Raw genomic sequence first — 576,716 nt, 5'->3', positions numbered from 1 at the left:
ACCAGCTTGCACGAAAACCCACGACTACTGCTGTTTCCTGGCAGCCCCAGGAGAGGGACCCCTACCCCGATCATATTACAATTGCTGGAGAATGCGGGCATTGCACACTGGAAATTGCAGCAAGAGGAAAACTTCTACATTTAAAATTTAAAGTGACAGACACCAATTTGTTGTATTGGATATCAACTCGTGTTCTCTGAAGTCCATGAAGGTGGCGTCTACAGATGCTTAGAGAAGCCAGGTTTTTCTACAAACCTACACCTAAAGACAACATGTTGGACATTGTTAAGGCCTTGCTCCAATCTAACAAAACTCTGCAAGAGGCTATTAAAGCTCAGCAGGAAACTAACAGAGCTCAGCAGGAAAATACCAGAGCTCAGCAAGTCACCATAGAGGAAACTTGCCAGGCCTTACAACAGCTAGTAGTCCGGTCTGAAGATGCTTCCACTGGACTTCCAAACGACACTCGCTCCATATGGGCCAGTCGCTCTCTGCAAAAGATGACCGAGAGTGATGATGTGGAAGCGTATCTTACGGCCTTTGAGAGAACCACAGAAAGGGAGAGTTGGCCCAAGGAACAGTGGGCAAGTCTTGTGGCACCCTTCCTGTCTGGAGAACCACAAAAGGCCTACTATGATTTGTGCCTGGCTGATGCCAAGGACTATGCAAAGCTAAAACGGGAGATCCTAACTCGATTGGGAGTCACCTCATTTGTTCGGGCCCAACAAGTCCACCGCTGGAAGTTCCAAATGGAAAAGCCTCCATGCTCACAGATGCATGACCTCGTCCATCTAACCACAAAATGGCTACAGTCCGAGACGCTGACAGGACCACAGATCGTAGAAACAGTCATGATGGACCGGTATCTGCAATCGCTTCCTGCATCTCTGCACAAGTGGGTGAGCCATGCAGACCCTAAGTCCGCAGTCCAGTTAGTCACACTGGTGGAGAGGTATGTGGCGGCTGAGGAACTGTTGAGTGTATCCCACCAAGCCCCGATTCAGCAACGGCGATCTTCCGTGACTACTGGTAAGACTGTTCCAGGGGAGAAAGGTTCTGGGCAGTGGAATGAACTTAAGACTGTGGGTTTGGAACCTGGGGATAGGCCAGCCAGGCCAGGAAGGTTCTTACCCCATAAGAGACTAGATAATAGTATGATACAATGTTTTCGATGTAGTGAATTGGGCCATATTGCTGCTAAGTGTCTACTCACCTCTGAACCTATGCAATGTGATACTGCTTATGTCCGTCGCAGAATGTCTTTCTTTGCATAGCCTGCCTGTACTGCTGACCGACAGGCTGAGACAGATAAGCAAATGTGTAAGGTTACTGTAGAAGGCAATCAAGTAGTGGCTCTGTTAGATTCTGGCAGCCTGGTTACACTTGAGAGAGCTGAACTGGTGAACCCCTTAAAGCGCAAGGGAAAAGCTGTTGGTGTGACCTACATACATGGAGATACTTGGTATTATGTTACTGCGGAAGTGAACATAGAAACACAGGGCCTGATTCAGAGCCGGACGCTATTTGCGCTCGCTCGTTCAGAAAAAGGGTCCGGCTATTTAAATAGAGCGCTCGCTCTTTGCGGTCTGTTGACGCCTCTATTTCTGAACGAGCGAACGAAACATGCGCTCGCTATTTTTAAAAAAACGCCCCCTGGCCGCTCGCATCCTGCATCATCTCCGCTATTTATTAGATTAATCGAGTACATCGAAAGGCGTATGAACTGCTCGCAGTGCTTGTGGTAGGATTTTCTTACTGCAAACATTCGAGCAGTTCAGGCTAAAAGACAACCAAGTGACGTGGTCGATGACGCTGCTTTGTTAATTATGCACACCCTTAAAACGCCCGTTTTGACCGTTTGGCACGCCTGCGTTCGGATCACCACTCCCCGTTTTCAAGCACCTTCCCCTGTTACCACCCACAAACGCCTCATCCTGTCACTCAAAATAGCAGGCATTCGCTATTTTGCGAGCACACAATTTCCGACCGCAATGACTGGTTCACGCATGCGTATTACAACCCTTACGCATGCGCAGTTGTGCGAACATCGCTCGGAGCGAACGAGCGGCCGCTTACGAGCGGCTCTGAATCAGGCCCACAGTGTGGTTCCGTTATAGTCTCTGTAGGTTTGGTGCATGGCTTGACATGTGATATAATGTTGGGGAGAGACTTTGCTCACTTCTGGAAGTTGTGGGAAAGCCGATTTGTTACCAAAGTAAATAACCCCGACCCATTTCAGAAGGTTGCTGATGCAGTAGCAGGGGAAGTTTCTTCCAAGTTTGAGAAGTTCCCTTTTTCTAGCGTGATTGGTGAACCAGAGAATACTGAGATGGAAAGTGTTGTTAAGCCAGTTGATCATCTGTCTGATCTTGAGGTCATAAAAGAGATCTTTGCAGTGGAGCAGTTCAATGGCCCTACTCTGGTATAAGCCAGGGTAAATGTAAAAATGATTGTTAGTAAATCCATAGACCCTGATAGTTCGTTGTCATATCCTCACAGGGCAGTATGCCAGGATTTTTTGTACGGGAGATGTCCAAGGGGACTACCTGCCATTGCCAAGGAGACATGGGAAGGGAAGTCCAGTTCCTATAAAACTGTCATTGAGCCTAGGAAAAGAAAGCCAGAACAGTTATACCATTTAAATCTTATTAAACCTTGGAAGGATAGAGCAGCTCTATCAGCTGTCCTGGCCCCTCCAGTAAACCCAGGACCTTTGGTTCCTGAAGTGACAATAGATAAAACCCTGTTGACCGTTCAACAGCAAGAAGATAAGGAATTTCTTATCAGAAATAGGGTTTTGTTCTCAGATGCACGGGGCAAAACCACAGTCATTAAACATGACATAATCACTGACCCAGGGGTTAAGATTAACCTAAAGCCATGTAGGTTACCAGAAGCCCAAAGAGAATCAGTGTCTAAAGAAATTAAAAATTTTTTGGAACTGGGTGTAATTGAAAAATCGCATAGTGAGTGGTCAAGTCCCATTGTGCTTATTCCAAAGCCTGACGGGAGTGTACGTTTCGGCAATGATTTCTGAAAATTGAACAGTGTGTCAAAGTTCGATGCCTACCCAATGACAAGGGTGGATGAACTAATTGAAAGGCTAGGAACAGCCAGGTATTTAATCACTCTAGACTTAACCAAAGAGTATTGGCAAGTGCCGTTAACTGAGAGTGCCAAAGAAAAAACAGCTTTTTCGACACCAGAAGGGTTGTTCCAATACAAGATGTTGCCCTTTGGGTTACGTGGGGCACCAGCTACCTTCCAAAGGATGATGGACAGAATTCTAAGACCCCCATAAACGGTATGCTGCTGTTTGTCTAGGTGATGTAGTCATTCATAGTCCTGATTGGCAGTCTCATTTGCCCAGAGTACAAGCAGTGTTGGACTCCATCTATAGGGCAGGGTTGACAGCCAACCCAAAGAAATGTTGCCTAGGGATGGAAGAAGTGAATTATCTTGGTTACACCATTGGCAGAGGTTTAATAAAACCACAGCTTAGTAACAAGGTGGTTCTTGGCAGTGCAAAATTTCAAGTTCACAGTAGAACACAGGCCAGGAAGCCAGCTGCCCAATACAGATGCTTTGTCAGGCGTCCATTGTTTGGGGGCTGCAGTTGTTCCGCCCATAGGTTGAAACAGAAGGGGGGGATATGTGAGAGAGGCACTGGAGAAGTTGGGGATGGCATGTATGTGTGCCCCAGATTCCTGTAATATGTATTTTAAATCTCAAGGAAAAGTCTGTTTTACCAAGCAGATTTGAGTGTCGGCTTTTGGTAAAAGCCGGATAATGGGTCCTAGGGGTGTGGGTGTGAGAGAGAAGGGAAGGCTCCATCCACAGGGCCATTTCAGGTGTTAAGCCTTCCTGCCTATGAGCAGGCTAATTAAGGAATACACCTGGAAGTGGCTCAATATAGCTGTGTAAGAGTTTTGATGCAGTGTCTCACACACCCTGGGGAGAACAGACATTGAGGTTTTGTTCTGAGACACTGTGACAATGGTATGTACTATGTTTGTGGTAAGGCAGTAGGCCCTGCCACATGTAGAGAGGGAGTTACCTGTCTAGTTAGAGCCCAAACGGGCTTGGGCTTATTTTTATGTTTTGTTTATTTGATTATTGGTGTCACACAATAAAAACTGGTGCCAACCAGCTTACATGAAAACCCACAACTACTGCTGTTTCCTGGCTGCTGTGTGTAAGGAGGCATCCATCTACCCCAGGAGACGGACCCCTACCCCGATCATATTACAATATATATATATGATGAAGGTGGTTCACCACCAAAACGGCTGTCGGGCCAGGGGCCAGCTCTAATGGTTGCATTGCTCTACAAGACTTTTTTTGATAAGTATCATGCCTCTGGAAATATTTGTGACCATTGCCATTATATCTAATAAGAACGTGGCTCTGTATTGGATTATGTTTTTGTACTAAAGACTTGATTTTTCATAAAATGTGGTGTGCTGATCTCTTTGTGCTCTTTTGAGCAAAATATTGTGGTATATATATGTATATATACCTCCCAACTTTTAAGTTTTGCAAGGAGGGCAAGACGCGTGCCATAGGCGTGCGCAGATGGGGCTTCACGGAAAAGGGGTGGAGTCTCACGGCACCCCCGTTTACGTCACTGTGGGGGCCTGCCCAGCACTCTCCGAGATGCTGGGCAGCCCCCAGGCCCTCCCAGCACTAGTCAATAGATGGCGTGCACATGTACATGCCATCTGTTCTACCTCTGCTTGCACTTGCTCCTCACAACTTCCACCCCACGACTGGACACTGTGGCTTGCGGGTGGGACAAACCAGGAAAAAAATGGGACTGTCACACTGAATGGGACAGTTGGGAGGTATACATATATATATATATATAATATATATATATATATATATATGCACATATGTACTGTATATCAGACCTGGGCGATATATATATATATATCATACAGAAATAGGCATCACTCACGGCGTCTTGGTAGATAAAAAATCACATACTCGTAGTTGTTTATCAATGATTCAGGACCCTTTAATGGTCCTTTCGTCAGGATATAAAAAAAGACAATAAAGTGTCCTGAAACGTTGATAAACAACTACGAGTATGTGATTTTTTATCTACCAAGACGCCGTGAGTGACGCCTATTTCTGTATGCTGAATATACCTCCCTGTGCTAGGAATAGGTAAAGAGGAAGGTACTGGGTGCATTACTGTTCAATTTATGACAGGAATGCCGGCATCTTTGCTAATATATTTATATATATATGTATATATATATACACAGTATATGAATATATCTCTCTTTCAATATATTTGAACTTGAAATTCCAGTTTATTCACGTTTAAACCAATTGTAACAAACTGGAATTTCAAGTTCAGATATATATATCTAGCTACATATATGTATATATGTATATATATATATATATATATATATATATACATAATTACATACACATATATACATATATATATATATATACATAATTACATACACATATATACATATATATATACATATATATATATATATATATATATACACACACACATGTATGTTTAGAAATGTGTGGGACATTGGGGCTACCTGCCATGAAAACCGCAGAGGAGCAGAGTAAAAATGGTGCCTTCTCTCTCAGCTCTCTGCTCAGCCGACAGCCTCTCCCTTGCAGCTGCGGCTCTGGTCCTTCTGAGCAGTCAAAGGGGTCTATTTACTATGCTGTGTTAGGTGATAAAGTGAAAGGAGATAAGATACCAGCCAATCAGCTCCCAACTGTCATTTTTCAAACACAGCCTGTGACATGGCATAGGAGCTGATTGGCTGGTACCTTATCTCATTTCACTTTGTCTCCTAACACTGCTTAATAAATAGACCCCAAAGTCTCGTGAGATGACGACAAATCTCGCGGGACTGTACAACAGTCAAGCTCCTCGGCGGCTACTGTTAGGGAACAGCTTAGCAGCCACCGAGGAAGGAAGGAGTCGAGGACCGGAGCGCAGACAGCTAAACGCTGTGCTCCGTTTATTTTTTTTCCTGGTTGTGGAGGCCCTCTATGTTTGGGGGCCCCGGGACGGCCGCCCCTGTCGCCCCTCCTATAATCCGTCCCTGGCTAATGCGCATGTGCGAAAGCCACACTGCGCAAGTGCAGTGATTGTTTTGCAACTAATTTCGTACAGAAGAACCACTCGCAAAGTGAGTGACAGGCAGTCAGCGTTTGGGGGTGGTTACGAGGGGTGGTTAGAAGAACACAGGCGTGTATGATTGTTTAAATGTCATAATATGGGCGTGCATAAAATAGTCATTGACATCTACTGTGCAGAATGAGACCTCTCTGCGTGTCAGGAGAGCTGCAGTGTTTGTGGCTGGTCAGACCTGCCTCATATGCAGCATGGATGCCCAATGCGCGTCGATGCTACCGATGTTTACACTGCTGCATGTTGTCTTACAAGTATGAGAGGGCAGCAGTGGGCGTCCCTATGCTAGGGTAAGCTTTGGAAGGCATTAGCATATTTTAGCAACTGCAATCTGTGAGAAAATGCAGTTGCGATTGCATTACAGTCCGTCTCTGAATCAGGCCCTGTAGTTACAATGGGCCTGATTCAGTCCCACTCGCGAGCGGCTTTCCGCTCGCAAGTGGGTCGATGGTGTGCACTGCGCATGCGCACGACGGAGGGGTGCCTGCCAGACGGAGGCGTTCCCAAGGGAACGCCTACCGTCAGAAGCCGGCCCCACTGACATCACTAGTGATGTCAGTGGGAGTGATTTTGGCTCTGATAGAGCCAAAATCACTCCTGGCCTTGCGGTTGAGAAACTCAACCGCAGGGTTCTGCTCGCACTGGCGATGGTCGCGATGGTCAAGACCATCGCGACCATCATCCTGCACGCTCGTATAGGCTGTGGGTGGTGACCCACAGCTATACGAGCGTCCAGGAGGACGCTCCATATTTATGGAGGTGGGCCCTGATTCAGAGCGAGCGCTCTGGTCAGAGCGTCCGGCTCTGAATCAGGGCCAATGTTTTCATAGAATTACAAAGGTAATCACATTTCCCTTTAATGAGTAATTGCCAAGACTGGGCTGTGAGTGTGCTCTTTAAAGGTGCTAGGCAGAAACATAAGTGTACCTGTGGAAAAACAACAGTGTCGGTCTACATTTTGGCAAATAATTATATTACAATTATACTATTCATAGCAACATTTTTCTTATTTTCTGTGTTTTATTTTTATTTGAACTGTTGAGCAAGGACATGCAAATCCATCTTAATAAAGAAAGACACAGGCTATGAGCAGAAAGGCATCCTGTATTGCACATATACTTGCCTCCTCTCCAGGAATGTATAGACTCCAGAATTTCAAGAAGTTCTCCCACACTCCCGGGAGAGCAGGCTTCCATCCTGCTCCCCTCCTACTTCCCTAGTCAAGTAGTCAGGGCTTGATGATGTAGTTTGTGCAATCTCTTCATCATGGCTCCACCAAATGCTATTCAGTGATGCCTGTGCTTTCCCCCTGGACCTCTCATACACAATACACAGTGGGGTGGTATATTACGTCAGCAAGTAGGATTATGCTACATGATAAACAAGATTTCATGTTTGAAGTTGCGAAATGAGATATTCCATTGAGCTTTAGGGGTATATTTACTCAGGGTCGATTTTAATAAATTTTGATCAATCGATGAAAATTGATCAACATTGATGTTGTGTTTCTGGGGCTAAATCACACATTTACGAATAGACAATCAATTAAAATGGACCTTTAGTAAATGTACCCCCTAGAGTGCTACTTATTTTGCATGTATGTGTTCCCAGCTCAGTTAGTGGTCCCAGTACTTATTTCCCCTTAATTGTTACATCATAGGATGTTCCACTAATTACATGATGTCATGTACTATCAATGGGTATCTTTAGTACTATGGAGGTACATTTTATGCAGGAACGGTACATTGAGGTGGGAATTCAGTTATCCATGGGAAACAGCTAATTGATTGCGTTGCACGGGGAAAAGCTGTTCAATTAATTAGCCTTTTCCCCGCATGGTAAACCATGGGTTAATGCGTGCTAACCCATTGATTACACGTAAACCCTGCCAGTTGTAATGGCCAGCATGGGCAATTAGCCGTGGGGTTAACCCCGCGGCTACTTGGATATGTCTCATAGAATGCCAAATGACATGTAACATATACAGTAAATAGAAGGTAGATAGTATCTTGAAAGAAAAAAAAGAAAGTTCATGTTAAGGAATTAAGTGATATTATGTATACGTTCTTCTAACCCCTTTGCTTTATTATTATTTTTTTTTGTTTTTATATATATTGTGTAATTTTTAAAGTGCATGAAATGTTCCAGTCATGTTAAGCTCTAACATTGATAATTCCTTACGTAATATATTAATGGACGCTGCAGCATTGTGCCCCGTTTCTTTATTCAGTTTAATGCATGTTCAAATGATCTAATTTCAATAAAAAAATATATAAAAAAGACAACTTTATATTTCAAGGTGCAACAAAGAGCAGTGAGCTCAGTGCAAAACTTGAGTTTTATTTTTATTTTGTAAGTGATCTGCTTAGAATGAATGAATTAATCACCCTAAAATGGTTCAGTTTATTACTGCTACATGATGGGATTTACATATTCATGAATAGAGCCCTGTATACATATGTTCAGATTGCCCTAACTAAACACACAGCTAATCACTAGCCTAATGTTCTGCACACAGCATTTAGTTTGTAACTTAAAAATCTTCATTTGAGGGAAATGAGAGGAAAATAAACATTAAATTAATGAATAATAACTATATGTATAACATAACTGACCTATCAATCAGACAGTCTAATACAGATGTGTATTGTAGATTTGACACTAACAGAATGGGAAATGTGCTAGGTTTTATGAAGTATCTGAAAAAAGTGTCAAAGCACAAGATAGAGAGAGGTGGCAGCAGTGAGCTGCCTTCATTCCATATGAGGAAACTGTTGTACTACTATTAAAAAAGTGTATCCACAAAATAAGTAGATAAGTAAATGAAATAGTAATCCTGGTGCTGACATCTAATTAATCATTAACTGATAAAAAAAATAATAATAATACATCGCATCATTGTTATTATTATTAGTCATGTGCACACTGGCGGTCATGTAACTGCTTGTGCCCTCTCCTTAGGCAGATTTTCAAAAGCCTACTGATGGCAATCCCAAGCCTAGACTCACGTAAGTAGAGACTGCACATTATTTCAAAGTGTAAGTGAGGAAGACACAAGGCCTAATTCAGATATGTACGCAATGCCGATATTTACACAGATTGTGCGATTGTTTACCATTGTTCATGCGTATAAGCCGCACTGAGCATGTGCAGTGATTGCTTTGTGATTCCGCTCACGCAGAGTATTCATACACAAAGTGAATGACAGGTAGTCAAAGTTTGGGGGAGGTAACGGGGGATGGTTAGGCAAATGCAGGCGTGTCTGACCGTTTAAATGCCGGTTCAAGGGCGTGCATAAATTAGCTATTGCGATCTCCTTTGTTGCATGTCAGGAGTGCCATATTGTTTGAGGCAGGTCAGACTTGACTTACAAGTTGCATGGCTGCCCGATCTGCGTCGATGTTACTGATGTTTACGCTGTTGTATGTTGTTGGACGGATATGAGAAGGCAGCAGTGGGCGTCCCTATGCTTGGGTAAGCTTTGGAAACATTTTCGAAGCTGCGTTCCTTGCGCAATTACAGATGCGATTGCATTAGCATACATCTCTGAATCAGGTTCACAGTCAAAAATCTTTCAAACTTAGGGCCTGATTCAGACCCACTCGCGAGCGGCTGTCCGCTCGCAAGTGGGTCGATGTTATGGACTGAGCATGCGCCAGACGCAACGAGCGAAGGAAAGTCCTTCGCTCGTTGTGTCTGATCAAAGGGGGCGTGCTGTCGATGTTGATTGACAGCACGCCCCCTTTGGTAGACGTGCCGGGGGCGTGCCTCCCTGACGGGGGCGTTCCCACGGGAACGCCTCCCATCAGAAGCCGGCCCACTGACATCACTAGTGATGTCAGTGGGAGTGATTTTGGCTCTGATAGAGCCAAAATCACTCCGGAGCTTGCGGTTGAAAACCTCAACCGCAGGCTCCGGCTCGCAATTTCGATGGTCGCGATGGTCTCGACCATCGCGGCCATCAAATTGCACGCTCGTATAGCCTGTGGGTGGTGACCCACAGCTATACGAGCGTCCAGAAGGACGCTCCATTTTCATGGAGGCCGGCCCTCATTCAGAGCGTGCGCTCTGCTCAGAGCGTACGGCTCTGAATGAGGGCCTTAGTTTTTGCTGATTTAAAATAACACTTTGTGAAACAGCAGTAAAATGATGGGAAAGTGATAACTGAAAACAAAGCCTTCCAAACTGAGCAACAACAAATGGGCAGTAATGGGGGGACCATAGATGCCCCATAGATGCCTAACCCCCTGCCTAACCCACTAAAAATAGAACAGGACTGCAAGGTATTGAGAGTAACTTAACATCTTTAAGTGCTGACATCAGTGGCTTCTGCTCGCTTGGAACACCTAAGATGAGAAGAAAAAACAGAATTATAAAACAATGAGCAGCAAGCATTATAGATTGTAACGGCATAACTTTTGCTGCTACACAAGTGGTGACACCAATTTGGCAATGCACTTTAAATGGGGAGGTGTCAATGCCATTGCACACCAAGGTAAGAGCCATTGATAATGATGAAGATTATTATAATAAAAATAAAATGGACTCTATATCCCATGTACTTAAATAATGTTGCTGACTAGGCCTATACAGAAAAAAATCCTTGGATTAAACCAGGGGCGTTCTTTTTTTTAATGCCAAGAAAATTACTTTGATAGGAGGTCCACAATTTTTTTTCTCACAGTTTGTGGCCCAGCAATTAGGGTGGGGTTCTTTGCAGATAAAATGTTATATGCCAGCCCCAAGCCCTCTTCTTTCTTTATATGCAATCCCAAAGCCCACCATTCTTTTTATATGCCAGCCCCTCATGCACTTTAATGCCAACCTTGAGCTTCCCCTTATATCTGTATGCCAGGACCCCCTCATAATACAGAGGTGTCCAGAGATCCAGAGGAATCTTGGATGAAGGGCCAGATTTTAGCACACAGGCCTGAGTTTAGCCGTCTTTGGCTTAAACAAAGATAATGTCTATCTTCTGGCTTTATGCACCAAGAGGGCAAGGGCTGAACTGCATGAATGAATATGAGCAGAAGCTTAACCCACCTCATATTGGGCAGCTACTGTAGCTGTCTAAGGCAGATAAAATAGAAAAGAAGAAAAAGAGGAAATGTTGGCTCTAGTATGCCATGAACTCTTTAATCATGGCCTCTTTGAGGCATTGATCAGAGACATCGTAGAGGATGATAATGCCAAATTGGTTAGAAGTCCAGCAATATTACCAGTCACATGCACTGAGACAAGTTGTGCAGGAGATCTGGAGCTCTTTTTTAACAGAGCCTGGAAAGACTGCGAACATCAGGAACCAGATGACTTTGGATGGCCAAAGGGGGTAAACCATGATTGAGCAAGACTCCTGGTGCACAATGACTGTAATTCATCAAAAGAGCATGCTGGGTTATATGGGAAAATCAGGGCTGTCCATGAAAAATACATTACATACATACTGTAAGCTCTCTGTGTCCATACTCAGGACACAAAGATCAGAGCTTGTCTACTGGAAGGAGTTGCAAAGAGGTCTATGCCAGGAAGACTAAACGACTGAAAGATTGATTTCATTAGAGCCACTTTGTCTAAGTAAGATGCTGGAGTGACAGAGAATTTTTAAACTCATTCAACTCTCCTAGAACATATGCTAATGTAAAATGAATAGAGTTTCTTATAAAAAAAATTAGGGGTGTGCACCAGCCACTTTTCGTGTTTTGGTTTTGGATCTGGATCTTTCTTCGTGTTTTGGATCTGGATTGGTTTTGCCAAAACCACCCTTCCGTGTTTTGGGTTCTGGGTTTTGTGTTTTGGATCTGGATTTTTTCTTAAAAAATAAAGAAAAATGCTAAAATCACATAAAATGGGCCTTTTTTTGTTGCTATGCTATTAATAACCCCAATAACATTAATTTCCACTCATTTCCACTCTATTCTGAACACCTCACAATATTGTTTTTAGGCCAAAAGGTTGCACCGAGGTAGTTGGATGACTATGCTAAGCGACACAAGTGGGCGGCACAAACACGTGGCCCATCTAGGAGTGGCACTGCAGTGGCAGACAGGAAGCCAATCAGCGTTATGGTGCCCATTTGCATGTAGCACGAACCCGGGAGATCCATGCTACATGCATCTGTGTGATTGGCACAGAGCAATGACAGGTCCGTGAGACCCGTCTGTGCTGCTGTGGTAAAAAAAAAAAAGTATGGAACGGTACTTCCCGAATGAGAGCTTAGCGGCGGGGTATCACCATGGAAACCCCGCTGCTAAGCGTTCATTGGCTGAGAGAGGTCATCTCCCGTCTCTCAGCCAATGAACGGCTCCCTCCATTGTAGTCAATGGTGGGAACCGCAGGGTAAACTTTAATAACCTTGCGGCTCCCACCATTGACTACAATGGAGGGAGCCTTTCATTGGCTGAGAGAGACGGGAGATGACCTCTCTCAGCCAATGAACGCTTAGCAGCGGGGTTTCCATGGTGATACCCCGCCGCTAAGCTCTCATTCGGGAAGTACCGTTCTATAGAACGGTACTAAGTTTGTGGATCGCGTTTTCGATTTTTTTTTTTGCCAAGTCCGGGGATGCCTACTCTGGAACGAAGAGGACAGAACCTCGCATAGGAGATGGTGAGTATGTTTTTTTTCACAGGTCCCCTATGGATACTTTACCGGACAAGTGGACCGATGCTACAGGTTACATAGGTGAGTATGTGTACATGTGTGTGTGTATCTATGTTTAATAAACTTATACTGTCACGGTGTGTGTGTCCTGTGTTTTTTTTAAACATTTTTTTACAGGTGAACTACAGGTACTAGTGGGCCCTTAATGCCCTGCATGCTGGTACTTGTGGTTCTCCAAGTACCAGAATGCTGGGCAGGCTAGCTGGGACTTGCAGTTCTACTTGTAAAGACAATGTTTGATATTCTTTATTTACACCACACCACACAATCAACCCGCCACCCACCGCCACCAGGGGTGGCGGGGATAGCCCCGGGCTATCAGCCTGGGCCTGGGGTGCCCTGGAGAGGGTGACCCCTTTATTGGGGGGGTCCCCAGCTCTCCAGGGATCCCCGGCCTGGGCTGACTAGCAGTCAGGGCTGATGCTGCGGCTGGGGGGCCCGGTGAAAGGGCTCCCCTGGCTGTGGCATCAGCCCCCCGCTAGAAAAAGTCCAGTGCTGGTTCTGGAACATACAGGGGAACCCTACTAATTTTTTTCCCCTGTATTTCCAGAACCAGATCAGAGCCCAGAGCTGGTTGCGCAGAATACGGGGGACCCCTACGTCGTTTGTCCCCCGTATTTTGGCAACCAGCGCTGGTTCTGACTTGCCCGGTGCTGATTGTGCTTAAGTACAGGGGACCCCTACGTCGTTTGTCCCCTGTATTTAAGCACACCCAGCACTGGGTCACAAATGCCCGGGGCTGGTTGCTCTTTTTTGTGGGGGGGGGGGCACGCCATTTTTTCTTTTTTACACAGGTTTTTTTTTTTTTTTTACCACAGCAGCACAGACGGGTCTCACGGACCCGTCAGTGCTCTGTGTCAATCACACAGATGCATTTAGCACGGATCTCACGAGTCCGTGCTACATGCAAATGAGCACCATAATGCTGATTGGCTGAGAGCCATGACAGACGGCTCTGTCAGCCAATCAGCACTTTGCCCATTAAAAGCAAAGGCATTTTTTTTTAAATGGCCGCTCGAGGAAAAACCTCGAGATCCGACAGCAGATCTCGAGGTTTTGCCTCGGGAGAGGGATCCGGGGCAGACAGGGAGATCTGAGCTTGGGCTCGGATCGCCCCGGATCCCCGAAGTTCGGGTGGGTTCGGTTCTCAGGGAACCGAACGCGCTCATCCCTAAAAAAAATCCAAAAGTACAGGGCCTCTCTGCAAAGGAGAATTGAATGTATTCTTCCCACCTTGTTCAAGAAAGAGACAGCAGTTCTGTTGTCCATACACACAAAAGTTGTGACTGGGAACTAAAGGGATGATAGTCAATTTTGATGCTCTTGACTCTAAAAGATTTATGTGTGATTTTGTAGGACAATTTGCCTCTCACAGCCTGATCCTGAGTAAAGGCCCTCCAACCTGTCATGGATGCATCTCAGGACATTATTAAAGTTAGTAGGGAATCCAGAAGTGGCCTGGGGAGAAGAGGGGGTAATGTGGTCCATCTGACCATCTCCTGATAAACTGGTGAAGTCAAACAAATGTTATCTGCCCGTGTGTAAAATGTCCTGTAGCAAAAGGTTTTGGGACTGTCTGCAGGGAAAAGGGATGTGAAAGAAACCTGTGGATAAGGCCTTCATCTTCCCATAACCTTGGCTAATTCCTTTAAGGGTATACTGTGGTGAAGTCGCATGCAGGATATAAAGTTGTGGACCTCTGACTGCACTTCTTTGGAGGCACAAGCAGAGTCTGTGAGGAACTCCCAAAACTGTATAATTTGAGAAGTCCTTAGAACCGTCTCTAGGAAATCAGGTTTCAAAAGAGAGAAAAAGTCCGATCTCTGCAATTAAGTAACTTACATCAATTTGACTAGGCTAGTAAAATGTCATCCAAGTATATTTTGAAAACCTTTCTGATGTAGATTGGAAACCACTGCCTTTATCAGAGGCGTGAATGTGTCAGGGGCAACATGAAGTCCAAAACACTTAAACAGGTGATCATTCCAAAAGCAATGATGCAAGAGATGGCTGTGATTGATATGCACTAAGACTGAATGGAAAGCCTTAGCCTATTTTTATTTTTATATCAAGACTCAGTACCTTTCAACACTGACCTGTAAGAACCATCCCATTTTCTTACAGGAAAAAGGGGGCTTGTCCAACCTTTGAAGGACGGATCAGCTAGTCATATCTTCCCCTGTTCCCAAGCATGCAAGAGAATCTTGTTCAGTAAAGGAACAAGGACATTTTTGGTTGGAAAAATGAATCAGGGGAATACTGAGGACATTGCAAATAATATTTAGGAACCATCTGTCTGTGGTAATCTGTCCCAAATGGCAATTGTCTCTGTGAGCATTGGGCTCGATTCAGACCCGCTCGCTAGATGTGTTCGCACACAAGATGTGTATGCAAATTCGGCAAGGCAGGTGATCGCACGTCAAGGCATTAGCACGCCCACTATATCTTGGCGTGCGATCACTTTGTGTATGCAGACGCCCACCAGCCTGTCTTAGGACATCCACTTGCGCACGTCATCTCCAGGAAGGGTATGCAAACATCGGTAACATCGAATACCATCGGATGCATACGCAGCGCTTGTGGTTGACCATACCCTACCACAAGCACTGCAAGCGGTTCAGTGTAAAATACTGCCAAGTGACATAATATGACTTTGCCTCTTAATTATGCATGCCTCTAAAATGGTGTTAGGACACGCAGGCACGCCTGCGTTCGCTCCTCCATTCGCCCATTTCTAGCGCCCAGCCCCTGTCAATACCCACAAATGGCTTCTCCGGTCACTCATTCAGCCAGGCTGTCTATGAGCAGCGAGCGTACGCTTTCCGATCACTCGCACTGGTTCGCGCACGCGCATTGTAACGCATATGCAAACAATCGGCTGGCTGCATGTGAATGCATCCTAGCGAGCGGGTCTGAATCAGGCCCATAATGCGAATAAGAAAAGACAGAGGACCACTTAAAGCTATTTCGTAACTTATTGGAGGAGTTTCAGGAAGAGGACACAACACCACTGAACACTCACGATCTCCTGGAGAAGCCTCCTTTCTGTGTTCTGGTAGCAGCCATAAACTCTCGACCCACCTTCAGAAAGGGCTTCTTGTATTCTCACTGCTTTTAAGGTTGGAAACCATCTATGGGCTTTGACCTCTTCTACAAAGTAAGAGTCAAGCAGGCCAGATTGTCATGTCTAGAGACTTTGGGGCCAAACTGAAAAGGCTGGCTAGGTCTATCCACTGAACCTGGCCTCAATTTGTCTGGAAATTAAATGTTTGCCCGATAATGAGTGGGGTCCTACTAATGGCCTTGAGGATGACATATTTAGAGGCAACTAAGGGCTCCATTTAATAATGTAAGTAGTTGCTGACAGTATAATTATCTAAGTATCACTGCATCTCGCAATGATAGTTTTATATCACTATATTTGCCATCACTACCCTATCCAGCGAGGTCTAGCGGTGTCTCCCCCCCCATCCCTGTCAGTTGCTGTATTGCCAGCAGCCTAATATTAGGGGCTACTGACGAATGCGTACGCCATTTGTGCATAGTGCTTACACCCTGGAAGGGTGCCGGAAATGGGGATTGTAGCACTTATGACTTCTAAAGATGGCGTAAGGGATTCTTTATAAACAGTGGTAAGCTAAGCATACAGCTGTTTGTTGAATATTGACCTGATGTTATAACTCCTTCTAGCATCAAGAGTGAGTGCTAAAGGGATTATGACTTGGTCTTAAATGAAGCCCTAAGGATTCTATAGAAGAGATGGATTCACCTTTTTTGGCATGTCCAGTACAAATCATAAAGACCAGCAGCATTTGCAATATTAAACTGGACATTTCTCAAGGTTTTGTTGGAAATTAAGGCAGTATCCATCTCGGGGGCAAACATCAGGGAGCCTGATATAGCTCCTCAAAGCCCACTTGTGCTCTTTAACGAGGGTGGATCTAAGTGCCAGCTGGGCATTCCTGTGTGGAATTTTATCCAAATGTCTCCTTTTCTACATGTTTCCTCAGCTTTTTATAGGAAAATCTCCGGAAAACCATGAGGAATGATTCTCCTGAGAATTTACCTCAGAGGTAATGTTATTGTCACCTGAGCTGACAGGGTTTACTTGCTTATTCATCCTAATTATAACTTCATCTGAAGGAGAGTGTTCAGGTACTGCTCATGGATGGAAAACTATTGCAAAAACTGATACTATATCCTCCATTCTCAGTGCTGGAGGAAAATGTGCCTTAGGAGCAGACGTCAGAGGTCACATGACCTTGAGTGGTCACGTGACCTTGAGCATGCATGTAGCTCTTACATGCATGTGGTTCAATGGGCACAAGATATGTGAAATCTTTTCACTTTTCCTTGATCCGGGAGAATTGGGAGGCTTGATCACCACCCCAACAGCTATTGCTCGGTGGCAAGTCCGAAGAACAAACTGCTAGATTGGAGTGCTGGCACTTGCTGAACAAGATAATTGCAGGCTAGCTAAATAGTCATGTTTTTTGGGGCTTCACATTATGGACAGATTTTAGGTTAATGTCTGTGTGACCATCACCTATAAATGAACAGAGCTTGGGTATTATTATGTAGTACAGTATGTTGTCTTACAAAACAAAAATGTAAGGAAATGCTTCTTCCAGTCAAACTAAACGTCTATTACAAGCAAAAAATTGTGTATTTCTAAAGGTCAAATTGATGGGATATTTTTAAATGCTACCCTAATTTACCATCTTTCACACTTTTTGTTCTCTACACTTGTGTGTGAGAAAACATATGTGGCCACACTACAGCTCATAATGGATAACATAAACTTCACCAGAGTTTTACATTGAGGAATAAAGCATCTTCATGCCCCTTCAGTTTAGTTTGAAGTACCTCATTGTGTAGCAGAGGACACATTTAGGGTTAAGGGTGCTATATTTATCAGTACTTCTCCAGCAGCTGGATGTTGCTCAGATGAAGCTTACACAGACTCTATGGCACCAGTGCACCGATTGTTATGCTTCTAATAACCTTCCATTCTTCCAGTTGCTCCCTGAATCTACTATTCAGAAGAGCTTCCATTATGCTTGAGAGGAACATTCTTCACTTGTAATCCACACAAATTGATACTGGTATTGATATACACCTGAGCCCTGCACAGCAAAGTTTAGGGGATTGGAAAAAATAATATCTATGTTTGTCCAGCTTTTATTGTAAAAGACAGTCTGTGTTGCCACCGAAATGGAAAACATGAGCACTCTGCAATAATGAGATCTTCTATATAATTGATTTTCAAGGACTTTATTGTGGAAGTAACAATTAAAGGATTGATTCTTGTACATGAAGCACCTCCATAAGGATGAAGGGAAGACATAATGCACGCCATTTGAAAAAAACAAAACCTCCCCATGAGTCCGATAACGTTGTTCAACCGCTGACTACAGCATAGGCTTCAATGCATTAATGCTTATTTATTTGTATCAGTTCTCATTTTTGTTTTCTTTAAATTGCATATTTTTCTGTTTAGAACCGTGCAAAGCTCTATTTGTAAGGTAATGTGATTGAAATCTTTGTTGGTATCAATTTAAATTTATTGTGCATTTGTAATAAGCTTTATCAATTGTGGTAGAATGGTTCATGGCTTTGCAAGCGACTTCTGAATTAATTAGTACAGTAATAGTTTTTGCTAATAAAGAACTGGTAACCTCAAACAGTGATGTCCTCCTACAACTGAACATTTGACTAACATGGAGTATTACATAAAAGCAGATACAATCTCTGCAAGGTTATAATGTACTTCTGCAGCTGCAGGTTCTACTGTAACAGAGGAGAAAGAATGCACCCTCAGGACTGTGCCATAAAACAGCGACTTAAGATTGCATTTTATTGGATGACTAGGAATAAGGTGTCAAAGCAGCAATTTTGAAAGCTCCCAACCTCCTTACCTAAGGCTACCTCTCACATCAAAGTGTGGGCATCGTAATATAGAAGTAGGCTTAAAGTGTGTTGCCCCTTATACTGTCCTATATTGGACTCATGCTTAACTTGATGCAGTGATTGACAAAAGATTACAACAAGCTTAACAAGCCAGGTGCAGATCATTATCAAGCTCTCAGCATGCTCACGTTTAAAGCCTACAGGCTCCAACTGCAGTATTAATTACTATTTATTATTTATTTGTTTTGAGTTATTATTTGAGGAATACAGAAATGTATATGTGAGCAATATACAATATAATATACCCCAGTGCAAATTATAAGGATATTCGATGTTACCACAGAACTTTATGATTAAATAAAGGCAGATGGTAGCAGTATTATTGATTACAGGGGCCCATATATCCCTTCTGTTTCCTTTGTTATCCACTCCTCTAAGACTGTAAAGTTCCCCTATCTGGGCCCTAATTACCGTCTGATTTGGTTTGTTCATTTATGTGATCTGTCTGTAATATCATTGCCCTCATTACGGTATACAGAACTGAATAGAGCAGGGGTCTTTAACTCCAGTCCTCAAGTACCCCCAACAAGTCACAGTTTCTCGGTTTCTGTCTGTGGGAACAGGTGGAATAATTACTGACCCAGCAAAATAAATGAATTGTGCGTTATTAAAGAAATCCTGAAAACATGACCTGATGGGAGAACTTGAAGATTGGAGTTTAAAAACTGGGGCATAGTGTGTCAACAATTTAATAACAGATAATAAAACTATACACATAATGTTGCCAATAGTAAATTTTCAGAAATTTAAACTCTGTTCAAAATGCTGGCTCTGTTTTGTTTTTTAAAAAAGAATATATAAATGGACAAGACTATCTTTACAAATTTGGGGCCCTATGCATTGCTGTCCTACCAGTTCTCCCCCCCATGGTTTTTGTTCTCACTCCTCCCCTTGTTCCCCCAACCCCCCTCTCTCCACTGCAGTTTTGTTTTACAATAGATAGGAAGAAAGAATGTTTTCTCATTTTATAGACAGCAGCTGCTTTTAGCTCCTCTTCTCTGGAAAGCAGCATAATAATGGCATATCTGCAACACTTAAAGGAGAAGATAAATAAATACAACCTCACTATGGCACTACGCGACCCTTGTGGTGCCTTATAAATAATAATAATAATACCTGTCATGATGGGACCCTTGTGGTGCCTTATAAATAATAATAATACCTGTCATGATGGGACCCTTGTAGTGCCTTATAAATAATAATAATAATAATAATAATAATAATAATAATAATAATAATACCTATCATGATGGGACCCTTGTAGTGCCTTAGAAAATATAAATAATAGATAATAATAATAGTAATACCTGTCACTATGGCACTACGTGACCCTTGTATTGCCTTAGAAAATAAATAATAATAATAATAGTAATACTGGGATACGTTTGAGATGCCGGCGGTCGCAATCCTGACCGCCGGCATCTAGAATCCTTAATCCCAGGTAGGGTTAAATGACAGGCGTCTATAATCCAGACGCCTATCATTTTCCCAACGCCGGCACACCGGCGCCCGGCATCCCGATTGAAGGGATGCCAGGCGCCGCAAGCGGACAGCCGTGCGGAGGGGTTAGGTTTAAGCCACCCGGGGGGGACTTAGGGTTAGGCACCCCCCCTGGAGGGTTAGGGTCAGGCTAGGGCTAGGGAGGGTTAGGGTTAGGCACCCCCCCTGGGTCTTAGGGTTGGGCACCCCCCTGGGATTTAGGTTTAGGCAGATGGGAAGGGGGGGTTAGGGTTTGGCACTTAGAGGGGGGAGGTTAGGGTTAGGCACTTGGGGAGGAGGGTTAGGGGGTTAGAATAGAATAGTTTATAGTTACCTTTAGACGATCAGGATTTCCAGCGCTGTAGGTCTTCCGCTGCTGGGTTCTGCAGTTTTGTCGGGCTGCCGCAGCCGGGATTCGAACTGCCGGTCATGTGGCCAGGGCCGCCATCAGGGGGGGACTGCCGGGTCTGGAGTCCCAGGCCCGGGCAGCAAGGGGGGCCCGCACTGGGACAGACCTAGAGTCATGCAGCAGGTGCCCCTTGGGAGTAATGGCCCGCAGGTATTCCCCGGCACGTAGCAGATCTTTCTCACTGAGGATCCGCACCGCAGCACCGGGCATCTGTCACTGACAGTGATTAATGAGCAAGCATAGCCTCCTTTACTTCCTGGTGGCTGGCCCCTCCCCCACACCAGCCACCTGACAATGAGCACAGACAGAGCAGCTCAGAGACAGCATATGCCTGAGAGAGCAGTGTGACTCACCAGTCTGCCCACACGGACTCTCTGCAAGTCTGACTCCTGCCCCTTGCAACAGATGGAAGTGAGCCGGAGGGCCTCTCAGGACACTGACAGAGGTAAGTTAATTGGGGAGGGGAGGTGGGGGGCACCACTGAGAGACAGGGGGGGGCAATGATGCACAGGGAAATGTCTGGGGGGGGCACTTACAGACAGAGGGGAATGTCTGTGTGTCTGGGGGGGGGCACTGAGAGATAGAAGGGAATGTGTGTGTGGGGGGCATTGACAGACAGAGGGGAATCTGTGGTGGGGCACTGACAAACAGAGGGTGTGTACGTGTGTCTGTCTGGTGGGGCACTGACAGACAGAGGGGAGTGTGTGTGTGTGTGTGTGGGGGGGTTACTGAAAGACAGAGGGTAGTGTGTGTGTGTGTGGTGGGGCACTGACAGACAGAGGTGAATGTGTGTGGGGGGTCACTGACAGACAGAGGGGAGAGTGTATATGTGTGTGTTGGGTCACTGACAGACAGAGGGGAGTGTGTGTGGGGGGTCACTGACAGACAGAGGGGAGTGTGTGTGGGGGGTCACTGACAGACAGAGGGGAGTGTGTGTGGGGGTCACTGACAGACAGAGGGGAGTGTGTGTGTGTGTGTGGTGGGGCACTGACAGACAGAGGTGAATGTGTGTGGGGGGTCACTGACAGACAGAGGGGAGAGTGTATGTGTGTGTGGGGGGTCACTGACAGACAGAGTGGAGAGTGTATACGTGTGTGGGGGGTCACTGACAGACAGAGGGGAGTGTGTGTGGGGGGTCACTGACAGACAGAGGGGAGTGTGTGTGGGGGTCACTGACAGACAGAGGGGAGTGTGTGTGGTGGGTCACTGACAGACAAAGGGGAGTGTGTGTGGGGGGTCACTGACAGACGGGAGTGTGTGTGTGGTGGGTCACTGAGAGAGGGGAATGGGGGGGGATCGCTGGGAGAGAGAGGGGAATGTGGAGGTGATCATTGAGAGAGGGGAAGTAGGGGGTGTCATTGAGACGGGGAAATGTGGGGGGATCTCTGAAAGAGGGAAATGGGGGGATCGCTGAGAGAGAGTGAAATGTGGGGGGGATTGCAACTGGTACAATAAAGTTTTTATTCTTTTTATTGAGGCAAGGCACGCATGACGCCATTACATCATGCACGCCGCACCACTGACAGAGGATCCGGCTGCAGCGTGAGGAGGAACAGCCAGAAGATACAGGAGAAGGTAAATGTCTGAGGGCTGTAGGGGGCAGAATAGAGACAGAGGGGTGCTGGCTAGGGAGACACTGCGGGGCTGGAGTTACAGAAACACAGGGAGGTGGGGGGGCATTGCCTATTTTGTGAGTCCCGGGCCCCACGATTTCTGATGGCAGCCCTGCATGTGGCAGCCGGCAGTCCATACCGAATGCAGTAATACCTGTCACTATGGCACTACGTGATCCTTGTGGTGCCTTAGAGAATATAAATAACAGATAATAATAATAATAATAATAATAATAATAATAATAATAATAATACCTGTCCTATGTGGTGTTACCTTAATACCATTGGGATGGAGCTGTCATTAAGACTGGGTCCCAGGCAGAAACTTAGGGCCCTGTGTAGTGGCACAGCCTTGTAATTGAATATTTCTACATTGTAATGTATTTTATTTTTCATAACAAATTTCTGATTCAATAAAAATAAAATAAAAATCATGATAAATTTAATTCACCATTTTGCTGTCATTACAATGTGCAGTTCATTATTTATGCTAAGCTCCATATTCCTTTTAATCTGATTTTAAGAGCATGTTTTCACATTACTATATGTCACAGTTGGAGAAATGAGAAGAATAATATATTTAAAATTATTGTTTATGATCTTTTCCACCAGGTATAGGACTGCTGCAAATGTGTGCTGATAATAATCATGGCTACTTTTACAAGTGGATTTATAGGGGTGGTGCCACTGCGGCCAACTGTGAATACTGGTGAAGAGCTGCATTTATTTACATTCACGCAATGCGGCCGCCCTTGCAACTGACTTGCATGCAACTCTGAATCAGGCCCTCTGTGTTTAAATGGATGGTAAATCTCAGTTATTTATGTATAACAGAGTGAGAGAGGCCGGGCCGGCAACAGAAATCATGGGGCCCGGTACGCTGATTTTTTTAGGGACACCCCATCCCCAGGTTCCTGGCAGGCACAGGCCAGCAGCTTGAGATTCTGCCTATATGTAGTTTCTCTGTAATGGTCGAACCTTTGAATTAATTGCTCCTCGCTGGACAGATGGTGACTACCGTCGATATTCACATAGGAGATCACATGGTCATCTTTATACAGCAGAGGTTCGACCATATAATATAGATGGAGATTTATCAGAGCTTGGAGAGAGATAAAGTAACAGACAATCAGCTCCTAACTGTAGTTTTACAGGCTGTGTTTGAAAAATCAGCAAAAAGTATTCCCCGACCACTCAGAATGAAATCAGCAATAAGATTTGAAAAACTACATGGTGGTAGATAATGCAGAGATCTCAGTTGCACATATTTGCAAAACTATTGCTAAGCCCCCAGGCCACGTCACGGCTTCTCTGATTACTGGAGGTCCCTAGTACTCGGTCAAAGTCTGGGGTGCAGAACCCCAAAAAGCCGGGGAAGGCCAGCCTCCCAGGGAAGCACACCAGTGAAAGACTAAAGTGTTAGTAAGTGTTAATAAGAATAAAGCAAAATGTGTTAATAGGTGAAACATAGATTAAAGGTGTAATTAAAATGGTAAGAAAAGAAAAAAATGCTAAGAGAATAAAAATTATTTTTTTAAGGTGTTAAAATGCTACTGATTGCTTGCTATTTTGTCTCTCTCCATTCTTTGATAAATGTATCCCATAGTAACAGAAGTTTTGGTGCAGGGCAAAATGTGAACTTCCCTGATCAGTTTTATATTATAAAACTATATTGCTTATTTGGTACCATTTGTATCAGTAATGTTACTTTAGAATTAAAATTACTGTCTCTGAGCAATTTCCTTCTCCAGCCACTTCCCCCAATTTTTTCCAGCCTCATCCCTCTTGTGTCTCTCCAGCTCCCCTGCATCTCTTCAGTTTTATTCCCCCTGTCTCTCCAGCTCTCTTCTGTCTTTCCAGCCCTAGCTCACTTCTGTCTTTCTATCCCCAGTGCACTGTGTCTCTCCAGCCTCCACAGTGTCCTTCCAACCTCCACAGTGTCTCTCCAGCTCACAGTGTTTCTCCAGCCCTCACAGTGTCTCTACAGCACCTACAGTGTCTTTCCAGCCATAGCCCCCTTCTGTCTCTCTATCCCTATATTCTTCTGTCTCTCCAGCCACAGTGACTCTCCAGCCCCCACAGTGTCTCTCCAGCCCCCAAAGTGTCCATCCAACTACCACAGTATTCCTCCAGCTACTACAGTATATCTCCAGCCCCCAGTGTCTTCCAGCCCACACAGTGTATCTCCAGCCCAAAGTGTCTCTCCAGCCCTAAAGTGTCTCTCCAGACCTCACAGTGTCTCTACAACACCCACAGTGTCTCTCCAACTCAGCCTTGAGTGTCTCTACAGCCCCCACAATGTCCCTCCACTCCCCACATTGTCCCTCCAACCCCCACAGTGTCTCTCCAGCTCCCATAGTGTCTCTTTTGCCCCAGCCCCAAGTGTCTCTCCAGTCCCCACACTTACCTTCTTCTATATCTTCTGGTTGCCCACTGTGGCTCCTCTGCTCTATCTTTCAGTGGTGCAGCACTGCATGAAATCATGATGTCACGTGCCCTGCAATAAACAATAATAAACTTTATTGCACCTGCCATTGCCGGTGTAATAAAGCTGTGGCAGCTCACCGGACCAATCCTGTACATGGCTGCCTGCACTCTGCTGATCACTGCAGCAGCACAGGCAGCAGTAAAACCTGGGTTTATCTGTTGGCCCATTCTGGAACATCAAAGCCCGGTACAGCTGTGCCTCTACTCTGTCACTGAGCCTGGAGGGAGGTGGTGTGATAAAATGACACTACCTTAACCAGCTTTTATGACTCAAATAGAGAATTATAAAATGGAAAATCAACTTCCCTTAAACTGGATAAAGGTACAGTTCTAGTTTGGTCAAGAATACGGAAATAAATAAATGCAAATCATAGTGTAATACATTTGGATTAAAAAAAAGCATCAAGGTGAAGGTGCAAGTTAAAAGACGGTATATAGATGCGATAATTATTTCTGTAAATTGCTTCTGAATAAAACCAGATACTTTTAAAATATACTATGCACAATAAAATTACTTTAGAAGGCAGATATGGTAAAAGCAATATAATATAAATTGAAATAGCACATATAATGAGTACTAAACAAGATTAATTAAAAGTGGTGTAGCAACAAAAAATATGACTGGTAAAATAAATGAGAGTGGCAACGGTACCAGATATTGTAGTCGCAGTGTAAAAGCGGCTGTAATACAGGGGATTCCAGAATCTCCTATGTCTCTGTATTTGCTTCCTTCTGGAAAAGGGTTCCTGATGTCCCCCAGATAGTCAATGCATTTTTGACTTAAGTCTCTTTATCGAGGCATGGAGGTGCATTAAAATATGGTGTAGCAGAAAAAAATATCATTGTTAAAAATCAGGGTGTTAACTTTATCAGATAGCCGTAGTGTATAAGCGAATGTTATAAAGGGTACTCCAGAATTTCCTAAATCTCTCTGTCTGCTTCCACCTAGTCAAGGGATCCTGATGTCCGCCAGATAATGCATTTTGAGACTTTTAGCTGAATTCAATTAGCCACGATACATTTTTTGTTATCACATGTTAATTTAATGTGTATATCGCCCAGTAATTACACTTAAATTCGTGTATGCGCTCTCCGGTTTAATGCACAATTCAATAAGAAAATGCTTATTCTGATGTTCACGTGGTAAGCCTTTTTGGTAATACCCGCGTTCAGTATGGGTGAATGGGAAAATCAGACTGTCCCCCCAAAAATGGAAACCAATATTGGATAACAGTATAGAAGTCTCTAAGTGGCCAAAAGTATTTGGGGTTCTTAAAATGTGTCAAATGGCTGTTATATGCATTTTTCAAAAACAGTGAAAACATTATTGAAAACAAGTGTTTTACTGCAAAGTAAAAGCTCTAGATAAATTTGGGTTACATAAAAATGCCTGTAAGTAGATATTTGTGTCATTTTAAGCCACTTTTAAAAATTTATTAAGAAACACTTGTAACTCCCACCTGCAAGCTTAAGGACATCTGTCCCATTCATACAGCACCCCCATATACCATCCTACATCTTGTAACCCACTATTCTTATTTTGTAGAATTTCATTATTGGCCAAATGAAGCTAATTTAAAACTTCTCAGTGCCTAATTAATCATTATGGAGGGTGTCCAAGTGGTTCTGAACCAATCCCCCACATTTGAACCTTAAAATAGGGATTTTCCCCAACTTTTCACGTGCTCAGGAGGTCCCGAAAAAAAGATGCGTTAACTCCTATGAAGGATTAGCACACATTATAATTGAATAGCTTAAAATTTGCGTCTCCCATATAAAACACATTTGTACCCATTGATCCATTATCGCGGCTAATTGTATTCGGCCCTTAAGTCTCTTTATCAAGACATGGAGGTGGTGGAAGCAGTAAGAAAAACACTGGTAATCCTGTGCTTAAAGATGTTATTCCACCCAAGCCAAGGAAAGTGACTAATTTGTAGAACAAACTTGTAAGGAGTGCACTCACCCTTTTATCACACAGTCCTGTCTGCACCAAAGGATTTCACAGGTGCGGATCATGTAACGGGTGCAGACACGTTAAAACAGATACTTCAAAGTATACTGACTTCGCTGTTATTAACATCACCTTTAAAATTACTGATTTTGTCATTTGCCACACTACCAATGTGATTTATTTGGTGGAATGTAACTGTGGCTTGATTTACATCGGAAGAACATTAAGGTCCCTTAAGATGCGCCTGGCAGAACATCTAAGAAATAAGAAAAAAGTCTTACAGACACACAGTCTTTTAGAACATTTCCGTGTTCAGCACAATTGTTCCACAGATCAAATTAAACATTTCATAAGAATACAAAGTCCAACTGGAAAGGCAGAAATAATGAGAAGAACCTGGCATGTGCAGAAATGAAGTGGATTTTTAAATTAAAAACGTCCCCAAAGGATTAAACTAGGAAATTGAAATAAAAATGGTCCCTTTAAATATTTTCATTATCCACCTCACTCACTAGTTTTTCACATCCTTAATGCCCTTTCCAGCATTGATCATACTGTTTAAAATTACTAATGTTTTGATTACTTTCAGATTAACCATCATTTACCATTGTAAACAAAGTGGTGATTACTCCCAGCCCACTTCCGGCACCAAACCCCAGACACATGATCCTATGACATCACATCTTAGTAACAAGATGCTCCCAACATCTAGAAACATCTCGAGGCAATCATGGACAGTCCAATGCATCACATCCAGCAGTGGCTGGAAGCTCAAGCAGGAGTGATTCCTCGCAAGCAAGCTTTCAATCTCAAACTACACCCGGTTTGTAGCCCCAGTTCCCTGGTTGCTGCAACATTATTTCCTTACTGCTTCAAAGAAAGTACACATATTTATATTGTTTTAAGCTCACATTATGTTTTTACCAATGTTTAGCTCCAGAGTTAGTCACTTCCGGTTCCTGTAAACACGAAACTGGAAGTGTACACCTGATGCACTATAAGAGGGGCATATCATCCAACCACCTCCATGCTTTCATAAAGAGACCTAAGTCTTGAAATGCGTTGACTATCTTGAGGACATCAGGAGCCCTTGACCAGGTGGAAGCAGACAAAGAAACATAGGATATTCTGGAGTCCCTTTTATGACATCCATCTATACACTGTGACTATCTGGTAAAGTTGTCACCCTGATTTCTTGTTGCTACACCATGTTTTAATAAATCTTTTTTACTACTAGTTTTATGTGCTATTTCTAATTTATTGTTCCTCATTCTGCACAATATAACTTTGTGTTCCTATTGGGTAGAAGCCTGCTGTGTTAAAGGGCTGCTTTATCTAGGGAAACATCATATAATATTCCCCTACCATGTTAAGTAGGGGATCCTGGTGTTCGTGATGACGACGGTCAGAATACCGACAGCAGCATCCAGACACAAGTAGGTAATTGCCCTAAACTTAACCCCTAACCCTAACTTACCTTTCACGCAGCCTAACCCTAACCTTTCCCTCCTGCAGCCTAACCCTAATCCTCCCCCTGGTGCAATGATTTTCAACCTTTTCAACTCGAGACACACTATACAAGATTTTAAAATTGCCAAGGCACACTATCCGGTGTGCGTGACCAATGAAAAAACATAAACATTGGCTCCCATAAAAAAATTACACACATATTGGCCTCCACAGGAATAAAACCCACTACAGTGGCCTCCACAGGTATAAAACTCACTACAGTACAAGTGCGCTGAGCTGACCGCCGCAGCACACTTGACAACTGGCACAGCGGTTGAAAAACGCTGCCCTAGTGCCTAAGCCTATCCCCTAACTCTAAACGTAACCCTCCCCCTAACATTAATACTTACCATCGGATGCCGGCAGTTGGGATTCTGGAATCCGACTGCTGTTGGGATTCCGGCTCCGGTATTCTGATACCGACCGCTGGGATGCCTACTACATCCACCCTACCTACTCTCTTGCATTTATGCATAACTTACTGTATTAATATCCACTAAACAATGGCTCTCCTTTTCATTTATATATAATAATTAAATAAATAAATATGTAAGATATATATATTATATAAGGCGCAAAGTAAATATAATTTCTACTGACTTCCCATGCCTACAATTAAATGTTTTTATTTCAGAAAAAAATGTCCTTTTGCTACTCAGAAACTTTACTATATGCTTAACCATTCAAGAAATATTTTGTTGATTTAGATGCCAAGTTACTTTACCTATTATTTCCTTGTCTTGCGGATAATAAAATGGTAGTAATGTTTTTAAACAATGTACATTTATCCTATAAATATTTTTGTAGATGTGATGTGAGACCTCCCTTTAAGTGTTTACCCCTCAAACCTAATCCGAATAAAGAAATCCCTAAATGGTAGATTCTCTTTGTTCTGCATTATATTTGTGTTTTGCTTTGAAGACTAAAAGTAAATTGTTTTGTATTAATAGGTATTTTCTTTTGAAGAAAGCTTCATGTCCAGCGTACTAGTTTCTCACATGACTTCTAGCCAAACCTTCTACTACAAAAGAGCTGAGACTGAAGTTTTAACATATAAAGTCTCCACATGTTGACTTAATCATTGGATGTCTCCTTTTGATCATTTCATCATTAAGTAACATTGTAAAATAGCTACAAGGCTTTAATGAGGCCAAACTGTCCAGTATGTACAAAAAAAGCCACAATGAATGAAATATTTCAGCTTTTGATGAGTGCAAGAACTGCCTGAAATGGAACATGAAGCATCTGCCATTTAAACAAGGTGATAAATTCATAAAATTTCATCTGGGCAATATGGCAAATATATGAAAGTTCCTTTCGATAGTAGGTTCCAAATAATACAGTTATTTGGTGTGCAGTAAAAGTAAGCTTTAGCACAGGAAAGTGATATTAGAAATATCCTAAGAGCATGAAGGAACAAATGAATCCTGAAGTGGCATAGTTGCCCCAAGATTGCAGAGACAATGACGGTCATGTACAAACCAGAGTGTTACATAGTACCAAATCCTGCAAGTGCTATTGTGACATTTTAAAAGCATATTTTTCATCTAGCAAACTGCTCACAGATATAGAATAATGTGGGTCTTGGCACCAAATCATGGGCAGGCTGGATAGATTATGGTTACACTGCAATGGGACTGACAAGGTGAAATGATGCCTCAAACTAGTCTCCAGATCCATATAATTGTAAAAAATTATCGTAAACTTGGAGGAGATATAAAATAATTTGCACAATGGAGGCACAACTAAGGCACAAGCTGCCATTTGACTAATCAGGCTGCAGCCTAGGACACAGTGTCTAAGAAAAATGTCCAATAGTGTTGTATTATGTAAAGTATTCTTATTGGTCATGTACAGTGTAATAGAAACATTCAATTAAATACTGCTTTATTGAGGGTTTTCCTTTTACACCATTGTAATTATAACAGGCATCCCTAGGGCCTCTCAGAGGTGTCTCTGGTGGCCTCCCTTTTCTGCAATGATGTCAGATTTGTTTGTTAGAACTTGTAAGTTGTAACAATTGTTTAGAGTACATGCTGGTATGACAGTTCATGTTGGTGTCTTTTTCTTTGATTAAAAGTGTTAGGGCTAGAGATGTGCGCCGACCCCCGTGTTTTGGTTTTGGATCTGGATCTCCCCTGGTTTTGGATCTGGATCTGGTTTGGGATTTTTTCCTTGGTGTTTTGTTTTTCGGTTTTGGTTTTGGATCTGGATTGTTTCTTAAAATATCATGAAAACAGCTAAAATCACATAAAATGTGCCTGTTTTTGGACCTACAGTATTTTTAACCTCAGTAACATTTATTTCCAGTAATTTCCAATCAATTTTGACCACCTCACAATATTATTATTTTTTATCTAGTTAAGGCCAGAAGGTTGCATCCAGCTAGCTGGCTCACTAAGCCAAGCGACACAGTGGGCGGCACTAACATGTGGCAGTTCAGCTTCCAATTTCCAACACAGATACAGTGTGTTATACAGTGTGGGTTGGATACACCAATAGTGCACTTACTGTGACAGCAGTGTCGGCAGTGCGGGGTGCTGACGGTGTCCTCAGTGCGAGAGTGCCAGTGGTGTCCTCAATGAGGAAGTGCCGTCAGTGTTGGCAGTGTGGCAGTGTTGGCAGAGTGGGGGCCCTGGCAGTGTCCTGAGTGCATAGTGCCGACAGTGTCAGCAGAACGGAGATGCCAGCGGTGTCCTCAGTACAGGAGTGCTGACAGTGTCGGCTGTGCAGGGATGCCCTCGGGGTGGGAGTAGTGGCAGTGCAGGGTCGCTGACGGAGTCCTCAATATGTGGGGCAGTAGTGCGGGGGTGCTGGCAGTGTCCTTAGTGCAGGGTGCCGGTGGTGTTGGCAAAGCAGGGGTAGCGGCGGTGTCCTCAGTGCATGTGTGTTGACAGTGTCGGCAGTGCAGGGCTGCCGGTGGTGTCCTCAGTGTGCTAGTGTCAGCAGTGCGGGGGTTGCTGACGGTGTCCTCAGTACATGGGATGGCAGTGCTGCGGTGCAGGCAGTGTCCTCAGTGAAGGGTACCGGCAATGTCGGCAGTGCGGGGGTGCCAGCTGTGTCTTTAGTGCAGGTTTTCTGGCTGATTCAGCAGTGCAGGGGATGCTGACAGTGTCCTCAGGATGTGGAATAGCAGTGCTGCGGTGCTGGCAGTGTTCTCAATGCAGGGTGCCGGCAATGTCGGCAGAGCGGGGTGGCCAGTGGTGTCCTCAGTGCAGGTTTGCTGACTGTGTCGGCAGTGCAGGGGTGTTCTCAATGCAGGGTGCCAGTGGTGTCGGTAGAGTGGGGGTGCCAGTGGAGTCCTCAGTGCATGTATGCTGACAGTGTTGGCAGTGCAGGGGTGCTGGTGGTGTCTTCAGTGTGGGAGTGCCTGCAGTGTCGGCAGTGTGGGGGTTGCCGACAGTGTCCTCAGTACGTGGGGCAGCAGTGCAGGGGTGCCGGCAGTGTTGGCAGCGGTGGTGTCGGCAGCGGGGGATGTTGCCAGGAAGGTGCCGGCGGGGTCTACAGCAGGGGGTGCCGGCAGCGTAATGCGGCGGGGGTAGGCGGGTGCCATCTTCTTTTGCTTGCTGTGTGCATATTAAATGGGCTTACCACTGATTGGCTGAGAGCCATGACAGATGGCTCTCTCAGCCAATCAGCGTTAAGCCTGCTCAATACAAAACCTTGACAGCGGGATCGCGAGGTTAAGCCTCGGGTGAGGGATCCGGGGCAAGCAGGGAGATCCGAGCTTGAGAACCGAGGGCCCTGATTCAGAGCCGCTCGTAAGCGGCCGCTCGTTCGCTCCGAGTGATGTTCGCACAACTGCGCATGCGTATGGGTTGTAATACGCATGTGCGAACCAGTCATTGCGGTTGGAAATTGTGTGCTCGCAAAATAGCGAATGCCTGCTAATTTGAGTGACAGAATGAGGCGTTTGTGGGTGATAACAGGGGAAGGTGCTTGAAAACGGGGAGTGGAGATCCGAATGCAGGCGTGCCAAACGGTCAAAACGGGCATTTTAAGGGTGTGCATAATTAACAAAGCAGCGTCATCGACCACGTCACTTGGTTGTCTTTTAGCCTGAACTGCTTGCATGATTGCGGTAGGAAAATCCTACCACAAGCACTGCGAGCAGTTCATACGCCTTTCGATGTACTCGATTAATCTAATAAATAGCAGAGATGACGTATGATGCGAGCGGCCAGGGGGCGTTTTTTTAAAAAATAGTGAGCGCATGTTTCGTTCGCTCGTTCAGACATAGAGGCTTCAGCAAAGAGTGAGCGCTCTATTTAAATATCCGGCCCCTTTTTCTGAATGAGCGAGCGCAAATAGCGTCCGGCTCTGAATCAGGCCCCCGAATCCGCTCATCCCTAGTTAGGGCCTTTCAATGCTATATCATAGCAGACTTCGTTTTCTGACCAGTCCCTTAGTGCACATATCACAGTTATTCCAAAAGACGGAAAAGTGTTTACCTGCCAGCTACTGTACATTTCTCACTTTTGAACGTAGATGTTAAACTACATGCAAAGCTTATGGCTAATCGCCTCAAGCCACTGCTACCGGGCATTGTTCATTTTGATCAGGTAGGCTTCGTCCCAGGTAAAGAAGCCAGGGACAACACCTCTAAAGTTATTGATTTGATATCTCATGCAACCAATACTAAAACTCTAATGGTACTTTTCTCTATGGACGCAGTGAAATCTTGTAATTGTGTGGACTGGGGCTTTATGATGGTGGTGTTGAGTTGGTTGGGTTTGAGTGATATGTTTCTCCAGAAGATACTCTCTTTGTATCGGTCACCTTCAGGACAGGTGGGGTCAATGGGATTCTGTCCAAAACTATACATATTACAAACGGTACATGTCAGGGATGCCCCTCTCATCATTGGTCTTTGTGCATGTATGGAGACCTTGGTGAGGGCTAATCCGAACATATCTGGTGTGCAGGTAGGTGAGAGAGACTACCATCTTACTCTTTTTGCTGACCATTTACTGGTACTGATTACAAAACCAGTGACGTCCCTTCCAAATATTTTAAGAGAATTCCATTGCTTTGTCATTTGACCAATGTTAAAATTAAATATACAAAGTCCACGGCTCTTAGTGATACCGCTTCTGTGGAGACTGTCTCTGTACTTAGCATTTTTTTTTTCATTTAAATGGCACTCATCACATTTAAAATATTTAGGTGTACTGATACCAAATAGGCTTACTCAACTATTCGCCTTAAATTATGCTCCTATGCTTAACAAGCTGCATGCGGAATTAACTCAGTGGCTCCCACAGAAATTTCCGTGGCTAGGTTGAAAGAACATCATAAAAATGAATGTACTTCCTAGACTCTTGTACTTGTTTCCAACGATCCCTGTGGGGCTCCCCACTTGCTTTTTCTAAGCAGTACATAATGTTATTTGTGAGTTTTTGTGGGGCAGCAGGAAACCCATTTGTAAGCCAGTGACGTGTGGTGCGGTCAATGGCTGCGGAGACACACATGGTCTGAGTGCTGGGTGCCTGTCGTACCACCTACACACTGTAAATCTCCCCTCACTACACTAAGCTTCAGTATCCATTGATTCTCCTACCTGCATCACCTGCGTCTCTTGCTGCTGCTGACTGCTTTGATCTCTAAACACTACAGTGCTCTTCCTGGACACATGACACATCCAAGGTGTCCAACAGCTCAAGGCATGCCCCCACCATACTCAGAGGCATGCCTCTGTTAGCTCTCTTTTTGCGCAGCTTACTGACCGTGGCGTGGCCTCGCCCCCAGCTCTGGAAGCAGTGTCTGACTTTACAGAAGCGATGCTGAGCTGTTGCTGCCTCATCTCCTGTCTCCCTGCAGTCCCAGGGAGCTCCACAAAGCTGGTGAGTGTTAACTATAAAAATAATTACAATAAAAAAAAAGATGTTTATAAATGATAAATATATTCTTTGTATTATTGTAATCATTTTTATATCAAATCTCAGGAGTATGACAGGGGAGAATCTGCCTACTCTGACTGCACATCCCTGGTTTAAGCATCAATGATTTTGCGACAGAGATCCTATGGTGGTAGGCAGTTGCCTATGATTTCAGCTTACTATCAGGCAACTGTGTTAAGTAGGATTTTAAATTGGACCAGGGGCTCAGGGGAGAAACAATCGGTGGACTTGGAGTCTGTTTCCACAAACTTTCCTTCTAAATATCATTCCGTGGTGCTCTGGAGTGGCTAGCTCAGATCATCAGATGGTGGGTCCTACCTAGACACTGTGGAGGAAACTGCACACAAAGGATTCATCATGGATCTCTATTGCCATTGCTGCTCCGTAATCGCATGCAGGTCTGCTGCACATATAGGCTAATGATTGCAATCGCTATGCCGTTGCACTGCCAGCATAGAGACATCCGAGATGTCCACTGCCTCCCACTACCGCTATCTCACATCCATAATACTTTGCAAACCTTCATAAACATCGGTAATATCGAGTACCATTGGTCCATTGGTCCCTGATGCAGAATTACAGCAGCCCTGACCTTACTTAGAAATTGCTAACTTTGTTGCACGCAGTGAGTACACAAGCTGCTTATGCAAATGCAATGGCTAATTTATGCACGCCTATGCAGCCGCGTTCAAACAATCAGGCATGCCTGCGTTTCTCCGACCGCCCCCAAATGCTCACTGCCTGTCAATCACTCTGCAATGGCTCTGTGTGGCCTCCTATGCATACGCAGTATACAACAATCGGCCAATTGCGAGTGCTGTTGCAGTTGTGATTCTTAATGAATCAGGCCCAGAGCCCGGTATTTCCTCACTGGTGTCTCTGCTTACTTCCATTGTGCATAACCCCTTTTTCATTCCTGGGATTTTGGAGTGGACGACGTCCTCCTGGTTGGCTGCAACTTTTACTAGAATGGACGACCTAGTCTCTAATGGGTTATTTAAGTCTTTTGAGACATTGGAGTGGATTTAGCAGTGCACACAAGTGCACTGCTGATTGCAGATTCCCCATTATTGGGAACCTGCACTTGCGCAGGATCCTTTCTGCGAGTGGCACTGGGGGCGCCATCGGTCGCGGTCCAGGACACTGGTCAGTGACTACACAGTGACAAATACCGCCGCCGGCTAGTACACTCGTACAACTCATACAACCCGGCAGCAGTGTGTTTGTTTTGGCAGCCAATGAGAGTCACACAGAGCGGGCCGACCCGGGAGGATGGAGGAGTGGATGGCGGCGGGGACAGGAGCGGGGATTCAGGTAAGTGGTTTTTTTTTTACGTATGTGTCTTTGTCTGGCACTGCTGGGAGGACTACTACTGGGGGCACTGCTGGGGGGGACTACTACTGGAGGCACTGCTGGTGGGGGACTACTACTGGGGGCACTGCTGGGGGACCACTACTGGGGGCACTGCTGGGGGGGATTACTGCTGGGGACACTGCATAGGTGGTGGACCAACACTGGGATCACAGCTGGGGGGGACTACTGGAGGCACTGCTGGTGGGGGACTACTGCTGGGAGCACTGCAACGGGGGGACCACATTTGGGGGCACTGCACTAGGGGGGACTAGTACTGGGGCACTATATAAGGGGCACTGCACAGGGTGGGACTAGTACTGGGGGCACTATATAAGGGGCATTGCACAGGGGGGACTACTACTGGGGACATTATATAAGGGGCAATGCATATGGGGACCACTACCTGGGGCACTATATAAGGGGCACTGCGTAGGTGGGACTACTACTGGGGGTATTATATAAGAGGCACTGCATAGGGGGCCACTACTCGGGGCGCTGTATAAGGGGCACTACTGGGGGCACTGCGTAGAGGTGACTACTGCTGGGGGCACTGTATAAGGGCTTGTCTAGCTATCCAAGGGTGGGGGGGTGCGCAAGGCTGAAGAAATGCCTAGGGTGCCAAGAAAACTTGCACCGACCCTGACTGGGGCACTGCATAAGGGGGACCACTGCTGGAGGCACTGCATAGGGAGGACCACTACTGCGGGCACTGTATAGTGGACACTGCATAGAGGGGACTATTACTGGGGGCACTATATAAGGGGCACTACTGGGAGCACTGCTGGGAAGGGCCTCTACTAGGGGCACTGCATAGGGGGGACCACTACTGGGTGGCACTGCATATGGGTGACTACTACTGGGGCACTATATAAGGGGCAATACTGGGGGCACTGCATAGGGGGGACTACCACTGGGGACACAATATAAGGGGCACTACTGGGGGCACTGCATAAGGGGGACACTACTTGGGGCACTGCATAGGGGGGACTACTACTGGGGGCACTATATAAGAAGCACTACTGGGGGCACTGCATAGTGGGGGACCACTACTGGGGGAACTGTATAAGAGCCACTACTGGGCACTGCATAGAGGGACCACTACTGAGGACACTGCATATTGGAGACCACTACTGGAGGCACTGTATAAGGGGCACTACAAGGAGCACTGAATAAGGGGAACCACTACTGGGAGCACTGTATAAAGGGCACTGCATAGGGGGGACCACTACTGAGGGCACTGTATAAGGGGCACTGCATAGGGGGGATCACTACGGGGGCACTGTATAAGGGGCACTACTGGGAGCACTGCATATGGGGGACCACTACTAATGGCACTGTATAAAAGGCATTACTGGGGGCATTGTATAAGTGGTACTACTGGGGGCACTGTAGAAGGGGCACTGCAGGGGGCACTGCATAAGGGTCACTGTCCCCAATACTGGGAGCACTGTATTAGTAATGCACTACTGGGTGCACTGTATAAGGGGCACTTTATAGGGGCGCTACTACAGGGGGCACTGCATAAGGGGCACTGCTACTGGGGACATTGCATAAGGTGCACTACTACAATAGACATTGCAAGAGGGGCACTATTACTTGGTGCATATGGAATGGAATGGAATGTTCCCAGAGTGACGAGAAACGCTGGTGTGTCATGTTGCCACGCACCATTATTCAGTGTTCACGCCCTTGTGGCATGTGACCACGTACACTTTTTTGGCTCCTTGGAGGGGGGCTCAATTCTTTTTACTTGCCCATGGCCCCAAATACCCTAGTTACGCCACTGCTTATTGCGTGTGGGACAGCATTCCTCAGAGTGGGTGCAGCCCAAAAAAAGTCCTGTAACTGTGAATGGGAAGAAGTAATGCGTGTGAATGAGAGACGCATATCTTGTGCAGAGAGGACGGGTCGGGTTGGGAGATAGTTTGAGATAAATGAAGAGATGTATGTTGGTGTAGTTTGGTTAATAGCTTTATGTGTAAGTAAAAGTATTTTATGTTGAATACAGTAGAAAACCGGTAACCAATGGAGGGACTGACAGAGCGGAGCTGCAGACGATGAACGTTTGGCAAGGAAGATGAGCCTAGCAACGCTATTCATTTAATGACATTGTGGTTAACATAATGGAGGAGAGTGTGCAGGTGGTAAAGTTATGATCTGAGAGAGGGAAAGGTGCGTTAGTGATTTCAGAAACTGAGCATAGTCTGGTGAATACAAGATCAAGGCAGTTGCCCTCCTGATGATATGACTTCTTTCAAGAGTATGAGTTCACACCTCACTGCCCCTATGCATATTATTTCTGCCATATATCAAATACGTTTGTCTACTCACCTTCGCCAGTGCAAAAAGTCTTTGTTAAAAAACGGGGATAACTTTTGTCCATGTAATACATGGCGAAAAAAAGTGCAGAATTGAGGTTTAGGGGTGCAGGCTTAAAAAAAATAGCCTGCATCCCTGGAGGGTCCCCTAAAAGTAATGTGTGTCAAAAAAAAAATAATCAGGACACCCCAAAAAATGTACTTTCATTTTTGGGGTGAAAAAAAAAATAGGGGACAAATTTCTAAAATGGCAAAATTGATTCCAGAGGGGTTCCCAAGTATGTGGCAGTTGTTTTCTTTATTGCGGGTGGTAGCGTCAAGTGCATTTTTGAAGAATTTTGAAAAAACACTTTAGGGACTTGCTTGCACCCATTTTCATGTACCCCAAATTTGATGGCCATAGTTATTTTCCCCCAAAAAACCTGCTAACTGCTATTCTTCACCTGTTCTTCACAGGTGCATTTATGCACCTGCCGCAGCTATTTAAAACCCTGACTTCCCTTCAGCAGGCCAAATCGGGGGTACCCATAGTGATCTCCCATGTGAGGACATCTTTAGGGGGGTGCCAGAATGATTTCCCGAAAATTGGCAGGACTTTTTGCCTGCTCCAATTTCGCCGGGTCCCATTTTCGCATCCTTACAAATTGAATACCGGGATAAGCAGAGACGCACGCGATACTTTTCCGCCTGCGAAGGAGGTGAAAAGTCCAGCAGGCGAAAAGTCTGGACTTTTCGACTCAGATTGAATGCGGGCCTTAATATGAACATATATCTATTGATATGTATAATTTAAGTAACATATGCTCTGAAAAATAAATACATATTCCACAATTCATTCATATGTATGAACTAACTCTATAGAGTAAAACCAGATTATGAAATGCAAGGTGTTTAAATTTGTCTTTCTAATGAATAAGTGTATTCAAATTGCTATCACACATTTAACTACTCCAAGTTTATTATAATATAATTAATATTACATATATATTCTTTTCAGTAGGTTTCCTGCACAAACTTGGTTTAGGCAGGTCATACCTTATGTCTCCTTTTGATACCTCCTAATGTTCTTTGATTACTGTTCCATTCAAATCAGTAAGTTTTTAATTGATCATCAGCTGCATTGCTTGTAGCCAATTAAGGATACTATTTAAATACATGAACATGAGAGCAATACATCCACCTTGAAAAAGACGTCAGAAGGACGTTGAAACAAGTAGGTGCCAACTCTGTTTTTATTTTTTCCTGTGGAAACCACCTGCCTTTAACTCTGCACTTGGAACTCCGTGACTCTTTTCTGGCTAACATCCAGCTACACGAACTTTAGAGCGGCATTTCCACCTGCTCCCAAGCCAGCCATTCCTGGACACGGCTTTCCTCCATCACTGTGACAGCTGGAGCTGCACTAAGTTTGAGGTGGGATTACCATCACCGCATTGTACGTGGCCTCACGAAACACCCAAGTGGCATTACAGTGCCCTCAGTCTCTCCCCGATTGTCGGGTCGAGTACACCATCATCTGGGGAAAAGGTATATATTATCTGCCACAGCCGCACTCCTTTACAGCTTGAGACAAGAGTCTGCAGGTAAATTACACAATTGAAAAATACCTTGATCTCGTGCAACGGGTTAATCTGTCCTTTAATTGATCCAGCATATGCTTTAAATATTGACTTTAATAGAGACTGTAATATATTTTCTCTAGAAACATCCGAGTCATTAATCACTGCAGTGGTTTATATCCTGGGACTCCTTTATGAGTGCTATAATTTTAGCTACATTTTTATGCAAGTATTGCTATTATTATTATCATTTTTTTATATGTATTTTGACGCCAGCTGGTAGCGTTATCTGTTTAAATGTTTTATAATAAATATTTACTGTGTCAACTGATTTGAGTGTGATAATTGGTACTTGCTTACTTGGTAATTGCTTTTTTATATATATGGTGAATACAAGATCAAGGCAGTTGCCCTCCTGATGATATGACTTCTTTCAAGAGTATGAGTTCCCACCTCACTGCCCCTATGCATATTATTCCTGGCATATATCAAATACTTTTGTGTACTCACCTTCCTGTATTAGTACAGTATTTCAAGAAGCATGGGAAAGGGAATGAATTCACACAGATATCCTGATTCATTGGGAGAGAGTATATCAGACTACCAGTGCCTATACCTAGTAGCCTTGGCATCAGAGATTTTGGGTTTACCTGCCCCGACTGGACCTGAACAATATGAACAATGCAGCCAGAGCAGTGATTCCGGTTAATTGGTTCTCTCCTATACCTCCTTCAGTGTGGAATTGGTGCCAACGCTTAGATTTCTATATGGCCATGGATGATAGCTTTCACTTGGAACCTTTTGAAAGATAGAAGCCTCTCTTTTAAATGAACTTTCCCCAGAGCTTGTTGAACTCTTGATGGGGGATATTCTTCCCCATCCCTGAACTTCATAATTAATTCTGTATTGTAGGGTGTTATTCTCTGATGACAGGGGCGTTTCTAGAGAGGAGGGGGCCTGTGTGCAGTCTCCGACACGGGCCCCCTGCTCTCCACCCGGCAGCGTGCTGAGCTGTGCGCGGCCAGCGCCGGAGTTATAGATTCTGGGCACTGGAGTGTGCCCAGACTCTATAGTGTATGCACAGGTCACCGGGAAAATGGCCACAGCGACCACTTTCTCTGTACTGTACATGCACAAACGATGGGAAAATGGCCGCCGCAGCCATTTTCCAGTCGTTTTACAGCGCCGGACCCCCGCGCCGACGTGGGACTTCGGAGAGGTAAGTAATATTATGGGTGCAGGGTATGCAGTGCGGGGCCAGGGGCCCGTGTTCCCCACACACCCTGCACCCAATATAGATACGCCCCTGTCTGATGAGAATACTAATTATCCAACGTTAACTACTAAGGGGACACATTTTGAAAAAGGGAACTATCTTCTTGTAAACAAGAGTCCCTCCTAGTATCTAGCTGCAAGCACGAGGCAGACACAGCACTTGTATCACCATCCTTCCCAATTCCTGGCTCTTAAAAATGTTCAGCATGTAGTGGAAGGGAGAAGGCAGGGCTTGGTGATGTTATTGTGTATTGATGCAATGATTTCAGCAAGCACCTGCTTCATCACTTGTGTTTATGTAAAATTCATATTTGGAATGATTTTGTTGTTCTTACCCCCATTATTGTAAATCTAATTAATAATGTTTATTTTTATATTTAGAGAGTTGGATAGCATAGTCAAAGGGGCAGATTAATTTAGCCACATATTCCCACACATTACAGTAGGCATATTCTGTACACACCACCGTTGGGTGCGAGCTGAATCTACCTTCTGCACTTAAAGCATGGAGGCCGCCGGAAACCCATTCTGGCTAAATCTATGGCATCCTTAACCTGGCAAGTATACTAAAAACTGAGCCATGGGAATTTTAACTTTATAGCATGACACTGTTTCCTGTTATAAAATAAAACACTTTTAAAACATATTATGTACACACCAAACAACAAGATCTATTCTATACTAATATAAAAATAATGTTGTTTCTGTCTGTATGTTCCTAGATGGCGCTAAAACTACTGAAGTGAAAACTGTAACATTTTGTAGTGGAAACTCCTAGAAATAAACTGCACTTTGTTTCATCTCGATCTGTCAAGGTAAAGCTGAGCAATAAACAAAATTTATTGACATAATCAATGCAAGAGATAGGTGTGACACCATGCGCGCAGCCGTAAGGGGTGGAGGGAGAGGTGCTTTGGGACCGCGTTCACTTGAATAGAATAGGCTACATAGCAGGCTGTGCACAGAGCACACAGTGACATGGATGTGAGTTTTGGGTGAAGGCAATGCTGCCACCAGTCTGTATATCGCTGCTGGTCACGTGGGTCACTCCTGCTAAAGTGCCACTATGCAAAGCAATACAACTAAAACACCTAAAAAAATGTTGGCAGAAGTGATTTCATCATGGGCAAAGCCGCGGGCAACAGCTAGTTAGGCTATAAATATGTGCTAAAGAAAGAAGAAATACATTGATTACACAATATTATTTGATAAAAACATAAACAAACATTTGATTGCAGTCAGTGCAGTATAGCAACAATGGTTTCCATCTCTCTTCATCTAAACCCTTACTAAGTCCTTCTCAACCACCACTTGTACACAGTACCTAGGTGGAATTACTGGCCTTAGTGTAGCTGGTCTGTTGGTTTGGTTTATGCCTGTGGCAATAGATAGTCCAGGTAAACAAGAAACCAGTACATGTTGCAATTAGCCAGTGGATGAGGCTGTATTGAAGGACAATTCTCTAACCACACCTGTTAATTGACTAGGCTGCAATTTATTAGATCTAGAGAATTTGCTATTCTATTTTGTGTGTGTTGTGAGATGCCAGATATTCCAGGCCCTTCCACATGTACATGTGAATCTTGGGCAGCCATGGTTGGAGGAGTAACAGGCTTTTGGGGGCTGCAGACTTTCTTCTTGTGCAAATGGCACATACTCCTCAACAAAATAGAGAATGACTTCTACATCTTCCTGAATGTCAGCTGCTGTTTCCTGTTGTCCATTTTGATGCTGTGGAACCTATGGATGTATTGAGGGCTCTGTAATGGGAAACATTTCAGCTTGAAAATCCCTTGGGGAAAAAATGAAAACCATACACAGTTGGATGGCAATAACTTTGCATGCCATTCTAATCAATACAGAGTGGCTTTGCTCTGAGTGGTCAGAATGGGAAATTGTCTTTGTATTGGTTAGTACTGCTGAGACCCCACATGGTTTCTCAGTAGATTGATACAATGTAGTTCATTGATAGGCCTACATTTCATACATAAAGATTATGATGGCATATCATTATGCTATTATGCCTATGGCCCTGATTAGGATGTACACGTAATGTCGATGCCACTCACAAGCGGATAATGTTTTCAGTCTGGGCATGTGCCTCAATGGTTACCGCACAAAGACGCAGAAAAAAATTGCACGCAGATCCATTTGGTGAGTGTTTCTGAGAGGTAACAGGGGGGGCGGCTGGCCAGATGCAGGCGTGTCACAATCAGCGACTGCATCCAAAGACGTAGTTGCTCTGACCGTGGCAGCCATGTTCAGATGGAGAAATTGCACCTATGATAGGGTAAGTGTAATCAGGGCCGGATTATAGGCGGGGCAAAAGGGGCGGTTGTCCTGGGGCCCCCACACAAAGAGGGCCCCCACACATTGGCAAACTTCCCCCACTGCGACAGCTATAGAGGCTACGCAGGCAGGCAGGCGGGCGGCTCTATTCGGCGGCTCAGCTGTTTCTAATAGCGGCCGCTGAGGAACTTCTCCACAGTCGAAGTCTCGCGAGATGATGTCATCCCGCGAGACAATGACTGAGTCTAACTCTGATGCTGCTGCTGCGCTGCGACGTGAGTGAGACGCCCAGGGCGCCCTTTCACTCATTGTCGCTCCTCGAAGGCTGCCTAGTCAGCCACTGCCAGCCTGCTGTGCTGCAAGTCACAAGTGAGTGTGACACTCAGTGAGAATACCTCACTGTGTTTGGTCCCTGGCTGCCTGCCCTGTGAGAGACAGCTAGAGAGGCAAGTAGTAACTTTAGTAATCATGTCTCCCACTCAGTAAACATGCACCCCAAGTTAAATTACTTCATTTATATATAAATATATATATATATATATAGACCTATATATATAGATCTATATATATTATATCTATCTATCTATATCTCTCTCTCTCTCTCTCTCTCTCTCTCTATATATATATATATATATATATATATATATATATATATATATTATATATATGACTATATCTGGTGAAAAAAAATAATATATATATATATATATATATATATATATATCTATAGATGTTTGTACAGGGCTAAGATATATATATATATATATATATACACACACATATACACACACACGTATATTATATATATATATATATATGTATATGCAGGGCGTCTACTTAGGAGCTGTGCAAGCTCGCCTATTCCTTTTCTTTGGGGCTTGCACAGCTCCTACGGAGATACCCTGCATATATTCATCTCTCTCTCTCTCTCTCTCTCTCTCTCTCTCTCTCTAGGCCCCCACAAGTTTGTTGCCCAGGGGCCCCCACAGACCTTAATCCGGCCCAGAGTGTAATGTCCAATGGGGCATCTTAATACGCACAGTGGAGGATTAGCGCATCAGTTGGTGGGCATCTCAGTAGGAAGTCATTCAGCTGCGCATAGCATAAAAATGCAGTTGCGATGGCGTAAAATGGTGCCCACCTCTGAATCAGACCCTATATCCGCTGTCACATGGCTCCTAAGAGCTGTGCAGCTTAGTATATGGGTGCAAATGCTTAATGTTTGTTGCGCCTTTTTTGAGCATAAATTACACCCAGTTTGTGCAACGGACCATGGAAGCCCACATATTGGATGTACCAGAAGAACACAGTTGAGACCCTATAAGATACTGTAACTGTAATGTAATTGTTTTACTTGTACACAAATCAAAATTATTTAGATAAATGAATAAATTAATTCTAAGGAACAATTGTTCTCAAATGCAATTTGGAAGCAATATGTGTCCAGTTTCATTTCTCAAAAATAATTTGTTTAAATAAGGGCATATTTTAACCTCCATCTAAACTAAAATGTTTCATATTCCACATCCTCCAGTCAGCTGAACTGGGGAATAGGCAGCCTGGAGACAAGGATCAGGACCAGTTTGTAGATATTTATATCCTCTCCCCTGGTGCCTGTTGTGTTGTCAGTTCTCCTGCTGAAGGTGGCAGAAGTTGATCATTAGTCAAGCAGAAGACGTTTTCAAGCCTTTGACACCAAAGTCTGAGAAGACTGAGGAGGAATCTCTGCAGTCATCCATTCAGCATTTTCAGTGCAATAAGTGCTGCATTGTATTTCCAGGACTGCACGGATATGTGTGACAATGTGTGTCAGGCTGTTGCAATAAAGGCTTTGTCAGCAGGACACCAGCTTCTCATCAACTTGTGTAATACTAATATTTGCACTATTATTATTGTTATGCCAATGTTTATGTGTTTTATTCTTAAATGTTGCCAGGTAGGATCGCCCACACTGCCATTGTAACGTTACCTTGTTCTGTAGATGTGTCTGACTCTGTTCACATCCCCAGTCATCCCACTTTGTTGCATCAAATGTTTCAAAAGCCCATATGATATAAGTATTCTTTAGGATTTTTGGGGAAAATTACACATCCCCTGTTCTGAAAACCAATATCACTAGTATTCATAACATGATGTACTGATAGATTTCGATACACCAATAACAAAATCTGGTTACAGTTCAGATATGTTATAAGATATGGATGACAATCAGTTTAGTTAACCTAGCTGTAAATTGAAAATATATTGAAAACATAAAACATTTTTCAATGTGTTGTTAAGAACCAAAATATATTTTTGACCAGATGGGACAGGACAGATTTAGATGTTATTAAAGAAGTATTTCTGCTATTAGTTCCCTGTACAGCTGGTGTTAATGTAAAAGTGGAGAACATTTCTCCCAGTATATTGATTTTAAACATTACACCCAGGAGTTTTCCTTCTAGAGCTCATGCAAGTACTATATAATTTACTTTTGGGCTCTGTGAGAAATCATATAATCAGGGAAATAATAGGTTACAGTGTTTTAATGCAGTCTTTGTAATCTACAGAGTTCTAGAAAGTAAGTTATTTAAAATTCTACTAAGCCTAACCCCTCAAAGAAAGTTTTGTAGGTGTCACTGTAAGAATATACCGTAACGTGGCATAGATTCAAGAATGGTGCATGTTGACTTGTTAGCATTGCGCAGTTTTGTCTGCTGCACATTCCTGCTGCGAATCTCCCATTCCACCAAATTCCAATGCTGCTCTGTTAGAATGAGAGAGAGTGAGTTTGGAGGCCATTGTAGTACACTGAACTCATTGCTGGAAGTAGCAGAAATTTGCAAGACCAGTCAATATTTTACCAATATTCAAATCCCCAGTTTTAATGAAGCTGTGCCCACTGTAACCTTATTTTCCTGTTCTTAGCTGAGAGGACAGAAACATTGTGTAATCTTCTGTAGCTGCAACCCATCCACTGCAAGATTCGACATGCTGTGTGTTTAGAGATGCTCATCTGCATACTACTGACAACATTTTTCTGCACACGCTTCTTATAACACATTATGCCACACCGTAATGTCCTTATAAGAAATTATGCCACACCGTAATGCCCCTATAACACATTATGTCACACCATAATGCCCCTTACAACACATTATGCCACACAGAAATGCCCCTTACACATTATGCCACACAATAATGCCCCTCATAACACAATGCCACACTGTAATGCCCTTTATAACACATTATGCCCCACTAATACCCCTAATAGCACATTGTGCCACACAGTAATGTCCCTTACACATTATGCCACACAGTAATGCCCATTACATCCCACCCTGAATGATCTACCTCACCAACCCTCCTCTCCATTCCTGCCAGTCTGTCACCTCAGCTCAGGACAGGGTGCACAGTTTCTATGTCTGTGTAGAACCAGATTCTTGGGAACATATCTTATAACCTGTAAACTGCATGTATCAAGTTAGTGCCCCTTATGCAGTGCCCCCTGTAGTATTGCCCCTGTAGTTGGGCCCATAATGCAGTGTTTCCGGTAGTAGTGCCCCTTATGCATTGCCCCCTGTAGTAGTGCCCCTTATGCATTGCCCCCTGTAGTAGTACCCCTTATGCAATCCCCCCTGTAGTAGTGCCCATTATGCAATGCCCCCCGTATTTGTGCCCAAATGCATTGCCCCTGCAGTTGTTCCCATGTACAGTGCTCCTGTAGTTGTGACCATATGCATTGGCCCCTGTAGTAGTGCCCATATGCAGTGCTCCTGCAGTTGTTCCCATATGCAATGCCCCCTGTAGTTGTTCCCATATGCAATGCCCCCTGTAGTTGTGCCCATATGCTGTGCCCTTGTAGTTTTTCCCATATGCAGTGCCCCTGTAGTTGTGCCCATATGCATTGCCCCTGCAGTTGTTCCCATGTACAGTGCTCCTGTAGTTGTGCCCATATGCAGTGCCCCTGCAGTTGTTCCCATGTACAGTGCCCCTGTAGTTGACATCACCCGTGCACTACATCACCACGAATGCTGACCTCTGAAGCGATCAGAGGCTTCCTCTGGATCTGTTTTTTAAGTCCAAATTCCAAAAATGCGAGAAGACCCAAGTGGGGACTCAGCAAAACCAAACAGCTCATCTCTAATACTTTTTCTTATTTGACTAAAAAAAAAAAAACATACCAAAAATGCATACATAGGTCAGACTCATTGGCATAAACAAAGTAAGTTTCATGTCTCTAGAGTCTAGCGCATATGAGCATTTAACTCTTACAGAAAATAAAATAACATTTGTGTTAGTATATATTAAGAGTTGAATGTCAAGATATTTGATATCTTTCATTAAACTAGTGCTGCCCAAATACTGCAGCACTGCCATTCCATGTACTGAGGATACCATCAGCAACCCCGCTCTGCCGACACTGCTGTCACAGTAAGTACACTATTGGTGTATCCAACCCACACTGTATAACACACTGTATCCATGTTGGAAATTGGAAGCTGAACTGCCACATGTTAGTGCCGCCCACTGTGTCGCTTGGCTTAGTCAGCCAGCTAGCTGGATGCAACCTTTTGGCCTTAACTAGATGAAAAACATTATATTGTGAGGTGGTCAAAATTGATTGGAAATGACTGTATATAAATGTTATTGATGTTAATAATACTGTAGGAACAAAAACAGGCCCATTTTATATGATTTTAGCTGTTTTTATGATATTTTAAGAAAAAATCCAGATCCAAAACCAAAACCGAAAAACACACCAAGGAAAAAAATCCAAAACTAGATTCAGATCCAAAACCAGGGGAGATCCAGATCCACAACCAAAACTAAAACACGAGGGTCGGCGCATATTTCTAATTTCTATTTAAACAATGTGATCACATAACATGTTGCACCCCAAATCTAGGAATGGTGAGTGCCATGGATTAGTGCTTTTTGTTTATTTGATACATTTTTTACATTTTTCTTTTTGTGATCACATTTCCTCATGCACCCTTTTTAACCTGTTTAATCTAGCTTGTGTCAGCTATTTTCCTAGGTGCTTTGCAACAGATGTGTTAAGGCCCCCATACATCAGCAATTGATGACAGCAATTCTGCAATTTGCTATCGATTGTGTATAAAAATCTTTCCCTTTTTCAATCGATTGTGGCAATTCTGCATTCTATTGAAAAAGGGAAATAATTGCTGCAATCAAGTGCTGATGTATGGGGGCCTTTAGGTGACTGCCTCACCTTTAAAATCAAAGTTGCTGTGAGCTTTAAACCAGATAGCATACATTGGGTTTAACACTAATGTGATAGCTATTTCCATGTTATAACTCTGAGCATTAGAGTAGGGACTTGCAGTAATGTGGGGTCCTTGACAGGACCTTTGCTAATTGGCTATTTAAATAAATAGAAAGTGCTAGGTGTGCCTATTTAATAGCTCCAAAAAGTGCATTGTGCATAAATGAAACAACAGTGTAATTCAGTAATGCCAGATATTTGCTCAGAAAGTGCCTAATGTATTAACCATCTGCAGGCTGGGAAAAATGCACCATAAGTCAATACCAGTGTATCAATTAAAAATAGAATTTAATTAACTATAACAGTAAATAAAAACATTTCATAGACTCTACTTGTACTAAGAAAAAAAATGCAATAAATAAGTAAAAATAGATCAGGTTAAACTGATTTCATAATAAATAAGACAAATTCATATAACAATAAATAGGACATATGATTGCTGATGTATGGGGGCCTTTAGGTGACTGCCTCACCTTTAAAATCAAAGTTGCTGTGAGCTTTAAACCAGATAGCATACATTGGGGTAGATGTATTATAGCGGCACTTACCGTGCCGCTATAACGCTTCCCGCTTCGCCTCTTTAACGAGGCAAAGCAGGAAGCACTACCGATGAGATGTATAAACATCTCATCGGCCGGAGAGGGGAAGCATTAACTCCCCCCTCCGGCGCTACCTGCTAGAGACAGCAGCGCACCAGCCTAGAGCTGATGCGCTGTGTCTCTTCCCGGCCGGCTCCACTGAGCATGCAAGTATCGCGAGATCCCCGCGTGCAGCCTGGAGCCGACAGCAGGGACAGCGCTGTCCCTGCTGTGGAGATAGGGCAGCGCCAGGTTTTTAGCTGTCGATAACGACAGCTACAGCCGGCCGAACGGTCATACGTTATGACCGTTCATACATAGCCCTGCCGCCGGCGCTGTTATCTTGTAGATAGCAGCGCCGATAATGACAGGGGCGCATAGTGCCCCTGTCATTTACCGCCCAGACCCCCGATCATACATCGGGGAGAAGCGGTATCAGCGCACATAATGTGCGCTGATACCGCTTCTGGGTTTCGTACATCTCCCCCATTGGGTTTAACACTAATGTGATAGCTATTTCCATGTTATAACTCTGAGCATTAGAGTAGGGACTTGCATAATAAGCTTATCTTAAAAAGGATATTTTAAAACGTTCATGCAGGTACGTGGATGGAGCCCACAACGCATTTCATCTACTTCAGGAGTTCTTCAATAGGGATGTGTTTCCAGTGAGGTACTTCAGCTTTTTAAATCTCAATAACTTGGACAGACTGGAACCCATTAGATCTTATTATGATGTCACTTCCTGTGTATGGTCACCACATGTTCCTTACTGGTAACAATAAACAATGAAATTGTGAAATATAGCTAAGGGCTGATATATTAAGAGGTAACTGCTAGTGTCTGCTATTAAATCTCACAGAGGAAATAGTGTTTTGTTTTAATATTTTCAAAACGGGCATCACTTCTGCCCTTTAATGTGGGACTTGTAACAAGTCACTTCCGCCCTCACTTCTTATACTACGCCTGTGCACTCATCCAGTAATTACATCTATGACCATCTCTTGGTTAGTTCCACTTCCGGACCATCTTCTCCATCATCGCACAGTCTCTGCTGTGCACATTGCTCACTGAGCAGTCAGAAGCAACGGCGGTCACCTCTAAGTCCCCAAACATGGTGCGAGACTCTGTAGCATGGGTTGGAGGGGGGGGGACTTCAAACATCTGGCAATTTTAAGTAAATGCCCGTATTGGATTGGAATGCATCATATTGCACTTGGAATGCAGTCTGATGTATTATCCACCTTGGGAGAAAGTACATAAAAATAAATCATTTTTACATTAATGCTTCTTATTATGTTCAGGTATTATATTGAATGGATCCACCAATTATATGGTATGCTTAAGCCCTATAGTTCACTTATAATCTACAGACAGATAAGCTTAATGCTACATACTACTGGATCAATTGTAGGTTTATACCAACTTGTATTTTTTAAAAGATAAGGCTATTTCAAAAACAAACTAGAAATGGACTCTCATTGCTACCAGTTGGATTGGCCCAAGAAGTTAAGAAGGGTAACTAATGTATTCATTGTTATAACATACTTAAAAACTATTTTCAATGAAAAAATAATAAAATATAATATAGAATATAAAAAATGAAAAAAACAGTATTTTTATGCAATGAGATATGATTGAACCAGTATTTTAATTGAAAAAAAAAACATGTGGTCTTGAGGCTAAACCTTTTAGTAGACCCTTATAAGGTTATTAGCAGAAAGAATATTTATGACATAGGGGTCTGGAAATTGTGTATAGTGTGAATTCATTCCAAGCAGCCTACAGCACCTGGTCTTCCTAGGAGGTCTCCCATCCAAGTACTAGCCAAGCCCAACAGTGCCTAACTTCCAAGGTCAGACAAGATTGGGTGTTCAAAGGGTGGTATGACAGTAGACAAATATCCTACACACTATACTCCCAGACATCCCATCTGTCCATATTCAAAAAGTGTTAGTATCTTTTCACAAAAAAGGTGCTATTTCATAGCTGTTGATAAACCCCAATGGAGCCAGGGTTCTCAATTCAAAAATCCAGTACATCTCTCATTTGGAAAGTTTATTTGCCAGTTACCTCCTATTTCTCCTAAGGTGACTTGCTTGATTGCTTTAAAAGTTAAATCCTCTGGATTGAATTTATAGTGTAAGAAGAAATGTTTCGACAAGGCATGTCCCTCCACTTTATTCTTTATGTTTCATATATGCTCCTGTATGCAAAGCTTTGGAGGTCTTTTTGTCTTCCCAACATACTTGGTGTTGCAAGTGCACTCCAGGAGGTAAATAATCGATGTAGAACTGCAGTTCATATGTTGCTTAATCTTATAGTCTTCGGAGTTGTCCAAATTTGTGAAGGTTCTCCCTTGTGGATGTAGGTATTTACATATATTACATTTACCACATTTATAACTCCCTACATGTTTTGGTATGGGGTAATTTCTTTGGGTGGTGATATCCCATATCAAGCTTGGGGCTAGAGTGTCCTTTACACTACCAGAGGTCTTGGTGGGAATACTTCTTTAAGGATTGGGTGCATAAATAGAATATGCCAATGTTTTGTCAAATGTTTTGTCAAAGTATTCTTTATCCTTTTCTCCTGGTCATTGTATGATGAAGGGGATCAAGTTGTTTCTTTGGGTGTTCTTCTCCTTATACTTCAATAACTCAGACCTTTCTACTTGTTCTGTTTTGTTAGCGGCTTTTGATAGAAGTTCCTTTGGTCCTGTGAAACTGGGAGTATGGTATGTTGTCTTTCCATCTTTTTAGGTACCTGCTTTTATAATGTAGATTGCTGTTAGTGTCGACATGTTTTATGAAGTTTTTGTAAAAATCATATCTCTATGCATTAGAATTAGGTCAAGAAATTCAATGGACTAGTCATTAGTACTGGATGTGAACTTGAGGTTCATATTGTTTTCCATAATATGGGAAAAAAACAACTTAAAAGATTCCTTCGATCCATCCCATATTACTAAAATATCATATATGTATCTCTTGTACAAAATGACATTCTCCTTGAAAGGGTTATTGTTATGTACATAGTTTCTCTCCCAGCATCCCATGAACACATTTTCAAAACTGGGGGCAAAAGTTGTCACCATTGCTGTACCAGATATTTGATGATAAAATTTGTCTAAAAATGTTAAATAATTATAGTTTAGTATAAAAGCCATAAGATCACATATAAATTCTCTATGTGATATGGTGATCATTGGGCCTGCTTCGAGGAACTCTCTACATGCATTGATTCCTTTGTTGTGCTCAATACATGTGTACAGGGACTGTACATCTACAGTCACCCACATGTATGATCTTTTCCACTTAATATTTTCCACAATTGTAGTACATTTGTGGTGTCCTTCAAATATGACTCTAGTTCTTTTATGTATTTATATAGAAATATATCCACATATTCGGACATATGTGAGGTTAGGGAATCTATATCGGTGATAATCGGTCTCCCTGCACTCTCAACTATATAGAGTGCAACATTGGGGTGCTTCCAAGAATCAAAAATGATCCCAAAATAATCTTGAATTTCCACCAAAGGAAGGAGGCACTCGCCACTTGAATTCTTTAAACAGTTTTATTCATAATTTGGCTTTACACTTGCTTGTATGCATCTAAATCTGGTCAACATTTCAGTTCCAATTTGAACCTTTTTCAAAACCTCATCCAATGAATTATAAATGCACATAATACAGAGACATAATCTGTGAAAAAAAGAAAACACACTGACATGTCTAACAGACTCCCCCAAAAAATTATTAATGACTAATAATATATGAGTAACAATAAAAAACCTATTATATATATATGACATATATTATGATATGTGATACATAATATATAATATACAAGGTACTAACAAGACCCCTTCACCAGAGAAACATTGTAACCATGGAATCAAACTAAGGAATACAGAATGACACATTATGATGTACACACACCTAAGTGGGGACCACCTGAGACTTATAAATCACTACATCAAAATACCTCAATAGTCAATAACGCTGTAAGCAAAGCGCCTGGTTTAACACAACCCCTCAAGGTATTAAACCTGAAAAACATAACTAGGTTATAGCCAAACATGAGGGTACAGTTCACACCACAATGTGTGTGAAATCTAACTCACCTCATAGCTCAGGGCTATATGTAGTATGTAGTGCATCCATCCAGTGTGCTGCATGCAAGTCCATCATCAAGTGCATGCTGCATGCTCACTGGTATCCCGTTTACGGCTGAAAAAGCTGCGAAACCGGAAGTGCGCGGTAGTGCTAAAAAGCACTTCCGCGTACCAGCTTGAGATGCTAGCTGGATGAAGTTGCCTGGGTTACCAATTATGGGAACCTGAAGGTGCCATATTAAATAGCATATATGTAACACACCAGCGAAGCCGGAGGTGCTGCATAATGCCTCCGCATTTCAGCCAGCTACACTTGGTTACCTGGCTCTCATACTATGGGAGCCTGAGAGGGCTATATCAGCATGCTTGTACACCTCCATAATATGAAATAAATAATAATAAAAGCCATCTGTTGATATTACACTGCTGCAATGGAGAATAACATCAATTCAGTGTACTTTAGTTAAACCAAACACCATGTACATGGGTCTGCATATCCCCACAGTAGATAATGAGGACAAATCTATCGCAAAATTGCAAATACGTGTCATACATCAATATATTAGATAATACAAATATCTACATGCATAACTAATAGAACACTCAACACAATTTACAAAAAACATATGTACATAAAAAGACATGAATGCAAAATTTATATGAGAAATTAAAAATATATAAGAATTGTGTATATAGACCTATATCATCTTATGTATCTATTAATATACCCAGCTCAGATACTGCGTATATTGCAACATATCAGTCCAGAATCAAAAGACTGGTTGTAGAAAAGTATAGAATAACCCATCTATGTCTCACTACCTCTGAGGGTCAATGACTATAAGAATACATTCAGTGGGTTACATTCATTCAAACCCCTTGGCATAACCATGTTTAACTCATGTATCCAAAAGCTTTTACGCCTTTTTAATGCCACAAGCCTATCAATGCCCTGCTTTGGCGGTATCCAATCAATTTGCATCTTAACGATGCTGCCGGATGTGCTTGTTGCAGAAAGTGCCTGGCCACCGGCTTGTCACTTGCGCCAATCAACAGAGCTGCTCGTATAGACGCTCTATGGTTGGCCATTCGGTCTCCAAATCTTCTGCCCGTGAGGCCTACATAATATAGACCACAGGGGCATATTAGAATGTATATTAAATAGTCAAGTGCACAGTGTAATCTATATTTAATTTTAATCTTCTGACCAGAATGTGGGTGAGGAAATGTTGACCCCATGATCATAGAAGCACACATGACACAACTGCCACAAGAGTAACTGCCAGGACTTTTCAGCATGATGTCTGATACATCACTTTCTTTGTCAGGATATAATGTAGGTCTCATTAGTATCTGATGTAAATTTGGCCCCCTTCTATATGCCATCATAGGTGGTGCCATCTTATGGAAGCGTAGCATTTGATCACTTTTAATGAGAGGCCAAAACTGTTTGAGAGATTTTTGCATTGTCAAAGCATTGCCATCAAAGGTAGTAGTGTATATGAGGCAAGACTCTTTCTTGGTGATAGTGTTGGCATCATCAAATTCAGTCAAGGACATGAGTTTTGCTTTCTTCAAACATCTGGTTATAGAGGATTGTTGGTAACCCCGCTCTATGAACCTTCTCGTCATCTCCTCTAGTTGGACTTCTCTACTTGCTTCTGTAAAGTTTATTCGTATGACTTTTAAATACTGCGACAATTTTCTTTTAAAGCTGTCGGATGGTGACTAGTAGGCAACAATGCCAAATTTCTATCTGTCAATTTCCTAAAAAGGGTAGTGGATAATTTCCCATCGATGTAACTGATGAAAACATCCAAAAAGTAGATTTTTCTGGAATTGATATCGTAAGTAAATCAGATAGAAGAATTCAATGAGTTTAAATTAGTCACCATCGATTTAAAAGCTTCGATGGAACCACGCCTGATTAAAAAGATATCATCAATAAAGTGACTATAAAATATAATCATATCACCGTAAGCAGATAGGATATGCTCCCTCTCATATTTAGCCATAAATAAATTGGCATATGACGGAGCCAAATTTGAGCCCATCGCTGTACCGGATGTCTGTAGATAATAGCGATCTTTGTATTGGAAATGATTTTTATGTAGTACCAAAGTTGCCAATTCAATCAAAAATTCTGTAGGGATGTCTTTAGATGATCTAGTCATCAATGCTTCCCTTAATGCCTCCAGACCTCTATCATGTAGGATCACCGTATAAAGTGTCTTAACATCTAATGTGGCTAATAGGATATTATCCAGGGATCCCATGCCCCTAATAGACTCAAATAGATGTCCAGTATCCTGAAGATACAATGGATTACCACACACCAGTGGTTGTAATTCACTGTCCACAAAAATTGCCAGGGGCTGCAACACTGACCCTTGGGCCAAGATGATTGGTCTACCCGGTGGTTTTACTAGTGTCTTGTGAAATGTATACATGTCTATTGCAGTCTTAAAACCGCTGTGCCTATAAGTGGGTACAAAGCTTAGACCTTTGGCTGACAGTTTCAATTGTGTATCATCAAGTGGGACACTAGACAGATTAAAAACTGGACTTATAGCCGTCATTCCCTTCTCTGTCATCTTGTGACCACCCCGCCTCGGGTGCAGTCTTTGGCTCTTCTGAGAGCTCCTTCTGGTGGGATAATCAGTCTCCCTGGAGGTTCTGTCAGAGACTTGTGGATTTTGTGAAGAAAATAAAAGATGGGGGTGATGGGACTAGTCTGTAAGAGGTACTGGAACTCTTCTTTAGTCAGGAGTCTATTGCTTCCTTCATGTAAAATTACCTGTCCATGATGACTAGTTCCCCCCCCTTTATCAGCTTGTTTTATAAATAATTCATTATTTTGTTGGAGTCTTTTCAAAGCCTCTTTTTCTTTATTCTTCAAATTATGCTAGTATGAGATATATATATATATATATATATATACACAAACCCCTGTGTTTTATTTTATGTATATGATATATTTATTATTTATATGAAGTGTTTTTCACAGTGACACTTTACATATGATATATTTATTTTCTTTTCACATTTAAATTATTTGCACATTGAACACTTTAATTAGCCATTTTTGTAAATAAGGTATTTTTATATCTAGCATCTTCTTGATTCGTTATATTAAAATACACATTTTTTATTTATGTTTGATGCGCTAATCAAAGGTTTACACATATATTATTATAACACCAAAAGGCGCTAGCATCCAAGTATATCGTTACACACACACACATATATATATATATACCCAACAGTCATAACATTAAAACCATCTTCCTGATGTTGTGTATAACCCTCCCATGCAAAACAGCTTTGACCCATGGAGGCATGGCCTCCACAAGACTTCTGAAGATGTCCTGTGGACTCGGCACCAAGATGTTAGCAGCAGATCCTTTAAGTCCTGTAAGTTGAAAGGTGGGCTTCCATGGCTCTTGTTTTTCCAGCACATCCCACAGATACTCTAATGGATTGAGATCTGGGAAATTTGGAGACCAAGTCAACATCTTGAACTCTTTGTCATGTTCCTCAAACCATTCCTCAACAATTTTTGCAGTGTGGCAGGGCACATTATCCTGCTGAAAGAGGCCACTGCTATCAGGGATTACCATTGCCATGAAGGGGTGTACTTGGTCTGCAACAATGTTTAGGTAGGTGGAAAAAAGTAACATCAACATGAATGCTAGACTCAAGGTTTTCCAGCAGAACATAGCCCAGAGCATCACATTGCTTCCGTTGGATTACCTTCTTCCCATAGTGCATCCTGGTGCCATCTCTTCCCCAGGTGAATGACGCACACACACACGGCCATCCTCATGATGTAAAAGAAAATGTGATTCCAGAGACTAGGCCTCCTTCTTCCTTTGCTCCATGGCACCCTGACTGGTCTGCAGCTATGCAGCCACATATGCAGTAAACTGTGATGCACTGTGTGCTCTAACACCTTTCCATCATAACCATCATTACATTTTTCAACAATTTGTGTTACAGTAGCTCTTCTGTGGGATTGTACATGAAGGGGTAGCATTCACCTCCCCATGCACTATACATACACTAAATTTGCTTGCCTTGTTGCAAAGAATAAATACTAGAGGTGTAACTAGGGTCTTTGGAGCCCAGGACAATATAAAAAATGGCACCCCCCCAACTGTGTGTGCATGCCAAAAAGGGGCATGGCAACTGAAAAATGGAGGCGTGTCAACATGACACGTCACGTGTTTCTCGTCACTCCAGTTTGAGGTGCTAAGTTTGAATTCGAGGTATGACTATTTTAGATTAATAAGAATGTAAAGTAGCTTCATATAGTTAGAATTCTCACTCTTCCCTTGTAATAGGAAATGGCTCCATTGGTAAGCTGTCTGACTGCAAAGCATGAAGTGACTGTATTTTGAATTGTGAATATGACTGAAGGGGAGGATATGTGATCAGATGTAGAGAGAAGATGCCGGGACTCACAGAGCAGGAAGCTATACTGTCGAAGGATGCTTCTTATAAAGGAAACCCCCCCATCTGCTGTGCCTGCCACCGTGTCCTAGTTATGCCACTGATAGCTATATGTGTGTTAAAATAAAATGTACACATATAGGGCCTGATTCTGAGTAGCATGCAGTATGTGGACACAATTGAAATGCAAATATTTTTCAAACAAGAAACTAATGCAACTATACGCAGAGCTTCATGCATACCTATTGCACTGCCCCACTGTTTTCAAATGCAGACACAGCCATCATCACTAGTATCAAGACTTACACCTACCCTACCGTGGATGCAAGAGATCTGTCTGATATAGGCATCCGCTAGACATATACATGATTCAGAATAAGACGCAACTCTCACTTTATGACACTCCCATGACACTGCCATCAGAAGTTTCTTTTCAAACAAATGCTAGTTGACACCCAGAAACACCCATTTCATGTATGATGAGAATCGAGCCAAGATCCATTTGACAGAGAATTGCTGGGAAATACACAAAACTGCATATATTTAATATATAGTTTGCGCTATTTGCTAAAGTTCGGTAGATGCAGTCGAACATGAAGCAACGTGCAACTCAGAATCAGACCCATAACAAGTAAATTAGAGATGAAGGCCTAATAATTAAATGTGGGCGCATGGGGAACGAATGTGGATAAGTAATACATTCTTCAGGGGCAGTTTGGCCATATACCCTTCTGGGAAGTGGGAAGGTGGCCTAATGGGGCCATCTGGAGGCCACAAATGTCTCTAATTCTTGGTAGCTGACCCATCCCAAGGGACCAGCATCCTTCTTTACATGTGCACTGGCTTACACTCCCACACTCTGCTCCCTTCCCCTTGCTGTTGTTCACTCTATGCCACCAACAATGTATACATGGTAATGGAAAGGATCCATTCTACTACTAGACCAGCACCGTTAAAGTGTAGCCATCATGTACTGTCTGCACCTCTCTGGCGCTCACTAACTATATGTGCTGTGCTCTACCAATGCTGTGAGGTGTAAGGGATGAATGACATAAGTGGAGTTTATAGAGTTATCAAGGAGGGCAAAAGACCAGTCCATTAAAGATAAGGATGAAAGAAGGAAAATAAGGAGAAAGATAAAGAAGGATGAAGTGACAAGTGAAAAGGAGAGAAATTGGGAATGATTAAGGACTGAAAAGGGGGAGAAGGTTAACTCATCACATGGCTTTTGGTTCACATTGCACAACTAGACTTCAGTGAGCATTGTACATACAGTGGTGTATCTGTGGACTTATCAATTATTTGGGGAAGAAGATGGAGGAGATGATATGTGGTTGATGCAAAGACAAAAAGATCTGGATTCAGGTACCTCAGACAGTTAAGTAGCTGTTAAGTTATGAAACTAGAATGTTCTCTGTATTTTATGGCAGTCTGTTTGATGATCTCTGACTTGTATACTAGTCACTAGAGTGCTCTTTGTATCATGTGGTGGTAACTAGGAAGCACTCTGTATTGTATGGCTGTAACTTGGACGCTATGTGTATTGTATGGCAGTCACTAGCATACTCTCTGTATTTTATGGTGCTCATAAGAATGCTCTCTGTAATATATGACAGTCACAAGTAAGCTTTTTGAATTGTATGTGTGTCACTAGGATGTTTTCTTTATTATAATGTGAGCAAGAGGATGCTCTCTATAATGTTACTGGTAGAGAAAATTTAGTTTACCCCACCTACTTTTGTGTTGGCACAGCCTACAGTTGGTTTGGTCCAGCCTACATGAGTTGTGGATACCAACAGAACAAATAGAGCAATACTGAAAACTTGCTACCAAAAACTCTGGGGGCCAATTACAAATGAAACAGTCAGCCCCATCCAAAAAAAACAGCTATCCTAACTTTATCAACACTGTCATTTCCTGCTCAGTCACACTCCACTGGTGTTCTGCCTCTGAGCTTTAGTTGGAACCAGACCACCCCCTTCTGATCAGACTGGACAGATCAGCCTGTGTTATTGAGCCATGTCACTCCAGAGAGCTTTTAGTAGAGGATGCTGGTCCTGACATCATCTTGTGATCCCACACAGGTGAGGGGGGATGTTGGGGTGGTGTGTGTAAAAATATGGTTGAAAAATAATTCCGGTCACAGTGCGTATGTATAACCACCCATCTGTCACAACCCAGTCACCGCCGAGAAACTCCCAGTACATTTTCAAAACACTTCTGAGTGTGTGCATCTGAAATTGCTGCCGCAACTCTGTACAAAAAAATTGCTCAACTGCGTTCGATTTCGACATAGCATCTATCTCAGAATCAGGCCCATAGTATTCTCTACTAGGGATGGCCATAGATGAGTTAATCATCGATGGTTGATGGTTTTTATCTGTCGGGAGGAAATCATTGATGGTTGAATCATAAATGGCCCCCAATCTCTCATACATATGTGTAGACTAAGGGCCTGATTCAGACCCACTCGCGAGCGGCTGTCCGCTCGCAAGTGGGTCGATGTTCTGCACTGAGCATGCGCACGACAGAGGGAGCTCCGTCGTCCGCATGCGCCAGACGCTACGAGCGAAGGACTTTCCTTCGCTCGTTGTGTCTGATCAAAGGGGGCGTGCTGTCGATGTTGATTGACAGCACGCCCCCTTTGGTGGGCGTGCCGGGGGCGTGCCTCCCTGATGGGGGTGTTCCCACGGGAACGCCTCCCGTCAGAAGCCGGCCCACTGACATCACTAGTGATGTCAGTGGGAGTGATTTTGGCTCTGATAGAGCCAAAATCACTCCGAGCCTTGTGGTTGAAAAACTCAACCACAGGCTTTTGTACGCAGTTTCGATGGTCGCGATGGTCACGACCATCGCGGCCATCAAACTGCACGCTCGTATAGGCTGTGGGTGGTGACCCACAGCTATACGAGCGTCCAGGAGGACGCTCCATAGTTATGGAGGACGGCCCTCATTCAGAGCGTGCACTCTGCACAGAGCGTACGGCTCTGAATGAGGGCCTAAGACTGCTGTCAGACATTGGAGCTCTGCAGCCACTGTACACCATTGGTGAACATCCGTCGATGGTAAAACTATTTACCATCTTGTCAGACCACCAATGGTCATTTGCCTTCTGTTTTCTTCGACCATCCTGCCATAGACTAATGTTAGGAGTGGCTTGTTCATGTGGGTTGACCCTTTGATTGTGGTGCTACCAATCTGGGCTCTGAGTGCTGGTGCTGGCAACACTTTTGAGAGATGGACTGTTTTATTTTATTGTTTAATGTTTTTAAACCACTGCAAAGATCTGTGCTGATGTTCATCGTCTGCAGCACAGATATTTGTACCAGCTCTCAGGCACCTGCCAATGATATCCCTGCTAACAGGCATATCTTCAGCCTGGCATCAGCTACATTTGTCCTTACTATACAATGGCTGTGTGAGAATGCCTCTTCATATAATTGGGAGATGTGCCCCCACTCAGCATGGGCATGTGGCCTGCTTGTGAATGTGAATACACACAATTTACACCAGGCAATCTGGCCTTGTGCTCATTGTGGGACTGATACAGAGGTGCATGCAATGATGATGTGTACTTAGTTGAGCGATTATGTACTACTGCACATGCACAAAATATTCTGAAATTCCCATAGGCACAAATGTATACAGGGGCACTAGTATCAGAGATGGCAATGGAAAACCATGGGCGTTCCTGGGTGGTCACTGGGAGGTGGCCTGAAGTGAAGCAAAGAAATCAATCATGTGGACGTGTTATGTGAGTGTCACGGGTGTGTCAGTGAAAGCAACTGTGTTGTCAGACGCATAACCACAGCCACAGTGGCCATGTTCAAACTTAGATACTGCCCCTGCAAAGGGGCAGGTGCAATTGCCGATGGTGCACGCAATCGTGCGCTGATGGTGGAGTGTCTTGGCTCATCGGCGACGTTACACAGTGCATTAACACTGAAACTGGGCGTTTTAGTGCTTGCACATTCAGGTGCACAATAGCAAACAAGGGGAAGGCAGAAAGTAATATTTGCATATTATCACAGCTGCAGTGCCACAAAAACACTCAGCCATGGCGGCGACTGTGCCTCTGAATTAAGCCCTCTGCATCAGTCCTATGAAAACAATTATGTAGTTTAAGAAAAATATATATTTTTATTGATTTACTTGTTCTATAAGATGGTGTCATCCCTTTTCCTTACCACCAGTGAGGTTATGTAATTAGCTCCAGAGGAGTATTGCTTGTTGCTTTTTTACTTGTGTATTTTAAATTAGATTTCAATTTAAATACCAAATTGTTGTTTTTCAGTGAAGTAGAAACTTAGGGGTATATTTATTAACTGGCGATTTGTGAAAGCTGCCGATCATTAGACTGATATTTTTAAAGGTGCAACAGGAATCAATGCAAACAAGCCTCCTGTTGCCATTTGAAAACTGTTGGTCAAATCACGTTAGTAAATATACTGCTTAGTCCTTTCATTAAGACTGTGGACCTCATTCAGAGCCGCTCGCAAGCGCCGCTCGCTCGTACGCGGCCGATGTTAACACACCACGCATGTGTGCACTTTGTTGTGCGCATGTGCGTATGAGTCTTTGCGATCTCAAAAGCTGTCGCTTGTACGGCTTGCGAGAAGGAAGTGACTCACAATAGTTGTTTGACAGGAATGGCCGTTTGTGGGTGTGTACGGGGGTGGTGGTCTAAAAACGCAGGCGTGTCCAAACGTTCGAACGGCGATTTAGGAGTATACATACATTACCTGCTGCGAGCGACATAGAAGTCCGGAAGTAGTAATACATAACTCTGCGAGCAGGTTTGAGGTGTGGATGATCGCACAGCTTGTGGTAGGGTATGTGCTCCCATAAGCCCCATAGTAGAATCGATACTATCTAATGTAACTGATGTTAGAAGTGATGTTTCTATTTGTAACCACACAATGCAAGCACCTAATAATTGTTTAATTTGTTACTAATAACATGGCTAATTGTCTGTCAAATTATTTAGATGCATTAGCAATTGCGAATCCTTTTTTTTTTTACATTTATATGGATGCCTTAGCAAACGTGTTTATATTTTATTTGTCCCGTAACTTTTGCAGTTTCTTGCCAGCAGCAGTTATTTGGTTACAATGGCTTTTGCCTGGATTGATTAACCCTTTTTTGGATTAAATGATAAGAAAAGTTTTGGGTTTTTTTGCAAATTTTTTTTATTTATTTTTACATTTTGCATTTGTTATACAAAAATGTTTTTACATTTCCAAACCAGCCTTTTTTAAATTTAAAATCAAAATGCAAAGGACAACTTAAAATTAAAAAAAGTTTAAAAATCACGAGGAAGGAGTTGGAGGTATTGGTTACAACAAATATGGGGACTGCACAGGAATTGTTAAAGGTGGAGATAAGCAGGACTATTTGCGGCATTTTGGACGGCTTGGCTGAAGATTCTGCTCTGCAACAGTCGACTGGCGTGTAACACGCCGACTGGCCTGGCAAGAGCTTGATGGTCTTGGCTCTGGCCTAGGCATAGGGCTCACCATAGTTTGGGGTGTGGCTCTTGGACTGCCAGAGGTGGTGGTCCTTGGTGGTAATTTGGGAAGGGAGGTCCGCTACAGCATGGCAATTCAGTTTGCCTGCTCCTGGGCATCAGCCAACCGACTCAGGGCCGCAGCACATACCTCCATGGAATCAACCACCCTCAGCAAATTGCCATCTATCCTCATCAGAGTGGTCTCCATCCTCAGGAGAGGAGATGTATTCTCCTGAGTCTGGTCGACCAACTCTGTGAGGAGAGACACTGCCGGTTCGGGTGGTGCCCCAGGAGTGGGCTCCACAGGGTCCCCAGATGGAGAATTTGGGTCATCCCCTGCAGAGCCTCCATATGTGCTGGGCCCAGCCCTCACCTCAGGAGCAGGCACTTCCTCCTCTGGGTCTGTAAATAAACCAAAAATAAATGATCAGCTTTGGTATTGTTTTTAGGTCGAAATGTTTTTTTGGGGGGGGCACTTTTTTTCTTTGTACAATCTTACCTTCTCTACCACGTGGAGCACCAAAGTCGGCCATGTCAGTGTCCATATTGGACACGCTGACTACATCCTCTTCCTCAATACACCCCTGAGTCATTTCTTCCAAGAAGTTAATGTGATGGAATCAGGGGTGGAACCACCACTTGTCCCAAAGGCATGGTCCACCCTATTTGCTAGCTTCCTCTTCAGCCGATACTTGAAGTCTGTCCACCTGTGTTTGAATTTAAAAAATTTTAGTTTTCAAAATAATATAATTTTACACTTCATTTTGGAAACAACATTCCTACTAACAATTATGTACCGTCTTCGCATATCCAAAATGGTTCGGTGCCTCTTCCCAGCCTGATTCACAGCCCTGTCTATCTTGTCCCATAACCGTTCCTTCTGTGCAGCCCCCATATTTCTTGGTGCATGGACAATATTGTCCATGCACATTGTAACCAAGACCTCCAACTTGTTCCTCGTGAATGGTGGCTGCCGCTGCCTCTGCCTCGTCCTTTGTTGGCTGCTGCCAGCCTCCTCAGTATGTTCACCCTGTTGAGGGTCTACACCTACACAATGTAAATTTGTAGTTTAGTTTGTGAAGCATGTGTAAATCAGAGTGTCATTTATTGTAGTGTCAACTGCAAACATTGTTAATGTAACTTACTTAATTGTGGTGTGCTTTGGGTTTCATGCTCCTCAAAATCCATGGTTTGGTTGTTTTTTAGAGCAAGAGTACTAGTGTTGGTTTGTTGACTATTTATAGATGCTGACGCATCATTGGTTGCGTATGCATCATTAACGACACCTGTGAAAGATGGAATTAATAATGAAAGGCAGGTTTTTGTACCCTATTTAAGGTGCACCTGTTTGGCCCATTACTTATGCGTTATCGATGGTTGTTGGCTGGTGTTTGTGGGAGTTTTTGCATAATATCTCGTTGTCTTTACAGTCTGGTAAGTACTTCATAGTCCTGCATACATCTGTACTTTGGTTTTGGCCCTTACCTGCCATGTTTGCCATGAAGTGTTGGTGTGACTTTTCAAATGCTTTGTTTTTTTTCTATGCTTTCTTTTCTTTAGTTCTTTGTCTATATATTTCTTGGCCTGAGTTGGCACATATCCTTTGGTTTGGTCCCTGGTGAGTACTTCATAGTCCAGCATGCATCTGTACTTTGGTTTTGGCCCTTACCTGCCATTTTTTAATTATTTTGTTTGCCAAATGTTTTTTTTTTTAGGATGAAGTTGTTTTTTTGGTAGCATTTATTCTCATCTAATTATTTTAATGCTTTGAACTTTTATAATTTTATTTATTTATTATTTTTTATTTTTGCAAGTCAAAAACACCAACATGTAGGTGGAATCCAAGATGTCCCTTCCCAACCCTGTAAGAATCTGCATCACTCTGCCTAAGTTAAGTTTTCTTCTTGTTTGTGGTCATTCTGAGTAAATTGTTTATATTTAAACAAACAATGCTCTCACACTCCTACCTACCAGATCATCCTCCTATGCGTAGACATAGGAGGCGTGCAAGACCCAAAATATTTTGAACACGAGTCACCCTTTTTGGAATGCCAGATGATGCTGTGTTAACTACCTACTGCCTCCCACCCAGCATTATCCTAGACACTCTCTCATTAATAAAGAGTGATCTAAAAAGTCAAATTGACATTCCAACATCAATACCACCACTAACACAGTTGATGTCGGTGTTACATTTCTGCGCCTCAGGGTCCTTCCAGACCACTGTGGGTCTGGTGGCTGGCATTTTGCAGCCATCATATTTGCGGATCCTGAGGCGTGTCCTAGCTGCTTTTTTTAAGCATATTGGGCAAGTTATTAGTATGTCTTTGGATATGGAAGCCCTTGATGTGGTAAAGCAGCAGTTTATGGACATTGCTGGCTTTCCACACATCATAGTGGTAGTGGATGGTACTCACATAGCACTTCAGCCTCCAGCTTTACATGAATAAATATACAGAAACCGCAAACATTTCCATTCTTTGAATGTGATGGTGCTATGTGATGCCTCCCTCCAGATCCTGTCCTTGAATCCAAAGTTTCCCGGGAGTGCACATGATGCTTTTGTTATCCAGCATTCAGGGATTTGGCGTAAATTATCAACACTGCAAGCTGGTGATGTGTGGCTTTTGGGTAAGTAAAATATGTGTATGTGTTGGTCAAATACAGGTAATGTTATTTCAATTTACCAGTTTTGTTGTTCTGTTTCTTTTGCTACAGGAGACAGTGGTTATCCTTGCATACCCTGGCTGCTGACTCCTTATTTGGCCCCCACACCAGGGCCACAAACACAATTTAATGCCGCGTTTACTGCCACCAGGCAGTGGTGGAGCACTCTATTGGCCTTTTAAAGGGCCGATTCAGATGCCTTCACCATTCTGGCGGTACACTAATGTATTCGCCGGATATGGTATCGAGGATCGTGGTCCTGAGTGGGATATTTCATAACATCACCATAAGGAGACGAGTACCAATGCAGCCAGAGGATGCCTTGACGGAGGATGGCCCCCATGAGGTAGGTGGTGTGAGACGGTCCGGGGGGGCCATACGTGATACTGTTGTCGCTCGTTATTTTAGGAATGTTTTTTTTCAAATAATTTTTTATGTGTGTTTGAATTTGGCATTTATGCTATGTATGTTACTCTTTTTTTTTTCTTTTTTCTTTCTCCCTAATACATTTTGGTTGTCTAAAAAACATGTTTAACACATTGACAATACCATTGTTTGTTTGTATAAAATATTGCTTTTGGTGGATTGTACCAACATGTGAATCTACATCTTTAAATAGTTCTTGATTGTTGAGTGGGCAACCTGTATTTGTGATTTTTCGTTTACTCCTTTGGCTTTATGTGTACCTTTTTTTTTGTTTGGCCCTTTTGATTTTTCAAAATAAATGTAACTAATATACATTCCATACCTTGTATCTACTTTAAAGGGAAACAATAGGAACACTTCTTAATCCTTTTTTATTTTTCAATATTGTTTGTTGTGATATTTTTTTTGGTATGGACCCAAAGTGTGTTTTGCGCATATATATGCCTTTGTTTTGTAATTTAAAGAACACTAAACTTAAGTGGCCCAGATTAAAACAAGCTTAAGGAACATATGTTTGAATATTTTGATAAAAAAACATTTTTTTGAAGATGTTTGCTTTAAAGAGAACCATTTTTTTGGTATTTCCATTAAGAAAATGGTGGCACTTTAGATATTTTGGGAAATACCTGTTAGCCACACTTTAACTCCAAAAATTGTCAAGCCAGCAAAACATTGTTTTTGGAAGGTATGTGTTGATGTATAAATTGTAAAGTTTGTGAATAACCTCCAAAAAACAAACAAACAAACAAGCAAACAATCAGTTACAAACCTTCATTATACAATTTTTTAAATAATAAACACGAGTCTATAGTAAGGCCATACAAAAAATATAATTGTAGAAAAGTTTAGAAACTACAAACACACAATATAAGAACAAAACTCAGGACTGCTCTAAAGTTTCCAGTATGCGCTGGAAGCAGCCATCCAGGTGTGCCAAAAAATGGCGGGCCAAATGGAGTTCCCGGATCAGGACTGCATTCACCATCTGGTGATCTGTAGAGAATAAAGGATAGTTTTAATTTATGAAAAATGGCTAAAGCAGAAAAACACATTGTAATCTTCAACTTTATTATAGGCCCAAAAAAGTGATGACCAAGGAATGTGAGGCCTAGCATAATCAAACCCAAACTAACACACATGCCTGGTACAAGTTTGATTATCTTTGATGGACTAAATAGGGGCCAAGGTTTCTGCACATTATAGTAATGTTTTGTGGGTGGCAAAATCAACATCATAATACTTTGAATTTTTGGTAAAAAAATAAAAATAAAATTTTTATTGTAGATCCTAAAGTGTAAATTTCAAAAACACCAAAACAACAGGGACTAGTAGTGAGCATATGATGATGGCAGTCTCAAATTTTTTGGGACCAACAATATCAAAGTGCTCTGGGTAAAGGGCTTATGGTTCTGTAGTTTTTAGGTTGACTATGGAGATATAGAAATATTGTTGGTTTTGCTTGTTTAAGATTTTTTTAATCAAATACACGTATGCTTCAACATGCACCAAAGGCAAGGTTGCCTTCTATTTTTTTACAGTAATAAATGTTGAGTTTTTGCATACATATTTTTTTAAAATGGGATCCAAACCTGTAGTAACGTCACAGTTAATGGATTACAATATCAATACATAGGCCCAATATTTTGAAGTAGATTCTTTTTACAGAAAAAACACAATGGAGATTATCAAAACAAGGGCCTGTAATCCTAATATTATATGGCCAACCTTAACAACACTACCATGTTGAATGACCCACATACATGCTAGTTCCATTGCTAAAACAAATGAGAACATTATAAATAAATACAAGTACACATTACTGGGATTTTTGCCCAAGTCTGGGGACGGTGAGGAGTCCTCTGCAAGTAGATGAGGGTAGGGAGGGGTAATAGGGTCAAAATCCCCATAGGGAGGAGTGATTTGGGAGGATGGTGACGAGTTGGGAGGGATCATTTGGGATGAGTGGGCAGGGGAAGGTGGGCTAAATTGGTAAGGTGGTGAAGGGGAGGGGTTTGGCGGAGTCGCATGGGCCTTAGGAATGGGGCGTGGTCTGCACCGCACTCTTCTTCTCCGCTGTAGTCCTAAATAAATTAAAAGTACACATTAACTTATTGTATAGTTAAACATTTCCAAGGTAGACAAGAAAAAAACATACAGCAACAATAAATAAGTAGTGTTTTAAAACCACCCAAAAAAAAACATTCTGACATACTGACCCTAAAAAAAAAAAATATGGCCAGAATGGACACTAGCTCCAACATATATAACTGCTTCTTAACATATTTACAAAACACTATTAATCAGCAAACAAACTTACGCTGGCGAATACGTGCCCGCAAATTGGCAAGAAGTGCAGGAGAGCAACGCCGCAAATCAGACCACCTTCGCTCTAATTTGCCAACACTCCTCTGATACCCAGCAAGACGGAGGCGACGACGTACCTCCGTGTACACCTGCTGCTTGACGCTATTGGGGATGGGGAGGTCCAAGGTGGCCAAACGGCGGTCCATCACTTCGACCATAATGGCCAGTTGACGCCGTGTGAAGGCTGACTCACTCATGATGGCAATGGCATATTTTACAGTAACCAAAAAATATACATGGCTAAAATGCAAAATGATTGGCTAATTTATTTTCATAGCTCACATATGCTCACTTCAGTTGGCCAATGCATTAAGCATGTGACATAAATAATAATTAATATTGACATATAGGATTGTCTCAAGCCATTTATGTGCGAATTTAAAGTAAAGAGGGCAAAATACCCATACTTTAAATTTTAAAATATTTAGGAGCAAGCGCTTACCAATATCAAAACATTATGAAGCAATAAAGAAAGCAAGAAAAATTATTTAAAAAAAACGAAGGGTTTAACTTTTATTAAAAACGACATCGGGAAATGACATATGAACAATAAAGTTTATTGACAAATTGAAAAGCCCCCAAAAAACACTTCAACAACATTTAAACACATTAATTACATAATTGACAACAAGCAATTAACAAATGCTGTGAGAAAGCCCATCGATACATGACATGTCGGCCGCGGCAAGACACATGCTAGCGCAACCATTATAAACAAATAAACAAACAACGAGAGTCTCGTTCGCTAGCTGCTATCGCTCGCTAGCTAGATGCGGGCCATTGTTCAGGAATGGGCGTCACATTAGTTGCGGGCGACCGGCCGTACGAGCGCATTAATTTTTATTTTCGCGCTCGCTCATTTGGTATATATGTCTTGTCGACAATCACAATGTCGTCATGCAATATGTTGGCCCCTGGAACGTCAGCACAGTTAGGTCAACAAGTGTAAAATGCTAAATGATCATGTAAGTAGCATTTCACACTGGCAGTGCCGGCATCCGGTGTCCACGTACTGTGTGTCGACCTTGTGATCGTTGACACTATAAAGGGGCATATTCATTACCTGACTTTGTGAACAATCCGACCAAAACCAGGAGGTTTTGGTCGCATTGTTCACAAAGTCGTGTAATGGATAGCCGACAAGGACCAGCGATGCGCGTGCATGCTTTGTCCCTGTCGTCCCCGACTGTCTACTGAACATGCCTGTGAACCTGACGACGCTCGTCAGGTTCGACATGTTCGCAGATAGGAGATCAGGCTCCTTCACTGAATGACGTTCAGTGAACGCCGTTCAGTGCGGGCACCGCACCTCGGCGACCTGAAGGTCTGAACGCTAGACGTTCAGACTTTCAGGTCGCCTAATGGATAGGCATCTTAAGTGTTGTACTCTAGATAATGTGAGAACTACATCAAAACTATGCAGAGAAAAGACTAATAAACAACAAAATAACATATACATACAGTACGTGAATGATCGCAGGCATATGATGTCCCTGAATGACAGCATCCATGAAATGAAGCCAATATAGTTAACATATGACACTTGTTCCATAATCTTAAGGGGTCCATAAATATTTCAACAAGAATTACTGCTTAGACCCATTTACCATGATCATTTGGGTGTGTTTATATGCACCAGGCCTGCATCTTTCAAATCAATAGATCTGAGCCCCTGAGTCATAGTATGTACAGTGTGTGCAACCTGCAACGCCCAGATGAGCATATGTTAGCACTGTAAGGAGAAAAAGCATTATATACTAAGAAAGATTTTCTCTCCCCTTAATGAGCATTGTTATTGCCATATTATGTCAGAGTATATTCTATAGCTAATCTAAACACAAGGTTATAAAGATATTGTCCATTTGGATAATATGTTGCTCTCTATATGCATATTGTGTGCTGTTTACACCATCACAGTGAACCATACTGTCTTCTGGTGTAGAGATGGCTGCTTTGTTTCTCATACCACTTGCTTTGTGCTGGATTTACTACAAGGGGGCTTGGGAGAGGAAATGGTAAAATCAACATGCTTCACCATTCTATTAAATCACTCAGTCACCATTAGTAATTCTCATACACATTCATCTCACACTATGATATTTCCCAATGATGTAATACCTGTAGATGGGGATGGTATTTATTTTATTTGGAACAGTTTGTATCTGCATTAGATTCCAGATTAGAGTACAGAGACCATTGGCCAGACACTCCATCCCCTTAACACCATCCTTTATGGCATATATATTTTCAACTTAATTAAGTAAGAGCAGGTTTACTCATAATTAGGGGTGTGCACCGGCCACTTTTCGTGTTTTGTGTTTTGGTTTTGGATCTGGATCTTTCTTCGTGTTTTGGATCTGGATTGGTTTTGCCAAACCCACCCTTCCGTGTTTTGGGTTCTGGGTTTTGTGTTTTGGATCTGTATTTTTTTTTAAAAAAGCATAAAAACAGCTAAAATCACAGAATTTGTAGGTTTTTCTGCTCCTATGCTATTATTAACCTCAATAACCTTAATTTCCACTCATTTCCAGTCTATTCTGAACACCTGACACCTCACAATAGTGTTTTTATGTCGAAAACGTTGCACCGAGGTAGCTGGATGACTATGCTAAGCGACACGAGTGGGCGGCACAAACACGTGACCCATCTAGGCGTGAAACTGCAGTGGCAGACAGGATGGCAGTTTGAAAAACTAGGCCCCAAACTGTACATAATGCAAAGAAAAAAAAGAGGTGCAAGATGGAATTGTCCTTGGGCCCTCCCACCCACCCTTATGTTGTATAAACAGGACATGCACACTTTAACAAACCAATCATTTCAGCGCCAGGGTCTGCCACACAACTGTGGCTGAAATGATTGGTTCGTTTGGGCCCCCACAAAACAAGCTGGCAATTAATGTGTCCCTGCACAAACTGGCTCTATGGAGGCAAGATGTCATCCTCATCCTCCTCATCCACCGATTCCTCACCCTCTTCAGTGTGTACATCCTCATCCTCACAAAGTATTAACTCGTCCCCACTTGAATCCACCACCACAGGTCCCTCTGTACCTTCTGGAGGCTGGTCTCCCTGGAAGAGCTGATAATTCATTTTGATGAACATCATCTTCTCCACATTCTGTGGAAGCAACCTCCTACGCCTTTCGCTGACAAGGTTCCCGGCTGCACTAAACACTCTTTCGGAGTACACACTGGAGGGGGGGCAACTCAGGTAAAATAGAGCCAGTTTGTACAGGGGCCTCCAAATTGCCTCTTTTTCCTGCCAGTACAGGTATGGACTGTCTGCCATGCCTACTTGGATGCTGTCACCGATGTAATCCTCCACCATTCTGTCAATGGTGACAGTATCATATGCAGTGACAGTAGACATGTCAGAAATTGTTGCCAGGTCCTTCAGTCCGGACCAGATGTCCAAACTTGGTCCTGCCTGCCCTGCATCACCGCCAGCGGGTTGCTTAGGATACCTAAGTTTTTTCCTGGCAGCCCCAGTTGCAGGAGAAAATGAAGAAGGAGCCGTTGACGTGTCACGTTCCACTTCAGCTGACAGTGTGTTCACCAGCAGGTCTTTGCACCTCTGCAGGCTTGTGTCGGCCGGAAAGAGAGACACCACATAGGCTTTAAACCTAGGATCGAGCACGGTGGCCAAAACGTAGTGGTCTGATTTCAACAGATTGACCACCCTGGAATCCTGGCAAAGCGAATGAAGGGCTTCATCCACAAGTCCCACATGCCGAGCGGAATCGCTCCGTCTTAGCTCCTCCTTCACTTTCTCCAGCTGCTTCTGCAAAAGCCTGATGAGGGGAATGACCTGACTCAAGCTGGCAGTGTCTGAACTGATTTCACGTGTGGCAAGTTCGAAGGGCTGGAGAACCTTGCACAACATGGAAATCATTCTCCACTGCGCTTGAGTCAGGTGCATACCCCCTCCTTTGCCTATGTCATAGGTGGATGTATAGGCTTGTATGGCTTTTTGCTGCTCCTCCATCCTCTGAAGCATATAGAGGGTTGAGTTCCACCGCGTCACAACCTCTTGCTTCAGGTGATGGCGGGGCAGGTTCAAGAGTGTTTGCTGGCGCTCCAGTCTTCGGCACGCAGTCGCTGAATGGCGTAAGTGGCCAGAAATTTTTCGGGCCACCCAAAGCGTCTCCTGCACGCCCCTGTCGCTTTTCAGAAAATTCTGCACCACCAAGTTTATTGTGTGAGCAAAACATGGGACGTGCTGGAATTTGCCCAGATGTAATGCCCGCACAATATTGGTGGCGTTGTCAGATATCACAAATCCCCAGGAGAGTCTAAGTGGGGTAAGCCACTGGGCGATGATTTCCCTCAGTTTCTCTAAGAGGTTGTCGGCGGTGTGCCTCTTACTGAAACCGGTGATACACAGCGTAGCCTGCCTTGTAACGAGCTGGCATTTCTGAGATGCTGCTACTGGTGACGCTGCTGCTGCTTAAGGTGATACATCTACCCAGTGGGCTGTCACAGTCATATAGTCCTTAGTCTGCCCTGTTCCACTTGTCCACATGTCCGTGGTTAAGTGGACATTGTGTACAACGGCATTTTTCAGGACACTGAGGACACTTTTTCTGACGTTTCTGTACAGTCTCGGTATCGCCTGCCTAGTGAAGTGGAATCTAGACGGGATTTGGAACTGGGGACACACTACCTCCATCAATTGTCTAAATCCCACTGCACTAATGGCGGATACCGGACGCACGTCTAACACCAACATAGCAGTCAAGGCCTCAGTTATACGTTTTGCTTCAGGATGACTGCTGTCGTACTTCATCCTCCTCGCTAAGGACTGTTGGAGGGTCAATTGTTTAGTAAAAGTAGTGGTGTTCCTACTTCCTCTCTGGGATGATGAACGACTCCCAGCAGCAGCAACAGCAGCAGCGGCAGCAGTAGGCGTTGCAATGCAGGATCCTCCAGAGGAATCCCGGATAGGAGAGTCAGTCATGCCAGTGACATGGCCTGCAGGACTACTTCCGATCCTGACTAAGGAGGAAATTGACGAGGAGGGAGTTGACGGTGTGGTTTGCAGGCGCTTGGATACAACAGGACAACGGGATTTAGGTGTCCCTGGACTGCTTACGGTCTTAGCCAAAGTTTCTGAACTTGACAGTAACTTTTTATGAACGCGCTGCAGGTGCCGTATAAGGGAGGATGTTCCTAGGTGGTTGACGTCCCTACCCCTACTTATTTCACCTTTACATATGGTACATATGGCAAGACAGTTGTTGTCCGGATTTGGATAGAAATATTGCCAGACCAAAGAGGTGGAATGTTTGGTCTTCTGCCCAGGCATGACCGTGATGGGCTTTTTCATCCCACGGACAACAACTGTCTCCCCCGGAGCCTGATTTAAACAAACCACATCACCATCAGAATCCTCCTCGCCAACTTCCTCCTCAGCGCCAGCTACACCAGTATCCTCATCCTGTTGTACTTCAACAGTGACATCTTCAATTTGCATATCAGCAAGTGGACTGTGGGTGCTCCTTTCAGCACTTGCAGGGGGCGTGCAAATGGTGGAAAGAGCCACCTCTTCCCGTCCAGTGCTGGGAAGGTCAGGCATCGCAACCACCACCACACTTGGACTCTCCTTGGGGATTTGTGATATCTTCTTAGAAAGCACAGTTCTTCGCTGTGCTTTTGCCAGCTTAACTCTTTTGATTTTTTTAGTGGGAGGAGGGCTTCCATCGTCATGTGAAGCTGAACCACTAGTCATGAACATACTAGGGATCGACCTTAGCCGTTCCTTGCCACTCCGTGTCGTAAATGGCATATTGGCAAGTTTACGTTTCTCTTCAGCTGATTTAAATGTCTTTTTCAAGGTCATTTTCCTGAACTTTGCCATTTGGGATTGTATGTGCCCTCTACTATGACATTGGGCATCGGCCTTGGCAGACGACGTTGATGGCATGTTAACGTCTATGTCATAACTAGTGGCAGCAGCTTCAGCACTAGGAGGAAGTGGTTCTTGATCTTTCTCTATTTTATTTTTATCGGAGAAAGTTTGGTCCTCCATTTATGTTATATCGATTTGATATATACGTGCGGCTAAACACAGAAAATAATTTTTTTTTTGGTTTGGACTGGAGTGTACTTTGTGGGTTACAGCACCCTTTAACGGTCAAGCCAGCCGGCCCTTTACTTATGACACAGGCGCACGCTTGGCACTACTTTGTTGATGCACGTGCGGCTACTGCGCACACAATTCACAAACACAGAAAATAATTTTTTTTTGGTTTGGACTGGAGTGTACTTTCGGGGGTTACAGCACCCTTTAACGGTCAAGCCAGCCAGCCCTTTACTTATGACACAGGCGCACGCTTGGCACTACTTTGTTGATGCACGTGCTGCTACTGCGCACACAATTCACAAACACAGAAAATATTTTTTTTTTGGTTTGGACTGGAGTGTACTTTCGGGGGTTACAGCACCCTTTAACGGTCAAGCCAGCCGGCCCTTTACTTATGACACAGGCGCACGCTTGGCACTACTTTGTTGATGCACGTGCGGCTACTGCGCACACAATTCACAAACACAGAAAATAATTTTTTTTTTGGTTTGGACTGGAGTGTACTTTCGGGGGTTACAGCACCCTTAACGGTCAAGCCAGCCGGCTCTTTACTTATGACACAGGCGCACGCTTGGCACTACTTTGTTGATGCACGTGCGGCTACTGCGCACACAATTCACAAACACAGAAAATAATTTTTTTTTTGGTTTGGACTGGAGTGTACTTTCGGGGGTTACAGCACCCTTAACGGTCAAGCCAGCCGGCCCTTTTCTTATGACACAGGTGCACGCTTGGCACTACTTTGTTGATGCACGTGCGGCTACTGCGCACACAATTCACAAACACAGAAAATAATTTTTTTTTGGTTTGGACTGGAGTGTACTTTCGGGGGTTACAGCACCCTTTAACGGTCAAGCCAGCCGGCCCTTTACTTATGACACAGGCGCACGCTTGGCACTACTTTGTTGATGCACGTGCGGCTACTGCGCACACAATTCACAAACACAGAAAATAATTTTTTTTTGGTTTGGACTGGAGTGTACTTTCGGGGGTTACAGCACCCTTTAACGGTCAAGCCAGCCGGCCCTTTACTTATGACACAGGCGCACGCTTGGCACTACTTTGTTGATGCACGTGCGGCTACTGCGCACACAATTCACAAACACAGAAAATAATTTTTTTTTGGTTTGGACTGGAGTGTACTTTCGGGGGTTACAGCACCCTTTAACGGTCAAGCCAGCCGGCCCTTTACTTATGACACAGGCGCACGCTTGGCACTACTTTGTTGATGCACGTGCGGCTACTGCGCACACAATTCACAAACACAGAAAATAATTTTTTTTTTGGTTTGGACTGGAGTGTACTTTCGGGGGTTACAGCACCCTTAACGGTCAAGCCAGCCGGCTCTTTACTTATGACACAGGCACACGCTTGGCACTACTTTGTTGATGCACGTGCGGCTACTGCGCACACAATTCACAAACACAGAAAATAATTTTTTTTTTGGTTTGGACTGGAGTGTACTTTCGGGGGTTACAGCACCCTTAACGGTCAAGCCAGCCGGCCCTTTACTTATGACACAGGTGCACGCTTGGCACTACTTTGTTGATGCACGTGCGGCTACTGCGCACACAATTCACAAACACAGAAAATAATTTTTTTTTGGTTTGGACTGGAGTGTACTTTCGGGGGTTACAGCACCCTTTAACGGTCAAGCCAGCCGGCCCTTTACTTATGACACAGGCGCACGCTTGGCACTACTTTGTTGATGCACGTGCGGCTACTGCGCACACAATTCACAAACACAGAAAATTATTTTTTTTTGGTTTGGACTGGAGTGTACTTTCGGGGGTTACAGCACCCTTTAACGGTCAAGCCAGCCGGCCCTTTACTTATGACACAGGCGCACGCTTGGCACTACTTTGTTGATGCACGTGCGGCTACTGCGCACACAATTCACAAACACAGAAAATAATTTTTTTTTGGTTTGGACTGGAGTGTACTTTCGGGGGTTACAGCACCCTTTAACGGTCAAGCCAGCCGGCCCTTTACTTATGACACAGGCGCACGCTTGGCACTACTTTGTTGATGCACGTGCGGCTACTGCGCACACAATTCACAAACACAGAAAATAATTTTTTTTTTGGTTTGGACTGGAGTGTACTTTGGGGGTTACAGCACCCTTTAACGGTCAAGCCAGCCGGCCCTTTACTTATGACACAGGCGCACGCTTGGCACTACTTTGTTGATGCACGTGCGGCTACTGCGCACACAATTCACAAACACAGAAAATAATTTTTTTTTTGGTTTGGACTGGAGTGTACTTTCGGGGGTTACATCACCCTTAACGGTCAAGCCAGCCGGCCCTTTACTTATGACACAGGCGCACGCTTGGCACTACTTTGTTGATGCACGTGCGGCTACTGCGCACACAATTCACAAACACAGAAAATAATTTTTTTTTGGTTTGGACTGGAGTGTACTTTCGGGGGTTACAGCACCCTTTAACGGTCAAGCCAGCCGGCACTTTACTTATGACACAGGCGCACGCTTGGCACTACTTTGTTGATGCACGTGCGGCTACTGCGCACACAATTCACAAACACAGAAAATATATTATTTTTTTAGCACTTGGGGGGAGCACCCCTGATGGACAGAGCACCCCCTGGACAACACTACAGCACTCCTTTAGGACTGGGACACTGCACAGGACTTTGGAGTGGACACAGCCCCTATGGAGAACTGACTGCACAACACAGTCCAGCCAGCCCCTATGGACTTTGAAGTAGTGGACACAGCCCCTATTAACAACAGCAGCACAGCACAACACAGCCAGCCCCTATGGACTTTGAAGTAGTGGACAACAGCAGCACTACACTACACTACACTACACTACACAGCCCTAACTCCCACCCTCCCTCTTCACTGTCCACAGCCGAGTGAGAAAATGGCGCCGACGCGGGTACCTTATATAGGATCCAAAACCCGCGAGACTCGGAAGGCGGGATGATGACGTTTTGCCTCGATTTCAGATCCGAGTCAGGCGGGAAAAGTCGAGCCTGACTCGGATCGGACTCGGATCGGGGGGGCTCGGGGGGGTTCGGATTTCAGAAATCCGAACCCGCTCACCCCTACTCATAATACATTCTTCATGTTGCTTATTTCAAATTGAGATATAGGGGTACATTTACTAAAGGGTGATTTTAATCAATTTAAATTGATTAAAAATCGTTCTAAATCGATAACATCGATGTTGAGTTTAAGGGGCCAAGGGGTCTATTTACTAAACTGTGTTAGGAGATAAAGTGAACAGTGATAAGGTACCAGCCAATCAGCTCCTAACTGCCATTTTTCAAACAGCCTGTGACATGGCAGTTAGGAGCTGATTGGCTGGTACCTTATCACCATTCACTTTATCTTTTAACACAGCTTAGTAAATAGACCCCTTAATCATTTACTAACACTTAAAAATCGATATAAAAGATTGGGGTCTATTCATGAAGCAGAGAAGAGTCCTGTTTAGCTGAAATCAGGGCTCTTCTCTGCTTCGTGCTATTCATGGAGCAAGTTACCGTGGAGAAGTGTATTACTTCTCCAGCGGTACCCCTGCTCCATGCCTGTATTGTATGGTGAGTGCGATTCATGAAGGAACGGAAAGCTCAGCATACTTCCCCATGTCTACCCGACACCTGGCACTGGCTCCGCCCCCTTTCCCCAGCGTCTATAGCTGCAGGTCTGACATGATCTACTGCTCTCAGATGCCAGGGCATTCGCAGTGAGGAGCAGGTCTGTCATCTCACTGCGCTACAGGGTTCGCGGAGGGGCCTTACTGCACCCGAAGACGTGGGACAGGTAAGTGTACATAAAAGAAGTTCTAACCTTTGCCGCTGCACTCCACAAGCAGCAAATAAGTCACCCAATTATACAAACAAGTTTCATACAAAAAAGAACGGTCTTACAATATTCGCGCTATGGATGGTTCCAGAAATTCCAGATGTAGAATTTCTTCCAAATGTTGTTTCCAATATGTAAAAAACAAACATATATACAATGGTGTGATAAGGTTTAGAGTCCAAAATCTTTTACACCCTTCCTGTTAAATTCTACAGAAAGTGGTGAAATAGTCCTCATCCAAGAATATCTTTATCGTTATTGTATCCAACTTCCTTAGAAGGCACCCAGTGTGCAGACAGTCCACCATACAGTAAGAATGCTTATATGTATGCTTACTTGTTAGCAATATGATGCATGCACATAAAGGTTTCTTTTTATCTTCCTCCAAAGTCTTAGTTTACATGACCAAATTCCTCATGGTGATATATATGAACAGCGTCAAACAAAAGAAGGAATGGAATCAGATGGTGTGGATATTGAAGATAAAAGTATATTTTATTAATAAAAACTTAAAGGGGCATTGCATACCATATGTGGTTAACACCAGGTACACTGTAGGTAGATGGAGCCCGGGTATATCACTACAGTGACAATGTCAATCCAGACAGGCATGCTATCCCCCCATGTGAACAGACACTCTATCAACACGTTTCAATGCACTGCGGCGTCTTTATCAAGATAAGTGTCTCTAAAACACAACCTTCAACACATTTCATATAGCTACCATATTGTAATGGTAGAATAAAGTTTTAGCTAAAACTTTATTCTACCGTTACAATATGGTGGCTATATGAAACGTGTTTAAGTTTGTGTTTTAGAGACACTTATCTTGATAAAGACGCCATGGGCAACTTCTCCAGCTTTGAGGTTGCATTTATCAAATACATTCTAACGATACTGACTTTAAACCTCTGAACAAGCCTGCCTATACCTTCTAAACCTTTATACGCTCCTGCCTATACCTTCTAAGTTGACGCTATTTGCGAACGCAGTCATACAGTAAAATAAAAACCTTCAGACATTGAAATGTGTTTCCAATGCACAAAGTGTAATATTCAACATAAAAACATTACACGCTGTGATCTAAAGACAATTTAGCGCAAAGAAATTATACAGACTCAAGGTACAGTTATACATACGCACGTGCACTGAGACCAGTTACCGGCATCCATAAAAAACCTCCATCAACAGCATCAGCATGAAAACTACAGATTGGAGTCGGTACGCACATTTATACTCTTACAGGGATAAGCAACACAATAGAAGAGTGTGGCACGGTTCCATTGGTTCCCAGTATGCGTGCATCTGTTACAGGATATTTAACAGGTTGATTCAAATGGACACAGATCAGCCTCCGACAGCCTTTTGTCTCCTTTTTCCCGCCGCATGCAAATCTAAGCTGTTAATATTACAAAGTACATTTTAGTGTTTTAACTCTCTACAGTCCATAAGTTGAGAATGCATGTTGCGATCTTCTCACCAATGACACCGGAAAGCTGTTGAGACAGAGTAGATCAGTACAACACCAAATACGGTTTGCTTATCATGTGCTAAACCTTAGTTGCAGAAAACAGTAATTTCTTTACATGCTGGCATTGTGAATGAATTTAATAATAATAACCCTTTTGCTCTATGGAACTATTGCTTTAAGTGTATGTATGCAAGGGAGAATGACACTAAATAGCGTTGTGCGTCTGGGGGTATGTGGGGTACTTAGCTAGCAACACTAGGCTGGAAAGGTATCTCTGAGTGTATGGGACTAAGGCCCTCATTCAGAGCCGGACGCTCTGAGCAGAGCGCTCGCTCTGAATGAGGGCCGTCCTCCATAAAAATGGAGCGTCCTCCTGGACACTCGTATAGCTGTGGGTCACCACCCACAGCTCATACGAGCGTGCAGGATGATGGTCGCGATGGTCTTGACCATCGCGACCATCGCCAGTTCGACCAGAAGCCTGTGGTCGGGGTTTTCGATCACAAGCCCTGGAGTGATTTTGGCTCTATCAGAGCCAAAATCACTTCCACTGACATCACTAGTGATGTCAGTGGGGCCGGCTTCTGACGGTAGGCGTTCCCTTGGGAACGCCTCAGTCTGGGAGGCACGCCCCCGGCTCGCCCACCAAAGGGGGCGTGCTGTCAATCAACATCGACAGCACGCCCCCTTTGATCAGACACAACGAGCAAAGGAAAGTCCTTCGCTCGTCGCGTCTGGCGCATGCGCACGACGGAGCTCCCTCTGTCGTGCGCATGCGCAGTGCACACCATCGACCCACTTGCGAGTGGACAGCCGCTTGCGAGTGGGTCTGAATCAGGCCCTAAGTCGGTATTGGTTGTGTAGGGATCGTTAAAAGCTGAACGTGCTAATAATTAGCTATTTTGCGTTGTGCACTGTTTAACATCGCGTGTATGTGTTAATGTGAATGCAGGGAAAACACCACTAATTTGCTACTTTTTAGTGCTGTTCATATTTAAGTCTGTGGTGATTTGAATGTATTGGAAAGTCATTTTTATGTATGTCAGACACCGTCGGTATGTGTTTGGGGAAGATTGTTAAAAAGCTGGCCGTGCTACTTATTAGCAATTTTGCGTTGTGTTTTGTGTACTATGTGGTTTTGACAAAATGGCGCTGTGTGACCTATTTCTAAGATGGAGTCTTGTCACCATTCGCAAGATGGCGTCGCTCCGATCTAATTTTAAAACTGATTCTGTCTCAACCAATTATCCAGCTTCGACAATTCTATTAAATGATAGGTAGAAGCTGATTGGTTGCCATGGGTAACTCTTCCGGGGGCACACTTCTCCACTCTTTTCACTGAATCATACATCTACCCCAGAGAAGGCTGCCTGCATATTTTTACCAGTTCCCTTATTAAAGCCGCTCACAATGGAGTCTATTCATAAAAATCAGTGGTAAGGCGCTGTTATTTTTCACTATAGATTGCAACACTTTGTTACAATCTATAGTTCATTTTAGTTGTAATTCATAAAGACCTACCAGAGATGCGATGCAAAGCGGAAAAAAAGGCATGAGCGATCAATCCTCTCTGAGCGCACTCCGGTCTTTTTTTTTTCTTTATGAAATCTCTGCACTTGCACAGTTGAAAGAAGTGCGGTACCAGAGTCCCGGCAGAGAAAGTCGCGGGGCATTAGGACTCAGCAGCAGTCTGAAGTGACCCGGCATAATCTAGCAGATACAATCTCCAGGAACCATTCATTAGAGTGTCCTGGTCACTGCCACACACAGCACAGGGAGCAGGGGCACCGCTGATTGGCCAGAAGAAGGGGACGGAGCCATCACTCAGACCGGGGGGTGGAGCCATCACTCGGGACTACTAATAGTGCTTTTTTCCTCCTTTGTATCTTAGGTAAATGATTACGCAGTTCTGAAGCAGTGAATCATTAACGCATCTGTGACCCTTTACATTTACTTTTCACCTGCTTCAGGAATCACGGTCACCACACTGCAGTATGGTGATGTGATACATGAATAAAGTAGGGGTAGCACTGGAGAAATAACATGTTTCTCCATGCGGTACCCTCTCTATGAATAACCAAAAGAAGAGAGTTGCCCTATTTACCGCAAAACATGGCGTTTCTCTGCTTTATGAATAGACCTGAAAGTACCTTTGTTTCCTCACTGACCTAACTCAGTTGTAACACTTGCAATTCCAGTGACCCATATAAAAATTGCACATCAGGAGGTTCCAAACATTTCTCACATAGGTGCCCTGTGTCAGTTTAGTAGATAATCTTTTATCTATTTTTTACTAAACCTGAGATGAAAGAGCATCATTTTAGATTTTAGCTGGAATTTTGAAAGTATCATGAAGTACATATGCTCCTCAGGGGCATGTACAGTGCTTTTTCTGGGCACCCATGGTTGCACATGCACAATCTGAGGTAATGCCACATCTGATCTCTTGGAACACTCCAGCTGGTTTACGCTATGTTTGCACTGCATTCCAGTAAGCATCTGCATATCCTCAAAAGCTAGTGTCACAGCACCACGCCCCAGCCTGCACTCAGATATGCTAACCTGATGCAAGTGGGCGGTTGTGACGTGGGTTTTACTCAAGCTGCCACCACGAAGAGTATTAGAATAGCGCTTTTGCATTCGCCAGATACTTAAATCACACTTAATTCACAATTATTATGCAAATGTAGCATGGGCCTCTCCAGGCACATGAATTCATAGAGCACAAAGGTATGCTGATACATTTTTTGGATTTATTGAAAAAATATCTCCACAATAAGTTACAAGGAAAAACAGGTAAATAAACAAGACATACAGATATAAAATTCACAGATTGATTTCAAATAAAAGAAAAGTATAAAAAGTCAGAACCCTAAATTATCTTACTCAGAAGTTTCAGGCGATCTGTGTGGAGGGAGACCACAGGAGATAGAAGATGGGGAGCACTCCTAGCACAAAGTTACTCCCTTGTAGCATGAAGAGAGAGTAGTCTGGGCTGCTAGGCTTTGCTGCGCCCAGCGCCGTCCTGTGTTGCCGCCCCTTCCCTCCTCCATTCCCTCCCCCTGAAGCTACATAATCACTATAGCGCCGTGAGGGTGAGCATTTCCAGCGCTCGCCGGATACAATGGCGCTCTGGGTGGCTTGCCCGGGCCTAGAGCCGCTACTGTGTATATGTAAATTAGAATGGCTACAGGCACCTAAACCTCATAAATATCTGGCCTTTAAAGATATTTAAATTTTAGGAAGGCTGATAAGCTAAGGTGAAAATAATGACACTATAGCAGTTGGTTTGTCTGTGTGTAAATCTTGCACAAGGTCACCCTACGGTGTAGAGCAAACACTATTTCCATTAAGCTTCTGTCTTCAAAGACTAGTTAGCACCTGGTACTTGGTTATGAGTAGCTGATGCAACCCAGTGTTGACATACTGTACCAAGCAGACATTCCTGAAATATATATTTTAGAGAAACTATAATAATACGCATCACTCTCAATTAAATAAATCAAATTTAGCTGAAGTTTCTCCTATTGTATTAGACTCTATTTACACAGAATCCTTGTCCATACTAGAGGAGTTTTGGGATATGAATCATGTGTCAGATGCCCATAAAAAATGTTGATGTTAGTACTACAGGAAAAAAATGTCGTTCCCAATACAGGTTTCAAAAGGAAATCTAATTTTGATCCTGTTAGTCAAAAAACAGGGCCTATTACATATTTTGATAAAAAAAACAATGGAAGATTTCCAGAGAATTTGTAATAAGAAATCTAGTTGGTCTAATTTATCCCCCAGAGAAAGGGCGGCCCTTAAAGAGAGAGATCACTCTCTGGTTGTCAGGAGGGGGAGGGGTGGTTTTGATAGAAAGGGATTACTATTTGGGAGAAGTAGACAATCAGTTGTATGATGAAACTTTTTTTGATTGATTATAAAAGCTTATTAGATGATGCCCTGGGAAGGAAGGTCATTTCCAAGGACGAATATTATTTTTTGTTTATTGAACACCCTATCACACCCATTTTTTATCACATTCCCAAGATTCACAAATCACTCAGTGCACCTCCTGGGAGACCTATTATTTCTGGTTTGGGGTCCCTCACATCTAATTTGTCACAATTTATTGATTATTTTTTACAAAAATATGTGATAAGCCTGAAATCATATATCCGGGATACTGCGGATTTGTTGAATAAATTAAATAATCTTCAGTGGAAAATAAATTATATATTTTTGCATATGGACGTGCAGACCCTGTACACCTACATACCTCAAGGGTGTACTGGCTGTAAAAAGTTTTTTTGATCAAGATGCTAATATTTCACTGGATCAAAATGTTTTTTCGGTTAATGCCATCACTTTCATTTTACAGCACAATTTTTTATGTTTGAAGATCAGTTTTTTCTTCAGGTGGTGGGTGCGGCCATGTGTAGCAGGTTCGCGCAGAGTGTGGCCAACCTATACATGGGCATTTTCGAACAGGCCCATGTGTGGGGTGGTCCGTACAGCGCGGACCTGATATACTATGGCCGATATTTAGACGACTAGATTATTATTTGGGAGGGTGATACACCGGAGCAGTGGATTTTGTTAATTATCTGAACACTTATTTTAATTTAAAATGCTCTCATTGTTTAGAACACACAGTTAATTTCTTGGATCTGACCATTCGAGCTGAGCGCAATAAAATTATGACTGAAAATTATAAGAAAAAGGTTGATACCAATAATTTCTTGCATTTTTCATGTGGGCACTATAAGCCTTGGCTTACTAATATTCCTTATAATCAGTTTAGTTGTATAAGGAGAAATTGTACAACTGTTGAGGCATTTAAGGTACAAGCTGAAACTGGCACTCGGTATTTAGGGAGGTCCGGAGCCTCTCTTCATTGCCAGTGCAACGTGTTTCTCAGCATAGCTGAGAGAGAGTTCCCTGTGCTCACCATCTGTTCCTGTGATACGCTACCTGCCTGCCTGCTTGTCTGCTCCAACCCCGCTGGACTACCCTGCATCCTCCATTACCTTCCCCTTGCCTGTTTACCTGAGTCTGCTGTTCACCCTGAACCTTGCCTCCACTGACACTCTGCTGGTTAATCCTTCCACAGCCTGCATTCTTCATTTCAGCCACCACACCTGATTTCTCCAGCCTGTCATCAACTGGACATTTGAGTAAGTTGTCATCTTGTTTATTCTGAAGTTTCCAGGGATAGGATGGTAGTACAGTGGTAGAGAGATGGTCTAGTGAGCACAGGGTTGGGGGTTTGAATTCCCCATAAGGTGCATATATATTTTTCAATTAATTAAATAAAAAGATGATTAAATAGATATGCATGTGTGTATATATATATATATATATATATATATATATATGTAACTTCCAATAGTGAGGACTCAGGAAGGAGCAGAGTTTATAGAGAACAGGTGGGACTTTGGGCCTGATTCAGAGCCGCTCTGAATCAGGGCGTGTTTTCTTTTTTTTTGTTGCGGCCTCTTGGCCGCTCGCATAGCTGTGGGTTACCACCCACATCTTTTGCGAGCGGCCACGATAATGGTCGCGAAGGTGAAGACCTTCGCGACCATCAGGCTTGCGACAAGACCCTTGCGGTAGGGTCTCATTGCCGCAAGCCCCAGTTGACTTCCTGCACCACTAGTGATGTCAGTAGGGCCCCCCACAAACTGAGGCATTCCTGCAGGAACGCCTCTGTTTGCTCAGCCACCCACCCGCCCCGCCTTCCAAATGGGGCAGCTGTCACTCAACATCGACAGCTGCCCCTTTTGGATGCGAGTGCCGGAGCGAGCGCTTTTTGTGCTCGCTCCGGGGCTCACGCATGCTCAGTGCACACGCCGCGTGTGCGCACTGGGCCATTATCGACCCGCTTGCGAGCACATAGCGCTTTTGAGCGGGTCTGAATCAGGTCCTTTGTCAGAAACTTGAAGTGCTTGAGCAGATATAGACTGGGTTTCAGTGGCATAACTATGGTATTTGGAGCCCAGGGCAAGTTAAAAAACGGAGCCCTCTCTAAAGTATGTGCATGTGCCGAAAGAGTGGGTGTTGCCACATGCCACAAGGGGTGTGGCCACTGAAAAATGGAGGCGTTTCAACATGACACTCCACCTTTTCTCGTCACTCTGGAAACATTCCTTTCCATTCCTTATGGACCTTAATGCCCCCAGTAGTAGTGCCCCCCTTGCAATGCCCACTGTGGTAGTGCCCCTTATTCAGTATCCCCAGTAGTGCCCCTTATTCAGTGCCCCCAGCAGTGCCCCTTATACAGTGCCCCCAGTAGTGCACCCATATAAAGTGCCCCCAGTAGTGCATGCTTATAGAGTGCCCCCAGTAGTGGTCCCCCCTATGCAGTGCCAAAATTGGTGGTCCCCCCTATGCAGTGCCCCAAGTAGTGGTCCCCCTATGCAGTGCCCCCAGTAGTGCCCCTTATACAGTGCCCCCAGTAGTGATACCCCTATGCAGTGCCCCAAGTAGTGGTCCCCCCTATGCAGTGCCCCCAGTAGTGCCTCTTATACAGTGCCCCATTAGTGGTCCCCCACAATGCAGTGCCCCCAGTAGTGCCCCTTATACAGTGTCCCCAGTAGTGGTCCCCCCTATGCAGTGCCCCAAGTAGTGGTCCCCCATATGCAGTGCCCCCAGTAGTGCCTCTTATACAGTGCCCCCAGTAGTGGTCCCCCACTATGCAGTGCCCCCAGTAGTACCCCTCATACAGTGCCCCTAGTAGTGGTCCCCTTATGCTGTGCCCCCAGTAGTGCCTCTTATACAGTGCTCCCAGTAGTGGTCCCTCCTATGCAGTGCCTCCAGTAGTGGTCCCCCCTATGTAGTGCTCCCAGTAGTGCCCCTTATACAGTGCCCCCAGTAGTGGTCTCCCCTATGCAGTGTCCCCAGTAGTGGTCCCCCCTATGCAGTGTCCACAGTAGTGGTCCCCCCTATGCAGTGTCCACAGCAGTGGTCCCCCCTATGCAGTGCCCCTTACATGTGTAATACAAAGACACACAAAAAAACCCACAACACTTACCTGATTCACACGCTCGTGCCCCCACCGCCATCCGCTCCTCCGTCCTCCCGCTCGGCATTATGGGAGAGACATCATGACATCTCCCATCACCCACTGTGGGAGCTGGAAGGTGGAGCTCATGAAAGAACTCCAGCCCGGCTCCGGCAGTGGGCGCAGAAGCCAATGAGAGTCTGTCTGACTCTCATTGGCTACTAAAACAAACACACCACCATCAGGTAGTACGAGTGTACTACCTGGCGCTGGCGGTGGTGTGTTTATTACCATGCACTACACTGACTTGAAACCACTGTCCTGGACCGTGGCCAGTGGTGGCCCCCCCCCCCCCGAGCCGCTGGTCTGACGGCACCCAGGGCATGTGCCCTGCTCGACCCCTCCACGTTACGACACTGCTGGTTTTGTTTTGTTAGTAGTCTGTATTGCCTTACATGAGCAGAGAGTGGGAGGGCTCTGACTCAGTGATCAGGTGACTCTCTCCTCGGAAACAAGCTTCAGTTCTGATATACTTTGCAAATGCCTTGAATAGAAAGCTGCTGCACAGATCAATTTTACACATAGACAATTGAGATATATTAGAACACCCTGCAAAATGCTTCCACTTCATGGTACAAAAATTCAACATTTGCTGTTTTTTTTTTTGCAAATAAAATATTATTATATAACATTTCTTTCTTTATTTTTACAAGACTATTGGTCTGCAAAGCTTAAAAACAAAATATTGGACAACACAATTGTATGGTTTACTTGGAAAAATTAGGAACATTGGTTTTCATCTTAATGTAACAAACTGTTCCACCAGTGTACTGCCATGTATAATGAAGTAGACTGCCAATTTAAATTACCATCCAGCAGCGCTCAATAAAATTGAATTTATTGACATATTAATTTTCTCTGTGATTGCTCAGACTGAGAGGCATTGTTACTCCTATTACAATAAATTCATCACGTGGGTATGGAAAATGTTACTCAGTCATCATTGTATGACTATCAGTAGCCAAATGTGTTGTTACATGGCTGATTGGTGAAGCAAATAAGTCTGACTACATATGTACTTGTTACTTTGCAGCATGCTGGTTCTATGTTGGTGCGAGTCACTCTTTTAAACATCTGCCCTTTTAAATCCTGTTACTTAAAACTGTTGGCAGATTGCACTAGACTACACCCTAACAATGCCAATGTTAAAACTTTTACAACTGCATTAGATATATTTTTTGTTTTTGTATATCCATTTGCTTTTCTCCAGATGTTTAAGTGAATTAGTAGAAGGATTGAAAAATACAGAAACATTAATGGTTATGTATTACTTTTGTGGGTGCACATTGCAGTGAAACAGAATGCAATTCCCAACAGAATTAGCATAGCAAACTATTAGGAGCCAACTGCAGGAAATCCTATTTTATAACATTGCTTGATGGAATTTGTTTCAAGGAACATATACTCATAAATATTTGCAGCCCAAGTCTGATTAACAATTGTAGTGCATTTTGTCCTAAATCTGAGAACATTGTGATCTTGTATTTAGTTTAGAAAATAAGCCATACATCTTTAATAAAGAAGACTGTTTTATAGTTGCAACTTGGGTGGTTCAAGAGTTGAGCAATCTAATCATATACTGTAGGATGAGATCTTGCAGATGTTCTCTCTGAAGGTGCTTACACACGTAACGATTTTTTGAACAATTTGTCGTTAACAACGTCGTTATTGTTCAATAGTTCAAAAAATCATTCCGTTTCTGAGTTATAACGATGAACGATAATCATTCAAGCGCGCTCCTGTTTGTAGTTTGTAGTTCATTGTCCATTTCAGACTGTCCAACATAACGATTTTCATTAAGGGAATGAACATTTTTTGTTCATCGTTGTAAAAAGAGTTCATTATACTTCAAAAATCGTTCACTTTTTCAAGGGAAAATCTGATAGAAAATCTGAAAGATAATCTGACAGATAATCTGACAGAAAATCGTTGGTTACAAAATTGTTACGTGTGTATGCACCTTAAGTAATCCTCCCTTGAACGGCTCTGTCTGTCTAAACAGCCTATTTGCAGTATTATTGCCAGGTGTAGGAACAATTTATGCTATAAAAGGTGACAGCTTGCAGTTGTTACTTTTAAAACTCTAGCTGTCCATAAGAGAACACTGTAGAAGCAGCAAGAGGAACCCTACAACCATTGGTACAGTAATTGCATTTGTTGGCAATGTAGTAAGATGGATAGCAGAGGCATGATATAGATACATGTTGGGTTCTGTACTACACTCCAAGCCATCATGACTTTTTTCTGCTTTTAACACTAGCCACCAGGCAGTATGCCTTTTAATCTATACACTAGGATTTCAGTTGGCTTGTTACAGTAGTTGCTAATAATGTGGTATCCATATTATTAGTCAGAAGGACTGATAGAGATAACAATGGTGCTGGGATAGGAGTTGTCATATCTTCATCTCTGCAGTTTGCACTGGATCTCAAACCTTGAGCAATGGAAGTGGGGCATTTAAGCTGATAGCAAGCGCTTGCTCCCTGCCTCTGTTGCTATACTATGCATGTATCCACTAGACAATAAATCGGACTATTTGATATCATTATCATCCACAATATCGTCCAGTGGGTATGCAGTCAATAACCAGCGACATGCGCTCCCGTTGGTCATTGATGACCTCTTTCATTGCCCATACTTGCAGGGCAACCTGACGATATCATCAGGTTCTGCAAGTAAGAGGATGAGGGAGGGTGACGTCACTGAATGATATCGTGAACGATATCGTTCAGTGTGGGTGCTCAATGTTGTTAATGACATTGAGCCCGGCACTGCAGGGCAAACACTAGACGATATCGCTCATGGAGCATATTGTCTAGTGGATACCCGCCTTAAGAATGTTGATGTGTGTACTATGTTGTGGTGTACACAGATATTAAACAGTAGACACCAGATTAAAGTACTGTAGTAGACACACCAGCCAGATAGACTTAACCTGGAGCTTGTGTTTTATTACAATACAACCATACTCACAGTTATGTATACACATGCAGCAGAGATTAAGCAGAGCATACATGTATGTAGGCGGTATAGCGGGTAATGGAAGGTTGGAGCCATGAGGCCATGCCCCCTGCCCGCAGGGTCATGCCCCCTTTCCGTCACCGCATGCACAGCATCCCTCCCCGCACCGAGTGACACTGCGGGGAGGGACGCCACTGCCCCATGGAGCTAGCTACTACTGGTCCACATAGTACTGTGATAGTGACCGCTGTAGTTATCACTATACTTTATCTCTTCGCTGGGACAGCATCTCATCGTATGCTCTATCCCTGCCATAGATTCATAATAAATAGCACCAATATAACATTTGGAATTGCCATGAATAATGGTGATAAGAAATGTTATATAACAGGGTAGAATAAAGAAAATTGGTAAAAAGGTCTCTCAATATGTAAATTAATGTAAAGAACCAATTTTTAAGAATTAAACAATATAGATAATTTAAAAATACTGTATATGCATAGTTTATTCAAGGAGGATGTGACTTAATTTTACTTAAATCACATGTTATATTACTAGGGAATGTCTCCAACCTATCAGTAGTGACATGATGGCTATTCCAGTAACTGAGCAGCCGGAGCACAGATGCAAAGCAAAAAAAGGAAATCCACTTTTTACTCCACTGGAACATTCTCTAACCACTGCCATTTTGCTATTGCCAGCCAATCAAAAGTTCATTATATATATATATATATATATATATATATATATATATATATTTATTTATATATAAAACTTTTCCTCTTTCAGGCCACTAGCAGTAGCAGAGGACTGATGCTGCAGCATGGGTGAGACTGATATTGAAAACAGTTAGCAAGTTAGCATGATAGTCTGTGACTGTAGCAGTATGTAGAATATCTTGGAGCAGACTGCTACCACTAGAACTGGGTGCTGGGAGTACAACTGGAGCAAGTTACAGAAAACACTGGAACTGGGTGCCGGAAGCACAATTGAAGCAGGCTGCAGGAAACATGAACTGGGTGCAAGGAGCACAATTGAAGCAGGCTGCAGGAAACACTGGAATTGAGTGCTGGAGCACTGATGAAGCAAGCTGTAGTGATATATGCTGTGAAACAATTACTGAAGCAGGCTGTATGATACACTGGAAATGGGTACCAGAAGTACAGTTGAAGCAGAGTGCAGGAAACACTGAAACTGGGAGGTGGAGCACTAATGAAGCAAGCTATAGTGATATATGCTGTGAAACAATTACTGAAGCAGGTGTGCTGGAACACACTGAGGTAGAATGCTGTGAAGCAACTACTGGAGCAGGTACTAAACCATGAACCAATGGGAGTGGAAAGCCAGCCACACTTACATATAAGTGACTACACACTTTGGGGTGCTACAGGAGGTCTTTGGTGACATGGTTTACTGCAAAGTGACATGGGTGTACCTGGTAACTGGATCCAGGACTCCGGCATGTGGCACAAATGTTCAACATTAAAAATGTTCGTAGTGTCACCACCATTATAAGATATACAAACATTTACAAAAGTAATAGATGGGCACTAAAAATGTTAGTGTATTCCCTGTTCTTCCTGTTTTGCAGCCAGTTTTCTCAGGTTAGGTGGATAATTAGTAGTCTGGAAATGAAGACAAGCATCAGGATTTTGTACTGTTATTTGATTGTGAGCTGGACTAATTGGGGTAGAATTTTCTCACAAGGTGCCCAGGCTTTGCTGAGTATGCAGAAGGGTGGGTAAAATATAACAAATTTACGAGTTCAAAATTCCAATTGTTACTATTCCAATTTTTACTATTCCCAGAAGGCGCTTAAAGTTTTGAAAATTTGATACAAATTAAGATATTTTGTAATCAGGTGAAGGCACGGTTTTGGGGCACATTTTTTGACAATGATGTTGTCAGATCGATTGCATAGGTGCTGGGACACGGCCAGAAGCCGGGGTGAGTGTTTTTCGGTGGCGGTAGTCCCACTTATCTAAGGGGGTAGGAGCAACTGCTGTAACTAACCATCACATCAAAATTAGTCAATGTTAAAAACTATTTATATGATTTGCGCATGCGCAAAAAACCTTGCAGCGCAGTTGGCAGGGGGTGGGATCAGGGCATTACTAGGGGCGAGGCCTGTAGCAACATACATACTCTAGTGTAGCTAGCAGCGCTGCTGTGTTGTGGGTACTGGAGGGTACACTATATTTACATATACAGTCTGGCTCCAGAGTCCATCATGCCCGGCACTTGTGGGAAGGCCACTGAAGTGAGTCCAGTGTGTTACAGCCAGGCAGTGAGGAGCAGAGACACAGCTGACACTGACAGTGTGAATGTGTGTCTCTGTGCTGTGTGCGTGACTGCTGCTGGATGAGGGCTGTGCTCTGATTGGCTCTCTGAGACAGTTTTGAGGTTTTCTTCACTTTGGAGTGATCAATGACTGATGCGTTGTCATTGGGAGTGATGAGACCAAAGTCTTGAAAAACTGCAGTTGATATGGCAGCAGTTTCCTAATTTGACATACCATATGGATCACTAATGAGAGAAGTGTTTGGAAGACATAATGTGCATTTGCGATGAAAAGCTTTCAAGCTTTGATGGCTTAAAATCATCTTCACTGGTGTCTGAATCACTCCTCAGGTTTAGTGTAAATTGTGTATCAGTGTTTTACCATTCAGAAGAATGGAACTGTGGGCTTGATTCAGTGATGGACACAGGGCCTGATTCAGACGCGCTCGCGAGCGCTATGCGCTCACAAGCGGGTCGATGGTGGCCCAGTGTGCATACGCACATTGGAGCCGGCTCCGTCGTGCGCATGCGCGAGACCCGGATAGCGACGGGCAAACTGTCGCTTCGGGTCTTGTACCAAAGGGGGCATGCTGTCGATGTTGAGTGACAGCACGCCCCCTTTGGTGGGCGGTCCAGGTGCGTGGCTGCCCAGACGGAGGCGTTCCCATGGGAACGCCTACCGTCTGGGGCCGGCCCCACTGACATCGCTCTGTTAGTGCCGAAAGCTCTCTAGGGCTTGCGGCAATGAGACCCTACCACAAGGGTCTCATTGCAAGCCTGATTGTCGCGATGGTCTTGACCATCGCGAACATCTTCCTGGCCGCTCGCTGCGGGTGGTCACCCACAGCTATGCGAGCGGCCAGGAGGCCGCTCTAAAAAAAAGAAGGCCGGCCCTGATTCAGAGCGAACGCTCTGTCAGAGCGTCTGGCTCTGAATCAGGCCCACAATGCATACTTGCCTACTCTCCCGGGAGTCGCGGGAGGCTGCTGATTTTTTGGGCAACCCCCCACACCCCCTAAAGAGTAGGCTAATCTCCTGCAACCCAACCACTTCCTAGCATATTTACACAGCTGCGATTACATTAGCGTCCATCTCAGAATCTTTAGATGGACTTTATAGTCTATAAAGAAGGCTACGAAAACAGTTGTGTCACTTCAATTTTTTGTCTGATTGGGATACAATAAGTGAGGGGGAAGCAGGTGCAATGAAAAATGAAAAGAGGAATTCCATGTACAACATTTAAAGTCAAACTCATCTGGAACATTTTGCAAAATTCTGCTCCTAATTCCATTGTGGGCTCTCCAGAATGGGAACAAATAAATAGAAGGCTACCTTTGAGTGATACATATTTGCAGATGGCTACCCCATACAGAAACTTATAAACCTAATACACTTGCTGTTACTGTGCAGTGTGAGAGGGCCAGGTTGAAATAAGCCAGGTTGGCCCAGCACTTCAACCCTGGTCACAAGAAGGGTTGAACATGTGTTCAACCCAGCTCATGTTGCAGTGTGAATAGGTAATCCAGTTCGATGCGACCCGGGTCCCATTCATTGCATAGGAAGAGCCGGCTCATCATGTGATGCTGATGACATCATCAACCCGGCATTAGTGCTGGGTCAGGCTGCCTGTCTGTAAGAGGTCTCAGGCGGGTTGCACCCAGGATGGGCGCGTGAACAAAATCCCGGGTGCGAGGCAGCGACCAGATGTAAAAGAGGTATAAGTCAGTTTTAGTTTTGTTGTAATTCATGTTCTATAAAACCAAATTAAATACAATTTTATTTATAAAAATATACTTAAATATGACTTTTATTACCCTGTAATAAATGGTAATTAACTAAAAGACGTAAATATCATATAACTGTGCAGTGTATGTGGTATATTTTCATTACATAAGAACAGTTATTAAAGAATTGTGTGGCACTAATGATGTCTGACTGTTAGTTTTTTGTCACAAAAAAAGAAAAACAGTGTGAGACTTAAAGGTGCACTCCAGGTCTCTCTAATGTGTCAATTTCTGCTAGTATTTTAATTATAAAACATAACCTTTATTGATAGTTCTAATTAATATTAAATAGAGTATAATAAAATTATAGCTAATAGAATAGAGTGCTTAAAGAAAGAAAATTGTGTTTAATTTAAAATAAAAGGTAAAAAATGAGTCCGATGATTCACAGGTATATTAGTGTTAATTGCTCAATATTCCGTTTTATGTTTTGTTATGTCACTTGATTGACACAGTCTACAAAAACATATGATGTTTTCTGAGTATTCTAGCGCAGTGCTGTCTCATTAGAACATGAATCATTTGTTTATTACATGGTGGGAGAGCACATGTAACATTATAGGCTATTTTTTGCCTCAATGTTACCATAGTCCACAATTGATATTAATGTTGCTATTTCCTTCCTATTATTAGAAGGAGTCAAAATTGAGAAATGAGGATAGGGGGATAGATGAATATAAATAAAGAGTGTTAGTAGCGTCTCCTTGTATTTATTAGCTGTTGTTTGCTTGTGTCGGTTGCTAAGGAGGAAACTGCACTCTGTCTATCTCGCTAATAGTTCTCCTAGTATGTAGGGTGTCGTATATTTGTCTTTATATTACCCTTATTTATATTTATGCAGGGTCCCCGCTCCGTATAATACTTTCACCGTCTCTGTCACCGACAGTTATATTGGTATAAGTAAACACGGTTATTGTGGAATTTGAGCCACCCGCTTTGTTGCAATTCCCCTTTCCTATCATCACAATGTAAGAGAGCAGACTCGTGGATCTGAAATCTTCCATTACAGGTCTGACATTACCCACTGCTGCTTATCTAATGTCCCGTATGATCAAAGCTCATGTGCTGTTATTGTACAGCAATGCATACAGGTTAATTGTACAGTCAGGTGCATAAATATTGGGACATTGACAGAATTTTCGCCTCTATTCACCACCACAATGGCTTTGAAATGAAATAAACAAGATGTGCTTTAACTGCAGACTTTCAGATTTAATTTGAGGGTAATTAAATCAAAATCAGGTGAATGGTGTAGGAATTATTATAACGGTTTTTATATGTGCCTCCCACTTTTTAAGGGGCTAAAAGTAATGGGACAAACTAAACAATCCTAAATCTAACTTTCACTTTTTAATACTTTGTTGCAAATCCTTTGCAGGCAATTACAGCCTGAAGTCTGGAACGCATAGACATCACCAGACGCTGGGTTTCATCCCTGGTGATGCTCTGCCAGGCCTCTACTGCAAATGTCTTCAGTTCCTGCTTGTTCTTGGGGCATTTTCCCTTCAGTTTTGTCTTCATCAAGTGAAATGCATGCTCAATCGGATTCAGGTCAGGGGATTGACTTGGCCATTGCATAACTTTCCACTTTTTAGCCTTAAAAAAACTCTTTGGTTGCTTTTGTCCATCTGCACTGTGAAGCGCCATCCAATGAGTTCTGAAGCATTTGACTGAATATGAGCATATAATATTGCCTGAAACACTTCAGAATTCATTCTGCTGCTTTTGTCAGCAGTCACATCATCAATAAATACAAGGGAACCAGTTCCATTGGCAGCCATACATGCCCACGCCATGACACTACCACCACCATGCTTCACTGATGAGGTGGTATGTTTTGGATCATGAGCAGTTTCTTTCCTTCTCCATACTCTTCTCTTCCCATCACTCTGGTACAAGTTGATCTTTGTCTCATCTGTCCATAGGATGTTGTTCCAGAACTGTAATGGCTTTTTTAGATGTTGTTGGGCAAACTCCAATCTTCCTGTTTTTGAGGCTCACCAATGGTTTACATCTTGTGGTGAACCCTCTATATTCACTCTTGTGAAGTCTTCTCTTGATTGTTGACTTTGACACATATACACCTACCTCCTGGAGAGTGTTCTTGATTTGGCCAACTGTTGTGAAGGGGTTTTTCTTCACCAGGGAAATAATTCTTCTGTCATCCACCACAGTTGTTTTCCGTGGTCTTCCGGGTCTTTTGGTGTTGCTGAGCTCTCCGGTGCGTTCTTTCTTTTTAAGAATGTTCCAAACAGTTGATTTGGGCACACCTAATGTTTTTGCTATCTCTCTGATGGGTTTGTTTTGATTTTTCAGCCTAATGATGGCTTGCTTCACTGATAGTGACAGCTCTTTGGATCTCATATTGAAAGTCGACAGCAACTGATTCCAAATGCAAATGTCACATCTAGAATCAACTCCAGACCTTTTACCTGCTTAATTGATAATGAAATAGTGAGGGAATAGCCCACACCTGTCCATGAAATAGCTTTTGAGTTGATAGTCCCATTACTTTTTGCCCCTTAAAAAGTGGGAGGCACATATAGAAACCATTGTAATTCCTACACCGTTCACCTGATTTGTATGTAATTACCCTCAAATTAAATCTGAAAGTCTGCAGTTAAAGCACATCTTGTTTGTTTCATTTCAAAGCCATTGTGGTGGTGAATAGAGGCCAAAATATGAAAATTCTGTCAATGTCCCAATATTTATGCACCTGACTGTATATGTGAATTATTTGCACTGTAGTTCAGCGGTTTGGGAATACTGTGCCAGAGCCGGCTCGTGGATCTTAACTAGTTCACTGCAGGTCTGACACTGCCCGTTACTGCTTATTTAATGTCCCGTATGGTCAGGAGTCATGCGCTATTATTGTGCATCAGTGCATATAGGTTCACTGTATATGTGGACCTACTGCACCGTTATTCAGCGGTCAAAATTAGCTATGACTATATGTATTTTGCCGGATATCCAGCTTCTTCAGATGCCCTCTCAAGAATAGATTCAGAGAACATAGACTGAATATTCTGAAGGGATTTCAACAACATAGTGTATCGTGACACTTTGCCAAAATGCATGATTGCAACCCAATTGGATTGACATGCATTGGAGTGCAACATGTGAAGTCTACGTCAAGAAGGGGAGATAGGTTTAGACTTCTGTGTTCTAAGGAATTACTGTGGACATTTAAATTGAGCACCCTGGTTCCACATGGGCTTAATGAAAACATAGATTTTGAATCTTTTTCCTGATATGTTCAAGACCCATATATTTCTGATGTATCTAAGACCCTTATATTTCTGTGTATTTATGACATGCTTTGTTTGGGTAAATAAAAATAAAAAAGCTCCCTTAAATTCAATGACACATTGTGTTTGGGTGAACATAAATAAAAATAAGAAAGATTATTGAGATCTAAGAAAAAAAAAAAAAATATATATACACATATATATATATATATATATATATATATATATACAGTCACAAGATCCGGCACTCAGCAGTAAACCAACTTTGAAAATCACAGGTGCCATCCACAGTGTCTCAGCAGAACACCGAAATACGCCAGTCTAATCGGCGGCACTCTGTAGGAAATAAATACAACTCACATAGCTGTGTATGAAGCGACGTTTCAGCGCTCTTTAATGGCGCTTTCCTCAAGCTGTCATAACAAAGATAAATACAAAAACACACCTTAATTAGCTGGCTCGTGCTGCAGTACACTTCCGATCTCACAGGTGTGCCCCGCCTGTCGGCCGGTGCGCAAACTGTGACGTCACAAGGCGCTGCTCAAGTTACCATAGCAACATACTAACAAACAAATAATGGACACAAAATGCCACAAATAGGTACAAACATCAAAACCCACATAGTGCACCTGAAATAAATCAACAAACCATTGTGTGTATTATAAATGAACCAAAATATGCAAATGCACATCGACGGACAAAAGCCGAACGACGTGCAATCCGCATAAATAACCTAAAAACATGTAAATACATACATACAACATTGATTAAAAACACAAGCAAAAAATCAACCCGTAAATCGGCCTCTAATGTAAACAGGCTAATGCAAAGGGGATGCAAAATAAAGCTGGATCTCACATAGATATGAACAATGCTAGTTTGATATGAATGTAAATAATGCTGGTTCAAAAGGCAGACTCGTAGAGACTATAAATGTAATGCCCCATGTAACAGTAACTTAAATGGTTAAATAAAACAATACATTCCTAGGGTCTCATTTAAACCACACGGTGACAAAGTGTCTAATCTCATTATCCAGTTAGCCTCACATTGTAGTAACTTTTTACTGCGATCACCACCCCGAAGCAAAGGGGGTACATGATCGATAATCCTATACCGGAGAGTGGCGATGGTATGCTTTGCCTCAGCAAAATGTCTACTGACCGGCTGGTCGCTCGTGCCTGTGGCAATAGCTGCCCTAATGGCAGATCTATGCTGGGCCATACAAATGCGTAAAGTACATTCGGTCTTGCCGATATACATTTTAGAGCACGGGCATGTGATGGCATAAACTATAAAAGTACTGGTGCAGGTCAAATGGTATCTGATATTGTACTTAGTCCCCTTGTAAGGGTGAAAAAATACTGACCCAGTTTGTAAAAAACCACAAGTGGTGCAATTGTTACATCTAAAGCAACCCAATTTGGGTGTCCCCAAAAATGTACTTTTTTTTAGGGTTCATGTAAGTACTTATACCGGTGATGTCATTTCAAACCAAAATATCTTTCAAATTAGTCCCTCTTCGATAACAAGTCATGAGCTTCGAGTCTTTCAATGGAACTAGATCTTTGTCAGTATTGACAATATGCCATAATGACTTGGCCTTACGATTAATGTCTGTACTCATATGATTGTACCTGCTATCCCAGATTTGACTATTATTGGTACGCTCAGATTTAGACTGATCTACCTTAAGTAATTGATCATATGGGACTGCCAATGCTTTCTTTTTAGCTTTCTCCAAAATGGAACATTTGTAACCCCTCTCAGAAAATCTACAATACATCGAATTCAACTGTTGGATACCTTCCTCATGATTCTTAGCAATCCTGAGGGCCCGTAAAAATTGAGAGTACGGCAATGCCTCTTTTAATGGAGCCGGATGGGCACTGCTAGCCAACAAAAGATTGTTACGGTCAGTAGCCTTAGTGTATAATGAGGGAACTAACCTCCCCTCAATTTTTGTGATAGTAACGTTCAAGAAAATTGACATTACTTGAACTCGTAGTGTGCAGTCATTTACTGAGATTATTGATAAATATAACGATCTGTCTAGACCTGTTAAATTCACTTACACTACGATTTCAAGAAATGTCAATTTTCTTGACGTTACTATCACAAAAATTGAGGGAGGTTAGTTCCCTCATTATACACTAAGGCTACTGACCGCAACAATCTTTTGTTGGATAGCAGTGCCCATCCGGCTCCATTAAAAGAGGCATTGCCGTACTCTCAATATTTACGGGCCCTCAGGATTGCTAAGAATCGTGAGGAAGGTATCCAACAGTTGAATTCGATGTATTGTAGATTTTCTGAGAGGGGTTACAAATGTTCCATTTTGGAGAAAGCTAAAAAGAAAGCATTGGCAGTCCCATATGATCAATTACTTAAGCTAGATCAGTCTAAATTTGAGCGTACCTTCAATAGTCACATCTGCGTTAGCAGGTACAATCATATGAGTACAGACATTAATCGTAAGGCCAAGTCATTATGGCATATTGTCAATACTGACAAAGATCTAGTTCCATTGAAAGACTCGAGGCTCATGACTTGTTACTGAAGAGGGACTAATTTGAAAGATATTTTGGTTTGAAATGACATCACCGGTATAAGTACTTACATGAACCCTAAAAAAAGTACATTTTTGGGAACACCCAAATTGGGTTGCTTTAGATGTACCAATTGCACCACTTGTGGCTTTTTACAAACTGGGTCAGTATTTTTTCACCCTTATAAGGGGACTAAGTACAATATCAGATACCATTTGACCTGCACCAGTACTTTTATAGTTTATGCCATCACATGCCCGTGCTCTGAAATGTATATCGGCAAGACCGAATGTACTTTACGTATTCGTATGGCCCAGCATAGATCAGCCATTAGGGCAGCTATTGCCACTGGCACGAGCGACCAGCCGGTCGCTAGACATTTTGCTGAGGCAAAGCATACCATCGCCACTCTCCGGTATAGGATTATCGATCATGTACCCCCTTTGCTTCGGGGTGGTGATCGCAGTAAAAAGTTACTACAATGTGAGGCTAACTGGATAATGAGATTAGACACTTTGTCACCGTGTGGTTTAAATGAGACCCTAGGACTGTATTGTTTTATTTAACCATTTAAGTTACTGTTACATGGGGCATTACATTTATAGTCTCTACGAGTCTGCCTTTTGAACCAGCATTATTTACATTCATATCAAACTAGCATTGTTCATATCTATGTGAGATCCAGCTTTATTTTGCATCCCCTTTGCATTAGCCTGTTTACATTAGAGGCCGATTTACGGGTTGATTTTTTGCTTGTGTTTTTAATCAATGTTGTATGTATGTATTTACATGTTTTGAGGTTATTTATGCGGATTGCACGTCGTTCGGCTTTTGTCCGTCGATGTGCATTTGCATATTTTGGTTCATTTATAATACACAAAATGGTTTGTTGATTTATTTCAGGTGCACTATGTGGGTTTTGATGTTTGTATCTATTTGTGGCATTTTGTGTCCATTATTTGTTTGTTAGTATGTTGCTATGGTAACTTGAGCAGCGCCTTGTGACGTCACAGTTTGTGCACCGGCCGACAGGCGGGGCACACCTGTGAGATCGGAAGTGTACTGCAGCACGAGCCAACTATTTAAGGTGTGTTTTTGTATTTATCTTTGTTATGTCAGCTTGAGGAAAGCGTCATTAAAGAGCGCTGAAACGTCGCTTCATACACAGCTATGTGAGTTGTATTTATTTCCTACAGAGTGCCGCCGATTAGACTGGCGTATTTCGGTGTTCTGCTGGGACACTGTGGATGGCACCTGTGATTTTCAAAGTTGGTTTACTGCTGAGTGCCGGATCTTGTGACTGTATGTATGTAACGAACGAGAGGAGTCCTTGAAGTGGTCTTGCTTTCAGGACAGTAGTTTGTTATTTATCATGGCACCTATTATGCATTAACGAGCTGGACATTTGTGTTGTACAGCTCTGTGTGCGCATTTGCATCAGAGCTGTCATTGGAAGCATTAGAATTGACCCATTTTTTCAGCATTTTTTTGGATGTTGGTTGTGGCCCTCCAGTTGCCTAGATACCCATCCTAGCTGTTATAGGTTGTTTCAAGTTTAACATGGCTAATTCAAATGTGGAAGGCTTACACCAACGCATTACATTGGGAAAGAGATCTATATTAAGTTTTTCTGATTCTGAGGCGGACAATATTTTGTTCACAGAGAATTTAGCTGATCATGTCTCAACCCCCACTACATTAGAGCTGTACAATGATCTTCTAAGGTTAAAAAAGAAAGAATTGGATTTTTTCTATCACGGACTAACATTGTCCAATTATTACAAAAACAAGATGATCCCTCGGGGGTTTAGAATCAAAAATATACCTACGATAGGACCTGTACAACGTCGAGTTTTGTAAGAAATGGACTTCAGTGCTGAATAAGTGTTCGTTCGACCTCCTTTTATTGGTGATCGATGAGTCTAAAAGGGAAATGAATTGCATAAAAGAAAAAAATTCTATTTTTGAGTCATTGCACGTATCTACATTACAGAGTGATAAACAAAATGACTGGTTACTGAAATTGACTGCTCAAGTTGAATCATATAAAAATGACTTGATTAAATTCAAGGCAGAGAAAAAGAAGAAAGTGAACTTAGATTATGAGCAACAGCATGTTTACACCTGGTTGACTGGGGCATATGTTAAATCTGATATTAGATCCAACATCAGACGGCCATATCATCATTCACAATTTAACACATCTGACGACAGCGCGACTACTGAAAGTGAAACAGACACTTCACGAAAATCCTGAACAAAAATCCATGTACAATCTCCTGTCGGCAATCGTACTAGGGCCTGTTTTTTAGATCCAAGCCCAAACCCACTCGCAGGGGTCAACAAAATCAAAGGAAGAGGAAGACCTCCCAGGGGTCGCAGGATTTAATATTTAATCTATCTAATCGTACACTCACCGACACAGAGTTATCTGTTCTTAGGAAAGTGCTGTCGTTTGTACCCATGGTCCCCTTCGATAATATCGAGTGGAAGAAAGGAACTTATATGTTAAATAGAAGCCTCAAAATCAAAGAATATTTTGCTAATAAACCGCCTGCTCCTGCAGTTGTACCCCCGCAATTATTGAAATTACAAGACAGAAGCCCATTTGATCCCAACAGCAATAATGCATCTATTAAAACTTTTATGCGATTGCTGGAAAGTTCCGTTTGTGAAGATCCAAAGTCTAAATCTCCCAAATTTTGTAATTTATCCAAGGTTGAAAGAGCAGCTTTAAAAAAATTGGCCTCGTATGATGATATTGTTTTTCGACAAACGGACAAGGGCGGGGCCTTGTTGGTTCTTAATTTAGATGATTATCGTCAAGAAGCTCTTAAACAATTGAGTGACAGCAAAACGTACAGGAGACTGCCTTCGGATCCTACTATGAAATTTAAACAGGAACTTGATACATTATTAAGTGACGCTTGTTCTCAAGGGTTTTTGTCAATTGACATTAAGAAAGCCTTAGAAGTGAAATTTCCCATCAAGCCGTTACTATATCTTATACCTAAGATCCACAAAGATCCCATTAGACCACCAGGACAGCCTATCATCGCTGCCAGAGGGTCTTTAAACCAAACTATCTCTACTTATTTGGACGCTTTGTTGCAGCCTTGTATAGAGGCTAATTCATCTTATTTAAGGGACACTAACCATCTTCTGTTGCCTTTAAGGTTGTTGCCTGATATTCCAGCTGATTGCATTTTATGTTCAGTGGATGTTTGCAGCCTTTACACGTGCATTCCCCACGGTGAGGGGCTGCAAGCTACTAAACATCTAATTCATGATAATCCTCTTTTTAAGGGGTCCAGTGAGGAGCTTTTCATGCATCTTCTCGAATTGACTCTTACCCGCAATTACTTCGTGTTTGACAGCGCTTATTATTTGCAGCTTTCTGGCTGCTCTATGGGGTCCAATGTGGCCCGTCATATGCTAATGCATATATGTATACCGTAGAACATGAAGTATTTTTTGCAGATATTGAGATTGCCAAAAGGATTCTAGCGTTCTATCATTATATTGATGATCTGCTGATAGTATGGAACGATAGTGTGCAGTCATTTACTGAGATTATTGATAAATATAACGATCTGTCTAGACCTGTCAAATTCACTTACACTACGAGTTCAAGTAATGTCAATTTTCTTGACGCTACTATCACAAAAATTGAGGGGAGGTTAGTTCCCTCATTATACACTAAGGCTACTGACCGCAACAATATTTTGTTGGCTAGCAGTGCCAATCCGGCTTCATTAAAAGAGGCATTGCCATACTCTCAATTTTTACGGGCCCTCAGGATTGCTAAGAATCGTGAGGAAGGTATCCAACAGTTGAATTCAATGTATTGTAGATTTTCTGAGAGGGGTTACAAATGTTCCATTTTGGAGAAAGCTAAAAAGAAAGCATTGGCAGTCCCATATGATCAATTACTTAAGCTAGATCAGTCTAAATCTGAGCGTACCTACAATAGTCACATCTGCGTTAGCAGGTACAATCATATGAGTACAGACATTAATCGTAAGGCCAAGTCATTATGGCATATTGTCAATACTGACAAAGATCTAGTTCCATTGAAAGACTCGAGGCTCATGACTTGTTATCAAAGAGGAACTAATTTTAAAGATATTTTGGTTCGAAATGACATCACCGGTATAAGTACTTACATGAACCCTAAAAAAAGTACATTTTTGGGAACAAAAATAATTTGGGAATTGGTACATTTTTAGATGTACCAATTGCACCACTTGTGGTTTTTTACAAACTGGGTCAGTATTTTTTCACCCTTATAAGGGGACTAAGGGGGTAATTCAGACCCGCTCGTGAGCAGCAGTACGCTCGCAAGCGGGTCGATGTTCCCCCACTCCGAGGGAGCTCTGTCGTGCGCATGCGCGAGACCCGGCGAGCGACGAGCTCTCCATCGCTCCAGGTCTCGCACCAAAGGGGGCGTGCTGTCGATGTTGATTGACAGCACGCCCCCTTTGGTGGGCGTGCTGGGGGCGTGCCTGCCAGACGGAGGCGTTCCCATGGGAACGCCTAACGTCTGAAGCCGGCCCCACTGACATCACTAGTGATGTCAGTGGGAGTGATTTTGGCTCTGATAGAGCCAAAATCACTCCAGGGCTTGCGGCAGCGAGACCCTACCGCAGGGTCTCCGTCGCAAGCCCGATGGTCGCGATGGTCAAGACCATCACGACCATCATCACGGACGCTCGCTATAGCTGTGGGTGGTAATAACCCACAGCTATGCGAGCGTCCATGAGGACGCTCCAAAAACAGGTAGGAGGGCCCTGATTCAGAGCGAGCGCTCTGCTCAGAGCGTTCAGCTCTGAATCAGGCCCTAAGTACAATATCAGATACCATTTGACCTGTACCAGTACTTTTATAGTTTATGCCATCACATGCCTGTGCTCTAAAATGTATATCGGCAAGACCGAATGTACTTTATGCATTCGTATGGCCCAGCATAGATCTGCCATTAGGGCAGCTATTGCCACTGGCACGAGCGACCAGCCGGTCAGTAGACATTTTGCTGAGGCAAAGCATACCATCGCCACTCTCCGGTATAGTATTATCGATCATGTACCCCCTTTGCTTCGGTGTGGTGGTCGCAGTAAAAAGTTACTACAATGTGAGGCTAACTGGATAATGAGATTAGACACTTTGTCACCGTGTGGTTTAAATGAGACCCTAGGACTGTATTGTTTTATTTAACCATTTAAGTTACTGTTACATGGGGCATTACATTTATAGTCTCTACGAGTCTGCCTTTTGAACCAGCATTATTTACATTCATATCAAACTAGCATTGTTCATATCTATGTGAGATCCAGCTTTATTTTGCATCCCCTTTGCATTAGCCTGTTTACATTAGGGGCCCATTTACGGGTTGATTTTTTGCTTGTGTTTTTAATCAATGCTGTATGTATGTATTTACATGTTTTGAGGTTATTTATGCAGACTGCACGTCGTTCGGCTTTTGTCCGTCGATGTGCATTTGCATATTTTGGTTCATTTATAATACACACAATGGTTTGTTGATTTATTTCAGGTGCACTATGTGGGTTTTGATGTTTGTACCTATTTGTGGCATTTTGTGTCCATTATTTGTTTGTTAGTATGTTGCTATGGTAACTTGAGCAGCGCCTTGTGACGTCACAGTTTTTGCGCCGGCCGACAGGCGGGGCACACCTGTGAGATCGGAAGTGTACTGCAGCACGAGCCAGCTATTTAAGGTGTGTTTTTGTATTTATCTTTGTTATGTCCACTTGAGGAAAGCGCCATTAAAGAGCGCTGAAACGTCGCTTCATACACAGCTATGTGAGTTGTATTTATTTCCTACAGAGTGCCACCGATTAGACTGGTATATATATATATATATATAATATATATATATAGGGAGTGTTATATCCTACTTAATGCCTCTATGCAATCCTGCCTACAACCTCTAAGGAATCCAGTCTATAACCTCTAACCCTTAGATGACGCTAATTAGCGTTGCAAATAGTCGCACACAGAAATAAATACCTTCTGACTCAGATTGTGGTTCTGAAGCACAAAAAGTTCTTATTTAGGCATAAAAGAAAAAGGTACGTTATCGCTCATGATCTAGACACTACGTGCAAAGATTACAATAACTATGGTACAATCGATACATATGCAGGCGCTCTGAATCCAGATTCCGGTATCGACATGAAACCTCCGTCACAGGAACAAGAAATATGACTAGCTAACTAGGGTCAGAGAGCCTGGTTATGTACCCGAACAGATATAAGCAATACAATAGGCATGAGCTGGCATCTTCACATTGGTTCTTCTTCTTTGGTTTTCTGATACAACATAGTTCATTGGTCTGTTTGTACTTGAGAAGTTCAGCCTCCCAATGGCTCTTTGTGTACTTTTTCCTGCCGCATAACTAAGCAATGAACACTTCATACATTGTACATTCTATCACCTAATTCCCTATAGTTCATAACTTGCAGATGCTTGTAGCGATTTCCCCACCGATAGAACCGGAGATCTGCAAATACACAGCGGATCAGAATGGCACCAAACATGATCTACTTATTATGTACTAAACCATAAATATCATATAACATACATTTCACAGTATTGCAAATATAAAGAAAACTTCAGGTAATAACCTTTATTACTGCGGAACCTTTTCATGTAATTGTGTGTATATTTGCACACATTGTGAATACATATGCGATTGTCTATGTGCATGCATGTATTTATCATGAATTTTATATATATATATATATATATATTTATCTAAATCAAGAGTCTAAAAAGAGACAGTCCGCACTCAAAGTTCAATGCAAAACTTGATAATATTTAATTATCCATATCACCATGTAAAGTTGCCAACAGATCCACAATCTTAAAGTGCCTTAGTGCAAAAACTATTGAAATAGAGACAGAGTACTTATCATCAATTCATCATGAGAGAGTCTGTGGCAGAGGACCGGCGGCTATACGCCCGATAGCCATTTCGGCTGTCCGGACAGCGCGTGTTGTTTGGCGCTGTCTTAGGGTTTGATTGTTTGCTGGTGAGTGCCTCTTGGGGATTGGATATCGGTGATTGTGGGAGGGGTGACAGGTGACCGAATAGGTATTTGAATCCGATGGGATTCAGTATGATTGCGCTGCCCCTGGAAGAAGGTGCTTGTTAGCACCGAAACGATATATTTATGCACAACCACACAAATCCATATTACATTGTCATACAGTACATTCTAACTCAGGATTGTAATGCAGTTTTTCCTTGACCTTGGTATCCATATCACTGTTGTTTACCACCATCTTCTTAACTTCCCGGTTCGCCCTAGTACATTTGAAGATATGGAGTTGGGGTGTTTTTGTGGATACCAAGCATTTCACCATGTGTAAGGGTCATAATTTCTGGAAACAGTTACTGTATTAAAATTGGTCAGACACTCCCCTGATTGGCATAGCACTCCTCCTCTCGACTCCACTCCATTAAGATCAACATCAGCTTCCATCTCCTTTTTCTGTCCTCCATCACAGAAACTGGAAAATGCCCAGACAAACCAAGATGATGGAAACTCTGGAAGAAAATACACAAATGAATACAGCAGACCAATCCATTGCTGCAACACTGATCTACAATTTTTTTTTCAGCTCAGATATCTCACTGCCACATTTTAATCCTCCCGGAACAGGTTCGCAATCGACAGATCCTTGTTATCTGCCTTGCTTCCGCCCTGTATCTCCACCGGTTGGCTAACCTTCCTGCAGTGAGTGGAATGGACCCAGGTATCTCTCTCGGCCACCTTCAAGGATGTGGCACTCGTCAACAACACCTGATATGGACCTTCCCACCAATCAATCAGACAACCTGAGCGTAAAAAATTTCGGATCATAACAAATTCTCCAGGTTTGACATCATGACAGTTGGTCTCTGGCATATCGGGTGCCAACAATTTAAATTTCTGCTGCTGCAACTCTTTACTTATTGTTATAAGATACTTTACAGTGATTTCATTGTTACTTTTCAGATCTTCCTGTGGACTTACAATCAAATGAGGTTGTCTACCAAACAGTATTTCAAAGGGGGACAGATTAAGAGGAGGCCTAGGAGTGGTCCTTATGCTATGTAGGACCAATGGTAGTGCTTCTGGCCATCCCAGTCCAGTTTCAGCCATGATCTTACTTAATTTATTTTTAATAGTACCGTTCACCCTCTCCACCTTGGCACTGGCCTGCGGTCGATAGGGGGTTACTATCAATACCCATCAACTTACACATACTCTGGAAGATGTCACCGGTGAAATCAGTACCCCTATCACTTTCAATTATTCTAGGGATACCGTATCTGCAGACAAATTCCTGTACAACCTTTTTAGCAGTGAACACAGCAGTATTAGTGGCAGCTGGATAAGCTTTGACCCAATTAGAGAATACATCAGTACAAACTAATACATACTTGAGATTCTTGCAGGGTGGCAATTGGATGAAATCAATTTGTATCACCTGGAAAGGTCTGTTTGTTGTGGGATGGTTCAGTTGGTATCATTTTTCCAACATCCTTCCTTAAGCATGTCAAACAGGACATTGCTCTCTTCTCAGCTTGAGAAGAGAAGCCCGGTGCACACCAATATGCCCTGACCAACTTACACATACCTTGTTTTCCAAGTGAGCCAGACCGTGTGCTGCCTCGGCCAAGCTTGGGTAGTATGCCTTGGGTGCCACCAGCTTACCTTGTCCATCTCTCCAAAGTCCAAAGGACTCCTGTCCACATCCCTTTGATCTCCAGACTGCTATTTCCTGAATGGAACACAAATTTTGCATCTCAATTAATTTCTGCATATCAATTGTTCGAACAACCATTATTTGTTCATTAGGTACATTTATTTTCAACCCTGCTGCCCATTTGGCAGCTTTGTCTGCCCTGTTATTACCCAAAGACACTGAGTCATCCTCACGTGTATGAGCCATACATGTAATAACAGCCACTGCCTTTGGCATCTGGATCGCAGTCAAAAGTCCTTTTATGTATTTTGAATGGGCTACTGGTGTGCCTGCTGCTGTCATAGAATTTCTCAGACGCCATAGAGCTCTGAAATCGTGTACCACCCCAAACGCGTACCTTGAGTCAGTGTAGATGTTGGCAGATTTTTCTGCTGCCAATTCACATTATCTCCTTAGTGCTACTAACTCTGCCACTTGGGCTGAGTGAGGAGGACCAAGGGGTTCCACTTCTATGACATCCTCGTCATTTACAACAGCATAACCTGTACATAATTCACCTATGTCTGTTTGTCTATGACAACTCCCGTCCATGTAAAACGTAAAATCTACATATTCTAAAGGTGTATCACGAATGTCAGGCCTAGCTGTAAATGTTTGATTCAGATAATCCATACAATCATGTTCATCAGTACCCCTGCAAAACTCACCTTCTACCAGAGACTCACCCTCCACCCTTTGTGCATTCCCATGCACATATGGTAAGTACGTCGCTGGATTTAACGTATTACACCACTTTATGGTGATGTTTGCAGGCGCTATCAGAGCTAGTTCCCATTTAGTGAACCTAGCTGAGGAGACATGTCTGGTTTGGGCTGAATTCAACAAGGCAGATACTGCATGGAGTGTATAGACAATTGTATCATGCCCTAACACTATGTCCTCGCTCTTGTTTACCAAAAGAGCGGTAGCAGCAACACTTCTTAAACACGTTGGGAGTGATCTTGCCACAGTGTCCAATTGTGCACTGTAGTATGCTACAGGTCTGATAGCATCACCATGTTCCTGAGTGAGGACACCTGCTGCACAACCATCAGCTTCCGCACAATACAATTCAAAGGGTTTTTTGTAATCTGGTATTCCCAAGGTGGGTGCTTTTGTCAGACTATCCTTAAGATTAAGGAAAGCCTGCTCTGTTTCCTCAGTGTGTGTAACACGATCAGGTTTTGAGGATGACACCAATTCCTGCAATGGTAATGCCAAAATAGAAAAACCTGGGATCCACATTCTGCAGTATCCACACATTCCCAAAAAGGTACAAATTTGCTTTTGGTTTTGCGGCAAGGTCATGGTCTGTATGGCTTGGATTCTGTCAATTGTCAGGTGTCGTAGGCCCTGGGTTAGGCAGTGTAATTTGTCCTTAACAACCTTGTGTCCTGTTTGTGAGAAATGAAGCAACAAAAGTTTAGTATCATTTAAACATGACATAAACGAATCAGAACATAACAATAAATTGTCTACATATTGTATTAGAACAGATCCATTGGCAGGTTGAAAAGATTGCAAACAGTCATGTAAGGCCTGGGAGAAGATACTGGGACTGTCTATAAAACCTTGGGGAAATTGTGTCCATGTCTATTGTACCCCCTTATATGTGAAAGTAAAGAGGTACTGACAGTCAGGATGCAAAGGTACAGAGAAGAAAGCAGAACAGAGGTCTATGACAGTAAAATGAGTGGCATTTGTTGGAATTTGCATAAGGATGACAGCTGGATTTGGCACTATGGGAAATTGGCTCTCAACCACCTTATTAATTCCTCTAAGGTCTTGTACTAGCCTGTAACCCCTCCCCCCAGCCTTCTTTACTGGAAAAATAGGACTGTTGGCTACACTTGCTGTACGTACTAAAATTCCCTGCTGTAATAACCTTTCAATTATGGGATAAACTCCTAATTCTACCTCTGGTTTTAACGGGTACTGGAGAATTTTTGGAGCTTGCCTACCGCTTTTTAGGTTTACCATTATGGGAGCTATGTTTGCCATTAATACAGTGTCCTGTCCATATTTAGTCTATAGGGAACTCGATATCTGTGCTAACATTTGTTCTACCTGGGATGAAGTTTTATCTGTAAGAGTAGAGTGAAACATTAGCCTTTGGGGAGTGTCCAACACATCCCTTACCTCATGTGCAAATCTCTCTGGGACATCCATAAATATACCATCAGGGGTACAATAAATGACATATCCCATCTTACACAATAAATCTCTTTCCAATAGGTTAGTAGGAGCCGCTGCAGCCAGGAGAAAAGAATGCCTGGTATGCAATGGACCGATAGTAACGTCTGTGGGTTCTGTTAAAGGATAATGCTGCATTCTTCCCGTTACGCCGACTGTTGGTACTGTTTTGTTTGTTACCTGTATATTGGATGGAAAAGTTAACACTGACCTGGTCGCCCCTGTGTCTACAAGAAAATAATGTTTAGTACCAGCTACATTAACTGTCATTACAGGCTCTTCCCTGGCATCCCCAGTTAACTTGACTGGCTGTAGACTACAGGTATGACCTGACCCCTAAAGCTGACTATCTTCTTCTAAAACAGCATTCACGGCCACAATGTGAGCAGGTTATAGCTGTGGCTGTCCTGTTTGGTGTGGGTGTCCCACTTGTTGGTTCCTAGGGAATCCCTGATTTGCTTTACAAAACTTACTTATGTGGCCCTCCTGATTACATCTGAAACACCTCCTCATGTGACGTGGGTTGAAAGGTTGTTGTTGTTGTGTAGGGAGAGAAGTATGAGAAGATTGAGGTTGAGTAAAAGATTGAGGTTGGTAAAAGTTTGAGGTTGGGTATGAGGGTATGAGTTTGGAGGTTGTGTGGTGTGTGTGTACTTTGGCCGTGTGTGGTAAGTGCGTTGCGGTGGTATTTGCATTACTTCTAGAGCTTGAATACTAATGGCCATTAATTTCTCACTCTGCATTTCTCTCTTCTTAAGGATGTTTTTGTCATGTTCAATTGCAGCTTCCCTGAGTGTGTCCACAGTAGTTCCCATCCACCCAGGAAGTGAGGTCTGAATCCTGCTCTTAAGGGCATCTTTGAGACCGTCCATAAATACTGTAACTGTCATTTCCCTATAATGGGTATTATCTTTAATATTACTTATGACTGTATATTGGGTAATAGTCTGCAGTGCCATAAATTAAAATAATCTGCTGCAGACTCACTCTCCTTCTGTTTAATTGTAAAAACTTTACTCCAATTAACTACTACAGGGAAAAAATGGCCAGTTCATCTACAATACGAGTTATATTATTTTGGTTGCCTTCATCAGTTGTGGGGACATCTCCATCCAATACACAGGCCGTGATAAACTTTTTCACATCGGTATTGTGTGGAAGACAAGCCCGTAATACCACACGCCAATCCTTGTTGGTTGGATCATGAGCATTACCCAAATCCTTTACAAATTTTTGGCAACTTGCTAAATCCTTCCTAAGGTCTGGGAAATCTATAATTATGGAACGTAACTCAGCCCTCGTCCATGGACAATGCATTGTGATATCCCTTGTGGGCACTATACCCTCAGCGTCCGGATTCCCATTGGGAACAGTTATTATCCGGATGGGGTGGATGCCTAATGCACTATTACTTTATTACCTGGTTGAGGGTTCAGCCTCTGACTACTAAGCATGAGATTAGCAGCTTCAGTAGCTGTAGGTGTTAATGTTTCCTGTATTATCAATGATGAGGCTGCCTCCCTTGCTGGTGCATGTAACATTTGTGTAACATGGGAGAGAGCGGATATTACAACAGGTTCATCATCTGCATCATAAGCTTGTTCCTTATAGTTACTAAGAAGAGGGTACAAATTGCTTGTTAAATTTTTATGGTTTTTGTGATCAATTGTACCAACATCACTATCCGCACAGGGCAGCGGTGGTGCATGTGCGTTAACAGTACCTTCGGCAATGCCACTTTGCAGTGCGTGCTCGTTCCCAGGCATCACGTGCACAACGCTGTTTTGCATCATGCCCACGCTCCCTTGCGCATTGCACGTGGCGCTGATTTGCGATGCGTTCACTCTGCTCTGCCATATGCTACCCTCGTGCTGCCACAGTTTCAAACAATCATTAAACTTTACCCTTTTGTTTTGAGACCTCACCAAGCAAATACTGTCCCTAACATTGTTCAAGACTTCTGCATCAAAACTACCTATCTTGGGAAAAGGCTTTCTACATTTCTTGGTCATATTGACCCATATGTTACAATACGCCGTAGCATAAGCACCATACTTTTTAAACATTACATATCTTGCCGACCCCTGCGGCCCTTCCATCAGCAGCACTTCATCGATCGTTACTAGAGATTGTATAGCACCCATATTTAAACAGTGTTACGCAATTTCTGGAAAACGTCGACCCGTGAACGATTTTCAACGAGTAACGTTCACTCACTCCCACTATGCACAGCCAACTTCTAAAGTTCACAGCCGACTTTGCACAACGAGGAGCAGAATAAACACCTATTGTACTTACCCTACTTGCGGCTGTATTAACAAGCTTCAACAGTTTGCTTCTGCAAGCTTATACACCAGTTTCCCGTTAGTATAGCCAAAAAGTGAGGAAAGGAAACAACTTGCTTTATGAGCTATTTCTTTTTCCCCGTGATAAATCGTCTCAAGTTTTACCACACCACTTCCTACTTCGAGTTTACTCCCCCTGGTAGCATTTAGAAATTCCAATAACCCCTAACCTTGCCAGCAGTTTCACTCCCACGACACCCACTTCACAATCACAATTTACACTAAACCATGTGGTCTGATCGCTCTGCCCAAGGAACCTACCTGATCAATGGACTTTTACGATTAAATGGTGTTCGTACAAGGAAGAACTCCTCGTTTCCTGATAACCACAATGCACCTGCTTTGCACACTGGCCCAGTAGTTTATGTAGCCTCGTCAAGCATCTACCGAGTTTACACCTTGAGGTTTAACAGACAGTAACCTCAATCTTTTCGGGCTTAACAGACAGTAGCCCCCACACACATTCACACTTCAATCACTACCCTATTTCTGTACAGAAAAATAAAACCTTTTTCCCAAAATATGGCAGCACAATTTAAATGTTTGAACAGGTAATCGCACTACGAAACACAATGACTTTTAAAACATGCGGCAGCAATACAGAGAACGTGTAGACGCTAATGTGCGACTTACCCCCTAACACACTGTTTCAGCACCGAAGAAAAACAAACTCTTCCTTCTTAGTCCCTGGTTCTAATCAGCGCACCTTGTTCTTACACGGTGACGGTAGCGCTCTCTCAGCAACACAGTGGTAGCAGTTTTTCAAAGATGTATGCGTCCTTGCCTGCTTATGGCGCCTCCACCCTTTTGCTGAAGGATCGATGCCGTATGTTACCGTACAAGTGGCAGCGTGATTTCACTCTGAGCCCCCAACTGTTATATCCTACTTAATGCCTCTATGCAGTCCTGCCTACAACCTCTAAGGAATCCTGCCTATAACCTATAAACCTTAGATGACACTAATTAGTGTTGCGAATAGTTGCACACAGAAATAAATACCTTCTGACTCAGATTGTGGTTCCGAAGCACAAAAAGTTATTATGTAGGCATAAAAGAAAAAGGTACGTTATCGCACATGATCTAGACACTATGTTACAATAACTAGACACTATGTTACAATGATCTAGACACTATAGTTACAATAACTATGGTACAATAAATACATACGTAGGCGCTCTGAATCCAGATTCCGGCATCGACATGAAACCTCCGTCACAGGAACAAGAAATATGACTAGCTAACTAGGGTCAGAGAGCCTGGTTATGTACCCGAACAGAGATAATACAATAGGCATGAGCTGGCATCTTCACATTGGTTCTTCTTCTTTGGTTTTCTGTTACGACATAGTTCATTGGTCTGTTTGTACTTGAGAAGTTCAGCCTCCCAATGACTCTTTGTGTACTTTTTCCTGCCGCATAACTAAGCAATGAACACTTCATACATTGTACATTCTATCTAATTCCCTATAGTTCATAACTTGCAGATGCTTGTAGTGATTTCCCCACCGATAGAACCGGAGATCTGCAAATACACAGCGGATCAGAATGGCACCAAACATGATCTACTTATTATGTACTAAACCATAAATATCATATAACATACATTTCACAGTACTGCAAATATAAATAAAACTTTGGGTAATAACCTTTATTACTGCAGAACCTTTTCATGTAATTGTGTGTATATTTGCACACATTGTGAATACACATGCGATTGTCTATGTGCATGCATGTATTCATCATGAATTTAATATATATATATATTTCTCTGCTTTCCTTGGTTTTGATATTACTGGGCTTACAACAATGACAGGCAATGTGTTTACACATGTGATCAAACGAGGCTTGATGAGATCACACAGCTAAGGCTAATTTGTTTAAGCCTCAGACTTAAAGACAATGGCTTATTTAGCTTAACCCCATCAGATACCATGCCTACAATGGCTAACGATAGCTTAAATCCCTAACAATTGTTTCCCAATTCACTCTGTCTGAGTATATCCGTGTTTTTGTGTATTCTTGATTATTTGTTACAAACAAATCTACAAAAACCTGTCTTGTCATCACTGAATATTTCAAAGTAAGGATTATTTTCAGTTGTACCTAAAATGGCGAATTTGCGACCAGTCGCAAAATGGCGTCTTGCAGATCTTGGTTTTAAACAGATTCTGTCTCAGCCAATTATCCAGCTTCGAGAGGAAAGTATACCTCCAACACATGTAACACTCCTAATTAGAGCCGTAGTATATATACTTTGTATTTTGATTCACTTTTATAGGTACTATTAGGCATGGAATTTATTGACTGATGTATTTTAGATTGAAAGTGAACATTCAAGTCAGGATGGTAGAGCAGTATAGAGATGGTCTGTGGAATAGAAGGTTATACGTTAGAATCCTGTGAGACACTGCTGTTTATTTTTTTAATATGGTATAATGATACAGTGTATAGGGAATTTATTGGCTTATATACCTTTAGATTAAAACCAAGTGTTCAGACCAAGATAGTCTAGGGGTAGAGAAATAGAATATGGCATGGAAGGTCATAGGTTCTAATCCTGTGAGAGATAGCTGGGAGGTTTTTTTTATGGTATAAGATTTTTTTATTATGAATTTGTATGTATTTATTATTGAATTTTGTTTTTATATTCATTTTATATAATTATATTATGTCATTTTATAAATATAACACTGGAGGTTTTTCTAATATATCTATACATATACTGATCAATGCAATTTGTGTGAAAATAAAAGGGTTAAATGTGAGGAAAATAAACCGATATTAAGGTGATTACTCCTATTGAGGGTGTGAGACATGATGGACCAATGGATGCGCAGTAAAATGAAACAATGCAGGTACATATAGGTCAGGAGGACCAGACTGAATTACTCTTTGAAAAAACTCCCATAAAACTTAGCAAAACCAGTTAGAGACACCCCATTTGTTCCTTTACAAGTGTGGATCTATTGCTTGGTGCCTGTAGTGGATGACAACTTGCCTGGAGACATCACTTTTGCTGACCTCTAGCCACAGAGGATGCTGCATGGTGACACAAGGAATAGTGGCTCTGTGTAAGGGAGAGATTTCAATCACTGGACTGGTGACAAGTAAACGCGGTTTTGCATGCAAGCCACTCATTGTCTGGGGACGTTGCATAACAAACTGAGTACACAGCTAAACGGCACAGCTTTTTATGCACCTGTGCTAATGATCTTACAAAGGTTCAAGGGACTAAGGTGAATTTAGCCCAGGAGATCCTGTTAACCGGGCCAGCAATAACAGGACTTTGGAAATTTGCTTCTTTAAAAACTAAGGGCCGTATTCAATTAGCGGTGAAGACTGCCGTTTTTTTTTGCCGTTGGCGAAAAATGGATGTTTTCGCCAAAAAAACTGCAATATTTTCGCCAAATAACAGGCAAAAATGGCAACAGGCGAAAGAAAACTGGAGAAAAGTTTTCTCCATCCCGTACCAGGCGAAAAAAAATGCTAAATCCCTATTTAGGCTAAAAATGTGGGGATTTCTTTCAGAACCCTTTGGACACCCCCCCCTAATGATAAATTAGCAGAAAAAAAATAGTAAGTTGCGTACTTTGGCGAAAAACGACCGCGCAAATTTTGGCCAAATTCGCAATCCAAATAGCAACTCGCACTGAATCAGTTAGACTGAATTTGCAACTTTTCACTTGCACCTCCCTGAGAGTGAGAGATGGAAAGGAAAATCTTTATTTTAAGGTTAAAATGTGGGGACACCGTGCTGATCCCCTTGGACACCCCCCCCCAGTGACTAATTAGGCATTTGGAAGTTTCCAATTAACTTAATTAGTCCAATAATTGCATGTCTTTTTTTGGGTTAAAAAAAGGCCTCAACTTACCCCAAAATCAAACTTTTTTGTTACTTTAGGCACCCCAAATTTAATTCCAATAATTTTTTAGTTGAAAAATAATTGTTTTTATAATCTCTTTTCAATTTTTCAAGGTGCCCTCAAAGTACCCCCAAATCACCCTTTTTCCTACTTTTTTTTGCATTTTTCGTTTAATTCGTTTGAGTTTGAATTAAATAAGTTTTTTTTTTTATCATTTTCTTGCATTCAAAAAGAAAACACAAATCAGCCATTTGACACCATTTAAAAACTTACATTACCTTCCTAATGCCCACAAACAGCCTTCTATATGGTCCTGCTAACAAAATTATCCATTTTGGGGGGTCCAGGATGGTCTCCCCACATTTTCATGCATTTCTCGCAAATCTCATTTGGCAGTCAACTCGCACCCCTCCGCTGCGAGTAGTACGAATAGGGTTTATTAATTGGATTGGAGAATTCTCGTGATCACGCTTCACTGCGAAGTGTGTGAGTTTCAAGAAACAAACTTGCTACTGGCAATTCTCACCTAATTGTATTGACCCCTTTGAGTGTTGAAATCACATGCCAGACCTCTTTAATAATTAGCACAAAAACTAATATATATTTATTTAATAATATTGTGCCTTCTATAAATAATTGGAAAATATAGTGTCCCTTATAAATATATATTAAATACTGTGCCCTCTATAAATAACTATTAAATGTTGTGCCACCATATAGTAAAAAAAAAAACATATTATGGTCTCCCAACATTTATAAAACTTGTAAAAAAAATTATATATTTTTGAAGCTCTGATTGCCCCCTAAAATGTTTTGCATTGTAGTAGCATCCACAATGACTTACCTTTATTCTTCTTTTTATCTTGAGCCAATATAATCCATTGGGATGAAAACATTTAATAATATTGTGCCCTCTATAAATAATTATTAAATACAGTGCCCCTTATAAATATGTATTAAATATTGTGTCCTCTATAAATAACTATTAATTTATGCACCGCCATATATTTAAAAAAAAAAACAAACATATTGTGTTCTCCCAACTTTTATAATATTTGTAAAAATGTTTTTACATATTTTTTGAAGCTCCGATTGCCACCCAGAATGTTCTACATTGTAGTAGCATCCACAATGGCTTACCTTTATTCTTCTTCTTATCTTGAGCCAATAAAATCCATTCTGAATAAAAAGTATATCTATAATGATCTGCGATTGTACAGAAATATCTTTAATCACTCAACAGAGCTTTCCAAGGAGAAATTAGTTCATGACCAGGTGCCCAGCTATATGATAGATGACCAGTCAGTCAGTTTTAGGTGAACACTTGGTTATTATCTAATTTCCATAAAAAATTAGACACCACTCCTTCCCTTTCTGAAACATTTTTTTCTTTGACTATTCAGCAATGGTTTTCAGCTCCCATCCGTGGAGTCCACCAAGATTGAGATGAGCTCCTAACTGAGCAAGTGAATATACCACAGAATCTTGCTGCACTTGGCAGAAGCAGCAACTAAAACGCAAGTTCCTCCTGGAAAATGAAGCTAAAATATAGGAATCTGCACTGGTGTAATAGAAATTACACTTACATAAAAAATAATATAATCAATCAATATTTATTAAACCATAACATGTGTAAGCCCCCTTCTTCAGAGTGCTGTTAAATCTTTCTGCCCCTGACATCCTCTGCGTGTCTTCAGTGCCAGTCCCTCCTTTACCTGAAAACCCATCCTCAGGGTCTTAGGCATGTAGTATCTGCAACAGGCAGCAATCTTTAACACTGAGAGGGGTGTATTTACCAATACCACCCCCCTAGAGGGTGTTACACATGGATGTGATAAATAATAGCTGAAAATATGGATAATCTATATATTTCTAAAATTTACCTCCACATACATACAAAGATCCAATAATAAATTAAATATATTAGAAACAATAAGTATTACACCCTTATTTTAAAAATTCATGAAGCAAATAGTATCATGAATAAAGCAGCTTTTGGTACTCACACACATTAAATAACTAATGCATCATCTAATATGACAAAACGGCCAGAGCCGGCCCTAGCCAATTTGGTGCCCTAGGCAAAATTTTGAGTGGTGCCCCCTAGCAGATAATCCCACCACCAATCTAAGGCCCCCATTTATCAACGAAGCACAACCCCTTTAGCGATCATTAAAGGAATTATGCCTTCTTTTCTGGATTTAACAAACAGCGATAATCAAAGATTACCGCTGTTTGTCAAGCATCACTCTTGCTATCTTTTAGATGGCGAGTGTAATGCGGCCCCTGTTGCTGCAATGAGACCCAGTGGTGCCTTTATGGCTTCAGCGAAGCCTTTGGGCACTGCCGGGTCCCCGTGTTATGCACATGCACAGAAGGACCGTTGCGCATGCGCATAACACCAGAGCCCCAACACTGGCAGCGTTAGGCAGCCAGCAGCCCAGCGGAGGAAGACTTCACAGGACCTCGCCGGAGGGTTAAGTATTGGTAAATACCAGTACATTTTTAGTTTGTATCACAGTGATACTAAACGAAAAATTGCGCTGGTGTTTACCATCATTGATAAATGGGGGCCTAAGTGTTTATACGTGGACGCCAAAAATATCACCGTGGCATATATATATATATATATATACACACATGAAAGGTGCAATAAAAAGCATCTGAAACATTGATATATATATATATATATATATATACGCCCATGTTGTATATGTAAATATATTTATAGATTAATATATATACTGTATATATATACTGTATAAATATATATATATATATATATATATATGTATTTTAGTCATTGGTTCTAAACACCTGTGGTGTCTGTGACACACGCACGCGCACACACACACATATATATATCCACATATACATCTATATATCCATATATATATATATATATATATATACATATATACACACGCACACATATATATCTATATATCCACATATATATATATATATATATATATATACATACATACATATATGTATACATACATATATACACACACACATATATATCCACATATATATCTATATATCCATATATATATATATATAGATATAGATATATATACAAATACATATATATATATATTTATATATATATATATGTATAATATCATATCTATCTCTCTGTCTATCTGATTTTTTTCTTTCCCTTAACACTGTGCAGAGGATACCTGTCACGAATCTCTTTCTCTTGATAAAAGGGGATAGAGTCTTACAGAGTCTCAGCAGGGAAGCAGGGATGGGAGAGGCTCCCGTGGATGGAACAGCACAAGCTTCATTGCATATTTCTAATTTGCAAGATCAATCTTGACTCCTCTTCCCAAGCCAGGAAGGAACAAAGGGTTCTCACCTCTCAACCCTTCCTCTGTGAGCCCTGACTACAGTCAGCCTCAGTCTCCCCACTGTTGTCTCCTCCCTCTAACAGGAAGCTTATCCACTGCGCTGCCCGATCGGAGAGTTCCAATCGAGGCAGCGCTTGGGGAGAGAGTCTAGGTAGCTGCACCGGCTCCGGGGTAGGTGGGAGCATCGGCTAGCGGCAGGCGGCAGGTGGTGGCGGCGGCGGCGGCGGCAGGGGGGGGGGACAGATAGACAGGCAGAGCTGAGCTCTGGATGGAATGCCCCCTAGCATTCTGAGTCGCCCTTAGGCATTTGCTTATATTGCCTATGCCTAGGGCCGGCTCTGAAAAAGGCAAATAAGTAGCAATCTTAATAAACATGGCAGAATACTGCTGCGGCATATATATCTCAAGTAGCTGAAGAAATTAAATTGCAGATAAAGTTCAAACTTGTTAAATAAAGATAAAATGTCCGCAAGAAGTGTCTAGTTGTTCATCAATTATTTTAAAGATAGTCAAAACACTATATTTTGTATGTTGGCTAATATGCCCCTAACCCACAATGCTCATGGCAATCACCTACAGCTGGCTCCGTACAAGCATATGTATTACTGGTATTCCAAGGAATGTCTTGTTTGAATGATAAAGTCTGATGATTAGTGGGAGCCATACTTATAGGTCTTAATAAAGTGATACCACTCTTGTATAATTACCCTCTGTGTAGCCTTAATACATTGTGTTTAGTATGCTATCGGCTTCTCTCACGGGTATTCTGGTATGTCCAGCTCAGCCGGTCAGCAGTTCAGAATGTAACTTGCAATTATGTATTAGAACTTAGCTACTGGAAGATTATACTGCCGGGCTATACCAGCAAAATGTACTATGTCCCGCTGTGGTGACATCTCCAATGACCGCAGGGAACCTCACACAGAGAGATTTTATACATTGGAGAACGGCAATGCACAGAGGGATCTCAGTTGCAGAAAGAGGAGAAGGTGCGATGAGGTACAATCTGGCTGTATTCTGTATTCAGTATTCTGACAAGGAGAACAGCAACGCATCTCAGCCACTCATGGAAAATGTACAACTACTGCTCCCTACTGTGGTTCTCTTTGTAACCTCTTTTAGGGCCCTATTTACTACAATCCGCATTAAAATGCAGATTGTAGTATAATATTACCGACAGAATTCGCATTGCGAATTCAGGAAATATCACAGGGATTTATTAAAAATCCCTTGCAGGGACAGAGCTTGCGTTAAAGCTTTGTTCTAGCATATACCTTCCGCTGCCTTATCACTGTATTTTTCACCAAAAATACAGTGACGAGGTCCCGCACATGTGCCGACCAGCTGCCGCTACCCCCCGCAATTGCCACCCCCCCTGGGACCCCCCCTTCCCTTAATTTGACTTACCTCTGGTGACCTGGGCTCTGGTGATGTCCTCTGGTCTCCCATTCTGCACTGTGGCCTGGTCATCTGATGACCGGGTCACAGTGCAGGATGGGAGACTAGCTGACAGGAGGGAGGACATCACCGGAACCCCGATCTCTGGTCCCTGGTAAGTTTTTTTTTCTTGCTATTTTTATTTTTAGCAGTGAACAGCTGATCACTGGGGCCGGCTCCGGGCTCTGCTCTGCCTGTTAGAGCAGAGCAGGAGTCCGGTAACCGGGGGAGACTATGGATAACGCCACCTCCAGGTGGCGTTATTATCACAGGGCTTCCCCCAGTATTTTTTCACAATTTGTTTTTAGTAACTACCAGATAGATCGTATTTCCCATTACAATTATGAGAAATGCGATTGATTACTAAAAATATGTGACAATTAGGGCTTGGAGTATAATTTTACGAATTATACTCCAATTGCTCTTTAGTAAATTTAGGTGATACTAAAATAATGTGAAAAGGTGTTAAAACACCCTTTTTCACTTTATTTTAGTAAAAATAATATTAATAAATAGAGCCCTTAGTCCCTTCCTCATGTCCAGGTTTGGTTCATCACTCCCAGTGGGAGTCATTGTCAGCTTTCAGCATAGATATTGGTCAGTCGAAATATTTGAGTGGTATAGTAATAAGTTATCAGAACTCATGTCCTCTTTTCTCCCTCCTATGATAAAAGGTGTCTTAAAATCTGGTTATATCATCCCTGAGAACAATAAGACCTTATTAAGCAAATAAGGAATTGAACATATACCACTGAGCTACCAGCTAACTTGAGTTCTTGTAAACTGCAAATATGGGGGTCTTCCAGTGGAATCGGTATGAAATACTGCCGGCCGCATGGCTGGTGGTTCGATTCCCAGCAGCGTATGGCTGACCACAGCAGAGTTCCCGGCAGCGGAAGCCCGACAGCGCTGGAAATCCTGATCGTCCCTAAGGTAAGTATATACTAACCTAACCCTCTAACCCTAACCCTCCTTAGGGGTGCCTAACCCTAACCTCCCCCTCTAGTGCATAACACTAATCCCCCCATAAGTGCCTAACCCTAACCCCCCCCTTCCCCGCTGCCTAAACCTAAGTCCCCGGGGGGGTGCCTAACCCTAAGTCCCCCCCGGGGGTGCCTAACCCCTACCCTCCCTCCCCCTAGCCTAACCCTAACCATCCCGGGGGGGTGCATAACCCTAAGTCCGGGTGCCCTAAACCTAACCCTCCCCCCCGCAGCTGTCCGCTCGCGGCGCCCGGCATCCCTTCAATCGGGTGCCTGTCTCCCGGCGTCAGGGAAATGTCAGGCGTCTACATCTAGACGCCCGGCATTTCATCCCTCGCCGAAATATGACAGTCGGGAAGCTGGCTGCCGGTATTAAGGCAGCCGGCTTCCTGATTGTATACCCTTACAGTAGCTGACAAGGAATGATTCCTTGTCATGTAATTTTAAAACCATATATTTACAACATAGGCAACTGCCCAAATACAATGAGTGTTAATACTAACAAAACCTGGGACATTACATATGCTATTGTAAAACTCGTTTTATACACGCCCTTTGAGGGGAGGTTGTGTATAAGTGATTGCAACGTAACGACTAGCTTCTCACAACCTCTCATTTAGCTATTGGCAGTGCCTCAAGCTGCATCTGTATAGGCCTCAGGGGTAATGGCCGGGTCTTCTGTCCACAAGAGATTGATTTAGGATGCCTCTTCCCCAACACCTCTAACCTTTTTATGCTCAACCAGTATAAACCACAAAATATTTGCTGACAAAATGGTATATTTATTTATATTAAATATAAAAAACTTGGTGGTAACCTTTGAATCATCAAAAGAATAACATTGATCAGCAGCAACAATTTGTAAGAATATGAACTTGAGATAGCACACATTTTTTTAGGATAGCAATGAAACAGTTATATAAGTTGAAATAGAATGATCTCACAAGTGAATAGGACATAGAAAAAAGACAATAGACAATGCATGGAAATTTCAATAGACATTGGTGATAATCGATGTTTGGCAATGTTTGACATCACCATCAGACAAAAGAAATTGGTCAATGCACATGAAACAAATCCCTGGCATATACTGTATAATTAAAAAGATAATATTGATGTCTAGCATGAATCTTCAAATGAGAACAATTATATGCAATATAGAAAATGAAATAGATGAGAATGTAGACAAGAGAAGGCAAAATCGTAGAATTATCGTCATTACTTAGAAAAATTGTAGCAACAATCGACACACAATTTGCACCAATGACTCCCTAAACTTCAAAACCACAATACATTCCCTTCCTCTCTAATAATCCCTACAAAGGAAATAATCACAGCCACACACCACTGTCACACACAATTTTGCAGCACAGAAATACAAATTATAATATATTATTATAGCAAGCTCGGTTGGCTTCATACAATATAAGTTCCAGAAGTAGACTTGAAATAGCAATGTCCTTTTAAATACAATTGTCCTCCAAATACTATTGAATGCAACTTAGACAAATCAGTGGCCAGTGAGTAGATTCGGGTTTTCATTAACTCTTGCATGAGAGAAATCCTGAATATAATTTGTAGGTGGAAGTGGCAAGATTGGCAGAGGGACTGAATGTGGGGTTTGGAGTTCAGGATAGATACAAGACAGCAGACTTGTGGAACAGAAGAGATGGTGAAGTTGTTGATTAATATTGAAATAGACAGAGGAGAGGGGTCTCAGGAGGGTGTTAAGATTATCAGATCAGTATCAGACATGTTAAGTTTAAGAAAGCCCTGGAATATCCAGAAGGAAACAGCTGAGAGACAGCTGGAAACACAAGTGAGTAGAGAGCAGTGGCATAACTAGGGTATTTGGAGCCCAGGCCAAGTTAAAAAACGGAGCCACCCCCCAAGTAGGTGCGTGCATCAAAAGTGCGTGCCGAAAAAGTGGACATGGTCACATGCCACAAAGGACGTGACCACTGGAAAATGGGGGCATGGCAACATGACCCACCACCATTTCTCGTCACTCTGGGAACATTCCTTTCCATTCCATATCCACCTTAATGTCCCCAGAAGCAGTGCCCCTGTAGTAGTGCCACTATACAGTGCCCCATTAGTACCCCTTATACAGTGCTCCCAGTAGTGCACCATTATAGTGCCTCCAGTATAGCACCCTTACACAGTGTCCCCAGTAGTGCTTTATACAGTGCCCCTTATACAGTGCCCCCAGTAATGCACCCTTATACAGTGCCCCCAGTAGTGCCACTTATACAGTGCCCCATATACAGTGCTCCCAGTAGTGCCTCTTATAGTGCCCTGAGTAGTACCACTTATACAGTGCTCCCAGTAATGCCCATTATACAGTGCTGCTAGTAGTGGTCCCCCTATGCTGTGGCCCCAGTAGTGCTCCCAGTAGTGCCCCTTATACAGTGCCCCCAGTAGTGGACCCCCTTATGCAGTGCCTCTTATACTTTGTCCCCAGTAGTGGTCCCCCTAAGCATGGCTCCCAGTAGTGCCCCTTATACAGTGCCCCCAGTAGTGGTCCCCCCTATGCAGTGCCCCCTATACAGTGCTCCAGTAGTAGTCCCCCTATATGGTGCCCCAGTAGTGGTCCACCTTATGCAGTGCCCCTTATATAGTGCCCCCAGTAGTAGTCCTCCCTATGCAGTGCCCCCAGTCCCCGCTATGCAGTGCCCCCAGTATTGCCCCTTATATAGTGCCCGCAGTAGTAGTCCCCACTATGCAGTGCTCCCAGTAGTGGTCCCCACTATGCAGTGCCCCTTATATAGTGCCCCTAGTAGTAGTCCCAACTATGCAGTGCCTCCAGTAGTGCCCCTTATATAGTGCCCCTAGTAGTAGTACCAACTATGCCGTGCACCCCTCCTCCCCCCAGCAGTTCCAGACATAGACACACACACACAATAAAAAACACTTACCTTAATCCCCGCTCCTGCACCCTCCGCCGGTTCTCAGTCCTCCCGGGCTGGCCTGCTCTGCACTATGGGAGAGGTGTCATGGCATCATGACATCTCTCCCATCACCCACTGCAGGAGCCGGAAGATGGAGCTCGTGAGTGAGCTCCAGCCCGGCTCGGCAATAGGCGCAGCAGCCAATGAGAGTCTGTTTTACTCTCATTGGCTGCCAAAACAAACATACTGCTGCCGGGTACTATGAGTATACTACCCGGCGGCGGTGTTTGTTACTGTGTAGTCCGCACTACACTGACCACTGCCCTGGACCACGGCCGGTGGCGCCCCCGCGTTGCCGGCCCAATGGCACCCAGGGCGTGAGCCCTGCTCGACCCCTGCCCAGTTGTGCCACTGGTAGAGAGGGGGAGAGGTCAGGAGAGGAGAGGTAGATATGAATATCTTTAGAGTGAGAGATGATATTGGAGGCGAAAAGAGCTAATAAGCTCATCTAAAAAAATGTATAGGAGACTAGAAGAGTACCAAGAACAGAACTTTGGGGCACACCAGTAGTGGAAGTGAGGAAGAAGTGGAGTCATGAGAAGAGAAAGAGGAGAAAGAGTGATCAAAGAGGTAGGAGGACAGTTAGGAGAAGGCAGTGTCATGAAAACCAAGGGAGTTAAGGAATTGCAGGAGAAGAGGGGGCTCCACAGTGTCAAAAGCAACAGAGAGGTCAAAGACAGGGCTGCCATCAGAAAATATGGGGCCCGGGACGGACAAAATAGACAGGGCCCCTCCTGCTCTGGCCCCACCACAACACTCTGGTTGCTCCTCAGTCCTCCTCACACGCAGTGGCTCGGCGTGACATCATAGTGCTATCAGTCAGAGGCGTAACTAGGGTAAATGGCGCCCAGGGCAAATGGCACCCTAACAAAAATGGTGCCCCTTGAAAACTGCACCCAGCCGGCATGTAGTAGACCTACTACATACACACTGTGACCACTAACTGTCTGTAGTTAGTCCTATTGGACCCAGACTTTTTACATGGCCTTGCTACCATAAGGGGGTAAAAATACACGTTATAGTATGTAAGTGCAACACTGACTGCCTTACCATACAGAGAATAAGAGATCTGCAACTCACGCTATGCAATGAACGATGGTGTGGCAGCAAACCAAAATGCAGCTGTCTCATTTTAATTTGCTCCTATATTGCCAGTTGAATGCCCACTGGCAGCAAGGATAAATGTACAATTCCTTGCCAGGGAATTTTTAAATGTTAGCTTTCGCTATAAAGGAGAAAAATAATAAAAAAATTCAGACAATATCAGTATATCTAATTATATATTTACAAAAATTGTATTATAATGCCCCCCTATCTGTATTATTCTTCTTGTGTACCCCGTCTGTATTTTGATTATAATAAAGTTTTTTGGGGTACCTCCAAGGTAAGTTAGCTCTCAGCTTATATATGTACTGTTATCATGCAGTACATCAATTGTAATTATATGACCCAGAGTGGGTGCTACCATTATGTAGCAATAATTATTTTGGGGTGAGCGTTTGGGAGTGGGGCCCCCAGGGGGGTTCTGACTGGGCCTTTCTCATGGCATCACCACTTAATTCACATAGAATACTTTTATCACTTCTCTATTTGTTTGTACATTATTTATGTCATTTTAATTCTTTATCATTTCATTAACACTTATTGATTTATCTTTACACATCTTTTCTTTATACTTCACTATCACCTTTTTTCCCTTTTTTGTGTGATGCCCTGGGGATGACCCTTGGCTGGAATTTTTTTTGGGGTGCCTTGCTTCTCGGACGTGAGCCCCTTAATTTTAGGGACGCCAGTATAGAGGAGCCTTGACGATTGGCCTGGCGCTTATTCATATATTTGCAAATGTGTGTAACTAATACCTCTGAAACGCTATTATTATGTAGGATTTAAGTATTGTTTTTGCTGCAGTGTGCTGGGGGGCAAATCTCTTTTTTTTCTTTGTGCAGTGTAAACCCCGCCCTTTACAAGCACCTGTGTTATGCAATTAAGCTGATCTGAGCAACTACCATTTTTTTGGCTCCACAGTGTCAAAAGCAACAGAGAGGTCAAAGACAGGGCTGCCATCAGAAAATATGGGGCCCGGGACGGACAAAATAGACAGGGCCCCTCCAGCTCTGGCCCCACCACAACACTCTGGTTGCTCCTCAGTCCTCCTCACACGCAGTGGCTCAGCGTGACATCATAGTGATATCAGTCAGAGGCGTAACTAGGGTAAATGGCGCCCAGGGCAAATGGCACCCTAACAAAAATGGTACCCCTTGAAAACTGCACCCAGCCGGCATGTAGTAGACCTACTACATACACACTGTGACCACTAACTGTCTGTAGTTAGTCCTATTGGACCCAGACTTTTTACATGGCCTTGCTACCATAAGGGGGTAAAAATACATGTTATAGTATGTAAGTGCAACACTGACTGCCTTACTATACAGAGAATAAGAGATCTGCAGCTCACGCTATGCAATGAACGATGGTGTGGCAGCAAACCAAATTGCAGCTGTCTCATTTTAATTTGCTCCTATGTTGCCAGTTGAATGCCCACTGGCAGCAAGGATAAATGTACAATTCCTTGCCAGGGAATATTTAAATGTTAGCTTTCGCTATAAAGGAGAAAAATAATAAAAAATTCAGACAATATCAGTATATCTAATTATATATTTACAAAAATTGTATTATAATGCCCCCCTGTCTGTATTATTCTTCTTGTGTACCCCGTCTATATTTTGATTATAATGCTCCCCTGACTGCATTATTCTTCTAGTGCCCCCCTGTCTGTATTTTTATTCTAAAGGCCTCATGTCTGCATTATTCTTTTAGTGCCCCCTACTGTATTTTTCTTTTAGTGCACCCCTGTCTGTATTTTTATTCTAAAGGCCTCATGTCTGCATTATTCTTCTAGTGCCCCCTACTGTATTTTTCTTTTAGTGCACCCCTGTCTGTATTTTTATTATGCCCCTCCCCATTATTATTTTCTTTACATACAGTAGCATCTCATCCCATGTTGTTTATTTCATTAATGTGCTCCATCCTTTTCCTTTTCTCCACACACACTCACGCTCCCCCCCCACTCTGTAACTTCCACAATATGTACTCTGCTCTCCCTCCACCTGTATGTTCCTGATAGGGGTCTCCTTCCCCCACCCGCAATTTGTGTCATGCTCCCCCAGGACTGTAGCCTGCCTACCTGCCAAAACGTCCTGTTCCCTCCATTTCCTCCTGTGCGGCTCCTCTGAGGCGTAGTCGTTGCTTCACGATTACACCATGAGCTGCTGCTGCCTGGTCTGCAGTGATCTTCGGCGCCGGCTGTTTTTTGGAAGGAGCACCAGGCTCCTTTGCAGCTTTCATCCCGCCCTTGTAATGCAGGGCAGTAGCAGGCGACTAATACTAGGAGTGGATAGGGCCCCCCCTGAGTGTCCGGCGGTGGCGGCCGAGTGTCTGGCAGCGGCATTGGTAGGAGGCGGAGCGGGAGGGTGTCTCTGGTCCTGTCATCACTTACTGCTCAGCTATTGTGCGGCAGCTGCGTGGTAGGAGCGGACGGGCCCCCAGAGGGTCCGGGACTACAGTCCCGGCAGTCCCCCCTGATGGCGGCCCTGGTCAAAGATAATGAGCAGAGAGTACTGTAAAGGGAGATAAACTGACAGAATGACCAACAGACAAATGGCATTACCTTATTCAAGAAAATAACAGAAAGGCGAATCATTCATAATACAAGACTATCACTGTTGCTATATTTACATGTAGAATAAGTTGAAATTCAATTCTTTATTATAAAAATGTTTAAATGAAAGGCATTTAGTTTTGTTTAATTCATATCACACAGAAAACTATAAAAAACATATGATAGTGATGGGATGTAGTGATCCCAATGCCGACAGCGGAATCCTGGCAAGGGATCTCAATACCGACGCCTATGTTAATCCTGACGCCGGAACGCCGAGGACGCCGGCCCGCACGAAGGTAAGTCCGGGGCACCCTTAGCGTTAGCCTCGGGAGGGGGGAGGATTAGTATTAGGGAGTCTAGTGGGGTTAACGTTAGGTTTGGGGGGGGAGATTAGAGTTAGGCACCCCTAGGAGGGAGGGTTAGGAACCACTGGGGGGAGGTTAGGTTTAGGCACCCCCCCAGGAGGGTTAGGTTTAGGGTGCGGGGAGGGGTTTTTAGGTTTAGGCACCCCTGGGGGGGCGGTTAGGGTTAGGCACTAAGGGGGGAGGTTAGGGTTAGGCACCACTAAGGGAGGGTTAGGGGAGGTACAGGGGTGGGTTAGTATACTTACCTACCCCAGTCGGGATCTCTTCATGTCGGGCATCCTCTGTTGGGATACATTTCATCCCATTCCGATAGTGACAAGTGATGAGTAAATATTATTGTAATACATAATTAAAATTAATAAAATAAAAAAAGATCCCTGGTTTGTTATATAACATCAAATTAATAATTATACATGTTCAACTATACATATTTTTAGCCTATGTTAATGTTTAGGCAAGAATACTCAGATTTGGTTAGTGATCCTAACATTTATAATGTATTATAATCCACAGTATTATGGATATAATGTATCCTAGTGCTTTGTACAATGTACACACAGTAATCCTATTATGGTATCACTTTATGTAGTTATCTTAATATGGCAAAACTTCTCGTTGAAAAATGCTATTGTCAGATTTTTATAACGCAACAACTAATTAAGTGTAATTACATTTTCCTTTATTTGTACATTACTAGTGTCATAAATATATGCTTTTAGTTTTCACTGCTTTCCAAAACCAGATTGATTAAATCTTTCAAATCTTTTTGCAATATGTTTTATTTCTCCCCTCAAAAGAGATCAGATGTAATGCTTCTAACTAATTAAAATACATTTTAGTCATCAAAGCACTTTAAGCTATATTGCTACACTATGTTAATTGTTTTCCATTCTAGGATCCTTAGTATAAAAATGTAAATAGGCTGAATGTTAGCAGCAAATGGTAATGCTAAACACTGCTAATCACTTTGGGGCTTAAGGAGCAAATTACGCCTTGGCAAAACCATTTAAAATGGGCAGAGATTTAGGGGTCAATTTATTAAATTAAGAATAGCCTTTGCTCCATTGTTTTCACCAGATAAAAAACTTTCCTCAGCTTTTCTCAATTTATTAACAGTTTAAGGGGTCTATTCATCAATTAGTATTAATGGCATATTCCCCAGAAAACAGGTACCCACAAATAATCCCTTATATTTATGAGGGACTGCAGTTGCCCTCATAGGTTTCTATTAGAAATGAGTTGTTCGGTTTTATTGAAAATCGAACACACTTGAACTTGGGGGTTCCAAGTTGAACTGAGGCATGCGTATCAATACCTCCCTGTCTACTTCCTAATTGCTATTCCTCCCTGAAGCAGCTCCACCTTTGTGGGCTGTCTGAAAGCACTGCACAGATCAGTATGATCTGTGCAAGCTTAGTTATGTGTACAAAAAAAATTTAATAAAAGTTTTTTTTAAAAAAATATGCACCCCTAAATCATTAAAAATCCCTGAACCTCTGAGCCTGGTCTGGTATTGGAATATAGAAGGAAAAAACAGTGTGGAGTTCTACCTATTCTCCAATAACCAGCACCAGGCTGAACCAGCCAAGGGGGTGACACTATAGCAGGGAGACACACAGCATGGGTTCCCCATGCCATACCATCAAACAGCCTCAAACTGGTCAGCCCAGGGCTGGAATTTCTTGGAAAGTGGGGACCTCAAAAATAAAATGGGGTCTCCCCTCCCGAGGAGCAACTAGCCCTGGGTTGAAAGCCCTGGGCTCTTCCACACCCCCCTAGGTTTAGGGTATGTAGATAATAGTAAAATAATAGTCAAAAATATTGTGTTTTACATGCAGACCATGCCATTATCTCTAATATGACACTCTAAGGTTAAACCCAGATCTCTTTTTTAGTCTTAATAAAAGTCATGGCACAACTAAAATCTGTATTGCTGTGAAAAGCGGCAATACAGAATTCAGTTAGCGCACATTTTTAATAAATAAACCTCTACACTGTACCTCTCATCACAAAACAAAACTATATGTAACATTTTAGTTTGTCATCTATGTATCCCTTTATTTATGCTTTTTGATTTTCAGTTTTTGACCATTAGGTTGACAGTCTGATATGCTCCCTAAACAGACCACTTCAAATAAATGGAAGACATAACTTTTTAGAGGTGAAACAAAGATTAACAGCAATGTCTTTCATCGTTCCCACAGTGTTATAACAACGTCACCAACGCCATTATCACTAACACAACACTCTCTGGTTAACTCAACAAACCCCAATAAATCAACTCAGATCTCTTTTTTATTCTTAATAGATAAATCTTAGGGGCATATTCAACTAGACATGAAAAGTCGGAAAGGTTTCGCCTGCCATAGTTTTCGCCGACTTCGTGTGTTTTGGACGCAAAACTATTTGTGCATGGCCTTGCTATTCGTCATATTCAAATCCACAGGAAGACGAAAAGTCCTGTCAGATTTGGGGAAATCAGCCTGACACCCCCCAAAAGATGCACTAACATTGGGGATCATTGTAGATGCCCCCGAATAGCCCTACTGAAGCTATTTTGGGTACTTAAATGCTCTCATTAGCTGCTAATTTGCATATTTGCACAAGTGGTGAAGAATAGCATTTTGCAGTTTTTTTGATAAAAATAACTAGTCCCAGCAAATTTGGGGTACTTGAAAATGGGTGCAAGCATGGTTAAAAATCGCAAAAGTTAAATAAAAAAAAAATCGCACCTTCAGCAAGCACCTCCAACCAAAAAAACACCATCCCCATACTTGCAGACCCCTCAAAAGTCTTTTTCACTACTTTTTAAGTTTGCACCCCAACTTTGTACTTTTTCGGCCCCTTTTTCAAAGTCATTTTTTTTTTACGCAGTTAATCTTTGGGGGGCTGGCCCAAGGGTGTAGAGTGATTTCCAAACCTTTGCACCCCAAAACTGCAATTCTGCACTTTTTTCCGCCTGCTTTCTTAGGCAAATCTTTTTCACCTATTCCATTGCATTGACTTTTAGCGTATGCGAAAAGACCTTGGAATTGAATACGGAGATAAGTTTTCGCCCGTCAAAATGACATCATCCGCTATACTTTTCAGCAGAAAACGGCTTTTCGCATCTAATTGAATGAGCCCCTTAGTTTGATATGACCCTATGGTATAATTATTGAAGGGAATGAATTGAAATTAACTCACAATTTGAGAGGGTCTGGAATTATTTTTTCTTACTAGTATTACTGCCAAGCTGGCATTTGCCACAAGAGTATTAATGGACCTGTCTGTGTTCACAAACTTTTAAAGAGAAAAACATGGCTGCTAACCCTTAGTCAGATACTATTAATTATTATGTATCTACTTATTTATTTATTGACACTTATTTATATAGCACCAGCATATTTCTTTGCACTTTATAATTGACTACCAATACATGATTTTGTAGCAATTGACAGGCCCGCCAAGAGCCGCGGTGGGCCGGGGTAACTGGGGGCATGGCCTAATCGAGGGAGGCGTGACCACACCCCTTCAAACAAAGAGAAAAAAAAAAGATTTTCAGCGCTGCGCGCTGCGTGTTGGCGAGGGGGTCGCTCTGGGCCCTCTCAGCCCGGCGCAAAGCCAGGCTGCTGTGGCTGCTGCTCAGCGGCCACGAGCAGTCTCCCACTGCAGCTCGGCACACACTGTGTGCTGGGCTGCTGTGAGGGAGGGGGGGCAGCGGCGTCGGGCCCAGGCCCCGCCACGCCCCTCAGGAAGCCCGGGCCCCGGGTAATTTGTACCCGCTCCACCCCCTTTCCGCGCCCCATGCCATTGAATATGAACTCATCCACTACTAGTGCGAGCTGTGACATCATTGGGCTGAACAAAACCTTTTTTATGCTGGCTGTGAATACAAATGTTGGCATGTGCGCTTTGTAAGCCTAGGCTGCTTTTTACTATAGAATTTAGATTGTATGCTACTGTCAGTAATCACAACAACTAGAAATCAGTCTGTCATATAGTTAAATAAGAAAAAAGGATTTGTCTTAAAATTAAAAAAAATTATAATAATTTAAACAAGTATCTTATAGCTTGCTTCAAAAAATGAAAGGTATTTAAGAGCCAGAAAAGATAATATGAATTGGTCTCTGCTGACATCTCAGCACTTTTTGCTGTACACTGTATTTATTATGTTTCATTTAACCTCAACATGCCCAGAAAATATAATTTATTTTGCATCTGTCACTCAGTTTTACTTTGGTTTTAACCTCATAATCCTATTGATTCCTTCATTATAGCCCTGCACTGGGATTTATTTCACATTATTGAGAGGACTTTGCACATTAATCTTCCACTCCTCTGGATATGGCCATTCCAAGCCATTCATTATGCTGGATTTTTTCTGTTCTGGGGAATTTCTTTCCTCCTCTAAGGTCTGGCTTTATTCCCAAGCAACTAATTTGTATTTGTAGGATTTTTGTTCTTCCAGTCCTGGAAAAAGAAAAAGAAAGAACCAATATCAGTGGGTGCAACTGCATATATGCCTTATATTATTTTTAGTAGAAAACTGTATCATTGTCCCTTTGATTCACTCTCTCACCATCACTGTAGCACAGACTCATTAGAATCTAATTATATACTTAATATGATACTGCTACAGATTATTTAGTAATGCTTGTCTGAAAGGTCTGGACATATGTACAGAGAATAAGTCTTGGGGATTTATGTGTTAGGGTTAGTCAAATATGTATGGGTGAACATTAAACATTTTCCTTCCGAATTGTGACAGATTTAAGGCACTTGTTAGTTAACGCTCCCTAAATTTTAGGTATGTCTGTTTTTCAGACAACATAAGTCATTTCAATCTTGCATATCTTTTTTCCCATATTAGTATATTTTAAGGGAAAAATGTGAGCTGTTTTAATACATAAAATCTGAGATATTCATAAAGTATTTGTGCTCACTATTATATATGAGCAGAGTTTTACAAATGAAGTATTTGTCACTTAGGGGGTGAGTCAGCAATGCTGAAAGCAGAATCATGATAATCGGGAATCTGCGCATTCGCAGGACCCATTCTGCGCATATGCAGTATGGGTCCTGTGTGTTCAGGCGCATGGCGGCGGTTTGGGGACGGGGAGGGGTCGGCAATGGTCTCCATTTTCCAAAATGGAGGCGTGTTGAATTTATATTTGATTTTGCCTCTAATGAAAATCGATTAGAAATACACCAAAATCAAAAAATCTACCAAAATCGACCTTTAGTAAATATACCCTGTAATCACGTCCCATCAGGTTTTGCAACCTCCACACAACATATTAATCAAACTCAGCTAAGAGGTTGTGAACACCAGAGAAGGACCAGACTGGGGCAGTGGTAGGGGGACAGAAGGCCGACGGGAAAAGGCACCTGGTTAGAATTGGGATAGTAACAGACACAATAGTAACCCATTTCTCCTCTGTAAGACCAGTCACCATAAGATAGCAGCCTGTTTTATCTTCCTCTTTAGTATGTAGGACAAAGGACACATTAGTATGTAAAAGTGTAGCAATGCCATTGTGTTTAAATTAGAGATGAGCGTGTCCGGTTCTCTGAGAACCGGACCCACCCGAACTTCCAGATCCGAGGCTAGAACCGAGCTAGGCTCGGGTTTTCCCACATGACTCGGATCTCAGAATAAGGCAAAACGTCATCCTCTCACTGTCGGATTCTCGCGGGTTTTGGATTATATAAAGGTCCCCGCTATCGGCGCCATTTTCACCATGGCTGTAGAGAGAGAAGCTAGCAGATGTAGTCAGTCACTGTCAGTCACTCTGTGTGTGTTTCCAGTCGGGGTCTTGGCCTGAAGGCTGCTGCTGTATTGTCCATAAAGGGGATTAGGCTGCAGTATATAAAGGGAGCTTCATTCAGTGGGAGCAGCAGCTGCTGTGTCACTTAACTGTGGCTGCTGTTGTGTTTTTGTCCTGTCCATCAGGCTAGGCCTGCAGTCCATATAGGGGTGCTGTGCTGTCCAGGGGGGGGTGCTCTGTCAATTAGGGGTGCCCTTTCCCAGTTTAAAAAAAAATAAAAGTGCTTTTTTTGTGTGTGTGTGCATTAGCAACTTAGCTGCGCTATTATTGTATGGTGACACTGCCGCAGTTTATCGTTCACGTATTATTGACTCTGCAGGTGGTCTGTCCGCACTCGGCAGGGTTATTTTGTTGTCCATAGAGAAGTGGTGCTGTCTTTGCTGTTCATCAAGGGGCTGCTGCCTCATCCAGGGGTCGACTGCGGAACTGTGGAACTGCAGTATAATATTCAACACGTATTAAACTAATTTGTGACACTGTAAGTGGAAACTTCACAATTTTACAATTTAATAACACAAAGTTAGCAATACAAAAAATGCAACTTTTCACTTCTTTCCTCAATCATGAATAAATTATTAGTCTACACGCTGACTACAAAACCACAACAAAGTGCTAAATAACTTGCATAATATATAAAACATAATGACATCACAAATGCCTCATCTGAGATTCAGGTAAACATATTTTCAAAAGGTGAAATAAGAAGATATGTTTTAAAAATTGAATAAATCAGCTAAAACTGTAGTCTCTAATATAGTGTCCCTACTCCCTACCCATGGCCCCTCTACCTGAATTTCAGCGAGTCAGGGGCAACTCCACTCCATGCAACCGTATTCCAGAGTGCAGCAGCTCCTCCTGTAGCCCAGGTCAGAAGATGCATAGGGGGTGTGGTGATATGGACTAAAATGGAGCTCACATCCACTAAAGTGGACAATGAATCAGCAATCTAACAGCGAGTGCAGTTGTAATTTATACACAACATAGGATGGGATAACGATATAGGCTTGGGTGCTGGTATAATCTGGGGTGATGTTATAGGCTGGGGTAAAAAAATAAACTGTGGTTATAGGTTGGGATGATGCCTGGGCATAAGACCAGAAAAGCCACGTCTTGGGTGTGTAATTATTTTAACCCAAATCCTGACAACAGTTGTAAAGGCATCTGTAGCATTTGTAAAGCCAAAATTAGTAGAGGTAGAGACCTTAACCATCTAGGAACATCCACCCGATTACGTCATCTGCAGCGCATCCATCAAAAACGTTTTTGCAAAATTCAGAAACTTGGGCTAAAAAAGTAACAACAAGCAGTCCAGTGTCAGCTAGCTCCCTTCTCTTGGCTAGAGCCAAGCACCTGCCATCTTCACCACCAACACCTTCATCAACAATATCCTCAATCATGAAGCGATTGGTTTGTTTGCTCCCCCACATAACAAGTTACCAATGGGCAGCTGACATTACTGACAATGATATCTACATGCACAAACTGGCTTTACTGAGGCAAGATGTTGTTGCTATCATAATCATCTTCTTCCTCACCCTCATCAGTGTATACATTATCTTCACACAATATTAATTTGTCCCCGCTGGAATCCACCATTACAGGTGCCTCTGTAATTTTTGGACATAATTGGTGGTAAAGGTATTTTTCATAGAATTTGTAGTTTATTTTGATGGACATCATCTTTTCCACATTTTGGGGAAGTAGCCTCAGTAGTCGATCACTGACAAGGTTCCTGGCTGAGCTGAAAACTCTTTCTGAGTACACACTGGAGGATGGGCAACTCAAGTAAAGCAAAGCCAATTTGTACAAGGGCCTTACATTACCTTTTTTACTGCAAGTAGTCAAATGGACTGTCTGACATGCCTATTTGGATGCTATCATTAAAATTTTTTAAATAGTCCTCAACCATTCTTTGAATGGTTACCGAATCAAATGGAGTCATGGTAGAGGTCTCATTAATTGTAGGCAATTCTTTTAGACCCGACCAGATGTCAAAACTTGGATGTGTTGACTTATCTGAATCACCAGTGGGTGTTTTGGGAAAGTTTAGTTTTTTCTTGGCAGGTGCACTTGCTGGAGAAACTGACGGAGAAGCCATCGCTGCGTCACATGCCACTTCTGCTGACAATTTGATTAACAACAGCTCTTTGCATCTCTTCAGATCTGTGTTCATTGGGAAGAAAGACACAATGTCTTCATCCCTTCTGGGATGAAAATCCACTCCCAGCAGCAGCAGGCTGATTCTTCTTGGGCAAGGACTGATGTGAATGAGTAAAATATTTATTGTAAATGCCTCCCCTCCTCCCCTCCCCTCCTCCCTCATAAATTTGCTTTGGAATGGAAAAATTTTATTAAATTTACTACCAATCAACTCTTCCTGTCCCTGCCTTTAGCTACATACATACTCCAGCTCCCTCAGGCCTCTTGAATAATAAAAACATTTGTTTCCTGATGTGCCATGTTGGAAGTTGAACTGCCACATGTTTGTGCAGCCCACTGCTGCCACTTAACTTAGTCAGCCAGCTAGCTTGGTGAAAATTTTGGGCATAAACTGGATGAAAACAATATTGTGAGCTATGAGATGGTCAAAATTGACTGAAAACAAGTGAAAATTAATATTATTGAGATTAATAATACTGTAGGAACAACCCCCCACCCAAATTATGTGATTTTAGCATATTTTATCAATTTTTGAAAAAAATACAGATACAAATCCAAAACCAAAACATGCAAGGGGCGGTTTTGGCAAAACCAAATCCAGATCCAAAATACAAGGAGATACAGATCCAAACCCAAAACACAGAGGTCGGCGCACATCCCTAGTTTAAATAAGCCATTAGCAAAATAACCTAGAGGATGCCAATGGTCACACAATGTCGGGAGCTTCAAAAAGGAGAAATGAGTCTCCTGTAAAGCAACCACATCCGCTGTATGTTTATGAAAAGTAGTAAGAGCTAATTGGTGCTTATTAGGAGAATTCAATCCCTTAACATTCAATGGAAAAACCCCGAATCATAAAAATAAAGAAAGAGGGGTATTCCCAATGGTTGCATGCGCCAGACCCGTACTGCTCATGTGCAGTGATTGACAGTCTGCTGCTGTTTCTGGACAAGTAGGGGGCACTGATGGCCTCTGCCTCTCAAAACTGTCTTGGGGGGGGTGAGAGGCGAGGATCTCAGTCAGCTGACAGAGATTTCTTGGCCTTTTTTGCTTGAACTACGAAGGCTGGCCTGCGTGACCCCCTGGATCACAAAGGTGCATCCAAGGACTCTGCTCGGATTATTAATGCATGCAGGAGGCTTGACTCCTCTTGCTGCATTGCCATAGTAGCAAGGACCGTCCTGTGCTGAATCAGGCCGAAAGGGCACCTGGTTCTTGTGGAAAAGGGGAGGGGGAACAAAAATACAAACATAGGAGGAGGAAAATCAAAATTGCCCGGAACATTGGGCTAGCATAGTTACTATATGAAACAGTACAGTATGATAAAGAAAATGGGAGTGTCACTAACATCACCATCCATGCTCAGTCTAACATGTTAAAAACACAGAAAAATTAGAGCTGTAAAATTTGCAATAGTGGTAGTGGAGAGGTCAGGAAACAATTGAAAGCCTCTCAAAAGCTCCGAATTTTCAGCCATCCAGGCAGCCTGGAAGACTTTTTCTTAAATGAATTCACAGTAGAGTGTCTCTATGGAGGGAGCTAGATACAGAACAGGTCCATGGAAAGTAATAAATATGGACAATGACGAGATCTCTGTCATCAAAGTCAGGGAGCAAGTTGCAGAAGAGGGATATAGCTTCGTATTAGAGACTGACATGAATTTTGATGTTGTTTCAGCGATCCTCCATATTTGCCACCTTGTCTCTAAATGCATCTGTGAAATCCTTGGACAAATCACTTTAAAAACTGACACCATTTAGTAGAGGGTTTTAATGGTCAATGGAGACTCAGTGGTAAAATCCATATCAAAATACATGTTCACATCAGAATCCATAGGCAGTCCAGCAGCACAGGGAGAGATCCAGACGAAGCCGGGGCTTGGTGGCTAATGAAGACATTCCCCCATTGTCACCTGACTCCACCACAGGCAATGAACCTGCCCGGTGTGTCTGGACTTGAGCACAGGTCTCCGTGCTGGTGGTGCCTGCATGTGGCTGCGTGTGGCTGCACAGCCCTCCTGTGCCAAAGGGACACTGCATTGCTTAAATTTCTCCTGTGTCAGAGACCCCTCTGTACTGTAACACCAAAAGGCAGAAAAACCTGAGGTGGCTGCTCGGGTCACGTCTTGCAGACTCCTTATCTTGCAATGCCAGCCTCTGGAGCTGTCACATCGCCGGACCAGGACTCAGCTCCACGTAGTGTGCATCCAGCATCCTGGCTACTGCAATGTGCAGCCGGGCTGGTGGGATAGATTGCATTTAGTGTGTGTGCTGACTGTGGTGGGCTGCTGGACAATCAGGCTGAGGTTAGCAGATGGGTGTGTGAAGGCGGACGGGGGGGCGGCAGCGGAGAAAACTGTCTGCTTCGGTGTCTGCAGGGTGTGTGTAAGCAGGTTACAGAGGTGGGCAGAAGCACTCTATCATTCCAGACTGTACTGCCCTGGCTGGCAGCACCCCCCTCTGCCCTGCCTGCCACGGCACCTAGGGCATGTGCCCCGCTCGCCCTGCCCTAGAAACACCACCTCTGGTAACCACAGATGTAGGTGGTTGAGCACTTGGATGGTTCTGGGTTAGAATATTTTACTGGAAGAGGTAGAGCAAACTTAGATCTCTTAGGAGGCATTGTGTATAGTAAAATATGTGTCTGTATCTATAAAAAATCTCAGGAAGTCCAGATTCAAAACAAGCTATATTAAAGAGGAGAAGAAGTACCTGGTATTTATTGTTATTTGTGAAATAATTTTATGAATACTTTGCTATAGAATAAATACATATATTTTTTAGCCATTTAATCAGAGCGGGAATTCTCTCATTCTTTCTACTTTTCTTCCCTATACTATCTTTGTTTTAACTATCTTCCTTCCTTCTAATCTTAAAATGTTTTAGCGCCATAAGCATGGCTATAGTTTAGACTTTAGCTTTTTCTAGCTCTTAAAAAGGAGAAGAGTAAGTGAAAAAGTAATCTAACATATATATAAATGTCATAGGTAGCTCTTGAAGCCAGGAGTTGTAAGCATGGGTGGTAAAAAGAAAGGGAACAGGTCACATCATGAAGCCATTATTACAGAGCAATATGAAGAGCAGAGAAAGCAGTGACTAAGTACTGATGGAGGAGATGAGAATGCAGCAGAGCTTCAGGCATTGTGTACTGGATGCAGGGAAACAGTATGGTAATTTGAGCAATGGGATTCTGCAAGCCCCAGCATCCAGATGTAGAAGAAGGAGAATGGCCGCCGACTGTGATGGAAATGCCCCTTTATATGAAGTCCGGGACCAGTCACAGAGCAGTATCAGATAAGAAGTCATCCGCAAGGCCACCAAAGCCAAGGGTCCCACTATTCTCCTGCAATTGCCCAGAGAATGGAGGCTAGGTGTCCGAGCGTAGAAGGAGGTCAGGATTCCCACTAAAGATGTTCATGCACACCAATACATACTTAAACATTCTCACTTTAGAGAGTTGCATAAAGTCAGTCTGCAGTAAGGTTTGGTTTTGAACAAACTTGCCCACATTGGGCCGGATTCATTAAGGATCACAACTGTGAATGGAATAGCTATTGCACAAGCAGTTCAGCTGCAATAGAATGCTAATTTATAGCGATTGCAATTCCACCGCATCATTACATAGGGACGCCCACTTTATCTTACACACATCCGTAATGTTTAGCAAGTATATAAAGGAATACACCTAATTTACTGGGAAAGAACTATGGAACTCAGGGATTGTTAATGTTAAGGGGGATTTTATGATAATGAAAGTTTCTTGCTCTAGTGAACTCCTCATAATTGTTTGTGACATCACATAGTGGGGTCACTGGTGTCGGTGACATCCACAGTGCCAAGCAGACCTCTGATGCGTGCTGAAGATAAGCATGTACCAACATGGGGCATGGCCTTGCATGGAAGGGACATGGCCTTGTGACATGCCTCTGGTTTCATCTCTCTGGGTGTGCCTAGCACTCCCTGAGATGCCAGGCAGCCCATAGGGACTCTTCCCGCACTGTCGGATCCCCTCAGTGACTGGAAGCCGGACAATACACAATAACATCACAGTGCAGCACCCAGCTCCCCATCACTGAGGAGGAGCATGCATTTTGGTGTCACTCCCTTGGGGAATGACACCCGGTGCAGTCCACACCCCTCCAGTAATGCCACTTACATCACGTATCCTTCAGCTGTTTAGTGCTTCTTGGCTCAGAAGGAGACAGGAGACATGGCCATATATAGACTTACACAAACTATTATACACCCCTTAGATGCTGTCTATACCCCCGTCACCCACAATATATGCGGCACAAATGTAAAGCCCATGAAATGTTCAATGGCAATTGAGGAGGGTTGTCAAAAAATTCTATTACGTACTGCACACTACAGTATACTAGGGAGGCAGGAGTATGAATGTCTATTGTAACCCAATGGTTCATAACCAGCAATGTTGTTTTTTGATGGTGATGGTTTATGTATTTTAGGTAGGAGATGGTTTCCACTATCACTTACTTGTTTTTAAAAGTGTATCCACTGTTATAGAAGAACAATGTTGCTCCTTCGTGCGTGCACATGAGTAAACCATTAATAGAAAAGCCATCACATGGTTTACAAATGATGATTGCATGCCATAATGCAAGGCATGTTGCAATAGGTGCACCATCATATCTATGCAATGATGTTGTTCCAATGGCCATCCCTAAGCAGGAGAGTATGGTATTGCCATCTTCTGCTAGTATGTGGCAAGATAGTAAAAGATGCTGAGCACATCGGCCAGTGATTACTATTTTGTCAATGATGCCTGCTCCCGCGTGTTGTCAGCGACATCGCCCGTCGGACTTACATGCAGCATGGCCCCCACCATCGCTCGCAGCATCGGAAATTGTGTATGCACTTGCCGATGCGAGGACTCCCGACAGGTCCCACTGTGAACGAGATTGTGCTGGGTACACATTGCTTAGTGTGTACCCAGCATAAGAAAATACTTAAGGAAGGAAGTTACATTATGTATCTACTGAATTTGTGGACTTGTTGGTTACTGTATGCTGAATAAAGGGGGGCATCCACTACACGATTTTAGCAGGAGATTGAACGATAACGATGTCGTTATCGTTCAATCATTTAAAAATCAATTATAAATTGTGCAGTGTTTGGTCGTTTGATCGTCTCGTCAGTCGACTGAACATGCAGGTCAATTTCACTTGATCTATTAAAGATAGTTTGCAAATCATTTGCAAATCGTTCAGACTGAAAGATAAAATTTTAAGGGAAAAAATCAAGGGAAAATCGTTTAGAGATTGGACAGGGAGTAGATCGTCTAGTGGATGTGCCCCTTTATTAGTAAAGTGAAGGACTTCTCTCTCCTCTGTTCTTTGAATCTGATACAATAGAGAGCCAAATAGAAATTTGTCAGGGAGCAGAGACTATTGAAATTGCAATCTAGTTAAGAAGGAATAAAAAGGAAATAACATTAGTTAGGTGTTAGAAATGGGTTGTGGGAGTAGAAACAGTTTGTTTTGAACTGTCAGCTTCTTCTTAGCCTAATCAGAATAGAGTTTATTTATTAACTTCATACATGTATGTAAATACAGAAATGTTTTCTTTCACTCAGCTAAGTGACACATCCAATGTGTAAAGATAAATGAAAGAATGTTTTAAAATGAATAAGTCTAATTTGTAGGGCCTGCCAAACAAAAAGTTATTTTGAATCTGAGAAACCTAAATAGTCCAACAATAATGTTTTTTTTTTACATTTTTAAACCGATAAGAATCTGTGCAACTGAAGAATATATAGACAGACAGCTGTTTGTGTAAAATGACAATATTTATTGTTCCCTGGAGAACTTATTAGCCTTATTAGGTTACATTCTTCATCCACATCATGGAATCTTACCAATCTAAGAATCCACAACTGGCTTTACTTATCTCCAAGGCAGTCAATTATGTAATGCTTTCTTGCATTATACCTGAACTATTCTTTGAACTGCAAAATCATCCAAATAAAAAAAAAAAGCTGGAGATTTACATGTCATAATCTTACCATTTGGTACCTTCTCCAGAGACATTGTTTCCATAGGGACAAGATAAGTATAACATAAACTTTCCATTAGTCATGACTGCATAGGGATAAGAAACAGCTGATATTTTGTTTTACTTCACAAGCTTGTGTGGGTTAAAAGTTAACTAATTTCCAACTGTTGTAGGGACTGGTTTCTGTGGTGACATAATGATCTCTAGGAATGGCTAACTTTGACTATTGTGCAAGTTGTTGGTAATTTGTAGAGGGTAATTAAATAACAAAATTTGCACTTAACATTATGTGCCCAGGTCGGTGTAATGATGGTATCAGTCCCAATGTGGCTCTGAGACATCATCTGTGGCCTCTTTTTACTTCATTCTAACATTTTTTTCTTAACACTTGTTTAAAAGGCCAGGTGATGTGTTATTAGTATAGACTGGCACCTCTTTGTTTGATTAAATATATTGTGTTAACTTATTATTGCGATTAAGGGTAATGTTTGGCTTATTTGAAGTTAGTGAGCCGCACCCATGCAACCCTTGAAGTTTATCGGGTTGCTCTTTCTCTCTCTCGGTATACTGTATCATCAGCTCTGCGCTGCCTCAAATCCATATAGCAGCAGAGTCGGCAGCCTCTTGGACCTGCCGCAGCTCAGCAGGAGGCCTGACCTACGACATGCACCACTGCTCATGTGCATCCTATTGGTGCATCTTTCCTCCTCAGTGTTCCAGGAGACTGCATGTTCCCTCTGAGACTCTCAACCATAAGAGCCATACAGAACCCTACAGTGTACCACAAGTACCCTATACCACCAATGCTATTACAAGCAAGGCATACACCATCCTGCTTCCTGGCAGACTACAATGCCTAGCAATTACCTTCTACACCAGGCTGCTCCAGCATTGTTATTGTACATGTTCTTCCTTGTATCGCTATGCCACCTTGATGTTCTACCTGTCAAAATAAACCTGAAACCTGGTTAAGCTGTACCTTGTTCTGGACTAACCACCACCAGCACCTCTGCTGCGCAACTCACTTATCATCCTATACACCCAGGGCCCAGTGTACTGTCTATGGTCTTGTACATATATGTACATCATACCATCTATCAAGTTATGGGCCCCAGTGTCCTTTCCTGGAAACTCTGCCAATAGGTCACACAGACGGACTCTGCAATACTCTGCTAATACTTACTTACCTTTCTCAAGTCTCCATTTTACACTTTTCACCTAAAGTGGGCACACTGTCCTGAATTAAAAATGCCAAATGTTGGGAGATATGGATCATACATCCAACTTAATAAACTTATGACATTTGTTTTCCCTGAAAATTTCCATACCATAAATCAGTGGTTCTCAAACTCGGTCCTCAGGTCCCCACACAGTTCATGTTTTCCAGGTCACCCAGCAGGTGCACAGGTGTATTAATTACTCACTGACACATTTTAAAAGATCCACAGGTGGAGCTAATATCTCACTTATGATTCTTGAAGGAGAGCCATGACAAAACTTTTTAGGTGAAACGTACGTCGGCGGCAACACGCTGAGCACTATTGCTGCTTATGTATAAAGTATATGTGAACTAAATATGACCTCTATGTGAATGTTAGCAATGTTAGCCATATAAATAAGTGACTAACAGATTTGCCTGAGACACTGTAATTGCACGCACGAGTAATCCATTATGCCTTGCAAACGAGCACTAATGTAGATGGGCGGCAACATGCTGACCAATATTGCTGTTATTGCTATATGTGAATCTAATACCATCATTACGTGGATACCAGTAATGTCAATAAGTGATTAACAGACTTGCCTGAGAAGCGGCGACTGCACGCTCGAGCAGTCTGTTACATGCTGTAAACAAACACTGCTGTAAATGTGCCTTAGTTTCCAAAGGACTTATGCTCTGATCCCTTACATGGGATGCATGAGAAATAAATACTGCCCTGTAACTGAGCACTCGTAGAAGGAGGCTGGAGCATATAGGAGATAGGTGCCCTAATTCCAATATGGGACGCCAACGAGGGTATAATACTCAACTCCAGCTCCAGACTAAAATACATACCCACATGGAGCACCAATGATATTTGTGTACTGACACTATAATACACTGATTATAAACCTGGTGTTGTCTGTACTAACTAACTTATGTAGTGGAAAGTATAGAACTATGTGGTAGCTAAGGTAGGAATTATTATTCTCATCCTACAGAACCTTTTGCTGTGAATAAGAGTACTAATAATATTCAGGTACTAATTATTACAGTACACTGATTATCAACTACACACTGACCGCATCAATAGAGACAGACAGCATAGGAAACAATTGTATTCTAACTACTCAGATATTGGAATGAGATACATGGAATACTCCTTGTTAAACTGCTTAGTTCTCTTTCCACTCCAAACGATCAATATTGCAACAAATGTTTCAATCTGTGATATAGAGCAGTAATATTGTATCTAAACCAGTAAGAGCGTTACAGTGCTGTCTGCTACTGGAACATTGCTATTAATAATAATAATCTGAATAATATATATAAAGGATATCTATCATATATTTCCAACAGAGATCAGCATAAGGATGCCCCATTAATCTCACATTGCTAACACACTCACTATACATACAGAATTTTTTCAGATTAATTCTCCAAAAGAGACAAATTGATGTCTTGTTGATATTAATGAATATGAGACTCACATATGTATCTACAATATTTATTAGATTATTACCTTGTTCTATATGTATGTGGTGTAGTGTCATTACATTTTGAGAGGACAATTAGAAATAATCACATAAAATAAATGAAGGTTACTTATACCTAATTCAATATACTTATGTTCATTAACCAGCAGCCAATAATGACTCTGTGTATTTTAAATATTTTTTATTTTACTCTTTATTTTGAAATAAATATTTTTAATATTTCACTTGACAGGCTTTTTAATAAATTACAATATTAAAAGTTATATTTTATATACATTTCATACTTGTGCGCCTAAGCAGGACATTCTTTTTCCTCTCTTGGAAGTTTGTATTTGTATGTGCTTATTGTCCTGGGCAGCACCCCCATCTATTGATATACAGTGAATGTGAAAATATATGATATTGGGGTACTACTTTAACTAGTGCAGTGGTAATTTTTCCCTTCTTCCCTCCCAAAATTTTTTTCCCTTGATTTTGATTCTTGGAGGAGACCTGGAAAACATGCACTGTTTGGGGACCTGAGGACCGTGTTTAAGAACCTGTGCCATAAGTAATTCACTCTTTTTTTTTCAGTTGTACACATGGTGTTCAATAGGATATATAATAGATATACCACTCTTGGGTGTGCACTCGTGCTTTGATATAAGCATGCCTTAGTGTGAGTTGTGACGCACAAGGCTGAAGGCCGACTGTGTTCAACCACCCTATGTGTGCATATATCAGAGTGCGACCGCATATCCAAGAGTGGTATATGATTTTTTTCTGTCTTTTCTAATAGGCATATTGCTCAAACAGCATTATCAAAACTAGGTCTAAGATATTTAACTCTTTGTTCTCTGAGTTGGAATACTGTTCGGAAAATAACAGCTTAGTACATTGTACATGTTTTAGCTTGGCTAGATCTCAAAACCATCTTTGCGGTTTGAACTTTGCCAGTTTTACAACATGCAGTTTAAAGTGCAGATTTGCCTTAATAAATTGCAGGGTTGGCAAACCGCATATTAAACGGCATGAAAACTGTAATCCGCAGTTTACAACTTAGTAAATATTCCTAAAAATATAGAAATAATAGGCAGTGGGGACAAGAACTCAGAGGGGTAAATGTAAGAGGCTGCGGCTTTGAGACATTGGTGAGTGCCGTGCGAGACTGCCCAATGTTTTAAAGAAGAAGTCTTTTAATAGGCAAAATCAACCTGGTGGGATTGGGTTTAGTGACAGCAAGGCCAGCAGTGGCACCAGGCTTAGTAAAAGCCAGGTAGAAGGACTGGGTTTAGTGACAAATAGGCATTTGGATTGGCGTAGTGAAAACTATGCAGCCGTATCAGGTTTAATGACATACAGACAGGAGGCTCAGATTTCATGGGGCTGAGAATCGCAACGAGATATTTAAAATAATTTTTCATTGAGCTAAACTATTGTGAGCTGATATTATGGGAGCCAATGTTTACAGTGTTGCATCTGTATAATTAATTAATAGCACATAAATATATAGCTATAAAGTCTATCTATCTAGTTTTCTAAGCATATAGCAAATACTTTAAAAAATAAATATCTAATAGAGATTTAGCCTGTATATTTTATGTTCTCTACACATTAGGACTCATGAATTAATAAATGAACTAACCGCAGCCGGCTATATATGTGTATTTACCTGTTTTATAAGCACCAATGTGTACGTTTAGAAATTTAGCGATTTTAGAGTAATTAATTACGCATCTGGTCATAATTGCAGCTGCATTTTTCTGTCTGCGCTGTCCCTGTCTAATTACATTTTAACAAGTGCAATTAAAAGCTATTGTGTAATTAGGGCATTTTTCCAAGATTATTTTGCAGTCAAGTATGTATGATTACAATTACATGTTGTTTGTGTGTTTAGCAAATCATTGGTTTATGATACCAATTCTCCACAGAAGTAACTATAAAGCAAACAAACACCTGTGGTGCTGCATGTACTTAATCTCTACTAGTGGCATGTTTAAAGAGGAACACCAAGCTGAGGCAGGCTCATTAACTAACATTTCTACTCTGCTAACAAGAGCTTTCCTTGTAGGTGCAACTTTATTTGTAAGATTAAAAGTGTACATGAGACAAACATACTTGTCTTTGAAGTGGGTCAAGGCTAAAGGAATGCAATTAACTGTAAAACTAGTCATGACTGACAACATCAATAGATGTCTACAATGCGTTAATCCATTACATAATATTGATATTACTATAAGTACTACCAACACTTTGATGAGCATACTTGCCTACTCCCCCAAAAGTCGCAGGAGGCTCCCGATTTTTCGGGTAGCCCCCGCATCCTGCCCACTTTCTAGATGGGAGATTATATAGGGAATTTGCGGTTCTGTAGAGAGGGGGCGGGGCTGAAACAATGCAAATTGCATAATTTAGCCCCGCCCCCTATCTGCGGGCCCACGAATCGCGGCCTTTTGCCGTGAAAGGATGGGGCTTAATGATGTTTACAGTCCGCCCCCGTCCCCCGAACCAGTCCGCAGCATCTCCTCTCTGAGCTTGCTCCCGGAGAGGAGAATTGTAAAGTCGGCAAGTATGCCCAAGAGTTATCTCAATGTTCTACCACACTACGGTTCATTTTGTATGAAGCCATGTTGCTCACCATTATGTCTTTGGACTGTGGGCAAGCCAGGCTGACCTATGTGGTGTATTGATTTTGAAGCCCTGTTTGAACTTTTGGTTCCAGAACAATAAATGATTAAATGTTACTATTTAAAAGCAACACTTCAACAACAACAAAAAAATCTAGTCATTTTTATTTTGTAAAATTAGATTTATCGGGAGACAGTGCTAAGTGAATGAAGCTTAATTTAATTATTTAGTGCTCTCTGTCACTCAGGTTTAACCCTTTCACTCAGGCTACTCTCTTTAGATACATCTCTGATTGGCTTATACAGACTTATGCAGACTTGAAGAGGGCCTATTTTATCCCCATTCAGCCAATGTCCTTTTACACACACCAAAAACTTTATTGCCTACTACTGTGTATTCTTTTTAGGGATGTTTATAAAGCTTGGTGCAATATTAACAAAAAACACAAAGGAATTCCACTAGCTCTTCATTTAATACATTATGGGGCAACCCCTGGTTTTCCCCAGGTATGGATAATAATACTTTTATTATGTGGAAAACATCTATCTGAGATATCTTCGACCTAGTAAGTACTGTCCTGTTGTTTGATGTCATTAATAAATAATAAAAAAAACTTTATATTCACATTCATACTTGGTCACTCTCTTTTTGTCATTCATACTTTATAATATAGCTCACTGTGAGAGTAAGGGGTTGATCATTATATTAGCTAAGACAGTTATCAGGACAGTCAGAGAACACTGCATAACTCTCATTTTAGTCACAGCACTGTGTCACAGACCGGGCCGGTTTAACAATGGGGCGGGTGGAGCGGCCGATGTCACCAACATCGGGCGTCCGAGGTCCTGCACATTCACACCATACCCGTTACAACCACCTCTACCCCCGCTCACCTGGGAGAACCTCCCAGTACCCCCAGTCCTGACTGCTGGAGATAAATTCAAAGAGCGGCACAGTGGAAGGCTTTGCTTCACAAGCCCTCCCTGTGCTACATAGTTTGCTTCAGCCCCTTCTCTATGCCATGTGACGACATGACGTGTGATGTCACAGAGATGCCACCACCGCACAGGGCTCTAGGTGGGTGCTGCTGCCATTGACCTTATGGTGGACTGAGGAGGACACACTGCAGTGCTGACTGAATCTTCCTGACTTTGGTAGTGCTGTCTGTGGCTGTACTGCCAGCAGCACCTGTCAGTAGGGAGACCTTCCTGTCAGTGGGGAGAACCAGAGAAGACCCATATTAGCCTGGTGGAGGAGCCAAAGCAGAGGAACAAAGAAGAGAGAAGAAGGTAAGATAATTACAGGGGGTGGAGAGAGCAGGGCACTTAGAAAGGGGGGAGGTGAGGAGCACTATAATGGACAAAGAGGGGGACATAATTATGGACTGAGGGGGCACATAATAATGGACACATGGGTGGCATAATAATAGACTCAGAGGAGGGAGGGGTATTAAAATGGACACAGAGAGGAGCATATACTAATGGACACAGGGGGGCACATACAAATTAACACAGAGGGTGGATATAATAATGGACACAGAGAAGGGGGGGACATAATAATGGAGACAGAGGGGGGACATAATAATGGACACAGAGGGGGGCATAATAATGGACACAGAAGGGGGGGCATAATAATGGACACAGGGGGGGAGATATTATGATGGACACAGAGGGGAGCACATGATAATTTACACAGAGGGGAAAGGACATAATAATGAACACAGAAAAGGGGGAAGGGGGACACAACAGTGCATACAGATGATGGGGTATCACAATACAGAACATACAGATGAAGTTGGGAGCACAATACAGAACATACAGATAAGGTGAGAAGCTTAGTGTAACACATACAGTCAAGGCCAGCTTGTTGGGGCTCCTTTCAAGCCACACAGAGCCCTTCCCCCCACCTCCATAGCCACACAGAGCCTACCACCCCCATTCCCCCTAGACACACAGAGCCTACCCACCCCCCGTTCACACAGAGCCTACCACAACGAAAAAAAAATTAAGATAGAAATAGTAATTTAAATAAAATGTATATTATGACTGTAATAGTAATATTAGAATAAAGACTGTCTATCCAAATATATAATCCTTGAGAAGGTAATTTGGGGCTGTAGTCAGAATAGATAATTGTCAGTTATTATTACTTAACCCCATTTACTTTCTCTGTCAGATGTTTTTAGGTTAATGTTTTTAGATAAGCAGCTTTTATACTAACATTCTTATTACAATCATAATATATATTCTATTGACCTGTGTGTGTAGTCAGTGTTGGAAAAACAGAAACGGTCTCAGACTGAGAAGCTTCTGTGTAGTACAACCAGCGGGAGTAGGAGTGAATAATAACAGGTCCACTGAGAGGTAGGACAATTTCATTTAAGAGATTAAAATATTATAACATTTTCTTTTGGTGTTTTCATTTTATGCCAGATTTTGGAAACAGAATTTGTGATTGTTATAAGGTCAGGGCATGATGTGAGTGAGGGGTATTTGTGTGTCTGTTATGTGGTCAGGGCATGATGTGAGTGAGGGGTATTTGTGTGTCTGTTGTGTGGTCAGGGGATCAAGTGAGGGAGGGTATTTGTGTGTCTGTTATGTGGTCAGGGCATGATGTGAGTGAGGGGTATTTGTGTGTCTGTTGTATGGTCAGGGCATGATGTGAGAGAGGGATGTCTCTGTGTCTGTTATGTGGTCAGGGCATGATGTGAGTGAGGGGTATTTGTGTGTCTGTTGTGTGGCCAAGGCATGATGTGAATGAGGGTATTTGTGTGCCTGTTGTGTGGTCAGGGGATCATGTGAGGGAGGGTATTTGTGCATCTGTTATGTGGTCAGGGCATGATGTGAGTGAGGGGTATTTGTGTGTCTGTTGTGTGGTCAGGGCATGATGTGAGAGAGGGGTATTTGTGTCTCTGTTGTGTGGTCAGGGCATGGATGGTGAGTGAGGTATATATCAGTGTGTCAGTTACAGGGTCAGGGAGTGGTGGTGAGAGGAATTACTGTACAGACGGTGAAATATGGGATTGGTGAGTGATAATGAATCACTGGTATTTCAGTGCTTGTGGAATGGTATCGATGAGTGGTAGTGGGTTAGAGGTTCTGTATACCGCATTATTTGATCATTGGCAGCTATTTTGGGGAGGTAGTGTAAGGTAGTAAAGTACAGGTAGCAATACTTACACATGTGTGCTCTATCACCATAGGTGACCACTATCAGCCTACCAAAATATGTGTGTGTGTGTGTGTGTGTGTGGGGGGGGGCAAATATATATGCGAACAGGGGAGGGTCATTGAGATGGTTGAAGGTAGGTGCTAGCTATGCCCTTTATAGTGCTAGCCACACTCCCTGTATAGACCGCTCCCCACAGCACTGGTCATGCCCCTCCCCCCACATAATTAGTCACACCCCTGTGACTGGTCATACCCCTGTGGAAGCATACAATAGACCCTTGATAAATTTCAGCTCTAGGCCCATGTGAACCTCAATCTGGCAATGGTCACAGACACATTTTATCAGGTTATAACCAAGATTATTGTTATACGCTACTCTAGCGCCAGATATTCCTCTTTTTTCCGTATATTCACTTCAAAATTTTTGAGCACCACAGATCCTGTGTCTCACCCACAAGTAATCACTAATGGAAATTTTTGCTCACCATTAAAAGAAAATTGTGCTCATGTGTTTCAACAATTTAAAGGGGTATTGGTTGAAATGTAACATATAATTTATTTTTTAAAACAAACTTGTACAAAAAAATTATCCATCATTACTATATTTTAACAGCTGGAGACATCAGTACAGGGCTTATAGAACTCAGCTTATGATAACAAAAACGATGATGCTTTCCCCACAATCTATATCACACTTTACTAAACTGGTAGAAAAATGCACAATTGAGTTATTCTATGAAATTTGCATCATATACACATTGCCCTCCTAGTTAGTTTAATAAAAAATATAATTTATTCATTTACTGTCTCTCTATTGCTCTCTTGCTATGATATTCTATTGATCTCTTGCTGTGATAGTTCTAATATTATTTGATAACGTATTCTGATTGGCAATTATGGTTTACAGTAAGGCAATGTAATTGTTTGCCAGATCTTTGTTTCAATGTTATGGCATTAGGAAATAATTAAAATTGCATTTATTTATCTTATGAACAGGATTGAACATTCTTTCTAATAAAAAAAGATCTATCTGTAACTGTCTGTTACTTAAAAGTGCTGAATGATTGCTATTAACAGTTGTTTCTTCCGTTCATTTTGCTCCTGCCAACCACAAACTAATTAAAACAAACATCTAGTAGTTTTAAATTGTTTTCAGGCCTATGATGCAATGTGATTGGCTGATAGAGGCAGGGACGTGCAGTGAGGTCAATGGATGGGGAGACACTGACTAGTATCAGAGCCAGATTTATACACATATATGAACATGCCCCAATTACACAGATCCTCACACACACAGATTTCCTGTATCACAGATCCCTCTCACACTAGCACAGAAGATCCCCTCTAGCTACAATAGATTTCCCTCCCACACACAGATCTCCCTCTAGCAACGGACTCTCCTATCCTTTTTATCCTTTGTGTGTTTCATCTGTCTGCATATGCCAATTTCCTTCTCTCCTCGGTGCTGGACTGGACACCTGATTGTCAGAGGTGTCCATCAGAGCTCAAGGCATGCCCCCACACAGTGAGGCATGCCTCAATTAGCTCTTTTTCTCTGTGTTTTTTGGCTGCTTTGTGGCCCAGCCACCAGCTCCAGGCAGTGTCTGATCTATCAGAGGTGAGGCCTCTTACTGCCTCATCTCTAGTCTCTCCCTGTAAGTTTTGCCTATAAAAATTATCAGAATAATACAAAGAAGATATTTATAAGTTTTAAATATATTATTTGTATTATTCTAATCATTTTTATAGTCAAAGCTTTGCTGTCTGACAGAGAGTATGACAGGGGAGGCTCTGCCTCTACCCTGACTGCATGTCCCTGGATAAAGGCATGGATGACCATCACCCAAACACAGTTTAAACTGACCCCAATCCTGTTCCTGGAAAAAAAAGAGAAGCATGAAGGGAAGAGACAGATGTCTGCTAGCCCCTGTAACTAACAAACACTTGCAAACTCATATAAATACTGATCTCTGTGCTCCAGATTATATGATATAACAAGAGCTGTAACTGTAATGACAATGAATATAAATATCCACATGCCTATTTCTAAATGGAATATTTACACTACAGGCAAATTTAATTTTGTTATATATATATATATTATACAAAGAGTACTGATAGTAGCGCTAGTTCCTATATGGAGTCTATGAACATCACAATCCTTTGATGAATTGGTTAGTGTTGTACTATAATCCCGTTGTCACGGTGGCTGCTCTCAGTTCTCCAAAAGGATCGTTGTTGTGCGGTCCCACAATTTATGAAAATACAAAAGGTGAGAACGAGCGCCTTATAGTATAGTAAGTTTTATAATTGAATGCACACTTCTGTTAAATTACAAAGCGTACCGTGTGTGCCTAATAAACAGGCATACAATGTTGTGTTCCTGGTCCGCAATTATACGTTCCTTTTTAGTGTAGAACTTCCCTCCGGGTTTAGGATGGTTAATACAGCCACAATATTTATGAAAGTAGAAGAGGTGAGATCAAGCGTTTTATAGTGTAGTAACTTATACTATCAACCGCACACTTATAATAATTTACAAAGCGTACCGTGTGTGCCTAATAAATAGGCATGTATTGATGTATCCTTGGTCAACACCCTCACGTCCCTTTATAATGTGGCACAATTAATTCACTCCAGGTGGGATTATAAATAGGGAGAAAAAGATGCTTGCATAGTGTAGTATATTAAAAAGTTTTTTAATTACACACATATAGCACAAAAAAAAAAAACAATTACAATTTAAAGATGATTTTAAAGCTTATCTGTTTTGATATAGCAGTCCCAGATAGCGGGGGTCACCACAGCCTCAACGCGTTTCGTCCCTACTGCCTCTGCGGCTGGACTTCATCAGGAGGATATTTGCAATACAAGTGGAGAGTATTCAAACATATATACCTTGTCTAATTAGTCCATATTGCCCATAAATGGCACATCCGGTTTTCGGAGGTCCGGTCGCCATTTTGGATCTTACTGCGCATGCGCGGCACTCGTGAATATCGCGGGACTTCCCGCTGTATATGCAGAGCTTAAATCTCTGCTAAGTGTAACTCCAGTGGAGTCTCGGTACCTCGCGCAATCGTGGGATAATGTTATAAACCACCCGCGAGATGTCAGCACGAGAGACCATTAGCTTAGAAGTCTCCCAGTTCCCCTATACTTATGCATAGGAAAAAACATCTCCGGAAAGTCGGCCATTTTGTTGTAGATATACACTAGCGGTGGCCATTTTTCTATAGTTTCTGTGCAGATCTTACAACATGTAAAGATGATTACAGGGTATATTTAAACAGATATTATAGCAGATTATCTGGCCCTAAAGACTAATCTTTTACAATAAATACAATCATTAATAAAATGACATCAAAAGTAAATCAATAAATATACAAATATTAGAAAAATATATAATAAATTATCTATAAAATGCATACATAAAAAACTTTTTAGCATTACCCAGATGATCGAATAAAAAATAGAATAATATAACTTAAAATATTAATATGAAAAGTAATAAAACAACCAGTCAGAAATGACCCAATAAGCAATGATACGTGCTAGAAAGATGGAGGTAAAGGTGCAGGGAATTCACAAAAAGGGGGTGATTTCGTACATTTCATTTAATCCGTGGGGAACCATGGTATTAAGGGTAAAAATCCAAAACATCTCCCTTTGAGATATCTTCTTTTCCCTATCCCCTCCTCTTTCACTAAGGTATACATTTTCTATTGCTTTAAATTTTAGTCCTGTTGGATCGGCATTATGATACTTGCTAAAATGTTTCGGTATGGAATGGTTATCAGTTTTATTTTTAATGCCCCTCACATGCTCTTGTATTCTTAGTTTAATATTCCTTTTCGTTCTACCAACATATTTAAGGTGACATGGGCATTCAATCATGTATATTACCCATGTCGTCATACAGTTCATAAGACTTTTAATTTTATAAGATACCGTATTGTCAGAATTCCAAAAAGTACTATTATTATTATCGGCAAATTTGCAAACATTGCAGCTGTTGCACTTGAAAAAGCCTTTACTTCTCTGTATCCATTGTTGAGGTTTTTCTTCCAATGCTTTTAGACTACTTGGAGCCAGATGATTTTTTAAATTTTTTGCTTTTCTAAAGGCCATTCTTGGTCTATCTTGGAGCACTTTGCTCAAAACTCCATCAGTTTTCAATATATCCCAATGTTTGTTGAAAATGCTTCTTATTTCTTTCTCTCTATGGTTATATTGTGTTACAAAGATCACTTCATTTTTTCTTTGCTCACGAGTTTTGTATGTGAGTAAATCTTTTCTTTCAAGAGTTTTCACTTTATTAACAGCTGCTTGCATAGTGTCCTCTGGGTATTCTCTAAAATTAAATTAAGTTTTTAATTATTTTAAGTTTTTAGATACCTTTTACGTCCAGATAGAGGGCACAGCTATGGGGACTGTTTTTGCCCCAAGCTTCGCCAATCTCCATATGGGAAGCTGGGAGCATAAATATATATATATGGAAATCATCCCTTTAAAGATCACCTAATTTTATACGCTAGATATATAGACGATATTTTAATAATTTGGAAAGGTACGGAAGAGGATTTTATGTCTTTTATGGAGTATCTTAAAGTCAACGATTTTAATTTGTCCTTTACATACAAGTTTAGTAACACAGAGATTGAATATCTGGATTTAATTTTAGGAAGTGATGAACATGGAATTATTAGTCGCAATTTTATTAAAAAAGTGGACACTAACAGTTATGTGCACTTCAATAGTGGTCATGTAAAAAGCTGGAAAACCAGCATTCCATTTTCACAGTTCTGCCGTGTACGAAGAAACTGCAGTTGGAACTTGGTATTCAATGAACAACTGGAAGTATATTCGGGAAGATTCAGAGACAGAGAATACCCAGAGGACACTATGCAAGCAGCTGTTAATAAAGTGAAAACTCTTGAAAGAAAAAGATTTACTCACATACAAAACTCGTGAGCAAAGAAAAAATTAAGTGATCTTTGTAACACAATATAACCATAGAGAGAAAGAAATAAGAAGCATTTTCAACAAACATTGGGATATATTGAAAACTGATGGAGTTTTGAGCAAAGTGCTCCAAGATAGACCAAGAATGGCCTTTAGAAAAGCAAAAAATTAAAAAAATCATCTGGCTCCAAGTAGTCTAAAAGCATTGGAAGAAAAACCTCAACAATGGGAAGTAAAGGCTTTTTCAAGTGCAACAGCTGCAATGTTTGCAAATTTGCCGATAATAATAATAGTACTTTTTGGAATTCTGACAATACGGTATCTTATAAAATTAAAAGTCTTATGAACTGTATGACGACATGGGTAATATACATGATTGAATGCCCATGTCACCTTAAATATGTTGGTAGAACGAAAAGGAATATTAAACTAAGAATACAAGAGCATGTGAGGGGCATTAAAAATAAAACTGATAACCATTCCATACCGAAACATTTTAGCAAGTATCATAATGCCGATCCAACAGGACTAAAATTTAAAGCAATAGAAAATGTATACCTTAGTGAAAGAGGAGGGGATAGGGAAAAGAAGATATCTCAAAGGGAGATGTTTTGGATTTTTACCCTTAATACCATGGTTCCCCACGGATTAAATGAAATGTACGAAATCACCCCCTTTTTGTGAATTCCCTGCACATTTACCTCCATCTTTCTAGCACGTATCATTGCTTATTGGGTCATTTCTGACTGGTTGTTTTATTACTTTTCATATTAATATTTTAAGTTATATTATTCTATTTTTTATTCGATCATCTGGGTAATGCTAAAAAGTTTTTTATGTATGCATTTTATAGATAATTTATTATATATTTTTCTAATATTTGTATATTTATTGATTTACTTTTGATGTCATTTTATTAATGATTGTATTTATTGTAAAAGATTAGTCTTTAGGGCCAGATAATCTGCTATAATATCTGTTTAAATATACCCTGTAATCATCTTTACATGTTGTAAGATCTGCACAGAAACTATAGAAAAATGGCCACCGCTAGTGTATATCTACAACAAAATGGCCGACTTTCCAGAGACGTTTTTTCCTATGCATAAGTATAGGGGAACTGGGAGACTTCTAAGCTAATGGTCTCTCGTGCTGACATCTCGCGGGTGGTTTATAACATTATCCCACGATTGCGCGAGGTACCGAGACTCCACTGGAGTTACACTTAGCAGAGATTTAAGCTCTGCATATACAGCAGGAAGTCCCGCGATATTCACGAGTGCCGCGCAGTAAGATCCAAAATGGCGACCGGACCTCCGAAAACCGGATGTGCCATTTATGGGCAATATGGACTAATTAGACAAGGTATATATGTTTGAATACTCTCCACTTGTATTGCAAATATCCTCCTGATGAAGTCCAGCCGCAGAGGCAGTAGGGACGAAACGCGTTGAGGCTATGGTGACCCCCGCTATCTGGGACTGCTATATCAAAACAGATAAGCTTTAAAATCATCTTTAAATTGTAATTGTTTTTTTTTTTGTGCTATATGTGTGTAATTAAAAAACTTTTTAATATACTACACTATGCAAGCATCTTTTTCTCCCTATTTATAATCCCACCTAGAGTGAATTAATTGTGCCACATTATAAAGGGACGTGAGGGTGTTGACCAAGGATACATCAACATGCCTATTTATTAGGCACACACGGTACGCTTTGTAAATTATTATAAGTGTGCGGTTGATAGTATAAGTTACTACACTATAAAACGCTTGATCTCACCTCTTCTACTTTCATAAATATTGTGGCTGTATTAACCATCCTAAACCCGGAGGGAAGTTCTACACTAAAAAGGAACGTATAATTGCGGACCAGGAACACAACATTGTATGCCTGTTTATTAGGCACACACGGTACGCTTTGTAATTTAACAGAAGTGTGCATTCAATTATAAAACTTACTATACTATAAGGCGCTCGTTCTCACCTTTTGTATTTTCATATATATATATATATATATATATATATATACAAATGTCAGAAAGGGCACTCAACAGGAATAGTGATAAAAAAATCACATCTTTATTATGAACTCACAAAACTGTATGTTCCAAAGCTGACGTTTCAGTCCTCTCAGGACCAAAGCTCTGTCATCAGGACCAAAGGTCCGTCATCGGGAGCAAAGCATATCATGTACTAAGGTAGGCTACTCACCACATATATATATGTTCCGCCTAGGATTAGACCAAAGCAACAGTATCATCCTGCCATGCCCCACCAGGGGACATTCCCACAGAGGAATAGATTTGCAGCCCTCAGTAGACTTAATTCAAAGAGTGATGGTGAGTGCTTAGCACCAGGCTACACTCCACACCCTCGGGATCAGTACAACAAGTACCTATTCAAAGAAGATGTAGTAAGGGCATCTCCATTGAAAAGAAGGTTTGTAGAAGAAGAGGTAGAAGAGATGGAGGAAACAACATAAAGAAAAGAAACCAGAAGTATCAATAACTGATTCAGACCTTAAAAAACAAGGTGTTTTTAACTTATCATTGATTTAAACAAATTTACAAGGAAATTAACCTTAAAACTGCATTTTTTGAGAAAGGACAATGGTATCCTTAAACATTATGAGCAAAAATCTAAATCGGGGCTAAAGCTTACATCAAAGTATTATCCACTGGACAGAGGCCCTGATTCAGAGCCTCACGCTCTGACAGAGCGCTCGCTCTGAATCAGGGCTGGGCTATTTTATTTTTAGAACGGGCTCCTGGATGCTCACATAGCTGTGGGTGACCACCCACAGCTATAGCGAGCGGCCAGGAAGATGGTCGTGATGGTAAAGACCATTGCGACCATTGGGCTTGCGACGAGACCCTTGTGGTCTAATTTCAACAAGCCCCAGAGAGATTTTGGCTCTAACAGAGCTGAAATCTCTCCCACTGACATCACTCGTGATGTCAGTGGGGCCGGCCCCAAACGGAGGTGTTCACATGGGAACGCCTCCATTTGGGCAGCCACTCCCCCGGCCAGCCCACCAAAGGGGGCATGCTGTCACTCAACATTGACAGCACACCCCCTTTGGTATGAAACCAGGAGCAACAGATTGCCCGCCGCTATCCGGGTCACGCGCATGCGCATGACGGAGCCGGCTCCGTCGTGCACATGCGCTCTGGGCCACCATCGACCAGGTTGCGAGCGCTCAGTGCTTGTGACTGGGTCTTAATCAGGCCCAGAGTACCCAAATTGAGACATTCTATGAATTGGTGAAAAGGGATCTATGTAGGGAAGATCAAAAAGATCTTAAGAGACCCAATTTGACAAATTTTGAAAGGGAGGCCTTAAAGAAACTTAAAGGAAATTCTTCATTAGTTTTTAAACAGGTCGATACGGGGGGAGGCCTGTGTTGTTGAACTGTATAGACTATGAGATGGAGGTATCTAGACTCCTGGGAGATCAAGCTTCATATAAGAAATTAAGTGGTGACCCAACTGCATTATTTGTTGAGGAACTACATAGAGGAATTATTGTGACAGAGGAATATCAATTTCTTATTAAAAACAATCCAACCATTCCTACTTTCTATTTTCTGCCAAAAATACATAAGCAACTACTAAATCCTCCAGGTAGACCTATCGTGGCAGGAATAGATTCTCTGACCTCTAAGTACTCCGAATATGTTGAGGTCTTTCTTAATAAATATGTAAAAAATTTAAATTCATATGTAAAATATATGACTGCAGTATTACAGAGGTTAAATAATATAGAATGGAAGACAGGATATAAATAGGCTACAGTTGATGTGCAGTCTCTGTATATGTCCATACCACATGATAAGGGTATCCAGAGCTGTTTTGAATTTTTGAATGAAGACTCATCCATGGATGAACTACAGAAGGCATTTATGTGTATATTAATCAAATTTATACTTAGCCACAATTATTTTAAGCATTTGGATCAATACTTTATACAAATTGAGGGTACTGCGATGGGCACAGTGTTTGCTCCCAGCTTCGCCAATCTCAACATGGGGAGCTGGGAGCAAAAATATGTGTATGGAGAACATCTGTATAAAAAGAATATAATATTATATGCAAGGTATATTGATGATATATTTATAATATGGGATGGATCAGATTATGAATTTTTACATTTCATGGAATATTTGAAAATCAATTAATACAATCTCTCATTCACATATAAATTAAGTAATGAGGAAATTGAGTATCTAGACCTGATGGTTAAATTTGAGGATGGAAAATTTGTAAGTCAGAACTACATTAAAAGTGTGGATACTAACAGTTATTTACTCTTTAATAGTGGTCATACCACGGGTTGGAAAACCAACATACCCTTTTCGCAATTTTGTAGGGTCTGAAGAAATTGTAGTAGTGATGCTATGTTTAGTCAACAAATTGATGTGTATGCAGAGAGATTTAAGGAAAGGAAATACCTGGAGGAGGTGATAGAGAGGGCAGAAACCAAAGTGAAAAATTTAAATAGGAATCAGCTTCTGGAATATAAGATAAGAGAAAAAGGAAGAGAAAAGGTAATGTTTGCAACAAATTACAGTAGTAAGGAGAAATAAATCCAAAAGGTATTCAATAAACATTGGGATATCCTGAAATCTGACACGATTTTAAACTCCATCTTAAAGGATAAACAAGATATAGCCTTTAGAAAGGCTATAAACCTTAAAGACTATTTAGCCCCAAGCTTTTTGAAACCGATAGATGAGGCCAAGAAATCATGGATAAAGGGTACGAAAGGCTTTTTTAAGTGTAACACCTGCAATATATGTAAATATTCAAATAGTGTATCAAGTAGATTTTATAATTTTAATGATACAAAGTTTTTTAAGATAAAGGATCTGATGAATTGCATGACATCCTGGGTCATTTATCAACTTAAGTGCTCCTGTCACTTGAAGTATATAGGTAAAACAAAGAGAAATGTCAAACTACATATACAGGAACATGTTTGCAGCATTAAAAATAAGCTGGACAACCACTCAGTACCCAAACATTTTTTAAAGCACCATAACTCTGACCCTACAAGCCTGGTTTTAAAGCCATTGAATTAATACATATAGGGGAAAGAGGTGGGGACCGTGAGAAGAAACTATTCCCAGAGGGAAATGTATTGGATATATACACTTACCACCATGGTTCCAAATGGGTTAAATGAATCTTATGAAATTGCACCTTTTCTATGAAAAAACCCTATATAAAATCTTTTTTATGATAATGCCTTTTTTTTTATAAAGTTTGGGCATTTAGTTATTAATTGTGATTTTATTATTAATAGATGTGCCTCTCATAATATACTATTTATATATATTTTAGTATGGAACAAACCGATTTGCTGCTTATGAATAGGTCTTTATTATTTTAATATTCATTGATTGTTATTCTGATTAATCTAGTATATTCTGACTTGTTCTGACATGTTTAACATCTGTATTTTTAATTAGTACCCCATGCTGTAACAGTGAAATGTATTATATAATGTTTTGTTTCACTCTAGATGAAATCTAAAATGGCCACGGACAGCAGTTTGTCCCTCTAGTGGCTGTATAATATCATTGCCAAAAATGGCAATGCCCAGTACTTTTTTGGCCTATGATAAAATGGCCACTGTATATCCTACTAACAGTGATAGAGGATTGTGCTTTGCAGCACTTGGGTCCTCTAATGGAGACAGTCTGGGCAGGCAAATCTGCTTATGTCTAATTGCTAAGCTAGGTAGAAGAGTTTATTAACATACTGGCATGTATAACTGCCATTTCCACTATACTGGCGGACCAGTTTCTAAGATGGTGGCTGCAATACATTGCGAAACTACCGTGATAGTTACCATTATGCAAGTGCAAAGGAATCCAAGATGGCATCATCGGAAACATTGTATATGGACAAAACAATTATTGTGTAAGGGGTATAAATAGCAGACAGGGACACCTAGGGATACCCTCCTGATGAAGTCCAGCCAGTGTGAGCATAAGGGACAAAATGCATAGAGGATATCATGACATAGTGACCCTCCCCAGCTGGGAATTGTGAGATAAGCTTTTTTAAAGATTATTGATTGTAATTGCAATTTTACCTACTTTTTATATGTTATATGTAATAAATGTTTACGATACTGCACCATGAGAGTGCTTTTTCTCTCTCTATTTTTATATGTTGTATGAACTCCCAAACAAGCACGGGCTATGATGGACTAGCACCTGTTGAGGGATTATTCTGAGGTGGAGAACTTCGTCACAGAGATTAAGGAGTTATTGGCTATTTGCATTTGATTATAACATATGTAGTACACACATTTTATTATTATTTTCATACTTCATATAATCATATGATTATTACACTATATAAAAGTATATGAAAAAAACATGGAAAAATATATAATTAATATATATGAAATTTGGGGAGTCTATAAAGATCTGAGATAACTGGATCTTGAATTTATAAAAAAAAATAAAACTCCTTTTCAGTAAATTGTTTCTAATTTCTAGTTTTTAATTTCCAATATAATTTGCAAACTTCTATTTACATATTTATTATAGTTCTCTTTATCCTGTATTACAACCCCCATTATCTGCCAGTTTAATGATTATATTACTTTCAATATTTTGATTGCTTTATTTTATTTTAAAGTTAGATTCCACTAAAGTTTATTAGTATATTTAAGATTTTTCATATCCTCACATCAAATTAGTCTATAAAGCAACCTCTGATATCAGTGGAATTAAATGTTGATTTATTATAGAAAATATTAGATTCTTCTTTAATGGTGTCTATTAATCCTTTGTTTTAATATTAATTGTTTTTTTTAAATATATTACTTAAAAATGTCATACCATGTATGAAAACAAATCAATTTGATTTGTAGGAGAAAAGTTTAATATATTATTGATATTTATTATTCATTTTGTGTACATTGTTTATATTTCACTTATTAACAAGATATTATATTCCTACTTGCAGACTGGTAATGCACTTTTATTTTTCTGTGCCTGTCCCAAGTTGATTATTAACATAGTTTCTTAATATGATCCTATATCCTCACAAATCAGTAAAGCTCTGTCTTCTGTGCTCATCCCAACCCTAACTAAAATCTGTAATCTCTTTCTCTCTACTGGTATCTTTCAATCACTGTTTAAGCATGCAGTGATTACTCCCATTCTGAAAAAACTAAATTCTGACCCTAACACACTCTCAAATTACCGTCCCATCTCCCAGCTTCCATGCCCCTCCAAGCTACTTGAGAGGCTTGTCTACACCTGCCTCATAAACTTTCTTAACTTACACAACATATTGGATCCACTTCAGTCCAGCTTTCATTCCCAACACTCCACATAGAGAGCACTGACTAAGATAGTGAATGATCTGGTCACTGCCAAGGCTAAAGGCCGTTACTCACTTCTAATTCTTCTAGAACAATCTGCTGCTTTTGACACTGTTGATCACTATCTTCTCATACAAACACTACAATTCCTAGGTCTTAAGGTCACAGCCCTTTCTTGGTTCTCATTATACCTATCTAATTGCTCTTTCACTGTTTGTTTTTCTGATTCTGCCTCCTCTTCGCTACCTCTATCAGTTGGAGTACCGCAAGGCTCACTCTTACTGTAGTTCCTCTGCTTTTCTCAATCTATAGAACCTCTCTTGGCAAACTAATCAACTCTTTTGGATTTCAGTACCATCTGTACATGGATGATACTCAAATCTACCTATCCTCCCCAGTTTTGTCGCCATCTACTGTATATTGGTCCGTGTCACTGAATGTCTTACTGCCATTTCATCTGGGATATCATCTCTCCACATCAAACTTAATATTTCTAAAACAGAATTAATTATGTTTCCACCAGCCAATAACAGTTACCAACCTGATCTCTCTATCACTGTTGATAACTCGACAATCCACCCAACTCCACAAACTCATTGCCTAGGTGTCATCCTAGACTCTGAATTGTCCTTTGTTCCCCACATTCAATCTGTCTCAAATCATGTTACATATATCTAAAAAATATGGCCCTGATTCAGAGCCGGACGCTCTGACCAGAGCGCTCGCTCTGAATCAGGGCCCACCTCCAATAATATGGAGCGTCCTCCTGGACGCTCGTATAGCTGTGGGTCACCACCCACAGCATATATGAGTGTGCAGGATGATGGTCGCGATGGTCTTGACCATCGCGACCATCGCCACTGTGAGCAGAAGCCTGCTGTTGAGTTTTTCAACTGCAAGGCCAGGAGTGATTTTGGCTCTATCAGAGCCAAAATCACTCCCACTGACATCACTAGTGATGTCAGTGGGGCTGGCTTCAGACGGTAGGCGTTCCCTTGGGAACGCCTCCGTCTGGCAGGCACGCCCCCGGCACGCCCACCAAAGGGGGCGTGCTGTCAGTCAACATCGACAGCACGCCCCCTTTGATGAGACACTACGAGCGAAGGAAAGTCGTGCGCATGCGCAGTGCAGACCATCGACCCACTTGCGAGTGGACAGCCGCTCGCGAGTGGGTCTGAATGAGGGCCTATATCTCAATTCGACCATATTTTCCACAAGACACTGCAAACATTTCTAATCCATGCACTCATTATTTCCTGTATTGACTATTGCAATAGTTTCCTTACTGGTCTTCCCCAAAACAGGCTCTCACCACTTTAATCCATTCTGAATGCAGTTGCGAGAATGCTCATCCTTGCCAAATGTTCGTCTGCTCCACTCTGTCAGTCCCTCCATTACTTTTACTTACATATACGGCTATTAACCAAACCACACCACATCTCTTCACTCATCTCAAAATATTTCCCAACCGACCTCTCCGATCAGCACAAGATCTGCGTTTCTCATCTCCACACATTACTTGCTCCCATTTACAGTTACAGGACTTTTTTTCAGGCTGCACCCACTCTGTAGAATGCCCTCCCATGCACAATAAGACTTTCGTCTAGTCTCCAAACCTTCAAGTGTTCCCTAAAAACTCACCTATTCAGACAAGCTTATCGGATACAAGAACTGCCCACATAACGTTCATAGCTTCCATATATAATTACATCCCCTTTCACAGTCCACACATAACCTCACATATAGGGCCACATGTAATAGGGTGTGAGTTTAGAAAAGTGAGAGTTTAGTAGTAAATGCTCACAGTCCGAGAACATGCAAACTCGCATGTTTTTAGACTAAAAAAACTCTCATGATTGAAACTCTCATCCAGATATTTTCCCATTTTGAAGATAAGGCTCGACCAATGTGAGTTTACTGCTAAACTCTCACATTTTCCCAACTCTCACCCTATTACACTTGGCCCATAGTCTTTCTTTCATATTGTCCTTACCTTTGGCAAACATTCCTGTGTGACTGGATCATACAGACCCTCATAGAATAGTGTGTACCTAGCTTTAGAAACAAATTCAATTAAGGGATAAAAATTTGCATCTTAACAAACTTTGCCTCTTTTAAATCCAGAGAATTACTACCTACTTTAGCATGTAGCATGCACAGACTGGCCAGCTTTATTTTTACACTGTGATTTAGGTAGAGAAAAATCATGCAACTTTTTGTGGGCAAGACAGATACTGCTACACATCGCCGTGTTTAAGGAAAAGCTACAATTTTCAAACATTTTATTTTTTATGGCGTACTCAAAACATGATTAGTATCTCATCTGAAATAAATAAGTCAGCATTTTGAATTCTATTAGTTGATAAGAGTTTAAGTTACTGTTTGCAGATAGAGCAGGAGGGGAGAGATTAATGGTGTTTTGTAAGTTGCTTATTGATTACAAATGTATCATTCTTTGTGGTTTAGTTGTTGTTTGTGTTATGTGGATGTGAGAGTAGTTTGAGTGTTTTTAGAGCATTGGTTTTCCCTTATAGTTTCTAGTATTAGGAGAGGGAGGAGGCCAGGGATAGTAGTGAGGACGAGGTACACCTACAAATGCAGTGGTACTTTAGAAAGGAGCATGGACAACTTCAGAAAGAGATTTTATGATATCAAAAGGTAGGTGAGAGAAAAAAATGTGTCAGGAAAAAAGAGCAGCATGTGGTACAAGATGTGGTCCAACTCCTTACCTAGAATAGGCAAGTTGTTAGGAAGACTTGAAATAAATTCCCTGTTAGAACTTATAAGTAGTTAGTGTCCAAGATATGGATAGACCGCTCTCACAACCTCTGTCTTGTAAGTATACCCAACATTGTTTCACTATAAGCATGTGTATAATGTTTAACAAGTTTTACATATAAGCAAGCATAATACATTCTACTTAATGTGTCCTACCTATCTAATGGGATGTAGTTTGGCTGACTCTCTAATCCCGAGGTGGTACTAATGACAGGCGTCGAAAACTCGACGCCTGTCATTAACAAGATGCCAGAAGACCGACGCCCGGCATACCGAACGAAGGTAAGCCGGGTGCGGGCAGCCACGGGTGGGGGAAGGTTAGGTTTAGGGCCCCCGGGGGGACTTAGGGTTCGGCACACCCCCGGGAGGGTTAGGTTTAGGCTAGGGGAAGGGGGGATTAGGGTTAGGCACCCCCGGGGGAGGTTAGGGTTAGGCACCCCCCGGGAGACTTAGGTTTAGGCTGCGGGGAAGGGGGGGTTAGGTTTAGGCACTTAGAGGGGGGATCAGGGTTAGGCACTTGGGGTGAGGTTAGGGTTAGGCACCCCTAAGAGAGGGTTAGGGTTAGGGGGGGAACTAGGTTAGTGATACTTACCTTAGGGACGATCAGGATTTTCAACCTTGCCGGGCAGCCGCTGTCGGGATTTGAACCACCGGCCCTGCGTCCGGCGGTAATAGCTACTACACCCCTATCTAATACATGTAAGAATATTAATATGCCATGACTAACACATTGTTTTACTTCATGACAAATACACTATAATATCTAACTTATTACATGTTTGCATCCAAAGGTTAATCACACACCCACCACTATGCACCCAGAAAGCTGAGGAAGATGATGAAGTAGCAAGTTTGTATCCCTCAGCAAACCACTTTCTCAAGTGGTAGTGATACTGTACACTATTGTGTCCAGCATAGGACATTTGGGTTCACGGGTGAGCATTAAGGTATTCCCGGACTTTTCCCGCATGTGCAGTAACAAAAAATTGCTTAACTGTGAAAATATTGTCACTACATCCATCTCTGAATTAGGCCCAAAGTCCTGAAAGTTGAAACAAGTTGAAGTTGACACAGTACAGCCTTCATACTCACCTGAGACACATGATGCCACCCCTTAAAGTGAAATATTCCTGTGCTTTTGGAGGCAGAAGACATCACTAGTGTGTTTATTCTACTTACCTGGGTGTCTCCATCATACTGTATAAATATTACACTACATTCTTTTCTCCTATTCCCTATGTTTTATGTGAATCAAATCTGCTAAATAATATATATGTAACCAGAGGAAGCACCAATGTAGGACGAATATGCAGACTATAACCATTTATAAAAGTAAAGTGGAACTTTCTTTGTTTTCACACCGGCAACATCTTTTGTTTTACTGCACAGAACGACAGAACAGTCATTTATTTAAAAGAGCTAATTACATTTAGTGATTGCATGTTTATGTTGGATGCTGCCTAAAGATATGTCCACATGCATCATACTTCTTTGCGCATTAAACAGCCCTTCTAGTAGCGCCATGCCGTGTTGTGACTCGGGAGCGCCAGTTGTCTTTTTGTGCAACCTTTTACCTTCAAATGCGTCTTATTTGCAAATCGATGCAATAAACAATAAGAGAATAAACATTTTTGCGCGCAGGGGAGGGAGGCGCTGTGAGCCCCTCAGTCTGGCGCAAATCCAGGCGGGGTGCGATCAGTGTGATTGCACCCACCCAAAGGAAGAGGAGACTGCTGCTGCTGCTACTTTGCAGCAGCGAGCAGTCTCCCACTGCAGTCCAGCACACAGCAGTGGTGCTGGGCTGCTGACAGGTAAGAGGGGGTGGCGTCAGACTCGGGCCCCCGCCTCTGGTGGGGGGGGACGGATAATTAGTACCCGGTCCTCCCTCTCAGCGCCCCTGGTCCTATCTCCCCTTGCGACTGAATTGGCATAACTAGGCAGCATTGGGGCACTCACATATTGGATTAGTTTGCCATGGTATGTTGCTGGAATTCAGGTTATTCACAGGTGATCATATGCAGAGATTTGTCCGACTTCAGCTGTAAGGATAAGGTTGGGGCAAAGCATGCTGATGATGATGATGACAGCTGCTATCATCAGCGGATAGATGGGGAGCTTGCATAGATGCTGCTGACTCTGATTACAGGTAGAATTATGCATTTATTTCCAAGCACAGAAAGTGACTGCTTACATGCAACTCTGAATCAGGCCCTTAGTGTTTGCAGGACTAAAAAACAAAGGTAGAGTGTCAGTAAGGATGTGCGCTGGACCATTTTTGCTGGATTTGGATTTGGCTCTTATTCATTGTCCGGTTTTGGATTTGGATTTGCCAAACTTGCCGTGACTGGCTTTGGATTTGGATTTTTTACAAAAATTTACAAAAAAGCTAAAATCAGATAATGTCGGCTTTTTTGTTCCTAGAGTATTATTAACCTCTATAACATTAATTTCTAGTCATTTACAGTCAATTAGACCACCTCATAGATTATAATATTGTTTTCACCATTATTGGCCAAAGGTTGCAATGAGCTGACTGGTTACTAAGCGACAGAGCAGCCGCGCTGCGGCACAGACACCACAGTTTAAAGCACATCTATGAAACATTGCCACACAGCAGTGGCAGAAATGAAAGGTAGTACAAGATGGAATTTCCTTGGGAAGTGGGGTACGGCCAGCAGAGTCACAGTACTTGTATACACAGTAGGCTACGGCCCAAGGACTCACAGTGCTTCTATACATAGAGGGGTACTGCCCTAGGAGTCACGGTGTTTGTATACAAAGTGGGCTAAGGCCCAAGGAGTTACGGTGCTTGTATACACAGAGGGCTACGGCCCAAGGGGTCACAGTGCTTTTATACAAAGAGGGCTACTGCCCAAGAAGTCACTGTGCTTTTATACACAGAGGGCTACTGCCCAAAGAGTCACAGTGCTTTTAAACACAAAGGGCTACTGCCCAAGGAGTCATGGTGCTTGTATACACAGAGGGCTAAGGCCAATGAAGTCACGGTGCTTTAATACACAGAGGGCTACTGCCCAAGGAGTCATGGTGCTTTCTACATCTTGGGCTAAGGCCCAAGGAATCAGGGTGCTTTTATACACAAAGGGCTAAGGTCCAAGGAGTCATGGTGCTTTTATACACATAGGGCTTATGCCCAAGAAGTCACAGTGCTTGTATACAGAGGGCTAAGGCCCAAGCAGTCACAGAGCTTGCATATACACAGCACTTATGCCCATGAAGTCACAGTGCTTTTATTCAAAGGGTTAAGGCCCAAGCAGTCACGGTGCTTTTACATTATTTAAAATTTATACACAGTGGACTTATGCCCAAGAAGTCACAGTGCTTATATACACAGGGCTAAGGCCCAAGTAGTCACGGTGTTTTTATACACAGAGGGCTTATGCCCAAGAAGTCACAGTGCTTTTATAAACAGAGAGCTGATGCCCAAAAAGTCATGGTGCTTGTATACAGTGGGCTAAGGCCCAATTAGTCATGGTGCTTTTAATTTATTTTACTTTATTTTAAATTTATACACAGAGGGCTTATGCCCAAGAAGTCACAATGCTTGTATACACAGAGGGCTAAGGCCCAAGAAGTCACGGTGTTTTTATACACAGAGGGCTACTGCCCAAGGAGTCATGGTGCTTGTATGCACAGAGGGCTAAGGCCCAAGAAGTCATTGTGCTTTTATACACAGAGGGCTAAGGTCCAAGGAGTCATGGTGCTTTTATACACAGAGGGCTTATGCCCAAGAAGTCACGGTGCTTGTATACAGTGGGCTAAGGCCTAATTAGTCATGGTGCTTTTATACACAGAGGGCTTATGTCCAAGAATTCACAGTGCTTGTATAGAGTGGGCTAAGGCCCAAGCAGTCACGGTGCTTTTATACACAGAGGGCCTATGCCCATGAAGTCATGGTGCTTTTGCCTTATTTTAAATTTATACACAGCGGGCTTATGCCCAAGAAGTCACTGTGCTTTTGCCTTATGTTAAATTTATACACAGAGGACTTATGTCAAGAAGTCACAGTGCTTGTATACAGAGGGCTAAGGCCCAAGCAGTCACGGAGCTTGCATACACAGAGGGCTTATGCCCAAGAAGTCACAGTGCTTGTATACAGAGTGCCAAGGTCCAAGCAGTCATGGTGCTTTTATACACAGAGGTCTTATGCCCAAGAAGTCACGGTGCTTTTGCCTTATTTTAAATTTATACACAGAGGGCTTATGCCAAGCAGTCACAGAGCTTGTATACACAGAGGGCTTATGCCCACAAAGTCACAGTGCTTGTATACAGAGGGCTAAGGCCCAAGCAGTCACAGAGCTTGTATACACAGAGGGCTTATGTCCAAGAAGTCACAGTGCTTGCATACAGAGGGCTAAGACCCAAGCAGTCACAGAGCTTGTATATACACAGGACTTATGTCCAAGAAGTCACAGTGCTTGTATACAGAGGGCTAAGGCCCAAGCAGTCACAAAACTTGTATATACACCGGACTTGTGCCCAGGAAGTCACAGTGCTTGTATAGAAAGGGCTAAGGCCCAAGCAATCAGGGTGCTTTTACATTATCTTAAATTTATACACAGTGGGCTTATGCCCAAGAAGTCACATTCCTTGTATACAGAGGGCTATGGTCCAAGTAGTCGCGGTGCTTTTATACACAGAGGGCTTATGCCCAAGAAGTCACAGTGCTTGTATACAGTGGGCTAAGGCCCAATTAGCCACGGTGCTTTTATACACAGAGGGCTTATGCCCAAGAAGTCACGGTGCTTTTACTTTATTTTACTTTATTTTAAATTTATACACAGAGGGCTTATGCCCAAGAAGTCACAGTGATTTTATACAGTGGGCTAAAGCCCAATTAGTCACGGTGCTTATATACACAGAGGGCTTATACCAAAGAAGTCACTGTGCTTATAACAAATTAGAGTACAGCACAAAAAAATGTCCACTGAATAGTACAGGGTCAGGTTAATACAGCAGAGTGTGCCTCCGATCAGCCCCCGCCAGTCCCGACTCCCTCCCTTTGTCCTAAATAACATGCAGAGCTCAGCTCTGCGCAGCGTGAAGCGTGAAATGGTGCTGAGTCCCGGGCACCGCGCCTTTTATTGAGGCCGAATGTTACCAAAGTCTTGTGAGAATCTGATGTCGGCCGGGTGACGTTCGGCCTCAAGGTGGAATCCGAGTCAGGCGGGAACACCCTATCTTGAGCTCAGGTGTACTCGGATTCCACCTGTTCGTAGCAGTTCGGATTCCTCTGATTTCGAACCGCTCGTCTCTACTTACTAGTGCTATTTATTAACCCTAACCTTCACATGCTTTACATTCAGTAAAGCATGAGTGGGGAACCTTTTTTCTGTTAAGGGCCATTTTGATATATATAACATTATATGCATCTGAAGTGACCTAAGGATGCTCCAGGTGGCACTGCTGCATAGATTCTGGCTGCAGGGTGCCATTCACAGCACCCTGCTAGCCAGATGAGGTTAGCAGAAAAAAGCTCAGAGGGCCAGACCAAATGATTCCGCGGGCCTTATATGGCCCCCGTGCCTGAGGTTCCCCATCCCTGCAGTAAAGCATTAAAAAATACATTAAAGTGACTTGCCCATTTGGTTTTTAACAACCATCTGTTTTATTTAGAATCTTCTGAGCCTTGGGAAGTGTTGCTATATCCTTGTTGTATCTGATATGATGTGCTGTATTATGGCTGAAGCACCCTGGGAAGGAGAGTTTCATGAATAGTATAAGTATATACTTAAAGCAAATCAGACACACTTGGGTGTAAAACTAGACATACATTTTGCATTGTGCCATCATAAATTTCCCAGACTGGCTGCAACTTGTTTTCTTTCTTTGCGGTGGGTCCCTATAATATATTTTATTTATATAAAAACAATAAAGAAATTAGCAGTACAAAGGACATTTACTCTATATAGCATAACTTAAAAAAAATCAACAAAGATAACATAAACTCAACAGCTTAGACACAGCCTACGTACAACACTTTTTTTAATACCACTAACTGGATAAGGCTCACACAGGCAGCTGGTGGTTCACTCAGAATTTTAATTCAGTCCTATGCTTTAACCACCAGTCTGAATATTCTCTACACCAGAACTCCACATGCAGCCAATACATGTGCATCGTGAAGCCAATGTTGTTCTTAGAGTACATAGCTGAAAAAAAGATGTAGTGTTCTCAGACAAAAAAATTAAAGGCTGATATCCAACAGAAATACCATTTTATGTTTTTCTGTTAAGTACAAAAAAATACTGTTTCTTAAAAAATCCAAAACTTGTAGAAATAATTTGAGTAGATATACTGAGTATTTATTTTTCCATAGTTCAAGAGCAACATAGTTTTATTATTTTTGCTGATCAGTATAATGGTTGAACATAACTTAATCCTTTTCAGTTACTATATGTATTGAAATGTTACAGTACATATGGAAGATATGAAATATAAAGGATTCTTCAATGTCCTGATACATATTGGGGTATATGCAATTGAGACACGATAAACATGGAAAAAAAATATTGCACATACCATTTTTTCATTACCTCGCTCCTAATACCCGCAGTAATCTATTCAAAAAAAATCTGGCGCAAAAAACGTATCTTCAAAAATTACATAGAAATTGGGAAATCATCCTTGCCTTCCCAAAATATTAAAAGAAATGTTAAAAAGCAAACTTTTTTTGTAGAATTTTGTATGAGTAAAACAAAAAAGCAAAAAAAAACTAGAAAAAAAGATGATTTGGGGGTAATTTTAGGTTAAAAATGTCCTAAAAATTTAAATGTACAAAAGATGATAAATAAACCTTATTATTTCAAATGAAAAAAAAATGTCTGCATCTATGAGACAGTAGGATAATGCATGCTTATATTAAAACAGTGGTAAAAGAAACCCAAACATTAAACACAAGCACCTTTATGTGAATTAAACAATACCTTAATTCACAAAGAGATTATTAAAGGTTTCGGGAAAGTATCAGACTAGACTACAATGTGGCAATCTACTGTAATAGATTTAGGTCAGTGATGTTTGTGTCCCCCCATTTTTTAAAACTGTATGCATAAAGATGTGTGGTCTCCATGTGTTGAACAGAAACGTATTCAATTCAATAATGGAGGTCTGCTCAGGGTATCAACAATTCATGAGAATCACATCAAAAGCATATACGTGCTTTTGATGTTCCTTTCATGTTTTTAGCAGGTTTCCATACTTTGGATTCAAAGTAGCGAATTTGAAGGATTTGTTCCTTGAGGTGTTTGTCCCTGAAATGTGCTTATTTTAATTCATTACGGATCGCAACTGCGAATACGCACGCAGACTATTTAGGTTTCTCATGGCCTGATTAATGAAGGATTTCTATTGGTAAAGCAGATGACGGGCGATTGTTGCGATCTGTGCATGCGTGTGCATCACAGTGCATGTGTGCGAAGGTCTCACTGCGATCACACTGCAATCACGGACACTACACAGATCCATCACAGAGTGATTGACAGGAAGTGAGCGGGTGTTGACGGGGGGGTGGTCGGCGAAACACAGGCATGTCAGTGCGTTTGAATGCTGTTACAGGGGCGTGCATAAATTAGTCACTGCAATGGAATACACAGCTTGAGCTTTCAACGCGTGTGATGAGGTTAGCAAATTCTGAGTAAGGTCAAACCTGCTGTAATTGTGCGTGAGGCTCCGATGGTACTCAGTGTTACCGATGGTTTCGCAGACTTGCAAAATATTACGGATGTGTGTAAGGGGAAGTGGGCTTCCTTATGTTGTGCTGCGACAGCATAGCGATTGCGATTGCAAACAATAGCATATTTTCGCAGTGGGTCTGCGTGCATAATCGCAGCTGCGATCTCAATAGCGATTCGGAATTAATCAGGCCCATAGTACAGTTGTACCTGTTACTGTATGTAATGGATATGACTCCCCCTATATATTCGTATTCCCTGGGCTTTAAATGTACATATTTATTGCAGCGGGGGAATTGTGGAGTAAGAGACACCTAAACTGTATCATATGGCAGGTGCTAAGATACACCTAGAAATTATGTACAATGGCCCTGATTCAGACCCGCTCGCTGCCGGAGGCAGCTCGCAGGTCTGAAAGGCATTTTTTTTTTTAGCCCGCCCTTCTGGCCGCTCGCTAAGCTGTGGGTGACCACCCACAGCTTTTGCGAGCGGCCAGGTGATGGTCGCGATGGTCGCGACCATCGGGCTTGCGACGAGACCCTTGTGGTAGGGTCTCGTCTGCCGCAAGCCCCAGAGAGCTTCCGGCTCTAATAGAGCCGGAAGCTCACCACTGACATCACTCGTGATGTCAGTAGGGCCGCCCCCAAACGGCAGGCGTTCCTTCAGAAACGCCTCCATTTGGCTAGCCACCCCCCCTCCCCACCTACAAAATGGGGCGGGCTGTTGATCAACATCGACAGCCGCCCCATTTGTAGTGAGCCCCTGAGCGAGAGAATTTCTCTTTCGCTCCGGGGCTTGCGCACGCGCAGTGCGTAGCGCTTGCAAGCGGGTCTGAATCAGGCCCAATGTTGGTAGCTATGTGAATGTTGGGTGTCCTGCAGCGCCCACGTTGACCACTCTTCATTTGACACTGAGCATAATACAGACACATAACACCGGTGTGTTATGTACAATAATATAAAACAAAGTTCATGTCTTCAACTTGTTTGCAATTGCTGTGTAAATAACTATTTAAATGTAATTGTATAAAATAATGGTTGCCTCCCTCAAAAATATAGCAGAATACACAGTAGGGACTAGATGCCTATGCCATGACTATCCACCTAAAGCATTATACATTGGCCATTGGTGAGAAGCACTTATAGTGTTTTCTCAATCAGCCTGTACATCTATACCCAATAGATATACTGTATTATGCCCACTTCTTTGACATCTCAATTTCAAAATGATTTTTCAGAAACAATATATACAACTAATAAGTGAAGACAAAATACACCTTGTTGTGAGGATCAGTACAACTAAATTGTTTATATTTTTAGATAACATCTTTTACAGTGTTAGTGCCAATAGGTTATAGTCAAGGTTTTTCTTTTTTTCTGCCTGTTATATCATCAAACTATATATGATTGGTATACTGAAAGGCAGACATAATCTATGGAAATCTTGGAAACTTCATCCATAATATATCCTGGCAATGTGGGTTTTTGCAGACGGTGGTTTAAGAAAATCAGACCACCCTCTATGAAGCTTGCTATTCTACTTACCTAGAACCACATATTTTTTTTATACAGCTCTGTAATTTAAGTAGACTATATCAATATATATATATGTATATATGTTTATATATGTAAAATGTGGTGGTCTGTTACAAGTCATAGAGAAATTTATGGATTAAATGGAATGCTGACTATGGAGTCTGCCTTTCCTACTTTTGTAAAGTGAAACCAATAATATTGTTGTTGAAAAGGAAGTTTAATAATAGGACAGAGATCAAATGTACTTACTTTTTGGAGAAAACTAAACTAATTTTGAAAGCTACTGTGCTATCAGTAAATAAAAAAAGAATTCTAACATTTGGTTATTATGTTGTTGATGCTAATCTGTATACATATGTCTATATTTAATATATGTGGTTCATGTTGGAAGCAATGCGCTCCTGTGCTGCCTCCTCCCATTACCTTGAATAGGTAGGCTGACTCGGTGGTCACTAGGACCTGCAAGGAATCAGTTAGACAGGTCTGACCTCTGGCATGCTCCACTGTGCGTGCACTGCGGCTCCCCATTTCTTTACTCCCTGGCATTTCATTAGGACGGTCGAACCCAGGATATTCACAGCATAAGAGCCATACAGAGCTGCAATACCAAATAGCAAGTACAGTGTATCACCACCGCTAGTGTATAGTGTACCAGTGCTACCATCTGCTGATGTATTTACCCTAATCATGTCCAGTGCACTACAATGCCTAGCAACACACTAAGCTTTAGGCTGACATTACAGTTCTTACATATTCTGCATACTGCTGCAACCCTGTGATATGCCTGTGTTATATGCTACTTGTTGTTCTACCTGACTAAATAAATCTGAGAACTACTGTAGTTAAGCTGTACCATGTGTGGACTAACCGCCACCAGCACCAACAACTTCAGCAGTACCGCAAGTGTAACACAGTAGACGGGCTCTTCGTTTATGCTGCACAAGAGAAATTTATTAGAGACTTCCTTTAAGTAAGTGTTTATTATTCCTAAATGGACAAAAAATTAAAAAACTCAGCACTAATTAAATATATTGATGTAAATTTATAAAAAATAATGTTTATCAATATAATATAAAAATTCATTACAATGTTCGTGTAACAGAGTAGCAGATTAAATCAATGTGCGCACCCAGAAATATAGAAAATAATGAATATCTGCGTTAAAAAAAATATGTTTCCAAGAGAATTGATAGGAACAAATCACCACTAACACAAGAATTAATATATATAAAAATGTTTGTACTGTTATTAATTCAATTTGACCAGTCAATATATAAAAAACAGATGAATTTATTATCAGCACACCGAGACGCAAGACCTGCGGTCCCGCTAGATACAAGCCGGCAGCTGGAGTAGAGGCTAGGATCGAGACACGGCAAGATTAATACCAACACTACCCAATTATTAAGGAGTCACTGTACTTCCGTCTCTCCTGATACATCACCCTCCTCCGCCGCTTATACAGCTTCTCACCTGCTCGGATGTGAACTAAGCAACCTGTAAGTTATTGCATGTGACATTGTCTGCCAGGTTATGCGGCTCTATGTAGCTTATTACAGTTGAACAGCAGCTCAATTTATCCCTGGTGAGATTGAAGATCACCAATCATAGATACGGATACTTATGGATTAATACATATGTTTTTACCATTTTTGGATCCACCTCCTCCAGCGATTCTTGTATTATACAAACAAAGTAATTCATTGATACATTTAGTTTTTTATTTCATTGTGATCGCTAATCCTGTGTGATTGTTCTTGTTTTTTTATATATTGACAGGTCAAATTGAATTAATAACAGTAAAAAATGTTTTATATATATTAATTCTTGTGTTAGGGGTGATTTGTTCCTATCAATTATCTTGGAAACATATTTTTTCTATTAGCGCAGATATTCATTATTTTCTTTATTATTCCTTACCCAGGTCCAACTATTCTGAAAAAGTGCACCAAGTTTTAATTGGCCATTAGTCAATTACATGGTTCAGTTAATGGATATTTATATTAACTGCCTGGTAGTATTATAGACTGTGAGTACATTGTTGACTGTGGGGGTGACTAATACTTCTTTTTCACCAAAAACCCGGGTCCGACCTGGGTTTTGAGACATGGTTCCAACCCAGGTCAGACACTGTTTACATAAGCACCATCGATCTGGGTTACTTTCAGGTCAGCCCTGCTCACACTGAACCTGGGTCTGCCCTGCTAAACTTGTGAGGTCATAAAAAGTGCTCCACAACCACCAATTAGCTAATTTTAGGCATGACCCTGGTCAGATAACCCAGGTTGCGCCATTTACACTGCACCATTACGCAGGTCCATCCTGGGTCCGACCCTGGTAGCTATATGGGTTGGATTGCCAGGTCACTTGACCCGGGTTATTTTTCAGGGACCCTTTTACACTGAACTGCGACCTGGGTTTTTGCTCTGGTGTAAAAGGGGTCTAATAGATAGAGATTTAGCTTTAGAAATAATTTAGTATTCATTGTAGGGTGGGAGTAAAGAGTTCATATTCATAAAAAATATTTTGGCTCTGGGATTGTATTAGGGAAATTTGGATTTGAGACTGCTGATATTGGTTTTAGTGAAGGATTAGTATATTTAGGTTTGTGTATACCTTTAAAGAGCAGATATTTCCCAAATGGGGATACGTTACATTGGAAAGTTAACTAGATTGTTAACCTTAGTGAATATCAGGTATAGTGGAAAGTATGTTGTCATTTATTTCAAACCTATTTTTTTTTTTTTAAATTTCAAATAAAATCACTCTTTTTAGGTATATATTTTTCTAATCAGTGTCCTTATATGTTATTTTATTGTTTGTTATACTGTGTTTTATGCCCCTGGAGAACCACCCTTTTCTTAGAAGAAAAACGATAATGAAGGCATCACCAAGAGGAGAGTCACCCAGAAATAAAGTATATAATTTACTGTGAGTCTATCATCCATTTTACAGGTGAGAAGTGTTACATATTTAGATCTGCTTTAACTATTTGTATTCAGTAAGCAATGTTTCTTTTAAACGCCATTTAACCAAGGTCTGTCTTTGAGTTGTTATTCAGTATGACCCATAATCAGAGTCTAATAACAGGTAAGGCAAGGGTGCTACACATTTATATCTGTCTTAACTATTTTTATTCAGTTAGCAATGTGTCTTTCTTTTGAATTAGTGCCATTTAACTAAGGTCAGTATTTGTGTTGTTAAAGATTTAATGTCTAAAGGCTCATACACACTAGACGATGTGCTGTATGAGCGATATTGGTGAAAAATTTCCCTTAAACTTTCTGTAGTGCAGGACATACGATATTGGGTGTACACACTGATCTTTCAGTGAAGTCATCCTGCCACATCTCTGAACAGGCAATTCTTGACGATATCGCCAGATTGGCCTGCATGTACAGACGACAAAAGACATCGTTAACAACCCACGGGAGCGCGCATTGTTGGTCGTTCACTGCATACACACTGAATGATATGAACGATATATCGTTGAATGATATTGTTAACGTCCATATCGTTCATAATGATCGTCTAGTGTATATGCGGCTTTATTTAATCTTGGCTTTTGTAATGTTACATTTGTGCAAATTTTTGTGCTAGAAGTAATTTTTTGACTGTTGAGTGTAATATAGATGTTTGACAGGGTTGGGTACGGGATCCCAGCGGTCTAGATGCCGGTGGTCAGAATACCGACAGTGCCATCCTGACAGTCAGAATCCCGACAATAGTACGTAAGTATACTAACCCTCTCATTCTACATGCAATGACACCAGACAATATGAATGTAGTAAATAAATTCTCAGTAATTTAGTCAGTGCAAATCATTTTTGTTAAGCAAAGAATTTTATTTGTAGCATATTTTTTAATTAAGAATATTATGTTCTAAATGTTGTCTCCTAAGTCCTGTTGTTTAGTTTTCTTTATTCTGCTGATACACATAAAAATACAGTACATAAAGGTATCTCACTGGGACTGTTTAGGTAATATACAGTATGTCTATACAAGTATTGGTATTTATTGTCAGTAAACAAAGAGATACATTCTTAATCAGTATTGTTCACTATATACTTTGGAACAATAGAAATGTTATTGATATAATTTTATAAATCTTTGCTCTAAACTTATCTTGTCATAAACACATATAGATACATACTAAACAAGAAAATTGATATATACAGAAAAATATCTGGAACTAGGAATATTTTGGGAAGTAGTTTTAAGACAAATCAAATTCTTATCTGTAAATGATATGATCATTGGTCAACCAAGCAAAATGTAATAAGGGAACAGGTTACAAAAGCCAAAAGGACATGGAAGGGAGGGGAAATGCATTGCAGCATTAATATGCACTAAGTTTTTATAACCTATAACAGACATGAAATGAAATGACAAAGAAATACACCTAGAAAAGCTTATATTAATAAGTCTTACAACAGGTGCCTGATATACAATTACATATGAACTAAGGAGCTCATTCAGACCCATTCGCTGGATGCGTAAACTTGCTCCCAGTGTATGTAAATTCGACAAAGTGACGGCATGGCAGGTGATCGCACGACAAGGCATAAGCACGCCCACTATGTCTTGGTGTGTGATCGCGGTGTGTATGTAGACGCCCACCAGCCTGTCTTAAGACAACCACTTGCGCATTTCATTTCCAGGAAGTGTATGTAACCATCGGTACATCGGGTACCATCGAAAGCGAATGCAGCACTTGAGGTTGACCTTCCGCAACCACTGCGAGCACTTCAGTGTAAAAACCAGCCAGGTGACGTGTACTATGACGCTGCCTCTTAATTATGCGCGCCTCTGCAACGGCTTTAAGACACTCAGGCACACTTGCGTTCGCACCTCCACTCCCCCATTTCTAGTGGCCATCCCCTGTCACCACCCACAAATGGCTTATCCTGTCACTCATTCAGCTGGGCTGTCTATGCTCGGCGAGCGAATGCTTCCCGATCTTTCGTACTGGTTCGCGCATGCGAACACATACGAAGGCGCAGAATGCAAAAGTCGGCCAGCTACGAACAAACACTTCTTAGCGACCGGGTCTGAATCGAGCCCTAAGTACAGAGGAGGTAGCTGCTGGGGATATCAGTATAAGATACAAGAGGGGAGGGAAGGAGAAAGGACTAGAGATAAATGGACCAGATATTATTTGTTGGAAAGGAATCCATAATGATTAGGGAACAGAACTAAATTTGACTGTTTGTCTGCAGTAGTTTTACTCAACAAAATCTCCCCATAATTAATCATCTGTAAACTTGGGTTATCATGATTAGTATTTAGCTGTAGTCTAAGTTTATTGGATGTGATTGAATAAATACTAACAGAAAATACTTTTTCCATTACATTTGTGAAATAATACTGTGGCCAGCAGTGATCAGGCAGCATGTATGAACTCCCTCCCGGCATGGCTGCCCTGCTATGTCCCTGGCCCGGGCAGCCGATGGCACCCCCACCCCGTTCTCCCCTGCCACGGCTGTGACTCCTATAGAAGTAGGCAGTTTTTATATACGTAATCATTACCCCGACGACAATATGATAAAATATTGAAACTTTGTATACATTGCCTGCTGTTCGTGTCTTTGGAAGAATCAGTGCCACAAATTACTTACATATAAACATTTTGGCTATATGAAGACCATGAGTGCCGTGTACTATGTGCGTGTGTTTGTGTATACATGTGTGTATATATATATATATATATATATATTAGGGGTGAGCGGGTTCGGATTTCTGAAATCCGAACCCCCCCGGGCCCCCCCGATCCGAGGCAGATCCGAGTCAGGCTCGACTTTTCCCGCCTGACTCGGATCTGAAATCGAGGCAAAACGTCATCATCCCGCCTTCTGAGTCTCGCGGGTTTTGGATCCTATATAAGGTACCCGCGTCGGCGCCATTTTCTCACTCGGCTGTGAACAGTGAAGAGGGAGGGTGGGAGTTAGGGCTGGCTGGGCTGTGTAGTGTAGTGTAGTGTAGTGCTGCTGTTGTCCACTACTTCAAAGTCCATAGGGGCTGGCTGTGTTGTGCTGTGCTGCTGTTGTTAATAGGGGCTGTGTCCACTACTTCAAAGTCCATAGGGGCTGGCTGGACTGTGTAGTGCAGTCAGTTCTCCATAGGGGCTGTGTCCACTCCAAAGTCCTGTGCAGTGTCCCAGTCCTAAAGGGGTGCTGTAGTGTTGTCCAGGGGGTGCTCTGTCCATCAGGGGTGCTCCCCCCAAGTGCTAAAAAAATAATATATTTTCTGTGTTTGTGAATTGTGTGCGCAGTAGCTGCACGTGCATCAACAAAGTAGTGCCAAGCGTGCGCCTGTGTCATAAGTAAAGGGCCGGCTGGCTTGACCGTTAAAGGGTGCTGTAACCCCCAAAGTACACTCCAGTCCAAACCAAAATAAAAATTATTTTCTGTGTTTGTGAATTGTGTGCGCAGTAGCCGCCCGTGCATCAACAAAGTAGTGCTAAGCGTGCGCCTGTGTCATAAGTAAAGGGCCGGCTGGCTTGACCGTTAAAGGGTGCTGTAACCCCCAAAGTACACTCCAGTCCAAACCAAAAAAAAAATTATTTTCTGTGTTTGTGAATTGTGTGCGCAGTAGCCGCACGTGCATTAACAAAGTAGTGCCAAGCGTGCGCCTGTGTCATAAGTAAAGGGCCGGCTGGCTTGACCGTTAAAGGGTGCTGTAACCCCCAAAGTACACTCCAGTCCAAACCAAAAAAAAAATTATTTTCTGTGTTTGTGAATTGTGTGCGCAGTAGCCGCATGTGCATCAACAAAGTAGTGCCAAGCGTGCGCCTGTGTCATAAGTAAAGGGCCGGCTGGCTTGACCGTTAAAGGGTGCTGTAACCCCCAAAGTACACTCCAGTCCAAACCAAAAAAAAAATTATTTTCTGTGTTTGTGAATTGTGTGCGCAGTCAGGGCCGCCATCAGGGGGGGACTGCCGGGCCTCCAGTCCCGGGCCCGGAGAGAGAGGGGGCCCGGGTGGCAGCGGCAAGGAAAGCCATCAGCGGTGCAGCATGTAAACACTGGAGCTGCCGTGAGCTAATCATAGCTTGCAGAACGGCAAGCAATCAGAGCAGCCTCTCCTGATTGGCTGCTGTTCCGCGAGCTGTGATTGGCTCGCGGCCAGCTCCAATTACAGCTCGCGGAACGGAAGGCAATCAGAAGCGGCTGCTCTGATTGGCTGCTCTTCTCCGAGCTATGATTGGCTCACGGCCAGCTCCATAGCTCACATGCAGCAGCGGCACACTGATGGTCTCTCTGCCTGTCTGCCACCCAGTGCATTCTTCGCCCCTCTCTCTCAGGACAGGAAGTGCCAAGAAAAGAGCAGGTAGGTTGATCCTGCCTTGTGCATCCCGCTAGTCCAGCCAGCCTTACCTGCACTGCCCCCTTAGTCCAGCCAGCCTGCCCACCCCCTAGTCCAGCCAGTCATTCTGCCTTCCCTGCACTGTCCCCCAAGTCTAGCCAGCCTTCCTGCACTGCCCCCTAGTCCATCCAGCCATCCTGCCTTCTCTGCACTGTCCCTCCCCAGTCTAGCAAGACTTCACTGCACCCCCCCATTCCAGCCAGCCAGCCTTCCCTGTCCGCACCCCCAACCCCCATTCCAGCCAGCCTGCCTTCCTACTTTCTCTGCCCCTCCCCCAGTCTAGCCAGCCGTCCCTAAGCCCCCTCCCCAGTCTAGCCAGCCTTCCGTCCCTGCCTACTGCACCCCGGTCCAGCCAGCCCTCTAGTTTAGCCAGCCTACTCTCCCTGCCCCTCCCTCAATCCAGCCAGCCTTCCCTGCGCCCCCAACCCCCACCTAGTCCTGCCAGCTAGACTGTCTTCCCTGCTCCAGTTCACTCTTGCCAGCCCAGTGCCCCCACTTGTCCAGACTCCCCTGCCCTGTGTTCCCCAGTAATGTCCATCCTTCCCTGCCCTGTGTTCCCCAGTAATGTCCATCCTTCCCTGCCGTTTACCCCCACCCCCACCATGTCTAGCATCTCTGGTTTATGCACCAATTGATGCATCACTGCCAAAGTAGCTCCACAGCGGGGGCCCTACCTATTTTGTCAGTACCGGGCCCCACAATTTCTGATGGAAGCCCTGTGCGCAGTAGCTGCACGTGCATCAACAAAGTAGTGCCAAGCGTGCGCCTGTTTCATAAGTAAAGGGCCAGCTGGCTTGACCGTTAAAGGTTGCTGTAACTCCCAAAGTACACTCCACTCCAAACCAAAAAAAAAATTATTTTCTGTGTTTGTGAATTGTGTGCGCAGTAGCCGCACGTGCATCAACAAAGTAGTGCCAAGCGTGCGCCTGTGTCATAAGTAAAGGGCCGGCTGGCTTGACCGTTAAAGGGTGCTGTAACCCCCAAAGTACACTCCAGTCCAAACCAAAAAAAAAATTATTTTCTGTGTTTGTGAATTGTGTGCGCAGTCAGGGCCGCCATCAGGGGGGGACTGCCGGGCCTCCAGTCCCGGGCCCGGAGAGAGAGGGGGCCCGGGTGGCAGCGGCAAGGAAAGCCATCAGCGGTGCGGCATGTAAACACTGGAGCTGCCGTGAGCTAATCATAGCTTGCAGAACGGCAAGCAATCAGAGCAGCCTCTCCTGATTGGCTGCTGTTCCGCGAGCTGTGATTGGCTCGCGGCCAGCTCCAATTACAGCTCGCGGAACGGAAGGCAATCAGAAGCGGCTGCTCTGATTGGCTGCTCTTCTCCGAGCTATGATTGGCTCACGGCCAGCTCCATAGCTCACATGCAGCAGCGGCACACTGATGGTCTCTCTGCCTGTCTGCCACCCAGTGCATTCTTCGCCCCTCTCTCTCAGGACAGGAAGTGCCAAGAAAAGAGCAGGTAGGTTGATCCTGCCTTGTGCATCCCGCTAGTCCAGCCAGCCTTACCTGCACTGCCCCCTTAGTCCAGCCAGCCTGCCCACCCCCTAGTCCAGCCAGTCATTCTGCCTTCCCTGCACTGTCCCCCAAGTCTAGCCAGCCTTCCTGCACTGCCCCCTAGTCCATCCAGCCATCCTGCCTTCTCTGCACTGTCCCTCCCCAGTCTAGCAAGACTTCACTGCACCCCCCCATTCCAGCCAGCCAGCCTTCCCTGTCCGCACCCCCAACCCCCATTCCAGCCAGCCTGCCTTCCTACTTTCTCTGCCCCTCCCCCAGTCTAGCCAGCCGTCCCTAAGCCCCCTCCCCAGTCTAGCCAGCCTTCCGTCCCTGCCTACTGCACCCCGGTCCAGCCAGCCCTCTAGTTTAGCCAGCCTACTCTCCCTGCCCCTCCCTCAATCCAGCCAGCCTTCCCTGCGCCCCCAACCCCCTCCTAGTCCAGCCAGCTAGCCTGTCTTCCCTGCTCCAGTTCACTCTTGCCAGCCCGGTGCCCCCACTTGTCCAGACTCCCCTGCCCTGTGTTCCCCAGTAATGTCCATCCTTCCCTGCCCTGTGTTCCCCAGTAATGTCCATCCTTCCCTGCCGTTTACCCCCACCCCCACCATGTCTAGCATCTCTGGTTTATGCACCAATTGATGCATCACTGCCAAAGTAGCTCCACAGCGGGGGCCCTACCTATTTTGTCAGTACCGGGCCCCACAATTTCTGATGGAAGCCCTGTGCGCAGTAGCTGCACGTGCATCAACAAAGTAGTGCCAAGCGTGCGCCTGTTTCATAAGTAAAGGGCCAGCTGGCTTGACCGTTAAAGGTTGCTGTAACTCCCAAAGTACACTCCACTCCAAACCAAAAAAAAAATTATTTTCTGTGTTTGTGAATTGTGTGCGCAGTAGCCGCACGTGCATCAACAAAGTAGTGCCAAGCGTGCGCCTGTGTCATAAGTAAAGGGCCGGCTGGCTTGACCGTTAAAGGGTGCTGTAACCCCCAAAGTACACTCCAGTCCAAACCAAAAAAAAAATTATTTTCTGTGTTTGTGAATTGTGTGCGCAGTAGCCGCACGTGCATCAACAAAGTAGTGCCAAGCGTGCGCCTGTGTCATAAGTAAAGGGCCAGCTGGCTTGACCATTAAAGGGTGCTGTAACCCCCAAAGTACACTCCAAACCCAAAAAATATATATTTTCTGTGTTTGTGAATTGTGTGCGCAGTAGCCGCACGTGCATCAACAAAGTAGTGCCAAGCGTGCGCCTGTGTCATAAGTAAAGGGCCGGCTGGCTTGACCGTTAAAGGGTGCTGTAACCCCCAAAGTACACTCCAGTCCAAACCAAAAAAAAAATTATTTTCTGTGTTTGTGAATTGTGTGCGCAGTAGCCGCACGTGCATCAACAAAGTAGTGCCAAGCGTGCGCCTGTGTCATAAGTAAAGGGCCGGCTGGCTTGACCGTTAAAGGGTGCTGTAACCCCCAAAGTACACTCCAAACCAAAAAAATATATATTTTCTGTGTTTGTGAATTGTGTGCGCAGTAGCCGCACGTGCATCAACAAAGTAGTGCCAAGCGTGCGCCTGTGTCATAAGTAAAGGGCCGGCTGGCTTGACCGTTAAAGGGTGCTGTAACTCCCAAAGTACACTCCAGTCCAAATCAAAAAAAAAATTATTTTCTGTGTTTGTGAATTGTGTGCGCAGTAGCCGCACGTGCATCAACAAAGTAGTGCCAAGCGTGCGCCTGTGTCATAAGTAAAGGGCCGGCTGGCTTGACCGTTAAAGGGTGCTGTAACCCCCAAAGTACACTCCAGTCCAAACCCCAAAAAAAAATTATTTTCTGTGTTTGTGAATTGTGTGCGCAGTAGCCGCACGTGCATCAACAAAGTAGTGCCAAGCGTGCGCCTGTGTCATAAGTAAAGGGCCAGCTGGCTTGACCATTAAAGGGTGCTGTAACCCCCAAAGTACACTCCAGTCCAAACCAAAAAAAAAATTATTTTCTGTGTTTGTGAATTGTGTGCGCAGTAGCCGCACGTGCATCAACAAAGTAGTGCCAAGCGTGCGCCTGTGTCATAAGTAAAGGGCCGGCTGGCTTGACCGTTAAAGGGTGCTGTAACCCCCAAAGTACACTCCAAACCAAAAAAATATATATTTTCTGTGTTTGTGAATTGTGTGCGCAGTAGCCGCACGTGCATCAACAAAGTAGTGCCAAGCGTGCGCCTGTGTCATAAGTAAAGGGCCGGCTGGCTTGACCGTTAAAGGGTGCTGTAACCCCCAAAGTACACTCCAGTCCAAACCAAAAAAAAAAAATATTTTCTGTGTTTGTGAATTGTGTGCGCAGTAGCCGCACGTGCATCAACAAAGTAGTGCCAAGCGTGCGCCTGTGTCATAAGTAAAGGGCCAGCTGGCTTGACCGTAAAATGATGCTGTAACCCCCAAAGTACACTCCAGTCCAAACCAAAAAAAAAATAATTTTCTGTGTTTGTGAATTGTGTGCGCAGTAGCCGCACGTGCATCAACAAAGTAGTGCCAAGCGTGCGCCTGTGTCATAAGTAAAGGGCCGACTGGCTTGACCGTTAAAGGGTGCTGTAATCCCCAAAGTACACTCCAAACCCAAAAAATATATATTTTCTGTGTTTGTGAATTGTGTGCGCAGTAGCCGCACGTGCATCAACAAAGGAGCAGCGCCAAGCGTGCGCCTGTGTCCCATAAGTAAAGAGCCGGGTGGCTCATTTCTTAAAGGCTGGTGTAACCCACAAAGTGCACTACTCTTCAGCAAAAATAAAAAAATATTTTCTGTGTTTAGCCGCACGTATATATCAAATCGATATAACATAAATGGAGGACCAAACTTTCTCCGATAAAAATAAAATAGAGAAAGATCAAGAACCACTTCCTCCTAGTGCTGAAGCTGCTGCCACTAGTCATGACATAGACGATAACATGCCATCAACGTCGTCTGCCAAGGCCGATGCCCAATGTCATAATAGAGGGCACATACAATCCCAAATGACAAAGTTCAGGAATATGACCTTGAAAAAAATATTTAAATCAGCTGAAGAGAAACGTAAACTTGCCAATATGCCATTTACGACACGGAGTGGCAAGGAACGGCTAAGGTCGATCCCTAGTATGTTCATGACTAGTGGTTCAGCTTCACATGACGATGGAAGCCCTCCTCCCACTAAAAAAATCAAAAGAGTTAAGCTGGCAAAAGCACAGCGAAGAACTGTGCTTTCTAAGAAGATATCACAAATCCCCAAGGAGAGTCCAAGTGTGGTGGTGGTTGCGATGCCTGACCTTCCCAGCACTGGATGGGAAGAGGTGGCTCTTTCCACCATTTGCACGCCCCCTGCAAGTGCTGAAAGGAGCACCCACAGTCCACTTGCTGATATGCAAATTGAAGATGTCACTGTTGAAGTACAACAGGATGAGGATACTGGTGTAGCTGGCGCTGAGGAGGAAGTTGGCGAGGAGGATTCTGATGGTGATGTGGTTTGTTTAAATCAGGCTCCGGGGGAGACAGTTGTTGTCCGTGGGATGAAAAAGCCCATCACGGTCATGCCTGGGCAGAAGACCAAACATTCCACCTCTTTGGTCTGGCAATATTTCTATCCAAATCCGGACAACAACTGTCTTGCCATATGTACCATATGTAAAGGTGAAATAAGTAGGGGTAGGGACGTCAACCACCTAGGAACATCCTCCCTTATACGGCACCTGCAGCGCGTTCATAAAAAGTTACTGTCAAGTTCAGAAACTTTGGCTAAGACCGTAAGCAGTCCAGGGACACCTAAATCCCGTTGTCCTGTTGTATCCAAGCGCCTGCAAACCACACCGTCAACTCCCTCCTCGTCAATTTCCTCCTTAGTCAGGATCGGAAGGAGTCCTGCAGGCCATGTCACTGGCATGACTGACTCTCCTATCCGGGATTCCTCCGGAGGATCCTGCATTGCTACGCCTACTGCTGCCGCTGCTGCTGTTGCTGCTGCTGGGAGTCGTTCATCATCCCAGAGAGGAAGTAGGAACACCACTACTTTTACTAAACAATTGACCCTCCAACAGTCCTTAGCGAGGAGGATGAAGTACGACAGCAGTCATCCTGAAGCAAAACGTATAACTGAGGCCTTGACTGCTATGTTGGTGTTAGACGTGCGTCCGGTATCCACCATTAGTGCAGTGGGATTTAGACAATTGATGGAGGTAGTGTGTCCCCGGTTCCAAATCCCATCTAGATTCCACTTCACTAGGCAGGCGATACCGAGACTGTACAGAAACGTCAGAAAAAGTGTCCTCAGTGTCCTGAAAAATGCCATTGTACACAATGTCCACTTAACCACGGACATGTGGACAAGTGGAACAGGGCAGACTAAGGACTATATGACTGTGACAGCCCACTGGGTAGATGTATCACCTTACGCAGCAACAGCAGCAGCGTCACCAGTAACAGCATCTCAGAAACGCCAGCTCGTTCCAAGGCAGGCTACGCTGTGTATCACCGGTTTCAGTAAGAGGCACACCGCCGACAACCTCTTAGAGAAACTGAGGGAAATCATCGCCCAGTGGCTTACCCCACTTAGACTCTCCTGGGGATTTGTGATATCTGACAATGCCACCAATATTGTGCGGGCATTACATCTGGGCAAATTCCAGCACGTCCCATGTTTTGCTCACACAATAAACTTGGTGGTGCAGAATTTTCTGAAAAGCGACAGGGGCGTGCAGGAGACGCTTTGGGTGGGCCGAAAAATTTCTGGCCACTTTTGCCATTCAGCGACTGCGTGCCGAAGACTGGAGCGCCAGCAAACACTCTTGAACCTGCCCCGCCATCACCTGAAGCAAGAGGTTGTGACGCGGTGGAACTCAACCCTCTATATGCTTCAGAGGATGGAGGAGCAGCAAAAGGCCATACAAGCCTATACATCCACCTATGACATCGGCAAAGGAGGGGGTATGCACCTGACTCAAGCGCAGTGGAGAATGATTTCCGTGTTGTGCAAGGTTCTCCAGCCCTTCGAACTTGCCACACGTGAAGTCAGTTCAGACACTGCCAGCTTGAGTCAGGTCATTCCCCTCATCAGGCTTTTGCAGAAGCAGCTGGAGAAAGTGAAGGAGGAGCTAAGACGGAGCGATTCCGCTCAGCATGTGGGACTTGTGGATGAAGCCCTTCATTTGCTTTGCCAGGATTCCAGGGTGGTCAATCTGTTGAAATCAGACCACTACATTTTGGCACCGTGCTCGATCCTAGGTTTAAAGCCTATGTGGTGTCTCTCTTTCCGGCCAACACAAGCCTGCAGAGGTGCAAAGACCTGCTGGTGAACACACTGTCAGCTGAAGCGGAACGTGACACGTCAACAGCTCCTTCTTCATTTTCTCCCGCAACTGGGGCTGCCAGGAAAAAACTTAGGTATCCTAAGCAACCCGCTGGCGGTGATGCAGGGCAGGCAGGACCAAGTTTGGACATCTGGTCCGGACTGAAGGACCTGGCAACAATTTCTGACATGTCTACTGTCACTGCATATGATACTGTCACCATTGACAGAATGGTGGAGGATTACATCGGTGACAGCATCCAAGTAGGCATGTCAGACAGTCCATACCTGTACTGGCAGGAAAAAGAGGCAATTTGGAGGCCCCTGTACAAACTGGCTCTATTTTACCTGAGTTGCCCCCCCTCCAGTGTGTACTCCGAAAGAGTGTTTAGTGTAGCCGGGAACCTTGTCAGCGAAAGGCGTAGGAGGTTGCTTCCACAGAATGTGGAGAAGATGATGTTCATCAAAATGAATTATCAGCTCTTCCAGGGAGACCAGCCTCCAGAACGTACAGAGGGACCTGTGGTGGTGGATTCAAGTGGGGACGAGTTAATACTTTGTGAGGATGAGGATGTACACACTGAAGAGGGTGAGGAATCGGTGGATGAGGAGGATGAGGATGACATCTTGCCTCCGTAGAGCCAGTTTGTGCAGGGACAGATTAATTGCCAGCTTGTTTTGTGGGGGCCCAAACGAACCAATCATTTCAGCCACAGTTGTGTGGCAGACCCTGGCGCTAAAATGATTGGTTTGTTAAAGTGTGCATGTCCTGTTTATACAACATAAGGGTGGGTGGGAGGGCCCAAGGACAATTCCATCTTGCACCTCTTTTTTTTCTTTGAATTATGTACAGTTTGGGGCCTAGTTTTTCAAACTGCCATCCTGTCTGCCACTGCAGTATCACGCCTAGATGGGTCACGTGTTTGTGCCGCCCACTCGTGTCGCTTAGCATAGTCATCCAGCTACCTAGGTGCAACCTTTTGGACATAAAAACACTATTGTGAGGTGTGAGGTGTTCAGAATAGACTGGAAATGAGTGGAAATTAAGGTTATTGAGGTTAATAATAGCATAGGAGCAGAAAAACCTACAAATTCTGTGATTTTAGCTGTTTTTATGCTTTTTTTCAAAAAAATACAGATCCAAAACACAAAACCCAGAACCCAAAACACGGAAGGGTGGTTTTGGCAAAACCAATCCAGATCTAAAACACGAAGAAAGATCCAGATCCAAAACCAAAACACAAAACACGAAAAGTGGCCGGTGCACACCCCTAATATATATATATTGTCAGTGAGTTCTGGCACTTGGTGATGGTTAATCAATAGCCTTGGTGAAAAGATATATACATATGGAAAAAATATATAGATAATGTCCCAAAAACATATACTCATGTATATAGACAAATCCTATACCAATAACAATTATTACCCACCAATACAAGAAGATATACTATACAGAAAAATATATATGCAAAACCTAATACTATATTATTCAAAATTTCATATGTGAATAAATAAATCACATAAGGGTATTCCAACTGATCTTCTCGTTTGTGTCCAAATTCAATATCCATTTAGCTTCTAACTTCAAAAGTTCCTTCACAGCATTTTGTCATCAATGGATGCCCCGCTTAGACGGTGAGCCCTGGGCCGGCAACTGAATCTTGGGGCCCGGTACATGAAGTCTCTGGGGGCCCCCTTACCCACAGCACCATCCCCCTGGCAAGGGGCGGATTGGGCCACCAGGACTGCGGGAAAGTTCCCGCTGGGCCAGTCCCCTCACTCCCCTGCTGGGCCGGTCCCCTCTCCCCCCTGCTGGGCAGCTTTACACAGCCGGCAGCTCTAACGGCCGCTACCGCGATCGGAACTCTGCTCCGAACAGGTAGCCGGCATGAATGAGCTTCTGCACATGCGCAGAAGCTCATTCACAAGTGAAATGGCAGAGGGAGGGCTGCTGTGCATACCTAGCCGCAGCAGCTCTTCCCATGGGGCATTGCGGAGCACGTGAGTGACACCTCACGGCTCCGCCTCCAGCAGCCACCACCAGTCCAGCGCAGGATCCGTGAAGGGGACATGGATGGGGCAAAGGTGGCCAGGCCTAGCCACAGCCAGAGAGGGACCCCGAGGTTGTGAAGGGCAAACAGGGAAGCGGTGTATAATTATTTACATGTGCCGGTAAACTGACCAAAACAAACTAGCTACTCTGCCAACCCTGCTGTGACCCCACCCCCAGCTACCCACGTCACTTTGTATGCACTGCGCATGTGTAATGATGCCGCGGTGGTAGCGTCATTACATATGTGAGGAGATGCTGTATCCGCCCCGCACCGGCTCTTCTGTGCCTCTCCGTCTCCCTGCTGTGGCCTCTAGAGAAGAAGTAGGCGAGATGACCAATGACAGCAGACACCCCTTCAATCCCTGAGGAAGCTACAGCGGCACTTTAGGAGACGAGTGTGTGGTAGGTGTATAGTTATTTTATTGAATATCTCTCTCTCTCTTGTGTGAATGTGTATATATGTATTTGAGGTGTGTGATTTTATATATATATATATATATATTCACACACACTGTAAGCAGATTTGACACTACCCCTATAGCTAGGCTAAATTGCCTGTGTGCCCTTGGAATAAATCATGTAGATAACCATTGATAGACAGTCTATCCTCCTGAGGTCGAGGCTTAATCAAAGACTGTGGTGATTTGCCAGACTGGGCATTTCAATTAAATATATATATAATCCTATATTCCCATGTGACGGCACTCATCTTTTCAACAGGGGCTTCATAGCTCCACATGGTGATACATGAATATTGTATGTGTGTGTGTGGTCAGGTGCGTATACAGTACATTTATCTACATACATATATCTATATATATTATATAGACAGTGTCTTATATTTATTTCTATATGTATTAGCACACACAAGGAAGGGTTGTGGAGTTGCAGGGCAGTGGTGTGGGGCGGTTGAGGGGGGCCCCCAGAGACAACAGCGTACCAGGCCCCAAGGTTTCTCTTGCCTGCCCTGGAGGTGGCAGGGCTGTTTCAGGACTGGAGCAAGCGGCCGCGACTGGCAGTGAGTGAGTCACAACTTATCCACATGATGTGACATATGACTCTATATTTTTATATATATACCTCCAGTGCTCCACTGTGGTATCCTGCTCCGGTGCCCCCACAATATAATCATGAAAAAAGCATGGGCGGCACTCAGAGACTTTTCAAACTTCAATCAAAGAACCCCATAGTAGGGGAATTTATTGTGCACAATAAATTCCCCTACTATGGGGTTCTTTGATTATCATGATTATACATATATATCTATCACATCCTACAAGTTGTGTAAGTTTTGTCATGATCATTATTTAGGCGATGCTTAGGATGTTATGTGATTATAATATTATGATCACAATCTCAGGCATCACAACTTGCGGGATGGCATGTGAAAAAATACATACAGTACTGTATATATTGTGTGTATATATATATATATATATATATATATAATATGGGTCGTATGTGTTTGTTACTTCAATATCATGCACACTGACATTTATGTAGGTTGCACAGGTGTGAACAACTCTCTCCTTCAGTTGAACCACCGTATCAGTCCTAGCATGGACCAAAGAATTTTGTGACTGGCGTCTTTCCCAGTATTTACTTGAATCCAGTCACCTCACAGGAACGTCATTGCTCCAAGCATGACTTGACGTTGCAGTACAGTGACTATCCTATGACGTGTTTGCCCAGAGAAGCCTAATGTATTGCTGGTGGTATCTCTGATTGCCTATCCCTGACCCCTAACTCTCCCACTAACCCACCTTTCCCGAAGCCTAAACCTAACACACCCTCCGCAGCCTAACCCTCTCCCCCGCAGTCTAAAGCTGGGTACACATTAGGCGATGTGTACCCAGCACAATCTCGTGAGCAATGGGACCTGGCAGAGGTTCTGGCATCGGTAGGTGCATACACACTTGCCGATGCCGGCAGCAACAGAGCAACGTCGGGGGGTAGCGGAGGCCATGCTGCATTTGGTAGCATGGCATTGCTAGCGACATCCTCAGATCTTTCGGCATGTACAAAAGATTTGAGGATGCGATAGACAACCTGTGGGAGCGCACATCGGCATTGTGCGTAAACACAGGACAATATGTATGCTTTGTTCCGATGAATCGGCCAAATCGCTCAAGATATCGTCTAGTGTGTACCCAGCTTAACTCCAACCTCCTCCATACAGCCTAAACCTAACCCTCCCCCTAGTGCCTAACCCCTAAATGTAATACTTAACATCTGGATTGTGGTGCTGGTATTATCAGTGCCGGCATCCTGACCCCTGGGATGATGACTACATCTATATGAATCTAGTATACTAGTTGGTATGCATGCCGTTTTTCAGTGTTTTATAATTGCAATAAATTATTTTACTATTTGATGCACAATGTGGCGCCTCCTTCTTATGCTTTGATTTTAGAATATATAATAGTTGCGTCCAACTCAAAATCAGGCCTTATGAGGAGGAATCCCGCCCCCCTCGATAGTACCTCCCCCCTCATGAGACCACACCCCAATTAGTGCAGCTTCCAGAAATTTCCCGGGCTGGTTTTCCATCCCACACCGCAAGGTATATTTATTAGAAAGACACATAAATTTCAGGACAAAGGTGACAGGTAAAGGATAGAACGTACAGGGCCAGGACAGAGGTGACAGGACCAAGACAAAGTGGCAAGGATACAGGTGAGGGCCAAGACACAACAGTGGGGACAGGAGAGAGGAGTCACAGGGCCAGTATAGTAGTCACATGACAATAAAAGAGGGGACAGGGGTGACAGGGCCAAGACGGAACAGAGGGGACAGCAGAGAGGGGTGACAGGAACAGGAAAGAGGAGACAGGGCCAGGACAGAGGTGACAGAGCCAGGATAGCATTGACAGGTCCAAGACAGTGACAGGCCAGAAAAGAGGTGACAGGACAAAGAGGGCAGGGTAGGACATAAGTGAGAGGGCCAGGACAGAGGAGACAAAACCGGGACAGAGGTGAAAGGCACATAGGTGACAAGAACAGGACAGAGGGGACAGTGCCAGGACAGAACTCCCCCATCTTGGGCTCACTTGGCACCACCCTCCCTTCCCTTACTGGGCACACTTAACAATGATCTACCTTTCACTGTGCACACTTAGCACCCCTCCCTTCCCTTACAAGGCAAACTTAGCCCCTGGGTACACTTAACCCCACCCCCAATCTGGGCACACATAGCACCCCTTCTTTTACATTACCGGGCACACTTACAACCCCACCGCCCACCCCACTTGCCAGTCAGACTCAGGGCCGGATTAAGGCTTGTGGGGGCCTCCACCAAGACACACGGAGCATACCCACCCTCCCCCTCCACACAGAGCCTACCCCTAGCCCTCCTGATTACTTACCTTCTGGCTCTGTGTTGTGAATGCAGCAGCACAGTCAGCACTGCTGCACAGAGCGCAGAGCGGCTCCTGGAGCCAAACATCAGTGATCAGCGCCACGTACATGATGTGTCACGTGATGCTGCTGAGGGGACTCTGGACCCGCTCTGCACTCTATGCAGCAGCACTACCTGTGCTGTTGCATTCAGAACACAGATCAGCGGTAGCTCATCCCCCATCCGGGAACAGGGTCCACATACACATACTGTATATACACACAAACATCTACATACACATACTGTATATACACAAAAACACATATATACACATAAACATATACATACACATATATACACATACTGTATATACACAGAAACACATACATACACATACTGTATATACACAGAAACACATACATACACATACATACACATAAACACATACATACACATATATATACATAAACACATGCATACACATATATACACAAAAACACATATACACAACATATATACACATATACACACAAAACACATATACACAACATATCTACACAAAAACACATACACAACATATATACACATACAGTACAAACACATATATACACATAAACACATACATACACATAAACATACACATACTGTATATACACATAAACACATACATACACATATATAAACAATAAAACAGTACATATACACTTACATTTTATGCAGCTGCTGTTCCCTTCATTAGGCTCCGCCCCTCGTGCCAAAATCCAGCGATTCACGGGTCATATGGGGGCGGGGCTTACCATATTGGCTCCGCCCCTACTTTGGCCACGATAGCAGCAGGGGAACTTGCTCCATCAGCATGAGGTAGAGGTGGGGGCCCTCTGTGTGTGGGGGCCCTGGGACGACCGCCCCTGTCGCCCCCCCTTTATCCGGCCCTGGTCAGACTTAACCCCTTTCTGCTTTCTTAGTACTGGGCGTACTCTCTGTAGAGCCACCAGGTGCTGGCTGCATCTTGGAGTCCCGCTGTCTGGCTGCCACCCAGCACGGAAACACACAGCTCGGCACAGACACTCTGCAGTGCGAGTCCCGCCAATATGTTTCTGACCAGTGCCTGACATCAAGGGCCAGGCCCTTCCAGGCACTGGTACAGTGCAGCGGAGGAGCAGTGAGGGGAGGAAGGAGGTGGAACAGCATGGGGTGAGACTTTGTAGAGAGCCTCCTAGACTCAGCCGCAGTTCTGTCTGTAGCAGGCTGCCGCTGCATGTCATAGGGGTCTATTTACTAAGCAGTGTTAAAAGACAGAGTGAAAAGTGATAAGAAAGTGATAAGGTGTCAGCCAATCAGCTCCCAACTGTCATTTTTCAAACACAGCCTGTGAGATGACAGTTGGGAGCTGATTGGCTGGCACCTTATCACTTTCTTATCACTTTTCACTCTGTCTCCTAACACTGCTTAGTAAATAGACCCCATAGGCGCAGCCGCAGCTGGCAACAGCATCAATGGACCCAGCAGCCGCTGCAGAGAGAGTGCCTCTACAGCCTGGTGCCTCTCTGCAGTACAGGATCTGTCGAGTGGTTTTCCGCGGCTCCTTTGGGCCTCTCTGTACCTCGGGGCCCGAGACGGGGATGCCCTTAGTCCCTCCCTTTCGTCGGACCTGGGTGAGCCTCCATATAGGATGATAAGTAGTTCTATGTGTTTTATGGTTGTCACTTGATTTTATTACGTTGCCAATGGCAATAATGTTGACCTAGTGACATATATCTGTATGTGACTGTACAATATATTATTTTGGCTATATGAAGACCCTGAGTGCTGTATCAGGGCCGTAGCTAGGGTAGTGCGGCTGGTGCCATCGCACAGGGCACCACTGGTCAGGGGGCGCTGTTTGGGTCTGTCAAATTTCTGTTTATTATCATTCTTGCTTGTAGCTTCCTCTTATTTCATCCCCAGCATCTCCTGGCTTCTCCTATCTCTTCATTGGCCCTTCCCCATGAAGCCATGGCCCTTTTTTGGGTGCATTATGTCCCTTTGAAAAATGAGGGGGGTGCCAATGCTCTTTCTGGCACAGGGCACCAAAAAGTCTAGGTACGGCTCTGTGCTGTATCCTATATAGATGGCCTGCTGCACTGTTAATGTCCCTGGTGACCCCTCCTCTGATTATACAGCATTACCAAAAGAGGGGGGGGGGTCTGTTCGGGAGCAGGAGACCCAGAGATAGACAGCAGCAGTGCTACCTGGTCCTGGCTGCAGCCAGCTGGAGTGGTTCCTGCCCATCTGACTGAAAGGTGAGACAGGTGAGACAGGCCACTAGGCCATAAAAATCACTATCTCTCTCGAACATAGATTTCCATCTATGTCTGTCGTTGTTGAATCAATGTTATGGAAAACAGAGCTAAACACAAAAAATATTTTCTTATTATCCCAGGACTGTCTTATTATCGATTGAAATCGAACATTAATTGTCTATATTATCAATTTAAATCGTCTAAGCTTTATCAATGATCGATCGTGGACTATCAATGTTTAGGAGTGGGACTTCCGACATGCAGTAATAATATATATTTGTCGACATTATGACCTGTCTTTATATTGAATGTTGACATTTTGGACTCTAAGTTTTGTAATGTCTATATTATGATGTTGACATTTTGACATGTTGACATTTTGACCATGTCAACCTTTTGACTGTCAACCTTTTGAGCATGTTGACATTTTGACTGTCTAAGATATGACCCAGTTGACTGTATGTCCATGTCAATATTTTGGCTTCCATCCTTTTGATGTCGACCTTTTGACTGTAGTCCTTTTGATTACACCCCCCCCAGAACTGAGCCAAAGCTGCTCTAGTAGCATGAAGGATGTGACCTGTAACATATCTGCTATAGGATGGCAGTGGTGAGGGGTTAACAGTGTAAAAGTGCCAAATCAGGGCATGGGGCGAAATGTATGCACAAAGATGTTGATTTATAGGGAAGTCCCAGAAAATACCAACAGTATGCCCTGCCACAATTCTGGGAGAGTTTTGGATATATTTGATGAAGCTTACCTTGTGTCAGGTACAGTGTATTCATAATTTTAATGAGCACCTCCACATTATTAATACATTGGAACTAGGGGTGAGCGGGTTCGGATTTCTGAAATCCGAACCCCCCCGAGCCCCCCCTATCCGAGTCCGATCCGAGTCAGGCTCGACTTTTCCCGCCTGACTCGGATCTGAAATCGAGGCAAAACGTCATCATCCCGCCTTCCGAGTCTCGCGGGTTTTGGATCCTATATAAGGTACCCGCGTCGGCGCCATTTTCTCACTCGGCTGTGGACAGTGAAGAGGGAGGGTGGGAGTTAGGGCTGGCTGGGCTGTGTAGTGTAGTGTAGTGTAGTGCTGCTGTTGTCCACTACTTCAAAGTCCATAGGGGCTGGCTGTGTTGTGCTGTGCTGCTGTTGTTAATAGGGGCTGTTGTCCACTACTTCAAAGTCCATAGGGGCTGGCTGGACTGTGTTGTGCAGTCAGTTCTCCATAGGGGCTGTGTCCACTCCAAAGTCCTGTGCAGTGTCCCAGTCCTAAAGGGGTGCTGTAGTGTTGTCCAGGGGGTGCTCTGTCCATCAGGGGTGCTCCCCCCAAGTGCTAAAAAAATAACATATTTTCTGTGTTTGTGAATTGTGTGCGCAGTAGCCGCACGTGCATCAACAAAGTAGTGCCAAGCGTGCGCCTGTGTCATAAGTAAAGGGCCGGCTGGCTTGACCGTTAAAGGGTGCTGTAACCCCCAAAGTACACTCCAGTCCAAACCAAAAATTTTTTTATTTTCTGTGTTTGTGAATTGTGTGCGCAGTAGCCGCACGTGCATCAACAAAGTAGTGCCAAGCGTGCGCCTGTGTCATAAGTAAAGGGCCGGCTGGCTTGACCATTAAAGGGTGCTGTAACCCCCAAAGTACACTCCAGTCCAAACCAAAAAAATATATATTTTCTGTGTTTGTGAATTGAGTGCGCAGTAGCCGCACGTGCATCAACAAAGTAGCGCCAAGCGTGCGCCTGTGTCATAAGTAAAGGGCCGGCTGGCTTGACCGTTAAAGGGTGCTGTAACCCCCAAAGTACACTCCAGTCCAAACCAAAAAAATATATATTTTCTGTGTTTGTGAATTGTGTGCGCAGTAGCCGCACGTGCATCAACAAAGTAGTGCCAAGCGTGCGCCTGTGTCATAAGTAAAGGGCCGGCTGGCTTGACCGTTAAAGGGTGCTGTAACCCCCAAAGTACACTCCAGTCCAAACCAAAAAAAAAATATATTTTCTGTGTTTGTGAATTGTGTGCGCAGTAGCCGCACGTGCATCAACAAAGTAGTGCCAAGCGTGCGCCTGTGTCATAAGTAAAGGGCCGGCTGGCTTGACCGTTAAAGGGTGCTGTAACCCCCAAAGTACACTCCAGTCCAAACCAAAAAAATATATATTTCTGTGTTTGTGAATTGTGTGCGCAGTAGCCGCACGTGCATCAACAAAGTAGTGCCAAGCGTGCGCCTGTGTCATAAGTAAAGGGCCGGCTGGCTTGACCGTTAAAGGGTGCTGTAACCCCCAAAGTACACTCCAGTCCAAACCAAAAAAATATATATTTTCTGTGTTTGTGAATTGTGTGCGCAGTAGCCACACGTGCATCAACAAAGTAGTGCCAAGCGTGCGCCTGTGTCATAAGTAAAGGGCCGGCTGGCTTGACCATTAAAGGGTGCTGTAACCCCCAAAGTACACTCCAAACCAAATAAAAAAATATTTTCTGTGTTTGTGAATTGTGTGCGTAGTAGCCACACGTGCATCAACAAAGTAGTGCCAAGCGTGCGCCTGTGTCATAAGTAAAGGGCCGGCTGGCTTGACCGTTAAAGGGTGCTGTAACCCCCAAAGTACACTCCAAACCAAATAAAAAAATATTTTCTGTGTTTGTGAATTGTGTGCGCAGTAGCCGCACGTGCATCAACAAAGTAGTGCCAAGCGTGCGCCTGTGTCATAAGTAAAGGGCCGGCTGGCTTGACCGTTAAAGGGTGCTGTAACCCCCAAAGTACACTCCAAACCAAACCAAATAAAAAAATATTTTCTGTGTTTGTGAATTGTGTGCACTGTAGCTGCACGTGCATCAACAAAGGAGCAGTGCCAAGCGTGCGCCTGTGTCCCATAAGTAAAGAGCCGGCTGGCTCATTTCTTAAAGGGTGGTGTAACTCACAAAGTGCACTACTCTCCAGCAAAAATAAAAAAATATTTTCTGTGTTTGTGTGCGCCTTAGCCGCACGTATATATCAATATAACATAAATGGAGGACCAAACTTTCTCCAATAAAAATAAAATAGGGAAAGATCAAAAACCACTTCCTCCTAGTGCTGTTGCTGCTGCTGGGAGTTGTTCATCATCCCAGAGAGGAAGTAGGAACACCACTACTTTTACTAAACAATTGACCCTCCAACAGTCCCTAGCGATGAGGATGAAGTACGACAGCAGTCATCCTGAAGCAAAACGTATAACTGAGGCCTTGACTGCTATGTTGGTGTTAGACGTGCGTCCAGTATCCGCCATTAGTGCAGTGGGATTTAGACAATTGATGGTGGTAGTGTGTCCCCGGTTCCAAATCCCGTCTAGATTCCATCTGCATCCTCAAAGCAGCAGCGACAAGCGTGCGTCTGTCTGTTAAAGGGTGGTGAAACCCTCAAAGTGCGCTCCACAAACAATAAAAAAATTCTTTTTTTTTCTCTTTGTGAAATTTGTGGGCTGTAGCCGCATGTGCATCCTTAAAGCAGCAGCGACAAGCGTGTGTCTGTCTGTTAAAGGGTGGTGTAACCCTCAAAGTGCACTCCACAAACAATAAAAATATTCTTCTTTTATTTTCTCTTTGTGAAATGTGTGGGCTGTAGCCGCACCTGCATCCTTAAAGCAGCAGCGACAAGCGTGCGTCTGTCTGTTAAAGGGTGGTGTAACCCTCAAAGTGTGCTCCACAAACAATAAAAATATTCTTCTTTTTTTTTCTGTCTTTGTGAATTGTGTGGGCTGTAGCCGCACTTGCATCCTCAAAGCAGCAGCGACAAGCATGCGTCTGTCTGTTAAAGGGTGGTGTAACCCTCAAAATGCTCCAAAAAATAAAAAACTATTTTTTTTATGTGTTTGTGACTTGTGTGCGATGTAGCCGCACGTGCATCAACACAGTAGCAGTGCCAAGCGTGCGCCTGTGTCATAAGTCAAGGGCCGGTTTGGACATCTGGTCCGGACAGAAGGACGTGCCAACAATTTCTGACAAGTCTACTGTCACAGCATATGATACTGTCCTCAAAGCAGCAGCGACAAGCGTGCGTCTGTCTGTTAAAGGGTGGTGTAACCCTCAAAGTGCTACAAAAAATAAAAAACTATTTTTTTTATGTGTTTGTGACTTGTGTGCGATGTAGCCGCACGTGCATCCTTAAAGCAGCAGCGACAAGCGTGTGTCTGTCTGTTAAAGGATTACATCGGTGACAGCATCCAAGTAGGCATGTCAGACAGTCCAGTCCGTACCTGTACTGGCAGGAAAAAGAAGCAATTTGGAGGTCCCTGTACAAACTGGCTCTATTTTATCTGAGTTGCCCCCCCTCCAGTGTGTACTCCGAAAGAGTGTTTAGTGCAGCCGGGAACCTTGTCAGCGAAAGGCGTAGGAGGTTGCTTCCACAAATTGTGGAGAAGATGATGTTCATAACATGAATTATCAACTCTTCCAGGGAGACCAGCCTCCAGAACGTACAGAGGGACCTGTGGTTGTGGATTCCAGCAGGGACGAATTAATACTCTGTGAGGATGAGGATGTACACAACACTGAAGAGGGTGAGGAATCGGTGGATGAGGAGGATGAGGACAACATCTTGCCTCCGTAGAGCCAGTTTGTGCAGGGACAGATTATTTGCCAGCTTGTTTTGTGGGGGCCCAAACGAACCAATCATTTCAGCCACAGTCGTGTGGCAGACCCTGGCGCTGAAATGTTTGGTTTGTTAAAGTGTGCATGTCCTGTTTATACAACATAAGGGTGGGTGGGAGGGCCCAAGGACAATTCCATCTTGCACCTCTTTTTTTTCTTTGAATTATGTACTGTTTGGGGCCTAGTTTTTCAAACTGCCATCCTGTCTGCCACTGCAGTGTCACTCCTAGATGGACCACGTGTTTGTGCCGCCCACTCATATCTCTTAGCATAGTCATCCAGCTACCTCGGTGCAACCTTTTGGATATAAAAACACTATTGTGAGGTGTGAGGTGTTCAGAATAGACTGGAAATGAGTGTAAATTAAGGTTATTGAGGTTAATAATAGCATAGGAGCAGAAAAACACACAAATTCTGTGATTTTAGCTGTTTTTATGCTTTTTTTAAAAAAAAATACAGATCCAAAACACAAAACCCAGAACCCAAAACACGGAAGGGTGGTTTTGGCAAAACCAATCCAGATCCAAAACACGAAGAAAGATCCAGATCCAAAACACAAAACACGAAAAGTGGCCGGTGCACACCCCTGATTGGATCTAGAGATGAGTGGTTCGGTTTTGGCTTCGTTAGGTTTGGATCTGAAAACTGAATGTTATTGGCTATTCGGCTTCACGTTTTTTAGATAACCATGAGATCCGAACTTGCGCTAAGTTGGTGAAAAGAACTGTCAAAACTGAACCGCTCATCTCTACTTGGAACATGGTATGAATATTGTAAAAGATCAAGAGGCAATTGTCATTGGACAGGGAAATCTGCAACTACAATTGCAATTTGGTTTGGATTAGAGATGAGTGGTTCACATTTGGAGAAATCCTACAGAACCAAATTGGAGGCATGGCCAAATTCGGTTCTCAAAATTAGGCAAAATGCAATTTTCCTGGAAATGTCGGATTGCATATAAATACCGGCAGTTGGGATGCCTTCTGTCAAAATGCCGACAGCTGTATCCCTACTGTATACTGTATACTAACCCTACCCCCTTCTCCCCTTAACCCTCCTTTCTTGCTCCCTAACCCTATCCCTCTCACCCCACACCCTAACCCTCCCTGTAAGTGCCTAAACCTAACCCTCACCCATTAGTACCTAGCCCAAACCCCCCAGTGGTGCCTAACCCTAACCCCCCCAGTGGTGCCTAGCCCTAAACTCCCCTTCCCCAAAGCCTAACCCTAACCCCCCCATGGTACCTAAACCCAACCCTGACAGCTAAGGTGCCCCAGTGTACTTACGTTTGGGATGGCTACTGTCGGGATTCTGGCATCAGTCTCTAAACTGGCGGCCCACATTGGGATTTCAATGCCAGGATTCCAACAGCCGGCATCCCATCTGGCAGTAAAATGACTGCATCCCCAAGTACCCACAGTGATAGTACTTTTTTAACATTTACTTGTAAAAATATCAAGGGGTAGGAAGAAGGTGTAAGAAAACATCTCCTCTAACTATGAAGGGAAATGTTATTGCCAAAAATTTTTTAATTTGTCAACATGCCATACACCATAAGAAGTGACAAGGAAAGGCTCAGACCATGGGCTTTATTTGTGAGCTGTGGTCCTGCTACTGCTCTTTCATGCACTAAAATGCCTAATGTCTATTGCAAAAGCTGGGGCCAAACAGGCATCTTTTGTAACTTTTCACAGCACTGTCTTAGATTCTAGGGGCCTGTGAGCAGGGGCAGTATAAGCCAGGGTGCATCTGGTGTCTCTGGAGCTTCTTGGGAGGCAGGTAGAAAATGCTGCCTGCCTGGCCACTCTGATTGTGTGTAATCCACAATCAGAGTGGCCGGGGAGCATCTTTTGCTTCCTGCCTCTCAGCTGGCAACCCTATGCATGGTGCGAGTGGCTATGCACTACATGGAGTGTGCAGCCTCTTGCTCCACGCATAGGGCAGTCGGCTGAGAGGCAGGAAGAGAAAGATGCTGTTCGGCTGCTACGATGGTGAATTACACACAATCAGAGTGGCCAGGCAGCATTCTCTACCTGTCTCTCAGCCTGTAGCCAGACATTGAATGGCTGCCAGCATGCTGATTGGTAGATGGCTGGAGCAAGTGCTGACAGTGATTCACTGTATGGAAGTAGGACTGTAAGAGGCATAAGTTGGTGCAGGACTGTAATAGAGATAAGTTGGAATTTTCTTTTAATTTGGGGGTCTGAATTTTTTTATTTGTACAGGGGGATGGAAGAATTGTCAGATCTGGGATCTGCTTTTATTAATGGGTCAGTAGGTGACCGATCTCGGGTATGATTTTATAATAAGGCGGAGAGGGGGCAGTACATGATCATAAGGGCCCCAGTGCATTGCTTTGCCCAGGGCCTACAATGCTGTTAATACAGCCCTGACCTCGTATGCACCACCTTCTCACTCTTAGTCTAGATGTGCTATATCTAAAACAGGCAAATCAGCGCACAAAAAACCCACCATGGCCGAAGAACAAATTGTGTGTTCAAAAACTTCACAGATTCCTGAATAGAATCTAAGGGTGTCCACGAGTGCTATGTGTGAGTCTGACATTTTTGATTCTGACACAGTAATTCTAGAGAAGCCTTCTTCCACTATTTCTGAACCCTCTGCAAATGTGAGGATAAGTAGTAGTAAAAGTAATAATGACATTTTTAACATAGAAAAATGAGGATGCTACTGTGGATGTTGTAAATGTGCAACACGATAAGGGGTATAATTGTGTATCTCACACTAATGATGATGATTAATGTGTTAAACAAGAAGAAGTTGATATTTAGGATATAATGATATTGTTTGTGTCAAAGTTAGCCATGGTGGCAGCACTTCATACCAGTGATAAGAAGCGCATTGTCATGCCTGGGCAAAAGCTACATCTTCTGTGTGGTAATATTTTTTCCCAAATCCTGACAATTGTCAAGGCATCTGTAGCATTTGTAGTGCCATAGTAAGTAGAGGTCAGGACGATAACCATCTAGGCACCTCCCTGTTATGACATTTGCAGTGAGTTCATTCAAGATGTTTATCAAAATCTGGAAAAAAATGTATAATAACAAGCAGTCCAGCATCAGCAATCTTCACTGCTAACACCTTCATCATCAACCTAATCATTAGCAATCTGAGGTAGTACTCCTGCATTCAACTTGCAAAGGTAAACTGACTCCCTTAATGCAATCCAAGATTCCCAAGAAGAAGCCTTCTGTGCTAGAGCTGCTGCTGCATGGGGTGAATCTTCATCACCGAAGGGGACCAAGAAGACTAGTAGTTTAAAACAATTGTCCGTGAAACAATCATTTGCAAGAGGAAGCAAGTATGACAGTCACCATCCTGTTACACCGCCGATGACTGAAGCCAAGACGTATGTTAGCATTAGATCTGCAACCAATGGGCCTAATTCAGCAAGGATCGCTATTCTGCTAATACGCACGCAACGCAGTTGCTAATATCAGCGGTGATATGCAAATGATTGCATTCACATTGCGATTGCAGCCTAACATAAAAACACCCACTTCCCCTTACGCACATCAGTATAGTTTAACAACATAGCAAAATAATCGGTAACAACGTGTAACATCAGACCCATACGCACAGTTAAGGCAGGTCAGACCTCACTCATGAATTGCTAACTTCAGCGCACGCTATGAGGCCTCACTCTGCGTATGGCATCGCAGTGGCTAATTTATGCACGCCCATGCAATGACGATGAAGTGCACTGGCACGCCTGTGTTCACCTGACCGCCCCCCATCACCACCCACAAACAGCACTTCCTGTCAATCACTCTGTGATGGGTTTGCCTAGCCGCTGTGAGCGCAGTCTCAATCACAATGGCTAGTTCATGCAATACATATGCATGCGCTGTATGCAACAATCGGCCGACTACATGCGTATTAGCAATTGTGATCCTTGCTGAATCAGGCCCAATATCCATATGGATAATGGAACTAACATTGTATGAGCATTACAACTGAGGACATTTTAACACGTTTGCCATGTTTTGCATGCACAATAAACTTGGTGGTTCAGAATTTCTTAAGAAATTGCAGGAGATGCTGGCTATGGCCCATAAAATATCTGGGAATTTTTGGTATTCAGCAACCACATGTAGAACATTGCAGCAGCTGCAAGAAAATGTCAATATGCCAATCCACCAGCTGAAGCAAGAGCATTAACCAGGTGGAATTCCACTCTATGCTTCAGTGACTGAAGAAACAACAACAAGCCCTCATGATGTAAACATCAAGTCACAAGATAGGGAGAGGGGGGGCATGTTACCTTACTGCAGCACATTTTGTCAACCATTCTTGATCCTAGGTTTAAGTCCTATGTAATGTCTTTCGTTCCAACTGACACAAATCTTAAAAGATGCAAAGAGTAAGTTGTCTCAAGTGGTACCAAGAAAAAACTTTTTTTTGCAAGAGACCAGCAAAAAAATATCCCTGGTGTAGTGAACACACTATTAATAAAAGTTGACCGAAAGCAGCCTTGTGAAATTAAAAGGGGGAATTGCTTAAAACTAAACAGAAAATAAATAATCTGTGCTGTGTCAACTTGAAAATATAAAATTATAACAATACTATAAAAGTGCCTCATAATTTAGACAAAACGTTTTAAATATAACAATCAATGAAATACAGAGAAAACACATAAAAAGCTAATTAGATATAGTAATCCACCTACTCATTATAATTTCAATGAGCCCGCGTTTGGGTCCCAGTTGGTGAAGTGACAAATAACCACTATTTCTCCAAAATGCAGGTATGTGTAAAACTGCTTTTGCCAGTTTATTTCTGAGTACTAGCTGTTGTTGTTTTCCAGTTGGTAAGCAAGGCCCTGTTTGACTTCCCAATCCAAAGTGTAAATCCAGCAGTAAGTAAAACCCTGTCAGCGGGAGATTTAAGACAGTTTACATTTGAAAACTCACATTTGGAAGCTTGGTTTTTAATCATTTGTACCATGCTTCAGATTTAATTTTCCTGTTAGTCCACTAAATACCGCACCTTCAATCACCTGTGCCGGTCTTTGACCTGAGATTTGCTGTTTGGAGTAAGTTTGAGGGTGATCTAGTTTTCTACTAGTCTTTAGTCTGGCAGCAATCACCTGTACCCGTCTGAGGCTAGTGATTTGCTGTTTGGAGAATTGTGTTCTACTAAGCTCTTAGTTTTTAGTCTATTAGTTCTTGATTAATGAAAATAGTCTATAGGGTTGTACAGTATAGTTTATTAAACGGCCATCCACTCTGCTAGTGCTGTGCCACTATGTTTCATAAATGTGCTACTGTATATTCAATTAAACTGCCATATGTTTGTGCCGCTGCTCTGTCACTTAGTATAGCCAGCCAGCTCACTGCAGCCTTTGGCCAATATTGTTGAAAACAATATTGTGAGCAATAAGGTGGTCAAAATTGACTGGAAATTAATGTTGTTAATGTTAATAATATTGTAGGAACAAAAACAGGTCCAAATTACATGATTTTAGTTGTGTTTATAATTTTGTTATGAAATCCAATCCAAAACAAAACAATTCACCCTAAAAGCGATGAAATAAAAAACTATTGTCCCATGTATACCTACATGCCTTTGAAAGAAAGAGACTGTAAAAAGAGATAAATTAATTATTACTTAAGCTGGGTACACACCTATACAATCATCGGGCCGTTAATCCAATATCGAGAGAACGGCCGTTGGATTGTATAGGTGTGTATGCTGTCCCTATGCAGGAGCGTTAGTCGATAAATGGCTTTTAACGCTCCTGCAACGGTCGGGATCGGGAGATTGCATCTTGTGTATGGTTTAATATTCATCGGGTCGACCTTCCGATCCCTTAGAATCCCGTACACACTGTGATATGTCTGCACAGGGTGTACACGGCTGACAGGTCACACTGGGAACAGACTGCACGACTGATCAGGACAGTTTTACCCGATCAGCCTGCAATCGAAAAAGAGTGTACCCAGCTTTATTCTCCAAAGATATTTTAAAATGGCCTTTTTAAATGGTCTTGACAGATTTGTTTGTACCACTTAGAAAAGATTATAAATACTGTAATTGTATTATAGTGATAATTCAAACTAATTGCTGTTTTGAATTACAATGATACCTTCAATCTTCAGTCATTCAGCATATTTTCAGCCTATTTAAATGGGGAAAAGTAGTCACTCTGCTGTTTGGTATTATCGTGGGTATCGCCAGAGCCAGCCCTAAGCATAGGCAAACTGAGCAAATGCCTAGGGCATTTAGAATGTCTAGGGGCATCCAAACCCACCAAGGGCCAATGGTTGGTAGAGGTTTGGGCAAGGCACGGGGCAGCCCCTGCCGGCTAGGGCAGCTGCTACTGCGCTGCACAGCATCCACTATTTACTGCTGCTGGGCTCGATCAAAGCTGTCAGCTGAGCTCCGATTGGGCCCAGCAGCAGCAAACAGTAAGTGGGCAGGCAACGTTGGAGCAGCCGGCAGTTGTTTGCTGGGGCGGGGCACCTTGACGGCGAGGCTCTGCCAGTGGTTAGGCAGCCAGAGTCCAGCAAAGCAACTCCCACAAAGCGCAATGAGGAGGATTTAGCAGGAGCTACGAGACAGCAGGGGCGGATGCACAGGCAGACAGCCAGACAGTTTTAAAAAGTAAGTGACTGAGTTATAAAAATGTTTTGATTGAAGTCAGCTCAGCATGTAGTGAGGGGTGCTAAGCTGTCTGCTGTGAGGGTTGCTGGTGCTGTGGGAAGGGTGATTGGTGATGGGTGTTGGGTGTGGCTGTGATCTGTGCTGCTGGGTGAGGGGGCTTTGCTGGGAGAGGGCTAATAGGTTCTGTATGAGCGGTGCTGTGCTAGATGAGGATTGCTGAGTGGGAGAGGGGCGATTTGTGTTGCTGGCTGCCTCTGTTATCCGCGCTGCTGGGTGTTGTGCTGTGAGACAGGGAAAGGGGTGCTGGGTTAGAGGCGGAACTAGCGGAGGTGCATCTGGTACATTGCACTGACCTGGGCCCTGAGCAATGAAGGGGCCAGCAGCAGGAAGCAGTATACTGAGTTTGACTGACTCATTTTACACCGTTTACCTCACCACGGGCCATAACAAAGAAGGATGCCTGGATAGGTGAATATTTTGTGCGTTTAGCACGTATTTCTTTAAAAATAAAAAAGAAGCCAAAGACCAATGTGTTATTTTTGATGTCCATGTCTAAACACTAACTTGGTGGTGGGATTATCTGCTATGGGGCACCAACAAAAATGTTGCCTAGGGCATCACACTGAACATGGACCAGAGAAAGTAAAAGAGAAAGTTGTCTGAGAAGAAAATTAAAGACAAAGACAAGCACAAAGTCATAACTAGGATGGTGTGACACCGCAAGGCAGGGGGTGCTGTCTGACAGCAACTATGAACTTTCTGCTTTAATTATTCACACATACTTGCGGTGCTTCTTTTGATACCCGTCATTCATCTCCTTCCTGCTTCTGATCACACCCTCTAACTCCTCCCCCGAATCTCCCTCTGTTCCCTCTACTGCCTGGCCACCTCCCCTTCTAACCCTAAGCACCTTCACAGTCACATTCTTCTTAATTTAAGGCAGACATACTGTATGGCACCCTGTAGCTGGACGATACTTGTGACTGAGTATAACAGCAGACCCAGCTCAATGTATTAGAATCCTGGGGATTGATTACTTATGAGATGGATTCTTACCTTTACATACCCACAACATAAAGGTTGTTTTTAAGTGTACAGGTATATTTTGCATACACAGTGATCAGTACCTGGATACAGGGAGGAGTTCCTGTGGATGGGGCAGGCTGGCACCTGGACAGTGAGTAACTCCTTTTCCAGTGATCTATTACAGTATTAAGGACAATTGCTGCTATAGAGTAATATATGGGAGAAAGATGTTTTGGAGGTACCGGATCACATGCCCATACGTCAGATGACTATAACAGTGTTTGAATAATAGCGATCTTAAACTTCTGATTTAATTTTGCTTCTGAGCTTTGACCAAACTATTACACCAATTTTGAATATTGTTCTATTTTAAAAAAAATTGTGTATAGTGGTGTTATTAAATATTTGTTTTATATTTTATATTGTGTTCATTGCTTCAAACAAGCGCTCCATCTATTCGAATTGAACTCTGAATCAGGCCCTGTGTTTCTGAGCACTAACAATCGGGACACATGCGATGTGCGACTGGAATGCATGCGCAGACTTAAAACGTTGCTAAACTATGTGCAGCTTCGATACTGCATGTGACTCAGATTCATATCCATTATCTCTATGCACATTTAGGAGATAATAACGCAGGATGTTTTTTTTTCCCTACCATGCAAATTCATGGTTGTTATTGCATTTATTAGTTATAGCTAATACTACTGTTGGATATGGAATCGGTATGACATACCGCCGGACTAAAGGCTGGCGGATGTAATATTGATGCCGGAACGCAGAAGAATGAAGATCCCAACAGGGTAAGTATTGATGCTATTCCTGACCCTTTCCCTCCCCTAACCCTCCCTTAGGGGTGCCTAACCCTAACCTCCCCCCTAGTGCATAGGGGTCCTCCGTAAACCAGTACCCGGCTAGTCAGAACCAGCCCTGGTTGCCAAAATACAGGGGGTCCGCAAAGGTAACTTAAGGTTACTTTCGTGGGTCTCACCATTGACTTCAATGGTGGGAACTTTTCATTGGCTGAGAGGCCAAAGGCTTGCCTCTTTCAGCAAATGAGCGCTCAGCGGCAGGGTTTCGATAGTGAAATTCCACCGCTAAGCTCTCATTCGAGAAGTACAGTTCGTAGTGGGTGGTACTGTGTCCAGGGGCTCACGTATTTGTGTTTTTTTGTTTTGCCAAGACCCCATGGATTGCCTACATGGAACGAAGAGTACCCGAACTTTGCATAGGGGACGGTGAGTATGGATTTTTTTTTTACAGGTACCCTATGGATTCTACTGTACAAGGGGACTGATGGGCTACAGGAATACATAGGTGAGTATGTGAGATAGTGTGTGCATGTGTGTGTACATGTGTGTGTGCGTGTGTTTAATAAACTTTTACTTTGTATGGTGTGTGTGTCCTGTGTTTATTTTAATATTGCTTTTGCTGTTGAACTACAGGTACCAGCGTGCCCGTAATGCCCTGCATGCTGCATCTTGTGGTTCTCCAAGTACCAGCATGCAGGGAAGGCTTGCTGGAACCTGCAGTTCCATAGCAAAAGACAATATTTTCAACACTTTCAAATGCATTACACTACATAATCAGCCTGGCACCCAACAGCCAGGGGTGCTGGGGATAGCCCCGGGCTATCAGCCTAGGCCTGGGGTGCCCTGGAGAGGGGGACCCCTTTATTGGGGGGTCCCCAGCTCCCCAGGGATCCCCGGCCTGGGCTGACTAGAGATCAGAGTTAATGCTTTAGCCGGGGGACCCAGTGATAGGGTTCCCCTGGCTTTGGCAATATCCCCCCGCTAGAAAAAGTTTGCTGCTGGTTCTGGTTAATACAGGGGGAATACAGTCTATTAAAAAATGACTATAAGGTATGGTGCGCAAAACCTGCTGCCCCTAGTTCAACACAACAAATGGAGGCTCACCCGACTCCAATACATATAATCCAACAAAGCAAAATTATTGTGTCATCCAGTGGCGCTGGATATAAAATGTTGCAAAACACAAAGTATTGGGATAGTACTTAATCCTTATCAGAAATTTGATATCCTGCTGGTCATCCTTTTGTATCTGGAGTTCTCAAAATCTTTATACTTTGTCCATATGATACATGTAATAAAAATAAATAATAAAGGAATGTCTTAATAGTCTGATGTAATTTTCCTATTAATGTTCATATGCAGAATGACGTTGTTCTTATCAAATAGGCACATATGGTTGATGCGTACCCCACTCACATTAGAAAGTGTGGTTTATCTCCTAAAAAGGTTTCTTTACTCTTCCTTCCTAATTGTTATTCCAAACAAGTCTTTTTATATCGTGACACACAAATGTTATGAGGGGTGAAGTGATGCGTACCCTACTCACATGGTGTAAATGCTGTAACCTGCATATAATGGTTTCTTTTCGGATATCTTCCTGGAGTATCCTCGGGGGTTAATTCCCATATGATGTTTCCTCATAAAGAAGGAAATAGTATATGTTTGCTGATAGTAGCAAAAATAATCCTCCGTCTCGTCAGAGAGGAAACAGCCAAAGTTGTCCAATAGTTAAAAAATCCCTGTACCCAACGCGTTTCGACCTGTCCCTGCAGGTCTTTTTCAAGGTATAGGGATTCATGTATACACTAGTGTCTTAAATACCCTGTGTAATCAATTAGTCTCACTTGTCACTTAATTGGTGTATAGACTACACGTTTCTGTAGAGATCTACCTTCTAAGAGGTGAAATACATATTCCGGGGTTAGTGGTTACTTAATGTCTCCCAACCGGATTTCCTCCGGAAATAGTTAAACACGTTCGTCTCTTATTGAGTTCCCCCAAGGCTCGCTACCCACGTGTATGAGCGTTGAACTTCCTCCACGTGGGTAGCGTGCGCCCGTGCTCCTAAGTCCACAGTGCATCACGTTGAAGCCGGCCCCGGCGTCCGACCGGAAGCTGCGTCATTGGGCCATGACGCACGTCCGGCAACAGACAGGCTGGGGCACAGCATACGGAGGGAATGTCTCACATTAGCGGTGGCCATATTGTAGCCTCATAGTTTCAAAGGGGGTGCTTAAATACAGGGGGACCCTACTAATTTTTTTCCCCTGTATTTCCAGAACCAAAACCAGATCAGAGCCAAGTGCTGGTTGCGCAAATATAGGGATTCCTACATCATTTCTCCTCTGTATTTTGGTAACCAGGGCTGGTTCTGACTAGCCCTCTGCTGGTTGTACTTACATACAGGGGACCCCTACGTCACTTGTCCCCTGTATTTTGCACAACCAGCTTTGGGCCACTAAAGCCCGGGGCTGGTTGGTCTTTTGGGGAGGGGGGGAAGCCGTTTTTTTTATTTCACATAGGCTTTCATTTTTTTAAACACAGCAGCACAAACGGACCTCACTGATCCGTCTGTGCATTTGTGTTTATTTTTTTACAGACAGGTGCATGCTTCACTGATATCCCTGATCTGTGCAAGCATCTGTCTGCTATGCTGCACGATCTAAAGATCGGAAAATCATTAGATTATGCACAATAGATCTTGTCACACATTGTGCAGCTTTTGCTGCACATCGTGTCCTGGAGTGCCGGGGAGCTGCCGGGGAGAGTTCAAGGGAAATCTCTCACAATATCGCATTGTGAGCACATCGTCTAGTGTGTAGGCACCTTAAGTATTTGGGATTAGTATTTTACTGACTCCTCTATATCCGCCACTACATTAATGACTTCTCTATACCCTACACTACTGAACTGACCCTTTTATACCCTACACTACATAACTGGCCCCTCTATAAAATATACTACATTACTGACATCTATATACCTGCCACTACATTTTTGACCCCTCTATAACCTTGACTGTATTACTAACCCTTCTATAAGCTTCATTACACTGCAAAACATCACTATGCTACCTTTCTGTACTACATGAGAGAAATAAACAATGATGAAAATTAAAACAAAGGGTAAAGTGGGCAACAGACACTAATGCACTAGATGGAGTAGAGAGACTGAAAAATGTAAAGCACAGGTAAAAGTGGGCAATAGACACACTATAAAGAGAGGGACAATAGAAGCACTAGAAAAAGTAATACAAAAAGAAAAATGGGCAAAGGATACTGACAAGACACAGAAACATGTGGGCGTAGTGAGATGTGGGCAAGAGAAAAAATGCAGTTCTAAAGCTGGGTATACACTATATGAATGGTGCTACATATCCAATAAATGCTCCGATCCTATGGAGCGATTATCAGATCACTGGGCACCTGTACACACTGAGCAATTTCCTGCTCAGTTTGTACTTTCCTTTGATCTCTTTAACGGTCGGATCAGGTGCGCAGCTCTTAAGATGCGACCATCTGATCCGACAGTTTGCAGGAGTGTTTGAAGCCATTTATTGGCTAATGATCCTGCATCGCTCCTGCATACACCCTATACAATTATCGGCTAATAGTGAAATTATCGGCTGATCCGCCCAATAATTGTTTAGTGTGTACCCAGCTTTACACATGGCACATAAGCAGCGGATCCCAGAAGTAGAGCCGCACATGCAGCGGGTCCCAAGCGCAGAGTTGCACATGCAGTGGGTCCCAGAAGCAGAGTAACACATGCAGCAGGTTACATATGCTTTGGGCCACACATGCAGCGGGTCATACATATAGTCACACAGGTAGAGGAACATACATATGGTCACACAGATAGAGGATCATATATGTAGACAAAGTTTGAGACACACATACTTACAGCTACACTCTCTCTTACCTTGCAGGCCAGGTAGCTTAAGTTGTCCTCCCCCCCCCCCTCTCATCCTTCTTGGCTTACAGCCCAAGCAGTTCAGATGCTACAATAGGCAGAGTAGTCTTAGTTACTGTTTGAGTAGGGGGCCCTAGACACATCCCTCTGTGCAGTGCCGCACTAGGGGGGCTAAGCAGAGCCGCCATCAGGGGGGGACTGCCGGTACTGGAGTACCGGGCCCGGACACTCAGGGGGCCCGCCCAGCGCCTGCTACATACTGCCTGCCGCTATTAACCCCCTGGCCGCAAGTGGCACTGTGACAGGCCTGGCGGCATCCTCTACTATACACCTGGCCCCGCCGCCGCCGCCACACATTAGTCACAGTTAAGTGACTTATCAGTCACCTCACCCAGCCGGGCCCGGCAGCCGTCCTCCCGCTCCGCCTCCCACCTTACTGGATTGGCCAAACAGCAGTGCCCGGCACTGCTGTCAATAAAGTTTTTCAAATTTCCCTGAAGCAGACGCGCGTGACGTCACGCTGCGCAACACTGAATGACAGAGGAGCTGCAGAGAGCGAGTGGTGCGAGGACTGAAGAGCCACCCGGAGCTTGAAGACTGACAGAAGAAGTATGGAGCGAGCGAGGTAAGTTAAAGTGTGTGTGGTTTCTGATTTAACTAAAACATGCACAGATGCACAGTATATATATATATATATATATATAATATTGTGTATAGGTACGGTAGCGGGGGAAGGGGGGTTGTGGGAAGTGGTGGGGGTTTATGAAGGTTGAAGGGGGCCCTGCCTGTTATGACAGTCCTGGGCCCCACAATTTCTGACGGCAGCCCTGGGGCTAAGGGTGCACGTGTCGCGGGTGCCGGATTTGAGGGGGTGCCACAGGGCTGGCTCCAGGGCCACTCGACCAGTGTGGCGGAATCAGGGCGCCACCCCATTGGGGCCCAATGCCACAGCTTGGAGAGGGACAAATTACTACCTTATCCCGGGTGACAAAAGTCCTAGTTTCGGCCCTGCCCTGTGCCCCCCTTTAATCTGGCTCTGGGACAAGGAGGCAGGATGAAGCAGAGGAGAGGCAGACAGCAGCTGCTGCACTGACAAAGAGGGGGGCTGAGCCGCAGGATGAAGCAAACAGCAGCTGAGAGTTGCGCAGACCAGGGGCCTGATTCAGAGATGGACGCTAATGCGATTGCAGCTGCGTTTTTATATTTAGCATAGCTGCGAAAATATGCTAATATCTACAAAGATCACCTGAGCATAGAGACACACACTGCTGCCTTCTTGCCTGTGTGCAATGACGCATACCTGCATAAATATCGGTACCATCGATGCACATTGTAGCCATCTTGCCATTGCGGCAGGTCTGCCCAGCCCAGACTCAGGAGCTCCCCTCTCACGCAGCGTATGCACTAACAGTGGCTAATTTATGCATGACCATGTAATGGCATTTAACCGGACAGGCACGTTTTTGGTTCACTCGCCGAGAGCACCCTCAAACGCTGACAACCTGTCACTCACTCTGTGATGTATTCTGAAGTGCGTCTGTAATCGCAATGTGAATGTGGCACATTTTGTATAATTAAACGAACAGGTAAATCTACTGTATTTATATAGCGTAAAATGGAGTGAAATACTCGTAACATTGATCATTTGATCAAGTCACGGTTGCTAAACAACCATGATAAACATAATGTCACAAAAATGTTTTGGTCATAGTGTAATATGCCAATTTGTGATCAAATTGCTAGGGCACAAACCACTAGCAATACACACTAATGTGAGGTATACTGTGTGTGTGAGGCACAGAGTATCCCTTTCCACCAGATTTTACTGGGTTCACACTCTAAAGAAAAGTGATGTACAGGTCTAAGTTTGTATGTATATATATGCTCTATGCGACATTAGGCGAAAGTCACCTTCAGGTCTACCAGTGAGCTGAAGAGGGAGACAGTGATGTGGGCTGCCTCGTCAGAGAGACATAAACATACTGACAGAGAAATGCAACATATGTGGATAGATTTAGAGCTGGGATGCTGTGCTTTTCTCTATATAACTTTGTAAAAAAAAAACCTATTATATAGTTTGCAACATTAAAAAGAGAAAGTTATTTCCTTGCATGCAAACACAAATTGCATTTGCACCACTTTCATCACAGCATGATTTAGCCAGGTGCAAGTTTGCAACCTTTTGCTGCATTTGCTCCTAAATCTAAAGAAGATCCATAGTATTTTATAAGTGTACTATCTGCATAGGAAAATACAAGGAGTTTCCACCCTTGAATTTCTTTAGAGAACAATGGCCCTCATTCAGAGCCGCACGTTAACAACAGTACGCTCGTTGTGTTCCGATGTTGACTAACCGCGCATGCGTCGGTGTTACACTGCGCATGTGCGTACGGCAGATTGCGAGCTTTTTTTCTCTCGTTCCTAAAATAGCGTACAGGAAGTGACATGTCAAATGTGATTGACAGAACAGGGCGTTTTTGGGTGTTGACGGGGGTGGAGATGAAAAAACGCAGGCGTGGCGAGGCGTTTTTGGGGCGTACATACGAACGTCAAATGTGTTCGGACCGTCTCATACGTCACTGGAACATCCGCTTTCCCTTCAAAATGCTCGCACAGCTTAGGGTCAGGATTACTCTACCACATTGGCGATGGCCTTCTCCTCCGTCCCGGGACTCAACGATGGTGCTGCGATTAATCGCGGCTGGTCAGTAAAGTAATTAGTGTTGGATTGAAAACCGGCTTGGTATGTGTTTGGAAAGCAGTTTATTGGGATAGCACAAAAGCGTACGCAGGTGGAAATCAGAGCTGCTAATGTCATGATTACACAATCAATTAGCGTACATTTTTGGTGTTTTATTTTGGCCACAATTTGTTGGTTATGGCCTATTGTAACAATAATGTCATCATGTTTTAATTAGCTCCCCTTTTTTTTGGTTTACTGTGGAATTTGCATCGCTATGTGATTTTTTAAACGTTCCTTAAAGAGGCCTTTTTTTTTTTTTAAGAGGGTCAGTTTTTGCCTTTAGGGCCAGGATTAAATGTAACCCATTTGTACAATAATGTCACAATACAATGTCATTTTTTTGTTTTAAATTTATTGTTTAAACACAAACAAATTGGCCTAATATTTTGTTGCCTTTTTTTTGTGGCAAAGATATTTGTTAAAAAAAAAAAAAAAGCCATAACTGGTAACATAAACGTAAATACCAAAATTAAAAACATTTCACAAGAAAGGAGAGGGAAGTTTTGACCAGAAAGGAATATGAGCCAAGCACAGAAGGAGTGTGGGAAAAGTCGCCATTGCTGTCACCGTTTTCTCGCCCGTTTGGCTGGGTGAGGGTGGGCGCCAGACCGGGTCCGGGATGCCATCGGGCTGGCCTGTCCAGAGGCAGATGTTGTGGCCTCTGGACTAGGCACAGGGCTAGGCACATTTGGAGGATTGGCTGATGTTGTGCCAGAGGTGGAGGATCCGGATGTTCCGGCAGGAAGGGAGGTCGGCTCCACCATGTGCTGGCGAACGAGCTGCTCCAGGGCATCGGCGATGCGGATGTTGGCCCTGGTATTTTCCGCCAGGGCCTGAGCAATGGTCACGTTGGCCGCAGCATTTTGCTCCAGGGCCTCAGCCACCCGTATCAGACTGGCGTCCATCCTCTGCAGAATCTCCGTATGGAAATCCGATTTAAAATTGAGTTCTGTGAGGAGGCCCACTGCCTGCGAGGGGGCACGCCCTGGACTGGCTTCTGCAGGGTCCTCAGCCGGATGTACTGGTTCCTCCCCTGCAGAGCCTGCAGAAATTCTGCGGCCAAGGCTCCCCTCTGGAGCAGACTCATCCGCCTCTGTCTCTGTTAGGAAAAATGCGAAAAGACTCACATTAGAATCTACATATTGGCACAATAGCATTTCAGAGTTGGTGACATCACAAGACTTACCTTGGCCAACATGAGGAGCCGCAAAGTCTGGCATGTCCGTATCCATGTTGGACACGCCAAACACCTCCACAGCCTGCACACACCCCTGTGCCAGCTCTTCTAAGTCTGTCAACTCCAATGACACAGGGGTGGGACCCCCACCTGTCCCCCTTGCATGCCTAGCCCTGTCGGCAAGTTTTTGCTTGAGACGATATTTGAAGTCTGCCCATCTGTGGAATGAAATTGGAACCATTATCCTTTTTTTTACAATGGGGTTTGTTTATAGGATGGGAAAGTGTTTACTTACCGCCGTTTGACATCCCGGGCTAGACGGACATAATCACCCACCCTATTGACAGCAACGGCGACCTCCTCCCACATTCTCCACTTCTGGCTTTGGCTCATATTCCTGGCTGCCTGGGGCAGGATGTCAACGCACTTCTGGATCAAAACCTCCATCTCCTTGCTTGTGAAATGTGGCTGCCTTTTTTTTTTGGCAGCTTTGGCGGGTTGACTGGGGCCAGCAGTCTCTTCCATGTCATCCTCCTCACCTATTTGGGTAAATATGCAGATTTAGCCACTTCACAACTTGCACAATATTATGTTTTAAAAGAATCATTGAGACAAAATGCATGAAGGCCTTACCGCCGGAATTTTGGCCATTGTTTCCCTGGTCTGAAGCCATGTCTCTGCTTCCAGAATGAAATCAACCAGAAATTAAATGTGATTTCGTGACGTATTTATACATGCGTCCTTAGTTTGCGGCCGCATCATTGATTGTGCGTCCCTATGATTCATCCTTAATTTGTGCGGGAAAATAAACACTATTTATGGCTTGGTGTGTGTGGAGTCGAGGTTGCTTTGTTGGATTGTTGGCGGTTAAGTTGGTTGGATTTGGTTGTTTGCGGTTGGAGGATTTGGCGGTGTTTGTATTTTTTTTGGTTTGCTACAGTTGTTTTGGTTTTCCGTTCGCATTTTTTTGGTTTATTTTTTGCCATCGTTTCCTGATTTGGTAAGTTTTGTGCAGTCTAATTTGTGGCCAATTGGTGTCTACTTCTGGTTTTTTGTTTGTTATTTTTTTTTTAACACTAATTTCATCTATTTTAGTTTGTTTTGGCTTTCGGACCCAAAGACCTTTTTGAGGGAAATCTTATATATTCGATTTTGGTAAGTCCATTATTTTTCTTGCATTTGCGAACTAATTAACGCATTTTTGACTGTTGGTCTAGTGACTTGCATTTGCGAAATAATTAACGCATTTTTGACTGTTGGTGTAGTGACTTGCATTTGCGAACTAATTAACGCATTTTTGACTGTTGGTGTAGTGACTTGCATTTGCGAAATAATTAACGCATTTTTCGAGGCTTATTCATCATGTAAACCAGTTTTGCTTTTCCCTTTTCCATTTTTGGGGTCCATTTGACCCCTATTTGACGTACGGTGTGCAATGTCGTTTTCATCGATGGCCAAATGTGTGTTTCGCCTATTTTATGTGTTGGCTTGCACCAATTTGACAAACATAAAATCACCCTCTAAATTTTTGATGTCTCATTTTTGGCTTTTTTACAGTTTATACGTATCATGACAATACCCCGGCATGTAAGCAGCTATAGATGGTATCATAAAGCTAAGTTGTTTTATGTTACTTTTGGGGTGGCTCAAAAGCCTTACATTGTAAACTTTGAATTTCAGGTAGATCTGGGGCGAATTGTTCTGGCCCTGCTCCCGGAAGACGACCAACCTCAAACTCGTCCCAGGCGTAGGCATCGTAGGCATGCAAGGCCCCAGATATTTCGAACACATGTCACCCTTTTTGGAATGCCCGATGATGAGGTTTTAAGACGCTACCGTCTACCTCCCAAAATCATCATAGACACTCTCTCATTAATAGAAAGTGATCTTGAGCGGCAAATTGACAGTCCAACAGCAATACCACCACTGACGCAATTTATGGCGGTGTTACATTTCTGTGCCTCAGGATCATTTCAAACAACGGTGGGAATAGTGGCGGGCATCTCCCAATCCTCCTTTTCCCGGATCCTGAGGGCAGTGATGGAGGCACTTTTCAAGCACCTCCATCATTTTATTAAAATGCCATTGGATATGGGTGCCCTTAGTGTGGCCAAGGCCAATTTTTACCAAATAGCTGGCTTCCCACACATCATAGGGGTTGTGGATGGTACTCACATACCACTTCAGCCTCCAGCACAGCTGGAGGCAATATTTAGAAACCGTAAACACTATCACTCCCTGAATGTAATGGTGGTATGTGATGCCTCCCTCCAGATCCTGTCCCTGAATGCTAAATTACCAGGAAGTGCTCATGACTCCTTCGTCATCCGGCAATCAGGGATATGGCAGAAATTAACCAACCTACAAGCTGGTGATGCGTGGCTTCTGGGTAAGTGGAGACCTTTAGTACATAACAATGTTAAGCTTGATACACAGTGTTCCTGATGTTGTCTATTTTTTTTCACAGGAGACAGTGGATACCCTTGCATGTCCTGGCTGCTCACTCCTTATTTGGCTCCCACACCAGGGCCACAAAGTGCGTATAATTCCGCACTTACAGCCACCAGGCAAGTGGTGGAGTGCTGTATCGGCCTTTTAAAAGGCCGATTCAGATGCCTCCACCGCTCTGGTGGCGAGCTCATGTATGTGCCGGATATGGTGTCTAAAATTGTGGTCCTGTGTGGGATATTTCACAACATTGCCATAAGGAGTGGTGTCCCAATGCAGCCAGAGGATGCCTTACCTGAGGATGGCCCCCCCGAGGTTGGTCGGAGGTCAGTATGTGGGGGGGCCATACGCGATGATGTGGTGGCCAGATTTTTTAGGTAAGTTGTAACAAAACTACAGTGTTTATACCTAATGTGTTTGTGTTTGTTTGCGAACATCTAATTTTGTGTTTTTTTTCTCACCATCTTCTGTTTGTTCACATAATCTTTGGCACTCCAACGCTCACTACTTCCTGCTACCCTTACCAAACCTGGATCTGGTCCTTTTGGGCATATATTCTGGAACCCATATCGCAACGCCATGTTTGTGGAATCATGTTGGCATGGTCCTTCGTCAACCAGTTCTTGATTTTTTGTTTGTATTTAATTATTTCTTGGTATGTGTTGTATTTGAATTTATCACGGTGCTCTTTTTTTGGGAGTGACCACTTTGTTTTCTCTGTTATGTTGTGAATAAATGTTTGGAGAGTGAAATGGTCTTCCTTTTTTGGGACGTTAACAGCAAGTGTAACCAGGTTAACACAAGTTACATTTGACTAAGGGGTAATCCAGTACTGACGCCAGTTGAGCTAAACTGAAATATGTTTTCAGCTTCCCAACCCACACCAAAAGGAAGCCTGGCCCAACCTTGGGATTTGTAAGATTGGCCTAAGCAGCTTGCGCACCAACTAGGAACCTGTAAAATGTAGAAATATGTAATTGACACTACACCCAAAAAGGGAAATGACATTGTTACTGTTATGTGTTTCTTGTGTCTGTTTGACATACAAAGACAAAACACAATCTAACTTTTAAAAAAGGGAAATCCTTGCAGGAACAGTCTACTTATGTCATGCTAAACTATCTTGGTTTTGGATTTAAAAAATGAGCCAGAACGTATATTTGTCTGAATAAATTTATTTTGAAAAGTTAACAAAAATAAAAAAACTACTGGCGAAGGAGGCCAGACAGCCGGTCGAGGGCCACAAGAATGCCAATTACATGTTGGCGCATCTGGCCAACACAATCCGCCACCTCTTGCCGACGCCTCTGTTCCTCTGTGGGTGAGAAAAGTGTGTGGGTTAATACAACAATAGGGAATCCACATTAAAAAAACAAAAACACAACGAAATCACTCCTAAACCTAAAAAAAAAAAAAAAAAGGGGGTGCTGCCAAAAATACAAGGCCTATGTACAAATTCCCACAGGTGTGATATGTGTATGTTGAAATCACCAGGAAGAGGTAAAGGCAAACTGCAAAATCACCAAAAGTCAAGCCACAAAAACACGAAGAAAGGCACGACACATGATTACATACAAACAGTTTGTGCTTTAAAAAAAAAACAAAATAAAAACATACCGGGAGCCAAAACGGGAGCTCCGGAAATGCCTCCATGATCCTCCTCGGAGGATCCGTCATTCCCCAAAGAATGGGGAGGAGTTATGATGGACTCCGGGGAGGGGGTAATTGGAAGAGGGGTGGGTGGAGGAGAGGGGGAAGTGGGACGGAGGGGAAGGAGGCCCGACATTTCCGGGAGAGGGTCTGGGAAGGTTGGGGAGGAGTGGGGAATAGGGGAAAGATTTAGGGTGGTGTTGGCTGGGGGTTGGGGATAGTGGCCGGGAACGCCGTCTGGACGGACGGTGACGGCGGAGTCTTGGCTGTCCCCCTAAAATATGTCAAAGAAATTGCGGTTAGTTTATGGACAAATCCGGGGACCAAAACTAAAAAAAAAAAACAACCCAAAAAATAAGCCAAATAGGAGTAGAATGAATAAATCAGAAATAGAGGGAAAACATGCACACGCAGATATGAGTACAAATAATAAATAGGACAGACAGGAAAACATGCACACGCAGATATGAGTACAAATAATAAATAGGACAGACAGGAAAACATGCACACGCAGTTTGCCCCACAAACACAAACATTAAAACCACAATACATAACACTTACTTTCCTCGATCTGCATGCGAAAGCATGCCAGCAAGCGGGGCGTTCGCCGCTGCAGGTCGGACCACCTGCGCTCCAGCTGCCCGATGTTGCGGCGTGAGCCGAAGGACCGCAGGCGGGACCGTGCCTCCGCATACGCGGAGCGCTTCTGCCGGTTGGTGATGGGTTGAGGTTGGCTGGTGATCCGGCGATCCATGACCTCCGTAAGCACCAGCAGCTCGCGCCTGGTGAATGCGGAGGCTCTCATGATGGCAATGGTGTTTTTCTTAAAAATCATTTTTGATAAAGTGTGTAAAAATGTTCTGATTGGCTAATGTATTTTGGAAATTAACAGGAGCAATTTTATTGGTTAGTGTATGAGTCATGTGTTCGACAGGGCCAGAAATCTCTGGAGAGTTATGATAGGCTTGATGCAGTGACATGCGTAAGCAAATTTAAATAAAGAAATGAACCCAGGGAAATATGCGGGGATCCACAGCAATAGAACAATTGTTTAATTGTGGTTCACATGTTTTTTGAACAATAAAAGCGAATGTTTCATCCGTACGTATTCTGCGGGTAAACACAAACACGGACAAGAGTAAAGTTTCTTGCATTGTGTTGAAAAAAAACAAACAATTAAGCTAATTGATACATTGATTGGCATGATACGATTGATGGAGGTAGGCAGAATAAAGGAGCAGGTAATCGACATCTGACAAGGCCACTTCCTGTTTATACTTGTGCGTGCGTTCCTTTCAAGCCATTTCGGGGATGTACGCTCGCTATTTCGTACGCTCGTTAGTTAGAGGAGGGGTCGTCAGAGTTTAGGGAGGAATTTTAGATGCGAACGAAAATACGAGCGAGCCATTGAATTTAAATATTTTTGTACGTACGCCTAACGTACGTGCGCCCGCTTGCGAGTGGGTCTGAATGAGGGCCAATGAACTGTTGGCTTACCACTGGCACCACAAATGACTTGACTCAGAGTTTGGATCAGATCTAACCTACTGTATAATTGTTCTGTTATTTTTGTTTGGTGATGTAAAATATAGGTGGTTAAAGAAATGTTTTTTGCTGTCCAGAGCATATACTAAACATAGTTAAATGTGTATTATTGAAGAACATTCTGAGTACGGACATATAGGGTCAAATGTAATAGGTTAAGAGTTTAGAAAATGTGAGAGTTTAGCAGTAAACTCTCACATTGGTCGAGTTTTATCTTCAAAATGGGAAAACATCTGGATGAAAGTTTAAATCGTGAGAGCATTTTGTGTCTAAAAACATGTGAGTTTGTATGTTCTCTGAAAAAAAGTTACTGCTTAACTCTCACATTTTCTAAACTATCACCCTATTACATTTTTCCCATAGTTTGTAAAAGCAACATTGAAATGCCACGTTAGCCTATATTTATATATAGGCCCCTATTCAATTTGAGCTGAGCCGCGATACTTTTTCGCAATCCGGACTTTTCGCCCACTTCACCTGTTTTGCAGGTGGAAAAGTATTGCGCGCCTGCCCGCGTATCGTCGTATTCAATTTGAAAGTAGGCAAAAACGGGACCCGGCGAAACTTAAACATGCGGAAAGTACTGTCAGATTTGGGGAAATCAGCCTGACACCCCCCAAAAAATGCTCTGACATGGGGGTTAGCTATGGTACCCCCTTTATTTGGCTTGCTGAAGGTATTTGGTGTTTTTAAACGGGCTCAAAAGCTGCTAAATAGCGTTTTTATATAAGTGGTGATGAATAGTATTCTGGAGTTTTTTTTGCAGAAAATAACTTATCCCAGCAAATTTGGGGTACTTGAAAATGGGGGCCAGTATATTTTTAAGTTGCTAAAGTTAAGTTTAAAAAATCATGAAAAATCCACCTTCCGCAAGCCCCTGCAATGAAAATAACACATGGGGCATACTTGGGGACCCCTCCAGAGTCAAGTTCGCTAGTTTTTAACTTTGTCCCCCAAATTTTTTTTTCACCCCCAAATTTCAAAGTGATTTTTTGGGATGTCCTTTTTGATACAGTTTACCTTTGGGGGACTGTCTGAAGGCTGCACGGGGGTTCCTGCAACATTGCACCCCAAAACTCTAATTCTGCATTTTTTTCGGCCTGATATTCATAAAACTTTTTCACCTATTACATTGCATTGACTTTCCGCCTAGGCAGAAAGTCTTTCAAATTGAATACAGCGAAACTTTTCCGCCAGGCAAAATGACGTCATTGGCAAAAAGTTTCCGCCAAAAACAGGCAAAAAACGGCTTTTCGCTCCAAATTTAATACGGGCCATAGTGTCATACATACATTTGAATAGAATTTTTAAAAAGTTTGTTAGATAGATAGGTAGATAGGGCAGTTTGAGGCACCTAAATTAGCAGTCAACAGTTCATAGCTTGGGGTCCAATGCAACCTTCAATATTGTTTTCTTATTCCTATATCTGAATATATAGAGCCGAAAGCACTTCAGGGCTTGCGGCAATGAGACCCTACCACAAGGGTCTCATCGCAAGCCCGATGGTTGCGATGGTCTTGACCATTGCGACCATCTTCCTGGCCGCTCACTATAGCTGTGGGTGGCCACCCACAGCTATGCGAGCGGCCAGGAGGCCGCTCTAAAAATGAAGAAGGACGGCCCTGATTCAGAGCGAGCGCTCTGTCAGAGCGTCCGGCTCTGAATCAGGGCCAGAGTGCGGTCAGCACTACGCTGTTACACAGACGTCACCGCCGGCGCTGGGTAGTACACTCGTCTGGGTAGACAGACTCTCATTGACTGCTGCGCCCACTTCCGGAGCCGGGCTGGAGCTCACTCATGAGCTCTGCCTTCTGGCTCCTGCAGTGGCTGATGGGAGAGACATTATGACATCTCTCCCATAGTACCGAGCGGGAGGACAGAGGAGCAGACAGTGGCAGGCTCGGGGATTCAGGTAAGTCAAGTCAGTGTTATATGTATATGTATGTCTGTGTGTTTTATGCACTATGGAAGGTACTGTATAAGGTGCAACTCATAGGGGGGATCACTACTGGAGGCCTCATAAAGGGGACCACTACTGGGGGCACTGTATAAGGGGTACAGCATAGGGGGGTTCACTACTGGGGGCACTTTATAAGGGACACTACTGGTGGCACCATATAAGGGGCCTGCATAAGGGTGACCACTACTGGGGGTACTGTATAAAGGACACTACTGGGGGCTTGCATACGAGGGACCACTACTGGGGGTACTGCATACTGGGGGTACTGTATAAGGGAAATTACTGGGGGCCTGCATAAGGTGGACCACTACTAGGGGCACTGCATAGGGGGGACTATATAAGGGGCACTGCATAGGGGGGCACTGTATAAGGGTGCACTACTAGAGACACTGTATAAAGGGCACTATTGGGGCACTGTATAAGGGTGCACTACTGGGGCACTGTATAAAGGGCACTACTACATGGGACACTTCTACTAGGGACATTGCATAAGGGGTACTACTACAGTGGGCATTGCAAGAGGCACTTCTACTCGGGGCATTAAGGTGCATATGGAATGGTAAGGAATGTTCCCAGGGTGATGAGAAAGGGGTGTGTGTAATCATGACATGCCCCATTTTTCAGTGGCCAAGCCCCTTGTGGCATGTGACCACTCCCATTTTTCACCATGCGCACATAGGGGGGGCTCCATTTTTCAATTTGCCCTGGTCTCCAAATACCCTAGTTACGCCACTGCAGAGTTTACAAACAGCAGGGGAGGTTGATTGCAGCCACACAGTGCCATTGCGGACGGGCCTCCTTCTGTCCGGGAATAGGACTCCAGGCTCAGCATTTAGCCTGCCTAATGGCAGCCCTGCTAGACATGGTCTGCAAAGTGATTTCAGAGGGCAATTGAACTGTAGATGCAGTGACAGGGATCACGCAGATTCCCGATTATCGTGAATCTGCACTTGCGTCTGACCCGTACTGTGCAGTACAGGTCTGCGATTCCGCACACAGTCCGGCAGCAGACTGTCAATGATTGACAGTCTGCTGCCGTTTCGGGTGGGAGGGGGCAGTGACGGCCTCCATTTCCCAAAACGGAGGAGAGTCGCCACTGTTGAGGGGGAGTGGAAAGGCCAGGATCTCCTTTGGCTGATGGAGATTTCCTGACCATTTTTACTCATCTGGGACAGCCGGCTTGCGTGACCCCATGGTCACTCAGCCGGCCAAAGGGATTGCAGATGATCCAATGCTGCAGCCATGGACGCAGCTCGGAACAGTAATGCATGTAGGAGACATGACGCCTCCTGCTGCATTACCATATTACAGCTATCGCAGCTGCTAACATGTTAGCAGCAGCCATAGCATATCCATCCGCAGCTGAATTACCCCCTCTGTTCTGGAGTGATGTCTCTGGGGGCCCCCATGAAACCCCCCTACACACATATTATTTATATCTATATAAGTTCCTAAACCTCACCTCCCCTCCCCACACCCTAAACCTAACTCTCCCGGGGGTGCCTTACCCTTACTTACCCCCGTGGTGCCTAACCCTATCCCCCCCTCCCCTAGCCTAATCCTAACCCTCCCCCCCCCCATGGCTAAGTGCTATCATTCCCGCTTACCTTAGTTCGGGAAGCCATCTGTTGAGATACCACTGTCGGGCTAAAGATAGGCGTCGGGATTTCGATGCCTATCTTTAGTACCGAGTCAGGATTTAGACACCGTGATTTCATCAGGCGGCTTCCTGAGCTACAGCATTCTGACTACATCCAATATATAGATTAAGCAGAGTAGCAGTGTGTTTTTTTCACGGAGTGCTGCCTGTGTGGAGAATATGTTCAGGCTGTCTCAGTTGTGAGACTTACTGTGGAAGGAACCCGATGCATTAATCTACGGAACTCACAAGTGCCGGATCGTGGTTGTGTATATATATATATATATATATATATATACACACCCTACTAGACACACACTCACTATATATATATATGTATATATATATATATATATATATATATAGTGACACAGTTAGGTTAGGGGGTCCCTCTCCTGGGTAGAGGACTCCTTCCTTTCACACACAGCAGCTGGGAAACAGTACGCCAGACTGGATGCAAGTACAAGCTGGTCGGCGCCAGTCTTTATTGTGCAATGTCAGAAATAACAGAAAGAAAACATAAACGTAAATCCTAGCCCTGTCGGGGCACTAACTTCACAGGTAGTTCCCTCACTACCAGAACCTGGCAGGACCTAATGCCCTCACCAGCAACAAAAGCACAGCACAACACTTACAGTTATTTTTTCAAGTGTCTCTGAGCAAACTCCCTGTCTGCTCTCCCAGGTGAAACACTCAGCCCTAAACACACTAGGCTTATATTGACCACTCTCAGGTGGAAAACTAACAAGCCTGTTACCAGGCTGCGAGAACCAAAACCTGGAGTCGCCGTGGGTGGAGCCCTCCCTCTCCTCTCACCCACAACCCCCAGGTCCCAAACCGGCTTTTCAAAAAGCTGAGACTCAAGCCTGCTTCACTGCAGACTTTCTCCTGGGGATTTTAAACACATAGGACAGGAATCTGGGATAAATGTCCCTGCCACAGACCACTTTACCAGTGATCCTATCACATATCCCCCCCCTTTGTTTCGACCTATGGGGCGGAACAACTGAAGCTCCCAAACAATGAACGCGTGACAACGCGTCTGCTTTAAACAACAGGCCCCCTGGCCTGTGTTCCACCGAAAATGTAAAAGTTTGTAACGCCCACTTTATGGCCAACGCCTCCTTCTCCACTGTGGCACCGGGTAGGCATCGAATTTTGAAACACTGTTCAACTTTCGGAAGTCATTGCAGAAACGCACACTCCCGTCGGGCTTTGGAATCAACACAATGGGACTTGACCATTCACTATGTGATACTTCAATAACCCCTAACTCTAGCATATTTTTTATTTCTTTCGACACCAATGCTCTTGGTGCTTCTGGTAACCTATAGGGCTTTAGATTAACTTTAACCCCTGGGTCAGTGATGATGTCATGTTTAACGGCCGAGGTTTTCCCAGGTTCGTCAGAGAACAGCACCCTATTTCTAACCAGAAACTCCTTGACCTCTCGTTGTTGAATTGCCAACAGGGTTTTTGCCACTGTCACTTCGGGAACTAAGGCCCCTGGACTTACTGGAGGGGCTCGGATGGCCGACAGTACCGTTCTATCTTTCCAGGGCTTTAACAGATTTATATGGTATATGAGTTCCAGCTTTCTTTTCCCCGGCTGGTAAACTTTGTAATTGACCTGTCCCACTCTTTCTAAGATTTCAAAGGGCCCTTGCAATTTAGCCAAAAGTTTATTTTCCACAGTGGGAACCAACACTAACACTCTGTCCCCAGGAGCAAAGCTGCGTAACCGAGCATTGCGGTTGTATACCCTCTGCTGTGCCTGTTGAGCCTGTTTCAGGTGCTCTCTCACTATCGGCACCTCTATAATAGGCAATGGAACTAGTGGTCCCTTAAAACGTGGTCTGGGAGCATGATACTGACACTCAGGGCAGGATGTGCAAAAGTCAGATACCTCTTTATGAAGCCCGGGCCAGAAAAACCTCTGCATTATTCGCTCAGTGGTTTTCTCTACCCCTAGATGACCTGCCGTTATACGACCATGGGCCAGATCCAACACTGTTCTTCTGTAGGCTTTGGGAACTATTAGTTGTTCCACAACATCTTCCCCCTTCTTAGTCACCTGATATAACCAATCCTGAGACATTGCCATGTGGGGATAGGACAAAGGACTATCAGGGTCTATGGGTTTACCATCAACTACTTTTACATTCTCCTTGGCTTTTACCAAAGTAGGGTCATTCAACTGCTCCACGGCAAAGACCTCTCTTCTGATCTCTAAATCAGGCAGATGATCCACTGGCCCAACAACACTTCCCACCTCAATGGGAGGCACATCAGTTGGCGGGCCACCATCACACTCCGCATTCTCTAGTTCGCCAACCATAGTAGGAAAAGGGAATAACTCTGACTCAGAAGAAACTCCCTCCTCCACTATATCGACAACCTTCTCAAGTGGACCGGGGTTGTTCACTTCTGGAACAAAACGGCTTTCCCACAATTTCCAGAAGTGAGCAAAGTCTCTCCCCAATATTGCATCATACATCAGACCAGGCACCAAACCCACAGAAACTATAGCAGAGCCACATGGTGTCTCGATGTTCACCTCGGCAGTAACATAATATCGATTATCCCCATGTATGCAGGTCACATCAACAGTTTTTCCCTTATGCCTCAAGGGGTTCACCAGCTCAGCTTTTATAAGTGTCACCAAGCTACCAGAGTCTAACAGTGCCTCTACTCGGTTGCCATCTACAGTGAGTACACACATGTGCTTATCAGTCTCAGCCTGCCGGTCAGCCATACAGGCTGTCTGTGCAAAGAAAGACCCCCTGCTTTAGACATGAGCAGTATCACATTGCATAGGTTCAGTTGTAAGTGAACAATTAGCGGAAATATGGCCGAAGTCACCACACCGGAATCACTGAATCATATTAATGTCTAGTCGTTTACGGGGCAAGAACCTTCCTGGCCTGGCAGGCCTGTCTCCAGGTTCTACACCCTCAGTCTTAGGTACATCCCACCGCCCAGCACCCTTCTCCCCTGGAACAGTCTTACCAGTGTCTGTGGGAGTTCGCCGGTGCGCCATCGGGGCTTGGTGGGGCAGACTCCTCAGCTCCTCAGCCGCCACGTACCTCTCCACTAGCTCGACCAACTGGTCCGCGGTCTTAGGGTCTGCATGGCTCACCGACTTGCGCAGAGTCGCGGGTAATGATCGCAGGTACCGGTCCATCACGACCCTTTCCATGATCTGTGGTCCCGTCAGCGTCTCGGGCTGTAGCCATTTTGAGGACAGATGGACGAGGTCATGCATCTGTGAACGTGGAGGCTTGTCCATATGTAACTCCCAGTGGTGGACCCGTTGGGCACGAACAAAGGTGGTGACTCCCAAGCAAGTTAGGATCTCCTGTTTTAATTTTTTATAGTCCTTGGCATCAGCCAGGCATAAGTCAAAATATGCTTTATGTGGCTCCCCAGACAAAAAAGGTGCCACCAGACTTGCCCACTGCTCCTGGGGCCAACTCTCCCTTTCGGCCGTTCTTTCAAATGCGGCGAGATAGGCCTCCACATCATCGCCCGAAGTCATCTTTTGGAGGAAGTGACTGGCTCGTACGGAGTGAGTGGTGGTGGGAGGACCAGTATTAACATCTCTGGGCCAGGCGACCAGGTGCTGTACCACCTCTCTTATGGCCTGGCTGTTTTCCGCTAAGGCCTGGCGGGTTTCCTCAATGGCGACCTGTTGAAGTCTGTTAGTCTCCTGCTGAGCTCTGGTAGCTTGGAGCAAGGCCTTAATAATTTCCTCCATTTTGTTCTGGGGTGTAGGTTGGAAGCTGAACCTTGCCTCTCTGAGCCTTGGCTGACGCCTCCTCTATGGGACTTCAAGGACACAGTGTTATTTCCACACTCACAAATTGGGTGTCTGTCCCTTTAATTTTTAAACGGAAAGTTTTCCTCTCGCTGCAACTTCAGTGTGTGTGGTTGCCCCCATTCTCCACCATATTGTGACACAGTTAGGTTACGGGGTCCCTCTCCTGGGTAGAGGACTCCTTCCTTTCACACACAGCAGCTGGGAAACAGTACGCCAGACTGGATGCAAGTACAAGCTGGTCAGCACCAGTCTTTATTGTGCAATGTCAGAAATAACAGAAAGAAAACATAAACGTAAATCCTAGCCCTGTCGGGGCACTAACTTCACAGGTAGTTCCCTCACTACCAGAACCTGGCAGGGCCTAATGCCCTCACCAGCAACAAAAGCAGAGCACAACACTTACAGTTAGGTTTTCAAGTGTCTCTGAGCAAACTCCCTGTCTGCTCTCCCAGGTGAGACACTCAGCCCTAAACACACTAGGCTTATATTGGCCACTCTCAGGTGGAAAACTAACAAGCCTGTTACCAGGCTGAGAGAACCAAAACCTGGAGTCGCCGTGGGTGGAGCCCTCCCTCTCCTCTCACCCACAACCCCCAGGTCCCAAACCGGCTTTTCAAAAAGCCGAGACTCAAGCCTGCTACACTGCAGACTTTCTCCTGGGGATTTTAAACACATAGGACAGGAATCTGGGATAAATGTCCCTGCCACAGTCCACTTTACCAGTGATCCTATCACAATATATATACATATATACATATATATATATATATATATATATATATCCATGATGGCGGCACTCAGGAAAAAAGACAGACTCGCAGGGTGAGTAACCAACGTTTCAATGCTGTATTGGGTAGTGCATTTTCGTCAGGGTGCAAGACAAAAATGCACCCTGATGAAAATGCACTACCCAATACAGCATTGAAACGTTGGTTACTCACCCTGCGAGTCTGTCTTTTTTCCTGAGTGCCGCCATCATGGATATATGACAACTGTGGCGCTTCCTTGCAGTTTTTATATATATATATATATATATATATATATATACACATACATATACACACACATATATATATATATATATATATAATATTAAGTAAAAAGCCACTTACCATAAAACTATTTTGACAGTGCTGCAGCTGCCCCTGGGCTGGGGATGATGTCTGCAGTCAATGCAATTGGGGTCGTGATGTCCGCTTGGGATTGCCTCCTCCAGCGTTCCTTGTAGGCTGCTGTGGTCAGGGTAAGGAGGGAGGCAGGCAGGTACAAAAGTGCCAGCGCAGTGCAACATCATACGTAATGAGGCGGCAGTGTCCATTACTATAGTGCATGCGCACTGCACACCTGACCACGCTCCAACTGCTGGGGAAGGATGCTGCCACGCCGTCACCACCAGGGAGATTACCTGGACGGCTTCTTTGTTTATGTGTTCAGTTGAGACGCGCAGCGCTGGCCCAGGCGGGTGGCGATGACTGTCTGCACTTATGATTAAATTTAGCAGCAGCGGCCCCTCGGGCCCCTCTGAACCTCGGGGCCCGGGATGGGGGTACCCTTTGTACCCCCTTGTCGCCGGGCCTGGTTATAGGCGAGGACAATGTAAAGAAATGAAGGCTGCAGGTGTACTTTAGGGTCCAGTCTTCAACCCGGCCAACGTCAGGTATCCAAGCTAGTCTTGAATGTAACAAAGTATTCTCTTGTGTGTTTGTCAATATGTATGTAGAATTATTGGAGATATGCAATAGTGATGGGTGCATATTAATTGCAAATTGTGCACTATGGGCCGCAAAGGTAAATAGAGTAATGGAAAGATATGATTTAATTTATATATGTTAACTCTGTCTTTAATAAAATCCTAGTGTACTGGAACATGATGAGTGCCTCTTAGAATTATAAGAAATGTTTTAAACAGCTCTGCATGTGAAATATTTTTTATAAAAATATAATTACATCTAATGACATTATTATGCACTGTTAAACTAAGTTACCTGATGACATGTCCCAAACAATTTAAATGGAGACACCATCACTGAATTGAATTAGGCATGTTTTCAAAATTTAGATTAGGACTTTTTTTTTATTTTTTACTTTAAGGTACATATTTCTAAAGCTCTTGAAAATGTAGTTTTGAGTGGAATTAGGTGGAATTCAGTAGGATTAGTTATACAGGAATATCATGCTTATCTGGACCCCCAATCCTGGAATCAAGGGTTGCCATGGTGCCTGTGATGGCCCCAAGCAGAATAGACAGTATACCACTTGAATAGGCTTTATTCAGCAGCTAGCATGTTGGCCCTGCCTCTCTCCCACACATTTGTCATTCATCATTCCATTAGAGGCAGTGTGGGACAAGAGGTGTAGCATATGGCCAGGGCGCCTGGAGCACGTGCATGATCCAGTGCCCCTCCCCCCCAAGTATGCCAGGGATGAGGCGTGTCCAGCATGTGGAGTTAAATTAAAGGGAGCGAAAAATTTAGGGGCATCATCGAATTGGGGCATAGTGGGTTAGATATATTCCAACCCACTAAATAATTCCATTAATAAAGTCCAGTTTTGTGTGTACTATATGGTGGTTGCTTTGCAAAATTCTCTAAAGAAATTGATCCTCCCTGGGCAGACAGTGTCTTCATGTAGGAAATCACATGGTACGAAAGATACCTGTTTATGTAGGAATGTAACCAATGTCATTATCATACAACAGATGTTCAACCAGACTCATGCCCCTAGTGTCACCTCCTGCCCTGTGACCCTTACAGCCTCCTGCCCCCTGTGTCTCTCCAGCCTCCTGCCCAGTCTTTCCAGCCTCCTGTCTTTTCAGCCTCCTGTCCCGTCACTCCATTTTCCTGCCCCATTTCACACCAGTCCCCGTCACTTTAGCCCCCTGTCACACCAGGGCTGTGTATAGATCCCCTTCAGTTAATGTACCTGGATGTGATGTGGAGTGAGGGTGGAAGTGCAGTTCCATGCCCTTAAAGTTCTGTCACTTTATAAAGTTGTACCCTCATGGGCTCACTTCAGACATGGTGGCTTGCTTCGCTTACCACAGGTTACTCTTGCTGATCGATATCCACATGGATAGTAACTGATGACATCAGGCAGGGCCGTATCTAGGGTAACAGGGGGCGCTGTTTGAGCCTGTCAATTTCCCTGTTTATTATAATTTATCCCCAGCATCTCCTGGCCTCCCCTATCTCTTCCCTGGCCCTTCCCCATGAGGCCATGGCCCTTTTTCAGGTGCATCTAATGAGGGGGGGGGGTGCTAATGTTCTCTCTGGCACCAAAAAGTCTAGTTACGGCTCTGACATCAGGGTACATTTACTGAAGAGGATCTATCCCCAATCGTCACACCAGCCCCCGTCACACTATCCCCCTTTCTCTTCAGCCCCTGTCACTCCAGCCAACCCCTGCCTCTACCGACAGAGGCATATTAAGAGGCCCATGTGCATTCCCCATCCAAGGCCCCCTCCTCTCTCCCCGGCGGCCGGATGTGTCACTGTGTAAACTCTGCGCACTACTCCGTGCCAAGAGTCTACTGCGCATGTGCAGGTCACCGGGAAAATGGTGCAGCCACCGTTTCCCTGAAAATTTCCCAACAGCGCATGTGCAAAACATTAAACATATACTCAAATGCTCACCTTAAATAACGCCATCCAAAAGTGGCATTATATGATGAAAAGTCTTCTTTCTGATGAAAACTGTAGAGGGCAGTGCGTAGGCTGGAGAACACAGAGGTTAAGGTGGGCAGAGGGCAGTGCGTGGACTGGAAGGAGAAGGTGGCACCTGGGTGGTGCTGGTGGTAGCACAGATGTCCATCTTTTTGGACATCTGAAAACAAAGCCACCAGGGACTTCACAGGGACAACTTGTTAACGCAACCGCTGTCCCTGGAAAGTTCTTAGTTGCATAGTATAAATTCCTTTTCTCCAGTGAAAAATTATTTTACCACTGCTTCATCGAAGTTTCACTATAAAGCTGTAGCTTCAATGAAGGCAATGGTCTTTTCCTTGTCTGTGAAAGAAAAACTTTTGAGCAAAAGGGTTTCACACCACATTATAATCTTAAAAAGGCAAAATATATATTTTGTATTGACAACAATGTGTTTTCCTGCTGAAAAGACAGCCAGAGTAAAACAAAATCAGACCCTTAAAAATTACTAAATTATAGGGTTATAAACAGTTACAATGTTTTGGGGTGAAGTAAAGCTGTAAAATTGTTTTCACGGCTTTATTTGCATGTGTCAAATGTCGAATGGGGCTATAAAGTTATAAAGTTGTCTATCATTCATAAATTATTATGGGGAGATTTAATAAAGTCTGGAGATAGATAAAATTGGGAGCGATAAAGCACCAACCATTTAGCTCCTAATTGTCTTTTTTTAAATACAGCCTATAATGTGACAGTTAGGATCTGATTGGTTGGTGCTTTATCTCTCACAATTTTATCTCTCTCCAAGCTTCATTAAATCTCCCCCTATATTAGCACAAACAAAGTTATTATTTATGAAAATGAAAAATAATATTCTCTTCACATTATATCACCATAAAATTTTTTGTTCTTTTTATTGGTTAGGTGTTTTTATTGGGTGTGTCTTTTTTTATCTCTAGTGGAAGAGACAAAAACAATCTTTATGTTTATGTAATCTCTGGGATGTTTGCTGCTGATTTCAGACAAAATAAGTTTTTTGTAGCTGCTATTGGATTAATTTTATATTTGATTAATACAATAAATGCAACATTCAGCTTTCTAAAATGTTAAATCTTCTGATGTTTTCAGTGCTATTATGACTGAAAATATTATCATGTGACAAAATGATTGCATTAGTACGCATATTATTACCCTATAGGGAAAGTCCACCCTCAGAGAATTCTGTTGAATAGTTAGATATGATTATTTTCATTTAAGTCAGATTTATTAATTCAATACAATTATATTTAGGCAGCAGATCTGTAGTCATAACAGCTGGCCATACATTGCATTATTTGCAGCAATATTAGGCAATAGCAACAAAATGCCCCATAATAATCAGATGGAATACAATAGGACCTTCATTGGACATGTTGGTAAATGTGTTTGGAAGAGTGTAGTATAATATGTTGACATCACAATGTCAACATTCTTTATGTAGACAGCGTAACGTCGGCAGAATGTGATCATTGTGAATGTTGATAGTCAAAATATTGACAATGCAATTTTAGCCAAAACCTAACCCTAATCCTGACCGTTTGGAAGATGACCTCTACTGACCTATATGTGTGATTATTTTGAAACAGCACAAACAGAACTCTGTGATGCCAAATAATATCTTATTTATCCACTAATGCACAACAAAATGTTATTGTGTGTGACTGGCATTAAGGTAACAAAAATATCAGGTACTGTAGGACAATAGACTTCTCCTTCCCCTTTAAAGTTGCAAGATCACTATAAAGATCTAAAGCTAAATAAAAAACAAAAACTATTCAATAAGTTAGTTTTCATCTGTGTGTTGGTATATGCATACTACACTGTTATTTGAGTAACATAATTGTATAAGTAGATTTTATACCTGATATTCTTAAGTGGTCAATTGATCTTCCCATAATGCAATACACTCATGTAAAAATGGTAATAGAAAGAGCATTAATTTGTTTACAGAGACCTCGTCATAGGAATGAGCACATGTTCATAGAGTTCAAATTAGTTATTTGACCTAATGAGGCTATAAGAAAACCTGAAGGCATTATTTGAGTGATTAGGTTAAACTCATATATGTAATATACACCAATTAAATAAAAAAAATTAAATTAGAGCCAATAGTGCCTCTTTCACATATATGTTTTTGCACACGAAAGCGCATTGATGAGGGTTTTTGCTGTGTGTAAATGCAAACGACCCGAGTCAAAGTCCCGATTCCATTACACTGCTCTGTACCAGGACTGGGGACTGAGGGCCTGATTCACTTCGGTATGCAGTTGCTTATACGCACGCAATCGGCCGATTGTTGTGTACTGTGCATGCATATGCATCGCAGTGCGCGTGTGCGAACCAGTCATTGCGATTCGATCACAGTGACTACGCACACCCATTGCAGAGTGATTGACAGGAAGTGCCATTTGTTGCTGGTGACGGGGGGGGGGGTGGTCCAGCGAACACAGGGGTGCCAGTGCTTTTTAATGGCATTGCAGCAGCGTGCAGGAACTAGCCACTGCGATACCATACGCAACCTGGGGCCTCATAGCGTGCGCTGAAGCAAGCAATTCCTCAGTGAGGTCTGACCTGCCTTAACTGTGCGTATGGGTCCGATGGTACTTAATAGTACCAATGTTTTTGCAGTCTTGCTAACCATTACAGATGTAAATAGGTATGTAGGGGAAGTGGGCTTTCCTATGTAGTGCTGCGGCGGTATTGCGATCACTATGGATTAGCATACTATCGCAGTTGAACAGCGCGTGTATGCTGTATTGTGATCCGTAGTGAATCAGGCTCTGACAACCTGGAAATTCACAAGGTTGATAAAATCCCAGGTCGGAAAGGGGTATTAGTTAGCATACTGAACTAACACATAAATTTGCATAGATTATGGAATAAGATACTTTGAGATAGTCAATACTAACTCATGTATACACTGAAATACCTCCCTCAATTAACAATTCTTTTCTCCTATGCACTATAACACTGTTGTTCTCATTATCACATTAGTAGTTTCCTTATGCAGGCAGCAGGCTATGAATGTGCAGAACTGTTCAGTGTGCGCCCTTGTTCCAGAGTCGGCTTCAATACCATTTCCTGACCCGTTCTTGTTGAGTACCTGCTCTACTGACCATGATGCTAACGAAAAATAGCATTACCATGTAATGAAGTGAGGCTGAGTTGTTTTATGAAGAGTATTAATGCACCCTAGGAGCTCAGAGCTGTGTTGCAACAGGAGACCACTCCAGAGAGATTGATAAAAGGGTAGCAGAGGTTGACTTGCTTGTAAAGAGAATAAAGAATGTATTGAATGGAATGGCACATTGTACACTGTACATGATTTGTTATCATCTATGGACCAAGAGGGCAGGTCAAAGGGCAGTCTACAGAAGCTGCTGTGTACCAGTGTTTAACCTTGGGAAAAAAAATGCTTGTTACCCACAATAAGTGAATTTATAAAACAATTAGGTGTATGTACAGTATTTCTGGCTAAGAAGATTCATACAGAGAGTGATTCGACAGTCTAATAATATATATATAATCATTCAGAAACTAACTTCAATCAAAAAGTACATAGGTAAGAGGTGGTTTTGTTTTGCTTTATTAAACTGTACTAGAATATTATATTTAGAAAATGATTAGTTGCTGCAGTGTGCAGCACCATTTTTGCAGTTACCTGAGCACTCATTTAAAGAAATGTCCCCATTCATGTGCAAATTCATCAAACAGTATTAATACTTACAGTAGAATTTGAGACATTACAGATTAATATTAACTCTTTCCTGATCATGTACACTGCCTAACTCCACATGTAGTGTATTTTACCACATGGCTGTGTATCTTTACCTATCTGTGTTCAAACAAGATAATATCAGATTAGTGGTAGTTGATGCAGATTAGATAGACTAGTGACAGGTTTGTTAACACATTAAACTTGAAAAAGCATGCCTCTAATTGAGTGGATGTCTAATTAGTGTTTTGTTAGAGAGTCCAATGAGGCAGTTACAGCTGTAATCTTATCACCCATCTCTATCTTATCTTAATGCTTATAGTTATACAGAAAGCTCTGCCTTTAGGAACAAGTGGATATGTATAAACAAAATAGAGGTTATTTCTAAAAGCCGGCACAGAAAAAACTATGAAGTTGTATCCTATAGCAACCAGCCAGATTCTGTACATTTGTTAGTACGTCTTAGAAAATAAAAATGTAAATATCTGATTAGTTACTTTGGATAATGGACACTTTTATTTAGTACAGTTGCTTTATATATGCAAATGTACTATAACTTACTATAAGCAATACATCATAACATGGTTCTATAACTTTATATTTCTTAAAATAAAGAGAGTAGTACACACACCTAAACGGTAAGGTAAACCCAAAAGGTTTAAGATTAAAGTAAATGTAAGTCAGGGCAGAACATTTATATAATTTTACATTTGTGAAATAAGACCAAGAGAGAAGAAAATCTACAGTTTGGTTTGTGGAGTGAATTACTAGTCAATATTATATTTTTAGCAAATGAAATCACAATTTTTTTTATTACGGGTTCAATATAAATATATAATTTAATGGGGAACAAAACAGAAAAGAAATATGCCTGCACTCGATTGTACCCATATTGTACATGGTTCCAGATGGCAGTATTAATGCCATATATGTATACAAAACAAAGTGTTGCTAACAATAATATACTGCAATTTTAATGGAGATACAATTTTATTTATAGGGTACGTTTGTTGTTTTTGTACAGCACTTGTTGTTTGCAAATGTAATTTTAAAAGACAATTTTGTTTTTTATTCTGAATCACAATAAGATTTTTCAATGCAATTTCCATAAATACCCTCAGCAGATCTGTAAACTTCTGTATATATCCAAACTTTGCCTAAATGCTTCACTTATAACTGTGACCCTGTCTAATTGCATGCCTTTAATACTATAGTGGATGCAAAGAAGTTAATATGATTCTATCTATCTATCTATCTATCTATCTATCTATCTATCTATCTATCTATCTATCTCTAAACATCTTTACCTACTGTACTATCAATGTTATAAGAGATGTATTAAAATACCTCTATACCTTTCACCAATGCCTGTCTGTCTGTCTGTCTATCTATCTATCTATCTATCTATCTATCTATCTATCTATCTATCTATCTATCTATCTATCTATCTATCTATCTCTAAACATCTTTACCTACTGTACTATCAATGTTATAAGAGATGTATTAAAATACCTCTATACCTTTCACCAATGCCTGTCTGTCTGTCTGTCTGTCTCTCTATCTATCTATCTATCTATCTATCTATCTATCTATCTATCTATCTATCTATCTATCTATCTATCTATCTATCTATCTATCTATCTATCTATCTATCTATCTATCTATCTATCTATCTATCTATCTATCTATCTATCTACTGTATCTATCTATCTATCTATCAAACTTTTTAAAAACCTATTCAAATATATGTATGACACTGCAGACACTTTGTGGCACCTTATAAATAAAATATAATAATAATTTTCTTCATCTGCTCTCTAAAACTAGACCACGTGTTCTTTAGACAATTGTAGCTGTTTTGTGGATTTTTTTCAAGTACAAATCATGAGTCATTATGATACAAACCAGTGTCCAGGATTTATCAATGATTTAAGAAAGTAAGCTAAGTGCAGTGCCTCTATTTCTCCTCCATGTGTATAGTTTTCCAGATATATGCTATAAGTACCATTACTTGACTTTTGTAACCTACTGTGTAATAACTTGCTGATTTCAGTAGCAATAATGAGCTGTTAGTGGACCCTGTGACCCACTGTAATAGCTATCTAATGAGCACAGTAGAACATCACATATGTTTGTATTTCGTTACATGCAGGCCAAACATATTTCAGGATCTTAGTAAAATCTTTTTATTTGTAAATAATTTTCCATAGTCAAGCTTTATATTGCTTTATACTCTTGATGAACACTTAGAAAATGTAAAAGTAAGTTTAAAGATCTACAGACATGGTTGGTTTATTGTGTTATCAATTATTATATTTTCTTCTATTGAAATTTGCCACTTTTTTAAATATTATGCATATGTAATGCAATGAAAAAGCAAAATAAATGTATTTTTATGATTTAGAATTTAAAATAAGTTCACATACATTATCAGTGCTTTATGAGTTTATAAGCTATTGCATACACCAATTTTATTATTGCCTACCATAAAATTTACACTGGGTATATGCTATTGGCTGACATGGTATGACACTTTGCGTAATACTTACAAACATGTAAAAAAGATTTACATATCAATTAATTTTATGTTTTACTGAATAAATGGCATTTTTTATTTTATATATACTGAGCTAGAGAATGCATGAAATATATTTTGTAATCATACACACAAAAACAAGCACAAACTTGGATTTTTTTGCACCCCATCAGTAACTATTTGTACCAATCAATGAAAAGCAAATTTTAATATAACGTGCATTCAATTGCTCTCAATTTTATATTCATTGTCATTTCTGCTTTCTGGGAAAATATATTTTAACTAGATGCCATTACACTTTTTAAGACTTATGAAAATCTTAAACTTTCCACAAAAGGAAATAAATTCACCCTCACACAACTAAAAAAATATGTTTAATAATTTCTTAACTTAAAACACCTAGTAAATGTATAAAGTGTTGATCTCTGTATAGTGATATGATGAGATAATCGCCAAAGCTATATAAAAATTCATAATGCTAATTGTAAACAAATGTTTTCTCAAACTACAGCCTAACTTTTCATTCACTGTAAAAATATAAACCACTTTTCCTTTATCTAAGTCTGTCAAATAACTTTAATATTTAGTTCACTAAGAAGTTCAAAAGCACATTAAAATTCACTGCATGCGCATTCACGTCTGTTTTATTTATGGTACACATAATTCACTCATTAATTTATACACAAATACATAATACTGAATTAATGAATCTCTGATCTGTTGCCAAGATTTTTTTTTCTGATGTGGATACCAGGTCAGTAACTGAAAATGGCGAAATTAAGTTAACATTTCCAAATGGAAGTCAAGTGCCTCTAATAGGCTGTTGAGGTCTTTGTATTAAGGAATTATTTTTGCCCAATGCTATCCACCCGTACTGGACTTCCAGACCACTGATAAATCCTGCAAATCTAATATTATATTAACTGCTGTTTCCCAACCAGATGCTGACAAGGGGTTTAAGGCTGTCCTTAGATTTCTTTCTGTACCTCAAACATAGCTAGTATCAGACACCTTGATATTAAAAAAATCTACAAAATGTATATGCAACAGCCAATGTCATTTAGTTAACCACACACAAATCATTCAATGCTGCCATAAGATGAAGAGATATTCTAGAGTTTTTCTCTTTAATAAAATCTCTGCCTAAAAAGTATTGCAAATAGATTTTTTTATAGTTCTTATAGCCATCATGTTATTTTTTCCCTGGATTACTTGTTGGTTGCTTTATTGATGTAGATAAAACGAATTATATAAGAGCAAAAGGGCACAATGAATATAAATGGTCATTACAAAAGTATTTGAATTACTACAATGAATTGATCCAAAATATTTTAAAAATATGGCTGCACAAATTTTTTACTATATGTGACTTGAATTGACAGAAAAAAAGAAAATAAATTTAAGTTTAGGTGATTGCTTTTTATAATGTAAATCAGTGGGAGTAAACAGCCTGATCACCCTAGAGCCAACTCATTGCCAGGGTGAGAAAACAGATCAATGTGCTTTCAGTGTACCTTACACTCTATCTTGAAAGTGCTGACAGTCTACTATGGTCATTCTTCATAGACTTTGAAAAACAAACAAATCATCTTCTCCCACCCTAGAAGATTCCATACCTCATTCACTGTCTTCACTCCACTTAGCTAAACATCTACAAATGATCTGCTGAATTTTTTCTTAATTGTTTTTATTTTCCAGACTACAAATAAAACCCTCACAAATATTTTACATCTCACATGTCATAACACAGTTTTCAACAATCTGTTTACACTGTCCAAATTTAATCCATTCATATTGTATTAACAATAATTATATCATTACCAATAATGCTTTTTTTCTACTGGAATTTGAACATAATTTAATCTAAATGCAATTAAATAAAATTGGTTTACAATCTGAAGTTTATTTTTCTGTTAAGCAGAGTTTAATGTGTTGACTTGCAGATCGATACAAGAAAGAATAAACAAATATGTAAACATTTAAAATGCAAACTTATTTTCAAATGTTAACAACTTTTCTCATATGTTAAAATGACACAATCAGTTTGCACTTATATGAGTTTAGGAGATATAATTCCTTTATATTAATTCTAGTATAACTAAATTAATTATTTATTTAACTTTTTGCTTATACATAAAAAAACAGATCACCTTTTTAAACCAAAACAAAAGGTCTATTTGGAGCAAAGCTTACACACCGCACTGCCTTAAAGTGACCAAGGTGATATTTTGCATCCTGACAAGGTTAAACAAATAAAGACTTCTATATGATTACAATCCAGGAACAAATGACCCTGTGTGATATGTTAAATATTTAAACAAGACTATTCTTGTAAATTAATTTTCTTCATGTATGTAAACGTCCTGTCTCATTTTATAACAAATAATGTGCAACCAGTAGTATTTACCAGTAGTAAGGAGCATATTGATGCAGTTAAATATTTTTGGCTGTGGGATCAAGAAGATTTTCAGTTTATTTCTCAATCCTTATATAGGAATTTAAAAGAGAAAGTTCAAAGAAGGGAGATTTGACAGCTTTTATATGCAGTCACTCGCTCTGTTTACATATCATACGTGTTTTAAACTTTTTATAATACTTAAAGAAAAAAATAATTTTCTTTGGGCAGCTGAGAATTGTAACATTGCACTACGGGACCACTGAACCCTAGCAGAAAGTTCACGTAAATTTGAAGACACTTTGCCATGAGTTTCTGTTTGAAGCATAATGCGCATTACATATAGAGGTTTATACCATTCACCTCTCTTTCAGATGTTTGTCTAAATATAATATAACAATGACGGGATGCTAATTAAAAAAAAATATATTTTTATTAGTTTGTTGTATTTATATGAAATATTGCCATACATAGTGAATCACTAGAGAGCCATGAATTATATGAAGAATAAAATTATCTTGATATTATATTTAGTCATCTCTACCTCCACTACCATCAATACTACAGTAAGTCTAATAAAGTGAGAATGGTAGGAAACATTAAAATGTAATATAACAGTGGAAATGAATAAATACAAGAGTGCTTAAATTATCATTCAGACTCCTGTCAAGTATGCAGCCCTCTCTTGGTTAATCAATATCCTTATAAAAGGTACAGACTCTCCTGTTCTGATGTGTCTCTTTATCAGCAAAGAAAATGCATTTTCTTTAAAAAACTACCTAAAAATACCTGTACATATATACTTTTTGTGGTTCAGGTTTCTCTTGGTACTTTCCTTTTAATTCTCCTGGTTAACACCACAGCCCCCCTTTACTTGTTAATTACTAAGAGGAAGTTATTCCCTTCATAGCCTCCCTGGCTAACTTCAAATGAAATGCTAGTGAGCAGGAGGAGGACATGCAAAGTGATGCAAGAAGTCAGGATCAGCACTGATTAGAAGTGGGGAATAAAAAATAGCAGTCTGTTGTAGGGCAAAATTTTAGTTATAACGATTTGCAGTTCATGCTTCTAGACACTTGCGTGCGCTTTATTCATATATTATATTTATTATTACCCCTGAGTTATGCTATAAATATATGTCTATAAAATAACTAAAGACCAGAAATTGGAATCCATTTACAAATATTGATTCAAATTCTCTGGCATGCATGTATGTGTTGCCATGTGCCATAATATTACTATCAATAAACAAAATCAGGAATCAAATAGCATTTGTATGGTTGCTATTTAATTGCAGAAATTTTAAACTGCAAATAAATAAATATATATATATATTTATATATAGTAAACACTAACACATATAACACACACTCATACACATATGTATATTTTAATTGAAAAAATAAGTTTTAAATACTCACGGTGTGCTTGTGAAATGAAAACCACATTGGATCACGTAATGAACCCAATTCCCTTTCAAAACGTTGACATAATCTATAAATTACAGTCTTTATCCTTCTTTCAAAATTGAGGCCAAATTCTTGAATTTACACTAAAAGCATGTCTTTTAACCTGACCTATATTCCAGATAAGGTAAATCCCTTGGCCATAAATTGCCAGTTTTTTAGTACTGTGTATTTAATGGTGTAGACATTAGGGCTTCATGGGGAAGATGACCATTATCTTCACATCACACAGATTACTAGGTGTGTAGATGGAATGTCCTAAAACAAGCACTTCTCACCGTGTCCCAAAACCATAGGATTAAGAAGTACAGTATGTGTTTTTACATAGCACAATCAGGAGATCACCCAACAGAGTTTTTATCTATCTATCTATGACACACACACACACACACACACACACACACACACACACACACACATATATATGTATATATATATATATATATATATATATACACACACATGAAAAGCATTATGCACTGTACAAATGAAACAGTGAAGTCAAATTCAATTAGCTTGTGACATTGGAGAAGGTGTCCACTGTTGAAAGTCTTACATTGCATAAACAGTACACATAAGCATATTAAATTATTAGTTATTATTATTATTATTATTATTATTATTATTATTGCATAAACAGTGGCACATTGGATATGTTGGCATGTCACAATGTATACTTGTTATTACATATTTTTTTGTACAAACCAATTATTAATAACAGCTGGGCTTCAATTGAAATTGCACATAGATATTTTTATTCAGCCCTCTGTGGTGTGTTTATTGGTAAATGTCACCACTGACAAGAAATTGGCATACAATTCTGTGATGCTTCAAAATGAGAAGTGTGAGAATCCATACACAGAGATCACCTTCTTTCAATGAGGAGATATCAACAGCAGAGTTTCTTTATGGACCTCAGGTATCACTTAGAGCCGCTGATTCAGATCACGCCTTGCAGAATGTGTGAGAACTGGCATTGGTGGATTTCCAAAGAAACTCTTAAGGCAAAACACCAAAATAAACTACTTTTCTAGCATTGTCTCTTCTCTTTTATCTAAATAATTTAATTAATCCCAAGCATATCAAGTGCTGCATTGTGAAAATCATTTATGTTTAAAATTTGTATCCAATTTCGTTAAAATGTATTTGTTAGCTGTTAATTAACCCTATGTAATATTAGCTAGGAAAAGTTTCCCATAATGCTAAATATTTGTTCATGTCTGATATCAATTACTTTTTCATTGACTACTTCTGTCCCCGCTTTACTATTACAAGTTTTTTACATTTATCAAAAATATTAACTGTGGTATTGAAAAATGCTATCCACAATGAGTCAACAGTTTTACCTAAAAGAATTTCACAATTAAATCTATACACTGTGCTGTTATTAGCACAGGTTCTGGAAGTGATACTGGTTTATTGGTCTCTCAAAGATGACTATTTCCACTTCCATGCATTACTTGCATGCACATAGTGAATACAGGTCCTCTATAGATGGGTAGCTTGATGCCAAGATCCAACATCAGTGAAATATAAAAAAGGAATAAACCACAGCTGAACTAAATCAATTGCTCTCATGGATGTCCATGTTTGATCCTTGTCTAATGGATCCGCAACACCTCCCAGAAATAAACATGACATTTGAATTGGAAGTCCAGCTTATTTATTAATGTGTCCAGTTCACAGAATTATCAAGAAATATTAAGGAAACTATGGTCTAGGATCAACAAAACAAGGCAGTTAAATGTTATGTACATGATTATCAGTCATATAATTCTAAGTCTAACAGTTCTGAGAGTGGGGAGGGTAAGGGTTTTTTTCCTGCAAGGTAAATAAAACAAATATACTATTAAAAATAATGAATTAATCAAATACTTCATGGCTTAATAACATGACTTTGCAGTGGACTGTAATCAGTACATATATATATATACACTAGTAATCTTTACAAACTATATACAAACTGTATAGGTTAGATTTAAAGGTAAAATCTAAGTGCATGCAGTGCCCTAAACATTTTTCATACAGTACTTTTGATAAATAATCCATGCAACCAGGCTGGCTATAGTAGTTGATTAATTGATTTTCTGTTGTTCTTACCAAGCCCTTGAAAGTTTCTTGGTGCTCCTAGGAAAACATCTCTGTATATTCCCTTCATCCATTTTTTTTTGAGAGTGGGAAAATGGTTCATTAAAAGTTTGACCCCTGTATACTTTATTCCGCTTCTGTTCCCAATTTCTAGACCACGTGACTGTGGGAGTGAGTTTGGTTTAAATTTACTTTCAAGAAAATCTGATAAAATCGTGCCCATAAAGAACCAGTAGTTTTATAGCATTGTCTTTCTTAAACTATCGGTATGCTGCAGAACTGGTTGCCTTTACAAATTTGAGGTTGTGAAAAAATAAAAGTCTTCTAGCATCTCGTTGAGAGGATCAACCTGAAGCTAGCTGGTAAGAATCTAATCTCCAATGCCTTTTAAGGGTTAACAGACATAGAATATATTGTGCTAAATTAAATGTAGGTCATCTTTCTTTGCTAATATATTTCTACTTTAATTAATTTGACTTCACCTTTTTAAGTTTTGACCTTATAACAAATGTATTCTAATATTATAGCTTATTACTTTTGAAATATAAAAAATAAGATATGTATTAGTCATCAGATGACACAGCAGATTGTATTGGCTCACCTACCTGATAATGAATCATGTTGATTACTATATAATAGGTATCATTGTATATGTTTATTAAGCACATCCTTTTGTCCCTGTTGCCTGAAAATAGAACAAATATTTACCAAGCACATTATTAAACAAAAAAATGTTTTGGCCTTGAGATTTGAGATAATGTTTTTAAGTAGTTACAAGTTTTGGAGGAAGAGTACACTTTTTTAAATTATTTCAATAAATTCAGAAGACTCTGTGAAAGTAAATTAAATTATAATACTATACATAGTCAAGTGCAATTTACTGAAGCTTGACAAATAATCCTAAAGTTATAGTTAACAAAATACTATTAATGTATTTCCTTGACCAAGTTAAAACTTGAAATTCTATTAATTAATCTGTGGAATAAAACATGTTTTACAAACAACTCTGCCAGCTACAATTTAACTGAACATTTTAAGGTTTCATTTTTTCAATCTCTTGATATCTGATTAATGTTTTTAAAACTTCAGACAAAGATGAATGCACCAGAACAAATACATTTTTAAATGTAATGTTTATAGCGCTTCACTTCTGGTGCTAGAAATCGTGTGTTACACTGTACAATGTTGGTACTTAATGTTAAAATGTATTGATGTAGAAACAGTTACTTGCTTGAAAATGTTGTATCATACATATTTACAAACAGAACTTACTAGCCCCCTAAGGAGAAATCACGCAATAACATTTCTATATGCCACTTAATTAGTTCCTCTTGTACATGCAGAACATTATAGATTAATTGGTATGTACCTGTATTTTATTTAGCAAAGCAAACCATGTTTAGGTAAATATACATGATACGGTTGTTGAGGTGTAGTCATGAGATAACAGCAGACGCACTTTATATACAAGTAGCAATAGTAGCACTTTGTTCAAAGACCAGACCTCTCTTACACACTTCTCGCACAGATTAGCTTAGTCATAGGGCCAATTATCCCAGTACCAGTCGAGAAAAGTCTATGAAAGCAAAGAAAAAAATATACCACCAGTCCCGCTGTGTGTTTGGTCCTAACTGCACTGGACACTGTCCTGTTTTTCACAACTTATGCTGAATACAAGCTGCTCTCCATACTCTGAAGCAGGACCTCAAAACTGTAGTAATATGTTCTAGTTTGACATTCTACAGACTTTCCAAAATATGTATTTATTACCGTCTAGATGCTTGGCTCCTTAATAGCCTTTGGCATTAACTGAATAGTTTGCTTTGTTTCGTGATATATAGCCAACGGCGCACTGAAGCCATGCCATTGTTCATATTTGACTAAGAAACCATATTTTCAACTCTAGGCATTAACCTTCTTGACCCCAAATTAAAAATTAATAATTTTGCCTCATCTTGGCCTTATTGAAAACTGCCTACTGGACGTGGTATATCCATTAGCCCAACGCAATAGCATAGTCTTAGTGGCAGTCTGCAAAAGTATTTTTATACCTGAGTAGTATATACCTGCCTGTATAAATAATAAAATATTTAATTATATTGTTTAAAAATGCATTATTCTTTCCTGTTAAGATGTTTTGATTAATTGTAATTTATTTGAAATGATCATCTTAATACATCAATATTTCAAACTTCAAATCAGAAACGTAAGGTAACATATGTATAATGGTATAAAAGTATGGCTTATAGTTATTATTATAAAAATCTGTACATTGTCAATTTACTGTAAATGCCACAGATATAGTATTTACAAGAAAAAGTTTATAAATGCCTCTCCAAACTTTATCTAATATCCACATGTATGCTGCATGTTCTTTGTGTGCCCGGCAAGCGAGGAGCTACCAGGGTAGTCATCACCAAAATATTTTTCTTATTTGTAAAATAAATAGTGTTATATTTGTGCAATGTAGATCAGTCATTTATATGACATGCTTGGAAAGCTCTCTAGCAAACACAATACTTTAAGCATTGCATACATTTTGATGCAAACAATTTTGCATTCATTAATTTTTTTAGCCATATTGCAGCAATTTTCTAATGGAGAATCTATCTATCTGTCTATCTATCTATCTATCTATCTATCTATCTATCTGTCTATCTATCTATCTATCTATCTATCTATCTGTAACATACCATGGTTCTTGGCATTATAAAGCAGCATTGAATAATTGAACTGTTGATATATGTAAATATATGATAATGAATGATGTATATTAGACAATCTCTCTCTCTCTTTCTCTCTCTCTCTCTCTCTCTCTCTCTCTCTATATATATATATATATATACAAACATACATACACACATGTATTGGATAAATAGACAGATAGATCTAGAGAGAGAATTTAGACAGATAAGAAACAATTAAATAAAGAACTTTTGAACTGTGTTTTTAAGAAGATAAGGTGTAAAGTATAGCCTTTTACAGCTGCAATTTATATTTATTTTTTTCAGTTTTCTTTTTCAAATCCTGAATTGTTTAAAATTGTTGTCACAAAAGATTCATAACTATGGCACTGTATAATACAATTACATTTTAAGAAAAATTCTCTTTAAAAGGACCTATTCTAACAATGTATAAAAGGGGCGTTAACCTTGGACAATTGTGAGGCGCGTATTTAGGTTGTGTATAATGTTTTACGCATGGGGAATTTAGAGAGATAGGTGTAACTTATAAATTGATATGGTCAGAGACTCTAGTTATGAATTAGGCTGGGAGCTGTTTTCATACAGCAGTAGCATTAATAATATATGAAGGACAAAATAGTTAAGTTTTGTGTGCATCATATTGCTGAAGCAGAGTCCTACTGATTGACAGCAGCAACGTCAGCAGGAGGGGGGAGACTCAAAGGGGAGGGGGAAAGAAGGCCAAAATTTCTATCTCTGAGAAACATTTTTTAGAGAAGATCAAGGAAAAGTTTCTGTGGGATCTGGGAATGTCTCCTCTCTGCTTTATGTGATCAGTGATTCAGAATGCATCCACTGGACAGGGACCATTTGACCGGTACCACCAGCTGTTTCTAAATCTCCTGTCAAAGGCTGACCTTCACCATTCAGCCCACAGCTTCTGAACTATCATCCGTCCTAGTCAGAACCAATCTTATTCTGGCCCAACTTCTCTTCCTCTGCAGCAAGAAAAAAGAGCAAGATCTTATTCTCAGCAATTTCTTTCAGGACATGCTACCTCCCGTTATTTGGATGCAATCTGCAAACATATAAGCAAAGTTTTAAGAATTTTGACCCTCTGAAACCAGTGTAAGTGCTCCATGTCTTTTTTCTTTACTCCTTAGATCTAATCCCTTTGTCTGTGAATTATGCATGTGAATATATTAGAGAGATAACAAGAGTGTATAGTGTTACATTTTGTACATTACTGGCATTGTGAAATGCATACAGACAATATATTATCAGTTGTTAAAATAGAGGTTAAGTCACAGAATTCACATATTCTCTGTAATACATCATATAATATTAAATATCACAAGTAATATTGCAGAGTTCTTTGATAAGCAATCTGAACTTTAAAGTTACTGGGAGTTACTGTCATGATAACGGTTTGAGACACCCATCACAGCAGTGTAAACACTGTCTTTAGAGAGCCCTTATGGTACCTTCTGCAGGTACACACAGACTGCTAGATCAGCCTTGTAATCCCCAGCCCCCTTCTCCTCCTCCTAAACTGCCACATCCTTTTGGCTACAGGAGCTTTGTCCTATAGTTGCTTGTTAGGCCTGGTTATCCTGGAAGTCGCTGCTTCAGAACTACTAACAAATTTTACATTAGATAGCGGCCTGCAAGTGTTTTGCATTATCAGGATATATTTTAGATAAAGGTAAACCTGTTCTACATTACACATATTCTACATTTGTCAGAAGAATCTAATCAAAATAAAGCTGCACAACAGTAATATTGTATTTCTGGTAAATTATTATATCTTTCAACCCAATAATTTTGGCCCAATTTAGTTTAAAGTATTGATAATAATTATAGCTTAATATTAATTTAAAAATATTTATAATTCTCTCTTTTTCTTAACCTACTAAACATTTATATATTATTTTTACCCAACTGTATTAAATTGCATAACAGTTGTGGATTATGCACTATTTATAGTCATTATGAATACATACTGTTACAATATGCAATTAGCCTATTCATTTTGCTTTTTTACAGAGTTTAAATTAAATATGTCACTGATACTACAGTATATAAACACTCTTAAAAATGGCTAATAAATACAAAACTAATGTTATATAGATTAAAGACTGGCACCAGGTTGTCCACATCATCGACATTATATGACAGGCCGTTTTAACGTACTCTGAGATTTAGTTTCATTTTTGTTACAGATGGATGAAGTGCCATAAGAAAGTGTTACTATTTTTTTCAATGGAACACGGCTCTCAGCAGGCTGTAACCATTTAAGTAGCTGACTCATTATAAATAAATTTGGTAATTTAAAGAAACTTTAAGTATCAAGATTATATTGAAAAATATTTAGCATGCAAAATCATATAGCAAGAAAAAAAGATAAAAACAATGAAAAAACTGGAGGGAAACTATGTCAACAAAAAGACAAATAATTTGCCTCAATAATAGAAATATGGCAGTAATATTTAGTCATTTAATATATAGTTTTTCAATTCAGAAAATACATTTTCATACAATTAATTATATTACTTTATATATATAGCTCTGCATTTAATTAAATTACTTAGAAATCTAATTAAACTCTAGCGGATAAACACTTTTTAAAATAACATTTTTGGTTACATATTATTAGATATTGCAAAGACCTGTACAATTATAGTCTCAAATGAAACCATATTTCTCAGATTTACATATAAATAAAGGTTTACTTAAAGTAAAAATTAAGCCCGTTATGTGTTGAAATAAGCTAATCTTTAGAGTCTTGATTGATTCTCCTTTCATTTTATAATCAGTTAAAATTATGGCCTAATTTAACACAAATATGCATTATATTGTTGTTCCATTAAATATGCCATTACAGTATATCAAAATAAAAGGATAAAACACATTATCCTTTCACATATTAAAAAAATTCCATTTATACAAACTAATTCAGCTATATCAATAATGAATATAGCAAGATGGACAACTTTTATAATATCTGGGTTAAATAGCTAATACTTCTACATAACATTCTCTGCATCCTTCCCCTCATTATTTTTCCATAGTTTTGTCCAGAATTTGCTTGAGACAATGCTAAAATTAATAGAAGTATATATTTTTTGTTGTGTATTTTTATTGAAGAGAAGTTTATATTTTAAAGTTAATACATATTCCTACTACTTAAATTATAATGTAGGTAATAGGAAATACTTATTTGCTTTAAATTGCATAAAAAACAAAATATTTTAAAAAGTTTTAAAGATGAAAGTGGTTCATGGTGGGATCTTTGTCAACACAGCTTTTGATTCTGAAAGGGTGGTGTGATGTCCCCCATCTTTATGTGGCAGGTAAAGTTCTGTGAAAAGTATTTCTGCTAACAAAAATGCACAATTTGATTTGAAATAGTGCATCTCTGCAAAACTTTGTCCAATTACTCCTTTTACAAAGATTTGTGGCTGTCTGACCAGAAATCTCAATTTCTTCTAGGTAAAATATATTTAGCTGTGAAGCAATAGGGAAAACATTTAACTCGAAGGAGGTGATACAAGTCAAATGTAAAACCGCATGACGTTGAATCTCTTGACTTTTTTTTTAATCCTGGCTCCACATATACATAACACACACAGCTTTGATTTCTGCATGGCTGAGAATGAAAACTGCCTTTCTCCAGTAAAAGTCCAGGTTGATGTGCAACAGGTCCTACAATACTGCTGTCATAACTTATCTTTATTGTTTTTTTCCCAGTCTCTGTCCAAGGAGTACTCTTTAATCCCAGTCTTTTTATATTTATCCTAGATACATGGGCTCATGTTTCTGTTCAGCTAATATTACCATGGTAAAAAGAAATGTTAATAGTGTGGTATATATTATTTCAACTTTATGTGTAGACAATTAAAAACCCCAAAACCCTCAGGTGTTACCATAACATATTTATTAAGCCAGTAGTGGAAACAACAAATTAAAATATTATCTTTTGTAAATAAACAAATACTGTAAATAAACAAATACTGTAACATTAAACAAATTCAAATTGTAACAAACATGTATATAAATAGTATTTCCTTGTGGTTTAGAAATGCAAAATAGTTCCAGCTAGAATTACCTTTACTGTCAAAATGTGTTGATAAATATTCAGGTTTGCACTTAAAATATGCAACTACAGCAAAGATAACACAGTGTAATATGATGTAACTGGAACCCACATTACAGACATCATTGGATGTGACTTGCAATCAGTTAATGTATCATCCTCCAAATTTCTATCACTCTCTGTTTCAAGAACTCATTTTTAATAGCTCTCTCCCACTCACATAAATATACACCGTTGAGAGTTCCCTAGGCTGATTGATCTTCTGTACCATTGCTCTGACAATAAAAAGTAAATGGAAAAACACTTTTTTTTAAAACTAACTGGAATATACACTACTGTATAAAGAACCACATATTTTGAAAACTAGTGACTCATCATTAATAACAGTAGGTATGATTAAACTAACTTTCAAAATAATAATATTAAAATAATTGCACATATTTGACAAAAATAGTACTAAATAAAGTGGAAGCTGAGTAAAACTTTATGCAGTTTCTGAAAAAGTAGAAAAGTTCACACATATAGAAAATATGTAATTGTAACTACTATAATAAATACTAAGAATAGTTGTATGTTTCAATATGAGAACTTAGTGTCCGTCATAAAGTGAAAATATGCTATCATGATAGTATAAAATTCTAACATGTTCTGGAAACAATTTGTATCTAATTTTAAGAAGAACTAAATCAATTGACATTTTATATTTATTATTTAGTTAATTGATTAAATCATTCTTTTGTCGCCAGTTTGCTTTCTTTATCATATAGATGTTCTTTTTTTTATTAAAACAGTACACCAAGCTATTATGACAAGTTTTTTTGCAATAAAATACAAAACTATTAAAACTTATTTTGGAGAGGAAAAAATCTGAAGCTCCCTCATAATAGAAGAAATGCAGCGTAAGTTGCATATATTAGTACCTCTTGCATATCAGGCAGCCAAAACATTTAATCATTGTGTTCTAAAACTGCAAAGTAAAGCTCTGGCTCCAGTGCCTTAAAATATTTAAATAAAATACAGATTAAAGATACATCTCATTTTTAAGTGTAAATGTTACCATTTACTATAGCTTTTAAAGATCAAGACATAAAATGCATTTGTCATTGACATGTACTTGATCGGTGCTTTGATGTACAATTAGAAAAGATCTGCCTTCAGTTTAACCCTATACTTGTTCAATTGCATTTCTATTCTGATGGAACCTCATTCATCTTACTTACACAAGGCATTCATTTAAAATTGCTATATTACTTACTGTATCAGACATCTGTACTAATAGCTATCACACATTACACTCTATTTTTCAATGTCTTCTTGTCACACCAGTGGGACTTCAACAATCCAGGAGAGCAATTGTTAAAGGAAAACTTTATAATTACAGTTTTATAATTGTCTACTACAGTATGTACTGAATATGTGTATTAGTGTGAAATGAGACTTATCTAGATAGTGTTGTAAATATCAGACTACAACAACAGTGTTAGCTCCTAAGCAAAATTGTAGATAATGGATTTTGATGAATGTGTCTCTCTGTATATAAGTATCTAAGCTGCAAGTTGCCTAGAAAACAAACATTAGACAGAGTGTTTATAAAAATAGGCTGAGACCAAAGTGTACCATTCTTGTTCATTGATATGTTTAACTTTTTGATATATTTGTTTTCTTGTTGGCTATGCCCATTTCTATACCTTATGTATTCCTATTTTGACAAAAATGTCTAAAAACAATGCTCACAACAATACCAAAATATGAGGAAAATTACCTTTTTCTAGTAATTATAAATGATATTAAACAATGTTGCAATTATTTGTTTTAGAGAAGTAACAGATTATATCTAAATTGCTGTCTATTTCCATTATGTCTGCTATAAATGAGACTTTTGTAATGGATTGCAAATTGAATGAAAGAAATATGGTTACTGTAATTTGTAGACTGAATAAAATGGGGAATCTTTTCCAAAATATAAAACATAGTTCTACCTAATTCTTTTCCTTACAGTAAACAAACAATGTCAATTAATTGCTCATCTGATTTAGTGTTTTTTTTTCAACTGATTTTTACTACCTTTGATTGTGATACACACCCTGGAAAATAAAAAATGATACCTGATTCAGAAAGAATGTCAATATTGAGCCATTTAGTAATTAGAACACAGTATGTGTTATAATGAATGCTTTAGACACCCTTAGAGCTTACACAGATGGGAGTTGAAAAACAGTGCCTGTTGATAGTGTAGACCAGGGTTGGGCAATAAGCGGCTGTGGCATTACCCATCCCAGAATTCCCTGACACAGCTTTGCTATCAGGAAATGCTAAACCTGTGGAAGGGATGTGTACTTCAACAGCAACTGGAAGACTGCTTATTGCTCCCCATTGGCATAGACTATACCTTGTACTTTTTGCTTACCTTTAACAGAGCATTTTAAGTGTGTTTTCAAAGCCGCCTTTCAGCGTAGTGTACTATTTATTCTCATAGATCTCCATTATAGTGTTACGATCATTATCCCTTGTGAAACCTGCAGGCAATGTTAAAATAGATGCAATGCAAAACCAGCACTTTCAAAAAAGTTTGTATACAGGTCCATTAATTTATATCTTTTTTTGAGTATTATATTTGGAAAGCTTTACGAGTGTGCATTAAGGGTGTACAATTAAACAAGTGTGTACACTTATATTAATTACTTAGTGTTCAAAATTCTGAATTTTGTTTTGTAATTACAATGCGCAACATGTTTTTCAACCAACATTTATCAAAATATGTTTGTTTAAAACACATAAGGAAACTAGGTATAGTATTTTGGTGAAGTAATCTGTATTTCTAAATGTAATAAATGACCAAGTAATGTTAATATTGTTCAGTGCATTCAATTACGACTTTATGTGGTGCAATAGTAAATAACAGCAATTGTGAATAACCTTCGTTAAATAAAAGTCAAACTTGTTTTCTCAAAATTTCTCAGCAACCCTTAGAGGGCCATTTCCTAAGTCACAACATCAGTCCTCCTGGGCCCATAACACACTGTGTTGATATTGCTGCTGTAGCAAATGGCTGAATAAGTGGATCAGTCATTTTGATTGACACACCTCTGCTCTACAAAGGGTGCCCTGAAAACCTAATTTGTTATTGGGTGCAGAAGATTGCAGTTATACCTTACTGAACTAACTTCATGTTTTTCACTAGTTGTTTATGCGATCATTACTGCATCATAATGTAATGCTTTGTTTGCATGACAAATGGAAAACAGACATGTTACTATAAAATATTTTGCTCTGAATAGTTAAAAGTTGCTACACACAGTAATCACACTTTACCCATGCAATTAAAATAAAACACATTAATGACTTTGTTCATTTGTAACCAAATTTAATAAAAATTGTTGCTATTTACTTTTCTGGATACATAATACAAACACACCACTGGTTCAGATATATACTATTATGAGCTATGTAAACTGTAATAGAGAGTAACTGAGTATAATATGACTCCAAAATAAGATGACCCTTTCAAATTTAATAAACAGAAAAGACAACTCAACATCTATAATACAAACATAAGCAACTGTTGTGTTTCTTTGTTTATTGATAGAGTACAAATTTCATTTAATTTAACATTCACATTATTTACCTTCTACCATCGTAGAATCTAGACAACTCCAATACCAGAAGGAAATAAAGAAGAAACTATGGGCCAATTAGATATAATTCAGCTACATTTTTGTTAAAATGTGGGCCACAAAACTTCAACTAAATTATTAATACTCAATGTTATATATACATTTCAAGAGTTCATAAAATGTCCAGTTTCCTCTGGAAATTTTAACTAGTTTAAGACATGGGCCCCTCAGTACAGCTTCTGTGCCCTGTTGCATTAGAGAGTTGTGTGATGTTGTTTCTGCTATCATTAAATGGCTGCTCATCTGATATGAAGATATATCTTATTAGTATTTTCCCTGGCGAAAAGGAAAGTTTGCCCATCAAAACATTTCATCTTTGTACGACTTTCATATTGCTCCAATTATATGGATTATGAAAGGAATTTGCTTCTCTCACAGAACTGTTCAGCTCCCAGACCTAAATTCTGAATTTCTTCAGCTACAAACTGTATATGTTATAAGCTATATTACAAAACTCCTTAACCCAAATAATTGATAAAAGCTACCAATAAAATCATATGACATTGTATCTCTAAAATGAACATTTTTAATTTCACAAAAGCACAACATACTGTAAACAGTTTGATCAAGTTTATGAAAATGAAGAGTGTTTTCCCAGTTTAAAAAAAAGCAGGTTGATGAGCAACAGGTTCTACTGTGCAGCTGTCATACCTTATCTTTATTGTTTTTCCCAGTCTCTGTTCAAGTTTAAGAGATGTCCCTTTCATCTGACTGCTTATACCTAAACTGTTTACATAATCACTTATCTCCAATCTGCAGCTATTTCAGTTGTTAATGATTCTGATATAATGGCATATAATGTTTAGATAGATAGATAGATAGATAGATAGATAGATATTGAGGTGTATTAAATATAAGACACATAACTCATAAAATAGCACACACAAAATTGTCATCATGCTTTCATGGTGTATATTTAGGGTTGCACAAAATAAGTTATAGCAATGATTGCACAGTATAATTTGTGTACATTCATCTAAAAAATAAATAATATATGTTTATCAGCAATTTTTTTACAATAGCAACTGTTTTGAAAACAAAATATTGGTGAATTTAGAATTTTTCCATATCCCAGGATTTTTACTGGGCTATGGAATATGTCTGGTGTTATATGAATAAATAAAATATAATAATAATAATAATAATAATAATAATAATAATAATGATATGTCTGGTTAAAATTGCCTACTGGGTTACATAATCTGAAATGAATTTACAACACATGTTTAGTGAACTACTTATGCTTCAAAGAATAGTTTTATTATTTATTTAATGTGCCAAACAAAGTGTAAATTGTTTGGGAAAAAACAACTCAAACCAGTTTTATTTAATTAAATGAAAATTAAATGAAAAAATTACTTTTTAAAGTTCTTTTAAAATAAAATCCAGAAAAGGGGAAAACTGTAGAGAAAAATAAAATCTGGCGTTGTCTCATAAAAGAAGAAATACGCCACATGTTAAGCATGGTAATGCCCTGCATGTTGGACTGGCAGGACACACAATTCTTGTTCTCTACCACTATAAGCCAATAACTTTGGTTCTTATAAATATATAAATAAAATAAAGATTAAAGATACATCTCATTTAAGTGTGTAAATGTAACTGTTTAATAAAGCTTAACTTCAAAATGTTAAAATACATCTGCCATTGGCATGGGCTTATTTGCTTCTTTGATATACAATTAGAATATATCAGTCTTTATTTTAACCCTATGTTTATAACATTAAGATTCTATCCAGATGGAATCTCATGCATCTCACACAAGGCATTAATTAAATGTAATTGAATTGAAACACTTTACTTACTGTAAAATATGTCTTAACTAACAGATTATACCACTTTTAATGTTTCCTTATTCTACCAATGGGGCTTCATTAGTTCAGGAAAGCTATTATTTTAATGGGAATATGACTTTTTATTGAAACAAGTTGGTCTGATCATGTCATTGATTGTTCTTTAATTATAATTTTTTATTATACAGGATAACAATGTAAGTTGGATTAATTCATATTTTAATTTATAGTTTAAAAAATAAAAGTAGGTCAGGTTTTTTTTGTTTAGAAATGTGCTTTTATGTGCACATATACCATAGCTGCAATTTGTTGAAAAAACAGCACTAGTATAGATCTAAATAGTCTGAGACAAAATTGTATTGGATTTATAAAGAAAAAGTATTTTTGTTTAATTTACGGGTTTTTATTGCTTAAGCCAGATATACATTATGCAATTATTGGCCCAATCTGCAGTTTATTGGTGGATCAGGACGATAACTATGGGTGCAACCAATAAGCAATACTCAGACATCAGGCATGAAAAATTTCCCAACATACCCAACTTATCTAATCATGGGTCAGCCACATCTGGTTTGAGGCTGTCAGATAAAATGTCTCAGACATTTTAACTGACAATGTATGCCCAGCATTATTGTAATATTACTCCCAATTGACTTAGTTTGAATCAAGTCAGGCTTAGTTTAAAACTGGATGGCATATCATTAATAAACACACAATTTGTTTTGTGTAGTGGATCTACATAAATGCACAGTATACAAATGGCAAGATTATCTTCCTCATTAAGACTTCCTTCCTTCTTAATTGCAGTTTTTAAATTTTTTTAATGTATCACTCATTTGTCTGTTGCATAGCTATGTCTTACTGCTCCTCACCTTTAGAATGTAAGCTCTCACGAGCAGGGCCCTCTTCCCCATGTGCTTTCCCTTTCCTTACTTATACTATCATCTACTCCATACTGCCCACAACAGCACCTAACTCTTGGTTTCTATCCTTGTTCTGCAATGTTTTGAACTGTAAGTCACTCGTTTCTTATCTTGCCCATTCTGTATATGTACTTTGTAAGGTGCTGCGGACCCCTTTTATCACCATATAAATAAAAGATAATAATGATTAGCTAACATGGTAAAAAAATGGATAGTGCTAACACATTTATTTTAACTGTTTATATATCTGTTTTTATTTTTAAATACTTAAGTTTAGGTACAACATTTTGTTTGCATTATGTTATGCCTTTAGAAAAATGACAGCAGATCATGCTACCAATAAACTGGGGTGAAAATTTAATATGTTTGAACATTGGAAAAGCTTTGCAATGTCACACAACTATGGAACACCTTCGAATTTGCCTTATATTATATCTTGATACTGTAGCTCACTTTAATATCTTGTGAAAAATACTTTTTTTATGGTAATTGTTATTTTTAATGGGGAACATTTCTATTTCCATCTGCATATCACCCACAGCAATTAATAGATCGTTTACAAAATATACCAGCTTGCCATGTTATCTGGAACAGGATTCTTCATTCTTTTCTGAAATAAATATCCATTTAAATCCAATAGACTCTACTTTATTCCTGTGGATAGCAGCTGCAGTGAATAAATAACAATATTATGGGACACACTTGCTAAATATCTTATTTATAATATATTACTTGTCATCATCATCAGTAGGTAGCATAATGTTATTTTATTCAAATGTTTCATTTTCCCAATTTTTTTATATAGCATTCCCATAACTATATTGGTTATATGTACATAATTCATCATTTAAAGTTATATACTCTTTCTCTCCTATCCCAATCAGTTTTTTTATTTTCTTCTGTGCATTTTAGTGGCTACATGGTAGAACTTATTTTCAGAAAGATAAGTACTGTGAAAAATGAAAAACCTCACTGATGTGCTAGCTAGAAATAAGACATTTAGCTTGTGTGTCCCACAATTTACTTATTTATTCACTGCATCTGATATCCACAGGATACCATCTTCCAAAGAAGCTTAAAACAAGATGAACATACAGGGACAGAGTTAGTTAACAAAATGTATCAACTATTACAAAATCCAGTTACACCAAAGGATTGTCTTAATTAAATATTACAATCTTTACTAAACAATAAAAACAAATAAAAATACTATTTCAAAATGGTAAAAAAAAAGAACAGCACATGACAGGTTAAATATCATAAAACATCCATACCGGAAAGCTGAAAGTAACCTCCAAGGTACAGTTTAGACAGTTTCCAAGTCTAACTATCACAGCACATACTGTAACTTGGCATGAATCTTTATTTGTATAGCGTTTATGAATAAATAATCAGATTATTGTATACTTAGAAAATGACAACCAATTGCATTTAATTGTTTAGTTCTTATATTGATACTTATTATTATTTGTATATCCACATTACAAATATATTTGTTGTTTATGTTTATTCTTTCTCTGTACTGCAGTATCTTAAACATAAAACTGTTTTTAAAAATAATCAGAATATTATAAGAAAAGTAGTCAATGCGCATATATAATTAAACATTTTTTTGAGTATTTAATAATGTGTTAAATTATCTTCTTAGAACATATATTTGTGAAAGTTGTCTTTTAACAATTCCTAAATTATCCTAACATGTGCTGTTAAAAAGTTAGGCTTAGTTATCTTTAGGCTTTTTAGGCTTAGTTATCTTAAAAGAGTCAAAGATTTACATAAATAGAGAGTGGGCCCTTATCACAGATACTCTGGAACTGTATGTTTATGCCATATTGTTCCTGAAATATCTGTGATTTACATTTATCTACTATATTCATTATTATAATAGTAATCATTATATATTTGATAAATGTAGTATTTTGGAGATTTTCTTTTATCACCATGTATCTTTTCTTTTTTTTCTGTTTTCAAGAATTCTATAATACACACGTATTGAAATAATTATATAGGTGAACAAAAGTAACTCAATTTCAATCTGAACAGTTATAAGTAACAACAATAGCTTAACTAGACTGCAACTGAATTGGGGCACACAGCACACAACATGTCACAGGAACAGGAAGAGTGAAGGGCGTATCCATAATGGGTGCAGGAGGGCCCACATCACACACCCTGCATCCATCCATGATACTCCACTTACCTCCCTGTCGGCACCACAGAAATCACTGGGAAAATGGTCTAAGTTCCATTTTCCCGGAGGTCAGCACTTGCGCAGTAGATTCTGGCACAGTGCCAGTGTCTACTGGGAACATGTGCTGGCTAGAGAGGAGGGGGCCTGAGGGGGGAAAATGCACATGGACCCCCCTCTTCTTGTAAACCACCCCTGTGAAGAAGTATAGTATCGCTCACAACTCTTTTCAGTCTTTCCGCTCCACTCAACAGTATAACAACTAACTCAATACCTTGCAATTATAACAGCATTCATTATAGATTTGAAGTTCTTTACATATAGTTTAAGATGTATTAGAACAGGTATTTAAACAAAAAAAATTATAAAAAAGAAATGTAGCTAACTAAATTATAATAGCATACATATTTTGGCATACTCTGTTGATGTATGAGACAAAAATATACTGTATATGTCTTTTAAGCAATCCGTTGTGCACACTCTAAGGGGTATATTTACTAAAGTGCATGTTTATGAGTTGAGGTGTTGCCCATAGCAGAGTCTAGCTATTATCTTCTACAAGGTGGTAGATAAATGATAAGTAGAATCTGGTTGATTGCTATGGGCAAAACCTCCACCTCTATAAACCAGCACTTTAGTATATATACCCCTATGTGTTAGGCTCTACCATTATTCACCAATAAATAAATTGATGTAAATGTTTATTCAAATGAGTTGTTTCACTAAACATAACACAAAATATAGTATATATGGGATTTCTTATCCCACTCTTCCTGTGTACAAACCATTAAAATAAATCTGAAGTCCATGAAAGTGGCGTAAGTGTTAGAAAGATTTACCCAAAAGCATTGGCAGCAATAAAAACAAAAAACTAAATTACAACCCAGCAGGTCTTACATAAAAAGCACTGTAAAGATATTATAGTATGTTAACATATTAAAACACTTACCAAATATGCAACAATTGCATAAAAACAAAAACAGAATACAGTCCATTTTTTCAATCAATAGATTAACTGAAACATAGATAAATAGTCTTACATAGTCAGACATTCTTTAATTGAATACATTTAAATTATTTAATTTAACAACTGAAATTAACACAAGTTATGTATTTTATTTCACTTATTCCTTTTCACTTTAAAAATATTTCATTCCTATTTAATTTAGAATAAATTTGATCATCCATATTTAATCACTTTATAACTTGTATTGATATGCTAAAGTTTTTACTTGTTTAAAGTTTTATGATGCTGTCTTAAAACATGCATAGTGGTTTGGTTTTTGTTTCCCTCATAAAATCACTTATTTGGCCCTTGGGCGTGTTTGAGGGCAGTGCCTCTGGCCTACTGATGCTTTTTATTTGACAATAACGGTTTATAATGTATTGCTCACATTTGGCCTTCTTTCTAGTTAAAGGCATGAACCTGTTGGGAAAGTACTCAGTTTTAACCCTTATTCACACCTCTGCTTTCATCTTAAAAATGTGCAACGTATAGAATAACACCATTTCTCTCTATTTGAAAAAGGAAATGCTCCAGGAGAAAAGCTTGTCTGAGGGTGAGGACGGGTTTACAACAGCCCAAACAGCTGGACATGTAGAGGCTGCCGCAGGATCACCAGCAATGGGAGTAGCAGGCCTGAGTAACTCACTAAGCAGTCCGCAGAGCCAAGATCCAGAACAGGTAAAAACAAGTCTCATCATTATCTAGCCAAAGATTGCTTCTACAATTTAAAACATCTGTGAGGGCTATACTTGAGTGGATAGTCTTTAGCTTGTTATCTGAAAACTTTTTAGAACCTCATGCACAGTAAAAAAACAGAAAGAATGAATATATATATATATATATATATATACACACTAGTGACCCGCCCCAGCTTCGCACGGGAGAAATTTTGAATGTATGGCGATAGTCTTTTTTTACCAAGGTCTTATAAGATTGCTTTGTAGATTCCATAAGTTGTTTTCCCTCCTGACAGCAACACGAAAAGATTTAGTTTTGACGTGACACGCAAAAGGGTCACATAAAGTTGTCCATGAGAAAAACAATCTCCACTTAGGTCAACGTTATGTCTGTTCCTGTGCTTTATTTATTGTCATGCCAAAGCAGACTCTTACAGGGAATTGGACTAGTTTGAAACTAAAGAATCGTTTTTTACATAAATGAAATAGGAACGGTAACAAAAAGGGGAAAACTTAAATTTTGTATCAGTAAACTGGACTTACAACAATTTTTCTAGAGAAACCGGATAATACGTATCAATCTCTACATGGTGTAAAATAAAGTCCAAGAAGGTGCTCATACAATCATTTTTTTATTGACTTGCTTCATTAAAATTGTCACTACTCGGCTTCCTTGTGACATACATTAATGTTTCATGCACCTAAACCTTCCTCAACAACTGCTCTATGGAATAATGTAAACTTCATCATCCAGTGGTTCCCAAGATTAGCCAGAACAAACAGACAGATGACTATCAGGGACTTTATTTTATACTATGTATAGATAAATCTTGACTACAAGTAGAAATCTCTGTAAAGCGCTGCGGAATATGTGTGCGCTACATAAATAACTGGTAATAATAAATAAATAAATAAAATTGCATTTGTTCAGGTAATCTAGAAGTGTATGGTGCCAATACTTTGGGCTCAAGTCATTTAAGACTGTTTAAAAATAAAAAAACCTGAAAACAGTGGACTGCTAAAGCAATTTGTTATGTGTCAGTCCAGCTCTTTACTCCATTATATATTGATTTGCTAAGCATGATAATGCCTTTTTGAGTGTTTGTTATTTTTTCACTTTGATCATGAGCAAATCGAGAGACACAGAAGTACACAAGTCATGAACTTTTACAGTAAATGATGTATTATGTATGGATTTTATTGTTACATGCTTTATTGACTCCCATGTGTTTGTTCTTATAAAGCATTGGCCCTAACATACTTACAGTACATTAGGCAATTCTACTTATGAGTAACTTATGAATGGCAAGTGTCACAAGGATAGATCATCAATTCCTATGCAGCAGCTATTTTGCCATCCAAAACAATGACGGCAACATGCCTCTCCCCAAGAGAGCCCCATGTACCATTCCAACAATCTAGTTACTATTATAAAATAAAGAGTTTATTGCCTTGTAGTTAGTGTACAGTCCATAGCCTGCTAAATAATGGTGGATAAGTGTAAAATACAGAGCCCCAGCTAGTGTATAATGTAGTGTATAATATATGGCTCAATCCCTTCTAACCTAGTATTCAATAGAGAGTCCAGTGCCTAGTGACCGATATACAATGTTTGGAAGCAGTTGTTGTAAGGATAAGAAATATTGCTTACTGTACAGATCCCTTTGACAGTTGCACTTCTAAGGCAATTTACATGCACTATGACAGCAACAAATGTGCTGCCATTTCACAGAATGAATGTTGTGTCTTACATATGTAAATTGTATATTTATATGTGTCACAAATAAGCTGTTGTATTGCTAACTGCTGTAAGTTATTGTTTGCATTGTATACCATTGAGAGTTTATGTTACCAGTAGAATACTTCCATAGACTGAGTAATAATATTTCTGGATAACACATATAAAATGATGCAGTTCTCTTTTTGTTGAGAAGGTTGAAAATGTGTCCTAATTTTTTTTCCAGTTTAATTAATCAGCTATTGTGCAATTTAGAGATAATGCAGTCATTTATCAAAGCAAATATTGTTAAATTGTATTGCATTAAATCTTGCACTTAGGGATGTATTCTGAAAGCAAGAAGAGAGATTATTTATTTATTATTTATTTTACTGCACTTGCTGCCTCCTATGCCTGGTGGATCGGGAGCAGACAAGCACAAGTTCTTTACTGTAGGAATATGCACATATAGGCCCTGGAGGAGCAGCCTATTTAGAGTAGTGTGAATTCCCAGACATGTCTCATAGGAGAACATTTTGTCGCTCTCCCAAAACCTTGGTGTACAGATACTTGCTGATGTTGATTATCAGCATATATATATCCCAGTTAAAAAAACAGCCTGGGCTGGTCACACTATAACAGACCTGTAGAATGGAGTCTCACCCTCATAATATATTACTAGTTTGGTCAGCACTTGCCCTATTTCCCTAATTGCAACCTAGTTGGACAAATATCCAATATGTTGTATTTAACATCACGTGTCAAACACCTGTTTATCTTTTTACCCATTACCATACCGAGTTGTATTCATTGTATACCTATGCATCTCAGTATATAAATTATTTGTACACTTCTTGTTTGTATTGTTGATATAAGATACAGAATAACTCAGAGTCGGGTGGCACAGGTAATTCATCTAGATTAGCAGTACACAGCTGACTGAATTTTATGGGATGTCTCAAAATAGTCACAAAATGTACAGTACAATACAGGGAAATAAATACAATTGCATATACAGGAACATTAAACACATAGTGAAGAGATCCCTACCTAAAAGAGCATATAGTCTAACTGATTATTGAAAAATATGAACACCAACTTAAAATCACAGTAAATGCTTATTTCTATCTGGAGTACAATGGCCAAAGTGGTTATATATTATTTGAGTTTAGGTTATGTGAGTCTGAGGTATGTAATATAAATCAAGGTAGCCACAGAAGAGTGTGGATTAAGTGTAAGTTTGAGTATATGCTTATGAAACTTGATAGGCAGACATCTGAGAAGCAGAAATACATAATAAGGCTTCAGTGAAGAAGATATCCAAACAGGAAACTGCAGGAACCTGAATGAGCATTTTGCTGATGGAGAAACATTTGGGGTGATTCAGTTGAACATGATAGAAACAATTTGCTGTTCTGGAATGGCAAATCATTTTCATCCACATCTCAATTTTTCCATCGCAACCCACAGAGTTACTAGCACTATGTAATTAAATATTACTAAATAAATAATTGTTTGGCGGCACATTGGCAGTGATTGAATTCCCCCTATAGAACAGACCATTTTTAATGGATGAGGAACCAGTATGAAGTGTTAGCAATTTGTATGCATTGAAAAAAAATCAAAAATCTGTATGAACATAGGAAGCAAGTATCTATTATATAATGCTGTAAGGTGTGTCTAGAACAGCCTCAGTAGAGAGCTGCAGGGAGGTCCTGCCCTCTGCACAGACACCACAACCTCTCCTTCCCCCTAGCTAACTGACACCATGCAGCCACACACCTACCGCACCCTCCTGCCAGGGGTCCTGTGATTGCGCACCCCCCCACAGAGGACCAGCGAGTCAGTGCCTTCCACACCCCTCCCCATGCTGAAGGACCATGAGTCAGCACCCTGCCTCCAGCCAGAGGTACTGTGAGTCAACACCCCTCACACTAGAGGTCCCACGAATGACCACTTCCAGTACAGGGGAGGACCGGTGAATTGATACCTCCATCACATTCTCCCTTGCTAGAGGTCCAGTTAATTGGCTTCTCCCAAATTGCCTCCCCACCGGAGGTCCATTGAATTGGCACTCCACTGTGGGTCCCACATCTTGCTGTCAGAGGTACATATAGCATCCAGAAAATGGGGAGATGGGAGGAAGAACATTAGATGAGAGAAAAGGAGGAAGAACAAAGGTATATGGGTGGAAAGAGCAAGAACAGGGAGATGGGAGGAAAGTGAGAAGAACAGGGGGAGATTGAAGGAAAAGGAATGAAGAGGGAAGGACATGGGGGATATGGGAGGAAAGGGGGAAAAACAGGTTTAAAGGCAGAACAGGGGGAGAGAGCAAAGGAAGAAAAAGGAAATAAAATCTCTGCACAATAGCTAGCGACCCAGTGAATGATGGGTCAAGAATACTAGGGAATTATATTGATGTTGATTTTAATAGGGATATGTATGATGAGCAATTAGGTTGGTTATCAACCATGCTGAAATATTGAAGAGGCTGTGAGATATCTCACCATATTCATAAACTGTACACAGTTTAATATACAATTCAGAGAAATGAGGGTGTAAGCTTAGGTGTCAATATATACAGTAAAGCCTCATTTTGCATTTCAGACAGGCAAATTCAACTAGCCTGATTTGTGATGCTTCCCATTAACTCTGTGTCTTCACACTGCATAGCTATGCCTGACAGCTGAGAAGCAGGCAGAGAATGCTGCTAGATAGGACTGCTGATAGTAATCATCACCTTGCACACTGCAGTGCACCAGTAAATGAGACTTGCGTCCTACAAATTAATAAAAATGTCTCTGTCTCTCATATGTGTCCACCTCCCCCCTAATCTCTCTTTATCTCTGTCCCCTATCATCTACTCTCTCTCTCTCATCTGTGTCCCCCCTGGAGGGGTGCACTGGGAGGTGCAGGAGTGCTACCTCCCTGCACTGACAAGAGGCAACAAACCTGTACATCTATAGAGAACTGTGGGGGAGGCGGGGGGAATGCCCATCAGACAGCCAGTGAGAGCTGTGAATGGTGTGGGGCCTCACTCCAGCTTTCACTGCTAGGTGGACCCATTAGCAGATTATATGATAAATGCATCCACATCTAAAAACACGCTCTTACTTTACTCAGCTTAAAATAGAAAGCAAGGGCTGACCATCTTCAAAGGAACAAATATGCATCCTCTGTTAGTAATTCTGTCCCATTAATTACAACCATGGTTAAATTTGTATAGAAGAAAGTCTAGTGCAAAAAGACCATTAAAAGTATATATACAGAGTTTTTTCGTTATAGCAAGGTCATTGATAAATTAAGGCTATGCATTCACCTTTACAGAACTGATGAACATGGCAAACAATTATCAGGGTTATTGTATTTCTAAAATTGTCTCATGTTTTAACCAAAAATGGTTAAAATGGGTACACAGTGCACACTAAGGCATTGACAAATGTTTATAAGAATTAAAGAAATATAAAATTACCTTGCATGAAAAATGTTTTGACGTTAGACTTACAACATACAAAAAGAAACATACCACAATACAAAGTATAGTATTCTAAACTGAAATGTGCCACAGGATCAGTGGATGCGATGCCCACTAATATGAAGAATAGCCCATGAAACTAGAGTGACATTTTTGCAGCAAATTAATAAGATATTGCTTGTTTCCTATTCTAAATGTCATCTCCAATACCTTGATATCTGGTATCTGAGTCGCCTGCAAAAGCGCACACAGCAGAGTCTATTGACAGTCGCTCTTCTGCGGCTTTATGCAAATGGCCTACAAACACCTTCACTTGTGTAGATCCATGTGGCCGAATGTGCAAGGACTCCCTCCTCTTATAGAGATTCCCACTTTTAGCATCTGTGCACACTGTGATACCGATTGGTGCATCCTTGTTCACCGCCATCGATTGCACCATCGAAACCTTCACCAGGGCTGGTGCAGTTTCTCCATCTGACCATGGCCTCTTATGCACCGACGCCCGCCACACTCCTATAATATGCCCACTGAATGGCCAATTTTTGCGTGCATTACTAGCCACCTCCCAGTCACTCCCATCACTTTTTCATCACCTTTCTGATACCATGTAAATTGAATGCAACATCACCTTTGTGTGTACACTCTGTGTAACCAATGTGCTGTAGGGGATTTCTGAAATTTTCCCGCATGTGCAGTTGTAAAAAACACTCGCCTACATGACCTTCGACACTGCATGCAGGTTGCATGTGACTCAGAATCAGGCCCATAACATCCCATGAGTAAAAGAAGTAAACATACTGTATATCTGTTTATCAGTACAGCAGCAGGTCATAGTATTATATTCCATGGTAGACATCATCATTGGATGTCTAATATTTATGTTTATTTATCTGTACAGCAGAAGGTCATACTGTAAGTATTATATTCCATGGTAGACATCATCATTGGATGTCTAATATATATGTTTATTTATCAGTACGCAGAAGGTCATACTGTAAGTATTATTTTCCATGGTAGACATCATCATTGGATGTCTGTTATTAAATAGAAATGTATTTAATTTGTAGAAAAAGGGAAGTCTAAAGAAATTTGTTGCCATTTGGAAAGTAGAATGCTAGAGAAAATGGAAAAATAGTTTAAATACAGCCACCTGTGGCAATGATAGTAAATTATTTATTTTTTAACAGTGTTTTTGGAAGGATACTGCGTAAAAGAGACTGAGAGAGATCTTTGGTTTTATGAGAAAATATATTTATAATACCCGACTAGGTCATAACAACCAGAAAAGTTTTCCAGAAAGTTATGCTTTTATTCCAAATAGTTTGAATGAAAGATCTGCAAATATCTCTGTGATATAATAAAGGTAAATGGAGATCATTATTTTTTGAGTCTTATCCTGGAAGGTTATGAAGGCATTTGGTCATTTAACCATTTATTTTCAGTATGGCTGATCAATAAAATATTAAAGATTAATTCTACCTTTGCCAATAATAATAATAATAATAATAATAATAATAATAGTAATAATAATAATAATAATAATAATAATAATAATAATAATAATAATAATAATAATAATATCTAAACATTTTGTATGTAAAACAATGCTCTACTTGTCATGTTTCTTTTATTAGATACTGGAGAAATGCAATGAACAACAACTTGGTAATATCACATATTTTCAGCAAGTTTTGCTATACGATTTCAAGCAGCATTTTTTGTAAAAGGTAAAATCATGCTGCTTCTACCATTAAAAAAAATGCTACTTTAAATCATGCAGCAAAAATCTCAAAGACTTTTTGTAAAATATCTGATTATTACATTTCCCAAACAATTTTTAATAGATTGTTATTAACAACTACTCTCTGCTTACTGTCAGATGGTTTGCTTTGAAAACAGATTGTATAAGTTCCAACCCAAGCTGCATATATATATATATATATATATATATTAGGGGTAAGCGGGTTCTGTTTTACTCGGATTTACTCGGATCTTTAAACAGCATTTTATTGGCTATCGCCTATCATGTGTTTTGGATAGCCAATATAATAAATCCGAATTTGCGGTAAAGTGGCGATAAGAACCGAGTAAATCCGAGTAAAACCGAGCCTGCACATCCCTAAATTATATATATATATATATATATATATATACAGAATGCCCTTATGCTGCGCTAATTTTACAACAACAATAAGAAAGATATGAATACATTTTTAATCAAAGTTACGTAGCTGCACCTTTCTCTATATATCTCTGTTAGACAGATATACACAAGATAAAACACAACAACACAAAGAGAAGGGACGCTCACTTAAACAATATAGATATGTATGTATTATAAAACAGTCAATAATAGACGTAATATGAATAGAAAATAGCAATCATAGTGCTCCAATGATTAGTTCATAGACACAGAGAAAGATGTTGGATTTCCTCTCCTTTATTCAGATATTTTGGAGTATAGAAAATCTGTTGATCTTTAAGTATGATGAAAACTCCATTATTCAGGATATACGTTCCTTCCTTCAGATGTAGCTGAAAGATACCCTCGTACCAAAAATACACCCAAACAATGAGGGCCAATAAGCCACTATCAGTAGTGGATAAAATACTGCCACAACAATATAAAAAATGAAAATATTTATTTTATAAAAGTGGTCAATTCCATATTGAGTAGCTTACATCAATTGTAAAGTCACAGAGACAGATGAAACCCAACGCGTTTCGTCCCTAAAATGGGACTTCATCAGGGGTTTAAAATCATCATGTGACTGAGTCTACAGTCCTAATGTTAACCTGGAGAACCACAATGCAATTCTTGGCTAGTAGAGCGCATGATGAATAAGTACACTTAATTTTTAGATCCATTGGTCGGGTGTGTATAAAAGCAATATTGCATAACACTCCTCAAAGATGCTGCTAGCACTTGTAGCTTGCTGAGCTGACTCTAGCAGCATCTTTGAAGAGTGTTATGCCATATTGGTTTTAAACACACCCGACCAGTGGATCTAAAAATTAAGTGTACTTATTCATCACGCGCTCTACTAGCCGAGTATTGCATTGTGGTTCTCCTGGTTAACATTAGGACTGTAGACTCAGTCACATGATGATATACCTTTGATGAAGTCCCATTTTAGGGACGAAACGCATTAGGTTTCATCTGTCTCTGTGACTTTACAATTGATGTAAGCTACTCAATATGGAATTGACCACTTTTATAAAATAATTATTTTCATTTTTTATATTGTTGTGGCAGTATTTTATCCACTACTGATAGTGGCCTATTGGCCCTCTTTGTTTGGGTGTATTTTTGGTACGAGGGTATCTTTCAGCTACATCTGAAGGAGGGAACGTACAGGTATATCCTGGATAATGGAGTTTTCATCATACTTAAAGATCAACAGATTTTCTATACTCCAAAATATCTGAAAAAAGGAGAGGAAATCCATCAACTTTCTCTGTGTCTATGAACTGATCATTGGAGCACTACGATTGCTATTTTATATTCATATCACATCTATTATTGACTGTTTTATAATACATACATATCTATATTGTTTAAGTGAGCGCCCCTTCTCTTTGTGTTGTTATATATATATATATATATATACATATATATATATATACAGTATATATATATATATATATATCAAGAAAGAAGAAAAAGGGCGCTCTAATGTACAAAATATAAAATATATTAAAATACAAAATGTGTAAATAACACAAACTAAATAATTAAAAAATCAACAATTAATGCAGCAATGAAGCTACTTCAATGATCAGTCCTAGATGTCGACACAAAGGATGAATCTCCCTTTTGTTTCCCAGAGAGTAGATTTATTGAGTCCATTGTTGGTCTTTAAATGATTTTGTAGAGGTCATAAATCCTGTTTTCAGGGTTAGCAATGATTCCTTATAATGTTGCTGAAAAATACCCTTCCACCAAAAATACACCCAAACAGGCCAAAAGGCCACTATTATTATTTGAATAAAACACTTCAATCTCAATAAAAAAGAAAACTATTTATTCAATAAAATCAGTGAATCTGATGAGCTTACATCAAACACTAGTCAAAATACGATGGAGACCCAACGCGTTTTGTCCCCACATGTATCTTCATCAGGGGTACATCATCAAATGACTGTATTATCAGTCCTATTGATAGTCAGGAAAATGTGAACACTGATCAAATGATCCTAAGATCTGTTTGCGGAGAATAAACTGGAGTAGACTCACTTTATATAGTGGATGGATTTATACTGCCAGGTAAGGATTGCTCAGAAGCAATAATCCTGTTCCACTCCTGCAAAATACTGCTGACAAGTGTTTCAGTCTGCTGCAAAAGCGCTTTGTGTCACCCTACTTTATGTGTTCACTTCACTCTCTCGGCACAATGAATGTTATAATACTGCACCCACTTTTCCTTCACTCTTATTATCATATCTAATCATCCTGCTCCCACTGCCCCCCCATCCCCACTGTGTGATCGCCCCACTCCCACTGCTCCCCCATCCCCATTGTGTGATCGCCCTGCTCCCACTGACCCCCCTTCCCCACTGTGTGTGATCGCCTTGCTCCCACTGCCCCCCATTCCCACTGTGTGTGATTGCCCTGCTCCCACTGCCCCCCCATCCTCACTGTGTGTGATTGCCCTGCTCCCACTGCCCCCATCCCCATTGTGTGATTGCCCTGCTCCCACTGACCCTCCTTCCCCACTGTGTGTGATCGCCTTGCTACCACTGCTCCCCATTCCCACTGTGTGTGATTGCCCTGCTCTCACTGCCCCCCATCCTCACTGTGTGAGATCGCCCTGCTCCTATTGCCCCCCATCCTCACTGTGTGTGATTGCCCTGCTCCCACTGCCCCTGAATCCTCACTGTGTGTGATTGCCCTGCTCCCACTGACACCCATCCCCACTGTGTGTGATTGCCCTGCTCCCACTGACCCCCCTTCCCCACTGTGTGTGACCGCCCTGCTCCCACTGTCCCCGAATCCTCACTGTGTGTGATTGCCCTGCTCCTACTGCCCCCCATTCCCACTCTGTGTGATCACCCTGCTCCCACTGCCCCCGAATCCTCACTGTGTGTGATCACCCTGCTCCCACTGCCCCCCCATCCTCACTGTGTGTGATTGCCCTGCTCCCACTGCCCCCGAATCCTCACTGTGTGATCGCCCTGCTCCCACTGACCCCCCTTCCCCATTGTGTGTGATCGCCCTGCTCCCACTGTCCCCGAATCCTCACTGTGTGTGATTGCCCTGCTCCCACTGCCCCCCATTCCCACTCTGTGTGATTGCCCTGCTCCCACTGCCCCCGAATCCTCACTGTTTGTGATCGCCTTGCTCCCACTGCCCCCCCATCCCCATTGTGTGATCGCCCTGCTCCCACTGACCCCCCTTCCCCACTGTGTGTGATCGCCTTGCTCCCACTGTGTGTGATTTCTCTGCTCCCACTAACCCCCATCCCCACTGTGTGTGATTGCCCTGCTCCCACTGACCCCCTTCCCCACTGTGTGTGATCGCCCTGCTCCCACTGTCCCCGAATCCTCACTGTGTGTGATTGCCCTGCTCCCACTGCCCCCCATTCCCACTCTGTGTGATCGCCCTGCTCCCACTGCCCTCCATCCACACTATGTGTGATCACCTTGCACCCACTGCCCCCCCCATCCCCACTGTGTGTGATCACGCTGCTCCTACTGCCCCCCATTCCCAGAATGAACATGCTTGAAGGAGAGGGACTATGGGTATGGCTTCTGCCAGGTGGGCAGAGTTCCACCACCTCTCCAGGACCACTTTAAGGACTGGGTATGATATGTTGGCTGATCTTGCGATCCGCAATGGATCACAATGACCATTGTATAGTGTGTACATCCAATTTCATCCAATTCTTTGTATTATGATTGAATTGGGTAGTCGCATCTTTCCATCTGATGTGCTGCACATCAGATGGGACGATGTCACACATGATGCAGTGTTGATACATTAAGCATGTAACAATATATTGTGTAATCATATGGCAGCTCATGCAGTGTGTACGGCGATGTGATACACTGTTACATTGCATCGCATGTCGCTGGGTCTTTGAGATGTGTACCCAGCTTGAGGTGCAGTTTTGTCTACTGGCACACATACAATAAGATGAAACCCTCCATAGACACCACAGGCTACAAAGGACCGGTAAATATACATTTTTAGTATGTGGTAAAGGGAGATACATGAGCTCAAAAAAACCCTAAATAATGTCTGACTTGTTTAACAAGGATATATAGATATATCCAGGAACACTATTATGTTCTGTAAAGAAGTTGGAACGAAAACTAATACACGTATCTATGCAATAAAACAAATGTTTATGTAATCAAGAAACATAAAACATATGCACAAAGTCATATCAAGGTGATGGGGGTATAAAAAGGGGTACAGTGACGTACTGCACATCAGATGGGACGATGTCACACATGATGCAGTGTTGATACATTAAGCATGAAACAATATATTGTGTAATCATATGGCAGCTCATGCGTTATACATTTTTAGACCACACATTAAAAAAGAGGAAATGCTTTAGGTGCACAGAGAGCTTACAGTAAGCAGAAAATGACAGAAGCTGTTATTAAAAATAGGGAAATTGTCAATCCCGAAAAATACAAATATTGGAATTCCAAGAAAGGAATGACCTAAAAAAACAACAACAATATACACATCCACTTTAACAACTCTTCTGGGACAAATTTTTGAATGTTAGAGATATATAATATATATATATATATATATATATATATATATTAATACATTAAGTTACAAGTTAACAACATTTTTTTTTATTTAAGTGGTGAAAAGCTGGAAAAATGCACTCGCCAGTTAGAAGACCTTCCTCTTTTTGGTGTTTTTGCCCATTGAAGTAATGTTGCTGCAATTCCCACTCTGAATTTTTGATTGATTGAGAGTAGTGAGCAATAATCCTATTGCACATATCTACTCCTCCCATAACTTCTTGTATTGGTTGGCAGCAAACAGCCTTGTTACTTGGACATACTCCTTATGCTTTCTGTCCCATCTGGAGATGACGTCTTGCGGTTCTATTCCTGCATATGTAGAGATCATAGCATTATCGGCCGTGCTGCAGGGGTATTGCGCATACTTAAACAGGGTTTTTCAGGCATGCGCAAATCATATGAATAGTTTTTTCAATCAAACTCTTTTAATGCAATGGTTAGTTATCCATGGCATCAAAAGTTTCAATAGTGGAAGCCCAGCCATAATTTCATGGTGGGCTTCCAATGTCCATCCCTAAAAAGAATCTCGGTGAAGCAGAGACTTGCGGAACGAAACAGGAGTAATGTCATCAATATGTAATAGCAGCCAGATGCACTGTGCATTGGCACAAAAAATAAAAAAATATAGAATATACACTGACACAAAAATACCCACAAGCTCTAAATGTCCACAAATGTGGACATTTACTATTTACGTTAAATTGTATAGACATAATACAAAAAAAAGTTAGATGAATACAATTACGATTCCTAAACATATCTAGAGTACGCACCTGTTTTGTATTGCATAACATTTTAATTATATTATGTTGAAAAAATGCACCACTTTACTGTTGCAAATTGTGGTTGAATATTTATGATCGAATGCACAGAAATTATAAATGCATTGTCTGTAAATAGATTTTAATATTAATTATATTGACCAATTTAGGTATGATATACTGTATATTCAAACTTCAAAAAGTTTTGCAATTAAAAATAACCATTATTTTTAAATAAAAGTAAACGTACACATATGTGCCAGTATCCCTGAAATAAAAATACATGCAACAATTTAGTAACCAGACAAACAACGTAAGCAGCAGCTTTAGTTTTGGTGTTTCAGATCTGTAAAATAGCTGTAGATGTGAATGCACCTAGGAAAATAGGCAGTAAAACATTAACCCTTAGATTTTTCTTCTTTTCCTAACCATAACAATGGATAATAAAAGCACCAATATATCAAAATAAAGATCATGGGTAACTCAGATTGGCAGTGTTTGGCAGAATGTATAAAGTAAACACAACCAGTATAATTCAGTTCATTATCATCACACAAGGATGTATTTCATAGATCAGTGTCAAAGCATAAATCCATCCATCAATCCATCCATCCATCCATCCATCCATCCATCCATCCATCCATCCATCCATCCATCCATCCATCGTTGTTAGTTTTCATTTTACAGTATTTAAAGGTGACTGGTAATTGGGAACTGAGATAAATGCACCCAGTTTTTCAATAAGACTATTCCTCTGTCGAGACTGTCTGTCTACCTAGACTAACGCGTAAGGGGAAGTGAGACAACACTTTAAATCCTGGAGCTGTGATTTACAGTATGCTTGAGATGGATTGGTTTATGAAAAATATCCTCAAGCAAACTGATTTATATGCACTGTGTTATACTGGCATTCAGAATTACCCATGGGTTTTTATTTTGACATAGAGGTACTTGTATTGCTTTTATGAACCATTATTATGGTTTGTTAAAGAAGAAGACTATAAGGGGTAACGTTTTATAGCTTGTTGTCCTAAGTGTTCTTATGGTATATGGCATTCAGCACTACAACTATTTAAAAAAGTTCTTAAACATCAAAAACTGAAGTTGATGATTAAGGTTTAGGTCTGGTCACTTGACACTTTACATTATAGGTGACAGTATATTCTCAGATTACTAATTGTTCTTGGTTGTATTAAATATAGTAATAAAGGAGTTTTGCCGCTGTGATGTACTCTGTATTGAGAACTACAGAACTACATTGTGGATAGTGCTACATTCATCACTAATATTGGGACTGTCCATTTTGTGATAATTTAGATCACAGACATACAGTAATTGGCTGACTGATAGCAACAGTTAGATAGGGCAATATGTTGGGACTTATGTAATAGGTTGCAAACTGCAGTCGAGCTGGTTTTGCCTTTAAAATGATTACCACTTTAAGAATATGGGAAGACTCATAGGAGTTCCCGCAGCGGCTGTAGCTCGCAACCTATTATTACTAAAGACCTGTTGTCTGTATTTTTATATTTACTCATATTAAACATTGAATATTGATATTATAGTGGATACAGTATATATATTTTTAGGTAACAGTATCAGCTATTCTAAAGATTCTGCCCATTCTTTGGGGTTTTGATACTTTTTTGTTATTCTTATTTACATTTCTTTTTCTTAAAATATCACATCTGTCCTCAAGGCTGCTATCAGAAATTGTGAGGCCTGGTACTGACAAAATAGGCACCCCCTCCCTCCCCCCAATGGCATGGTGCAGAGGTGGGCAGTGTGGTGGGTAATGTGGGTGGAGCTGCTTCGGGAGTGGGGCATCAATTGATGCTTAAACTAGTATAAAAATTCTCAAAGTTTGGGCTGTGGGAGCGTTTGTTATTATAACATGTCAGTCTATCATATTTTATATGAGACTATACAAATATAGAAATATAGGAGAGAAAAGTGCTGAAAATTCAAAAACACACAGATGACCAGAATCTATACTAAATATATAGGGAAAGCAATGTTGATGTTCTCTCTCTCTCCCTATATAAATACAAGTTGGAACTACATAAAATACATTGAAAAAGCCCTGGATCCACATAAAATTATTTGAAATAGCCAGACCCACATAAAAAGCCAGAAGGAAAGGGAAGTGCAGGACAGGGATTGCCTGACCTATTTGGGGCACAAGGATGAATAGACGTGGTGGAGGGGAAGGGTGGCCCAGGGCAGGGAAGGATGAACATTAATGGGGTGGCACAGGGCAGGGAAGGCTGGACAAGGGGGGTACAGGGCAGGGCCCTTCCTAGGCCACCCTTTGGCCTGGAGTGGTAAAGGGCAGGGAAAGCTGGTTGGACTAGGGGGGCAAAGGGCAGGGAAGGATGGTTGGACTGGGGGAGGGGCAGAGCAGGGAAAGCAAGATGGCTGGCTAGACTGGGTGGGGTGCAGTGAAGGATGACTGGACTGGGGGGTGGGCAGGGAATGCAGGCTTACTGGCTGGACTGGGGGGGCAGTGCGGGGAAGGCTGGCTAGACTAGAGGGGTTAACAGGGCAGGGTCAGACACTGGGTCACCACCAGCATACCTGGTACCTGGTTTCTTTAGAAACAGAACACCAGTGGTATTTCCAGAGAAAGAAGTGGGCCCGGGTGGCAGTGGAGTGGAATGCATCTGATTGCGGCCTGAGAGCATTAGCATTGGAAGCATTTGAAATATAGAGCCGGCCACCAGCCAATTACAGCTCGCAGAATGGCAGCCCATCAGGAGCGGCAGCTCCTGATGGGCTGCCATTCCATGAGCTGTGATTGACTTGCGGCCGGCTCCATATTTCAAATGCCACCGATGTTTGTTCTTCCTGGCTGCTGCTCAGTACGCTCCGCGCTGCTGCAACCCAGGCCCCCTCTCTCTCCGGGCCCAGACTGGAGTCCTGGCAGTCCCCCCCTGATGGCGGCTCTGTCTATCCTTACTTCTAAGGTTGTGCAGGACTTCAGTATGGAGTCTTTTCCTCTTATAGCTTCACTATCTGCTCCTCATTCTATAGCCCAGACAGTTTGGTGATGTCAAGGCATTGCTGCCATAGGACTGTTTGAATGTAGGGCAAGTTTAATAAATCGGCAACAGTGGCATATGAGGGGGCACCATTAAACTAACTAGTAATGGAGCCTAGATAGGAGTATCCCTGAAATAAGTTATTTTTTCAAACACCGGTTTCTTGAAAAGACAGAAGTCCTCTTGTTTCAAATATAGTTGATTGAATAAGGTCTTCTAAAATTCCCTTAGTTAAACAAAAAAGCAGCTAAATTTCTTTTAGCATAAATCTTAATTCTAATCCTAATACTAACTCAAATCATTAATATAAACCCAAACCAAGCCTAGACTCAATTTAAGACACCCAAATTTGAATCTTAACATAAAATATAAAATTATATAAAGACCTAACAGATCTAGGGCACTAAAGAGCTCATTCAAACCCTCTCGCTAGATGTGTTCGCTCGCTCCCAGCATATGCAAAACCAGCGCACAACCAGCAAGGCAGGCGATCGCACGGCAAGGCCCACTATGTCTTGGCATGCGATCTCTCTGTGTATGCAGATGTCCACCGACCATTCATAAGACGCCCACTTGCGCACGTCATCTACTGGAAGTGCATGGAACCATTGGTACATCGAGCACCATCGGATGCGATCGCAGCGCTTGAGGTTGACCACTGCAAGCACTGCGATCACTTCAGTGTGTATTTCATCCAAGTGACGTGTACAATGACGCTGCCTGCTAATTATGCACGCCTCTGTAAAGGCGTTGGGACACTCAGGAACGCCTGTGTTCACACCTCCACTCCCCCGTTTCTAGTGGCCTGCCCCTGTTACCACCCACAAATGGCTTGACCTGTCACTCATTCAGCTGGGCTGTCAATGCTGGGCGAGCGTACGCTTCCCAATCTCTCGCTGTGGTTCGCACATGCGCAATGCGATGCATACGCATGAGCAGATTGCAACTATCGGTCAGCTACGAGCATTCGCATCATAGCGAGAGGGTCTGAATGAGCTCCTATGTACTAAGCCTTGGAGAGAGATATAGTGGATGGAGATAACGTACCAACCAATCAGCTCCTCCTAACTTTACAGGCTGTGTTTGAAAAATGACAGTTAGGAGCTTATTGGATGGTACTTTATCTCCATCTACTTTATCTCTCTCCAAGGCTTAGTACATAGACCCCTTTGTTTGTTATAGACTCGAGGTTTGAAAATGGATGCAACTAATGTGGCTTTTATCCTAGTTTCATTGGGTTATGTTGTGCAATAGCTGCAGACATACAGATGACTATCTACACATTATTTATTTTTCTAATAGATTTCATATGCTTCATGTATATAGATCCCTGGGAAATTACTCTATTTAATTTGATGACAAGTGCATATACTGTATGTGCCAGCCACCAATACTGCAGTACTCTGGTGAATTGGTCGCTATTGTTTTGTACGTGCTCGAGTAGGGCCAAAATGAAGCAATTCCACGTGAACCGCCGCCCCCCGCTGCGGGGGCTTTACATGTAATTGCGGGGGGATAGGAGGGGTCTCCGGCAGCCGGGAGGCTTGCCTGCCTTCCTGGGAGGTCGGGAACAGCACCCAATTTTCGGGAGGCTCCCTACCAAATCGGGAGGGTAGGCAAGTATATGATACTTTACATTAACAGGGATGTTTGTGTCAGATTAGTGAAACAGAGGATTCCTTGGATTTAATTGCTGTCTGTATCCCAGAAGCTGTGGTTTTGAAAATATTTGTTTACATCTGGCATCCTCTTAGATCCTTGTCTCTAGTCCCTAGATAATTTAGTAATCTCATTTTCTTATCAAAAATGTTTTACTAGTCACTATTTGCAGTATGTTTCTGTCATGATGTTAAAATTTTTAAAAATGTAGAGTGAAAACTCGCGCCTTCCAGATATGTTGTTTCGCACAGCCAGGGGTGCATGTCCTCAGTTAAAAATGGGATGTAGTTATGAGACCGGCAGTCGCGATGCCGCCAGACTCAAGATAGGCAAAATACCAATGCCTATCTTAATCCTGACACCGTAACACCGAAGGACGCAGCCCGAACGAGGTAAGTCCGGGGCACCCTTGGCATTAGCTGTGAGGGTGGGGGAGGTTTAAGTTTAGGAAGTTAGGGTTAGGTTTTGGGGGGGAAGTTATTGTTAAGCACCCCTAGGGGGGAGGGCTAGGGTTCGGCGCCACTGGGGGGACTAGGGTTAGGCACAAAAGAGGGTAGGGTTAGGTTTAGGAATGAAGGGGGGTGGGTTAGGTTTAGGCTCTAACGGGGAGGGTTAAGGTGCATGGTGGGGAGGGTTAGATTTAGGCTACAAGAAAGGAAGGTTGGGGGGAAGGGGGGAGGGTAAGTATACTTTCGAAACCCCTGTCAGGATAGCAACCAATGGGATGCCGCTGTCTGTATTGTGACAGGAGGCATCCCGACAGCCGGCATTACATACCCATTCCATTAAAAACCACAGATCCAAGATACAAATGAATAAAACTTTATTTGACTGTAGCATTCACAGATTCATATTAGCATTGTTCAATATCAAGGTAGATAGAGAAACTGTAGGAAGAAACAGTATTAAAACACAGCCTCAAAGTTTAAAGACAAATGTGGGTTAGTACACTGTCCTGCCAATGTCATAGAGGTTACAATAATTTAAATTTGTACAAAATGAAAGAAAACATTTAACAGACCAGAAAGATAGCACTTATCATTGATTAATATATTATGAGAATATTGATGCTTTGCTTTATATTGCGTTAATTTAAGATCACATTACAACTTTTACCTTATAAAAAAATTACAGAAATTATTTTTTCTTTCTGTTGTATTTATAGACAATTGAAAACATCAAAGTATATCTTCATGAGAAGGAACTCTGGAAAAAGTTTCATGAAGCAGGCACTGAAATGATTATAACCAAAGCTGGCAGGTTTGTGACAAATTTATTCCATTATCTGCTGGGTGTTGATATGTAGAGTGTTGATTTATTCTGCTATACTTTAGTGACTTTTCTTTTACATTTAAGTTATTGATGTTTTTATTTCTCACAACATAGTATATTCTTCTTTTTACTTGTTATTTAAAAGAAATAGTAAAACATGTTTAAAAAATAGTCTAAGGGGTATATTTACTAAAGTGTTTTCTAGAAGTGGAGATGTTGCCCATAGCAACCAGATTCTAGCTATTATCTTCTGTAAGGTGCTAGATAAATGTTAAGTAGAATCTGGTTGGTTGCTATGGGCAACATCTCCACTTCTAAACCCCACACTTTAGTAAATATATCCCCAAGAGTGGACAAAATGTTAAAAGCAAAAATACAGAGCAGGATCATCTGAACTCAAATTTCTGGAAAGGCAATCAGTCTGTCATTGTCTATTTTCTGCAGAACATGAAACATTTATGTGAGGTAGGACAATAACTGTCTGTATTATGGGAATCTGCCTCCTCATCAAGACAAATAATGGGCTAGTTCCCTAAGGGTCCTATGCAGAGGCTACTTAGAACAAATAAAGCTGATGATGATTATCCTTCCTGTTGCAAATCTCAGATATTCACTGGCTGTCAAAAGAAGAAAATGTATGCAGTGTAATTAGTCTAGCAATAGATGTCTTTTGTTGCTTCACACCTTTTTTTTCCTGGAGAAATATGTGGACAGCTATGTGAATATGTGTGTTTAAATTCTTCTCCTTTCCTTTTAGAATGTAAGCTCTTGTGAGCAGGGCCCTCTTCTTATTTCCTGCCTCCCCTTAGGCTCATTATCTCAGCCAATGACTATACGCTATAATTTTGCCTACACTGTTGTAATTATGTTATGTAAATATGGTATCATGTTACTCTGTTTACCCTGTTTTGTAACTTTGCTATGTATGGAGCTATGACATTTGTGGCACCTTGTAATTAAATAAATAAATAATATTAATAATAATAATAATAATAATTAATAATAGCTATCAGTATCTCATCTATCATTAACTTTCTATGAGTAATTGAGCCTTCAATCTGACTGTATTTCAGACTTCCTATATGTTTATTAGTGGGTTGTTCACTCATAATTCGTAGAGAATAAGGGCTCATACACACTAGACGATGTGCTGTATGAACGATATTGGTGAAAGATTTCCCTTGAACTTTCTGTAGTGCAGGACAAATGATATTGGGTGTACACATCTGTGAACAGGCAATTCTTGACAATATAGTCAGATTGGCCAGCATATACGGACGACAAAAGACATCATTATCGACTCACGGGAGGTCAGATTAAAAATATGGGTATATGAGCGCTGGTATGGATTAGAATTGGTGGACCGCACAAATAAAAATATATGAATGTAATGAATAATCAGTAATCAATAATAAAACAAAACAAACAAAACAAAAAAAATATATATTTTTTTAAATAAATAAAAAATAATAATTAATAAAAAAACAAAGATGAAAATAGAAAGAAAAAACAGCAAAGGAGAGAAAAGGCATAAACAGTATTATGGAATTAATGTTTATAGTCTTTATAGACTAGTTGGGGGTGTGCCAGTTCTGCATGTACCACACGAGGGGTCCGCTGTGCTATTGCCACCTAACTCACCCTAACTAGCTCGGCGTTGACTGCTGACTTCAGCTGCAGATTCCCATCTGAGCCGTGATCACATGTCCCGCCGGGCTGGCGCTGCTTGATGACAGAGGGCGTCGAGGGATGTTCAGTGGGCTTGTAGCGGCAGCGGCAGTTGTTCTTTTCCTGGGCACTCCTTCCAATCTCACGGGAGGTCGTTGTCCGTTCACTGCATACACACTGAATAATATGAACGCTATAATCCATATAGTTCATAATGATTGTCTAGTGTGTATGCGGCTTAAAGAGTTTATGAGATGTGATTCCCTCTATCTCTATTAGTGAGGGCTATCATATTATTGGCCTGTATTTTGCTTTTATATTGAAGGTGAGAACTGATTACCTTCATGATTCATATATTCATCTATTCTTCTTAACATTCATTCTTAAGTAAAATATTGTGATAATCATGTAAAAAAAAAACCTAGTACTGCTACCTATGGAGAACATCTTTCTTTCTTTTAATTACACACTTACTATATGAGACTGATTTAGAGTCGGATGCAGTGGTGCCCGTGTGTGCGATTTTTGACACAGTCGTGCCTGCAACTTTATGATAAATACTAATATAAATCCTTCCCCTGGTGTACAGCCATGTGCCTGAATGTGGGATTGGGACGCCTTCTTTATGTGTCTTTAGATTTAATAATTCTACTTGGTGTGTCCTTAGACACAACCAACGGGTGCACCATGGAAACTTGCGCCAGCCCCATGCCAGGTGCAGAATCTCCTTCAGAGTATGGCCTCCAATGTGAGCGATTCAAGGTCTGCGTTTGCAACCAGTTATGCGACACACCCGGACACTTCTATGACACACCCATGAGACGGTACATCTCCGAGCGTCAGAATAGCCACCTCCCAGTCACTGCTCATGAATACCCAATACATTTCCGATACATTTCTGAGATCATGTGTCTCAATTGGTCCTGTGACTTTGTATGCTCCCATTGCACCATGGGACACATGCGTTGTGCGACTTTTTGGTGACCTAGATCAGGGGTGGGGAACCTTTTTTCTGCCGAGGGCCAATTTGATATATATAACATTATTCGAGGGCCGGAGCACGCCATGCCCCCTCCATGTGGTGTCTCATAGGGGTGGAGTCACGATCGCCGGTGATTACAGCAATGCCTGGAGCATTCTGAGGATGCTCCGGGGGAGCTGTAAGGGCAGCGGTGTAACCGTCTGAAGCCTCCAAGCGGCACTGCTGCATATATTCTGGCTGCAGGATGCCTTTCTAGACACCCTGATAGCCAGATGAGACTAGCAGAAAAAAAGCTCAGTGGGCCAGACCAAATGATTCCGGGGGCCTTATACGGCCCCTGGGCCTGAGGTTCCCCATCCCTGACCTAGATGTATGCACAGTTGAAAAACATTGACCACTTGTGTGAATATCGGCATTGCGTCCGACTCAGAATCAGCCCCTATATCTGGCCATTGCTTCACCAGTGGAATAATAGGTAGGTATTATAGTAACTCCCCCCACCCACTCTATATATGATTTTAGTGGGGTTTTTTCCTCTTCCTGCACAGGTGATACATTTATTTAATTAGTATCATTTTCGGTACCAAGTAGTTTAAATAGCCACAAATTATTTCTGTAATGTGTAAAGCTCACTACATTGTTGCCAACATTGTCTAATTTCTAGGGGCATGCCCAGATTTGGAGTTTTGCTCCAGGAAATTTTTGACACTGGGCACTTCCCTTTTTTTCAATATTCAGTAGACAGTGCCTCCTATTCTGTACTGCTCATTAGAAGTAATTATCACTATTTGTTCTTATTTTTTTTTAATTGACTAAAAGAAGAACATTTAAAATGCAAAGAAAATTAAATTCTACCTATATTCATTTAACATGTCTAGGTCTGCCTAGATTGCACTGGTTCAGCAGTAGTATCCCTGGAAATTATTTTACAATGTTGGCAACTATGTGATTATGAGACATTAGAATTAGTTATTTCTATGTTATAAATATTTCATTGCCGTCTGTTATTTTTTTGTCAAGTTCTTGGAATTCTAGTATTCTAGTAGGAGTTGTTTAAATGAATTAATAATGTTTCACAGTGACATATGCATATAAATAGCTCCTCCTTCACTAGTGTCTTTAGAGGCACTCTTTCCTTAGCCCAGATTGTGTAGGTGTTTATCCACAAAGATGCTTGAGTGCTGCTTGCTGTGTTTACTTCAACTTTCTACTTGTACTTGGACTGAGGAGGTGTTGCTAGGTCTCTATTCTATTTACTGACTGCATCAAGACTGACAGTGCCATAGTGTGCTCTATTTTCATTGCTATTATTATTATTATTATTGTTATGCAGATGCACCCTCACTTACTGGGTGTCTGTACACCGTATGGAGTAGAGTACCGTATTGTTCTTTAAATTTTGTATCTTATTTGCATCACAGATGCAGCAAAAAGCCTCCCATGATATACCAGAAATGCTAACCTGCTACTTTAACTGCACATGAGTTGGTTTTATACACGTACAAAGTTGCAGATAAAGCACAACGGAACTTGGTACTTCTGTTAGTTATGGGAATAACATGCATATTTTGAGCAAATAAGATTGCTCTGGATGGCCAATTCATACGGCATCTTGACAGCTGAGAAGGGCTATTTGGCGTAACTGAAGCAACAGTAAGAATGGACACATCTGTAGTTTATTTATATAGCATCACCTATTACCCAGCTCTGTTCAGAGAATATACCGTATATACTCGAGTATAAGTCAACCCGAATATAAGCCGAGGTACCTACTTTTACCACAAAAAACTGGGAAAACTTATTGACCCAGTGGTAATCCCCCCTTTTAGTGCCCCCTGTAGTAATCGCCCCCTGGTAGTGCCCCCAGTAGTCCCCCCCCCAGTAGAGAGAGACATAATAAGAATAAGAAATCACTTACCTGAAACCCCCGCTCCTGGTCCCGCCGCTAACAGCTCCTCCGGCCGCTTTGCATGGGAGAGACGTCATTACTCCCATTACCCACTGCGGGAGCCTGAAGATGGCTCCCGCAGTGGGAGCAGCAGCAGCCGATGAGAGTCTGACAGACTCTCAGCGGCTGCTGATTACAACAAACACACAGCTGCCGGCTCCGGCGGCTGTGTGTTTGTGCTGTGTAGCGCTGACCGAACTCCGTCCGGTCAGCGCTACACACTTCACTCGAGTATAAGCCGAGGGGGTACTTTTTCAGCACAAAAAATGTGCTGAAAAACTCGGCTTATACTCGAGTATATACGGTATGCTTTTCACATCAGTCCCTGCCCCATTGGAGCTTACAGTCTATATTCTCCAACACACAGGTGCACACACATACACATGCACACACAGGTGCACACACATACACATGCACACACAGGTGCACACACATACACATGCACACACAGGTGCACACACACATGCGCACACACTTTGTTTGCGTGCTCCCGTTTATCGTGCTATCCTATTTCAAAACCAGAGATAACTAATTTGCACAATAAATCTTGCATGGAAAACAGGAGAAAAGTACAGGTGAAAATGGGGAAATCAGCCTGTACCCCCCAAAAAAGGTAAACTAAGGTAGGGTAATGGTATATAAGTGTTTTAGTAGCCATAATTCAAGGCTTTGGGTGTTCCTAAATTGTGTCCGATGGCTGTTATATGCATTGTTTTCTAACAGTGAATAAATGATAGAAAGCAATATTTTTTGGACAAAATAAATGCTGTCATTAATTAGAGGTACATTGAAATATGTGTAAGTATTTTTTTGTGTCAATATAGGGCATTTAAAAAAAAAATACACCTGTCACTTACACCTGCAATGTTTAAAACACCTGTCCCGTCCATACAGCACCCCCATATATACCTGCCCCACTACTTTAAACCCATTTCCCAAATTACTTTTTTGTCCCAATTTCTGGACAAATTAAGCTAATATAAAAATATTTTTTGCCTAATTAGTCATTAAGGAGGGTGTCCCAGTGGTTCTGCACCAAGTCCCAACAATTTTAGCCAAAAATAGGGTTTTTGCACAACTTATCACCTGCTCAGAGGTGGTGAAAAGAAATTTGTGATAATTCCTATGCTAGTTTGTGCATATGTGAAAACCGTGGTTAATAGAATAGCCCGATAACCATTTTTGGGAAAAAAGTTTTCACCTGTAAATTAATCAATGTGAAAAGATGGGCACAACCTGATACTCGTAACTTTAGTACAATTATCTGGTGTCATAATCTATAGAGTGCTTTTGATTGTTATAATACCTACAATAGTTCTCCCACCTAAAAGGCATGCATTAGGAAGCATCTGCATACACATGCCGTAACTTAACTTGGTCTAGGCTTGCACACCCCTACCCGCCTCTGTTCTGCTGCCTCTAGGTGTAAGAAAGCACAAGCCAACAATAAACAGAAAAATATATACGGACATATGTATACGTGTTTGTGGTGTGTTTGCATGTACAGAAATACCCATTTTTTACCTGTTTATCCTCCATCTTTCTTCTGCCACTAAATTGTAGGAATTGATTGTATTGTTTTAGAAGAAGAGAAATAAATAAATACATCCTCCTCTTCAGATTAAGTTTACTTGAAGAGCAATTCCCAGAAATGTTAGAAATGTGTGTGCAGGTGTTGATACTGCAGAGATATGTAGGCACACCTCAGCAGATGACTCAAACTATGAACAGCCTGGTTAGATAGTAGGTACAGCTATACTCATTGTTACATGCATGCTGGTGATTTTTATTATTATTATCCTTTATTTATATGGCGCCACAAAGGTTCCGCAGCGCCTTACATAGTACAGAAACATAGTACATAAACAGTTGAACAGAACAAGAAAACAGTGTCATACAGTTTAAGACACTACAAGACAAGTACATGGTATATAAACACTGCTGCAACAGAAGCAGGATGGCAAAAGTCACGGGTTAGGTGCTTTTGAGTATAGAGCAGATAGTATAAGTAAAGAAAGGATAAGCACAAGAGGATAGAGGGCCCTGCTCGTGAAAGCTTACATTCTAAAGGGGATGGGCAGACAGACAGGGGTGACACAGATGGGGTAGACAGTGAGCGTGGGACAGAGGGTTAGGATGACAGATGGCTGGATTCCTATTTTACAGTATGTGTGGAAGTCATTTGAATTAAGATTTACGCCACTGACATTCTACTTTAAGAGGCAGTTTTTGTAGGTGTTTGTGGAGAGCCATGGCTGTTATATCAGTTTACGTGAAGTCTGACGGGTGGCAGAAGCCACTTCATGTGGGGCTATTTAGAGAGTGTGGTTAACGTGTGAACCAGCAGTCTCAGGTAAATGTCGAAATTGGTGAAAGCAGTTATTGTAAAGAGATGTTCAGATGTAAAATAATAAGTTGTGATCAAGTGTGAATTCTATAAGGCACATTTATTGATTTGGAGGGTGATGGGAGACATGTGAGGTTTGCAGGATATATATTCCATAGTAAATCCGCTGTATGTGTGAGGGGCCTGGATTTGGTGATATGTCACCAGATAATAAAAGCAGAAGGATGGGGAAGTAGATATAGTTGTAGGTGTGTAAAAGTTTTTTATAGTGACACAATGAGGCTGTAATTGTCAATTTTTGATGAAAAGAAAGCTCATTAGTTTTTAGAGGAGGTGAGTGACTCAATAGGGCGGCAGTGTGCCCAGAGAGGTGAGATGCAGGGAAAGTTAGGGATGTTATATCCTTAGAGAAAATACAAAGGAGAGAGTTGATAAAAAGAAATGTGTAGTACATGGTGAGTTTTAGGTTTGTTATTTTTAGACAAATTTTAAAGCAATCAGTTTCTTAATCTGAAATTACCTTAGATGTTGGTCAATGTTTGTTCAACTGTTTGATTAACTGTTATGTAATCACACTTTGTGCCTTTAACACTTGGTGCTTTTAACCCCAGCTGCAAACAGCCCCAGCTGCCCCTAGACTGAATATAAAAGGAGTGGTATGGGGCAGAGCTTGAAGTGGGGTTGCATACAGCTCATCAGTGTCACGGCCAGGGTATTCCAGCATGGCGCTAGGCGAGTGTTATCTGTGAGGTCGTTGTGGCGCGGGTTGTTTGGTGGTGGAGCTGGTGTCTGGCGGGGGGCTTTGGCTGCGCGCGTTGTTGTGCGGGCCTGTTGTCACTCTGCGCTGGTAAGGCCTGGCGGCATCTCCGTTCCGTTTGGCATGGGTGCCGCCATCTTGCCTTCTCGCCATGTGATTGCGGCTGGCCAATCCTGGTGAGTCACATGCTCCCTCCGGCCAGTAACAGCACAGCATGGGGTATTTAGGAAGGGTCAGTGCCTTCCTTCTTTGCCAGTGCAACGTGTATCTCAGCCTAGCTGAGAGGGAGTTCTCTGTGCTTATCCTGTTCCTGTGAATTCGCTGTCTGCCAGTCTGCCTGTCAGCTCCTAGCTTCCGCTGGACTACCCCGCTTCCTCCATCACCCTTGCCCATACCTGAGTGCCTGAGCCTGCTGACATCCTGCGCTTCAGTTCACTACCTACATACCTGGCTTATTATTTTCTGCATCACTACCTGCATACCTGCTTGATTATTTTCAGTCTCACTACCTGCACACCTGGACAGCTCTAATTGTTTCTACTTGGACATTAACCCATTACTCCCACCACAGAACTCTTGTGCACATTTATATATTCCTGGACTTTTATTTACTGCCATATTTTATGTCTACTCAAGCACTTATTAAAAAACCTAGTTTTTTATTCAAACCCGCTTCTGTGATCGCTCCTGCTACCACCCCGGGTCCACAAATAACCCAGAACATAACAGTTTGCACTGGCCCCATGGAGTCGGCCATGGATCAGGAGTCAGGAGTGGATTTGTTCCGGTGCATTTCTGGTCGTTTAGAAAATCTGGAAAACATGCAGCATCAGATGGCTCAATTCTGCAAGAGATGTCCAAGCGACAGGATAGTTTGCAAACTTCCTTTTCTACCCCTGTAGTACCAGCATCTACATCCGCATCAGCGTCTGGGAATACAGGAGGCAGATCATCTCCCCGCTTACATCTTCCTTTACCAAGTGAATTTGACGGCAACCCTAAACTCTGCCGAGGATTCCTAAATCAGTGTGACATACATTTTACCCTGCAGCCTGACAACTTTCTAACTGCAAGAACTAAAGTGGCTTATATAGTCTCTCTGTTATTCGGCCAGGCCTTAGAATGGGCTTCCCCACTCTGGGAGTGCTCAGATCCGCTGCTGGATAATTACGCAGGCTTTGTGTCATCTTTCAGGAGGATTTTCGATGAACCTGGGCGTACTGTATCAGCATCATCAAACATCATAACACTGAGACAAGGGGTCCATCCTGTCAGTCAATATGCCGTGCAATTTCAAATTTTAGCATCAGAGCTCAAATGGAATGAGGAAGCCCTCACCTCGGCCTTCTGGCATGGGTAGTCAGACCGACTAAAGGATGATCTAGTCACTCGAGAGCTTCCTACTAATCTGAATGACACGATTTCGTTGTGTATCAAAGTTGACCTACGCTTCAGGGAACGTCAGGCTGAAAAACACAGAACTGACCGGCAAAGGTCATTTTCCCCCTCCATTTCTACCCGTCCCATTCCTTCTCCTACTGAAGAGGAGCCTATGCAGGTCAATCATATACACCTCTCCAAAGAAGAACGTCAGAGAAGAATGCAAAAGAACCTCTGTCTGTACTGCGGAGAGTCCGGTCACCTGCTGATCTCCTGCCCCCGTAAACCGGGAAATGCCAAATCCTAACTGACCCTGGTGACATCAAGTTAGGAGGTATGAGCCCGTCTCCAAAAATTAAAGATTTCACTATTACCCTAGTGTTGGATCTTAAACCCAAACCTGTCTTTGCTACTGCTCTACTTGACTCGGGAGCAGCCGGAAATTTCATAACATCTAGTTTCATAGATAAATTTCAGATTCCTTGTTCGCCTCTCAACCATGCCATCTCTCTGACCTCTATAGACGGACGCCCTCTAACTAACGGGATTGTCACCAAGGAGACTCAACCAGTATTGGTCCGAATTGGGGCACTTCATTCTGAGTCCTTAAAATTTCTGGTGATATCAGAGGCCTCTCAAGAAATTGTTCTTGGTCTACCCTGGTTGCGTCAACATAATCCCAGGATTGATTGGAGTTCTATGCAGATTCTGTCATGGGGTATGGACTGTCAGAAATCCTGTCTTCCAAAAATTCGACCTGTAAGAAAGACAGTTCCATTAGTTTCTTCTGCCATTCCCAAGGAATATCAGATGTTCGCCGACGTGTTCTCTGAGCAGCGAGCAAATACCTTACCTCCTCATAGGGAATGGGACTGTCCAATTGATTTGATACCAGATAAGACACCACCTCGTGGTCGTACCTATCCGCTGTCCTTGCCTGAGACTCAAGCCATGACCGAGTACATCCGGGACAACCTGGCAAAGGGGTTCATTCGCCCCTCTACTTCACCTGCTGGAGCTGGGTTTTTCTTCGTTGGCAAGAAGGACGGTGGTCTAAGACCATGTATCGATTATCGAGGCCTTAATGACATTACTGTAAAGAATCGATACCCTCTTCCCCTGATTACTGAGTTGTTTGATACGGTCAAGGGCTCTGTCATTTTATCTAAATTAGATCTGAGAGGGGCTTACAACCTCATTCATATCCGAGCTGGCGATGAATGGAAGACCGCTTTTAATACCAGAGATGGACATTTAGAATATTTAGTAATGTCTTTTGGATTGTGCAACGCCCCTGCTGTCTTTCAGAATTTTGTTAATGAGATTTTCCAAGATCTGTTGTATGTTTTGGTTGTTGTCTATCTGGATGACATACTGATTTTTTCACCTTCTGTGGCTAAACATCAAGAACATGTTAAAGAAGTTTTGACCCGTTAGAGAGAAAACCACCTTTACTGCAAACTGGAGAAATGCGTCTTCGGTGTGCCCAGTGTACCTTTCCTCGGCTACGTTATTTCTGGCTCCAGTTTGGAAATGGACCCCAAGAAGGTACAAGCAATTCTGGATTGGACCCGACCTCAGATACTGAAAGCAATCCAGAGATTGTTGGGCTTCGCCAATTATTATAGATGCTTCATTAAGGGATTTTCTACATTGCTGGCTCCCATTACAGCCTTGACCCGCAAAGGTGCTAATCCTTCCCAATGGTCACCTGAGGCATAGTCTGCCTTTCATCTTCTAAAACAGGCCTTTATCACAGCACCAGTTCTTCGACAACCAGATCTGTACAGGCCTTTTTTGTTGAAAGTAGACGCATAATCTGAAGCTGTGGTAGCAGTCTTGTCTCAACGTTATCAGGACAACGGAGTCCATCCTTGTGGGTTCTTTTCTAAAAAATTCTCACCTGCTGAAAGGAACTACGCCATAGGTGAGCAAGAGCTACTAGCTGTTAAGTTGGCGATGAAAGAATGGAGATATTTTCTAGAAGGTGCTAAGTTCCCATTTACTGTATTTATGGACCATTGAAATCTCCTATTTCTCAAAAACCTTCAATGTGTGAGTCCTCGTTTAGCCCGCTGGGCAATATTCTTTGCCAGGTTTCAGTTCACCCTGACCTTCCGGTCTGGAGCACTTAATCAGAAGGCTGATGCCCTATCGAGATCTCTCCTCTGTGATGATCAATCTGAAAATCAAAGCAATACCCCTGTCTTGGAATCAAGAGTCTTCGCCGCATTACAGCTTCAGCCTCCTACGGGAAAATCATTTGTGGCCCCTGAAGTAAGGAAGCGGCTTCTCACTTGGGCACATTCCTCTCACTTCGCAGGGCACTCAGGCACTTGGAAGACCTTGGAGTTCTTGAAAAGATACTATTGGTGGCCTTCTATGAAGGCAGATATAATGGAGTTCATCTCTTCCTGCTCCTCCTGTGCCCAGCATAAATCATCACGACAAGTTCCAGCTGGGGAATTGCTTCTACTACCTACTCCATCACGTCCATGGACACATCTCGCCATGGATTTCATCACAGACCTGCCAGTCTCTCAAGGCTTCAACACTATCTGGGTTGTAATAGACCGATTCTCTAAGATGGTCCACTATATGCCGTTGAAGAAGTTACCTTCTGCCCCTGACCTGGCACAGTTGTTTGTCCAACACATATTTCGTCTACATGGCCTTCCTGCTGAAATTGTCTCTGACCGTGGTGTGCAGTTTACTGCAAAATTCTGGAGGGCTTTGTGTTCTGTTCTTCAAGTGAAGTTAAACTTTTCCATGGCCTACCATCCGCAAAGCAACGGCTCCACCAAGAGAGTTAATCAAGATCTAGAGACTTTCTTAAGAATTTTTATGTCATCTTCCCAGGACAATTGGGCTGTCTTGTTGCCGTGGGCCGAGTTTGCACATAATGCTTCCTACCACTCGTCAACTAACTAAATGCCATTTCAGGTTGTTTATGGCCTTCATCCTCGTGTTCCCGAATTCCGAAGCCTGCCTGTTTTTGATGTTCCGGCCATGGAGGACACGGTGCAGAATTTTGCTGCAATCTGGACTCAAGTATGGTCTGATTTGTTGAAGGCATCCTCTCGCTATAAGACCCAAGCTGATAAGAAGCGTAGAATAGTTCCACGCATGCAAGTAGGAAACCAGGTCTGGTTGTCTACCCGGAACCTTCGTCTAAGAGTTCCTTCAATGGAATTTGCACCCCGCTTCATTGGTCCCTTCACCATTACAGAAGTCATTAATCCTGAGGCCTACCGTTTACAGTTACCCCCATACCTGAAAATTCCTAATTCCTTTCATGTTTCCTTATTAAAGCCCCTGGTCCTGAATAAGTTCCATAATGCTCTACCTGCTTCTCCTCGAGTCCAGACAGAGAGAGGAGTTGAGTTTGAGGTCGCCCAGATCTTAGACTCTTGTCTACGCAGAGGTCATCTACAGTATTTGCTGGACTGGAAAGGTTACGGTCCAGAGGAACATTGCTGGACCGATGCTCGTGATGTCCACACTCCCACGCTCATCAGGAGATTCCATTCTGCCCATCCGGAGAAGCCTGGTGAGTGTCCTGAGGCCATCCCAAAAGGGGGGGTACAGTCACGGCCAGGGTATTTCAGCATGGCGCTAGGCGAGTGTTACCTGTGAGGTCATTGTGGCGCGGGCTGTCTGGTGGCAGAGCTGGTGTCTGGCGGGGGACTTTGGCTGCGCGCGTTGTTCTGCGGGCCTGTTGTCACTCTGCGCTGGTAAGGCCTGGCGGCGTCTCCGTTCCATTTGGCATGGGTGCCGCCATCTTGCCTTCTGGCCATGTGATGTGGCTGGCCAATCCTGGTGAGTCACATGTTCCCTCCAGCCAGTAACAGCACGGCATGGGGTATTTAGGAAGGGTCAGTGCCTTCCTTCTTTGCCAGTGTGACGTGTATCTCAGCCTAGCTGAGAGGGAGTTCTCTGTGCTTATCCTGTTCCTGTGAACTCGCTGTCTGCCAGTCTGCCTGTCAGCTCCTAGCTTCCGCTGGACTACCCCGCTTCCTCCATCACCCTTGCCCATACCTGAGTGCCTGAGCCTGCTGACATCCTGCTCATTTGCCTTAGTTCACTACCTGCATACCTGGCTTATTATTTTCTGCATCACTACCTGCATACCTGCTTGATTATTTTCAGTCTCACTACCTGCACACCTGGACAGTTCTAATTGTTTCTACTTGGACATTAACCCATTACTCCCACCACAGAACTCTTGTGCACATTTATATATTCCTGGACTTTTATTTACTGCCATATTTTATGTCTACTCAAGCACTTATTAAAAAACCTAGTTTTTATTCAAACCCGCTTCTGTGATCACTCCTGCTACCACCCCGGGTCCACAAATAACCCAGAACATAACAATCAGCTGCATTATATGCAGGTATTTTTAACCAGGTCTCTCTAGGAGCTAATTTAGAGACCTCTGTCTCCCTCTATGTCACTCGAAACAGAATAGACAAGATGGCCCATACACATGCTCAGTAGTGACTTCAGTGGCCATCTTGGAACAGGGCATGAAGCTTCCCCAGAGGGACAGAAAGACTGGAGTCTGCACAGTAGCACACTCCTTTTCAACAAGACAAACATCACTTTTTCTAGTAACTGTCATGAGAAGAGATGCAGCTGCATCTGTGCACAGGTCACTCAGGTCCAGAATGTGGTCTTTATTTGCTTTCTGTTGCACATAAGTACATCACACCGCCCATATGTGGATAAGTAAGTACAGGAAGGAGGAATACATTCCATTCAGTGCATTTTCATAGTAGAAAAAGGTACCTGTACTAAGAAAAAAAGAACTGTACTTATATAAAGTTGATGCAAGATTTATAGTAGCTTCCATACAATGGATAAGTCTCCATATGTGTATTTTATTAATTTCTGAAATGATTTCACTAATTACTTCCCGTTTTCTGAACTTTTTAGAAAAATGTGAAATTATACTTGAAAAAGGTGTCAGTGCTGCGTGCCACAGAGCACCATCAGGAGAAAAGCACTGCGTTTATTACAGAACATTGGCTGCACATTGCCAGCTGCACAATTGATAACAGGCACATTGGTAGCTCCGTTAGCCAATATATTCTCCTCATCATCATTACTGTGTTCTTGAATAGAAAATGTGTTTTAGACGTTGTTATAACAACCTAAGCTTGCTGAGTATCGACTGGACTGGGAACCAGCAAGGACATATGACGCACATTTCCTGTTTCATTTTGGAAAGCATTTTGCAGTAATGTCTGTAAGTGAAGAGTCTTATCAGAATGTGGTGTAAATCATTACAAAGCACTGCACATGTAAAGTCATAATAAAATAATGGGATGTAGTTAGGAAGCTGACGGTCGAAATGCCGACCGTCGGCTTCCCGACACTGAAATCTTGGCATGTAATGATAGGCGTCTAAATACCGACACTTATCATTAGCCCCACGCCGAAATCCCGACGACCAGCTTACCAATCGTAGGTAAGGCGGGCGTCAGGAGCGGATAGCCACTGGGGGGGGGGCGTAGGGTTAGGTTTAAGGTCTCCTGGGGGGACTTGGGTTAGGCAACTCCCGGGAGGGTTAGGGTTAGGCTAGGGGAGGGGGGGTTAGGTTTGGATGCCCCTGGGGAGAGGTTAGGGTTAGGCACTAGGGGGGGGAGGTTAGGAACCCCTAAGGGAGGGTCAGGAATAGGAGGGGGAGGGTTAGGGTAGTTACTTACCTTAGACGGGATCTTCATCTGCAGGCTTTCCTGCGTCGGAATTTGATCCACCGGGCTCAGGTCATACCGATTAGTATAATAATGCCTTCGTAATCCATAAGAAAGGAGGCAGTCACAGGCTGAGCTGTGCAAGAGACTGTTCCTGGCTACCTGCACAGCTAATAACTAGCCACGCTCACTGGCTCAGGAGTATGAAGTCAGCATTCACAATATCAACACAAGAATGTCAACATTAATGATGTTGACAGGGTTTAATTGTCAATATCATCAATGTTGCCACTTGGAAAATGAAGATGTCAGGTTGCGGCCTAGGATTGGCTATTACTCACCTCAGCGCCGGCTTCCCCTGATCTCAAAAGTGCTTAGAAGCCAGGTGCGGTGGAGAGTGATGCACTGAGCATTATACCTGGGGTCCGCTGGGACATCCATGTGCTTGCTCCATGATGTGGTTTCTGCGGTTAGCGTCATGGACACAGCCATGACAGTGTATTTTCTCCTGACTAACCCTTTACCCAATGGTAGCATTGGTTGCTGTCAGCTGACAGTATCCTCCAATGGACTGCTACCTTAGGGTATATATAATGGGCTCTGGACAACAGGAAGTTGCCTGTACAATGTCATTACTACCAGTGTTACTTGCTGTTGCAGCATTCCATGTTCCAAGCTAAGTTCCTTCTAGTTACTTGTGCATGATCCACGGTATGTGTGCACTTAGAATGTTTTCTGAAAACAATCTCTTAGAGTCATCTCCTGTGCAGCTCTGTGTCTGAAGCCACAGTGTACATACTTATTACATCATCCAAGTACCAGCTTACTATATCATCTCCTCTACAGCTCTGCTTCTGAAGCCACAGTATAAGTACTTAGTACATCATCCAAGTACCAGCTCCTAGTGTCATTTTCTGGTGTCAGCTCTGCATCTGGAGCTACTAGTGTGTACTCAATACACCACTTCAGTACAACCTCCACGTGCCTCTCTTGTGATATTGTTCTTCCATTTTATCCCACTAGTGCCAGATACCTGACCAAAGGGCCGCGACCTGCTTACTGGGTGCAGCTTAAAAAAATCCCAATTGGAGGGGTCACTGTTGAACACTTCCCAGTAAGTTAGACTCCACGCCTTTGGTCAGGTCTCGCCAACATTCGGTACTGGTTGATGAGGAAGTCATTTCTCAAAGCCCCTCACCTCCTGTTCCATCCTCAACCTGGATTTACGTCTTCTAACCTTGAGGCGGAGAAACACCTTAGCCCGAGTGTGACAGTCGATATGGACTGAAATAACAACATGGTGAAAATGTTGACATTAGCTTCAAAGCCGGCCCTAGGCATAGGCATTTTAGGCAAATGCTTAGGGCATCTGCGGATGTCTTAGGGGCATCCCCTTGGCTCTGCAGTTCAGCTGTGATGGCGCTGGCTGTGGCGCCTACCGACTACCTATGTTTTCTCCTGTTTGTAACATTTGTTGTTGTTATAAATAAAGATATTATAAAAAATAATAATAACTACATTGGATTATGAGGGACCAAGATAGAAACTTTATAGATAATAACAGGGCATCAATGGCATTTCATGAGAGGAGGGGGCCCATGTGTACATGCCGCCATCCCCTACTGCGCATACCTCTGGGAAAAGGCCCCCTTGTTCATCACACACCCGGGTACCCATTATAGATGCGCAACTGCTGACCATTTCATATTACTTAAATTACTGGGCATTATTTTATTACAAATTACAGGAACATTAATTTACTATGAATTATGAGGGCACACCAAACTGCTGCTTTGCAAATCTCTCTCTGGGTGTCGAGAATACAAACTAGTCAAGAGTTAGTACACTTTGGGCCTGATGCTGATATTTATGCAGATGGAGTGTTGTTTGCCATTGCACATGCCTGTAAGCCGCAGTATGCATGTGCAGAGATTGTTTTGCGATTGAGCTAACAACGACGATTAATTCACAATGTGAGTGACAAGTAGTCAGCATTTAGGGGAAGTAATGGGGGATGGCTAGGCAAACGCCGGCATGTCTGACCGTTTAAACTCCGTTTCATGGGCGCGTATAAATTAGCCATTGCGATCTCCTTCACAGTATGAGAGCTCACTGTCAGGAGAGCTGCAGTGCTTGCGACTGGTCAGACTTGACTTAGATGCTGTGTGACTGGCCGATGTGCATCGATGGTACCGCTGTTTATGCTGTTGCATGTCATCAGATGGATATGAGAAGGCAGCAGTAGGCGTCCCCATGCTCATGTAAGCTTTGGAAACATTGGCATACTTTTTGCAGCTGCGTTTCATGAGAAATCGCAGCTGGGATCCCATTAGTGTAGATCTCTGAATCAGGCCCTTTGTTCTTTGTTGCCCCCTGTATACATTTCTCTCTGAAAGGTGTTTAGCGAAGTCTGGGCAATAGTCAGGAAGAAGAGCAATCAGCTGTCCACCAACGGAGTGGTACTGTCATACTGTAGGAAATGACTTCCAGCATAAATTTATTAGGAAATATCAGTGATAGTGTATAGTGTGGTAGAATTTAGGGTTATATAATATTCCCATTTATTAATCAATTAGTTTAATTCGTTTTTATTGTGTTACTCCCAGGGCCTGCCTGAGCCCAATTTGTTTTAGAAGCAATTTTTTTTTCTGAGCCCCAAGTGTTACTTTTACTTTTGCACACGCCGAAAGCATGGTCTTGTGGGAAAAGCCAGGAGGGACTGTTATTTAAGTGACGGGCGGCTCTGCTGCCTCTGCCTGGTTTTTATTTTTTTGAGGAGTTAGGAGCTTCCTAATAGGAGGACTAGGCGGGTGCCTGGGTGAGGAGCCTGCTGTCTGCTGATGGGGCGCCGTCCCTAGCAGATGCAATCTCCTCCGGATTTTCAGACTCTTGCTTAGTCTGGTTGGACTTAATTTACTCTGGAACTGGGACAGGGAGCCTGGCCTGCAGAGGGGGCGTCAGATGCATGCAGCAGTCTCCTTCGAGTCCTCAGATCCAGGGCTCCTCTCCAACCGCTCACCACAGTGCACTGCAAGTGTGACGTGACATCATGACTTAACGTTACGCAGCCCAGCAGCCGCCCATTCAAAGCAAAAGAGCTGCAGTTTGCCCCTAACACAGTGGCGTGGTGCAGGCAGCTGTGTCACAGTGACACAATCTACCTAGAATGAGCTTAAATCTGCATGTTGCTGGCCAGTTCATGGCGTCCTCCTCTGTGTGGCTCCCTACTCGGCAGTGTAACTAGCGTATCTATAGTGGCCCTGATTACTCCCTTCATCTTGACAGTATCAACTCATATAACAGTATACTCCCAGAGCCTTGGTGTAGAACATAACTGATGCCACATTCACACACAACAACCTCTGTTCTGGTTAATCCACTGTTTCAAATCCTCCAATTCTGCAGATATAAATCTTCAAGTATCCTTGTTATTACTTAGGAAAATACTAATACTATAAATCCAGTTCTGATTTCTCCCACAGTACCTGTGAAGTTACTGTAACGGATGTTAAATCTTCTTTAGAGATCTGTTTTACAGATGTGGTTTATTGCAAAGACCACAGATGCAATACGATTGAGGATTCCTTGAACATAAATAAATGATAATTCTATATTTTATAGGTAAATAACCTCAATAAACATAATTCCATTCACAATCAGCATTTGACTAGACCACTGTACATATTTGTAATCAGTGAAACAATCTATGTGAAATGTGTCAACCATAGATACCAGCCATATAAAGAACAAAAGAACTTTTAATATTTAATAAAAAAGGGTGCCTTTTTAAATTATAATAATAATGTACCTCAGCAGAGAATTAATGTAGCACATTCAAGTCTCACATGCGTATGTGTATATACTCGTACTCATACTCTGTTTATGGAATGTAATATTAAATTTGTATAATGTTCCGGATGAGAAATATCCTATTTGTAGTATTCCTAAATAGCAATATATTTGAACAAATGGACCATAAAGTCATCAAAAAACCAATTAGAATACCTGAACATCACTTTCAGTAAGGTGACAAGGAAGGGATTTTGAAAAAGAAAATGTGTTTTTAAAAAACAATGACTTTGTGAATATTTCTAATTTGCTGTTGATCTGTTCCAGCCTCCCCTGTCACAATTACACTAAATTTGGTGGTTTATTTTACTACCATTTTATCTGGAATTTTGGAATTTCAATAATATTAATATGTGTCCACTTGGTGTTGGGTACGGTATCCTGACGGTCAGAATGCCATCTGTCAGAATACTGACAGTGGCATCCCAACGGCTCAAATTCGACCGGACTTTTGGTATTGTGACCGTTGGCATTCTGATGGTCAGGATCCTGACTACATCCCGTCCTTTATAATCTTTTTTTTTTAAAAGGACATGTTCTGAATTAATGTGCCTCATTGTCTGGGTTGTTTACAAATGCTGCATTTAAGGTACAATATAACTGTTTGAGTTATAGTTACACTGAACAATTGAAGATGTGACTGTGGTCAGGGAGTTACAAGATGCTTTGGATCCCACTAGCTTTGGATCCAAATATTAGTGGTGGCAAAATTATGAAGATTATGGTCTGTTTCAGATATCATTTTAGGAGGAGATTGTAATTTTTTAGACACACCATGTGGTTTTAATTAACTGTGTAACACCCACATGGGAAGTATGCTCAAGTAAGTGTTGTATGATAAGTACAATTAAGGCTACTGGCCTACTGAATGGTTTCATTTCTAGCAGCAATAAATCTGAATTTTGTTGTAAAGATAATAATTGTATTTCGATGGAAAGAGGTCTATTCTACATTTTCCAGTGTGGTAATACTAATTAGTAAGCAAACTTGGGTTTCAAATAAAAAAATATATATTTATTTAGCTTTTATTGTAGAAGGAAAAATAATTAAAATATTAATTATAAATAAATTAAGTAAAAATTATTTAGAATAATTACGAATGACTTATGTCTGTGCTAGTAAAAACAAACAAACACAGGAATGTGTAGTATTGGAAAAATTGTAGCTATTAAGAAGGTTTGGCTTAGTAGCAGCACCATGTTGACTGTACAGTAATATTTAAAGAGATCACTTTTTCACAGTTTTGAAAAAGTTTTTTTGAGTTGGAACATAAAATTTAAATAATTTTTTTTTTTAAATTAAACACCTACCCCAAATTAACTGAAAATGTGCAGTCTTAACAAATGTAACCCCTTCTAATACTCATGGATTGTCCAACTGCAAACAAACTGCCCACTCTAAATAAAAAAATCCCACCTGTCACCTAATTACACACCAACCCATTATTAGACTGCCAAGTACCTACCAAAAGACTAGTCTAGTGATAGTTCAGGAGACTCTGGGCCTGATTCAGAGCCGGACGCTCTGAACGAGCGCCCGCTCTGAATCAGGGCGTTTTTTTTTTTTGGTGCGTCCTCCTGGACGCTCGCGTAGCTGCGGGTTACCACCCACAGCTTATGCGAGCATCCATGATGATGGTCGCGATGGTCAAGACAATCACGACCATCGGGCTTGCGACGAGACCCTGCGGTAGGGTCTCGCTGCCGCAAGCCCTGGAGTGATTTTGGCTCTATCAGAGCCAAAATTACTCCCACTGACATCACTAGTGATGTCAGTGGGGCCGGACCCAGACGGTAGGCATTCCCATGGGAACGCCTCCGTCTGGGCACCCACGCCCCGGTACGCCCAACAAAGGGGGCGTGCTGTCAATCACCATCGACAGCACGCCCCCTTTGGTGCGAGACCCCGAGCGACGGCTTCCCCGTCGCTCGCCGGGTCTCGCGCATGCACACGTCGGAGCAGCCTCCATCGTGCGCATGCGCATTTGGGTACCATCGACCCGCTTGCGAGCGTCCTGCGCTCGCGAGCGGGTCTGAATGAGACCCTCTGCCCGGAATTTGGGAGTCTCCCGGACTATTCAGGAATGTAGGTAGGTATGTTCTGAGGCCTGTCCCCAAGCACAAGTTAAGGGGAAAGCTGAGGAAATGTACACTTTAAAAGCAAATATATGAAATATGTATAGCACAGGGCCTTGCAGAATGTAATCAATAGAATGTTAATACCATTTCAACATTACATTATAACTGTCCATCCAAGAGTTTGATGTGGTGTACAATACAAGAGAGAGCATTGATGTGTATAACTATGGTATGCCACGACATAAAAGATCTGCATGGACAAGATTCTGATCAAAAACAGACAGATGGAAATAATGAGGAAAATGCCAGACATTACTGGCTTAACAAAGAAAAAAAGAATAACAATCGTAAAATTGCGTATCTGTTTTTTAACTTCCTTCAGACCATTTAAATGGAAAGTACATCATTGCACTGTACATTTATATAACCAGCACTCTGAAAATTACTTTTTATGCTGTTAATGATATCGCACAAACAGAAAAGAAATAAAAGAAAACATAAATAAAATAGTTTTTAGGCATTTCTATAGTAATGTAAGATATAAAGCATTTATACTATGCTGATTTTTTGGTTACCCTTACTCAAAAGTAATGAAGTATTTGAACATAAAAGATAAAGATTATAATAATTTTTAGGTTACCATGTATTTATAATATGAAACAAAACAATACCTTTGAAAGCACAGATAAAACTAAGCCAGCAAATTTTAAATATAATCTCCTAAAAATGGAATTTTCCTAACTGTCTGATCCACCAATCATTAGGACACCAGATAAATCTCCCCTATCTATCCACAGACTATGAGTTCAATGTTTCTTGTGGAAGTGGCAGTGAAATTGGGTTTGAAAAATTAATCACTGATGAGAACTCCTGTTGAACCTGTATTATTTGTTATTCTGTGGCTGGGATCTGGCAAAGTCTAATCCTGCACTTCAAAGCCAACGGCCCTTACTTTGTATACAGAATGTCATTGCAGAGTAGCGTGAGTGATAAGAGTAGTAAGGGACGACAAGCTCTGAATACACTGGGAAAAATGTAACTTTGTCACAAACACTTTCTTCTCATTAGAAAACGTTGTGAACACGAGATCAAATTTAGAAATGAAAATTCATCAATAAATATTTTGCATAGTTCTTTTAATTTGTATAAAGAATAAAAAAGTGAATACATTTATTTGGGTGTTGTACAAAATGTCGACATTCAGAATGTCGCCATAGAATGACAACATGGGCTGCACAGATGGTGTAATGGTTAGCATTACTGCCTCACAGCACTGAGGTCGTGGGTTCGATTCCCAGCATGGCCCTAACTGTGCGGAGTTTGTATATTCTCCCTGTGCTTGCGTGGGTTTCCTCCCACACTCTAAAAATATACTGGTAGGTTAATTGGCTCCCAACAAAAATGAACCCTAGTTTGTATGTGTGTGCGTTAACATGTGGTAGGGAATATAGGCCCTCATTCAGAGCCGTACGCTCTGAGCAGAGCGCACGCTCTGAATGAGGGCCGGGCTCCATGAAAATGGAGCGTCCTTCTGGACGCTCGTATAGCTGTGGGTCACCACCAACAGGCTATACGAGCATGCATTTTGATGGCCGCGATGGTCGTGACCATCGCGACCATCGAAATTGCGAGCCGGAGCCTGCGGTTGAGGTTTTCAACCGCAAGCTCCGGAGTGATTTTGGCTCTATCAGAGCCAAAATCACTCCCACTGACATCACTAGTGATGTCAGTGGGCCGGCTTTTGACGGGAGGCGTTCCCGTGGGAACGCCCGCGTCAGGGAGGCACGCCCCCGGAACGCCTACCAAAGGGGGCGTGCTGTCAATCAACATTGACAGCACGCCCCCTTTGATCGGACACAACGAGCGAAGGACTTTCCTTCGCTCGTCGCGTCTGGCGCATGCGCACGACGGAGCTCCCTCCTTCGTGCGCATGCTCAGTCCATAACATCGACCCACTTGCGAGCGGACAGCCGCTCGCGAGTGGGTCTGAATCAGGCCCATAGATTGTAAGCTCCACTGGGGCAGGGACTGATGTGAATGGTCAAATATGCTCTGTAAAGCGCTGCGGAATATGTGTGTACTATATAAATAACTGGTAATAAATAAATGTTCTGAATGTCGACATGAGTGGGATGTCGACATGTCAACATCCACAATGTCGACACTGACATAATGTTGATATTGCTTGGATGCAGACATTGTGAATGTCATAATTCGGCACGTCCACTATGTGATTTTCCATTGATGAGTTAAGTATCCCTAACCCTAAATTTAACTCTAACCCTTACAGCAGCCTAACCCTAACCCTAAGCCTAAACCTAATTGTAGCCTAACCCTAACCGAAGCCTAACACTAAGCATAACTGCAGACTAAGCATAACCCTAACAGCAGCCTAACACTGAGCCTAAATCTAACCTTAGCCTAACCCTAAGTGCAGCCTAAGCCTAACAGCAGCCTAACCCTAAGCCTAACCCTAATCACAGGCTAACCCTAACTGCAGCCTAACTCTACATCTAACCCTAATCGCAGCCTGGCCATAAGCCTAACCCTAGTCACAGCCTGTCCCAAAGCATAACCCTAGTCCCAGCCTAACCCTAGACCTACCTCTCAGTGGTGGATCACTCGGCTCACGCGTCGATTAAGAATGTAGCTAGCTGCAAGAATTAGTGTGAATTGCAGGACACATTGATCATCAACACTTCAAACGCACCTTGCGGCCCCGGGTTCCAGGGGCTACACCTGTATGAGGGTCGCAAGGTTATAACTGTGTGGATTTAAGGACATCATCTTGTAAGCATTGGGGCCCTTTATGTATATCCCTAGATATACATACAGATGTTCTCAAGGTGCAGGTGTCAAGAGGCCCCTCTGTTTATACCTCTGGTATGAACCTTTTTACTACATTGTAAAGTGTGTCTTATTTTTCACCATCATTACACATCATTTGGAGTGTTTTATATCCCTTTTATGAGGGTAAGATCCTGGTTCAGTGTACTTGATTGTATTTCATATGATATTATACACCCATTGTTTACTAATAGGATGGTTGAGCGCCAATAAATAACCCACCTTTCTATTGTTTATTGTCCCATTGGTCCTCTTGGTGATAGGACTTAGGGTATTTAAGGCGGCTCATTTCTACCCTAGATGCGCCCATCAGTTAGCCGTTTCTTTCATTATCTAAATCTGTAAAAAAAAAAATAATTGTCTGTCAACATTCTATATGTTGACATTCACAATGTCAGCATTAAGTCATGTCAACATTTTTTTAAAAACACAAAACAAACTTGCTTGTACATTTGCTAAGCAAAACACTCTGCACTAATAATTTGTAGTGTTCCTGTGGCTCTCCATAAATAGTCAGGATGCAACTTTGCTTCCAAATATAAATTTATTTTGACTGGCAAATTATATTGAATGTTGCAGAGAGAGCTGAAAGAAGTTGCATAGTGCACAGTGCATTAATATGGTATGTATAGACTGCATAACCATGATGTGCTTAATTACTATACATTCCTTCACTACAGTGCATTGTTGTTATCAATTTGGTCCATTTTCAATATGAACTATCAGTATTTAATATATATATTTATTTATAAAAAAAAACAGATTAATGCACTCTCTAATGGTCAGCCAAGTCTCTGTGGTGGGTGGCCACACCCCCTCTGGTGGTTGACCACACTCTTTAAGCAGAGGCCTCTGCATTCTCCCAGTGGGCCCTTAATGCCCCAGTCCAATATTGACTGTATATAAAAATACAAATGGATAGATAAACCAGCAATGATATATTTTGTAAATATAATAAGCTTTGTCTTAAGTCTCTTCATTAATTCTATTTATTAGGCAACCATACCAAATAATGAATATACAACAAAATACACATACAAATGGAATAAATGCTGAGTTGAATGTACGCCTGTTGACACAGTGTTCGTTAAATTTTTTCACACTGTGCATGCACTGGAACGGTGCACATGCAAATACTAGTTCAATGAGGGCATATGCAGATGGTGGCATATGGAGAGATGGGTGTACAGTAGGTGTAAATGTTTCCAGGTGTATCTTTTGCACCCAGTATTCGGCTAGTGCAAGCAGTCACTAGTGATTATTTATTTATTAATTTCATTTTTAGCAGTTATTCATATAGTGCACACATATTCTGAAGCGCCTAATAGGGAATATGTAAACATTCTCCTCAGTCCCCTGCTCTAGTGAAGCTTACAACCTATATTCCCTGCCACATGACACACACATACAAACACTAGGGTTAATATGTTTGTCAGAAGCTAATTAACATACCAGTATGTTTTTGGATTAGGGGAGGAAAACGGAGTGCCCAGAGGAAACCAACACAAACATGGAGAGGAGATACAAACCCCACACAGATAGGACATAGGTAGGAATCGAAATTAGGACCCCAGTGCGGTGAGACAGCAATATAATCATTCTTCTGTGCTGCTCCATGATAACGACTGCAAGATGTCTACAACTCCATCCAACTCTGCTTTAGGCCCATAGTGTATAACATACACCCTACTGTATATTACGCTCTCTAGCCTGTGTCAGGGTGCTCTAACCAAGCCATTAATGAAGACAGATATTCCACTAAACTGAAAGGCTGGTATATTGGGGAACCTCTTGCTCAAGAGTTTCAATATTTTTTATCATTACAAATCATTATATATTTCAAATATGAAATATTTTTGTACACATTTTTAGATAAGTAAATATTCCGACCTTGAGTTGTGCCTGTAATGTTTGTTTTTCTTTTGTAGTATTTACAGCCCTACTGTTAGCCCTACAGTGTAGAGTATCTAACACCTATTGTTGCAGACACTAGTACTACCATGGAATCCAATATGAAGTAAATAGACTGGCAGCCTTTGCTACTATCATCAGACCAGTTGTAAATTCTTGACAGTCCACCAGTAACAAACAGGATCCCGAGGAAAAAGTAAAAACAAACAAATCATTTAAAATGTGTCAGATAATATGGTCATCCTAAGTGAATCTCAGTGAAATGAACAATCATGGGATTCATGAACAGGAAGCATAGACAAAAGCAAATCTGATGCATGCAGAGTACATCAACTGATCAACTGCAGCTCCAACTCCAACCATAGGAGTATGGCAGAGTTGTTCACACACAAATGCCTGTACAAGTGGCAAGCAGCCAGCCAAACTTTGCCACAGATGTAACAACCCATGGATACCGATGCACACACATGGCAACACTTTCTGTCCCAATAACAGGATATAATATATCAAATGAAATCATTGCAGCACACTCAACTGACAGCAACATACTCGATTTGCCTTTGACTTTGCCTTGATAGCTCTTCATCCTATAGTGCTGTTGTTTCCTCCAAAATAGCAATTCTAGATGCAGCAACTACTGAGAGTAAGGTTGAAGAGGTAAAACATTCTCAAGCTGCTCCAATGCAAAAATTCCTTCTCACTGTAACCTCCATGCTAGAGAGGGTTGTCTATTTGTTGGGGAGGGGGCATTAATAAATTATCTTTCCCTCTATGTTTCCACCTTTCTTTCTGCCTGGTTTCTCTCGCTCACTTTTCTAAGTTTACTCTATTTTTATCTATCGCTCTCCATTTAACTATTAGTTACTCTCTTTTTTGCTCTTTTTCCTTTTCTCTATCCTTTTTCTCTCTCTCTCACTCTCTCCTTTACTCATTCTTTTTCCCTTTGTTTCTCTTTCCTCTCTATTTTGTCTCTTTTTTTTTCAATGCCTTTCTCTGTCTCCAAATCCCCTGGCTTCACACAGCACGTTTAGGCTGAATAAGCTTTTTGTAGTGTTTTGTCCAGGGAGAACATGATAAGTCATAATGTAGGACAGAAGCAATAATGGAAAAGTCAGTGTGGTATAGGGATGATGGGTGAACAAAAGTGATAAAGGAAATTTCATGCAGGAGAAATTACTTAAACTATGAGCCCAAATGTGCGAAATGAGGCAAATATTCCATGGAACGTTTCTAAAAATGTTGCTTACTTCTAGTTCTAGCCAAACATTTGTACTATGCCTATGGGCATTGACAGAATGTAGCCTACATCCGGCCCTGCTTGATCTTAAAAAGTATAGTACATTCTTTAGTTCGGAAATATGAGTTCTATTTAAGATTGTAATAAAAAAAACACAGAAGAATAATTTATGAACAATCATTGATACTGACATTGCCTAGAACTTTAGTTAATGGTGTAGAAGAGTTATAGTATTACTAGGGGTGTGCACCGGCCACTTTTCGTGTTTTGTGTTTTGGTTTTGGATCTGGATCTTTCTTCGTGTTTTGGATCTGGATTGGTTTTGCCAAAACCACCCTTCCGTGTTTTGGGTTCTGGGTTTTGTCTTTGGGATCTGTATTTTTTTGAAAAAAAGCATAAAAACAGCTAAAATCACAGAATTTGTAGGTTTTTCTGCTCCTATGCTATTATTAACCTCAATAACCTTAATTTCCACTCATTTCCAGTCTATTCTGAACACCTCACACCTCACAATAGTGTTTTTATGTCCAAAAGGTTGCACCGAGGTAGCTGGATGACTATGCTAAGCGACACGAGTGGGCGGCACAAACACGTGACCCATCTAGGCATGAAACTGCAGTGGCAGACAGGATGGCAGTTTGAAAAACTAGGCCCCAAACTGTACATAATGCAAAGAAAAAAAAGAGGTGCAAGATGGAATTGTACTTGGGCCCTCCCACCCACCCTTATGTTGTATAAACAGGACATGCACACTTTAACAAACCAATCATTTCAGCGCCAGGGTCTGCCACACAACTGTGGCTGAAATGATTGGTTCGTTTGGGCCCCCACAAAACAAGCTGGCAATTAATCTGTCCCTGCACAAACTGGCTCTACGGAGGCAAGATGTTATCCTCATCCTCCTCATCCACCGATTCCTCACCCTCTTCAGTGTGTACATCCTCATCCTCACAGAGTATTAATTCATCCCTGCTGGAACCACAGGTCCCTCTGTACGTTCTGGAGGCTGGTCTCCCTGGAAGAGTTGATAATTCATTTTATGAACATCATCTTCTCCACATTTTGTGGAAGCAACCTCCTACGCCTTTCGCTGACAAGGTTCCCGGCTGCACTAAACACTCTTTCGGAGTACACACTGGAGGGGGGGCAACTCAGGTAAAATAGAGCCAGTTTGTACAGAGACCTCCAAATTGCTTCTTTTTCCTGCCAGTACAGGTACGGACTGTCTGACATGCCTACTTGGATGCTGTCACCGATGTAATCCTTTAACAGACAGACGCACGCTTGTCGCTGCTGCTTTGAGGATGCAAGTGCGGCTACAGCCCACACAATTCACAAAGACAGAAAAAAAAAAGAATATTTTTATTGTTTGTGGAGCGCACTTTGAGGGTTACACCACCCTTTAACAGACAGACGCACGCTTGTCTCTGCTGCTTTGAGGATGCAAGTGCGGCTACAGCCCACACAATTCACAAAGACAGAAAAAAGAAGAAGAATATTTTTATTGTTTGTGTAGCACACTTTGAGGGTGTCACCACCCTTTAACAGACAGACGCACGCTTGTCGCTGCTGCTTTAAGGATGCAGGTGCGGCTACAGCCCACACATTTCACAAAGACCGAAAAAAAAAGAACAATATTTTAATTGTTTGTGTAGCACACTTTGAGGGCGTTACCACCCTTTAACAGACAGACGCACGCTTGTCGCTGCTGCTTTAAGGATGCAGGTGCGGCTACAGCCCACACAATTCACAAAGACAGAAAAAAGAAGAATATTTTTATTGTTTGTGTAGCACACTTTGAGGGTGTCACCACCCTTTAACAGACAGATGCATGCTTGTCGCTGCTGCTTTGAGGATGCAAGTGCGGCTACATCGCACACAAGTCAAAAACACATTAAAAAAATAGTTTTTTATTTTTTGGAGGACTTTGAGAGTTACACCACCCTTTAACAGACAGATGCACGCTTGTCGCTGCTGCTTTAAGGATGCAGGTGTGGCTACAGCCCACACATTTCACAAAGACCGAAAAAAAAAGAACAATATTTTAATTGTTTGTGTAGCACACTTTGAGGGTGTCACCACCCTTTAACAGACAGATGCATGCTTGTCGCTGCTGCTTTGAGGATGCAAGTGCGGCTACATCGCACACAAGTCAAAAACACATTAAAAAAATAGTTTTTTATTTTTTGGAGGACTTTGAGAGTTACACCACCCTTTAACAGACAGATGCACGCTTGTCGCTGCTGCTTTAAGGATGCAGGTGTGGCTACAGCCCACACATTTCACAAAGACCGAAAAAAAAAGAACAATATTTTAATTGTTTGTGTAGCACACTTTGAGGGTGTCACCACCCTTTAACAGACAGACGCATGCTTGTCGCTGCTGCTTTAAGGATGCAGGTGCGGCTACAGCCCACACAATTCACAAAGACAGAAAAAAGAAGAAGAATATTTTTATTGTTTGTGTAGCACACTTTGAGGGTGTCACCACCCTTTAACAGACAGACGCACGCTTGTCGCTGCTGCTTTAAGGATGCAGGTGCGGCTACAGCCCACACAATTCACAAAGACCGAAAAAAAAAGAACAATATTTTAATTGTTTGTGTAGCACACTTTGAGGGCGTTACCACCCTTTAACAGACAGACGCACGCTTGTCGCTGCTGCTTTAAGGATGCAGGTGCGGCTACAGCCCACACAATTCACAAAGACAGAAAAAAGAAGAATATTTTTATTGTTTGTGTAGCACACTTTGAGGGTGTCACCACCCTTTAACAAACAGATGCATGCTTGTCACTGCTGCTTTGAGGATGCAAGTGCGGCTACATCGCACACAAGTCAAAAACACATTAAAAAAATAGTTTTTTATTTTTTGGAGGACTTTGAGAGTTACACCACCCTTTAACAGACAGACGCACACTTGTCGCTGCTGCTTTAAGGATGCAGGTGCGGCTACAGCCCACACATTTCACAAAGACCAAAAAAAAAAGAACAATATTTTAATTGTTTGTGTAGCACACTTTGAGGGTGTCACCACCCTTTAACAGACAGACGCACGCTTGTCGCTGCTGCTTTAAGGATGCAAGTGCGGCTACAGCCCACACAATTCACAAAGACAGAAAAAAGAAGAAGAATATTTTTATTGTTTGTGTAGCACACTTTGAGGGTGTCACCACCCTTTAACAGACAGACGCACGCTTGTCGCTGCTGCTTTAAGGATGCAAGTGCGGCTACAGCCCACACAATTCACAAAGACAGAAAAAAGAAGAAGAATATTTTTATTGTTTGTGTAGCACACTTTGAGGGTGTCACCACCCTTTAACAGACAGATGCACGCTTGTCGCTGCTGCTTTAAGGATGCAGGTGCGGCTACAGCCCACACAATTCACAAAGACAGAAAAAAGAAGAATATTTTTATTGTTTGTGTAGCACACTTTGAGGGTGTCACCACCCTTTAACAGACAGATGCATGCTTGTCACTGCTGCTTTGAGGATGCAAGTGCGGCTACATCGCACACAAGTCAAAAACACATTAAAAAAATAGTTTTTTATTTTTTGGAGGACTTTGAGAGTTACACCACCCTTTAACAGACAGACGCACGCTTGTCGCTGCTGCTTTAAGGATGCAGGTGCGGCTACAGCCCACACATTTCACAAAGACCGAAAAAAAAAGAACAATATTTTAATTGTTTGTGTAGCACACTTTGAGGGTGTCACCACCCTTTAACAGACAGACGCATGCTTGTCGCTGCTGCTTTAAGGATGCAGGTGCGGCTACAGCCCACACAATTCACAAAGACAGAAAAAAGAAGAAGAATATTTTTATTGTTTGTGTAGCACACTTTGAGGATGTCACCACCCTTTAACAGACAGACGCACGCTTGTCGCTGCTGCTTTAAGGATGCAGGTGCGGCTACAGCCCACACAATTCACAAAGACAGAAAAAAGAAGAAGAATATTTTTATTGTTTGTGTAGCACACTTTGAGGGTGTCACCACCCTTTAACAGACAGACGCACGCTTGTCGCTGCTGCTTTAAGGATGCAGGTGCGGCTACAGCCCACACAATTCACAAAGACAGAAAAAAGAAGAATATTTTTATTGTTTGTGTAGCACACTTTGAGGGTGTCACCACCCTTTAACAGACAGATGCATGCTTGTCGCTGCTGCTTTGAGGATGCAAGTGCGGCTACATCGCACACAAGTCAAAAACACATTAAAAAAATAGTTTTTTATTTTTTGGAGGACTTTGAGAGTTACACCACCCTTTAACAGACAGACGCACGCTTGTCGCTGCTGCTTTAAGGATGCAGGTGCGGCTACAGCCCACACATTTCACAAAGACCGAAAAAAAAAGAACAATATTTTAATTGTTTGTGTAGCACACTTTGAGGGTGTCACCACCCTTTAACAGACAGACGCACGCTTGTCGCTGCTGCTTTAAGGATGCAGGTGCGGCTACAGCCCACACAATTCACAAAGACAGAAAAAAGAAGAAGAATATTTTTATTGTTTGTGTAGCACACTTTGAGGGTGTCACCACCCTTTAACAGACAGACGCACGCTTGTCGCTGCTGCTTTAAGGATGCAAGTGCGGCTACAGCCCACACAATTCACAAAGACAGAAAAAAGAAGAAGAATATTTTTATTGTTTGTGTAGCACACTTTGAGGGTGTCACCACCCTTTAACAGACAGATGCACGCTTGTCGCTGCTGCTTTGAGGATGCAAGTGCGGCTACATCGCACACAAGTCACAAACACATTAAAAAAAAAAAAAATTATTTTTTGGAACACTTTGAGAGTTACAACACCCTTTAACAGACAGACGCACGCTTGTCGCTGCTGCTTTGAGGATGCAAGTGCGGCTACAGCCCACACAATTCACAAAGACAGAAAAAAGAAGAAGAATATTTTTATTGTTTGTGTAGCACACTTTGAGGGTGTCACCACCCTTTAACAGACAGACGCACGCTTTTCGCTGCTGCTTTAAGGATGCAGGTGCGGCTACAGCCCACACAATTCACAAAGACAGAAAAAAGAAGAATATTTTTATTGTTTGTGTAGCACACTTTGAGGGTGTCACCACCCTTTAACAGACAGATGCATGCTTGTCACTGCTGCTTTGAGGATGCAAGTGCGGCTACATCGCACACAATTCACAAAGACAGAACAAAGAAGAAGAATATTTTTATTGTTTGTGTAGCACACTTTGAGGGTGTCACCACCCTTTAACAGACAGACGCACGCTTGTCGCTGCTGCTTTAAGGATGCAGGTGCGGCTACAGCCCACACAATTCACAAAGACCGAAAAAAAAAGAACAATATTTTAATTGTTTGTGTAGCACACTTTGAGGGCGTTACCACCCTTTAACAGACAGATGCACGCTTGTCGCTGCTGCTTTAAGGATGCAGGTGCGGCTACAGCCCACACAATTCACAAAGACAGAAAAAAGAAGAATATTTTTATTGTTTGTGTAGCACACTTTGAGGGTGTCACCACCCTTTAACAGACAGATGCATGCTTGTCGCTGCTGCTTTGAGGATGCGAGTGCGGCTACATCGCACACAAGTCAAAAACACATTAAAAAAATAGTTTTTTATTTTTTGGAGGACTTTGAGAGTTACACCACCCTTTAACAGACAGACGCATGCTTGTCGCTGCTGCTTTAAGGATGCAGGTGCAGCTACAGCCCACACATTTCACAAAGACCGAAAAAAAAAGAACAATATTTTAATTGTTTGTGTAGCACACTTTGAGGGTGTCACCACCCTTTAACAGACAGACGCACGCTTGTCGCTGCTGCTTTAAGGATGCAGGTGCGGCTACAGCCCACACAATTCACAAAGACAGAAAAAAGAAGAAGAATATTTTTATTGTTTGTGTAGCACACTTTGAGGGTGTCACCACCCTTTAACAGACAGACGCACGCTTGTCGCTGCTGCTTTAAGGATGCAAGTGCGGCTACAGCCCACACAATTCACAAAGACAGAAAAAAGAAGAAGAATATTTTTATTGTTTGTGTAGCACACTTTGAGGGTGTCACCACCCTTTAACAGACAGATGCACGCTTGTCGCTGCTGCTTTGAGGATGCAAGTGCGGCTACATCGCACACAAGTCACAAACACATTAAAAAAATTTTTTTTTTTTTTTTGGAACACTTTGAGAGTTACAACACCCTTTAACAGACAGACGCACGCTTGTCGCTGCTGCTTTGAGGATGCAAGTGCGGCTACAGCCCACACAATTCACAAAGACAGAAAAAAGAAGAAGAATATTTTTATTGTTTGTGTAGCACACTTTGAGGGTGTCACCACCCTTTAACAGACAGACGCACCCTTGTCGCTGCTGCTTTAAGGATGCAGGTGCGGCTACAGCCCACACAATTCACAAAGACAGAAAAAAGAAGAAGAATATTTTTATTGTTTGTGTAGCACACTTTGAGGGTGTCAGCACCCTTTAACAGACAGACGCACGCTTGTCGCTGCTGCTTTGAGGATGCAAGTGCGGCTACATCGCACACAAGTCACAAACACATAAAAAAAATGTTTTTATTTTTTGGAGCACTTTGAGAGTTACAACACCCTTTAACAGACAGACGCACGCTTGTCGCTGCTGCTTTGAGGATGCAAGTGCGGCTACAGCCCACACATTTCACAAAGACCGAAAAAAAAAGAACAATATTTTAATTGTTTGTGTAGCACACTTTGAGGGTGTCACCACCCTTTAACAGACAGACGCACGCTTGTCGCTGCTGCTTTAAGGATGCAGGTGCGGCTACAGCCCACACAATTCACAAAGACAGAAAAAAGAAGAAGAATATTTTTATTGTTTGTGTAGCACACTTTGAGGGTGTCACCACCCTTTAACAGACAGACGCACGCTTGTCGCTGCTGCTTTAAGGATGCAAGTGCGGCTACAGCCCACACAATTCACAAAGACAGAAAAAAGAAGAAGAATATTTTTATTGTTTGTGTAGCACACTTTGAGGGTGTCACCACCCTTTAACAGACAGATGCACGCTTGTCGCTGCTGCTTTGAGGATGCAAGTGCGGCTACATCGCACACAAGTCACAAACACATTAAAAAAAATTTTTTTTTATTTTTTGGAACACTTTGAGAGTTACAACACCCTTTAACAGACAGACGCACGCTTGTCGCTGCTGCTTTGAGGATGCAAGTGCGGCTACAGCCCACACAATTCACAAAGACAGAAAAAAGAAGAAGAATATTTTTATTGTTTGTGTAGCACACTTTGAGGGTGTCACCACCCTTTAACAGACAGACGCACCCTTGTCGCTGCTGCTTTAAGGATGCAGGTGCGGCTACAGCCCACACAATTCACAAAGACAGAAAAAAGAAGAAGAATATTTTTATTGTTTGTGTAGCACACTTTGAGGGTGTCAGCACCCTTTAACAGACAGATGCACGCTTGTCGCTGCTGCTTTGAGGATGCAAGTGCGGCTACATCGCACACAAGTCACAAACACATAAAAAAAATGTTTTTATTTTTTGGAGCACTTTGAGAGTTACAACACCCTTTAACAGACAGACGCACGCTTGTCGCTGCTGCTTTGAGGATGCAAGTGCGGCTACAGCCCACACAATTCACAAAGACAGAAAAAAAAGAACAATATTTTAATTGTTTGTGTAGCACACTTTGAGGGTGTCACCACCCTTTAACAGACAGACGCACGCTTGTCGCTGCTGCTTTAAGGATGCAGGTGCGGCTACAGCCCACACATTTCACAAAGACAGAAAAAAAAAGAACAATATTTTAATTGTTTGTGTAGCACACTTTGAGGTTGTCACCACCCTTTAACAGACAGACGCACGCTTGTCGCTGCTGCTTTGAGGATGCAGGTGGAATCTAGATGGGATTTGGAACCGAGGACACACTACCTCCATCAATTGTCTAAATCCCACTGCACTAATGGCGGATACCGGATGCACGTCTAACACCAACATAGCAGTCAAGGCCTCAGTTATACGTTTTGCTTCAGGATGACTGCTGTCGTACTTCATCCTCATCGCTAGGGACTATTGGAGGGTCAATTGTTTAGTAAAAGTAGTGATGTTCCTACTTCCTCTCTGGGATGATGAACAACTCCCAGCAGCAGCAACAGCACTAGGAGGAAGTGGTTCTTGATCTTTCCCTATTTTATTTTTATCGGAGAAAGTTTGGTCCTCCATTTATGTTATATTGATATATATGTGCGGCTAAAGCGCACACAAACACAGAAAATATTTTTTTATTTTTGCTGGAGAGTAGTGCACTTTGTGGGTTACACCACCATTTAAGAAATGAGCCAGCCGGCTCTTTACTTATGGGACACAGGCGCACGCTTGGCGCTGCTCCTTTGTTGATGCACGTGCAGCCACAGTGCACACAAGTCACAAACACAGAAAATATATATTTTTTTGGTTTGGAGTGTACTTTGGGGGTTACAGAACCCTTTAACGGTCAAGCCAGCCGCCCTTTACTTATGACACAGGCGCACGCTTGGCACTACTTTGTTGATGCACGTGCGGCTACTGCGCACACAATTCACAAACACAGAAAAAACTTTTTTTTTTGGTTTGGACTGGAGTGTACTTTCGGGGGTTACAGCACCCTTTAACAGTCAAGCCAGCCGGCCCTTTACTTATGACACAGGCGCACGCTTGACACTACTTTGTTGATGCATGTGCGGCTACTGCGCACACAATTCACAAACACAGAAAATAAAATTTTTTTTGGTTTGGACTGGAGTGTACTTTCGGGGGTTACAGCACCCTTTAACGGTCAAGCCAGCCGGCCCTTTACTTATGACACAGGCGCACGCTTGGCACTACTTTGTTGATGCACGTGCGGCTACTGCGCACACAATTCACAAACATAGAAAATTATTTTTTTTTGGTTTGGACTGGAGTGAACTTTCGGGGTTACAGCACCCTTTAATGGTCAAGCCAGCCGCCCTTTTACTTATGACACAGGCGCACGCTTGGCACTACTTTGTTGATGCACGTGCGGCTACTGCGCACACAATTCACAAACACAGAAAATTATATTTTTTTTGGTTTGGACTGGAGTGTACTTTCGGGGGTTACAGCACCCTTTAACGGTCAAGCCAGCCGGCCCTTTACTTATGACACAGGTGCACGCTTGGCACTACTTTGTTGATGCACGTGCGGCTACTGCGCACACAATTCACAAACACAGAAAATAATTTTTTTTTTGGTTTGGACTGGAGTGTACTTTTGGGGTTACAGCACCCTTTAACGGTCAAGCCAGCTGCCCCTTTACTTATGACACAGGCGCACGCTTGGCACTACTTTGTTGATGCACGTGCGGCTACTGCGCACACAATTCACAAACACAGAAAATAATTTTTTTTTTGGTTTGGACTGGAGTGTACTTTGGGGCTTACAGCACCCTTTAACGGTCAAGCCAGCCGGCCCTTTACTTATGACACAGGCGCACGCTTGGCAGTACTTTGTTGATGCACGTGCGGCTACTGCGCACACAATTCACAAACACAGAAAATAATTTTTTTTTTGGTTTGGACTGGAGTGTACTTTCGGGGGTTACAGCACCCTTTAACGGTCAAGTCAGCCGGCCCTTTACTTATGACACAGGCACACGCTTGGCACTACTTTGTTGATGCACGTGCGGCTACTGCGCACACAATTCACAAACACAGAAAATATATTATTTTTTTAGCACTTGGGGGGAGCACCCCTGATGGACAGAGCACCCCCTGGACAACACTACAGCACCCCTTTAGGACTGGGACACTGCACAGGACTTTGGAGTGGACACAGCCCCTATGGAGAACTGACTGCACAACACAGTCCAGCCAGCCCCTATGGACTTTGAAGTAGTGGACACAGCCCCTATTAACAACAGCAGCACAGCACAACACAGCCAGCCCCTATGGACTTTGAAGTAGTGGACAACAGCAGCACTACACTACACTACACTACACAGCCCTAACTCCCACCCTCCCTCTTCACTGTCCACAGCCGAGAGAGAAAATGGCACCGACGCGGGTACCTTATATAGGATCCAAAACCCGCGAGACTCGGAAGGCGGGATGATGACGTTTTGCCTCGATTTCAGATCCGAGTCAGGCGGGAAAAGTCGAGCCTGATTCGGATCGGACTCGGATCGGGGGGGCTCGGGGGGGTTCGGATTTCAGAAATCCGAACCCGCTCACCCCTAAGTATTACAAATTACAATGAAAGAGATAATTATTAGTTTACTTGGAAACTGTATGAAAACATAGGGCCTTATTCACCAGGGAACACAGTTGCTAATACGCACTCAAACCGACGATTGTTGCGTACTGCGGATGCGTTTGTAATGCAGTGCGCATGCGCGAACTAGTCATTGTGATCGGGACTGCGATCGCAGCGGCTACATAGACCCATCGCAGAGTGATTGACAAGAAGTGCCTTTTGTGGGTGGTAACGGGGGGGTGGTTGGCCGAACGCAGACGTGCCAGTGCGTGAGGCTGCGATGGTACTCGATATGTCCAATGTTTTCGTAGTCTTGCTAAACATTATGGATGTGTGTAAGGTAAAGTGGGCGTCCTTTTGTTGTGCTGAGATTGCATTGCGATTGCAATGGATTAGCATACTTTCGCAGTGAGACTGCGTGTGTAATCGATATTGCATTTGCATCTGTGTTCCTTGCTGAATCAGGCCCATAGTGCACAAGGTAACTAGGGTAGACTAGTCCTAATGGTTTGAGATAGAAAACTGAATGACTTCTGCTGCTACTAATAGCTCCATATTCTTGCTGGCAGCATTGATAAGCAGATTGACATTTTCTTTAAACAAGATGTAGATCCAAGCCTTTGAATGTTAACCCCTAATGTGAATGTTTGGTGATGACTATTTCTACTTGCACATAACTCTGAAAAGCTGAATTTGTTTTGTGTCTCACCAATGCGTGTACTGAAAACAGCCAGGGTGTGGTCTGTAATCATGCCAACATTTAATTTTCCTGGCTTACCAAACCAAGCCAGAATGAGGGAAAATCCCAATGGACAGCCTTGCTCATAAACTATTTTGTTCCAAAAAGCAAATAGCAAGTATACACAGGGGTACGCAGGGTGATAGAGATAAGAGCAAGAAATGTGATTAAACATTTGGCTTTGCTTCATGTATTTGTGTGTGGTAATAGTGAATTGAGCAAGCTTGCCTTTAAATATATGACGTCTCCAAAGAGCTTATCATGGCACAGTCAATTTTAAATCAATTTGTGAATATAAAGCATATAAAATATACACCACACAAAATTAAATAAACAGTAAAAGAATGGATTAGTTTTATGAACTGTGCTAGTAATTTGTTTGCATACCATCGTCTTCCCTATTGCAAAGAAGATATCATTAGTCTCTGTCCTTAACTATTTTGCATCACTCACTGTTATCATAAATTCTGGTAAAGAATTACAATTCTATAACAGCATCACTCCCCCCTACAAATCTTTTCATCTTATTTTGTGTATTTAAAAAAAAAAAAAATACTGCTGTAAACTAAATAAATGCCTTCATGTCTGATAGGGAAAACAACTTTAAGAAAAAAAAAACTAATATAAAATTCTGAATATATTATTTAAATGTTATTGCTTTGTAATTTATCTATTAAAACAATGTGCAGTTTGAGTATGCTTACTTTTGGTACATGTTACACGTGATTGGTCTCCTCAATTGTTTTGCTAATACATACTGTAATTGACAAAAGGTTCCTGTTTCCCAGGGACAGTTCTAGATTTTGAAGATTGGTCCATGGAAATGATTATCCTTGTTTTTAACGGCTTATGTACACATGGGTTTTACCTGTATACAAGGCTGGTTGGGCTATGTCTGCCACTTGGTAAATGCTACTCAAAGCAGACTCTGGGAAAGAGCTTTTTATATGAGCCTGAAAACTGATGAGGTGAATAGTTCTTTTTCCTGTTTTATGCAGTGGTAGCATCATTACTCTGCATGCTGTTTAAGTGTACAGTACATCATAACACTTCAGAAGAATGTTATTGTAGTTAGATCTATTGATCTTGTAAAGCTGAGTAAATGATGGGTCCTATGTAATACAATAGTACAACACTATTATGTTCAGTAGTCATATCATGCTAGGTATGCATATCTCCCAACTGTCCCACTTTTAATAACAGCTGCAGGGCAGAAATGCACTGTAACTCTGCACTGCGAGATGGAGAAAAATTGAAAAGGAGAGATAAGGTGGAGTCGAAGCGAGGGGGAGTCAGTCAGTGCCAATGCCAGTACCATGGGAGCGAGGGGAGGAGGAGCTGCAGACAGAGTACCTAAGTAATGTTGCCCATACACGGTGCGTTGCACCTTGTAGGGCGACTGCCGATCTGTCGGCAGACGGGTCGTGCTGTCACCACTGGCAATCATGCGGTCCCCGCTGACCGCACGATATGCCAGCTCTCCCTCCTCCATCTGAATGGGATCGTACATCGCATCCCAGATCAGACAAACCTGTGGGAAGATCTGGGGATGCGATATACGATCCCGCGGGAGCACACAGCGCACAGTTATGATATCGTGCCCATACATGGCACAATATAGCACCTATATCGTGCCGTGTATGGCCAGTATAATAATGTAAAAAGAAGTAGGGTGGACACTATATTGTCTCTCTGCATGTTTGTATTAGGCATGAGTGGGTTCGGATTTTGGAAACTCGAACCCCCCCGAGCCCCCCGATCTGAGTCGGGAACCGAGTCCGGCTTGGGTTTTCCCACCAGACTCGGTTCCCAGAACGAGGCAAAACATCATCATCCCGCTGTCGGATTATATAAAGGTCCCTTGATCGCCGCCATTTTTTATTCCGGCTGTGGAGCGTGCAGAGGGGGGGAGCTGGGAACTGTTGGCTACTGTTGTGTCACTGTGTTCAACAAACTTATAATAAAGTACTTATATTATATACATTACATACTAAGCTGGCTGGCTACTGTGAAGAGGGAGGGAGCTGTTGCTGACCATAGGGGCTGGCTGGATACTGTTGTCCATATACATAGGGGCTGGCTACTGTTGTCCATATAGGGGCTGGCTGTTGTCCTGTCCACAGGGGCTGGCTGGCTGGCTGTAGTGCTGTATTGTCCAAGGGGTGCCCTGTCCTTCAGGGGTGCTCTCTTCTCCCATCCCCAGTGTGTAAAAAAAAACGACTGATCACAGGCACCAGAGAAGGGAAAACGGGGGGGGGGGAACCCTGCTTAACGCAATCTCCAGGTGGAGTAATCATCACAGGGTCCCACCCCTGGTATATTTTTTACAGTTCAACCTTGGTAAATTTGAAGCAAATTGCATTTCCCATTTCAAGTATGGGAAATGTGATCTGATTATTAAAAAATTGTGAATTAAAGGGCTTGGTGTCGTTTTTTACGAAAACTGCTCCAAAAGCCCTTAAATACATTTACATTAAGTGAAAACACCCTTTTTCCAAAAATTTTTATTAAAGGAAAGAATGATAAATAGGCCCCATTATGTATGTATACCCCGGCAACCGTCCTGATTTTGGCAGGACATACCCGCTTTGTGGGAACTGTCCCACCACTGTGGGCCACATGGTCCTGTGGGAGAAAAGTTATGGAAAGAACTCTCTCACCTACTGCACATGTGAGACTGGGGCAGCCCAACAGCTGGGGAAGTGCTGGGGACTCTTCCGTTTGTATCTCAAAGGCATGCGCATGAGGACCCGATCCCCACATCCCGAATGTTGCTCTATAGCCCCCCAGACTTAAGTGCCCCAGGCCCACCCAAAGCCTTAATCCATATCTTTGTGTGGTGTCTTTTTCCCAGTAGTCACTTCATATCAGATAATTTTATGTCAGCATCGAGTTGGTCATATCACGTCAAGAAGATGCAGTGTCTTATAGTAGGGATAAATTCCTAAGAACAAATTTGATGGTGGAAAACAGGAGTGAAGCAGAGAAGCTATAAGTATTGTTCAAGTGGACAAATGTTATTATTACTCTCTCAGGCATGGATAACAGTTTATTAACATTTATTTTAATAACACCAGCATAGATACAGTATATAGCTTGTTGGTTGACCAGTAATGTTAGAAAAGCAAAACAGAACAGATAAAGCTACTTGTTTGTACAAGTATTCACGCCACTCAAATATTATATAAATGATTTTATGATGTTGTGCATTGGTCACATTAGTATACTTAGGGTTCTACATTTGTATAGCATGGAGGAGACTTATATTATGATGATATGCAGCGTTCGCATCATGTTGGCTAGGTGTAATGTTGTAAGTATGTAGAGACTGGAATAAAATTTTATTACAGTTATATTCAGTGGTCAGGTCATGTTGTGTAGAAGGGATGCAGTTAAGATGCCAGCGGTTAAAATCCCGCTGCCGGTATCCCGACCCACGGGCAGAATACCGGCGCCGGAATCCTGACATCACTTGAGATACCGGTGCCTGATCCCTTCAGCCTGCATCCCAAATGTAAATATAGCAGGCAGGTTAGGTTTAGGCTGTGTGTGTGCGGGGGGAGGGTTAGGTTTAGGCACCACTCAGGGGGGGTTAAGGATGGGCTGCGGAGGGGGGGGTTTAGGTTTAGGCAGCACAGGTGGGGGGGGGGGTTAGGGTTAGGTCCTAAGGGGGAAGGTTAGCTTTAGGCACCAAGAGGGGAGGATTAGGCTTAGGCACTAATGGGGTGGGTTAGACTACGGGGGGGGGGATTTAGGATGCAGGAAGGGGGGGTTAGGGCTAGGGGGTGAAGGGGAGAGGGTTAGGATACTTACGGTGCCCCAGTCAGGATTCTGAGCATCAGGATGCTGCTGTTGGTCTTCTGACTGCCGGCCTCCTGACTGTCGGTCACCCTGGTACACTTACACCCATAGTCATATCTACAATGGGTGCAGGGTGTGCAGTGCAGAGGGGTCCACACTGCACAACCTACACCCATCATTTTTCTTGACTTCTGGCTGCCGCATGTGTAGATCTCTGGCACTAGGTGAAATATGGCACCGGCAATACCGCCGGAGGTATGCACATACGCACAAGACTCGCACCAAGTTTTCTTTCCTACTGTATTTGGAGGCAGCCCACAGACATCCACAGACTGGCCCCCTGCCTTAATATGCCCCTGCTTACTCCCCATCAGGTCATAAGCACAACATTTTTTTAACATCTGTTTTGAAACTAAAAATAAATTTACTAGGTTGGATTTAAATAAAAACCAACAACACTATAATGAAGCACATATACTACTATTGCTTCTCATGTAGGCCTAGTGACAGTAGAAAATAAAATAATTTAAAATGGCACACTTGGAATCACATATAATGATCAAAATTAATGAACAGAATATCGATCAGTTTCAGAAATGACTTAAACCTAGAGATATGCACCTGTCCATTTTTGATGGATTAGGTGTTGTTTTTTTCTTCTAATTCGTCGGCCGGTTTTGGTTTTGCTAAACCGCGGTGACTGGTTTTGGTTTTGTATTGTTTCCCATAAATTGGCAAAAAAAGCTAAAATCACATAATTTTAGCCTTTTTTGTTCCTAGAGTATTATTAAACTTAACAACATTAATTTCCACTCATTTCCAGTCAATTTTGACCACCTCGCAGCTCACAATATTGTTTTCATCCAGCTTAAGCCAAAAGGTTGCACCGAGCTAGCTGGCTGACTAAGCTAAGCGCAGTGGGCGACACAAACACGTGGGAGTTCAACTTTAAACATGGCACATGGCTCACACTGACTGGAGTCACAGGGCTTATATATGCACGTGAACAAAGCGCATTAGGGTAAAGCGTACCAAACAGTACAAACAATAGAATTCATTTTTATTTATTTATTTTTTTATGTTGCAGCTCAATTCAAACTGCGTGGAGTCACCTGGCTTATATATGCACATGAATGTCTTCACTGATGGACACAGCACAGCCTACTGTATATACACAAAGTACAGCACAGCATACAGCAGTGTGCACCCCCTATTCACATTGACAAAGAGCAGAACAGCCACTTGTGACTCTGAGCACAGTCTATATACAGCAGAGTACAGCACAGCATACAGCAGCGTGCAAACCCTATACACATGGACTAAGAACAGCACAGCCACTTGTGAGTCTGGACACATCACAGCCTATATACAGCAGAGTACAACACAGCATACAGCAGTGTGCACCTACTATACACATTGACTAAGAACCGCACAACCACTTGTGAGTCTGGACACAGCACAGCCCGAGAGTACAGCACAGCATACAGCAGCGTATACCCAATAAACACATTGACTAAGAGTAGCACAGCCTTTACTGAGTCTGGACACAGCACAGCCTATGCAGCAGAGTAAAGCGCAGCATAGAACAGCGTGCCTGACAAGGAATGGTGCCGAGTCCCATCCTCAGCGCCTTATATAGAATCCAAAACCCACGAGAATCCAATCCCGCGAGGATGACATTTTGCCTCAAAGTGGAATCTGAGTCAGATGGGGAAACCCGAGCCGCCACTCGGATTGACTCAGATTCCTGAAGTTCGGATTTCAAGCAATCCAAACCACTCATCTCTACTTAAACCTGGACTGTAATCGCAGAGTTGAGTACAATACTATGTTGTAGTAAGCTATCACAACTCTTGATGAACTGTCACAATCTAGTATTCTTTAAAACTCTATAGAATACTGTATTAGCTTGTGACACCTTATCACGAGTTGTCATATCTTATCATAAGATGATTCTTTTTTCTAGCATATGCAAAGCCACAGAAATGTACAGCTGGCAGGATAGTTAAATGAGAACACATCTAAATATACACACCACTCACAAGTTCAGTGGCTGAACTTGTGAGTGGTGTGCCCATGTGCAAAATTTTGCTTTGGGCCCCCCTCCTCCACCCTACTCCAAGTTCAAAGTGCAGTGGGTGACAGGGAGATGTAGAGGGTGACAGGGATGGGCAAGAGGTACACAAAGAGAAGCAAGAAGGTGACATGGAGAGGGTGACAGGGAGAAGCAGTGGGTGACAGGGAGAGGGAAGAGGCAGTGGGTGACAGGGAGAGATTGATAGGGAGAGGTGACAGACAGTAGGTGACAGGGATAAGCAGTGGGTGACAGGCAGTGGATGACAGGGAGAGGGAAGAGGCAGTGGGTGACAGGGGAGAGGGTGAGAGGTGACAGGGAGAATCAATGGGTGACAGAGAGGGGGACAGGGTGGCATAGAGAGAATGATAGGGAGAGGTGACAGGCAGTAGTGACAGGGAAAAGCAGTGGCTGAGAGGAAGAGTGTGACAGGGAGAGGTGACAGGCAGTGGGTGACAGGGAGAAGGAGGGGCAGTGGGTGACAGGGAGAGGATGATAGAGAGAGGTGACAGGCAGTGGGTGACAGGGAGAGGAGAGAGGCAGTGGGTGACAGGGAGAGGGTGATAGGAAGAGGTGACAGGCAGTGGATGACAGAGAGATGCAGTAGGTGCCCAACACATTATACTACTCTGTAGTGCCCCCCACATTATGTGCACACTGTAGTGCCCCACACATTATGCCACACTATAGTACCAACACATTTTGCCACCTGTAGTGCCCCCACATTATGCTACACTGTAGTGCCCCACATTATGTCACATTGTAGTGCCCACACATTATGCCACACTGTAGTCCCCACACATTATGCCATATTGTAGTCCCCACATATTATGCCATCTCTAGTGCCCACACATTATGCTACACTGTAGTCCCCACAAATTATGCCACCTGTAGTGCCCACACATGCTACCTGTAGTGCCCACACATGACACCTTTAGTGCCCACACATTTTGCTACACTGTAGTCCCCACACATTGTGCCACCTGTAGTGCCCACACAGTGTACTGACCAGCAGCATCCTCAGTCAGCCGGCAGAGTTTTAGTCACAGCCTACAATGAGTCACACCCATGAGGCTGCGCTGCTGCTAAACTCCAGGTCACAGGAACATGTGATGGGCTCCTCCAATAAGAGCTCAGCACATGCTCCTCTGACCCCACTGCAAAGACTGCTGGGATTTATTACCCAGTAGTGCACTGCAAGTTCTGAGCCTCACTGCACTATGCCCTGGTCCTCTCTGCGTGTAGCTGTCGGCCGGGTCAGTCACAGCCTTGATAATTGCCCAGCAAGCAGCTGCACTGCAGCCTGCCAATTACAAACAGTACCGGGCAGTGTGGAACCCTATATTGCGGTGGGCCCCGATGCAGTGCACCGGCTGCACCGGCGGCAGTTCCCTCACCCTGAAATGGTTAGAAAGTAGTTTCTGTTTGACTATAGCTATGGGGGATATTTTCACATAGAAAATGTTTGGAAAATGAAAGCCAACATTTCATTGGCTACTGTGAGTATAGGCACTTTTTTTGAAGAGTTACATGTGCACCAGACTTGATTAATTTACCAAATACTCTGCTTAGAGTTCACAGGGGAAGATAACAAATGAATCCAGGAGCCAGATAGAGTATATATAAAGAACTATGTATATGTCCTCAATTAGTGACAATAGCTGCACACCTATAGAGAGGGTTTGTCAGTCCTTGCTCACAGCGCTGTGAGCATCACGGAGGAGTTGGTTTCATAACTGTTTTTTGATTGCAAGCCACAAGCCTTAACATTATTGCCCTACTTCCAATACTGGGAAAACTGCTCTATGGAGTAGGCATGGACTTGCATAGTCTGGATACTGTGGATACATCTACCAACAGTTAATTACATCAACTGCCTACCACAAAAATCAAAGTGCTTTGACTATTATTTACTTGCCAGTACTCAGTTCACATGCAAGTGTACTGTAACTGCTGGTTTTTATACAGTACTTAAAGATTAATTGTGCTCTAATTTTATTGTGAATTTACCTTTTTTTTTACTGTATGTTCACCAATTATTCCACTCCCGGGAGTTTATAATGCTAAATGTTTGGTGCTAAAGGTCATTTATATAATTGGTTGTCCCTTGTGATAGTCTCCACCTATCTTGTTTCTATGTTTCACAGGGGGAGATGTATGAAAGTGCGTTGAGGGGATTAGTGATATCAGCACACATAGTGCTTAAAGCGGTAAAGTGGTCCTAGAGAAGTGGTGGAACTCACCCCCCCCCCAGCGTTTTTTTTAACGAAAATGGACAGCTCGGGCCGAAACAAAAATGGACGTGGTCTTTTTAAAAGGGGCGTATTCCCAATTCAAATTACGCCACACAGTAGCACAATCTTGATTCACCACTGATTCACTTTACGCCACATAGTAGTGTCCCTTATTCATGTATGACACACAGCAGTGCCCCTTTTACACAATGCCCACATTTGTGCCCCTTATACACAATCGCCACAGTAGTAGTGCCCTTAATACACATCATGCCCACAGTAGCAGTGTCCCTTATACAATGCCCATAGTAGTAGTGCCCTTACACATAATGCCTACAGCAGTAGAGCCCCTTATGCAATTCCCATTGTAGCGGTGCCCCTTATTCAGTGCCCACAGTAGTGGTAGTGCCCTTATGGAGTGCCTACAGTGGTAATGCCCCTTATGCAGTGCTCCCAGTAGTGGTAGTGCCCCTTATTCAGTGCCCACAGTAGTGGCAGTGCCCCTTATGCAGTGCTCCCAGTAGTGGTGCCCCTTATGCAGTTCCCCCAGTAGTGGTAGTGCCCCTTATGTAGTGCGCACAGTGGTAATGCCCCTTATGCAGTGCCCCCAGTAGTGGTAATGGCCCTTATGCAGTGCCCACAGTAGTGATAGTGCCCCTTATGCTGTGACCAATAGTAATACCCCCTGTAGTAATGCCCCCAATAGTAATACCTCTGAGTAAATGCCCCCAGTGGTAGTGCCCCCAATAGTATTGCCCCCAAGTAAATGCCCCCAGTAGTAGTGCCCTAATAGTAATGCCCCCGAGTAAATGCCCCCAGTAGTAGTGCCCCCAAGTAAATGTCTCCAGTAGTAGTGCCCCCAGAAGTTATGCCCCAATATGGAAGCCGCTTACACTAAAAAAACCCAAAGCAGTACTTACCTTAAGCCCCACTCCCGCGTCCATCTGGCTGGCCACTCCTCGGAACTATGGGAGAGACGTCATGATGTCTCTCCCACGGTGCACTGCGGGAGCCGGAAGAAGGAGCTCAGGTGTGAGGGAGGCGAGCGCCCACTGGTAACAAAATCTCAGCGGGCATCCGGCAAATTGAGCCTCCCTGCAGTGCCGGGTTAAGGTGGGTCAGAGGAGGTGGAACTGGTTCCGTTTCCAAATAGAAGTGATGGAACGCAGTTCCGCCCCGTTCCATCTTACTTTAACCCCTGAGCGCACATTATGTGCTGCTGATACCAATTCTCCCCCATGTATTAATGAGATTTGTGGTAAATGACAGGGACGTTATCTGCAGTGGGGCAAAAAAGTATTTGGACAGCCACCGATTGTGCAAGTTGTTGCACTTTAAAAGATGAGAGAGGTCTGTAATTTCCATCATAGGTACACCTTAACTGTGAGAGACAGAATCAGAACAAAAAATTCCGGAAATCACATTGTATGATGTTTAAACAATTTATTTGTATATTCTTTCGGAAAAAAAATATTTGGACAAAAAAAAAAAAAGTTAAACTCAATACTTTGTAAAGTAACCTCGGTTGGCAATTACAGAGGTCAAACGTTTCCTGTAGTTCTTGACCAAGTTTGCACACACTGCAGCATGTATTTTGGTCCACTCTTTAATGCAGATCTTCTCTAGATGTGTCATGTTTTGGGGCTGTTGCCAGGCAATACAGATTTTCTATTGGGTTGAGGTCTGGAGACTGGCTAGGCCAATCCAGGACCTAGAAATGCTTCTTACGTAGCCACTTCTTAGTTGCCCGGGTGGTGTGTTTGGGGTCATTGTCATGCTGGAAGACCCAGCCACGTTGCATCTTCAATGCTCTTACTGAGGGAAGGAGGTTTTTCCCCAAAATGTCACGATACATGTCCCCATTCATCCTCTCCGTAATACGGATAAGTCGTCCTGTCCCCTTTGCAGAAAAGCATCCCTAAAGCATGATGTTTTCACCCCCATGCTTCACAGTGGGTATGGTGTTTTTGGGATGCCACTCATCATTCTTCTCCCTCCAAACACAGCGTGTGGAATTTATACCAAAAAGTTCTATTTTGGTCTCATCTAACCACATGACCTTCTCCCAATCCTCCTCTGGATCATCCAGATGGTCACGGGCAAACTTTAGACGGGCCTGGTCATGTGCTGGCTTAAGCAGGGGAACCTTTCGGGTGCTGCAGGATTTGAATCCATAACGACGTAGTGTGTTACTTATGGTAACCTTTGTGACTGTGGTCCCAGCTCTCTTGAGGTCATTGACCAGGTCCCCCTGTGTAGTTCTGGACTGATCCCTCACCGTTCCCAAGATCATTGATACCCCATGAGGTGAGATCTTGCATGGAGCCCCTGGTCGAGGGAGATCATCAGTGATCTTGTATTTCTTCCATTTTTTAATAATTGCGCCAACAGTTGATCTCTTCTCACCAAGCTACTTACCTATTGTCGAGTAGCTCATCCCGGCCTTGTGCAGGTCTACAATTTTTTTGTCCCCGGTGTCCTTAGACAGCTCTCTGGACTTGGCCATGGTGGAGAAGTTGCAGTCTGACTGTTTGAGGGTGGGACATGTGTGTTTTATAGAGTTAACCAGTTCAAACAGGTGCCATTAATACAGGTAACGACTGGAGGATAGATGAGATTCCTAAAGAAGAAGTAACAGGTCTGTGAAAGCCAGAATTCTTGCTGGTTGGTAGGTGTCCAAATATTTATTTTCCACAAGAATATACAAATAAATTGTTTAAAAATCATACATTGTGATTTCCGGATTTTTTTGTTCTGATTCTGTCTCTCACAGTTAAAGTGTATCTATGATGGAAATTACAGACCTCTCTCATCTTTTAAAGTGCAACAACTTGCCCAATCGGTGGCTGGCCAAAAACTTTTTTGCCCTACTGTACATAATAGTGTGCCATTATGCCAGGCATTGTATGAATGGTCAGTAGCACTGACCATTCTGACAACTGCAGCTGTTATTGCCCTGCCTCCATAGCAGGGACATCACTTGTGATATCTCGTGCAGACCTACTGGAGACAGCCGAGAGGAGACACAGCACATCAGCACTAGGCTGATGCGCTGTTGGCTCTGCCAGAGATCGCTGGTAGTGCTTCCTGCTTTGTCTTGGTAAAGAGACAAAGCAGGAGTGGCACAATCTGTGCTGCTATAATACATCTCACCCACAAAGTCATAAAAGTGATCAACAGTGTCCATGGCATTGTATTCTACTTTTCTGCTTCACTCTGTAAACCTTGAGATAATAGCGCAAACTATGGCCCTGATTCAGCAGCGACCGCAATTGCGATTATGCACGCAATCGGCTACACAGGCCCATCGCAGAGTGATCGTCAGGAAAAACATTTGGGGTGGTGAAGGGGGGTGGTCAGCAAAATGCAGGCGTGCCAGTCCGTTTAAACCCTGTTGCAGGGGCATGCATAAATTAGCCACTGCAATACCATACGCAGCTTGGGTGTTTGCACTGTGGAGCTCAATCAGACCTGGACGCTAAGCTGCGCTCTCACACAGCTAAAAGGGGCCGGGTATGCAAATGCAGCAATCGCACTGTGTGGTGTAAGGACACCCTCTATGTCTTAGAGAGTGACGGCAGAGCAAACGCACGCCGGAGTAAAAAGCCACCCCCCTTTCTTTCTTAGCACACGTCATCTCCAGGAAGTGTGTGATTAATCGGTAACATTGAGAGCCATCGGAGCTGCACGCAACTTGCCACCGATTGGGCAAGTTGTTGCACTTTAAAAGATGAGAGAGGTCTGTAATTTCCATCATAGATACACTTTAACTGTGAGAGACAGAATCAGAACAAAAAAATCCGGAAATCACAATGTATGATTTTTAAACAATTTATTTGTATATTCTTGTGGAAAATAAATATTTGGACACCTACCAACAAGCAAGAATTCTGGCTTTCACAGACCTGTTACTTCTTCTTTAGGAATCTCATCTATCCTCCAGTCGTTACCTGTATTAATGGCACCTGTTTGAACTGGTTAACTCTATAAAACACACATGTCCCACCCTCAAACAGTCAGACTGCAACTTCTCCACCATGGCCAAGTCCAGAGAGCTGTCTAAGGACACCGGGGACAAAAAAATTGTAGACCTGCACAAGGCCGGGATGAGCTACTCGACAATAGGTAAGTAGCTTGGTGAGAAGAGATCAACTGTTGGCGCAATTATTAAAAAATGGAAGAAATACAAGATCACTGACGATCTCCCTCGACCAGGGGCTCCATGCAAGATCTCACCTCATGGGGTATCAATGATCTTGGGAACGGTGAGGGATCAGTCCAGAACTACACAGGGGGACCTGGTCAATGACCTCACCGTAAGCACTGCAATCACTGCAGGCTTAAATACAACCAAGTGACGTGTACAATGACGCTTCTTTGCTAATAATGCACCCCCCTAAATGCTGTTTTGACGCCCAGACACGCCTGCGTTCGCAGCACCTCTTTTTACTGCAGAGTTTTTACTATTAAAAATGATTAGAATAATACAAAGAAGATATTTATAATATTTTCTTAACATTTTTCTTATCATTTTTATAGTCAAAACTCTTGAGTATACCTAAGTATGACAGGAAAGGCCCTGCCTCACTTGACGACACATGCAGGGACAGGGGCTGCTGGGTCCATCTAGGGGTGCTCCCTCTGTCCAGGGCAGGGGCTACTGTGTCCATCCAGGGGCAGGGGCTACTGTGTCCATCCAGCGGCTGCTGTGTCCATCCAAGGCAGGGACTGCTGTGTTCATCCAGGGGTTTCTGTGTCCATCCAGGCGCAGAGAATGCTGTGTCCATCCAGGGGTGCTCTGTCCGTCCAAGGGTGCCCAGTGTAGAAAAAAATAAAAGCTAATAATATAATTTTAAAAAATAATATTTTTTTTGTGCTGAAGCCGAGTGTACTAAATTATTCATTTTTTTTACTGTGACTCTGCCGGTCAGTCCACAGTGTAATATTCATACACGTATTGTGACACTATAAGTCGTAATGCAGTATGATATTCATACATGTATTGTGACACTGTAAGTGAAACCGCAGTGTATTATACACGTATTGTGAGTGACACTGTAAGAGGAAATGCAGTGTAATAATCAACACGTATTGTGACACTGTAAGTGGAAACGCACTGTAATATTCATACGCATATTGTGACACCATAAGTTGTAGTGCAGTGTAATATTCATACACGTATCGTGACACTGTAAGTGGAACCGCAGTGTAATATACACGTATTGTGACAATGTAAGTGGAATCGCAGTGTAATATTCATAAAAAAATATTCTGACACTGTAAGTGGAAATGCAGTGTATTATTCATAAAAATGTTGTGACACTGTAAGTGGTAGCGCCGTATTCATAAAAAATATTGTGACACTGTAAGTGGTAGCGCAGTGTATTATTCATAAAATATATTGTGACACTAAGTGGAATCGCAGTGTATAATTCATAAAAAATATTGTGACACTGTAGGTCATTCATACCACATGGTAATATTTAAAATTGGTACAAATTGACGTGTGTGCTGTACCCCACTTAATTTGTGTTTGTTGATGTGGAGAACAATCAGTTGAGAGGAGAGCAGGAACCACATACCAGTGCTGGACCTGCTGCCAGTGCCACCAGTCATGACAATACTAGTCCATCTACGTCATCTACTAAAGCTGATGCCCAAGGGCATACAGGGCTTAAGTCAAAGCATCTAAAATCAAAGAAGCAATCTTTTACATTGGTAAAGAAAAAAACATCAAAGAGAAATTTAGCTGCAGAAAGACATTGGCAATATGCCTTTCACCACACAATATGGGGAGGAAAGGCTAAGGCCTTGGCCTTTATTTATGACTGGTGGTAAGCACAAGTGAACATGCTAACATAGAAATCGAGGATGCTTCTGGGGAAGTGCACTAGGATGAGGAGGATATTTGTGTAGCTGATGCTAATATGGATGTTGATGATGAGGATGTTGATAAGGAGGATGTTGATGATGTTATTGATGAGAATGTTGTTTGTGTAAACCAGACATCTGTGGAAGAAACAGTTGTTGCCCATAATAAGGAAAAGCCCATTGTCATGTCTGGGTATAAGACAATAGAATCCACATCTAATGTGTGTAATTATTTCTACCCAAATCCGGATAACAATTATCAAGTCATCTGTACCCTTTGTAAAGCCATAGTAAGTAGCGGTAGGGACCTTAAACATCTAGGAACCTCCTCCTTGTTATGTCATCTGCAGCGCATCCATACAAAAAGTTTTTGTAAAATTCAGAAACTTTGGCTAGAAGTCAGCTAGCTCCCTTCTCTCTGCTACATCCAAGCACCTGCCATCTTCACCACCAACACCTTCATCAACAATATCCTCAATCTTGAAGCAATTGGTTTGTTTGGGCCCCCAGAAGACAAGCTGACATTTGCTGGCAATGATCTCAGCATGCACAAACTGGCTTTACAGAGGCAAGATGTTGTTGCCATCATCATCCAATTCCTCACCCTCAACAGTGTCTACATCATCTTTCTTTACACAATATTAATTTGTCCCCACTGGAATCCACCATTACTGGTGCCTCTGTAATTTTTGGATGTAATTGGTGGTAAAGGTCTTCCTCATGGAATTTGTAGTTCATTTTGATGAACATCATCTTTTCCACATTTTGAGGAAGTAGCCTCCTATGCTGATTGCTGACAAGGTTCCCAGCTGTGCTGAAAACTCTTTCAGTGTACACACTGGAGGGTGGGCAGCTCAACTAAAGCAAAGCCAGTTTTTGCAAGGGCCTTCAAATTGCCTTTTTTACCTGCCAATAGTCAAATGGACTGTTTGATATGCCTATTTGGATGCTATCAATAAAAATAGTCCTCAACCATTCTTTGAATGGTGACCGTATCAGATGGAGTCACAGTAGAGGTCTCATTCATTTAATTGTAGCCAATTCTTTTAGACCCGACCAGATGTCAAAACTTGGTTGTGTTGACTCATCTGCATCACCAGTGGGTCTTTTGGGAAAGTTTAGTTTTTCCTTGACAGTTGCACTTGCTGGAGAAACTGAAGGAGGAGCCATCGCTGCATCATGTGCCTCTTGAGCTGACAATTTGCTTACCAACAGGTCTTTGCATCTCTTCAAATCTGTGTCCATTGGGAAGAAAGAGACGATATATGACTTATACTTAGGATCGAGCATGGTCACCAAAATGTATTGATCCGATTGGAAGGTCCTGACAACTCTTGGATTCTGGTGAAGTGAATAAAGGACTTGATCTACAAGTCCAACGTACTTTGCAGAATCGCTTCATTTCAGCTCCTCAAGTTGCTTTCCAACAGTCTAATTAGGGGAGTTACCTGACTCGAGCTGGCAGTATCTGAACTCACTTCACAGGTGACTACTTTGTAGGGTTTCAGCATTTTGCACAACACAGAAAGTATTTTCCACTGAGCTTGAGTAAGATGCATTACCCCTCCTCTTTCTATGTCATATTATGCTGTGTAGCTTTGGATGGCTTTTTGCTTTTCCTCCATTCACTAAAGTATATAAAGGTTGGAGTTCCACCTTGCAACTACCTCTTGCTTCAGCTGGTGGCAGGGGAAATTCAACATTTATTGCAGGTGCTGCAATCATCTACATGACCCTGCTAAATGGCAAAATTGTCCAGAAATATTTTGGGCCACAAAAAGCATCTCCTGCATGACCCTGTAATTTTTTTAAATAAATTTGCACCACCAAGTTGACTGCGTGAGAAAAACATAGGATGTGTTAGAATTCACTCAACTGTAATGCTCTCACTATATTGGTGGCATTGTCAGAAATCACAAATCGTGAGGAGAGTCCAAGCGGGGTAAGCTATTTTGCAATGACTTCCCTGAGTTTTTCCAAAAGGTTGTCAGCGGTATGCCTCTTAGTGAAACCAGTGATACACAGAGTAGCCTGCCTCTGAATGAGCAGCTGTTTCTTAGATGCTGTTGCTGTTCATGCCACTGAAGGCAATACACCCAGTCATGTAATCTTGCATTTGCTCTGTTCTGCTTGTCCACATATCTGTGGTTAAGTGGACGTTGTACACACTCAACGGCATTTTGGAGGACACTAATTAAGTGTTTTTTAATGTCCCTGTACAGGCTGGGAATTGCTTTTCTAGTGAAGTGGAATCTAGATGGGATTTGGTAGCGGGGACACAGGACCTCAATTAACTGTCTAAAACCCACTACATTATTGGTGGATATTGGATGCACATCTAATACCAGCATAGATGTTATGGCATCAGTGATCTGCTATGCAACTGTGTGACTGCTATCATACTTGCTTCTCCTTGCAAAGGATTGTTTAACAGTCAATTGTTTTTGTTAAACTACTACTAGTAGTCTTCCTGGTTCTCTCCTGGGATGAAGTTCCACTCTCAGCAGCAGCAGGCGTAGGAGGCAAGGACTGATGTGAATGATTTAAATATTTTTTGTAAATTCCTCCCCTCCTCCCCTCACTCATAAATTTGCATCAGAATAAATTTTTTTTATTAAATTTACTACTAATCGACCCTTTCTTTCCCTGCCTTCAACTACATACATACTCCAACTCCCATAGGCCTATTGAATAATAAAAACATTTGTTTCCTGATGTGCCATGTTGGAAGTTGAACTACTGAAATCTTTGACATGCGGTTGCTGAATGCCAAAAATGTCCAAAAATTTTTATGGCCACAGACAGCATCTCCTGCATGCCACTTTAATTTTTAAAAATATTCTGAACCACCAAGTTGATTTTGTAGGCAAAACAAGGGACATATTGTTCACCCATGCTCTCACTTCCTCCCTCATAAATTTGTTTCAGAATCACCTGCCTTTCACAGACAGGTGAAGGGCAGAGAGGCTGGAGCAGACAAGAGAAGAACAAAGAGTATAGCACAGAGAAGAGAAGGGGTGAGAAGCTGGCACAACATGACAAGATATGAGAGGCTGGCACCACAGAGCATAGGGAGAGAAGTTGGCACAACAACATAAGGACAGAAAGGGGTTAGCACAGACAAGTCAAGGGCAAAGAGGCTGGTGCAGTGAAAGGAAAGGCAGAGAGTCTGGGTACAGACAGACCAAGGGCAAAAAGGTTGTTGCAGAGAAAAGAAGGATAAAGAGGCTGGCACAGACAGGAAAAGGGAAGAGTAACTAGTACAGACAAGAATTGGGAAGAGACTAACACAAAAGGGCAAGGGCATAGAGGATAACCCTAATAGGGCAAAGGCAAAGAGGGTGGCAAGGGAAAGGGAAGAGGTAGGAACAGAAATGGGGATGGACAGAGAGAGACTGGCAAACACAGAAGGGCAGAGAGGTTGGCACACACTAAAAGGTCAGAAATATGGCGCAGACAGATGAGGGCACCTGTGGAAAAGAGGTGGTGTCTGCGGGTGGGCAGCAAATGACTTTGCACCAGTTGACCCCTGACCATCTTTAGAAGAAAAGCACCAGAAATATGGTGCTGATGCAGATCTTGGCCATGTTCGACACGTTTTTTTTTTTTATTATTATCATTTCTCTTTTGAGTTGCCAATATGTGGCTATATATCATGTACTGTAGCAAGTTGAGATTTATTCAAACATTTGTGTGGAAGTTCCTTCTGAACCATAAGCACTGTACTAGGGCTTGCTTCATAGGCAGGTCAGTTGCTATCACCAAAGGATATTGGGGGGGGGGCTAAAAGATAATATCACTCATCCAGTAATTTTAATACTTCCATGACATCCCCACATGTTACAGAAACCGCTAATGGTTTCTTACATACTGCCTGTCCTCCATGTCAGTCTTACTCTGGGAGTATGATGCTTGCTGTGATGTCACAGACAAGTGGCACACACCCAGTGTCGAGAGTCAAGGATACCTCACCACTTAATACCAGCCAAGGTAAAGTGCAGCGAAAGGGGGTGCTCACGAGTTGGCAGGAGCTGCTTCAGAATTGGGACGGGTATGCCCCAGAGCTTGCACTAGGCAGACACCAGAAATTACATCTACAGTACTAAAGGGAAATCTACTCCTACAAATTATATACCCCTCCTTTTCTTGTACCACTATTAGGGGGTCTGTCTAAATCAGAATTCACATTCTATCGCTGACAAGGTAGCTGAAGACTGGCTACTATGTGAACTGCATAGCCACAATTTAATACTTAACCAATTACTCAGTGTGAGGGAAAATAAGCCATTAGGAACCTAAAATATTGTAAGCAACCACTTTGTAAGTATATTTTAATATGCATGTTGAAAATGGTTATTTTACCACATGCAAGTTGATATGCAAGCAATCTGTATGTCAAACTAAGGCTTTGCAAGGCTGAAAGTCCCAAGAGTTACTAACAAGCCAGATTTAACTGATATTACTGATTATTCACAGATGTGGAAGTCAAAATATCTGATCCATTAATGGCCACATCTTAGTTTAGGTATTGATATGCCTAAAACCTGGCCCGTTAAAAGTCCTTGTGAACTAGATTTATGCAGCCCAGAGAAACAGCTGAATTTCTGGAAAAACTGGCTATACTGTTTTTATTCCCATTTTCCTGTAGTGTTATGCAATTGCCAGCTAGATCAAATTCACTTGTTGATTATTTATTAACTGTTATGTACTGTAAATTGAGGGTTTGTTTTATTATCTAGAATGAGACATGACTCTGATATTGCATTAGATCTTCCCTTAATGTTAATACTCAATGTCAATACTACATGCAGATTCTGGAACATATTAGTGGCTATTACTTTTGCTATATTACTAGGCATTGTTACAGTTGGCATATAACTGGGCATTACTGTTGGCATATTGATGACAATATTGGACTATTATTAGATATTTCTAAAACTGGCATATTACTGGTCAGAATTTTGGGATATTACAGGGCATCCATTTTAGTACATTACTTGACAAATCAATGGATGTTTCCACAGCTGAAATATTGGTTGCCATTACAATTGGCATTACTGTACATCACTATGACCCACATTACTGACTACTGTTACCATGGAGAAAAGCAACATTTTAAAAATGTTCTGCTAAATATTCTCACTTATTCTGCATTTGACCACTATATTTTGAAGAGAGCCTGATTTGTAGTGCCCAGGGTCACCCTGGGCACTACAAGTGTTCAACACTTAAGGGGGTAGGAAGGAGGAACACATGTCAGGGAGCCTGCCAATCATATTGTATCTGGTCAGCACTAACAGTCAGAGCAGGGCCGCAACTAGGGGGGGGCTGGAGGTGCACGTGCACCGGGTGAGCCGCTGTACCTGGTGCCAGTGACCTCCAGCCCGGCGCTGCAGAGAGGCTCCAAGCCGGACGTCCGCTGGTAATATTTATTACCAGCGGGCGCCCGGCTCCTTCTCTGCAGCGACGCGGTGTAGCCGGAGCCGGAGGCTGGAGTTCTCTCCCGAACTCCAGCTTCTGGCTCTCCCCACGGGCACTATGGGGGAGACGTCATGACATCTCCCCCATAGTTCCAAGGAGCAGCCGGCGGACCGGACGCGACGCTGGATGCAAAAGCGGGGTTCAAGGTAAGTATTTTTTTTTTTAATAAGCTGCACTACAGGGGCATTATTATGGGGGCAGGGGCATTACTATGGGGGCATAGGCAATAAGGGGCATTACTAATGGGGCATGAGCACTACAGGGGCATTACTATTGGGGCATGGGCACTACAGGGGCATTACCACAGGGGCATTACTGTGGGGGCATGAGCACTACAGGGCACTACAGGGATATTACTATGGGGGCAAGGGCAATACAGGGGCATTACTATGAGAGCATGGGCACTACAGGGGCATTACTATGAAAGCATGGGCACTACAGGGGCATTAATATGGGAGCATGGGCACTACAGGGGCATTACTGTATGGTGGGCACTACAGGGGCATTACTATGGGGGTATTAACATATGGGCATTACTATGGGGGCATTACAATATGGGCACTACTGCAGGGGGAATTACATGGGGGGCACCAAATTACTGTCTTGCCCCTGGTGACAAAAATCCTAGTTTCGGCCCTGGTCAGAGGCTTCAATTTTTTTCTATGTACAATGAGACAATGCCTTCAGTCTCACTGGGACTGTATTAGTAATGGGAAGGGGGAATCAGGGACTCCAGTGTACTTGGATGCAGCAAAAGCGATGTTTTCCTACACTAAAATGCACCTAAAGCGATGTTTTCCTACACTAAAATGCACCTAAAGCGATGTTTTCTTACACTAAAATGCACCTAAAGCGATGTTTTCCTACACTAAAATGCACCTAAAGCGATGCTTTTCTACACTAAAATGCACCTAAAGCGATGTTTTCCTACACTAAAATGCACCTAAAGCGATGCATTTCCCACACTAAAATGTACCTAAAGCGATGCTTTCCAACACTAAAATGCACCTAAAGCGATGCTTTCCTACACTAAAATGCACCTAAAGCGATGCTTTCCTACACTAAAATGCACATAAAGCGATGCTTTCCTACACTAAAATGCACCTAAAGCTATGCTTTCCTACACTAAAATGTATCTAAAGTGATGCGTTTCCTACACTAAAATGCACCTAAAGCGATGCTTTCCTACACTAAAATGCACCTAAAGCGATGCTTTCCTACAGTAAAATGCACCTAAAGCGATGCATTTCCTATGGTAAAATGCACCTAAAGCGATGCTTTCCTAAGCTAAAATGCACCTAAAGCGATGCGTTTCCTACGCTAAAATGCACCTAAAGCAATGTTTTCCTACACTAAAATGCACCTAAAGCGATGCATTTCCTACACTAAAATGCACCTAAAGCGATGCTTTCCTACACTAAAATGCACCTAAAGCGATGCTTTCCTACACTAAAATGTACCTAAAGCGATGCTTTCCTACAGTAAAATGCACCTAAAGCGATGCATTTCCTTCGCTAAAATGCACCTAAAGCGATGCTTTCCTATGCTAAAATGCACCTAAAGCGATGCGTTTCCTACGCTAAAATGCACCTAAAGCAATGTTTTCCTACACTAAAATGCACCTAAAGCGATGCTTTCCTACACTAAAATGCACCTAAAGCGATGATTTCCTACACTAAAATGCACCTAAAGCAATGTGTTTCCTACACTAAAATGTACCTAAAGCAATGCATTCCTACACTAAAATGCACCTAAAACGATGCTTTCCTACACTAAAATGTACCTAAAGCGATGCTTTCCTACACTAAAATACACCTAAAGCGATGCATTTCCCACACTAAAATGTACCTAAAGCGATGCTTTCCAACACTAAAATGCACCTAAAGCGATGCTTTCCTACACTAAAATGCACCTAAAGCGATGCTTTCCTACACTAAAATGCACATAAAGCGATGCTTTCCTACACTAAAATGCACCTAAAGCGATGCTTTCCTACACTAAAATGCACCTAAAGCGATGCTTTCCAACATTAAAATGCACCTAAAGCGATGAGTTTCCTACACTGAAATGCACCTAAAGCGATGCGTTTCCTACACTGAAATGCACCTAAAGCGATGCGTTTCCTACACTGAAATGCACCTAAAGCGATGCGTTTCCTATACTAAAATGTATCTAAAGCGATGCTTTCCTACACTAAAATGTACCTAAAGCGATGCTTTCCTACACTAAAATGTACCTAAAGCTATGCTTTCCTACAGTAAAATGCACCTAAAGCGATGCGTTTCCTACACTAAAATGCGCCTAAAGCGATGCTTTCCTACTCTAAAATGTACCTAAAGTGATGCTTTCCTACACTAAAATGTACTTAATGCAATGCTTTCCTACTCTAAAATGTACCTAAAGCGATGCTTTCCTACACTAAAATGCACCTAAAGCGATGCTTTCCTACACTAAAATGCACCTAAAGCGATGTGTTTCCTACACTAAAATGTACCTAAAGCGATGCGTTTCCTACACTGAAATGCACCTAAAGCGATGCTTTCCTACATTAAAATGCACCTAAAGCGATGTGTTTCCTACACTAAAATGTACCTAAAGTGATGCTTTCCTACACTTAAATGCACCTAAAGCGATGCTTTCCTACACTTAAATGCACCTAAAGCGATGCTTTCCTACACCAAAATGCACCTAAAGCGATGCTTTCCTACACTAAAATGCACCTAAAGCGATGCTTTCCTACACTAAAATGCACCTAAAGCGATGCGCTTCCTACACTGAAATGCACCTAAAGCGATGCGTTTCCTACACTGAAATGCACCTAAAGCGATGCGTTTCCTATACTAAAATGTATCTAAAGCAATGCTTTCCTGCTGGAGCACAAATGTGTTTCCTTCCTCTGTAAGCCCAGTTGTGTCATTCTACAGTAGCAGAGAAAAGCAATGTGCAGCCCTTATATAGGGAAGATATATCAAACCTTTGAGAGTCTATGTACTAAGCCTTGGAGAGAGTTAACGTGGATGGAGATATAGTACCAATCAATCAGCTCCTAACTGTCACTTTACAGGCAGTGTTTGAAAAATTACAATTAGAATTTGATTGGTTGGTAATTTATCTCCATCCACTTTATCACTCTCCAAGGCTTAGTACATAGGGCCTGATTCAGACCCGGTCGCTTCTAGCATATGCAAATTTGGGTTAGTGACGGCATGGCAGGGGATAGCACGCCAAGGCATAAGCACGCCCACTATGTCTTGGCGAGCGATTACTTTGTGTATGTAGAAGCCCAATACCGTGTCTTAACATGCCCGTCATCTCCAGGAAGTGTTTAAAAACATTGGCACATCAAGGACCATCGGAAGCGATCGCAGCGCTTGTGGTTGACTTTACCCTCCGGCAAGCACTGCAAGTTCTTCAGTGTAAAAAACAACCAAGTGACGTGTAGTAGGACGCATCTTTGCTAATTATGTACACCCACAAAACTCAGTTTTTACACTCAGACACTCCTACATTCGCACATCCACTCCCCCGTTCACAAGCACCTTCCCCTGTTACCACCCACAGATGGCACATTCTGTCACTCAAAGTAGCGGGCAGTCAGTGTACTACGAGCGCATGATTCCCCATCGTGAGACTGGCTTGCGCATGCGCACTGCAAATTATATGCATGCGCAGATGGGCGACTATCGGTCAGTGCGAGCGGCCGCAGCCTAGCGAGCAGGTCTGAATCAGGCCCATAGTCTCATAAAGTAGAGGTTGCCCATAGCAACCAATCAACTTCTAACTAGGGATGTGCGCCGGACCATTTTTGCCGGATTTGGATTTGGTTCTAATTCGTCGTCCGGCTTTGGATTTGGATTTGGATTTGCCAAACTGCGGTGACTGGCTTTGGATTTGGATTTGGATTTTTTTACAAAAATTGACAAAAAAAGCTAAAATCACATAAATTGGTCTTTTTTTTCTTCCTAGAGTATTATTAACCTCAATAACATTAATTTCCAGTCAATTTAGACCATATCACAGCTTATAATATTGTTTTCAACATTATTGGCCAAAGGTTGCAGTGAGCTGACTGGTTACTAAGCGACAAAGCAGCGGCACAACGACACAGACACCACAGTATAAAGCACATCTATGACACATTGCCACACAGCAGTGGCAGAAATGAAAAGTAGTGCACCCACCCAGTGGGGTACGGCCAGCAGAGTCACAGTACTTGTTTACAAAGTGGGCTACGGCCCTAGGAGTCACAGTGCACAATCTTATTCGCATTACACCGCACATAGGGCCTGATTCACATTACACCATAAAGTAGTGTCTCTTATTTATGTTACGACACACAGTAGTGCCCCTTTTACACAATGCCCACAGTAGTGACCCTTTTACACAATGCCCACAGTAGCGGTGTCCCTTACAAAATGTCCCCCAGCAGTGGTGCCCCCTATGCAGTCCCCTTAGTAGTAGGGTCCACTATGCAGTGCCCCCAGTAGAATGCCCCCCAGTAGTATGCCCCCCATTAGCAGGCCCCCCCAGTAGTATGCCCCCCATTAGCATGCCACCCAGTAGTATGCCCCCCATTAGAAGGCCCCCCCAGTAGTATGCCCCCCATTAGCATGCCACCCAGTAGTATGCCCCCCCAGTAGTATGGCCCCCCCAGTAGTATGGCCCCCCCAGTAGTAGGCTGCCCCAGTAGCAGGCCCCCCCAGTAGTAGGCTGCCCCAGTAGTAGCCCCCCCTGTAGTATGGGCCCCCCTGTAGTATGGCCCCCCCTGTAGTAGGGTGCCCCAGTAGCAGCCCCCCCCCAGTAGTAGTAAGCCCCCTCAGTAGTATGGCCCCCCCAGTAGCAGACCCCCCCCAGTAGTATAGCCCCCCCCAGTAGCAGGCCCCTCTGTAGTATGGCCCCCCCAGTAGTATAGCCCCCCCCAATAGTGCAGACCCCCCCCAGTAGTATGGCCCCCCCGCACCCCCAGTAGCAGACCCCCCCCCAGTAGCACCCCCGGCCCTTGCACAAATCAAAAAAATAAAAAATAAAAACTTACCTGTATCCCCGCTCCCGCGCCGTCCGCTCTGTCACACGCTGAGGAGGGAGCCGGAAGACGGAGCTCATGTGTGAGCTCCAGCCGGCTCCCTCCATGCAGCAGCCAATGAGAGTCTGTGTGACTCTCATTGGCTGCTGTAACAAACACACAGCTGCCGCTGGCGGCTGTGTGTCTGTGTCTGTGTAGGGCAGAGCGCTATCACTGCGCTCTGCCCTACACGCGAGGAGACCTGATGTCGGATTCTCTAGTGAGAATCCGACATCAGGCGGCCGCCGTTCGGCCCCGAACGGGGATCCGAGTCAGGCGGGGAACACCCGAACAGGGTTCGGGTGGACTCGGATCCCCAATGTTCGGAGACGCTCATCTCTACTTCTAACTATCTTTTCATAGACTGTGCTAGATATATGACAGTTAGAAGTTGATTGTTTGCTATGGGCAACTACTCCACTTTATCTCAAAGGTTTCATAGTTCTCCCCTTAGAATTGCCGTCCAGATTTATTGCATACCACTCACTAAAAACAGGTGTCTGCTTGAGGAAACGCAGAGCATCTAACTGATAAATCTCTATGTTTTTTTCTACTTTTCCACATTATACAAGATAAAGATTGTGTCGGTATTTGGTAACCCTGCTGGTAATGATAATTTAACTCTACATTTTGATCAGGGGCATCCAAACTTTTTTCTTGGAGGCCATATTAAGAAAATGACTTTTGAATGGAGTACCACAAAGTATTTTCTCACAGTTAGCCTCCCAGCAATTAGGTAAGGGTTCTTTGCTGAGTATCAGATCTTGGAGAAGGATAAAATGGAGAAGTTGCTCATAGCAACCAGCCTGTAGTCTGTAACGTGACAATTAGAAGCTGTTTGGTTGCTACAGTATGCGTAACTTCTCCACTTTTTCTCTCCAAGATTTGATAAATATCACCATAAAGGGCCTATTGAACATCGGGGGCTGTATGGCTTCCGCTGATGAAGTATTCACCTTGCCGTTGGGGATACTTAGTGGTCGGTGCAATTCATCATTGCTCCGATACGGGGACAGCTGCTCTGAAAAGCAGCTGTCCCCGCGATTAGTAACACTGCTTCAGAAGTAGCAGTGTTACTTACCTCCCCCCGCTGCCAGATTCTGCGTATGTGTGACCTGAGGTCGCGCATGTGCAAAGCCGTCAGAGAGACAGGGAGGAATCGATGGAGGGATCCATTTGGATCCCTTTTCGCATCCCTGGAGCTCCTTCCCATAGGAAAAAGCTCAATCTGAGGAGTTTACTGGATATCAGGTGATCCTATCGGACCCCTGATGATGAATGGCCCATTACCTTTTCCGCATGTGTAACGGGCCATTTAAGTAATGATGAATAGGCCCCTAAATCTTATAAGAAATCTTATAAGTAATGCTAAAACGAATAAAAAAAGTTTTTGTAATAAATACATTTTTATAGCTTTTAGATTGCAATTTTACTCACTGAGATACAGTGTTAATGCGTACAATGGAGTTGTAATATATAGTGTACTTAGTAACACTGTAGTGCCCCCAATATATAATTTGCCACACAGCAGTGCCCCAATTCATAAAATGCCATACATCTGTGCCCCTAATTCATAATTTGTCCCACTCAGCAGTACCCCAATTCATAATATGCCTCAGAGCAATGCCACCACTTCATAATATGCCACACATCTGTGCCCCATTTCAAAATATACCACACAGTCATGCCCCAGTAAATAATATGCCTCAGAGCAGTACCCCAATTCATAAATATGTCACACATCTGTGTCTCAAATTCATAATATACCACAGTTATGTCTCCAATTCATAATATGCCACAAAGTTGTGCCCCCAAATTTATAAGATATGTAATTACACATGTAAATAAATGTGTGTACCTCAGACCAGGCTGTTGAAGAGTGCAGTGAGGGGTAGACAGAAGCTGTGGAGTTGTGCTGACCATGGAGCCGAGATTCAGAAATGGCTTCAAATGTTGGGAAATGGAGATCACTGCAGAAAGAGGTGCAATCCCAACACCCTAGTCTCCCCCAGAGTACACAAAGCTGCACTGTACACAGCTCCTCCAATCCTCAAACTGCTGTCAACTGCAACTCAGCATGGCTGGAAAGGTCAGGGTGCATACCGCAGTTCAAAAAACACGCTGGTTGCGGTGCTCTTCTAAAACAATCTGCTGTGAACATTAGAACCGGACATCAGCAGGTGGCGAACTGCGTTTGGCTCTTGAGTACTAGTCTGGATACTTCTGATTTATATGAATACACACAAGTGTGAGAAGTTGTCCCTGAAGGATTGCTTTATATCTGATACCTTTACACTTTTGTTGGATTTATTAAGATTGGATTTTTAACTAAACTGGGTACTACTGTATGATCTAGTTATTTTATTTTATTCTCCTTGTTTCTGATATTTTTTGATGATATATATTTTTACTGTATTCCTATATTTTTTCCCTATTTTTCCCAATGTTTTTTGTTGTTGTTGTTCTGTTCCTCTGTACTGTCTCTAGTTTGGTGTTTATTTCTGGTGGGTTTTTAGTCTTTTTTTGTTTCTTGATTATACAGCAATATAGTAGTGCCAAGCATGCTATGCAGTACATTATCATACCTCCCAACATTTTAACTTACCAAGGAGGGACAGGACGCGCGCCGGAGGTGCGCCTGCTTGAAAACAGGGGCATGGCTAGTGTAAAATGGGGCGGAGTCTTCAGAAAACGGGGCAGAGCCTCACGGCTTTCCCCGTTTTTGTCACTTTGAGGGTGTGCCCAACACTCTCCGAGATGCTGGTCAGCCCCCAGGCAGTCCATACACAAGAAAACAGATGCAGTGCGCATGCACACAGCATCTGTTCTCCTCCTGCACACCCCAACTTCTCTTCTCTATGCTCTCCCCAACTTCCCCCCACCGCGGGACACTGTGGCCCGCGGGTGGGACAGCGAGACAGTCCCAGAAAAATGGGACCTTCCTGCTGGAAGCGGGACAGTTGGGAGGTATGCATTATAGTTTGCACAGGGGCAGTTCAAGAGTGGAGGGGGCCCGTGTGTAGACTCCATCCGGGCCCCCTCCTCTCTGTGGTGCAGTAGACTCTAGCATTGTGCCAGAGTCTACTGCGCATGCATAGGTCTCCGGTAACATGGAGGCCGCACATGCACATATCTCCAGGAAAATGGCTGCTGCGCCACTTTTCAGGTGATTTATGCCACTAATACGGCTCTGATGCGGGACTCTGGAGAGGTAAGTATTAAACATGGGTGCATGGTGTGCAGTGTTGGCCCCCTAAACCCAGGGGCCCATGTGCACTGCACATCCAGGATAGTTATGTCACAGGTTTGCTTGACCCACTATGAAAACAATCTGTTATGTCATGTTATGTTTTGTTGCATTTGTTTGCTTTATCCACCCCAAAAACAAAAATAATACGATTGTCCTAAATTATATTTATTATTAGGTTGTGAGATATAAAATTTTTTTTAAAATAATTTCTCAAATAGTGGGGGACCCAGGATCAAAATTTGCCAGGAAGCCTTTCAGCTTTTAAATCAGGGATATTCAAAGTGCGGCCCTCCCACTGCTGTGTAACTACATGTACCAGCATGCCCAGCTACAGTTGTGCTATTAGGGCATTCTAAAACTGTGGCAGGGCATGTTAGGATGTGTAGTTCCACATCAGCTGGAAAGTCACATTTTGAATACCCCTGAGTTAGACATTCTATCCACTTTATTGCAGTCTGCACTACTGTTAGGTATACACAGCTCTATCTTCACGTGTGGAGCAGTAATACTGTACTGTAGTAGTAATATTCACTTTTAATAAATAGACCTAAATCCCCTCCAAGAAGAAATCACGTCCCACAGACCCGCCTACCTACACTGCCCCCAGATCTTCCACCCCCATTGAGCCCCGCCCCCTCCTGGAGGAGGCAGCTAGAAGGCCGACAAGTATACATTATATTATTAGCCCACAGCACAGCATTAATAACTCTACAGCCATTAAATCTGCCAGCTATAGGTAATTAACAGCAAATAATACAGTTCAAATTCTACAGTTACAAATGAATGGGAAGCAGGAGCAGAACATTACAACACTGGGAGATACCAGAGAATGTTATATAACATCATCTGGCACCTGGCATTCCCCAACTCTGCCTGAAAAATCCCATTACTGCACAGCTCAGCAGCATATCTATTCAGTACATAGGTGGCGCCTGAGCCATTAATCATCTCAGTGTAGGGGGCTGAGTCAATATCACTAATGCTGTCAGCTTACTTGTTTAATATCCCTGTTAACTTCTATCCAATTTAAAAGTAGCATTCAGCATTGGCAGCTGTAGGGCGCCAACAGGTCTTTCACAGTCTAGGCCTGATTCTAAGTTAGTTGTGTGTGTTTCTTTTGCAGCAGTCGCGTCTGCAACTTTATGCTAATACCACTACAAAGCCCTCCCATGATGAATAGTCACCACTCAGTCACTGCCCAGGAACGGTGCATATATTTCTACCTCATTTCATAGACTGTGCATCTGAACCAGTACTACCACTGTGTGCGCAGACAATCGGGAAGCCTGAATGGTGCAACTCATACATGCCTACACTCCCGAAAGTCACGGGAGTCTCCCGTGTTTTGGGTAACCCCCCCCCCGCACTTCTGGCAGTGTAGTCACTTCTCCCGCATCCTGCCCACTTCCTAGTGAAGTGGGCAGAATGGGGAAAAACTTACCTTCAATCCGCGGCATGTCATTAGGGGGCGGGGCTTAAAGACATGATTCTAGTATAATCGTGTCATTTGGTCCCGTCCTTATTAAAATAAGCGCAAATCACGGGCGTTTTGCCACGAGGAGCGGGGCCTAATTACGTGAATGGCCCGGCTCCGCCCCCATCACTGCCTGACTGCTGCCTCTCCCCAGGCTTCTCCCAGGGAGGGTAGTTTAAAAGTAGGCAAGTATGGTGCAACTTAGGGCCTGATTCAGAGATGTACTTATTCTGATATTTATGCTGTTCAGCATAGAGGATATCTTCCCAATATGATTGACAGTAAGGAACAGTTTGTAGGTAAAAAGGAGTGGCGGCAAAAAATTTAGGTGTGTCCGGGTAGGATTCAGGCTGTTTTTGTAGCCTGCGTCTGCGATCCCGTACTCAGATAAAGTGGTTCTGATGGCTCAGTTCTGCTTGACCTTAGGGTTATTCAGGTGGCTGATTATCAAATGGCCTGCACCGGCAGCTTGGTGGGCTTCTCAATACATATTTTCCCACAGCAGTTGTGTGCGGGATAGCAGCTGCAAATGCATTAGTGTACATTTCTGAATCAGGCTCTTAGACGCATGCACCGTAAAAAAAAATCACTCCACTAGGTCCACCATGGACAGTGCATATTACTCTGAATCAGCTCCTCAGTCTTGAAGTGTTCTGCATATAATTCTATTCAACAATGAAAAATGTGATTTTATTCCCCACGACTGCTAGGGGCCCCGTAAGTCCCTGCGCTCTAGGCTGTAGACTGATCAGCTATTGGTAGATCAGTTTCTGATTTTGTATGTTCTTCTGGCAAAATGTGTCCTTCAGTGCTACCAGTCCTACCCCACTCAACAGAATAAATTAACCACCATGCTACAGCTGACACATTATTAAGTATTCACTTTATACTATTACTGGGGTCAGTTAGCCTAGTAATGACATATCCACAGCTGGAAAGTAATACAGAATTACAGTTGGCATACTATTAGGCATTTCTACAGTTGGCACCTTACTGTGTATTATTACTTTTGGCATTTTAATGTACAATATTTTTAGCATATTAGTCTGCATTACTTTGGGATATTAAGTTTTTATTGTTGAGACATTGGACATTACTGTTGGTATATTACTAGGCATCACTAATGGCCAGGGGCATTTTTATAGATGAGGGGGCCCTTGTGCTGTGGGCCTCCAATCATGCAGCAGACCCCTCTTACCTGTGCCAGCAGCCAGTGTTCGTGAGGCAGAACCCTTATGTAAGTGCTCCCAGTCGGCAGTGCCATCTTCCCATCGATATTTGGAAAGACTGTGCATTCGCAGTAGAGAGCAAAGTCTCTGGCACAGTGCTAGGGTCTTTGCTGTCTGCTGTGTCGGCGCCATCTTTCTTAATGTATCATGGAGAGATGGGGCCGTCGGAAGGGGTTCTGCAGCACAGTTTATATCATGGGTGCAGCAGAGCCATAACTAGACTTTTTGGTGCTCTGTGCCAGAAAGAGCTTCGACGCCCCCCTATTTTTAAAAAAAGGCGATGACACACCCAAAAAAGGACCATGGCCTTATGGGGAAGGGCCAGAGAAGAGCTAGGGGAGGCCAGGAGATGCTGGGGATAAAATAAGAGTAAGCTATAAGTGAGAATGATAATGAACAGAAAATCGACAGGCCCGAACAGCGCCCTCTGCCCTGCAGTGCCCAGTGCCATGGGGTAGATACACCACTGCTAATGGCTTTGCTACTAGTTTGCATCTTACTGACCATTTTTACTACTACTATGCTTATTACAGAATATTACTACTGGACATACTTAATTGTGGATATTAACAATGTGCTTCTCAACAGGTGTATTACCTCTCTATTCAAGTTTTCCTTAATGAATATATTATTGCTGTAGGAAAATGTTCCAGAACTTACATTATATATTATTATTGTGTGATATACAGTACAAGGGATAATAATTGAAATTCTTATTATGTGTATATATAGTATAATATCCCTAATCTAAATGATAAGGTTAACAAAACTAACCAATAGTTTTGTGGACATAATTAGGTATGCACGGCATTACCATTAGGCAGCTATCTACAGTACTTGAACTGTGGGGGCATCGATAATATTGGGCAGTCAAATTAAGTATATATCAGAATAAGATATTTTCATGCTAGCAGTAGACATTGAGCTTGACGAAAACTATTTGAAAAGCTACTAGTCTCCATACAGCTTATTTTCTGACCATCATAACATAAATGTTATATATACTGTATATAGTTGCAGCAAATAAATTAATTAATAATTTACTGACATTAGGTACATTATGCATCTGAATTTCAGTACATCTCGACTGCAGACTTGAAAGCCAAGCTGTATATTTAAGCAAAAGGTAGCTACATATATGTATACACATGAAGTTTCCTATTTTATAAGCTCTGTGCCAAAATAGCTGCATTAGAGTCACTTGTGCTTATTAAGATGAATAATGTATACCTCAAGGCGTTTCAATTCTTGGACTCCAGAACGAATGTGGCTTCAATTGGTTTGGGCTTTGGTGGATCATTGGAGGAACTTATTTTGTGTTTTGTTGTTTTATAAAGTGTTTGGAGGTCTGTTTGTAATGTTATGTTTATGCACTCTGTTTAGTGTACAGTACATTGGCAATTTAAGTTCAAGCCTTGATTCTGTTTGACTGCCATTATTACTTCAGCTTTTCTAGCCTTCATCTACTTTCTATATTACACATTGGATTGTCGTGGTTGACTTTGTTTTGATTCCTGGCCTTTGCATTCTCCTTGCATATCTAACCTGATCTGAAGCTTTGTATGCCGATTCTTCTGATGGGCAGTTCTGCCCTTCATCCCAATTTGTCTTTGATTTGCCCAATTACTGTGTCTAGTCTGCCAGTGATAAACACCTATAACATGCTTAGCAAGCATATAACATCATTCACTCTAACGTGCTTTAAAATATAGCCATTACAGTATATTAGTTAGATAGGAGATTTGCATGGAAATTTGGTTCTGTACCCATCAAATTTACATGCACACCTCTCAGACAGCAGCGATTTAACAAATAGGCAAGTGTAAATTAGAAAAACCAAAACTAGAAAAAGGAAGTGGTGTATAAGGGAGTAATCATACAGTACTTCCCAACATTTCAGATAGAGGAATTTGTACATGGAACAGACCACATCCCAATGGCAGATACCTCCCAAGCAAGTAACAAGTATTTCCACAGGGAGGATAGCGGAACAGAGCCATCAAGTCAAGACTTCCTACCTAAATCGGGACAGTTATGGACATAAATGTCAATTGCCCTTTAGGCTGTTGCAAGAACATCAGTACTAGTATTTCATTATTACTTAAACGTTTGATGACTAAAGCTACAATTTCCAGTTTAAAAGATAATGCTGGATATCCTGAAGTTAAACTAAACACTTACAGAAAAACTAATCTCAGTAAGTGCTTCTACACATGGCAGTTGATTTTAACATATTTAAAACCTTGTAAATGCCGATAAACCAACAAATACGTGAATAGAAAATGTACACTTTGCTTTCATTTGTGCCTACAAACAAGGTAGATTCTTAAGATGTTATACAGTGCCCAACAAATACTGTATTTCACATTTGTTGCTACAGATTCTAAATTTGAAATAGAGTGACGTAGGATGTGTTAGTCCTGGTACAAAAAGTATTGAATACCATTTCATATAAAAATAAATATTCCAAAACCTTTCTAAATATTACCACATTTGCAAAACCGACATTATTACATTAATAGAGTATTCAGAATCAGGAACCATAGTGGGAATGAAAACTTTTTCGAGCACTGTATATAAATGTGATTTATTATGTTTAAAGTGAGTTTGACCCTCTTGACCCCTAAGCAGTTTTGGACTGTTAAGATAGGATAGTGCACTGATGAACACATAATTGACAGACAGTGTATAATTTGAAGATAGTGCAGAGTATCTTATTCTATATACGCATAGACAGAAAAGTAGAAAAGTATAGAGCTATAGTTATAAGGCATTTTATAGGAAGAGGTGAAAAGAGACAAGAGACATTCAAAGTGGAAAAACTATAAGCAGGGCCATAGAAAGATCTATAGGGGCCCCATAGCAATATTAGATCATGTAAAATCTGCCTGATAAACTCATACTGGATTAAATGAATCATGATTTGCATATAGTGAGTATATTTTCTACAAATTATATCGTCTCCATAATCCCAAATGTTTATGATATAATGTGGCATTTAAGAATGATTCCCTAATAAATCAGTTAATGAGGAAAGACTGAGGTGGAGTCAGCTGGGCCAGTGACAGCAGATGTCGTGCAGTAGCACTCAAAGGCAGCCTGGGCCCCGTAGTAGCCCCATTCTCTGCACCTACTATCTGAGATCTACTGCAAAAGTGGACAACTGTTTAGGCAAATATTGGGTGTTGAATCTGTGTCCAGGTCTCCAGTAGGATTGTGTCAACAGTCAGGTCTGGAGTTGGATCCTCAGAGGATTGGACAAGTGTGTACCCAACTTTAATCATCCAGCTTTATATCAGATGTATAATTTGCTTTATCCATTGTCTCTACATTAAAAATTGCAGATAAAATGGAGGGAGGTGTCTGAAGGGGTAAGGATGACAGGTCACAATTTGTTATATAGTCCTTACCTGAAGATGTTATTCAGCTTTTTTTCTGAAGATGTTGCTGTTTAGGACCTTATTGGAAGATGTAATCCAAAATCCATATCAGTAGTCGTTATTCAAAGTTGCTTAAATAAAGCAGGAAATACTAAGAGAGTATCAATGTAGGACAAAATATCACCACAAAATGGCTGCCAGTAGCTGGGCATCCTCTATATAGGGCTGTGACCTGTACTGTGACATCACAATGCATGCAGGCAGCAGCTAGAGATGGCTGTAGCTCAGATCAGCTCTGGGTCGAGATGCCTTGCAGCAGCACTCTGGTGAGAATAGAAAAGTTGGGGCTCAGGAGATGGCAGTGTAACTCACTGCAGGGAGTGGGCTGGGCCCCGAAGCATTTTTTTCAGACCAAACAGTATAATTCTTAAAAAAAAATTATAAAACAAAAGAGGACAACAATGTTCTCAGGTGATCTACTGTATCCATTTAATGTACTATTCCCAAGTAAAAAACATTTTAATATGAGGGATGTTATCAGCACCTTGTGGGACTCACTTGTTCACAATTTTCACAGGAGACCTGTAGGGAACGCAAGTCAGACATAATAGCTCCTGCATTGCGTGCAGTGATTTAATGATATACTAATGTTGAGTTGTACATACTGTATCACTGAGGCCCATCCAAACTCAAACCTATTTCCAGTGCAAAAACATATCTAAATACAGGTGTAAGTATGCATGCACATAAATCTGCATCGCCCGCAATTCCTCTACGCACCCTCCTTGAAATTAGCTAATTTGCAAAAGCCCGCAACTGAGTTACGTGCGACTCTCCATCAGTCGTAGCTGTGTTTGCTCAGTTACGGAGCATACGCAGTACAAATACACACAAGATACATCCACAAAAATAAAATTGCGTTCATCTCTACATCAACCCCAAAACCTTTATCATCATCATTTAACCCATAATGAATCCAAGAATAAGTTATGTTACATCCTTATTTAGGACTGAAAAGAAGCATGGGGTAATTTTAACCAGAGCACACTTAACATCTTTTGGGTGTTCTGGTTTTTAATTTGCCTATTATACAGTAGAGGACCTGCTATTACCATGATGCTTGGAACAATGAGCTTTGATAATTATATTCAATTGCCTATTAATGATATTGACATGAAGAGTAGTTTGATAGTGTTCATTGTACTATTAGAATTCTAAGTTAACATTATAAAAGCAACAATAGGTACTTTGGTTGCTCCATTGATGAAATAATAGTATAGTTTTATAAGGGCACATACTAAACAGATGATGATAAAGACTTAATAATTATGCTGACAATCCACAGGTGTCTTCATAAGTAACACTTAAAGTTATCATGATTCTGAATGTGCACAGCATGTATGTAGTATGAACAATGTAGGTTGTGCATATGTACTGTAAGTGTAAGATCTGTATAAGATGTCAACAGAAATCACAACCTTGAATCTGTATTTTAAAATGTAGAATCTACCTGCATCATGTTTACGTGTTGCTCTCTTCTTCTGAACATTGTGCATATACCATATGATTTGAGTAAACTCACTCCCACCTAAATAAGTTCAATCCGCAGGATGTGATTAATCAAACTCCCTTGTAAACATGTGGTAACCAGAAGAACCTAAGCTCCCGCTTAATGACTGTTCCATCTGGGGTATTCCACAGAACGTTTAGTGTGGCTCAGTAGATCTCTGGGCCCCCTATGGGGTTTTGCATAGTAACTCTTTCTACGTGTCCAACTCTGCTCTTATTCCTTGGAGAAGGTATCTGTGTAGTGCTGAATTGCATTTTCCGGGATTACTTGGCTTTCTATTTCTCTCTGAAGTCATTTTATTAGCTTTTATGTGCAGGGATTAATACGAGTATTACTCAACTTGAGTAACAAGCCAAAAGGAATGTAAAGTTTAACAACAAAATGGCCAATTACTATCTACATTAACAAAAAAAAAACAAATCAGTGGGAGCTTTGTTCTTTTCTCTACAGTGTAGGGGAGATGGGAAGTTTCATAGGTAACACTTTAGGTATGCTTAGCAAATTTCTACTAGACCAGTGTTTATGTCTGACTCCAGACACTTAAGTGCCACAGCCACTTTGCCGATCTTCAGTAAACATTATTTCATTAAGCAAATGATGCTGCAAATCCTCTGGATAGCACAGTGCTGATGCATTTGTGCCAAAACGTAGATGTTGTGGCCAGAAATATAGATAAACAGCTGCCAAACTCATTTCTGCAGATAGCAGTTTTACATGAATATAAACAAGTAGAGTTTGATTGACCAAAGTCATTTTTTATACATTTTATTTTATATTACAGTATAAAATTGTTTTGTTTAAGATAATTAATAGTAAGCTGTATCAGATAATTAAACGGTGCCAATGGTATATCTGCAGCTTTCTGACTGCAAAGAATTAAAACTGCCTCAATATCTCTATCAATGTTTCTGTTCAGTGATGCTCACACAAAAGAACTTTTTAAGCCAAGTCAATGGTACCCTACATCAGCTCCATATGTTGAAGCTTACTTTGAAATACCATTAAAAAAGCACTTAGCATTTATACGAGTCCGGCTCCTTTAGCAGTCTACCTTGGAAGTGTAGGAAAGAAACTAAATAGCTCCAAAAGCTATGAGTTATAACTATTTGTATCCATATCTGCTATCTATGCATCTTCTTCATCACTGTCAAACATGTAGACTAATTTTGGCTTTGAAATCTTTATTACTCCAGTTTCATAAATGAACAATTAATAACACTCATTCCCATGCACTGTTTAGGATTTGTTAAAGGTCGTTTGTCTCTACATCACATATCGCTTTGCACTGCATGTTTCAAGTTTGATTTACAGATAACAATACGTTGATCATGCAAGTTCTCACCTACATAAATAGCACATTGTGGGAAAGTTCTGCTGTCCACTCGTAAGTAGAGTAAAAGCATTTTGCAACCAGCCCCCCTCTTTTTGCCCATCGTAGTTACATACAAAACATCTGGAATTTATGGAAACATTAAGTGAGTCATATGGAGCAAAAGAGCCAACCGTTTTGTTTCTTCTATTTAATAGAGCAGCATATTTTTTTTAAATGGAAGCATAAAAATTTTAAAAATAACGATAACAAAAATAATATTGGTGTCCCTGCATGTGCATGAAATTAAAAGATTACAAATATTTTTGCTACATTGATATCTTGTCACATTAAATAGGCCGACTAGTTTTAGTTGTTGATGACATTTAATAAGCTATGTATAGTAGTGTACATATAGTACAAACACTGCTGACTGCTGGTGTAGTTTATGGGGATGGGACTATCAATGAGGCATAAGGTGGTGCAACATGAAGGGAAGGAATGGGGTGCATCCTAGAGCTGGAGGAGATTGTTTGGCTGGAACTATCCATGAGGCATGTGGTGGTGCATCATAAAGGGACAGTGCGTGGGGGCAGGGCCGTAACTAGGGTAGTGCGACATGTGCCATGGCACAGGGCACAGCAGGACAAGGGGCGCTGTTCGGGCCTGTCAGTTTTCTGTTTATTATCATTCTCACTTGTAGCTTCCTCTTATTTTGGTATTGAATAGGGCGAATAGCAGGTACGCGCACGATAAGTTTCCGCGGCTAAAATACGTGATGTACTGTAGGCAAAAAGTCCGGCATGCTAATTGAATACCACTCTATATTGTATATAAATATTTGTGAAATTGTTGTGGTCAAGTAAGCAGTATATATTCAATCAGAATATACACTTGTAATATATGGAAGTTTGGTAATTCAACAGCATTGCTTTAACCCTTTCCTTATGCTATATACTTGTAAATCAATGGCAGTCAACATTTAGGCTGAGCAGACTGTTATAAATAGCTCTAAAATATAGCAGGTCTGTTCTTTTGTGTTCCAACCTATTACTATAACTGCACTGCAAGATAGTGCTTCTATCCACGGGCAGGAGACAGGAACCAACAGTTTCAGTACCAGACCATACATTTACTGCTCTGTGTTCTAAAAGAGCACTGCTCATAATTTGGTCTGGTACATGAGATATGGCAGCTACAAACGGAACATAGTCAGACTGGACTAAAGTTTTAAATGGCGCCTCACAAATATTAATACTGGCCCCTATGTATTGTTTTATTAATGACCGTGCAGACAGCCTATAAAGTAAGGTGTACATATTGTATGTATTGATGAGGCTAAACTATGCAGGGTTACTAACATAAAGCAGTACAGTAACTTGCTATGGAATGATTAATACACAATGGCACACTGGGTCAGGGAATAGAATATGAAATTGAGCAAAGATAGATGTAGGGTTTTGCACATAGGCCCTTTCATAGGGATGCAGTCAGGAAGCCGACAGTCGCAATACCGACCGCCGGCTTCCCAAAAGTCAAATCCCGGCAAGGTACTAATGACAGGCGTCGAAATCCCGACGCCTGTCATTAGACCTACGCCAGGAACCTGACGCCCGGCATACTGAACGAAGGTAAGCCGGGCACCGGGCGAGGATAGCCACAGGGGGGAGGGTTAGGTTTTAGGGCTCCCGAGGGGACTTAGGGTCAGACACCTCCCAGGAGGGTTAGGTTTAGGCTAGGGGAAGGGGGGGCTAAGGTTTGACACCCTCGTGGGGAGGTTAGGGTTAGGCACCCCCCAGGAGACTTAGGTTTAGGCTGCGGGGGTGGGGGGGTTAGGTTTAGGCACTTAAAGGGGGTAAGGCTTGGGCACTTGGGGGGAGGTTAGGGTTAGGCACCCCTAATGGAGGGTTAGGGTTAGGGGGGAGAATAGGGTTAGTTATACTTACCTTTGTTGCTGTCAGGATCTTCACCCCTGCCGGCCGGCCGGCTGTATTACATACTGATTCCCTTTCATAACTATGCTATGCAAATAAAATATGGAATTCCAATGAGAAAAACAGATTAATAAAAGATTTAGGAATACTAGATGACAGATATCCAAGTTGCAGTGCACAGTGATAAACAAAGGGTAAATCAAATCCTGCAAACATATAGGAGCGCACAATGTTTTTACGATGTTGGGCCAAAATATAATTTAGTTTTAGCGCCCTTAAATTGCTGAATGCCACCCCCTCAGCTGCAGCTGGCGTAACCTGCTATATCACATACTTGATGACAGAGGTCAGTAAGCCTGAGATGTCTTTGGTTTTGCTGATTTGGTCTTTGTATGCAGACATCACTGCTCACTCCCAGTCTCCCCACTCCACAGACACAACACTAGCAGCGCTACCGTGCAACTTTGGGAACACATGCAACCAATAAAGTGTCCCTGTGCAGAAAATTTATCCAACCAGCACCGGGAGAGGAGGAGGATGGTTACCTGTGTGCTGCCGGGAGTTGTAGTTGGCATAGGCTTAGGAGCTTATCGCTACAGAGTTAGAATCCCGCTAGGCTGTTAGGCTGTTTTTGCGGGGCACCATGCCCTGCCCTATTTCTAAAAGGCAAAAAAGCACCCTGCCCTCCGGTGCAGCGTCCCACTGAAGCAGCCTGCGGGTGCCGCCCCCACCTGTCAGTCGCAGTGTCCCACAGGTGGGGTAAACTGCGGTGTAGCAGTCACCGCCGGTGGATGCGCCCAGCATCCATTCACACTGACAGCAGCGCTTGTGGGCGCCCCCTTTACCTTGGACACACCCCCTTTTCAGACGCTTTCTCTAGGTCCGGCACTCTGCCCGGCGCCGGACCTAGAGCGAATACTACAGAGTACTGAACCTTGCATCATCTTCCCACCCTCCCACATAACCTCCCACAATTTAATTATCTATTGGCAGCACAACCATCTCCTCTAGCCCCCAAGTGTGCTGTCTTGGCATTATCTTTGACTCCTCCCTCTCTTTCAAACCAAACATTTAGTACCTTTGGTAGTCCTACTGTTTCCACCTCAGAAATATTTCTAGAATAAGACAGTTTCTCACCCTGGAGGTAAGTAAAACCCTCATCTATTCACTAGTCATCTCGAGATTGGACTACTGTAACCTCCTCCTATCTGGCCTCCTTCCCACCTCTCTCTTCTCCAATCAGTTCTCAATGCTGCTGCCTGGCTCATCTTCCTCTCCAAACGTACTACATCTACCTCTCCACTAAACTTCAAAAGGGCTCTCAAAACTCACTTCTTCATTAAAGCCATCCAGCTCTCATTCTAACATGCTGTTTCTTGCTCCTTCCTCACTGTCTATCCCATATGTGTCCCCCTTCTGATTGCCCTTCCTCTGTAAACTGTACGCTCTCACAAGCAAGTCCCTCTTCCCTCCTGTGCTTCTCTTTTACCTAACTCACACAATTTTATACTCCTACAATGGCATCTAACCTTTGGTTGCTGCCGCCTTGCAGCTTATTTGAGTGCTACGATCATGGATGCATCAATGTTTATAAACCATGGACTTGTCCTGCTTTATTTTGTACTGCAAGTCACTATAAGTGTAGTTTGTTTTGCTCATTTGCAAGGTGACACGGTACCCTTGCAATGCCATAAAAATAAAGGATAATAATAATAATAATAATAATAATAATAATTAGTTCAGGGAATGCATCTAATTGCCATTTTTGGGATAAGAAAGAGAAAGTTTGTTTCCAAAGTGAAAGTGAAATTGACATCAGTCACACTGTGAGGGTTTTATTTTCTATTCCTCTGCATCAACACAATTAAAATTTTGAAATATTGAGCTTGATGCATATGTGACTTTTTAAAAAAATAAAATAATTTGTAGCCAATTATGTAACTTTGTAATACAGTAAGTGCTATACATGGTTACCTGCCGATCTGGCTTTCATAGTTCAATCAATTGGTCATTATAGGACTGTTGCCAGTTAATGTGCATAAACCTTACATTAAATTGGGAATACAGACATTCAGTATATGAAGTAATATTGTAATTACAAATCAGGTTAAGCGTTGAAACATCGCTGACTAGATGCAATGTTAGTTCCCAAACACCTCCTGTGGATTACTTGATGATTGGACACTCTGAATCTCATGGGCCACAAAAAAGGATTTATAAATATAGTTTGCATTGCAAAAATGCTGTTCATGCATCTTTATTCTGTAGAAGATTACATTCACTGATTCAATATCAATGTGAGAAGTGTGCTTTAAAGATGACCATGGAATGTTCTTTGGACTTACAGAAACTAAGGAAAATGGTCATCTGGATTTCTCAAACTGATGTAAATTTGAATATATACATAAAGTCATAGAAAGTCTGCACTCACTTAGGTATAGCCATCACGCTGGGGTGCTACACAAATAATTGGCATGGAGATAGTCCATAATCCAATAACATAATATGTTATATGGGTGCACTCACAAGTCTTCCAATACTTTAAAAATCAAAATCTTTATTCCATCATATTAAAAGTATCTCCGACGTTTCGGTCCTACTTGGACCTTTGTCAAGGTTCAATAACCATTAAATACAATGCCCAAAAATACCCATATCCCTCCCCCACAGGTTACATACAAAAGTAAACATGTAACAAACAATTGTCACTGGAACGAATATAACTAAATAACATGCATGTCCAAGGTCGGATCCAGGATCCAAAGTTTATAAATTAACAACTCACCAGAGAGGGAACCCTAGTACCGTCGGTGGTACGCAGATGGAACGCACGCCACCAGAAGTGTAGTCTAAAACATGATCACATGTCATCCAATCTCTGTCGTAATTGGTACAGTATCCCTGTCAACAGCGCACACGTGTCACGGCTTCAACATCCGCGTCATCATTGTGCAGTCAATACATCCTGACCAGATTCACATACTAAAGTGTGTATGTCAATACTCAGTCTCCTAGCAACCAGAGAAAAAGAGTACACGTGACTATGGGGTCTATTTACTAAGCCTTGGATGGAGATAAAGTGAACGGTGATAAGGTACCAGCCAACCAGCTAACTGTCATTTTTCAATCACAGCCTGTGACGTGACAGTTAGGAGCTGATTGGCTGGTACCTTATCTCTGTTCACTTTATCTCCATCTAAGACTTAGTAAATAGACCCCTATATCTCTAGGTAACAACACACAAACAGGGCACCTATCATAAACAGACCCCTGATACATAGGCATACATGTTATATCACATTTAAAGGGACTTGACAACGAGCAGATACACAATAAGGGCCATTAAAGTTTTTTCTTAGCATATTTGTATGCATACATTTAAACCATGTAGGCATACTGGGCCTGATTCAGAGCCGCTCGTAAGCGCATGCGTATGGGTCGTAATGCGCATGCGCCAACCAGTCAGTGCGGTCGGAAATCGAGCGCTCGCAAAATAGCGAGTGCCTGCTAATTTGAGTGACAGGATGAGGTGTTTGTGGGTGGTAACAGGGGAAGGTGCTTGAAAACGGGGAGTGGTGATCCAAACGCAGGCGTGCCAAACGGTCAAAACGGGCGTTTTAAGGGTGTACATAATTAACAAAGCAGTGTCATCGGCCACGTCACTTGGTTGTCTCTTAGCATGATTGCGGTAGGAAAATCCTACCACAAGCACTGCGAGCAGTTCAGACGCCTTTCGATGTACTCGATTAATCTAATAAATAGCGGAAATGACGTAGGATGCGAGCGGCCAGGGGGCGTCATTACAAAATAGCGAGCGCATGTTTCGTTCGCTCGCTCAGACATAGAGGCGTCAACAGACCGCAAACAGCGAGCGCTCAATTTAAATATCCGGGCCCTTTTTCTGAACGAGCGAGCGCAAATAGCGTCCGGCTCTGAATCAGGCCCACTGTACATAAAGCGATATCCATATATGCACACTAGTAAAAATACTGGACAGGCTGGAGACCGTTTGTTAATGACCACAGATCAGGATCACAAAAAAGGAAGAAAAAATAAAAAATTAAAATTAAAAATAAAAGATAAAAAAGAAAAACTAACAAATATGATACAAAAAAAATGTCAAAATGTTATTACATCCGGGGTTATAACTAAGACATCAGAGTGCACCCTCTACAAGAAGATATTCAGATGTATTGACTAATTGAATCCTTTTGGCCAAACTGTATATGGTTTGTGTATCCATAGGGCCTCCCTACGTAGGAGGGCTTTCGTTCTATCACCTCCCCTCTGTAGCGGAGGTACCCGTACCCTATCAATTACCATACAGCGTAAAGATGCTAATCGATGTTTGTTTCGCACAAAATGGCATGCCACGGGTTTATCCGAATCACCAGTTTTTAAGGCCAACCTTATGGATGAACGATGGTTGGCAATACGCTCACGAAAAGGTTGAATGGTCTTGCCCACATAAACCAACGAGCATGGACATATTAATATGTATACCACAAAGCCTGACAAACATGTAAGACGATGTTTGATGGCAATCTTCTGCCCATTGTGTGGGTGCGAAAAGAAGCTTACAGCATTGACGACAGCGATTGGGTGACATGTGGTGGTATACGTGATAGTGTTTTAGACTACACTTCCGGTGGTGTGCATTCCATCTGCGTACCATCGGCGTTACTAGGGTTCCCGCTCTGGTGAGTTGTTAGATTATAAACTTTGGATCCTGGATCCTCGGACATACATGTTATTTAGTTATATTCTATGTATGTAACACTCCGTTCCAGTGACAATTGTTTGATACATGTTTACTTTTGTATGTAACCTGCGGGGTAGGAATTTGGGTATTTATGGGCATTGTGTTTAATGGTTATTGAGCCTTGACAAAGGTCCAAGTAGGACCAAAACGTCGGAGATACTTTTAATATGATGGAATAAAGATTTTGATTTTTAAAGTATTGGAAGACTTGTGAGTGCACCCCTATACCGTATTATATATATATATATATATATATTTCACAATAAAGCCGGCACTCCATGAGTTAAACAAAATACACATGCCTGGGTGCCCTTTGATGGTCTAAACAGGCCAAAATGTACACAGGAAAAAAACAGCGGAACTCACAGGACTTGCAAAGAAGACTCAGGACTCCCAGCACTCAGAATCCTGATGCCATCCCGAAAGGGTTAGGATACCGACACCTGTCGGTTGGTATCCTAGCCCATCCGCTCTCCCTACCGTAACCCTCTCTCCCCAGTGCCTGAAGCTAACCTTTCCCCTAGAGCCTAAACCTAACCTTCCCGCACCCTAAACCTAACTCTCCCCCCTTAGTGCCTATCCCAAATCCTCTGCCTAGTGCCTAATCAAAACCCCTAGCCCTAACCCTCCCCCTATACCCCACTACTTACCGTCGGGATTCTGGCACCAGGAATCTGACAGGTATCAGGATTTCGGCACCAGCATTCTGACAGCCGGAATCCCTGCGGTCGGTATATTGACCGCATCCCATATATATATATATATATATATATATATATAGCACTGCCTGATAACCCAGTGATTGTCATTGCTACATGGCTGCTTTATCTAACCACAACTGTGCCAATGCTAATAACCTACCTATGTGGACACTGATGGGATTGCTAAGGGATATTGGAAGAGTGATCAGGATCCAATAACTACACGCTGTTGATCAAGTGCTTTTCTGGTAGGCATATATATATATATACATTTTATTGCCATGTAACCTACTAAGGAAGTACTACACTGTATCATAAATGCCTACCCTCCCGGGTTTTCATGGGAGGCTCCCGATTTTTTTGGGTAACCCCCTGCCTCCCTGGAAGGATAGGCACTTCTCCCGCATTCTGCCCACTTCCTAATGAAGTGGGCAGAATGGGGAGAACTTCCGCGGCGATCGCGGGTCCCCATGCAGGGGGCGGGGATTAATGACACGATTCTACGTGAATCACGGTAATTTGCCGTGGAGGGGGTGGGGCTTAATGATGTGAATCATTAGGCCACGATCCCATTGCGACCCAGCTGTTTCTCCTTCTCGGGTTCTCTCAGGGAGGAGTTTGAAAAGGTAGGCAAGCATGCACTATATCAGTGCTTCCCAAACTTGTTTGAGTCACAGCGCCCTAGACTACCAGCTTTGTTTTCACGGTACCCCTAAGCCAAAAGTTTCTTATTGAGAAATTCAGAAAATTTTTGTAAAGTAGTACAGTGAAGTAAATTGTGCTTACCTGTCATCCTTAGGGTCAGTTATGTGGTGGTGGACAGGTTTGAGCTTCTGTTTATCCACATATTTACATTACATTGACCAGAAATAATTTTATTTGGTGCTGGACCACCAACCTGAGGCAACCCTGCAAGTGTCCCGAGGCACCCCAGGGTGCCGCGGCACACAGTTTGGGAACCACTGCACTATTTATTTGTTTCATCTGGCTCTGATTAAGCCCCTCCTATAAAGGTATCACTGGCTTCACTAAAAAGCATACCTGTGTCACTCTGTTGGAAAAACTGAGGGATGTGATAGCAAAATGGCTTAGTCTGCTCAGACTCTCCTCAGGATTTATCATTTCCAATAACACAACTAACATTATACAAGCATTACAACTGGGTAAAATTCAATATGTACCATGTTTGGCGCACATTTCTTTAGGAAATTACAGGTCCATGCAGGAGGTGCTGGTTGTGGCCCATAATATTTCTGGGCATTTCCAGCATTCAGTAACTGCATGTACAACATTGCAGAAGCAAGAACAGATCAATATGCCCTGCCACCAGCTGAAGCAACCAGGTGGAATTTCACCCTTTCTATGCTTCACTGTCTGGAGGAACAGCAACAAGTCATAAAGATGTACATGTCAAGCCATGACTGGAGGAACAGTAACAAGTCATAAAGGTGTACATGTCAAGCCATGATATAGGGAGAAGTTTGTTATTATTAGTTTTTGTACTAGGCTTTTACTCTGGCTTGAATATGCATTTGAAAACTCACATTTAGAAGCTTGTTTTTTAGTAGTTTGTTCCTCCATGTTTCTGATTTACTTTTCCTTATAGTTAATAATCAATTCTTTACCTTCCACTAAATACTCCACCTCCTGGCACCTGTCCTGGCCTCTGGCTTGGTCCTGTGATTTACTGTTTGGAGTAAGTTTAATGGTGATCTAGTTTTCTTCTAGACTTTACTTCGGCAGCAATCACCTCTCCCCTGGCCTGAGGCTTGTGATATACAGTCTGGAACAGTGTGTTGGTAATAATGGGATTTTGGTACTTACCGGTAAATAATTTTCTTTGATTCCACAGGGGACACTGGAAACTAGTACACTGGGGTATAGAGGAGTGGATAGTTGGAGCTGGCACTTTAACTCATTTAGAAGTGTGAAGCTCCTCCCCCTCTATTCCCCACCAGCACTCAGTTTATAAAAATGAAGGCTGAGAGGAGATGGAGAATAAAAGACTAAAGAGAAGAGAAAGTTACACAATAAACAGAACTACAAAACACATGTAACCAACTAAACAGGCAGGCGAAGAGCGCTGAGGTGGGCATCCATTGTCCCCTGTGGAATCAGAGAAAAGGATTCACCAGTAAGTACCAAAATCCCATTTTATCTTTCACCCACTAGGGGACACTGGAAACTAGTACACTGGGGACGTCCCAAAGTTTCCCCATGGGCGGGAGCGCTCTGAGGAACCTGCAGAACAATGCTGCCAAATCGTGAAGCTGAAGCCACAAAAGTGTCAAACTTATAAAACTTCACAAAGGTATGTACCGATGACCTAGTAGCCACATGGCACAGCTGCATGGTGGAGGCACCTCGAAGTGCCGCCCACGAAGCACCCACAGAGCATATGGAATGTGCTGTAATAGATGCCTATCGCTGCTGACATAAGCCTGACACATAGCCAGTCGAATCCACCTCAACTGTCACGATCCGGTGCAAGTGTTCCTCTGTGGAGGATGGTGAGCCGGGGGGTTCGGGTGACTATGGGAGTGACTGGACTAGGTCTCCTAGTTGCGGACGAACCCAGGTTTGGCTAGACCTGCCCAGAGGCTCGGAGTCTAACTCACTTGGTGGTTTTCTCCAGTGACCCCTCCAATTGGGATTTGGTTTTCGCTGCACCAAGTGAGCAGGTCGCATCCCTCTGGACAGGTACCTGGGATTGGCAGAAGACCAGAAACTATATACAATGCTAGAACACTGGAGGTGAACAGAATGCTAGAAAACAGGGGAAGAATCTGGATACTAGAACTTAGGCATGGACTGGAAATAGTTAAATATCTAGGTGCTGATTAGCACAGAAAACACAAACATATACTGGGGATTGCACAGACAAGAGCAGAGTGGACTAAGGGAATATATTGGGAATGCAACAAATGTGGGTGCTGACTGCACAGACAAGACAGAGAGAAGTGGACACCGGCACATGTAGTAATCCCAGTTGCAGGCTTGCTTGGAAACACAGGAAAACTTACAGGAATTGCAACAGATTCTGGAGCTGATTAGCACAGTGAGACACAGAGAGAAGACAGGCATATACTGGGAAAGTTAGAAATGCTGGTACTGGACAAAGGCAAATACTGGGAGAGCTAGAAATGCTGGTACTGGATAAAGGCAAATACTGGGAGAGCTAGAAATGCTGGTACTGGACAAAGGCAAATACTGGGAGAGTGCTGGGAGGTCCAGCTGTGAGCTAACTAGTGAGAAGACACAGAGAGACAGAGAGAAGACAGGCATAAATACAAAGACACACAGGAAAGAGATATAAAGTACTGTGAGAGAGCTAAAATCTCAGACTAAGGGTTAGGATGGAAGCTAATACAGGAAACTGGAGAACTATGAGCAGGCTGAAGCAACTCTCTGAAGAAATAGCACAGAGTAACACTGGTGAGTATCACAAGTCACTGGAACAGCGAAGTTGAGCAGCAGTTACTTGTTCCTGGAGACAGACTAAAATACCCCTGGGTGGCTGATCATTGGATCAGAGGATCAGCTGAGTGACCACAGGACTATCATTGGGAGAAACTAGTCAGGTGATATGAGCCAACATGGCTGCGCCCATGCCCGGAAACCAGGACGCATGCATGGAAGCCCTAGCGGACCGCGGACCCCAGGGAGAATACTCAGTCACCACTCACCTCCACTCCCACTGTCTGGACACCTAAGCCCAAGGACACAAGCGCAGAGGTGAGTAGCGGCCGATCTAAGGCCGCATCTTGACAGTACCCCCCCCTTTTAGGGTGGACTCTGGACACCAAAAAATGTGCACAAAAATTCCTTCCAGAAATACAAGAAAGCTTCCAAAAAACTTGAAACTTGAAATACCAGGAAAAACTTGAAAAACTTCCAAAATATTGACTGAACCTGTCAGAAATCTTCAAGAACTCGAAGCTTTGAGAACTCTAAAAGGTGTTGGAATATTGTTTCCTGAGGTGATTTGCTCATAAAATAATTCCTTGGTGAACAGAATGTCAATTTGTCATAAAAAGGTTGGTCGCCAGGAAGTCATTGATTCTTCTTCTTTTTCCTAGATTTGTTCAAACTACTTGAAGAAGATTTAAGTTGAAAAGGGTCTTCCACGGGAACTACCAAAAACAGTTTTTCATCATGCTCAAGATCGTAGTCAGAATCTGTATTATAATCCATCATTCTAATACATCTCTGAGTTTTCTCCTTCTGAACTAACTATCCTTGCGCCGGATTATTTTGGGAAAGACTCAAAGAAGTGCATCTGAGTTTAACATCTGAAGGCGCTGAAATAAATCTAGAATTTTTATCAGAAAAGGTTTCTAAAGACGGACGCATAGGAGCAAATTCTTTAAGCAGAGCTGTACTGAAAGCTATTACGTCTTGTATAATTGGATCCTTGGACTCAATGAGTGGGTTAGCCCACTCCAAGGCTTTGCTTCTAAAGTGCATAAAAAGAAAAATGACGATGTTGGTGGGAGTAATACCACAAGTTGGATCGGTTCTCATTAGGGCATCATAATGCTTAAGCAATATGGTGTACTGGGACACATCTTCATTGAAGGTCATGGACACTAAAGCATCTGATGGGTCCTGAGTTACAGCATTCTTTTCAGGAACTGAGTAGGAACCACTTACACATTATTTAACGCAATGATTGGATGATTCAGCCAAACCTGATTGATGTTCTTTCTTAGACAGGACAGTAGAAAACTCCACCAAGAGTGTGTAACTTGAAATCTGCTCCTGGGGCATGAGACTTGGAACCCCCTCTTGGGGTATGAGACTTGAGACCCCCTGCTGGGGTGCAAGACTTGAGACCCCCTGCTGGGGTGCGAGACTTGAGACCCCCTCTTGGGGTGCGAGACTTGAGACCCCCCTCCTGGGGTGTGAGACTTGAGACCCCCTCCTGGTGTGCGAGGCTTGAAACCCCATCCTGGGGTGCGAGTCGTGAAACCCCATCCTGGGGTGTGAGACTTGAGACTTCCACTTGGGGTAAGGAAGTTGAGACCCCTCCTGGGGCTACTGACTGGAGTCCCGTATTGGAAAAAATAGAATCCGGGCTGGGACCGGAATGGGCAGAATCTGGGCTGGGACCGGAATGGGCAGAATCCGGGCTGGGATCGGAACCGGCAGAAACCAGGCTGGGACCGGAACAGGCAGAATCCGGGCTGGGACCAGAACAGGCAGAATCCGGGCTGGGACCGGAACAGGCAATATTTGGGCTGGGACCGGTGGAAATGGAATCCGGGCTGTGACCAGTAGAAATGGAATGAGTAGTAACCCTGACTTTAGTCGATTGAAATATCCTCCCAAAATTTCTTAGACGAGGGTTGAAGCATCTTGTAGTAAGGCCCCAATCGAAAACTTGAACTTTCTTTTGCTCAGTGGACATCACCTCCTTATCTGTAACTGAAGAAATGGAAATCACTGATGGATGATGGGAAGAACTGAAAGAGCAGACGTTGGGAGTCACACACTTGCCACCACTTCTCAGTGAGCGCAAAGTACAGTCCTTAAGAAAGTGATCGTCATAACCGTAATATAAACACAGATGCACTTCCCGGCATTGCTGACATTCAACCTCAGTAAGTTTAGGGTGCAGTAAACTTTGATGCTTTACTTTAGCCTGCTTGGAAGGGAGGTTAGTCAAGTCAGGAGTAGTACTAGAAAGCTTGGGAATAACTTGAAAAATTTTGGGATGGAGATTTTGTAGTTGTTCTAGAAACCAGTAGAAGCTCTTGAAAGGTTCAAGGTCATGAATATCAAATGATTGGGGGACCAGAGGACACTTGAGAGGTTCACTAGTATACACAGAAACATTTTCATCAGTAGAGGTAATTGGAACTTCAGAATGAAACTGTGAAGAAGAGAACGCAGGGGACAAAGCAGTGAGAACCGAATGAATAACCATCAATTGACTAGAGAGTTATTGCAGCTGCTGTCTCATGGATTGCAGAGCTGTCTCCTGTGCAGTCACACGAAAGAGTAAATCCTGAAAACCTGCTTCACCCTGGAACCCAGCGGCTTGCATATTTTTGGGCTGTTCAAACTGTCACGATCCGGTGCAAGTGTTCCTCTGTGGAGGATGGTGAGCCGGGGAGTTCGGGTGACTATGGGAGTGACTGGACTAGGTCTCCTAGTTGTGGCCGAACCCAGGTTTGGCTAGACCTGCCCAGAGGCGCGATGTCTAACTCACTTAGTGGTTTTCTCCAGCGACCTCTCCAATTGGGATTTCGTTTTCGCCGCACCGAGTGAGCAGGTCGCGGCCCCCTGGACAGGGACCTGGGATTGGCAGAAGACTGGAAACTATATACAATGCTAGAACACTGGAGGTGAACAGAATGATAGAAAACAGTGGAAGAATCTGGATATTAGAACTTAGGCATGGACTGGAAATAGTTAAATATCTAGGTGCTGATTAGCACAGAAAACACAAACATATACTGGGGATTGCACAGACGAGAGCAGAGTGGACTCAGGGAATATATTGGGAATGCAAGAAATGTGGGTGCTGACTGCACAGACAAGACAGAGAGAAGTGGACACCGGCACATGTAGTAATCCCAGTTGCAGGCTTGCTTGGAAACACAGGAAAACTTACAGGAACTGCAACAGATTCTGGAGCTGATTAGCACAGTGAGACACAGAGAGAAGACAGGCTTATACTGGGAAAGCTAGAAATGCTGGTACTGGACAAAGGCAAATACTGGGAGAGCTAGAAATGCTGGTACTGGACAAAGGCAAATACTGGGAGAGTTCTGGGAGGTCCAGCTTTGAACTAACTAGTGATTAGAACAGTGAGACACAGAGAGAAGACAGGCATAAATACAAAGACACACAGGAAAGAGATATAAAGTACTGTGAGAGAGCTAAAATCTCAGACTAAGGGTTAGCATGGAAGCTAATACAGGAAACTGGAGAACTATGAGCAGGCTGAAGCAACTCTCTGAAGGAATAGCACAGAGTAACACTGGTGAGTATCACAAGTCACTGGAACAGCGAAGTTGAAGAGCAGTTACTTGTTCCTGGAGTCAGACTAAAAAACCCCTGGGTGGCTGATCTTTGGATCAGAGGATCGGCTGAGTGACCACAGGACTATCATTGGGAGAGACTAGTCAGGTGATATGAGCCAACATGGCTGCGCCCATGCCCGGCACCCCAGAAAACCAGGGCGCATGCACGGAAGCCCTAGCGGACCACAGGGAGAATACTCACCACTCACCTCCACTCCCAGCATCTGGACACCTAAGCCCAAGGACACCAGCGCAGAGGTGAGTAGCGGCCGATCCCAGGCCGCATCCTGACATCACCACTGTTTGTTTTGATGCTGGCCAACCCCTCCGAAAGGCATCATACAGAACAAAAAGTGAATCTGACTTACAGAAGGATGCTGTCTGAGCCACATAGACACAGAGTGCTCGAACAACATCCAGAGTTGAGGATACTCCAGAGTTCTCAACCAAGGAAGGCACCACAATAGACTGATTTATGTGGAGAGCTGACTCAACCTTAGGAAGGAAAGCGGCTTGTATCCTGAGCTACATCCTATCAGCATGAAAGATAAGGTATGGGGGCTTACAAGACAGGGCCCCCAACTTGAAACCCGATCGGCTGAAGCCAATCCCAGGAGGAATACCGTCTTCTAAGACAAATACTTGATATCTACCTCATCAAGCGACTCAAACATGGAAGACTGATGAAATTTAAGTACCAAATTTAAGTCCCAGGGAGCTGTAGGTTTAACAAAAGGTGGCTGCCCCCATGACACTCCCTGAAGAAAAGTCTGCACCTCAGGTATGAGGGCCAATCTGCATTGAAAGAAAATACAGAGGGCAGATATCTGCACTTTTAAAGACTCTAAACAGAGATCAGCATCGAGCCTCGTTTGAAGAAAAAGCAATAGTCTAGATAATGAGATATCCTAGATGGAAGGTCCCGACTTTCACACCATGCTACATAAGACCGGCAAATGCGGTGTAATGCACAGACTTAACCGGTTTCCTGGTGCAAAGCATAGTGGGGATAGATAACAGATTCTGGTATGCCTTTGTGTCTCAATATAGTGGCCTCAATAGCCACCCATTAAACGCAGCTGCACTAAGTTGGATGTACGAAAGGACCCTGTTGCAGAAGGTCTGGACAAAGTGGTAGGGGTCATGGGTTGTCTGCTAAGAGACTCTGAAGGTCCAAGAACCAACTCCTTCAAGGCCAGTCCAGTGCCATGAGTATGACCGAGGCAGAATCGTGTTTTATCTGCTTTAGTAGACGAGGAAGTAGTGGAAATGGAGGAATAGGTAAACCATGTCGTAGATCCATGGAACTGTTAGTGCGTCCACTGCATCTGCAGCTGGATCCTGAGTTCTGGGCTCATATCTTGGTAGCTGATGGTTTAATCGAGATGCTATGAGGTCCACCTGAGGCTGACCCCATTGATGGACCAATGCTTGGAATACATCTGGATGAAGCATCCTTTCACAGGGTGGAGATCCTGGTGACTAAGATAATCTGCTTCCCAGTTGTCCACTGCTGGGATGAACACTGCCGACAGGATTACTGAGAATCTGAGTAACTTCTCGAATAGCCATGTGGCTTCGAGTACCGCCCTGTCGATTTATATAAGCAACGGCCATCGCATTGTCCGACTGTACCCTCACTGGTTGAGACCTTAGTAAGTGTGTGGCCACCATTTTTCCTGTGTGGGCCAACGGCCCTGAAACTAACAGTCTAGGACTAGCACTCCCCATCCTCGGAGACTGGAGTCTGTTGTCACGATGCCGCCAAGAGGTTGTTTGGTTGCATCCACCAAAGGAGAGACACCCTGGTTATCAGGGCCAACCGAATCATCCGATGTAGGAGTAGGTGAGATCCTGACCCCTGTGTTAGGAGGTCCAGCTGGAACACATGGGAGTAGAGCCGTCCGAATTGTAATGCCTCGAAGGCAGTTATCATCTTTCCTAAGAGACAAAGACACCTTCTTTGCTCTGAGAACTAGCTCAAATAGTAGCCGCATGTCCTGGGCCTTGTCTTCCGGTAGGAACAGCCACTGTAACCCTGTATCAAAAATCATCCCTGGAAACTAGAATCTTTGAGATGGAATAAGGTTGGATTTTTTTAAATCAATCATCCAGGTGCGTCAGATTCTTGTATGTTAGTAAGGCATGGTCCAAGAGAAGAGGTTCCAATGGGGCCTTGATCAACAGGTCATCTAAGTATGGAATTATGGTCACCCCTGATGTCCAAAGGTGTGCAATCATGACAGACATGACCTGGGTGAAGACACGGGGTGCTGAGGATAAACCGAACAGCAACGCCTGAAACTGATAGTGATCATGTAATATCGCAAAGCGCAAGATAGCTTGATGCGGTTCCCAAATTGGGACATGTAGATATGCATCTTTTATATCCAGAGGAATGACTGATTGAATCGACTCCATCTTGAAGCGATAAACCATCAGATACTGATTTAAAGACTTGAGGTTCAGGATGGGCCTGGCAGACCTGTCCGGCTTGGGTACCACAAAAAGGTTTGAGTAGAACCCCAGACCCCGTTGATGTGCTGGAACCAGAACAAGCACTGCCAATTTTAGGAGAGACTGAATCGCTCAGCAGACCCGTAGTGAAGAAACGATTTGGAGGTGAAACGCCGAAATCTATCCTATACACTATGGAGAGTAAGCTGCGAATCCACAGGTCCGAAGAGGTTTGGCTCCAAACCTGTTGAAATATCTTTAAGCGAGCTACTACCGTAGGAGATCTCAAGTGGGACAGGAGACCATCTTGCCACCTGTTTTTAAACTGGCTTTTGTTCCTGTTGACGTGCGACCATCTGTGGGTGACCTCTACCTCTGTCACCTCTGTCCGTCATGGAAGTACCCCTGGCTCTACTACGAAAGGGCTGTGAGGCATGAAAGGAATGAAACATGGGACCCATGTAAGTCCTTCTGGGAGCCACCTTTTTTGCTGTTTACCAAATAAATCAAACTCCTGAGCTTCAGGTACTATGGGCCTGATTCTGACCTTCTCGCAAGCGCTATGCGCTTGCAAGCAGGTTGATGGTGCGGCATTGTGCACGCGCAGCATGCGCAATGCACTTGTGCAAGCCCTGTAGCGAGTGAGAAATTCACTCGCACCAGGGCTCGCTACAAACGGGGCGGCTGTCGATGTTGATCAACAGCTCACCCCATTTTGTAGGCGGGGTGGAGGGGTGGCCGGACAAACGGCGGCGTTCCTGAAGAAACACCTGCCGTTTGTGGGCGGCTCTACTGACATCACGAGTGATGTCAGTAGTGAGCTTCTGGCTCTTTTAGAGCCGGAAGCTCACTGGGGCTTGCGTCAGACAAGACCCTACCACAAGGGTCTCGTCACAAGCCCGATGGTCACGACCATCACCTGGTCGCTTGCAAAACCTATGGGTGGTCACAACAGCTCAGCAAGCGGCCAGGAGGCCAGGTTTTTTAAACAAAGCGGCCTCCCTGATTCAGAGCGAGTGCTCGCTTTTTGCGAGCGGCTCTGAATCAGGCCCTATGTCCTCAGGGAAATGAAGTACCTGCCTGCCACCAAGATTTTTGGCTCCACCACTGAGAACCAGATTTGAAATATTGCGGTACGGAAATATGATCTTCCAAAACCTCCTCCAATTCACCCTCTTTGTTTTCCTCCTTTGAGAAGTGTTCCTCGTCCGAATAATCCGACTGGAGTATTGTCAGTAGTGGACATTTCCGAGATTGTTTTTGGTAGGAAGTAGAGGGCATTCTACTAGTGGAACCCATAATATGTACAAGGCTTTCCACTGATTTAGCCAGTCCTGTCGCCTAGGCGGAATGTGACCTACGAGACTCGGCCAACTCACAGTGGAGTAGATGTGGTATCTACAGTAATAGGGGAATCTGTTATCGCACAAGTATTGCATAGTGTGGTACCAATAGCATTTGGCTGTGTAAGTGTGTTATTGAACTTAGAGCAAACAAATAGCTTCTGAGAAGCCTTGGTGGCTGCTTTGCCTGTCATGGTGGAGACACACAACCCACTCACATAGAAACAGAAAATGTACAGTTAGAGATCAGAAGGCTAATGGGAGACAGAGGGGGAGAATCACACCACTCCCTTTTCCAGTTAAAAGATTCCCTGCATGCACCAGCCAGTTATAACACCCCAGTGTACAAACAGCCTGTGTAGAAGGGATGTCAGGAGGTGCCAGTGGATCTTCTGTAGCCTTGAGTCTCTAAAATGGTGCCTGCACTCAGCCTGGAGGGAGGAGAGATGCAGGAGGCATGTGTGTATGAGAACCAGTGAGTCAGCACCAGGGCTGTGTTAAAGCCCGTCCTAGATGTGCAGTGAACAAGCGGGCTAGTTAAGTTCCACCCCCTATTCCCATCACGGCTCCAAAATGGTGCTGCAATTTAGTAATATATATAGTCACTCTGCCGGTCAAGCGCTGGTGTTAAAAACACTAGCGTTGGTGTGTACCACACTCCCCCTTTGCTGCCATCTCTGCCGCTGTGTAGAGCAGTCTGACGGAGGCAGCTTGCGTCAGAAGCTACACTAGTGAGAGATGCGGCAGTAACACGGCTCTCTGCAGGCGTTAGGATTAGGGTGGGGGCGCAGATGGGACCGCTGATGCAGCCCGTACTCACTGTGACTCTCGCCATATTTTTCAGTGGCTTAGGGTCCCTAATCTAGCCAGACAGTCTATTAAAGATTAAATAACATAGAAAAAAAACTAGAATTCTAGAACTCCAGAGTGATCCAGCTCCCTTGGCACATTTTTCTAAACTGAGGGCTGGTTGTAAATAGAGGGGGAGGAGCTTCACGCTTCTAAATTATTTAAAGTGCCAGCTCCAACTATCCATGCCTCTATACTCCAGTGTACTAGTTTCCAGTGTCCCCTAGTGGATGAAAGAGAAATATTATATTTTCTACTAAGTTTTTACTATTAGGCAATTATTTTTTGATTAATGAAAACATTACAAAGGGTCATAAAGTTTATTAAACTGCCACCCTGTATGCCAGTACTTTGCCACTATGTTTGATAGATAGGCTATATTCCTTTATTTAAACTGCCATGTGTTTGTGCTATTACTCTGTCGCTTTGCTGCAGCCTTTGGTCAATATTGGCGAAAACTATATTTTCAGGCGGTCAATATTGACTGAAAATTACTGGAAATGTAATTGATATTAATAATACTGAAAAAAAAACAGATTCAAATTACATTCAAGCAGCTTTGCAATCCGTCCTTGCAAATATGCAAATACAGTAGGAGATGTCTGACACCCCCTGCTGCATTTGCGATCCCAGCACTGCGACCGAGGTCTCAAGACTCTGATAACCATTGTGGCCAGGAAACTGTGTCCGTGAAAGCAGATCCTGGCCTTGCCACTCCCGGAAAATGGGGCCAACATGTTTCCGGGAATGCTGTGGGGGCTGTCCCCGTAAATGTCTCTGCCTTTCAGTCAGACAGAGGCAAAGTAGGAGCTGCATGCGATCATGCAGAACCTGTTCTGCACATTGGAAGAATGGATCTGCACAAGCGCAGATCCTCGATAATCGTGAATCTGCGCTCAGCACTAAATCAGCCTCTAAAACTAACACACAGAGGTCTGTGCTCATTTGTAATTTGAATTAATGCCTAATAGTGATTTGTTCCACATAAAATAAATGGTTTAAAACATGAGCACAAGTGGGACTCCAGGCACATATGCATGGCCAGCCCCTACCATTATGCCGGGTACGCAGCTGAGTAAGGCGCCCCACTGAGGATGGAGCTGGCTCTCTCTATAACAGGCTAGGACTCTGAGGGTAGGAGGAGAGGGAAGTGGTGGCCATGACCCTGCCTGCATGTTCCATGTCACTGACTGCAAAGAGTGCAGTGTAGTGGGGTGTCAGGGGGCACTGGGAGGTTTGAAGACTTATCAGAAGAACCTTCCAGGCTGTCAAGTATCTGCATTCAGTGACATGAAACATGCAGGAAGTGTGGTGACCTCCCCTTCCCTCTCCTTGGGTCCTCTCCTCTTAACCTCAGAGTCCCAGTCTGTCAATCACATAAGAAGCCCTACATGAACTCAGGATCTGCTGTTGCTGAATGTGTGTGTATGTATGTACAGTATGTATGTATTGAATGTATGTATGTATGTATGTATGTATGTGTGTGTGAGTGTGTACAGTATGTGTTTGTGGGAATCGGTATGAATTACCGCAGGTCGCATGGCCGGCGGTTTGATTCCCAGCAGCACCTGGCCGACAAAAGCAGAGTTCCCGGCAGCAGAAGCCCAGCAGCGCTGGAAATCCCAATCGTCGCTAAGGTAAGTATGAACTAGCCTAACCTAATCCCCTAACCCTCCTTAGGGGTGCCTAACCCTAAATCCCCCCCCCGGATGCCCTAAACCTAACCCCCCCCACGGCTGTCCGCTCGTGGCGCCCGGCATCCCTTCGATCGGGATGCCGGGCGCCGGTATTAATTCGTCCGCACTGGAATCCACCACCATAGGTCCCTCTGTACGTTCTGGAGGCTGGTTTCCCTGGAAGAGTTGATAATTCATTTTTATGAACATTATCTCCACATTTTGTGGAAGCAACCTCCTACGCCTTTCGCTGACAAGGTTCCCGGCTGCACTAAACACTCTTTCGAAGTACACACTGGAGGGGGGGCAACTCAGGTAAAATAGAGCCAGTTTGTACAGGGGCCTCCAAATTGCCTCTTTTTCCTGTCTGACATCCCTACTTGGATACTGTCACCAATGTATTCCTCCACCATTCTGTCAGTGGTGACAGTATCATATGCAGTGACAGTAGACATGTCAGAAATTGTTGGCACGTCCTTCAGTCCGGAACAGATGTCCAAACCGGCCCTTGACTTATGACACAGGTGCATGTTTGGCGCTGCTGCTGTGTTGATGCATGTGTGGCTACTGCGCATAAATTCCGCACACAAACACAGAAAAAAAAGAATTGTTTCTTTTTTGTGGAGCTCACTATGGGGGTTACACCACTCTTTAACAGACAGACACACGCTTGGCGCTTCTGCTTTGAGGATGCAGGTGCGGCTACAGCCCACACAATTCACAAAGACAGAAAAAAAAGTAGATTTTTTTATTTTTTGTGGAGCGCACTTTGGGGTTTACACCACCCTTTAACAGACAGATGCATGCTTGGCGCTGCTGCTTTGAGGATGCAGGTGCGGCTACAGCCCACACAGTTCACAAAGTCAGAAAAAAAGAAGATTTTTTTATTTTTTGTGGACCGCACTTTGGGGGTTACACCACCCTTTAACAGACAGACGCACGCTTGGCGCTGCTGCTTTGAGGATGCACGTACAGTGCACACAATTCAGAAACACAGAATTAAATGTTTTATTTTTTTTTGAGTGCACTTTGGGGGTTACACCAACCTTTAATGGACAGACGCACGCTTGGCGCTGCTGCTTTGAGGATGCACGTACAGTGCACACAATTCACAAACACAGAAAATAATTTTTTATTTTTGTTGGAGTGGACTTTGGGGGTTACACCACCCTTTAAGAGATGAGCCAGCCGGCCCTTTACTTATGGGACACAGGCGCACGCTTGGCGCTGCTCCTTTGTTTTGTTGCACATGCAGCCACAGTGCACACAATTCACAAACACCGAAAATATTTTTTTATTTTGTTTGGAGTGCACTTTTGGGGTTACAGCACCCTTTAATGGTCAAGCCAGCCGTCCCTTTACTTATGACACAGGCGCACGCTTGGTGTTACTTTGTTGATGCACGTGCGGCTACTGCGCACACAATTCACAAACACAGAATTTTTTTTTTTTTTTTTTGGGAGTGCACTTTGGGGGAGCACCATTGATGCACAGATCACCCCCTGGACAACACTACAGCACCCCTCTAGGACCACAGCCTTTATGAGACACTGCACAACACAGTCCAGCCAGCCCCTATAGACTTTGGAGTGGACACAGCCCCTATGGACAACTGACTGCACAACACAGCCCAGCCAGCCCCTATGATAGCAGCACAACACAGCCCAGCCAGCCCCTATGGACAACAGCAGCACTCTAACACTGCCCAGTTAGCCCCTATGGACTGAGTGGTCACAGCCCCTATGGACAACAGCAGCACAACACAGCCCAGCCAGTCCTAGCTCCCACCTCCCTTTTCACTGTCCACAGCCGGAGTGAGAAATGGCGCAGACGCGTGGACCTTTTATATAATCCAAAACCCGCGAGATCTGGAAGGTGGGATGATGACGTTTTGCCTCGATTTCAGATCCAAGTTAGGCGGGAAAAGTCGAGCCTGACTCGTATACAACTCAGATCGGGGGGGCACGGGGGGGTTCATATTTCAGAAATCCGAACCCGCTCATCCCTAGTGTTGTGTCAAAAATATGTATTGGGGTCACAGATGTGTGGCATATTATGTATTGAGGCACAGATGTGTGACATATTATGTATTGTAGCACTTATTTGTGGAATACCTACATACTGGGCACTGTTGTGTGGCAAAAGCCTTGATAAATAGGCCCCATTGTGCTTTAACTTTACCTTTATATAATATTTTGTGTTCTACTAAAAGGTGACAAAATCTTTATTCACATTCCAGCTTAGGCTTGGGCCGACCCTTCACATGTACTACTGTTGCTGGCTGGCATGCATTTTAATATAGAGTCTGTTTTCCATATGGTTTCAAATGCAGCTTTTTTACAGTGAATACAATATGCACTTGTGAATTAAAATAATGTATTCAGAATTCTCTGTATTATGCCCATGATATATGCACAAGCAAAGAAAGAAAGCACCAATCAGTGTCAATCTATATGCATCTCTGTGCCAATTTGCATCTCTTCACAATTTTGCAATCATCCCCTCACTAAACTATGTCAGTCGCCCCTGCCCTCCCCCGTGCCACCTCTCCAGTGGTAAGCAGACGCAAGTGGCCTCTTTTCTGGACATGTGCATAATTATTTTGCATGTTTTATGTATACTGGTATAATTTAAACTCATTGTCAACTTTTCTGTATACAGAACAAGAGGAGTATTGAACAAATAGCAAGATTACAGCTAATGAAGTGTCATTCAAAGCTTAGCAGATTTAATGATGTTTGGAGTCACATAAACTTTACTTCTTCAGCACATGTTAGTTAACTGTCCACTTTTTCTAAATATATTAGTCAAGACAGAGCTGCATGGTACACGGGCAGTGTCAGAAGGAGCCACACAATGAGAGTTTGGTAGTGCACAGTCCAAGGTCCAGCAACATAAAGTATAGAGCACCTTCAAGGTCACGTGAAATGGTTGGGTAGGGCAGCTTGATGATGTGATTAGGTGACTTTGGCAATGTATAGCGGGGTGAGGGCCATGGTGACATGGTCGCGCCATCACAACTCCTGACTGCACCACGCCCATCACACTTCGAACCTGTTAGCCTTTTCCCAGATGGGTGAGTCAGAAATTAAGCAAGTATGATAAAGCTACATCCAACTTGTTTATACTCAGTGGCGGGCTGGGCCGGGGGGCAGGGTGCCATGTGCCCCCCGGGCCGCAGCGTCATGTGGGCCACGGGCCGCGGGCAGTCTGTGTCACTGTGACACAGACTACACCGCGTGTGTAGCGCTGACCGGACGGAGTTCGGTCAGCGCTACACAGCACAAACACACAGCCGCCGGAGCCGGCAGCTTTGTGTTTTCTTTAGCAGCTGATGAGAGTCAGATAGACTCTCATCGGCTGCTGCTCCCACTGCCAGAGCCGGACATCTTCTGGCTCCCACAGTGGGTAATGGGAGTGACGCGTCACTCCCATGACGCATCACTCCCATAATGCAAAGCGGCGGACGGAGGAGCTGATCTCGGCGGCGGGACCAGGAGCAGGAGCGGGTGTCAGGTAAGTGTTTTTTTTTTTATATTATGTTTGTCTACTGCGGGGGGTCTGGCACTATAAAGAGGAGACCACTACTGGGGGCACTACAAAGGGGGGGACTACTACTACTGGGGTTGCTACAAGGCGGGGGACTGCTACTGGGGGCACTACAAGGGGGGGACTACTACTACTACTGGGGGCACTACCAGGGGGGTCTACTACTACTGGGGGCACTACAAGGGGGGGACTACTACTACTGGGGGCACTACAAGGGGGGGACTACTACTACTGGGGGCACTACAAGGGGGGACTACTACTGGAGGCACTACAAGGGGGGTACTACTACTGGGGGGGACTACTACTAGGGGCACTACAAGGGGAGGGGACTACTACTAGGGGCATTGCATAGGGGGGAGGGGACTACTACTAGGGGCACTACAAGGGGAGGGGACTACTACTAGGGGCATTACATAGGGGGAAGGGGACTACTACTAGGGGCACTACATAGGGGGGAGGGGACTACCACTGGGGGCACTGCATTGAGGGACCACTGCTGGGCAATAGTGGGGGTACTGCATAGGGGGAAGACTACAACTGGGGCCACTATTTAAGGGGCACTGCATAAGGGTTACCACTACTGGAGGCACTATTTAAGGGGCTTACTACTGGGGGCACAAGGGGCATTGCATAGGGGGGATCACTACTGGGGGCACTACTCGAGGCCTGCATAAGGGTGTCCTCTCCTGTGGCACAGGGTGGCACTGCATATGGGCACTATGACAGGGGGCTGTCCCTAATCTTTATTTTTACCTTACATTAATCCCATATGGACCCGCCTCCTCCCTAGAACACCTGAGGGGGGGGCGCCATAGCACGCACGTTCTTTCGGGCACCCTGGCTACACGCTACTCCTCGGCCAGGGCCGCCTGCATGCATTTGCCCCCCAGGCTAAAAGTTGCCAGCCAGCCCCTGTTTATACTGCATGGTATAATACAGAATAAATAACAAGTGCCTTATGAAGAGATGAACACAACTTGGACGCATACTGTATGTTCCCACTTAGAGCCTGATTCATTACGGATCGCAATATATTTACTTTAACCCTTCCCTAATTTTTAGTGTTAGTCCCAATCACTAATCACTTCCATTCAAAATATTGTTATGTTTATCTATTTTATTAATCTCCATTAAGTTGTTTTTTATACTCTTAAAACACTAACCAGCTAAAATGTATAAACACATGCAATACAGAGTAATCTCGTTCACATACAGTAGCATCTTTCACAGCAATGCAGAGACCACCACAAGCAGAGCCAGACAAAGGGGGAGCAAAGGTCCCCTGTCTCAGGGAGGCCCCCTGTACCGAGATATGCATGAATCGCCCTTCACTAGCCACTCAAGGCTCACTGCTCTCCTCTCCACGTGGAGACTAGCTCGGGGTGTACATGCTCTCAGATGACTCTACGGACCACAGACTCATGGATCATTCTACACAGAGGACATAACGACTGTGATTGGGATTGTCATGTAACCACACTTGTCCTGCCGATGGTTCTGGACAATCCACCATCAACACACCATCAACACTTGCACAAGCCTCTGTGGCAGCAGCTCTGCGTATGAGAAAGCAGCAGCTTTCACTGACACGCCCCTGACACTCCCATAACATGCAATGGATTTTTTCGTGTTCTCTTCAGGTCACCACCCAGGAACGCCCATGGTTTTCCCTCGCCAGTTCTGATACCAGCTGGTCCATAGACCATAGCCCATTTGTCCATACACACAGGGTATCACATGTGCCGTAAGGGTTTTCAAAATAGTTTGCGCATGCACAGTGGCAAATATTTGCTCAACTATGTAGCACATAGCAACATTGGCATTGCGTGCACTTAGCGTGCACCTCTGAATCAGGCCCTATATGTTTGCATGTTCCTTTTCATTCTAATTACTACTGTAGTTATTCTTATTTATTTTGGATTCATTTTTTTAAAAATATATTTATTTGCATTACATGGGGGAGATGTAGCAAGCATTGGAGAGATATATCATAGAGAAGTTGCCCAAAGCAATCAATCAGCTTGTACCTGTCATTTATCTAGCATTGTTAATGAAATGACAGTTAGAAGCTGATTGGTTGCTTTGGGCAACTTCTTTACTTTATCCCTCTCCGAGGCTTGATACATCCCCCTCAGACCTTGTTTTTGTTTTCAAAACAAATTTGAATTCTTTCAAGAGCACCTGCTTGTGGATGCTACGTGCATGGACTTTAGTGGGAACTAAATTATACGGAGTGCAGGGGTGCATGCAGAGGCATAACTAGACATTTTGGTGCCATGTGCCAGAAAGCTTATTTTTTTAAATAGGGATATTAGGCGTTGGCAGAAAAATTTGTGTGGTCATGAGGGCAAGGCACCCCCCCATTTTCATCACTTTAAGGGGTGCCCAGCACTTCCGGGGATGCTGGGATGCCCCCTGGCTCTCCCCTGCACTGTGTAGATGCACAGCACCAGCCACTCCACCCTCCTTAAAGCCCTGCCAGTACAGTACTACAGACAATTAAAAAACGGTACTGTACTGGCCAAAAAGGTACAGTTGGAGGGTCTGATTCATGTCTAATGACGCCCACCCCCAATTAGCTAATGACCCTCAAACCCTAAGGAATACACCTGTCTAATGACCACCCCATCCCAAATGCAGACCCCTGTCTAATTACTGTCATTTCAGTGCAGACCACTAATTACCTACCCCCACCCCTAATGCAGACCCTTGCACAATTACCCCCCACCATTAATGCAGACCCTTGTCTAAGGAACCCAACCATTAATGCATACCCATATATATATTGACCACCCTCCCCTAATGCAGACCCCTATCTAGGGACCCCCTCCTCTAATGCAGACCATAGTGTATTATAATCACACCCCTAATGCAGAACCCTGTCTAGAGACCCCCTCCTCTACTGCATACCATAGTACAGTATAATGACCCCCCCACCCCTAATGCAGACCTCTGCATTGGGGTTGGGAGTAATTAGACAGGGGTCTGCACATCTCTAATGTGTCTAGTAATGATCAGCATAATGTTATATTCCATAGATATACTCCTCAGTGTGAATGTTCACAATGTAGATTTATTATATTATTATATATTAGAAATGATCCATTCCAAGTGATACACACATACTGTATATAGATGCAGGGTGATTGATACAATGTTTTTCTGGTGATATATAATGCTTCCATTAAGCGATCAGCAATCAATATCATTAGCCTATTATAGAATAGTTGGTATGCCGTCAGCTTGTGTGTTCTGCATCACCAGTTCTGACCAGTGCCATAGCTAGCGTTGCCGCCACCCGGTGCCACGCCCCTTCCATATGACGTCACATGGAGGGGGCGTGGCCTGCACCCGTCGCCGGGAGCGGGTGATTACAGCAATGTCCGGAGCATTCTCAGGATGCTCTGGGGTGCTGTAAGGGCAGTGTTGTGACCATCTGGATCATCCAAAGGACGCTCCAGGCGGCACTGCTGCAGAGATTTTGGCAGCAGGGTGCCATTACAGGCACCCTGCTAGCTAGATGCAGGAGCTGCGGGTTAGCGATGGTGCCACCCATAGCATGTTGTGTTCTGTGCGGCCACACCGCTCGCACACCCCTGGTTGCAGCCCTGGTTCTGACTACCCCCCACCCCCAGCAACTGTCACTCACTTTTCTGCCAACAACTCAGTCTCAGCGAACTCAACTCTCTGACGAAGAATGAAGTCGCTCTGCTGTGTGGTCCCATCAATCGGCGCCTCGGTAAGCACTGTGGTAGGGATGTTATGATGTCTGTTCCCATACATAGCGCAGGCAGCGGGAGCCAGGAGGTGGGAGTCCAGATTGGAGTGAAGGAATCGGTAAATAGAAATGGCGGCTGGTCTGCCCACAGGGCATCCTGTGCTATCCTGTGCTATCCTTCTATCTATCTATCTATCTATCTATCTAATAGTGCAAATGGTGCAAAAATCCATTCAGGTTCGTCTGCTGTCCAGGTTCACATGCAGGAATTCAATTTAGGGAGGGGGTCGAAATGTTATGTTTTGGATCAAAGTAATTGCAATATTGGCGGTACCGCAGGCCAGTCAGGGTCCCTTCCGTGCATGTATAATGCCGCTTTTCCAAGTCACACAGATGCACTGAATATATCTTTAAACTAGGGATGTGCAGGCTCGGTTCTACTCGGTTCCGTTCGGTTCTTTTTACCGGATCTTATTGGGTTTCAGCTGTCACGAGTTTTGGATAGCCAATAAGATTCGGTAAAAAGAACCGAACGGAACCGAGTAGAACCGAGCCTGCACATCCCTACTTTAAACCAAGCATTTTTCCTTTCATCGCTATATGAAAATATAATATTTTGAATAAAAAAAAATAACTTTCTAGTATTTTTGCAATTGGGTTTCTGTATAAAACACGAAACAATCTCAGAGAGAGAAAATCTATAGTCTATGGTATAAGGAGTACATACAGTATTTAAGGAGCCATTGAAGAATTCACTATATAATTCATATACTCCTAGTACTATATATTAAAGGTTTCTCTCTGTGAGACTCTTTTCTGCCTGGTATAAAAAAAACCCAAATCAAATAATTCCAATAATATTTTTTTTATTCATATTTAAAAAGAAAAAAGACTGTTTACTTTTTCAGCTAAAGTGTTGCTTAGGGCTCCATTAAACACTGTTACTTATTGCAAGAGGCATATACCACCAGTATTTCACTTTACTTACCTGTGCAGCGAGGTCCAGCGGCGTCCACCTCATCAAAGGTGCCTTCAGCTGTGCATCCAGCATTCTGCTGCTGCCAGCAATGGGTTGATGACTAATGTGCAGATGCGATGGCCGTCTGCGCAAGTGCATTGCGCTTCAACCCAATGAGGACACATTAAAGCCTGGAAAGCTTTGCTAAAGTCAGAAAGAATTTGCTGGGTCTCCATTGCCGGCAATAAGGACTGTACCGTTAATGCCATCAATAGATTGCGTAAGCGGTACAGTAACAACCAATGGTAAGTTAAGCCAACTGCTGCTTGCTAACTACTAAACATAGGGCATAATCTCTTTAGCCGGTGCTAAAGGGGTTATAGATCATTTTTAAATGGAGCCCTTAGTGCATAACCCTCAACCATCCCAAGTTTGGATGTGCAGTCCCCATATTTGAGCACTTTCCCGCTGTCCTACCCATGGGCACTAGTGTCCCATAGGTGGAAAAGGTTGGGGGGCCTGCTCTGCCACCGGCTGCTCTGCGGTGAACAGTTGCAGTGCACACAGTGCTTAAAGAGCCTGGGGCAGCGTGAAGAATGGAAAAATGACAAGCATTGTGGGTGGCCCATTTTCACATGCACGGCAAATGCCCGCGCCACTAACCATGCCTGTTACCACCCAGAAACACCCACTGAAATTGCCTTTTTCTGTATCCATATTCATTCTGTGCTTTCGACGGTAACCATCGGGACGCATGCGCAGTGCAACTCAAACGCATGCGCAGACTGAAATCATCGGCCGCTTGCATCCATCATCAACATTTCGTCCACTTCTGAGAACACAAAAAAAAATATTACTTATTGTTTTTGCAGGTACTTCTCCGCTCCAAGTGTCTTCTTTCTTCCAGCAGCTCTTTAGCTACTTAGCTGGGGGGCAGAGCTTCGCTGAGTCATGTAGAGCATATAGTTAAAAAAATATATATGTTTGCTCTATTGTATTTGGTACATGTTAAACAAATATTCCTGTTATGATGGAATTAATTGGAATGCCCATTATATTATCTAATTTTAAAGCTCTCTCTCATGGATGATAACACTGTGCTTTTATTTTAAACCGTGGAGTGCCCCGGGTCCCCGAAAGTCCAGCATTGTCAACAAGAAATGTGCTCTCTATAAAATCTTCAGTGTGATCAGTATGTTTCAGACCAGAACAATATTTATTTAATGTGCATTTTCATAAAATGCAGATAAAACAAAGAAACAAAATGAGTAAGGTTTCAGCATACCTGGTGCACAGATTTGGCACACCTTACCCTTACAGCAGCAAATTGCACATGCTTAATGGTACGAGATCTACAGGATAGAGCTGAAATCAGAAATCCAGGAAGCAGGATATCCAGGGGATTCAGGAATTAGAGGATTAAAGCAATTAAAGATTCAAGGACAGAGCAGAGGTCAGGTCAATAAGGTATTAGAACCTGGGGAACAAGATATCCAGGAATAAAGAATGGAAAGGAGAAGTAAAGTAACCCAAAGAGTTGCAGGTTTTTTGTATTGCTCAGTGCATAGAGGCATCCAGAAGATCACCAGCAGAGAAGATCCAGGGCAGTAGTCGTTCAGAGCCAAAGAGTTTAAGAGCTAGTAGAGTAGTTATTCAAAGCTGAAAGGGTTAAGAGCCAGAAGAGTAGTTGTTAATGAGTGGAACTTCTCATCCACTTTCCGAGGGGCTAAAAAAAGCCTAAACAAAACTTATCTTTTTAACCAAGACGGATGACGGCTCTGATGTGTATTTGTGTGTGTGGACAATCCCTCTTACTCCCCCACATATAATGGGGGCACCCTTGTTTGAAAGAGGGAAATACCCTTTTTCAACCTAGTTTCCCCATAGAAATGTATGCATGGTGATCACCCCTGCACTACAGACAAAAAGGTTGTTGTTCAGGAAGACCTTCCCCCAACCTGTCATCCATGACATAAGGGGCACCAACATTTGCCCTATCTCCCCATGTTGGCCCACACAAACACAAAGTATTTATTTTTGCTGTTTATAACAGAAAAAAAAATCACAGAAATTTTTTTTTAAAAAAATCACATTTGCTTTAGGTTCTCTTTCTCGGAATTTCAATCAAAAAACAATTTTTCGGACATTTGTGTTAACTTATTTTGATGTTTTAGAAATGAGTAGAAAGACTAATGGCATTTTTTGAAAATACAAACATTTAAAAATCATTGATATTGATCATAGAATGTGACAGGTGCAAATGTGAAAAAAATTATTTCAGCACAAGGGTGAGAAAACCTTCAGCAGCTAAAGTGTTAAACAATGGTGTTTTAGATAAATGCACAGTGTGGCAATTCTTAACACCCATCCCCTTTTTTAATTTATGTTTTATATTTTTAAAGAAGTGTATTAATTTTCTATTTTTGTAAAACTTTATGAAGAAATAATACAAATGTATTAAAGATTCAATGTTTAAATTAAGGCCAAATAATTTATTTAATGAAACTGCTGTGTTGTAAATAAAATGAACATGCAACATAATCAAAATTTTCTTGAAATTTTCTTTTTGTTTTCTTCTTTCTTATTTTTAGTTATTATTTGCAAATATTTGAACTTCCAATCCATCAACATTGGCTTATGTACATTTTACTATACGGTTGTAAATCATATATAGACATTTTTAATCTAAGTATAAAATATTTGGTCTATTTGTCATTTATAATATAATTTTTTTTCTTAGGAGAATGTTTCCAAGTTACAAAGTTAAAGTCACAGGGATGAACCCCAAGACTAAATATATTCTTCTCATCGATATTGTTCCAGCTGATGATCATCGGTACAAATTCTGTGATAACAAATGGTGAGAATCCTCCTGCTTCCTCAATGATTCTAGTATTGATATTACATACAGTAGTACTACTTTGAAGCAATATCTAGACAACTATTTAAGTAAAACATATATATAATTACTTGGTATCATCACCTTTGGACAGAGATTATTTCCTACCATTTTAAATAAAATATGACATTAACAGTACTTTGTTTCACATTACTTGATATTAAAATCATAATAATAATTGTGCTTTACATTGAAGATATTAATTATAGGTTTTAAAATCATATTATGTGCAAAACAACTTTTAGTGGGCAACTCAAAATTGCAAAGAGCTATAACATTTATTTTTTGAGCTGAGACAATTACTTTTCATAAACTCTAATGCTGAGCATACATTATACAAATATCTGTCCAATCTGGCTGGTTGGAATGAAAATCTGGTAATGTATGGGAGCAAATGACAATTGACCATTTACTCACAAACACTGGAAAACAGAGAAAAACGGTCGTTCAGACAAATTGATTAAAACACACAAATTTAACCGTTTTGAACAATTGTTTTTTTACCCGTTTTCCAGTGTTTAAGACCATATGATCAACTGTCATTTGCTCCCATACATTACCAGGTTTTAATTCCAACCAGCCAGATTGGACAGATATCTGACAGATAATTGTATAGTGTATGCCCAGCATAAAACTGGATACTTCAGATAATATAAACACAGCAGATTAGTGTTGTAGTGTTAATGCTTGAGACAGAGTTGCATTATTAGCTCTTACTTTCATAAATAATAATGGTGAAGTACAGTTTCCATACTTGATAATTAGGATAGGATGTACAGGATTAATTTATTAGAGTGGAAAGTATAATAGAGAATCAGATAAGAAAAATATAGAACAGTTTCAAAACTATTGTTTTTATTTAAAAAAAATATGGATTAATATTTTTCAACACAGATATAGATGTATGGACTGATATAAATGTTCAAAGTTAGCAGTGGACCTTAATGTTTTCATGTCACAATATATTTTTTTTAGCCATTTTCAATCCTTTTGTATTTTTTTGGAAAACAAATACTCTGTCAAAGATAACATGTTCCCCTCTCATAGATAGTGATGTAAGATAGTTTTAATTTACATTTATAATTCTGATTGTCAAGCAGATTGTACTATTCCTTTTAAGGGTGCATTAATTTAGATTAAATTTTTTCACTATTGGACCTCTAATATATAAGATATAAATAATATTTACACTTTTAGATTTTTTTTTTGTTTAAATAATATAATCAAAATGAACATATTCTGGAATCCTTAATAGTGATCAACAGAAAGTTATCTGTGCTGACAAATGTAAAAATTTAAAACTGAAACTAAATTACAAATAAAAACAGACATAAATTAGTTATATTAGTATTCACTTCCTTGTTTTAACACTTGGAAGAGAAGTTACCTGGAATTAGGGCTTCAACATCTGGACACTGCACTTTTCAGACCTTCTTCATTGCAATATTGCTAGAGTTCTGTTAGAGCAGATAGGGACCATTGGTGAGCAGCAATTTTCGAATCATTCCACAGATTATCGATTTGATTGAGGTCTACGGTCTGACTGGATCAATCCAGGACATTGATTTTATTTGTATTTTTTTGTGCTTAATCTATGCCAGTGTGGGATTAGCTGTATTCTCTGTGTCATTATCCTGCTGGAATATAAATCTTCTCCCAAATCCTGGGTTTTTTGCAGACCATAGAATGATTGCCTCAACAGTATATTTATATTTTATATCTTCCATTTTGTCCTTTACTATGACAATGTTCCTAGTCTTTGAAACAGAGAAGCCTCTCCATAGCATTATGCTCTTGTTTCTGAATAGGAACAGTGCTTCTAGGATAATTCTCATTGTTATGTTTACACTAAACATAGTGCTTGGCATTTTTGCCTGGCACTCAGACCAAAAGTTCAGTCTTTGATCATCAGATCATAAAACCTTTCTCCACTTGTTAGAAGGGATTCCCACATGTTTTCTAGTAAACACTAGATAAGATTAGATTTAATGCAAGTTTTCTTTTTGCCACACTCCCAAAAGATACAAAGTTTTGTTTTACCTGGGCTATTGGACATATTCACCTATAGAAGACTATGGGGTCTAATTACTAAGCAGTGTTAAGAGACAGAGTGAAAAGTGATAAGGTGCCAGCCAATCAGCTCCCAACTGTAATTTTTCAAACACAGCCTGTGAGATGGCAGTTAGGAGCTGATTGGCTGGCACCTTATCACTTTTCGCTCTGTCTCCTAACACTGCTTAGTAAATAGACCCATATAACATAAATTGCTACAAGTAATTACAGGTTGCTATAGGTTTCCTGTGGTCTCTCTAACAAGTCCCCTTCTTGCACCAATTCTCAGATTGTTAGGACAAACTGTTCTGGACAAATTTATAGACCTGTCTTATTCTCTCTTGAATTTTTTAAGGACTTTTGAGTGCTCCAGGAGATGGTAAAAATCTTTGAATCTTCTAATACACAGCCCCTGATCGTTGTTTTTCAATTAACTGTTCTGGGATTTGTTTTGACTCTTTTCAATCTTATTGAGGAATCTTTGTTTGAAAATGCACTGACAGTTCTATTTATTTTGAATCAATGGGAACACTTTAATTCTATACAGGTGCACTCCAATTAATGAATTTTGTCATCAAAATCAAGAAAATCATTTATGTGTATCTTGGCGACAGGACTGAATACTCGTGTAGTTAATTATTGGCTCTTTTTATTTTACTGTTTGCAATTAATTATAATGAATTGATATTACAAAGTATTGTACACTGAACAGCATGAAAAATGGCAAATACGGGTGAATTATTTTTAAAATGCCACAGGCACTAAAATTTCTAGTTACAGTTCTGTACCCCAGATATCAGTAATTTCTTCAACCCACTGCCATTTAGCAATATGCAACAATATTTTTTTATATACAGTATATTATCCATTATAATAAAATGAAAGTTTCTTTGGGATAGATTTACTATATGTCAGTTTTGCATTTTTCATAATTTTTCCGCCGGTTTTGCAATTCACAGATTTACTAAAGCCAAAAGAGGTGGGAACGGAAGCTGCAGAAAATGCAGAATTTTGAACACAAGAGAGCATTGGCTTATCTTCAATGTTTTTTAAAATCTAAAATAGAAACGCCGGATTTAATATGCAATGGGTTTAGAAGCCTCCACAAACCCAACAGCAAACCCGCCCAAATAATAGACCTGTTTCTAGCAGGCGAGTTGGTGTGACGCACTGCACAGATCAAAGGCTTTGTGTTATTAATAAGCTGTAAGAGTAGTAAAAATGTTTTTTAAAATACGCACGGATCTGGGACTGCTGGTAAACCCCTCCTATCTCTTATACTCACAGTGGCAAAGAAGGTCATCCTTACTAAATAGATCTCCCCTGCCTCGCCTTCCATTACTATGGTCAATTCAGCTGTACTGGATTTGTTTTACTTTGACAGCAGTGCGACTCTACCTGATTTTGAAAAAGGGTAGCTCGATTTTATAAGAAATGGGGTTTATATATTGAATACTTACCTCCAAGAAACCAGGCTAATATTTTTAAAATTTTTGAGTCAACAAGTTGGTACTAATTATGTCAGCTGTAACCCTCCCATTGCTTTCACTGTTTCTACTGTGCTTATATATTACACTATAATTCTACCCATTGTTTTGAAGATGTTCCATTGTACTTTTATATTTTTTGTCGCCTAGTCTTCCGAGACACATGAATATCTTTCCTCAAATTATCTTTCATGTTTAAACTTGGATCTTATTATCGTAAATAATCTATGTTCCCACTTATTTTAGGAATTACATTCCCCTTGTCAATATTATTTTCCTCCTACATTTCTCATACTGATTATTCCCCCAGGTGGGTAATTTTATGTTGGCAGTTATTATGTCGACATGCATAAGATCGACATAAGAATGTGGACATGGTCGAAATGCTGATGTGCAGCTTATTGACATGCCTAGCATGTCCACAGTGACCATGTAGATTTTCATTATGTGTACACCGGTGACTTATTTACAAAATGTTCCTGGTCGCCCATGGTTACTTACCTGGTCACGCCGGCAGCAGCATCTCCAGCGTTGTCTTCTGGGTCCCAGCAGTCATGTGATGTGCAGTTCCGGCGCAGACATCTGATGAGCAGCATTCCATTGAGTACAGTCCCCCTATCCCTAATCCTACTCCCTAACCTGCCACTAGTGCCTAACACTCCCGATGGTGCCTAAACCTAAGCGTCAGTATTCTGAGAATGCCAAAATTTCACATGGCAATATTTGGGAACAGGTCGACATTCTGAGGTTGTTGATAAGGTGCCTGTCGACATATTGAACCAATGGACATTCTAGTTTGAGCAGCCATGCTGGGACCTGTAGTCCACATGTAAAGAACAATATTATTTAACCATTTAATACACTATTACCTCTGCAACCAAAGCTCCGGGGGTGCCAGTTTGGGGCTGTTTGCCATTATGGCAGGGGGACACCATACTGGGTGTCACCTGCTATAGCATCAGCTAACTTGGCTGGTTCTGCCTAGTGCTGGTTATTGGAAAATAGGGGGGGCTCCATACCTTTTTTCCCCCTTAATTATCAATATTAGCTTAGGCTCAGAGGTCAGAGGCTGGTTAACAATGTGGGGAGTACCCCACACCATTTATGTTTATAATATTACAATACACCGTTTAACATTTTTTTAAACAACAAAGCCTGCACAGATCATAGTGCAGACTTCTGAGGAAACCGTTAGAATCATAAAGAAACTGAGAAACCCTAAGAACCATGGATTATCCACACCAGCTATACTTTGCCCTATATACCATCTGAGGGTGATACCAGCCATCTACTACATTCGTGAGACATAGAGGTTTGGGGACCATAGAGACCGCATCACAAGTGAAAGCCCTGATGGGCGATACCTGCTTCTTGCTGCACTCGTAAGGCATAGAAGTTGGGACACTGCGGAGACTCCGTTACAGGTGGAGGCTGTGAGTACATACGGAGGCGGCACACTTTGGCTGTACAGCTCCGCTTACTTCAACTTGGCCGATGCTATTAACCAGCCAGCTGTCTTGATTGGTGCTAAATGGAACTCTAATTAATTCCCCAACAGTCTCTCTGGAATTGTATTACTATGGAATTTTACTATATTACCATTTGAGCCGATAAAGTGAACTATTATTGCTCCAATATATATAAGAGGTAAACCTCTGTTCCGGAACACTGTTTTTTTCATATATATATATATATATATATTTTTTTTTTATTATTATTATTTTTTTTTTTCCTATATTTGGATGATAACACACGGGACTTTAATTTACCACTAAGGAGTGGGCTTCATTATTCTCTCCAGAATCAATATCTCCATATAAAATTCGGACTATAAATCTATTTGTGCTCATTGTCTATTATGTAAATCGGCAACTAGCTGATTTACGATATAACTTTTGAATTGTTCTCAGTAATGTCTCTAGGCAAGGGCAAACTGGGCCGTCGGCCGGAGCGCCATTGTAACCGGCGGGCGCCGGAAACGCCCACCCTCCCTCCCGCCGCTATAGTCATTATGTAACTTCAGGGGGAGGGAGTGGAGGAGGGAAGGGGCGGCAACACAGGACGGCGCTGGGCGCAGCAAAGCCTAGCGCCGGCCCTGATTGTTCTACTAGCTGCTTTTAAGAATCTATTATGTTTCATGATTGATCGTCATTAATATTGTGATATTATATTTATCAAAGAGATTTACTTTATTTTTATTAGCGCTTTCTATAATTATCTTTTTCATGTTTGTGTATTTATGGAGTGCTCCCAAACACTCCTTTTGAAAGCTGCTTGATTAGTTGTTTTTTATTATTTTATATAGTATGTGCGCCTGATATATACTTGATTTAGTATAAAATATTTTTTTGGCTCCCAGTAGTAGTCCCCCCTATGCATTGCCCCCCAGTAGTAGTCCCCCCTATGCATTGCCCCCCAGTAGTAGTCACCCCTTTACAGTGCCCCCAGTAGTAGTCCCCCTATGCAGTGCCCCCAGTACTAGTCCTCACTATGCATTGCCCCTAGTAGTGCAGCCTCTTATACAGTGCCCCAGTAGCGGCCACCCCCCCCATACAGTGCCCCCAGTAGCAGCCAACTACTGCAGTGTCCCCAGTAGTGGTCCCCATATACATTGCCCCGGTAGTGGTCCCCCTATGTAATGCCCCCTGAAGTGGTCCCTCCCATGCATTGCCCCAGTAGTTGTCCCCCAGTAGTAGTCCCCCCTATACAGTGCCCCCAGTATTAGTCCCCCCTATGCAGTGACCTCAGTAGTAGCCCCCACTATGCATTGCCCCTAGTAGCGGCTCCACCCTGTACAGTGCCACAGTAGCGCCCCCCATACAGTGTCCCCAGTAGCAGCCACCCCCTCTATACAGTGCCCCCTGTAGCACCCCCCCTATGCAGTGCCCCTTACACACAAACAAAAAACAAACACAACTTATCTGATTCCCGCTCCTGCCAATGACTGCCGCTGTCCGCTCCTCCCGGCCCGCTCTGCACTATGAGAGAGACGTAATGACATCTCTCCAATCACCAGCTGTAGGGGAAGCCGGAAGGCGGAGCTAATGAGTGAGCTCCAGCCGGCTCCCTCCGTGGACGCAGCTTCCAATGAGAGTCTGTCTGACTCTCATCGGCTACTATAACAAACACACAGCTGCCGTTGGTGGCGGTGTGTTTGTTTCTCTGTAGTGTGGACCGCACTCGTGGTCTGCACTACACTAGCGGCGGCAGGGGGTTGCTGCAAACCTGGTCACCAGGCAGCCAAATCTGGTCGCCATGGCAACCTGGCCCCCGGGTTTTGTCGAGCCCTGGGATACATACATATCAATTTGTAATTGAAGGCCAAACTGCTGTTTAGTAAATTTACACTTTGTCTCTATTGCTACTTCAGCAATAAAAATAAATTTTATGACAATATATTACAAAGGCCAATTACTATTAGAAAAATGAAGAAAATAAGATCGCTAATACTTTGCCAACAGCACCACTAAGCTCTATCAAAAGCTTTAAAACCCACAAGAAACATAATTATTAAGTCTGCTAAAATATGAATTGGGCCTGATTCACTACCAATCGCAACTCCGATTGCAATAGCGATTACGCATGCAGTTCAACTGCGATAGTATGCTAATCCACTGCGATCACTATGCCATTGCAGCACTACATAAGGACGCCCACCAGGGCTGTAACTAAGATAGTGCGACCAGTGCCATGGCACAGGACACAGCAGGGCAGGGGGCGCTGTTTGGGCCTGTCAATTTTCCTGTTTATTATCATTCTCACTTGTAGCTTCCTCTTTTTTTATCCCCAGCATCTCCTGGCCTCCCCTGTCTCTTCCCTGACCCTTCCCTATGAGGCCATGGCCCCTTTTCAGGTGCACTATCTTATGTCCCTATTTAAAAAATGGGGGGGGGGGGCGCACCAAATCTCTCTCTGGCACAGGGCAGCAAAAATTCTAGTTATGGCTCTGACGCCCACTTTAACTTACACACATCCGTAATGTTTAGCAAGACTGCAAAACCATTGGTACCATCGCAGCCTCATGGACACTTGCACAAGCTCTGACCTTACTCAGAAATTGCTAACTTCATCACACGCTATGAGTACGGGAACGCAGTGGCTAATTTATGCACGCCGCTGCAACAGTGTTCAAACGCCCTGGCACGCTTGCGTTTCGACTTCCACCCCCTCGTCACCTCCCGCAAACGGCAGTTCCTGTCAATCACTCTGCGATGGGTCACTGCGATCGCAGTCCTGATCTCAGTGGCCAGTTCGCGCACTGCAATGCATACGCAGAATACAACAATCGGCCGATAGCGTGCATAATCGCAGTTGCGATCGGTAGTGAATCAGGCCCTATGTCCACTATAAGGATTAGCTGGTGGCATAATTCATAAAATCACATGACAAATTATGTCAAATCAGTGTTATATCTAATATTTGGAATGTTCTATGTGAGTTAAAATGTTTAATTATGCAGTATGTAATGTATTTTTTTTTTTTAAATTAAGTCATTAGATAATCCTTTTGGCTGGGGGTATTTAAATTTTGAGCACAACCTGCATATTGAAATTTCAGTGGGAGTGTAGAACAGGATGGAGCTGGGTACTGAGAAACCTAGTACTGGTATTGGAGAAATCCTCTGTGGTACCCTTTTAATACATACGACTAATAATTAGGGGTGAGCGGGTTCGGATTTCTGAAATCCGAACCCCCTGAGCCCCCCCGATCCGAGTCCGATCCGAGTCAGGCTTGACTTTTGACGCCTGACTCGGATCTGAAATCGAGGCAAAACGTCATCATCCCGCCTTCCGAGTCTCGCGGGTTTTGGATCCTATATAAGGTACCCGCGTCGGCGCCATTTTCTCACTCGGCTGTGGACAGTGAAGAGGGAGGGTGGGAGTTAGGGCTGGCTGGGCTGTGTAGTGTAGTGTAGTGTAGTGCTGCTGTTGTCCACTACTTCAAAGTCCATAGGGGCTGGCTGTGTTGCGCTGTGCTGCTGTTGTTAATAGGGGCTGTGTCCACTACTTCAAAGTCCATAGGGGCTGGCTGGACTGTGTTGTGCAGTCAGTTCTCCATAGGGGCTGTGTCCACTCCAAAGTCCTGTGCAGTGTCCCAGTCCTAAAGGGGTGCTGTAGTGTTGTCCAGGGGGTGCTCTGTCCATCAGGGGTGCTCCCCCCAAGTGCTAAAAAAAATAATATATTTTCTGTGTTTGTGAATTGTGTGCACAGTAGCCGCACGTGCATCACAAAGTAGTGCCAAGCGTGCGCCTGTGTCATAAGTAAAGGGCCGGCTGGCTTGACCGTTAAAGGGTGCTGTAACCCCCAAAGTACACTCCAGTCCAAACCAAAAAAAAAATTATTTTCTGTGTTTGTGAATTGTGTGCGCAGTAGCCGCACGTGCATCAACAAAGTAGTGCCAAGCGTACGCCTGTGTCATAAGTAAAGGGCCGGCTGGCTTGACCGTTAAAGGGTGCTGTAAACCCCAAAGTACACTCCAGTCCAAACCAAAAAAAAAATTATTTTCTGTGTTTGTGAATTGTGTGCGCAGTAGCCGCACGTGCATCAACAAAGTAGTGCCAAGCGTGCGCCTGTGTCATAAGTAAAGGGCCGGCTGGCTTGACCGTTAAAGGGTGCTGTAACCCCCAAAGTACACTCCAGTCCAAACCAAAAAAAAAATTATTTTCTGTGTTTGTGAATTGTGTGCGTAGTAGCCGCACGTGCATCAACAAAGTAGTGCCAAGCGTGCGCCTGTGTCATAAGTAAAGGGCCGGCTGGCTTGACCGTTAAAGGGTGCTGTAACCCCCAAAGTACACTCCAGTCCAAACCAAAAAAAAAATTATTTTCTGTGTTTGTGAATTGTGTGCGCAGTAGCCGCACGTGCATCAACAAAGTAGCAGCGCCAAGCGTGCGCCTGTGTCCCATAAGTAAAGAGCCGGCTGGCTCATTTCTTAAAGGCTGGTGTAACCCACAATGTGCACTACTCTCCAGCAAAAATAAAAAAATATTTTCTGTGTTTAGCCGCACGTTTATATCAAATCGATATAACATAAATGGAGGACCAAACTTTCTCCGATAAAAATAAAATAGAGAAAGATCAAGAACCACTTCCTCCTAGTGCTGAAGCTGCTGCCACTAGTCATGACATAGACGATAACATGCCATCAACGTCGTCTGCCAAGGCCGATGCCCAATGTCATAATAGAGGGCACATACAATCCCAAATGACAAAGTTCAGGAAAATGACCTTGAAAAAAACATTTAAATCAGCTGAAGAGAAACGTAAACTTGCCAATATGCCATTTACGACATGTTCATGACTAGTGGTTCAGCTTCACATGACGATGGAAGCCCTCCTCCCACTAAAAAAATCAAAAGAGTTAAGCTGGCAAAAGCACAGCGAAGAACTGTGCTTTCTAAGAAGATATCACAAATCCCCAAGGAGAGTCCAAGTGTGGTGGTGGTTGCGATGCCTGACCTTCCCAGCACGGGACTGGAAGAGGTGGCTCTTTCCACCATTTGCACGCCCCCTGCAAGTGCTGAAAGGAGCACCCACAGTCCACTTGCTGATATGCCAATTGAAGATGTCACTGTTGAAGTACAACAGGATGAGGATACTGGTGTAGCTGGCGCTGAGGAGGAAGTTGGCGAGGAGGATTCTGATGGTGATGTGGTTTGTTTAAATCAGGCTCCGGGGGAGACAGTTGTTGTCCGTGGGATGAAAAAGCCCATCACGGTCATGCCTGGGCAGAAGACCAAACATTCCACCTCTTTGGTCTGGCAATATTTCTATCTAAATCCGGACAACAACTGTCTTGCCATATGTACCATATGTAAAGGTGAAATAAGTAGGGGTAGGGACGTCAACCACCTAGGAACATCCTCCCTTATACGGCACCTGCAGCGCGTTCATAAAAAGTTACTGTCAAGTTCAGAAACTTTGGCTAAGACCGTAAGCAGTCCAGGGACACCTAAATCCCGTTGTCCTGTTGTATCCAAGCGCCTGCAAACCACACCGTCAACTCCCTCCTCGTCAATTTCCTCCTTAGTCAGGATCGGAAGTAGTCCTGCAGGCCATGTCACTGGCATTACTGACTCTCCTATCCGGGATTCCTCCAGAGGATCCTGCATTGCTACGCCTACTGCTGCCGCTGCTGCTGTTGCTGCTGCTGGGAGTCGTTCATCATCCCAGAGAGGAAGTAGGAACACCACTACTTTTACTAAACAATTGACCCTCCAACAGTCCTTACCGAGGAGGATGAAGTACGACAGCAGTCATCCTGAAGCAAAACGTATAACTGAGGCCTTGACTGCTATGTTGGTGTTAGATGTGCGTCCGGTATCCGCCATTAGTGCAGTGGGATTTAGACAATTGATGGAGGTAGTGTGTCCCCGGCTCCAAATCCCGTCTAGATTCCACTTCACTAGGCAGGCGATACCGAGACTGTACAGAAACGTCAGAAAAAGTGTCCTCAGTGTCCTGAAAAATGCCGTTGTACACAATGTCCACTTAACCACGGACATGTGGACAAGTGGAACAGGGCAGACTAAGGACTATATGACTGTGACTGCCCACTGGGTAGATGTATCACCTTACGCAGCAACAGCAGCAGCGTCACCAGTAGCAGCATCTCAGAAACGCCAGCTCGTTCCAAGGCAGGCTACGCTGTGTATCACCGGTTTCAGTAAGAGGCACACCGCCGACAACCTCTTAGAGAAACTGAGGGAAATCATCGCCCAGTGGCTTACCCCACTCAGACTCTCCTGGGGATTTGTGATATCTGACAATGCCACCAATATTGTGCGGGCATTACATCTGGGCAAATTCCAGCACGTTCCATGTTTTGCTCACACAATAAACTTGGTGGTGCAGAATTTTCTGAAAAGTGACAGGGGCGTGCAGGAGACACTTTGGGTGGCCCGAAAAATTTCTGGCCACTTTCGCCATTCAGCGACTGCGTGCCGAAGACTGGAGCGCCAGCAAACACTCTTGAACCTGCCCCGCCATCACCTGAAGCAAGAGGTTGTGACGCGGTGGAACTCAACCCTCTATATGCTTCAGAGGATGGAGGAGCAGCAAAAGGCCATACAAGCCTATACATCCACCTATGACATAGGCAAAGGAGGGGGTATGCACCTGACTCAAGCGCAGTGGAGAATGATTTCCGTGTTCCGTGATCAGACCACTACATTTTGGCCACAGTGCTCGATCCTAGGTTAAAGCCTATGTGGTGTCTCTCTTTCCGGCCGACACAAGCCTGCAGAGGTGCAAAGACCTGCTGGTGAACACACTGTCAGCTGAAGCGGAACGTGACACGTCAACAGCTCCTTCTTCATTTTCTCCCGCAACTGGGGCTGCCAGGAAAAAACGTAGGTATCCTAAGCAACCCGCTGGCGGTGATGCAGGGCAGGCAGGACCAAGTTTGGACATCTGGTCCGGACTGAAGGACCTGGCAACAATTTCTGACATGTCTACTGTCACTGCATATGATACTGTCACCATTGACAGAATGGTGGAGGATTACATCGGTGACAGCATCCAAGTAGGCATGTCAGACAGTCCATACCTGTACTGGCAGGAAAAAGAGGCAATTTGGAGGCCCCTGTACAAACTGACTCTATTTTACCTGAGTTGCCCCCCCTCCAGTGTGTACTCCGAAAGAGTGTTTAGTGCAGCCGGGAACCTTGTCAGCGAAAGGCGTAGGAGGTTGCTTCCACAGAATGTGGAGAAGATGATGTTCATCAAAATGAATTATCAGCTCTTCCAGGGAGACCAGCCTCCAGAACGTACAGAGGGACCTGTGGTGGTGGATTCAAGTGGGGACGAGTTAATACTTTGTGAGGATGAGGATGTACACACTGAAGAGGGTGAGGAATCGGTGGATGAGGAGGATGAGGATGACATCTTGCCTCAGTAGAGCCAGTTTGTGCAGGGACACATTAATTGCCAGCTTGTTTTGTGGGGGCCCAAACAAACCAATCATTTCAGCCACAGTTGTGTGGCAGACCCTGGCGCTGAAATGATTGGTTTGTTAAAGTGTGCATGTCCTGTTTATACAACATAAGGGTGGGAGGACAATTCCATCTTGCACCTCTTTTTTTTCTTTGCATTATGTACAGTTTGGGGCCTAGTTTTTCAAACTGCCATCCTGTCTGCCACTGCAGTATCACGCCTAGATGGGTCACGTGTTTGTGCCGCCCACTCGTGTCGCTTAGCATAGTCATCCAGCTACCTCGGTGCAACCTTTTGGACATAAAAACACTATTGTGAGGTGTGAGGTGTTCAGAATAGACTGGAAATGAGTGGAAATTAAGGTTATTGAGGTTAATAATAGCATAGGAGCAGAAAAACCTACAAATTCTGTGATTTTAGCTGTTTTTATGCTTTTTTTCAAAAAAATACAGATCCAAAACACAAAACCCAGAACCCAAAACACGGAAGGGTGGTTTTGGCAAAACCAATCCAGATCCAAAACACGAAGAAAGATCCAGATCCAAAACCAAAACACAAAACACGAAAAGTGGCCGATGCACACCCCTACTAATAATTAATGAAAATAGCTGTTTATGAAGGATTGACCCGCAAAACTAGTTTGATACAAAGTCTAGTTCTATCTTTTTTGTATTTATTAATAAAACAACTTTGTGTTAATATTATTTAAAACTACGTAGATTTTATATTGAAAGGATAAGGTCTGATTCAGTGCCACACAGAATGCTGATGTTCACGGAATTGAGGGATTTTATTGCTACTGCACGTGCACGAAAATCCCTGTGTTACGCAATGCTGTTGGGATTGAGAAACACATTAACAGAAATGTCTTGGTAAAGTGCTGGTGGCAGATTTTGGGTTTGATTTGGACTCTGGACTGGGACCACTGGGTAGGTCTGGTTGGAATTGGAATGAATGTAGCTAGGTGAACTTATGACACTTCACCTCATTCAGTTCTCCCTATGGGGTGACAGAACAAGACGAAGAACAGATCAAATACTAGGCCGAGGAACTGGTGTGCTACCCAGCAATGGTGGTAACACTAACTGAAGCCAGAACACAGATATGTGAAAAGTGCTCAAATAGGAGGTGTGTCAGGAACTAGGGATATGTGCCGACCCCTGTGTTTTGGTTTTGGTTCTGGATCCCCCCTGGTTTTGGATCTGGATTCGTTTTGCCAAAACCTCACCTCCGTGTTTTGTTTTCGGGTTTTGGTTTTGGATCTGGATTTTTCTTAAAAAATAAAAAAAAACAGCTAAAATCACATAAAATTGGCCTTTTTTTGTTCCTACAGTATTAATAACCTTTGACCTTTATTTCCAGTCATTTCCAATCAATTTTGACCACCTCACAATATTATTTTTTTCATCTAGTTAAGGCCAAAATGTTGCATCCAGCTAGCTGGCTGACTAAGCTAAGTGATGCAGTGGGCGACACTAACATATGGCAGTTCAGCTTCCAATTTCCAACACAGATACAGTGTGTTATACATTGTGGGTTGGATACATCAATAGTGCACTTATTGTGACAGCAGTGTCGGCAGAGCGGGATTGCTGACGGTGTCCTCAGTACATGGAATGGCAGTGCTGTGGTGCTGGCAGTGTTGTCAGTGAAGGGTATCGGCGGTGTCAGCAGAGCGGGGGTGCCAGTGCAGGTTTGCTGGCTGTGTCGGCAGCGCAGGGGTTGCTGACGGTGTCCTCAGTACATGGAATGGCAGTGCTGTAGTGCTGGCAGTGTCCTCAGTGAAGGGTACCGGCGATGTCGGCAGTGCCAGTGGTGTCTTTAGTGCAGGTTTGCTGACTGTGTCGGCAGTGCAGGAATGTTCTCAAAGCAGGGTGCCGGCGGTGTCGGCAGAGCAGAGGTGCCAGCAGTGTCCTCAGTGCAGGTTTGCTGACTGTGTCGGCAGTGCAGGGGTGTTCTCAATGCAGGGTGCCGGTGGTGCCGGCAACAGTGTCCTCAGTGCATGTGTGCTGATAGTGTCGGCAGTGCAGGGGTGCTGGTGGTGTCCTCAGTGTGGGAATGCCGGCAGTGTCGGCAGGGTGGGGGTCGCTGACGGTGTCCTCAGCACGTGGGGCAGCAGTGCAGGGGTGCCGGCAGTGTCATCAGCGGTGGTGTCGGCAGCAGGGGATGCTGCCAGTGGGGGTGACGGCGGTGTCGGCAGCAGGGGTTGCCGGTGGTGTCAGGCAGCGGGGGATGGTGGGCGCCATCTTCTTTTGCTTCCTGACTGTGTGCAACTGTGCATATTAAATGGGCTTAATGCTGATTGGCTGAGAGCCGTGACAGATGGCTCTCTCAACCAATCAGCATTAAACCCGCTCAATACAAAACCTTGCGACACGACAGCGGGTGAGGGATCCGGTGCAGGCAGGGCGATCCGAGTTTGGCTGGGTTCGCCCCGGATCCCCGAAATCCGGGTGGGTTCGGATCTCTGAGATCCGAACCCGTCTATCTCTATCAGGAACAGGTTGGGTATGGGAGACCGGCAGTCGGGATGCCGGCTGTCAAAATACCAACAGCGGCTTTCCGATGCTTAGAATCCCAATAGGGGCTAGGTAATTATCCTAACCCTTCCTTCTTGCATCCTAACCCTCCCTACCTCGCACCCTAACCCTCCTCCCCCCTTAGTGCCTAAACCTAACCCTCCCCCCTTAGTGCCTAACCCTAACACCCCTGTCCGCGGCCTAATCCTAATCACCCCCTCCCACAGCCTAACCTTAACCCCCCCCGTGGTGCCTAAACCTAACCCCCCCCCCACGGCTAACAGCTAACCCGGCCCGCTATACTTACGATCGGGATGCCGGCTGTTGGGATTCCAGCGTCGGCATCTCAACTGATGTCGGGATTCCGGCGCCGGTGTTCTGGCAGTGGGATTCCAGCACCGGGATTTTGACCACCGACAAAAGGTGCAGCAGTATATAGTGCTGGAAATTTCAGGGATGAGCGGAAAAGGTAGACGGGAGGCAGTGCCTCACCTGCCATAGACTTTTTACTCCAGAGTTTTGAATATAAAAATTATTAGAATAATACAAAGAAGATATTTAGAATATTTCTTTAGATTTTTCTTATAATTTTTATAGTCAAAATTATGCTTAATTATGACAGGAAAGGCTCTGCCTCACCTGCCTCACCTGCCTCACCTGCCTGCACATCACTGACTCTGGTATATGCAGGCTGAAGCTGGTACTTCACACATGAATATGCAGGCTGAGGCAGAGAACTACTGTTACTGCCCAGAAATCCCCAACCAAATTGCATGGATCTACATGCAAATTTGATCTGCGTCCCCCAGCGGTAAATATTTGCGGGTGCATGTACTGTGTGTCTCAGATGCATATGCAGAAGTAAAACTGCTTTACCTGCATCCACCCCTGGATCACCCGCCAAGGCTGACAATCTTGAACTTCCTAATAAAGAACACACACAGGTTTTAGAACATAAAAAATGTTTCTCTTTTTTTTTACAAATGACAACTTCACACTGCGACTCACAGCACTGATATTAATGGTGTCAAGACACCTGCTGAACGTTATTTTTGAACACAGTGCCACTGCCTGGCCCTGAACACACTCAAGTTTTTGAACCAAAGTCCTTTTTTCTAACAAATCATCACACAAGATCACACAACATGCTGCTCATAAATGGCTTTTTTTTAGAACTGAAACACACAGTGGCCCTGCCTTTAGTGGCTTTAAGGTACACTGGCCCTGATTCAGAGCCGGACGTTCTGACAGAACGCTCGCTGTGAAACAGGGCTATCCCTCTTAGTTTTTAGAGCGGCCTCCCACAGCTATAACGAGCGGCCAAAAAGATGGTCGCGGTGGTCAAGACGATCGGGCTTGCGACAAGACCCTTGTGGTAGGGTCTCATTGCCGCAAGCCCTGGAGTGCTTTCGGCTCTATCAGAGCCGAAAGCACTCCCACTGACATCACTTGTGATGTCAGTGGGGCTGGCCCCAGACGGTAGGCGTTCCCATGGGAACGCCTCCGTCTGGGCAGCCACGCCCCCGGCACGCCCACCACAGAGGGTGTGCTGTCACTCACCATCGACAGCACGCCCCCTTTGTAGCGAGACCCATAGCGACGGCTTGCCCGTCGCTATCTGGGTCTCGTGCATGCACACGATGGAGCCGGCTCCCTCGTGCGCATGCGCACGGAGCTAACATCGACCCACTTGCGAGCAGTCAGCGCTCGTGAGCGGGTCTGAATTAGGCCCACTGTGCAGTCCAAAATGAGTCAGTGCCCCAAAGGGCCGTATTCAATTAAACGCGAAAAGCCCAGATCCGTGTAAAAGTATCACCGATTGCGACTTTTCACCTGTCGGAAACTTATCTCCGTATTCAATTTCAAATACTTTTTGCGTACGCGGAAAGTCAATGCAATGTAATAGGTGAAAAAGATTTGCCTCTGAATAGCAGGTGAAAAGAAGTGCATTTTTTATTTTGGGGTGTAAAGGTGGGGAAATCAATCAGAACCCTTGGGACAGACCCCCAAAGGACAACTGTGTCAAAAAATTCCAGGAAAAAACTTAAGAACACCCCCAAAAAAGTACTTTAATTTTGGGGGTGAAAAAGCACAAAGTGGGGGGACTAAGTCAAAATCTAGCTAAATAAGATTCTGGGGGTGCTCTAAGAAGTGGCCAAGTGTTTTTGGGGCTGCAGGTGCTTTTATGAAGGAGGAATTTCACTTTTATTAAAACTTCACTTTAGAGATATTAAAAGATGCTTGCACCCATTTTCAGGTACCCCAAATTTGCCAGGACTACTTATTTTCTCCCAAAAATACTGCTTAATGCTATTCTTCACCACTTGTGCAAAGACGCTAATTAGAGGCAATTGCACTAACTTAAGTACCCCAAACAGTTTAATTAGGACTAATCGGGCACTACTACATTGATCCTCAATGTTTCTGTATCTTTTTGGGGGTTCAGACTGATTTCCCCGAGTCTGACACCACTTTCTGCCTGTTCTGACTTCGCATGTCACCGTTTTTGCATCTTTTGGAATTGAATACGGTGAATAGCAGAGAAAAGCACGATAAGTTTCTGCGCCCAAAAGACATGATGTAGGTGAAAAGTCCGGAAGGCGAAACTTTATTGCGGGTGTGAAACGAATTGAATACCGCCCCATGTTTGTTAATTTTCGGCTAAGCCAATCACAGAGCCTTGCCCAGACCCTCTCCATCGGATCTCCTGTGTGAAATGGTGGCTGAACATGAGGGAGGGACTTTAATCTGCAATTCAATACATGAAAGATCCAATGCTGGTGAAGATGACGTTTTGCCTCGTTTACGGATCCTAGCCCAACGGCAATAACCGAGTCGGAACTCAGAACGCCTCGTAAAGCCAAAATTCAAATGGGTTCGGTTTCAAGGAAACCAAACTCGCTCAACTGTAACAATAATTTTAAAATGCTTTCAAAGGTTTTAAGTGAAACTTATTTTTTTCCTTTGAAATGCTTTGCACAGATCAATTTTACAAATTTTGTCAAAAATACTTTTACCCTATTCCGCTTCTACATAATAGATACAAGTTGTGAAAGCTTTGTTATCAGATATTGATTAAAATCAGTTGAATGTTTCATGAGATATCAATGAATATTAGAGATGAGTGATTCAGTTTTGCTGAAAACAGAGCACTTGTACTTTGGAGTTTCGAGTCGAACCAAGTTCTGGCTCTGCTCACTTTTGCGGTTCCGAGTAGAACCGAGCCCCAGTTCAGGTCTTCCTGTAAGTTCGGATATTGGATCTAAAACCGAATGTCAGGTTTTGGATTGCATGTAAAGTTTAAACAAGTCCAAATTACATGATTTTAGCTGTTTTTATCAATTTGAAAGAATCCAAAACCAAAACAAAACACTTGAGGATGGTTTTTTTAACTAAACCAAAACACAGGGATCCGCGCACATCTCTAATGAATATATATCCATGCAAATAAAGACCAGCTTTCAGTTCCTAATCTTTATAGATGTCTGGATTGCACACTCATCTGCACAAATCCCTGCTATCAGGGCCATAACTAGGGGTGAACAAACAAATGGCAACCTGAAGGCTAGAAATCAGTAGCCTGGAACATCCTCAAGCGCCCAGCTTCTCCCTGGTCCCGACTGCAAGCCTCCGTAAGTTGGGAACTGAATACAGTACCTGGTCACATGTTCAGGGGGTGGGGTCAGCACAGGGTGCATTCTTTCAATGCAACAGCCTTGTCTGCAACCATTAACTCCAATGGCTGAACTACTTAAAATCGTTTGTGCCCAAATGATTATTCTATCAACAGCCCCCTCTCAACCACATTCCCAGTTGCATTCAATCTGTCCAGCCATACTGCACAGCACATTCCCAGGTTAGTTCTACTATCCATGGTCATGACCACTGCATTATCCATTGTCACCTCCATTTTTTTATTCAAATATTTTTTTACAACCAATGCACCAAGAGAAAGTAATCACAACATACAGTATATGCCTCTTAAGAGACATATATGTGCCTGCTTCCACCTCTATATAGTACTATATATAAGGAGCACAAACACACGGACTTGCAAGCCTGCCCCTTCCCAACACTGTTACACCTCTCTGCATGTATTCCATTTTACTTCACATCCATTTAAAGATTTGTACCCAACTCTACATGAGCCCCAAGAGTGTTTAAGTGAATGATCTATTTTGATTACATTTTATCAAGCTTTCTGGGATCTACAAGACTGGGTGGGGGTGAGTTATAAATCAGCAACAGCTGGAAAGGTTATGTTGTCTGCTCCTGTTCTGGCTATACTTATTAGTTCATTTAATCATTGTAATGCTATATTTGTAGTAGACAGTCTCCGATTGTGTTTATCTATATCCTGTCTGTTTTAAGCAGCTCCTTAAAGGGTCACCCAGCACTGTTGTTTTTTAAATCTCCACTTTCCAACTACCAAAATAGTAGAAGTACCAGCCTGCAAAACCTTCATTTTTTTTATACTACATCAAGTAGTGACTATATGTCATCCTACTGTTATGACAGTATAATGATGTTTACAAAAAATTTCACCAGTCAATACCAATTTTTTGTTATTAAATTAAATGTTGCACAGTTACATTGGTAAAATATTTTTATACTTGTTATTACTCAAGCTGCACAAATGTGGGCAACTTATTTAAAATAATAATATACCTAAAGATGGCTGCCTCACCTTCTGCTTTGTGTCCTATTTAGAGAAAGTCACTTTATAAATAAAGAATTATTATTATTTATTGAAATTGTCAAGTATAGGTACATATCTAAGCAGGTAATCCTAAAACACATAAAGGATACCCCCCAACTGTCTCGATTTTGGTGATACATTCATGATTTTATGGGACTGTCCTACCATTGTACAATTAGAATTTTTTCCCATTTTGCGGTGGCTTTGTGAGGCATGTCACTGCTTTACATTGCGGATGCCGGTGCTTTACATTGCGGAAGCCGGTGCTGTACATTGCGGATGCCGGTGCTGTACATTGCGGATGCTGGTGCTTTACATTGCGGATGCCGGTGCTTTACATTGCGGAAGCCGGTGCTATACTTTGCGGATTCTGGTGCTTTACATTGCGGATACCGGTGCTTTACATTGCAGATGCGGGTGCTGAACATTGCATATACGGGTGCTGTATATTGAGGATGCCGGTGCTTTACATTGCGGATGCCGGTGCTGTACATTGTGGATGCTGGTGCTTTACATTGCGGATGCCGGTGCTTTACATTGCGGAAGCCGGTGCTGTACTTTGCGGATTCCGGTGCTTTACATTGTGGATGCCGGTGCTTTACATTGCAGATGCCGGTGCTGAACATTTCATATACAGGTGCTGTACATTGAGGATGCAGGTGCTGAACATTGTGGATGCAGGTGCTGTACATTGCGGATGCAGGTGCTGTACATTGTGGACAGGGGCGCCGAAAGCTGCGCCGGGCCCGGGAGAAGAAGGGAGCGTGGCCTAATTGTGTGAGGCGACTTGGGGAGGGGGGAGCTGTGAGCCCCTCAGCCCGGCGCATAGCCAGTGGGGGTCGCGATCAATGTAATCGCTCTCCCCACAGGCATTGGAGACTGCTGTGACTGCTGCTTAGCAGCCGCGAGCAGTCTTTCAGTGCAGCCCAGCACACAGCAGCGTGGGCTTGGCTGCTTTCATGTTAGAGGGAGTGGGGGCGGAGCTGGTTCCCTTCAGCAAGCCCGACTCTGGATAATTAGTAACCGCTCCCCACCGCCCTCTCGGCACCCGATTGTGGATGCAGGTGCAGAACATTTCAGATGCAGGTGCTGTACATTGCGGATGCAGGTGCTGTACATTGCGAATGCAGGTGCTGAACATTGCAGATGCAGGTGCTTTACATTTCGGATGCAGGTGCTGAACATTGCGGATGCAGGTGCTGTACATTGCGGATGCCGGTGCTGTACATTGCGGATGCCGGTGCTGAACATTGCGGATGCAGTTGCTGTACATTGCGGATGCAGGTGCAGAACATTTCAGATGCAGGTGCTGTACATTGCGGATGCAGGTGCTGTACATTGCGAATGCAGGTGCTGAACATTGCAGATGCAGGTGCTTTACATTTCGGATGCAGGTGCTGAACATTGCGGATGCAGGTGCTGTACATTGCGGATGCCGGTGCTGTACATTGCGGATGCCGGTGCTGAACATTGCGGATGCAGTTGCTGTACATTGCGGATGCAGGTGCTGTACATTGCGGATGCCGGTGCTGAACATTGCGGATGCAGGTGCTGTACATTGCGGATGCCGGTGCTGAACATTGCGGATGCAGGTGGGGTACATTGCGGATACAGGTGCGGTACATTGCGGATGCAGGTGCTGTACATTGAGGATGCAGGTGCAAAATTGGGCATCCGAATGACATAGACAAGTTTGTGGGGACCCCATAAAAAACTTAGAGGCTTGGCAGAAAAATAACACTGATGATATAGGACCTCATTCAGAGTTGGTCGTACGCCACCGATGTTCGCTAAACTACACATGCGTAAAATTCGCAATGCGTGTGCGCAAACTAGCTATTATGATCAAAATTTGCTCTCTCCTTGAACACAGCCAGGTCGTTAGTTTGAGTGACAGGATGAGGCGTTTGTGGGTGGTAACAGGGGAAGGTGCTTGTGAACGGGGGAGTGGAGATCCGAACGCAGGCGTGCCTGACTATGCAAACGGTGTTTTATGGGAGTGCATAATTAACTAAGTAGTGTCATGGCACATGTGACATGGGAGGTTTTTACACTGACTTGATCGTAGAGCTTAAGAGAGGGTATGGTCAACCTTAAGCTCTACGAACTGCTCCGATGGTTCCCGATGGTCTCGATTAATCCTTATATGCCCGGAGATGACGTGTAATGCGAACGAGAAGGGGGCGTATTTTTAGTCTTACGGCCGCATCCTCCCCTCGCTCGTCCAGCTAACGTTCCCATCTTAACGACGCAACTTGCGAGCGCTTCATTTGCATATCCGGCAACTTTTACCTTACGACCAAGCGGCCGCAACGACCGACTCTGAATGAGGTCCATAGTGATTAGGCGGCCCCCAGCCATTCACTTACCATTTCCTATACACAACAGTGTGTGTGTGTAAAGAACAGTTTTCACACTTGATTTGACCTGTCAGAATAGCATGGCGGGGGGGTGGAGAGCAGGGGGTGGGAGAAATGAGTTCCACCACCTCTCCAGGACCACTTTAAGCCCTGGACAAACCTATTGTAAAAGTGAGTCCAAACACAGAGGCATCACCGAGTCTGGTGACAACCAGTGTGCACTCTGGCACACCCGGGTGTACTAGTAGCATCACATTGTGATTAAGATGCTTTCTCAGCAAAAAAACACACAAAAAAGGCGCCCGGCGCTAGCAGAGTCACTCAGGAACTGTCACACCTAGAGGGGCTGTTTGGCACGACTGCAGCAATGAAGTGTGAAGACACATCTACGTGCCATATATGAACCACTGGTTTCCTATCCATTGTTTGTAATGAGTTTTCAATAAACCTAAAGCCAAAGAATTGGTAATGACTCCATAAATAACTATTACATTTGGACTTTCTGAAAGAGGTTCTGGATCCCTCTTCCCTCTTTAGGAAATCAATTGATCAAACAGTCACCTAAGTGAGAGGGCGCAAATCATTCCCTTCAACAGTCCGTATGTCTACCAGCACCTTTTGAAAGTCTAAACTCTAACATAGCTGTGTTGCAATTGGCTGGTTTTCAATTTAAACCTATGATTTCCATCCTTATATAAAGTTGATTAACCCGGGTATTCTGGGTCTGATTCATTATGGATCGCTATTGTGATCGCAGCTGCGATTACACACGCAGTTTTGCAGCAAAAAATATGCTAATGTTTTGCAACTGCTCAGCCAGCATAGAGACGCCCTCTACCGCTTTCTCACATCTGTAGTACCTCACAATACTGCGTATACATTGGTAACAAAAAGTAACATCGGACACTCACGCAGAATTACAGCAGGTCTCAGAAATTGCAACTCTCGTCGCACGCAGTGAGTACTCAAGCTGCAAATGCCGTCACAGTGGCTAATTCATGCACACCCATGTAACAGCGTTCAAACGGACAGGCACGCCTGCGTTTTTCCTGCCACCACCCCCAAACGCTCTCACTCACTCTGCGATGGCTTTGTATCTGTGTACGTGATTGCAGTGCGATCACAATACTGGCCTGTGCACGCGCACTGTGCTCCATATGTATGCGCAGTATACACTATCGGCCGATCTGCGTACGCTGTTGCAATTGCGATCTGTGATGATTCAGGCCCTCTATATGCCACGAACTTGCAGCCTGCTTAAAGCTGAATTATTCTTCTCTGCAGTAGGTTGCTTGTGACTAAACAAGCAAACAATACCGGGAAGGCAGGTGGACTTTCTTTACAGAACGCCACAATGTGGATTGGTTAATTTATACACAGAGGCAAGACGTGTCTCAGGAACTCTTAGCTTTATACCTGTAACAGATCTCATCAGGACACTTGCCCTTATTTATTATAATGCATCAATGTGGATGATTTTGTGCTTGTAATGACAATAAAGCATGGCATATTAGCACAATTTATTAATAAATATCCCTGGGACAGCTCTTTGAGGTAAATTTACTAAGAATCGTGTTGGTCCCGATTTGTCCCATTTTTCAACTCGGATAGGATCGATCAAAAATGGCTGTTTTTTTTTCACTTTAAAAATCGGGAATTTACCAACCTCCCGGTTTTAACAGGATCGTTTTGATTGATGGTGTATTTGGTCGATCCTGTCCGTTTTGAAGTCCCGATTTCACTGCCCAAATTTCTCTCCCAAACAAGCAGGCTGCACATATCAGTGAAATATGTGCAGACTGCTTGTTTATTTCTTAATATTTAAAGGGTTAATTCTAAGAAAAAAATTGACGAAGGGGTCCCCCCAAAAAAAGCATAACCAGTCCCGGACTTGTCAGCCAGGCCTGGTTCCAAAAATAATATGGAACAAAACCAATAGGGTTCCAACGAGCCAGTCCTGGTTTTAAATATAGGGTGGAAAAATGCGAACGGGGGACTTGGGTGTAATGCCTTATTACTGGATCTCCAGGGCCAAATCATTCTCACCCAGGCCAAGCCGGGGATCTCGGAAAGTGGGGACCTCATAAAAAAAGAGGTCCCTCCTCTACCAAACCCCAGGTTTGGTCTGAAGCCCGGGACTCTTTCCCGCACCCCTGGAGCAGTGGGTACGGGGGTAATAAAGTGAAGCATATTAGAAAACTATTGTATTTTACAGTGGGACTACAGGTGCCAGCATGCTTGCCCTTTGGCTCTTGTGGAACCCCCACTGTAAAATAAAGTTAAAGACAGAACACACACACCGTGACTAGTAAAGATTTATTACACACATACATCAATCACACATACTTACCTGTACCAGCCGTTCAGTCCACTTGTCAGAGTAGAACCCGTGAGATCCCCGGCTTGGCCTGACCGACTTGGGGTGAGAATGCTTTGGCCCTGGAGATTCGGTAATAGGGTCTCCGGGCTGTAGCATTACACCCCAGTCATTTTGGGTCTGCTTCTGGTTTAAAATATAGGGGGAACCATACCCATTTTCACCCCCTATATTTAAAACCAGGACTGGCCCTGCAGCCTGGTGCTGGTTCTTAAATTACGGTGGAACCCTATTCTATTTGTTTTGTTCCCAGCAATTTTAGGAACCAGGACTGGCTGATGTAGGGTCCCCCCCTTTTGGGGGGGACCCTACATCATTTAAAAAAAAAGTTAACCCTAAAAATGCAAGTTTCATTAGAAAACATATACAAATCACACTGATTTGTGTATGTTGGATGGCAACTCGCAGCTCTGGAGATGGTGCATTTAAAACTTCTATTGAGTCCCCGATTTGAGTGTAAAACTTCCGAATTGAGCCGATGGTGATAAAATTTCTATTGTTCAAAATGGCCGAATTTGCGGCATTAAACTACCCAATTTCAACCCCAAAAGATGAAGAAATCACCGACTTAGATGATAGTAAATTCCCGATTTGCAAAAAAGAGATATTTTCACCCGAGAATGCAAATCGGGACCAACACGATTCTTAGTAAATTTACTCCTTTGTGTCTATGCCTTATTCATGAATTGGCTAGGTGGTGCACATGTGCACTGTGGTACTGAAAGCCAAAATTTAAACTATCAATTTCCCTAATAAAAATAAAGAAATAAATATAGATTAGACATTTTTTTTATATATATATTTAAAAACCATTGAAAATGGAAAAAAAATATTTTTTAAAGAATTAAGCATTTTTTTTAAATTGCCTCCTGTTATCGCCACTGCAAAGACATGAGGAAGCTATTTTATGCCTAGCGGGAACTATCAGTGGCACAATCCTCTTTTTTGTAGGCAATAGGGCTTTTAGCCATTTGGTTTTCTATCCTCTTATTGGTTTTTTTCCGATATTTAATGAAAACAGAAATTAAATGCATCAAATGTTTGTCAACCTTAAAATATTTTATAATCATGGGGGGGCAGATGCACTAAGGGGTAAATCCAATTAGGTGTGAATTGCGATGTGCGAGTTGCTATTTTCTCTTCGAATTCGTACAGCGAATCATTTTGCAATCCAATTAGCAACTCGCACTGAACCAGTGAGACTGAATTCACATTTTTGCATTCGCAACTTCCTGAGGGTGAGAGAAGGAAAGGAAAATCTTTATTTTAAGGGCAAAATGTTGGGACACTGTGCTGAATCCCTTGGACCCCCCCCATTAACTAATTAGGCAATTGGAAGTTTCCAATCAATTTAATTAGTCCAATAATTACATATCATGTTTTGCGGTAAAAAAAAATTGTTACCACAAAATAAACTTATTTGTTAGTTTAGGCACCCCAAATTTAATTACAATATTTTTTCATTGAAAAATACTTGTTTTTATTATTCTGTTTTACAATTTTTCAAGGTGCCCTCAAAGTACCCCAGAATCACTTTTTTCCCTACTTGTTTTGCATTTTTCATTTAATTCGTTTGAGATTGAACAAAAAAAAATTGTTTTTTATAATTTCTTTGCATTTTTATAAAAAAACCCAATCAGCCATTTGACACCATTTAAAAACCTACAGTACCTTCCTAATGCCCACAAAAATTCTTCTATATGGTCCTGCTAACGTAATTATCAATTTTGGGGGGTCCAGGATGGTCTCCCCACTTTTTCATGCACTTCTCTCACACCTCATTTGGCAGTCAATTCACAAATCTCCACTGCGAGTACCGCGAATATGAATTTTTAATTGGAGATTTCTTGGGAGCGTGAATTAATGCGAAGTCTGTGAGTTTCAAGAAACAAACTCACTACTTGCAATTCGCACCTAATTGGTGTGAACTAAAGATGTGCAGGCTCGGTTTAGTTCTGATTTTCCCGCCAAATGCAGATTTTTCCCACAAAAAATCGGGTCTCAGAAAGAGGCAAAACATCATCTTGAAAAATCCATTAAAGATGATGTTTGTCCATGAAATATGATATATTGCCTCTTTCTGAGAACTGATTTTTGACAGGGAAAATCTGAATTTGGCGGGAAAATTAGAACTATTCCGAGCTTGCACATCTCTAAACTTAACCCTTAGCCTTGGAGAGTGATAAAGTGGAGGGAGAAAAAGTACCAATCAATCATCTCCTAACTGTAATTTTTCAAACATAGAGGTCTATGTACGAAGCCTTGGAGATAAAGTGGATGGAGATAAAGTACAAACCAATCTGCTCCTAACTGTCACTTTACATGCTGTGTTTGAAAAATAACAGGAGCTGATTGGTTATTACTTTATTTCCATCCACCTTATCTCTCTCCAACACTTATAGTACATAGACCCCACAGCCTGTAATGTAACAGTTAGGAGCTGATTGACTGGTACTTTATCTCTCTCCACTTCATCACTCTCCAAGGCTTAGTACATCTCTCGCGAGGGCTTGTATCTTCTATATGAGCACATCCAATGTTTTTGTCTTTTGCATTTTCTCAGTTTTGATTCAATGGTGTCTTAACTGCACTGAAACTCTGTTTGCAGGATGGTGGCTGGTAAAGCAGAACCTGCAATGCCTGGACGGTTATACGTTCACCCAGATTCCCCAGCTACTGGAGCTCACTGGATGAGACAACTGGTATCATTTCAAAAACTGAAGCTGACCAACAACCATCTTGATCCTTTTGGACATGTAAGATAAAATAAATTGAGGCTTCTAGAAAAAAAAATTGTATCAATAATGGCAGAATAGTATATTATTGTACCTATATATGATAAATTGCACATTTACAAACATGTCCATCTTGGGGCCTGATTCAGATTTGTGCACAAACCCAATGTATTGTGTACAAATCCAATTGTTGAAGATCTGTGCATGCGCAGGATCAGCATTATGCATGTGCAGTGTGCGACTATGGTTGTGGTGTCCCTACTCGGATCTGTGATGTCGTCAGGGGGCGTCTTTTGTCCTCAGACAAAGATGCAGCAGGATGCTAATAGCATATAGCTCTGAATCAGGCCTTTGGTTACTACATGTAGTTTGCGAACATCGCACAAGTACTGTGAGCACTGAATATGGGGTGCTCAATTAGGGAGGGCACAGAAACAAGACTCTACCACATACAAATGTCATAAGATGACAGCAGCAACAGTGTGCATCTCCTATGACTGGGTTTACCTGTTCTCTCTCCCCTCACACAATTAAGTGAAAGCTATTAGACACTGCGTGTAGGTGAGTACTGCTGGGCACAATATGTTAATGGGTACTACTGAGCACAGTGTGTATGTTGTATGTGGTACGCCCTGGGAGCATTATTAATGTGTGTAATACTGGATACAGTGTATAGCTCTATGGGCCTGATTCAGAGAAGTACGCTAATGGCATTGCAGCTGCATCTGTGTACGCAGCTGCTATGTGAGAATATGCAAATGTCGCAGCTGCCGGGCGATGTATTGAGACACCCAGCCGTGGCTTTGCAAATTCAAATATCTGAGTACACAGACGCAGCATCCGTCACAGATTATTTGATTGTCACAGTCCTGAGTAAGTCCATGGTCTCACAGAGTGGGCGTGGGAAGTCATATTTCCTGCGTACAGGATTGCAGACGCAGGCAGCGACATGCCCCAAAACCGGTCACCACACGTCTGCGTTTTTGCGGCCACTCCCCGTTACCTCCCCAATCACTGCCAACCTGTCAATCACACTGCATACTGCAAGTAAAATGTTTCAGTAAGCGACTATGGTAAAGTACTTTTATTAATGCACAATGGGACTTAGACGCAGTGCAGTTTCCTTCTCGGAATCAGGTCCTAGTAGGCTACTAGTACATTCAGCTCAGTTCTGCTAGTTTTTTTTTTAAATAAATTAAATGCAAGGAACATACTGTGTGATATGAACCCAAGAAACTCTCTAAACCAGTTTCATTCACCATTATAGGGCTGCATTCAATTTGGAGCGAAAAGCCGTTCTTGGCTAAACTTTTGCGCAGATGACATCATTTCGCCGATTTCATTTATCCCCGTATTCAATTGTAGCGTCTTTTTGCCGGTGCAAAAATGCAATGCAATGTACTAGGCAAAAAAGTTTCGCCTATGAATACCCGGTGGAAAAAAGTGAAGAATTGGGGTTTTGGGGTGCAGAGGTGTGGAAACCACTTTGTACCTTTTGTACACCCCCCTTGACGCAAACTGCGTAAAAAAAACGCTTAAAAAACACAACGGACTTTTCGCACCAAATTGAATATGACCCATAGTGTCTGACATAAATTATTGTGCTACATATAAATACAAAGTAATGGCATTGTTGCTTACAAGTTCATTATAACAGTAAAGAATCAGCATGGTAATAGGTAATTGAAACTAAAAGGGGTACATCTGACTAGCCAACCCTATATTACCGCCCAGGAATGCCCAATACCCAATACCTTTCTAATAAATTTCAGATACTGTGTGGTAAATTTACTAAACTGCAGGTTTTTAGAAGTGGAGATGTTGCCCATAGCAACCATTCAGATTCTAGCTAGAAGGTGCTAGAAAAATGATACGTAGAATCTGATTGGTTGCTATGGGCAACATCTCCACTTCTAAAAATATATTACTTTAGTAAATCTACTTCTAAGAGGCAATACATACGATTTGCATGGCCAGTGGTTCAAATCCCGACAGTGACAGCCCAACACAGGTGGAAATCCTGATCGTCCATTAAGGTAAGTATGCTAACTTAATTCCACCCCCTAACCCTAACCCTAACCCTCCCTTAGGGGTGCCTAACCCTAACCTCCCCCCTAAGTGCCTAACCCTAATCCCCCCTCTAAGTGCCTAAACCTAACCCCCCCTTCCCCGCCGCCTAACCCTAACCCCCTAACCCCCGGGAGGGTTCCTAACCATAAGTCCCCCCCGGGAGCCCTAAACCTAACCCTTCCCCCCCATGCCTGTCCGCGACTGTCGCCCGGCTTACCTTCGGGCTCCCGGCGTAGGTGTAGGGACTTCGATGCCGGTCATTAGACACCTGCCGGGATTAAACAGTCGGGATGCCGACGGTCGGCACTTAGACCATCGGCATCCCAACTGCATCCCCTCTAAGAGCATACTTGCCAACTCTCCCTGAAATAGTAGCAATCTCCCTGACTCCCTGAAGAGTCTAGCAATCTCCCTGACTGCACCTTACCCCATTATGTTGCTGTGATATACTTGGAAAAACAAAGAAATCAGAGATCTATACATTCAAATGGGATTATCAGTGTCATTTCCCTGCATTGGTTATAAGGCACAGTGATCTCTATGGCTACATGCATTTTCATATAAGGTTTCTCATGGTCACTTTTATGGAATCACTTGAGAGTAAAACACAATACATGGCCAAGTGCTGAAATGTATCTGTCTGTTTTCATCAACACGTACTAACTATCCTACTGAGCAACAACCTTAACAATATACTGTGTATATATATATATATATATATATATATATATATACACCATATCCAAAGAAGAACTGGCACTCAGAGGTATTATGCAATAACAGCGTGTATTAGTCGACGTTTCAAGGCCAAAGCCCCGTCATCAGGACTGAATCATCTCACAGGACAACATATATACAAGACAATACATAAAAACTTACCCCTCCTAAATACCATAAGTGCAGCATGTGGTCCATCCTCCTCACCGCGCGGCTGCTCACCGCCCATTGCACAGACATCCGCGTCACTTCCGGGAGCCACAGGACACGTCTCCATGGTAACGCATAAGCATGTGTTCCATGATACACAGTCTCTGTGCTCCAGAGGCGACCTCAGGATGTACTGTGATGGCTGAGGGGCATGCACAGAGAACAAGTGAACCACAGTGCACAACAATAGTTAAAACCATGGTGAAGCCTTCAATATACAAAGTACACATCGCAAACAACCCAATAATACATAATAATGTACATTACATAAATGACAAAAAACGCAATATTAAGCTACTAGACTCATGAATAGAATTTAGACTAAACTATTCCAATTAAGTTTTTCATTCAGACCAAAAGGAGAAATAGTATTTAATCGCATTATCCATCTGGATTCTTTAATCAATAATAATTTAGCACGATCACCGCGTCTCAAAGACAATGGAACATGATCGATCATAAAATAACATAAGGATGCCAAACTATGACCAGCTGCCATAAAATGCTTGGCGACCGGTTGATCTATGGGTCTCCCACTTAGTGCCTGTCTAATTGCTGAACGGTGGGCCACCATTCTTTCGGAAAACTTCCGAATGGTTTGGCCCACATAGTGTAAACCGCAGGGACATACGATCACGTACACTACATGATCAGTTGAACAAGTAAGAACAGATCTTATGTCATATATCTTCTTCCTGTGGGGGTGCTTGAAATTCTTACAAACTCTGAGATAGGTGCATGTGGCACAGCCACTGCATCTATAGCATCCTGGTGGTTTCACATAAACATTGGGGGCCACTTTCTTGTCAATACAAGTAATGTCAGCCCTAATACACGCTGTTATTGCATAATACCTCTGAGTGCCAGTTCTTCTTTGGATACGGTATTTATTATCTTCTGTGCACCGGAGGACTATTATTGAGTGCCGGCAGTCTGTGGATATATGTGTTAAGTACACTGTTTAGTGTACCTGTTGCAAGGCACCTATTCTATTGTCATAATATTCCTGGACTATATACTTTTTATTTCGCCTCCATTTTTCTGTGTTTTATACACCGCAGTTTATGTGGTATTTTTTTATATCGTACCATGGAAGGTCAATCTATGGTTACAGAGTCAAGAGATTTGACTGGAAGCCAAAGTCTGATTAACCCTGGGGCAGCTGCCACGTTTAGTTATTCTGCGAGTGAGATAGAACAAATTTTGTTCAAGGATAATCTCTGTTTGGAAGATCCAACACAGAAATGTGAGGACTTATATTATCAATTATTTAAATTGAAACGTCGTGAAACTGACTTTTTATTACATGGTGTGTCTTTATCTGAGTACTATCGTGAACATAAAATACCACGTGGTTTCAGAGTAAATAATGTACCTACGATTGGCCGCAACAATCCAGAATTTGTTAAAAAATGGATCGCAATTTTAAATAAATGCGCCTATGACTTAATGATTGCTGTCATAGAAGAATCCAATCGAGAATTACAAATCACGCAAGACAAGATTAAAGCTTTTGAACAGCTGCATTTAAAGACTTTAAAGGAGGAAGTCAGCCAAGATTGGCTGAACAAGCTGGACAATCATTGTAACAACTATCAACGTAACTTGATTAAGTTCAAGAAAAACAAAAAACATCTAGTGGATTCTGACTATGATGAAAATCGTGTGTACAAATGGTTAATAGGGGGCGAAAATCCCAGACCGTATAGAGAACGCACTCAGAGGCGAAGACCGTGGCATAAGAAAAAGCCAGAGGGCCAGGGTGCCAATTATGTGCCTAACAGTGGGAGTGATAGTGACTTTCAAATTTCTGATGGTGATGACAGATGCACAGTGACAAGTGTCCCTTTAGGGCAACCACCATTGAGCACAGAGCTCGTCTTTCCCGATTTGCCACCAGCAGGGGCAGGCAAAATAATAGGAAGAGGAAAACCAACGACCAGAAAGAAAACATAATCTTCAATTTGTCTAAATGGGTGTTAAAGGACACAGAGATTAGTGTTCTTAATAGAGGTTTCAGTTTCATACCTACCAATATGTTTGATGAGTTTAAATGGAAATGCGATTCATATAGATTCGCACGTAAACTCAGACTGAAAGAACTGTACAGACATGAAGATGCCTCCTCTTCTCTTGTTTCACCTTTAGATGTTTTTTTGAGTAAAACCTCGAGGTCTAGATTTGACCCTATTTCTACCAATTCATCTTTGAAAACGTTTAACCGATTGTTGGATGAATCAGTTTCCAAATTTGTGTCAGCTCTGGGGAAAGTGCGGCTTAATTTATCCAAAGCAGAGCGGGATGCTCTTAAGGATTTAGGATCTTATGACGACATTGTAATCAGGCCCGCTGATAAAGACGGTGCCATCGTCATCCAAGATATTGTGGAATATAGAGCTGAAGTACTTTCTCAATTGGAAGATAGGGTTGTTTATAAAAAGTTGAGAAGAGATCCAACCCTGGACTTTCAACGTGAGTTGGAGTTGATTCTTATTAGGGCTAGAGACTCTCATTTAATTCATCAAATATTATTTGATGCCCTTTACATTAAATCTCCAAGAGTGCCGGTGTTGTATACACTTCCTAAACTTCATAAACATCTGACTAAGCCCCCCGGATGCCTTATTGTATCGGCTAGAGACTCTTTTCTGCAATCAGTTTCCCAATTACTAGACTGTATTTTACAACCTCTGATTCAGAGTCAACATACTTTTCTTAAAGATACCACCAGTTTTTTGCAGAAATTAGCTACTTTCCGGGACATCCCGGAGGGTACCCTCATGGTGTTCTTGGACGTGTGCAGTTCGTACACGTCCATACCAAACCCGGAGGGTCTACAAGCTATGAAGGAGTTTCTAGACACTAATCTGCTAAATACAGTGTTTGATCATGATTTGTTCCTCCAACTTTTGGAATTAACGTTATGTAGAAATTATTTTCTCTTTGATGGTCAATTTTTTTTGCAGCTGCGGGGGTGTGCCATGGGTTTGCCCGTAGCCCCCTCGTACGCTAATGTGTATATGTTTAAAAAAGAGGATGATTTGTTTTTCAGCAATGAGGAGGTGGGCAGACATATTTTGTGGTACTCCCGGTACATAGACGATATTTTTCTTTTATGGACCGGGAGTGCCACTCATCTGCAGCAAGTTGTTGATGGTATCAACAATTCAGCTTCACCCATTAAATTCACATGTAGTTTCAGTTCTTTGGATGTTCACTTTCTGGATGTTAGAGTTAAGGTGGTGGATCATTGCTTTAAAACTGAAGTGTTTAAGAAAGATACAGATAGAAACACTTTCCTGGCAGCATCGAGCCATCACCCAAAGCCTCTGATTAGGGGGCTTCCCCTGTCTCAGATGATGCGGGTTGCGCGTATTACTAGCGACCCGGAAAAAATACCTGAAGAGTTAGATCTTATCATTAATACATTTCTTGTAAGACGTTATGAGTATAGTGTGCTTCAGGAACAAAAGTCCAAAGTTTTGAAAATCCCTAGAGCCCAGCTCTTGGCCCCATCTGTGCGGGATTCTAAAAATTTTATTCCATGGATCAACGACTTCACTACGTCTAGTCCCATCATTAGATGAGCCACACAGGCCCTTTGGCCTATTGTATCATCAGATAGGGATCTCCCCTTTGCTAGAAGTAGACCGGTAGCTGCATTCAAATGTGGTAGAAATCTTAGAGATAGGTTGGTTAGGGCTGACATTACTTGTATTGACAAGAAAGTGGCCCCCAATGTTTATGTGAAACCACCAGGATGCTATAGATGCAGTGGCTGTGCCACATGCACCTATCTCAGAGTTTGTAAGAATTTCAAGCACCCCCACAGGAAGAAGATATATGACATAAGATCTGTTCTTACTTGTTCAACTGATCATGTAGTGTACGTGATCGTATGTCCCTGCGGTTTACACTATGTGGGCCAAACCATTCGGAAGTTTTCCGAAAGAATGGTGGCCCACCGTTCAGCGATTAGACAGGCACTAAGTGGGAGACCCATAGATCAACCGGTCGCCAAGCATTTTATGGCAGCTGGTCATAGTTTGGCATCCTTATGTTATTTTATGATCGATCACGTTCCATTGTCTTTGAGACGCGGTGATCATGCTAAATTATTATTGATTAAAGAATCCAGATGGATAATGCGATTAAATACTATTTCTCCTTTTGGTCTGAATGAAAAACTTAATTGGAATAGTTTAGTCTAAATTCTATTCATGAGTCTAGTAGCTTAATATTGCATTTTTTGTCATTTATGTAATGTACATTATTATGTATTATTGGGTTGTTTGCGATGTGTACTTTGCTTCCCCATAGTTTTAACTATTGTTGTGCACTGTGGTTCACTTGTTCTCTGTGCATGCCCCTCAGCCATCACAGTACATCCTGAGGTCGCCTGTGGAGCGCAGAGACTGTGTATCATGGAACACATGCTTATGCGTTACCATGGAGACGCGTCCTGTGGCACCCGGAAGTGACGCGGATGTCTGTGCGATGGGCGGTGAGCGGCCGCGCGGTGAGGAGGATGGACCACATGCTGCACTTATGGTATTTAGGAGGGGTAAGTTTTTATGTATTGTCTTGTATATATGTTGTCCTGTGTGATGATATGATCCTGATGACGGGGCTTAGGCATCGAAACGTCGACTAATACACGCTGTTATTGCATAATACCTCTGAGTGCCAGTTCTTCTTTGGATACGGTATTTATTATCTTCTGTGCACCAGAGGACTGTTTATCTATTATTGAGTGCCGGCAGTCTGTGGATATATATATATATATATATACTGTATATATGTCCACTTTAATGCCGCGCTAATAGTTGTAGCTTTCACAATCTCCCTGAAATGCTTATTCAAAAGTATGCAAGTATAACTCATACCAGAGTAAAAGAGTTTTTTGCAGTCCACAAAAAAAGTACTTTGAATCCAGTTCTGTTTGCACATTACCATACACTGTTTTAACCTTGTCCATTTGCAAAATCGGTTACTGCTGACATATCATAGATTTCTCTTGTAGTTCAAGCATTTTTGTAGGTTGCTGCATCACCGTTGTAAGTTGCAGTGATCGCAGTGTGTGGTCAATTTTAAACCGCAACAAGCTAGCATATCAGGATGGATGGCGTTATGTTTATGTGTAAGGCAAATCATGTGAGCAAAGTCAGATCAACTGAATGCAAAGTTATATAAACTTCTGTTGAGATTAGTGAAGACCATCAAAGTTAATTATTTGTAACTCTCCTATCTACTATCTACTGTTGGAATATAATAATATAATAATTGGCTAACAATCCCAAAGTACGTATCACTGGCAGAGCGATCCCAGTTCCCACAGTGGCAGCACAATCTCCACATATACAGTAGCATTCAGTTAAAATAGGAGCGCAGCTCACATCCAGCTATTTAGAACTTTTACGAATATGTGTGTCAGGGCCATAATGAGAGGTGTGCTACTGGTTCCGCCGTCCAGGGTGCAAGGCCAAGGGGGCAGCAAAGTCACTATCCTGTAATGACTCAGCCACCCTTTCTGCTCATTTTCTGCTTCCCCAGTGCTTGCTGTATGAAGTCATGAAGTCACATGCGCTGGGGTAGGAGATGCTGGGCCAGGGCACCCTACTACGGGTCTGGTCTCAGTGATGATATTCTAATGGCGATGGTATTCTAATGGCGTAGAATAGCACATTTGATTGCCTCATAATTGTAGTCCTGCTCACTTTCCCTGTCAGACTAGGAGTTAAGGGCCCGATTCAGACCCGCCCGCTAGATGCGTTCGCACGCAGCTTTCAGCTGCCAAAGTATGGAAATCCGGCGATCGCACAACAAGACATTAGCACGCCCAGTATGTCATGGCATGCAATCGCAGTGTGTATATAGACGCCCACCAGCCTGTCATAAGATGCCCACTTTCCCTTAGTAATACACGTCATCTCCAGGAAGTGTATGCAACAATCGGTAACGTTGAGTAAAATCGGACCCATATGCAGCACTTGTGGCTGACCAAACCCTACCGCAAACACTGCGAGTGCTTCAGTGTGTAATTCAGCCATGTAACGTGTATTATGGTGCTGCGTCTCAATTATGTACAACTCAGAAAAGGCGTTAAGATGCACAGACACGCCTGCGTTCGCACCACCACTCCCCGTTTCTATCAACCAACCCCTGTCCACCCACAAAGGGCTCGTCCTGTCACTCATTCTAGCGAGGTGTCTTTGTACAGCGTGCAAACGCTTCCAGATCGCTTGGACTAGTTTGTGCACGCGCACTTCATCTTATGCGTATGCGCATATTGCAAACATCGGCAGGCTACGTGCGAACGCAGCCTAGGGAGCGGGCCTGAATTGGGCCCTAAGTACCACGGAACTGATTCAGAGTAGTATGCTAAACTGATGGTTTGCGTACTACTCCGATTGTGTGAGACCTGCGCATGCACAGGATCTATTCTGCCCATGTGCAGGTCTCCCTCTGTGAGATTGCTGGCTGTTTCCCCAAGCTACAGCAAGACTGGCACGCTGCCATGCAGATGTGCAATACTGTACAACTCTGAATCAGGCCCCATGTCCATTGACTCTATCCGAAGTTCTTTCAAACCATACAGTATGCAGGTCTCCTTTTTTTGAGGGTTTGATGTGAGGGTCTCCAACCTGTGCCGAAATGCGTTGGAGACCCTCACATCAAACCCGACACCGATCCAGGCTGACCTCCACTAAAGATCCCCATCCCCACCAGGGACCACCAGTGCAGAAAGCTCTCAGCCCACCCGCCTGCTGGTCCGCACCGCTCACACCTCCAGTGACCGGCTCCACCCCGGACCAGCCCCTCTCCCCCCCTGCTCCCAGGCATGCTCAGCAACTCACTCCTGGCCAGGGATGTCTCCACCGTCGATCCCCATTTCCACGAGGGACCGTCAGTGATAAGAGCATCCCGCACATCCGGCCGCAAGTCCGCCCAGCCAACATCGCCAGTGACCAGCTCCATCCCGGTCACACTTTCCACATCCCCCCTCCTCCCTGGCCTTTTTTTGAATCAGTATCCCGGGCAGACCACCCCCCAGGGGTGGTCTCAGCACGCACGCTGCAACCAAGTCTCCCAGCAGCTCACCCATCCACACCTCTGGCTCCGCACCACCAGCGGCACGACCAAGAGCCAATTTCAGCTGCATACTACGGTCGCTGACCTCCGCAGACCAATCAGAACAGCCGTGCACTTGCAGCACACCAGCAACACGCTGATCCAGCTCACCAACAAACCTGCAGCTTCCAACCAATCTGCAACGGCCGCAACGTCGACCTACATCACCACAACAAAAAACCTACCGGTAGGTAAGTACTGCCAAGACTCACACCAACACGCGGGACGCCGCACAGGTGTTCCAACCCACTCTGCAAATCCCCCCACCCCCCGAGACTTCCTAGACTGTCGACCATAGGTCCAGCAGGGGTGACGTGCAAGGTCACTGAACCGCACGGGAAGGAGCCCCCTAAAAGGGTCCACCTACCTCCCCAGTCTCATCACCACTCATCACTGAACCCCACCCACCTGCCCGGGATCTTAACAGAGCAGCATTGTGACTACTCAATAAAAGATTTTGCACAAAATTACTGTGTCTCGCTGGCCTCATTTTGATCCTATTCCATTCCCCTTTTCACATTACTCCAAACTACACTCCATACCCAATCACACCCTCCTCACTCCCAAAACATCACCACCACCAGAAGAAACATTCTAATTAACACCACTCACAAACACACACAAGTCATCACCATTACTAGCAGGAAGAGCGCACCTTACCCCCCCTACCCCCATACGTTTTCAGTGCGGGAAAGGTACTCCCACACAAAGGTGCAGCACCCCGAAACCACAACACACCACCCCCTGGTCAACGAGAGCGCAGTTCTACCGCCCACTTTCAGAGCAATGTTTATGGACTTCAAAAATTTAAAAACAGTTTGTATATAATTATTCATAAGGTTGAACTATTATACTCATTGGATTATAGGCTGGTACCCTAGGCAAGTGCCATAGCCACTGCTACAGAGTTTTGCTCATCTTGGCACAAATCCTCATTTTGACTTTGATCCTCTAGCAAAAGAGCTACTAATAACTGGTCTCTGCTCTTGCCAATGATTGGATATCCTCTGCACTGTGCTGTAAGTGTATCTATTGTTTGACACTTATACTGTATGTAGAATTTGCAATCTTTACACACTTTTGCAAAATAACTTAAATAAGTGCTAGGGAAAGAAAAAAATAAATGATTGAAAAACTGCACTGTCTTACACTATATTAAGCATTGACTTCTGTCCTTGGCCTTTATTTTCTGTAGCAAAGATCACACAGACCTTCGCAGCTTTCACAAATTCTTAAACAAAAGCTGGAACCAAGTTGCCAGGTCAAGACACACTTTGACATGTGTAAGATGTGGGCATGAATAAAACCAATTTGCATAAATAAAAATCAATAACAATCTCAATCTAATGCTGGGTACACCATATAAGATTTTGCCCAATGATACTAATGACTAGACAGACTAACACCGACCAAAACAATCCCGAAAACGACCATCATACACTGTACACACTACCCAATGATCATTTAGTTACAAACTATCCTTTTGATTCCAAATCATCTAGCCGATATAGTGTCTCCATACACACTGTCAGATAATTGTGCTTTCAGGCTGGAAAATGCTAATTAATTATCAAAATGGGCTGGACTGAACAGACAATACTAAGAGGGAGATGTACTAAGCTCTGGAAAGTGATAAATTGGAGAGTGATAAACTACCAGCCACTCAACTCCTAACTGTCATGTTACAGGCTGTGTTTGAAAAATGACAGGAGCTGAGTGGTTGGTAGTTTTCCAACCTCAAATTTATCACTTTCCAGAGTTTAGTACATCTGCCCCTGGAAGAGAAAGTACAATATTCACCATTTCGGTATTACTATTGTATACTGTAGACGCTAGTTATATATTCTGTTGCTGCACTCTACTATTGACACTGATGATTCTACCTCGGTTATTATACCTGCGAGAATGGACTGTGAAGTTACTTGGGGTGTAATAGATGGCACATTGTTTTCACTCCTGCCACCTGCAAGGGCTATATCAGGGGTTGACGACATGCTGCACTTCATCTGGTGTGGAACTACACATGCCAGCATGCCCTGCCGCAGTACATGTCGATGCGAAAGGCATGCTGAGATGTAAAATTCCATGACAAATGGGGTGCCTCACACTACCTTCCCCTCCGCTACTGAAATAGACAAGCCTTGGGAAACTAATTTAAATGTAAATGCCATCAAGTGAGACGTGTATGATAAACTATCGGCAGACATCAGGCCGAGGCCTGTACACACTGCACTTTCTGAATGATGCCAAAATGACGAGACCGACACAGATTTTAGACTGACCGTCGGCAGGCCCGCTTAGAGCAGCGGCAGGCCCGGGTAATAGGGGGCGTGGCCTAATCGCGGGAGGCGTGGCCATGCCCCCTTCTCAAAAAAAAAGAAAAGTTTTGCAGCAGAGCGAAGCGGCGCAAAGCGCTGGAGAAGGGGGCGCTCTGGGCCCCCTCAGAACTGCTCAAAGCCAGGGGGGGCAAGATCAGTGTGATCGCTCCCCTCCCCACAGGCATAGGAGACTGCTGTGGTGGCTGCTCAGCAGCCACGAGCAGTCTCCACTGCAGCTCAGCACACGCTGTGTGCTGGGCTGCTGTGAGGGAGGGAGGGGGAGCGGCGCCGGACCCGGGCCCCCGCCAGGCCCCTCAGGAAGCCCGGGCCCCGGTAATCTGTACCCGCTCCCCGCCCCTCTCGGCACCCCTGACCATCGGACCCTGATGCTGAATACGCAGTACACAATTATCAGCCATATCTGACAGATATTTCCATGTCGGCCCAAGAATCACAGTGTGTGCCCAGCTTTATTATTGAAAACAAAATACTGCGACCACTAAAGTTCAAGAGATGATACTCTAATGTAGTCTTTAGTTACTCCCTGACATAAAAATGGTCTCAGAGCCCAATTTATCACAGCTACTCTAAGCTAAATAAGCACAAATGTAGCATTGCAATAGGCAAGAATATATGACACATGAATTATGAAAGAACAGAAAACAGTATTTAAGAACACAAAACAGAACATTATTACATAGGAATTAATAAAGAATAAAGAAAGCCACAGTACTTATAGAGTAAAAATAGTTATAACAATTTTTAAAATAAAACAGAAACAAAACACATAAATTGCAGAATTACACTCACTTCTATTATAGCATAATTTGTGGTCTAGTGAAAGGCTAACAGAATTTGGGCAATTCCTCAGCAATAACCTGATTGCCCCAAAAATTACAACTTTGGCAAACTTTTCATTGTTTTTATGACGTAGAGACAGGTTGGCCTTCAAGCAGAAAAGACATTGGCAGGTTTATGCCCTTCTTTGTTCCAGAACACTTCTATTCTACTATTATTGCACTAAATGTACCATATCGCCACTTGGGAATATAGCAATAACATTGACATTTTATCAATGCATTGATTAGAACTAGCTGATAAAATGTATATCAGACATAAAGGGCTATGTTTGACATATTAGATCAAGGATGATGATCTAACTGTGATTATACATTTCCCAAACAGGGTCAGTATGAATATGGTTATTCCTTTAATCAGCTATGTTTCCCATAAGCAATATATGCTAAGCCGTGATTGACCCAATGTCTTGAATAATAATTAGTTTTTTTTTTACTTAAAATTGGCCCCATCCATTCAAGAGACCATAAACTACTGTATGTATGGCAGCTCCTTCATCGGATAACAGCAGATAAAAGAGGTCAACAATGTGACCCAACAGAATTTGTTTTAATTATCTTGATTTAGCTATAATCATGATCAGGGGCTGAATGGCAACTTTCAGCCTGGGAGGCAAACAAGAGCAAGTGGCTTTCAATAAAATTGAATCTATTACACTATAAGGCACTTGTTTTTCACCAGCCTGTTTAAATTTGGTACACTGGCACTCGGCAGGTGCTGGGACTATCACTGTACCAGCACCGGTCACCAAGATGCTGCATGTTTAAATTTGTCACCGGCTGCAAGCCAATCTCGGTTCCCAGATCAGCAGCCAATCAGGAGCGATTGGCTGCCGTCCATAAGCTGTCATATGCTCACGGCCAGCGCTGAATTCAAAATGCCAGTGCCACCAAGGACAAAGATTGGGAAAGGGCCCAGGGAAGAGAGCACTGCGACCGCGGTCATCCGAGCAGAGCAGGTTGAGGTGGGCGGTGTGCTGTGTTGTGAAGTATACTATGGGCTATAGTGTGTAGTGTGGTGTGCTGTGACTGTGAGGGAAGGTGTGCTGTGGGAGGAAGTGGGGTATGAAAGTATCAAGGGGCTCAGGATTTGGGCCTGCCTAAGTAAAGTCAACCTGATATTTCCATACCCCCACTTCAAAATGTCCACTTCGACCATATATATATATATATATATATATATATATATATGTATATATATACACATATATACATATACATACATACCTCCCAACATTTGTCTCTATGAATCCGGACTTCCATGCACCAGCAGTGCGCGTGCCCACAGAGGGGGCGTGGCCTGATAGCAAAGTGGGTGTGGCCTTATGGCAGGCTCCCATTTGCATCACTAAGGGGCGTGCCCAGCATCTCCGAGATACTGCATGCGCACAGCATCTATTCTCGCTGTGCATACCCGGCAGCGGTGTGTGCTTCCCCCTAACTTCCCCCCCACCGAGGGACACTGCGGCCCGCGGGTGGGACAGCGGGACAGTCCCAGAAAAATGGTACTGCCCCGCTGAATGTGGGACAGTTGGGAGGTATGTATATATATAAAATATATTATATATACTGTATATATATATATATATATATATATACTGTATACATACAGTACATACATACACACACATACAGACACACTTAGCAGTGCACACATATTTTAAATAACAAAACAACACCCCCCTGCAAAGTTTATGCCACTGTGACACACACACAGTATATACTGTATATCATTAGTCCCACGCCGAAATCCCAACGCCCGGCATACCGATCGTAGGTAAGCCAGGCATCGCGAGCTGTTAGCCGTGGCGGGGGGGGTGGTTAGGGTTAGGCATCATAGGGGGGAGGTTAGGGTTAGGCACCCCCCATGGGAGGGTTAGGTTTAGGATGTGGGGAAGGGGGGTTAAGGTTAGGCACCACAGGGGGCTCTTAGGGTTAGGCACCATAGGCACCACCCCCGAAATCTTAGGGTTAGGTATCCCCAAGGTTAGGGGGGGGGAGAGGGAGGGTTAAGTATACTTACCAGCCGGTATCAGGATTTTGATCTCTCGGGCTTCCAGAGTCAGGATTTGAACCTGCGGCTTTTAAGCCATCTGTATTTCATACCCAACCCATAATAACATCTGAAGACAAATGCTGTCTCCTTTGCTAGAACTGGAGATCCACAGACATAAAGTAACATTCATTTCTTACAGTTAATATTACTCACTGTTGTGAATCTTTCCGTGTCAGTGCTCTGTGGATTAGAAACAATTAGGTCTTGAAACAGCGATCATTCAGAAATAAATTTCCACAATATTCCCAATGCAGGGGAAAATAAGACAAAATTAAATACCAAAACAACAATACTGAGTGGTAAAACAAAGATTTTAAATTAGTGGACAGCTGTTTCATGTATCAACTGCACTTCACAAAGGCAAGATTGGCTCACCTAATACTACTTGTTTCAGGAATTAAAAATATCAACTCTTCCAATGCATGCCTGAGTTCCCATAATAACTGTTTTTCCTTTTTGCTGTATGCACTTTAAGCTTTTTTTCATTTGATTGCATCACAGTAATTGAAATATAATACACAAGTATAAATCAGTATATTTTGTATCATTACTTATAATAGGTGAAATACAGTACAACACTTCATGGTACAATAGCAGAAATTAAGTAAAATAAGGTATAGAGCACTTCTAACTGTAAATTAATATGGATATTAGAAATCACCTTGGATTTTCATAACCTGTATAGTAGCACTCTGGGGGAGATGTATCAAACATGGAAAGAGATAAAGTATAGAGAGATAAAGCCCCAAACAATCAGCTCCTAAAGGCCGGTACACACTACAGTAGACAGAAGGGAGCTCGCTGGGGAAAGAAGGGGGCTGGCTGACACACCCCTGCTCCTGAGCCGGTCCTGCATCTTTGTATGCAGCCACTTTCAGCAACACGCCTGATACACTGCGATCCGTGAGAGTATGCAGTTACAATTGCATTGTGTAAATCTCTGAATCAGGCCCTGAGTGTATATTGCTCTCTCAGCGTACAGCATTCACTGGTGTCAATTTGAATGTCAGTATCACTCACATAAGCAGCTTTCTGCAGCTGGTCACACTTACACTATTAGGGGTATTCTATATGAAGCGAAAACGCAGTTTCTGCGAGGTTTTCGCTCGGATGACGTCATTTTCGCCGCTATTACTTTTACACCGTATTCAATTTGAAAACTTTTCGCCGGTGCGAAAAGTATATTGCATTCGCCCCTGCGGAAAAGTATCACCAAGGAATGGGTGGCGAAAAAAAGTGCAGAATTGGGGTTTTGGGGTGCAACATTTGGGAAACCACCCTGCAACCTTCAGACAGTCCCCCAAAGGTAAACTGTGTCAAAAAAATAAAAAAAAATACCTCAGAGGACCCCAAAAAAAGCACATTCATTTTGGAGCCGTAAAAAAAAATTGGGGGGTACAAAGTTAAAAACTAGCGAATTACAATCTAAGGGGGTCCCCAAATATGCCCCAGGTGTTTTTTTCATTGCAGGTGTTTGCGGCAGGTGGATTTTTCACTTTTTTTAAACTTCACTTTAGCAACTTTTAAATATGCTCACCCCCATTTTCAAGTACCCAAAATTTGCTGGAACTACTTATTTTCAGACAAAAACACTTCTAAATACTATTCTTCACCACCTTCCCAAATCCCCAAAATAGCAGCTATTGAGCCCGTTTAAAGATCCCAAAAACCTTCAACAGGGCTAATCGGGGGTATCCAGAGTGATCCCCCATATCAGAGCATCATTTTGGGGGTGTTAGGGTCACTTCCCCAAAAATCAGCGAAGTTTTTGCTGATTTCACATTCGCCTGGTGCTGTTTTCGACGATTTGATATTGAATACGGGTATAATCGGGGGCGCGCCTGATACTTTTTCACCGGCAAAAGCTCCGATGTGCGGTGAAAACTTCGACCCACATAGACGGCGAGGTTTACGTTTCATATTGAATGCCCCTGTATGTCATATTTCCTGAGGATACTGTGCTGCAGCCAGATTGGATTTATGCATGAGGTTAATCTAGAATCTAGAGTGAAACCATGATGCATTCCTAAAAATAAAAAGAGATTATTGCTGCAGCTATCTGTTTAGAAGGGATTGCCACCCCTCTCTAGAATACAAGATTAGAAAAAATACTGTCTGTCTGAGGAAGCCGCTGAGACTCACAGAGATGCGGGGAAACGCGTTACTCATTACCCACAAGTGTCTGTGCTTCACACTGCATGCAGCAAGGAACTTTTAGCTAAAAGTGCACTAATGCTGGAAAGAAGGATTGCTATAAATCTCCATCATAAGGCTCCCAGTGAGTATGAGCACATGGATTGCCTGACCTAAAAGTCAATAGAGGGCTGAGTTATTATTTCATCATAGCGTGCTGACTATTTGACTGTCGGAAGTATACTATTGTTGCACTCACCATTCATAACGGGAAAGAGTGGACTGTCAATCGCCCCTATAAGGGGAAATATCTATAATACATCATATTTGCCAGTGAAAACACTGAGGAAATAACATTATATGTGGCTCCCCACCGAATGAGTGGATCATGTGGGAGAAAGAGTATTAATATCACAAAATCCTAAAAATACCTACTGTAGCAGCCTCTGAAAGAAAGCACTATATTAGCAAATGTTGCTCATTTAAACTTGTATGATTGCTTTTTTTAGTATTTTTGTATGTTATGAATTGTGGAGCTATCAGATAAACAATCAATGTTATCATACTATTGGTGATTATAAGAAAAAATATTCTATTAATTGTATCAAGCCAATTACTATATATATATAACTGATTGTATTCACAGTTTTTAGGGGCATACCCCAATATATTGTCTTTTTAGATATTTCATGGCCATTTTTTACTATTATTGTCTTTCTTTATCTTTATTTATTAAATATTTTCTGAAGTATTCAAACTAAATGTGTGATTAATCTATTTGCAGCGCTGTCTCTCACATTGTGTTTGATGCTATCTCCGAACATGCAGAACTAGGATAAAATTAGTACTCTCTATAAATTAGGGGTGAGCGGGTTCGGATTTCTGAAATCCGAACCCTCCCGATCAGAGGCCGATCCGAGTCAGGCTCGACTTTTCCCGCCTGACTCGGATCTGAAATCGAGGCAAAACGTCATCATCCCGCCTTCCGGGTCTCACGGGTTTTGGATTCTATATAAGGTATCCGTGTCGGCGCCATTTTCTCACTCGGCTGTGGACAGTGAAGAGGGAGGGAGGGAGTTAGGGCTGGCTGTGTAGTGTAGTGTTGTGCTGTGCTGTGCTGCACTGTGCTGCTGTTGTCCATAGGGGCTGTGTCCACTCCTCCAAAGTCCATAGGGGCTGGCTGTGTTGTGCTGTGCTGCAGTTGTCCATAGGGGCTGTGTCCACTCCTCCAAAGTCCATAGGGGCTGGCTGGACTGTGTTGTGCAGTCAGTTGTCCATAGGGGCTGTGTCCACTCCAAAGTCCTGTGCAGTGTCCCAGTCCTAAAGGGGTGCTGTAGTGTTGTCCAGGGGGTGCTCTATCCATCAGGGGTGCTCCCCCCAAATGCAAAAAAATTAATATTTTTTCTGTGTTTGTGAATTGTGTGCGCAGCAGCCGCACGTGCATCAACAAAGTAGTGCCAACCGTGCGCCTGTGTCATAAGTAAAGGGCCGGCTGGCTTGACCGTTAAAGTATGCTGTAACCCCCAAAGTGCACTCCAAACAAAATAAAAAAATATTTTCTGTGTTTGTGAATTGTGTGCACTGTGGCTGCACGTGCATCAACAAAGGAGCAGCGCCAAGCGTGCGCCTGTGTCCCATAAGTAAAGGGCCGGCTAGCTTGTCCGTTAAAGGGTGCTGTAACCCTAAAGGGCACTCCAAACAAAATAAAAAAATATATTTTTTGTGTTTGTGAATTGTGTGCGCAGTAGCCGCACGTGCATCAACAAAGGAGCAGCGCCAAGCGTGCGCCTGTGTCATAGGTAAAGGGCCGGCTGGCTTGACCATTAAAGGGTGCTGTAACCCCCAAAATGCACTCCAAACAAAATTAAAAAAAATATTTTTTTGTGTTTGTGAATCGTGTGCGCAGTAGCCGCACGTGCATCAACAAAGTAGCGCCAAGCGTGCGCCTGTGTCCCATAAGTAAAGGGCCGGCTGGCTTGTCCATTAAAGGGTGCTGTAACCCCCAAAGGGCACTCCAAACAAAATAAAAAAAATATTTTTTTGTGTTTGTGAATTGTGTGCGCAGTAGCCACTCGTGCATCAACAAAGTAGCGGCAAGCGTGCGCCTGTGTCATAGGTAAAGGGCCGGCTGGCTTGACCGTTAAAGTATGCTGTAACCCCCAAAGTGCACTCCAAACAAAATAAAAAAATATTTTCTGTGTTTGTGAATTGTGTGCACTGTGGCTGCACGTGCATCAACAAAGGAGCAGCGCCAAGCGTGCGCCTGTGTCCCATAAGTAAAGAGCCGGCTGGCTCATTTCTTAAAGGGTGGTGTAACCCACAAAGTGCACTAGTCTCCAACAACAATAAAAAATTATTTTCTGTGTTTGTGTGCGCCTTAGCCGCACGTATATATCAATATAACATAAATGGAGGACCAAACTTTCTCCGATAAAAATAAAATAGGGAAAGATCAAGAACCACTTCCTCCTAGTGCTGAAGCTGCTGCCACTAGTCATGACATAGACGATAACATGCCATCAACGTCGTCTGCCAAGGCCGATGCCCAATGTCATAGTAGAGGGCACATACAATCCCAAATGACAAAGTTCAGGACAATGACCTTAAAAAAACATTTAAATCATCTGAAGAGAAACGTAAACTTGCCAATATGCCATTTACGACACAGAGTGGCAAGGAATGGCTAAGGTCTTTCCTTATGTTCATGACTAGTGGTTCAGCTTCACATGACGATGGAAGCCCTCCTCCCGCTAAAAAAATCAAAAGAGTTAATCTGGCAAAAGCACAGCGAAGAACTGTGCGTTCTAAGAAGATATCACAAATCCCCAAGGAGAGTCCAAGTGTGGTGGCGGTTGCGATGCCTGTCCTTCCCAGCACTGGACAGGAAGAAGTGGCTCTTTCCACCATTTGCACGCCCCCTGCAAGTGCTGAAAGGAGCACCCACAGTCCACTTGCTGATATGCAAATTGAAGATGTCACTGTTGAAGTACAACAGGATGAGGATACTGGTGTAGCTGGTGCTGAGGAGGAAGTTGGCGAGGAGGATTCTGATGGTGATGTGGTTTGTTTAAATCAGGCTCCAGGGGAGACAGTTGTTGTCCATTGGATGAAAAAGCCCATCACGGTCATGCCTGGGCAGAAGACCAAACATTCCATCTCTTTGGTCTGGCAATATTTCTATCCAAATCCAGACAACAACTGTCTTGCCATATGTACCATATGCAAAGGTGAAATAAGTAGGGGTAAGGACGTTAACCACCTAGGAATATCCTCCCTTATACGTTACCTGCAGCGCGTTCATAAAAAGTTACTGTCAAGTTCAGAAACTTTGGCTAAGACCGTAAGCAGTCCAGGGACACCTAAATCCCGTTGTCCTGTTGTATCCAAGCGCCTGCAAACCACACCGTCAACTCCCTCCTCGTCAATTTCCTCCTTAGTCAGGATCGGAAGTAGTCCTACAGGCCATGTCACTGGCATGACTGACTCTCCTATCCGGGATTCCTCCGGAGAATCCTGCATTGCTACGCCTACTGCTGCCACTGCTGCTGTTGCTGCTGGGAGTCGTTCATCATCTCAGAGAGGAAGTAGGAACACCACTACTTTTACTAAACAATTGACCCTCCAACAGTCCTTAGCGAGGAGGATGAAGTACGACAGCAGTCATCCTGAAGCAAAACATATAACTGAGGCCTTGACTGCTATGTTGGTGTTAGACGTGCGTCCGGTATCCACCATTAGTGCAGTGGGATTTAGACAATTGATAGAGGTAGTGTGTCCCTGGTTCCAAATCCCATCTAGATTCCACTTCACTAGGCAGGCGATACCGAGACTGTACAGAAACGTCAGAAAAAGTGTCCTCAGTGCCCTGAAAAATGCCGTTGTACCCAATGTCCACTTAACCACGGACATGTGGACAAGTGGAATAGGGCAGACTAAGGACTATATGACTGTGACAGCCCACTGGATAGATGTATCACCTTACGCAGCAACAACAGCAGCATCACCAGTAGCAGCATCTCAGAAACGCCAGCTCGTTCCAAGGCAGGCTACGCTGTGTATCACCGATTTCAGTAAGAGGCACACCGCCGACAACCTCTTAGAGAAACTGAGGGAAATCATCGCCCAGTGGCTTACCCCACTTAGACTCTCCTGGGGATTTGTGATATCTGACAACACCACCAATATTGTGCGGGCATTACATCTTGGAAAATTCCAGCACGTCCCATGTTTTGCTCACACAATAAACTTGGTGGTGCAGAATTTTCTGAAAAGCGACAGGGGCGTGCAGGAGACGCTTTGGGTGGCCCGAAAAATTTCTGGCCACTTTTGGCTTTCAGTGACTGCGTGCCGAAGACTGGAGCGCCAGCAAACACTCTTGAACCTGCCCCGCCATCACCTGAAGCAAGAGGTTGTGATGCGGTGGAACTCAACCCTCTATATGCTTCAGAGGATGGAGGAGCAGCAAAAGGCCATTCAAGCCTATACCTCCACCTATGACAGAGGCAAAGGAGGGGGTATGCACCTGACTCAAGCGCAGTGGAAAATGATTTCCGTGTTGTGCAAGGTTCTCCAGCCCTTCGAACTTGCCACACGTGAAGTCAGTTCAGACACTGCCAGCTTGAGTCAGGTCATTCCCCTCATCAGGGTTTTGCAGAAGCAGCTGGAGAAAGTAAAGGAGGTGCTAAGACGGAGCGATTCCGCTCGGCATGTGGGACTTGTGGATGAAGCCCTTCATTCGCTTTGCCAGGATTCCAGGGTGGTCAATCTGTTGAAATCAGACCACTACATTTTGGCCACCGTGCTCGATCCTAGGTTTAAAGCCTATGAGGTGTCTCTCTTTCCGGCCGACTCAAGCCTGCAGAGGTGCAAAGACCTGCTTGTGAAAACACTGTCAGCTGAATTGGAACGTGACACATCAACAGCTTCTTCTTCATTTTCTCCCGCAACTGGGGCTGCCAGGAAAAAACTTAGGTATCCTAAGCAACCCGCTGGCGGTGATACAGGGCAGGCAGGACCAAGTTTGGACATCTGGTCCGGACTGAAGGACCTGGCAACAATTTCTGACATGTCTACTGTCACTGCATATGATACTGTCACCATTGACAGAATGGTGGAGGATTACATCGGTGACAGCATCCAAGTAGGCATGTCAGACAGTCCGTACCTGTACTGGCAGGAAAAAGAGGCAATTTGGAGGCCCCTGTACAAACTGGCTCTATTTTACCTGAGTTGCCCCCCCCCTCCAGTGTGTACTCCGAAAGAGTGTTTAGTGCAGCCAGGAACCTTGTCAGCGAAAGGCATAGGAGGTTGCTTCCACAAAATGTGGAGAAGATGATGTTCATAAAAATGAATTATCAACTCTTCCAGGGAGACCAGCCTCCAGAATGTACAGAGGGACCTGTAGTGGTGGATTCCAGCGGGGATGAATTAATACTCTGTGAGGATGAGGATGCACACAACACTGAAGAGGGTGAGGAATCGGTGGATGAGGAGGATGAGGATGACATCTTGCCTCCGTAGAGCCAGTTTGTGCAGGGACAGATTAATTGCCAGCTTGCTTTGTGGGGGCCCAAGCAAACCAATCATTTCAGCCACAGTCGTGTGGCAGACCCTGGCGCTGAAATGATTGGTTTGTTAAAGTGTGCATGTCCTGTTTATACAACATAAGGGTGGGTGGGAGGGCCCAAGGACAATTCCATCTTGCACCTCTTTTTTTTCTTTGCATTATGTACTGTTTGGGGGCCTAGTTTTTCAAACTGCCATCCTGTCTGCCACTGCAGTGTCACTCCTAGATGGGCCACGTGTTTGTGCCGCCCACTCGTATCTCTTAGCATAGTCATCCAGCTACCTCGGTGCACCCTTTTGGACATAAAAACACTATTGTGAGGTGTGAGGTGTTCAGAATAGACTGGAAATTAGTGTAAATTAAGGTTATTGAGGTTAATAATAGCATAGGAGCAGAAAAACCAACAAATTCTGTGATTTTAGCTGTTTTTATGCTTTTTTTAAAAAAAATACAGATCCAAAACACAAAACCCAGAACCCAAAACACGGAAGGGTGGTTTTGGCAAAACCAATCCAGATCCAAAACACAAAGAAAGATCCAGATCCAAAACCAAAACACAAAACACAAAAAGTTGCCGGTGCACACCCCTACTATAAATCCAAACTCTACCAAGGTCCCCAAAAATACTCTTATTTAAACATAACCTCTGACTATCCTGAGGACCACTACACAAGTGGAATTGAGCATTTGGGAGCTATGGTGGTGCAGGTGGAGTTTCTTGACAACTGGTTCCCCGCCCCCCCCAGGTGACTGTCTGACTTCCATATCTATAGGACAGTGTGTTGATAAAATTGAATACAGATCAAAAAGCTGTGACACCACTTGCCCTGCCCCTGTAAATGTGTCAACCATCGAAGTACAGATGCAAAAACATTCCAGTTGTATCACTTCTACTGTGGGCATTACTTAAGGGGCACTAATACTGTGGACACTGCATAAGGGGCACTACTACTGTGGGCATTACATAAGGGGCACTACTACTGTGGGCATTGTATAAGGGGCACTTCTACTGTGTGTGCTGCATAAGGGGCACTACTATGGGCATTACATACGGGGCACTACTACTGTGGGCATTATGTGTAAGGGGCACTTCTACTGTGGGCATTATGTGTAAGGGGCACTACTACTGTGGGTATTGCATAAGGAGCATTACTATGCTCCTTATGCAACATTATGCATACACTTTTAATTGTAAGGATCCGGGACACTTTGCGTGCCATAGGCAAAGGAGACTGGGCTTCCTGTAAAGGGTGCAGATCTGCGATGAAATGGGGGCAGAGCCAAGTTGCACCCCCGCTGGTGTCACTATGGGGGCGTGCCCAGTACTCTCGGAAATGCTAGTGAATAGATGCTGTGCGCATGGCATTTATTCTACCTCTTCTTATCCACTGCTCTGCTATGGAGACCAACGGTTTGTGCCCCCCTAACTTCCCTCCCACCACGGGACACTTCAGCCCGCAGGCAGGACAGTCCAGAAAAGCATGACTGTCCCACTGAATGAGGGATAGTTGGGAGGTACAGTATGCATTATGTGTATAAGGAGCAGTACTGTGGACATTGTGTATAAGGGGCATTACTGTGGGCATTGTGTATAATGGGTACTACTGTGTGTCGTAATGTGAATAAGGGACACTACTTTGTGTTGTAATGTAAATTAGGGACACTGGGCCTGATTCAAACCCGGACGCTATTTGCAGACGGTCATTCCAAAAAAGGGACCGTCTATTTAAATTGAGCGCTCGCTCTTTGCGGTTTGTTGACGCCTCTATGTCTGAGTGAGCGAACGAAAAATGAGCTCGCTAATTTGTAAAGATGCCCCTTTGCCGTTCGCATCAGACGTCATCTCCGGTATTTATTAGATTACTCGGGTACATCGAAACGCATCTGAACTGCTCGCAGTGCTTGTGGTAGCATCTTCTTACCGCTATCACTGTGAGCAGTTCAGGCTAAAAGACAACCAAGTGACGTGGTTGATGACGCTCCTTTACTAATTATGCACTCCCATTAAACGCCCTTTTGACCGTTAGGCACGCCTGCGTTCGGATCTCCACTCCTCCGTTTTCAAGCACCTTCCCCTGTTACCACCCACAAACGGTGCATTCTGTCAATCAAATTATCAGCCCCTCACTGTTTTGCGAGAGCACGATTTCCGACCGCAATGACTGGTTGGCGCATGTGCATTACGACCCATATGCATGCGCAGTTGTGCGAACATCGCTCACAGCGAACAAGCGGCCGCTTACGAGCGGCTCTGAATCAGGCCCACTGTGTGCTGTGTAATGTGCTACTGTGTGGCATAATTGGGGGTACTATTGCCCCTTGCTTGTGAGACCAAGTCCTTTTGTTGCAGTTTTATGAAAATTAGGAGGGCGCAAATTTATAGTTTGCGGGGAGCACCAAACACCCTAGGACCAGCCCTGTGTGCATGCATCCAAGTCGCACTGCGCATGCATCCCGATTGTTAGTGAATAGACTCACAGTACGGATTCAGATGCACAGGGGTATATTTACTAAAGTGCAGATTTTTAGAAGTGGCGTTGTTGCCCATAGCAACCAATCAGATTTTACTTATCATTTATCTACCACCTTCCAGAAGATAATAGCTAGGATCTGATTGGTTGCTATGGGCAACACCTTCACTTCTAAAAACCTGCAGTTTAGTAAATTTACCCCTCAGTATCTGAAATGTATTAGAAAGATATTGGGCATTCCTGGGCGGTAATATAGGGTTGGCTAGTCAGATGTACAGAGATGCTGTATCTTATTGGAGTGTTTCAGGCGTGTTGCTTAAAGTGGTTTGTACAAAGATGCTTCATCACTCACACTGAAGGCCATACTAAGATGGAGAATCTGCACCTAACATAGGGCTGCTGCAAGTTTTGATGGTGTGACAAACGATGGCATCTAAAGATGCACCAAGCGGTATTTGAGCATTCTAAAGATGCTTTAGGGGGCTTCTCAATCATTGCACATTCGGATACATGGCTGAACGCCAGGGAAGGACTTTGTAGCGGCAATAGCAAAAAGTCAGAGACGCTATAACGGTAAAAGATGCAGGCAGGTGCCTGATTCAGAGTCAGCCCCAATGTGTGTTATGGCAGAGTTTGTTAGCACAATAGTGACTATGATTGTGCTTTGTTAAATTATGCTACAATGTATGATTATGTTCAGATGTTTTAAAGGGAATCCATGTCAATTGCATGGCGGCTTTTTAGGGTCGCAATATTTCTGAAATAGAAATTGCCATTGATCTATTCATGGTTTCACCCAAGAAATTTCCAGGTGACTCCTGAATTTGAGGGAATTTCCAGGTTCCTGAGAAAGTTGGAGCTCTCCCGCATTCCTCCATTTCTCAGTTCACTTTTAGATTTATTACCACATTGCTATGAAGGACAGCGAAGACAGAGGTCCAGGATGACAGGTTAGGGTGTAACGCCATAAATTATATCATCGTGGCCCTGCTCCCAGTGATATAATGCTGTGAATCATCACAGATTGTTGCAGGGGTTAAAGCCATGATGACACAATATGATGTATGAGGCCCCACCCCGGCCACCTGGACCTCCTTCTCCACAGACCTCCCGGAGCTCAGCCTTTCAAATTAAGCATTTCCTCAGAAATATACTCCTACATGTGCTCAGTAATTATCTTAGAGATAGCAATATGAATAAATATCTTATTTAATGACTGGTGCAGTTAGTGTGCAAGAAAATAATGTTGATTAATAAGCCAATTGTATATTCAAATGAATGTGCTGCATCCTAATGTCCATCTCTGCAATACATCTGCTGTGATTTTGTATCTGTACTTCAATGGTTGAAACATTCCAGGAGCAGGGCAAGGATGTCACAGCTTTTTGATCTGTATACTAAGGATACTGCCTTTGAACCTCTATATACCCCTGCCTATACCTTCTAATATCCTTCCTATAAACCTCTAAGGATGACGCTAATTTGCGTACGCAGTCATACAGTAAATAAAGACTCCAGACCTAGAACCTGTGGTTCCAAATCACAAAGTATTATTCAAGTAAAAGTACAGCAGTTACACGCTATGATCCTCATATAATCTTAGCGCAAAGAAATTATACAGACCCAAGTACAATTATACATACGCAGCGCTCTCTGGTCCAGATGTTAGGCATCAGCAAGAAACCCCTCGTCAATCAGCATTCAGCAGGAAGACCAGGAACCCAGGTTCAGAGCACACATATTTATACCCCCAAGAAATAAACAACACAATAGAGAAGTTTGTTGCTAATACCATTGGTCCTAAAGGAGAGGGCATATGTTACAAGGCATTTAACAGGTTGGTTCAAAATCAAATAGACACGATCCAGCCTCTAACAACTGGTGGTCTCTGGTTTCCCGCCCCATGCAAATCCTAACAGTTGTTCATATAATGTACATTTTGTTGCTTGAAGTCTCTGCGGTCCATAAGTTGAGAATGCATGTTGCGTTCTCTCCATCGATATTACCGGAATACTTTAAAATGAGTCCGCATCAGTACAATACCAAACATGGCTTACTTATCACGTATAAAACCTTAGTTACGAAATAATCTTTATTTCATAGCAATTATAGTAAATGTGCATACTTGAATCTTATACCTTAAAGCTTATGGAACCTTGTATGTGAATATGTAATGTGTGAGTATTTGGGGTTTGATGTAAAGACGCTAGTTAACTTGGGGCAGATGCGTGTGCATGAAGCTAATATTCAGCGTTTTCATACAGGATCTTATGCATTCACTAATATGCGACTAGTTAACAGCGCAATTGTGCATATTAATGTGTGTATGAGAACACCTAGCAGTGTGGAATGCTGAGCATTATAGTTCCATGACTTGCTCATGCCCCAGCAGCCCCCACCCTTTTCAGGCTCCAAAATACTGGTCTTTGTTCTCCCAGGGCCTGTGTGGATGACCCAAACCTCAGATAACACTCTTGGCTTTGAAGGTATTTTATTGTAGGAAGCCTGCTAATGTAAGGTGCTACACACGACCCTCTTGCTGTATTCGAGCAGGGCCACCTGGAGTGAGAGCAGACGTTATGTCCATGAAGCTTGTCTTCACAGGCTAGTTGTCACGTGGCCATTTGCTCTGTTTAGCTAATGCAATCCAATTTTGACATACTGTACAGCCATTTCTGAAATATATCCTTTAAGGGAATTATAATAATACACACACTTTATCCAGAGCACCCAAACTACGTAAAGTCATGAAATGGGCTTTTGATGAATCGCCGTAACTTATGGCGATGGTCACAGATGCAATCGCATGATGCTTATAGTAATATCGCCACATGTACTAAAGTGTGAGTTTATCTAAAATGGCGCTTAGGCGGCCATTCGCAAAATGGCGTCTTGCGATCTCATTTCCAAGATGGTGTCTTGCTGCCAGTCACAAGATGGCGTCGCTGCGATCCAATTTTAACCTGATCTTGTCTCAGTCAATAATCCAGCTTCGACAGTACAATTCTATCAACACACTGTCCTAAAGATATGGAAGGCATTACAGCTGTCTGTAGTCAGACATTCACCTAGGGGAGGATCCAGTTGTCCAGAAACTCCATCTACAACACCGTAGCTCCCAACTGCTCAATTCCACCTGTATAGTGGTCCTCAGAATATTAAGAGGTTATGTTTAAATGAGAGTATTTTGGGGGATCTTGGTAGAGTTTGGATTTATAGAGAGTACTAATTTTATCCTAGTTCTCCACGTTGGGAGGTATGCATCATGGTTACACTCTAGAATCTAGATTAACCTCATGCATAAAGCCAATCTGGCTGCAGCATAGTATCCTCAGGAAATATGCCATAGTGTAAGTGTGACCAGCGACAGAAAACTGCTTATGAGAGTGATACTGACATTCAAATTGACACCAGTGAATGCTGTACACTGAGAGAGCAATATACACTCAGGGCCTGATTCATAGATTTTCGCAAATGCAATTGTAACTGCATATTCTCACGGATCGCAGTGTATCAGGCATGTTGCTGAAAGTGGTTGCATACATCACTCAAATTGGAGGCCATACTTAGGGGCATATTCAATTACCCGCGGGACCTCTCCCGTGAGTAATTGATGGGTGAAAGTCCCGTGGCGCGGGGTAAAGCTATTCAATAGAATAGCTTTTTCCCCAGGTCCAAAAAACAGGACTTCCACGCGAGAACACACTGATTCCGCGAGAACTGCGGAATCAGTGTGTTAATATTGCTCGCGCGAGGTCGAATAGGGCGGCCTCACACTGATTTTACCTCGCACCTACATGAGGTGCGAGGTAAAATCAAACAGCAGGGACTCGCGCGCGGGGTCTCAGGGACACCCGCGCGTGGAATCCCCGCTAATTGAATCCCATCAAGCGCGTCAATTAGCCGCGGGGTAAATCCCGCGGCTAATTGAATATGCCCCTTAGATGGAGACTATACACCTAGCGTAGAGCTGGTGCAAGTTTTGATGGTGTCTAAAGATGCACCGAGCGGTGCTTAAAGTGGGCGTCTCAATCATTGCACATTCAGCCACTTGGCTGTACACCCAGGGCCGTAGAGAACCAGCCCAGGACTGGAGGCATGGCCTAATCGCGGGAGGTGTGGCCATACCCCTTATGAAAACAAAGAAATAAACTTATTTGCATTTCCACTAGGTGGCACTGTGCTCTGGAGAGGGATGTGCTGTGAGCCCTTAACCTGGCAAAAATCTAGGTGGGGCACAATCAGTGTGATCGCTACCCTCAACAGACAGAGGAGAGGAGACTAATGAAAAAAAAAACTATAAATAGTTAAATGGGCGCTGTAAGGAGTTGTTTACCCCAAGCTGCTGCTGAAAGGAGATAGTCAGTCTACTGTACAGAAGTAAGTAACACAATAGCAGCTCTGATGAAAGGTATATAACATAGGGATATATAAAAATAGATTCATGCATAAAATCCAATTTCATAAAAACCCTGTAGGCACTGGTGTAAATTCAGTATTAATAGTAAGCACAGTCCTCTTGGTAGCAATTGTCCAGCTATATAAAAGATTACCAGCATAAGCAATAGCCCAGTGGTATTCCACAATGGGTCTTGATATCAAGGATAATGTCCCAAAAAGTCAATGGATGTTTCTTAGCAAGCCGCTGTTTACCAGTAACCATGCTGGGGTGTCCTAGGTCCTGACAATGTCCCAAGGCATATAGCGTAGAGGTGCTTCTTGTAAAGTGCTGAGTGCCAAGTACAAGGGTGAATCACCAACGTGTTTCACTGCATATAAGCAGCTTTTTCAAGGTGTCTGGATGTCCCAAATGTGCCTCTTAAATAGTGCTTTTCATTAGAACTTAAACCATCCCAGATGCAAATTAACAATTAATAAAATGTATAGACATTTTCTTTTTCTAATATCTTACTAATATCTAATATCTTACTATTATTACTATCAGTATATATAAGGAGGCAAACCAATATATCCTTGTAGTTAATGTACAATTGTAAATCATAGATTAAAAAACACTTACTATATATATTTGGGTAATCTAAATAACACTTTCCCCAACTGTGTTTGTATCTGCTCCACTCTGATAGGCTCGATGTTATCATGTGTTTGTATAATAAATCATGTGTCGGCTTATGGAACGCAGCATACCCAACATCGCGTTCCAAGCTTCCATTCGTCTATTCCTGCCGTTCAAAGCAAAGCAGGGACGGTTCGGGGATACATAACAGGCTGGATGGTGTGGCGTGCCCGCGCCATGGCCCTCCATGGATATATTTCAAATACATCTCTTCATATTGATCCTAGACACAGAGACTTCCAGGAAAATCATGTGAGAAATCTATCACATGTCCCAATCTATATGTACAATGATACCATGGGGCCGAGAAGTTATATACACTGGGTCGCCTAGCAACCAATTTAACATGTGTATGTACAATCTAGTCCTAATATTCATCTTAATCACATTTTATCAGACCATATATCAGTATATAACCATTTCTTAAGGATCCCCGTTTGAAAATTATTTTTACAATTTCTTTACAATCGCATATAATCTAATGGTAAGTATACACACTATTTCACAGATATTACACCTTAGAGCTCTAAACTAAACTAGATACTCATATGTCCATATGCTGGATATATATGTAAACAAACTAGGAGGAATTCAGAATAGTATCTTTAATCATACATTATATTAATATGGTTTGATTATATTTTTCATTTTCATTTTCAATTTCAAAGTTTAACAAGTTATTTAAAAAAGTACTACAAGAAATCTACAATGAATATCATCTTAAGGTACATTTCCATTCTCCATTATACTAAATATGTGGGATTACAATAAATATGTGGGATTACAATAAAGAATGGATAAGAAACACAATAATAATTCTTTGCAGTCCATAAACCAAGAGTAGAAGAAACTTGACCAGATACAGTATAGTGTTCGATGAAAAGTATAGCAGAGAATTCATAACCATTGTACAATAGATCAAATAGGTGTAACACACAATTGTCACCATCGGTCAAAGTGAATGGAAGAATCCAAACATAATGTAATACATTTTCAACTACCTGATAGCATTTAATTCTAATGCTTCATTCAATCCACTGGGAAATAAATAAGTAAGTTGAAAATCCAATAAATCTCTTGTTTGCACAGATTTTTTTAATCTATCTCTCCTGCGTATTATTGGGAGGACAAATTCCAAACCAGTGACCTTCAAAGAGCTTGGGTCCCCTCTGTGATATTCAGTGAAGTGTTTAGGAATACTATGATTGTGTACTGTTAAAAATGTTCCTACGATGTTCCATGAACTGCACTTTTAGGGGTCTAGTTGTTCGTCCTACGTATTTCAGATGGCAACCACTTTGTAGTAGATATACCACCCAACTGGTATTACAATTTATAAAGCTAGAGATTCTCGGTACTTTATCCCCCACTATAGTTGATATTATCAAAGTTTTATTGGTGGCATGTTTACATGTAGTGCATTTTGTACTTCCATATTTGTAGAAGCCTGTTGGTTTAGAATTTAACCAGTTCATACCGGTCCTATTGATTTCCTTCACCTTTTAGTCAGATTTCCAAAAACTAGGGGCTAAGATTGTTTTTAGTGATCAATTTTTTTCTAAAAACAAAGTTGGGATTGGTTGGGAATACATGACGGACAATTGTATTACATTTAAGAATATGATAGTTCGATTTGATAATTCTTTTAATTTAATTTGACTGATTGTTCAATTTTGAAATAAAAGCCAAATCTCCTGTCTTCCGTGTTTGTTTAGATTTAGTTTGGGGTATCAATAAAGAATCCCTATACGTCAACAACACCTCATTAAATGCTTTGTCCAAAATATACTTGGGATAACCCCTGCCCACAAATGACTCTAACATTCTCTTAGCTTGTTTTAAGAAGCTTTCTTTGGTCAAGCAATTGCACCTAAGTCGTAGTAGCTGGCCTACTGCAATATTAGTCTTCCAGGGTGCTTATGCGCACTCTGGAAATGAAGATAGGCATTGCTGCCTACTTCCTTTATATAATTTGAAGTGAGAATTTGGTTATCACAGATTTCAAGAGACACATCCACTAAGTTCATAAGTGAAAACGAAATTAAAAGTTTTGGTGTTGAGAGAATTAATGAAATCAGAAGCAGTGATATAATCCCCATCCCAAATGATAAAAATATCATCTAGGTAATGGCCATAGAGAACCAGTCGCCCGCCAAGTCCGCCATCCCACATGAGTTCATCCTTGACTCGAGCCATGTATAGGTTGGCGTAACTCCATGGACATCTGGTCTCCATGGCTGTTCCCATAGTTTGCAGATAAAAGGTGTTCAAAAATTTTTTATAATTATGAGTTCAAATAAAATGAATGCAATAAAGAAGAAACAGCCTGTGTCTCTTGGTTAAGTCCGCGTCTCAATAGAGAATATCTCGTATAACCTGTGCTTCCAATTGGTGGGGAATATTGGTGTATAGACTTTGGATGTCCAAGGTTAGGAAGGCATAAGAAGGCTTCCACAAAATTCCCTGGATCAACTATAAAAAATGTGTGGTGTCATGTATATGTGACTTTAACCAAGAGACACAAGGCTGAAGATAAGCATCCACATAAGCTTAAAGAGAAGTTAACAAATTAACAACAGAAATGATGGGATGTCCCGGGGGTGAGGTGAGGGACTTGTGAATCTTGGGAAGGTGATAGTAAATAGGAGTAGTAGGAAAAGGTGTCAGGAAGAATTTTGGGTGGCAGTTTGCTGAAGACCTCTTGTTGGATCTATCTATCATAGGTTATTTTATGGTGGTTCTGAAATTATTTACATTTGTTGAGATATTTGATAGACCTCATCTGGCCATTGGTGTAATTCTCCAGGTCTCTTATTGGCCACACCCTCTAAAAAAAAAGAAGAAAACCCTATATGCAGCGACACTAAGCGGCTCTGTGCGCTGGAGAGGGGGGTGCTGTGAGCCCCTCAGCCTGGGACAAATCCAGGGGGGAGTACAATCAGTGTGATCACTCCCCCCAACAGACAGAGGAGAGAAGACTGTGCTACTGCTCAACAGCAGCAAACATTTTTCCACTGCAGCCCAACACACAGCAGCATGTGCTGGGCTGCTGACAGGTAAGACGGAGGGGGCGTCGGACGCGGGCTGCTGCCGGGCTCTTCCAGCAAGTTTGGGCCCAAGTAATCAGCATTACCTGTAGAGTGATACTTTGTGTACTAGTGAGTTAAGTGTAAACTGTCTGGAAGATAACTGTGGAAAAATAGAGTTCAGCTTCTAGTTTTCCTTAATATAAATATTAGCACAGAAATTGACGTTTCAGAGCCTCTAGGCTCTTTTTTCAAGGTTCACAAAGTGTACTTTGTGAACCTTGAAAAAAGAGCCCGGAGGCTCTGAAACGTTGGTTTCTATGCTAATATAGATCGATTCTTGCATCAGACTTGGAGTGCCACAGTTCTTTCTTTCTATTGTTTCTATGCACTACTGAGGGCACCCATGCAGCTTGGTTAAATGGACAGGAGTGTCAGTCCAATATCTGACATATATATATATATTCTGTATATATATCAGTGGCATCCCTCCCCACGGTGTCATCTGGAGGGGGCGTGGCCTCATGGGCAGGGAGCGGGGTCATGCGGGAAGGGGCGGGACCTCATGGCACGGACCCCCGTGGTAACTGTATAATTAAATGCAGACAGTGGGGAAGGGAGATGCCGGATGTTCGGAGCGACTGCCATGTTTGCAGTGCCAGGAGCCGAATGCACCCCCCTCTGATATGCAGTATGTATATATATATTTCTTCATGTGAAGCTATAAAGCCCCTGTTGGAAAAGATAGGTGGCACTCCTATCTTTTTCAACAGGGGCTTCTTAGCTCTACATGGGGATACATGAATATTGTGTGTGTATATATATACACACATACTGTCTTATATTTGTAGCTACATGTATTAGCACACACAGAGGAGGGATGTGTAGTTGCGGGGGGCTATGGTGGTGGGGTGGGGCAGTTGAGGGGTGCCCCCAGAGACAACAGTGTACTGGGCCCCAAGGTTTCTGTTACAGCCCCGATAATCTTCACAGGCTGCCATTTTTCACTAGGAAAGGATGGGAGGGTTACACACAGCAGTGGGGCTGGGGGGGTGGCACTGGCGGTGGAGAAATCCATAGTAACACTGCAGGTGTAAAGGAAAAAGTATCACTTTTCCGAAAAGCTGACGCCGCAAAAAGAGCAGCTTTTTGGAAGTGATGATTTTGTTAGTGAGGCATGATGAATGCCTCCAAACTGTTTTTTAAACTGTTTAAAACATAATTATTTTAACATAGTACGAAATCGCACATTACCATATGCTGCTGAATCAGGCCCTTAGTCCATTGTTGATTCTCGTACACAAAACAACTGACAACAAGGGGTGGATTTACTAAGGCTTCTAAAATTCTAGATATAGTTTCTCTTTTGCATCCTAGAAAATGATAGACAGAATCTGGTTGCTATGGGCAACACAACCACTTGTCTGTTTTAGAAGCTTTAGTAAATCTACCCCCAAGTGCTCATACAATCCAAACTATTGATCGCAATTGGAGTTTATTCTCAGTAAAAGAACCCAGCTGCTGCTCATGATGTTGACCCTCATCCAGTGTAGGACCCAATTCATGAAATGGAATTAAAACACACTAAAGGAAGCGCTGATAGTGTAGTGTGTCTAATACAACAAAAAATAATGAGCAGAATGTAGTATTTGAACTTCAGTATAAGTTGCATATGTGTATGTCATATGTAGCTTGTGGAGTACTTCTTATAACTACTCCATTACCCACATGCAGTATACAGTTACACAGGGCCAGAAGAATCTTAAGAGAAAATATAACACAAGGTCAAAAAATATTTGCAAAACCTTATGTGCATTAAAAGATGTAATAAATCATGGTTAAAAGTGCCCTGAACTGGAGTAGAGTTCATGAATCCAGTGTTGCCCTTAAAGTACCAACAGGCTCTGCAAAGGGTTTCTGCCAGCCTTTATATGGAAGCCCTTTATCCATGGGCTACTGTTCATGTTATCCCAACCATATCCTGGATGGGACCTATTGCTCAGTCTAAAATGCCCAGAATAGTGTAAACAGCCCACATAGGGCCACCCATATCATGTAAATGTTTCTGAAAGAGGCAATCAATTCTCTGGTCTCCAATCACATTAGCTATGGTAAAATTGTAATTCCTACTTTAAATTATATGGATATTATAACTAAAGGAGGCTCAAGGCCAAGAACTTTTATATAGGTCATAGAAATCCAAGATGGCTTCTAACATCCATAATAATTATGCAGGCTCGGATTGGTTCGGATTTTCACGCTAAATTCAGATTTTTCCCATCAAATTTTAGGACACAGAAAGAGTCAAAACTTCATCTTTCATGGACAAACACTATCTTTCATGACAGTCCATGAAAGATGGTGTTTGTCCATGAAAGATGACATTTTGCCTCTCCCTGCGATCCGAAATTTGGCAGGAAAAATCTGAATTTGGCGGGAAAATCTGAATTGATCCGAGCCTGCACATCTCTAATAATAATTCACAGTACTGTATATAGTGCATCATTCCGCATAATCCCCAGATTTTTCTGATGAACAGTAAATTGATGACATAAAAACACATTATATTATAAACTGTAACTTCAGAACTCACTGGTAAATGTAGTTTGCTTTAGTAGGGAGGTTTATCTAAGGGTGGTGGTAACCCTGTGCATTTTAAGGGAAGGGTGGATTATCATAAAAATGCATGTTTTAATTTTGTTTATCTTGAATCGTGATTAAACACGTGCACATTGTAATGTAAAAAATGACAATAATAAGGAACATCAACAACAACTCTTACAAAGACAAGTTTTTACAATCAACAAAATGTGTATTTTAATCAGCCATACACTCACTTATTAGGTGTCCAAGTATATTTGATAACCTTACATAATTCAAATTTAGACAGAAAACATATGAGCAGAAAATATGAATTTAAGAAATCCTCTCACTCCCTACCTCCTCCCCTAACATCAGATTACATAAAAACAGGGATTTAAAAACAGGAGTCAGCTCTTGCTGATAGGCACATGACCAGAACACATTCTGACAGTGATAGAACAGTCTGTGAATGAGTGCAGCTTCCACAGAAGGGAAGGATTAAGCTATTAAGATTAACCAAAATATGTGGTTAGTGTTATAAAGTACATCATATTTTTTATTTGCTTAATTTTGTTAATACACAAATATATTTAAACTAAAGCCTTAAAAATTCAAAATATTTGAACTTAATTATGCCATTGTAGATTTGGAGTAAGAAGCACATGCTGGGCATACACTATACAATTATCTGTCAGATATCTGTCCAATTTGGCTGGTTGGAATGAAAATCTGGTACAGTAATGACAATCGATTATATGGTTTTAAACACTGGAAAACAGACAAAAACGATTGTTCAAATTGGTTACATTTGTTTTATTTAACCAATTTGGCTGAACGTCCATTTTTGTCTGTTTTCCAGTGTTTGTGAACAAATGTTCGATTGTATGTTGTTCCCATAAATTACCAGATTTCATTCCAACCAGCCAGATTGGACAGATATCTGACAGATAATTGTATAGTGTATGCCCAGCATAAGCAGTTTAAACCCCTTAATGACAGTTGCTAGTTGTGTACAGTTTGTCAGTTCCTACTCAATCTTAACACCTACACAAGTAGTTGGCATTAAATTTGGTCATCAATTTATTGCTAACAATATATGCTATTACTAGTTTGGTAGCAAGGAGAAATTCATGCAGATCAGACTCAACCCATCAGGTCCTGCATACAGCAGCAGCTTTCAAATTACCCAAAGATGCCAGTCAATGGTTTCCACCTACTCTTTCTTTATAATGCTTAAATGCTGACCCACCCAGCAAAGTAGTCTTCCTGACCTGCCATTATGGTCTAAATTGGCCAATGCTCGCAGTATACCATTCTTTGCACTGCTCATTCCTGATCTGGCACTCATCCCCAGCAACAAAAGCAAGAAAAAATGGAAGGAAGGGATGAAGGGTGGGGACTCTAGTCAGGGACACAGTCCTTAACATAGACATTCTATAAACTCCTACCACTAAACATCTTACATCTTTGCATTGAAAATCTTGCACCTGATACACTCACTGTCTGACTTATACATAGTCTGGCCCCATGCCTCGGGGTAACATTACACAGTCGGCATCTGCCTTTAAGGTATTTAAGCTGCTTAGCCACCTTTAGAGGTAAACATTTTTGAAGCCTCAGGGTTTTACCCCCAACACACCAAGTGGCCTTCTGATAACCTTCAGAGTTTACAATTGGCCTGGATTCAGATGCACACCTGAGTACTCAGCAACAATTGGATCAATGTCATTGGCTTTATGTTACACCAATAGATAGGCTTTTAAAACCAATGATCTACTGACTTTATCTTGAACCACCAATATTTTACTGTATATTTAAACGGGATGCAAACGGGAAGTCGGCTGATTAAGCCCGACAGCTGGCTTCCCGACTGCTTTATCCCGGCGAGGGTTAAATGATGGGCGTCTAAATCTAGACGCCTGTCATTTTTCCAACGCCGGGAGACCGACGCCCAGCATCCCGATCGAAGGGATGCCGGATGCCGCGAGCGGACAGCCGCGGGGGGGAGGGTTAGGTTAGGGGCTCCCGGGGGAACTTAGGGTTAGACACCCCCACGGCAGGGTTAGGGTTAGGCTAGGGGGAGGGAGGGTTAGGGTTAGGCACCCCCGGGAGGAGGTTAGGGTTAATCAGTACAGTATATAAGAAACTCAAAAGAGAGCCCAGGTACTGTCCATATGGTATAAGGTAACTTATTTATTTTATTTATTACCAGTTATTTATTGAAAACATATTTTGCAGCTGTTAAAAAGAATATTTATCCATTGACATATATCCCTGCTCCAGTGGAGCTTGCAATCTGTATTAATTACCACATGGATACACACACACACATGCACAAGGGTTAACTTTTTGTCAGAAGCCAACTAAACCTACCAGTATGTTTTTGATTTGTGGGATGAAACCAGAGCACCTGGAGGAAACCCACGCAAACATAGGGAGAAAACACAAACTCCACACAGACATGGCCTTGGTGGGAGTTAAACCCAAGACAACATTACTATGAGGCAGCAAGCTAATCATTGTGCAACCAAAGACAAAAGTGTAGACAAAAAGTATTGTAACAGCAGAAAAGAAAAACATGCATGATCGTCCAGTTGTGTAGAAGCAGTTTACTTGTTAAAGTGCAATAAGCAGGCTGCTATTCAAACATTTATTCTACAACTAAGATAACAATGTATATAAAATAGGAACTATCAAGAGACACAAGTAAGAAAAATACAACATAGGGAAAGGGAGGGAAGATGGGGAAAATGGGGTAAATATTAGGTGCATACTTCCTAATAGAAAATTTAACATTGGTTCAAATAGATGTAGAGTTCTCTCTGTTACAGGATACCGGTGCCATCCTACTGCCCTCCATTTAGTCCTCCAATAAGAGATCAACACTGTTTAAACCCTGAGAATAAAGATAGGACTACCTAATATTCGGCATAACTGGATGAATGGAGAATCTGTGAACATATGACAGAAAATGTGAAAATGTGAGTGGTGCACAGGCTAAGAGGAGCTTCATAACTGACAATGTTACCACTTAGATAAGCCCATTTAGCGACCACAGAGAAACAGATGAGATACATACTACTCTGATTTGTGCATACATTCAAAAATATGCATTTGCAGCCCAGGACATATGTGCATTCGGAACTATGTCAAATATCAGGCCCTCAGTGTCTAAGAGGTCTATGTACAAAGCCTTGAAGAAAAAAAAAAGTGCATGGAGATAAGTACCAACCAATCAGCTCCTAACTGTCACTTCACAGGATGTGTTAGAAAATTGACAGTTAGGAGCTGATTGGTTGGTGCTTTATATCTGTCCACTTTATCTCTCTCCAAGGCATAGTACATAGAGCCCTATATGCGCAACATATAAACTTAATTTATTATGGAAGCAAATATCTACACTCTCAATTTCTACAATACCAATACAGTATCCTATTAAAAGAGTAGCTGTAGTGACAAGCATTTAACAGTACTCAGTAATAGGGAGGGGGGTTATGTTGTCCAATCGAGATGTATTACATTTTTAGACAATGAAAATAACAATTGTAGTGAGTAAAGAAATAATTCCAATTAATGTTGGAGCACAATAAAGCTAGGTATTATTTAACTAAATTTAATGATAAAAGGTTGTTAATAAAGGACACAGTTTTATCCCAGAATTACCTAATTCTACCACATTCCCAACAGTTATGATAACAATTTGCATTTGGGGCATCTGCTAGAATCCTTTTGACCATTTGCTTTCTCTGGCTTTGCAAAAAGTAGACTGTATAAATAGATCTAAAGTACACTTCTTGCAGTGCAGGAGATGTATGACTTTCATAGCAGTATCTTAATAGTTAAGTAATGGAAAAACAAATAAGGCTAACAGCGCAAAGTTATCCCTAAGAAATTAATTTAAATGTCTCAAATGTTCAGTTAAGTACTCATGACATTTATTGTACACAATGTTTTATGTGATTTTATAATATGTTGGAAGTGTTGTGTACAATAAATGATATAAGTACTTGACTGAACGTTTGAGACATTTAAATAAAGTTTTTAGGGATAACTTTTTACATTCAGACATTTTTGTTTTTTATTTCTGTGGGTTATTGCACATCTCCCTTCTGACAGGTGCATTGTTTTACCCTTGGGCCCTTGATTAAGCATCCACTCAGTATATTTTTTTGCCCTTTTTTAATAGTTAACTGAACTGCTATGAGTGGTAAGATTAGGTATATCTGCACCACATCTGGTAACACTGCAAAGCCAGTGCTTATGTGAGTTTAGACAAAAGAGGTCCATATGAAGTAGCCTACTTCTATATACATTTGTTTTCAGAAAAGATAAAAATGTCATCAATGAGTCGTTGTCTTGAGGCGTAAGGCAACCATCAATCTCAGAGCGACCTCTCTGCCCTTTGCACCCTTGGATCCTACTCCAGTGTGTGGCGATCACTGCTGTTGGCAGTAATTGGGCAGCCCGATGGCACCCCACATCCAGCGGCTGCAGAGAGGAGTAGCCCCTAGAGAAATGTAAATCAGTCAGCACGTTGTCCCTCTGCAGAGAGGAGCAGCCGTCAGAGACATATAAGTATAGCAGACACTCATCAATATTTTCTGTATATCGTAAGATTGATATTAGTTGATATCTGTATTAATATGAAAGCTAATTTCATGGTGCACCTGTATCGATCAAGAATATCGATATGGGGCTTACAAATAGGGGGGACCAATTATCCTAAATAGTAAGATAATTATAATTAGTATAGTTATGGTATAATGTGTTTAACAACTATATATTTTTTTTAAATAAAATCATGTTGGAAAAGTTTTAAATATATGTTCTTGACCTAATTCAATCATAAAAATAAAAATTTTTGAGCATTTTTTGGATAAAATATTGACCAGTTAAGTGGCTAATAACTAGTTTTTACTGTTTTCATTTTTCTTTGACTTCTCATACTGTATGTGCACCAGACCAAGTTCTGCTAAAAAGATTAGTATATGTATTCAATTAATTTGGGTTCCATTTTAAAATAAAATATAGCTTTTTCAAATACCATTTTCAGGCTGCCTGTGTGTCTTGCAATTTGTTATGGTACATTTAAATTCATCTGAACCATTTCTGAGAGAACTTGGAAGATAACCAGCTGAAAGCTTTTACAACCTTATCTGGTTCTGTAATTAAGGACAAAAATGCCAAGAATTTTATTCTGCAATTTCTCCCAAAGGAAACAGGTGAAGAATCTAAAGCACATGAATAAAATGTCAGCCCATTGTGGCATTAGAGGGATATAAAACCTAAGTATTTACTGTTTCAGATACCACAAAGTAAAATTGAAGCTGCTCACCTTTTATAGCACTATAAAGGTACAAAAGGGACAATGCAGAACACAAAAATTCCACTAAAACATTCTCTGCTTCCTTTCTTTGGATAAGAAAAAGATATGTTCAGCTAATACTGATCCAGACAGGTTTTTCTTGGCCTATATAATCAAATTTTATTTAATATTTTAAGAACTCCTCTTTTAAGCGCAAGTACTTATAGCCATGGCAAGGACAGTTCAGAGCTAGTTTAATTTGCTAATTAATAGATGCAGTTTGGTGTTCTGCCTAAATCCAGTAATATTTTCATGGATTTGATATCAGACAACTCCCTAAGAAACTCCAAATCAAATTCAAGGCTGACTTTTTATTTATTAATTTCAAGACAACAACCCCTCTCCTCCCCACAGTGGGGACTTCTGACTACCATGCTGGCCTAGACATACAGGAAAGCCAGAAGTCTTAAAGTAATGTTAGTGTGACCACAACATGTTCAGCTTCTCCAACCCGACATTAGTGCCAGTTCAGCAGTGATTCAAGTATCATTACAGCCCACCAGCCGCTCTGGTGGACCACCGGGACAGCGAGCAAGATTTATTATTATGTAGGTACTTTTCTGCATGGTTCATAATCATATGGGCTTTGCTGGCTGGTACTTTTACATGTAGGAACCTTTGCTGACTGGCACATAGTCAAGTCGCCACATCTGTTGACTCAAGACTGCAACAAAGTGGCATGTTTGCAAATAGTCCATGATGATGATGATGGTGGTTACCAGTACTAGTGAACTGCTTGTGAATGGTTGTGTGAAAAGAGAGATCTGCTGATTGCTATCTGTTGCTTTGCTTGCACATATACTACTGTATGTGTGCATTTTTAAGAAATGTTTAGATTTTTTTATGAGATGCAAGATGGTAAGTTCAGTTGTTTCTGATGTGTTAGAGAAGTATTTGAAGTTTTATTGATGCCTAATGGCAAATGCGTATTTTACAAATAGAACAAATGGCTATGAACTTGCTTGTAAGTGAACGTGACATGTGCCAGGTGTTAATCAGGCATATACGGCTAGTGCCAACTTGCATGTCACTTTGCATGTACATGCTATTGCAGCTTTTTAGTGAATACAAATTGTGCTTGCATCCTGGGCCACAGCTGCAGCCTTTTCTACATAAACCATTTTGTGTCACCAAATAGAAAAAAAATACAAAAATATAAAACTAAAATGTATTGGGGGCGTATTCATCATGACATAGTTATCACTAGTGATAATTAAGTTTTAAACTCACTGTGAGTTTAAAACTGTTTTGGAGGCATTTATCATGCCTTACTAACAAAAGTATCACTTTCGAAAAACTGCTTCTTTTGCGGAGTCAGCTTTTCTGAAAAGGGATACTTTTCCCCTGCAGCTGAGGTATCCACAAGGATTTCCTCACTGCTGCATGTCTCTCCCCCCCCTCTCTATTTCCCTGCTGGCTAACACCCCCTGCCCCTTCCCCCCCACATCCTCCGGTGTCCGATCAGGGCCCCCCGCAGGTTGTCCGATGTGCCCCCCTGTGGGTGTCCGATGTGGCCCCTCCCACAGGTGTCTGATCCTCGACCCAGGGCTCTCAGCTCCGAGGCTTTGCAGTGCAGACACAGCAGGGCGGGATCTTCATAGATCCCTCTGCTGTGGCTGGTATGCAGATATGAAATAAATGAAATACATATTTATGTTTGCCATATGCTGTGTATGTATACTGTACTTCCATTTTATTAATAGATTAGTATACTTATGTTTATTTTAAGTAAAACTATTTTGATGCTAAAAAGAGAAGAAAACATTATGATTACATTTTAGCTAGATCCAGGGTCAGCTGAGCCGTTTCCTAAACATTATTTTCATTTGTAAAGCGCAATGGAATATACTGGCTCTATATAAGTAAATACTAATACATTTTTAAAGCATTTACAATATTATACCAGGTTAGCAAAGGATAATGCAAAACAATGTTTTTGCAGTTACTGGCGTATATGTCAAATTGGTATGTAATGGTCTATTGTGGAAAAAAACTATGGGCACCCCGGATCGTCGGTGTCGGGACATTATGCTACTTACAGCCTTTCTCGTGCGTCCTCAGTACAACTGTCAGCAGGAATAATCAGTATGTTTACAGTTATTCTGCTGCTTTAGGAAATGTTTCACACTTGTCAATGTCCCAGCGCCAGCGTTCTGGGGTTCACATACTGTTTGTTGACATTAAGATGTAAGTAGCTGTTAGCACATATGCTATATCGGAGTAGCAGAAAGTATAATCATACAGGAACTCTTTTTTTTTTACTGTACCTATATGTACAAACAGGAACAAACACATCTTACTTTCTTAACATGGAGGAGAGGAAAGAAGGAACACCTTCTCCTATATCAGAGTCTGGATGAAAACACACCCCCTGACTACCTTTCTTTCTTTATCTAACTTTATCAGCAGCTGAACATTGATTAAATCTACTTGCAGGGGAGAAACATAAAGGCCCCTGCACCCCCCCCCCCCCCATCCATGCCTCCCTCCCTCTCTCTTATCTGATGCCGGGAGTGCAGGGACTGGAGCAGCAGCTGCGGATGGTCAGGGGCTGTGCTTTATGGCAATAGGTTGCGCAACCCCTGCATTGCACGGTGAACGAGGTGTAATGTGCGGTCTTTTAACTTAAAGATTGCATATTACACCTCCTCCTCCATACAGTGCAGGGGCCGTGCAGCCTATTGCTTCAAAGCACAGCTCCTGGCTGTCCGTGGATGCTGCGTTTTTCAAAAGTTTGGGGGAGCGAGCAGCCCCCTTGCCTCTCCCATTCCGATAACCATGTCTGGATGTACTGTACAGTGAGGGTGATTCAGCAAGGATCACAATAGCAAAGTTGCACGCAGGCAGCTTTGTAAGTCCGTCCTTGCAATAAAGCAAATGTATGTGTATGACACCCCCTGCTGCATTTTCGATTCCAGCACTGCGCCGGAGGTTGCAGGCTGGGATCACCATCAAGACCATCAGTGGTCAATGGTCGCAATGGTGGAAGGCGCCAGGCCGCCAGCCAGCTGAAGTCCTGATGCCAATCAGAAGCCCGGCGCCTGCATCCTGACTGCCGGGATACCGAAGATAAGTATTGGGGAGTTAAGGGGTATTACATATAGGGTTAGGCACTAGGGGGAGGGTTAGTGTTAGGCATTAAGGGGGGAGGGGTTAGGGTTAGGCACTGAAAAGGAGGAGGTTAGGTTCAGGCACTAGGGGGGTGGGTTAGGGGTAGGCGCCAAAGAGGGTGGGTAAGGGTAGGGAGAGGGGAAGGGTTATCATACCGATCAACAATTGTCGGTATGTTAACCCATTCGAGATGCCAGCGTTGGGATTCTAACAGCCGGAATCCCAAGCGCCAGCATCTCATACTGATTCTTTGCATTTGCGTGCACTGCTGAATCAGCCCCAATGAGCACAGTTGAGAACAGTGTTACAATTGAAAATTTACACATATCTAACACCCCCACGTAACAACTGCTTCTTAAACCAGTCCCATCTTGGATCTAATGTTGTTAGCAGATGCACTATATGGGTAGGCAGTTTCTGCATCTCTTTCCAGGATTATGGCTCAGGTTGCGGTAGTAGATAGATCTCCTGAGCTAAGGCAAAGGTGACCTCCATCTTTAACAATAACTGGAACATCTATAATAACTTCAATTTCATTTTCCATTTCTTCTGATGATGGTTTTTGAACACTGAGTTTTCATCAACAACAACACTTCTTCTTATTTTCACATGGTTTATTTCTTTATGCAGAACTCCGTAACTCTTTTGTGATTCACTGTAGCCTACAAGCACTCCTTCCTTTGCACGAGCATATCACTTTGTGTATTTCTCCTTTGGAATGTGTACAAATGCTTTACTTCCAAATAATTTATATGTTGTTGTAGGCCAGGTTTCTTTCCATTCCGCAGTTTATATATAGTCTTTTCAATTGTTTTTCCCATTAAATGATTTTGAAGATAGCTGGCTCCACCCTCTTTCACAGAGTGTCCGATTTATCCTTTCAGCGACACCATTTTGCTCTGGATTGTATGGTACTGTTGTCTGGAACATAATTCCATATCTTTTTAGAAAGTATTGTGTCTTGCTACTTGTATAGTATATTCTGTCCCATTATCTGCACTTAGTGGTTTTGTAAAACATCCAAACTTCTTGTTTACTTGAGCTAGATATTCTTTTAATTTTTCTGAGACTTCTTCCTTACTGGGAAGCAGGTAAAGTGTTGTGAACTCTGAGTAATCATCAATCACACCACGGCCCTACCTGTGTGGAGTTTGTATATTCTCCCTGTGTTTGCGTGGGATTCCTCTGGGTACTCCGGTTTCCTCCGAAACTCCAAAAATATACTGTCAGGCTAATTGGCTCCCACAAAATTAATCCTAGTGTGTATGTGTGTGTAGATGTGGTAGAGAACATAGATTGTAAGCTCCACTAGGGCAGGGACTGATGTGAATGGCAAAATATTCTCTGTAAAGCGCTGCAGAATATGTGTGCACTATATAAATAACTGGTGATAAATAAATAAATAAATATGGCTTCAGGTTTTCTGCCCTAGACAATGATGTCATAGATGAATACAGAGAACACGCTCTTGCTTAGTGGTATTAACAGCTTCATTAAAATTTAACTAATACAGTTCATTTTAGATTTTTCCTTCTTCAAGTCTGTGTCTGCTGTTTGTAATGATGCATTTATCACCTTTAAATGTCACATGTCCTTGCTTGGTAAGCTTTTTCACAGAAAACAGATACATACAGGCACATATAAGACATTCTTCTTAAGTATCTTTCTGGTAAAAGTTGTAGAGACTGGACAATAAATATAACATTTTTCAATTACTTCTAATACCATTTAATAAACCATTAGCTGTGGTTATTCTTTCTGAATTACTTTGGTCTAATGGAGAAAATAAAGTTTTATTCCTTGTCATATGACTTCCCAGTCATATGACTCCTGAGTCCATACACCAAGCATTTTTAACTGTGTCTCTGTTTGTATTGAAAACACATTCAGCATTAGAAGTATTTTTTAGCTCCTTTATAGCACTTTTTGCATTTTTTCTTTGCATCTTGTTTCTTTAGCTGATTCATTCTACTTTCCAGACATGGCAATATGCCTTTAAGTGACCAGGTTTCTTGCACACAAAACATTTGTGTCTGGTGATTTCAATAATACAGTCCTAAACTTTAAATGCTATATCATTCTTATTTGCAATTTCAATATATTTATTGAATTCATCCACAAGTTTCACTTTAACATACTCAAATGCCAGTTCATCATCTGGTCTGACATCAAGTGCTGTTAAAAGTGTATTATAGGTGTCTGGTAGCCCACTGAGTAGCAGGACTGCATGATGCAAGTCCATTATTTCTTCTCCTATGCAGCACAAAAAATCGGCCATTTCTAGTTCACATCTTATATAATCCTGCATGTGCTGACCTTTAAGAAGTTTAGTCTGATACAATGTTCTTATAATATACAGCTTATTGCTTAAATTAGCTCTCATGCACTTTCTGCAGCACATCCCACATTTCTCTTGCAGGGTCACATTTACATATATACATAATCTGATCATCATCTGCACTGAAAGCTATTGTACGCTGGGCTTTCTGATCTTTCTCACTACATTTCTCGATAACTTGGTAAGGCTTATCCTCTTGTATACATTTCCACATACCTTCTCTTAAGAGCAGCATCTTTACTTTGACATTCCATGTCTGATAATTCTGTTTAGTCAGACTCATCACTGTGAAATTGGTTGAAGCTCTGGTAGCATCAGCTATTTTCTCTGGGCTCTATATTTTATTTCACAGCGGTACTAAGATTTATAATTTTAATTTCTGCAGTCCTTTGCCCATAACCTGTTAGCAGATACACTATAAAGAAACAGCAGAAAGTATAATTAAATAGGAACTCTTTATGTACAAACAGGAACAAACACTTTCTTAACATGGAGGAAAGGAAAGAAGGAACTCCTTCTACAGTATATCAGAGTCTGGACGAAAATACCGCCCCTGGCTACCTTCTTTCAGATGCTGGAAGAAGGTAGCCTGGGGGGTGACATCTGCAGGCACAATGATCACAGTTGAGAACAGTGGTTGCAATATCAAAATGACACATGTTTAATGCTGGGTATACACTTGGCGATATATCACTCGACTTATCCAAGAGGGATATATCTCGAGTGCATCTGCGTTTGTGTACACCCGATATGTTTGTGAATTATATAATTCACAGACACATCAGGGCAGCACTGCAGCACAGCTGATGACGATGTATCTGAAAGATATATTGGTGCATCTGCACGTGTGTACAGGCAACCTGCCGACCACCTGTACACTTGCTGCAGAGACCGCTGACACTGATATCACAACTGGACAGGCAAATTTAACTGCTCACCCAATTGTCATGTCAGCCCAGAAAGACGAATGGTACTGTAAGTGTGTATAGCTTACCAATCGGTCACTCTGATGGCGGATCGGTCTGCTGACCAATCCGTCATCTAAATGTGAGCTGACTGCTGCATGTTGTAAACTAGAAACACTTCTCAAACATTTGCACAGGGAATGACTGCTGTCCCTGGATTTCCCCTTTAGGTGACCTGAAGAAACAGCATTACCATAAATCTAGATAATTGAAACCATGGACAATGTCCACATATGTCTGGTAATTATTTTGAAAAACAAATAGGCCACACTGCCTGAATGTGCATAAGCAAATAATTCTAACATTTTTTAAGATTAAATATTATAAAAAGTTTTCTACTTAATTTACCCATTTATCCAGTGATATTTCTAATATAGAATATATTGCTTTTATGAAACATTTCCTGGGGTTTTTAAGTGTAAGAACTGTACAACACAGGAGATTATTTACAAAGCACAAAATACCAAGGCACAGTGTAATATCATCATTGGTGCCACTCTGTGTCCCAATTTTGGCATGTATGTCTAGACCTACACCGTAAGAAATGCATACATTAGCAGATTAAGGTGTTGCTTTTGCTGATGGACAAAGTTTGTACTGTACAGGTTCAAAGAGAGCAGAGAAGTCCTCTCAAAGCACACTAATACTCTTAGTTTTGCAGGGTGCATTCATTATGAGGGGCATTAATTTCTCTGATTTGTGGGTGAAGGGGTGGGGGACACATGGGGCCAAATGTAATAGGGTGAGAGTTTAAAAAATGAGAGAGTTTAGCAGTAAACTCTCACATTGGTCGAGTTTGCATGTTCTCGGACTCTATTACATTGGCCGAGTTTAAAAAGTGTGAGTGTTTACTGCTAAACTCTCACATTTTCTAATCTCTCACCCTATTTCATTTGGCCCATGGTATTTTTCACTTTGCAAAATGATTTGCATTGTGCACAGTCAAACAGTAAAGATTGTTCTTCTTGATACATTTTAGCCATAAATTAAGCTAAACTGAGCAGCATTTTAAGACCTAAAAATGTTATTAATAAATGCATCTTCTAAAGTTGTAGGAAGTTGAATGTTTGGGAGATTCACCTCTTGAGACTTTTATAACACTCAGCACACATTAGCATACTCCTAGTTTGCCGAGATATCATGTGAGAGGCATTCACGTTAAAGTGAACCATTCATACCATCCACGAGGTCTGGTGCAAATCCATTTTGCACCATTTTGCTATGTACTATACTTCCTGTATGATTTATAAATGAGTCCCTCGGACAACAAAAATTAAAAACTTTCCTGCTGGTGGTCTCAAAAAATTCAGGTTTTGTCTTTTTTTTCTTTGTTTTACTAATACATTTCTCTCTCTCTCTCTCTCTCTCTCTCTCTCTCAAATCCATTCATGCATTTGTAATGTCTGTTGGCTAAACCAAGAGCTGAACCTCGGTCCCTCTGCAGCTGCTCAAATCCATTTCTTGGCATTGTGTAAACTCGATCTGCAAAGCAGACGGGGGCTCATCAACTCACAGTCTCAAGGAAAGGAAATGATTAATAAATCAATGCAGATATTTATGTGGTAAATGTGGCATTTATGTGTAAGGTGAGGCTATTACATGATTTGTGTTCCATGATGTGAGAGACCTTTGCATGCTGGTCTAAATAAACCCACAGAGGACTACCCTATAACCTCCTGCTCCTCCACCATTACGGTTATATCATATTGACATTTGCCTTCAGACAACAAAGACTTATAGTTATAAAACAGATGATGTGGAACACTAGCAAACAGACTGATGGATAGATTTCTTACCTCAATACTTGGAAAGGTCAACTGCCATTCCAATTGTTTTAAGTGGATTGCATACATGCAGAATCACTGTATAACATAAAAGCAGCACTTTTTACCTCTTTTGACCTTTTTTCTTTGTTCTTATACACAAGAAAATAATATAGTATATACTTTCCAATGCACTAGCAAAAGTAATGTCTTTAATCGATGAAAAATGTAATTGTACAATTATCACTTTATCAATTATGAGTTTGTTTTCTAAATATGGAAAATGTGTTTTTTTAGCAGTGTAAGAATATGTATGTTAAGAGAGTAAATGATTATGAACAGCAACATAAATTTATGTTGCTATTACTTACTTTGGGGTCAATGTACTACCATGTCCCTTTTCTCAGCGCTGAGATACTGCATTAGGGTTGGCTGACACCAAAGACTTTGGCTGACACCAAAGATGCCAAAGATGCATTACAGTAACTCATCCCTCTGGCGACCACTGTCCTGTCTCTATCACATCAGCCTAGTGACTTACAGCGGCATCTCACAATCCATAAGATTTTATACATAATGGATAGTGCACACATGAGCATCGTTTGGTGGAGGTATTCGTAAGAGACACATGGCACCACATGTCGATTGGGCAAGCACCGAAAAGCACGGTTTTGGGCTGCCCTTCGATGGTCACCATTTATAGTTCCATATGTGATTACCCTCGAGGGCACAGTGGGCTTAGTGGGCTAAGGTTGGGGGAGGAGATTAGTGGGCAAAGCTCCATTCTGTTGCAAAGAAAAACATTGGTTTCCAGCCTGCCACCGATGGCGGAGAACAATTGGATCTTTGCCATCAATGGCAAAACCATTACCACCAGTAGTTAATCATCTATGGTTCTTTACTATCAATGGTTGATGGTCATCCCTAGTGTGTGTCTGGGTGCTTCTGGGGTGTTGAAAGTTATTGCAGGGGGAGGAGAGTGTGCATCTGGGTGCTGCAGGGATATTGGCAGTACATGCAGGGGAAGGGGAGTGTGTATTTGGGTTTGCTGGAGTGTTTAAAGTGCATCCAGGGAGAGTATAGTGTTTGTCTAGGTGCTGCTGGAGTGCTAAAACAGTATGCAGGGAATATTGGAATTGAATACAGGTGGAGGAGAGTGTGTGTCTGGGTGCTGCTGGAGTGTTTAAGTGAATGCAGGGGGAAGAGAGTGTGTGTCTGGGTGCTGCTGGGGTGTACGCAGTAAATGCTGGAGGGAAAGGTTGTCTGGGTGCTGAAGGGGTGTTGCAAATGTATGCAAGGGAGGAGAGTGTGTGTCTGTGTGCTTCTGCAGTGTTGGAAGTGAATGCAGGGCAGGAGAGTGTGTGTCTGTGTGCTTCTGCAGTGTTGGAAGTGAATGCCTGCAGGAGGAGAGTGTGTGTATGGGTGCTGCTGGGATGTTGGCAGTGAATGTGGGTTAAAGGGAGTGTGCAGGAATACTGCTGGTATGCAATGGGTATGAAATCCCAGCGGCTTACTAGCTCGAAGCATGAAGATGCCGACAGGGGCGATAAGTAGCCTAACCCTACCCCTCTCCCCCCCTAACCCTCCTTTAGTGGTGCCTAACCCTATCCTAGCCCAGTGGTGCCTAACCCTAACCTCCCCCCAGAGGTGCCTAACCCTAACCCCCCCTTCCCACACCCTAAACCTATCCCCGGGGAAGTGCCTTACCATAACCTCCCCCCCGGGTGTGCCTAAGCCTAAACCCCACTCCCCATAGCCTAACCCTCCCCAAGTGATGCCTAGCCCTATTATCCCCCTGGGGCCCCTAAAACTAACCCCCCCCTGCAGCTATAACTTAACCAATCCCCACTTACCTTAGTTCAGGATGCTGGCTGTTGGGATTTCATAGTCGGGCTAAAGATGAGAATCGGGATTTTGACGCCTATCTTTAGTACCAAGTCAGGATTCTGATGTCGGGATTCCAACAGCCGGCATCCCGGCCACCGGTAAATTAACAGTACATTCCGCTGGGATTAGGGTGTTGCCAGGGAATGCGAAAGGGGGGAAGGGGGGGCACCAGCAACTATCTCGCCTCCAGGCTCCTACAGTAGTATGAACTTATGCCCCTGCGCATGGAACATAAATATCTTTTAAATAGGAACTTTGAATAAAAAATGTGAAGACTTCCTCTTGGAATACAATTGACACTAAGCAAGATCATCTTAGACATTACCCCTCCTAAAACAGTAGAATAGGGTTCCTTTCCAATTGAAATTAATGTTTCTTATCTCTGTGATTAATGATATACTGGTAAATTATTAAGTACATCAATTAAGCACAACAAATGGTTTGGTTTCGCATTTAAGTGTCTGGATGGTCTGCTTAGTGCACGCCTACCCTTCCCTTCCAGGAGATGTCTCTGGAACATCAGGGACATTTAGAAATATTTCCATTTTTCTCTTAAAATACTTTTTGGCTTAGCCCTATTTATGGCTTGTAGTAATCATTAAGGACACATTTAGTAAACTTTAAATGACATTTAGCATATCACATGCCATTCATTTCATTGGCATGGGTTGTGCTTAATCTGAAGTTTACTACATCAGTAAATTGATACCATGTTTATTACTCGTGGCAAGTTTGTGTGTGAATATTTTTATTAAGGGCCTGATTCGGCAAAGATTGCAACTGCGATTACGCATGCAATTGGCCGTTTGTTGCATCCTGCACATGCATATGCATAACAGTGTGCGAACACTCCACTGCAATCGGGCCTGCGATCACAGTGACTACGCAGACCCATCGCAGAGTGATTGACAGGAAGTACCGTTTGGGGGTGGTGACAGGGAGGTGGTCGGTGAAACGCAGGCATGCCAGTGCGTTTCAACGCAGTTGCATGTGTAAATTATCAACTGCGACGCCAAAAGCAGCTTGTGTACTCACTGTGTGCGACGAGGTTAACAACACTTGCACAAGGTCAGATCTTGTGCAAGTGTGCATGAGGCTGTGATGGTACTCAATGTTACAGATGGTTTTGCAATCTTGCTAAGTATTACGAATGTTTGTAAGGTAAAGTGGACGTCCTTATGTTGTGCTGCAATGGCATAGTGATCGCAGTGGATTAGCATATCATCACATTGAGACTGCGTGTGTAATCGCAATCTGTACTGAATTATTATTATTATCATCATTTATTTATATGATGCCCCAAGCGTTCCGCAGAGCCTTGCAAAGTACATAAACAAATAACCAGCGACTAACAATACAATACAATACACGAACAAGGATAATAAACAATGCTATATTAGCGACCTTTACACCCACATAAGCAGCCAAGTGTTAGTTGCCCTAGTGGGGAGTAAGAGATAAATGTTCTTCTCTAGACAAGGAATGTCCCTATGAATGTGCCTTACCACATCATTACCACTTTGTGAGACACAACAATCATCTAGGTGCAGTTGTAGAAAAGGAATCGGCAAAAAATTTGCACTTCGTATATTGGGCCTAATTCTAAGAGCCGTATTCAATTTGAGCCGAGCCGTGTTAAGTTAACGTGGCCCGGGCTTAACGCAAACTTAGCCTGTTTTGTAGGCGTTAAAGTATTGCACGCGTGCACGCTTTACCCCGTATTCAATTTGAAAGTACGCGTAAACGGCAACTGGCGACACTGTAACAAGAGGAAAGTACTGTCATTTTTGGGGAAATCAGCCTGTCACCCCCCAAATAATGCTCTGACATGGGGGTTCACTATGCTTACCCCCGATTTGGCTCGCTGAAGGTATTTGGTGTTTTTAAATGGGCTCAATAGCTGCTAAATAGCATTTTTCTATACCTGATGCAGAATAGTATTTAGGAGTATTTTTTCCAGGAAATAACTTATCCCAGCAAATTTGGGGTACTTGAAAATGGGGGTCAGCATATTTAAAGTTGAAAAAGTGAATTTGAAAAAATCGTGAAAAATCCACCTGCCGCAAACACCTGCAATAAAAAAACACTTGGGGCATATTTGGGGACCCCCACAGAGTCAAGTTCGCCAGTTTTTAACTTTGTACCCCAACATTTTTTTTTTGTCCCCTTTTTCAAAGTCAAGTTTTGGGATGTTCTTAAGTTTTTTTAAAAAATTTTTTTACACAGATTACCTTTGCGGGACTGTCTGAAGGCTGCACGGGGGTTCCCGAAATGTTGCACCCCAGGACCTCAATTCTGCACTTTTTTCCGCCTGCCATTCATAGGTGGAACTTTACCGCCTATTAAATTGCATTGCGGAAAGTCTTTCAAACTGAATACGGGGTAAAACCAAAACAGGCGATAATGACGTCATCCGGACTTAACGCTTCAAATTGAATATGGGCCTAAGTTGGATGCATCCGTGGGCTCTTTTCTGTACGGCAGCTGCAGCCTAGTTACTTCCTCATGCTTATGGAAGAAGCCATTTGTGTGTGCCAAAGATCCATGCATCTGCATGTGAAAGGCCATCCTGCCCACTGTTTTTACATCCAAAGTCACAGCTGTCATTATTAGTATCTGGGCTTGCACCCAGCCCATGCTAGGAGCAAAAGTTCTGTCTAAAACGTCCCATCTTCGTTCACTACTAACAAGCATGAAAGATGACTTGCATGCTCACAAAACTCCCACCACACTTCCACGAGGCGCAACATTTCAGTGTGTCCACAGACAGTTACCGCCCAGACACACCATATCTCTGAAAGAGTGCTTCATGCACTTGTGATCTCTGACCATGCACTTGTGATCCTTGTCTAGTGCATGCGCATCACTGATTCCTTTCTATGGCACATGTGCAGTATGCCGATGTCTGCGAGATCTGTCAGCAATTTCAATTGTGCCCGACTCAGAATCAGGTTCATTTACTCCACTGTATATTTGTATTGCTTATTTGTATTGCTTTATCTTTCCCCTGGTTTATAAATACAACAGATTTGTAATTCTGTTTAGTAATTTCAGTTAGTCCTTTATGGTGTTTGTGGCTGTGTATTGTAAGCTTTGTTTTATGTTATTTAATGTTTGGAAATGTGCTGCATCTCTGTGCCTCTGTCTGCTGAACTTGTGTCCTTTCATCGTTGCATCTGCTAAGGGCTTGTGAAGTCTGCCAGCGCTCAGATCAGTTGCATATGCAGAAATGTGCAGGTTTAAAAACAGTATCAAAACCTCATTCCCAATTTACACACAGTGAAGTGTATCTTTGTTTTTATTTCATTACAATTTTTGTCAACTCCTAAACATACATAACTATTGTTATATTATGCAACCAACTATTGTTACATTATGCAACCAACCCTCTCTCTGCAAAAGGCCAAGTAAAGGACACTATCTGGAATACATCAGCAATAAAAATCACATTGGAGAGGTAAATGAGCAATTACTGAGGGCAGGATTAAGTTCACCCAATTCAGATTCCCAGTGTCTGTTTTTCCTATCCACCAAATAATAGTTCTGCTGCTTGTATATTCACTAGCATATATTATGGTCTGTTTTATTTTATCCGTGTGCATTTATCTTTAGGTCATTACCTGTAAGCTGAAGATACTTTATCACTTTTAGGCAATAGCCACTCATTCTGCTTTTTGTTATCTGCCAGATGTTGTCTTTATGTTAACTAAATAAGTTAGTACAGCATTGTCAAACATAACAAGACCATGATATTTTGGGCCGCCCTTGATCTTTAAATAATTTTGAATTACACAGTAAATAGGTTTGGAAACATTAAAGTTGTGTTTAGTACTAAAGTTAAGTGAAAATTGTATTTTGAGCAAGACATATTAAGTGGACAATGTAATGGTCTCCCCCACATATCATGCATATATGTTTACTCTCCCGGAACCTGCGGAAGACTCCTAATTTTTCGGGTAGCCCCCACACCCCCAGATGTGTAGGTACTTCTCCAGCATCCTGCCCACTTTCTAGTGGTGCAACATGCAGCAGTGCTGACGCCTTTCGAGCACAGTGCTCTTCTTCAAAGGTGAAAAAGACTCCTAAAAAGACGTCTATTTCTACGGAACTTTGACAAGTACAGTATCATTTATTTCTTATGTCACTAGCACTAGAGGTGCTTTACTAGCGCAATACACAGCGTTTATGCACAACGGGGCTGTGGCTATTGAGATTCACTGTATTAGAAATGTCTTGGAAAAGTGCTGGTCATTCCTGGGCAGTGGCTTCCATTGAAGGGTCAAAAGGAGAGTCTGGCTGAATGTAAAGACAGGTGCTAAGCAGGGATGTGCAGAGCCTCCCCTGTCATACTTCTAAGATTTGATGTAAAATTATTAGAATAATACAAAGAAGATATTTATAGCTTATAGACATCTTTTTTTGTTTTTTTTTAAATAATTTTTATAGTTAACACTCACCAGCTTTGTGGAGCTCACTGGGACTGCAGGGAGATTAGAGATGAGGCAGTAACAGCTCAGCCTTGCTTCTGTATAGTCAGACACTGCTTGCAGAGCTGGGGGCGGGGCCATACTACGGGCACTAAGCTGCTCAAGGCATGCCTCTGAGTATGGGGGGCATGCCTTGAGTACTGATGGACACCTTAGACGTATCATGTGACCAGGAAGTGCACTGCAGTGTTTAGAGATTGGAGCTCAGTCAGCAACAGCAAGAGAAGACAGTGATGCAGGTAGTAAAATCAATGGTCACTGAAGCTTAGTGTAGTAAGGGGAGATATGCAGTGAGTAGGGGGTGATACAGGCTCCCAGCACTCTGACCCATCTCCATGTGTGCCTCCCCAGCCATTGACCTCACCGCATGTCACTGGTGCTAAGCATATGACAAAGGCCCCTATTTATTAATGTGCAGCGATAACACAGATTCTCTATCGCTGCTTATGTCAGCCATAGGAAATCATTTATCACACTTATTTGCCAGTAACATATTGCTTGAGCAGTTCAGTGATACTGACTGCCAGCAGTATGATTATTCAAACTATTTTTCCAGCTAGTCTTGGTGAATCTGTACATGTGTTTCCCAGCTTTCCAGAGTTAGCCGATGAATCTTTTTGCCAGTTGGAATACTGGTGATAGCACGTGGTAGCTCTTGATAGATAAGGCTTTTCTTTGTTTAAAAAATAGATATTAAAAAACTTTTTTTGTGATATTAAATAATGTTCAAAAATATACAATTTAGCAATAATGTTTAACTTTTTATTTTCAGGTAAGTTACACTTAGGCCCTCATTCAGAGGCGGTCGGAGGATGCAAGCGGTCGCTCAGAAACTGGGCGGCCGCTTGCATCCTGACCGGCCGCCTCTGTTTCAGTCGTTAGGCTGTGGGTTAACACCCACAGCTCTAACGACCGCTAGGGTGATGACCATCGCGACCATCGGGGCTTACGACGAGACCCTAGGGTAGGGTCTCACTGGTCTTAAGCCCCGGAGAGCTTCTGGCTCTGTCAGAGCCGGAAGCTCTCCACTGACATCACTAGTGATGTCAGTGGGGCCTCCCCCAAACGGCAGGCGTTCCCATGGGAACACCTCCGTTTGGGCTGCCACCCCCCCCCCGGCCCGCCTTCCAAACAGGGCGAGCTGTCAATCAACATCGACAGCTCACCCCCTTTGGAAAGAGACCCGCTATGACCGGCGCTGTCGGTCGTAGCGGGTCTCACGCATGCGCACGAAGGAGCCGGCTCCCTCGTGCGCATGCGCACTAGACAAACATCGAGGCGGTCGTAGACCGTACGGCCGCCTCTGAATAAAGCCCTTAATGTGAACAAAAACCTTTCAATCATATGTTGCTTTTTTGGTCTCATTAGCTATTTGTTAAGTAAAGTAGGTAAAACTCTGTATTAAGATATAAAATTTTACTATAGTAGGTGTTCTAAGCTGCATAAATGTAATCATCAAGTGACTCAAATTTGTCCAAGGTCACTTTAAGTGAAACCCTGGTAAGGTGAGGTGAGAATTTTATATTCTGACCACAGCTGGTGTCAAATTAACATTCTCACTTTTTTTTGTCACGGTGTGAATGTGCTATGCAATTGGATGAGAATAAACTGCTAAAAATAACATTATTACTACTATTTGGAAAGGGAAAAACATATTTTTGGCTGTCTTTTCTAAGGCCAGATGGTCATCAGCTTCTGGTTTGTCTGGGCCACAGATGCATGTGATATTGGATACTCATGAAGTTGTTCATATGAAATCTTATAAAGCCCAAAATATTAACATTATGCTGGAAAACAAAAACGGGGATTGCAATAGGTCAGTGGTGTATTATTTATTTATACCTATTTATTATGTATGAACAGTGGCATCTCCCAAAGATGATGAAAACGTTTTAAGTTGAGGCAGATAGTTACCTGGACATCCTTGAGTTTACATTAAGAGGCATATTTGTCATTGGTGTCAGTGGGGCCCTGGAAAGTATAATTTATCTTTCATTATATGGTGGACACTGGGACAATGGGATACAGGGGAGTGCAGGGGCTGGGCACCAAGGCATTAACTTTGTTGAACTGCAGAACATGCTCCTCCTCCCAGTTTTTCCTTGGTGCTCCATGAATAGGGCACCTTTTGGAAGGGCTGCTTGCCAGGGACACTAGCCATCTCCTCTGCACAAAAGAGCCACAACCATTTGGGGGACCAGGTAAGAAGCTCCTGGTTCCCGGGAGCCGGCGCAGTGTAGCGCTATAGCAGAAAGACCACCAGTGGACAGAGGCAACCACTGATGGTCCTAGACAGTGGGGAACAGTCTTCTCTGTGCCACCACTAGACCACCAGGGACACTAGCGCACAGTAAAGCCGCCATAGGCTGCGGGTCCAGGGTTGCTTTCCAGATGGGGCAGAGCTAGCCCTGCCGCTCTACCCCCAATCCCCTTGGATGGTCCTGCTTAGGATATTGCCCGCCGAGGGGCTGTTCTCCCCCTGGGACTATCCAAGCAGTCATTTGCACTGCCATCAACCTGCCTGAATGGAGAGTACAGCATCTGCATCCTCTATACCTCACTGTCCTGGTGCCAGGATATATATTCTCCCCTCCCTCACCTGTTGGTGTGTGGCAGTTGGGAGCATTGTGCCTTTCCTTTACTTTCCTTCTCCTGTGTATCTGTGAAATCTTGCAGTCTCTCTGATATGGAAGCATTGAACTGGTACTGTATTTATCTGTTGGTTAGCCATAGTTTGTTAAGTTTCTTACTATTGTTCTAGTATTTTATATGTATATAATACTAGTTAGTCACCTACAGATGTTGTTTCTGCCTTCTGTTTCTTTTAACAGTAAGCCACTCACATTATTTGAGCCTTAGTGTAACAAGTGCCTAATCCACTTATTTATTAATTTGTGGATTCTGTTCAGTGCTCTCCCCTCCGGCTCTCAACCTAGTTGCTGGCTCAGTGTTGGGAGTACTCCTCTTTTCACTGACATTAACATTATGTCTTCTCATCAAAGGCCTCCTAAAAGGAAAGGGGACCTCCTGTGCTGCATGCTTACACGTGCATGTCGTGTAAAGAAAACTATTCAGGTGTGGTGCAGGATCCTAATGGCCTTTGCGATTGCTGCTCTGTGGGGGCTCAGGGTGGGTTTGCTACTTAAATAGCCATGCAGCAACAGCCAGAGTGTGCCGCTTCTCTGTCCTCAGTGATTAAAGAATTGGTTTCACAGCTGGCAGTGTCCCGGCTTCCATCTAACACTACACCTCAACCTTCTTCAGCTTCTGCTTTCTGAACCAGCTTGAGTTTCATCTGAGGAGGAGAATTTATCCCTGACTTCGGAAGGGGAGGAGGACACATCAGTTCCAGATGATCATATGACGCAGGTCAGAGTTGAGGCTCTGATAAAGGCTGTTAGATCCGTTTTACAGATTGCGGACTCTGACACTACTTTCCCTTCGGAGCCACCCTTCTTCAAGCATAAAAAGAAGGACCCTTCCATGTTTCCACCTTCTGCACAGTTGGAGAACCTCCTTGCAGAGGCATGGTCGCACACCAATAAAAAATTCTTGGTGTCCAAACGTATCTCCTCTTTCTACCCTTTCTCTGAGGGTGATAGAAAGAAATGGGAGACCTTGCTTCCGTATGATGCACATATTGCCTGATTGGTAAGGTCCTCTACTCTACCTATCCTGGATGCGGCATCACTTAAAGACCCGATGGAAAGGAAATTGGACCAGTTCCTGAAGTCGGTTTTCAGTAACGCTGGGGCAATTGTTCATCCAACCTTAGCTTTGGCCTGGATTTCCACAGCTATAAGTAGCTGGGCAGACATGCTCAGTGAAGGCCTCTGCTCTGGAAACTGTTGCAATGATCTGCTTTCATTTGTAGATCTCATTAGGGAGGCTAGCACATACCAAGGTGAGGCCACCCGAGATTCCGGTACCCTGGCATCAAAAGTTTCTGCATATTCTGTAGTAGCCAGATTATCATTATGGCTGCATTCCTGGTGAGCAGATAACGATTCCTAAAAAGCATTGGAATTACTTCCATTTTCTGGTGAGGTCCTCTTTGGTCCTGAACTTGAAAAAATAGTGGCTACAGTAGCGGCTTCTAGAACAGCTTACTTCCCCTCTGCTGCTCCAAAGGTTAAGCAATCGTCCTTTTGCTCCTTTCATCCAAAGGGCAGGTCCAGAGATCAGCCCTCCTCTAGGGGTCAGCCTACCTCATCCTTGGTCTCCAAATCCAAGGGTCACCAGGCCTTCACAAGTTGCTGACAAGATCCCAAACCAACAGATAAGCCAACGGCATGATGGGGTGGGTCCCCACCTGGAACCTCCCATGATGGGCTGCTGCCTTCTTCTTTTCACCAACGTCTGGTTGGAGACTTTTTCTAACTCATGGGTCTGGACCATCGTGTCAGAGGTTACTCTCTAGCCTTTCAGGACAGATCGCTGGACTCCCTGCAGACGTCAGCAAAGCTGCTGCCCTTCAGACTTCCATTATCTCTCTTCTGGGAGCAGGTGTGGTGATCCCCAGTTTCCTCCCCTCAAAGAGGGACAGGCTTTTACTCAAACCTTTTTTTGGTGCAAAAGCCAGATGGGTTTTTTCATCCCATCCTCAACCTAAAGAGACTGAACCTGTTTCTTAAAGTTGAACGGTTCAGGATGGAGTTGCTCCAATCCATCATGCAGTCCCTCCAGTCGGGAGACTACATGGTCTCCTTAGAAATTAGAGATGCCTATCTACACATCCCAATTTGAGAAGATCACCAAGGATTTCTTCGGTTTGCAGTTCAGTCGGACCATTATCAGTTCCCGGCCCTGCCTTTTGATCTCTCCACAGCACCAAAGGTGTTTACAAAGATCATGGCCATCATGGCAGCACACCTGCAGTTCCAGGATGTCAGGATTCTTCCGTACCTAGATGATCTTCTTCTGATGGCCCAATCACAGGCCATCTTCCAAGATCAACTCCACTTGATCGTGGATATCCTGTAGTCAAACGACTGGCTAATCAACTCTCACAAGTCCAGCCTCAGCCCGTCACAGTAGATGCTCCACCTCAGAGCCCTGTTGGACACAACAACCCAGTGGGTTTGCCTTCCCAGGGACAAGTTAGTCTCCCTTCAGGCTCTCATACATCAGTTTCTGAAGAAACGCAGAGTCTCTGTACATCTGTGCATGCGGGTTCTCGGCAAGCTAGTCTCTTGCTTCAATATGGTGGAATATTTATTTATTTACAGTTTCTTATATAGCGCAGCATATTCCGTTGCGCTTTACAATTGGAAACATAAATAGAACAAAAGAACAAAACTGGGTAGTAACACACAGATATATTGGTAGGAAGGCCCTGCTCGTAAGCCAATACAACTGGATCTCCTGCGACGGGGAATAGCTCTCCTCTACATCTGAAGTCGCAGACAGTCATTCTATCCAGGAACGTGCGCCTCTTCTTTTGTGGTGGCTCCAGTCCTTTCACCTGAACAAAGGTTGCCCATATCTAGTCCAGGAGTGGGTCCTCCTGACAACGACTGTCAGTCTCCATGGGTGGGAAGAGGTCACGGGCAGTTACTCATTTCAAGGCCATTGGACAGCTTGGGAAGCTCTTCTGATAAACATTCTGCAGCTACATTACATTTGCCGTGCTCTGTGCCAGGCAGGACCCCTCTTTTACCATTAACTGGTAAAGGTCCAGTCGATCAACGTTATGGCGGTTGCATACATCAATCATCAGGATGGCACTCGCAGGCATGCAGTCATGTGGGAAGTGACTCCCATTCTCGCCTTGGGCAGAGAAGTTTCTCCTGGCTTTGTTTGTGGTCAACATCTAGGGGGTCCAGAACTGGGAAGTGGACTTATGCAGCAAAAAGGATGTCCACTCTCTCCATCCCACAGTATTCTGGATACTTGTTCACTGCTGGGGTCAACCTCAGATTGATCTGATGGCTTCTCGTCACAACCACAAGTTACCCCGGTATGGTTCCCGAATAAGGTACCCCAACAGAGTTTCTTGTAGATGCCTTGGTGTCACCATTGTCCTTTCCACTGGTGTACCTTTTCCCTCCAATCACTCTCTGCTGCAAGTCTTACACAAGTCACATCAGGAGGGAGTCATGGCCATTGTTGTGTCCCCTCATTGGTTCAATCGCGCCTGGTACACAGACCTTCGAGAATTGTCCATAGCTTCTCCGTGGCACCTGCCTCTGAGGCCGGACCTTCTCTCTCAGGGTCTGTGTCTTCACTCCGACCTCTCCCGTCTAGCTTTGATGGGGTGGCTATTGAAACATCAATCCTGAAAGCATGTGGTTTCTCTGACCCAGTTATTCGGACCATGCACTCGGGCAGGCAACCTTCCTCAGCTAGAATTTATTACTGAGTCTGGAAGTCTTGCTTCCAGTGGTGTTCCACCAATCGGTGGGACCTCAAGGTCTATCAGCTGTCCAGAGTCTTGACCTTCCTGAAATCTGGTCTGGTTCTAGGTTTGAGATTTGCCTCCTTGAAAGTGCTAGTGTCTGCCCTTTCAGTCTTGTTTTAAAGATGCATGGCACTGTCTCCGGCGGTCCAGACTTTTCTCCAGGGGGTGCTTCATTTACAACCACCATTTGTTCGACCGGTTCATCCTTGGGACCTTACTCTGATTTTGACCATTCTCCAGGAGGCTCCCTTTGAACCCATGCTCTATGGATCTTCTGTGGCTCACTAGGAAAACTGTGTTCCTGTTGGCGATTGCGATTTGTTATCTTTCATCCAGACCGGGCTGTGCTTCGCACGCATATGGACTATCTTCTGAAGGTTGTCTCATTCGGTTTCACATTAACCAGGAAATTGTGGTTTTGTCACTCTCTGTCCCAGACAACTTTGGATCATGCTCTTCCTTTCGGTCTCTGGGTGTTGTCCAGGCTCTTCATATCTATGTCCGCAGGACTGAGTTCCACACAATGGATTCCCTCTTTGTGTTGTACAATGCCCGTAAAAGAGGCTGGCTGAGTCCTGCCATCCAAAAAGCCTTTCTGATTGCTTAGCAGCCAGTTCCACTTTTGGTTATGGCACACTCTACTCGAGCTGTGGGGGCCTTTCGGCTGGCCTGGTGTGGGGTCTCTATGGGGCAGCTCTGTTGGGCAGCTACATGGTCCTCCACCCACACTTTAATCAGGTTTTACAGTTTGACACTTCCCTCGGTCGATGCGGCCTTAGGGTGCAGTGTAATTTCTGCAGCGCAGGAGTATTCCCGCCCTTGAAGGGACAGCTTTGGGAAGTCCCACTGTCCCAGTATCCACCATAGAATGAGAGATAAAATTGGATTTTTTGTTTTACCTGTTAAATCCCTTTTTCTGAATCCATGGTGGACACTGGGCACCCACCCTCATGCACCTCGCTGGCTGGGGTTTTTCTTCTTTTGGCACCCGGTGCCAGGGTTGTTGTGTGCTTGGATCTGTGTTCTTGATGTTTTTTCTCCTGTCCTCCCTGCCACTTCATGGGGTTTGTTAAGTCAAACTGGTCTCCTGGGATACAGGCGGGTTGTAGAGGAGGAGGAGCCTGTGCTGCAGTTCAACAAGGTTAACTCCTTGGTACCCAGTCTCTGCACTCCACTTTATCCTACTTTCCCAGTGTCCACCATGGATTCAGAAAAAGGGATTTAACAGGTAAGACAAAAAAATCCAGTTTTCTTGGAGCTGCACAGTGCAAGAATAAGCAGATAATGTTATGGGATAGTTAATAAAATCCCCTTGCCAGCATAGCAGCTTTAATAAAATCGTTGTGCAGAGTGCCCATCTGGAGCATCCACAGGACGCATTGCTGGTGCTGCAGCAGCGGTCCTGACTGCAGGGTACAAGGGCTGTGGGAGCGATGATGTTTCCCACAGAGCTGGATGTGACACTTTCCCAAAATGGTGGCAACATGCCTGCATTTTAGCCGACACTCCCCATTGCCACCCCCAAATGCTCCCTGACTGTCAATCACATGCAAAACAATTGTGACCCACGGCCATTCTTGAAGTTAAACAACTGAATTCAGCTGTATTTTAACGTCGAATGGCCATTGCTTCCACACCATTCAATGGCAGGTGCTATTCAAGAGCTATCATGAATGGTAAAAACACTACCATCACAGCCATAGGTGGCTTCTCTTGCCATTGTGCTACCACTTTCTAGCATCTTCCATACCTTGTGCAGCTTCATCATGCCATAGCAATACAATAAAATGTCTTTGTCTATACATATCAATTAACAAACTTTTATCCATTATAAATGGATAACTTAATAGACTGGCTACCTACAGTACTACACTTATAGCTCTATAACTATACCAGGGGTTCCCAAATGCAGTCCTCACGGCAATTCAACAGCTCAGGTTTTAGAGATATTGATGGTTATTTGCGAGTGGTACTTCTAGAACTGTTGTCAGTCAGGCATCTTCTTCTGTAACCTCATTTCTTCTGTAACCTTCTCACTCAGATTATAGAAAAGGGGTCAAATGTAAAACAGGCAAATAAGTGCAGAAAAAATCACTAAGGCTGAAGAACAAACTGTGGGCCTGATACAGGTTGGTTCGCAAGGTTGCGTTCGCATGCACCCGCTCGCTGTGAAAAAATATGCTAATGAATGCAACTGCAGCACTGTACCAAGACGCCCACCACTGTATAAAGCCACCCACTTCCAATGACATGCATCCGCAAGTCAGCGAAAACTTTGGTAACATCAAGTAACATCAAACCCATATACACAATTGTGGTTAACCATAACCTGCCACACAAACTGCGAAACTTCCTGTCGCCAACTACATCTCTGGCCATGTATACAATCGGAGGGGCTTAATTAAACATTCCCCTGTAATGGCATTCAAATGCACAGGCACGCCTGCGTTCGCCTGACCACCCCCCATCTCCACCCTCAAACGGTCACTTCCTGTCAATCACTGTGTAATGGGTCTGCATGCTTACTGCGATTGATTCCCGATCACAGCAGACAGTTCACAAATGTGCACTGTGATGCATATGCATATGCAGAATGCAAACATCGACCAGCTGCATGTGAAGTAAAGATTTTGTCATATAAATTGAGGATGCTACTGTGGAAGTGCAACAGGATGAGAGAGATATTTTGTAGCTGACGCCGTTAATGCAGATGTTGATGATGAGGATGTTGTTTGTGTAGGTCAGGCACCAGTGGCAGCAGTTCTTGCACATAATAAAAAGAAAGCCATTGTCATGCCTGGGCATAAGACAAAAAAACACCTCTTATATGTGGAATTATGTTTACTTAAATCTTGACAATATTTGTCAAGCCATCTGTACTGTTTGTGAAGCTAAAGTAAGTAGACATAGAGATGTTAACCATCTAGGGACCTCCTCACTGTTACATCGTTTGCAGCAAGTTCATACAAAGTTTTTGGAAAGATCTAATAAAATGATAACAAGCAGTCCAGTATCCGCTAGCTCTCAGCTAGATCCCAGCTCATGCAATCTCCACCGCCAACACCTTCATCATCAATCTCTTCATTAATGATCGGAGGTAGTTTTCCTGCATCCAATTTGCGATGGCTAACTGACTCCTCACCTAAACAGGATACCCCAGAAGAATTTTTGAGTGCTAGGGCTGCTACTCCTGCTGGGGGTTAATATTTATCCCAGAAGGAAACCAAGAAGACTAGTTTTAAACAACAATTGCCTGTGAAAGAATCCTTTGCAAGAGGAAGCAAGTATGAAAGCAGCCATCCAGTTGCACAGCAGATCACTGAAGCCATGATGGCTATCCTAGCATTAGATCTGCGAGCACCATCAATGCATGTGGCATGTGGTTTTAGACAATTAATTGTAGTCCTGTGTCCCTGCTACCAAATTCCCTCTATATTCTATTTTACAAGAACAGCAATTCCTTGCCTGTAATGGCACGTTAAAAGAAAAATAGTTCTTGGCCTAGAAAATGCCATTGTACCCACTATCCACTTAATCACTACTTCATCAAGGCCTTCCAGCACTCATCCTAACCCACCTCATGCTCTTTCCTCCCTATCTTCCCCTTCTGTGTCACGCCTGTCTGTCTGCCCCTCCCCTTTAGAATGTAATCTCTCATGAGCAGGGACCTCTTCCCTCATGTGCTTCTCTTTACATTTTCTTCTACTCTTTACTCACCATTAGGGCACCTAACACGTGACTGCCAACTCCCGGCTGCTTATTGTGAGTGCTTTCATCGCTATTGCAGCAATGTATATAAATCGTGTCCTTGTCCTGCACTGTAATGTACTGTAAGTTACTTGTTTCTTGTTCACTTATTAGTTCTATGTACTATGTAAGGTGCTGCGGAACACTTGTGGCACCATATAAATAAAAGATAATAATAATAATAATCACAGATATATGGACAAGCAGTACTGGTCAAATGAAAGATTACATGACTGCGACAGCCCACTGGGTGGATATATCGTCTTCAGGAGCAGCATCCAACACACAATGCAAGCTAATTCACAGGCAGGCTACTCTCTGTATCACCAGCTTCACAAAGAGGCATATCAATGTCATAGCAAATTGGCTTACCCCGCTAGGACTCTCCTCAGGATTTGCAATTTCTGATAATACATGTAACATTGTGAGAGCATTAAAAGTGGGTGAATTTGAACATGTTTCATGTTTTGTCCACACAAAAAAATTGGTGGTTCAAAATATAAAAAAAAATTAAAGGGGCATGCAGGAGATGCTGTCTGTGGCCCGAAAAATTTCTGGACATATTCAGCATTCAGCAACAGCATGTAGAGGATTGCAGTGGCTACAAGACCAGTTCAGTTTGCCATGCCACCAACTGAAGCAAAAGGTGGTGACCAGGTGGAATTCCACCCATTGTATGCTTCAGTGAATGGAGGAACAGCAGCAAGCCATCCAAACCTACACAATAAGCCATGACATAAGGAAAGGAAGGGGATTATACCTTGGTCCAGGACAGTGGAGAATACTTTTCATGTTATGCAAGCTACTGAAACCATTTGAAGTAGCAACCGATAAAGTGAGTTTAGACAATGCCAACCTCAGGGGTCTATTTACTAAGCTGTGTTAGGAGATAAAATGAATGGTGATAAGGTACCAGCCAATCAGCTTCTAACTGCAAGTTTTCAAACACAACCTGTGACATGGCAGATAGGAGCTGATTGGCTGGTACCTCATCACTGTTCACTTTATCTCCTAACACAGCTTAGTAAATAGACCCCTGTGCCAGGTGATTCCCTTAATTAATCTATTGGAAAAGCAGCTAGAGAAACTGAAAGAGGAGATGAAATGTAAATGTAGCGATTCCGCTAAGTATATGGACTTGTAGAAAAGTTCTGTATTCACTTCACTAGGACCAAAGGGTTGTCAAGAGTTTGCAATCAGATCATTAGATTTTGACAATCATGCTTGATCCTAGGTTTAAGGCATACATAATGTCTTTCTTTCCAACTGATACAGATCTTGAGAGATGCAAAGAGCTCCTTGTGAGCATGTTATCAGCTCAAATGGCACATGACATGACAGCTAGTGCTGTTGCTAGGAAAAAAAACTAGCCTTTTCCCAGAGACCCACTTTTGATAGGGATGAGTCCACTCAGCACAGCAGAGCAAAATAACATTATGACATCTGGTCAGGCTTAAAAGAATTGCCCACAATTATTGACACCTCTACCTTGGCTTAATCTGATACAGTAACTATCAATAGAATGGTGGAGGATTATGTTAACGGCAATGTACAAGTTAAAGTAACATGTTCCATTGACTACTGGGAGGAAAAAAAAGGTAATTTGGAGTCCCCTGTACAAAGCAGCTTTGCTTTATTTAAGCTGCCCACCCTCCAATGTGTACTCCGAAAGAGTGCTTAGCACAGCTGAGAACCTTGTGAGCGATAGACATAGGAGGCTACTTCTTAAAAATTGTGGAAAAGCTGATGTTCATAAAAATGAATTCTAAATTCCACAAGGAAGACTTTTCCGCCAATTACATCAATGTACAGAGACTTTAAAGGAGGATTCCAGCAGGGATTAGCTAATATTGTGTGATGATGATATTAACACTGATGAGGGTGAGAAGGATGAGGATGATAATGACATCTTCCCAGTTTAGAGATGATTAACAACACTGTTAGCTGCCTTCAGCCCACTGGTAGCATGTTTTGTTGGGGCAGAAACAAACCAAGCACTTCAGTTACAAAAGTGGCAGTCACGGAAGTGCTTGGTTTGTTAAACTGTGCATGCCCTTTTTAAAATACAACATAAGGGAGAGTGGGAGGACCCAAGGACAAATCAATCTTGCACCACTTTTCTTTTCATTATGGGGTGTCTTTTGGGGCGGCATTGCGGACGGTCTTTTTTGCATAGACATTTTTGTTGGTTATTGCTCTACAACATTACTAATTGCAACACATTTTTAACCAGAAGAAAATAAAATTTTATTAGCCAAGCATTCCTGACAAGGGTTGAAACAAGAAGTCAAGAAAATGAATAGTTGCACAGCAAATCTGGAAACTACAAATCAACCTATCTTACACTAACAAATATTAGGAGGCTGACCCGCTGGCCATACTTACTCTCCTCCTCCCTCATAAATTTTCTTAGTCAATCAAACAAATTAAATTCACTAACTAATCATTTCTTCCTTTACCTGCCTTCCACTACATACATACTCCACCTCCATTTCATTGTACTGCCCTTGGGCCTCTGATCTAGTTCTTGATTAATGAAAACAGTTTTGGTTTCTATGGGGTTTGTATAGTTTATTAAACTGCTATCCTGTCTGCCACTGCTGTGTGGCAATGTTTCATATATGTGCTATAGTCTTTTAAACTGCTACAATACAGTATGTTGCTTAGTTTAGCCAGCCAGCCTTTGGCCAATATTGGTGAACAATATTGTGAATTCTGTGGTGGTCAAAATTTACTGGGAATGAATGTTATTGAGATTAATAGTACTGTAGGAACAAAAACAGGCCCAAATTACATAATTTTAGCTGTCTTTATCTATTAAAAAAATTAAAATACAGATCAAAACCCAAAACATGTGAGAGTGGTTTTGCAAAACCAAAATACAAAAATGAATCCAGATCCAAAACCAACACATGAGTGTCAACGAACATCTCTAGTGTCTGACCATTTAAGTGCTAATTCATGGGCATAAATAAATTAGTGATCGTTTTAGCAGCATGAGAGCTCTCTGTGTGTCATGAGAGCTGCAGTGTTTGCGGATCTTCAGACTTTCCGCATATGCTGCATGGCTGCCCGATCTACATCAATGTTACCGATGTTTATGCTGTTGTTTGTCATGAGGTGGATATGAGATGGCAGCAGTGGGTGTACCTATGCTAGGCTATGCTTTGGAGGGCATTACCATATTTCAGAATCTGCGATCCCTGAGAGAATGCAGTAGTGGTTGCATTAGCGTACATCTCTAAATAAGGTCCTCTAATTGTAAATAGAATGTATACAAACAAGGACACTTATCAAGTCCTACATACTGAAGATGGTGTTAATGAAATCTGAAATAGCTATCTATGACAACTCCAGAAAATGCATATCCTTTTATGTAAACCTGCTTATTCCCCTATTTAATTGTTTCAAATCTTTGATTTAAACAACACAGGGCCTGATTCGGAGCTGTACACTAATGCCACTGCAACTGTGAATTTGTATGCAGCAGCAGCTGTGAGATAATATGCAAATGTTGCAGCCACTGGGATTTGTATTGAGATGCTCACCAGCGGCTTCGCAGACCCAAGCGACTGTGTACAAAGATGCAGCTCAGTCAATTATCTTACTTCTGAATAACACTATGGTTGAAACAGAATGGCTGCGGAAACTGAGAAGATGCAGACATTTTGTCTGTGTACGAGATCGCAGTCACAGACGGAGACATGCACTGAACATTGTTACTGCACGCCTGCATTTGAGTTACCACATCCCCATTGCTGGCCACAAATGGTCTTTGTCTATAAATCACTTTGTGAAAAAAATTGAAACTTGAAGCATGTGCAGTGCGACTTATATACATGTGCAGATCACAGATAATCGCTCAAACTGCGCTAACATCGGCATTGCGTCCATCTCTGAATCAGATCCACAATTCACACTTACTAATCTTATCTCCTCAGCATCACTTCAGCATACATGCTCTATCTGAAATGGGCAGGTTACATTATTAGGGGGTGAGATGAGCATATTACTTTGTCAGGTTGCTTTTCCTGGATGGATCTGTATTGTTGCTCTGCTATGGTAAAGTATCATCTTAGATCCATTTTTAAGGACAAAGTAGACTTTAAAACCACAATTTATTTTGGATCTAATTTTTCATTTGAGTAAATATTTTAAAATGAACTAAAATACCTCCGCTCTGCACAAGATCTGCATCTCATCCACATGCATCACTTGTTCCTATTCACGGTTACAGGACTTTTTTCGGGCTGCACCCACTCTGTGGAATGCCCTCCCACGCACAATAAGACTTTCTGCTAGTCAATCAAAGGGTTTGGGGTTCTTAAATTGTGTCAAATGGCTGTTATATGATTTTTTCTATAACAGTGAAAAAATGATAGAAAGCAGTTTATTGGCCAAAATAAATGCTGCAGATAAATTCTAGGTATATTAAAATGGGTGCAAGTATATTTTTGTGTCAATTTAGGGCACTTTTACAAAATGTGAAAAATACACCTGCTATAGCCACCTGCAATGTTTAAAGTCCCATCCATACAACCACCCAAATTACCTGACCCACTACTTTAAATCTATTTTCTAACACCTTTTGTTATGTCATTTTTGGCCAAATGAAGCTAATTAAAAAAATATTTTGGCCTAATTAGTCATTAAGGGAGATGTCCAATGGGTTCTGCACTAAGGGGCCAATTCAGACCCAGACGCTAAGCCGCGTTCGCTCGCTATGGGCGATTGTCGTCCGTCTATGCATGTTTCTGCGTCCCAGTGCGCGTGCGCAAGCCAATCACTGTGATCGGGAATTGTGCGCTCGTTGTATACAGACTGAGCGCTACTTTGAGTGACAGACAGTGCCGTTTGTGGTTGGTAACAGGGGAAGGTGCTTGTGAACGGGGGAGTGGTGGTGCGAATGCAGGCGTGTCTGGGTTTCAAAACGGCATTTAATGGGCGTCCATAATTAGCATTGTACATGTCACTTGGTTGTATTTCAGCCTGCAGTGATCGCAGTGCTTGCGGTGGGGTAGGGTCTACCTCAAGTTCTGCGTGCAGCTCCGATGGCTCTCGATGTTACTGATTAATCATACACTTCCTGGAGATGACGTGTGCTAAGAAAGGAAAGTGGGGATCATTACACCGGCGTGCACTGACTCTGCCTTCGCTCTCTAAGACATAGAGGGCGTCCTTAAGCCAGACAGTGTGATCGCGGAATTTGTATAGCCGGCCCCTTTTGGATGCAAGCGATCATGGCTTAGTGTCCGGGTCTGAATCGACCCCTAAGTCTCAGCATTTCTATCCAAAAACAGGGGTTTTGCATGACTTTTCAGCTGCTCTGAGGTGGTGAAAATGTTTAGTCACTTTTAACTATGGAGAATTCACATGTGCGAAAAACTAATAGGATAGCATGATAAGCATTTTGTAAGAAAAGTTAGCACCTGTGAAAACTTTTCGCACAATCGCAGATTATCACAGCTAATTGGATTTGGCCTATAATCTCATATATTTTTTTCTTCACTTTCACATCCACCTAACCCCCGGGCCAACATTCCTGCGTAACTGGACCATAGAGCCCACCAAGAACCTCTGCAATCTGACTGAACCAATATACAATATGTAGCACTTATGCTTGTGTATCAATGCCTATTTCCCTATATATTGTAAGATTGCGAGCAGGGTCCTCTTACCTTTATGTCTGTCTGTTATTACACAGTTTTGTTTTATTAATGTTGTTTCCAATTGTAAAGCGCAACAGAAAATATGCTGCCCTACATAAGTACCTGTTATTAATAATAATAATACACATCAATATATTAAGGACATAGACGACATTTAGTAGGCATAGCCTACACTCTCTTCAGTAGCTCATAAATAGAAAAGAGCAGAATTAATGACTGTGGGGCTGATTCAGTGAGTAACAGTAGCTTGATGTTCTCGCAAATCTCCATTTTTTTTTTATCTGCGCAGGAGCCGCACTGCGCAAGTGCAGATCTTGTCCTGCGATGTTGGACGCAGTGCGACTGCAGACATTGGGTGAGTGACAGTCAGCAGCTGTTTGGGGATGGGGAGGGGAGCATTTTAAAAAAACGGGGGCATGCCGACCTTCTTTTCTGGAGGTGCCGAAGCCAGTCACTGCGTCCTCGGATGCTGTTTCACTGGTCCAGACAGCATGGTTTAGCTTGAGGGTTACTCAGATGTCTAACGGCACCCAATGTTTACACAGTGCATCCGATGCTGCATCTTTGGATGTAGCCAGCTGATCTGAGGAAGCCAACAGTGGGCGTCTTTTAACTAAAGACACCACCTGCTGCATTAGCACATATACACAGATCCTCTGTGTCCAAAGTCGCAGCACCGATCCACACTGTGCCCATCTCCGAATCAGCCCCACAATGTATCTGAATATTAACTTCGGGCTGCAGACACTATAGCAGAAAATGGCAGGGGACAACCAATCCTTCCTTCCAACCAACCAGCCTTGATCTAGCAATTATTAATATCAAAGCAAGATGCTTTTTATATAGAATCTATCATTTACTTAATATCAAAGTATATAAAAAAAAATCTACTTTTTCTTTCAGATCATTTTAAATTCAATGCACAAATACCAGCCAAGGCTACACATAGTGAAAGCGGATGAAAACAATGCATTTGGTTCCAAGAACACAGCTTTCTGTACGCATGTATTTTCAGAGACAGCGTTTATATCTGTGACCTCTTATCAGAATCACAAGGTGAGTAATTGCAGAAATATATAATATCTTTCTAATAAGAAATAATATGGTTAATGTATTAATGGACCAAGGCTAATAAACAAGACATTTACTAAACTAACCTAAATTTGTAGCTGGTTTCATCATTAGGTTTAAGTTAAATACAGCCGATGTACTAAAGATGTTTTTTTTATTAATATTTCTTCATCTGATACCTAAGGCCTTGCCATGGCACTAATGCACATTTGTGTTATAGGCTGGTATTAAAACGAGATGTTTTTATAAATTCAGAAATTACAGCATGCAATATAAGATTGAAACAGTTTAAAAAATTGTACCCTCTGGGATATTGCTTAATGAATCAGAAACTCATAAACCCTCAGATGTCATTCAAACGGAGCAGCAAATCTAATAATGACGAGAAAATCTTGCCCATAAATCTAAGGTGAAAAGTAATTACAGCACATATATTTGTTGAGACGTTATGAAGAGTGTGGCCATAAAACTCAAGGTTTACAGCTGTCTCAAATCCAAGCACATATTTAAAGAAGCGAACTAGTGCACAGTCATGGAAACAACCACTACGTCAAACAGAAGAGATGCAGTCCAGATTTATCACTCTGCACATTATTGTTATGCTATCATTTTATTTGTGTACATTGGTGATGGGCAATAGATTCTCCGAGCTTTCACCTGCAGTCAACAGCTCCTTTCTGCTTTATTGTCGGATTAGTTTGTTTTAGCATGCAACACTTGTTTGTCTTACATTACAATGGCCACTGATATAGCATAGGTAGGTGTGACTTTCTTTTATTACATTTATTATATTAACTTGTTACTGAGAATAAAGGTAATGTGTAGCTAGATCATAGCTCTCAACTGTCCCGCATTCAGAGGGACAGTCCCACTTTTCTGGGACTGTCCTGTTGTCCCATCTGCAAGCCGCAGTGTCCCACGCTGGGGGGAGAAGATGGGAAAGCAGCACACAACATCTATTCACAGTGTATGGGGTGCCAGGGGGAAGCCCAGTATATTGGAGAGTGCTGGGCACGCCCCCACAGTGATGTGAATGGGGGTGCCACAAGGCTCCGCTCCCTTTCACCAAGGCTCCGCCCTGTCTGTGAGACTCCACCTCCTTTTCACCTTTGATGCGTGCAATGTCCCGCTTCGGTAAAGAGAGAAATTGGAAGGTATGGCTTGATTGAGGGTTACAATGATGTCCAAGAGGCCCCTGAATGTATCAGGATGCTCATCACTGGAGTACATACATAGTACATACATAATACATATAAGATGCATCAGGTTTACATCTTTCTGTAGGCACTAATTATATTGCACATTTTTTGCACTAGCATGTAGTACAGGGGTTCCCAACCACGGTCCTCAAGGCACTCTAACATTCCCGGTTTTAAGGCTAGCCATAGTTGAGCACAGGTGACTTAATTAGTACCTCAGTTATTTTGATTTAACCATCTGTGCTTAAGCATGGATATTACTGAAACCAGGACTGTTAGTGTGCCATGAGGACTGAGGTTGGGAATCACTGATGTAGTAGAATACACATGGTTTCATAGTTTAATTAATTAATATGGCCTCAATTAACTTACAAAAATTGTTGACCCCATTATATTTGCCACCTGTCCCCTCCTGTCGTATTTCATCTATAAATAGTATTAATATTTCTGAAGTATTTTATTTTTATCTTAATTGAAATATTTGTATTTTTTACATATTTTATTAATTTGACCTAAATAACACATTAATGAAATAATTGATTTTGCGCTGTGACATGATTCCGGCAGTATGGCGTCTCGGCAGCACAGAAAAGGAGACAGCACAGAGCGCTCTACTCCAACAGATTTATGGCCAGTTGTGTTTGAAAATCACGATTTTATGGGGTTATTATTGTATGCTGAGAAAGGGGTTTTCAGCATTTCCTCCTATTTAACAACAAGGATACCACCAAGAGGAATTACTGATTTCTCTTTTGTGCTCTCTATTTTTTCTATTTCTGTGCATCCCCACAACCTGCTATTGGGACTGTGGTGTGTACACAATTTATAAAGCATCTTAAGATGGCATTTACCCAGAGGCGTTTTAAGAGAGGATGGGGTTTGAGAGCAGCCTCCGTGCGGGCCCGCTTCTCTCCGAAAGCACTGCAGACTCTGGCTTTGTGCAGTTCTCCGGGAACATGGCATCTGTGCTATCTCTGGTGCGCATGCGCAAATCACTGGGCAAATGGCCACTGCTCCATTTTCTTGGTGTTCTCTCATTCTGTAGAACCGGCCGACGCGAGACTCCGGAGAGGAAAGTATACTTATTTATATGGGTACAGTGTGGGGCCCCCTAAACTCAGGGTCCCGTGTGCACCTGACACCCTGCACCCATTATAGATACACCAGTGAATATCTGGCAATAACTATTCATCTATGTCCTTTTTTTTCATGTCCACATAGCCTACTATTGGGACTGCATTGTCTGCATAATATGTCAAGCAGTGGAAAAGCTTCACAATGTGCATGCGTGACTGCTGGCCAGGCATGCTCATTTTACCAGAGCCCTCCACCATTAGGCTGCCGGTGCAGAGGATAAAACTTCTGCATAGGGGCAGGGTTTAGCCAGGGCTCCCTTGGTGCCCTGGAATAATAAATGCTGGCATTAATGCATGTATTGCATAATATTGCCCACTGCAACACCAGTAATAAAAAGACCCTGTCATTGTAGGATTTCCATGTAACAGTAAATATGACAGTAAAAATGCTTGTTTTTGTTTCTTTGTAGTTTTGTATAAATTTGCCAATCCAAATTCATAATTAAAGGTTCTCTGAGCATTACTGCTCCTATAGCATCTCATTGGTCACACAAGCGTGTATTGTTCTTATCCTGTTAATTAGCTAAATTTGCACTTCCTAACCTGAGTTATGTCAGTCAGCATCACCCAAACCTTTATATAGGTTTTGAGTGCCAGCCCTAGGCATAGGCAGTATAGGCAATGCCATGAGGCATGTGGAAAAGCCTAGGGGCATCTGGAAAATTCTAGGGGAAACTGGGCAGGCTAGACGTCTAAGCTTCGCTGCGCCAGCTTCAGATTTCAGGAGTCCTGGCTGACACTAACTGTCCTCCAGTGGGATGTACAAGTTTTCCAGCACTGCTGAGCCATTGCCTGTCATATTATATAACAGGCAGCAGAGCAGCAGCAGCATAAAGCCTATACAACCCAGCACTGATCATACAGCTCCTGCAGCTTCCATCATTGGAACACTGGCGTGGCCTAAGGTCATGTCAGCGTCATTCACAGCAGAGAGTGTCCTGCGGAGGAGAGAAAAAAAGGGAAGACAGCAAAGGTAAGTAAATTATGAGTGCTTGTTAAACAGAGAGGCTGGGTACTGGGTGGCTGGAGGCACACAAGGGGGAGAGATTTGATGGCTGGAGACACACAAGAGGGAGAGATTTGATGGCTGGCACCAGCCAGAATCTTGCCTAGGGCATCAAATTGGTCAGGGTCGGCTCTTGTTTTAACGTCTGCTTTATTACCTATGCTGGCTAATACTTCTATTTTCTTTATTTCATCTGTTATGGTTAGAAATACCTTTCTAAACTCTTGGTGTAATTATATATGGCAGGATATATAGTGGGACTTTTTGGTTTAGCATGACAGAAATATTTCTTTCATTTCACATAGATTTATTTGTCTTGCTTGATCTAAGCAGCATAGCAGATATTGTATAATATATAGTATATAAGATCATTTTATTTGAATAAAATTGACAACATCAGTTAAAATTTAGTATTTTTCAAAGTGTCTTTTTCACTCAAATACCACAGAAGGTCCTATAACAATTATTATATTAACTACCACCTGTCTGTATTTAAAATATTTATTTTATTTTTTAGTCAATTAAATATCACAGTATGTGTCACTTCCAGTGATTTTAATATATTTTATTCAGACAACTACGAAAAATTGTCCTACAAACTACTGGTAGAACCTATGTTGATAGGTGTCAGGGGTGTGATGGAGGTCAGTCCACACAATGAATAGCTTAACCAGGGATTGGTTTAAAAAGGTAGAACACAGAGTGTATAAGACAACACAGGTTTAATGCAGGAACATACAGTATGAACAGATCCAGTCAGGAGTGGGGTAATGCAGGTGGCATGCAGTGTCTGGAGTATGCACCTGTAGATACATACAGCAGTGGCAGTGTAAAGTGTGGCTAGCAGTGGTGACACTGTGGTGTATAGTGTACAATGTAGCACCATTATGTCTCTGGCACAGTCTTCCTCAGGAGACACTCAGGGGGTCTTTGCAGTCTGGAGAGGAAGATGCGCGGTGATGGCACACATATGCAGTAGCACATTGGGTCAGAGGTCATGCAAGTGATGTCAGCACGCTTACACTACTATGGGGACTCAACAGATATGAGGAGACAACACAGAGTGGTCTCCTCAACACAAACATTTCTTGTTTATGCTAATAAATAAAAAATAACTCAAGATGAATGGTTCAAAATATTCTAATATATTATATACTAGTTCTAATCTTGACAATACATTTTTGGATTCTAATAATACATTTTTATAATATATATATTCTTTAAACAAGGTGTTCCCATAAATATCTATTTTAACTATAATAAACACCTCAGCTGTAGTTAATAGTTTATTAACAAAATATAAAAGATTATATATTTTTTAATTTATTTATAATTAGAACAAAAATGGTAGACATTTCTACATTCAAAAAATGAATCCAGTATGTGTGGTTAAAATTATGTCAGTGTACGTTTTTGGAAATATGACAGATAAATGTCTTTTAGATGCCTCTTTTTATCACTCGTTACTAATCCTAAATGGTGGTCCAACCAATCAGTTCCTAACTGTCTAGTGTTTGAAAAATTATGATGCTCATAGTCCTAAATATAATGTCAGCAAATAGACCTGTGCATACAGAATTTCTGACAAACTCTATGTCAATTTCAATTGCAGCATTCGGTAGGATACTAATAAACACTTGGTGAACCACTGTACAGTGCTCATAAATTACTATGCTGCAGGGAGGTTTTGAGAACATGATGACCACTTGCCTAGTCCTAATGCATGGGATATATTTTTGAAAATACATTCTAAACTTTATAAAACAAAAAAAAAACAACCAAAATTTCTGACTGTTTTTTCTGAAAAAGAAAAATCATCAGGTTAAGTGGTTTTGTATATTCCTTTAGCAATGTTTTCAACAATAGTGTGTATGTCAATCCACTGACTGGAAAACCACAGGGTTGTCAAATCTGTGAACAATACAACTTACAAGAAACATAAACATCTCTCTGATTACAGTATCTACCTGGGTTTGACACACTTTAATTAAAAATCTTTGAGAAACCATTCCTGCCCTACAGCATGGGTTGTTGGGATTGATGCCAACCATAATCCTAGCGGTGCAGAGTTTGTATGTCCACAAACTGATAGACCAATTAGCTTTGGGCAAAACATAATAGCCTAGTGTTGTGTGTGTGTCTGTGTGTAAAGTGCTGCATAATATGTATGCACTAGATAAATAAATGTTAATAAAATGACTGGATCAATATTGCTGAATAGATGGATGCCATGCATCAACACGAAAGTGTTCAAAGGCATTGGTGAGTTTCTTGTGAACTGAGGGGCAATCTGGTATTTCTAGCATTTAGAGGAGGGAAGTTGATCACTAAAAGTATTGTCTGGCGTTCCTCTTTATTGTTACATTTCATTTGGCTTAAATTGCATATTTTTTTTAGATTACACAGTTGAAAATTGAAAACAATCCCTTTGCGAAAGGCTTCAGAGGAAGTGATGACAGTGACCTCCGTGTGGCCCGCCTGCAAAGGTACTGAAATATTGTAATTGATTTTAATGATCTTATCACTTTAATTACACCTGGGTGCTGTGAATGACAGTCCTGAACAAAACTAGTCATCACCGGCTCCAACCCTCTTCACATTATGGGCTGCCCGTGCTGAGGAGACAGTCCTGGCACCTGGCTAATGGATCTGGCAGGCACCGGGACCAGCGCATGCACAGAAACATCGGTGGGACTGACAGTGTTGCATGCGCACAAACACCGGCATCAGCTGCAGCCCCTAGAAGCCAGGTAGGGCTGATGTAAGGCAGAAGAGCAGCTACCTATTGGAAGTGCTCTCTTTGTTAATCATAACCAGGACTGGCAGTCCCAGGGGGAGAAAACACCTCCCCATGGAACTACCTGTCCTGTGTGTGATTGGCAGGCAGGCAATGGGTAGCCACTGCCAGTGAAGACAGTGCACGGACTCAGTGGATCACCGGAGGTTGAGGAAATCCGCCACTGGTAAGAGTACTAATAGTATAAATAGACTGTTACACATTTAAAGTCTATCCAGGGACGTAAGGTTTTTGTCTCCTGGCTTTAGTACACATGCTTTTACATGTTTTTACTAGTGTTTTTTGCAAATACTGAATTCCAATTGGCTTTTGTACTTCCAGCATGGCTGAGAGTGTTTGCTATGTAGTTAATAATTTTCCTACCTCATCCATTTACTTGCGATTTCTGCAAGTGAATGCATTGAGGACAATTGAATGCTCCCTCTGATACCCAGACCACAAGCTCAAACTCTCAATAAGCCATGCACATCTAATGCAATGCCAGTGAGTAATCATCCTTACATTGGATTCTTTGCAGAAAACATGAGAAACATTTTTCTCCAGAATCTTAGACTGTTTTAGAAATTATACATTGTAAGTACCAAGATAACATGTGGTTCATTCAGTTATCATTAAAAAACAAAATATGGCAGGACAAACTAAGAACATTATGAAAGCACCAATATGAAAATAATAGTCTACTTGGCTATTCTCCCTGAACGGCCGGGAGACTCCTGAAAATCGGGTGCTGCTACCGGCTGCCCGTAAAGGCATAGGAGTATCCCTCAGTGTGCCCCGTCTCCACCCTCTGCCCGAGTAAAGTGGGTGGGCCGAATTGTCAATGACGTGATTTGTGCTGAATCACATCATCGTAGTCACGCCCATGCCCCCGCACCACCCATCCATGCTGCGCCCTGCCCCCTCACTTTCCCCCGTTGTGCCAACCTGACTGCCCTCTCCTAGAGGGGGCAGCCATAATGTCGGCAAGTATAAAATATGACCAAAGGCGCCTATTTATCAATAAGTATGCTTAGCGGCTATAAGGCTGATTTTTCACAATTAGCTACTAAAATTCTTGTTTGTCAGTTATGTTCTATTGTTATGGCCACTATGAGATGGCCAGGCATGTGAAAGCTAAAACTGGTGACAGCTATCGCTGTAGGTAACTCTTTGATTAATAGGGCAAAAAATAAATGTTATCACCAATGACAACACGTTTTCCCCGACAACACTTATTGTTAACATCATAGAAAAAAAAAATGGTAGTTCAAAAGCCAATAATATATTGTAAAATGCTTGGAAGCTTACTCAGCGTTAGGAGCAAATAAATAAAGGAGTAAATAAGAGCAAATTTGCACCTTGTCAAAACCATGCTGCACTACAGGTGGGGCAGATATAGAATGTGCAGACAGAATTATAGTTGGGAAGGGGCGTGTCCCAGCTTAATTCTATATGTCAGTAATGCTGCCAGGTGTTTGTTCATTACAGCCATTATTTTCCATGCATGCAAAAACAAGTCTGCATACAGCAAACCCCGTGTGTGGATAAAGCCTGACTTAAAGCAAAAAAAAAGGGCAGTGAGAGCGTTTCTATTATATATGAGGAACATTTTGTAACATGGACAAATTTATATGTCATAGTTTCCAAATCTTGACAGAACACCATATACAGTAAATTGTCTGTGCTATTTCCAGACCTTTGGGATAAACCATTTTCCATCATTTCGGACTTTATGCAGTCTATGAGTCTACTCTACTGGAAAAACATATATAATAAAATATTAAGTATTTAATTGTATTACAGTACAACATTTTATTACGTTGTGCAGAGGAATTCCTATTGCCATCTCCTTAGGTACTCATTTACCTGCAATTGCCAGTTTAACTGATCATCTACATATACTGTACTATAAACAAACTGAGGGGCATTTACTATCAGATAGCTCTGAGCTGTCCTTCTTCCTGCCTCATGTACTTTTAAAGGGATACACTTTGCACTTTCCACTTGCACTTTTATGGAGAAGCACATTTCAAGGAGCACTCCGAGCAATGTAATTTAAGTAGCCTCACACACACCCAACAGTGCCACATAAAGACAGACCTGATGCCCCTTCACTCTCATGATAAACTTAAGCCATAAATGACTCTACAGCAAGCAGTATATTAGAAGGAAAACATTTAAAACATAATGATAGAGGGTATTATAAAATATTAGGAGCAATGGCAGAACAACAGATAATATGGAGAGGTACTGCCGCTATGAGACTGGATGGTGAAGGGGGCTAGGCTAGATTGGTTCTTCTCCTTTCCTATCTCCGGTTGTGGCTCCTACTCAGCTCTCAAAGCAGCAGAGTGGAGGCCTCTGGGACTAACATACATGATCAGCTAAAGTGTGATACCTGCATGCCTTAATTTGCAAAGCAGTGAAAAGTTTTTAGAGTTCCATGGCTCAGTGATCAGGTTGTCCTTGCAATGCTGTGCCATCTCGACTTTCAATTCCTTGCTACCTACTCAAAAGAACACAGACCTTTTTTGAGAGTATAGTGGGTGTCCAGTAAGCAAGAGAGGCATCACCGGGCTGCCACCGAAATGTTACTTTGTCCTCATCACTCATTTAAGACATAAAAGATGCCACAAGAAATAGTGTTTAGGAGAAGAAAGCAAAGGTACCCTGACGAACTTTAAAAAAAAGTTAAAAAATTTCCATGTAACTTATGACTCCTCTAAGTATTTCCCCATTATTAACACTGGGCCTGAATCAGACCTGCTCGCAAGCGCATTGCGCTCGCAAGCGGGTCGATTGTGGGCCAGTGCACACGAACGAGCCCTGGAACGAGCGCAAAAAGCACTTGCTTCGGTGCTCACAACAAACGGGGCGGCTGTCGATGATGATGGACAGCTCGCCCCGTTTTGTAGGCAGGGAGGAGGGGTGGCTGGGCAAACGGAGGCGTTTCTGTAGGAACGCCTGTTATTTGTGGGCGGCCCTACTGACATCACTCGTGATGTCAGTAGGTAGACATCCTGCTCTATTAGAGCAGGAAGTCCACTGGGGCTTGCGGCAATGAGACCCTACCACAAGGGTCTCATCGCAAGCCCGATGGTCGCGATGGTCTTGACCATCGCGACCATCACCTGGCCGCTCGCATAAGCTGTGGGTGGTAACCCACAGCTATGCGAGCAGCCAGGAGGCTGCAACTTAAAAAACAAGCGGCCGCCCTGATTCAGAGCGAGCGCTCGCTTTTTGCGAGCTGCTCTGAATCAGGCCCACAGTTCAGTATTCCTAATTTTCATCCTTATTCAAGTCTTAAATAACTGATGAATATAGGCTGAATGGCGCTTCTTATCTGAAATTGTTATGTAAATAAATATTAGTGTATAATTAGTGTATAACCGTGACTGAACCAAACATACTAGTTTATGAATTTATTTATCTTTACAAAAAACACAACATGGAGCATTGGGGCTGTAGGTAAATTAGTATATATTAGCGACAAGCCCAGCTTTGCACGGGAGCAATTTCATCTCGCCACAGCCCGCTGCATCTCATAACAACCTACACCATGTCACCACAGTCCCCTGCATTTCACCACAAACCCCCGCATCTCGCTATTGCCTCCTGCCACTGTCCGCTCCTCCATCCTGCCAGCCTGCTCTGCACTATGGGAGAGATGTCATGACCCACTGTGGGAGCCGGTTGCAGCTCATGAGTGAGCTCTAGGCCGGCCCCGGCAGTGGGCGCAGCAGCCAATGAAATTCTGTCTGACTCTCAATGGCTGCTAAAACAAACATACCACCGCCGGGTAGTATGAGTGTACTACCCATTGCCAGTGGTGGTGTGCTTGTTACCGTATAGTGCGGACCACACTCACTGCGGTCCAAACTACACTAACTGATCGGCAGGCAGGGGGGTTTCTGGGTACTCAGAAACCCCGCTGCGTGCGCATATGAGCCCCTTGCATCTCACCACATGCCCCTGCTTCTCACTCCTGCCACTGGTTCTTACTACAGCCTCCTGCCCCTCACCACAACCCCCTGCATCTCACTCCTGCCCCCTACATCTCACCAGTGTCACCACAACCCCCCTGCTGCTGCCCTACAGCTGGCTAGGGCCTGGACAATGGGATGTGCTGGGAAGGGCAGGAGCAGGGCCGGTGCCACCATTAGGCAGCTTTAGGTAGCTGCCTAGGGGCGCCAGCCACTGGAGGGTGCCGCTTGCTGTCCATAATGACAGTGTTCTACTAATGGCCCTGTGTAAAGTCTGCACAGCGGCCGTGGCACTTGTAAGGCCAGCTGTGGCCACCATTCTGACAGTGACTAAGACAGTGTGCAGCGGCAGTGTTTCACACTGTCTTCTCACTCCCTGGCCTCTGCAGCCGCAGCGTCTGCCCTGTGTCCAGACGGGTTCAGTCAGGCTGCCTGCTGTGTCACAGTCAGCGCTGACATCACATGCCACCCGCAGTGCTTTCTTTCACTTGTTTGTGAAAGCAAGCCAATGAATTAATCGCCCGCCCTCTAGGCTAGCTCCGTACTTCCCCCTTTGCTCCTCCTCTCTTCCTCTCAGAGACGAGGAGCAGGTAATAGATGCTGCATGGGCTTAGAGCCTGGGAGTAGTAATGAGCGCTGCCTGCAGTGGACTGTAATCAGTATGTAATATTATATATAATATATATATATATATATATATTAACAAGCAATGTATGTTGTGTGTATGCATGTTAGTAAGTGCAATGGCGTTGTAGACAGTAAATTATATACTGACTACAGCGCCATTTCAGTCTACAACGCCATTACACTTACTGACACACAACACATTGGGGGGGCAATAGTTGAAGCTCTGCCTAGGGTGCCGGGAAACTTTGCAACGGCCCTGGGCAAGAGGATCATGTATGAGAGAATGTACTGTAGCTGCTGTAAGCATTATCAGCAGCATGTCCCTGGAGCTGAGGCACCTTGCATATTTCTGCAACCTCCATGCGCACTCCACCCCGGCTGCCGAACATGGCGATGACCAATGTCCTCTTTGCACAATGTACCCTGTATTTCCTGGTCTTCCTGTTGAGCCTCTTCGCTTTGGTGACCCATGTCCGAGTACAGCGCTGACTTCTATGGGAGGTACCTCCTGTTCACTGAGGGCGTGTTGCCGAGCAGGAGCATCACGCTGGAGAGGGAGCACTTCACGGTGGAGTAGTGGTGGCCGGAGTCCGCCTGCAGGTTCAGTGTAGGGATGGATATTGGAATCTGATGGTTACTAACCATCAATGCATTTTGTTCCGATGGTTGAGTTTTTACCATTTGATGTTGGTGGTCCGATGTTTGCCACTATCAATTCAATGGTGTTCCGACGGTTGTTTGTTTTTTAAATCCTGATAGCTATGCCTCCCCTGGCTCCTTCCTGGATACTGTGTCTACATCAAGGTATCTTCATGGGTTCGTTGGAGGCAGTCTCTCACACTCTCTTTCTCCCCTCTGCTAAGTATCAGGGAACATTGCTAGCTCTGATTGGCTCTCACTGTCTCAGAGAGCCAATCAGAGCTCAGCCCTCTCCCCTGCAGCAGTAGTCAGTCACTCACACAGCACAACAGTTTTTTTCTGTGACTTGCTTCAGTAAAATCATCACTGCTTAGCTCCCTTTTGTGACAGATGAGTGGTTCATACATCTAAACCTTCCTCGACCAATGCTGTATAGAATAGTGAAAACCTCATCAAAATTCTTCAAGTGGTTCAAGAGATTAGCCCAAACGAAGACACAGGGCCTGATTCAGCAAGGAACACAGGGCCTGATTCAGCAAGCAACGCAAAGGAAAGAACGCACGCACTTGGCCGATATTTTTCTACTGCACATGCATATGCATCGCACTACGCGTGTGTGAACTAGCCAGTGCATTCGGGTAAGAGAATGCAGACTACACGCAGCATGCATGCAGAACCCTTTCAGATATTGATTCACAGGAAGTGCCATTTGTGGGTGGTGATGGGGGATGTCGGGTGAACGCAAGCGTGCCTGTGCGTTGGGACGCTGTTTTAGGGGCGTCCATAATTAAGCCAGTGCGGCAACGGACGCAGTGATGAGACTCCGTGCACACAGGAAATTACCAAGATCCTGCGCGAGGTCCAGTCAACCACTATTATTCAAATGTGGTCGATGGTTCTCGATGTTACCGATGTTTATGCTATCTTGCGTACTTATCAGGCTTTGTGTAAATGGGAGATGGGCGGCTTAATATAAGGGCTGGGCATCTGCATCTTGTGCTGCTGTCTCTATGCATATGCATTGATTAGCATGTTCCTGCAGTGGACGGGTGCGTGCGTTCTCTCCTTTGCGTTGCTTGCTGAATCAGGCCCACAGTTGCTAATATGCACTCAATCGGCCAACTGTTTTGCACTGTGCATGCGTACGCATCGCAGTGCGCGTGTGCAAACTGCCCGCTGCAATGGGGACTGCGATGATTGACAGGAAGTGCCGTTTGTGGGTGGTGACGAGGGGAGGTCGGCAGAACACAGGCGTGACCATGTGTTTTCTCACATTGTTGTAAGGGCGTGCATAAATTGTGATTCCATATGCAGTGTGAGGTCTCATAGCGTGCATGGTTGTTAGTAATTCCTGAGTAAGGTCAGGGCTTGTGCAAACTGTGAGTCTGCAATGGTACTCGATAGTACCGATGGTTTCGCTATTCTGCTAAACATTACGGATGTGTGTAAGGTAAAGTGGGTTTCCGCATGTTGTGCTGAGTTTGCATTGAGATCACAGTGGATTATCATCCTATCATGTAATATTGCGATCCATAGTGAATCAGGCCCACAGACCTCTAAACCATGGACTTTATCTATATATATATATTATATATATATATATAGGGGAAGAACGAGTCCGCACATCCAAAGTATTCAGTAGAAAACATAATTTGTATTGTTCATAGAAAAAAGTGCATATTCAAGCAATGTCAAGGTAAGAGAGGGGCTTGTGCATCAAAGAGTAGCAATAGAGCATCATGAAGCAGTACTCATCACAAGCAGACCCTCCGGTGTATCCCGCCCGACGACAGCCATTTCGGTGTCAAAGTAACACCTTCATCATGGGCATATCACACAATCACAAACCTTCAGTCATATATACACAGAGCAATCAGCGCAAATGTCCTCACCTGTACAAACGCCTGTGGCGGTAAACCGCCAATCCACAGTATCAAACACATGTCAGAGAAACCGGAAGTGACGATCCGGGACCAGATCTAGTCACTCGTAGCCATAGCAACGCGGCTATTCCTTCAATAGTGGCCAGTAACCACAGCAACCAATAAACAAAACATCTATTAGACTCTAAATAACCCGTACCAAACAGGGCATCAGACAATGTATAGAATATAACAATTAACCAAGATGCCATATTAGGTTGCTCCGACATTGCGATATACATTTCAGGGAGGTAAGAACTATTTGCACCGAAAGTGGATGCATATAGACTGAAAAATAATGGAAACCAGCAAGAAAAAACAATATAGTGAACCACTTAAAATACAGTAAATACAAAAAAAAGAAAAAACAAAAAAACAAAAAACACATATAGTGAGACCACCATAAACCTATCAGAGAAAGCAACTTAATGACAGACCCTTATTTAGTCCATATGGAGTAACGGTATTTAGGCGATTAATCCAAAAGCACTCACGCTGTAATAACAATTTGTTCCTGTCTCCACCCCTCCTTAATGGGGCAATATGGTCAATAGGAAAAAATATAAAGTCTCTCATCGTATGTCCGAAAGCAGCAAAATGTCTCGCCACTGGCGGCGTATTGGTATCGACAACTCATAGAGCCTTTTAAATAGAGGATCGGTGTAGTGCTATTCTTTCTTTCAAGAGTCTTATAGTCTTTCCAACATAGAGTAGCTTACAAGGGCATTTGATGAGTTAGATAACATAACGGCTATCACAGTTCAAATAATGTCCAATTTCATATACGATATTAGTCCTTGGATCCATGAACTGTGCTCCACTTTGGAGAAACTGGCAATTCACACAACCATGACATTTGTATGCACCTTTCTTGCGTTGCAACCAAGTATTGATCTTATTGGCTCCAATATCAGTTTTAGCCACCACATCTTTAATATTGTTACTTCTTTTGTAACAGAATAAAGGTTTTTCTTTGCAAAGGTGGCCAATAGTACCATCTGCTTGAATGATGTGCCAATGCTGCAACACTATTTTGCGGATGTGATTAGACGCAATAGAGTAGGCAGAGGTAAAAACCATACATGAAGCCTGGTCACCATGCTCACTGCTAACCAGTGCTTCATTCTGTGTGAGTGTTGAACAATATGTTATAGCTTCATGAATCTCGTTCTCTGAATAACCCCTATCAATAAACCTCTGACCCATCTGTTGTAATGCTGGAAGCACCTCATTAGTATCAGAAGTAAGCCGCACGACTCTCAAAAGTTGTGATAAAGGAAGGCTATGCTTAAGCGGTGGAGGGTGAAAGCTATCTGCCTGTAGCAGTGTATTCTTGTCAGTAGGCTTTCTATATAATCTAGTGGCCAATAGATCACCAGATTTGTAAGCACAAACATCAAGAAAATTAATGGTGGACTCACTATAAGAAAGATTAAATCTAATGCTCGTATTCAGTGCATTCAGGAGATCAATGAACCCCATCAGGAGACCCACACCACCAGTCCACACCAGAAACAGGTCATCAATGTATCGCACAAAAAAATGTATATATCGAGAAAATGGTTAGCAAATATATGTTGGTTCTCATACATATGCATGTACAAATTAGCAAATGATGGGGCCATACTAGACTCCATAGCAGTGCCTTTTAACTGCAAAAAGAACGAATTCTCGAACAGGAAATAGTTCTTACGTAGAACTATTTCAATAAGAAGTAATAAAAATTCAATATTCGGACCTTCATAGTGTGGACTACGTGAAGTGAGGCCCCTCACAGCATCCAGACCATCTCCATGCTCAATGTTGGTATACAGGCTGGTGATATCAAGGGTAACGAGTAAACTGGTACCAGGGAGTGTATATACATATATATAAAAGAGAAGTTTGGCAAATATCTTGCACAGTTCTTAAGGTAAAGCTGCCAAATCTTACATAGTTATTCAGCATTGGAAAAATAAGCTATTAGACCACATAGCGACAACGTGACAATGCGACAGGCTGACAAATCTTATATATAAAATAAATTGATCTATTTGTATGTTTGCTATGTATTCAGACCCCCCTGCACCGATTGGGATGAAACCAATATGAGGTGGTAAAGTTGGTTCCTGGACAGGTTTTGGGGGGGTTAAAGTCCAGGTCGGACCTCTCGTTAGTGTACGCTGGGCAGAACTTTGAGCCCAGGGAGCTAGTTCTGAGCCTTCCACTGGATGGATTTGGATGAAAACTTCAGAGTGGTAACACTGGATCCCAGAAGACATACTAGAGGGTTGAGGTCCTGGTCGGACCTCCTGTTGGTGTACTCTGGACAGAACTTTGATCCAGGGACACTGGGCAGAACTTTGACCCTGGGAGACTGTTCTGGGCCTTCCACTGGATGGATTTGGATGAAAACTTCACAGAGGGGTGGCGATTGGTCTGGGATGCCTAGTGGAGTGGTAGGGGTCCCAGTCGGACCTCACAATGATCAGGCTGGACATCTTCACTTAGCATCTTCATGTTTGAGGCCCAAAGAGGGAAGGCATGTTTGATACAGACTTCATCTGCAACAGTAAGTGTGAAGGAGGGCTGATATAATATAATCCTTATATAATATTAGATGAATGTTCAGATCTAATGGTATGAGGGTGATTCTTATGGGCATATAAGGAACATGTGGGGAGATCTGATGGCTTGACAGGGGTATGTGAGCCTGTCTAATGACATGTCTGGGGATGTCTCTTGGCATGTCAAGGGCATGTGGAAATGTCTGGTGCCATATTCCCTACACAGTGATTGTGACACATTTATTGATAGAAGTCCTCACAAGTGTGTTGTCCAAGGGCTCCCACAAACCTCAATCTGACCATACCTCTGTATCAGGGGTGTAGTGAGGGCAGAGCCACAGGAGCTCATGCTCCATGCGCCTGCTCTAGCTGGGAGCGCAATCGGGGTCGCATTTATTATATTTTTCCCCCATCAGCAACTACTGATCGCCTCTGGACAGTTTGCCCTGCCTGGATTCTTCCCTCCACCATTCTCCAACCTGCCATTATCCCTCTGCCTTCTGCTCTGTCCCATCTCCATCCCTCCTCCTGCTGCATCCCACCTCCCCCTGCCAGGTCTCTGATGCCAGGATCACTGCAGCATGATTCTCAGGTAGTGGCTGGACTGGTGACTGGAGAGTAGGCTGTCTGTGGCTGGAGGAAGGCTGGGTGTTGGGGGTGAACTGTTCCACACCAGCTCCATACATTGTTTATCCATAGTACAAAAGGGGAAATTTACTTCTATTAAGTAAACAACTGGGTGCACTGTATGCAACCTCCATCATTTCTTCCTTTTACTGGATGGATTTGGATGAAAACTTCATAGAGTAGTAACATAGGATTCTAGAAGACATACTAGGAGCTTGGGGTCCCGGTCGTACTTCATGGCTGACTGCGCCAGGCAGAACTCTGACCCAGGGATCCTTTTATGGGCCTTCCACTGAATGGACTTGGACAACATCACATAATAAAACTTAATAACTTGAAGATTTAAACCTGGGCAACGGGTACTTCAGCTAGTTTTATATATACAGAGATGGCACCAGTTCATATAGAAAATGCAGGGTAATGTCCTAGAAGCCTCCATAAGAGGGGTCCCCTCAGGGCTATAGCTATGGTGGCATCTGAAGTTCTCCTTACTCACTGAGTCACCGGTGTTATCTGTCCTGATCCTGTCTCCCAGCAGTATCGCGGACATGATGTAATGATGTTGCAAAGTTGTTGGTCATTGTAGATCGGCGGATGGGGAGGAGACCACTACTGTATATAAACATACAGATGGGAAGGAGAGCACAATATAAAACTTACAGATAGAGAGGAGAGCACAATCTAATTCTATAGCATTTAAATGGAGAGTGAGCACAATATAAAATGTAAAGATGGGGGCACAATAAACAGAAATTGGGGGTGCACAATATAGGACATACAGAGGAGGGGGCAAGTGCAAAGAAGGGAGTATTTACACATTATACATTTTCATGACATCATCAATAGATAATTTTGACAATATTATTGGTTGGGAACCCCACAAGTTTGTTCCCCTAGGTCCTCACAAATCTTAATCTGGCTCCATGGGCATATCTCCCACTTTCCCACGGTACTACAGTATACCTTCAAATTGAGACTGTCATAACAAAATCCAAATGGTTTGGAGGTATGAATCCATACTGTTTGTTTCTGCAAAGCAAGATAATCTGACAGTAACTGTGTGCTGTGCCTGCTGTATTAGCACATTCCTTCCCCGAAACATGCTAATCTGCTGCAAAGAAGTGAAAAAAGCAGGGTGTAGCTATGTTATTATATATAAGCCATCCAGTTTTTTTATGTATGTTATAATATATTGTAATGTCAAATAATTGCTTTCCTTTGTGCACAAAATAAAGACATATTCTTGTGTCTACAGTATATACAAATTTGGACACTTCTTAATCTTACAACTCTACACTTAGATGACCTGAACTGGGGGTGGGAACAGGAGGGCAATCTTAAGATAAATACAGTATCAGAATTGTGTACTCTTGGCCCCGCCCTCTCTTCATAGACCCACAATCCACAACATGTGAGGGGGCGTGGTCTAATGATGAGAAGCACCTGGCCCTGCCCTTATCTGCGTCAGCTGCATTTCCTCTCTGAGCTTCTCCCAGGGGCAGGGGAGAAATCATATATAGGAAAGTATGATCCATGCACCAGAAAGGAAAAACACATGCTGCACCCTTTTTTGTGTAAGCATTGATGTATCCTTATGGGGTCCATAGCTCTAGGCGCTATCGCGGCAATTCTCTGTTCTGACAATAGCGGAATCGGGAATTTCAACATGTTGAAAAAAACTCGCTTCCTCAATCCCAACCCGAAAATTGTTGGAATTGGTAAATCAGGTTTTTTTTACATGTTAAATTTCCCTGATCCTCTGGCCGATCATCGATGGCTACTGATCCATATCATGAATTGGGACCTTAGATGTATGGGCCCCTTTATGTGCACCATAGATTTATGATAAAACTTCAATAAGGCTTCAGAACTGTTAAGAAAAATATATTATACAATGTTTATGTATGGTTCATATCATTACTAACCATGTCAAGTATTTTTTATTGATTATTATTATTATTATTATTATTAATGTATTATTTACTTATACTACAGTAGAGTCTAGACTACCATTTCTTTAATTTCTTCCACAGCAAAGAATATCCTGTGATTTCAAAGAGCATCATGAGACAACGATTGGTATCAAGTCACCCAGGGCAGCTGTCAAGTAAATCAGATCTTAACGCACTTCACAGTAGCCACCAAGGTCTGCAGCATTATCAGTATGAGAATGGGGCACACATGCAGTTTACTGCATCCGATGCTCAGGACCTGCCTCTCAACTCCTTCGCAGCGCAGAGGGACTCTGGGCTGTTCTATCACTGTTTAAAAAGAAGAGGTATTGTCGAATGTTATTGGGTCAAATGTAGCAAAAATCAATGAATCACAACAGCAGTTTTATGAAACCACAGGATTTCATGCTATTTGGTGTGCGGTTTCTACAGGGCCAGCGCGAGGCACGTTCGACCAGTGTGGTCAAGCAAGGGTGCCACCCCATACCCAACCATCCTGATTTCAGCGGGACAATCACGTTTTTCGGACACTGCCGTGTTGCTCCAACTGCGGGCCGAACTGTCCCACCGGTGGTCGAGAGGGTGGACACCCCCACCGTCGCAGCTGTGCCGCAGTGCCAGCCCCAGAGAAGAGGAATGGATGCAGCACGCATGCGCGTGGCATCCATTCAGCGCAGGGGGGCAGTACAGCTACTAAAGGAGTGCTGGGCTCGCCCCCAGCCTGACATTAAATGGGAGGCGTACCATACGGGCATGCCCCAAATAACATCATTAAGGGTGTGTGACCTATAGTATATTAGACCACGCCCCTTTTGGTCATGCACAGCTTTGTTGCACGCATGGGTTCCGGTACTTGCATAGGTTGCGACTCCACCTGGAGCCAGCCCCGGGTTTGTAAGCTGTGCAAATTGCTAAGTGTCAAACAGAACATTAGATGGTATGAATCAAAACTTAAAGGTCTCAAACCATATTTGCAGTTTGGAGACCTAACTAGAAAAAATGTGTAATATTTATTAAGTGAAAAAAACATGCTTGAGCTATCTTCTGTCAGAAGGCAAAATAAAGAGGGCAAAAATAAAGATAATTCCTTAAAGAAAGAAAATGTCCTTTCCCTTACACTACAGTATATTGGGCCTGATTCATACCCAGTCGCGATCGCTGAACGCTCGCAACTGGGTCGATGGTGGCCCAGAGCGCATGTGCATGACAGAGCCGGCTCCGTCGTGCGCATGCGCGAGACCCGGAAAGCGACGGGCAATCCGTCGCTCCGGGTCTCGCACCAAAGGGGGCGTGCTGTCCATGTTAAGTGACTGCACGCCCCCTTTGGTGGGCGGGCCGGGGGGGTGGCTGCCAAGACGGAGGCATTCCCATGAGAATGCCTACCATCTGGGGGCCGCCCCACTGACATCACAAGTGACATATTCACAAGTGATGTCAGTGGGAGAGCTTTCGGCTCTGTTAGAGCCGAAAGCTCTCTGGGGCTTGCGGCCACGAGACCCTACCAGAAGGGTCTCATCGCAAGCCTGATGGTCGCGATGGTCTTGACCATCGCGACCATCATCCTGGCCGCTCGCATTAGCTTGGGTGGCAACCCACAGCAATGCGAGCGGCGAGGAGGCCACTCCATAAAAAAAAAAAAATACGCCCTGATTCAGAGCGTCCGCTCTGAATCAGGGCCATAATCCCAACCTGCTCAGTAGTGGACCTGTTCCTCTAAGGAGGAGGGAGGGGGCAAATGTGGGTATTCTAAGAGGTATATTTACTAATATTAAATATAGAGTTTTGAGTAATTTAACATTCAATTTGCATTCTGTTTTCATTCGATTTTGCCTTTGGAGATTTACTAAAGGCAAAATCAAATGTCAAATCGAACATAATACCGAATCCCACTCAAATCCCACTCAAAATCAAATATCGGCAAAATATTGTTACTTTTACATAGATCAAAATAGAAACCCCTGATTTACGTACTAATATTCAATTTGAAATTGAACACGAAATTGAATATAAAATCCCTAAAATAATAGACCTGCTTCATGCTGGCAATTTTAGCATGATTAGGTGTATCTATTACACAGATACTGATCTGTGCATGCTTCTGTGTGAAAAAACTGTTGAAAAGTGTTAAAATGTTTTTAAAAAATTACATGGGTCCCCCTCTAAATGCACAACCAGCACCAGGCCATTCTGAGCCGGGCCTGGTTTTGAAAATATGGGGACAAAAGACATAGGATTCCCCTGTATGTTCTACAACCAGCACCAGGCTCAATGAGCCGCCCTCCTGGTTTTGGAAATACAGGGGACAAAATAAGTAGGGGTCCCTTGTATTAGCCACAACCAGCACAGGACTCTTTCTAGCGGGGGTGTAATGCCACAGTCGGAGTATCCTTTTACCGGGTCCCCGGCCAAAGCATTATACCTGACTGCTAGTCAGCCCAGGCCGAAAATCCCTGGGGAGGTGGGGCCCTCCAATAAAGGGGTTCCCCCTTTCTAGGGCCCCCCAGGCCTGGGCTGATGCTATCCCTGGCACCCCTGGCTGGAGGGTGCCGGGTTGACTGTGTATCAAAATAGAATAACTAACATTGTAACATTGTCTTTTACAGTAGAACTAGAGGTCCCAGCAGGCCTCTCCCACATGCTGGTACTTGGAGAACCACTAGTTCACGAGCAAAATAAATATTAAAATAAAGACAACTCTCAGTTTACTAAAGTGAGAGTTTTCAGAAGTGAGTTTTAGAAGAGTTGTTGCCCATAGCAACCAGATTCTACTTAACATTTAACTAGCACCTTCTAGACGATAATAGCTAGAATCTGGTTGGTTGCTATAGGCAACATCTCTTCTAAAACTCACTTCCAATTGGGTGCAAGGTTTAGCGAAGTAAAAAACCTTGCGTCCAATTGTGAAATACCGCAGGTATGCACGCTCCCGATATCCGTGGTATTCAAGTAAAAAAACGTGGTTGCAGAGTTTTCAGCTCTGAAAATGCAGCGCCACATAAAAAAAAGAAAAAATACACTTACCTGCCGGTGGTCTCCGCGGCTCCCAGTGGCCTCCGCTCCATCTTGTCACTGGGGAGGGGGCTGCTGGGAGTCCTGGCGGCTGCTGGGATGCTCCTGGGGATGGTGGGAGGAGCAAGGACACACACACGGGGGGGGGTCACACACACCAAGGGTCACTCACACACACTCATGCACACATACACACTTAAAAACACACACTATATACACACCACTGCTGCAGGAGACCGGATCCCGATGCTGGGGGAAGAAGACAACACTGCGGAAGGTAAATAATTAAGGACTAGTAAAGCTAATTGGAGACTTCCTTAATTAGACCTCAGGGGGGGTGCCGACGGGGTCCCAGAGCAAGTCCTGCTGATTTTTCCTAAAATTAAAGATTTTAGGAAAAATCAGACTTGCTCTGGAGTTGCGAGAAAAAAAACTCCCGGCGCTCAAAATCGAAATAACCCTGCACCTAATTAAATATCAAAATTCCCGCACCTGCAGGAAAAACCTTGCAAGTGCTGGATTTTTGCCATTCTCGCCCCCATTGAATATACCTCATACTCTGCTTCGTTATCCTTACTTATTAACATTTACTTATATGGTTCCAGCATATTCTGTTGCGCTTTATAATTGGAGTTTAATAGCATCCACTCTGTATGTATTGGAAATGTTTGTGATTTAGTGATTATTGTGTTCAGCTGTATATAGAGAGCTATATTTAATGTTAATATGTATTGGAAACTGACTTGAAGAAGAAAGCAGACAGTTAAAATGTCAGGCAAGCATTGGGCATACTGCTTATTATTATTATTATTATTATTATTATTATCCTTTATTTATATTTCAAAATACAACACTCAAAAGTAAAGAGAAACACATCTTATTACAAATTTTAAATTTGTTCTGCCTACTAAAAAAAAAAAAAAAAAAAAGATTGTCAGCACAGATTTTACATTGGATAATTAGCTCAATACTGAGAATCTTCCACCGGCCAAGCTAATCAGAAATCCACATGGGATCTTTGCAGAAATTTTGTGATCATTGGTTTAGCAATCCAGTGTGCTACAGTATGCTATTAAAAGAAAGACATAGTAGTACAATAGAACATATCCAAATATATTTTGGGGCCACTTCTCTGAATACACAGTAATGGCCATTTTTGGATTCCTGGAATTTTTACATCTTTACCATTCAAGGTAAGTGATCGGTTGTGACGCCAGTAAATTGACCTTTACATTGAGAATTAAAGTTTAAAAATAAGTGTTGTGCTTTTAAAAGTAATGGTGATAAATAGCATATATTCATGCTATAAGAAATCAAATATTTAACATATGTGCTGTCCACGGAACCTCTTTCCTTACACCAAAAATGGTGATTACATTAATTCTGTGTTTAGTCACCCTCTATCAATTGTGAGCAAGTTAATCTAACAAAAACAAAGGTCTGATTAATTGCTCTATGTTACAGCAAATGCTATTTGCTCCAGGCTTATTATATTTATTGATGACTGAGATGAGGAATAGCAGTGTAGAAATGAATCAGCAGACTTTCACACAGCCTTGCTTGACAGTTACTGTAGAACCACAGGAGTGATGCAATTGCAAAGACGAGACAACTGGATTTCTTAAAGAAAATAATCATTGTATTTAAGTGGCCCCTCAATTAATGGTGGCATAAAGCCTACTCTACTGTCTACAGCAAAGATAATCAGCTGATTTAAGATTATTTGTGTGTTCAACATAATCTATTATCTGTCAACTCCTCTAGCCTGGTCTGTTATTCTACATGATAACACGCAATCGAGCTTTAACATTTCCTGTGTATAAATTAACTGAGGACATTCAGAATGCATACATCTCACCTTTTGTACTGTACATCAGAGAAGTAAACAGAAAAGAGAGATAGAGAGTTGGACAAAGAGAGTGACCTATTTTGATAACATGGCATTGTAAAAAGAGGGCACATCTGTTTGCTCGTTTTTTGGTTTGTTTGTCTGGTTATGCATTCGGACACCCTTGACCTGATTCGGATGAAACCAATGTGAGGTGGTCCAGATGCATCCTGGCCAGGCTATAGGTGGGTTAGGGACCTGGTCAGACCTCGAGTTGTTGTATGCTGGGCTGCTTGCAAAACGCATATCACTTTGACACACGGAATTAGAGCACTTCAGTCTTCTGTAACCTCTTGGAGAGCAGCAGACAGCAAAACCCAGGGGGTGATGTTCAATTCCAGGTAATGTGCACATAGTGTAATGGGAGAATGGTTCAATGTGCTTATCCCACTTTGCGCTCACCTGATTTGTGGAGAGATATCTCTAAAAGCTAAAGACTAAACACATATATGGTATATGTAGTGTAAAACACAATTTATTAATGTAAGCAAAAAATGTAAATCTAATTTATACAGCCATGTATTTAAAGACAGTATGAAAGTATGCATAGGAATAAATAACACCGGGGAACAAAAAATTAAATTTTTTTTCTTGACAAGGATTTAGGTTGGCTTGAGAGTACTAACAGGTCCTCTTTTCCCATTAGATCTTCGCTATAGCTGAATTGGTTCCAGTTTTCAAATTAATGAAAAATTATAAAATTAATTATTTTCTCCATTTGAAGTACCTTACTAGTCTAGGCCTGCTTTACTTTCAAAAGCAAAATTTCAAAAGCAGACTTGCGGTTTAAAAATATTCATACATTTAGATTGGTTGTGATCAATATAGAAGTAGCTATTGTCTTCTATTTGTCACTGCTGAACTTGTTGAAAACAGAGTAGCTGTTTGCAGTTTGTAATAAAGTATTAAGTTCCTCCTGAGGTTGCAACAAAGTTATGTGAGCTTTTGCAGGTTTTTAGATGTTATGGTGCGGCCTTACCAGTAAGAAATCCGCCATTGTGGTCCATTGAACTGCGCATGCAGCCCAGCTATAGATGTTCAGTATATTGCTGCTGGGGTACCTGCCACTGATGAGCTTTTTCCTGCGGTGTGCTACCGCCATATGGTCTTGTGTCTAAAAACCTGCATCTAAACTAGAGCAACACGAAAGACACTTTGCAAAGCTTTTACTTTCCCCGAATAGACTAGATGAGCAAAAACTCACATAACTTTGTTGCAACCTCAGGAGGAACTAGATACTTTATTACAAACTGCAAACGGCTACTCTGTTCTCAACAAATACAGCAGTGAAAAAGAGAAGACAATAGCTCCTTCTAGATTGATCACAACCAATCTAAATGTATGAATATTTTTATACCGCAAGTCTGCGTTTGAAATTTTCTTAACATTATGTCATTATTTTATAAACGTATATTTTTAACTAATTGTCTGCAAGGAACTATTAATTTGTATGATTATTTATGCCTAGGCATGCTTTCATACTGTTTTTAAATACAACGGCTGTATAAACTAGATTTACATTTTTTGCTTACATTAATAAATTGTGTTTTACACTACATATACCATATAGGGCCATATTTAATTAGAGGCCAAAAGTCCGTAATTTTCGCCTATTTAAATTTTCGCCGGTGCAAAAAGTCTTTGTTAAAAAACGGGGATAACTTTTCTCCATGTAATACATGGCAAAAAAAAGTGCAGAATTGGTGATTTAGGGGAGCAGGCTTAAAATAAATAGCCTGCAGCTCTGGGGGGAAGGGGGGGTGTCCCCTAAAAGTAATCTGGTATAAAAAAAAATAAATCCTCAGGACACCCAAAAATGGACTTTAATTTTGGGGTTGAAAAAAAAAATAATGGGGAACAAAGTTTTAAACTAGCGATATTGATTCAGGGGGGTTCCCATGTATGCGGCAGGTGTTTTCTAGAATGCGGCAGGTAGCGCCAGGTGTAAAAATAATGGCTTTAGGGACTTAAAAATATGTTTACACCCATTTTCATGTACCTCAAATTTGATGGGCATAGTTTTAAAAAACAAAACAGAAAGATAAGTGCTAGTCTTCACCCCTTCTTCACAGGTGCATTTATGCACCTGCTGCGGCTATTACAAAACCCGACTTACCTTCCGGGGTATACCCATAGTGATCCCCCATGTCAGGACATCTTTAGGGGGGTGCCAGGATGATTTCCCAAAAATTGACAGGACTTTCCCGACACCTTTACGCCGGGTTCCGTTTTCGCCGGATCCTAATTGAATAAAGCGGGCATGCGCCCAATACTTTATCCCAGAAAAAGCAGCAATGATGGCGAAAAGTCAGACATCGGACTTTTCGCCTGTAATTGAATACCCCCCATAGTCTTTAGCTTTTAGAGAATTCTCTCCACAAATCAGGTGAGCGCTAAGTGGGATAAGCACATACTTTTGTTTTACTATAGAAAACAGGGAGGAAGAGTGGACCTCCCATCTGTCCCAGGCAGCACCCTGTTTCACAATTTTTGCCAATACATAATTATATTTAGAATATCCAAATAGTAATAGGAGTGCAGTACTATTACCCTTTATTTGTACTTCTACTGTAATAGTTGGCAATGTGCACAGCTCAACGTTTCGGTGATGTTTGTCTGCAAATCACATGGAAATATATCTCCTCCAATGAAAGAAGGCTAAAGAGGATGCTTAAAATTTTAAATAAAAAAATTAATTAATGCTGGCATATAAAGTGGGCACATCAACTAGGCACTTGCTATTTCAGTTCCCTTCAATTCCAAAAATAATGCAGACTGAAAAAACTTGAGCATCTCATAAGCTATTGTGCACAAGTGACAAATGCTGGTCACTCATTATATTTAGCTTTTTCTAAATAATTAGAATGATGATGCATCGGCACATCTCTCATTGCCTTATTGCCATTGGCACTGGAATTGCTTCTTTACTTGTGCAGGGTACTTAGTGATGTAAGTCTCTCTGTGCATATCTGCACTTTTGTGTCATTGCCAGATTTAGATTATTTTATATATTTCATAATTATCTGACCACTTTGAGCATGGGATAAATGTCATCCATACTATCCAAATGAGAATGACTATTACAGTAATTGTTCCATCATGATCGTCCTTATACTGGTACAGATAATCAGCATTAACTGTAATTTCAGATTTACTTTTAGCATTGCAAATGCGTAACTGAATAAAGAAAGCTTTGGCACAACTTAATAAACTAGTTTTACAAGTTCATCGTCTGTACTACCAACATGGACTAGCCTGTCCATCATATTGTGTGTTTGACTTATGTAAAACCACCACTTTTGCCACCACAAATTTTGCCACATTTTTTTCATGTGTGAATCAGTAATCTCCATAGTAATTAAGTAGCTGACAATTAATGTAATTAGCTTTGATATTGGGTCTTAACATATCCTGTAAATGTTCTCTTACCTGTTTGCCCCTCATTGCCACCCTTGTTCCCAAGCTTATCTTAAACAACTTTCTTTCTATTTCATTGTACAAGTCAACTTGCATTCTGGTTTAGTGATCCCATGTGTATTTAAATATACTGACTGTTTATTTGCTGAAAATACCCAAGGGGAAAATACTTTTGTCACATTCAGTCCAATTACAAACAGCAATGGAATTCAGCTAATCACAAAATGCTTGGACCTTATTATCTAGAGCAGTGGTTCTCAACCTCAACTTTCAGGTTTTCTGCCAACAGGCCATGTTTTGATAACTTCTGCCTATGGAAGCAGGTGGTATAATTACTGACCCAGCAAAATAAATGAACTCGCCTGTGCATGATTAAAGAAATCCACAAAACATGACCTGTTGGTGGTACTTGAAGACAAGAATTGAGAACTATTGGACTTGAGCATCTGAAAATGTTCCTCAAGGGGTTTTTATTGGGAATTTGCAAACTACAGGTATGAGAAATAGGTCAGCACATTGTGGCATGTCTTGTGTGTTTTCCCTAAATGGTTAGTTCTTTGTTTTGCAGAGGGTGCACGCCACCTTGACCTTCCTTGCAAGAGATCTTACCTAGATCCTTCTTCTTCTATGGCAGATGATCACTACTTTCGATCCCCTCCACCGTATGACCAACAGATGTTGAGCCCACCTTATCGCAATGAAGTGGCACCGAGAGAAGCCTGCATGTATTCTACTTCAGGAGCAGAAATAGCTGGAGTGTCAGGTGTTGATGATTTACCTCCTCCACCTCCACCTTTAAGCTGTAACATGTGGACATCTGTTGCACCTTACACAAGTTATAGTGTCCAAACAATGGAAACTGTCCCATATCAGCCTTTCCCAACTCACTTTACCACCACCACCATGATGCCTCGCCTTCCAACAATTGCCAGCCAAGGATCCCAGCCACCAAGTGATTCCCATTTCAGTGTCTACAACCAGCTTTCACAGTCTCAGGCACGAGAGAGAGTTCCCACCTCTTCTTTTCCTAGAGAGAGAGTCCACCCATCTTTGTGTGAAAGAAAGCCTCCATCCCCTCATATAAATACAGCCAATGAGTTTTTATATTCACAAAGCTTTTCATTATCCAGAGAATCTTCTCTACAGTATCATTCAGGCATGGGGACTGTGGAAAACTGGACAGATGGATGACTGCAGCTACAACAGACGCCATACTCAAGTTATGTTCTGTCAACCCAAACAATCTGATCTATGTTTGTTAATAGCTGTGGGTATCCTGCAATTTAGTAAAGTCGTAATCCGAGCAAATATGTATAATTGCTCTACACAGGGTAAAAACTACCCCACATTCCTTGTTTCTTCCATGTAGGAAACATTGAGTTAACCAAGACAGCTACTACAGCAGAAACTACAACTAACTAATAAAATCACTAAGACCTTGCATGCTGAATAGCTATTTATATGAGTATGTGTATGTATGTGTATGTATAGGATTGCCATATCATCCCTTTAATTCGGGACACATATGAATTACACAGATTCTGTGGCTGGCTGACCTCAAGTCTCCATTTCACTTGTTTTCAATCAGACACAGAAGCTGTGTAAGTCATATGTTCTGAAATAAAGGGATTATATGGCTAGCCTATGTAATTAGGTATGTTTGTTTGTTTGTATATGTATGTAAATACATATAAAAACACATACATTACATACAGAAAATACACAAATGCAGGCTACATAAATTAAGTGTTGCTTTTCACGATGAGATGTTTGATAAACTTGTGAATGTTACCAGGGTTCTTGTATACATCTATTTAAGATTTTTTTATTGATGTACAAAAAAAGACTAAGCAATGTTTGCTGGAGAAAAATAGCTTTTATATATATGAGAAGACATTTTATTAGACATCTGGCTTCATTCAAACAACTTGGAACTGTTTTTTCTTATTTTTGTTACACAACATGGACATTATAGTTACAAATGAGAAGATTAAAATATAGAAGCACATTCTCTAACGATGCGGCGCCTTGGAAACCTTTTCAGTAACCTTTATCAATATGTGGATTATAAATAACTGAAGCTGATGTCAAGTGCAGATTTCATCATCATATTCTTTATGCCCATAATCCTTTCCAGAGTGACATCAACAGAATTATTTTTTTTCTCTATTGTATTTTTTCAGCTGGAATGGTGAGAATCATTAAACCCATGTGATTTGCTTGACTAATAATTGGTTTATTTATTTACAGTTGTACACATTACAGACTGAAATTGTGCAATTTTACCTACTATGTTCGTACTGTTAAAAAGAAGTAAAAAGGAATTATAACTGTTACCTGTGTTAATGGATGAGATATTATTACTTTACTTATCAATGTTTTGCCACAATGTATCCATGAAAGCAGAGGTTTTCAAACAGTTTGGGATGTCCCAGTCGGGTTTGTTGGGGCATGGCTCTTCAATGAGGCAGACAGAGGTAGCTGACTCAAGCAGCAGGATTAAATGAATATCAATATATATTCATTTAATCTATGTTCTCCATAGTTACAAGAACAAATCAAGTGGCAATATTTCATTACAATGTACAAAGTAAATTTAAACTTAATGCTAGTTTGTCTAAGTGATGAAAAGGCATTCCTTTCATTTTTTTTTTATTAAACTTGGATATCCGCTTGTCAGTATTACACTACCTGATCCAGGTGTGGTATGATAGGTTGACAGTGACATGTTGACATGCATCATATTTACATGGATGACATGATATAATGTTGACCTGTTAGCAGCATCTCCAGAGTAGTCTTCTGGGTCCCAGCAGCCATGTGACCAGCACTTCCGTCCGAGACATATGACGACTATTTTACCTCTATCCATAATCCTCACCTTAGTACCTAACCATAAGCTCCCCTCCCTCCCCCTAAAGCCTAACTCTAACCTCCGGCCGCAACCTAACCCTCCCCGGGGCACCTACCCTAAACGTTGGTAGTCTGAGAATGTTGACATTTTCAGATGTCGACATTTTGATTATGTTAAATTTTGTCAACTTGTTGAACCACGTCGACATTAGGAATATCCACATGGTAACTGTCGTCCATGTGACAAGATCCCTTTGGTCCATAAATAATTCTATGTAGCATAGTAATATATAATTTATTAAGAATCTCCATAGGCTGAGGCTTGACATAGATTTTACCTACAGTAGATCCCTCTGCTTCTGCTGCCAGAAAGCTTTTCTTTTTAGTACCATGTCCCACTCATAATGATTTCTCACTAATATGTTATATTGTATGTATGTGTATATACACCACATACTCATCGGCTTTATATATTTTTCCATTTGGTGATTAAGTGGGGGATTTAGCAAACCTTCTAAATAGGACAAGTGGATGTATTGCCCATGTTAACGAATCATATTCTAGCTATCATTTAATTAGTACATTCTATAACATGATAGCTCTTATCTTATTGGTTGCTATAGGCAACATCTCCTTAGTTTAGTAGGTTTGATTAATCTCCCCATAATCTTTAAGGGGTAGGAAATCCTGGTCTCACCACAGTATTTACATGGATGCAGCCAGGGAATTGGACAGCATCGGAAAGAACCTGCCGAAAGAGGTCTTCTTGAGGTGGTATGTGAACCAATGACATGACGCTACCATCAAATCCTGAGACAACATCTTCAGCCAAGTATGCCCCTATGCTATCTAGGAAAGCAGGGAAAGTAGTGCAGTGGGTCATGTACAATAAAAGTTATGTCTATGCTGAATGGTCGATGTGGGTTAATTGAGTATATAATGAGGCAGCCAAAACATGAATATGTTCATAGTTTAAATACCATTAATTTAAAAGCAGAATATATAAATATAGTCTTGCCACCATTCTCAGCAAACAAAACAAGAGAGATAGACAGAATGTACCACTGCATCCGTTAGGATGACTACAAATGAGACTGCCCCGCAAAGAGCACCGTTCAAGAGTTTCACTGGGAAAAAGATAACAGCGTTTCTTGTTTTCATGCTTTACAGACTATAAAATAATGTTTCTGGACTGGATGGGCAGTTCCATAAATATGACAGCCCCCATTCACCCTAAAGGATGCCTGCTGTCCCACACTTTGAAAACCTCTGCATTATGATGATTTGACAATCTGTAAAATGTGTCCACTATGTAAACAACAAAATAACGAATAATTCTATTTATGAAGCGAAACTCAAAAATAAATAGCAGATATAAACTGCAGTGAAAAGTTTTGTTTTATGCATTGAGTCCACTAATTAAAGTTATAATATCAAGTTTAAGCATAAGCTTCATGTAATAATATATCAGTACTGTTCTTGTTCTCAGCTCAAATTCATATTGTAACCAGCAACGTTGCTTTAGGGATGTAGTTAATATACCTACACCCAGCATCCCGGCTGACAAATTCCTGGTGCCAGAATGCCACTACACGGCCAGAAGACCGGCGCCGGAATACCGACAGTAGGTGGCATGACGACGCCGGTATCCAGACAGCCGGAATGACGAATGTATAGTGAAGCTGGTTAGGACTAAGCCGGGGGGGGGCAGGGAAGTTTAGGGTCAGCCATCACAGGGAGTAGGGGGGTTAGGGTTAGGCTAGGGGAGGGGAAGGTTAGGGTTAGGTGCCCCAAGGAGTGGGTTAGGGTTAGGCACCACTGGGAGGGGGGGTAGGTTTAGGTACTAAGGGGGAGGGTTAGGTTTAGGCACCAAGGGGGAGGGTTAGGTTTAGGCACTAATGGGGAGGGTTAGGATGGGGTGGGGGAATGGTTAGTGTTAGGATGTAGGAACAGAGGGTTAGGGGTAGAAGGGTGGAGGGTTACTATACTTACCGAACCCTTATTGAGATCCTGAGCATCGGGATGCCGCTGTTGGTATATTGATCGCAAGCATCCCGACTGCCGGGAGTTCTAACCCATTCCGCTATTTTAATATGTTTACTTACACTGTCTGACATTACAACATACTTTACATTATGCCTTGAGATTTGACTAAATATATCAATGAAATTCATAAAACCATAATTGTTTGTGAACAATTTATTAAAGTTGCACAGACTGAAATTTTGAGCAAAAGGTCTGACATGTCAGATTCAAACGTACAAAGACTTACAGTCTAGAAAGTACTTTTTGCTGAAAGCAGAGACATCAGGGGCCTGATTTTGAGGTGCACACAGACGCTCACATTGGTGGTGGCCTGTGTGCGACTTTATGCAAATGACAATACAAACTTCTTCACTCGTGTACATTTGTGTGACTGAATGTACATGGTCTATGCACACTGTAATACCAACTAGTGCGTCCTTTATACGTCACAAATGGGCACGCCATCAAAATTTTCACCAGCTTTATAGCAGGTGCAGATTCCCTATCTGACCATGATCTACTATGCCTGTGGCTGTATATCTGGAAATGTAGCTGCTTGCATGTCCGCGATACTCCCATAACACTCCCACTGGACGCCACCTCCCAGTTACCACCCACAACTGCCCATCACTTTCACCCCTATGTGCATACACTCAATGTAATGCATTCGCTATATGAATTTTTTAGAAATTTTTGCAAATGCACACTTAAAAAAGGAAAAATTGCTCAACTACATAAATATCGATATTGTGTGCAAACTGCATGCAAATCCGATCCAGACTCTAGATGTGCAGCCATTGGAAATGTTCCTGGCTCTAGATTCAGGATCTGTGTTTCTTTATTAAATTAATGAGGCCATTGGTGGAGCCATAGTGTGACTGGACTCCAGCTCAGACTGAAACTTTTTGGCCTATTGCTAATGTCTTCATCAATGATGGTTAAGTTTAAATTGCATTGAATGAATGCCACCATCATCCTGAGCATTTTTACCGTGCATAGGAAAACTTTTAGTCATATAATTCCAGAATCTCAAAATATTTATACTCTTATATTCAATTTAAGTATATGAATAATTTAGACATACATTTAATTTGATCCTACCCAAGTGGATTATTTTTGTTGCATAGTAGAATTGCTACTACAACAACAACCAAAACAACAAAAAACTCCAACAATTAACATGCTTTAATAATAAGGTTCTTAGTACATGCTTGACCAAGGATGTTTTCCCACCTACCACATCATGGTGAGTCCCTAACATTCCTAATACTGACACATTATATACATTCATCTTGAACTTACCTGTAATAGTGCCCATTAAAAGTATGTACTGCAATGCAAAAGACCTAAACTAATTAAAATCACCTGGGGCAGTTAGGAGGAATACTAGCCCAGGAGATGGGAGTCTCACCTTCAAAGCTACTTTAAATACAGACATACATAGGAAAATGGGGGGGGGGTCTGGGCTGCACATCCTAATATAAACATATTGAGAGATGCTACCAGGCCTATAGTTCTAATGCAGAACATGTACTAAGAACCTTATTATAAAACTATGTTAATTGTCGGAGTTTATTATATACAGTGCATCCGGAAAGTATTCACAACGCGTCACTTTTTCCACATTTTGTTATGTTACCACCTTATTCCAAAAGTTAATAAATTCATTTTTCTCCTCAAAATTCTACACACAATACCCCATAATGACAACCTGTGAAAAGTTTTTGGAGATTTTTCCAAATTTAAATAAAAAAACAAACAAACTAAGAAATCACATGTACATAAGTATTCACAGACTTTGCCATGAAGTTCAAAATTGAGCTCAGGTGCATCCTGTTTCCACTAATCATCCTTGAGATGTTCCTACAGCTTAATTGGAGTCTACCTGTAGTAAATTCAATTCATTGCACATGATTTTGAAAGGCACACACCTGTCTATATAAGATCCCACACTTGACAGTGCATGTCAGAGTACAAACCAAGCATGAAGTCCAAGGAATTGTCCGTATAAGACTGGATTGTCTCAAGGCACAAATCTGGGGAAGGGTACAGAAAAATATCTGCTGCTTTGAAGGTCCCAATGAGCACAGTGGCCTCCATCATCCATAAATGGAAGAAGTTTGGAACCACCATGACTCTTTCTAGAGTTGGACGGCTGTCTAAACTGAGCGATTGGGGGAGAAGGGCCCTAGTCAGGGAGGTGTCCAAGAACCCGATGGTCACTCTGTCAGAGCTACAGAAATCCACTGTGGAGAGAGGAGAACCTTCCAGAAGGTCAACCATCTCTGCAGCAATCCTCCAATCAGGCCTGTATGGTAGAGTGGCCAGACAGAAGCCACTCCTTAGTAAAAAGCACATGGCAGCCTGTCTGGAGTTTGCAAAAATGCACCTGAAGGACTCCCAGACCATGAGAAACAAAATTCTCTGGTCTGATGAGACAAAGATTGAATTCTTTGGCGTGAATGCCTGGCGTTATGTTTGGAGGAAACTAGGGACCGCTCATCACCTGGCCAATACCATCCCTACATTGAAGCATGGTGGTGGCAGTATCATGCTGTGGGGATGTTTTTCAGCGGCAGGAACTGGGAGACTAGTCAGGATAGAGGGAAAGATAAATGCAGCAATGTACAGAGACATCCTGGATGAAAACCTGCTCCAGAGCGCTCTTGACCTCAGACTGGGGCGACAGTTCATCTTTCAGCAGGACAACGACCCTAAGCACACAGCCAAGATGTCAAAGGAGTGGCTTCAGGAAAACTCTGTGAAAGTCCTTGAGTAGCCCAGCCAGGGCCCAGACTTGAATCCGTTTGAACATCTCTGGAGAGATCTGAAAATGGCTGTGCACCAATGCTTCCCATCCAACCTGATGGAGCTTGAGAGATGCTGCAAAGAGGAATGGGTGAAACTGCCCAAAGACAGGTGTGCCAAGCTTGTGGCATCATATTCAAAAAGACTTGAGTCTGTACTTGCTGCCAAAGGTGCATCAATAAAGTATTGAGCAAAGGTTGTGAACATATGATTTCTTAGTTGTTTTTTTTTATTAAATTTGCAAAAATCTCCAAAAAACTTTTTACACTTTGTCATTATGGGGTATTGTGTGTAGAATTTTGAGGAGAAAAATGAATTTATTCCATTTTGGAATAAGGCTTTAACATAACAAAATGTGGAAAAAGTGACGTGCTGTGAATACTTCCCGGATGCACTGTATATTTTGATAATCAGTATTCTTGGTGCTTAGAGTGTGAATCTGCATTTTTCCTCTTTTTTCTGCAATAGATATACAGGTCTCAGCATGGTAGCAACTCTTATATGTTTAAATTAGGATGTGCAGCCCAGTGCCCCCTTATTCCTATATACAGGATGTGTATATTTAAGGTACACTTGATTTTCACTTATGCTTGGCAAATTAGCTTGTACTGTTGATGGTGTTGAATCTTCACTTGGAATCTGATCTAATATAATATTTCATAGGCAGTGATATTCAAATATTAAACTTTAAAGGAAGAACTGTGTATTTTAGTCTTACATTAACATTGATATTCTAATTCTATATTTCCATTTATTCAAATTTCTGCAATATAGGTAGCTTTACATGTCAATGTTATAAAGTCAGTAATTCTGCTTGTTTTTGCAAGAACCTCTTCATTCTCTTCTTGTCTCTCTTTGGCCGTCTTATGTTTTTTAGAAGAACTATATTCTTCTGTTAGGGCAGCAGTGTGGGCGAGTGACGGTGCCGCCCATGGAGGGCTGCTCGCTGTGCGGCTGCACTGCTCGCACACCCCTAGTTACGGCCCTGGATACTAACACCCATTTTAATGTACCTCCAATTTAACTTCAGCAATTATTTTCTCCAAAAAATATTATTTTTCAACACTTACGCAAATATGCATATAACAGTCATTTGACACAATTTAAGAACCCCAAATACTTTTATTAGGGCTATTAATACACTTCTATATTTATTTCCTATGTCAGGCTTTTTATGGGGTACAAACTGATTTCCCCAAAATGTGCTGTACTTTTTGCTGGTTTCTCCATGCGCATTTATTGCACATATGCGTTTTTGCGTGTTTTGTACTTGGATAGGTTGAAAAACGAGAGCGCACATTGTGAAAATACGTGAAAAAATCGCACAAAAACTGGTGAATAGGACAAAAGAAAATTTCTGGCGGTAAGTTTTCGTCTTAATGCGGCTAATTGAATACCGGGGGGGATTCAATTTGGTGCGAACAGTTGCGTTTTGGGGAAAAGCGTTCACAGGTGCAAACTTTTTGCAAATAAGTGCGTATCGCGCTATCCAATTCCCAAAGTGTTCGCATTTGCGAAAACTCCATAGGCAGAAACCGGCAAAAAAGTTTTCACTATCTCAGAGCAGTTGATAAAATGTGCAAAATCCCTATTTTTAAATAAAATGTGGGGACTTGGGGGATCATTCAGACCCGCTCCCGAGCACAGTACGCTCACAAGCGGGTCGATGTTGCCCCACTGCGCATGCGCACGACGGAGGGAGCTCCGTCGTGCGCATGCGCGAGACCCGGAAAGCGACGGGCTCTCCGTCGCTCCGGGTCTCGCACCAAAGGGGGCGTGCTGTCGATGTTGATTGACAGCACACCCCCTTTGGTGGGCGTGCCGGGGGCGTGGCTGCCAGACGGAGGCGTTCCCATGGGAACGCCTACCGTCTGAAGCCGGCCCCACTGACATCACTAGTGATGTCAGTGGGAGTGATTTTGGCTCTGATAGAGCCAAAATCACTCCAGGGCTTGCGGCAGCGAGACCCTACCGCAGGGTCTCCGTCGCAAGCCCGATGGTCGCGATGGTCTTGACCATCACGACCATCATCATGGACGCTCGCATAAGCTGTGGGTGGTCACCCACAGCTATGCGAGCGTCCAGGAGGACGCTCCATTTTCATGGAGGAGGGCCCTGATTCAGAGCGAGCGCTCTGGTCAGAGCGTTCGGCTCTGAATCAGGCCCTTGGTTCAGAACCCTTTGGACGTCTCCCACTCCGGATAACACAAACATGGTCTCTACCACTCAGATGAGTGGCAACAGCATCATACTGACAGACAAGTGATACATTGTTTTAAAAATTGTACATGTATTTCATTTGTTTTAATGTCATCTTGTGTTTTCCTTTTGGAGTATAATGCAATATAAGAAAAATCCCTGGTAAAAATCCTGTGTGGAGCAACTAATAGTTTTACTGTCAGATAACCTTAATTTCTATAATAAACTGGAGACACTATATTAGTAAATATAACATTGGTGGTGTGAGTGTCAAGTAGGCATTCTTGTTTTGTTTTATTGTTATTCTGTAAATATATATATATATATATATATGTGCATGTATATAGTGTGTGTATGGGCGACCTGCCTACTGCCCATACACTTACTGCAGGGACCGCTGACACTGTTATCTCAACTATGGGTGCCCAGTTGTGATGTCAGCCCAGACATCCTGTATGGAGCGGATGATTGGTAAGTGTGTATATCATACCAATTTGCTACTCTGACGGTCATCTAAATGCATACCCAGCATTAGGAATAGGGATTGAGATCACTCACTAGAGACAAGATTTTATAAATATATAGAGGATTTTTCTGGATGATGCAGAGACTGGAACGAGGAGATATCAAGAATCAGCAAACAAAGCAGAGCAAGATGGGTCAGCTTCAATGCAGGGCAGGAATGCAGGCAGTAAGTCCTCAATGACCGTTATCTAGGCAGGCACCCAATCAGCATGCCTGCTGAGACAAGCCCCCTAATTTGTGTAACATGCTGTAGCTGCTGGGCTGTAAGGGGAAACGGCAGATTAGTGTGGCCAGCGTAGTGGTGTTAGGCATCTTCACAGTCGACTATCTATGGCCGTGATGAGACTAGGCTGCGCGAGCCATCGCTGCCAGCGAGGCGGCTCATAACATTCACACGCGAGTTGATGGTGAATGGTGAAGGGTTGTGTGCCAGGGAGGAGGAAGTCATGTAAGTCACCCTTCAGGCTGCCAGTTAGCTGGGGAGAGGAGATGCTGTGAGGGGACAGGGCTTCACTGCAGCATCAGACACAGTGCTAAAGTATTGACTCGCTGTCTCCAGGCCACTACTGCACAGGTAAAGACTATACATACACATATTTAAAAATCATACAATCTCTGCACTCACTTACTTTTTAAACTGTAATTCCTTAAATTCAGGGAATGTTAGTTCCAAAATAAAGCAATAACTTGTCCAGCTGACTAACCAGCTGGACAATACTTTTCAAACTTTTTTGTGGGCACACTTTCTAGGGCACCCTGCTTTTTCAAATGTAAGCCAAACTTTATCAGCTTATTCCCATGTGCTCATTAACATGCCTGGGTGTGGTACTGTCTCTTTAAGCCAGGACCCATACTCATGGAAGAAGCATCATTTGTATTTAAAATCTGTGTGATGGCTGGAGCCAGACGTGGCAGAGCAATGCTCATATTTTTGAGAGTCAGTGTAGGGACTGACCAGAAGGGGAGAGTGACGTGGTTGACAAATTATTGTAATATTGTGTAACTAATATACCCTGAATTTAAGGAATTACAGTTACAGTTTGAAATGTAAGTGAGCGGCGAGTCTTTATTATGTAAATGGTTTGGTCACATACCCAGGGCACCGCAGATGGTTGAGTACCGTGGATTAAGCCAGTCATAAATATATATATATGTTTTTTACCTGTTTGTTGAAAATTGTGTACATGTGTGTTTGTGCGTGCATGCGTGTGTGTGTCTGTCTGTCTGTCTCTCTGCAGGGTGGTAGCATGCCTGGCCAAAATCTTAACACCTGTGAAGGCCTCTCTTTTAAGACAAGGAGGGGGCACTGGGCCCTAGGGGGGATGAGCAGGCTGGATATCTTCACTTAACATCTTCATGTTTGAGGCCTAAAGAGGGAAGGCGTGTTTGATACAGACTTCATCTGCAACAGTAAGTATGAAGGAGGGCTGATGTGTATATAATCCTTATATAATATGATATGAATGGTCAGATATAATGGTATGAGGGTGTGTCTTATGGGCATATAAGGAACATGTGGAGAGATCTGATGGCTTGACCGGGGTATGTGAGGATGTCTGATGACATGTCTGGGGCATTTGTTGATGTCTGTTGGCATGTCAAGGGCATGTGGAAATGTCTGGTGCCATATTCCCTACACAGTGATTGTGACAAATTTATTGATAGAAGTCCTCACAAGTATGTTGCCCAGGGGCTTCCACAAACTGGCCCTGCCTCTGTATCAGGGGCATAGCGAGGGTAGAGCCGATGGAGCTCATGCTCCAGGTGCCTGCTCTAGCCGGGGGCGCCATCCGGGTCGCATTTATTATTTTTTTTCCCCGGAAGCCACTACTGACCGCCCTGTACAGTTTCCCCTGTCTGGCTCCTTCTCTCCACCCTTCTCTTCCATCCCACCTCCGTCCCTAATCCCTTCTGCTCTGTCCCGCCTCGATCCCTCCTCCCTTCTCTTGCATTCCACCTCCCCCTGCCAGGTCTCTGATGCCGGCACAATCGCAGTGCAAATCTCAGGCAGCAGCAGACTGGTGACTGGAGAGGAGGCTCTCTGTGGCTGGTGGGAGGCTGGGGGTTGGTGGTAGACTGTTCCACACCAGCTCCATACATTGTATATCCATAGTACAAAAGATGAAATGGACTTCTATTAAGTTAACAACTGGGTGCACTGTATGCAGCCTGCATCACTTCTCCTCCTCCTCAAATGATGCATACAGTAAGCTGCTCATTCAAATGCATCAGGGAACTCAGAATTAAGTTTCCACAGCCAAAGCTCTCTTGTTTCTCTCTCACTCTCCCATTTTCTCTGTCAATCCCCCTCTTTTACTGTTTCTCATTCTTTCCCCCATCTCTCTCCCCTGGCCCTCTCTTTTTACTCCTCTTTCCAGACAGTTGAAAAAGTTCCTGTTACAAGGAAAAAAAATGCATGAGCACCCTTCATCTGAGATTCAGTTATGTTGTGTTGGATGTAGCTATACATCTGTTCTTATCACTTCTGGTAAACAGCCTCCAGGACTCTGCAAACTTCAGAAGAAGAGGAGGAAGAATGTAAGGGGTGAAGACAGCAGAAGAGGAATATGAACGGGGAGGTGAGATAGGTTGCAAGGCAAGAGGAAAAGTGGTTTGTGAAGTGCAAAAGGGAAAAGTGTGCAAATGGTAGAACGATGGGGACAAACAGATGGGTAAAGATAAGAACAAAGAGAAAGATACACAGACACACAAAGGAAGGGCATAGACATACATGGGGTAAGAAATACTGTATATACATAACAAATTGAAGGCAGGGAGGAAAACAGAAAGTTGGAAACAGACAGTGGAGCGATAAATGGAGACATACACACAGATAGGGGACAGAATGCAGACAGCTGAAAAACTAAGAAAGCATATGGAAAAGTGTTCAGGAGCCAAGTACCCAGGGGAGAAGGAGCAGGGGTCAGGGTGACACATGCAGGAGATAGACAGAGGGAGGAGACATATACAGGAGATGGACTGTTGGGGGGTGAGACACAGGCAGCAGATGGACTGTGGGGGGACATGCAGGAGATGGACAGAGGGGGAAGACATGCATGAGATAGTTAGAGGGAGGAGACATATGCAGGAGATGGACTGTGAGGGGGAGAGACACAGGGAGCAGATGGACATTGGGGGGGCATGCAGAAGATGGACAGAGGGAGAAGACACATGCTGGAGATAGACCCAGAGAAGACACCCATCAGGAGTTGGGCGGTACTGGTACAGCGCAAGTTATGTAATGAAAATGAGCGATGATGCAACACAGTATAAGGGATGTGATTATAGAGTAAGGTACCTTATACAGTGTAAGGCAGAGTTTATCAAACTCCACCATTACAATCCAGGTCATAAGGATATCCATGCTTGAGTCCAGGTGGTTAAATAAAATTGACTGAGGTACTAATTAAGTCACCTGTGCTCAAGCATGGATATCCTTAAAACCTAGACTGTAATGGCGAGTTTGAGAAACTCTGATGTAAACTAAGATGGTATATGGTGTAAGGTATGATGGGATAGAGTAAGGTATGATGGGAAACAGGGCAAGGTATGATGGATCTAGTAAGGTATGATGGGATAGAGTAAGGAATGATGGGATACAGGGTAAGGTATTATGGGATAGAGTAAAGTATGATGGGATACAGGGTAAGGTATGATGTCATAGAGTAAGGTATGATGGGATAGAGTAAGGTATGATGGAATACTGGGTAAGGTATAATGGGATAGAGTAAGGTATGATGGGATACAGGGTAAGGTATGATGGGATAGAGTAAGGTATGATGGGAAACAGGGTAAGGTATGATGGGATAGAGTAAGGTATGATGGGATACAGGGTAAGGTATGATGGGATACAGGGTATTGTATGATGGGATACAGGGTAAGGTATGATGGGATACAGGGTAAGGTACGATGGGATACAGGGTAAGGTATGATGGGATACAGGGTAAGGTATGATGGGATACAGTAAGGTATGATGGGATACAGGGTAACGTATGATGGGATACAGGCTAAGGTATGATGGGATAGAGTAAAGTATGATGGGATACAGGGTAAGGTATGATGGGATAGAGTAAGGTATGATGGGATACAGGGTAAGGTATGATGGGATACAGGGTAAGGTATGATGGGATAGAGTAAGGTATGATGGGATACAGGGTAAGGTATGATGGGATACAGGGTATTGTATGATGGGATACAGGGTAAGGTATGATGGGATACAGGGTAAGGTACGATGGGATACAGGGTAAGGTATGATGGGATACAGGGTAAGGTATGATGGGATACAGTAAGGTATGATGGGATACAGGGTAACGTATGATGGGATACAGGCTAAGGTATGATGGGATAGAGTAAAGTATGATGGGATACAGGGTAAGGTATGATGGGATAGAGTAAGGTATGATGGGATACAGGGTAAGGTATGATGGGATACAGGGTAAGGTATGATGGGATAGAGTAAGGTATGATGGGATACAGGGTAAGGTATGATGGGATAGATTAAGGTATGATGGAATACTGGGTAAGGTATAATGGGATACAGGGTCAGGTATGATGGTCTATAATAAGGTTGCTGGAATAAAGGGCAAGGTATGATTATTAGTATCTATATGGTGCCACAAGGGTTTGCAGCACCTAATAAAGTACATAAACAGTTGAGCAGAACAAGTGAACAGTGACTTACAGCACAAGACAATGCAGGACAAGTATATGGTATATAAACATTGCTGCAACAGCGGTCATAACACTCAAATAAATTGAGTGGCAGAAGTCAAGGGTTAGGTACCATTGTAATGAGTATCCAGTAGATAGTAGTATATAGGGGATATTTAATAAAGCTTGCAGAGAGATAAAATTGGAGATAAATAGCACCAACCAATCAGCTCCTAACTGTCATATTTCAAACAGCCTGTAAAGTGACAGTTAGGAGCTGATTGGGTGGTGCTATTTATCTCCAATTTTATATCTCTCCAAGCTTTATTAAGTCTCCCCCATAGTATGGGAAGAAAAAGTGGCAGACAGACAGGGATACAGGGTAAGGTATGATGGGATAGAGTAATGTATAATGTAATACAGGGTAAGATATGATGGTATACAAGGCAAGGTATAATAGGATACAGAGTAAGGTATGATGGGATAGAGGACCTGATTCAACAAGGAACGCAAAGCTGCGTTTGCACGCACTGGGCCGATGTTTACAATCTGCTCATGCGTATACGATGCAGTGTGCGTACGCAAACTAGCTATTGCGATGGGAACTGCGTCTGTAGAGGCTAAGCAGACACAGAGCACAGTGATTGACAGGAAGTGCCATTTGTGGGTAGTGACAGGGGTGGTCGGGCAAACGCAGGCGTGCCTGTGCATCTGGACAGCGTTTCAGGGGTGTGCATAATTAAGCCCTTGCGGCGGCGCACCGCAGCCTGAGGTCTAGTTGCACACAGGAGGTCTCGCTATGTCTGCGGGAGGGCCAGGTCAACCACTACTGTGCATATGGGTCCGATGGTTCTCGATGTTGCTGATGTTTACACTGTCTTGCCAGGTATAGAGGATGCAAGTAAAGGGAATTGGGTGGTATTATGTAGTGCTGGGCGTCTGCTTATTCTGCTATGATTGCCGTGCTGAGGCCGCTTGCATGCATCCTCATCCGTGCGTTCCTTCTGAATCAGACCCAGAGTAATGTATAATGTAATACAGGGTAAGGTATGATGGGAGGCTTGTTACCTGTATAATTACCACACAGAAGTTAAGAACCTGGGACATATATACCTCCCAATTTGGATTCTAAATCCGAATTTTGGGTTTTGGATTGCATAAATTACATCATTTTAAACCTTTTGGTCAAATATTTTTAAAATAAACCCCAGAACCAAAACCAAAGCACGGGGGTCAGCGCACATCTCTAATATAGAGGAGCCCTGGACACCATAATTATTCCATGCTAATAATAATACATATTTGTGCTTTTATTAACCTTTACATGGTTTAATAGGCTACATGTTGGTCTAGTACCTTCAATTTTGCCTAAACATTCAGGGGTTGGTTGAACTTGGATAATATGTGATGCTGGTATATGCTAATATGCTAATGCTCTGGTTGGCTATTGAATGTTCTCGTCCAGTGCTTCCAAAACCCACTTATAGTCCAGGTACTAAAAATATCCATGCAAGTGGCTTAATTATTACCTCAGCCAGTTTAATATACCAACCTGTGCTAAAGTAGATCTATCCCTAATGTATAGACTTTGAGTGGGCCATAAGGACCAAGTTTGGGAAACACCGTTCGAGTCCATCCACTTCATCTCCTGCATATGTAGGCTTGCCATACCATCCCTTTAATTCAGGACATATGTGAATTACACAGGTTCTGTGGCTGATTAAAACCAGGAGATATGGAGACTTAGGGGTACATTTACTAAAGTTTGGGTTTCAGAAGTGGAGATGTTGCCCATAGCAACCAATCAGATTCTACATATCATTTATTTAGCACCAGTGCTTAAAGTGGTCCTAGAGAAGTGGTGGAACTCACATACCCCCCCACCTCGGTGCTTTTTCAATACAGGGACAGTGTGCGCTGAAAATATGGGTGTGGTCTCAAAAGATAGGGGAGTGTTCACACGATAGTATTGCCAATTCAAATTACGCCACACAGTAGCACAATCTTATCCACATTACACCACACATAGGGACATGTTCAATTGGGCGCAAGGTTTAGCGAGGTAAAAAACCTACCATCCCTCGCGACCAATTTTGGAATACCACGGGTATGCGCGCTCCCGATATCTGCGGTATCCAATTCAAAAAAAGTGGTCGCAGGGTTTTCAGCTCTGAAAACCTTGCGGTGCGAGAAAAAAAATAAAAACTTCACTTACCTGGCTGGGGGTCTCCACAGCTCCTGGCGGCCTCCTCTCAATCTTCTCACTGGAGAGGGGGCTGCTGGGAGCCCTGAGGGCTGCTGGTAGGCTCCAAGGACAGGGCTGCTGGGAGATGTAGTTCTCCCAGCACCCATTCCGGGGGGGGCGCACAGACACTGGGGGGGCACACACACTGGGGGTCACACACAACACTCATACACACACACACTCATACACACTTACAAACACACACACACTGACATACTCACCCTGCTGCAGAAGACCCGGCTTCCAACGCTGGATGAAGTAGAAGATGCAGAAGACAGCGCTGCAGAAGGTGAGTAATTATGGACTAATTAAGCTAATTGGATACGTCCAATTGCTTAATAAGTCCTCAGGGGGGGTCCTGCCGGGGTGCCAGAGCAAGTTCCAGTGATTTTCCCAAAAAATTACGATTTTGGGAAAAATCACTCTTGCGCTGGAGGTGCGAGAAAAAAAATCTCCTGGGGCACAAAAATGAAAAAAAAAAAAACCTGCACCTAATTGAATAGCAAATATCCCGCACCTGCAGGTAAAACCTCGCAGATGCAGGATTTTTGCTATTCACACTGCGTGAGCCGGAAACCAGTCTCCGGCTGCCGCTGCCGCTGTGGGGAAGGAACCGGGCGCCCGGCAAATGGAGCCTTCCTGCGGCATCGGGCTGAGATGGGCCGGAGGAGACGGAACTCCAAATAAAAGTGTCGGAACGCATACCCCTGTTTAGAACCTACTGGAAGATAATAGCTAGAATCTGATTGGTTGCTATGGGCAACAACTCCACTTTAGTAAATATACTCCTGGAAGTCAGCCAGCCACAGAACCTGTATAACTCATATGTGTCCCGAATTAAAGCAAGCCTATGCATATATCCATTGGTTTGCAAAATTGAATGCAGTAATTTATGTGACTCTAGTCAACACATGTAAACAAGGTCTAAAAAATAAAAGTACTTAAATCAATGAGAATCACTGATACCAACAAAATAATAGAATTAATTATATTTCTAAAATGAATACTGTTCTGCTTTGATTTTCAGTTATTATTACACTTTAATGGCAACCATCAGTATATGCTTTGAGTACATATGCAAAGAATTACTTTAGCTCTTTCCCATGATGAAAACAGCTGTGCGCTTGTGCCAATTTAGTGTCCTTTGTAATATGGAACAATGCAGGGAAGTGCAGTCAAGTGTAGAAAAATCACGTACATTGCATTATTTTAGGCACAGAGCGAATTTTAGTACCCTCTCCAAACAAACTACAAAGCCATAAAAAGTAAGTTAAAGAGAATCAATGGAAAAAATAAAGATTTGGAGGGGGGGGAACTTAAAATAAACATTTGATGACTGAAGTTCCACAGTTAAAAAATAATTCCACGTTCAGTTGATAAGATCTGGAGATGGGAGATAGTAGTAACACAAACACATCTTATAGATATATGTTAATATTTTTGCTGTAATAAAAATACTGCTCAAGTATACAATGTGCTGTACTCTTTTTCCTTATTGGTGGACTGCACAGTCTCATTTCTCAAAATGACACTATATCAACACTGGACTAGACTACTGCTGCCAGTCTCCACTAAACAATTTATGGATTACAGGTCTGCAATCCAAGTGTGCAGCAAGGATTTTGGCAAGTACCAGTGAGCTGTTAATGTGATTTTTCTTCTGCTTTACAGAGTGTCAGTCATGGTCTACGTTTACAGAGTGACTCACCAAAATATTTCACCGCTCATACCTGAGAAGAAAACTAATCATATGATACACTATTCAGGATTTCAATGCAGCTTGCTACCAAACAACAAATTACATACTGTACACTATCCATGACTAGAACAGGGGCCTATTTATCAATATTTTGTTGTCTTCACACCCTTTCACATTATTTTTGTATCACTTAAAAGTATCGAAAGGCGATATTATTTATTTATACTTTGCGATATTATTTATTTATTTATACTTATCGCAAATTTCTTGACCAACACCCTGGAATCTGATGCATTGCAAATGCGTCGGGACAGAAGCAGAGCATGCACATTCATGAAAACCACAAACAGTTCCCTCATGTTGTCGCTCCGTAGAGGGGGAAGAGAAGCTTAATTTAAATAATCAATTAAAATATATCATATATCGTGGATCCATTCACTTACACGTGTCAGATCATTAATTGTAACTAAAGTTTCAATTGAAGTGGACTGTGATGAAGGCTCCTGCTCACTAGTTAAAAGTAGGCCAAGGAAAAGGAGGAGTTAAAAACATAGGAGGTCTTCTCATACATTCTTCACATTTTGAGATATTACCACAAAATTCAGTTTTATATTAAAGTTTCTAAATACAAGCTAATTTTTACTCTTTAAATTCTAACCAGTAAAACCATGTGGCTATAAAAGTAGAAAAGCGATCTGTTGCAAACAGAGAAATTTCTTCCATAACCATATAGACATCTAGTCAGATCAACTAATCTTTGATAGTCGGGGGTGACACTGATCTCCAATTAACTGGTATAATTGCCTTAGCGGCATTATTTATATGTTGTAAAACATACTTTTTATACTTGGACATAGGCCAGGATATTACATTCAAAATTGAGAATCCCGGTCCATCAGGGGTAAGCGTTCGGCATCCCGGCAGTCTGGATGCCGACGCTCCTATTACGAAGCTGAAATCCCAACGCTGGTCAGAAGCCCGGCACCCGCATCCCGACTGCTGGAATACTGAAGGTAAGTATCGGAGTGTTAGGGGGGTTAGGTTTAGGGTTAGGCACTAGGGGGAGGGTTAGGGTTAGGCACCAGGGAGGGGTAGGTTAGGTTCAGGCACTAGGGGGGGTGGGTTACGGCTAGGCACCAAAGATTGGGATTGACGATACTGGATCAGAACCTCTATATACCCATGCCTATACCTTCTAATATCCTACCTATAAACCTCTAAGGATGACGCTAATTTGCGTACGCAGTCATATAGTAAATAAAGACTTAAGACCTGGAATCTGTGGTTCCAAAGCACAAGTATTATTCAGGCAAAAGTACAGTCAGTTACACGCTATTGATCCAAATACAATTCGGCGCAAAGGAATTATACAGACCCAAGTACAGTATACATACGCAGCGCTTCCGGATCAGATGTTAGGCATCAGCAAGAAACCCCTCTTCTATCAGCATTCAGCATGAAGACTAAAGACCCAGTGTTGGAGCACACATGTTTATACCCCCCAGGAATAGACAAAACAAGAGATATGTTTGTTGCTGATGCTATTGGTTCCCAAGGGGGATCCATCTGTTACAGAGCATTTAACAGGCTGATTCAAATAGACACAACCCAGCCTCCGACAACTGAGGGTCCCTAGATTCCCGCCACATGCAACATCCTAACAGTTATTTATATCATATACATTTTGTTGCTTGCAGTCTCTGCGGTCCATAACTCGAGAATGCATGATGCGATCTCCCCACCGATATCAGTGGAATACTGTGGAAAGAGTACGTATCAGTACAAAACCAAACACGGCTTACTTAGCATGTATAAAACCTTAGTTACCAAACAATCTTTATTTCATAGCATTTATACTAAATGAACAACTTAAATCTTATACCTTAAAGCTTATGGAACCTTGTATGTGAATATGTAATGTGTGACTATACAGGGTTTGATATAAAGACGCTAGTTAACTGGGGACAGATGCGTGCGCATTTAGCTAATAAAACAGTGTTTTCATATAAGGTCTTATGCATTTGCTAATATGCGATTAGTTAACAGTGCAATTGTGCGTATTAATGTGTGTATGAAAAATGGTGCACTTAAATCTCACTTACTAAGTGAACACCTAGCAGTGTGGAATGCTGAGCCATATAGTTCCACATGCCCCCCTCTCTCAGCAGCCCCCACCTTTCCCAGGCTCTAAAGAAAAGTCATTTGTTCTCTCAGACTCTTGTGTGAATGCAAATGTGTTACCCCAAGCTGTGAAGCTGGGGCCATCCTGTCTGGGTGTGGGGCTAAAACCTGTTTAGGATTCAGACAAATCCAATTGTGTAGATCAATGCCTGGATTATATTACAATTGCCATAACTATACTTGTCTGCATACAGGGATTCCCAATTTGTATGTAAAAACACTCATTGTCTATTCTATTTACTTTTTCTCAGGAAGCTGTTCTTCCAGTTGCCCTTGGTAGATTATCAAAAACATTGCCATCTGTACTTAGCTTGTGAGTTGTAACTTAAAATGGCGCTGGTCACAAAATGGCGTCTTGTAGATTCTTGTTTCTAAAATGAAGTCTAGCTGCCATTCGCAAGGTGGCGTCGTGCACGCTTCAATTTTAAACTGATCTTGTCTCAGCCAATTATCCAGCTTTGACAGGATTAAGGTCAGGGTAGGGAGAGGGGAAGGGTTAGCATACTGACCAACAAGTGTTGGAATGTTAACCCTGTTGAGATGCCGGCATTGGGGTTCTAACAGCTGGGATCCCAAGCGCCGGCATCTGCTACCGATTCCCCATCAGGTACCCCCTCACTAACAATATCCTTAGTAATTTGGATGACTTGTTTCCAAAAAGAGGTCAATGAATGGCAAAGTCACCATATATGGAAAGGAGAACCCAAATGTCCATTGCATCTCCAATGTAGATTGGAAACACCTGGGAACATTTTACTTAATACACTGGGACATCGATGCCATCTAGCAATAACCATATATTGTGTCTAAACAACTGATACACTCTGGGATGAAACATGAGAGTATTGGAAAACCTTATACCATTGTTGTCCAATAAACTGCATATTCATATACCCAGGGGGGAATTCAGAGTTACGTAAAGGGGAGAAGGGACAGAAGAGATCAAAGTTTAAATCCTCAAATTTTTTGAGATTTGCAAAGTAGGGATGATAGTAGGATGGTCAATCGATGGTATAACCTGAGCCCAGGGGCTATGCAATCGGGAAGCCGGCGCATGTAAGCCCGACAGCTGGCTTCCCAACTGCTTTATCCTGGCGAGGGTTAAATGACAGGCGTCTAATTCTAGACACCTGTCATTTTACAGATGCCAGGAGACCAGTGCCTGGCACCCTGATTGAAGCGATGCCGGGGCGCCGCTGCGGACAGCGCAGGGGGGGAGGGTTAGGTTTAGGGCTCCTGGGGGGGACTTAGGGTTAGGCATCCCCCCGGCAGGTTAGGGTTAGGCTGGGGGAGGAAGGGTTAGGGTTAGGCACCCCCGGGGGAAACTTAGGGTTAGGCACCCCCCCGGGGGACTCAGGTTTATGCGGCGGGGAAGGGGGGGTTAGGTTTAGGCACTTAGAGGGAGGATTAGGGTTAGGCACTAGGGGGAAGGTTAGGGTTAGGCACCCCTAAGGAGGGTTATGGTTAGGGGGGTTAGGTTAGTTCATGCTTACCTGCGGACGATCGTGATTTTCAGCCGCGTCGGCCTGCCACTATCGGGATTTGAACCGCTGGACTTGTAATGAGATAGGGCTGGAATACAAGATCATTTTTAAAAGGAGATGGTCCTAACAATTTTTTTCCTGGCTGTAATTTAAGGTAATTTAAGGTAATGGAATCATTATAACGGAATCACAGTAGGCTACTCCTTTGACCTGGAAGTTGATGTCGAAGCTGGATAATTGGCTGAGACAGGATCAGTTTAAAATTGGATCACAGCAACGCCATCTTGCGACTGGATGCAAGACGCCATTTTGGAAATGAGATCGCAAGATGCCATTTTGCGAATGGCCGCCCAAGCGCCATTTTTAGACAAATTCGCATTTAAGTACATATGGCGATATTACTATTAGCACCATGCGATTGCATCTTTCACCATTCCTCATATACACATTAATACGCACAATTGCACTGTTAACAAGTCGCACATTAGCGAATGCATAAGATCCTATATGAAAACGCTGTTAATTAGCTTTATGCGCACGCATCTGCTCCAAGTTAACTAGCGTCTTTATATCAAACCCCGCATACTCACACATTACATATCCACATACAAGGTTCCATAAGCTTTAAGGTATAAGATTTAAGTTTGTTCATTTAGTATAAATGCTGTGAAATAAAGATTATTTGGTAACTAAGGTCTTATACATGATAAGTAAGCCGTGTTTGGTTTTGTACTGATGTGTACTCTTTCCACAGTATTCCAGTATCATCGGTGTGGAGATCGCATCATGCATTCTAAACTTATGGACCGCAGAGACTTCAAGCAACAAAATGTATATTATATGAACAACTGTTAGGATGTTGCATGAGGCGGGAATCCAGAGACCCCCAGTTGTTAGAGGCTGGGTTGGGTCTATTTGAATCAGCCTGTTAAATGCTCTGTAACAGATGGATCCCCCTTGGGAACCAATGGCATCAGCAACAAACTCCTCTATTGTGTTGTCTATTTCTGGGGGGTATAAGTATGTGTGCTCCAACACTGGGCCTTTAGTCTTCGTGCTGAATGCTGATTGACGAGGGGTTTCTTGCTGATGCCTAACATCTGGTCCGGAAGCGCTGCGTATGTATACTGTACTTGGGTCTGTATAATTCCTTTGCGCCGAATTGTGTTTGGATCAATAGCGTGTACTTTTACTTGAATAATACTTTGTGCTTTGGAACCACAGATTCTGAAGTCTTTATTTACTGTATGACTGCGTATGCAAATTAGCGTCATCCTTAGAAGGTATAGGCGGGATATTAGAAGGTATAGGCAGGATATTAGAAGGTATAGGAAGGAGTGTATAAAGGTTCTAATTCAGTATCGTTACTGATCTAAAGAGGAAGTGAAACTATTTACACAGCTGATCTCAGTCAATGATTACACAGGCTGCAATGAGCCATTTGCTAAGTCATTTTTGAAATAATCCTGAACAAGAATGATGGATATTATTCTCAATAACTTTCAACATATTTCTGATGGGTATAAAGCATATAATTTTAATTCTACAGTACCTACATATTTCAAGTTGTAAAGTGGCATATTTAATAGTTCAGAAGTTAAAGTTGTTGCAACACCCCAATATCAATAACACAGGATATTATTATTTTAGTCCTCCTGTTCCAGAGGCTCAGTAAAGGCTATATTTCATGAATATTCTATTTATTTAGTCTTGATTCTGTTTTGAATGTACCTATTTGTAGCATACTTGCCTAATCTCCTGGAAGTTGCGAGAATCTCCCAATTTTTTAAGTAGTGCCCTGCACCCCCGGAAGAGTGGCCAGATCTTCTGCATCTCGCCCATTTCCTAGTAAAGTGGACAGGATGGAAAAATAATTTTCAGAAATCACGGATCCATAGAGAGAGGGCGGGGCTGCATCACCACAAATCATGTCATTTTAGCTCCACCCACTCCCCATGTATTTGCAATTTGCTACAGTTTGCTGTGATGGGGGCAGGATCTACTGATGTGAGTCTGGCCCACAAAAGGGGTCATCTGCATCTCCTCTCTGGGCATCTCTCGGAGAGGAGAAACCAAATTAGGCAAGTATAATTTGTAGTTGATATTTTTGATTTGCACTTCTATGTATCTGAATATGTTTGTATGTTTATGTCAACTTTTAATAAAAAGTATTCCAAGTATTGAGCCATGTTAAATATTTTGTAAAACATAATAGGAAATATATGTGGTAGTTCCATTAGTAGGTTGTAAAGACATTGTAATTAGTACACTTTACTATTTTTATTACCCACTTGGTCATTCCGTTTCCAAGGCATGGTGATTCTGTTACTTTTTAAAAAGATATGCCTAGGTTGCACATATTGTCATACTTTTCCAAAATTATGTAGATTTTTCCCCATCGTGCAGTAAAATTATGAACATGTAGAGTTAGTTCTGAAAGCTGAAATGATCAATTTTGTGTACACAAATATAGTAACATGTCTCATGAATGGTGACTCCATTGTGTCCTTTGAAAGTCAGATGATTTATTAAGGATAACTTACATATTTTATATGGGGTTTATTGTGGGCTGTTGGGTTATGATGATTTGTTCACATTAGTGGTACCAGTTGTATAATAAATGGAGTTTATCACTGTAAAAATGTGATTCCAAAGGAATTGTCCATATGGCAATATTGAGTATATGAAGTCTACTGTTTGGAGTCTACAAAAAAGTGTGGCTAGATTACAGGAAAGAATGCAAGGCACGCCAATGCAAGAAGATTTATCCTAAGCCAAAAGGAGGATTAACCCACCGTGATTTTCCAGTGGTGTGACAAGATGTTTGAATCAAATGAAAATACCAATGTAAAACTTAATCCTGTTACATACGACAAACATTGGCCCAAGTACAAAATCTTAACCTAAGAAAAAAGAGTCACCTCTAAGCTGTACCTTAGCCCAAATCCAAATTCTGAATTTACTAAAGGTTTTAATCTTTAAAGTAACATCATCCTAGGCCCTAATCCAAGTATAAATCATAACTGTAAACCTAACTCAAACTCTACAAAAATTATAACTCCCAAACCAAACTCTGATTTTGTCAGACATGGAAAAGTATGAGTAAAAGTTCTGCTCTTCTGATAAAATGTTGGTACACGCTCATGGAATTGGTATGTAATGCCAGCAGTCGGGATGCCTACTGTAAAAATACTGACAGCAGCATCCCGATGGTTGGTATCTCGACAGGGGTCATGTAAGTAATACTTACCCTCCCCCCTTCTCCCCCTAACCCTAACCCTTCCTTCTTGTAGCCTAACTCTAACCCTCCCCACCCCACACCCTCACCCTCCCTGTTAGTGCCTAACCCTCCTCGTTAGTGCCTAAAACTAAGACTCCCCCTTTCATGCCTCCACTTAGTACCTAACCCCCCCCCAGGGTTACCTAACCCTAACTTCTCCCTTCAAAAATAAAGCCAACCCCGCTATGCTACCTAAAATGAAACCTCCCCCCCATGGCTAACAGCTAAGATGCCCCAGACTTACCTAGTTTGGGCTGGCATCTGTCTGTGTTCTGGCATCAGAATTAACATAGGCATCAGTATTTCGACATCTATCTTAAGTCCCATGTCAGACTTCCAGCATCAGGATTCAGACCGGCGGCATGCTGTCTGCCGGTCTGCTAACTACATGCCCACTCACACACATACACACTTTAGGACAGAGATACAAGTTACATGATGGAGTTTGCAAAGTGGTATGAAAGAAAACCGCATACTTTTCTTTATGCTTACTGCATTTATTTGCATGGTAGCACTCACTTGTGAGAATGTTCAACAGTGTTGGGATATAATTGAAATAATGTGAATTAGTGGCACAGTATATGGCAAGGCAGCCTATGCAGGGCCGGCCGGCCCGTTATGCCAGGTACGCAGCTGCGTACGGCGCCAAACTGTAAGGGCGCAGCCGGCATCACAATAAGTCACAGTGACTTATACTATATGCCACTGCGCCGCTATTGGGTGAAGACTGCAGTGCTCCCGGGCCCGCACCCTGGTTGAACGGGGAAGCCCACCAAGGCCCACCCACTCCTATCGCTACTCCCTCCAGCGGCGCTCGCAGCGTCCAAAACAAACTTTGCTGAACATACCCGCCGGTGGCAGCCAGCACATTCCAGGTCCCCTATGGTCATTAAAGTTTGTTTTGGACGTGCCGCGCGTGATTGTGTGGGCCCCGGTGGTGTGAAGTAGTGATGGCTGCTGGAGTCTGGACGTACAGGAAGGTGAATGGGGCAGAAGAAGATGGAGACTGGGCCAGAGGAAGGTGATGAGGACTGGGGGGCAGAAGGTGACAGGTCACAAAGGCAGGTGAAGGGGGCAGAGGATAATGAGGGAGGCTAGAGGCAGAGGTGATGGTGGTAGGAGGTGACAGGGGCTGGAAGGTGAAGGGGCAGAAGAAGATTAAGGAGGCTGGGGCTGGACGCAGAGGAAGGTGAAGGGACAGAAGAAGATGAAGGAGGCTGGGCAGAGGAAGGTGATGGGGGCTGGGGTAGATGGTGATGGGCTGGAAGCAGAGGAAGGGGATGGTGCCTGGGGACAGAGGAAGGTGAAGGGGGCAGAGGAAGATGAGGGAGGCAGAGGAAGGTGAAGGGGCAGAGCAAGATGAGGGAGGCTGGAGGCAGAGGAAGGTGATGGGGCAGGAGGCGACAGGGGCTGGAAGCAGAGAAAGGTGATGGTGACGGAGGAAGGTGATGGTGCCTGGCAATGGAGGAAGGTGACGGGGGCTGGAGATGGAGATGGAGGAAGGTGATGTGGGGCTGATGACTAAGGATGGCTGGATGCAGACACCATTCCTCTTACCCCTGAGGCATCCACAGCACTGTCATCAAGAAGACCTTGCACAAAAGACGGAAACCAGAACTACAGCCTGAGAGACAGTGTGGTAAGCCACAGCATATTTTTACTTTATTTAAAGTCTTGCATATATTCCATTCTACCATGAACAAATGTTTTATTTTCAACGTTTTGGGTTTACATTCCCTTCATCAGGATACACACATGGGACGGGAGGTGGGGGGGCAAATACATATTCTTGCACCTGGGCCCACCACTCTCTAGTTCCGACACTGGGGGGAGGCATTACATGTATGTGGCATAATGCAATATAGAGGGCATTACATGTGTGGCATAATGTATTAGGGCACTACATGTGTGTGGCATAATACATTATGAAGGGCATTAGATGTGTGTGGCATAATACATTATAAAGGGCATTACATGTGTGGCATAATACATTCTAAAGGGCATTATATGTGTGTGGCATAATATATTATAAAATGCATTACATGTGTGACATAATATATTAGAAAGGGTATTACATGTGTGTGGCATAATGTATTAGAAAGGGCATTACTGATTTCACCCCCTCCCTGTTACCAACTGCTGTCACTCTCTCCCTGCTGTAACAATGCAGTATATTGTCCATGTTGAAGACTGGACCCTGAAGTACATCTGCATCCTTTAATTGTTTACATTGTCCTCGCCTATAACCCCATTTCACATAACAGTGGCATACTGTAACTACTGTGGGAGCAAAGGGTGTGACTTCTATGGTGCCTGGGCTGCCTCTGTGGCCCCCGTAGGTGCCAGTGACAAACACAAGATGGGAAGGTCCAGTCACAGCTGTCTAGGGAGTCCCGGGTGGCAGCAGTGTTGATTTGGTGCTGGCCCGACAGCTGATTACAGCTGGCGCACCAGAAGGTAGGCATGGAGAGACAGCACTGCCTGTCGCAAGGCAATCAGAGCTTGTGGACTGACAGCCAATCGGCAGTGGCGGCTCTTGATTGGCTGCCGGTCCCCCAAGCTTCGATTGGCTCATGACCAGCACCAGATTTGAATTGTGTTGCCGCTGTCTGTCTATGTCTGCCGCTACCTGCTGGTGCACCAGCTGTAATTAGCTGGTGGCCCAGCCCAAAATCCATACCTGCTGGCTGCTGATGGCATAAAGAGGGAGGCAAGAGACTGCTGGAGGGAGATGGGGAGGTGAGTTGCTGGGGGCATAATGTGTAAGGGTCATTACTGTGTGGCATAATGTTATAAGGAACACTACTATTGTATGGAATAACATGTTATATGGGGCACTAATACTATGTGGCCTAATCTGTAAAGGGCATTACTGTGTGGTATAATGTGTAAGGAGCATTACTGTGTAGTGTTAGGGGCATTACTGGGTGACATAATCTAAAAGGGGTTACTGTGTGGCATAACCTGAATGGGCTCTGTGTGACATAACATGATTGTTAGAGTGTGGCCCTGAATAAGTTCAAACTACACCATCCTGCCAAATTTGCTGGAGCTAGGTCCAAAACTCTGGCCGTGCATAAAGGACAAACTGCCAGACAGACAGGTGCGCTTTCTCTCTTATTATATAGATAAGGTGTGAACCCAGTTGTCACATGCAGCTTTCACATTCCATTCACCTCTTCTTGTTATTCTCTTCCTTATGCCCAAACTTAGAGACCATGTCAGCTTTATATATAAGATTACTTTTTGTTTTCTGCAGCAATGAATGGAGACTAAAGCAACTACCATATGACAAGCTTTAGCGTCAGCAAGCTCAGGGCCGGATTAAGGTCTGTGGGGGCCTCTGGGCAACAAATGTGTTGGGGCCCCTATCAATAAAAGTTTTATATATATATATATATATATATATATATATATATATATATATATATGAACAAATCATCTCTGCACTCACATCCTCATCAAGTGAAAATAGTATATGGCGGGTGCTATTCCTCATGTCATAAGGCCAGTTCAATAATATATACAGATACCACACACAAAAAAGAACGTGGAATGAGGGCACTCACCAAAAAATAGAAGATCAGCTTATTTTTAATCAGAGCATCAAATTAGTAGTTCATAGGTGCTACAAAATACCGACGTTTCGGTCCAGACAAGGGCCATTCTCAAGGTGCTGCAATCCAAAAATCACCAATACATCCTGGGTCTACTGAAGTCACAGACTAACTAAGCACATCGGATAGTACATAGTGCAGTCTCCCAGGGCCCTGTTATATAGCCAACACACTCATACCTGGTAGGCAATCAGTAATCAAGCAAATAAGTACCCAGCCATTTACCAGCATGTTAATTATCAAAACAACAGCCTAGACCATGAAGTACGGTGGGCGTAAGGAACCAATCAGGTTATCCACCGTCCATCCCGCACAGTGTCAACCCTCCGGCGCAACACGCTGACGCACCGTCGCTGGCGCGCTCAGCGTGACACGCTCCAAACATCCAGCAGTGACGCGCGCTACACCATGTGGTTCGCACACGGCTGCGCGCACACGCCGGATACGTAACCAAGGCAACAGGGATATTAGGCTTCAAGGTGATAGGCTGGTAGGTGCTAGGGCTGATGAATCATAAATAAACACAAAATATAGAGCATACAAGGTGCGTGTTGTACAAACAGGGACCCTGAGATATACTGCAAGGAAGAATAATGTACATTAGTGTATAAACAATATGTAGTGACCAAAGTCACTAGGCAGCCAATCATAAAAATAACGCTACGCAAGAATAGCAGCAGAAATATAAACATATCACAATGGAAAATATAATAAAAAAAGAAGAAAGAAAGAGAAAACTAAACGATAAATGTGTACGATAATGCAGAATAAACAAACCAATATGCAAAATATGGGAAACATCAGAGAAAACAATTTTAAGGTAAAAACACATGCATGCATATAATATATACTGTATATTTTAACAAATATAGATATACAGTGAGGTCCATAAATATTGGGACATTGACAGAATTTTCATATTTTGGTCTCTATTCACCACCACAATGGCTTTGAAATGAAACAAACAAGATGTGATTTAACTGCAGACTTTCAGATTTAATTTGAGGGTAATTACATCCAAATCAGGTGAACGGTGTAGAAATTACAACGGTTTCTATATGTGCCTCCCACTTTTTAAGGGGCCAAAAGTAATGGGACAAACTAAACAATCCTAAATCTAACTTTCACTTTTTAATAGTTTGTTGCAAATCCTTTGAAGGCAATTACAGCCTGAAGTCTGGAACGCATAGACATCACCAGACGCTGGGTTTCATCCCTGGTGATGCTCTGCCAGGCCTCTACTGGAAATGTCTTCAGTTCCTGCTTGTTCTTGGGGCATTTTCCCTTCAGTTTTGTCTTCATGAAGTGAAATGCATGCTCAATCGGATTCAGGTCAGGGGATTGACTTGGCCATTGCATAACATTCCACTTTTTAGCCTTAAAAAACTCTTTGTTTGCTTTTGCAGTATGCTTCGGGTCAATGTCCATCTACACTGTGAAGCGCTGTCCAATGAGTTCTGAAGCATTTGACTGAATATGAGCATATAATATTGCCCGAAACACTTCGGAATTCATTCTGCTGCTTTTGTCAGCAGTCACATCATCAATAAATACAAGGTAACCAGTTCCATTGGCAGCCATACATGCCCACGCCATGACACTACCACCACCATGCTTCACTGATGAGGTGGTATGTTTTGGATCATGAGCAGTTCCTTTCCTTCTCTTCTCTTCCCATCACTCTGGTACAAGTTGATCTTTGTCTCATCTGTCCATAGGATGTTGTTCCAGAACTGTAATGGCTTTTTTAGATGTTGTTTGGCAAACTCTAATCTGGTCTTCCTGTTTTTGTGGCTCACCAATGGTTTGCATCTTGTGGTGAACCCTCTATATTCACTCTTGTGAAGTCTTCTCTTGATTGTTGACTTTGACACAAATACAGCTACCTCCTGGAGAGTGTTCTTGATTTGGCCAACTGTTGTGAAGGGGTTTTTTTTCACCAGGGAAATAATTCTTCTGTCATCCACCACAGTTGTTTTCCGTGGTCTTCCGGGTCTTTTGGTGTTGCTGAGCTCTCCGGTGCGTTCTTTCTTTTAAAGAATGTTCCAAACAGTTGATTTGGCCACACCTAATGTTTTTGCTATCTTTCTGATGGGTTTGTTTTGATTTTTCAGCCTAATGATGGCTTGCTTCACTGATAGTGACAGCTCTTTGGATCTCATATTGAGAGTTGATAGCAACTGATTCCAAATGCAAATGTCACACCTAGAATCAACTCCAGACCTTTTACCTGCTTAATTGATAATGAAATAACGAGGGAATAGCTCACACCTGTCCATGAAATAGCTTTTGAGTTGATAGTCCCCATTACTTTTGGTCCCTTAAAAAGTGGGAGGCACATATTGAAACTGTTGTAATTCCTACACAGTTCACCCAATTTGGATGTAATTACCCTCAAATTAAATCTGAAAGTCTGCAGTTAAAGCACATCTTGTTTGTTTCATTTCAAAACCATTGTGGTGGTGAATAGAGGCCAAAATCTGAAAATTCTGTCAATGTCCCAATATTTATGGACCTGACTGTAGATATATATATATACACACACACACATATATACATATAGACACACACACACACAGACATAGACACAGATACACATATAAACATTACTGCTTTAAAAGGCAGCAGGCCAGCAGCAGCAGAAAGGCCGGAGCGAAATAGCAGGGGCAGAGCTTAATCGCGGGCCGCGGCAGGCGGCTCCATCAAAAGAAAAAAATAACAGTTCAGCTTGGGGAAGGAGCCGGCCGGCCGGGCACAGTATGGGGGGGGGCTATGTGTGGGGGCCCAGGGATGACCGCCCCTGTCGCCCTCCCTATAATCCGGCCCTGAGCAAGCTTATCATCCAAGAATACTAAATGCTGGCAGATAGCATGCTTAAATATTTGTAGAGACTATAGTCAGATGAACATTAAGAGAATCCTAGAAAATCATAGGGGAAGTACAGAAGTAAATAAGTACATGGAGACATCCAACACCACCAAGAAACAGGGTCATATGCTAGCTGTTATTCACATAAGTGCCTTTTGATGCCAGGACATATTGGTACTACATGATTAAGGAGTAATCAGAAAAAAATAAAACTATAACAAATTTTAAACTGTGATGTCAAGGTCTACAACTAAAAAGAATGGATAATCCCTCTCTTAATGAAAAGTGTCAGCAAAGGGTACAGAGGCAGAATTAGTAGAAGGTTGTCAAAACGTAATATAAAAACAAGCTGACAACCATTATATTATCATAATGTGCATTGGTTTGAATTCATAAGTACAGTCATAGTAGAAATATATTGACGTTAAGCCAGGCATAATAACAAGCTGGTAACAGTTAAACTATATATTGTGCTGGCATGGATAAAATATGGCAATAAAGAATGTAATGAGTTTGTTGTAGCAGTAGTCATAGTCCACCACTTGGGCCTGGATTAAGCATGGATATGTCACGAAGAAGAATTCCACTTTCCAACAAGCACACATACAGTATACAGGATCTACTCTACTGATGCTTGTCCTTCTCCAAATTCTTTTCATGGACTTTGCTTAAATGCTTCAACCAGAAAATGGTGCTAACTGTATATGGAACCTACACCAGAACGAAACACCAGTTCCTCTATCTTATTATCAATAGATACAGGAATGTAGTATTTTCTCATATATTCATCTCCCACTGGGTTCATGAAAAATTATGTCTTTGTCTCTTACAAATACTCTGTCATGTTTGAGGTAACATCTGTTTTATAGACAGTAGTACTTATTATACTATGAATGTGTACTAACACATCCACATTTTCTGTGCTCCATTTGTTCACTTTGTATTCGACTAATATTAATGTTTAATGATGACTGTATTAAAGAATTCTTAACATGGGACTTAATCTAGGTTTTATGATGGTTTTTGAAGCCGGATGATTGGCTGAGACCAGATCTTAAAATTAATATCGAGCAACGCCATTTTAGGTTGCCTCTGATGACGCCATCTTGCGTCGTCAGCATGAAACCATGGTGTGCGATGCTAATATGCCATTATTAGCATCGTGCGATCGCATTACCACTGCATACTGTTTAAAACCCTATCATACCCCATACGCACGGATACACATAAATATATATATTTAAAGACTTCATATATTCAGTGATGACATACTTGTTTTGTAGACATGTCTGTGTCAAATAATCAAGAAGACACAAAGATATTGTGAGTGTTTACTTCAATTATATACACAGTATGTCTGTGGCAATTGAAATATAACCCAGACACTGATATGCACAATTGAAGTATCCTAAATGTAGATTAATAAACAATTGCCAGACGTGAAGCTATTGTTAACAAATATCCAATGCTGATGTATTTAAGTTGTATTAGGGGAGCCTTTTGTTAAAATTATCAGATTGTTTTTCAAGGCTTGCTCCATCCATGAACAGGACAAAACCCTATTGTCTGTCATTCCTTTAGACCAGACAGATGTAAAAGAAATAATGACCAGTTTGAGGATATATATATGTGAATGTGTGTATATATATATATATGGTCAATTTGTTGAATGAATTGGATTCCCCTATAAAATTTACTAGTCAAGTACACCATTGTGAGATCAATTTTCTGGATGTCACGATATATCGTGATGGCAACACTCTCGGCACCACCCTTTATAGGAAGGACACTGATCGCAATACCTTACTTTACTCTATGAGTCAACATCCAAGTCATTTAAAAGAAAGTCTACCAATCTCTCAATACTTACGTATCTTTAGGAACAATTCCTCAGTTTCCCAAGCAGAAACACAAATTGCGGGCATGACCCAGCGATTTTTGGAACGAGGTTATTCAGACATGACTTTACGTAATGTTTATCTAAGGCAAGAACACGGCACTCACAGACAGGTCTGACAGAAAATTCCGGATTGGACCCGACAAGGATGCTATTTACAAGCACCTTTGATGCAACTTCTAATTATGCCAATAAAGTTATTCGTAAACATTGGCCCATAATCACGTCAGATCGTGAATTAGGAGCATTGGGCAAGAAGCCGCCTGTTTGTGCCTATTGACGTGGTCCCAATCTTCGTAATCTTTTAATGCGACCAACTAAGACACCAGAAGCAAAAACGAACACTTGGCTGCACAATCGGAAGATGGGATGTTTCAGATGTCCAGACTGTACAACCTGTCGGTCTTTATTGACTGGAGCTACCTTCGCTCATCCACACAATGGCAGAAGGATAAAAATAAAACACAAACTACATTGTCTTATGGACTTTATTATTTACATCCTAGTTTGCCCATGTGGGCTGTATTATGTCGGGATGACGAAGAGACCTTTCAGAGAACGGATGGCGAATCATCGCTCATCCATCAGAATGGCGATAGAGACACAGAGAACAGATAAACCTGTGGCACTACATTTTTTACAAGTTGGGCACCCAGTGTCCAGTATGAAATGCATGATGATAGATCATATCCCTGCTTTGAGAAGAGGTGGTGACCGGGATGTTGCCTTACGTAAACGTAAAGCAAGATGGATCTTTGAGTTAGACACTCTAGTTCCAAAGGGACTTAATGAATCCAATCCACTTAATGTTTTTTTGAAATGATGTTGTTTTCTGTAATGATGGTGTTTTGAAATGAGGGCTTCTATATATTTATGGGAGTCCCTATTTTTCTTCTCCTTATTTAATGTTGTTTAGGGTCATTTTTTATATATGACTTTTTATATTTGATTATTATTTTATGTAATATATATTTTTTTCAATGTTTGGTTTTATGCTGACATATATACCTACACCAACGCATTGCTAACAATATTTTTTTAAAATGAGATTCCACTTGTGTCATGAACGTTTATTCCCTGTGGTGTGTAGTTGTATTATCCTCCAGACCAGCAGGGGGTGTTATTGAGATGTTCTGTGCTGCATGCCCTCTATCATTTGGGTCCTTATGTGCTATTGAAGGCATCAGAGCAACAAACTTTTGCTGCTGAATGTGCAGATGACGTTGATCCCATTATGGGCACTCTGACACTATTATAATGACAGCCCCATGAGAATGTCAGCGCTCTTTGTAACTATAGCGCTGACCAACTCCCGACAATGATTTGTGCGCGACTTCCGGTTGTAGGTATGCGTTCCATTGCTGTGGCACGCATGGAACTTCCGGTAATAGCGCTGTTTTCTTTTTCTTATATCTGTTGTTTGATTCCATTTGGAAGTTGTTCTCGACGCTCTATGGGCGGTGGGACTCATTGCCAATAAGGGAATCATCTTAGTGTCGTCTGGGATATGTTTATTCAGTTGTTTATAATATGCAGTGACTATGTCCCAGCATACATTGTGTTTTGCGTGGGTGGAGCTCCACCTAATGGATGTGGGTATATATGTCAGCTAGTGGTGGTGGTATTTAGTCTGTCTTTGGTTTTCAAGCTGAAACATGTCTGCTGTGATGTCCTGAAGAAGGTCCTCCATTGGACCGAAACGCAGACTATGACTATTGCACTTTATGGCTCTATGTACTTTCTCCCACAAGATGGGTAATTAAAAACCAATTTTCTTGTCAGCTACCTGGTGAGTGCCAATTCTTCTCATTTTTTATATATATATATATATATATATATATATATATATATATAATAGAGATGAGCGGGTTCGGATTTACTCGGTTTTACTCGGATTTACTCTGCATTTTATTGGCTATCGGCTATCACGTGTTTTGGATAGCCAATAAAATAAATCCGAACTCCGAACTTGCGGTAAAATGGCGATAGGAACCGAGTAAATCCGAACCTGCACATCTCTAATATACATATATATATATATATATATATATATATACATATATATATTTACAAGAGACTGGTAATATACTAAATAGCTGGATAATATCCCGGATATACACATCTAGACCAGTGACTGTTGTTAAGCCAATTTACATATACCATTTGGACTGAGATTGCTGCTAATTCATAGAGCTTCTTTTAAAGATTCAGAGACACCTTGCTCATTGAAATAAGTCTGTCGTTTGGATACCAGAGACTTTTTATTCATCCCAATCCATTTATTTTATTATTATTCATCATGTTTTAATTATTTTGCATATACTGTGCTATATAAGTTATTATTATTATTATTATTATTATTATTATTTATGTGCACATTGATGATATATTACATTTTTTAATAATAAACTATATTATTGTTACAATCAAGCCATATAGATTATTCATGATTTCTACAAACACAAATTGTTGTATTTAATCATATTTATTGTTATTGGTCTCATCATTATAGATACAGTTATTTAAAAGAGATTTAGCGCTGTTCATACATATTTCTGTTTTTTGCTTGTGCTAGGAGTTGACAACTCCATTTGAATCAGCTGCTTGTTTGACAGCACCGACTGAATTTTCCTTACCCCCAATCCCCCCTTTTAGTACATATATATATATATATATATATATATGTGTATGTATATATAGCGTTCCCGATAGGCTGTTTTAGCAGGGCGTGGCATAGCAAAAAGCGCCCTGCCCTCACAGCCTGAGGGTACCGTCTTCACCCGTGGGTCAGAGTGTCCCGCGGGTGGAGAAATGTGTGGTGCATGGGCCCGGCATCTATTCTCCCTGTCTGCAGCGCTTGGGGGCTGCCCGGCGTGTCCATAAGCGCCAGGCACACCCCCAAGAGTGTTGAAAAGGGGATGCGTCTTATAGACACGCCCCCTTTTCAATGGCCATGCCCCCTTTTCAGGTGTGCACGGTCACAAATGTGCCCTCTCTAGCTCCTGTCTGCCACCGGAGCTAGAGTGAACACTATATATATATATATATATATATGTATGTATGTGTATATGTACATATATATATATACACTTAAACAATCACATGGGTATCCACAATGCGTGCACACATAGATATACAGTTGCAATTATAAATAGAAACACACAGCGCACCTTTTTTGGCTGCATACTTACATATAATCATAAATATACACGCACTCATAAAAGGTTCCTGCACATTATGGTTTATATTGAAGTTATTAATTAAGATATAAAATGCATGTATTTAATATTTATAGTATACAACATGATAAACCTGGCATGTTTAACCCTGGCATTCCAAATGCATCAGATGTCTGTTCCCGAACCGCCAAGCGACAGTGGAGAAGGTCACGCTCTAAGGCAAATTTTCTCCATTTCAAATTTATGCTCTCATCCTACAGTGCTGCCCTTTCCCTCTCTAAACAGTCATACTTCAAGCACCTCATCTCCTCCAAGTCCTCAAATCCGCAGCGTCTCTTCACCACCCTGAACTCCCTCCTCTGCACATCCCATCCTCGCCTTCCCTCCTGGCTCTCTGCTCTTGACTTTGCTTCCTACTTCACATCTAAAATTAACTCCATACGTCAGGATATCATATCCCACCAGTCCCCCAGCACTACACCTCCTCCTTTCCCGGGTCATCCCTCCCCTTCCATTTTACCTACACTAACATCCTTCTCCCCTGTATCTGGAGAGGAAGTCATGGCCCTTATCCAATGACCCCATCCCTTCACATCTCCTCCGCTACCTCTCTCCCTGTGCCTATTCCTATCTTGCCCACCTCCTCAATCTCTCCCTCTCATCTGGCACTGTCCCTTCTGCATTCAAACATGCCGTTGTCTCCCCCATTCTTAAAAAACCTACTCTTGATCCTAACACTCTCGCCAACTACCGACCCATCTCTCTCCTCCCTTTTGCATCCAAACTCCTTGAGCCTATTGTTTACAACCGCCTTACCAGCTTTCTTTCCTCCCACTCCCTTCTTGACCCTTTTCAGTCTGGCTTCTGTTCTCTCCACTCCATAGAAACTGCCCTCACTAAAGTCAGCAACGACCTCCTTGCTACCAAATCCAAAGGCCACTACTCTTTACTCATTCTCCTTGACCTTTCTGCTGCTTTTGACACTGTGGACCACCCTCTCCTGCTGCAAATCCTTCACTCCCTTGGTCTACATGACACTGCCCTCTCCTGGCTATCCTCCTACCTCTCTGATCGATCCTTCTCTGTCTCCACTCATGGCTTATCTTACCCCCCCACATCCTCTCACAGTAGGTGTTCCCCAAGGTTCTGTTCTTGGACCACTCCTTTTCTCCCTCTATACATCCTCTCTAGGTGAACTCATCAGCTCTTTTGACCTCCATTATCATCTCTATGCTGATGACACCTTTCCTCCCCTGACATCTCTCCCTCTCTCCTCACTCGTATGTCCAACTGTCTTTCTGCTATATCTTCCTGGATGTCCCAGTAATTTCTTAAACTTAATATGTCTAAGACTGAGATGATCATCTTCCCACCCTCCCACATAACCTCACCTCCCACTATTTCTATCAATTGATGGCACAACTATCTCCTCTAGCCCCAAAGTGCGCTGTCTTGGAGTTATCCTGGACTCCTCCCTCTCCTTCAAACCACATATCCAGAACCTCTCACAGTCTTGTCATTTCCATCTTAAAAATATTTCCAGGATCAGACCCTTTCTCACCCAGGATGCTACTAAGACCTTAATACACTCACTGGTCATCTCCAGATTGGATTACTGTAACCTCCTCCTAACTGGCCTCCCCAAATCCCATCTCTCTCCTCTCCAGTCTATCCTTAATGCTGCTGCACGGCTTATCTTCCTCTCCTAATGCTCTACATCTGTCTCCCATCTCCTACAAGCCCTCCACTGGCTCCCCTTCCCCTTCAGAACCCAATTCAAGGTTCACACACTCGCTTACAAAGCCCTCACACACTCCTCTCCCATTTACATCGCTGACCTCATCTCCCTTCACTCTCCTGTTGCCCTCTTCATTCAACAAATGCACACCGCCTCTCATGCCAACTGATTACTTCCTCCCACTCCCGCCTCCAAGACTTTGCCCATGCTGCTCCCCACCTCTGAAACTCTCTCCCTCTCCCCATCAGACTCTCCACCTCTCTATAATCCTTCAAACAGGCTCTCAAGACCCACTACTTCATCAATGCTTTCCAGCTCTCATCCTAACTTGCTACTACATTCTCCCTCCTCCCTGTCTTCCCCATCTGTCTGCCCCTCCCCTTGAGAATGTAAGCTCTTGCGAGCAGGGCCCTCTACCCTCTTGTGCTTCACCTTACTTTATGTTCATCTACTTCTTATCCACCACTAGGACACCTAACACTTGGTACCTATGCTTTGTTACTTAAGTTGGTCTTATGGCCACCTATGTATCAATGTATATTAACCATGTCCTTGTCCTTCATTGTATTGTATTTTACTGTAAGTCTCTTTTTGGTTATGTACCTTGTAAGGCGCTGCGGAACACTTGTGGCGCCATATAAATAAACGATAATAATAATAATGTTTGGTACTGAACTGACACACTGTTTACTTCCAGATATCTGAACCTATCAGCGAGGGAGTCGCATCTTGCGTTCGATGGCTATGGAATATAGGAAATTATTGGTTAGAATGTGTACACTGTAATGTAGTGTCTTTATATAATTTAAATCAATTAAGGAACGACAATGTAATCTGGAGAATTGGGACATACCCCTAGTGAACTGCCCTATGAACTACAGCGTACTACAAAGACCAAGAGCAAGAACCAATGGAATTATGTTTGTCTGTCTACATTGTTGTTATCATGATCTGTTAGGGTATATAGCCTGTGTCCCGGTCCCAGTTAGTAGCCATTCTCCGGGATGACCACAGACCTCTGGATTGATGACTGTAACTGGGACCGGTGCGCTTGCGTATGTATCGACTGTACCGTGTGATTGTATAATTTGTTTGCGCTAATTGTATTTAGATCACAGCATGTAACTATCTGCTTTTTGGTGAATAATATCTTTTTGTGCTTTGGAACCACAATCAAAGTCTGGAGAGCAATTATTTCTTGTGCAACTCATAACGCTATTAAGCGACATTTAGAGTGTATAGATAGGTAGGAATCAATATGGTACAATGAGGTCAGCTTCCAAAAGTCACTACCAAGTAGTCAGAAATGTATTATCTCTCTCCAGGCTTCTCCTTCCAATCTATCTGAGGTAGAGCAGGCATTGCACAATACAGTACCTGTATGTATGGCCTAATGGCAAGTGTGATAGGATGGGCTTACTTTTCCACCCTGACTTTTCTCATATTTTATTTGTGGTTTCACCAATTCATCTTGAGACTCCTTTTCCCATCAGAAACCGGCTGTTACTGAGTACTACTACTGGTAGCAACAACTATAGGAGAGGAGTCCCTTTCACCAGCAGACTCATTCACTGCCACCTGGAACCGCTTACATCTGGGTGTTGGGTATAAAGTTATGTTATGCATAAATTATATCCTGGCATACTTTGTGGGTGACTGTGGCTGGATACTCCTGAATGCTTTCTGTAGATCAGGACTGTAGGATAGTAAGCCTAATGTTAAGTCAAGGAAGTGGGATCAACAGAGAACAGCAGGGGAGCAGATTTAAATTTTAGTTTTTATGTATAGGACACAGGATTACTGCCTATAAAAGAAATTATGACAACAGGGAGAAAACCACGTGTATTTTGTTTTAGGCAATTTATAACCCCTCATGCATAGAGATCGGGATGGTGGTTTTAAACAATGTGGTTTAATACCATGTGCTCTGATGTGTGGTTTGACTCTTTAGTACTTTTTGTCTGCCTTATAAACCACACATCACAGTGCCTACAAACAATCTTGTATTATTATTATTATTATTATTATTATTAATCTTTTTCATTGCACATTGTATAGAATCAAATTAACTTCCTTTATGTTGCATTTGATCTTAAGATTTGTTTTGGAAATAAGATCCGTTGTCACCTAAAGTCAACATGAGATCTTTAATTGCTACTAATGTGTTAAACTTAATTAGACATTCATGTACTAATCACCACTAATAAATGCAAGTAATATGTATTTACCTTAGCACCAAGTGTTCCTCATACTTCTCAGAGCGTAACTCCATTTGGACAGGGTTATCTTCAGCTGTCTCATGGAATTTGTTAGTGTCCTGATCCCCCTCCATGCACAGCACTGTGTAAATATACCAGCGCGTTATAAATGAAGTCTAGTAATAATAATGTTAGTGTATTATAGATGCATTGCATCTCACAATATTTCCCACAGTGTCTTTTCATTCTTATTTATATCATAGTTCTTAATGTGTGTTGTTATTATTATTGGGGAGTGGGGGGTTTGTTAAATGGCCTTGACTGACATGTTTGTTCAGGGATGCTCTATTGCTACCACAGAACAAAAATATCACTGAGAAAAACCGGAGATAAAATAAATAGGAAACGGTGTGATTATAATTTAGAACATGTGGACACTTGTGTTTACAATGGTTATAAGTAAAGGTTGAAGACGAAAGGAGCTTGGTTGACATAAAGCAAGTTATGGAATTAGAAGCAGTACTGGTTATGTAGTAGTAAAACCAAGCCCAAGTAAATAAGCATAAGCGTGGTTAGAGCAGGCCACAAGCAGGAATCAATCCAACGTAGAGTTGTAGATTATACTCCCAAGCATGGCAACCAAGACTGAAGCACTACAGAACTGAACAGAAACTGAACTGGCAGCAGCTAACAGGAAGTTTATGAAGGGAAGCCAGATGGTTTATACAGGATCAGAGTGTGACTGTAGACAAGTACAGTAAATGATTATAAGATCTGAATGCAGTATTGAAAGGTCAGACTACACTAACCGAAGAAAAATGTTGTCTAGGACAGTTTAGGCTCTAAAATAAAATCCTGGCAGTAAACATATAGGATCACAGTTTATTGGCAGAGCCATACAGTTACTTAACAAATATATTTAGGGCATCAATAACATACAGATACAGTAGGTGAAATTTCTAGGTCTGAATTCAAAATAATTATTAATTATTGTGATATTTGTTTGTAGGCTTGTATACCTGGCAAATGGTTGTGCTCTTAAAATAGTATATTATCTGTGTTTGATTGCCTTTATAAATATATATATAATATTCCTTCTTTGGATTTGTGATCTCAGCTATCCATCCACACTCCACGCTGACAGCGGTCCTTTGCTCATTACAACTGAAGACCATTGCGGTTGTAAAGGACCGGCAGCCTGCGGGAGACACGATCGCACTGCAATACAGAGCATTCCTGAGATGCGGGTGAGCCACCTCGCCAATGCCGCCTGGAGCTGCTAATAGGACTGCTAGTTCCATGCAATTGAGGTGATAAGAAAGAAATGCTCTGTATGTATAATTGACATCCTTTCACATTGACTGTGTGAGTAACGTGCAAATACATGTTTTCCTTTTGAAGTGGATCGTATGCACTTTTTCCATATGCTTTGCTGAGAGCTGAGCTGCTGTTTTGGATACAGATGATAATAGCACTGGACATATAAAACAGCGTTTTTCTAGAAGAACAAGCTTATAATCTTTCTTATTGCCTGAGTACACAGATGTGATAATAAGAACTGCAATATTTGGAACTTTTTTTGATTAATTTTGGACATTTCAGGCTGTGGATACTTTCCCCCTTTACTTAGAAAGCTACATTTTTACCAATAGAGTCTGATCAAGTCTTTCTAAGTATTTTTCATAAAAATGTTTTCTTGTTCCTAGGAATAGAATATATGCTTTTTTATTATTAAGGCTTATGTGCTATGAATTGTATTTTTTATTGATAATAATGTGGTTATTGTATTAATAAAACATAGAGAAATTTATATATGTGACTGTATTAGTGTCTCAGTAGGGGTACCTAAGCGCAGTATACCATTTCTATAGACAAATGAATTCATGTAGAGTTGGATGTACATGTTTTATTTGTGTAAAATATTCTACATCCTACACTTGTGACTCCTTACTGCTGGAGAGATGAATGGGTGAGGGAAGGAATGATATGGCATAGGTTGAGCTCAGAAATTGCAACTGAATAAGATCTAGACACAGATACATCAGGAAGTATCTCTTGTGGGTGCTGGAGGCTGGTGCAAATGAGACCCAGTGATGATGATGATGATGCGATGTCCTGCAGTGCTAGCTATTCCTCATTGACTGTTTGCAAATTAACCAATATAGGCCCTCATTCAGAGCCGCACGTTAACAACAGTACGCTCGTTCCGAGCGATGTTTGCACATCTGCGCATGCGTACGCTTTTTAGTACGCATGCGCGAACCAGTCAGTGCGGCCGAAAATCCTTTGTACGCTATATAGCGAGTGCCGGCTATTTTGAGTGACAGAATGAGGCGTATGTGGGTGGTAACAGGGGAAGGTGCTTGAAAATGGGGAGTGGAGATCCGAACGCAGGCGTGCTTAAAGGTCAAAACGGGCGTTTTATGGGTGTGTATATTTAAAACAGCAGCGTCATTGACCACGTCACTGGGTTATTTTATAGCCCGAACTGCACGCAAATTTGTGGTAGCAAACACCAACCACAAGAATAGCGAGCAGTTCATACGCTGGTCGATGTACTCGATTAATCTAATAAATAGCGGACATGACGTAGGATGCGTGCGGCCAGGGGGCGTTTTTAACAAATAAACGAGCGTATGTTTTGCTCGCTCGTTCAGACTTAGAGGCGTGAACAGACTGCAATGTGCGTACGGATCATTTGAATAGCCACCCCTTGTTTTTAAACGAACGACCGCAAATAGCGTACGGCTCTGAATGAGGGCCATAATTCAATAGTGTGGCTGTTAGATTATATGAAGCCACCATCTAGTCACAATTTTTAACTAATGTTTCCATGTGGACTGTACTGTAGCAGGAAAGAAGACTTCCATATGATTTTAAGGGATGTCTTTATGTACTTGAACTTAATGGAATTTAATTTGTAAGAGCAAGACAAAATGTAAGCAATGCCAAAGTTAGTATACAATAGGAAAAGGAAAAGAAAACAAAGGAAAAATAATCAAAGATGTCTAATAATATTATAAAATATAACCAGTGACTAGGAGAGTGTAGGGGGTGCAGACCACATTGGTTCTCCACCTCTGAGGGGTGTCACCCCTTCCAATGGGGTGACACCAAAACGCCAGGTCCTCCCTAGTGACCAGCAGCCGAGCGCTGCACAGTGATTTTATGCAGTGCTCGGCTCCCAGTCACAGAGAATGAGCCAGCAGTGAGGGGAGAGTCACTGCATCTCTGGGGTGTGTGCGAGAGGCCACACACCTGTCTCTGTCTCTTTTGGATGCATGGGCCTTAGGGACGCACAGAAGGTAGATTTGCTGCACTGAGTGTCACCAACCCCAGTGACACCACTGAATACAAAATATATATGATCTATTAATCCGAATCTTAAACATATCATTCATAACAAAATAGAAGCACATAAAATAACAATATTGATAAACAATTATGTGCACGCCAGAAAAAAGTTGCTTATCAAATAAGATTTACTCAAATAGGATTAAAGAATGGTGTCAGGTAGGTTTTACAGTACACCCAAGGCACTGTCATAGGAGTCAGACAAGTGTAATATTCATAAATACATTATTTTAAAACAAATAATCATAAAAGAAACAATATTTTCAGTTGAAGATGATAATAAAATGCCCTTATCAACCACAATTCATCGTTGTTAACCTCAGATAGTGGTAAATAGAAATAGGTTAATGAACTGAAAAAGGTAATTATCACTAAGATTACTGGATACTGCAAAGCTGTTAAAATGAATAAACATAGAGCTGTTACAAATGAATATAACACAAGTTATTACCAACGCTAATTTCCTATATCTAGTAGGAGGTGTGAAAAAGAATGTTTAATCCCATAAAATAAATCTATACATCCTAACAAATGGCAAGAGTAAAACTAAATTCATAGCAGAAGAATCTACAGGTATGTAAAAACGGATTGGGTATGACATGTTGACAGTCATAATATCATCGTGTCAACAGTCATAATATCATCGTGTCAACATGAGAATATCGACATGGTCATAACGTTGACGTTGACCATGTTGACATTCATCATGTAGACAGTGATAAAATGTTGACATTTAGAATGTTGATCTATTGTCCCTTGTGGCCCAGCAGTGACTTACCTGCTCCCGACGGCTGTAGCAGCTCCAACACACCAACAGTCATGTGACTGTGACTCCTGGTTCACACCTCCTATCCCAGCATTCCAGTAACTAATTCTCCCCTATCCCTAACTTCAATCCTTAATGTTAACCCTTGCTCTAGTACCTAGCCCTAATGCCCCCCCACCCCAACCCACAGCCTAATGATGATGAATAGACCCCATAGAGAGCTAGTTAATACACTGGTATATATTTACATCTATTTGCAACATATACACAGTCACACACAAGTTGCACAGACATAACATTAAAACCACAAAGGTAAAGTAAATCACATTGATCATCTCGTTATAATGGTGCCTGTCAAGGAGTGGGATATATTAGGCAGGAAGTGAACAATCAGTTCTTGAAGTTGATGCTTTGGAAGCAGGAAAAATGTGCAAGTGTAAGGATCTGAGCGACTTTGACAAGGGCCAAATTGTGATGGATAGATGACTGGGTCAGAGCATCTCCAAAACGGCAGGTCTTGTGGAGTGTTCCCAATATGCAGTGGTTAGTACCTACCAAAAGTAGTCCAAGGAAGGACAACCAGTGAACCAGTGACAGGGTCATGGGCAGCTAAGGCTCACTGATGCGCATAGGAAGCGAAGGCTAACCCATCTGGTCCTATCCCACAGAAGAGCTACTGTAGCACAAATTTGATAAAGTTCATGCTAGCTATGATAAAAAGTTGTCAACAATCTCTTCTTATAGCATTGTACCCAATAATGTCACTTACCAATCACAATAGATCAATGTCATATCCATTAATAAATCCTTATAATCATATAATAAAAAATATCAGCTTCAAATATATACAAACACCACAAGGGCATAGCTACAATAGGTGGAAGGAGTGCAGCTGCTATGGGGTCCAGAGCTGAGGGGGTCCCATCAAAGTTACATGTGTACATTTTTACCATTGATTGGTACATACTGTAGGGATCCTTACAAACTTTTGCTATGGGGCCTTCACATACCTACTTATGTCCCTGAAACGCCATACAGGACATACCAGTCTTCCAATTTTATATCTAATCTTAGTTATACCTTTTATATATGATTTGATTTCACATTTTTTTAAAAGTGGTCAGATTCCTTTATCTAGGCAGGTGAAAAATTAAATATAATATTCCTGATATTCTGGGACATTGAATTGTGATCGTTAATTTGAACATGTGGAAAATATTCAGTGGGTCCATCTTATTATCCCCAGGAGAAATATAAATGTATACTTGGAATTTTCCTAAACTGCCACATATAACTTTATACTAAAGGGAAAAGCCTTGAGTTCATACCTAATATATTCTACATTTATACAGAGTAATTAATACTTCTTTCAGTTCCCTCTCCAACCCCCTGCATCTCACACTACCTACTTCCCTCCACCCACCCCCTGCACCTCACACTACCATATACCCTCTGCCAGAGCCCTGCCCTCACACTGCCTACTTCTCCCACCCCCTGGACCTCACACTGCCTACTTCACCCAGCCCATGCACCTCACACTACCTGCTTCCCTCGCCCATCCCTAGCACCTCACACTACCTACCTACTACTACCTCTCATCCACTGCACCTCACACTGCCTGCTTCCCTCACCCATCCCTAGCACCTCACACTACCTACCTACTACCTCTCACCCACTGCACCTCACACTGCCTGCTTCCCTCCACTCCACCCACCCCCTGCACCTCACACTACCAGGTTCCCTCTCCCAAAGACCTGCACCTCACACTACCTGCTTCTCTCATCCACCCCCAGCACCTCACACTGCCTGCCTACTACTACCTCTCTCACCACCTGTACCTCTCATTCCATTTGCGGAGTTGGAGCTGATAGAGTCCGACTTCTCCTGCTCCTGTTTACCGGCTGGCACTAGGGCTCCGCGAGCAGCTCAGCATCCTCCCTCCAGGCTTTGGACTTGATGCTGGCTGTGAAGCAATCACAGCATGCACCAGCAGCCAATCAGATGCAGCAATGTGGCTGCTTCTGATTATCTGCCGATCCGCAAGCCGTGATTGGCTAGCGGCTGGTACCAAATTTAAAGGGCTACCACTGATGTTTATTTAATTGGCTGCCGGTCCGTGATTTATTCACAAATCACGAGCGCCGCCAGGTTTGTACTGTGGCTGCATCTGTCCTGGCTTTGGGTCCAGTCTCCCGATGCTCGGTCAAACCAGCACTACTGCTCTTTAGCTCCCAGCGCCAACTGCCAAGCGAGAGTTAGGAACTTAGGACACTGGCTGAAGTGGCGGTATGGCATACTGCTGTATACCGCCTCACTTCAAGCCCTGCTTTAATATACAATATAAACTACTGAACTAGATATTATTTTACCTCAATAGTTGTAAATATATGAGTTATACACACATATACTGTGTATATATATATATATATATATATATTTACTTTAACCCTTAACAAGTATGTGACATGCACAGTACCCAGACAAATGCCTTATTATGTACCTCTTATATATACAGTAAGTATATAATTGCATTATTTATCACAGATATGACATTCTAACGTCTTGCAATATAGTGAAAAGTATTCAGTGTACAGTACTATAGTATATATCAAAATATGAATATATAACAAGTGCTTTTCTCTTGCTACCTGCCTTTCATTATTGAGTACAGATGGATTGGGGATCCTCTAAGTGTGTTTTCTCTGTTTCCACCATTCTAGTATCTATGGTTTATCCGAACATATGGAAAAGGCTTTCATAGACTGTACAGTGCATGCAGTAATAAAGATTGCACATCTTCATGGGAGATTTCTCATGAATCATAGGTGCAGAAGAGCTCTTCTCCACTGCTTCCTGGATGTTATCCGTGTGCACTAAGAGACGTGTAACCAGATCTAGTGACATGTCAATATCTAAACTCCCTGTCCACAAACTTGTGTAAAATTCAACAAGCCGTGATAATCTGATGACTGTTATGAGTAAAGCAGGACAGCCCTAGAAAATAGAAACCTCTACTTATGTCTCAAATTACACTAAAATGGACATGGTGAAGGAAGATCTCCCTCCTGCTCAGCTGTGAGGAACACATTTGGTAATGAGTAGTGTCAAACGTTTATGTCTATAACTCAAGAACATCCATAATATGCACTATATGTTATTTAAATCATTTTTTACCTACTAAACTATTTCTTCTGTAAAAACAATCCTAATTTAATCATCTGTTATCTATTTCTAACTCTGAGCATATGCCATGGAACTCAACTGAGGTGTTACATTATCGGTAATGACACTGTGGAGATGATGTTAACATGTATATATTTAAAAAGGAAAAAAGTTATCTCAATGTAAGCTTGCAGACCTCCGTGATTTCAGACTACTAACACGTATCCTATATTGAATGAAGGACAGATGTGAGTTTCATAGACATGTGCATACTGTATTTATGTAATACCAGCAACTGCCCATGGCTTTGCCCACGATTAAATCGCTTCTGCCAACATTTTTGTAATTGAGATTTTCTAGTTGTATTGCTTTGCATAGGGGCCCCGTCACAGGAGTGGCTCACATGATCAGCCGCACTATACACAGAGGCGTCACCAGGTCTGGTGTCACTCCATATACCCCTGCATGCCGGAGGCATGCCATTCCGAAAAGTGGGTGTGGCCTATATAAAGGGGTGTGGTCTCACTGGTTATCCTGATACATCACTCAGGGGGCAGCCTGCACCATTGGCTCCTCTTCTATGACAGGAGCCGGGTTCCAGTGCTGCCATCAGAAATGGTGAGGCCCGGTACTGACAAATTCGTCAAGGCCCCCCCCGCCCCGGGGTATGGGGCAGTGGTGGGCGAAGCTGTGGATGTGTATCTTTCTCCCTGGTATTCATGCTGACTAGATGTGACTCCAAGACTCTCCAACATGCTAGCCATGCAGAGCCTATACAAACACCGCAAGTGCACTATAGCTCCACTGCTATTGTGTGCGGGCATATTGCTTACATTCGTCGGTGCAATTACTGCTCAGAAATTAGGTATATTTCAACGCCCAGCAATACCCCAAAGCTCCAGGATGCTTCTATATGCTACAGTTATACCTATCATATCTCTGTGTCTTATGCTACTTTTTGTTCTACCTGTTTCAATTAACCTAACAACTAGATAAGCTGTTCCACGTGTGGACTAATCGCCACCAGGACCAACAACTGCACAACACATTCAACATCATATATACCTTGGCCAAGTGTACTGCCTGCTGGTGGCTAAATTGTCTGGGGGACTACTACATCCAGCATCACTGCTGCACACTGCACTGTCACTGGATCCCCACACACCTATCGATAATCTACTAATAGAGGGGGTCCATGGGCAGTCTCCATCCTTGCCCCCTCCTCTCTAGCCAGCGATGCCCATGCGCATATAGCTGGCAAACTGGCTGCAGCACCATTTCTCTGGGGATTTGTGCAGCGCTGCTGACACAGGACTCCGGAGAGGTAAGTATTAAAGAACTTGGGTGCAGAGTGGCTGGTGTGTGCTCCCCTGTACTGCACACCCTGCACCCATTATAGATAGCCACTCATTGGACGTGATCACTTTCCTTGAGCGAAAATAATTGCAAGCCAGTACTCTCCCTGGCTATATGCTTTTTGGGACTACCATATCTGTCAATTTTCAATAATCACCAAAAAGGAGGTTGAGCAGTCCAAGCCCCACCCATTCCCCTTTCATTGATATTTGTGTATATAAATTACATTTAAAGATATAAACTTCCTTCTGCTTGGTATCACCAATTGCATCTGCCCTTAGGTGATAATCAGCACAGGTCCTGTATTGCTGTCTAAAGATTATGGGCACCATTATGGTAACTGCTTAATAAATTAATATAATATATTAGAATTAGCAATAGTAGGGATCCATCTGACGTAGCAAATGGGTTCTCATATTTGGTCAAATATGCGCTAAGAACCTCATTTGTATAACCTTCTGTATAGTGTACACTATATTTCCCTGTATATTGTGTATTTAGGGTCAAATGCAAGAAAAATATCAAAAAGAGCACACAAACCAAAGATTAGTCCTGAAAAACACACTCCAGCATCATTGGTGAAAATTCCAACTATGGGGTACAGTATATACAATTACCCGCGGGACTTCTCCCGCGAGTAATTGAGGCTTGAAAGTCCAGCGGCGCGGGGTTAAGCTATTCAATAAAATAGCTTTTTTCCCGTGCCGGTAAATGTGCCCTTGCTCGCGGGAACACACTGTTGCTGACGTGCGCGAGGCCGACAAGGGCGGCTTCGTGCAGCTGTTACCTCGCACCTACATGAGGTGCGAGGTAAAGCACGACAGCGGGGGGCTCGCGCGCGGGGGCTCGTGGACACCCGCGCGTGGAGTCCCCATTAATTGACTCACCACCAGCGCAACAATTAGTCGCGGGGTAAACCCCGCGGCTAATTGTATATACCCCTATATATCACATTTGTGTCTCTAATTTAAATCAATCTTTGGATACAAATGATTCACTGCTTTTCAAACTGTTTTATTAATCACCTAATTTATTTGTCTACCAATCAATACTAAAATGAATTAACACTGTACTATTTTTGCTCTATATATTTCTGTCGGGTTGGGAATGTGAGACCGACAGTCGGGATGCCGGCTGTCAAAAGACCAACAGCGGCATCCCAATGCTCAAAATCCCGACAGGAGCTAGGTAACTATCCTAACCCTTCCCCCTTCACCCTCTAACCCTAATCTTTATTTTAATTTTATTATAATTTTAATCACATTTATTATTATTTATTATAATTATTATTTTTTTTATTAATTTAATTAAAACTACATTTCACACATTGTGGTTACCATTATATATACTATGTATCATTTGATAGTAACTTTATTTATGTTATAAATTTTGTATCTATTTATCTACCATTTATTATTATCTTTGTGGCCATGAATGGTTAAATTAAGTCCTTAGAATAGTGTGACTTCTATCTTCACCTATGGAACATGTATATTTGTCTCTAACACTTCCTCCTGTTCATTATATATTACTTAAGTCTCCTGCCCCTTTGGGATTGATTATACATGATTATACATGTCTATTTATAATTTTATATCCTTTTAAGCGATCTATTACTTTTATTACTTTTATATGTACTTTCTTGTATATACAATATGTGATGACCTATTCCCCCCCCCCCCCCACCAGCCTGATACAAGCCTGCAGCTTGGTCCTCCCAAAATCGTGTACTATTTACAGCCTGCTTTCTGGTGTATAAGGGCGGGAGGTGTTTCTCCTGCTCAGCACCACTGCATGTGTGTCAGTGCATTGGGACATATTATAATGTAAATGAAGTATTTGTGCATCACATTGTGCTGGGGACAGAACTGCATGTTGGACATTACTATGACCTTATATAAATGGGTCTGACCATGTTGTGTTGCTGTGTGTAATATGTAGGTAAACTGTGTATACAAGTGTTTGTGCCTATCAGTGCATGATATCCCTAAAGCCTGATATGTTACGTATGAGATGCATATGACATATATAATGATTTTGTTATGTGTGTTAGGTATGCAGGGGTAGACATCCCCCTCAGGAAGTTACAAAGCTGATAACCCTCTCTAATCTGAAGACAGGAAGCTATAATCAGCTGGAAGGCCTCTGACATCACAAATGACAACAAGGGGTTAACAGGGACCTTCTATAGCCCCAGGGGAGCCAGCCCTCTTATCAACATGATTAAGTTTTCTTTGTACCAAAGTGGACATTGCGACACTGGCCAGCACTGATATCCACAGGGGGGAGCAGGGAATGATATGAGCACTGACTGTACAGAGTATTCAAATTACCCAATAGGTGTCACCAAATCATGGGAAAATTAGAGTTTTCATAATGGGAAGTGCAAGGGGTTTTGAGAAGTGCTGATCTGAGATCGGAGTTTAGTGGCGGTCCTGAGTGGCTGGGCAGGAGTTCGGAGATCCTGCCAGTCTGCCTGCCAGGGAGCCAATGCGTGCACACCAACCGGAGCAGTCCCATGGTGTGCGACTGGTGTGCTAGTTGGAGCTAGGTGACTGGTCGGCAAACCCTGCTCTTGGTGAGCAGAGGACCATCAGGCCAATCGGCCGGGAACCACAAGCCGCAGACCTGGCTGTATGGAGAAGGCCCGGCGAAAGATACGCCACCAAGGCGGGTAAGCAAACCGGAGTAACTGTCCACCTTTCTAACACTAAAGGGGCCTCTGCTGTAGGGACATGTGTCTGGGTTCCCCAACATTAAGCTAATAATACTGGCATATCTGTATATATTTGTATAATAGTGTGTAGTTGCTGTTTTTACATGTAGAAGTAGTGTATATGTAAAATAAAGGTATCGTTATACCTTTGCTATTGTGCCATTTCCTGTGCGATCTAAAGGGACTCATAAAGGACCTGGGGTACTGTGCGAGAGAGAGCTATAACCTTTCTCAAGGTGGCGAGAGGGCGAAAATAACGCACGCATAAACCCGGGATCCTCACATTTGGTGGCAAGCATTGGGATCGCACAGCCCGAAGGCGGGAGAGCTAGGGGTTCGTATCATGGTATGACCAGGCTCTGAATACACAATAGCCAGCAACTGGCCAGTATTAGCTCACTTTGGAGGGAACCAAAAACCATAATTCATAGCAGGGGGTGCCCAGAGGTAGTGAAAGAGGAACAGGTGTGAGGACACTAAGCGGGGGGCAAAGTTCTGTTTGAGTGTTGGCTTGTCCAGGGGGGACACCCTGCAAGCAAGAGAATGGAAGAGTGTGCCGTGTCCCAGAAACAGAAGAAGATGGACTGAGGGGGTACCGCAAGTGATGCAGACCAAAGCCCTACTGCCACGTGAGTGTCGGCTTGTCTGGAGCTGACATACAAAGCAACAAGGGAACGGAGGAGTGTGCCATATCCCATCACAGAAGTGCACAAAGAGAGGCCGGAAGTGCCTCAAGCCTCCCAGGACAGTAAAAGTTGTGGTTGAGGAATCCGCATGGTGTCGTCTGGCTGAGGAAAGGGACCTAAGAAGTCCATCCACAAAGATGCAGCCCATTCGGGAGTATTGGGATGAAGTGTGTCAGTGGACTCGCTTGTGGACAGGAGCTACTACAGAGGAGAAAATGGAAAACCTGATAGATAAGTTCATGCAGTGTAAAAGTGGTGCTGCAGAAGATAATCTGCTGGATACGTTGGAGTGGAAACAGTTCATGACAGAAGTAAGTAGCGCCACGTGCCAGATATGGCAGAGAAGCCAGGCCGCTGAGGCCCGAGCACCAGGGCCGGATTAAGGCTATGGGGGCACGGGGCACATCAGACAGGGGGCCCTATTACAGAGGTAGGCAGATGAATTATCTCTCTCTCACTCTCTCCCTATATAAAATATGTATTTTGTTACCATATAATGTGTGTGTGTGGGTGTATGTTCTGCCGTATATGCTCCCAGATGGTATTACTATACCCCTCACCCCACATAGTGAGCCTGATTCGGAGGTAGGTGCAGTAAGGTTACCAACGAGTGACACATATTGGAATTGCACGGAGATCTATGCAATTTCAATAGGTGTTCCTGGGCGTGGACTTAAATGACGATGGGCGTGTTGGTGTCAGATGCAGTTTCACTGGCACTGCCGCAGACATTGTTGCTCTAATGTCTGATGGTGCAGTTGATGTTCGATTGATGGTGCTTCTTCATGTGCGCATCGGCGGATTTGTTTTGCGGCCGGTGGGTGTCTCAATAAGGTGCCTACCGACCACGGCATTAGCATCAAGACACTGTAGTGGCTGTGACTTTGTCACAGCTGCTACTGCAGATCCATCCACCTCTGAATCAGGCCCAGTATTGCTACAGCCCCACCCCATCCCCCAGATGGCAATAATATACCACCCATAATATTACTGCACCCCACCACCCAGAAGGCAGTAATATCCCCCCATAATATATCTGCACTCCCACCCCACCACCCAGATGGTAGTAATATACCCCCCATAATATATCTGCACTCTCACCCCACCACCCAGATGGTAGTAATATACTCCCCATAATATTAATACACCCCCCATCCCATTAACAGTACCCCCACAGATAACATTAATGCACCCAACCCCCAGACTGTATTAACATACACCATACACCTTCTCATTAACTGTACTTACCTCAGCAGGAAGATCATATGTCCTGGTTTCAGCAGACTGTCACTGCAGAGCTCGGAGGAGGAGAGAGACAGGCTGCCGTACACAGACAGGGGACACGAGGGAGAGAAGAGGACTGACTGGTGGGTGGAGACTAGGGGAGGAGAAGGCTAAATGCAGGGTAGAGTGGGGTAAAGGGGCGGGGCTTAATGGAGGCAAAGGGGCGGAGTCTCTGCCAGGAGGCCTCAGAGGAGAAAGAGGCTTGCTTACTGCAGCGCACACAGCCCTGCCCGGTACACTGATATCTCTGGGGGACCCCCCTCCCAATCATCGCTTACCTCTCCCCCCCTCAACCCTTACCCCTGTGGGTGGCAAAAAAAAAAAAGATATATATTTATACATATACAAACTCACGTATGTACACACACATATATATATATATATATATATATATACAGTCAGGTCCATAAATATTGGGACATTGACAGAATTTTCATATTTTGGCCTCTATTCACCACCAGAATGGCTTTGAAATGAAACAAACAAGATGTGCTTTAACTGCAGACTTTCAGATTTAATTTGAGGGTAATTACATCCAAATCAGGTGAACGTTGTAGGAATTACAACGGTTTCTATATGTGCCTCCCACTTTTTAAGGGGCCAAAAGTAATGGGACAAACTAAACAATCCTAAATCTAACTTTCACTTTTTAATACTTTGTTGCAAATCCTTTGCAGGCAATTACAGCCTGAAGTCTGGAACGCATAGACATCACCAGACGCTGGGTTTCATCCCTGGTGATGCTCTGCCAGGCCTCTACTGCAAATGTCTTCAGTTCCTGCTTGTTCTTGGGGCATTTCCCTTCAGTTTTGTCTTCATCAAGTGAAATGCATGCTCAACCGGATTCAGGACAGGGGATTGACTTGGCCATTGCATAACATTCCACTTTTTATCCTTAAAAAACTGTTTGTTTGCTCTTGCAGTATGCTTCGGGTCATTGTCCATCTGCACTGTGAAGCGCCGTCCAATGAGTTCTGAAGCATTTGACTGAAAATGAGCACATAATATTGCCCGAAACACTTCAGAATTCATTCTGCTGCTTTTGTCAGCAGTCACATCATCAATAAATACAAGGGAACCAGTTCCATTGGCAGCCATACATGCCCATGTCATGACACTATCACCACCATGCTTCACTGATGAGGTGGTATGTTTTGGATCATGAGAAGTTCCTTTCCTTCTCTTCTCTTCCCATCGCTCTGGTTCAAGTTGATCTCTGTCTCATCTGTCCATAGGATATTGTTCCAGAACTGTAATGGCTTTTTTAGATGTTGTTTGGCAAACTCTAATCTGGTCTTCCTGTTTTTGTGGCTCACCAATGGTTTGTATCTTGTGGTGAACCCTCTATATTCACTCTTGTGAAGTCTTCTCTTGATTGTTGACTTTGACACATATACATCTACCTCCTGGAGAGTGTTCTTGATTTGGCCAACTGCTGTGAAGGGGTTTTTCTTCACCAGGGAAATAATTCTTTTGTCATCCATCACAGTTGTATTCCGTGGTCTTTCGGGTCTTTTGGTGTTGCTGAGCTCTCTGGTGCGTTCTTTCTTTTTAAGAATGTTCCAAACAGTTGATTTGGTCACACCTAATGTTTTTGCTATCTCTCTGATGGATTTGTTTTGATTTTTCAGCCTAATGATGGCTTGCTTCACTGATAGTGACAGCTCTTTGGATCTCATATTGAGAGTCGACAGCAACTGATTCCAAATGCAAATGTCACACCTAGAATCAACTCCAGACCTTTTACCTGCTTAATTGATAATGAAATAATGAGGAAATAGCCCACACCTGTCCATGAAATAGCTTTTGAGTTGATAGTCCCATTACTTTTGGCCCCTTAAAAAGTGGGAGGCACATATTGAAACTGTTGTAATTCCTACACCGTTCACCCGATTTGGATGTAATTACCCTCAAATTAAATCTGAAAGTCTGCAGTTAAAGCATATCTTGTTAGTTTCATTTCAAAACCATTGTGGTGGTGAATAGAGGCCAAAATCTGAAAATTCTGTCAATGTCCCAATATTTATGGACCTGACTGTATACTGTATATATATATATATATATATATATATACACATATATATGAATATATATATATACACACACACGTATGTACATATATATATATATATATACACACACACATATATATTATACATATGTATATATATATATATATATATATACACACATATACATATATATATATATATATATATTTATATATATCATCCACTCTGCTTGTACTCATTTTTATATAGTATAATTATAATTGGAAGTAGCAGCAAAAGGAAAAATAAGCTGACTTACCAAACTGTCTGTTGGTTGCTGCGTTGCCAGTGGGACTGCAAGGGAAAGTGTTTGTAGTGGGCGAGGTGGTTCTGCTGCAGGCCTATAGTTGCATGCGGGAGCCAGTTACTTCATGCTCCCTGCCCTGGCTGCGGACTGTAGTCACAGTGTTGCTCTTCTCAGGCCGGGACGGCAGGCGAAGAGCTGGTGCCTGGAGCAGGGTGCCAGTCATTAGCCCAGGCCAGTACAAGACTGCCAGACCAGACCAAGTGACAGCGGTAAGGGGGGGTGTTGGGCAGCTTAATATTTTTTTTTTATTTTGCCTATTTGGACGAGCAGACAGACCATTCAGTGTCTATAGAACTATTATGTGGTAAGGCCCCATTTTGTGTCCCTGAACTGTGCGGCCCCTCTGAACCTCGGGACCCGGCACAGGTTTACCCGCTGTACCCCCTGTTGCCGGGCCTGTACAGGGCATAGAGTGCTGCTCAACACAGAGCAGCAGCAGTGCTGGACCCAACTACAAAGTTTTCTACAGGTCCAGGGGGGCCCCTTGTGAGAGGGGGCCTGGGGTTACTTGCCCCCTTTGCCCCCCCTTAATCCGGCCTTGCTAAGCACTGACTAAAAGGGTTCCTGGGAAGGAGCCAGTGAAGAGAACCCAGAGGGAAGAGGAGATGATGGTGCCACCTGGGTGGATGACTGAGGGGTCCACTGCAGGGTTGCAAGGTGGGGAGACAGAAGAAATGCTGGGGGCCGAATCCAGCCATCCATTACCAAAAATAAGTCTGGAGTACCTAATTGCAGAATGGCAGCTCCGCAGCCACATCCCCATCCAAGGCTGCCCACATGGCACTCTTATCCGATGGGTGCATGATCAGCAGGACAATCCAATCAATGCATTCAGTGTGTATAGGAAATGGGTCCTTAGTCCAGGAGAGCTGAACAGTGTCTTGGAGCAGCTGCAATGTCTCCTACAATGTTTTGAGGATGCTGAAGATGAAGCAGCAGCACAGGGACAGCTGAATTCCCTGAGGTGGCTGGACCAGCATCTCAGAGTGGAGGAAAAAATGTGTTGCCTGCAGCAGTTTATGTCCACTGAGAAAGTTGCAGAGTCAGTTGCCCCAATGACCCCAGAAGAATTATCAGAACTGTTCCCATTTACTGAGTTGGAAGATGGGTAGTTTGCTACAGAGTGTCAGTACTATATGGCAACAGGGCTCTGTGACTCACAAATGCCCCTGACATCAGAGACTGTAATTCTGGCAGAGCAGAATGTGGAAGGGGATGTCTATTCCCATTATGCAGGGTGGAATCCTAATGCAGTGGTCCTGTGCAGTTCTGATGGGCAGATGCAGCTGGAGCATGGAGCAGAGCCTGAGAAGGGGTTAAGTGCAGTATCAGAAAATACCCCCATAGCAGACCATAACTCAGAAACTGTGACTATTAATGCTGAAGTTCCAATGCATGAGGCAGAGGAGAAGGAAGTACAATGTGGTCCTTATCCTCTCAGCTCTGTTAAAAGCCCTGAGCAGATCTATGAAGCAGGCTCAGAGGAAAATGCAACTGGAGTGGGGATTAGAGGAGACTCTGATCCGATGGGGGATGAGGAGGATCCCACGGGCAGTATACTGAATGAGGAGTTTGTGCAGAAGCAGCCACAAGATGCCAATGACTAATTATTGCTTCCCAGCTCTGTGCAACTGAGTGAAAGGGATGAAGCATCCGGGGCCGTGATGGAGACACCAGCAGTCCAGCCCCAAAGTAACATCCAACCAGCACTGCAGCTGGCCGGGCTTGGGGAAGAGAGAGCAACAGTGACCAAAATGGAGAACACCCCAGGTGAGACCCAAGTTATTAATAACTGAGGGGGTAGAAGAGGTAATAGGGCCAAGGAGGGGGTAGAAGCTTTTGAGGGGGGAGCATGGGGATAAAATATGCAGAAACTCCCTGCTCCCCTGCAGCCAACTTTAGCCCTGTTATTGGATGCAGAGAGAGACCCCCAGCCATGGCCTACCCCTGGCAGACTCCCTGACGTGGGCCATGTGCCACAGATAATGATCCTCCCTGATGCGCCAGAGGCGATGGGAGTGAAGCCCCAGAAGGAGGAGGGGGAGCAGGGACGAATCTCTGAAGTGTGGTGCACCCCAGTGTGGGAGGTCCGGGGCCGCGCGCCCCCCCTCCCACGAAGATGCCGGTAAGTACCGGACCACGTGTCGCCGGGTGCGCCCACGTGTTGGGGCGCATCATCACCCGGCGGCACGGCGGGCCAATGAGGGCCCGCCGCGTCATCCAGCCCAGGAGCCCGCGCGGCGGGGTATTTAAAATCCCTGCATGCGGCCAGGAGGGGAGAGAGCGGAGGAGTCGTCGGAGCAGGCGGATCGTCGCTGGAGGGAGTCCCGAACGCGAGTTGGCAGTTCAGGTAAGCCCTCAGTGAGGCCCGTGTATCTTGGTATTAGACCACTGTACCATTGTGTTAGGTTATTGTGTACCCACTGTACCACCACCGTGCGGCGCTAGGCCGAGACCACTGTCCCACTGTGTTAGGTTATTGTGTACCCACTGTACCCCCACCGTGCGGCGCTAGGCCGAGGCCATTGTACCCCTGTGTTAGGTTGTTGTGTACCCACTGTACCACCACCGTGCGGTGCTAGGCCGAGACCACTGTACCATTTGCACCCACTGTACCACCACCGTGCGGCGCTAAGCCGAGACCACTGTACCATTTGTACCCACTGTACCACCACCGTGCGGTGCTAGGCCGAGACCACTGTACCATTTGT

The 576,716-nt window shown here is 42.5% G+C and overlaps 1 protein-coding gene, 1 non-coding gene and 2 pseudogenes across 2 annotated transcripts; 3 read left to right on the top strand and 1 right to left on the bottom strand.

Moving 5' to 3' along the window:
- Positions 1–50,585: 50,585 nt before the first annotated feature.
- On the bottom strand, positions 50,586–50,704 carry LOC148506717 (5S ribosomal RNA; annotated as a pseudogene).
- A 200,961-nt stretch (positions 50,705–251,665) lies between these two features.
- Positions 251,666–518,313, top strand: TBX4 (T-box transcription factor 4). The gene is made up of 9 exons (XM_088446319.1): positions 251,666–251,773; positions 264,848–265,003; positions 283,595–283,689; positions 389,814–389,933; positions 417,006–417,153; positions 489,983–490,135; positions 495,889–495,977; positions 508,645–508,889; positions 517,446–518,313. The coding sequence occupies exons 2-9, from the start codon at positions 264,851–264,853 to the stop codon at positions 518,066–518,068; spliced, it is 1,626 nt and encodes a 541-aa protein (XP_088302445.1). The 5' UTR covers positions 251,666–251,773; positions 264,848–264,850; the 3' UTR covers positions 518,069–518,313.
- On the top strand, positions 307,012–307,162 carry LOC148506716 (5.8S ribosomal RNA). The gene has a single exon (XR_015869752.1). It is a non-coding gene; the product is annotated as a 5.8S ribosomal RNA (ribosomal RNA).
- Positions 518,314–543,810: 25,497 nt separating the features above from the next.
- LOC148506714 (uncharacterized) lies at positions 543,811–575,612 on the top strand (annotated as a pseudogene).
- The last annotated feature ends 1,104 nt before the right edge of the window (positions 575,613–576,716 follow it).

The sequence above is a fragment of the Taudactylus pleione genome, unplaced genomic scaffold (assembly GCF_031769625.1).
Source record: "Taudactylus pleione unplaced genomic scaffold, aTauple2 ptg000397bl, whole genome shotgun sequence".
Taxonomy (NCBI): Eukaryota; Metazoa; Chordata; class Amphibia; order Anura; family Myobatrachidae; genus Taudactylus; species Taudactylus pleione.
The sequence above is the reverse complement of the archived record's forward strand: the minus strand, read 5'-3'. Positions and strand labels throughout refer to the sequence as shown.

Excerpts from the sequence above, each read along its gene's own strand:
- TBX4 (XM_088446319.1), top strand. The coding sequence starts at position 264,851 with ATGCTCCAGGAGAAAAGCTTGTCTGAGGGTGAGGACGGGTTTACAACA. Across the intron at positions 417,154-489,982 it reads ATCTTGATCCTTTTGGACAT|ATCATTTTAAATTCAATGCA; the intron begins GTAAGATAAAAT and ends TTTTTCTTTCAG. Across the intron at positions 508,890-517,445 it reads TCACTGTTTAAAAAGAAGAG|AGGGTGCACGCCACCTTGAC; the intron begins GTATTGTCGAAT and ends TTTGTTTTGCAG.